Genomic DNA, 528,295 nt, shown 5'->3' on the forward strand with positions numbered 1-528,295 from the left:
TCCGGCTCCTTACTTATGGAACACAGGCGCACGCTTGGCGCTGCTCCTTTGTTGATGCATGTGCAGCCACAGTGCACACAATTCACAAACACAGAAAATATTTTTTTATTTGGTTTGGAGTGTACTTTGGGGGTTACAGCACCCTTTAACGGTCAAGCCAGCCGGCCCTTTACTTATGACACCGGCGCACGCTTGGCACTACTTTGTTGATGCACGTGCGGCTACTGCGCACACACTTCACAAACACAGAAAATATTTTTTTATTTGGTTTGGAGTGTACTTTGGGGGTTACAGCACCCTTTAACGGTCAAGCCAGCCGGCCCTTTACTTATGACACAGACGCACGCTTGGCACTACTTTGTTGATGCACGTGCGGCTACTGCGCACACAATTCACAAACACAGAAAATATTTTTTTATTTGGTTTGGAGTGTACTTTGGGGGTTACAGCACCCTTTAACGGTCAAGCCAGCCGGCCCTTTACTTATGACCCAGGCGCAAGCTTGGCACTACTTTGTTGATGCACGTGCGGCTACTGCGCACACAATTCACAAACACAGAAAAAATATATATTGTTTTAGCACTTGGGGGGAGCACCCCTGATGGACAGAGCACCCCCTGGACAACACTACAGCACCCCTTTAGGACTGGGACACATCACAGGACTTTGGAGTGGACACAGCCCCTATGGACAACTCACTGCACAACACAGTCCAGCCAGCCCCTATGGACTTTGAAGTAGTGGACACAGCCCCTATGGACAACAGCAGCACAGCACAACATAGCCAGCCCCTATGGACTTTGAAGTAGTGGACACAGCCCCTATGGACAACAGCAGCACAGCGCAGCACAGCGCAGCACAGCACAGCACAACACTACTCTGCACCACACTACACTACACTACACTACACAGCCCAGCCAGCCCGAAATCCCACCCTCCCTCTTCACTGTCCACAGCCAAGTGAGAAAATGGCGCCGACGCGGGTACCTTATATAGGATCCAAAACCCGCGAGACCCGGAAGGCGGGATGATGACGTTTTGCCTCGATTTCAGATCCGAGTCAGGCGGGAAAAGTCAAGCCTGACTCGGATCGGCCTCGGATCGGGGGGGCTCGGGGGGGTTCGGATTTCAGAAATCTGAACCCGCTCACCCCTAACCACTACCTATCTGCACTACCTCCCTGATCCCTCCATACTCACCACTACCTACCTGCACTACTTCCCTGGCCCCTCCATACTCACCACTACAAATCTGCACTACCTCGCTGATCCCTCCATACTCACCACTACCTATCTGCAGTACTCCCTGATCCCTCCATACTCACCACTACCTCCCTAACCCCTGCATACTCACCACTACCTATCTGCACTACCTCCCTGATCACTCCATACTCATCACTACCTATCTGCACTACCTCGCTGATCTCTACATCCCCACCACTACCTAACTGCACAACCTCCCTAACCCCTGCATACTCACCACTACCTATCTGCATTACCTCCCTGATCCCTCCATACCCACCACTACCTCCCTGGCCCCTCCATACTCACCACTACATACCTGCACTACCTCCCTGATCCCTCCATACTCACCACTACCTATCTGCACTACCTGCATGATCCCTCCATACTCACCACTTTCTATCTGCACTACCTCCCTGATCCCTCCATACTCACCACTCCCAGCCTGACCCCCCCCCATACTCACCACTACCTATTTGCACTACCTCCTTGATCCCTCCATTCACACCACTACCTATCTGCACTACCTCCCTGATTCCTCCATACTAACCACTCCCAGCCTGACCCCTCCATACTCACCACTACCTATCTGCACTACCTCCCTGATCCCTCCATACTCACCACTCCCAGCCTGACCCCTCCATACTCACCACTACCTATCTGCACTACCTCCCTGATCCATCCATACTCAACACTACTAATCTGCACTATCCCCTGACCCATCCATACTCACCACTACCTATCTGCACTACCTCCCTGGCCCCTCCATACTAACCACTACAAATCTGCACTACCTCGCTGATCCCTCCATACTCACCACTACCTATCTGCAGTACTCCCTGATCCCTCCATACTCACCACTACCTCCATAACCCCTGCATACTCACCACTACCTATCTGCACTACCTCCCTGATCACTCCATACTCATCACTACCTATCTGCACTACCTCGCTGATCCCTACAACCCCACCACTACCTAACTGCGCTACCTCCCTGACCCCTCCATACTCACCACTACCTATCTGCACTACTCCCTGATACCTCCATACTCACCACTACCGATCTCCATTACCTCCCTGATCCCTCCATACCCACCACTACCTCACTGGCCCCTCCATACTCACCACTACAAACCTGCACTACCTCCCTGATCCCTCCATACTCACCACTACCTAACTGCACTACCTGCATGATCCCTCCATACTCACCACTATCTATCTGCACTACCTCCCTGATCCCTCCATACTCACCACTCCCTGCCTGACCCCCCCATACTCACCTCTACCTATCTGCACTACCTCCTTGATCCCTCCATACACACCACTACCTATCTGCACTATCCCCTGACCCATCCATACTCACCACTACCTATCTGCACTACCTCCCTGATCCCTCCAAACTCACCACTCTCAGCCTGACCCCTCCATACTCACCACTACCTGTCTGCACTACCTCTCTGATCACTCCATACTCAACACTACTTATCTGCAGTATCCCCCTCCCTGTTTCATCCATATCTAAACTACATATCTGTACTACCTCTCTGATCCCTCCATACTCACCACTACCTCCCTGACCCCTTCATACCCACGACTACCTATCTGCTCTACCTCCCTGATCCCTCCATACTCACCACTATCTATCTGCACTACCTCCCTGGTCCCTCCATACTCACCACTACCTCCCTGACCCCTCCATACTCACCACTACCTATCTGCACTACCTCCCTGACCCCTCCATACCCAAAAATACATATCTGCACTACCTTCCTGATCCCTCCATACTCACCACTACCTATCTGCACTACCTCCCTGATCCCTCCATACTCACCACTGCCAGCCTGACCCCTCCATACTCACCACTACCTATCTGTACTACCACCGACCCCTCCATACTCACCACTACCTATTTGCACTACCTCCCTGATCCCTCTATACTCACCACTACCTATCTGCACTACCTCCCTGATCCCTCCATACTCACCCCTACCTATCTCTACTACCTCCCTGATCCCTCCATACTCACCACTACCTATCTGCACTACCTGCATGATCCCTCCATACTCACCACTCCCAGCCTGACCCCCCCATACTCACCACTACCTATCTGCACTACCTCCTTGATCCCTCCATACACACCAGTACCTATCTGCACTACCTCCCTGATCCCTCCATACTCTCACCACTCCCAGCCGAACCCCTCCATACTCACCACTACCTATCTGCACTACCTCCCTGATCCCTTCATACTCAACACTACTAATCTGCACCACCCCCTGACCCCTCCATACTCACCACTACCTATCTGCATTACCCCTGACCCCTTCATACTCACCACTACCTATCTGCACTACCTCCTTGATCCCTCCATACACACCACTACCTATCTGCACTACCTCCCTGATCCCTCCATACTCACCACTCCCAGCCTGACCCCTCCATACTCACCACTAGCTATCTGCACTACCTCCCTGATCCCTCCATACTCAACACTACTAATCTGCACTACCCCCTGACCCATCCATATTCACCACTACCTATCTACATTACCCCTTACCCCTTCATACTCACCACTACCTATCTGCACTACCTCCCTAACGTCTCCATACTCACCACTACCTGTCTGCACTACCTCCCTGATCACTCCATACTCAACACTACCTATCTGCACTACCTCCCTGACCCCTCCATACTCACCACTACCTATCGGCACTACTCCCTGACCCCTCCATACTCACCACTACCTATCTGCACTACCTCCCTGGTCCTTCCATACTCACCACTACCTATTTGCACTACCTCCCTGATCCCTCTATACTCACCACTACCTATCTGTACTACCTCCCTGATAGCTCCATACTCACCACTCCCAGCCTGACCCCTCCATACTCACCAATACCTATCTGCACTACCTCCCTGGTCCATCTATATCCAAAACTACATATCTGTACTACCTCTCTGATCCCTCCATACTCATCACTACCTATTTGCACTCCCTCCCTGGTCCTTCCATACTCACCACTACCTATCTGCACTACTCCCTGACCCCTCCATACTCACCACTACCTATCTGCACTACCTCCCTGGTCCTTCCATACTCCCCACTACCTCCCTGATCCCTTCATACCCACCACTACCTATCTGCTCTACCTCCCTGATCCCTCTATTCTCACCACTTTCTATCTGCACTACCTCCCTTGTCCCTCCATACTCACCACTACCTTCCTGACCCCTCCATACTCACCACTACCTATCTGCACTACCTCCCTGATCCCTCCATACTCACCACTACATATCTGCACTACCTCCCTGATCCCTCCATACTCACCACTACCTATCTGTACTGTCTCCCTGACCCATCCATACTCACCACTACCTATTTGCACTACCTCCCTGATCCCTCTATACTCACCACTACCTATCTCTACTACCTCCCTGATCCCTCCATACTCACCACTACCTATCTGCACTACCTGCATGATCCCTCCATACTCACCACTCCCAGCCTGCCCCCCCCATACTCACCACTACCTATCTGCACTACCTCCTTGATCCCTCCATACACACCACTACCTATCTGCACTACCTCCCTGATCCCTTCATACTCACCACTCCCAGCCTGACCCCTCCATACTCACCACTACCTATCTGCACTACCTCCCTGATCCCTCCATACTCAACACTACTAATATGCACTACCCCCTGACCCCTCCATACTCACCACTACCTATCTGCATTACCCCTGACCCCTTCATACTCACCACTACCTATCTGCACTACCTCCCTGATCACTCCATACTCACCACTACCTATCTGTACTACCTCACTGATCCCTCCATGCTCACCACTACCTATCTGCACTACCTCACTGATCCCTCCATACTCACCACTACCTCGCTGGACTAGCCTATCTCTGAGTTTTCATTCTAAGATGCTATGAGCGCCACACCTTTGCACTGTACATTGTTTTTGTGAGGGCACCGGCAGCAGTTAAACATTGTTATTGGGAGTTCCAAACCAAGGACGGATTTATATATATATAGATACACCCCCTCCAGTGACTGGCCACACCCCTTTGTGGGCCTCTATTATTGCATTCCCTTGTGGGTCCTCATGATTCAGTCTACCACTGCTGGTATCCCCCGAAAAATAACATTTTTGGGGAATATCCTGCAAATATTATGTGATAAATAGGCCCCTTAGAAATATACTCACCAATAAATCAAATACACATAGCAGTGACCAGGGCCAATCATCGCAAAGGCAGGGTCGCAGAGACGTGCTAGAGTGGGGCAACACCAATCATGGGGGAGTGGCCATGCCCACTTAGCATATTGACCACTGCTATAATTGTATGTTCCGCTGCAAGGTGTGGGCACGCTGAGACAGGGGGTGAGGGTACTCTGCCTCCTTTTTTTGCCCAACACTTTAGCACAATTGCAGATTTTGCAAGGGCTTTATTTTCTTGTTCCTGCTGTATTCCAGAGGTTTTGTTTATTTTAATAACACACCTAATAGCTAATGCATCTTTCACTATGTAAACACATGATTCAAAACGTGAGCATGAGTGTACCTGTCCTATGCCAGACTGGACTCATATACAGTACTATGGGTACACAGCCACAGCCACCTTGCCATCCCTCCAGTTTGCATCTGCACATCACTACGGCTCTTTTTGTTTTAATAGAGTCATTATACAGCTGCAAATATGGCCGCAAATGCTGGCCACACTGCTTCCGCCACGTAATGACCAGCATGTAAAGATCATACTAGCATACCACAGCTGAATTCTACCGGGCTGTACTTCAAGGATGCTGGTACAGAACATAAATATGAACAAAGAAACCAGACTAAAAATTTTTGAGGATCAGTAATCCAGCCCCAGTGTCCAACATAGTCTTCTCTCATATCCAATGTCACATATAGATCCACATCCATGTCCAGAACATAACAGGAAGCCCCATGTTGTCCAGCATTTAAAATACAACTGGTCAGAGTTCTCTAAAGTTCAACACATGATTTCTGTTTGACTTTTAACCCTCAGCAAACAAACTAATAAGACAGAGGAGTAAGGAGACGGACGGTTAGTTCCTGGTCAGATTTGGGTATTTTTGAACTGTAAATGCCATTTCTGAGCTCTCTCTATGCACAATCCCTCCTTGGGGTCTGAACTCAATACACTTGCTTTCAACACAATGTCTGTTAACCCAGAGGTATGCCATTCACTCTATAGCGGGAAAACTTTCTGGAAGACGTTAAAGTCTGTCACACTAATTGTAGTGGACTCCAGGGATGTAAGGGCTGCACAAATAAAACAGCTGTCTATTTCCTATTATTTAAGACAATATATTCAAGAATCTAACATACAATAATCTAATAAAAGATGTATTGCTGTTTGCTAAATGGTGTGTGTATATACAATGTGTATTTCTCCTTCGTCCATTGCGTATATGCATACGTACATGTATGTAGAGTACTTTGGTGCATGGCGACCCTTTGATCTCTGTCCAGCTTTCCATTTGGATCTTAGACGGCTGTTCCCCACCTTGGCAGACTATCTTTGCTCTCAGGGTGCTGTCAAGTGAAATGCGTTTGCTAGCACGTGATGTTCCTGAGACTACGCAGAACGCGACTCTAATACGTTCCAGCTGTTATGATTTCATATGGTTCTGTTGGGACAGTTTCTCAGAGGGCATTGAATGATGAGTTATACGAGACATGAACTGGAAAGGATATAATAGAAGTTGGCTGCTTTGAAATGTATCTACTTTGGGGGCGCAACGCTGACGACGCTCCAAGGAAATGTGGAATTTTGCTGTTACTTTCCAGAAGGTAACGAGTAACTGAGATTGTTTAACACCTTTGCTGGTCGAAGGGTTGCAAGACACTTCAAAGCTTAAGACGCACATTATACCCATCAGAATATACAGTAATTTATAATATCTTCTGGCGCACATGGAGACATATGCTTATTGGCATGCTGAAATCAGATTAGACCTGTGGTCTGGTTCTTATATTAGATCCCCCTTCTCAAGCCTTCAGCTCTTCAGATAATGGTTTCAAAGGAAACAACTGGCTGACTTGAAAATAATGTAGTTCGTGCTATTCTGTTTCAGCAGACTAACAAACCATAAATCACTGATATGTGTTGTAGTTGCTGATATGAAATAGAAGATCTGCATAAGTTATTCATTAATGTCATAAAACTATTTGATTAAAGCATATTATCACTTTGGCTTTTCGTGATGATATTGGATAATGCTGGATAAACCACATGAGTCGGTTTAGCTGTGATCCCGTAAACTCCCTGCTGGACCTCAGTTTAACTTTATGGGGTAATATTTGTAGATACACACAATTAGCTCTTAAATTCATAACTAGACTCCTGGGCCTGTACATTGTCTGCATAATGTAAGAAGGAGGAAACGATAAGAACTCCGATAAGTGTTTAGTACTTCAATTTATGTATTAGTTTTACATGCTGCAAAAGTAGTGTCCTCTAATATGTTTTTAGAATCCTCTTGACAATTGGGGTCTGAGAATAATGGCACACTGACACTTAGGGTCTGAGAACAATGGCACACTGACACTTAGGGTCTGAGAACAATAGAATATTGAATCTTGGGGGTCTGAGAACAATGAGACACTGACACTTGGTTTACAAGAACAATGAAACACTGACACGGGTTATGAGAACAATGGAACACTGACACTTGAGTCATGAGAACAATAGAACTCTGAATCTTGGGTTTTGAGAACAATGAGACACTGACATTTGAGTTATGAGACAATAGAACTCTGAATATTGGGATATGAGATCAATGAGACACTGACACTTGGGTTATGAGAACAATGGAACACTGACACGAGTTATGAGAACAATGGAACACTGACACTTGGGTTATGAGAACAATGGAACACTGACATTTGGGTTATGAGAACAATAGAACACTGATACTTGGTAACAAGAACAATGGATATTTGACACTTGGGATATGAGAACAATGGAATACTGATACTTGATTTACAAGAACAATGGAACACTGATACTTTTATACAAGAGCAATGGAACACAGACACTTGGGATATGAGAACAATGTAACACTGATACTTGGCATAGAAGAACAATGGAACACTGACACCTGGGTTCTGAGAACAATGGCACACTGACACCTGGGGTCTGAGAACAATGGCACACTGACACTTGGGGCCCGAGAACAATGGCACGCTGACCCTTGGGATGTGAGAACAATGGCACACTGACCCTTGGTGTGTGAGAACAATGGCACACTGACACTTGGTGTGTGAGAACAATGGCATGCTGACCCTTGGGGTCTGAGAACAATGGCATGCTGATACCTGGGGTCTGAGAACAATGGCATGCTGACCCTTGGGGTCTGAGAACAATGGCATGCTGATACCTGGAGTCTGAGAACAATGGCATGCTGATACCTGGGGTCTGAGAACAATGGCATGCTGACGTTTGGGGTCTGAGAACAATGGCATGCTGATACCTGGAGTCTGAGAACAATGGCACGCTGGTACCTGGAGTCTGAGAACAATGGCATGCTGACCTTGGGGTCTGAGAACAATGGCATGCTGATACATGGGGTCTGAGAACAATGGCATGCTGACCCTTGGGGTCTGAGAACAATGGCACACTGATACCTGGGGTCTGAGAACAATGGCATGCTGACCCTTGGGGTCTGAGAACAATGGCATGCTGACCCTTGGGGTCTGAGAACAATGGCATGCTGACCCTTGGGGTCTGAGAACAATGGCACGCTGATACTTGACATCTCAGGAAAATGGGCACATTTTGTCTGGTGCTCCAGATAAGAGAAGACTAGGCACCACTAATGTAGTACTTGTGATCTTACAGAAGGTGCATTATCTCACAGTGCCACTGCAAATGATCTCATGTAAAGTGATCAGGTCATGCAGTTTGATAATTTTCCATTACCCCAACATATGAGTGACGGTCATGTCATAGAGAGGTGCCTCACACACATCAATTCTAAGCCTCTTTATGAAGAGAGACTTGTACATGATCTGTGTCCCAGTACAAATCCTGGAAAATCAGTGCAAGCGCTTGGAAAACAAATAAACATTTCCCCCCAGAGCTGTGAATTAGACTTTGCTGTTGCTCTGAGAGTCACATGTGTGATGACTGATACTAAATGCATCAGAAACGTTCTTACTGGGATTTTTTATGCTCATGACCATTGATATCATTGGAGCACTGCTTAACGCGTGGAAAACATGCACATCCATGTGTATGGTCATGTACAAAAAATGTTGTCATGTGAACATCTCTGGCCTGAAAATGGCCACAATAGGCGCATGCTGATTCCTTAGTGCAACATACCTGAACAGGCAGAATCATGTAATCGGCATCAGAATGGCAATGGCTCCATTGGGATGGCAGCAAACTGAAGGCCCCCATACATCAGCAATTGATTGCAGCAATCGTGCAATTTGCAATCGATTGTGTATAAAAATCTTTCCCTTTTTCAATCAACTGTGGCAGTTCTGCAATCTGCAATCGATTGAAAAAGGGAATTTTTTTTATACACAATCGACTGCAAATTGCACGATTGCTGCAATCAATTGCTGATGTATGGGGGCCTTTACACATGCAATGTGACTTTGTCAGTCAACAGTGAGTCTAGGACAGTGGTTCTCAAACTCAGTCCTCAGGACTCCACACAGTTCTCATTTTCCAGGTCACCCAGCAGTAGCACAGGTGTAGTCATTACTCACGTACACATTTTAAAAGATCCACAGGTGGAGCTAATTATGTCACTTGTGATTCTTTGAGGAGACCTGGAAAACATGCACACTGTTTAGGGACCAAGTTTGAGTACCTGTGGTCTAGGGGTCATACTGTAATGTAATCGGTTTTGAATCTATCGAAACCAATGTTGTGTTTCTGGGGCTAAATTACACATTTACTAACACTTAAAAAAACAGCATAAAAAATTGCCTGTTAGTAAATGTGTGATTTAGCCATAGAAACACAAATCGATTTAGATTGATTCAATCATTTAATAAATTAGTTTGAATTTGAAATCAACCTTTGGTAAATATACCCCTTCATATTGTAACGGATAGCCATAGCGGCAAATGAGAGGACCCTCCCAACTTTTCCCAGGTGCCTCTTCCTTTTGTCCATGAAATGGCTTGTACACGGTAAGGGGCTTCGTGCTGCATGGGAGAATAGTGCTATACAACTGTTTATATTTTTGTTTATCAGAGGGAAATCTGGTAAGCCGATGGGGGCAATTTGCACGCTGTTATCAGCAAACCGCAATGCCTGGGTCCACATGATTGTTGAATTAGTGGACCTCTGTTATTTGGCCCACAACATGTGTGCATAAATTGGGCACACATGTGGCTGTACACACATAGGCTCTACCACGTCTCTCCCTGTGTGTGGGCAGCATTACAGAGCTGCAGGACAAGTCAGATACCTGGGCTGGGATAATATTCTTAAAGTGCTTATGGTCACAGACATCATGGCACCAGCTGTGCACATGGCAAGATCAGTTGTGTCTGCTCTCCTGGGCACACCGTGAGGTCTGTACAGGGTTCTTGCTCGGTTCTGAGCTTTGATATGTTGACAGATAAGATGGCGCTCTATCATGCAGTGTCCTAGGGGGAGATGTATCAAACCTTCTAAAAGAAAAGGGCAGTAGTTGCCCATAGCAACCAATCAGCTGCTACCTTTCATTTTATAGAATGTACTTGATAATACTAGCTAGAAGCTGATTAGTTGCTACAGTATGGGCAAGTGCTTCACTTCTTCACATCACAACTATTTAGAAGCTTGGATACATCTCTCCAGGCATGTTCATTCTTCTGTTGTCTGTTATAATCTTCTTGAGTGTGGATATTGATATGCAAAGTAGGGATTACAGCGTCTGATCCCTACTCGTCACAGCTACTTCATTTATTCTTGTCATGTGTCGTGTTCTTAATCACTCCCTGTCCTAATGTAGCTGGTTTCTGACTATTCTGTTATATGGTAAAAATCTATAACCTACTATGACTGATATTTGTAAAACAAGATACGCGCACAGTGCAATATATAAATAATACAGGGTGGTGAGCTTAGAATTGCTGTAACCCATAGCAACCAATATAAGGTTTGCTGTTACTGTCAGACTGAACTTTCATAGATACTTTAACCAAAGTCATCAGTGGCGTAACTATACATTGGGTGCAAGGGGTGCGCTTGCTAGGGGGCCCGCCAGCCAGCCCAGCAAGCAGCCCGCTGCACACATAGGCAAAACTACGGGGTGGTCCGGACCACCCATTAGAATCGCAGTCGCAGTTACTTTTTTTTTTTCTTAATGTAAATCTGCGTGGCTATGTGCTCAGCCTCAGACGGCCAGACGTTCAGGGTGTACACAGCGTGACGTGACATCATCTCACCCGCCTACTCTAATATGAAGAGGAGCTGAAGAGGGAACAGCGATGGCCGCGGCAGTTACAGACCGCTACCGCCGCTGGAGGAGACACGTGGCCCCGACATATGATTTGCAAGACTCCAAATCATAGGTGGGCTGACCTCTCACCAGTTACCCCACAATAACTAGTTGACCACAATAGTAGTTACAATATCAAGTGGTGATTTTATTTTATTATTCCCTCTGAGTCAGCCGATTAGGAGTGCCCCGATCACTGGACTTTATATATAATATATATAAAACACAGTGGCCTCAATTCAATTAGGTTTGCAAATGCGAGTTTGTTTCATGGAATATGCAGACATCGCACGAATGCCTGCGCCCGGGGAATGTGTAATCCAATTAGAAATGGTAATTCGTGGTAATGGTAATGGTAATTAGTCACGGTGAGGGTGTGCGACTTTTCTACAAAATGTGACCTGGGAGAAGTGCATGAAAAAGTGGGGAGACCATCCAGGACCCCAGAAAGTGATAACTGAGATAACAGGACCATATAGAAGGCTGTTACTGACACTGAGATAACAGGACCATATAGAAGGCTGTTACTGACAGTGAGATAGCAGGACCATATAGAAGGCTGTTACTGACACTGAGATAGCAGGACCATATAGAAGGCTGTTACTGACACTGAGATAGCAGGACCATATAGAAGGCTGTTACTGACACTGAGAAGGCTGCTAGTGACGCTGAGATAACAGAACCATATAGAAGGCTGCTAGTGACGCTGAGATAACAGGACCATATAGAAGGCTGCTAGTGACACTGAGATAACAGGACCATATAGAAGGCTGTTAGTGACGCTGAGATAACAGGACCATATAGAAGGCTGCTAGTGACACTGAGATAACAGGACCATATAGAAGGCTGTTAGTGACGCTGAGATAACAGGACCATATAGAAGGCTGCTAGTGACACTGAGATAACAGGACCATATAGAAGGCTGTTAGTGACGCTGAGATAACAGGACCATATAGAAGGCTGTTACTGACACTGAGATAGCAGGACCATATAGAAGGCTGTTACTGACACTGAGATAGCAGGACCATATAGAAGGCTGTTACTGACACTGAGATAGCAGGACCATATAGAAGGCTGTTACTGACACTGAGATAGCAGGACCATATAGAAGGCTGTTAGTGACGCTGAGATAGCAGGACCATATAGAAGGCTGTTACTGACACTGAGATAGCAGGACCATATAGAAGGCTGTTACTGACACTGAGATAGCAGGACCATATAGAAGGCTGTTACTGACACTGAGATAGCAGGACCATATAGAAGGCTGTTAGTGACGCTGAGATAACAGGACCATATAGAAGGCTGTTACTGACACTGAGATAGCAGGACCATATAGAAGGCTGTTACTGACACTGAGATAGCAGGACCATATAGAAGGCTGTTACTGACACTGAGATAGCAGGACCATATAGAAGGCTGTTACTGACACTGAGATAGCAGGACCATATAGAAGGCTGTTAGTGACGCTGAGATAACAGGACCATATAGAAGGCTGTTACTGACACTGAGATAGCAGGACCATATAGAAGGCTGTTAGTGACGCTGAGATAACAGGACCATATAGAAGGCTGTTACTGACACTGAGATAACAGGACCATATAGAAGGCTGTTAGTGACACTGAGATAATATTACTATTTAAACTGCTCAATCTGCACAATTATTCATTGGGAGGGATGTACCAGAGGATCTGTACTGTGTGCCTTATTCAGACCCAGACGCTAAGCCGCGAAAGGACGCTATGGCCGTTAATCGCATGTTTGCGCATGTGTATGCGTCAATATGCACATGCACGAGTCACTCACTGTGCTCGGAATTGTGCGCTCATAGTACACAGACTGGAGGCTAATTTGAGTGACAGATTGTGATGTTTGTGGGTGGTAACAGGGGAAGGTGCATGTGAACGGGGGAGTGGTGCTGCGATCGAAGGCGTGTCTGGGCTTCTAAACGGCATTTTAGAGGTGTGCATAATTAGCATGGAGGCGTCATTGTGCATGTCACCTGGTTGTATTTCAGCCTGCAGTGATCTTAGTGCTTGCGGCGGGGTAGGGTCTACCTCCAGCGCTGCGTGCAGCTCCGATGGCTCTCGATGTTACCGATTAATCATACACTTCCTGGAGATGACGTGTGCTAAGAAAGAAAAGTGGGCGTATTTATACTGGCGTGCGTTTGCTCTGCCGTTGCTCTCTAAGACATAGAGGGCGTCCTTACACCAGACAGTGCGATTGCGGCATTTGCATATCCAGCACCCTTTTGGCACCGTTACAGCGCAGCTTAGCATCCGGGTATGAATCAGCTCCTGTGTCCCAACATTTTTATCTTAAAATAAAGATTTTCCCAGCCTTCTCCCCTGCTCTGTGGAGTGCACACAAAAAAGTTTTGTTTGGAATTGGATTGCAAATGTAATTTGCAGCGCCGCACCTACTGGGATTGAGACAATGGGCTCTATTTATTAACATTATTTTGACTAAAATAAAGTGAAAAAGGGTGTTTTGTGTTTTCACACCCTTTTCACATTATTTTAGTGTCACCTATAGTTATTACAGGGCATTTGGAGTAGAATTCGTAAAAGTCTACTTCAACCCCTAAGTATCACTTATTTTTAGTAATCAGATCGCATTTCCCATAATTGTAATGGGAAATGTGATCCGACCAAAGTTACTAAAAATAAATTGTAAAAAAATACCGGGGAAAGCCCTGTGATAATAACGTTATCCAGGGTCTCCCCCGGTTACCGGACTCCTGCCCTGCTCTAACAGGCAGAGCAGAGCCGGGAGTTGGTCCCAGTAATCAGCTGTGTGGTCTAAACAGACCGCAAGCTGATTACTGCAAAAAAAAAATTGGTAAAAAAAAACTAACTTACCTGACTCCAGGGACCAGTGATTGTGCCTCTGGTGATGTCTCCCCTCTGCTCAGCTGGTCTCCCATAGTGCACTGCTGCCCGGTCATCAGGTGATCGGTCCCAGTGCAGTATGGGAGATCACCTGACCGGAGGCATGGAGAACATCAACGGAGGCCCGGATCTCATCATGCAGGTAAGTGTAATTAAGAGAGGGGGGGTCGCGGGGGGTCCGCTATCGTGGGGGGGAAGGGCTTAGAGCCAGGGGCGGGGCTTAGTGCCGGGACGGGGGTTGCAGCGGCGGCCGGTCGGCACATGCGCGGGCACTTTGTCACAGTATTTTTTGGGAAAATACCGTGATAAGGCTCCGAAGGGGATTCGCAGGGACAGCGCTTTATCGCAAGCTCTGTCCCTGCAAGAGATTTGTAGTAAATCCCTGTGATATTGCCTGAATTCGCAATGCGAATTCAGTCGATAATATCACATTACAATCTGCATTCATTATGCAGATTGTAGTAAATAGAGCCCAATGTGATTGATACAATCAATGCTCCAAAATGAGCAATCAGAGGGAAGGTGAACCCCCCTACAATAGGTGTTACTCCCAATTCTGATCAATCTGAGTGGATTCATCAGAAGGGTTGAAGTCTACCGTCTATAAAGATTTAGGATTTTGGGCAGTTATTTAAGTCTCGAGACAAGCAAGTTTTCTTTCACATTTAATAAAAGTCCCTATTAGTACAGATTTGGGAGCTTCCCATAGCATGGAAGAGGACTTACCAGGTGTTCTATTATCTGCAAAGTTAGGGCCTTATGCAGAGTTGAATGCAAGTTTGTCTGAGCAGCAGATCTTGTGGGTTTTTACATCTCGCATACATAAGTATTATTATAGGTTCTCTGGCTACTTGTGTCGATTCTGCTTTTCCTCTTTGATCAGAAGATTTGTTATGTGTTATGTGGTATTTTGTGATTTCCATTGTTGTTTGTCTCTTTCCTACTCATCTCCTCCCTGGTCTCCCCATGCCATCACCTCCTGTGCCAGCTTTCCATGGGAAGGATGAGCCCCAGAGGTCACCTGGCTCCCTAAGCTGATTTCACATCCATTTGCCTCCTCTAATGATATTTTAATTTTAAGTATTAATATTCCAGAAAAAATAAGTAAAAAGTTGCTTCCCCTGGGCTGAGGAATTGTCACTTCTTCGCTGATCATTCTGCAGCTACAAACAAAGGGGGTTGTGATTCTATTATCTGATCATCTTCGGCTTCTGATGCAGCAGCCTTCCTCTTTGGAGATGGTTGTTGGTCTACTAGTGAAGGTCACCATAGGAGGACAGCAGATCTCTTTTGTCAATCTATTCACCTCCAATCAGGGTCAATTCACTTTTCTATATACATCTGCTGTAACTCTTAAGGACAAATTAGAGGAGATCTTAGGGCCTGATTCAGACCCGGTCACAAGCGCTGAGCACTCGCAACCGGGTCGATGGTGGCCCAGTGCGCATGCGCACAACGGAGCCGGCTCCGTCGTGCGCATGCGCGAGACCCGGATAGCGACGGGCAAACCGTCGCTCCACGTCTCGTACCAAAGGGGGCGTGCTGTTGATGTTGAGTGACAGCACGCCCCCTTTGGTGGGCGGGCCGGGGGGGTGGCTGCCCAGACGGAGCCGTTCCCATGAGAACACCTACCGTCTGGGGGCGGCCCCACTGACATCACAAGTGATGTCAGTGGGAGAGCTTTCGGCTCTGTTTGAGGGACCCTTGTGGTAGGGTCTCTTGCCCGATGGTCGCGATGGTCACCCACAGGTATGCGAGCGGCCTGGAGGCCGCTCTGAAAATCAAGGACGGCCCTGATTCAGAGCGAGCGCTCTGTCAGAGCGTCCGGCTCTGAATCAGGGCCTGATTCAGACCCGCTTGCGAGCGCATGGTCGATGGTGGCCCAGTGCGCATCGACTTCATGTATCTGACTGGGGGAGATGTACTAAGCCTTAGAGAAAGATAAATTAGAGAGAGATAAAGTACCAACCATACAGCTCCTGTCATGTTACAGGCTATTTGAAAAATGACAGGAGCTGATTGGTTGGTAATTTATCTCTGTCCACTTTGGACCTCATTCAGAGTCGCTCGCTGCTGGCGGGCGCTCGCTCTGAATGTGGGCATTTTTTTGGGGGGGGTTTCTCCTTCGGCCGCTCGCAAAGCTGTGGGTGACCACCCACAGCTCGAGCAAGCGGCCAGGAGACAGTCGCGATTATCGCGACCATGGGTCTTGCGACGAGACCCTGGGGTAGGGTCTAGCTGGCGTAAGCCAGCAGGAAGTCCACTAATGACATCACTAGTGATGTCAGTAAACCCTCCTACAAACGGCAGGCGTTTCTAAGGGAACGTCTGCGTTTGTCCGGCCACCCCCCCTACCCGCCCACAAAACGGGGCGAGCTGTCAATCAACATCGACAGCCACCCCGTCTTGTTGCGAGCACCGGAGCGTCTGAACTTCAGTCACTCAGCGGGGCTCGCTCATGCACACGCCGGAAGCGGCGCATGCGCAGTCAGTGAACAGCGGGCCGCTTGCGAGCGGCTCTGAGTCAGGCCCTTTATCTCTATTCAAGGCTTAGTACATCTCCCCACCACCTATCCCTAGTCGCAGGGCCTATACATCGACCTGCGTCTGAATGAGGTCCTAAGTGGGGTAAGCTATTTTGCAATGATTTCCCTGAGTTTCTCTAAGAGGTTCTCAGCGGTATGCTTCTTAGTGAAACCAGTGATACATTGGGTATGCCCCTATTAGCTGCCGGGTTTACCCCGCAGCTAATTGCACGCTGGTCGGGATTCAATTAACGGGGATTCAACGCGGGAGTCCCTGAGCCCCCAGGGCGCGAGTCCCTGCTGTCGGTATAAACACACTGATACCGCAGAATCAGGGTGTTCATGCAAGCGAGAACCCAATTAATGGCACGGGGATAAAGCTATTTAATTGAATAGCTTAAACCCGCGGCGCGGGACTTTTGGCCGGTCGCGGGTGAACTCCTGTGGCTAATTGGATATGCCCCATAGAGTAGCCTGCTTCTGAATGAGCTGGCATTTGTTAGATGCTGCTGCTGCTGCTGTATGCACTGTTGGAGGCAATACACCTACCCAGTGGGCTGTCACAGTCATGTAATCTTTAGTTTTCCCTGTCCCACTTGTCCACATATCTGTGGTTAAGTGGACAGTTCACACAACAGCAATTCGGAGGACATTAATATTTTTTTTTTAATGCACTTGAACAGATTGGGCATTGTTATTCTAGAGAAGTGGAATCTAGAAGGCACATTGTAGCGGGGACATAGGACCTCCATTAACTGGGTAAAACCCACTGCATTAATGGCGGACACTGGACGCACTTCTAATACCAGCATCTAATACCAGGTGTTTGCTGTCATACTTGTTCGCCAATGCAAAGGACTGTGTGACAGTCAATTGTTTGGTTGAACTTCCTGAACTACTAAAAGTAGTCTTCTTCCGTTGTCCCATTCTGGGATGAAGAGCCACTTATTGCAGCAGCAAAAGCAGCAGCAGCAACAGACGTAGCACTCAAGGATCCTTCTGAGGAACAACGGATAGGAGAGGAGTCAGGCCCTCATTCAGAGGCGGTCGGAGGATGCAAGCGGTCGCTCAGAAACTGGGCGGCCACTTGCATCCTGACCGGCCGCCTCTGTTGCGGTCGTTATTCTGTGGGTTAACACCCACAGCTCTAACGACCGCTCGAGTGATGGTCGCGATGGTCAGAGACCATCGCGACCATCGGGGCTTACGACGAGACCCTAGGGTAGGGTCTCACTTGTCGTAAGCCCCGGAGAGCTTCTGGCTCTGTCAGAGCCGGAAGCTCTCCACTGACATCACTAGTGATGTCAGTGGGGCCTCCCCCAAACGGCAGGCGTTCCCATGGGAACGCCTCCATTTGGGCTGCCACCCCCCCGGCCCGCCTTCCAAATGGGGTGAGCTGTCAATCAACATCGACAGCTCGCCCCCTTTGGAAAGAGACCCGCTACGACCGGCGCTGTCGGTCGTAGCGGGTCTCACGCATGCGCACGAGGGAGCCGGCTCCCTCGTGCGCATGCGCACTGGCAAAACATCGAGGTGGCCGTGCGGTCGTAGACCGTACGGCCGCCTCTGAATAAGGTCCTCAGTCCTTATGATATTAGATGCAGGACTACTTCCGATCACGAATGAGGATGTTGATGATGATGCAGGCGCTTGGATCCAGATAGAAGGGAGCAGCTTGGTGACACTGGACCGATTGTTGTTTGTTTTTTTTGTCCCCAAAGTTTCAATACCCTTTCTGACTTTATGAATGCGCTGCTAGTGATGTAACAGGTCCGGATTTGGGTGGAAATGATACCACACATGAGAAGTGGATTTTTAGGTCCTTTGCCCAGGCATGGCAACAATGGGATTTATCCCACCATGGCCAACAACTGTTGCCTGATTTACAGTTTTTACACAAACATCCTCATCATCAACATCCTCATCATCAACATCCTCATCATCAACATCCTCATCATCAACATCCTCATCATCAACATCCTCATCATCAACATCCTCATCATCAACATCCTCATCATCCTTGTTGTTATCGCCAACTAGATAAATATCCTCCTCATCCTCCTCGTGCAATTCCACAGAAGCAGCCTCGATTTCTACGTCAGAAGGTACACAAATGGTGGAAGGAGGATCCTCTTCAAGTACAGTTTTGCTAGAAAGGTCAGGCTCACACATGGCAACAGTGGACACACTGGGACTCTCCTTGGGGATTTGTGATTTTAACAGTTGTTTCCGGTGTCTTACTCGTCTTAACAATTTTTATTTGTTTTGTACCTCTCCTACAATCAGAAGGGCTGAAATTATCATTAGAACCATCAGTCATCATAAATACAGGCCAATGCCTTATCCTTTCCTTGCCACTTCGTGCAGTGAATGGCATATTGCCAATTTTTTGTTTCTCTAAAGCTAACTTAGCTTTAGCTTTTTTTTTCTTTATCAAGGTAAAAGTTGATTTTTTTGCATGGCCTGACTTAAGCCCTGGTGCATCGGCCTTCATTGTTGACGTTGACGGCCTTGTATCATCATCATGACTGCTGCCGGCAGCTACAAGACTGGTATGTGGATCCTGCGCTCCTGTCATGTGACTGTCCTGCATACTCATTGCGGTCTTACACTGGTGGTGTGGCAGGCTAACACGCACATGCCAAAAAATTGTTTTTATTTTCACACTGGTGATTTACACACACAAAATTGTTTTTATTTTTCCCACTGGTGGTGTGGCAGGCTAACATGCACACACCAAAAAAATTTTTTTTTATTTTCACACTGGGGGTTAACCCCTGAAAGAGGCAGCAGCCCCTTGACAGACAGTAGCACAGCACTCCTGCGCACCTACGCTGATGACAAGTGTGGCTAACACGCACACAGACATTTTGTTTTTTTCACACTGAGGGTGGGTGAAGAGCACCTCTGAAGGACAGAGCACCCCCTGGACAACACAGCACTACAGCCAGCCAGCCCCTATGGACAGGACAACAGCCAGCCCCTATGGAAAGGACAACGACAGCCAGCCAGCCCCTATGGACAGGACAACAGCCAGCCAGCCCCTCTATAGACAAAAGCCAGCCAGCTAACCCTAATGGAAAGGACAACAGCCAGCCCCTCTATAGACAACAGCCAGCCCTTATGGACAGTACAACAGCCAGCCCCTATATGAACAACAGTAGCCAGCCCCTATGCACAGCAACAGCTCCCAGCTCCCTCCCTCTTCACTCTCCACAGCCGGAATGAAAAATGGTGGCGATCACGGGACCTTTATAGAATCCAAAACCCGCGAGAATCCAACAGCGGGATGATGACGTTTTGCCTCGTTTTCAGATCCGAGTCAGGCGGGAAAACCAGAGCCGGCTTGGATCTGACTCGGATCCCCGTTGTTCGGGCGGGTTCGGATCTCTGAGATCCAAACCCGCTCATCCCTATTCTAAATACCAGTTTGAGGAAGCAGTTACAGAGTATTTTTCTCTTAGTGACAATGATGGCTTCTCCTATTACTGTGGGAAGCGCACATGTGTTTTATTCAGGAAAAGTGTATTCAGTTGGGTCCCTTTCTCAAGAAGCAAAAAACCCAATGTAGACATGTCCTCCTCATTACAATACGGGACCTGGAGGATGCTTCTTCTCTTTCCTCTGAAGCCTTGGTGGACTTGCAGAAAGCTAGTATAGCTTTAAACCAGTTGTTGAATGATAAAACTAAATAAGTATTTCTACACTGCAGGAAGAAATAGTACCAATGTAGCAACAAGCCAGGCATATTATGGGCATATTATTGGCAAGGGCCTTAGGGCACAGAGATCCCTAACTGTGCCAAAGACAGCCAATTCATCAACACTAAAATAACGTTTTTAAGGAAATTTTCCTTAATTACCGTTATTTTAGTATTCATGAACACCCTTAACACAGGAGATATCACAGATATCTCCTGGTTAAGTCCCCCTGCATTAATTTCCACACTCCCCATACATTAGTACATTAGTACATTAGTATGGGGATATGGAAATTAGGCTATTCATCAAATTCCGAAAATTATGTATTTTCGGAATTTGATGGAGTTACTATCCGCCACTGTGAGGTAGCGTACAGCGGGTTACACTTACCTGTGTCAGTGTGGGCCTGTCCTCCTCCACTCCCTCCGGCGCTCCCTGATCTCTCCTCCGGCTCCGATGGCTGTGCTGACACTGTGTTCTCCAGGCATAACACAATAAAGTTTACAAAAAAAAACAAACTTTTTTTTTTCTTTTTCTAAACTTTACTGTGTTCTGCCTGGAGAACACAGTGTCAGCACAGCAGCCGGAGCCAGAGGCGGCTGCAGTGGGCTGGTAAGTCGGGAATGGGGGGGAGTGGGGTGGGAGGGTTGGGGGGGACACACAGAATTACCGCATCTGTAGGCAGTGCTGCGCATGCGCTGCTTTTACGGATGTAACAGCGCATGCACAGCACTGATTACAGCTGCGGTAAGTTAGTGTAGAGAGGGAAAAGTATCTATTTCCCAAAAAGCTGTCTTCGCAAAAATGACAGCTTTTCGAAATAGATACTTATGGAGAGGAGGAATGATGAATTCCTCTAGTAATTAGGTAGAACTCCATGCGAGTTCTAAACCTAATTACTTCCAGAGACATTTTAGTTATGATGAATAGGCCCCAAGAAGAGAGATTTCAAACACTGTGACTGCACATTGAGGAGGCTTTTACAGCATATTACTCCAAACTCCATAACTTGTCCCGACCTTGCACACCTGTAATTACTGAGTCTTGGATGAGGGACATTTGGGACTATCTAGAAGCTGTAGACTTCCCCATCCTCTCAGTTAATGTTATGAGGGCCCTGGATACAACATTCATAGAAATTAGCTGTCTGTGGCTATTAAAACTTCCCCTGTTGGTAAAAGCCCATGACCTGGTTTATTCCCTTATATATGTTATAGGACAGATAAAGACCTGTTCCTTTCCCTTATACTGAATACCTTCTATGAGATCTTGGTCAGCTGAATATTCTTAGATCAGTCTGTATAATCCCACATAATGGTGATTACAAAGGAGGACAAAGATCCTACCCTGTGCCCCAGCTACCACCCCATTGCTTTACTTAGCATAGATGTCAAACTGCTCGAAAAAGATGATAGCCAATCATCTGAGGTCACTTCTGGCGTGGTTGGTCAGCTCTGATCAAATGGCCTTTATCCCGGGTAGGGAGGAGGGAGATAATACTACAAATGTGTAGATCTAATTCATCATGCTACCAAATATTTCATTATGACTATACTGCTATCCAATGATGCCAAGGTGTTCAATAGGGTTGACTGGAACCTTATGAGGGGGTCCGGTGGTACATGGGGTTTGGAGAGTCTTGCCTCCATAGAATATTAGCTCTGTACCCATTTCCTACGGCTTATGTAAGGGCTAATGGGGAACTGTCTGGATCAGTCCACATCTGAAATAGTTCCAGGCATGGATGCCAGCTATCATCATTGATATTTGTTCTGTGCATGGAATCATTAGCAAGAACCATCAGGCAGAAAGCGGATGTCTCAGGAGTCCTTATTGGCCCTCAGACATTTGTGATTATGGTCAATAACCTTGCCCTCTTTGTGGGTGACTGATTGGCCATAATCACAAATCCCCAAATCGCTCTTCCTAACCTTATGGATGAATTTAACAAAAATAGTAAACTTTTCAAAATTTTAATTATTCAAAATTTTCAGCCCTTACATTTCTCTTACCCCCCCAAGGATATGAATGCTTGGGTCACTCGTTCCCATTCACATAGCATCGCTCTCATATAATTCCTCCCCTAACAATAGAAGAATGGTTTACAAGGCTGGACTTCTGTATGGTAACGGATGACCTACATCTTTCTGCTGTAGATAACTATGGAGGCTTTACATCAACACTCGTAACTTGGCTGGATAGATTTCATGGACTCCCCAAGGTATAGGGCACTCCTTCCTCTGGCTTGTTCTGACCCACCTCACTAAGTTGACTTTGATTAGCCCACCACACACACACGCACACCCACCCTCCCTCCACCCTTTATTCCCATCTTGCCTTCTCTGTCCCTCTATTCTACTTTTCTTTCTATTGTAGTTACAGTTCATTATGCTGCTTTATGACATTTTCATGTGATGAAGCATTGCCGCCCCCCTTTCCTGGTTTGTGTCTCCTAAAAATTAAAAAAAGCTGATAACAGAGAAGAATAGCTTTGGAATTCAGCTGCACAATAAGTCAACATACAACGTGAAATATCTCCAGCTCTAGCAGCAGTAAATGAACTTACATAGATATTTGTGATTGTTATTTCTAGATTTCATGGAGAGAAACATATATATTAGTTGGATGGCGCTTTCAGATATAAAAAAAACCCAGTTGTTTTATTTTTCCTGTTTTACATTGTGATAAGTAGTTGGAGGGACAGATGTCTTTAAGGCCAGATGTTGTTTTTACCAGATGGGGTTATACGAGACGTTTCAGCAATCAAGGCTAAATATACAATAGGAAGACTAAATACTTGCACTGGGGATTGTCACTGTGTACGGCAAATGTACCTAATACAATGCTGGGAAACATCTGGAGACGAGTAGAGAATATCCATCGCCTACATTCGATAACAGAGCTTCCATTGATCACTTTATAAACTACAACACTGGATACATTTGATCTATTGAGATGTTCACGTAACAGTGAAGTTGCTGAAGGTCATATTCCTCCCACTGTTGAGGAGTATAACTCAGTGGCTGTGATGGTAAATATTCCCTCTGTCACAGGGTGCCAGGAATATCCCCTTCATGGTTAGAGTCCTACATTTGAAGGTGTAGCATCCTATCATGAAATGGTTCAAGGTTGTTTCTCCAAAATACAAATGAGTAGATTCCTCACTACACTGGGGTCATACTATGTACTACTTCTGTTTTTACCAAATAATTTTGAACTTGCAGTAACCCGGGCGCATTAACTATTTGATGTTATTTTGTTATAATTAATTCAGCCCTCACAGTAAAATTGTCACAAGCCGCCGCACTGTTAATGCTGTGCGAGGCGAACGCCGGGCCAGCGTTCATTGATACTCTGCCTACCTCCTGTCCGTCATTCTGGGACTAATCCGGATTGGCTCCTGCGTCCATATCCTGCTGCTGTGAACACTGCTCCGATGCCGGTGATGGCGTTTTCACGTGTTTCCGGTTGTGGCCAGTCTCCTGTTTGTTCAGTCGAGTTCCAGTCTCCTGTTTGCCTTATATTCTTGTCCGACGTTGTTCCATCCAGGCGGCACGGTCCACATAACACCTGCTGTTTGCTGCTTATGTCATATAGGCGGAATGGAGCGCATCTCTGCTCCCAGCCGCTGGTGTCATCCTGGCGGCACAGAGTGCACTCACAGTCCTGAGTGCGCAATCCAGCGTCCAAAGTGCGCAATCCAGCTTACCCACGCCAGTGTCAACCCAGTGACATTGGTTGGACTTCAGCATCCTAAGTGCGCAATTCAGTATACCAACGCCAGTGTCAACCCGGCGACATTGGCCGCACCTCAGCGTCATCAGTGTGCAATCCAGCGCCCAACGTCAGTGTCCACCTGCCAAGACATACCAGCCCTCAAGGCTGCCACACAGCCCAAAGGCTGCATCTAGATCTTGGCTCACAGGCCGCTACTATCCAGGAGTTCAACCCTCAAAGTTGCTACACAGCTCAAAAGCCGCACCGTGGGTACGACCTTCAGGTCATTATCTGCCAAAGCGCGTCACCTCTTAAGACTGTGGGTCTGATTCAGAGCCGCACGCTATTTGCGCTCGCTCGGTCAGAAAAAGGGGCCGGCTATTTAAATTGAGCGCTCGCTCTTTGCGGTCTGTTGACGCCTCTATGCCTGAGCGAGCGAACGAAACATGTGCTCGCTATTTTGTAAAGATGCCCCCTGGCCGCTCGCATCATACGTCATCTCCGCTATTTATTTGATTAATCGAGTACATCGAAAGGCGTCTGAACTGCTCGCAGTGCTTGTGGTAGGTTTATCCTACCGCAATCATGCGAACAGTTCAGGCTAAGAAACAACCAAGTGACGTGGCCGATGACGCTGCTTTGTTAATTATGCACACCCTTAAAACGCCCGTTTTGACCTTTTGGCACGCCTGCGTTCGGATCACCACTTCCCGTTTTCAAGCACCTTCCCCTGTTACCACCCACAAACGCCTCATCCTGTCACTCAAATTAGCAGGCACTCGCTATTTTGAGAGCGCTCGATTTCCGATCACACTGACTGGTTGGCGCATGCGCATTACGACCCATACGCATGTGCAGATGTGCGAACATCGCTCGGAGCGAACGAGCGGCCGCTTACGAGCGGCTCTGAATCAGGCCCTGTGTTCAGCCTAAATTCGCCTTACTAACCCTCTGATTCCTAACAAACATGAGTCTGAATGGCAATTACTGTATGGTTTTGTTTTGTATAAAGCATTTATAGCACATATGTGGCACTTTAATATTTGCCTGGCAGGAGAATAACTATAATTGTCTCCTATATATTGCAGACTCGCGCCCTGTAAGATGTGAGGATCTGAGAGTAGTCAGAGAGCTGCGGAGGGTGAGGTACTGTACTGTAGACAGTGAGCGTGAGGTTGGGCAGGTGGGAGATACAGTAGCCATGGTTGGGACACTGGTAAGATATTTGCACTGGTCCCAGCTACTGTCTTAGGACCTGATTCAGCATCACATGCAGTTACGTCTGTGGGCGAATCTCAGGCTTATTAGCAGCTGTGAATGCACCTGGGCCCTTCACACACAATTTGCTGCAACTATTTCTCCATGCAGGAGACTCACTATTTTCGGGTTGCCCCCGCACCTCTGGGCTTCTCCCAAAACATAAGAAGGGAAGAGGATGTCACGGGGCACAGACCGTGCACTGTAGAATCCATGTTGTCTGCAGACTATGGGCCTGATTCAGCACGGATGGCAATTGTGATCGCAGCTTCGTAATCGCCCGCAATGAAGCTGAGAAAGTATGCTAATATCTGCCACAGCTCAGCCAGCATAGAGACGCCCACTGCTGCTTCCTCCCATCCGTAATACCTCGCAGTCCTGCGTATACATCGGTAACATCGAAGCACATCGGCCCGTCACACACAATTACAGCAGGTCTGACCCGTCGCAGGAATTGCAAGTCTCGTCGCACGCAGTGAGTGCTCAGGCTGCGTAGGCAATCGCAGTGGTTAATTTTTGAACGCCCATGAAACGGACAGGCACGCCTGTGTTTCTCGGACCACTCCCCCAATCGCTCACAGCCTGTCATTCACTCTGTGATGGATTCCTACGAGCGTCTGTAATTGTAGTGCGGCTTATACGCATGCGCAGTGGCTAACAATCGCTCGATCTGCGTATGCAGTTGAAATTGCGATCGCTGCTGAATCGGGCCCCATGTCCTCTGTAATGGTGGGCCAAGCCTCTGTGGTAGCTGCGCACATCCCCTATGGTGGCTGCAGTGGCGGGCTGGGCCGGGGGGCAGGGTGCCATGTGCCCCGCGGGCCGCAGCATCATGCGGGCCGCGGTGACACAGACTGCACCGCGTGTGTAGCGCTGACCGGACGGAGTTCGGTCAGCGCTACACAGCACAAACGCACAGCCGCCGGACAGACTCTCATCGGCTGCTGCTCCCACTGCCAGAGCCGGACATCTTCCGGCTCCCGCAGTGGGTAATGGGAGTGACGCGTCACTCCCATAATGCAAAGCGGCAGACGGAGGAGCTGATCTCAGCGGCGGGACCAGGAGCAGGAGCGGGTGTCAGGTAAGTGTGTTTTTTTTTTTTATTATGTCTCTACTGCGGGGGGGGGGGGGAACTACTGGGAGCACTACTGGGGGGGAATACTACTGGGGGCACCGCGTGTGTAGCACTGACCGGACGGAGTTCAGTCAGCGCTACACAGCACAAACACACAGCCGCCGGACAGACTCTCATCGGCTGCTGCTCCCACTGCCAGAGCCGGACATCTTCCGGCTCCCGCAGTGGGTAATGGGAGTGACGCATCATTCCCATAATGCAAAGCGGCGGACGGAGGAGCTGATCTCAGCGGCGGGACCAGGAGCAGGAGCGGGTGTCAGGTAAGTGTGTTTTTTTTAAAAATTTTTTATTATGTCTCTACTGCGGGGGGGGGGGGGGAACTACTGGGAGCACTACAGGGGGGGAATACTACTGGGGGCACTACAAGGGGGGGACTCCTGGGAGCACTACAGGGGGGGAATACTACTGGGGGCACTACAAGGGGGGGACTCCTGGGAGCACTACAAGGTGGGGACTACTGGGAGCACTACAGGGGGGGAATACCACTGGGGGCACTACAAGGGGGGGACTCCTGGAAGCACTACAAGGGGGGGAACAATACTGGGGGCACTACAAGGGAGGGAATACTACTGGGGGCACTACAAGGGGGGGAATACTACTACTGGGGGCACTACAAGGGGGGGGACTACTACTATTGGGGGCACTACAAGGGGGGACTACTACTGGGGGAACTACAAGGGGGGGACTACTACTACTGGGGGCACTACAAGGGGGGTACTACTACTGGGGGGGACTACTACTAGGGGCACTACAAGGGGGGTACTAATACTGGGGGGACTACTACTAGGGGCACTACAAGGGGAGGGGACTACTACTAGGGGCATTGCATAGGGGGGATGGGACTACTACTAGGGGCACTACATAGGGGGGAGGGGACTACCACTGGGGGCACTGCATCGAGGGACCACTGCTCTATATAAAGGGCAATAGTGGGGGTACTGCATAGGGGGAAGACAACTGGGGCCACTATTTAAGGGGCACTGCATAAGGGTTACCACTACTGGGGGCACTATATAAGGGACTTACTACTGGGGGCACAAGGGGCACTGCATAGGGGGGATCACTCCTGGGGGAACTACTCGAGGCCTGCATAAGGGTGTCCTCCTGTGACACAGGGTGGCACTGCATATGGGCACTACGACAGGGCTGCCCCTAATCTTTATTTTTACCTTACATTAATCCCATATGGACCCGCCTCCTCCTTAGAACACTTGAGGGGGGGGGGGCGCCGTAGCACGCGCACATTCTTTCGGGTACCCTGGCTACACGCTACTCCTCTGCCAGGGCCGCCTGCATGCATTTGCCCCCCAGGCTAAAAGTTGCCAGCCAGCCCCTGGTGGCTGGCCACACCCCTGGGCCTTTGCCACTGCATTGCCTGGGAGGGCCCATTATGCGCTAGTCCGACACTAGCCACAGAGGGCCCATTACTGCCTTAGTCAGTTACAGTTGTATATTACAGCGACTGTGCCCAATACTGCCATTACAGTAATCTAATTGTTACAGTGACTATTATTTCTTGCGCTCAGGCTTATTGTCATTCCGTTGCACCTCATATCTAGCTCAGCTACACAAATTCTTCTTTATTATTTCTAGTCTGTCACTAAAATAAAACCTTCCTTCAGATTCTTCAAAAATACTAATTATTCCCTGTAAATCCCGAATACATCAACAATTGGTCTGGTCATTAGGGTGTAAAATCCATCTAGTCAGGACGAGGTTTAACCAGTATATATTCTCATACATTTTGATAATTTAGCTGTTTTCTGCTGTAAAACATTAGTGTCATTTAGTTACTAGTTACTTGGAGTCACACCTCCACATGTGCAGGACATTGCTAGGCGACCTGTGGATTTACGGCTGTGCTGCGACTACAAGTTCCAGCATGCCATCCAGCTATTTGTGATCCCACAGCAGCTGAAAAGCCACAGGTTGTCCATTCCTCGTGTGGAACAAAAAAGTGTAAAGTTTAGAAGCTCAGGTTACGGAGAAGAACCTTCCCGGTTATTAGAGTGAGATCACAGTAGTGCACCCACAGTAAATGCATTTCATTCAGGCACCTGATCAGTTTTAGTTACATTGTAGCAATGAGACATGAAGATGGATGCCTGCGTTATGTCAATCGCTAATACTAGTTAATCTCCTTTAGATGGACGGGCTTCCTGTATGGGAGTGGTGTCTGAGGACCCCTGACTGGCTGCACATATGTGGACGGGATACTGTGTGATGGTTGCTTCAGATAATAATAAATTACTGCTGTCTGCGGCTGTCATTTGTTGTGAGAAAGGGCCACTTTGGGACACGTGTAAATGAGACAAGTTACAATTCGTGACCTTTTTTTTTTTCTATTTGACCTGTAAGTGGTAAGAAACTGTTTCAAATAGAGACTCCAGTTAGAAGGTGGGACAGTAAAAGTTTGACGCATTCCTTCCTCGCCAGCGAAACTCTCTGCGTGATCTCCAAGCTTCATCTGCCTGCTCTGACTTACACAACTAAGAGCCGTATTCAATTTGAGCCGAGCCGCATTAAGTTAACGCGGCCCGGACTTAACGTCAACTTCACCTGTTTTGTAGGCGTTAAAGTATCGCGCGCGTGTACGCTTTACCCCGTATTCAATTTGAAAGTACGTGTAAACGGCACCCAGGGATACTGTAACAGGCGGAAAGTGCTGTCATTTTTGGGGAAATCAGCTTGTCACCCCCCAAATGATGCTCTGACATGGGGGTTTACTATGGTACCCCCCGATTTGGCTTGCTGAAGGTATTTGGTATTTTTAAATGGGCTCAATAGCTGCTAAATAGCGTTTTTCTATACCTGATGCAGAATAGTATTTAGGAGTATTTTTTCCAGAAAATAACTTATCGCAGCAAATTTGGGGTACTTGAAAATGAGGGTCAGCATATTTAAAGTTGAAAAACTGAAGTTGAAAAAAATCATGAAAAATCCACCTGCCGCAAGCACCTGCAATCAAAAAAACACTTGGGGCATACTTGGGGACCCCTCCAGAGTAAAGTTCCCTATTTTTTAACTTTGTGCCCCCCAATTTTTTTTTTTCGTCCCCTTTTTCAAAGTAAATTTTTGGGGTGTCCTTAAGGTTTTTTTTACATTTTTTTTACACAGATTACCTTTGGGGGACTGTCTGAAGGCTGCACGGGGGCTCCCGAAACGTTGCACCCCAAAACCCCAATTCTGCACTTTTTTCCGCCTGCCATTCATTGGCGATACTCTACCACCTATTACATTGCATTGACTTTCCGCTTAGGCAGAAAGTCTTTCAAATTGAATACGGGGTAAAACCAAAACAGGCGATAATGACGTCATTGGCGGTAACTTAACGCGGATCCAGACTTAACGCTTCAAATTGAATACGGGCCTAAGGGGACTATTTACTAAGCAGTGTTAGGAGACAGAGTGAAAAGCGATAAGGTGCCAGCCAATCAGCTCCTAACTGTCATTTTTCAAACACAGCCTGTGAGATGGCAGTTAGGAGCTGATTGGCTGGTACCTTATCACTTTTCACTCTGTCTCCTGACACTGCTTAGTAAATAGACCCCTAAAACTACAAATATTCAGTAGTATAAATTTTAAATACTTCCACATTAAAAAAAAACAAAAAACAAACTTATTTTGGATACTGTGAAATGTTGGCTTTTAAATGATCAAAGGCCGCAGGATATATCTTATTTTTTGATTTGTATATTGCGGCTATAATTTTACGCAACATTCCGCCAACTGTCTCTAATGCACAAGGACTAAAGGATTTAAAGGTTTGTCCCTGGCATTGACCCCACCAAATGCAGAGTACACTTTCCCTTTTTCTGCACAATGACTGAAATTACTATTGGGCCTTTCAGTAAGGACCGCAATTACGATTGCAGCTGCAAATTCGCACAGAACGCAGCTGCTAAAATATGCTAATGCGTGCCACGGCTCAGCCGGCATAAAGAAGCCCACTGCTGCTTTCTCACATCCGTCCAATGTCGCTCTTCTGTGCAAACATCGGTACCATCGACGCACGTCGAGCATGCAGCATTTACAGCAGGTCTGACCAGCCGCAAACACTGCAAGTCTCCTCGCACGCAGAGGGCTCATGCTGCGTATGCAATCGTAGTGGCTAATTTATGCACGTCCAGGAAACAGCGTTCAAATGGACAGGTGCCCCTGCGTTCTTCCAACCACTCCCCGTCACCACCCCCAAACACTGACAGCCTATCACTCACTCTGCGATGGGTTCCCTTGTGCGTCTGTAATCCCCGTGCGATCGCTGCACACACGTAGTGCAGCTTATATGCATGCGCGATGGCAAACATTCGTTCAATCTGCATCCTTAGCTGCACTTGCGATTGGTACTGAATTAGACCCATTGTTTATACTTATGAATTTTATGCAGGGCTGTAACTAGGGCGAGTGGGTCCGCAGAGGGCCCTGGAGGCTGCATCCTTGCTGCCCCACAGCACCTGCATTCGGCATGAAGGATGTTTGGAACGGCAGCCTGCAGCCAGTAGAGATGCTGCAGAGTTTCCCCGAGAAGCCAAAGGATGGTTGATGCTAGAATCTATGTGGCTAAAGGACCTCTGTGACGTATCAACCACGTGACCGCTGCAGGAGGCTGGACCACTCCTGTGCTACCATCCACAAGGGCACAGAGGGGGAATAAATATTTGTGGCGAGCACAGCGAGCCACAGTGCCCAAAGCATGGCGAGCGTAGCGAGCCCGCGAGGGGACACTTTCGTTCCCCCGTTAGCATCCCCGCCCCTCCCCCTGTCATGCCTGGTCACGTGGGTGTGACGTCACAGGTCCCCTGCAGCCCTCTATTATAGTCATAACCGCCAAAGGATGCTTCAGGCAATGCTCTTCTTCCTGGTGTCGGTGGTTCCTCCCCATTAGCGTGACATTGTCATATTTGCCTACTCTCCCAGAGCACCCAGGAGGCACCCGAAAATCAGGTGCCGCTCCAGGCCACCCGATAAAGTAGGCAAGTCTCCCGGAGCTGGCTGGCACATTCCCGCACTCACCCAAAGCTGTGTGCACCCACCTCTGGTCCGCCCACTTACTGATCAAGAGGGCAGTCCGAAGGGGGCCAATTGAGCGTGGTGGCTCGATCGCGTAATCGAAGCCCCATCCCTTGCTGCACTTTACAGTGCCTGTAATATCGGCATTGCATAGAGGGGGCAGGTTTACGATGACACGATCGAGCCACCATGCCCCCCCCCGCTCAGCCCACCTGTGGTGATGCCACTCCCCCCTGCTGTGACGAGACAGCCAGAAAGTCGGTAAGTATGCATCAAGTTCAGGGGTGGGGGCAGCACGTGGCGGAAAATCACCCTATTATGGTAATGTTTTTAGGTTAATATGGGGCCTATTTATTAAGCCCAAAAATGTATTTCATTACCCTTTCCCGGTAAGCACTGCGTGTAACGCCCGCTGGCTGCACATGTGCTGTAGCTGATCCAGGCCCGAATCCGGGGGACTCGTTCACTTTACTTATTAGTCTCCATGTCCCGGCAAGGCAACCTTGGTAAATTGCCCCAATATAACTTTTCTTATTGCTGCGATACGTGAATATTGTTAGATCTGCCCATATACCTTGAAGAGAAGTATATAAAATATAAAGATTACTGTTTTATTACATTCAGTGAACATATATAAATATAAGGATGGTATTGCAGCTGTGGCATGCAGATAGTCCTAAGCCTGGCATGTGCCCATTCAGCAGAGATAGTCCTAAGCCTGGCATGTGCCCATTCAGCAGAGATAGTCCTGAGCCTGGCATGCGCCCATTCAGCAGAGATAGTCCTAAGCCTGGCATGGGCCCATTCAGCAGAGATAGTCCTAAGGCCTGGCATGCACCCATTCAGCAGAGATAGTCCTAAGCCTGGCATGGGCCCATTCAGCAGAGATAGTCCTAAGGCCTGGCATGCACCCATTCAGCAGAGATAGTCCTAAGCCTGGCATGTGCCCATTCAGCAGCAATCTGTCTCTACAAGTGATTTTTACATGTGGCCAACTCCTGTTTGTACAAAGAAATGTTCCTACATCATATCCTGACCGGAAACAGGGGAACCTGTAAGTATCCCCCGGATGTATGACAGGGGTTACGCAACAACTATCTCCGATACCTGCTGCTATCTCCGATACCTGCTGCGGAACCCATGTCATACATCCAGGGGATACTTACATTTGCGGGGGATTAGGTCACTTTGATTATCGCAATGCGATAATAATCGTTATCACCACTGGATAACTGCAATGAAATTGCGGATTTTGATCAATAGGGCCCATAGAGAGAAACGCCCTGGATCTGTCCAACTCAGAATTGCCCGGCGATGGGCATGTTTGCTACAGCGCGTGCGCAGTTTTCAAAAATTCGCTATATGCGGCCGCACACGGAGCTACGTGCAGGAATATTTCTCATGTGTAATGTACATGTTTTCTTTCAAGAGACTGAAGAATTTCCCTTCTCTCCTGTTACTATCATAGCTGTAGCACTGGTTTGTGTTTTTTTTGCAACTGGCGGATGCATTTGCATCATCTGAGGAGCGGAAGGGGTGATGGAGGTTTCTCACAAGGAAAACTTTCAGCCGCAGGATCCACTGAAGCTCTGGTAATAAGAAGCGTATGACCCGTCCGCCTGGATGAATGCTTGATACTCCTTGCTTCTCTCTCTTACTCACATCATTTCAGAGGGGAGTGCCAAAACTGCACTTGTTCCTGGTTTGTGAGCTGAGGCCTGCACAGTAATTAGAGATGACAGGCGGTACAGCAATATGGCTTTAGTTTGAGCCCCTCTCAGGAATCCTAATAGATCCTCTGACAACTTGGTGGCAACACATTTCTCGGAGACATTCTCGCAGGAGGGCCGAGAGGATTTCAGACGTTAACGGACGAGCTGGTCCAGTCTACACAACCGAGCTCCGAGCATCACATACACAGCTCAACGCCGCGTATAAAGAAAATCACAACTAGGAATAGATAAAGCAAAACAGAACGCTTTTTTGTTTTTTTAAAGGAATGCATAGGATATTTACCAGATTAAAATGGTTCCATTTATGGTGAATTTCTCTAATTAAGTACACAGCTCAGGGTTCAGAGATCATGCAAAACGGTTAAGTTTCAGGGGAAAGGAATATGGTTATTCTGTTTCCATTTTGTTCTGCCCGGACAAGTTTACCCCTTTAGGCACTTTCACTGTGAAGAAACTGCGAGGGTTCGGTTACATCCCCGTAGGGTCTTGTTTGAAGACAAGGGATGTCAGTCTGGCTGTGCACATCAAGAGAAGCACTTGGCACACCTGCTCACACTAGGCCTCTTACAGAAGGTAGACTGGACCCTTCACAAGTCTCCCTTAGACCAACCCACAAATTCTATAAATTCCAGGGGTAGCCTTAGGACAGCTATACGGCTTGAAGGGTATCTGCCTTGTTGAGTTTACAATGCTAGTATTACTCAAGATGGAAGCAACTCTAGACAGTCAGGAGCTGGTTGCTTGCTTTGGTCAAGTCTCCACTTTATCTCTCTCCAAGGCTTGATACATTCCCCCATAAGTGTTTTAAAACACCCTCTTTTCAGTATGGATCAAGTGTATGCTAAAAACTCTCTTATTATGTAAATAAGGTGCAATGTTCTGCATCGTACGATGACAACATGTTGGCAGACTGTGGTGGGTGACTGAATGCAGGACAGGTGCACAAGCTCCTTCTACGTAAATAATGCTTGAGCAATATTTGAAGAGGAAAATGGAAACGAGTCGTATTAATAAAGTAAGGGGTGCTCTTGACGCTATAACACGTTACACCAGGTGTGTGCCCATCCAGACGGGCAATTCCACATTAGTAAACAAATCCCAATGAGGACCTATAAAAGCTCTAGACAGACAGACAACTACAATAAAGACAATGCTGCAACCATGATTAGTGACCATGTAATTATGATTTTAGTACTACACGAAGGTGCAATAATGCATGATGTGCTACAGTACCTGCCCAGCTGCAAAGCACAAGTAACCACAAGGGGGCATTACACATGCCCAAATACAAAACACATATTGATTGAAATATAAAGATATGCGGTTGCAAGACCATCTCTAGCAGTGCACCTAGGGAGGCCAATCCCGGATTGTGGCCTAAAAATGGCCGGGATTGAATCACGGTATTGGAAGCCCTCATCCCAATCCCGGCATTGGCCATACATTTTTTTTTTTGTAAATGCCGGGCAGCACTGAGTACCTCCGGCAAAGCGCTCTGACGCTGCCCGCCTCCCCCTTCCCCCGGCTGTGCGCACTGTGCAATGTGACGTGAATACTAACTCGCCCAGATGCAATTCTTAGTAAATATACTCCTTAGAGTTTGGAGGGGTGTGTTTTAGCGGAACTGTAAACAGGAGTGTATACCCATAGCTGTTACACATGCAACATCAGCCAGTATATGCCCTGAATGCAAAATAGATAAATAACTGCATTATGTCCTTTTATCACGCCCTGGTTTGTCAGGGGAAGGGGGGAGCAAATCTCTATAGATTTTCTTACAGCGTGAGACTGAATTGCATTTGTTGTACATATGTTCTGTGTGGCCATGCCCTTTGGGGATGCAGTCACCAGGAAGGCAGAGAATGGGGGCCGATGTTTGCTGGGTAGCTGTTCCTGCCTGCCAGTGTCTGCAGCGGGGTGAGTGAAGTAGAGAGTCACTGTTAGATGGGATGGTGCCGCACATTATGGAGTCCTCGCAGTGCGTTGAGTCGTGAAGTGAGAATTTCCAGTCCTGAGACAGCTCTGTGTCTGTTGTGAATAATGTGATATGTCAGGCTCACTGCACCCACAACACCGGGCAGGGGCAAAAGCAGGATTTCTAGAGAGTGGGCTCCAAATGCTTGATTTTAAACCAAGTGTGGCCAGTCCATAGAGAGGGCACAATCAGCACTTAACCAACTATAATATACATCATACAAAATATAGTGTATGTAATAATTCTGACATATACAGGACCAGCGATCACAGTAAGCCATTAGATGCGGCAGCAGGGCCATCCTGCCTGGGCTGAATGCTTTTATTTCAGATGTTGGCTCCATCCAGATCATTTGAGCACGTCCGGGAGTCTGGGGGATCAGCAGAAGAACCTAGCACTGCCGTGAACATTATATATATATATATATATATATATATATATAGGTCTCCCTATGCACTTGATAGTGTATTATTATACAGTATTAATAATTGACCCTATAGATGGTCATTATCAGTGCACCCAGATCTCCTAGTTGGCGCACAAGTGTGTTCATTACTGGCTCACACATTTTAAAAGATCAGCAGGTGGTGCTAATTATTTAATTTGTGACACTGAGGGGATCATAAAAACATGCAACTTTAGTATTATATGCTATTTATATTGTGGTCATCATGGTATGAGCTGGGGAGGAGGGTTTCCAGGCAACTGGAAACCCTCCCTGTATTTTGCTCTGTTGGGAGTGTCACCTTATTGCAGTACTGCAACATTTGTGCCAAATTTGCAGCATTATTAGTCCCCCCCTTCCCCCATGCCTGATAATATACTAATTATCATGGACATGTTGGTAAAGGCAATTGGACAATGTAAGAGATTTGGCTCCTTGGTCCAAAAGCCAGATGACCAGATGTCATCCAACGTGGTCACTTACTTGTATGGACTTTGATCCTGTTGTTTGACTCTTGGGCCCACTTGCAGAACCATACCACGTGTGGCTGATGCTAATCTAAAGAGTCCTGGTCCAGTTTTACAACTTTGCATTGCTCTTTCAGCTACAGTCATACCAAGCAAATTCGTCGGTACCTCATTATCTTTAATGGTATAAATCTGAATGGATGTTTAAACCCTTTCCATTTAAAAAATAACTCTATCCAAAACTAAAAGTCTAGTTTTAGTTGTTGATGAAGAGGCTAAACTAAAAAAACAAAGCAAACTTACATTGCAAAGGCTATATACCCGGGTCCCCACATTGCACCCAGATCTATGCCTACCATACCATGTAAACATTGGGAGCTATAATTACCTAGGGGTAAATTTACTGGGATCTGGTCTATAGATCAACAGTAAAAAGGTCGACAATGTCTAGATAGACACCAGGGGCCAAATGTAATAGGTAGTCTGTTTTAGCAACAGTACAAACTCGCACTTTCTTGCACTTTTAAAAAGTGCGAGTTTGTACTGAAACTCGCAAATTCAATAGCCTGCGAACTTTTCAGCTCGAGGCTACTGCATTTGCGAGTTTAGGACTATGTAAACTGACACCTTTTAATGCGAGTAGCATTAAAAGGTGCGAGTTTTAGAGAAGCCATCACAGATCAGTGAGATTCATGATGGCTTCTGTGTGTGTTTTAAAAAAAAAAACGTGCACCCCCCTCCCCAAAAGCATAACCAGCCCCGGGCTTTATAAAGCCTGTTCTGGTTCTAAAAATACCGGGGCCAAAATACGTAGGGGGGCCCTCTATATTAAGAACCAGCACAGGGCTTTGCTGAGCTGGTCCTGGTTGGGGGGGTCCTCAACTCCCCAGGGATCCCTGGCCTGGACTGACTAGCGGTCAGGGATAATGCTTTGGCTGGGGAAACCGGTGAAAGGTTTTCCCTGGCTGTGGCATTATACCCCCGCTAGACAGAGTTCGGTGCTGGTTCTGGAATTTTCAGGGGACCCCTACTCGTTTTGTCCCCTGATTTTCCATAACCAGGACCAGCTCAACAAAGCCCTGTGCTGGTTCTTAATATACAGGGGCCCCCTACGCATTTTGGCCCCTGTATTTTTAGAACCAGAACAGGCTTTATAAAGCCCGGGGCTGGTTATGCTTTTGGGGAGGGGGTGCACGTCATTTTTTTTTTATTTATATTTTTTTTACATAAGTACACACAGAAACATGTACATATCTCATGGATATGTGCATGTTTCTGTGTTAATCTGACCTGCTCAGGATGTACTCGCTAGCCTGAAGCAGGTCTATTATTTGGGGACTTTTGGTAATCTTTTTTTTGCGAGTCTGAAACAGACACTCTATTACATTGGGCGAGTTGATTGTTTTCAATGTGAAAACATCTGGATGCGAGTTTGAGAATGGAGAGTTTTAGTAACTCTGAAAAATGCGAGTTTTAGTGAACAGACACCCTATTACTTTGGAGAGTTGTGAAAAATTGCGAGTTTAGCACCAAACTCGTAATTTACCAAAACAGACACCCTATTACATTTGGCCCCAGATGTTAGACAGTCAATAGGTCGGCAGGGACAAAAGGTCGACACACTAAAGGTCGACGTGTGAGGTCGACAGGTAGACATTGTCGACATGGTCAAAAGGGCGATACAAACATGGTCGACACATTTTTTTGTTAGGTTTAGGGTTAGGCACTTACCGGAAGGTTAGGGTTAGGCACCAGGAGGAAGGGTTAGGGTTAGGCACTTACTGGAGGGATAGGCAATAGAAGGGACGGTTAGGGTCAGACACCTACCCCGACGGTTAGGGTTAGTCACCAGGAGGGAGGGTTAGAGTTAGGCACCAATGGGAGGGTTAGGTTGAAGATCAGGGTTAGAAAAAAAACATGTTGACCATTTTTGTGTTCAACATGTTTGTGTCTACCTTTTCAGCATGTCGATGATTTGTACCCGTCGACCTTCTTACATGTAGACCTTTAGTGTGTCGACCTTTTGTCCATATCGACCTATTGACTGTCTAACATCTGGTGTCTATCTAGACATTGTCAACCTTTTTACTGTCTATCTTTCAATCCACACCCCTGGTACATTCTATATCAGGGGTCAGGGAACTTTTTTACCTTTTACCCCAAAATATATTTAGATACGCCGACGTTACCCCCTTGATTTGAAAGGAAGGAAATCATATAGTAGTGCCCCCATAGCTATGCCCCTGTAGTAGTGCCCCTGTAGTAGAGCCCCCATATAATGCCCCTGTAGCAGTGTCCCCATATAATGCCCCTGTAGTAGTGCCCCCATATAATGCCCCTGTAGCAGTGCCCCCATATAATGCCCCTGTAGCAGTGCACCCATAGAATGCCCCTTTAGTAGTACCCCCATATAGTGCCCCTGTAGTAGTGCCCCCATATATTGCCCCTGTAGTGCCGCTTGTTCAAAGAAAAAAAAAATACTTACCTTAATCCCCGCTCCTGCATCCGCCGCCGTCCTGTGCGCCCGGCTGCCCCTCGGAACTATGGGAGAGACATCATGACGTCTCTCCCATAGTGCGCATGGACAGAGCCGGAAGCTGGAGTTCAGAAGAGAACTCCAGCCTCCGGCTAAAGCGGTGCTGCAGGGAAGGCGCCGGGCGCCCGCTGTTATTAACATCTCAGTGGGCGCCTGGCTTAGGGCCTCCCTGCGGCGCCGGGCTGGAGGTCACTGCCGCCGCACCCGGCGCCAGTGACCTCCATTTTTGGGGGTAATGGACGCACAGCCGGGCATGCAATGATTAATATGCATGCCCATCTGTCCGTCCATTACCCCTAGGAATTTCATTTTTACCCCATTTGGGGTAATTTACCCCTGTTCCCTGACCAGTGTTCTATAAAATGATAGCTAGAATTTGATTGGGGCGCCAGGGCAATATCTTCACTGTGGTAAATGTACACTTTAGTAAATGTCAGAGTCAGGGGTAGTTACACAATTACTAAATGTAGTTTCTCTTTAATGTCGTTTTGTGGAGAAGTTACAATGTTTTGCAGCTGTATACACATTACATCTAACCAACACATGGAGCCTTTAGACATAATTGCGTAAGAATAAAGCAATAATAAATATGGATTAGCCAAAATGGATGAATATTATTTATTTTTAAATATTACATCACAGTTTACAATTAATTATTGTTTCATATTTACCTGTGTTTAGAATAATCACACACTCCATAATAAAATATGATTTTTTGTGCAAAGAAAATATTAACAACTTAAAACAGACACTTCCCTGTAAATTATCCCATCTAAACAAATTCTGATTTAAAATTTCCCCTTTCTTTCTGAAAATATAATTTATTACAGAACATTTACAACACAGAGATACAGCATTTAACCCCCCTCCAATATTCATCATAGAATTAATACAAATAGCGGGAATGATTGCATTAACAAAAGTCATTAACATTTAAAGGGAGGTACTGACTGCAATAGAAGAGCTTATACATGTATTATTAACTATGCAACATTTTGACCAAACAATAACAAGTCATGGGGGTCGGTTCATATAGGTCGAGTTGGGCCTCATGGCGAATTTGCATTGCAATTCAATTCCAACTTGCATTACATTCTCTAAGCAATGAAAAGGTCGGGAAAATCTTTATTTCAATATAAAAATGTAGGGACACAGTGCAGATCCACTGGTACTCCCATCCCAATAAATAATCACACACTTGGAGGCGTTTAACTAGCATAATTTGACCGTTAAAGACAAGTCAGTTTTCAGGTGAATATCACTAAAAAACTCAATAATGTGTTAAATGATGTGGTACAGGTGTGTGGAGGTGTAGGTGATGTAGGACATGTATGTGGAGGTGTAAATGATGCGGGACAGGTATGTGGAGGTGTAAGTGATGTGGGACAGGTATGTGGAGGTGTAAATGATGTGGGACAGGTATGTGGAGGTGTAAATGATGTGGGACAGGTATGTGGAGGTGTAAATGATGTGGGACAGGTATGTGGAGGTGTAAATGATGTGGGACAGGTATGTGGAGGTGTAAATGATGTAGGACAGGTACATGGACATGTAAATGAAGCGGGACAGGTACGTGGAGGTGTAAATGATGCGGGACAGGTATGTGGAGGTGTAAATGATACGGGACAGGTATGTGGAGGTGTACATGATGTGGGACAGGTATGTGGAGGTGTAAATGATGTGGGACAGGTATGTAGATGTGTAAATGATGTAGGACAGGTATGTGGAGGTGTAAATGATGTAGGACAGGTATGTGGAGGTGTAAATGATGAGGGACAGGTATGTAGAGGTGTAAATGATGTGGGACAGGTATGTGGTGGTGTAAATTATGTGGGGAAGATATCTGGAGGTGTAAATGCTGTGGGACAGGTATGTGGAGGTGTAAATGATGTGGGACAGGTATGTGGAGGTGTAAATGATGTGGGACAGGTATGTGGAGGTGTAAATGATGTGGGGCAGGTATGTGAAGGTGTAAATGATGTGGGGCAGGTATGTGGAGGTGTAAATGATGTAGGACAGGTATGTGAAGGTGTAAATGATGTGGGACAGGTATGTGGAGGTGTAAATGATGTGGGGCAGGTATGTGGAGGTGTAAATGATGTGGGGCAGGTATGTGAAGGTGTCAATGATGTGGGACAGGTATGTGGAGGTGTAAATGATGTGGGACAGGTTCGTGGAGGTGTAAATGAAGTGGGACAGGTATGTGGAGGTGTAAATGATGTGACACATGTATTTGGAGGTGTACATGATGTGGGACAGGTATGTGGAGGTGTAGGTGATGTAGGACAGGTATGCAGAGGTGTAAATGATGCGGGATAGGTATGTGGAGGTGTAAATCATGTAGGACAGGTATGTAGAGGTGTAAATCATGTGGGACAGGTATGCAGAGGTGTAAATGATGTGGGATAGGTATGTAGAGGTGTAAATCATGTGGGACAGGTATGTGGAGGTGTAAATGATGTGGGACAGATATTTTGAGGTGTAAATGCTGTGGGACAGGTATGTGGAGGTGTAAATGATGTGGGACAGGTATGTGGAGGTGTAAATGATGTGGGACAGGTATGTGGAGGTGTAAATGATGTGGGACAGGTGCGTGGAGGTGTAAATGAAGTGGGACAGGTATCTAAAGGTAGTATGGGGGAGAAGAAGAAAACTCTCTTGTTGGGGGCACTCGAATGTAAAGGTTATAATAAGAATAATATATAAAAAATAACTTTTATTAGATAGATTTTAAAATACCAAAAACAAGTCTGAGCCTGTTACTTATTGGCATTACTGTTGGAATAACAGCTATAAATTATCACAAGCAGAACACGAACATACATAGAACATAAGACAACATATAATACAATACTTATCACAATTATGTGAAGCTAAGTGAAATATTACAAATAGGTCTATAATTCTCTGTCTCATACAATATTGAGACCTATATAAAACATATACTAGTTCATGACCTCATAATGTCGTCATAGCACAATGGCTAATCAGAATTACGGCAGAAGCATACAAGGAAATCTTCTAGAAAAGAATGTGATAATAACCATACAATATTCAATATAGGTTACGTGAGATATCACAGCACAATAACACTGAACAGTAATCAGAGAAATACAATGATAAGGGGGTCAGATGAAATAATAGCTGACCCTGCAAATATCAAAATGAATATAAGTAAATCACAGGTTGTAATGAGAGGCAGATCACACGTAGGTCGCCTGTGATGCCACCCAGGTACTTGTAGACAGTAAGGTTATAGGAAAAAGTAAAGCTACTCCTTTATGTGGAGTTTACAAAATAGCAGCTGCTGCATGCCATTGTATAACCATTGAATGGCATGTGAGCGTACTATAAAGGTACTCCCAGGGTAGGGAATAAGTACAATGAGTATCTGCTGTTGGACTGCGTTAAAAAGAAGGTCCTGGTGTAAACATTGCAGGAACCTCTAATAGGCGCACCCCAATGAGAGTACTCATAGAGACAATAGTTATCGTAATGAAATAACACAGCATAGGTTTGCGATCTGTGCTGCTGCCAGTCATATACCAAAGGTAGTGGTGAGTGGTGGGAAACCCAGATCGCATATGCAGTGATAGGAAGAAAGAGTATGAGTGTAGCTGCACTATGGCTAGTACAGGACAAGTGGAGCTCTGTTGCGCTAAAGGTATTGCAGGGTCACAAAGCCACTCAGTGCGCTAAAGAAAGTGTAGTATGAAAAGTACCTGAGCGCTCACCTCCAGGGAGCCGGTGTGTAGTATAGAAAATCTGCCACTAGAAGAGCCTGTCAGTATGCTGCCATGACGAATCCCGCCTGTACACAGCCGGATTCGCGGGTCTGAGACGCGCGTTTCACTGTCGCTTCCTCAGTCAGATGCATTGAGTACTCTCATTGGGGTGCGCCTATTAGAGGTTCCTGCAATGTTTACACCAGGACCTTCTTTTTAACGCAGTCCAACAGCAGATACTCATTGTACTTATTCCCTACCCTGGGAGTACCTTTATAGTACGCTCACATGCCATTCAATGGTTATACAATGGCATGCAGCAGCTGCTATTTTGTAAACTCCACATAAAGGAGTAGCTTTACTTTTTCCTATAACCTTACTGTCTACAAGTACCTGGGTGGCATCACAGGCGACCTACGTGTGATCTGCCTCTCATTACAACCTGTGATTTACTTATATTCATTTTGATATTTGCAGGGTCAGCTATTATTTCATCTGACCCCCTTATCATTGTATTTCTCTGATTACTGTTCAGTGTTATTGTGCTGTGATATCTCACGTAACCTATATTGAATATTGTATGGTTATTATCACATTCTTTTCTAGAAGATTTCCTTGTATGCTTCTGCCGTAATTCTGATTAGCCATTGTGCTATGACGACATTATGAGGTCATGAACTAGTATATGTTTTATATAGGTCTCAATATTGTATGAGACAGAGAATTATAGACCTATTTGTAATATTTCACTTAGCTTCACATAATTGTGATAAGTATTGTATTATATGTTGTCTTATGTTCTATGTATGTTCGTGTTCTGCTTGTGATAATTTATAGCTGTTATTCCAACAGTAATGCCAATAAGTAACAGGCTCAGACTTGTTTTTGGTATTTTAAAATCTATCTAATAAAAGTTATTTTTTATATATTATTCTTATTATAACCTTTACATTCGAGTGCCCCCAACAAGAGAGTTTTCTTCTTCTCCCCCATACTACGTTTATCTATACTCTCATGGGGAGCACCTCCACACTTTACAATATTTTTGCTTGACACCTATACTAGGGTTTGATATTTATAATTGTGGATTTTCATTATTCTTTTGACTAATTATATCCAATATATTATATCCTGTGCTCAAACTATATCCCCCTATTCCCCCCTTCCCTGGTCATTTAAGTATCTAAAGGTGTAAATGATGTGGGACAGGTGTGTGGACATGTAAATGATGTGGGACAAGTGCGTGGAGGTGTAAATGATGTGGGACAGGTGTGTGGACATGTAAATGATGTGGGACAGGTATGTTGAGGTGTGAATGATGTGGGACATGTGCGTGGAGGTGTAAGTTATATGGGACAGGTATGTAGAGGTGCTGTATTGATGGCAGAGGGGTTTATGAACTTGTAGATGGGATCTAAAATAATTTTTTCTAACTCTTTACAAACTTGTATAAAAACATTAAAAAATCACTTTAAAGACATTTTTTTCTGTACCGCAAAAAAATACTCACTCGCTGGCTATAATTTTTCCACCATTAATACAAAAATCCAACAAAAACAGTCAACTGACCCCTTTTAAAAACCTCCAGTACTTTCCTTATGGCCACTCAGAGCCTTCTATATGGTCTTGTTATCTCAGTTACAATCTTTTTGTGGTGCAGGATAGTTTCCCAGTTTTTTCATGCACTTTTCCCAGGTACTCTCAGAATGAGTATTTCATGGACAAAACATCATCTCTGTTGGTGAAAGATGACATTGACATTGTCCTAAGGTCCAAACTTGGTAGGAAGCCTGATTCAAAATGGCAGTAATATTAAATGCAAAGCCAGACAATGTTTAATATTAATGCCATTTTAAATATTGTGGCTTGAACCTACAACAAGCGGTGGCGCTTAGTAAATTTATCCCTAAGTCAGTATCACCAATACCAGTGGTCAGCAGACATATAAAACTCTCAACAATCTTGTACATTAAGTTCTATTGAGGAGATTTATCAAACCTTCTAAAGATGACAAGTGGAGAAGTTGCCCATAGCAATCAAATTTTACATAAGTTCTACATAAACGCTATTTAGAATCTGATTGGTTGCTCTGGCAAATTCTCCAACGTCTCCTTTTGCCGTCTTTAGAAGGTTTGGCGGGGGGACTCAATTTCCAAAATCTGGTACAGAAACACAAAACTCCCACAAGAAATGGCCAGGGGTAGCTTCTGTGCACTGCAGAAGAGGCTGAATAATGCTCAATAAAATAACTAAAGGATTCAATGGGATATGAGCATCCAAATTATAATTTCTCAAAGACTAGTGTTGGGATGAATGGGATGGTACAAGCGGACAGGTCCACCAAGAGAGGAATGCTGTGCTGCTTTCAAAGCAACTAAGACATACTGGTGAAGGAAGCCAGACATTCTGTGTTAATGGTCTGGCATTAATTACCACCAGAAATGCATATGAAACTAAGCACAACACAAAAATAACAATAAAGATCCAGGAAAGAGTGAAAACAAAGAAAAATAATAAAATAAATCTTTTGCTGAAAAGGCTGGAGAGCGGTACAATAATGAGTGTCTGCAGGCAACAGTGAAGCATGGTGGAGGTTCCTTGCAAGTTTGGGGCTGCATTTCAGAAAATGTAGCTGGGGATTTGGTCAGTATTAATGGTGTCCTCAATGCTGAAAAATACAGGCAGGTACTTGTCCATCATGTAATACCATCAGGGAGGCGTCTGATTGGCTCTAAATTTATTCTGCAGCAGAAGAACGACCCCAAACATACAGCCAATGTCATTAATAACTATCTTCAGCGTAAAGAAGAACAAGGAGTCCTGGAAGTGATGATATGGACCCCACACAGCCCAGACCTCAACAACATTGAGTCTGTCTGGGATTACATGAAGAGACAATAGGATCTGAGCAGGCCTACATCCACAGAAGATCTGTGATTAGTTCTCCAAGATGTTTGGAACAGCCTCCCTGCCAAGTTCCTTCAATAACTGTGTGCAAGTGTACATAGAAGAATTGACGAATTGTTGCTGTTTTTGAAGGCAAAGGGTGGTCATGCCAAATATTGATTTGATTTAGATTTCTCTTCTGTTCATTCACGTTGCAATTTGTTAATTGAGAAAAAAAAATAAACTAATAACACTTCTATGATTAAAAGCATTCTTACTTTGCAGCATTTTTTCCACACCTGCCTAAAACTTTTGCACAGTGCTGTATATGGTGTGTACACACCCGAAACTGCACTGTACGGCTGTACAAACTATATCTATCGTACAGTGTGCACCCTGCATTACATTTATGTGTATGTTTTCTACTGTCTCATATTAAATCATATTGTAAAAAGCTAGAACTCGTAAGTTTAGGCAAAACAGGAAAACTCTTGACCCCTGTTTGGTTCTCAAACCAGTATCATAATTCAGTGAAGCTCTCCAACAGGGGCTGCATTACAAGCTGCCACTCCCCTGCTGTGTGTGGCGTTTAATGGAAGTAGCACGGAGAAAGATGACCCACAAACCCTTCCTGTCCGGGGAGAGCTGAGCGGTCGGGGTGCCCTGTAGAATTTTTACAGATGTTTATAAACATGTTTCTGTCTGATCTCAATTAACATTTTACAATTTCTGCAAATTCACGGTACATAAATTATCTTTTTGGCACTGACCTACAGCTGAATATCACCGTCAGCTACAGCCTAGCCAGAAACATGCAGGAGCTGTACTCTGCTACGCATGTAATACAGAATAGATAGTTTAAAGGTTTCAAATCATTATTTTTTTTACTTGGCGGTTTCCTCCTGGAGGATGACAGAAATAATAATGCGACATTAAAATGAATCGACTAAAAAAAAAAATACAATTTGTTGTATTAATTAATAAGACTGCAAATAAGATAAAAACAGAACACGTTGAACTTGACGGAGGTTTTTTTCGTTTTATAAACTCGTTAACTGCGGAACTGTGTACTGTCATCTTGTCTGACAATTACAAAAGTGCTGTGGTATTTAACTAGAGAGCAGAGCTTTGTTTTATGTCTATTTCCCGTTGCTGTTTTAAAATCCAGCATTATAGAAATGGTACGGCTATGCTTATTTGTAGCGCTTAAGTTCTTTCAAATGAAAGACTGTGTCAGAGAAATGTTGGAACGAATTGAAAATAGAGAAATGTTGGAACTAATTGAAAATCAGAGTGTCTTCATGGCACAATGTAAAAACGTCTGCTGTATTCACTACAATACTGCGAAATCCAGTGAAAGTCTTGTTATTGAATGTTTTATTCATGATATGATTTTGTGAGATCCCAGTTTCTATGTATTAGGGATGGCCATCAAAGTGGTGTCCTTCGATGGATCCATCGTTGGTTAACATCGATTGCACCCCTCGATGAAACTCTGCGGTGGGGAACGGCAGGCCGCCTTTCAATCAAAATCAGGGGTGGGGCTTAGCTGGGGGTGGAGCTAAGCTCCGTCCCGTCCATAAAAAAAAAATCGTCTCCCACTCCTCCATCGATGGTAGATAATCATTGGCTTTCTGCCATCGATGGTGAAGGTATTCGACATTGGCCATAAACCATCTATGGATAACTTATCTATAACACATATCTAAAGTACTTTATATATATATATATAATATATATATATATATAAAGCTAAAGAGTGATAAAAAATTATGTCATCATGTTGGCATGTGATGACAGTCTAAACTCTGACAATTCCCACCAGTGTCCGTGATGTCACTTCCAGAGAGCTCCAGCATAACACACATCTACAGTCTCCACACATCTCTGCTATTTCCCATACTTACTCATCACACACCAACTCATGATGACAACACTGACACTCCTGCATATCACCCAATTACAACAGCACAGCATTATCCACATCCGCAGAATATATAACAGTATACAGGTGTGGCCACATACATCTCTCCGCCCTGCTCTACAAATCGCGCTACACATTACGCGTGAGTTCCCTGTGACTCGTTAAGCACATAGTCTTTTCTAGTGACCTTTTACCTTCCAATCTATCTTATTCGCAAAATGAGGCAAATAGAATACACAAGCAGCTTCTGCTGATAAAAATGATATGCGGCATGCCTATATTCTGTGTGTGACTGCGGGTGTACAGTATCTGCATGTTACATGCTACGTTACAGTGTCAGCGGCTGTGACACTAACACTGTGTTTCCTATTCACATCGCCGTTTGAATAAAATGCATTGGAAGGTAAAAAGTCGTAAGAAAAGACGCTCAGTGCTACCGAGATACGCCATGGCATGGCGCAAATAGAAGGGCTGTTTAACGCGCAAGGAAAAAGAAAGGCACACAGGGTGTAGGCTACATACACAAAGAGAAAAGACTTGGTAAAGGAAAAAATCCTAAACTGTACAATAATAAAGATGAACATAAAAAGGTAATCCTAACGATAATGTATACAATAAAATCAAGAGAAATACTGTGGAAAGAGGGGGAGAGAGAGGAGGAGAAATGAGGGGGATAGGCTGAAGATAGGAAGGTAGAGGAGGAAAGAGAAAAAAATACACCCAGGCAGCACTGGGGACAAAAAATACATCCAGGCAGCACTGGGGACAAAACATACATCCAGGCAGCACTGGGGACAAAACATACATCCAGGCAGCACTGGGGACAAAAAATACATCCAAGCAGCACTGGGGACAAAAAAATACACCCAGGCAGCACTGGGGACACAAAATACACCCAGGCAGCACTGGGGACAAAAAATACATCCAGGCAGCACTGGGGACAAAAAATACACCCAGGCAGCACTGGGGACAAAAAATACATCCAGGCAGCACTGGGGACAAAAAATACACCCAGGCAGCACTGGGGACAACATCTAGTAGCAATACATAGAGCACATTCATCTACAACAAGTGTCTGAGAATATTTGTGAGCTGGTTCATAGAATATGACCATAGAAGATGAAGAAATGGTATCATACTTGCCTACTCTCCAGGGACTGTCGGGATCCTCCCGATAATCGGGTGCCGCTCCCAGCACCCTGCAAGAGTAGGCAAGTCCCCCGGATTGTCGGTTCGGGGGGCAATGATGCGATTCGTGCTGAATCGCTTCATCATAGCCCCGCCCCCTGCTTTGTAATATTGACATTATAAAGCGGGGAGCGGGGCAGCGATGATGTGATCGCGCTGGCATGCCCCTGCTCCACCCACTTCAGCTGCCCCCACCCTCCCTGCTGCACCGACCTGGCTAGAATGTCGGTAAGTATGAAATGTATGGATTGGATGGGGTATTTAAAATTCTTAAGGAAAAATGTATCAGTTATGACCTTTAAAAACTGAACTTACTAAAAGGGTGACAATCCTGTAATTATTGTATGTCCCCTACTCAAGAAAAACATGGACCTCTGGCTAATCTCTAGCCACAGGTTATACAGTTGCAGGTTGCACACAATCTGCCTTGGAGACATTGGCTGGGCCGCAGTACTGTAGAATGAAATCTTGGAAGTTCAGGCTTTTGGCCACTTGGTGAATCTCGCCTTTGGTTGTAGCAGTTGTACATAGAAAAGTTATTTCATGAATATAACTACCGGTATCTGCAAGCCACGGCATTTACATTCTTTACCACATAGAAGCCTACGCTTAGTGGAGGGATGACAAGTGTGCGGCCAGGTCGTAGTGGCCTGGCCTTAAGATCTGGAAGAGTTCCATCATCAACCATCGCCAGCTGCTGTCCATTAAGCTGCACGGACCTGGGAAGAAAATGTAAATCCATGAATATATTAACATTATATAGGACATAATACTCCATAGTGTAAAGGATAAAGATAACTGGTCAGGGAGAAGGTCACTGATAATCTAAAGGTATAGAACTTCTGACCAAATACTTTTATACAGGATAAGACAAATCCTATATATTCATAGAGAAACATTTACAAAAATCATTCCAAGTCAGGCACAATTCTACAACTGTATTATCTGTTTTATCTAGTTGATTTTTCCTAATAGACATATCACTAGAACATTGGAAACAATGTATAAAATAGAACTGAAAAATGTACTTACCGTCACAAGAGTAACAGTCTCTAACATATGCAGCTGTTGTTTAAATTCCCATATTATGGGGCGGAATGGGTATGTAATGCCAGCTGTCGGGATGCCTCCTGTCAAAATACAGACAGCGGCATCCCAATGGTTTGTATCCCAACAGGGGTTGGGTAAGTATGCTTACCCTTCGCCCTTCCCCCCCTAACCCTCCCGTCTTGTAGCCTAACCCTAACCCTCCCCACCCCGCACCCTAACCCTCCCCATTGGTGCCTAAACCTAAGTCTCCCCCCTTCGTGCCTAACCCTTCCCCCTTAGTGCCTAACCCTAACCCCAGCAGTGGTGCCTAACCCTAACCTTTTCCCCTAGGGGTGCCTATCCATAATGCCCCTCCCCAAAAAAGACCTAACGCTAACCCCGCTATGCTACCTAAACCTTACCCCCCCCCCTTGCGGCTAACACTAATAGTGCCCCGGACTTATAGGTATGCGGTTATCTTACCGTTGGCAGAGATGCTGGCCGCCGGAATCCCGACAGTGGAATCCTGACCTGGGACTAAAGATAGGCGTCTAAATCCTGATGCCTATCTTTAGCCCCACGCCGAAATCCTGACGTTCCAGCATCCAGACCGAAGGTAAGTGGGGCTTTTTAGTTGTTAGCGGCAGGGGGGGAGGGTTAGGTTTAGGCACCCCCGGGAGGACTTAGGGTTAGGCACCTCCAGGGAGGGTTAGGCTAGGGGGAGGAGGGGTTAGGGTTTGGCACTACTGGGGGTAGGGTTAGGCACCTTCCCCCGGGAGGGTTAGGTTTAGGGTGCGGGAAGGGGGGGCTAGGCACCACCGGGGGATTTAGGGTTAGGCACCACCGGGGGGAGGTTAGGCTTAGGCACCACTAAGGGAGGGTTAGGGGAATAGAGGGGTAGGGTTAGGGCAATTACCTCCCTTGTCGGTATCTAGATCCGTCTGTCTTCCGGTGTTGAGATATGAACCGGCGGCTATTCAGTCGCTGGGACTTCATACCCATTCCGACTTACCTCGTTCGGGCTGTTGTCCTTCTATGTTCTGGCATCGGGATTAAGGTAGGCGTCGGTATTTTCACGCCTATCTTAAGTCCTTTGTCGGGCTTCCCCTGTTGGGATTGAGCCCGGCGGCATCGCGGCCGACCTGCTGCGGGCTATATATGAGAGCTATTGCTCATGCCCTGCCGGCACCAGCTGAGTGATCCCTTCTGGGTTAGTTGGTTTCCTGAGACTCACCTTCAGTGCTTTCCTACACCGGCGTATACATGAGCAGGTTTGCTTCTTTCTACATACATTATACAGTTCCCCCTCTGTATACCAGCCTCCAATATTCAGCCGGATACACATTCCTAACAAATCTCTCTATGAAAACATCATTGCCTTGCGTTTTAGCGGCATAATCACATTACTTGTGTATACAACTCCCCACCATATCTGGCGGACACCAAATTACTGGAATGATTCAGTATTGCTTCGGTGAAGGAACAGCTGCTCAGAATTGAAGCTGATTCAATCAGTGAAACACATTTGGCGCTTACTACCTACAGTTGGGCTACCTCCAGAAATCTGTATCTCCCTGGACCTTGCTCTGGGAAGCACACAAGAATCTACATTCCTTCACATCTATCACTAAAGAAAATGTATTTCATCAACCATTTAAATTGGTTATCTAGTGCCTCCAGTCCTTATAACTGGCAAGGGATCCGCTGCCATATCTTCATACCATCCAGAACTGAACTGCACAGAGCTGCAGCAACAAAGGTCACCACATCCGGAGTCACAGTGTGGTCACTGACCTGCATTATATCAGAGACTGCCCGGACGATTACTCTCCATGGAACTGGTAAAAACTACGTCTTCCTCTCAGCGGGACCTTCTGCATTTACTTCCCATTTGAATTTCTACCATAGCCTAGTAGCCCATTGCAGATGATATTATGCACTCATGTATCACCATTCACGGTTTTATATGTTGTTATGTATTGAGTGTATGACTATTTTATATGTGTTTTGTATACTTTTATTAATCTCTGTATTGCTACACTGCTTTGTAGTATATAATAAATTAGATTTACCACTACTCCCACACAGGTCTAGCAATTTTGGTTTATTAACTTGTTTCAATATTCTGTAACACTTGTACACATTAGTTTGCACTGTCCTCACCGGAATCTGTATGTAATGCCGGCGGGTGTTTAGCCGCCGGATAAAATACCAACAGCTGCAGCCCGGTGGGTCAAAATCCCAACAGGTCAAGGTAAGTACCCTAACCCTCCCCTCTCCCCCCTAGCCATACCCCATTAGTGCCTAACCCTAACCTCCCCAAGTTAGTGCCTAAACCTAACCTCCCCCCTCTCCGCATCCTAAGCCTAACCCTCCCCAGGGAGGTGCCTAGCCCTAACCGCCCCTAGTGGTGCCTAAGCCTAACCCCCCCTTCCCCTACCCTACCCCTCCCCCCCCTCTCCCCCCCCCCGCTGCTAGACGCTAAGACACCCAGCAAACCTTCGTTCGGTATGCCAGGTGTCGGGATTCCGTAGTGGGGATAATGAAAGGTGTTGGCATTTCGACGCCTATCTTTAGTCCCATGTCGGGATGTAAGTGTTGGGATTTCGGCGAGCGGGATAGCACCCATCGGTATACTGACTGCATCCCGTTCTCACCCTAGTCCTATTTCGCTGTAGACTGCAAGCTTTCGAGCAGGGCCCTCTTACTGCTTTCTCTGTGTGTTTGCACACAGTCCTGTTTTATTACTGTGTTCTCCCAATCGTAAAACACTATATAAATAATTGTCGAAAATAAACAACAACCAGCAACCAACAACACAGGAGCTCATTAAACAGAATGCACTTGGTTGTATCCGAAAATCACATTCATCTTTATACAGTAAGGCCCAGATTTATCAATGAGAAATATGACAGGAGCTGATTGGTTGGCGCACCATTTAAGATTAGAAACGAGTGATAACAAGAATATCACTCGTTGATAAATCTGGGCCTTAAGTATTCTAATTATGTTTTGGGCATGTTTCATTTCTTGTGAACTTTTGCAATTAGTCATTAATGGGAAACTCTTTGCAAAAATGATATTACCAAATTAAAATCATTATACTGGGTAACACAAGACACTAGAATAATTCCTAAGACCTAAAGTAGAAATTCTGCCTGAAATCGCCTGTTGATAACTATAGTATAAGATAAAAGGGCAATGTGAAAGAACAAAGTACACCTTATGTGCATAGCTCAGGATGCAGCTATTTCACAAAAAGGTTACCACCAACCCAATAAGTATGCAAATAATATAAGGAGATGTGAAGGAGTGCTCCCAAATTAGGAAAAAGTCTGTACCAGTCCAGCGAGTCTCTGATATATGTTCTGTATACCAGTTCAGCAAACCCTTGATAGATAACAATTCCAGGTCCACCTTCAGAGGTCCCTAGAATGGATAGCAGCTCCAGTACTCGATTGACGTGTTTCAACTCTTAAGTCTTTATCAAGGCTTTTCAGAGTTTAAACGCGTTGGTAGAGTACAGGAATACAGAAGCTGCTATCCTTTCTTGGGACCTCTTTGGTGGACCATCTACAACGTGGTGGTGATTTGCCCTGGGACTCTTGCTTACATTTCGTCTTAGTGCCTTGGTTACGGCCCAAGTTGGCACGCAGCCATTTTTATCATTTTTTATGATCACTATATGAAATGGGAGTATATTTTAACATTATTTTTAACATGAAATAAGTTGTGCAGTTTTACTATACTACTATACTAGAAGTATATACAGTATTTATGATTTCTTTGTGGTCCATCGACACAAGTATATCAAAGTGAATGAAGTACTGCTGTGGAATATTGTTGGGTCCTAAAGCATATTTGGATCTGGAATTATTATCTACCAAGGATTTGCTGAACTGGTATACAGAACAAATTATATCAGAGACTCGCTGGACTGGTACAGACTTTTCCCTAATTTGGGAGCGCTGCGTCACATCTCTTTATATTGTTTACAGTATAAGATACTCTGTTGCTGTTTTCTGACAGATAACTGACCTTCCACAGCAACAACTGTTACCATGGTAATAAGCTGTGCACGGCACATTGCAGCCTGCGGTCACAGAGAAGCAGCGTTAGACACCGCACTGTGAAGACACCTGTGACTGTGGGCCATAGGGATTACAGTAATCTATTCTTTATGTCTTCCACATGCGTCTCAACAGCACACAGCACATAAAATGGATCTATGAGGCTATAAAGCACATTGTAACAGAATGAAATAATCAGTAACTATAATATTCACCATGCATGGGGGACACTTGTGTAAAATGGAGCAATCCAGATAGGTGGTAGATTATAGAATTAGCCTGGAAAAGTGGTCCTCCCTCTATGCAATATTCTATGCATTTTCCTCTGTACAATGCCAAGTTATTAGTGCTTATTGTGCAACTTCATCATAAATAATGCTAATTTATTTCATGTTACTTCTAAACTTGGGTCCTTACCGCTTATCCCTTTGGCTTGAGAAAATGAGAAACGTCCGTTACAGAGGATAAATAAAATATGCAAATATACAGTAATTTATATTTATTGCCTTGCACTTAATTTAAATGAATAGTGCTTAATTTTCATACAGCTCTATAAGTACTGATTGTTAGCACTAGAGGGAGCCCTTGCAATTTGAAGGAACCAAAATAATTACATATTATATGACCTATATTTTACATATCACCCTCAGTTCTTATGCAGTCATTTCAGCCTATGTTTAAATGATCTGACTTTAACATTCACATATGAGTTTTTAGCTATCTTAAGCTGTGAATAATAAATAGCAACTGCAATACAATATATTTTATAATAAAGAAGTTATGTGCACTAATCATCACTTAAATTTCTACCAAAGCAGATGAAAATGAACTAGGCATTATAAAGGTACTGATATCTCCTGCTTACCTTTAATCTGTGATCTGTCTTGCAGTTCCCATACACTAGTATAGGGACCTAAATTAATCAAGCTCCGAAAATACTGACTGTGGGAGCATTCGCCATCTTCAGATGGTGTTTGCTCCCGTACACCAGCTCTTTTCCTATGGAAAGGAGTCCTGGGTTGTGAAGAGCTCCTGTCTAGCTCCTTCCGCCGGACGCCTGGGCTCACGCAGGCGCATTAGCACTGCCGAGTCAGACCCCCGATAAATAACATAATGAATGGACCCCTAATAAGTGTCAACTCCTGTAAATAATATCTGTATACACAGTAAGATTTGATGTCATCACTAGTATGCATTAGGAAAGTGTGTGTATTAAGGAATAATAACCTTTAATAGTAATTATTATGGATCCATAGATTGTAAGCTTGTTAACAGGGCCATGAAATAAGGTTTAGACTTTCTAGATGTCACTGATTTTCTGTGGGAGATCATTGTTTGTTGAAGGGATCTGAAACTACATCTCAAATAGTGCCACTCAACTCTAAATTGTGTAAGTATCAATGACAACTTCCTGTTAGATCTGATTGGGAGTTTGTCCTATAAATATCAAGCTTATAAAGCTGGCCACACACATAGCGATATTTTACTCAATCTGGCCGATTCTGACACATTGGAACGGCAGATCGTTTAAATCGCTGGTCGTACATCGCATAGTCAGATTTGCCGTGCAGTAGGGCAGATCTGACAATCTAGGAGGCGATGCAATGTGAAAGTCTGGATGCAGGAGAGATTGTATGAAGATTGGACACCAAATCATGTGCAGAGCTGCCGGGGAGAGTTTCAAGGGAAATAGTACACATCGGCTGATTGTGTGCAGATCGCCATGTGTGTGGCCAGCTTCACACTGCTGGTACTGTAGGTCTCTGGACTGAAACATGTTGATACAAGGAAACATGTTGATACAAAGAGTGTCAATAGCTTTCATGGAATTTTTTCATCTACAATGTTTTTTTTTTTTATTTATCTAATTTCATGTATATGTAGACTCTCTTTTAAAATAATTTAAAATAATTTTTTTTTTTTTTTGCATATGAATATGGACTACGGCATGCTTTTTTTTATCTTTATCTGAGTGTTTTATTAAATATTTTTTTAATTTGTATTACTGGTTGCTGTGAATAATTACAGTACATGGGCATATTTTTAAAGGAACTCGGTCCAGGTGAACATTGAAAAGAAACCTTGATAGGAGTTCCATCCCCCCTGACGCTGTGAGTTGGAGTATGCACATTTTCCACAGAGGACGTATGTGAATGGTTGCGGATGTGAAGTTAAAGATACAGTAACTTTACAGGAGTCTTTTAAGTTGGCCATACACCAGGCCAACTTTCCTCCATCCATCCAACTAGTTGGTTGGTTGGAATGAAAATCGGGTAATTCACCAGAAAACACGAAAAAGGTCGTTCGGGCAAGTTGGTTAAATCTTTTTGATTTAAAAAACTTGTCTGAACAAAAGCTTTCATCCGTTTTCCGGTGTTTGGGAGCAAATTGCTGATTGTCATTTGCTCCCATACATTACCGGATTTTCATTCCAAACTACCAACTAGTTGGATGGTTGGCGGAAAGTTGGTCTGGTGTATGGCCAGCTACTTACCTCTACTATGTGTGTTAGGGTACGTCTAGCACCGTGTTTTAAAGGCGAGTTTAAAGTGCAACGGAATATGCTGCGTTATATAAGAAACTGTTAATAAATAAATAAATAAATAAGTAAAGAAACCCTTGTGTGTATTACATCGCAGATATAAAGAGTGAGTGAATGAAACATACTACACATTGTTTTTTTCTGTTTATTTGTTGTTTCCACATACATCCATGAGTAAAAGAATCAAAGGACCTCAAGAAGTCTGGATGGTATTAATAAGAGGACTACAAATGATTGTTCACGTCTGTCACAAGGGATGTATTCCATCTTCTGATGTATAATTGTGTACGTGTATGGATCTATTTAGATTAGTTTGAGCGCCTTGGATTGAGTCTGCCCCACATCTTTTAGCGTTACCTCTATGTCTGTCTGTCATTATCCAGTTTTGTTTTATTACTATTTGTTCTCAATTGTAAAGTGCAATGGAATATGCTGGTGCTACTGTATATAAGCAACTGTAAAGTAATAATAATAATATATTAATAATAAAATAATAATAATAATGTAACAATAATATTAATAATAATAATTATAATAAATCAGAAGTAACTTTTTCTATTTTTAAACCTTTTTTTTCCACTAAGCAGGACAGACAACCAAAGCCTGGCTAATGCTGGCCATACACCTGCATGACCAGCTTAATAGATAAGATTCACATACAATTCCCCGCAGCTCCCTGGCAGTCCCAGGGGCACGATTTGTTGTTTTTCATTGCACGCGATCTGTCGTACGATCGATCGTGTGTCACGCGCTCATCAGGGAAAAGTCATTGAAATGACATGAATGGACGCACGATGCATCGCATGCACAAAATAAAGGTACGATCTGCAGACGATACGATGGACCATATGGGCGGCACATCAGATCATACGATCCATTTTAGGAGCTGCGGGTGTATGGTGTACGATTCATCGTAAGGCTCGCCGAAAATCGGGCAATCGGCCCGAAATCGTGCAGGTGTATGGCCAGCATTAGAGTTTCATTGCGCAAGCATATAGCTGCATAACCCTGAAGATGGTGAGGCAGTAAGTCCTATTGATAAATGAAGACAATAGGAGGTGTTCTATCACCTGTTGATATTAAATGGGCCTTTGGGGCATATCATTAATTATAGGGTGTTGGTCCTAGTAATCATAATTTCTTATCACCGCTTATCCCTGCAATAAGGAATAAAGATTCGCTTTAATGTAACATTAATCACATGCTGTGATGTGTTAGAAGTAAACTGAACTAGTCGTATCCTGTAAACTTTTGCGAAAATGTAGCCCATAGGTTACAAGAAGATGGCGTTGTGTCTGCCTCACTCCCTGAGCGCGCAATTTCATTATGTCGCACAGAGAGGGCATGACTGGCATTCCCGGAAAAGTTCATCGCTGACCGGACGTCCTGAGGATCGGCTGCATATACTGTGCAGGGTGCCCGTCTGGAGCATCCACAGGATACTTAGCGGGTGCAGCAGCAGCAATCCTGGCTGCAGGGCACCATTCCTGGCACCCTGCTAGCCAGCAGTAAGGGCCAGGGGGTGATGGTGCTGTCCACAGAGCCTCTGTGCTCTGTGTAGTGGCATCGGTCACCCATAGCTAGTTATGGGCCTGGAGTTAGCTACTGGGGCCAAGCTCCGTACTGCGAAGCATATGTTTGGCATTTTAGCAGCCCCTATAGATACCTATGGGGGCTACTTTTGCTTTTCTCAATTACCAGGCAGAAATTACCAGGCAGAAATTGTACCTTGGGTAATTCACAAGACAAAGAAATTATCTACAAGTCATTTCACAGTAAAGATTCTTAATAAACCTGCTGACGGGTCAGGAAAATAAATCCCGATGTGGGCATTTGTAGCAGTGAAACAAATGCATGTTACGATGGTATGTGGTGCAATGAATTCATTAGATGTTGGCAAATTATTTTGGCCACAAATTGGTTGTCTGCGCTGTTTACTTATTATAGTCCAACCCGTATCTTTGTGGTCTCTTATGTCTCTTTCTTAAGACATTTTGGGAGCTATGTATAACTGTTTTGTACAATAAAAAGATCATATTACCATAGCTGGCCAAAGTGTTTAACACAAAATCCAAACATGTCCAAACCTCTTTAAGATTAGGAACATTTGTTTGGAAATGTTGGAATCTCAATTTTCTACCAATCTTTACAGAAGAGTAGAATGTTTGGTTTTGTATCCAGAGGTCTGGATGAAGAACTAAATCTCAGAACATTAATCTAAGCCAGGACTGACACACTAAACACTGCACAATTATATTCCTGGAGTGATGTCTGTTTTCTCCTCTCTCTCTTTTAAGAGGGTCATGGGTAGAATTTAGAACTTTAAAAGCTGAGGCTTTGAGAAACGCTGCACAATTTTACAACTGGCTACATTTAAAACACTCTTGTAACTTATTAAAGAACACAGCTACTAGCAAAGTACCAGGCTACGTCCAGATATACAATAGGGACAAAGTAAGCATCAAACCCTAGGAAATGCTGATTGAGATTTATTTTGAGAATGCACAAACATCTCTCTGTGTGCATCTGGTTGTATGACCGTGTGTCCCTAAATGCAGTAAGGTGACTATAATGGGTAAAGGGATACAGTTTTAAAAGCAGACCCACCCCACCTTGTCCCCACTATACTAACTCTGTTCCAGGCCCGGCACTTCATGGTTCTCCCCTCTCCTAATCTTTATTGTCCTCTGTTGCTGCAGTGGGAGCATTTGAGGTTGTGGTAGGGGTACCGCGCATGACAGAGACGGGACAGGTCACGTCAATTGTTGCTTTAAAGAAAGGGGGGCAGGAACATGTGATAGATTCTTTTGAGTACATTTGGTGGAAAACAATATAGTGAAACCATCATAAAGTCAATAGGTATATTATATTAATTATTACATTGTACTAGTGCCAATACTATAAAAGAAAAGGTGGCGGCACTCATCTAAAGTTACATACTGTATATGAAATGTATTCACTGATCTCGTCTAGACTCTGTAACTAGTCATAGGAATTAAAAAATGTCCCCCCCCCCAAAAAAAAATAAATAAAAAATAAATCACTGCACTGTGTATATATAGGAGACATACATAGATATTGTGGTTTTTGCAGGTTCTATATGTATACGGCATGCGCGAGAGGATAGATGGGCATAGACTTTATAATTAACCTAATGGTAAAAAGCACCGGATGATTTATTATAGGATGTATGTATGGGTTTATAATCTGTATTTTGGTTTTCAGAAAAGGCAGTACTACATTATACACTGTAATATTAGGAAGGCTGTAACCAGATGAGGCTGACGTCACAGATATAGCAACATGCTAAAATGTAAACAGAGCCATAAATTAGTCTTTAATATGAAACAATGCAGCTTAAATACTTGGGACTGGCTCCTGTCCTAGCTGCGTATCAGGCGCGGGAGAGAAGCAGCAGTATGATGTATCATCAGGGGAGAACAAATGTTTTACACTAAACTGCAATATTTTTCCTTTGTAAATGACCCCCCTGAGTGATGGTGCTATGAATTAGAATTCAGATACTACAGGAATTCCATGTAGGAAAACAATGACACTCCAAAGAATACAATAAAACCCCTTTCAGACCAATACTCCTGGTCTGACCAGGGATTTTGAACACGGGTCTAATGCTGTTGTAATTATGTACTGCAAACAAGCAACAGAGACAGATTGTACCAGAACAGGACCAGTGCTAGGTGTAGGCAAACATAGGTGGTTGCTTAGGGGAGCAGGGTGCCTTAAACAATGGGCAAGTGATATAATCTCACTCATTCAGACTTTTGGCACTACAAAACCCTCAGACTGAGCACCTCCTGCTGGCATGGATGGCGGCAGCTGGCGGATTCTTACTCTGGGTAAGGAGCAGGGAGTGTGTGTGCTGTGCCACGAGGTATCTACTGGTGCCGCATCGTAAGAGGTGATACCAACATTCTGCCTGCAACTGCTGAGAGTCCTATTTTCTTTCTCCCCACTATGATACATAGAAAGACTGGTTTCTCTGTATGCAACTATCAAATGGTACACACACAGCCCAGCTTAGCTGTAATGATGGCTTTCTATATACACCCAGCATACGTAAGCAAATAACACCATTTCTGCATTAACTGTTTAGCCTTGTATTAAAATGTCGGGAAGAGAGTGGATCCATATGAAGTTGGCTTTTACTACATGAGTCTAGCTTGGGACAGCGCTGTGTTACTGGTCTCCTGCTATGCATTGCTGGAAAACAGACCCAGAGACTGGGGCGCACTTGTTTACATTCTACTAAGCAGCCAGTTTACTGGCATCATAAATCCAAGGAAGCTCTTAAGTACACAGTCCTATATCTGGGAGGTCTGCATTTTTCATCTGCACCAGGTTTATCTATAGGTAACGTGTACGCTGAGTGGGTGAAGTGTTACGAGAGTTATCTTGTGTACTTGAGACCTGTCATAAAGACACATACAGTGCCATGAGAAAGTATTCAGCCCCTGTCTTTCCACACTTCAGCATCCGGAATCTGTGCCCACGTACATTACCTTCCATCACAGCACTGACTTCTGTAGCTCATTCACGGGACTAGTGTGTGTTTCATAAGGGCCCTGCTTATCCCACAACCGAGTGCGAGGGCGGCCTTGTCTAGGCAGTGTAGCTGTAGCTTCATACGTCTTACGCACATTGGGCCGGATTCATAGTCTTTGTACGCAGCGGCTGTGCAATACCGTACAGCTAATATGCTAACGCCGCAGGAGAGGCCTAAGGGCAAAAGACGCCTCCACCCAGCATTCCGGAAGACGCAGCATCGGATCACCGGCACAATCCTTAGCCGCGGCCCATCGGATCACAGTCACGACCATCACAGCCGTGGTCCATCTGAGTAAGCGTAAAGTTGGGTACACACTACGCAATCCAGGATCGTGGCCGATGGTACGACCGATGTATGGGGACAGCGGGCCATTCCGCAAGAGGAAGGTAAGCAGGAGATATCTGTGATACTAGTGTATGTGTATGGGGACAGTGGGCCATTCCGCCAGAGGAAGGTAAGTAGGAGATATCTGTGATACTAGTGTATGGGGACAGCGGGCCATTCCGCAAGAGGAAGGTAAGTAGAAGATATCTGTGATATTAGTGTATGGGGACAGTGGGCCATTCCGCCAGAGGAAGGTAAGTAGGAGATATCTGTGATACTAGTGTATGGGGACAGCGGGCCATTCCGCCAGAGGAAGGTAAGTAGGAGATATATGTGATACTAGTGTATGGGGACAGCGGGCCATTCCGCCAGAGGAAGGTAAGCAGGAGATATCTGTGATACTAGTGTATGGGGACAGCGGGCCATTCCGCCAGAGGAAGGTAAGCAGGAGACATCTGTGATACTAGTGTATGGGGACAGCGGGCCATTCTGCCAGAGGGAGGTTAAGTAGGAGATATCTGTGGTACTAGTGTATGGGGACAGTGGGCCATTCTGCCAGAGGAAGGTAAGTAGGAGATATCTGTGATACTAGTGTATGGGGACAGCGGGCCATTCTGCCAGAGGAAGGTAAGTAGGAGATATCTGTGATACTAGTGTATGGGGACAGTGGGCCATTCTGCCAGAGGAAGGTAAGTAGGAGATATCTGTGATACTAGTGTATGGGGACAGCGGTCCATTCCGGGAGAGGAAGGTAAGTAGGAGATATCTGTGATACTAGTGTATGGGGACAGCAGGCCGTTCCATCAAAGGAAGGTAAGCAGGAGATGTCTGTGATACTAGTGTATGGGGACAGTGGTCCATTCCGGGAGAGGAAGGTAAGTAGGAGCTATCTGTGATACTAGTGTATGGGGACAGTGGGCCATTCTGCCAGAGGAAGGTAAGTAGGAGCTATCTGTGATACTAGTGTATGGGGACAGCAGGCCGTTCCGTCAAAGGAAGTTAAGTAGGAGATATCTGTGATACTAGTGTATGGGGACAGCGGGCCATTCCGCCAGAGGAAGGTAAGTAGGAGATATCTGTGATACTAGTGTATGGGGACAGCGGGCCATTCCGCCAGAGGAAGGTAAGCAGGAGATATCTGTTACTCTAGTGTATGGGGACAGCGGGCCATTCTGCCAGAGGAAGGTAAGTAGGAGATATCTGTGATACTAGTGTATGGGGACAGTGAGCCATTCTGCCAGAGGAATTTAAGTAGGAGATATCTGTGATACTAGTGTATGGGGACAGCGGTCCATTCCGGGAGAGGAAGGTTAGTAGGAGATATCTGTGATACTAGTGTATGGGGACAGCAGGCCGTTCCGTCAAAGGAAGGTAAGAAGGAGACATCTGTGATACTAGTGTATGGGGACAGCAGGCCATTCCGCCAGAGGAAGGTAAGTAGGAGATATCTGTGATACTAGTGTATGGGGACAGCGGGCCATTCTGCCAGAGGAAGGTAAGTAGGAGATATCTGTGATACTAGTGTATGGGGACAGTGGGCCATTCTGCCAGAGGAAGGTAAGTAGGAGATATCTGTGATACTAGTGTATGGGGACAGCGTTCCATTCCGGGAGAGGAAGGTAAGTAGGAGATATCTGTGATACTAGTGTATGGGGACAGCAGGCCGTTCCATCAAAGGAAGGTAAGCAGGAGATGTCTGTGATACTAGTGTATTGGGACAGCGGTCCATTCCGGGAGAGGAAGGTAAGTAGGAGCTATCTGTGATACTAGTGTATGGGGACAGTGGGCCATTCTGCCAGAGGAAGGTAAGTAGGAGCTATCTGTGATACTAGTGTATGGGGACAGCAGGCCGTTCCGTCAAAGGAAGTTAAGTAGGAGATATCTGTGATACTAGTGTATGGGGACAGCGGGCCATTCCGCCAGAGGAAGGTAAGTAGGAGATATCTGTGATACTAGTGTATGGGGACAGCGGGCCATTCCGCCAGAGGAAGGTAAGCAGGAGATATCTGTTACTCTAGTGTATGGGGACAGCGGGCCATTCTGCCAGAGGAAGGTAAGTAGGAGATATCTGTGATACTAGTGTATGGGGACAGTGAGCCATTCTGCCAGAGGAATTTAAGTAGGAGATATCTGTGATATTAGTGTATGGGGACAGCGGTCCATTCCGGGAGAGGAAGGTTAGTAGGAGATATCTGTGATACTAGTGTATGGGGACAGCAGGCCGTTCCGTCAAAGGAAGGTAAGAAGGAGATATCTGTGATACTAGTGTATGGGGACAGCAGGCCATTCCGCCAGAGGAAGGTAAGTAGGAGATATCTGTGATACTAGTGTATGGGGACAGCGGGCCATTCCGCCAGAGGAAGGTAAGTAGGAGATATCTGTGATACTAGTGTATGGGGACAGCGGGCCATTCTGCCAGAGGAAGGTTAGTAGGAGATATCTGTGATACTAGTGTATGGGGCTAGCGGGCCATTCCGCAAGAAGAAGGTAAGTAGGAGATATCTGTGATATCTCCTGCATTACCTTCTTGATGAATGGCCCAATAACTTAATTTTTACAATTGCAGGTGAAAATTTACATTAACCTCTGCACCCAGAGTATGTAATCCCTGTATCCAGGGTATGTAACCCCTGCATCCAGAGTATGTATCCTCTGCATCCAGGGCCGGATTAAGGTCTGTGGGGGCCCCTGGGCAACAAACTTGTGGGGGCCCCTATATACCACCGTCCCCTGTATGCAGTGCCCTCAGTAGTGCCCCTTATATAGTGCCCCCAGACTCAGTAGTGGTCCCCCCCATGCAGTGCCCCTTATATAGTGCCCCCAGTAGTCCCCCCTTATGCATTGCCCCCAGAAGTAGTCCCCCCTATACACTGCCCCCAGTAGTAGCCCACCCCTATTCAGTGCCGCCAGTAGTAGTCCTATGCATTGCCCCCAGTGCCCCCATGAAGCGGCCCCCCCTAAGCAGTGCCCCTTACACACACACACACAAAAAAAACACAACTTACCTGAAACCCCGCTCCTGACGCGACCGCCGCTGTCCGCTCCGACTCCTCTTTTCCTGCAGTATGGGAGAGACGCCAGCGTCATGACGTCACTCCCATCATCACCCGGGGGGGAGCCAGAAGACGGAGCTCATAAGTGAGCTCCAGCCAGCTCCCTCCGTTGAAGCAGCAGCCAATGAGAGTCTGTGTGACTCTCATCGGCTGCTGTAACAAACACACAGCTGCTGCCGGCGGCTGTGTGTATGTCACTGTGTAATGTGGCCGCGCTCACTGCGCGGTCTACACTACACCAGCGGGGGGACACTAGTGGCGGGTGAAGCCACCGGCTGCACCGCTGCCAGTGGGGGCCCCTCTGTGCGTGGGGACCCAGGGATGACCGCCCCTGTCACCACCCCCTTAATCCGGCCCTGCCTGCATCCAGAGTATGCAACCCCTGCACCAGGAGTGTGTAAACCATGCACCAGGAGTGTGTAAACCCTGCACCAGGAGTGTGTAAGCCCTGCACCAGGAGTGTGTAAACCCTGCACCAGGAGTGTGTAAACCCTGCACCAGGAGTGTGTAAGCCCTGCACCAGGAGTGTGTAAACCCTGCACCAGGAGTGTGTAAGCCCTGCACCAGGAGTGTGTAAACCCTGCACCAGGAGTGTGTAAGCCCTGCACCAGGAGTCTGTAAGCCCTGCACCAGGAGTGTGCAACCCTGCACCAGGAGTGTGTAAACCCTGCACCAGGAGTGTGTAAACCCTGCACCAGGAGTATGCAACCCCTGCACCTGGAGTGTGTAAACCCTGCACCAGGAGTGTGTAAACCCTGCACCAGGAGTGTGTAAACCCTGCACCAGGAGTATGCAACCCCTGCACCTGGAGTGTGTAAACCCTGCACCAGGAGTGTGTAAACCCTGCACCAGGAGTGTGTAAACCCTGCATCAGGAGTATGCAACCCCTGCACCTGGAGTGTGTAAACCCTGCACCTGGAGTATGTAAGCCGTGCAGCCACTTATTGTACTCACTTTGATTGGATTCCCTCTGATCCGTGTGGCTGGAGGAGATACTGGTGGACAATTTTATCCCTCAATGTTCCGGCCAACTTGATTTTTTTTCTTAATCGATGTAGGTTTATGATATAAAGTGTTATTGACCCTCGCACATAATTATGGCTACATGTAAAAAAAAAAAAGAAAGACATCAGTATCACAGAAAATATGAAGAGCCTACGACAAGGGGGGTGTCTGCTCTGGTGCAATCATATACAGTATGGTTAGACCCGGGACCTCTGCTTTCAGTTTTAAGAGAGAACCATAAAAACCAAAACAAGAAAGTGATGTACAGTATATTGTAGTTGGTTGATGTTTCAAGTGAGCTCTGCCATTAATAGCATTGTTAGTTGCGGTGTATGGGCTAGATTCAGAGGGGCAAGCAACTCTGTTTTGCGGACAGATTTTTCACATGAGGCTCAGATCCAGGCCGGGCATAAGCATTTTTGTGCAACTATAGGTGATTCACACCTCTGCCGCATCTGCACTTGTGGCTGATTAGGTGTAACTGGATGTCACCTGCAGGCTACGTGTTCTGAAGGTGTGACAGGGGCATGTAGATGCCACTGTCAGATCTGTCTGATTTTGGATGGGTCACTTGCACCAGGTATAGGGTGGGTGCAAGTGATCTTGAGAGTGATAACCGCTGCTTCCACAAAAGGATGGACTGGGGCAATGCGGACACATTGATGCATGCGACTCAGGATGCGGGCAAAGATCCGCATTTATTTCCGCGCATGCAATACGGTTCTCAATCAGGACCAACTATGTCCGTGCACCTACCCTTGCAAAACAGCGGTAGCACACAGCACTACCACACATATAAAGCATGTTACACAATATATATTGAATTAATGATCTCCTAGCATCCTGCACACTAGGCTGAAATATATAGACTATGATGTTAGAAGGATAAAGTTGAGAATCTGGTAGGCACTTGGGCCCTGATTCAGAGCCGCACGCAAAAAGCGAGCGCTCGCTCTGAATCAGGGCGGCCGCTTTTTTTTTAAAAAAACGGCCTCCTGGCTGCTCGCTAAGCTGTGGGTGACCACCCACAGCTTTTGCGAGTGGCCAGGTGATGGTCGCGACCATCGGGCTTGCGACGAGACCCTTGTAGTAGGGTCTCATCTGCCGCAAGCCCCAGTGGTGATGTCAGTAGGGTCGTCCTCAAACGGCAGGCTTTCCTTCAGGAACGCCTCCGTTTCACCAGCCACCCCCCCTCCCCGCCTACAAAACGGGGCGAGCTGTCGATCAACATCGTCAGCCGCCCCATTTGTAGCGAGCCCCGGAGCAAGTGAAACTCTCACTCACTCATTCGCACATGCGCATTGCACAACCATCGACCCGCTTGCGAGCGCATAGCGCTTGTGGGCAGGTCTGATTCAGGCCCTTGGTGCACTGGTAGGCTACCAGGACATTACTGATATGGGTTAACTGACAGCGAGTGTTGGCAGATGCAGGAACCTGGAGCCACATGGACTGTAAATGGCTGTTAGCACTTAGTTGGTCCTTTGGCAGTGAACCCTGGAAGCCAGTGGGAGTTCACTGCAGGATTGACAGTGCAGCTTAAAAGAATTTGCTTTCCTCAGTGTGCATTCAGTTTCTCAGCAGCCTGAGCAGGAGAGGTGCTTTATTGTCTGCAAGATCCCTGCGGGAAGGTCTGTGAGCTGCGGCTACCAGATTGGAGCACAGCTTTGTGCCTATGCCACCGTGACCATAATAGGGCATTCATTTGTACAATTGGGCATATGCTTTGTATACCTGCAGCCAGGGTAGGATTTGCTTTGTATACTTACCACCAGAAAGGGTTATACTTTGTATATAATACTGAAGAACGGTCGTGCTTTATAATCAGAGAATGGCTGTACGATACATATGTTTCTCTTCATACAATACACGTTAAGCAAGCACGGAGCATTCCTGGCACACATCTCCCTGTCATAAAGTTTGATATACAAATCCTGTACATATTAAGCTGTATGAATCAGAGATGCAAAGCTAATGTAGCCGCAACTGCATCTATTGCCACAGCAATGCCGCAATGATAATGCTGCAGTTCATGGGATTCGTACTGGGGCGCCCACTAGCTGCAGCGCTATTCCGCCACTGTGCACATTAAGACCCACTATGGGCCGCACATCGTCTGCAACATCGAACATTGTGCCAGCCTTATGGCGGAGCAGATTATCCGTCTAAACATGGTTGCGAAATCAGAGCAGCCGCGGCAAAAGACGCAGACACTGACCGCGAAACGCCCACGACACACTGCGTCTGGCAGGCCACTCCCCTATTACCATGCAGAAACGCCCACTGAATTTGCCTCTTTCTGCAGCTGAATTCGTTCTGCGGCTTTCGGCGGTAACCATCGGGGACATGACTAAAAACATCGGCCACTAGGGGGCAGCGTTAATGTAGCTTGTACCTCTAAATCAGGTCCATTATCCTGGCTTAGAATGCACTAGTAAACAGGAGCACAAGTAGCCATCACTGGGCCCCATAACAAATAATGTATAAGATGGGGGCACGGTATTAGACATCTCCTCACCCTCTGCTCCTCTGAGCAGTGCAACCAAGAGATCAAATGGGGCTGCTCAGCGCATGTGCCAGTCCCAAGCCACATGCAGGTGGGCAGGGTGGCAGCCAAGCATCCCCTCAATGACCGGCACCCTAGAAGCCCCATGGCCGGCTAGTAAATATATCCTAAGGGGGCGGCATGCAGTGACCTGCAGCCAATGAACTACTCAAAGTTACTTACTTGTGGTGGCTGGTACAATGGGCATAGATGCGCAGTTTGTCGCGTATGACTTTTCCTGGGCGAGGCTTCCTCTGTATACCAGCTACATGAACAGCCAATACCTTAGGTCCCACAAGCCTCTTAAAAATGATTGACAACCAATAATCCTAAAATAAAGAATGATAGAATTAATTCAGAAACAACAGTGATCTCTTGTACAGGTAATTAGCATGTTTCCATGGAAACCAATCATATTTTTGTATTTTTTTGGAGCCACACCTCTCTTATTAGGAAGAAGTTTACCTTAGCTAAATTATTCCATAAATGTTGACTAATTTGCATCATTACTTTTAAGCGGGATACCGACGGTCAAAATACAGGTACTCGAATCCCGGCAGCAGGGATTACATACACTGGGCGCAGGGATTACATACACTGGGTGCACTCTGACAAGGTCTAGATAGACACCAGATGTTGGACAGGAATAGGTCAACAGGGACAAAAGGTCAACACACTAAGGCCCTCATTCAGAGCCGTACGCTCTGAGCAGAGCGCACGCTCTGAATGAGGGCCGGGCTCCATTTTCATGGAGCGTCCTCCTGGACGCTCGTATAGCTGTGGGTCACCACCCACAGGCTATACGAGCGTGCATTGTGATGGTCGCGATGGTCGAGACCATCGCGACCATCAAATTTGCGAGCCGGAGCCTGCGGTTGAGGTTTTCAACCGCAAGCTCCGGAGTGATTTTGGCTCTATCAGAGACAAAATCACTCCCACTGACATCACTAGTGATGTCAGTGGGCCGGCTTCTGACGGGAGGCGTTCCCATGGGAACGCCCCCGTCAGGGAGGCACGCCCCCGGCACGCCCACCAAAGGGGGCGTGCTGTCAATCAACATTGACAGCACGCCCCCTTTGATCGGACACAACGAGCGAAGGACTTTCCTTCGCTCGTCGCGTCTGGCGCATGCGCACGACGGAGCTCCCTCCGTCGTGCGCATGCTCAGTCCATAACATCGACCCACTTGCGAGCGGACAGCCGCTCGCGAGTGGGTCTGAATCAGGCCCTAAATGTCAACATTAAAGAAGGTCAACGGGTACAAATGGTCGACAGGGCCAAAATATCAGCACGAAAATGGTTGACACACAAATGGTTGACACATTTTTCTAGAAAAAGTGGAGCCCATGGCGAAAATTTCTTTTGGCACCCCCCTTCCCCCACAATAAAAATATCTCAGATTAACCATAACGATATGTGGTGCAAGGCGTGGTGCAGGTTGTACCTCTGGTCTTTGCCTTTTTTTTTACTCAGATTGTGTACTTTTTCCTGCATTTTGCATCTTAATTCAATAATAGTGTACTAAGGCCCTGATTCAGATACGCTCGCAGCCACAGGCCGCTCGCTAGATCTGTGGGCATATTGTTTTTTTTTTTTTTTCTTTTGTCTCCGGCCGCTCGCAAAGCTGTGGGTGCCCACCCACAGCTTGTGCGAGCGGCCAGGAGACCATCGCAAAAATCGCAATTATCCGCCTCGCGACGAGACCCTGCGGTAGGGTCTAGCTGCCGCACAGCCGAGTCCCCCCCTCTATACCCTACACTACATCACTGACCCCTCTATACCCTACACTACATCACTGACCCCTCTATACCCTACACTACATTACTAACCCCTCTATACCCTACACTACTGACCCCTCTATACCCTACACTACATCACTGACCCCTCTATACCCTACACTACATTACTGACTCCTCTATACCCTACACTACATTACTGACCCCTCTATACCCTACACTACTGACCCCTCTATACCCTACACTACATTACTGACCCCTCTATACATTACACTACATTACTGACCCCTCTATACCCTACACTACATTACTGACTCCCCTATACCCTACACTACATCACTGACCCCTCTATACCCTACACTACATCACTGACACCTCTATACCCTACACTACATTACTGACCCCTCTATACCCTACACTACATCAATGACACCTCTATACCCTACACTACATTACTGACTCCCTATACCCTACACTACATCACTGACCCCTCTATACCCTACACTACATCACTGACCCCTCTATACCCTACACTACATTACTGACCCCTCTATACACTACACTACATTACTGACCCCTCTATATACTACACTACATTACTGACCCCTCTATACACTACACTACATTACTGACCCCTCTATATACTACACTACATTACTGACCCCTCTATACCCTACACTACATCACTTACCCCTCTATACCCTACACTACATTACTGACTCCTCTATACCCCACACTACATCACTGACCCCTCTATACCCTACACTACAATACTGACCCCTCTATACCCTACACTACATCACTGACCCTTCTATACCCTACACTACATTACTGACCCCTCTATACCCTACACTACATTACTGACCCCTCTATACCCTACACTACATCACTGACCCCTCTATACCCTACACTACATTACTTCCCCTCTATACCTTACACTACATTACTGACCCCTCTATACCTTACACTACATCACTGACCCCTCTATACCTTACACTACATCACTGATCCCTCTATACCCTACACTACATCACTGACTCCTCTATACCCTACACTACATTACTGACCCCTCTATACCCTACACTACATCACTGACTCCTCTATACCCTACACTACATCACTGACCCCTCTATACCCCACACTACATTACTGACCCCTCTATACCCTACACTACATTACTGACTCCTCTATACCCTACACTACATCACTGTTCAAGAAATGAAACACATGAATCCGGGCGATGTCATCTGAGATTGATCTCGGATGACATAGAATAGATATCGGCACCTTAGTAAATTTACCCCTTAAAGTATTTGTGAAGAAACACACTGTGAAACAGTCTACATTTCACATCATAGTCCTAGTGCCACTGTACAACCATCTTTTCATCAAATAAAACGTTTCTCCTTGTTGTCACAATCCAGCCTCATTCCTTTCGTTAGCGGTACTGTTTCAAGGACAATCAACCCATCACTGTAATCACAATGATGTTATAATGGTTGCTCATAACGGGCCTAATTCAGAGGTGGATGCAGAAGCGGCTACGTCTATTGGCAGCCGCCTATCTCTGACTTTATGCAAATGCTGTAACAAAGTCTTTCCCTGGTATATATCCGTGCATCCGAATGTGCAAGGACTCCCGCTGTCAGCGTCCGTAGGCACTGAGATACTGATTGGTGCATCTATGGCAGGTGCAGTTCCTCCCTCCATGTGTGGCCTCCTATGTGAGTGGTCCAGCATCTGTTTATGCTACCACCATCACCGACTCACCTGCAACATTCCCATAACATGCCCATAAGATGGACCATCTCCGTGTGCATGCTAAGACACCTCCCTGTCACTTCCCGGGAACGCCCACGACATTTTCAATACACTTCTCCGTGCGTGCATCTGAAATCGCAACTTTGTATGGACACCATCAGGACACCTGCATGGTGCAACTTAGACGCATGCGCAGTATCAAAGAACCAATCCACTGTGTCTGACATCGGCAGTGTATTCACCTCTGAAATTAGCCCCAAGGTGTTCCAAGTAGTGACTTTTATACCGGCTGCTGAATAGGGCGCAGCAGGGGGGGGACTGCATTTATCAAACCATATATATCTCTATCAGCAGCTGAAAGGCACCCGATGTAGGGGCTGCTTTGATGCTGCTCATCGCTGGAACTGGCTACAGGCACAATGTTGTCGTAAAGATATTAATAGCAATTTAAGCTTTGGAACCTGGATGAAATTAGTGCCTAATGAGTAGCTGTGTCTGATTGTTCTTTTTATTACAGCAAGTGCAGGCTGAACAGCTGGAGAGCATGAATGCTGTGTGAGTCATTAGTAGAAATTCAACACATGATTTCCTTCTGCTTCTTAGGTTAAACTCCCTGGTGTTAATACACTCATGATTATTTATTCTCATGAACATGCTCATTAGGTTACACACTCATTCTCTCTGCTTTGTATTAAATTAACTGCAGACGCTCTGCAGAGCTCTAATTGTCCTCCATTCACGTTTTCAATCAAATAATTAGAATATATGAAAGTTTCCTTAGTAAAATATTTTTAATCATTTTTATTTATTTTTCTTTAAAAAAAAGGGGATTCTTCTCAGTCCCTCTAGTAATGCAGACTTTGGGCCGAATTAAACTAGTCTCGTAGTATGAAGTTCCACGTTACATTAACGCACATTTTGCCAGATATTTTTAACAAGCTCGCTATCGATATCTGCGCATTTCAAACAATACGGCAAGTCGCAGGCATCAAGGCAAAGTTGGGCATTAACTCTGCAGTGTACGACCTGTATGAAGTGCATGAGAGAATGGGGAAAATTTTCCTGAACCTTTGAAAATTGCCAAATGAGATACTGTAACAGGACAGTGCAGGAGGCTGTCAGTGACCAAGAGCAACGTATTGGAGGCTGTTATATGCTGTTACATGGTTGATATTTGCAACTGTTAAAGATGAAAACAGGATAGCCAGTAATACCCTTTTCCACCTAAATTCCGGGTCTGACCCGGAGTTGGAACAAAGTTCCTATCCGGATCAGACCCGGAATTTTGCCGGCGCCGACTCGGGATATTCCTGAGTCAGCGCCACTCACACGGCAGTCGGGTCTGCATAGACCCGGCTTTTGCTAAGTGAAAGTGGTCGCTTGGAGATGACGTCATCTCCAAGCGCCACTGAAGCCGGACCAATCGGCCGGCTAGCAACGCACTCCAGGTCATCGTGACCCGGAGTGCGCTGTTCTCACAGCAGGGTTTCATGGGCTATGCCCGTGTTAAACCCTGCTAGTTACCTGGGTTGGATTGCCGGGTCACTCGACCCGGTGATCCAACCCTCTCCCCTTTTACACCAGGGAGCTGCCCGGGTTAACCCTTCAAAAACCCGGGTTTTAGCTCCGGTGTAAAAGGGGTATAAGTGTATGTCAGCAAATAAAAGTGCTGCAGTATTTCGGGGCACATTAAAATGTCTCTATATAGTGATATTTAAGTGTATATATAAAAGTTTGTAAAAAATTGAAAAAAAAAACATCTTCAAGTTCAGAAATTCCATTTCCATCAATAAAAACCCCAACATACATGTCCCACATCATTTAAGGTGCGTATACACTACACGATTCTCTCCATGAGTCTAGTGTGTCCCTGGCAGGGGTGTGCTCAATGTCTTTAACGACACTGAGCACACATACTGAACGATATCATGTATGCTATCATTCAGTGCCGGGGCACCCTCCCTCATCCCCGAACATGCAACAACCTAACAATATCGTCCGGTTGGCATGCAGGTTCAGGCGATGAACGACAACGACCAATGACCAACATCCTGCGGGAGCGCGCATTGTTGGTCGTTCGTCGCTATCGTTCATCGTTTTAGCGTACACATCGGTAGTGAACAACGAAACAATATTGTTATTGTTCAGTCGTTTAAAACATCGGCAAGGTAACACTTCTACATGCAAGTTGCACATCATTTACACATCAACATACCTTACATACATTTTCTGCTTTTTAGAGAAAATTACATGTCTTTATTGGCCAGATTTTTGTATTTAAAAACCTCTAAACTAGAGATGTGCGTTTCGGTTCTCCAGAAACCCAAATCCACCCGAATCTCATGAATCCGGACAGAACCGAGTTCTAATCTCCTGAGAAGATCCGGATAAATCCGCGTCGCGGTTCTGATCTTCTAGAGCACAGGTTCTCTAACTCGGTACTCAGGATCCTAAACAGTGCATGTTTTCCAGGTCTCCTCACAGAATTACAGGTAAAATAATGAGCTCCATCTGTGGATCTTTTAAATGTGTCAGTGAGTAATGACTACACCTTGTGGTCCTGCTGGGTGACCTGGAAAATGTGAACTGTGTGGGGCCCTGAGGACCGAGTTTGAGAACCTGTGTTCTAGAGTAGTGGTACTCAAACTCTGCCGTCAGGACCCCACACTGTTCACGTTTTACAGGTCACCCAGCAGTTGCACAGGTGTAATCATTACTCAATGACACATTTTAAAAGGTCCACAGATGGAGTTAATTATTTCACTTGATTCAGTGTGGAGACATGGAGAACATGCACTGTTTGAGGTCCTGAGGACCGAGTTTGAGAACCTGTGTGCTAGAGCACAGGTTCTCAAATTCGGTCCTCAGGACCCCAAATAGGTCTTCTTTACCAGGTCTCCAAACATAATCACAAGTGAAATAATTAGCACCACCTGTGGATCTTTTAAAATGTGTCAGTGAGTAATGAATACACCTGTGCACCTGCTGGGTAACCTAGCAAAAGAGCACTGTGTGGGGTCCTGAAGACCCAGTTTGAGAACCACTGTTCTAGAGGTTCAGAATTCAGATTTTAAATCTGAATTTCGGATTTTGGATGGCAAAAATTACATGATTTTAGCTTTCTTAAAAAACTTTATATATATATATATTTTTTTTAAACAAATCCAGATCCAAAACCAAAACACTTGAGGGTGGTTTTGTAAAACCAGAACATGAAGATGAATCCAAAACCAAAACACTTCGGTCCGCGCACATCTCTGCTATAAAAACATTATCATGCATTGGGAGGCGTATCCCAGGAGTACTGCACTGTATCCTGGTGTTTTTACATTAAAATAAGAATTTTTCCTTACTTTTCGTGAACTCTGGAACTGTAATCTAATACCACTTTTACACCTAAATTCCGGGTCTGACCCAGAGTTGGAACAGGGTTCCAATCCGGATCAGACCCAGAATTTAGCCGCCACCGATCCAGGACATTCCCGAGTCGGCGCCGTCCACACCGGAGTCGGGTCTGCATAGACCCGGATTTTCCGGGGTTGAAGTGGACACTTGGATATGACGTCATCTCCAAGCGCCACTGAAGCCGGACCAATCGGCCAGCGTGCGGCAAGCTCCAGGTCATCGTGAACCGAAGCGCGTCGTTCACACTGCAGGGTTTCACGGGTTACTGCCGTGTTAAACCCTGCAAGTTACCTGGGTTGGATTGCCTGGTCACTCGACCTGGCGATCCAACCCTCTCCCCTTTTACACCAAGGAGCTACCTGGGTTAACCCTGCAATAACCCGGGTTTTAGCTTTCCGGTGTAAAAGTGGTATAAAAGTCGCATTAACTCCCATGGAGACCTGTGTTGATGCAGATTTCTAATGCTATAGCAAAACATTCCGGTTCTCGGGTCCTGCGTTAAGCAATTACTGGCTATTGAATTTGGCCCTTTAACTCTGCCTGTGCTCACAGTAAAACACATATTGCATCACTCCCCATCCCCCTATTTAATCAAACAGCTCACTCTCCAATTAGGCTACGTGCACTGGGCCTGATTCAGGGTTGCACTCTATTCCGGCGTCTGTGAAAGGATCTTGCGATGTCCAGGAACTGCGCATGCCTCTGTCAGAGCCTGTATACGCACCGCAGGGGAATTACGGAGCGATTCAGAGTCATACGGCTGTCACTTGTGACTGAGTGGGAGTAGCTGGTGACAAGTGGGCGTTTGTCGGTAGGATCGCCTTGCTGACTGAAGGCTAATTAGAGGTGAGCATGTGCAGAGATATCCGTCTAATGCCAGTCAGAACCCTGACACCAAGGATAGAGCTGGTACCAATCAGTACTGGCGGCAGTACTGGCGGCTGCTTATGCCATCGAACGCTAGAGGAGGTGTGGTCACATAGATGTGGCGACTCTGAATACAGATGGTAAGTGTTGGAAAAGGGATTTGGGTGCATTTTTATATGAATTAAACATAATGTTTGCCATGTTTTTTTTTTTTGTTTAACTATTAAATGTGTTTATGGTTTTAGTCTTAGATACAAGGGCTATGCGATCCAGCATCTGGCAGTTACTGGCAACCATAACCATTTTATTTATTACCAGTTATTGATATAGCGCACACATATTCCGCAGCGCTTTACAGAAAATATTTGGCCAATCACATCAGTCCCTGCCTCAGTGGAGCTTACACTCTATGGCCCTGATTCAGAGCCGGACGCTCTGACCAGAGCGCTCGCTCTGAATCAGGGCCCACCTCCATTAATATGGAGCGTCCTCCTGGACTCTCGTATAGCTGTGGGTCACCACCCACAGCATATACGAGCGTGCAACAAGATGGTCGCGATGGTCTTGACCATCGCGACCATCGAAACTGCGAGCAAAAGCCTGCGGTTGGGTTTTTCAACCGCAAGGCCAGGAGTGATTTTGGCTCTATCAGAGCCAAAATCACTCCCACTGACATCACTAGTGATGTCAGTGGGGCCGGCTTCAGACGGTAGGCGTTCCCTTGGGAACGCCTCCGTCTGGCAGGCACGCCCCCGGCACGCCCACCAAATGGGGCGTGCTGTCAGTCAACATCGACAGCACGCCCCCTTTGATGAGACACTCCGAGCGAAGGAAAGTCCTTCGCTCGTCGGGTCTCGCGCATGCGCACGACGGAGCTCCCTCCGTCGTGCGCATGCGCAGTGGGGACCATCGACCCACTTGCGAGCGGACAGCCGCTCGCGAGTGGGTCTGAATGAGGGCCTATATTCCCTATCACATGCTCACACACATACACACTAGGGTTAATTTATGTTGGGTGACAATTAACCTACTAGTATATTTTTGTAGTGTGGGAGGAAACCGGAGTACCCGGAGGAAACCCACGCAAGCACAGGGAGAATATACAAACTCCACACAGTTAGGGCCGTGGTGGGAATTGAACCCACAATCTCAGTGCTGTGAGGCAGAAATGCTAACCAGTACACCGTCTGTGCTAGCCATGCTAGCACTTGTAGTTCTACAGGTGTTAGAAGAACACACATGAGCAGTCAATGTTTGCCAGTGATTGCTGGAATTTTTAGATCCAAAAGCATATTTATTTTTAACAGTTTAAGCCATAAACCTAGCACTCACTGACCAAGCACGGACTAGTTAACGGCTAGGGGTGTGAAGGGACTAACCTGGCGCTGGTATTTGGGGAGAAAGTTAGGTTTCATGTCGCCCAATGGCGTCACAAAGGGGGTGCCGGGGATCCGGAGATGCGGACTGCCCTTGGGAACCAGCCTGTGTGTAGTGCCAACTCCTCCTCAGTGACAGGAGCCCAGTGCTGCACTGTAGCATTACGTGCAGCACTCGGCTCCTGACATAGTGAGGGAGCCAGCACTGCACACAGGTTGGTCCCTGGGGACAGTTCGTATCTCCCGACCCCGGAGTGACGCGCTTCGGGCCGCAAGGCCACGCCCCCTACCGCAAGGTCACGCCCTACCCGTGAGGCCACGCCTCCTCTTTGCTGACGCGCAGTGCGCTACAACCCTTCCTGCACCGGCTATCACCACGGGTAGGGACGCAACTGCTGTCGCCTGGGGAAAAAACAACATTGTAAAGACTGAAATGTTTGCAGGGTGAGGGCAAAATACCATTGAGTCCTGTTAGATTGTGGTGACAGTTCTGCTGCATTTATTCTATTGTTCAGAGGGGGCGTATCTACCCCTTGGCCAGGATGGCTCTCGCCTAGGGTGCCGGCCGAAGGGGGGCGTCATCCAGCGGTGCCACCCGCGGCCAGAGGGTAGAATCAGGGCGGGACTACCAGGCCCAGAGTTCTGATTCCGCCCCTGGATCCTACCCTGTATAGATGCCAAGTATAGATTACAAGTTGGGCTTGGAACAATGAATAAGGTTTTGGGGCTTTTTTTAGACAAGGCACGCGTGACGTCATGACGTAGCGCACGCCGCATCGTAGCGCTGTCAGACCTGAGGAACTGGCCGCAGCCTGATGTACCGCCGCAGCCAGACATGGTAAGTATCTGTGGGCTGCGGGAGGCCAGGGCCTGGAGCTGAAGAGACAGAAGGGTGGTTGGAGCTGGAGTGACTGAAGGGCGGCTGTAGCTGGGGAGACAGAAGTGGGGCTGGCTGGGGAGTCAGAAGGGGGACTGGCTGGGGGACATAAGGGGGGCTGCTTAATGAAACATAAAGGTCTGGCTGGGGAGACAATAGTGGGGGCTGGCTGGGGGACATAAGGGGTGCTGCCTAATAAAAAATAAAGGGCTGGCTGGGGAGGCAGAAGGGGGTGCTGGCTGAAGATACAGAAAAGGGGCCTATTATATCCATAATAATTTTTTATATTAAATTAATCTCTATTTTAAGTTTTTTGTTCTTAACGTTATAAGCACAGAGTGTAATTATTCAGAAACTATGGGGGAGGGGGTGCCAGTCCATTACTTTGCCTGGGGTACTCTGACCCCTAGATACACCCCTCAGGGGTACCTTCACTTTTAAACGGAGCATGCAGTCTCCACTATCTCAACACTGAAAGGTAAGAATTGTTGACTGCACTACACTACCACACCCACCCCAGAGCATCTGAGTGACCACCATACTATACAGAGGAAATCAGTGACCGCCATAAAATACAGAAAGCACCAGTGGCCGCCATACAATACAGAGGGATGTAGTAAAAATTTAGACAGTCAAAACTTAGAAAATCAAAATGTCGACACTAAAATTACAACTGACAAAATGTGGACGTGGTCAAAATGTTTACAACCAAAAGGTCAACGTGGACATTAGGTGTCAGGTCATAAGATCAACAGTTAATATGTAGACACAGTCAAAATGTCAACATTGAATAAATAAATGTCGACAGGGTCAAAATGTAGACAGCCAAAATGTAGACACAGTTAATATGTCGACATTATGTCAACAGGGATAGTAAAATTACACAGCCACACCTGACGGCCGGCGTCTCAGACACTGCTAAATGCTGGCGGTTTAGATGCTGCAGTATAGGAGCAGCTAAATAGTTCATTTTAAAAAACAGAAATGCATGGGGGTCCCCCCGAAATCAGTAATAACAGACTTCTGAGCCTGGGCTGGTATTGGAAAATATGGGGAAAAACCAAAATGGCGTGGGGTTCCCCTAATTTCCAATAACCAACACCGGTCTGGACCATCTCAAGACGTAGGTTCTTGCTATCAAGTACCAAATTTTTTGTATATTTCGGAGCTTGATGAATTTAGGTCCCCCCACTAGTGTATGGGGACACCGGGCCAGATCAGGACAAAGGTAAACAGGAGATATCTGTGATATCTCTTGTATCACCTTTGTAATGTATGGCCCGATACTTAATTTCTACAAAAGTAAAAGATAGTGTTAATTTCCACCTACTTTTTTAAAAGTGAAGGGATAATGTATAGACCCCTAAATGAGGTTAAATAGTTACAGTGTATATGTCACAATCTGTACTGCACCGCAGATGCATTATGCAATATGTAGTTCGTCGGCTGTATGAACAAAATATCACATTATGTGTACCCAGCATAACCCTAACCCTAACAATCAAACAGAAATGTACAACATTTTGGTGTTGGCATTATGAACATTTTGACCATGTCGACATTAGTGGATCTCTGCATTATTTTCACGTCAACGTAATGCCCGTGTAGACATACAGAACCTGTCAACAGGCTGAATGTCCACATTATGACTGGAACCCCCTAGGATCATCTGCGCCCTGGGCCAGCCTTGCCCAGCACATGTCAAAAAAGAGGGGGCCGGAGCAGGAAGATGAGCCCTCCCGGCAGCAGGATGTCATTCCAGGCACTCTACACTACATGCCAAATACAGGTGCCAATGGGGCAGCGTGGCATCGGGCACTAGGGGCAAAGCTATAATGACGCAATTCGCGGTGAATCATGTCATCACACTCCCCGCCATTTTTCTAGGGCAGTGGGCAGGAAGAGGGAGGGTGCAGGATGTATATGCTAACATGGCCCAAGTGTTTGTCTGCTTGCACATGGGAACGTAAACGCTGCATATAATGCTGCTTGTACACTGCCACACCATATAATGGCGCTACAAGCGTAACCTAAAAGTTATAACATGTTCTTCAGGGAAACAGAATAATGAATATTTTCTGCCATAGAAATTAGAGCGTAATCACCGTATTTCACCTCCCCCCACAATAAAACCATCTTTATCCCAGAAAAAGAAGCAACTGCTCAGAGGGATGAGTCTTATGTGTCACCAGGTTGGACAACCAGCCTGTTTGATACAGCGGTGACTGATCTCGTAGTTCAGGTTCCACATCTGTCAACAGTCAGCTGACCTCGCACAAAGGCGACATGTGGAAAAGTCTTCATCAGGGGCAGGAATGAGAGTTTCGGATTTCTCGCGCGCTGTTACCCAGCACAGGTATGTTCAGCTGCTTTCATCTTCCTGATAGCTCCCACGGGAAAATAGCAGCCGCTACACCTAGTCAGGTCAAAGTCTGGTCTTGCTCTTTCTTTCGGTCCCTGTAGCTTTTAAATTGTTTAACAATTTTCACCTGTCCATAACTGTTTTACACCGTGGGACACCATTTGCCAGAATGGAAGTAACTGTTTTCAAAGCTCTACTTTAAAGTACATTAAGTAAAGTGGGCTTGAACATGGAAAATAAATCACTGCCGTGCTGTTTTCTTTGGAGTGGGAGAGTCCTTAGGGTTAGGCTTAACAAGCTCAATTTCATAATATTGAAAGGGAAAAAAAATATTTTTTATTACACATGGGTGTTATTTTAAAGCATATAAAAGGCATTTTTGCACAGAAATTCAGTCGGATTCAGAGGTGCGTGCGAAGCGGCCGCATTGCTGCCTTGAAAATGATGGAGGATTTCCGTCTCTGGGCCTGATTCAGCGATGGACGTTATTCCGAAGTTCCTGCGGTTGAGCAAAGTATTGATAATGCGCACGCGCGAAAAGTCCAGAAATCCCTTACTGTATATTTGCGAATACAAGTGCCCTTATAGGGTTAAAATAACAAAAAAAAGCGTTGACCTGCTCAATGTCGACCATGTGTGTCGACCATTTGACCCTGTCCACCATCTGGTGTTGACCTTTTGAATGTCTATCTGGATACTGTAGATCTTCCATCCAGATACCAATAGTACATACTTGCCTACCCTCTTAGGACCTGCGGGAGGCTCCCGATTGTTCGGGTAACCCCCCGCTCCCCCAGTAGAGTAGGCACTTCTCCCAAATTCTACCCACTTCCTAGTAGGAGGTGGGGCCTAATGACGCAATTCTATGGCATTTTACTGTGAGGGGGCAGGACTTAATAACACTGATGGTCTGGCCCCGCCCCTCATCGCCGCCCACCTGAATCTTTTCACCAGGCATCTCCCAGAGAGGAAAATTAAAAGGTCGGTAAGTATGCAATAGCACATTTACTAGATCATCTAGCTGGAGCACAGGTGTGGTAATTGACTAACACAATAGATCTACAGGTGAAACAAAGTATTCCCGAGGATACCTGCAAAACACAACTGTAAAGCTGGGTACGCAGCGGTCGATTAGGTAAGCTATACAGACTCACCGATCGGACATCTCAACTGGGCAGGCGTTTGAATTTGCCCGTCCAGTTGAGCAGTCAGTCAATGGTGGTCCCTGCAACAAGTGTGCGGGCGGTCAGCAGTCAGCTGACCAACCGTACACACAGCCAGATGCACCGATATATCTGCAGATATACTGGCCATGTGCTGTGCTGCAGAACAGATGTGAAATGTCTGTGAACGATGTCATTCACATATGCGTGGGAACACATCAGCTGAAACGCTTGCGATATTTTAGCTGTTTGATTGAACGGCTGTACCCAGCTTTAGGGTTCCATGAGGACCAAGTTTGAGAAACACTGGTCTAGGGCATAAAGGGCATATAACCCTCCCGTTACTAAGTGGAAATGTTCGGATACCATGGTGTGTAGTGCACAGCTCACTATCTCACTGCTCTGGCTAGTCATGTGTGTGGTGGGCCCGTGAATACTTGGGTGTTTAACACAGAATGTGGTGTGTTGTGTTGGGGGCATAGAAGATACAGTGCCAGGGCAGTGCTTGCAAAGGAATTGGGTGCCAGGCCATCTTATGGGGAAAACAAGGCATACATTTTATTAAACAGAAGGTTAAATAAAACTCCCCTCATCCAGAACAAGCATAATTGTTGCATTGCACATAATCTTTTTGCCACTGAGCGTTAATACATTGCCTCACCACTTCGGAGCCCTGTCTAGATATAGCAGTGCCGATAATGGTGGGGCGCAGAACGCCCCTGTCATTCTGATCACTTCCCTGCAATACTACATGTAGGGAAACAGGAACTGCAGCATGTGCGCAGTTACCGATTTCACAGCTATCGCCCCTTCCTACTTCTTCCCCTTTGTTACAGTGGCATAAGATTAGATAAAAAGGCAGCAGTACATTTCAGACATTCTGCTACCAGTTGTACTACATTCTGGTTCCAATTGTATTCCTCTCCTCTCGCTTCTCCTCTGAATCTTACCTTCCTTCCCCTATGATCCTCCCTTTCCCTCCATTCTCGTCCTATCCCCCTCCTTCATGCTTGCCAGTCCCCCACCCTAATGATGGCCATTGACCAGTCTATCATTAATGGTCTCATCAATCTGCCATTGGAGGTTTACTTCAATGGCAGGAAACCATCTATGAGAAACCACCTATCACACCTTTGATGTCCCTCACAGCAGCAGAATTAAATGAGTGCATCCTGGGACTTGGCATCTGGTGGGCCAAACAGGGAAATGGGTGGGGCTATGTGGGCTGCATCAAAAGGCGGGGCTATGCTATCCGGGGAAAGGGAGTGTACCCCTGCAAGAGGCCCCCATCTGCAAGAGAAAAAGGGGGAGTGCTGGTCTTGCAGCAAAGGCTGCACTGGAAAATGTCGAGACCATGCATTAAGGAGACAAGGGGGTATATTTACTAAGGTGCGGGTTTTTAGAAGTGGTTTTGTTGCCCATAGCAACCAATCAGATTCTAGCTATTACCGTCTAGAAGGTGCTAGATAAATGTTAATTAGAATCTGATTGGTTGCTATGGGCAACAAAACCACTTCTAAAAACCCGCACCTTAGTAAATATACCCCATGAACTCAGAAGCAGTATTCCAAGCCAAGCCTTGTGAGTCTACTGTGTGCCCTTCTGTGCAAGAAACTGCACATAAGGAAAGATAAAAAGAAGGCTTCCATACAGTGTTCTTTATAGCGGCTATTTCTGTGAGTGCAGCTGTTTCCTATGTTAAGTGTCTGCTGTACAGGATTTCTGGATAAAAAATAAATGAGGATTTCACAAACAGGCCTACTGCAGTATAATATGTCCAATGTCTAAACATTTCAGAAGGGATTATTTAAGACACTACTACTCTGACCTTGCAGCGCAAATGCTGATAACGAGCCTGATTCTGAGTTGGATGTAGGTGGAAAGTGTACGGATCTGGCGGACACCTGCAAACTGCGCGCTCGCTGTAGAAAGAAACTGCTGACTGCACGTGCGCAGGACAAGGCTTCAGCACATGGATGGAGTTTGCAAGTGCGTATGGACTGATCCGTCCGTTGATGCAGCACACTTTCAGTGAAATGAGCGGCGACCATTACGATCTGTCCCGTGGGAGTGTCACGGGCGTGTGAGCCAACTTCTGTGCTCGTGAGTAGTGTGTGGATAGGGCCAGTGCAAGGTGTCTGGGTGCCCTAGGCAACATTGCACCCCTGCCCCCTCCAATTCATAATATGCCATGCATTAGTGACCCACATTTATAATATGCCACACAGCAGTGTCCCAAATTCATAATATACTATATAGAAATGCCCTAATATGCCACACAGCAGAGCCCCAAAATCATAATATTCCTCATAACACTGCCCCCAATTTATAATATGCCACTTAGCTGTAACCCAACTTCATAATTATGCTACACATCAATCCCTCCAATGCATAAAACATGCCGCACATTTATGCCCCAATTACATGATATGCCACACATTTGTGCCCCTAATATATATGTTACAGAGCTGTGCACCAAATTTATTGTATGCCACATAGTCATAAATTATGCCACACATCTGTGTCCCAGTATACGTCAGCACCTATTAACCTCCACACACACACACTCATCCTGCTAACACTCATTAACCCCCTACACACTCACCCTTGCAGCACTTATTAACCCACCGCCACACACACACACTGCCAGCACTCATTAATCCCCACCTACCCACACACACCCACACATACACTCAGCCTGCCCGCACTCATTAACCCCCAACAAACACTCACCCTGCAAGCACTCATTAACCCCCCACAAACACTCACCCTGCAAGCACTCATTAACCCCACCCGCCCACACACACACACATCCACCCACTAACCCAGCCAGCATTCATTAACCCACAATACTCATTACCCCCCCACACACACACCCTGCCAGGACTCATACATTAAGCCTGTTTACATTCATTAACCCACACACACAAGTCCCCCACCCTACATACACCTACTCACCCATTAATCTTTTCTCCTCACCATATAACAACATACCTTACCAGGCTCTATTCAGCTGCAGCAGCAGCTCCTCGTGTTGTCTAGGGGGGCGGAGCTTCTTATGTGAGTGACAGGTTGGCACCTGGAGGAAAAGAGAGGATTGGAGGAGAGGGAAGGGGCGGCCACCACTGCTGCTGACTGAGTTATTGAGTGGGAGTTTTGGGGGCAGGGGAAATGGGGTTATTGATTGGGAGTTCAGAGGACTGGGGGAGTTCCTATGTAAGCCTTGGGCATCAGTAGTCCAGGTTGGGAATGAAAGAGACATCCTTCATTTTTTTTTGGGGGGGGGGGCTCAGCAGCGCCCTCCAGTGGCAGCTGCCTAATGGTAGCACCAGCCCTGTGTGTGGACAGAGATGGGACATCTATGCCTGAAAGATCTTTTGCACCCAGCAGGATGGACTTCCATATGCGGACGCTGGGTTATTGGGCATGCATTGGTAGATTCTTGCATCCACTTGTAAACAGGCTACATCGACCGTCGGAAAAAGCAGCCGCAGATGTGTCTGTCTCAGATTTAGCCCTTTGTGCCCATTTTTGTACGATGTGTGAGTAACGGAGCTTGCCGCGTGGCAGTGATTGTGGGACTCCTTCTGTTTGGACGAGAAGTGCCGATTGGGAAATTCCTTGCTAGGTGCCGACAATCACCTCTTTCTGCACCCACATGTGAGATTTAAAGTCACAGTGCAAGATGTTAAAAATAAGTACTGTACAACTGGGTTTCTCCAAGTTCTTTTGGATGCTAACCAACACAACCCCCTACATTCCACTCCTCTCTCCAACACCTGCTCATCAAAAGGCTGCTATAATTCATTATAACTTCCTTGTGGATAAACTTCATTACAATAAATCCTCAACAGCATTAGCCCAATAGTTGTCTTAGCCATTGATACTCTTTTGGGCAGTCTCTTGAGGGTATATGTACTAAAGTGCTGTTTTTTAGAAGTGGAGATGTTGCCCACAGCAACCAATCAGATTCTACTCAACATGTATCTAGCACCATATAGAAGATAATAGCTAGAATCTATGGGCAATATCTCCACTTTAATAAATATATCCCTTGGTGTCTCGCCGATTGGTTCTCTCTAGGGAGTTGTATTTAAACGTTTTCACAGATGCTACCTCTCTGCCCACCAGAGTTACTTGCCTCATGTACTTATCCACTATCCATACTTGTCCTAGATATGATACGAACATATAGCATCGTCTTCGGGGCCCATTGGCTATGGCTTAGGGCTAATAGAAAATATGCTATGTATCATCTTGTGAGATTCCTACCCTTTACACCCCCGAAAAGGCCATTTTGAGGCTTTTTATTACTCAACAAAGAGTATTTAGGGGTGTAAAAAGGCTTTCACTGGTGATTAGAGCTGCCAATGAAAAGACCATTCTCTTAGTATGGATTCAATATGGAATACGGCCATTCACATAATTTTGGGAGAAACGTAATTTTATTTAGAGAGGAGCGGATGAAGGTTTTTCCTCCTCCACTATGAATGAGTTCCCCTCTCGCTACCCCGCTACCCTCATTTCCCATTGACTATTCTGGACACTTGGCAGCTTATATGCATGCACAAACTGAATTGGGCACATGCGTGCTTTCAGCCAGAAGCGGGGAAGGCTCTCTCATCTGCGTAAGACTTCATACTTCGGACCCAGATAACGTCTGGTTTTCCCAAGAGCTGTCTCATCTCCGCCACCTTGACATTTGGTACATAAATTATTTAGTTCTCTTTGCGACATGGACGTTGTTTATTGGGGCTTTCTCACGAATCTTGATAAACAGGCCCTCAAATGCGAAATTACAGTGAATGAATGTGAAGTGACAGTTCCCCTTTCTCTTTTGCTTGTTTAAGATGTAAATGAGCCTTGAACAAGCTGTAAGATTGTAAAGACAAAAATACATAAGAATTTTAATTTATTGAGAGGCTGGCTTAAAAGTGATAGTGGATAGGGTTTAAAGTGACATTTATATCTCAACAATCCCACAAATGATTGCAAACAGCAATAACATTGAGGCATGGCACTTCCCTATGAATCACTCATAAAACGACTAATTAATTGCACCATGTTTCAGGAACGCCTTATATGCAGGACTATATTATTCATGCTGGGATTTCTCCATACTTCTTGGATGTATTTGTTCTGTATCACTTTTGGGCTTACTAAATAACATAGTGCTAGGAACACAAATATGTTGCAAGACATAGCAACCATTTATACTGTATTATTACTTTTTCTCCTGCACAATTAAGGGAAATTGATAGGAACTGAATCTGGTTGCTATGAAATACAGGACATTGTGTACATTGCATTAAAAAGTTATTAAATGTTATTAAAATGTTTGAGCAGGCAAAACACCATGGATGGGCACATAATATTAGATTAAAATGTATTTCCTGCCCAACTTGATTTCAGAAGAGTTTCCATTCATAGACTTAGAAACAAACTCTGAGTAAGTCGCAAGTCCAGCCAGCTCGAGAATCACACATCACAAGTTAGGTGAAGGCCCGGATGAAACGTATATGTATTATATTACCAAGAAGCTGAGATCTCACAGATAAAGATCTTACAGAACCAACAGTTGGTATCAACGGAATCGGTATGAAATACCGACAGTCGGAATCCTGGCGATCAGAAACCCGACGCCGGGATCCCGACAGGGTTAACATACCGACACTTGTTGGTCGGTATGCTAACCCTCCCTCTAAGGCTAACCCTCCCTCCCTGATGCCTGAACCTAACCTCCCCCCCTAGTTCCTAAACCTAACCTCCCCCTCTCCGCACCCTAAACCTAACCCTCCCCCCTTAGTGGTTAACCTTAATCCTCCCCCTAGTGCCTAACTACATTACTTACCTTTGGCATCCCGGCGGTCAGGATGCCGGGATTCTGACCGGCGTCGGTATTCTTGCGTAAGCACCGGCATCCTGACCACCGGGATGCCAAATGCATACTGGTATCAACACTTTGCTATAGATAGTGCTCTATGCTCCATCCACTAATCTTAGTCTTCTTATAAAATATTCCCTTTAAATTTGTGCCTCTGTAATGAGTAATAAGACTGCCTCTGTTTTTCTGTCCCATAGGTAGATGTGGCAACGTTATGCTGGTTACTGTGAAGCTCATACATCAATGTATCTGAACCTGCAGTTGGACTGCTGTAGTCTTCTTTGTTTGGTCACTGTGAGTGGAAGATCTTCGTACGATTCCTCATGGTGGATGAGGAAGACGTGTCTGTGAGATTACGTCAGAGATGTGTGATTGACGCTTGTGTTAAACTTGGAAAAAGTGGAAATGAAACTCATGAAATGTTGCGGCAAGCATACGGTGGAGAAACAATTAGCCGTGCTGCAGTATTTCGGTGGTGGAAGCACTTCAAAGAGGGTAATATGCGAGTGACTGACGAAGTGCGTTCTGTGAGACCATCCACCGCGGTTACAGATGTCAACATTGCCAAAGCTGCGGAGATGTTGCCAAATGACAGAAGGTAACTTTATGCAAACTTTTGGCTTCACTTGGCATCTCATTCCAACGGGTTCAGCATAGTGTGACAAAGGAACTGAAAATGCATCGCGTGTGTGCCAGGCGGGTACCCAGAAAGAGCAGATGTGACGCCGAGTTGAATCGTGCAAGAACACCGTTCGATTGTTGGAGAGGATACCCGATTTCCTGACATCAATTGTGACGTGTGACGAATCGTGGATTCGTCATTATGATCCGGAATCCAAACAACAGACCAGTGTATGGAAACACATGAATTTGCCTCCTCCCAAAAAGTTCTGTGTGATTCCTTCTGTGTGTACAGTCATGCTTCTGTTGTTCTTTGATGTGCACGGTATGATCCTACAGCGCTGGGTTCCCCAAGGACAGACAATTAATGGTGACTACTATACAAACGTCCTGAAAACCCATTTGCATGGAGCCATGAGGAAGGAAAGACCACGTTTGCTGAAGAAAGTGGTTTTTGGTCCCAGACAATACCCCACCACATGTTGCTGCTGTTGCATTGGCAGCACTGACTGAAATTAATAGGACAGCACTGAAACACCCTCCATATAGCCCGGACTTAGCGCCCTATGAGTTCTGGGCATTCCCAACCCTGAAACAACAACTGCGTGGAAAGAAGTTCTCAACAGATAATGAAGTGAAAAATGCCGCAGCTACAACACTAACAGTGATGTCACAAAACCATCTACTGCACGTCTGCGAATCGTTGTTGAAACGCTGCAAATGATGTATTGAATGTGAAGGACGCTACTTTGAAAAAGAAAAATGTTCAGACCCTGTGGAGTCATCTGATTCTGAATAAAAAAATAAGTGTCTACTTTTCAATCAGCCCTCGTATATCTCTCTTCTCTTCTTTCTTCTTGCTAATCTGATGTTTTCCCATGGAGTAAGCCTAAATGGTGGTCTTCATCGGGTTTGATCCAAATATATAATTTGCTTTGTTTTAGGGGTATATGATTCTGCACTTGCTGAGTGAAGGGGGGGGGGGGGAGTGTGCAGGGAGATGAGGCCACAGTTATAAATGGGAGAGGATACTGTCAATTTAACTAGGGTTTACCCTCACCCTAGAAATATTTTATTTTTTTACAATGTTGATATATAATTGATATACTTGATATATAATGTGTGTGTGTGTGTATGTGTGTATATATATATATATATATATATACTGTGTGTATATATATATATATATATATATATATATATACATACATACATACATATACAGCCATGGCCAAAAATGTTGAAAATGACACAAGTATTGGTTTTCACAAAGCTTGCTGTTTCAGTTTTTATGATGGCAAGTTGCATATACTCCAGAATGTCATGCAGAGTGAACAGATGAATTGCAAAGTCCTTCTTTGCCATGACAATGAACTTAGGGCCTGATTCAGACCCGGACGCTAAGCCGTGGACGCACGCTATGGCCGATAGTCACCCGTCTGCGCATGCGTATGCGTCAATATGCGCATATGCGAGTCACTCACTGCACTCGGGAATTGTGCACTCGTAGTACACAGACTGGACGCTGCTTTGAGTGACAGATAGCGCCGTGTGTGGCTGGTAACAAGGGAAGGTGCTTGTGAAGGGGGGAGAGGTGCTGCGAATGCAGGCGTGTCTGAGCATCTAAACAGCGTTTTATAGGTGTGCATAATTAGCATGGAGGCGTCGTTGTATCCGTCACTTGGTTGTATTTCAGCTTGCAGTGATCGCAGTGCTTGCGGTTGGGTAGGGTCGACCTCAAGGGCTGTGTGCAGCTCCGAAGGCTCTCGATGGTTCGATGGTTCTGAATAATCATAAACTTCCTGGAGATGACGTGTGTTAAGAAAGAAAAGTGGGCGTCTTTAGACAGGGTGCGTTCGCTCTGCTGTCGCTCTTTAAGACATAGAGGGCGTCCTTACACCAGACAGTGCGATTGTGGAATTTGCATACCCGGCCCCTTTTGGCTGTGAGAAGGCGCAGCTTAGTGTCCGGGTCTGAATCGCCACCTAAATCCCAAAAACATTTCCAATGCATTTCAGCCCTGCCACAAAAGGACCAGCTAACATCATGTCAGTCATTCTCTCGTAAACACAGGTGAGAGTGTTGACGAGGACAAGGCTGGAGATCACTCTGTCATGCTGATTGAGTTAGAATAACAGACCGGAAGCTTTAAAAGGAGGGTGGAGCTTGAAATCATTGTTATTCCTCTGTTAACCATGGTTACCTGCAAGGAAACACATGCTGTCATCATTGCTTTGCACAAAAAGGACTTCACAGGCAAGGATATTGCTGCTAGTAAGATTGCACCTAAGTCAACCATTTATCAGATCATCAAGAACTTCAAGGAGAAAGGTTTAATAGTTGTGAAGAAGGCTTCAGGGCACGCAAAAATGTCCAGCAAGCGCCAGGACCGTCTCCTAAAGTTGAATCAACTGCGGGATTGGAGCTCCATCAGTGCAGAGCTTGCTCTGGAATGGCAGCAGGCAGGTGTGAGTGCATCTTCACGCACATTGATGCAAAGACTTTTGGAGGATGGCCTGGTGTCAAGAAGGGCAGCAAAGAAGCCACTTCTCTCCAGGAAAAACATCAGGGACAGACTGATATTCTGCAAAAGGTACAGGGATTGGACTGCTGAGGACTGGGGTAAAGTTATTTTCTCTGATGAATCCCCTTTCAGATTGTTTGGGGCATCTGGAAAAACGCTTGTCCGGAGAAGGAAAGGTGAGCGCTACCATCAGTCCTGTGTCATGCCAACAGTAAAGCATCCTGAGACTATTCATGTGTGTGGTTGCTTCTCAGCCACGGGAGTGGGCTCACTCACAATTTTGTCTAAGAACACAGGTATGAATACAGAATGATACCAATACATCCTCCAAGAGCAACTTCTCTCAACCATCCAAGAACAGTTTGGTGATGAACAATGCTTTTTCCAGCATGATGGAGCACCTTGCCATAAGGCAAAAGTGATAACTAAGTGGCTCGAGGAACAAAACATCAAAATTTTGGGTCCATGGCCAGGAAACTTCCCAGACCTTAATCCCATTGAGAACTTGTGGTCAATCCTCAAGAGGTGGGTGGACAAACAAAAACCCACAAATTCTGACAAACTACAAGCATTGATTAGGCAAGAATGGGCGTCCATCAGTCAGTATCTGGCCCAGAAGTTGATTGACAGCATTCCAGGGCGAATTGCAGAGGTCTTGAAAAACAAGGGTCAACACTGCAAATATTGACTCTTTGCATAAGCTTGGAAATTGCCAATAAAAGCCTTTACACTTATGAAATGCTTGTAATTTTACTTCAGTATACCATAGTAACATCTGACAAAAAGGTCTAAAAATACTGAAGCAGCAAACTTTGTGAAAACCAATACTTCTCAAAACTTTTGGCCATAGCTGTATGTATATGTACAAAAGTGACAACTATCTACTGGGAGTGTATTGGTATGTGTGTGAGGGGGGGAGGGGGCCGCGAGCTGAGTCTCTGCCCTTGATGACAGGAAGCCAAGTTTTACTCCTGGGCAGTCACTGGGCTACACGTGTCAGTAGGACCGACAAGGAGGGATCCGAAAGATCTATCTCTAGTAAAAAATTTGTTGGAGTAGTCCAAGCTCCAGAGTGCAGAGGTAAATTTGTCCATTTAGTACTCCTCATAGAAACCTACTGTATGGTTGCTGATCTTGCGTTTGTAAACGAGGGACCACAGCAGGATATATGAACCCTGGGGTGATACAATTGTGAAGCAGAGATTACAGAGGCAGTAACATGGCATTAGGCCAAACAAAAAGTATGGGCAACCAATGTTTAATTTATCTTCGGGAAATAAAAGGCAAGATCCCAGCATTATTGGGTAAGTGCTGATAGTATGATTACCATAAATCTCATTCATTGTGTTAGGCACAGCGGGAAGCAAGTCCACACCATTTAGAATTCTCACTTCTTGACCTCAGGTCTCACCGCAAAATATCTGTTGACATTTTTGGTAACACGGTTTCTCTTCATGTGCCTAAGCTGTTGATTTGTTTCGTCGAGATAAAGCATTACATTTTGTCTCATGTTTTCCTAAGATTTCAGTATCAAAGGTAACACTCTCCATCTGCTTTCAACATGTTTCTTCTGACATTAACTAATGTCTCCTATTAGCAGTTAAAGAGGCCAATCTGGTGAGAGTGGTTTCCAGGCAGAGTTCAAACAGGCCACAAGGAGAAGCACATTCTACGCCAGCTCCTTACTCTTTGTCTATTGTTCAGCCAAAGTCCTGGGGAGCACATTAGAGAAACACAAGTCATGTTTATCACAAATCTCTGGCCTAACACTGCAAATAAACATTATTGATGCCTAACAAATCAGTGGAATCAAATTGATCCTGGGAAACTGATCGATAGTGGGTTCTAACAGTTTAAAAGGAGCAGGATACACCTGTCAGTTACGGATTTATATAACCCATTTATTACTTGTGACCAATCAGAGATTTTTTGATGCATAATACTGCGGGGGGCTATTGCAGTAGCGGCTGCGTCTTTTGTGGCAACCTACTGGCTGAGATGGGAAACCGCTGATGTGCGTACAAAGATGCGCTTTCGGGGCACCAATAGCCAGACCATCGGACATTGCACCTGCCCTATGGCAAGCGCAGAATGTCCGACTGAACACGCCTGCCGGCGTCAGTTTTTACATGCAGTCGCTGACACCGACCGCGTCTGGTAGCCACCCACCAGTTACCACCCAGAAACGAGCATCGAAAGTGCCTGGATCAGCATGCAAATTTGATCTGCATCGGCAAGCATTGGGACGCATGCGCAGTGCAGCTCGGATGCATGGGCAGGGGAAGCCATCAGCCACTTGTGCCCAATGGCTCCCCTGCGTCCCCCTCATTGTTTAAAAGTGCAATCAGCACTGCCAAACTCTAGGCTGACACAGTATCCTTTCAGCCCGCATTGTGACAATAAGATAAGTCACAACTACTGATCATAAGATAATAAGGGCCTGATGCAAAGGTGCACACTATTACAGCCACAACTGTGTCTAATGCAACAGCTGAAAGGGTTTGTACATAGACACCCACCGGCTGCGGTGCTAATCCGCTGCTGTGCACGCTCCATACTGTAGGTTGCACCATCGGAGGTTGCACCAACCCTATGGCAGGTGCAATTTCTCTGTCTAACAATGGATGCTGGGTTCAGTGAAATGGCATCTTGAGATGCAGTCACTGACCGCGACATACCTGCGTCTGGCCGCCATCCTCCTGTTACCACCCAGAAACACACATTGAAATTGTCTCTCTCTGCTTCCAAATTCATTCTGCGGCTTTCTGCGGCAACCATCGGAACGCATCATGCGTGCGACTCAGACGCATGCACAGACTGAAAACATTGTCCGCTTGTGTGCACCTTTGAATCAGGCCCTATGTCACCCCTACTGATTACAAAATAACAGCAGACACCTACTGATCAATAGATAACAAGTCACACCTGCTGATCACAAGCTAATAAATCACACTTACCAATCACAAGATAATAAATCACGCCTATCAATCACAAGATAATAAGTCACACTTACCAATCACAAGATAATAAATCATACCTACCAATCACAAGACAATAAATCACGCCTACCAATCACAAGATAGTAAGTTACTCCTACAAATCGCAAGATAATAAGTCACTCCTACCAATCACAAGATAATAAGTCACTCCTACCAATCACAAGATAATAAGTCACTCCTACCAATCACAAGATAATAAGTCACTCTTACCAATCACAAGATAATAAGTCACTCCTACCAATCACAAGATAATAAGTCACTCCTACCAATCACAAGATAATAAGTCACTCCTACCAATCACAAGATAAATCGTCACACTTACCAATCACTAGATAAAAAAACACCTACCAATAACAAGATAATAAATCACTCCAACCTATTACAAGATAATAAGTCACACCTACTGATCGCAAGATAATAAGTCACACCTGCCGATCACAAGATAAGTCACTCCTACCTATCACAAGATAATAAGTCACTCCTACTTATCACAAGATAATAATTCACAACTACCAAATACATGAATATAAATCACAACCACCAAGGAAATTAAACACACCAACTGATCACAAGATAATAATAAATCACACCTAACTTATCAAATATAATAAATCACACCAACCAATAATAAGTCACACCTATCAATCAAAATATAGAAAATATAGTAACACCTATTAATCCACTACTTCAGGGGTCAGGGAACTTTTTTACCTTTTACCCCAAAATATATTTAGATATGCCGACGTTACCACCTTGATTTGAAAGGAAGGAAATCATATAGTAGTGCCCCAATATAATGCCCCTGTAGTAGTGCCCCCATATAATGCCCCTGTAGTAGTGCCCAAATATAATGTCCCTGTAGTGGTGCCCCAGGGAAGGATCCGGACGCCCGCTGGTATTAACATCTCAGCGGGCGTCCGGGTTAGAGCCTCCCTGCAGCACAGCCAGGGGAAATGGACGGACAGCCGGGCATGCATAGAATGATTCATATGCATGCCCGGCTGTCCGTCCATTACCCCCAGGAATTTCATTTTTACCCCATGTGGGGTAATTTACCCCTGTTCCCCGACCACTGCACTACTTCATGATGCTCATAGATGATGCTACAAGGATGACACATGTATACTTTCTGAAAGCCAAGAGTGAAGTAACTGTTAAATTACAGAATAAAAGAGTCTAGTAGACATTTAATCAGGCCTAAAAATAAAAGTGCTGATGTCAGAAAATAGTGGCGTATATGAGAACATAGATCTCATTAACTCTCTAAAGAAGAATGGCATCCAATACAAATAAACAATAACCTACACACCTATGCAGAATGACAGACTGTGCTAAGTGATGTGGGTTTGGACAAGAAATTCTGGGCAGAGACTGTGGTGGACCTCAAGTATCGAGCACCTACAGTGGCCGTCAAAGGTAAAACAGAACTGGAGGCATAGTCTAATAAATAGCCAAGTGTCAATTATCTTTGTGTCTTTGGGTGTAAACCGTATGCCCATATCCCTAAAAAAAGTAGGAACAAGTTAGATCCCAAGTCCATCTGATGTATCATGGTTGGATATTGCTGAGAAAGCAAAAGATACAGGTTATGGGACATTGTCAATAAAAAGCTCATAAAACCAAGAGACGTAGTGTTTCTCGAGAAAGTTACAACTAAAGAAACGTTGGATATTGCAACACCACTAAAAATTGTGATGCTAGATACACCAACAGCTGGAAGAGTGTCAGGAACGGAAACCACAAATACAAGTGATCAAGCACAGAGCAGGAGCTCTATGAGGAGCAACAAGGTAGACAACCTCGAAGACAGAGTGAAGCATTTTCTGACTTTGTCTGCTGTGAACCTCAAACTAATCAAGAAGCAAAGTCCAGCAGTGACTGGGAAGAATGGAAATCAGATGCAAACAAGGAGCTTGAATGACAATGTCACATGGACCATTATGGACAAACTGAGTAACCACAAAACAGTCAAAACCAATGGGGTCTTCTGCAAGAAGCTAAACACCGATAGAAGTCTTGCTTGCTATAAAACCCTGACTTGTTGCCAAGGCTTACATTAGGTATGGTCATTGCTACGTATATATATATTTATATATATCTACTGGTTATGATTTGCTGCTACTGTATGCCAACTGGACTTTGATTAAGCCTTCTTAAATGGTGGAGGAGATTTACATGGAGTCACTGGGACATTACAATGTTGTGGCATTTCCAGAGGGAAAAGTATGTCTGCTAAAGAAATCATTGTATGGTCTTAAACAAAGTGGCTGCTGCTGGTACAGTGTATTGCTAGAAATTGACTTTGTACGTTCTAAAACAAATCACTGTTTGTACTTTGGGCCTTATTCAGAGATGGACGCAATAGCACAGCCACTGCGTCTTTGTACCCACCTCAATCAAACACCACTGACAGCTATCAACATCGTAGGTTGTGTCAATAACACCTACTGATCACGAGTTAATAAGTCACACCTACCGAACAAAATAATAAAAAAGTAACGTAATATGTTACACCTACCAATCAAAATCTGACAAGTTATACCTTTTGATCACAAGATAATAAGTGATATCTACCGATCATAAGATAATAAGTCACATCTACTGATCATAAGTGTAACGATTTGGTGCATAGCTCCATCTTACTGGGTTCGGAGGTCAGCTCTCAGCCCCTTTAACGCACTCTGGTTTTCCTCTGCCTGTTCTCTCACCTGATGACGGCATTGTCATCATGGCCACAGCGCATCCCCTAGGGTGGCTGGCGGAGTAGTCTTATGGATATTTTAAGGGCACAGGCTCATCTTGATCATGTTAAGCCATGTACACACTGGCTGATATTGTGAACGATAACAATGTCATTATCGTTCAATCATTCACAATATCGTCCAGTGTGCATGCAAGATATCGTTAACGATGCGCACTCCTGCAGATCGTTAACGATATCTTTCATCGCCTGAACATACAGGCCAACCTGACGATATCGTCAGGTTGTGCATGTTCAGGGATGCTGCCGTTGACGTCACTGAACGATGTTGTTAAGGACATCGTTCAGTGTATAGGCTCAATGTCGTTATGATATCGCTCATTGAGCGAATCATTAAGTGTGTATGTGCCTTTAGTCTAGTACCAACACCAAACAAGCCCAGCCTATACAAGCGCACTCTGAGCACATCGTGGATTTCTTGTGTGCCAGACCCTTGTTTGCTCTTGACCTTGACTCTAAACGGGATGTAGTCAGGAAACCTCCCGACAGTAAAAGCCCAGCATGGGACTAATGATAGGTGTCTAAATATAATCGTTAGCCCCACGCCGAAATTCCAACGCCCAGCATACCGAACATCCCGGGCGTCGGGAGCTCATAGCCATGGGGGGAGAGGGTTAGGGACTCCTGAGGGGAACTTGGGGTTAGGCATCCCCGCCGGGAGGGTTAGGCTAGGGGAAAGGGGGGTTAGGGTCTGGAACCTCCAGGGGGAGGTTAGGGCTAGGCACCCCCCCGGGAGGGTTAGGGTGCGAGGAAGGGGGTTAGGTTTAGGCACCCCTGGGGGGAGGTTAGGGTTAGGCACCCCTAAGGGAGGGGAGGGTTAGGGTACTTTCTTAGATCTTCATCTGCCGGCCTTCCAGCGTCGGGATTTCATCCGCCGGGCTTAGGTCCGGCGGTAATACATACCGATTCCCTTTAAACCTGTGCATGTACCCTTTATCTCAGCCTGAATGTGCATCTGTACCTGTGGCCTTGACCTAAGCCTCTTTCCCATTCTGATCCTGTGCTTGTGGTCTTGGCTCCATTTGGCGGGGACTGAATCCCTTCACCACGGGAGTTACTGCTGCTACAAACAGAGACGCCATACGGAGATCCAAGCTCCCTAGATAACAGGTGAGAGCTTTCCATCGTGACACCGTATTACAGACCGCTCACCTATTCACAGGCAATATTGGGCTACTTGAATATTTCTCCTGCCATTCAAAGGATACTTTACAATACGGTGGTGATAAGTGTATCAATTTGCATCCTCACTTTTTTTGGAGATTATCCTACATAGCCAGCGGGCCCGCAGCCATTCAATTTGGACATTGTTATCTCTACAGTAAGATCACCAATGTGATATTATGCACAGTTTTCTTTAAATAGATTATCCAGGGTTATATGTTTTATTATCTATTATATCATTTTAACTGTTAATAAATTTGTATATTTTAACACACGAACCTTGTCATATATTATCTATACCCCCTGACACACCGGCTGCTTTTTCTTCACTTTCCATTTGGCCACTTCCTTGTTTTCTGATTCTCTACCAGGCTTTGCTTCTGCCACCTTCCAAGCTAGTCATGTCCAGTGGGCAGTTATAGGACTGCAGCCTGCGGGCCCCTGACAGCAAAGCCCATGCCATGTGTCGGTTTTTGATGAAGACCAGTGGGTCCGTTAGACTCTGTGTTGCAAACTCTAGATTGACAGAGCAGTGGCGTAACTAGGGTATTTGGAGCCCAGGGCCAAAGGCGCGCGCGGTAAAAAATGAGCATGGTCACTTAAAAATGGGGCGTGTCAACATGACATACCCCTTTATCGTCACTCTAAACATTCCTTTCCATATGCACCTTAACCCCAGTAGTACTCCTTATCCAGTGCTCCAGGTATGCAATGTCCCCAGTTGTGGTCCCTCTTATGGAGGCCCATAGTAGTGCCCCTTATACAGTACCCCCAGTAGTGGTCCCCATTATGCAGCCCCTCATTAGTTCCCCTTATTCAGTGCCCCCAGTAGTGGTCCCCCTTATGCAGTGCACCATGTAGTGGTCCCCCCTATGAAGTGGTCCCCCTTATATAGTGCCCCCAGTAGTAGTCCCCCCTATGCAGTGCCCCCAGTAGTGTACCCCCTATGCAGTGCCCTTTATATAGTGCCCTCAGCAATAGTCCACCCCCATGCAGTGACCCCAGTAGTGCTCCCCCTTATGCAGGCCTCCAGCAGTGATCCTCCCCTATCCAGTGCCCTTATACAGTGCCCCCTGTAGTGGTCCTCCCTATTTAGTGCTCCCAGTAGTGGGTCCCCTAGTAGTAAGCCCCTTATCAGTGCCCCCAGTAGTAGTTTCCCCCCCAGTAGTAGTCCCCAGTAGAGGTTCCCCCTCCCAGTGCAGTGCCCCTAGTCCCTTATATAGTGCCCCCAGCATTAGTCCCAGCACCATGCAGTGCCCCAGTAGTGGTCCCCCTTATGCAGGCACCCAGTAGTGATCCTCCCCTATCCAGTGCCCTTATACAGTGCCCCCTGTAGTGGTCCTTCCTATTTAGTGCTCCCAGTAGTGGGTCCCCTAGTAGTAAGCCCCTTATCAGTGCCCCCAGTAGTAGTTTCCCCCCCAGTAGTAGTCCCCAGTAGAGGTTCCCCCTCCCAATGCAGTGCTCCAAGTAGTAGCCCCCCCACTTGTTGTCCCCAGTAGTGCCCCACTCCCAGTAGAGGTCCCCCCCAGTAATGGTGCCCCCAGTAGTAGTAGTGGTAGTAGCCCCCCCAGTAATGGTGCCCCCAGTAGTAGTAGTAGTATCTCACCCCCCAGTAATGGTGTCCCCAGTAATAGTAGTGGCAGTAGCCCTCCCAGTAATGGTGCCCCCAGTAGTAGTAGTATCCCCCCCTAGTAATGGTGGCCCCAGTAGTAGTACTGTAGTAGAAGTAATAGTAGTATCTCCCCCCCAATAATGGTACCCCCAGTACTAGTAGTAGTATCTCCCCCCCCAGTAATGGTGCCCCCAGTAGTAGTAGTAGTATCTCACCCCCCAGTAATGGTGTCCCCAGTAATAGTAGTGGCAGTAGCCCTCCCAGTAATGGTGCCCCCAGTAGTAGTAGTATCCCCCCCTAGTAATGGTGGCCCCAGTAGTAGTACTGTAGTAGAAGTAATAGTAGTATCTCCCCCCCAATAATGGTACCCCCAGTACTAGTAGTAGTATCTCCCCCCCCCAGTAATGGTGCCCCCAGTAGTAGTAGTAGTTCCCCCCAGTAATGGTGCCCCCAGTAGTAGTAGCATCTCCCCCCCAGTAATGGTGCCCACAGTAGTAGTAGCATCTCCCCCCCAGTAATGGTGCCCCCAGTAGTAGTAGTGGTAGTAGCCCCCCCAGTAATGCTGCCCCCAGTAGTAGTAGTAGTATCTCACCCCCCAGTAATGGTGTCCCCAGTAATAGTAGTGGCAGTAGCCCTCCCAGTAATGGTGCCCCCAGTAGTAGTAGTATCCCCCCCTAGTAATGGTGGCCCCAGTAGTAGTACTGTAGTAGAAGTAATAGTAGTATCTCCCCCCCAATAATGGTACCCCCAGTAGTAGTAGTAGTATCCCCCCCCCCAGTAATGGTGCCCCCAGTAGTAGTAGTAGTTCCCCCCAGTAATGGTGCCCCCAGTAGTAGTAGCATCTCCCCCCCAGTAATGGTGCCCACAGTAGTAGTAGCATCTCCCCCCCAGTAATGGTGCCCCCAGTAGTAGTAGTGGTAGTAGCCCCCCCAGTAATGGTGCCCCCAGTAGTAGTAGTATCTCCCCCCCAGTAATGGTGCCCCCAGTAATAGTAGTGGTAGTAGCCCCCCCCAGTAATGGTGCCCCAGTAATGATGCCCCCAGTAGTAGAATCTCCCCCTGTTCCCCGTAGTGCATACACACAAGTTATACAATAAAAAAAAAAAAACACTTACCTGAATCCACGCTCCAGCTCCGGCCACTGCTCCCGCCGCACGTCAGTCCCCCCGGGCTGGCGCGCTTTGCATTATGGGAGAGACGTCATGACGTCTCTCCCATTACCCACTGCAGGAGCCGGAAGGGAGCCGGCTCTTGCAGTGGGCCTGCAGCAGTCAATGAGAGTCTGTCTGACTCTCATTGGCTGCTGTTTAACACACACATCACCGCCAGCGCTGGTGGAGATGTGTGTGCAGCAGCAGCAGCAGCCAATGAGAGTCTGTCTGACCTCATTGGCTGCAGATTAACACACACATCGCCGCCAGCGCTGGCGGCGATGTGTGTGTTATGCACAGCCTGAGCCTGCCTGCCATCCTCCTCCTGGCGCTATTGGGCAAGTGCTCAGGGGGAGGGAAGGGGCTCGGTTGTGTAGCACATGACTGGCGCTGGAAGCCTAGTGCCGGTCATGTGTAAATGTGTGTGGGGGAGATGTATGAAGCCCAGAAGCGGTATAAGCGCACGTTAGGTGCGCTGATACCGCTTATCCCCGATGTATGATCGGGGGTTTGGGCAGTAAATGACAGGGGTGTTATGCGCCTCTGTCATTATCGGCACTGCTATCTACAAGATAGCAGCGCCGATAGCCTGGGCCATGTACGAACGGTCAGATCGCCTCGGCTCACTGTAGCTGTCGTTATCGATAGCTACAGCCTGGCACTGTCCTAGCCCCACAGCAGGGACAGCGCTGTCCCTGCTGGGGCTGCTGCTGGCTCCAGGCTGCAAGCGGGGATCTTGCGATACTTGTGAGATCCCGCGCATGCTCAGTGGAGCCGGCCGGGACAGAGACACAGCGCATCAGCACTAGGCTGATGCGCTGTGGTCTCTAGCAGGTAACACCGGAGGGGGGGAGTTAACGCTCCCCCTCTCCGGCTGATGAGATGTTCTTACATCTCATCGGTAGTGCTTCCTGCTTTGCCTCGGTAAAGAGGCAAAGTAGGAAGCGTTAATACCGGCACGTTAAGTGCCGCTATCATACATCTACCCCTCACTGTGGTTGGCGCTACACTGCCCCCCCCCCGTGCCGCCGGTCCCACGGCACCCAGGGCACTTGCCCCGCTGCCCTGCCCTAGTTATGCCACTGTGACAGTATACTCTCAGCTCTCATTGTGACAATAATATGAGAGACATCTAATGATCATAAGGTAATGTCACGCTTACCTATCACATGCAAAATATGTCACAAATAGGGACACGATTAACATTATGGACATTTCAGGAATAAGCACTTATAGTAAAAATACTAACGTTAAAGTGGGTGTAATGAAAATACAATAATAGTGCTTAAGGCGTTTAGGTATTTTGTTCACTTCCTAAAACAGTTGTTACTGAAGTGTGATAGACGCTGGTAAGCGCAGAGATACGCATTTGCACTCAGCTTAATTAAATTAACTTAAAAGTGCTCTCAAGTGAGCCAGTAATCGCCCCATGACTGCAGTATGTTACAAAGTGAATGAATACAGGCCCTGATTCAGACACGCTCGCAGCCGGAGGCAGCTCGCAGGTCTGAAGGGCGTTTTTTTTGTTTTTTTTCCTGTCCGTCCTCCTGGCAGCTCACTAAGTTGTGGGTGACCACCCACAGCTTTAGCAAGGGGCCAGGTGATGGTCGCAACCATCGCGACTATCGGGGCTTGCGACGAGACCTTTGAGGTAGGGTCTCGTCTGCCGCAAGCCCCAGTGAGCTTCCGGCTCTAATAGAGCCGGAAGCTCACTACTGACATCACTCGTTTGGGAACGCCTCCGTTTGGCCAGCCACCCCCCCCCGACCCGCCTACCAAATGGGGCGAGCAATTGATCAACATCGATAGCCGCCCCTTTTGGATGCGAGCGCTGGAGCGAGTGATTTCTCGCTTGCTCTGGGGCTCGCACATGCGCACTGCCCGGCCATCGACCCGCTTGCGAGCGCATAGCGCTTGCGAGCGGGTCTGAATCAGGCCCATAGTGTTTTAGTAACAACCATTTGTCATCTTCCTAAGGCTGAAGAGTAGCATCTGCTAACGCTGGCAAATGCAAAGTCACTCTGTTGAGAATATTGACTTCTAAGGCTAGTGTCACAGGAGCTATATAATGCCAGCGTAAGAAATGCCCATTATAGGCTTGGCAGCTTCCAAGATGCCACATCACACTCCAATTCTTAACCTACAAAACTATTTTGATTGGGCTTCTATGATTTTGAAATAAATATACTGTACTGTACCTTGGGCCTGATTCAGAGATGGACGGAATAGCACAGCCGCACACAAGCAGCTCTGCAATTCCGTCCATTTAAAATGCAAATGCAGAAGGTGGTGTCACCTCCTTGCTGCATCTACGTGATCCCTGATCCATCGGTCGCGATTGTTGTTGATGGGCCTGATTCAGCACGCTAGCAGGTGCCAGACTCATTCTGCGCATGTGCAGAGCAGGTCTGCAAGTACGCTTACAAACTGGCAGCAGGCTGTCAGTGATTGATAGTCTGCTGCCGTTTGGGGGCAGCGACAGCCTCCGTTACCCGAAACGGAGGCATGTTGCCGCCGTTGGGGGGGAGGGAGGTGGCCAGGATTTCCGTTGGGAGACGGAGATTTCCTGGCCTCTTCCCTTAAACTGCGGCGGGCGGCTGCGGGACCCTATGGGTCACCACAGTCGGCCGATGGTACACAGATTAACCGATGCTGCGTTGAACAACGCAGCTTGGTTAAGTAATGCATAGGGGGCGTGATGCTTCCTGTGCATTACCATATCTGCAAAGGATCGCAATTGCAAAGCTGCCTGAGTGCATACATCATATATTTATAGCCTGAGTGCATACATCATATATCTATAGCCTGAGTGCATACATCATATATCTATAGCCTGAGTGCATACATCATATATCTATAGCCTGAGTGCATACATCATATATCTATATCCTGAGTGCATACATCATATATCTATAGCCTGAGTGCATACATCATATATCTATAGCCTGAGTGCATACATCATATATCTATAGCCTGATTGTATACATCATAAATCTATACAAGACAAAAAGGAGCGCTATCTCTAGAGACTTAGGTATTTCTAATAATTAGATAATAAATCCACTAAAGGAAGAAATATCACAGAACATCAAGAATGGAGAGTCTCACAAATCATAGAATAAAATAAAAAATCTTTATAGACATGAAAATAAAAATACCCAGAAAACAAAAATAATTAATAAAAATACACATATATAGCAATGACATTAATCAGTGACATGAACATAAAAGCTAAAAAAGCTAAAAAAGATATAGCCAAATGATGACAAAACAATGGATACAGTGATCCTAATGATTATTTGTAAACCCTAGTCTGGTAGCTGCCGTAACTGGTGACTGAGGTATCAATTCTCCAATAATGTGCAACTATGTTGCCAATATGTAACAATAATGTCCTGTGAAGGTGGGATGAATAAAATAGAAATCCTCCAGTCTTGTGTATAATCTGATAAGTATCAGCAGCTGAGTTAGTTCATGGTACATCCATGTGAGCAGCCAGATATAAAGGGATTAAAATCAAATCTCAATCCTTATGCACAGTGATGTTATTAATAATAAATTCCCAAATGAGCACCGCTCCATCTCAAATGAGCACCGCTGGTACAGTCTCCTTCTATGAAAACAAGGTTTGCTTGAACAGTATAATAGTCCCAATGCTGGGATCTACTGGGGGGTTCAGGAACAATAATGCGGTGCACACACCAGGAGACAGTGTTTTATTCTATGATTTGTGAGACTCTCCATTCTTGATGTTCTGTGATATTTCTTCCTTTAGTGGATTTATTATCTAATTATTACAAATACCTAGGTCTCTAGAGATAGCGCTCCTTTTTGTCTTGTATTGTTTGTATCAAGAGGTTCAGCACCTCTATTGGTAGCAGCAATCACCTGAGGCCTCTATTTGTCTCTCTGCATTGTCCCCCTCTATATATTTACTGTGTTCCCAGTATACTATTATAACCATTCCTTTAGTTGTATAGCGCCCCGTTTTTGTTTTTTCTTTGTGATATCATAAATCTATAGCCTGAGTGCATACATCATATATCTATAGCCTGAGTGCATACATCATATATCTATAGCCTGAGTGCATACATCATATATCTATAGCCTGCATGCATACATCATATATCTATAGCCTGAGTGCATACATAATATATCTATAGCCTGTGTGCATACATCATATATCTATAGCCTGAGTGCAGCATTGCAATTACGATCCTTACAGAATCAGGCCCGATGTTCCATTGGCCAGGCTGTGGGAGCTAAAGCTAAAGCTTCCCGCAACCTGGCCGGGTCCTGGCAGCTTGCGAGGCCAGGAAGTCTGCATGCACCCTGGCCTCGTCCCTCACAGAAAATGGGGACGACACGCCACCGTTTCCGGGAACGCTGCCAGGGAACGCCCGCGCTCCGCCTCCCAAATGCTGCAGGCTGTCAATCTCGCTGCGGCTGGGACACACTGCGAGCGGGCTCGCAGTCGGAGGGCTGCACATGTGCAGTACACCTGCTGCGCATGCGCAGTCCTCCAAACATCGGTGATGTGCCATTGGGTTAGCGTACATCTCTGAATCAGGCCCCTTGTACACTCTTCAGTGAATGGTCACATAATGTATCGGAAAACATTTCCCCCTAAACATGAAGATCCCGCTAATCATTGCTAGGTAAATCTCCCTTACTGTACTGGCAGAAATATGATAGGGCCGTTGTACTGACATTGGTCTGACAATCATTTTCATTACCCCTACAGCATCAGGAGCTACAAGGTTCTCTCGGCAATCGGCACAAGACGATTTGATGGGCTTATTATATACAGAGATACATATGAAGAAATCATTACTATTATTATAATTTTACCGGCAGTGGGTTGAAGTTTTGATCCACCAGATGGTTGTAACCGTGATCAAAGAACGAATGCCGAATCACAACATCAATGCCTTGATTGGCTGACATTCCTAACGTGTTTAGCCACCTAAATAAAAGAAAACAAAATCAGCTGTAGTCAGTGTAAACAGAGAAAGATGAGGCTGAATGTTTCATGTGCCAGCGCGGGATCAGTTATTAGAGGGCTAAGCTGCTGACTGCTGGTTTCTATTCTGTGATCTGGGCATAACGTGACTATCATGTACTGTACTATTACTACAGCTGCCGTCTTTTAGTGTCATACTCATATACATTACTATCACTACCACGCATATCTAAGAAGGCACTGCTTCCATTACAAGCTGTGAGATACTTTTATTTCTTTATACACACAGTGGACCTGATTTAGAGATTTGTACAAGGCCAATATTTTTACGGATTGAGCGACTGTTTGCTATTATGCATGCGCGAATGATGCACTGCGCGTGCTCAGCAATTGCTTTGCGACTACACTCGTACAGAGGGTTCACTCACAAAGTGAGTGACAGGTAGTCGGCATTTGGGAGAGGTAACCGGGGGTTGGGTAAAATAACGCAGGTGTGTCGGACCATTGAGATGCGGTTTCATGGGCGTGTAGAAATTAGCCGGTGTGATTGCCCTCGCAGCATGAGAGCTCTCTGGACCTCATTCAGAGTCGGTCGAAGCGGCCACACGGTCGTACGGGAAAAGGAGCCGGATATTCAAATGATTCCCTCGCAAGTTGCGTCCCTAAGTTCAGAGCGGTAGCTGGCCGACCAAGGGGAGGAAGCGGCCGGAATTAAAAAAAATACGCCCCCTTCTCGTACGCATTGCACGTCATCTCCGGGCATATAAGGATTAATCGAGACCATAGGGAACCATCGGAACTGGTCGTAGAGCTTAAGGTTGACCATACCCTCTCTTAAGCTCTACGATCATGTCAGTGTAAAAACCTCCCATGTCACATGTGCCATGACGCTACTTTGTTAATTATGCACTCCCATAAAACCGTATGCACTCCCATAAAACGCCGTTCGCATAATTAGGCGCGCCTGCGTTCGGATCTCCACTCCCCCGCTTTCAAGCACCTTCCCCTGTTACCACACACAAACGCCTCATTCTGTCACTCAAACTACCGACCTGGCTGTGTTCAAGGAGAGAGGAATTTCTGATCGTAGCGGCTAGTTTGCGCACGCGCATTGCGAACTTTACGCATGCGCAGTATAGCGAACTTCGGTGGTGTACGACCGTGCGGCCGCTTCGACCGACTCTGAATGAGGTCCTATGTGTGTCAGGAGAGCTGCAGTGTTTGAGGCAACCCAGACTTGAATTACGTGCTGTGTGACTGCCGGAAGCGCATAGATGTAACCGATGTTTATGCTTTTGCACGTATTTGGACAGAAGAGAGAAGGCAGCAGTGGGCGTCCCTACACTCAGGGAAGCTTTGGAAGCATTAGCATATTTTAGCAATTGCGATCCGTGAGAGATTGCATTAGTCTAGATCTCGTAATCAGGCCCAGCATGTGCACAGCTGCATCTCTCCAGCATTACACATTGCTTTTGGTTATAGGGTTTATTTTAGATCTAAAGTAAAACAATGACATCTTTTTTCAACTAATTTTTATTATCCACAAGAAATTATTATTGCATCCAGGAAAGACAATCTATAACATAGGGCTTGATTTACTACCGTATGCAACTGCGATTACGCATGCAATCGGCCGATAATTTTGTACTGCGCATGCGTATGCATCGCAGTGTGCGAACCGGCCGCTGCGATCGGGACTGCAATTGCAGAGGCTACGCAGACCCATCGCAGAGTGATTGACAGGAAGTGTTCGCTCGCCGGTGCAGGGACATGTAAATTAGCCACTGCGATGATATACGCAGTCTGAGGTCTCATAGCGTGCGTTGATGTTCGCAATTTCTGAATAATGGCAGGGCTTGTGCAAGTGTGCGTGAGGCTGCGATGGTGCTCGATTGCACCAATGGTTTCGCAGTCTTGGTAAACAGTACGTATGTGTGCTGAGTAAAGTGGGCGTCCTTGTGCAGTGCTGCGACGGGATAGCGATCGCAATGAATTAGCGTACTATCGTAGTTGAACTGCGTGCGTAATCACAATTGCATACGCAGATGTGTACGGTAGTGAATGAGGCCCATCATCCTGAGTGGCTGTCTCATCTCCGTCACAGCTTCCACCACTGCAGGGGATGGAGTGAATGGTTAGCGGGGAGTAAGGTGATTGGCCGGGAGCCGGCGATTGCCTTAAGAAGATGGGCAAGAGAAAGGAGCTAGGAGGAAAAACATGGATCAGTCCGTGTCTGGGGTATGTGTAAAGAGGGTTGGGGGGGGGCTGAGTGACAGAGAGAGGTAAAGAGAGACCCCTTGATCCAGTAATGTAGGCATCTATAATGCTAGTAAAACAACATAAACAACAGAGAGTTACATGTCTCCTACATGATCAGCAAAGTAGAAGAGCTGCAATATCGTCACTTGCATACTCTCCAAGAATGTCTGGGTTAGTTCCTGAGTTTCAGGGAGTTCTGTTGAACTCTCAGAAGACCACACCATCCTCCCATATCCTGCCCACTTTCCTAGTGAGCATCACTTAAAAATGTCATAATAGCTCCACCTCCCGCTGCATTATACCGCAAATAGTAGAATTTCAACTCACATCCCCTCCATGTGTCACCTGGACGTCCCCTCCAGGATCCACAAGGTGTTTCCTAGTGCCACGAGACCTCTCTCAGCTCCTCCTTGTAAGAGAAGTTGTATTGAGAATGGGCTGTGATTGTGAATCACTGTGTCTGAATGTCTGAAGGTGCCCATAAACAGTGTGATAAAACAACTGATCCGACGGATTGGTACAATTTGGCTGCTCTATCGTACCGTGTATGAGCATGATATCAGACAGAGCGCGCACCCATGCAGTGCTGTACGGGTGGGGGAGCCGGCATATCGTGCGGTCGGCCACACGATTGCACTGTGTGTGGGGACCGCCCGATATGTCAGATCCCCCATCGTGTCGCACGGTGCACATCGCACCGTGTATATGGCCAGCTTAACTCCATCCATAACTCCACCCCAAATTCTGCCCGTGACACTTCCCACTTGTATGTAAATTCTGTCCGCACCGTATCCTGTCTGCTCTAAGGGACTGCACTGCTGGATTTAGCACAAGTGTAGGAAAGCTGGAAATCAAAAATGGGAAATCAACCTGTACCCTAAAAAACAGGAAGATGAATATTGAATAACATTATAAATATCTATTACTGTACTAAAGAATATTATTTGGAGATCTTAATAGGTTTTACATGGCTGATTTTTATATGTTCTTAATAACAGTTAAAAAAATGATAGAAAGCAATTTTTAAGCAAATAAATTCTGTACTTATTTATAATAATGCCTGTTAGCTATTTTATTCGTAATTTTATACCACTTTCTTATTTTTAAATAAAACACCTGTGATTCCCATCTGCAATGTTAAAAACAACGGTCCTATCCATATGCTGGTCCCACATCTTTTAACCAATTATTCTGCACTTTGCAGAATTTCACCCCCATAATGACATGTAATTATTACTCAAATTAAGCTAATTCAAAACTTCTAATTACATATTTAATCATTGGGGGGAGGGGGGTAAATGTCCCAGGGGTTCTAAACAAAGGCCCTCATTCAGAGCCGTACGCTCTGAGCAGAGCGCACGCTCTGAATGAGGGCCGCCCTACATGAAAATGGAGCGTCCTCCTGGACGCTCGTATAGCTGTGGGTCACCACCCACAGGCTATACGAGCGTGCAGTTTGATGGCCGCGATGGTCTTGACCATCGCGACCATTGAAACTGCGAGCCGGAGCCTGCGGTTGAGGTTTTCAACCGCAAGCTCCGGTGTGATTTTGGCTCTATCAGAGCCAAAATCACTCCCACTGACATCACTAGTGATGTCAGTGGGCCGGCTTCTGACGGGAGGCGTTCCCGTGGGAACACCCCCGTCAGGGAGGCACGCCCCCGGCACGCCCACCAAAGGGGGCGTGCTGTCAATCAACATCGACAGCACGCCCCCTTTGATCAGACACAACGAGCGAAGGACTTTCCTTCGCTCGTCGCGTCTGGCGCATGCGCACGACGGAGCTCCCTCCGTCCTGCGCATGCTCAGTGCAGAACATCGACCCACTTGCGAGTGGACAGCCGCTCGCCAGTGGGTCTGAATCAGGGCCAAAGTTCCAACATTTTTACCTTAAAATAACCATTTTCTCCAACTTCGCACCCTGCTCTGAAGCTGCGAGAAAAAAAATCATGTAGAAATGACTGCGGCTTAAATTCTCCTGGCCAATTGGATAGCAAAAAACCTGCGTCCAGCTGCAATATCACGTGTTACAGAGAAAAAAATTAATGCGCCCAATTCAATATGTCTCTGATTTGCAAAGCAAGTAACTTTGCACCTTGGTAAATCCATGCTGCACTGCATGTGGGGCAGACGTAAAATGTGCAGAGAGACTTGGATTTGAGAGGGACGTGTCCAAACTCAGATCTAAATTGCACTGTAAAAATAAAGCTGTCCAGCATCTGTGGGCTATATGCAAAAGCAACCAGTAAATGTATTTAGGAATAGGTATGAAATACCGGTGGTTGAATAGGGCAGCCCGAAGGGAAAAGATCCCAACAGGGTAGGTAAGTACCCTCTGCCTACCCCTCTAACCCTCCCTTAGTGGTGCCTAACCAACCTCCCCCCCCAGTGCCTAACCCTAACCCCCCCTGAGGGCTAAGACGCCCCGACTTACCTCCATCATTCCGGCGTCCTTCTGTATTCTGGCGTCGGGATTAAGATAGGCATCGGTATTTCGATGCCTATCTTAAGTCCCCCGTCGGGCTTTCGTTGTCGGGATGTAGACCGGCGGCGTGTAGTCCACCGGTCTATTAACTACATCCCTGTATTTACACCTCTTGCATCCAGGTGCAAAGTGACTTAATCTTTTTGCTTTATTTCCAAATCAGAATCAGGCGGAGCCCACAATGTACACTAGACCAAAATACCTGCACATAACTACATAATGCCTGATGTCAAGGATACTAAAAAGGGCCTTATTCAGAGTTAGATGCAATGGAAAAATGTTCCTCAAAAAAAGCAGCATTCCTGTGACCTGTTCAGAATTGGTCACATTCACAAGTTTGCAACTGCGGCTCCTTCCCCTTCCTTTACTTGCGTCAGATCCGTCCAGAATGACTGGGGGCATGGTTTCAGTGAGAGTAGCATAAAAGCTACAAATAGCAGAATGCATGTAGATTTCATTTAGTGGATGTATAGTGCAGTTAATAAGTACCCAAGTGGCTTGGAGACCATTCGGTATGAAAAGCCGGCTGCAGCATGAACTTGGAGCATCTGAATCGCTAAGCAAAGCAGATATATATTATTTTATATAGTATTTATCAATAACACTGTCCAGACTTCTTCTGTATATGATTCTCTATTAAAATACACTGCCAAACCTTACCTAAACCAACCACACACACTACCATTCCTTATCGGCAAAAAATCTGGCGCATATACTACTCTTGCAGAAATGGGCTCATCTTTGTGATACCGATCAAAGGTTAAAGTTTGATTTATAGGTATACAATAGTTAATAAGTTTAATATACTGTAAAATTAGTGGCGGTGTATTTCAACTATGCATTTTTATTTTTTTTAGCCATTAAGATCATTAGTGATGAGGAAAATTATTTTGCTGAAGGGAATAGTGTTATAGTGGATGTGTTGTAGCTGGTTGTTTTTGGTAGCTTGATAAATATCGTTGCTACTTACCTTTTTTGCAAACCACAAGACTAAGCCAGCATGCCTGGTTTACCACAGACTGGTAAAAAGATGTAAAAACACCGGAAATGTCCTAAATTGATTGCATTTTAGAAGTACAGGTTGAGTCTCCCATATCCAAAATGCTTGGGACCAGGGGTATTTTGGATATCGGAATATTCCGTATTTTGGAATAATTGCATATTATAATGAAATGTCTTGGAAATGGGACCCAAATATACACACAGAATGCATTTATGTGTTATATACACCTTATACACACAGCCTGCAGGTCATTTTAGACAATATTTTTTATAATTTTGTGCATCAAAAAAAGTTTGTGTACATACATGAAATTAATTTATGTTTCATATACACCTTATACACACAGCCTGAAGGTTATTTTATACAATCTTTTTAATAATTTGTGCCTTAGACAAAGTTTATGTACATTAAACCATCAAAAATCAAAGGTTTCATTATCTCAGTCATGCTGAAAATATTCCGTATTTCGGAATATTTGGATATGGGAGACTCAACCTGTAATAATCAAGCAGTGTACTTCAGAAATGCTAGATTACAGATATAAAAGAAAATTGGACACATGGGTGTAGATGTACTAACCAGCGTGTTTCCAAAGCCGCACAATCATCAGCAGCTTTGACGGATTTAAAACGGCAACAGAGATAGATGTTAAATACAGCTTGTTTAGCATTTACTTCAATTGCCGATTTAAATCTATTGGTCAACGCTGGTTAGTAAATCTGCCCCATTCAGGTTTTTACTGTAAAGGTGCCACAATCTATAACCACCAATCAAACGTTTGCTTTCAGTTTTTAATTGATACTAAAAAACAAATAAAAATGAAAGCTTGTTACTGATTGATTGCCGCTGCCAGGGGTTACTTCACATTGCACTTTGTTATTACATAACCCCCTAGCTTCATAGGGCTTTATTAGACTAAAGGCAGAGTTTAGGCGTCCTAATCTTACATTGACAATCACTTGTTACAGGGTTAACTGCAGTCGGTGCCCTGACCTGTAAACTGATACACTGGACACTGGAATGAAGGCTTCCAGTGACATGCTAATGCAGACTTGTTTAAATGACCTCCCGTGGAATCAATTTAAAGGTAGAAACAAGCTTGCTGAGGTGTTATGTATAATTTTCTACTAATAAATGCTTATAGGGCCTTGTGATCAGTGGAGAAATCTAAACACAAATAATTGCTGCCGCCTAGGGCCTCTTACCAAGTAGTCACTAGGAAGTGTGGTTTAACTGGAGTTCTCTAATCCTTTTCTCAGGTTCTTCCTTTACAATGTCACCAATGCCAAAACACAGGCTTTATTGCTTAGTTACAGGCAAATTATACATATCTGGCAGCCAATTGCTCTTTCCCACTCCAAGGTTGTGAAGACCATAAAGTACAGCCCTCTCCTGATATCTTTGATATCTGTTTTATGTATGCATGCTCATTAATAAATACCAAGTCTAATGATATAAATGCGGGACTAGAAAAGTCGTAAACAGCTGCGTCTGCTATAAAATACTCCAGATGCTGAAAATTATTTATAGTGTATATTTATAGTAAGGTATGCATATGCCGTCAGCATATATATATTTTTGGGGAGGCTAATGGTTTTATGCTTGCTGAAGAGTTAACTAACGCTAGGGAAATGATTAGCGAGGACTGACACAGAGTAACTTGTGTTAACAGAGGTGTAGTAATTGCAATCTGTGTCCAAATTGCTTTTGCATGTGTTACAATAGTGCTCGCACAAAAGGGAGATATTTCCTGCGTGTTACATGCCTTACATCCCAGTGCAAGTATGGTGCAAGCTGTGATATCGCACAGATGTTACACAGTGCCTGGTGCCAAAATATTGCATTGTGTGTGCGTATTAGCTCAATGAGGTTAAGAGGTTAAAAAAAAATCAAACATGGGAGAGTGTTTTTATTTTTATTGTACTGTACGCTGTCAATGTTATTTAGTTCAGGAGTGCAATATGTATTTGTACAAATTAGCCTAATTTTCTGCTATAATAAGGAGCAAGCCCACATTCCAGACTGTAGATCTGCCTCATAAGAGAGTCCAGGGTCAGTTATGCTTTTGAGGGGGAACCCCACAACATTTTTTAATTTTAATCTTTTCTTTTAACTATAGCACACATAAGCCTGCACAGATGACACTGATCTGTGCAGTACTTCTGCTGATCACGCTGCTGAGTAGAGGGGTGTATTTCAAACCTCTATTTTGTCCCGAGTTTGCTTCATTTACGATCGTATTAGTAGACACAATTCTTGGTAAAGCCCTATGTTGCATTCCTGTCTATGGAAAGTACTTGCGAGTTAGTTTGTTGGTGTATTGACTTCTATTTGTGTGTTCTGCTGTGTTTTGCAGACAGCATCATTTTTTTACACCCGTGTTTGCTTTTAGTAAACCTTCGTTTTTGAATATCAGGGGAAACTCTCACGGGAATACAATCTCGGCCAGACACGATTCTTAGTAAATATACCTCTAGATGTATGAGGAACACATCTGTACCATTGTCCCTGTTATCGTTGTTGGCATTTTCATTGATGAACTGGCCACTACATCTCTGCCAGATTGATACTTTTAGTATTAGACAGTATTGGGACAATTCAATTATATGCAAGCTGCTTGGCAATATGAAGATTGAGAGAGGACTCATTACAACACCTCTATGACTGACTCCTCTCTCGGAGCCCATTATCGCTCCCAGAATTAGAGCTTAAATTTGCTTATTTGAAGGATCATTGTGAGTTTTGTAATTGAATTGGTCTCCACTTCAGCACATTACCGTGCTAAAGCGATGTGCAGGGTGACTTGTTGCAATTAAGTGAATTACTGCCTATATTCAGTAAATATCCGTGCAATCCGAGGATTATTGTACCTACAGTTCTGCTCTTGCCCAGTAGCAAAGAAAAAAGGTACATAAGGAACGGTGATACATTGTGTCTATAATTCCACCATACTCACAGGAATCCTGCTGCAAATGTGTCTGATAAGTTGTTTGTGCCTCTAGACCACGGTGCGCCCACTCCTCCGAGCCATACTTTCTTCCCCGGGGTGTGCATGTTTACAACCTACATACAAAACACAGCTTCTGTGTTAGAACATCAAATAAAATAACGAGGACATTCATGGAAACGGCTCTACAGGTAACCGAGTAGAAGGGTTTTGTACAGCAGGTGTTGGCCATCACATTCTATCAGTGAAGGACAACCTGAAGCATTCAAGCGTTCATGTGTAACCCTCTAACCTTGAAAGGGGCAGCGCATTATCCCTAATCTCATTAATAAGTTACAACAATAGATATAATGAATCATGGAAACATACAGTATATCACATGACCACATAATAGATCCCCTTCAGATTTCCACACAAGTCACACAAGCCCCCACTCACCCCACAACACCCCCAGACATCTCTTGATACCCACTCACCCCAAACAGCCCCCTATGCCCTTTAAAGCCCTATTTACACCAGCATGACTCACATACCCTCCAAGTGCATTAAAACACCCCTATTTGCTATGAGCATCATTTCCTTATCTATCCAGTTACCTGTAGAACATAACTGTCCTCTAATACATTCATATACACTGTGACAATTCAATGTTTTAAATTAACATAAAATAGCTTTAATTGATTCAAGGAGAATTTCCTATCTCATGGTGGTATCACTGACAGGGCAGCCAAGAGCCGCGGCGGGCCCGGGTGACTGGGGGCGTGGCCTAATCAGGGGAGGTGTGGCCACATCTCCTTAGGAAAAAAACACAGAATAAAAAAAACATTTTAGCAGTGCCGCTTCACTGGGAGGGGGGCACTGTGAACCCCTCAGCCTGGCGCACAGCCAATGGGGTTCATGATCAGCATGATCGCTCCCCCCATAGGCATAGGAGACTGCTCCAGCTGCTGCGAGCAGTCTCCCACTGCAGCCCAGCACACAGCAGCGTGTGCTGGGCTGCTGTGATGTAGGAGGGAGGGGGGGCGGTGCCGGACCAGGGCCCCGCCTGGCCCCTCCAGCAAGCCTGGGCCCGGGTAATTTGTACCTGCCCCCCCCTCTCGGCGCCCCTGATCACTGAATGTAATACTGAGCGCTTTGAAAGCCCAGGATTGCAGCACACATTAAACAGTATGATTTCTGTAAATTCTGCACATAAACCAATCAGACATCAGTGACATTAGCCAAAGCCACTATCACATTGGTTGCTTCAGTTTACTGCTCAAATGTGCAATTTGCAAACTTAAAAGACATGACTAAGTATAATTAACTGTGAGCGTTTGCAGCATGCACTATCACGCTTTCCTCTGCCTATCTAAACACAGAGGTAATGTCATCTCATCTCCCTATTCAAACAATGCAGTGCGACATTATTTATGGGGAGATGTATCAAACCTTCTTATGAGCAGAGAAAATGCTCATAGCAACGAATTAGCCTTTACCTGTCATTTTATAGAATGTGCTGGATAACATGACTACTTCCCCCACTCTTTAGAAGGCTTAATACCTCTTCCCTAAGGTTTGTGCTTTAGGTTTATGCAAATATAGGATAATAATGAGGGTTACAGCTGAACATTTAGTCAATCAGCAGTCATGCATCTATCCTATAGTTACATTCATTAAATACTTGGGTGACAAATAATTCTTTATTTATGGACAAGTGAACAACAGTGTAACCCTGACACAGCCATTGCTTGTAGGCTTCCAGTTCCCAGCTAGGGTCACCAGGCAGCTGCTATGGAGTGGGGTCATACACATCGCCTCATCAGGGATAGGTGGAAAGACAAAAGCAGATTGGGAGAATTGTCCACAGAAGACCTAATATAATATATAATATATACTGTATATATATTATCTTATATATATATAATATATATCGTACAGTATATGCACACTGGATGCACGCCACAAATTGTTTTGGTTTGGTACCATTGCATTTAGGTGGTCTCCCCCGGGCACAGCATGGAGCGTGCTTGCTCTCCACTCTTGGGAGAAAAACCACATTAGGACCCTAGTGTCTTTTATGGCTTATATTAATCATGAAGGTATGAGGACATTGGGACAGCTTCTATTACCATGTGTTTGGATGAGGCTTCAGGGCATATTTATTAATAATTAAGAATTCTTATTGCTTTATATTGTGGCAATAAGGATATATTTTTCAGGGGGAATGTATCGGTCTAAATCGGGCACGGTCCCGTCACCACGTGCATACGCATACGCTTTACTTCCAGGTTCAGATCTGGCCTGGCCATTGAGCATGCACGGCAATCCAGCTGCCTACCATGCTGCCTTGGTCATTCAGGTCCAGAGTGTTCTTACTATCTTTTATAAACACACAAGGATGATATGGTCCATACTTCAGAAACAAGTGGTACTCTCCTTTTTTTTACGGAGTAGGAATAGACTGCAAGGACCATCCAAATGGCCGGTAGTCGTCCAAATGGAGCGTCTACAGAAATGCAACAAGCCACTTCCAGGTCATTTTTTAATAGCCACATTCCAAATATATAAATAGCTTTCTGTACATTAACCCCCACAGTGCTCTGTTTTTGGAGCAGACTGTATGTAAGAATGTACATATGTAGACACTCTGCCACAGAAGCTGATTTGTCTGAAGATTATACCAAATCGAGGGCCGAAGGGAGCGGCGCATGTGCCACCTGGTAATGATAATCTCATTATCATGCGCGTGCTGCAGAGCTTACTCTCAACTCCTTCTCCAGGACCCCCCCCCCCAGAACCTGGCAGCTGCGCAAAGCAACGGAGCAGCCAGCAAATATGGAAGTTATTGTAAATGTTTCCTTTACTCCATATTTGAGTATATTTGAGTGTAGAATTAAGAAATATGACAAATAAATGCTCCTGACAACTGAAAATGGGTATTACATAACATTTATTTATTCTGCTGTCAATGATTCTGCTAACAGGGGTTGTCTTTTGCTGTTAAAAAATACAATTCTTACAAAATATAGATGGGGAATAGGGCAATAATGGGGTGGGATTACAGGAGTAGGATAGGGTAAACTGTTACCTGGAACCCGTATTGGAAACTAGACCAAAGTATAGTACCCTGGGGTTCCAATTAACACATTTTCCCAACTCTAGTCCTGTAATCCCACCCCTTTATTGTGCCGGATTCCCCATCTATATCTAGTAAAAATATTCCCCATATTATCATATGTATATCATCATGGGCATCTATTAGGGGGTATTTATCAATGCTTGGAGAGAGATAAGATTGTGAGAGATAAAGTACTAACCAATCAACTTCTAACTTACTTTACTTTAACTCATTTTACAGGCTGTATTTGAAAAATGGCAGTTAGGAGCTGATTGGTTGGTACTTTATATCGTACAATTTTATCTCTCTCCAATGTTTGATGAGACATTAATAAACAGAATTGTACCATTCCTAAACTGAGAACTCACTTTCTGAATTTTTCGGATCTGGTCAGACAGCGCGTCCAGCAGTCGCGTTTTCATGAAGTCCATAGCTTTCCCCACGCGTCCATCAATGTTATAACTACAAATAAAAATACAAATATGTCATGTGAATGACTTGGTTGTATCCTCAGCAGACCTGCTGTCAGTCTTGTATTTTATGTGTAAATAATAAGTGCGTACCAGAAGCAGCGCTAGAACCACACCTACGTGCCAGAAGTCAGTTTGTGTTCTTGAGAAATGAGTAGAGGGGAGCCAGAAGCCATGGGAGGCGATGCTGGTGGCCAACCACAGATAAATATATGAGCAAGAAATAGACTGTGCGCAGAGTTGTACCGGTAATAACAATAGCAGTTGCAGCTTGCTACTAGCTCAGCTGTGTGGGGATTTTATAACTGTAATAATATTTTCACTGGACCTAAACTGAAATCTGCCATGTTGAAGTATCGCTGCCCAGTTTGTGCTTTCCCAGAAGTGTTAGAGCCAGGTTTCACTACTGTGACTCTTTGGAAGGCTTTTTAGAAAAGAACCAATGGACAAAATAAAACATGTAGCTTGAGAGCTAGAAAATAATAATAGTGTCTAAAGACAGGCATTAATTTACTGTAGCACCGAGGATTTTATTTAATGACATATATGTCCAATTTGGAAACACTCTATTGAAATAACAAACTCATACAATGGAGAATGAGCCTTGAACAACTATATATAGATCTACTCTAGTGTTTGTACTCAGGGGTGCCTGTCAGCGGCAGTAGTCTCTCAGTACATGCTACTGTGTGCTGGGTTGTGGAGGGTCCGGGGAGGCTGCTGCCACTGAGCGCATTCTATCTCTGTCTGCTGTACGGGGAGAAGCGATCGCATTATTTCCAACCACCACCATCCCTGGCTGACGGAAGATTGGCATCCCCCTGTGCAGCTCGTGGCATCACTTTGCGCCAGCGAGCATATTTTGCTCCATCGATGGAAGAACATAACCGAATAGTTTTATTTTTTTACAAGGTGCAGGGACATGAAGCAGAGCTCTGCCTCACAAAACCAGTGAAGCTCCACCCCTGGTTCTGATTGGCCCACAGACTAGTCAGTCAAAGAATAGGGATGACCATCGGTTGGCGAAACCATCGATGGTCATCCATTGCATAGTTGGTAACCATTGATGGCCACTTGATATTTCATCACCAATGTTATGCATCGATGGTAACCATACCGATGGCCATCCCTATTTTGGGAAATATGGGGGTCATTCAGACCCGCTCGCGAGCGCAGGATGCTCGCAAGCGGGTCGATGTTACCCCAATGCGCATGCGCACGACGGAGGGAGCTCCGTCGTGCGCTTGCACGAGACCCGGACAGCGACAGTCAAGTTGTCGCTCTGGGTCTTGCACCAAAGGGGGCGTGCTGTCGATGGTGACTGACAGCACGCCCCCTTTGGTGGGCGTGCCGGGGGCGTGGCTGCCAGACGGAGGCGTTCCCATGGGAACGCCTACGGTCTGGGTCTGGCCCCACTTGACCATCGCGACCATCTTTTTGGCCGCTCGCATATGCTGTGGGTGGTCATCCACAGCTATGCGAGCGGCCAGGAGGCCGCTTCATTTTTAGGTAGGAGGGCACTGATTCAGAGCGAGCGCTCTGGTCAGAGCGTCCGGCTCTGAATCAGGCCCTATATTTTGTCAAGAGGTTTTTTAACAATGACAATAATGTATTACAGTTCAAACCGGCCCCTGGACCAACAGTTATAACCAACGGCGGCTCCTACCCTCTTAGATGAGGGGGGCTGCCGCTGCTACAAGGATCACTAACTGCCAGTTCCTGCCTCCTCCTGGACGGGACCCGACGCCAGAGCAATGAATCTGTCAGGCGCTGGGACCAGCACATGCGCACTAGCGGTGGGGAGCCACTCATCTGCATGTCACCAACTTCCAAAGGGCTGCATTGTCTGCAGCCCCAAGGAGCTGGTTGGGGCTGGTGTGAAGGCAGAGTAGTGGCTTCCTCCTGGAAGCCGCTCTCTGCTAATAGCAGCCCGGACTGGCAGTCCCAGGGGGAGGAGATACCTCCCCCTGAGGCTTCCTGTTGTATATGTGACTGGCAGGTGGCGCTTCCAATAGGAAGCCACTGCCAGTCACAGTGTAGCCAGTGCAGTCACAGATTGCACTGACTACACTGAGGTGGTGAATTTTACTGGGAGGGCTGCAGCCTCCTAGCCCCTAGGCAAAATCCACCACTGGTTATAACGGTTTATTGTGGCATACTGTATATCGGAAATTAATTCTATATACTTTACCGATTGCTTGCACATGTTAATGTTGGAAATAGGTGCCCTCATTGGCTATGTTATATTGAAACTTTCCAACTGAAGGAGTCTATTTATTAATAATCTGTGCAAACTAACAATCTGTATCGCTGCTTATCACAGTGGTGCAGATTATAGTTGTGCTGGTATGTACCATACCATACCATCACCTACCAGAGTGTTCTCTTTGGTATTGGTTGCCTAACAATGTCAGCAAAGGGTTAAAGTAAAAGCCACTGAGCCTTTGCAAGTCCCCATGTATATATATATATATATATATATAAAGAGAGAGAGAGAGAGATCCAGAAAGACTGCACTCACTGGTAAATCCAGACAAATAATTGGGGTGCTCCATTAGAGACACTGAAGTCCTGTGTATAGCAAACAAAAGATAGGCACTCACCATTCAGTAGAAAATTGATATTTTGCTCACAAAATTTCCATAACCAAGTCGACGTTTCGGACCACAAAGGTCCTTTGTCAAGATAGTACAACCATAGCAAGGCTACCACCAACAGCACCCAGGATGCTGTTGGTGAGTGCCTATCTTTTGTTTGCTATATATATATATATATATATATTGTCTCACTGTTTGATTTTGACCATGTACTGTCTGAAATTTTTTTATGCATATGCATATTGTATATATTATATGCACTACAGACACTTGGTGGTGCCATATAAATAATAGATAATAGTAATAAACAATTCTTTCTCAAGATGAGAAGGCATAATTTATTACTTAGCAACCAAAATAAGAATAGTTTTCCATTGCTTAGTAAATTGCATTAAGCGGTCAGTGATGCTAAATAAATGAGCAGTGGAGAAATTGCTCTTTATTTCTCCCTGGTTTTATCTTATTAATAAATTGCTCATATAGCATATTAGGGTCACAGTGGGAGCTGTAGAGCCTAAGACCAGTACAGTTATTACCTCTGTTACCCTCTATTGCTGTGCCATTGACCATAAAATAATAATTTTTTTTGTAAAATGCAGTTCTTATTAATTAAGCACTACAGGGAAAAAAGTTAGTATAACCTACTTATTATATATCCACTTACAGTACATATGCCTTTATATGGAGGAATTTTGAATGTTCTAATATAAGTTTACTAGTAGCTCGATTATTGATTGATCTATCTTTAACAATACAAATTTTCCAATGAAACAATAGAATATCTTTACAAAATGTTACGTGTGGTTAGAGTACCTTCAGTCCTAAAATTAATTATTTTAACAAACATACTGCAGAATATGAGTGCACTATATAAATAACAATAACTAAATAATGTTGACAATTTATTCAAAGCACTAAGGGCTTTATTTACTACAATCTGCATTTGTGCAGATTGTAGTGTGATATTACTGACTGAATTCGCATTGCGCATTCAGGCAATATCACAGGGATTTACTACAAATCCCTTGCAGGGACAGAGCTTGCGATAAAGCTCTGTGCCTGTGAATCCCCTCCGCACACTTATCACGGTATTTATGCAAAAACTACTGTGACAAGTGCTGATGCATGCGCCGACCGACCGTCGCTAAGCCCCCCCCTGGTGCTAGGCCCCGCCCCCTATGATCGCGGACCCCTGCGACACTCCCCTCCTTTAATTACACTTACCTGCAGTCATCGGTGCTCCGGTGATGTCCTCCATGGCTCCGGTCAGCTGACATCCCTTACTGCACTGGGACTCGGTGAGGTGACGACCTGGTCCCAGTGCAGGCTGGGAGACCAGCTGACTGGAGGGAGGACATCACCCAGAGACCCAATCACTGGTCCCTGGACTCAGGTAAGTTTTTTTTTTTACAATTTTTTTTTTCTTTTTTTTTGTGTATCAGCGTGTGGTCTATTGAGACCACACAGCTGATCACTGGGGCCGGTTCCGGGCTCTGCTCTGCCCGTTAGAGCAGAGCAGGAGTCCGGTAACCGAGGGAGACCCTGGATAACGCCACCTCCAGGTGGCGTTATTGTCACAGGGCTTTCCCCGGTATTTTTTCACAATTTAGATTTAGTAACTTTGGCCAGATCACATTTCCCATTACAATTATGGGAAATGCGATCTGCTTACTAAAAATAAGTGATAATTAGGGCTTGGAGTAAAATTTTACAAATTCTACTCCAATTTCCCTGTATTAACTTTAGGTGATACTAAAATAATGTGCAAAAACACCCTTTTTCGCTTTATTTTAGTAAAAATAACCTTAATAAATAGAGCCCTAAGAGTGATTAGAACTATGTATGGCAGCCAGCATCCATAGAAGATAATATTAAGTTTGAGGCTTAAGCTGGGTACACACTAGATGATATTTTGAATCCTTTGGCAGATTCTGACGCATCAGAACGACAAATTGTTCAAATAGTCCAATGTGCATGCTCTATGACGATGCCAATGTGCATTGCCGCGGGTCATTGGTTGCATCTTCAGATCTTTTGTACATGTAGGAAGATCTGTCAATCTCGTTAACGATTCGCCGCAGATCGTTCAGTTTGTACGCACTACCGGAAAACCAGGCGATATGGTTACATTATCTAGTTAACGATCTAACCACCAAACGATGCAAGATATATCATTTGGTCGTTGGTAAGATTGCGCAGAGTGTATGCACTATATCGTTTGTCCGGGAGTTCCAGGGAGTTCAAGGGAAATCGTTGGTGACATTGCATCGTTTGTAAGTCGTCTAATGTGTACCCAGCTTTACTCCACACTTTGGAATTTGTACGTTGATTGGAGTCTAGCACAGATTAAATCCATACATGAGCTGCAATGTGTGGGGAGTCAGAGGATATCAGCCTTGCAAACCTACTCAGCGTACAGCTCTGTTCTTTTATGTATGACATATGACAGATCATAAGCGCCAATACTTACAAGACATATATTTCAGTAACATTGGCCAATAATCTTTCAGCACGCAGTGTCATGTACCACATTTCCACCAAGAGCAACTGATGACTTCACTGTATGTGCACGGTGTCTACTTATGTAGAACAATACATTGAATTTGAAATGCAAGGACGGCCCCCACAAAGGCAGAACGGAAAGGAAGAGTCCCAAAAGTAAAATTACCGGTTTTCTTGCCAGTTTTTTTTCCGAAGCGTTCTAAACCCCCTCATTATTTCCCAGCTAGTAAAACAATCTGATATATATATATATATATATATATATATATATATATATATATTTTAGAAGTATCATGTCTGATTAGAGCAAATTAATTAACTTAAACAGAAATCCAAGACATAATTGTGAGCTCCTGTGAGGTTTTGGGGAATGAAGTAGAGATCTGTTTATAATTGTTCCTTGTAGGGGTGTCTGGATTGTGTAGCCCCGGCAACCTGCCCTGAGGAATAAATCCACAATTATGGCATTTCTGTACGTTTTACAGATTGTATTTCTGATTTGTATGGGCTCTTTGAAAGTATAGAATCAGAGAGTTTCTTGTAAGTCTTGGGTCTGTTTCACACATTCTCTATTATTAAACAAAATTATTAGTTGAAATAGATGTAATAACATTTAAGCTGCATACACACACAATGATTTGTTAAGCGATATTGTTTAAAGATAATCGTTTGACTCAGAAAGTGAACGATTTTTTTCAAACAATGAACGATTATCGTTCATGCGCGTTCACATTTGTAGTTTGTAGTTCAGTCAGACTTGTCAACTCAACGATTTTCATTAAGGGAATATGCAAAAATCGTTTGTAGTTCACAAAAATCGTTCATTACACTTTAAAAAATCTGACAGATAATCTGACAGAAAATCGTTCATAAAATCGTTCATAAATTCGTTGGTAACAAAATCGTTGTGTGTGTATGCAGCTTTATGGAGCATACACACGGTCAGATTTGTCAGATGAACGATTGAACGATTTGAACGTTTTTACCAAAGTTTTTGAACGATTTGAACGATTTTTGACTGCATTAAAATGAATGGAATCGTCCAAGTCTGACTGCAAACACATCAGATGTCAGATATCGTTATCTGACAAACGGGAACGCGCATCGTTCATCGTCCATCGTTCAGGCATGTCAGATTTTCCTTCAGGTATGAACGACTGAACGATTTTTAAATCGTTATCGTTCAGATCTGAAGGAAAAATCTGACCGTGTGTATGCACCATTACTCTTAATAGCAAAATGTGATGAAAACCCCATGTCTTGTTTTATCTTTTCAAAGATTCCTCTCATTGCTAACTTGGTAATTGCCTGCTCCCATCTTTTCACCATGGGGGCTGGGGGCCATCCAATTCCATGTGATGTGAGGCCGAACATCACCACAATATATTTGGCTGCACACATATTTGCCTACGATGGTACGATGGCCATCGATAGTTTTCCTGTGCACCTCCGTGGCATGCGAAGAACTACTTGTGACAGTGATGGTTGGGATGTGCCCATCCGGAACGGCACATCACAGCCATCCCCAAGAATTTATGTACAGTCAATACAATAAGTGGCTATCTATTCAGAGCTAAAAAATATAAGTATGACACAATCCAAAATACACCTCAGATGGCTACATGTTTTAGTGAATTGTTACATTGTTACTCTTAGGCCATCCATAGCAAAGTGAACTGAAGACCACTAGTATACAGCGCTCTAGATAAACTATATAGGGGGCAATTCTTGGGGATGGCTGTGATGTGCTTTGCCTGAATAGTACATTGCAACCATCACCATCACAAGTTGCACAGGAAAATAAGCCAAACTGCATGTGACTGAAGTGCCACCCACTTAGCAAGACAAGCCAGAAATCAGCCAGTAATGGGAATGCATCTTGGCAAACCTTTGAATGGACATTTTTGTGGGAAGTCTAGCAGTGAGTCAACAGACTTCATAAGCCTAAAAAGTGTGCCCACGTGCTAGAGTAAATGAGTATGAATTTGCAACCAGTCAGCTTTTAGCTATCACTTTGTACAATGTGCTTGATAATTGAGAGCTAGAAGCTGATTGGATGCTTTGGTTAAATTTTCCACTTGTCCTCTGTAGAAGGTTTGATACATCTCCCTGTGATCACTTATACCCCTTTTACACCGTAGCTAAAACCCGGGTTTTTGAAGGGTTAACCCGGGCAGCTCCCTGGTGTAAAAGGGGAGAGAGTTGGATCGCCGGCAATCCAACCCAGGTAACTAGCAGGGTTTAACACGGGCGTAGCCCGTGAAACCCAGCTGTGAGAACAGCGCACTCGGGGTCACGATGACCTGGAGTGCACTGCTAGCCGGCCGATTAGTCCGGCTTCAGTGGCGCTTGGAGATGACGTCCTCTCCAAGCGTCCACTTTCACGCTGGGAAAGCCGGGTCTATGCAGACCCGACTGCGGTGTGAGCCGGCAAAATTCCGGGTCTGATCCGGATAAGAACTTTGTTCCAACTCCGGGTCAGACCCGGAATTTAGGTGGAAAAGCGGTATAAGTAAGCTGAGCTGCAGTACAGAGAAACTGCTGTATGTATACTAGTAATCTTCAGTCATTTTATATGATACATTATTAAAGAACGGTGGCAGCAGTGGGGGAATAGCAGAATTTAATCTTGTGACAAGTAGTTAGTAGAAAACAAATTCTTCTTTATTTAGATGCAATCACCATCACCAACATTATTTATTACAGAGGCGCATGTTCATGACGGCACTGTTTAATCCCTTCGCAACAGCATACTGTTCATATGTAGAGGGTGCAAAGGGAATGTATTGCCTGCTGCTGTATATAGGCCATCTACCATGGGGGAGACAGTGGCACAGAGTAAGACAAGAATCAGCCAGTCATAGAAAAGTGTGCCCACTGCTAGTTTTATTGGGCATTAAATGAGCAACAACACAATAAATCCTAGCCAATCTGGCATAGACTATTTATGGGGGGGGCGTAGGACCAAGTGTAGTGTTGTGACTCTTGTCTTGTCTTATTTTCTTTGAAGTTTAATTTGTGTCTTCCCCTGCTGAATAACAGCTGAGTGCATTTAATGTTTGCTTACTTGCAGTGGTCTGTCTCGCCCCTCGGCCTCGCATTTTAGGAGTTATAAACAGATTGTGCAACTTGTACTACAGTAATTGGCATCCAGTTCTTCTCGTGCAACTTCTTGTAACTACTAAAGTCAAAATAAGATTTCAGCGGGCCCCAGGGCAAGTAACTCATAGGGCCTGTGCCACCATAACTTTGTCAAAACGAAATACTGTCTTATCATATTAATATAAATACATGCATGCAAATGGCTGAACGTATATTTATTTTCCAAATGTGCAGTGAGCAGAGCATAAACGGAAAATAACATAATAGCCCAGCTAAAGTTTCTCTCCACATGGAACATGGGAGCTGATTCAGACCCGGACGCTAACCTGCGCGCTCACTCAGCCAAAAGGGGCTGGGTATGCAAATGCCGCGATCCCACTGTCTGGTGCAAGGATGCCCTCTATGCCTTAGAGATCGACGGCAGAGCGAACGCACGCCAGTATAAAGACGCCCACTTTTCTCTCTTAGCACACGTCATCTCCAGGAAGTGTGTGATTAATCGGTGACATCGAGAGCCATCGGAGCTGCACGCAGCGCTTGAGGTAGACCCTACCCCACCGCAAGCACTGCGATCAGTGCTGTCTAAAATACAACCAAGTGACGTGTGCAATGATGCTTTCTTGCTAATTATGCACACCCCAAAAACGCAGTTTAGACGCCCAGACACGCCTGCTTTCGCACATCCACTGCCCCGTTCACAAGCACCTTCCCCTGTTACCACCCACAAATGGCACTCAAATTAGCATCCAGTCTGTGTACTACAAGCGCACAATTCCCGAGCGCAGTGAGTGACTCGCACATGCACATATTGACTACTAGTAACTAGCAGCTGTCCCAGGTGTTGCCTGGGGAATTCTAAACTGTCTCTATATACCTCCTCTCTCACTTCCCATTCACCCTCCTTTCCCTCCCTGTCACACTTGACCCTCTCTCCCTTCTTTTGGGGGGAATTCAATTGTTTTCTCACGACCGTAACTAATGGGCACCCAACGGGCAATATTCAATTGTTTTGATGATGGATGCGAGGCCACAGACGGCCAATCCTTTTTGAGCATGCGTGCCCAAATGCACCAGGTCTAGATACGTGAAGTGGCTAAATCCGTGCAAAGTATTGGGTTGGGCGCGCAGCCCAAACTCATGCCAAACAGCTTAAACAATTGAATAGCTCCCGGTCACTTTAGACGGGACCTAAAAACAATTGATTTCCTCCCCCCCTCCCCTCTGTCTTTCTTATTTTTACTCTCAGAGATATATTTACTAAAGCGAGCGTTTTAGAAGTGGAGATATTGCCCATAGCAACCAATCAGATTCTACTTAACATCTAACTAGCACCTTCTAGAAGATAATAGCAATAATTTGATTGGTTGCTATTGGCAACATCTCCACTTCTAAAAACTCTCACTTTAGTAAATATACCCCACAGTCTCAGTACCTCCTGCACAGGTCTGTCTTCATCAGTTGCTGTGTCAGTCTCACTTTCATTGGGCAGGTACTGTACATGTGGAATCTAACGTACACAGAACGCATCCACAAGAAGGGGCCCCCCCTCTCCCGAAACCCCAGGCTTAGTCTGAAGCCCGGGGCTCTTCCCCGCACACCTGGACTGTGGGTACGGGGGTAATAATGATGAAAATAGTTCACAACTATTGTATAAGGGGGACTGTATAGGGGGCACTGTATAAGGGACACTGCATAGGGGGACCACTACTGGGGGCACTGTATAAGGGGCACTACTGCGGGCACTGTATAAGGGGCACTACTGGGGGCACTGCATAAGGTGGACCATAACTGGGGCACTGCATAGGGGGGGACCAATACTGGAGGCACTGTATGAGGGGCACTACTGGGGGCACTGTATAAGGGGCACTACTGGGGGCATGCATAAGAGGGACGACTACTGGGGGCATTGCATAGGGGGGACCACTACTGGGGGCACTGTATAAGGGGCACTACTGGGGGCACTGCTTAGGGGGACCACTACTGGGGGCACTGTATAAGGGGAACTGCATTAGGGAGACCACCACTTGGGGTACTGCATAGGGGGGACCACTACTGGGGGCAATGTATAAGGAGCATTATTGCGGGGACTGTATAAGGGGCACTATTAGGGGCCTGCATAAGAGAGACCACTACTGGGGGGACTGCATAGAGGGGACCACTACTGGGGGCACTGTATAAGGGGCACTACTGGGGGCACTGTATAAGGGTGTACTACTGGGGGCACTGTATAAAGTGGAATGTATAAGGAGCACAACTGGGGCACTACTACATGGGGCACTGCTACTGGGGACATTACATAAGGGGCACTACTACAGTGGGCATTGCAAGAGGGGCACTACTTCTGGGGGCATTAAGGTGCATATGGAATGGAAAGGAATGTTCACAAAGTGACGAGAAATGGTGTTGTGTCATGTTTCCACGTCCCCATTTTTCAATGACCACGCCCCTTGTGGCATGTGGTCACACCTACTTTTTGGCGTGCCCCGAAGGCACATAGGGGGAGGGCTCTGTCTTTCATCTTGCCCTGGGCTCCAAATACACTAGTTATGCCACTGCTGCAGTTACAAATGAATTTGCAGAACCTCACTAGAGCAAAGCAAGGAAGCGCCTGTGACACTGACATTGCAACCATCTCTGAATCAGGCCATAATTACACATACTTGTTACTATTAATAGTAATTGCTTATAATAAAAATCTGGAATTATTGAATGTTGCAAATTTAAAGCTTAAGCCGCGTACACACTAGCCGATATTTTGAACAATTGAGCGATAACGATATCGTTATAAATATCGGCTAGTGTTTATGCTAAAAACGACCAGCGACGCACACTCCCGCTGGTCGTTTTTAGCATAAACACTAGCATTCACGGCCGTGCCCCCCCCACGCTGTCGGCCGTAGCTGGTCGGCATCGCCGATGCCGGCACCCCCGCCGGGCCTGCCGAGTATGATATCGCCGCATACACATATTGTGTAGTGTGTATGCGGCATTAGTCAGCATACTGTAGGTTTCCATAACTTGGTCTAGATTGGTTTGAAAAATGGAAGCAAGTCTTAGGAAACTGAGGCCAGTTCTCCAAGTAATGGTGCGTACACATGGTACGATCAGTCAGCGATAATAATATCGCTGACTGATCTCCCTGCACCTTTCCGGTGTGCTGGATGATCGATATCGATTGCGGGTCCCTATGTAACCTGGTCGATATCGACCAGTTTGGCCTGCATGCACGGCCGATGGACGATAACGTTTCAGGGTTGAAGGCACCTAAAAATGAACGATCTGAACGATAACGATATGAATGATATCGTTATAGTTCATATTGTGCATTTTTATCGTATCGTGTGTACGCGCCATAAGACTGCAGCTAAACCAAATAAAAGTTCCAGGTGAAGGCCTTTCTGGGACCCAGGGGGAGAGGCAGAATTGCAGCTGTTGACTGCATAGAACTTGCAGCCAGTAACAGCTCGACATTGTCCACCACGCTTAGCGTTTCTCAACATGCAGGCTGGATGTGTCACAAGAATTTATGAGTAGCAACTGTTAAGGGGCCTATCCATTAGCAGATAAAATGAACGATTGAACGATACATTGTTCAATCGTTCATTATATCTGCTAATGGATAGGCCCTGAACGATGACAGATACGCACTCCCGTGGCCGATAAATCGCATCTAACATCTCTCCAACATGTTGGTCAATTATCGCATATAGCTGTACGATATTAGCAATATCGTGCAGTTTATATGCGGTAAACGACGAACAACGAAAGTTATTAGCAGCAGCTACAGAGCGCTGCAGAGAAAAAATCCACTCCCTGAATGATATCATGCGATATCGTTCGTCGTTTGTCAAAATCGTTCAGCACAGCCACTGGAATTTTCAAGGGATATCTTTTGTCTTTCATCGCTCAGAAATACATCTGCTAATGGATTTAAATAATTTGACATAATACAATGGGGATTATATTTAACTATATATGTAAATAATTGTACACCATTAAATATCCTCAGAGTTATATATATATATATACAGTGTATATATATATATAAATATATACAGCATATATATATATATATATATATATATATATATTATATATGTGACCCCATGTTTTGGTTTTCGATCTGGATTCTTTTTATAAAAAATTGATAAAAAGTTTTTAAAAAGCTAAAATCTTGTAATTTATGCAATCCAAAACTCGTAAATTCGGATTTAAAATCCGAATTCCAAACTGGAACCACGACTCGGATATATCCATTTATACATATATATTTTAATGGAAATGGTATGAAATACCGGACAGTCGGGATCCTGTGCTCTCGGGATCCCGACAGGGTTAACATACCGACACATGTTGGTCAGTATGCTAACCCTCCCCCTCTCCCAACCATCTCTCTTTGGTGCCAAACCCTAACCTCCCCCCTAGTGCCTGAACCTAACCTCACCCTCCCCGCACCCTAAACCTAACCCTCCCCCCTTAGTGCCTAACCCTAACCTTCCCTAGTGCCTAACCCCTAACCCTTCCCCCTTAGTGCCTAACCCTAACCTTCCCTAGTGCCTAACCCCTAACCCTTCCCCCTTAGTGCCTGACCCTAACCCTCCCTAGTGCCTAACCCCTAACCCTCCCTAGTGCCTAACCCCTAACCCTCCCCCCTTAGTGCCTAACCCTAACCCTCCCTAGTGCCTAACCCCTAACCCTAACCCCCCCTTAGTGCCTAACCCTAACCCTCCCCCCTTAGTGCCTAACCCTAACCCTCCTCCCTTAGTGCCTAACCCCTAAACCTAACCCTCTCCCCAACCCCGTTACTAATCTGTGGCATCCCGGCGATCGGGATACCAGCACCAGGATTCTGACCGGCATCGGTACTCTGGCGCCGGTAATTTGTAAGTGGCGGCATCACGACCGTCGAGATGCCAAACGCATACCATTTTAATATTACAATACTTTAACATTGGGGAGTATTGTAACAATAAAACGAGCTAGTAATTACTGACCCATTTGTAATTATATACATTTTATTTATCAATGTAATGCTGTCCATAGACTTTGAGATAAAACTCACCATCAGACAAACAGCCCAATAGCCAAGCACTGTCAGATTATTGGTCTGACTGTCTGATGGTGAGTATATCCGCTGTCAGATCGTTATCATATCGTGATAGTTATCCTTTGCATCTGTTGAGCATGCTGGAAGATTTTGCATGCCTAATGCCGGGTACACACTAGACGATGTCTAGTGTGTACCTCGTTCTCTCGCAAGGGATCCGGTGGGGTGCCGGCATCGGCAAGTGAATACATGCTTGTCGAAGCCGGCAGCGACGGAATGACGGCGGGGGCAATGCTGCATTCGTCGGTGACATAGTGCGTACACACTGGACGACTTAAAGAATTTGTTGTAACAAATTATCGTTATCGGCAAATTCGTTTAAAATTTCGTCTAGTGTGTACCCGGCTTTACAGTGCGATAATTTGTCCTTGGACGCGGCCATACACAGTGCAATTATCATCGGATAATTGGCTGACCGGCCCTGTAATTGCACAGTGTATGGTCGCTTTACATTAATCGAATGATATAAACAGCAAAACCTGTATAAATTCTGATTTAAATATATGCATCCACTTCCCACTACAAGAACTGTCTCCTCACATCAAGTACTCGTATTTATCTATTAGATGGGTACACCTGTGTGTTATTTCATTGTCTCTGATTTTCTGGTAAACTCTTAAAACCCCTCCCCCCCAACTAAAAGTGATTGTGTGTACAGACTAGCAGATAGAAATCAACGGTGTCTCCAGTTTATCCCTAAAACAGCCCGTCTTATCTAGAAGCCAGATTTAAGGATGTGGAAGTAACACTTATGTGCTTTCATTAGTATTGTTGTTAGAAGGAAATAGAATCTCACAGGACTCTCATATTCCAAGATATGTTCTCACAAAGCGTCCCTGCTAGAAGATGGACATGTGGCTCATCTGTAGATTCTGCATACAAAATATATTTTTAATACTAAAATAAAAATAGAAAGGTACAACAATTATCACCAATACTTCTATACTTTTATCTGTGCCTCATTTACTTCTTTACACAGACATAACATATGATATTCCCATAATCATTGCTTTTTATTGTTTCCTATTGGGATCGGTACTTGTTTAATATATGGATGCATTATATTAGCTTCTCGTAAATTCTCCAGCTGCCCAATTCGGTGAGAAGCTGGAGAAGGTTTTAGTGAATACAGATGGCAGGCGTGTGGAGGAAGAGGAGGAAGTGGGGGGATATTCATAGGCTGGATGGGGGATACAACAGAACAGTGAAAAGATGGACTGTGAAGAAACCCTGCATCCTTATAGTGACTTTATCCTATATGGCTGGTGCAGTTTTCCCATCTGAATATGTCCTCCTGTGTGAGCAGCTGTAGGTCTTTGAACCAGGCTGCCTTTGGTGGCACACCCGCGTCGGCTTCATCCACGCCCACCGTTACCTCCCAGAAACGCCCACTAAAAATCTCAGACACTAGGGTATATTAACTAAAGTGCAGGTTTTAAGAAGTGGAGATCTTGCCCATAGCAACCAATCAGGTTCTAGCTATTATCTTCTAGAAGGTGCAAGATAAATGTTAAGTAGAATCTGATTGGTTGCTATGGGCAACATCTCCACTTCTTAAAACACCACTGTGTCCGATTCTGTGCTGCGTCTCTGTCGCGTGCGCAGTACAAAAAAAAAAATTTGGTCGACTGCGAACATCTCGGCACTGCCATCTACCTCTGAATCGGGCCCTATGAGTGAACAAATCCTACATCGCTAACTAAATAGATATAGTGCCAAAAGATAGCTATCTCCACACAAGCAAACATTTTGGAATACATTAATTTTCTGTACGGGAATAGGGGGTGAAGGCTACAAGAGAACTATTCATGACCAGAGGGGGAAGGAGTAAAACTCATTCAATGTGATATGAAATAAAAAGTTGCCAGATTCAGATTCTTGTGTATTTTTCTTTCAGAATATATGTTTGCAGACCATGAGATTCCCAGCAGAGCTGTACATTGCTTTTCCAAGGCTGAAGAGAAAGAAAAGACACCTATAGACAAACACTTATTCCAGCCAAATTTATACTGAAGAATGCTAACATGTCATTTACAAGATAGAGCCAGAATGAATCCATTTTTGACTGCGTCTCACTAGAGGGATTATATAGAAACTAGCTTTTGGGTCAAACCATTTAAAAAGGTCTGTGGAACAACAAGTATAAATGTACTGGAAAAGAAGTGTAAAATAATATACAATTTTGTGATCCTAAGTACCACCCTAGTTCTCTCGTGCACTGTGCCTCCAAGCTCTTTGAAAGGATTGTCTATTTCTAACTTCCCTTTTGTGATCCTTCATGGAAACCACCCTCATTAGGGTCAACAATGACCTTCTCATTGTCAAAGTCAATGGCCACATCACAGTTCTCATCCTCATGTAGATAAATCTGCTGACTTGGATCACCTGCTTCTGCTCAAAACTCTTCATTGCGTCAGTCTCCATGGGTCTGCTGTCTCGTGGTGGACCTCTTACCTCCCTAACTATTCCTGTTCTGACCATTCCTGTTCTGTCGCTACCAATGACCCTTCTTCTACCTGACAATCTTACCCCACGGTCACTTCCTTGGCCCTTTCCCCTTCTACCTTAGTTCCTTCCCTGACCCCTTTCCCTCAGTTGTGGTGGGGATTTAAAATGTGCAGAAGGACTTAGATTTTGGAGAGTAAATTGCAGAGTGAAAATAAAGATGTCCTGTATGTTTTGGGCTGCATGCAAAAGCAGCCAGCATTTACTCTGCTTGGAAAAAAATGTATGTGCAACCTTTGCATTTCAGCATGGTTTGACCAAGTGCAAAGTTGCTCTTTTTTTATTTTTCTGCTTTGCTCCCAACTCTGAGAATCAGCAGCTTTGCAACCCTCCCTTCTCACCAGCTTCAAACTTGCACTGAAAACACACCTTTTCATGATGCCCACACCATCCCTCCTCATACATTTCCACTTTCCTCTCCTCTCTTGACCTATTGTTCTTGCCAGTTCCACCTCCAACAGGTCAGACCCTCCCTCTAGCATGTGAGCCTGCTAGCAGTACCCATGCCATCAGTGGCCCTCATTTAGGGACTCCAAAACTGTATGCTTGCCCTTAAGTTGGGTACAGACTCATTGGATGCTGAACTGCACTCCCTGTGACTCACCTCTACTTACCGGTCATGATACAGGGACTATTCATGATCAAGCCCTGATAGTGCCCCCATTAATGAAGTGTCCATCTTGCCTCACGTTGTAGCAGATATCAAAGTGCAGTATCAATTCAGTATTGCTCAGGTTCTGGGACAGTTACTTTGAAAAGCAGCTGTCCCACGATCTCTAGCACTGCCACTTTTGCAGCTAAAATGTAGCAGCAAAAGTTTACTTTGACAGGCAATGCATGTGCACATGCATGAGCATACAGTATACATGTGCACTGAGGGCTGGAGGAGATAGAGGGATGTGAATGGATCCTCTTAGCTCTCTGCAAATCCTTCTAATAGGAAGGAGCAAGACACCAGGAAGTAACGTCATCTGCAGATGGCATCAGTACCGGCAATCCAGCTCTGACATTTTTTCAAGGGCTTTATGATTATGCGACAGCCACATCGGCCACTATTGATGTTACAGGAAATGCTACCTCTGGGGGTACTGTGACTGCACCTGAAACAATGTTTAAATAGCATGAATCCCATGTTCTGCAATGTTTTGTACTGTAAGTCTTTTGCCTTTTTTCCTATCTTGTTTTGTTTCCACTACTCACTGCAGAACCCTTGGGACGTCATATAAAAAACGAATGATAATAATAATAGTTAAAACAAGCAGAAACTTCTGTTACGGTATATGTAACGGGCCCATTCATCTTTATGAATAGGCTCCGCAGTGAGTTACCCTGTCCTCTTCCCTTGTCCTCATCCTATGTAGCTGTTTGTTTTATTGCTCTATGTAGTTCCAAAGATAGATCAACTTACATTTGCTGTGACCGATTTCCATCTGCCTTCCAGCTCTGCCAGTCTGTTCACTGGCTCCACGTCCCTAACAGAATCCAATTGAAGCTCCTGTACTCTCACCTACAAAGTCCTCACCCACTTCTCCTGCCACCTACATACATACCAACGTCATATCACAACACATTCTCTCCTGGCCTCTACACCAGGGGTGCTGAGTGTGCTGAGTGAGAGGGAGTGGGTACTAATTACCCGGACTTGGGCTTGTTGGAGGGACCCGGTGGGGGCCCGGGTCCACCCGCCACCCACTCCTACCTGCTTACCTGTCAGCCCAGCACACAACTGCGGTGGGTCCAGGGAGGCCGTTGCCGCTGAGCACAGCAGCAGTGTCCTCTGCTTGCTGTGTGTGGTGTTGGGCTGTGGGTTGGAAGTGATCACACTGACTGCCACTTCCCCACCCCGGAATGGGCATAGTACTACAGGTCTGTCTGTTAATAATTAAATAATAAATATGTTGGCTTTATCAAGAAAGGTTTTATGTTGGTTTGTTTTTTACCTAGAGGATACTGTATGTACTTTTTTTTGAAAATTAAACAAGGGTATTAAAATCCACTAGGAGATCTGTACAAAGACAAATATTATTAAGTAAATAAATATAAAAAAATCAGAATACCTACTGTTGCCAGGTAACTGCATCCACAGCTTTGCCAGCAACCTTCATAAAACTGCAAAAGAGAAAATAAAAAAGTTACTTACATGAAGTGGACATTTGTAGTTGACGTGTAGTTATGATTTGTTTCGCTACACTTGTCAAGTGAAAACCTTCCTTTTTGCAGTATACATCCAGAAAATAATAATAAATAATCCAGAAATGACTGTAAGTATATATCTGAAAATTTATTGCAATTCTCCTTTTTTCTTGTATATATATATATATATATATATATATATATATATATACACACAGTGAAGCTGATAAAAAGCGAGCGATATGCTAATACATACTATGGTGAAGTGCTAAATAAACCATTGAATGAATAAATAAATGTGCAAATATGCAAAGTTGTGATGATATGTGCAATAAATGCAAGTATATATATATATATACATATATATATATATATATATATATATAAAAATATAGGCTAAGGTGCAAAGTATTATAATGTGCATATGACAATATAAGGATGACAAGTGTAGGTATAAATTATATAAAAAAGATATTTATTATAGATAACAGCTGACCCTATCACATAGGGCAGTACATAAAAATAGCTTATTTAGAAAATAAAAAAAAATTAAAAATGCATGTGAGAAATAAAAAAATGGGGATAAGAAATGAAGGGTTTATCTGGATAGAGGATTGGTAAGTTCATGTGAGGCTGAAACCAGGAGTCTCCAACGCGTTTCGTCCATGTGGTGGACTTCTTCAAGGGATGTAATACTCCTGCAAGGGACCTGATATATATACCCCTTAGATGTGGATACTGGGAGGTGTTTGGAATTGATTATGACCACTTCTGGTTTTCGCTGATTGTATAGTCAAGTAAAAAGTCATGGCTACTATGTATCAAATGTAGTATTCCTTTGATTAAGTGCATCACTTTAATAGTGTATAATTTTGAATCCAGAAACTTGTTTTTCGGGTGTGCACGGAGTTGGCCGGGTCGTCACATGATGTCCGCTACGTCATTTCCACCCTGCTTGGTGTAACCTCTCGCGTCACTTCCGCCCATGCATTCATGCTTCTCTGCTCTTCTGTGCTGGATCGTCACCTTATGTCCGCTACGTCATTTCCGCCTGGCTTGGTGTAACCTGTCGCGTCACTTCCGCCCATACGTAGAGGGCGTTATCATGTTCAGTGTTGTGTCATTTCCTCCTGTCGCTAGCGGCCATATTGCTGCACCTTTACTTAAGTTTACACGGGGGCCATCTTGGTACTCTGATTTCTGTCATAATCGCACGCATTATAGTGCTCTCAAGTATATAATTTCCACCATAGGTGTCTCACTATATTATTGTACATAAACGTCTGTTAGTACCTACATGGTATGATAAGGAATAATATTAGTATTATGGTTATGGGTCCAAAATTATAAATATTCCCATACTTTGATAGTGTATTGATTTTTAACCCATACATGTTCAGCACTATAGATAGGTGATATCATATATACAAATTATGAAAGGCATATTAAATAGCTGAAAGTCGCGAGAAATGGTTATTATCAATGTGTATTATACATAAGTGATGTCAGTAATAGTTGAAACCAGTGTATCCCTATATAAATCTTCATATACTGCCAATTTTTAAAAAAGGATAGAGAGAGGAAAAGTTGCATATAATTAATAATAATAAACAAAATAAAATTAATAGATATATAAATATAGATATAAATATATGTTGGAGTATATATATGATAGTTACGTATGGGCGGAAGTGACGCGAGAGGTTACACCAAGCAGGGCAGAAATGACGTAGCGAACATCATGTGACGACCCGGTCAACTCCGTGCACACCCGAAAAACAAGTTTCTGGATTCAAAATTATACACTATTAAAGTGATGCACTTAATCAAAGGAATACTACATATGATACATAGTAGCCATGACTTTTTAATTGACTATACAATCAGCGAAAACCGGAAGTGGTCATAATCAATTCCAAACACTTCCCAGTATCCTCATCTAAGGGGTATATATATCAGGTCCCTTGCACGAGTATTACGTCCCTTGAAGAAGTCCACCACATGGATGAAATGCGTTGGAGACTCCTGGTTCCAGCCTCACATGAACTTACCAATCCTCTATCCAGATAAGCCCTTCATTTTTTATCCCCATTTTTTAATTTCTCACATGCATTTTTTTTTTTTTTTCTAAGTAAGCTATTTTTATGTACTGCCCTATGTGATAGGGTCAGCTGTTATCTGTTATAAATATTTTTTTTATATAATTTATACCTATACTTGTCATCCTTATATTGTCATTTGCACTTTATAATATTTTGCACCTTAACCTATATTATTATATATATATTTATTTGCGTTTATTGCACATATCATCACAACTTTGCATATTTGCACATTTATTAATTTATTTTTCCAATGGTTTATTTAGCACTTCATCATAGTATGTATTAGGACATTGGTCGCTTTTTATCAGCTTCACTGTTCACATTTCTATTTTTTAATAAATTACCATTGTTATTATATTGCTGTAGAGCCTATATTATTAGGGAGTACTTTTACCATTACCATTGTTATTATATTGCTGTAGAGCCTATATTATTAGGGAGTACTTTTATCTGCAGTGTGCTGTTATCTATCTCCCCGTGATCTTATATAAGTTTTTAATACTGATTTTATATATATATTTGTAGAAATGTGTACTTTTATTTCACTTGGCGCTGTAGTCTCATATATAATATATATATATATATATATATACAAATCAATAAATGGCGGCACTCCACGACTTGATTAGACATAGCAATAAGTTTTAATCCAAAGTTTCGGGCATCATGCCTGCCATCAGGAATACAATATATATCTCACATGGAACTGTTTACTTTGGTAGCAAATTACATATACATTTTACATGCCACTAGTCATTACTAAAGCAGGCTTTTAAGCAACTACTTATGTATTTTGTTTCAACATGTATCAGTCTTTAAAGTGTTCAATATACATTTTTACAATTAAATGATACAATGTAATCCTCATTTTTTATGGTATAATTTTCTTTTTTTTGCATATCATTAGATTTTTATCGTGAATTATTTGGAGATTGTTTTTGTAATATGTTGTGCTTGTGTTGTAGATCTAGCAAGTGAATAACAATATCTCCAGCTTACAAGTAGAAACAACATTCGTATATGCTTATTTTTCTCAAAGAACAGAATTTGCAAAACTTTTTTTTTATTATTATTTGGTTATATGAATTGTAAAATGAGATTGTAAAGTTCCTCAGGGAATTACTAAATCCTTCACTCAATCCTGCCAAATTTCACCTACACTATCAAAACCTACGTGCCATAATCTATGCCCTGCTTTTCTTAGTAATGGGCAAATTTGCTGCCAAGCAAGAGAAAAATATGTTGTAATCTTCTCACAATGGCCTCAAACTGCAAAGCACAATAGTGTCCATTATCTGGATGTTTATGGCTCACTTCTAGCTACTGGCAGCTCATACAAGTTTTTCATGGCACCACCAGTTGGTCAACAAGCCAAGTGCGCCATTTAGTAGTCCAGAATAAGGATGTCTCATAGAGGTGTCCTTTATGCCCTACAGGTGGGGTTTTCTATTAAATACATTGATTTGGCCAATGCACTGTTGTACACTGCATACAAGAGTTGGTACTGCTGGTTAATACATATACACTGCCTCAGCTCCAAAAATAATTACTTGACACTGTTACAACCAAATTGGTAACCCTGGCCACAGTTAAAGCAGCACATCTGGCTTGAGGAGGATTCTCCCGCAAACAGAGGATAGAGGTGTATTTTAATAGCATTGAGAATGTTTATTGATGGTATAACTGCTGTCCCTTCTCAGTATAAAAACTTCTGGATCCTGTTCCTGGGACGGTGCCGATGAAACTGGCATCAGTACAGTGACCTGAGATTGTAGTGACTGCTCATACAGCTACAGTTTTCCAGTTATCCATCTTGTATGTATACCTTGAAATAATTCTATTAGACACTGATACTAAATCATGCTTTCTGATTAATTTGTTGATATGTTTTTGTTATTTTTAACAATTGAGAACTCTGTGATTCAATAAATTTATTGTACTCCAACACCCAAATGGAATACATTACTTATACACTACAAATCATCTTCAGAGAGGTACCCTTTAAAGCGCAGGTCTTCACAAATAACTGAAATGGGGCAAGGGCGCAGGGTGCACCCAGAGGCAAGTGTGCTCTGCTTACCCCGCATCCATTATAGATATGCCACTGGGAAGAGTGAGTTTTTTTAATTGGATTCTGAATGCTATGGATAGCCAGTGGAAGGTTTTGAAAAGTATTGAGGCTGATAAGGTAAGCTATGATAGGACAGTAAGTCTTCCCATTGTATTTAAGAGGAAATGAAACAGAGACCAATAGGTAACTGGAAATCTTTTTTGGAAAAGGCTGTAGTAGTCGAGTTGCGGATGCATCAAGGGTAAGAAAATGGTGTATTCTACCCATATTCAAAGGTGTAAGCAAAAGGCCTGTGAGACAGTAGATGTGAGCAATAAGGCAGAAAGTGTCATTTTTTAATTGATAAACTGCTTCAGAAAAGTAAAACACCAATAGGGTAATCGTGTAATATTGTGCTCTATGGGCTCATCCACATGAGCAGATGCTCTTGGACATTGTCTCATTGTCTCTTCTGCAGATTTCAATGCAGCTCAACATTAATAAATCCATTGGCAGTAATCAGCTTTTGTGGAGGTGTCCTTACTGACATACTCTCCTTATTGCAGTTTATTAAAAAAAAAAATACCAGAGTGTTGTGTTTGACATGGGCCTTCAATTCCCAATCAACCCTAACTGTGTGGAGTTTGTATATTCTCTCCATGCTGCGTAGGTGTGTGTGTGTGTACACATGTGGTAGGGAACATCGACTGTAGGCTCCACTGGGGCAGGGACTGATGTGACTGGCCAAATTGTCTTTGCAAAGGGCTGCGGCATACGTGTGCGCTATATAAATAACTGGTGATAAATCAACAAAGACAAATATAACAGTAAATACAATTTAGTGAATGGAAGAATCAAATATAACAAGGAATAGATAGATAGATAGATAGATAGATAGATAGATAGATAGATAGATAGATATGAGATTAATAGATATGAGATAGATAGATAGATAGATAGATATTAGATAGATAGATAGATATGGGATAGATAGATAGATAGATAGATAGATAGATAGATAGATAGATAGATATGGGATAGATAGATAGATATGGGATAGATAGATAGATAGATAGACATGAGAGTGACAGATATGAGATAGATAGATAGATAGATAGATAGATAGATAGATAGATAGATAGATAGATAGATAGATAGATAGATAATTAGATGGATAGATAGATATTAGATGGATAGAAAGATAGAGAGTTAGATAGATAGATATGAGATTGATAGATACAGTGCTGCATTGTTAGTATGTATGCAAGTATTCCAATACTCCTTATATTTGTATGTTTTGGTCAAAGAATATCTGGTATAAATTGAGGCAAAATAATTGGTCAGAGGGTGGATAGCTAAGACCTATTAGAGTGTAATGCATACAGCAGCTATAGACATGCAGTGTGATATAAGCTAAAGGCATCAATGTACAGCATTTTTATTAATAGACTATGTGAACTTATGACAGCGTTCAACTTTTTGCAATAAAATAGGATTACTTACTTGTTACTGATGTTCTCCACAGATCTACTCTTTTGAACAATGCCGCACTTCCGTGGACCTGGCAAACCACTGATGCTGTACAATGTCAACAGTCTAAGGGTGCATTTGGACGCATTTGTCTGCCAACATCAGCCCCTTTTTTTTTTCCCCAAACGCGTTGATCCCATGCTACCGCCTTCGCCTTTGACCGGCTGTTGGACCAAGGGGATCTGAAGATAAAGTGGAGTATGGTGGGTAAGTGCAGGTTTGTAGAGATGATCAATGCAGAGAACATCAGTCACAAGTAAATAAAAATAGGGCTTCTTTCTAGATGAAAACATTACACACTTATATTGGAAAACGGTACAGAAGCTTTTCTTATTGATGACAACCTGACTTGCAAATCATTGTTATTGCGTTTCCTGAAGTCTTACAGTTGGGATGTTTCTGTTGTAGGGTATAAGTCCTGTGTGGGGATTTCCAACCCTCCATTTATAAATATTCACTCCATTCAAGTACGCTGGATTTTCTTGCAGACCAGTAGATGTTTTGAAAGCCAGTTTGATATGTTCTTTATTTCCACCAGATATCAGCGGTGTGCAATTAATAACAATGACTTACAAACTCAATTGGATGATATAAATCTTAAAACAATTAGGTGTAGTTCACTTTGTTTTAACTAAAATGACAATTTATTTTGGAATTCCCTTTATCCTCATTATGTTATTTTGTTTACTTGACATGTTCGGAGACATAAGAATTTAGGTTTTAGAGTATTGTAGTTAAATGAATTGTTCTGTGAGACTCCCTATTGACATAAAGTGCAACAACCAAACAAATGAACTTAGATAAATCTGGATAGTAACATAGGACCAAACAAATAATGTTTAAAGCCTAGCAGTACTACCACTTACAGTAATCAGTGGCATGCTGGGGGGACAAACTGAGGTGTAGGTGTTAGTATTTTGGGAAAATAGGTAATATAGCCCCCTTGCCCTCCTTACCTGTGGTATCCCTGAGATCACAGGAGCTAATTAAGCAGAAGCTGATACGAGACGGATGCTTTCAGCATATACCACACAAAGATGGCCGTCGCTGGCCAACGACAGAACCCCTAGTGCCTTCTGGGAGTTCTCTGGAAGTGATTGATGGAAAAATATACGTAGCTTACAGGTCATAAGGTTTGAGGTGAAAATGTGAGGCAAAATCTATAAAAGGAACTGGTTTGGCACCAAACAGAGTCCCTGCGTGAGATGAGAGGAAGAGGAGCCAGGAGGCTGAAGGTTCAGTCAGGCCATACTGGGAGTGTAATAGTTGGAGGGTGGCTGCTGTGAAGCTGACAGGCAGGACTGACAACCCCTGCTGTAGTTGCAGTGATTGTGTATGAGTGGATCGGATTATCATGTTACAATAGTAACATTTGTTAGAAGTGTATTGTCTCTGCGGAACTGAACTTCAGCTCCTAGTTCAATACTCTAAAGAAACAGGAGAAGGTGCTGATTAATTACTGTGTGTTCTTTACTTGTAATTGTGTATATTTCAAATACCAATTCATTCTATTTCATGTCATATTCATTGCTGATATTCGTTCTTTTTATATATAATTACAGGTAAGCTACCCACCCTTTCCTACAGTTGCATTTAATGAATGTACAGTGGTGGTTTTAGCAGCAGACCCTGTGTGTCTCATAGTCACTAGTAGTTGGGGTTGTGAGGTGTCAGGGCAGAGGTTTCCTGAATCCATTTTTGTTGGAGGAAAAGCCGTTCCCTACCCTGTGGCCTATCAGGATTCAGGAGGAGGCACTGCCAGGAACGGAGAAAGGTGAGAGATATACACCAGTTACACATTCACAACCACAACACGGCACTACAGTCTAGATGTGTATAGAAAGGGTGTTACAGTAACTACATCTCAAAGAGTATCATCTAATGAGCCCTATTATTTCTCATCTACCTTTGCAGTAGGACCAGGTTCCCTTAGTATGAAGCAAGATATACAGACAGTACCTGGAATACTGTATTTACATAATTATTGTACAGGAAGACACACGTGAGTCACTGCAATGAGATAAACAAGCTGACATATGAAGATAGGGTGATGATTATGCCTCCATACCTAGTACTTATCAATCATTTCCACTACTGTAGAAACTTAGTCTTAGGCTTAAAGGTATGTACTGTACTATATGAATAATTGGCTTTTTATCAAACATGTCAATTGATGCTTGGAATGCAATAGTTACTCTGGTCACACGTGGGACAATCGGGTAAATTTACCAGATTGGCTAACAAAATATTTTTAGGCATAATGATTTGAGTACTTGGCACTGACCATTGTGTTTGGACCACAAATATAAAATGAAATGGTAAAATAAAAGTTTTTTTACTTCCACCAGATATCAGCGGTGTGCAATTAATAACAATGAATTACAAAATGAATTGGAGTACTAGGAGTACTAGAAGGGGCCGCTGCTACTTAGCAATGGCCCAGGCATCCCTAGGTTTGGATGTTCAACACCCCCCCCCCTTCCTCCTTAGAATAGCCTCAGTTTAGGCCTAGCAGCTGGCAATTAATGGTATTCAAACCCGGTCCCATAACAGGGATTTTCTGCACCTTGTGCCAGCCGACCCCCCCCCCCCCTCCCGCCGTGAGTATGTCACCATGCAGAAGGGGGGGCAGCCCCGGTAATTACTGCTCTGTCCAGAGCATACTCAGGATGCTCCGGGGGGTGGAGGGAGGGGGGGCAGTAAGAGCTGCAGGGTTCCCCGTCTGGAGTGTCTAAAGGACACTCGGGCAGCAATAAAGCACCGATTATGACTGCATCGTGCCGTTCCAGGCACCGCTTGCACACCCCTAGTTACGGCACTGTTCAAAAAACCCAAGCACATCAACGGCAATTGAATGTCAACCCTCCAAACTGCTGGGTACTAAATCTACTGGTTTGGGTCTTACCAGCAAAAACAACTACAGAAGTTGGATGCCAGCTTTGTTAAGAATCAGTATTCTTTACCACTCATATCGGACTTCATGGATCGCATCAAAGGGGCTTCCATCTTTTGTAAACTAAGAAGCGCTTATAATATTATACATATCAGAAGGAGACAAATGATAGGCTAATTTCAATGCCAGAGATGAGCGTTGCGAGCACATTGTTATGTCATTTTGCCTGTGGAATGTAACAACTGTCTACCAACGTTTAGTTAATTTTTTTATTTATTTTTTATTTATTAACAGTTTCTTATATAGCGCAGCATATTCCGTTGCGCTTTACAATTGTAAACATTAATAGAACAAAACTGGGTTATAACAGACAGATATATAGGTAGGAAGGCCCTGCTCGCAAGCTTACAATCTATAGTTAATGAGATCTTCCGAGATTTTTTATATCAACTTGTTGTAGTCTATTTAGATGATGGGCTAAATCTAATAGCTGGCGACCTTCAGCCGCTGTGGGGATTTATGCGAGTCTCCATGTAATTTTAAAGCGGCAATCATTTTAATAAGTGAGGGCGATCCTGTCTCAGCAAGCAAACCTGTACAAGAATAGCTGCACCCTTGTAGGGCCTTTTCTCGCAAGCTATAAGAAAAATTATTTTATAGAATATTTTAAGCCGTTAGCTAATAAACATACGCTTGAAGAATGGCGACAAGATTCCAATATTTATGGAACTGTGCATGGATTTATACTTCTCATTGCAGAGTATGTGACTTTTCGGGTGGATGATGAGCAGACTAATGACCTGAACTTTGAGCACGATCCATAAAATAATTAGCTTTTGCAGGAAGGATCAGGAAACAGAAGAAACCGAGCAAACTTGGAGACAGTCCTGATTTTTGACTCCCACGTGAATTTTTAGCTGAGCAACTGGAATTCAAACTTACATAACCTTGGATATTGCAGAAATCATTACTTTTAAAATGAATATGCTCCATCTTGGCATAAATAATGAATACAGTACACGGCCCACAAAAATGTGACCACTATAATTTAAAAGGAAATTGAAATAATCGTTACCTTAAATTAGGGGTGAGCGGGTTCGGATTTCTGAAATCCGAACCCCCCCGATCCGAGTCAGGCTCGACTTTTCCCGCCTGACTCGGATCTGAAATCAAGGCAAAACTTCATCATCCCGCCTTCCGGGTCTCGCGGGTTTTGGATCCTATATAAGGTACCCGCGTCGGTGCCATTTTCTCACTCGGCTGTGGACAGTGAAGAGGGAGGGTGGGAGTTAGGGCTGGCTGGGCTGTGTAGTGTAGTGTAGTGCAGAGTAGTGTTGTGCTGTGCTGCGCTGTGCTGCTGTTGTCCACTACTTCAAAGTCCATAGGGGCTGGCTGTGTTGTGCTGTGCTGCTGTTGTTAATAGGGGCTGTGTCCACTACTTCAAAGTCCATAGGGGCTGGCTGGACTGCGTTGTGCAGTCAGTTCTCCATAGGGGCTGTGTCCACTCCAAAGTCCTGTGCAGTGTCCCAGTCCTAAAGGGGTGCTGTAGTGTTGTCCAGGGGGTGCTCTGTCCATCAGGGGTGCTCCCCCCAAGTGCTAAAAAAATAATATTTTTTCTGTGTTTGTGAATTGTGTGCGCAGTAGCCGCACGTGCATCAACAAAGTAGTGCCAAGCATGCGCCTGTGTCATAAGTAAAGGGCCGGCTGGCTTGACCGTTAAAGGGTGCTGTAACCCCCAAAGTACACTCCAGTCCAAACCCCCCCAAAAAATATTTTCTGTGTTTGTGAATTGTGTGCGCAGTAGCCGCACGTGCATCAACAAAGTAGTGCCAAGCGTGTGCCTGTGTCATAAGTAAAGGGCCGGCTGGCTTGACCGTTAAAGGGTGCTGTAACCCCCAAAGTACACTCTAAACCAAATAACAAAATATTTTCTGTGTTTGTGAATTGTGTGCGCAGTAGCCGCACGTGCATCAACAAAGTAGTGCCAAGCGTGCGCCTATGTCATAAGTAAAGGGCCGGCTGGCTTGACCGTTAAAGGGTGCTGTAACCCCCAAAGTACACTCCAAACCAAATAACAAAATATTTTTTGTGTTTGTGAATTGAGTGCGCAGTAGCCGCACGTGCCTCAACAAAGTAGTGCCAAGCGTGCGCCTGTGTCATAAGTAAAGGGCCGGCTGGCTTGACCGTTAAAGGGTGCTGTAACCCCCAAAGTACACTCCAAACCAAATAACAAAATATTTTTTATGTTTGTGAATTGTGTGCGCAGTAGCCGCACTGCATCAACAAAGTAGTGCCAAGCGTGCGCCTGTGTCATAAGTAAAGGGCCGGCTGGCTTGACCGTTAAAGGGTGCTGTAACCCCCAAAGTACACTCCAAACCAAATAAAAAAATATTTTCTGTGTTTGTGAATTGTGTGCGCAGTAGCCGCACGTGCATCAACAAAGTAGTGCCAAGCGTGCGCCTGTGTCATAAGTAAAGGGCCGGCTGGCTTGACCGTTAAAGGGTGCTGTAACCCCCAAAGTACACTCCAAACCAAATAACAAAATATTTTTTCTGTGTTTGTGAATTGTGTGCGCAGTAGCCGCACGTGCATCAACAAAGTAGTGCCAAGCGTGCGCCTGTGTCATAAGTAAAGGGCCGGCTGGCTTGACCGTTAAAGGGTGCTGTAACCCCCAAAGTACACTCCAAACCAAATAAAAAAATATTTTCTGTGTTTGTGAATTGTGTGCGCAGTAGCCGCACGTGCATCAACAAAGTAGTGCCAAGCGTGCGCCTGTGTCATAAGTAAAGGGCCGGCTGGCTTGACCGTTAAAGGGTGCTGTAACCCCCAAAGTACACTCCAAACCAAATAAAAAAATATTTTCTGTGTTTGTGAATTGTGTGCGCAGTAGCCGCACGTGCATCAACAAAGTAGTGCCAAGCGTGCGTCTGTGTCATAAGTAAAGGGCCGGCTGGCTTGACCGTTAAAGGGTGCTGTAACCCCCAAAGTACACTCCAGTCCAAACCAAATAAAAAAATATTTTCTGTGTTTGTGAATTGTGTGCGCAGTAGCCGCACGTGCATCAACAAAGTAGTGCCAAGCGTGCGCCTGTGTCATAAGTAAAGGGCCGGCTGGCTTGACCGTTAAAGGGTGCTGTAACCCCCAAAGTACACTCCAGTCCAAACCAAATAAAAAAATATTTTCTGTGTTTGTGAATTCTGTGCGCAGTAGCCGCACGTGCATCAACAAAGTAGTGCCAAGCGTGCGCCTGTGTCATAAGTAAAGGGCTGGCTGGCTTGACCGTTAAAGGGTGCTGTAACCCCCAAAGTACACTCCAAACCAAATAACAAAATATTTTTTCTGTGTTTGTGAATTGTGTGCGCAGTAGCCGCACGTGCATCAACAAAGTAGTGGCAAGCGTGCGCCTGTGTCATAAGTAAAGGGCCGGCTGGCTTGACCGTTAAAGGGTGCTGTAACCCCCAAAGTACACTCCAAACCAAATAAAAAAATATTTTCTGTGTTTGTGAATTGTGTGCGCAGTAGCCGCACGTGCATCAACAAAGTAGTGCCAAGCGTGCGCCTGTGTCATAAGTAAAGGGCCGGCTGGCTTGATCGTTAAAGGGTGCTGTAACCCCCAAAGTACACTCCAAACCAAATAAAAAAATATTTTCTGTGTTTGAGAATTGTGTGCGCAGTAGCCGCACGTGCATCAACAAAGTAGTGCCAAGCGTGCGCCTGTGTCATAAGTAAAGGGCCGGCTGGCTTGACCGTTAAAGGGTGCTGTAACCCCCAAAGTACACTCCAAACCAAATAACAAAATATTTTTTCTGTGTTTGTGAATTGTGTGCGCAGTAGCCGCACGTGCATCAACAAAGTAGTGCCAAGCGTGCGCCTGTGTCATAAGTAAAGGGCCGGCTGGCTTGACCGTTAAAGGGTGCTGTAACCCCCAAAGTACACTCCAAACCAAATAAAAAAATATTTTCTGTGTTTGTGAATTGTGTGCGCAGTAGCCGCACGTGCATCAACAAAGTAGTGCCAAGCGTGCGCCTGTGTCATAAGTAAAGGGCCGGCTGGCTTGACCGTTAAAGGGTGCTGTAACCCCCAAAGTACACTCCAAACCAAATAAAAAAATATTTTCTGTGTTTGTGAATTGTGTGCGCAGTAGCCGCACGTGCATCAACAAAGTAGTGCCAAGCGTGCGTCTGTGTCATAAGTAAAGGGCCGGCTGGCTTGACCGTTAAAGGGTGCTGTAACCCCCAAAGTACACTCCAGTCCAAACCAAAAAAAAAAATATTTTCTGTGTTTGTGAATTGTGTGCGCAGTAGCCGCACGTGCATCAACAAAGTAGTGCCAAGCGTGCGCCTGTGTCATAAGTAAAGGGCCGGCTGGCTTGACCGTCAAATGGTGCTGTAACCCCCAAAGTACACTCCAGTCCAAACCAAAAAAAAAATATTTTCTGTGTTTGTGAATTGTGTGCACTGTGGCTGCACGTGCATCAACAAAGGAGCAGCGCCAAGCGTGCGCCTGTGTCCCTTAAGTAAAGAGCCGGCTGGCTCATTTCTTAAAGGGTGGTGTAACCCACAAAGTGCACTACTCTCCAGCAAAAATAAAAAAATATTTTCTGTGTTTGTGTGCGCTTTAGACGCACGTATATATCAATATAACATAAATGGAGGACCAAACTTTCTCCGATAAAAATAAAATAGGGAAAGATCAAGAACCACTTCCTCCTAGTGCTGTTGCTGCTGCTGGGAGTTGTTCATCATCCCAGAGAGAAAGTAGGAACACCACCACTTTTACTAAACAATTGACCCTCCAACAGTCCCTAGCGATGAGGATGAAGTACGACAGCAGTCATCCTGAAGCAAAACGTATAACTGAGGCCTTGACTGCTATGTTGGTGTTAGACGTGGGTCCGGTATCCGCCATTAGTGCAGTGGGATTTAGACAATTGATGGAGGTAGTGTGTCCCCGGTTCCAAATCCTGTCTAGATTCCACCTGCATCCTCAAAGCAGCAGCGACAAGCGTGCGTCTGTCTGTTAAAGGGTGGTGTAACCCTCAAAGTGCGCTCCACAAACAATTAAAAAATTCTTACTTTTTTTTCTGTCTTTGTGAAATGTGTGGGCTGTAGCCGCACCTGCATCCTTAAAGCAGCAGCGACAAGCGTGCGTCTGTCTGTTAAAGGGTGGTGTAACCCTCAAAGTGCGCTCCACAAACAATAAAATTATTCTATTTTTTTCTGTCTTTGTGAATTGTGTGGGTTTTTTTCTGTCTTTGTGAAATGTGTGGGCTGTAGCCGCACCTGCATCCTTAAAGCAGCAGCGACAAGCGTGCGTCTGTCTGTTAAAGGGTGGTGTAACCCTCAAAGTGCGCTCCACAAACAATAAAATTATTCTTTTTTTTTCTGTCTTTGTGAATTGTGTGGGTTGTAGACGCACTTGCATCCTCAAAGCAGCAGCGACAAGCGTGCGTCTGTCTGTTAAAGGGTGGTGTAACCCTCAAAGTGTGCTCCACAAACAATAAAAATATTCTTCTTTTTTTTTCTGTCTTTGTGAAATGTGTGGGCTGTAGCCGCACCTGCATCCTTAAAGCAGCAGCAACAAGAGTGCGTCTGTCTGTTAAAGGGTGGTGTAACCCTCAAAGTACGCTCCACAAACAATAAAAATATTCTTCTTTTTTTTCTGTCTTTGTGAATTGTGTGGGCTGTAGCCGCACTTGCATCCTCAAAGCAGCAGCGACAAGCGTGCGTCTGTCTGTTAAAGGGTGGTGTAACCCTCAAAGTGCGCTCCACAAACAATAAAAATATTCTTATTTTTTTTCTGTCTTTGTGAATTGTGTGGGCTGTAGCCGCACTTGCATCCTCAAAGCAGCAGTGACAAGCGTGCCTCTGTCTGTTAAAGGGTGGTGTAAAGCTCAAAGTGCTCCAAAAAATAAAAAATATTTTTTTTATGTGTTTGTGACTTGTGTGCGATGTAGCCACACGTGCAGCAACACAGTAGCAGTGCCAAGCGTGCGCCTGTGTCATAAGTCAAGGGCCGGTTTGGACATCTGGTCCGGACTGAAGGACGTGCCAACAATTTCTGACAAGTCTACTGTCACTGCATATGATACTGTCCTCAAAGCAGCAGCGACAAGCGTGCGTCTGTCTGTTAAAGGGTGGTGTAACCCTCAAAGTGCGCTCCACAAACAATTAAAAAATTCTTATTTTTTTTTCTGTCTTTGTGAAATGTGTGGGCTGTAGCCGCACCTGCATCCTTAAAGCAGCAGCGACAAGCGTGCGTCTGTCTGTTAAAGGGTGGTGTAACTCTCAAAGTGCGCTCCACAAACAATAAAAATATTCTTTTTTTTTCTGTCTTTGTGAATTGTGTGGGCTGTAGCCGCACTTGCATCCTCAAAGCAGCAGCGACAAGTGTGCGTCTGTCTGTTAAAGGGTGGTGTAACCCTCAAAGTGTGCTCCACAAACAATAAAAATATTCTTCTTTTTTTTTCTGTCTTTGTGAAATGTGTGGGCTGTAGCCGCACTTGCATCCTCAAAGCAGCAGCGACAAGCGTGCGTCTGTCTGTTAAAGGATTACATCGGTGACAGCATCCAAGTAGGCATGTCAGACAGTCCGTACCTGTACTGGCAGGCAAAAGAAGCAATTTGGAGGACCCTGTACAAACTGGCTCTATTTTACCGAGTTGCCCCTCCTCCAGTGTGTACTCCGAAAGAGTGTTTAGTGCAGCCGGGAACCTTGTCAGCAAAAGGCGTAGGAGATTGCTTCCACAAAATGTGGAGAAGATGATGTTCATAAAATGAATTATCAACTCTTACAGAGGGACCTGTGGTTGTGGATTCCAGCGGGGACGAATTAATACTCTGAGGATGAGGATGTACACAACACTGAAGAGGGTGAGGAATCGGAGGATGAGGACGACATCTTGCCTCCGTAGAGCCAGTTTGTGCAGGGACAGATTAATTGCCAGCTTGTTTTGTGGGGGCCCAAACGAACCAATCATTTCAGCCACAGTCGTGTGGCAGACCCTGGCGCTGAAATGTTTGGTTTGTTAAAGTGTGCATGTCCTGTTTATACAACATAAGGGTGGGTGGGAGGACAATTCCATCTTGCACCTCTTTTTTTTCTTTGCATTATGTACTGTTTGGGGCCTAGTTTTTCAAACTGCCATCCTGTCTGCCACTGCAGTGTCACTCCTAGATGGGCCACGTGTTTGTGCCGCCCACTCGTGTCGCTTAGCATAGTCATCCAGCTACCTCGGTGCAACCTTTTGGACATAAAAACACTATTGTGAGGTGTGAGGTGTTCAGAATAGACTGGAAATGAGTGGAAATTAAGGTTATTGAGGTTAATAATAGCATAGGAGCAGAAAAACACACAAATTCTGTGATTTTAGCTGTTTTTATGCTTTTTTTAAAAAAAAATACAGATCCAAAACACAAAACCCAGAACCCAAAACACGGAAGGGTGGTTTTGGCAAAACCAATCCAGATCCAAAACACGAAGAAAGATCCAGATCCAAAACCAAAACACGAAAAGTGGCCGGTGCACACCCCTACCTTAAATAAAGGCATCCCTGATGTCCTCTACTTTCAGCAGTTTTAGGAAGTACAGATAAGTCTCAAATGAGCAAAATGTTAGGAGAAAGGCTGAAAGGTTCTAACAAATGTGGGGTCGGAGCAATATGTGAAATAGTACGTGTGTTAAGGTGACATTTTCAGTTGTGTAAAGTTAGGAACACACTATAAGATTCATTGTACAATATATCATTCTGATGCAGATCAAAATTAAATATGTCATATGGATGGTATAGAGTGTACGCCTGAGCGCACTTGCACGGTGGTCGTTCATCATGTGCTGCACAGCAGATGGAATGATACAATGAACGACACCATACTGTAACATGCAGCATGGAACGATACATTGCGCCATTGTACATAGGATCATGCAGCGTGTACGGCTGGCACGATGTGACCTTCAACTGTAATAAATATTTAAATTGGATGCTTTGGAGGCCGCAAGATATGTATACTGAGAACAAAGAAACTGCGCTATACCGATGAGCCATACAAGTGCTAAGAATACATTATGTTTAATATGTAAAAATTAGAAACAATGTTGTACTGTTCCCAATTGTTACCTGAAACTATTCTGAATATGTTCTGGGGCCGGGAACTTGCTGTAAAGCCCTGGTAAAATACAGTATATTATATTGTAAAATATAGAGGGCCTAGTTTTGTTCATATCATAGCTTGCCAGTATGGATTCAGGGGCTGATTCACTACGGATTGCAACTGCGATCGCGGCTGCAATTACGCACGCAGTCTGGCTGCAATGATATGCTAATCCACTGCGATGCTATGCCATCGCAGCAGTACATAGGGACGCCCACTTCACCTTACACACATCCGTAATGTTTAGCAAGACTGCAAAATCATCGGTAACATCGAGTATCATCGCAGCCTCACACACACTTGCACAAGCTCTGACCTTACTCAGGAATTGCTAACTTCATCGCACACTATGAGACCTCAGGCTGCGTACGACATCGCAGTGGATAACTTATGCACTCCTCTGCAACGACGTTCGAGCGCACTGGCACGGCTGCGTTTCGCCAACCACCCCCCCTATCACCTCCCACAAACGGCACTTCCTGTCAAACACTCTGCGATGGGTCTGTGTAGGCACTGCGATCTCAGTCCCGATCTCAGTCCCTGCGCATGCGATGCATGCGCAGAATGCAACAATTGGCTTATTGCGTGCGTCATCGCAGTTGCAATCCGTAATGAATCAGGCCCTCTGTGTATACTTTAATTCTAAGAGTTTGGGTGGTCTCTTTAACTTGAAATGCCTACAAGGTTGTTTTTTTATGTAGAAATTATTTCATGAATATCCTTAAAACAGTTGTTTGTTATGCCTATAAGGTTGCTATAATATTTATGTTATTGAAATGATTTTAATATGGTGCATTTGACTATGACACACTTATGGAAAAAAAATTCACTTAAAAGATTAAAAAGTCAACATCATTTATTTCGGTGCCAACAATTTGCACCTGTGAATATTTGTATTTGCTTTGTATGCTGTAGAAGTTAGAAGTCACCTTTATCCTACACATCAGCATTTGGTGGTTGGAGACATTAATAAGGAGAGAGCAGATAGTTTCCCTCTGTATTATTAGATTATGAAGCCTGATACTGAGCTGGACAGAAATCGGATGCACGTGTTCCCACATTGCGTGCACTGACAGAAATACATATATTCGATGCTTCTGCTCCTTTCATGCACTTGGTTTGCTTCCCATCATCACAGACCATCTGTGCGCATTAGCACCAGCCCTTTTATAAGTGCCACAGATATGTATGAAAACAAGTGTATTAACACTTATGTTGCCTACACTCTTGGCGATTTTTTACACGATTTGCCTGATTCCAATGAATCGTGATGACAAATCGTGTAAAATATGGCCAAATCGTGAGTTTCCACTCACGATCACAATGCCATTGCGCGTACCCGCTGGTAGTATATCGCATTTTCAGATCTGCCATGCTGTATTGCAGATTTGCCGATCAGGGACACGATGCACAGGAGTAGTTAGGCGGCATGATAGATCGTTTGACACTTTGGACAGTTTTTAAGCCCAAATCTTGTCCATGACTGCCGGGGAGCTGCTGGGGAGAGTTCAAGGGGAAATCGGACACATCGTCGGATCGTGAGCACATCGCCAAGTGTGTAGGCACCTTTACTTCAGACTCTGCAGAGCTATCGTGTCGTCCCATCCTCACTGACCTTTGATTATGTCCTAGTAATGGCCTGGTACTGCCCGGTTCCACCCAATGCTGTAACAGGACGGCAGTGCAACCTATTCCGGCCCCGCCCCCTAAATCCCTGATGTCAACAAGTCGCGGCCCGTAGCGCAGGGCACTAAACAAAGGATGATAACTGAAAGCAAAATTATTTATTCTGGATTTGCGATTATCAGCATAATAATCACTTCTCAACCGCATTAAAAATGTGGGATGTGATAAATATGCCCCCTAGGCTTTTTCTGGCACTTGCTGACCAGCAAGCTAATGACCACACTTGGTAGAACATTAACAGCAGGAGGGTGATCTGCTGTAAATTCACGAGCCCAAGCATTATAGTAACATTTTTATCTACTGTCAGAAAAACATATTGATGCCTAATACATCTTGAAAATTATACTGTTTAGGCTCTAGGAAGTGAAGCATTTGTTGTAAAACAAATATTAGTAACATTTAAAAATCGCTGCATGCAGCCGCCAAAACAGTGATTTGTGAGATCATTAGTTAAGTAATAAAGGTTGGCTTTGGTATATGTGTACTGCAATAAACTAGAAATGAGAACTATTCTAGTTTAGAAATAGATGACAGATAAAATTCAACAGAGCTTAGCTTTGCATGCTACCATGCTTAGGAACGAGTAAGTGTATCTCAGACTTTAGAGGACAGGGACGTAAGAAAAATACATACTGTAATTTATGTCATTTGAAAATGCCGAAAGTAGAATCGGATCTGAAACATGTGATATTTCAGGCATATGTTATATTGTGCCGTATAGCAAACTACAAAACTAACTGTAAAAATTCTGTATCTATAGACAGATAATGTATTTCTTAAAAAATGTTCTGGGCAAACCTGTGGGTACATTTTGCACCGCTGCAGTAAATCCCTTATATATATAAGCGTTTAATCATGAGTGATTATTTAAGGTATAAACAAAGTTTCTTTTAATCCTGCATGAAAACTTACCCTACCCAACTGCCCCGGAGCCCTGGGTTGTTCTCTGCAGCTGTTTATTGGGGGGACTTTGGGGACGATTCAGACCCGGACGCTAAGCCGCGTTCGCTCGCATCAAAAAGGGGCTGGGTATGCAAATTCCGCAATCGCACTGTCTGGTGTAAGGACGCCCCCTGGGGGCGATTCAGACCCGGACGCTAAGCCGCGATTGCTCTCATCAAAATGGGTCCGGGTATGCAAATACCGTGATCGCACTGTCTGGTGTAAGGACGCCCTCTGGGGGCGATTCAGACCAGGACGCTAAGCCGCAATCGCTCGCATTCAAAAGGGGCCGAGTATGCAAATTCCGCGATCGCACTGTGTGGTGTAAGGACGCCCTCTATGTCTTAGAGAGCGATGGCAGAGTGAATGCACGCCTGTCTAAAGATGCCCACTTTTCTTTCTTATCACACGTCATCTCCATGAAGTGTATGATTAATCAGAGCCATTGAGAACCATTGAAGCCGCATGCATCGCTTGATGTAGACACTACCCCACCGCAAGCACTGCGATCACTGCAGGCTGAAATACAACCAAGTGACATGTACTATGATGCTTCCATGCTAATTATGCACGCCCAAAGAACGCCGTTTGGACGCTCAGACACGCCTGCGTTTGCAGCACCACTCCCCCGTTCCCAAGCACCTTCCCATTACCACCCACAAACGGCACAATCTGTCACTCAAAGTAGCGCTCAATCTTTGTACTACAAGCGCACAATTCCCGATCGCAGTGACTGGTTCACACATGCGCACTGCAATGCATATGCATTCGCAGACGGGCCACACTCGCCCATAGCGAGCGATTGCGGCTTAGCGTCCGGGTCTGAATCAGGCCCTTTGTCACAGCTCGGACTAACATGGAGTCAATTAACATTAACTAATGAACAGCACTCCCATGGCTTGCCTTAAAGGACATAGAGTGATTTATTCCCAAATATTAACTATGTTTTATTGCCAACAGGGGCATATCTATAATGGGTGCAGGGTGTGCGGTGCACACATATAGTCTTATACTTACCTGTTCGTAGTCTCCAGAGTGCTGCTCTGCAGCGCCGGGCTGACACTTGCAGAGCAGCAAATATCATTGGGAAAATGGTGGTGGCCATTTCACGGTGACTCGCGCATGCGCAGTACTGATGCCCCTTGGAAAACAGTACAGGTGCCATGTTGCCGGAGACCGGCGCATGTGCAGTGGATTCTGGAACTAAACCAGAATCTACTGCACGGTGGCACCACCACAGAGAGGAGGGGACCCGCACTGAGTCTACACTCGAGCCCCCACACGGGTTTCATAATGTAGGAACTATAAAAGAAAAATGACACAGGCACTAAAAGGATGTACAGTTATAGGCACAGAAGCAACCATTTATAAGTTAACAGAAATATTTTCAGATATAGGGGTCTATTTACTAAGCAGTGTTAGGAGACAGAGTGAAAAGTGATAAGGTGCCAGCCAATCAGCTCCTAACTGTCATTTTTCAAACACAGCCTGTGAGATGGCAGTTAGGAGCTGATTGGCTGGTACCTTATCACTTTTCACTCTGTCTCCTAACACTGCTGAGTAACTAGACCTTATAGAAACTTGCGGACAGAGCTACCGCAGAGCCTCAAAACCATACTAGCCTACTTTTGAAAAAGCATTTCAGAGATTGTGAAAGCAGAACCTATAAACACAGCGGTAAAATGGATGTGTAGTGTAATACAACATCTGAGAGGCGTGTCTTAAAATTGATTTACATCCACATGTAAATTAGCCCCAAAGCAGTTAATAAGATCTACTTGTTGATGAAAACACACTAATACTTTTCAGAACATGCATGTAGCCATAGGGATCATTGTGCCTTATACCCAATGCAGGGAAATGGGCTAATGATCCAATTTATGTATATATCTATGGACTTTACTTATATAACAGCTTCATAATTTGGGTAAGGTGCAATCAGGGAGATTGCTAGACTCTTCAAGGAGTCAGGACAGTTGACATATGTGTGCCACTGACAGGCGGCCTACAATGCCATGCCTTCAAGGGCAGATGCACAGTGCAGAGAAGGTTTTCCCATAGCATAGTGCAGTCCTGGGGGGACGGGGGAATTTTACGTGGCCCTGTCCATTTCTACGCATGTTTAGAAAGGTAAAGGGAAACTGAAAAGTTGGGTAGTATGTATACAATTATAGTAAGTACTGTAAACTGATTATTCTACTGTACTGTTTTTTAACCTTAATGTAACTGATTACTCAAATATTATTGTTACACAAGAAAAGAACAAAAACACAAAAGTAAAATCTCTCTATAAATACATTAGTGTTCGAATAAGGTGAAAAACAAGTGACATACAGTAGCATGGTTATGTGTTCAGTATGTTGGCATAAGGGTACGTTCCGACTGACCCCTCTGTCATATTTAGAAAAGCTGATAATTTAAGAGATCTGCTGGCACCTAGTTTTTTTCAAAAAACATCTAAGTGATACCGATAAGAAGGAAATTAGGGGAGGCTGGTTATCCAACAAGCCCAAGGGTTGTTTTAGGTGTGGATGTCCCTCCTGTATTACCTGTGACTATATTAATAAAAGATGTAGTGAGATAACATCAACTAATACAAATGAGAAGTTTCTTATAAAAAGTTTTATTAACTGAATTACGTCCTATGTAATTTATATGCTTGATTGTACCTGTGGGACTCAATATATTGGTAGGACCATTAGACCCCTTAGGTGCAGATTTCTGGAACACAGGAGACACATAATGAAAAGTAACAACAGACAGAGTGCAATCATATTTTTAAGTCCCTAAAATGATTTCAAATAAAAAAAAATTCTTCAAAAATGCACCTGCCGCTACTACCCGCAATGAAGAAAACACCTGCCGCATATATGGGAACCCCTCTGGATTGAATTTAGCTATTTTACAAATGTCTTCCCTATTTTATTTTTTTAAACCCAAAATTTAAAATATTTTTTGGGGGTGTCCCGATTTTTTTTTAAAACTTTTTTTTACACACGTTATTTTTGACTTTTTTTCACCAGCTAAAGGCTGGAGAAAACTTATCCCCGTTTTTTTACATTGACTTTTCGCACCAGCGAAAAGTCTTAGTAATTGAATACGGGGATAATGACAATAGGCGAAAATTACGGGTTTTTTGCCTGGAATTGAATACGGGCCATAGTATTGAATACGGGCCATAGTGTTTCGAGACACTAATCATCTATAGACCACTTGAATCCTAGGGACATTAAAGTCACCTAAATTGAACATATCCCACCAACAGAGAGAGGAGGTAACAGGTTCTCCAAACTTTGTTTGAGGGAGAATTACTGGATACATAGAATGGGGACGTTACATCCTGAGGGATTCGATGAAAATATTGAAATAGACCTGTAAGGAATACAGTGCATACGGATAGTATTCACAGCGCGTCACTTTTTTCACATTTCGTTATGTTACAGCCTTATTCCAAAATTGAATAAATTCATTTTTGTCCTAAAAATTCTACAAACAATACCCCATAATGACAACGTGTAATAAGTTTTTTTTGAGATTTTTGCTAATTTAATAATTAAAAAAAAAACTAAGAAATCACAGCCTTTTGCTTAATACTTTGTTGATGCACTTTTGGCAGCATTTACAGCCTCAAGTCTTTTTGAATATGATGCCACAAGCTTGGTGCACCTATCTTTGGGCAGTTTCGCCCATTCCTCTTTGCAGCACCTCTCAAGCTCCATCAGGTTGGATGGGAAGCGTCGATGCACAGCAATTTTCAGATCTCTCCAGAGATGTTCAATCGGATTCAAGTCTGGGCTCTGGCTGGGCCACTCAAGGACATTCACAGAGTTGTCCTGAAGCCACTCCTTTGATATCTTGGCTGTGTGCCTAGAGTCGTTGTCCTGCTAAAAGATTAACCGTCTGAGGTCGAGTGCTCTGGAGAAGGTTTTCATCCAGGATGTCTCTGTACATTGCTGCATTCATCTTTCCCTCTATCCTGACTAGTCTCCCAGTTCCTGCCGCTGAAAAACATCCCCACAGCATGACGCTGCCACCACTATGCTTCACTGTAGGGATGGTATTGGCCTGGTGATGCGCTGTTCCTGGTTTCCTCCAAACAGAATGCCTGGCATTCACGCCAAAGAGTTGAATCTTTGTCACTCATGGTCTGAGAGTTCTTCAGGTGCATTTTGGCAAACTCCAGGTGGGCTGCCATGTGCTTTTTACTAAGGAGTGGCTTCCATCTGGCCACTCTACCATACAGGCCTGATTGGTGGATTGCTGCAGAGATGGTTGTCCTTCTGGAAGGTTCTCGTCTCTCCACAGAGGAATGCTGTAGCTCTGACAGAGCGACCATTGGGTTCTTGGTCACCTCCCTGACTAGGGCCCTTCTCCCCCGATCACTCAGTTTAGACGGATGGCCAACTCTAGGAAGAGTCCTTGTGGTTCCAAACTTCTTTCATTTACGTATGATGGAGGCCACTGTGCTCATTGGGACCTTCTAAGCAGCAGATATTTTTCTGTACCCTTCCCCAGATTTGTGCCTCGAGACAATACTGTCTCAGAGGTCTACAGACAATTCCTTGGACTTCATGCTTGGTTTGTGCACTGACATGTACTGTCAAGTGTGGGACCTAATATAGACAGGTGTATGCCTTTCAAAATCATGTCCAATCAACTGAATTTACCACAGTGGACTCCAATTAAGCTGTAGGAACATCTCAAGGATGATCAGTGGAAAGAGGATGCACCTGAGCTCAATTTTGAACTTCATGGTAAAGGCCGTGAATACTTATGTACATGTGATTTCTTAGTGTTTTTTTTTTTTTTATAAAATTTGCAAAAATCTCCAAAAACTTTTTACACATTGTCATTATGGGGTATTGTGTGTAGAATTTTGAGGACAACAATGAATTTATTCCATTTTGGAATAAGGCTGTAACATAACAAAATGTGGAAAAAGTGACGCGCTGTGAATAGTTTCCGGATGCACTGTATATTAAATAGAAGTCATGAATATCCCTCTACCGAAGAATACACTATACAATATGATGTTTGAACAGTTTAAATATAGGCTGGTACATTCAACACAGTGTTTAGGCCTCAGGGGCATGGGTGGGACATGACGTCGGGGACCCTCTGTCCGGAGGGATCTGACGTATTTTCTCCTCTTTGGGCCATATGAGTATCTTGCACCACTTAACTATTATTACATTGAGATACTGATGGTCTCATAGTCTAGTATTATTTATCATTCCCCACTATGATTCATTTTCTTCCCTCCCCCTTTTCCTTTCTCCTCATGTTTTTTCCCCTATTCTTTGAGTTATCCTGGGTAGGTGATGAAAGGTACTCCTATTATGGAAAGAGAGGGTTTCGATAATAGTGACGCTCTATTAGGAGTGTCTGAGAGATATTTGCCCACACATTTCGGATACATCATATACTATACAGTATATAGGAATATATAATAATTTTTTTTGTATATTATGGGATCTCTTTCCATGATTATGGTTATTATTATGATGTTTGTCATCAGTGTACCTGTATGGGCATATTTCAGGATCAAGTTTAATATATAGTGTCATTTTATTGTTTCTTGGTTCCAATTTTGTATGGGACTTATTTGGAAAGCCAATATATATACCTACATTTTTACTATTATGAGCGTGACTTAAAGTTAAGCTCTTAACCTAATATTAATCAAGGATATAAAAGGGTTAATTTAATTAAACATGTTGTAGTATTGAGAGTTTTTTTCTATCTTTATTATACCATTAGAATTTATAGATATTGAAATAGGTTTATAATGAGCATCTAGGAATTATTTGTGTATTATTATAGATTGTTTTTTAATATGTTTTTAGACAGGCATGTACATTAGAGATTGATTGCAGCAATCGTGCAATTTGCAATCGATTGTGTATAAAAATCTTTCACTATTTCAATCGATTGTGCCAATTCTGCAATTTTCAATCGATTGAAAAAGGGAAAGATTTTTATAAACAATCGATTGCAAATTGCATGATTGCAGCAATCAATCTTTGATGTATGGGGACCTTCACTCTGTGAGATTAATGACATGTGACACATATGTGCAGTTGAAATGATCACTCCCTTGATCTATCTATGTTATCCATCAATTTATTAAGCGTCGCCTGGGGATGTGAGGATATAAGGACACCTCACAGACCTCACTATTACTTTTGAAAAAGTCACATGGTGTGTGATGAAACGCGTTAGGCAGGACGCTCCTTTCATACACCTCTGACACACTGTTGCGAAGCTGCACCAGACCTATGCCGCACTAACAAGTGACTACGGCTTTACTTCAATCTTTACTGATCCACAGCTTCTGGCTAAGGCCCATATTCAGTTTGGAGCGAAAAGTCTGTGCTGGACTTTTCGCTCCACATAGGAGCTTTTCTGGGGATAAAGTATCGGGCGCGTGCCCGCTTTATCCCCGTATTCAATTAAAAAGTTATGAAAACGGGAGCCGGCGAAACAGGTTCGGTGAAAAAAAAATGGGATTTATCTGGAATAAATTGTAGGACCCCCCTAAAGCTGTCCAGATATGGGGGATCACTATGGGTACCCCCGTTTTAGCCTGCAAAAGAAATTTGGGGTTTTAAATAGCTGCGGCAGGTGTTTTTTTCCAGAAATTGAAGAAGTGAGGCAGAAGAGCACTTAGGTTATTTTTTTCATTTTTTCAAGTGGTCCCATCAAATTTGGGGTACATGAAAATGGGTACTAGCATATTTTTAAGTCCCTAAAGTGTTTTTTTTTTTTTTTTTAAAAATTGGCAAAAATGGACCTTCCGCTAATAGCCTATTATAGAAAACACCTGCCGCATACTTACAGAATACCCCTGAACCTATTTCCCTATTTTTAAACACTTTTTTTTTCTTTTCTTTTTTTCACCCAAATCTTTAAATTATTTTTTTGGGGTGTCCCTATTTTTTTTTTAAACTTTTTTTTAGACACAGTTATTTTTTAAATGTCATTCCCAGGGGTGCAGGCTATTTTTTTTTAAGCCTGTACCCCTAAACCCCAAGTCTGGACTTTTTTTCGCCATGTAAAACATGGAGAAAAGTTATCCCCGTTTTTATTCAAAGACTTTTCGTACCTGCGAAAAGTCTTTGAAATTGAATAAGGGGTAATAGAAATCGGCGAAAATGACGTCATCGGCAATAATTTTTCGCCGATTCCGAACTTTTCGCTCCAAATTGAATACCCCTGTAAGCATTTAGATTCTCCGGCTGAACAGACGGAAGATCATACAGGGGAGCCCCTACAACGTTTTATTAACCTTCCATGAGTACATCCAGGGAAGTTAAACGTTGTCCGCTTACCGGAGATAACACAGCCCACTTTTTGCCTGGCTGATTTGCTGATTTTTACTTGTCAAGATTCTGTGGAATATCCACCAGGTTGGTGGCTTATTTTATTATCCGTGAAATCCCTGGTTGAACAATTCGCAATATTGCCTAACCTGTGTCCAGATACGATGCACTATATGTCAGAGCTATTTGCATTTTCAAACTCAACTGAAACCAGGTGATAAGTGTGTAATTGGATCAAACACACTAACAACTATCCATGCGCTCAACGTTTTATGGACTCTGGTAATCTGCAACATTTATACATGCAACACTGGGCCTGATTCAGAGCCGATCGTAAGCAGCCGCTTGCTCGCTCTGAGCGATGTTCGCACATCTGCGCATGTGTATGGGTTGTAATGCGCATGCCCCAACCAGCCATTGCGGTCGGAAATCGTGCGCTCGCAAAACAGCGAGGGCCTGCTAATTTGAGTGACAAAATGAGGCGTTTGTGGGTGGTAACAGGGGAAGGTGCTTGAAAACGGGGAGTGGAGATCCGAACGCAGGCGTGCCAAACGGTTAAAAGTGCATAATTAACAAAGCAGCGTCATCGACCACGTCACTTGGTTGTCTTTTAGCCTGAACTGCTCGCAGTGATTGCGGGAAGTAAAACCTACCACAAGCACTGCGAGCAGTTCAGACGCCTTTCGATGTACTCGATTAATCTAATAAATAGCGGAGATGACGTATGATGCGAACGGCCAGGGGGCGTCTTTACAAAATAGCGAGCGCATGTTAAGTTCGCTCGCTCAGACATAGAGGCGTTAACAGACTGCAAAGAGCGAGCGCTCAATTTAAATAGCCGGACCCTTTTTCTGAACAACCGTTCACAAATAGCGTCCGGCTCTGAATAAGGCCCACTGTTTCATTGTATTATTTTAATTGTTACTATGTCTAGAATATGTCATATATAATTATATTGTGAATATTTGACATTTTAGTGGGAGATCCTAAATAAGTATATTATACCGTTCTGATTAAATTGTTTTATGTATATTTAGGCCCGTATTCAATTTGAGCCGAATAGTCCAGACTTATCGCCTGCTTGACTTTTCGCCTCCTTCCCTTGTTTTCCAGGCGGAAAAGTATTGCGCGCGTGCCCGCTATTCCCCGTATTCAGTTCCAAAGTAGGCGAAATCGGGAACAGACGAAACTTTGACTGGCGAAAAAATACGGGAATTTTCGGGAAATAATTGTAGGACTCCCCCTAAAGATGTCCAGACCTGTGGGATCACTATGGGTACCCCCTGTTTTTGCCTGCAAAAGAAAGTCGGGTTTTCCAGGCGGAAAAGTATCGAGAGCGTGCCCGATAATCCCCGTATTCAATTTCAAAGAACACGAAAACGGTATCCGCCGAAACTGGGAGCGGCGAAACAAAATGGGAATTTTTGGGAAAGCATCCTATCACCCCACTAAAGATGTCCAGACATGGGGAATCACTATGTGTACCCCCGTTTTTGCCTGCTGAAGGGAAATCGGGTTTTTAAATAGCCACGGCAGGTACATAAATGCGACTTTGAAGAAGGTGATGCAGAAGAGCATTTAGCAATTTTTTGGGGAAAAATAACTATGTCCATCAAATTTGGGGTACATGAAAATGAGTGCAAGCATATTTTTAAGTCCCTAAAATTATTTAAAATAAAAAAAAATCTTCACAAATGCACCTGCCGCTACTACCCGCAATGAAGAAAACACCTGCCGTATATATGGGAACCCCTCTGGATTGAATTTAGCTATTTTACAAGAGTCTTCCCTATTTTATTTTTTTAAACCCAAAATTGAAAATATTTTTTGGGGGTGTCCCGATTTTTTTTTAAAACTTTTTTTTACACACGTTATTTTTGCACTTTTTTCACCAGCTAAAGGCTGGAGAAAACTTATCCCCGTTTTTTTACATTGACTTTTCGCACCAGCGAAAAGTCTTAGTAATTGAATACGGGGATAATGACAATAGGCGAAAATGACAGGTTTTTTGCCTGGAATTGAATACGGGCCATAGTATTGAATACGGGCCATAGTATTGAATACGGGCCATAGTGTTTCGAGACACTAATCATCTATAGACCACTTGAATCCTAGGGACATTAAAGTCACCTAAATTGAACATATCCCACCAACAGAGAGAGGAGGTAACAGGTTCTCCAAACTTTGTTTGAGGGAGAATTACTGGATACACAGAATGGGGACGTTACATCCTGAGGGATTCAATGAAAATATTGAAATAGACCTGTAAGGAATACAGTGCATACGGATAGTATTCACAGCGCGTCACTTTTTTCACATTTTGTTATATTACAGCCTTATTCCAAAATGGAATAAATTCATTTTTGTCCTCAAAATTCTACAAACAATACCCCATAATGACAACGTGTAAAAAGTTTTTTTGAGATTTTTGCAAATTGAATAAAAAAAAATAAACCTAAGAAATCACAGTCTTTTGCTTAATACTTTGTTGATGCATTTTGGCAGCATTTACAGCCTCAAGTCTGTTTGAATATGATGCCACAAGCTTGGCGCACCTACCAGGTTGGTGGCTTATTTTATTATCCGTGAAATCCCTGGTTGAACAATTCGCAATATTGCCTAACCTGTGTCCAGATACGATGCACTATATGTCAGAGCTATTTGCATTTTCAAACTCAACTGAAACCAGGTGATAAGTGTGTAATTGGATCAAACACACTAACAACTATCCATGCGCTCAACGTTTTATGGACTCTGGTAATCTGCAACATTTATACATGTAACACTGGGCCTGATTCAGAGCCGATCGTAAGCAGCCGCTTGCTCGCTCCGAGCGATGTTCGCACATCTGCGCATGCGTATGGGTCGTAATGCGCATGCGCCAACCAGTCATTGCGGTCGGAAATCGTGCGCTCGCAAAACAGCGAGGGCCTGCTAATTTGAGTGACAAAATGAGGCGTTTGTGGGTGGTAACAGGGGAAGGTGCTTGAAAACGGAGAGTGGAGATCCGAACGCAGGCGTGCCTAACGGTTAAAAGTGCATAATTAACAAAGCAGCATCATCGACCACGTCACTTGGTTGTCTTTTAGCCTGAACTGCTCGCAGTGATTGCGGGAAGTAAAACCTACCACAAGCACTGCGAGCAGTTCAGACGCCTTTCGATGTACTCGATTAATCTAATAAATAGCGGAGATGACGTATGATGCGAACGGCCAGGGGGCGTCTTTACAAAATAGCGAGCGCATGTTAAGTTCGCTCGCTTAGACATAGAGGCGTTAACAGACCACAAAGAGCGAGCGCTCAATTTAAATAGCCGGACCCTTTTTCTGAACAACCGTTCACAAATAGCGTCCGGCTCTGAATAAGGCCCACTGTTTCATTGTATTATTTTAATTGTTACTATGTCTAGAATATGTCATATATAATTATATTGTGAATATTTGACATTTTAGTGGGAGATCCTAAATAAGTATATTATACCGTTCTGATTAAATTGTTTTATGTATATTTAGGCCCGTATTCAATTTGAGCCGAATAGTCCAGACTTATCGCCTGCTTGACTTTTCGCCTCTTTCCCTTGTTTTCCAGGTGGAAAAGTATTGCGCGCGTGCCCGCAATTCCCCGTATTCAGTTCCAAAGTAGGCGAAATCGGGAACAGGCGAAACTTTGATTGGCGAAAAAATACGGGAATTTTCGGGAAATAATTGTAGGACCCCCCCTAAAGATGTCCAGACCTGGGGGATCACTATGGGTACCCCCTGTTTTTGCCTGCAAAAGAAAGTCGGGTTTTTAAATAGCCACGGCAGATGTTTTTTCCCAACTTTGAAGAAGTGATGCAGAAGAGCAGTTAGCTTTTTTTTTCATTTTTAAAAGTGGTCCCACAAATTTGGGGTACCTGAAAATGGGTACTAGCATAGTTTTAAGTCCCTAAACTAATTTTTTTTAAAATTCTGCAAAAAAGCCCCTGCCGCTAACAGACTATTCTAGAAAACACCTGCCGCATACTTACAGAATACCCCTGAACCTATTTCACTATTTTTAAACACTGTCCTCTTTTTATTTTTTCCCATTCCCCCCCTCCAAAAAAAATAATTAAATGAATTTTTTGGGGTGTCCCGATTTTTTTTAAACTAAGGGTGCAGGCTATTTTTTTTAAGCCTGCACCCCTAAATCCCAATTCTGCACTTTTTTCACCTGCTAAAGGCAAGTAAAAAATTATCCCTGTTATTTTAAAGTGACTTTTTACACCATCTACGAAAAAAAATGGTAAATTTCGGGAAATGTGCCTGGGACCCCCCTAAAGATGTGCAGACATGGGGATCACTATGGGTACCCTCATTTTTACCTGCTGAAGGAAGTCGGGGTTTATAATAGCCGCGGAAGGTGCATATTCGCGGCGTTGAAGAAGTGGTGAAGAATAGCACTTAGATTTTTTTTATTTTTTTTTAAATAACTAATCCTATCAAATTTGGGGTACATGAAAATGGGGGTAACCATGTTTTTAAGTCCCTAAAGTGCATTTTGAAATTTCTTCAAAAATGCACCTGCCGTAATCACCCGCATTGAAGAAAACACCTGCCGCATACTTCCGACCCCCTCTGGATTACATTTAACTATTTTAGAAGTGGTTTTTCTTTTTTTTCACCTCAAAATGTGATTTTTTTGGGGGGGTGTCCCGATCGTTTTAAGGGGGCATTCCCAAGGGTGCAGGCTAATTTTTTTAAGCCTGCACCCCTAAACCCCAATTCTGCACTTCTTTTCGCCAGCTAAAGGGTGGCGAATATTTATCCCCGTTTTTTTACATTGACTTTTCGCACCGGAGAAAAGTCAATGTAATTGAATACGGGGATAATTGAAATAGGCAAAATTTACGTCATTTCACCTAAAATTTAATATGGGCATAAGTAGGTTAATTAAATACTATACAGACTTATTTCAACTCCTGTCTCAATTGAATTATATTTTATTATTTTTTATTAATACTGATAGAATATCTTTAGAGGCAGCGCAGACTATTATCTTTGTCCAATATTGGCATCATTAGCTACCTGAGAACAGGGATTGATTTAATTAATATGTTTTTAAAGTTTACTCTCATATGAGGATACAAAGTAAAATTATATGTTTACATTTTACAGATAACTGTTTAACAGGAAAGATCTGTCTAATGAAATATGTGCCTGATTCAGAGCCGCTCGCACGATGTGTATGCAAATTGCGTAGGCAGTGCTAACTCACAGCAATGCATTAGCATGCCCAGTATTTCTAATACCTCTTTTCCACCAAAAACCCAGGTCCGACCTGGGTTTTTGGACATGGTTCCAACCCTGGTCAGACCCAGGTCAGACCCATTTACACTGAACCTTTGATCTGGGTTACTCCCAGGTCAGCCCTGTTCACACTGAACTCAGGTCTGCCCTGCTAAACGTGTGAGGTTATAAAAAGTGGGAGGTGAATGCTCCATAACCACCAATCCGCTCATTTTAGGCATGATCCAGGTCAGATAACCCGGGTTGCACCGTTTACACTGCACCATTACCTGGGTCCATCCTGGGTCCAACCCTGGTAGCTACCTGGGTTGGATTGCAGGGTCACTTGACCCAGGTTATTTTTCAGGGACCCTTTTACACTGAGCTGCGACCCGGGTAGACCCAGCAAAAACCCAGGTTTTTGCTCTGGTGTAAAAGGGGTATTAGAGAGTGATCACATAGTGTATGCAGACACCCATCAGCCTGTTTTAAGATGCCCACTTGCGCACGTCTGGTCCAGGAAGTGTATGCAACCATCGGTTGCTATCGCAGCGCTTGAGGTTGACCATACCCTGCTGAAAGTACTGCGAGCACTTCAGTGTAAAAACCAGCCAGGTGACGTGTACTATGATGCTGTCCTATAATTATGCACACTCTCCAAAACGCCGTTGAGATGCTCAGGCACGCCTGCGTTTGCACCTCCACTCACCCGTTTTTAATGGCCAGCCCCCGTTACCACCTACAAACGGCTTCCCCTGTCACTCACTCTGCTGGGCTGTCTATGTGCAGCGAGCGAATGCATTGTGAACTTTCGCTAAGGTATGCACATGCGCACAATGCATACCAACGACAGCAGCGAGAGTATGCATCTTAGCGAGCGGGTCTGAATCAGGCCCTATATTCGTTAATGCCACTTCGTGACTACCAGGACTCGTCTCACATGGGCTGAGGACACAAAATAGTCAAGATATGATCTGTTATGATAAACCTCATTATTATGGCCCTAATGCGCTTCTGCCCTGATATACAAGTGTACCAACAGGAAGCAACTTTGTAGGCATTGAGCCAATCAAATTCTTCATGTCAGCAGTGAGTATAAATAAAGGGTATCCTTTTTCCACCTGTCAGCACTTCTGAATTACCAATTTGAGTCCGCTGGCTGATTAAACTCAAAGCAACAAAATTGAGGTGGAAATTCACCATCAACCCACATGGGTACCTTGCCTTTTTATCCATTCATTAGTGCAAATTGAGAATGGCCAATAAGAGATATCCCTTTGAGATAATTTAAGTTGTGTTATTAATTGTTAGGGTGATTTTTAACTGTGTTATGTACTGTTATTAAAAATGTGTGTCGGATTTTGTGACCGGCTAAAAAAGACACAGCTGAAATGCCACTATTAAACCAACATAGCACAGTACTGAGCTGTCTCACCAGTGATAATATCTCTCCTTGCAGGCAGATAAATCTTGTGTATGATGGGGTTAACTTATTATATCACATAAACCAATTATAATGGTCTCCTGCAGCCCTCCGTACCTTTATCTGTGGACCCTTGTCCTTTGTGGCTTTATTGTGTAGCATTTGATTTACAACAAAATGGCTGCTGTCTGTTATTAAAGACAGGATATTTATTATTATAGGCGTGCACATGGTCTCGGTGAGGGGCGTACATGAACACCCCCCAGACTGCACATCTCGACCCTACAACTCCCCCACCTACCGATGAACAAAAACCGCTCACTTGCCCCTGCTCCCCACATACAGACTGCTCATTACCCCCTCTTCCCAGATACAGACGGCATACTTCCTCCTGCTCCCCAGATACAGACTGCTCATTTCCCCCACTCCCCAGATACAGACTGCTCACTACCCCCTCTCCCCAGATACAGACTGCTCACTTCCCCCGCTGCCCAGATACAGACTGCTCATTACCCCTCTTCCCAGATACAGACGGCATACTTCCTCCTGCTCCCCAGATACAGACAGCTCATTAGCCCCTCTCCCCAGATACAGACTGCTCACTTCCCCCACTCCCCAGATACAGACTGCTCATTACCCCCTCTTCCCAGATACAGACGGCTCACTTCCCCCGCTCCCCAGATACAGACTGCTCATTACCCCCTCTCCCCAGATACAGACTGCTCACTTCCCCCGCTCCCCAGATACAGACTGCTCATTACCCCCTCTTCCCAGATACAGACGGCATACTTCCTCCTGCTCCCCAGATACAGACTGCTCATTTCCCCCACTCCCCAGATACAGACTGCTCATTACCCCCTCTCCCCAGATACAGACTGCTCACTTCCCCCGCTGCCCAGATACAGACTGCTCATTACCCCTCTTCCCAGATACAGACGGCATACTTCCTCCTGCTCCCCAGATACAGACTGCTCACTTCCCCCACTCCCCAGATACAGACTACTCACTTCCCTCGCTCCCCAGATACAGACTGCTCACTTCCCCCACTCCCCAGATACAGACTGCTCACTTCCTCCTGCTCCCCAGATACAGACTGCTCACTTCCCCCACTCCCCAGATACAGACTGCTCACTTCCCCCACTCCCCAGATACAGACTGCTCATTTCCCCACTCCCCAGATAGACTGCTCACTTCCCCCTCTTCCCAGATACAGACTGCTCACTACCTCCTGCTCCCCAGATACAGACTGCTCACTTCCCCCACTCCCCAGATACAGACTGCTCATGCTCATTTCCTCCGCTCCCCAGATACAGACTGCTCACTTCCCCCACTCCCCAGATACAGACTGCTCACTTCCCCCACTCCCCAGATACAGACTGCTCACTTCCCCAGCTACAGGCTGCTCACTTCCTCCGCTCGCCAGATACAGACTGCTCATTACCGCCTCTCCCCAGATACAGACTGCTTACTTCCCCCCGCTCCCCAGATACAGACTGCTCATTACCCCCTCTTCCCAGATACAGACTGCTTACTTCCTCCGCTCCCCAGATACAGACTGCTCATTTCCCCGGCTCCCCAGCTACAGACTGCATATTACCCCCTCTTCCCAGATAGAGATGGCATACTTCCCCCACTCCCCAGATACAGACTGCTCACTTCCTCCTGCTCCTCAGATACAGACTGCTCACTTCCCCGACTCCCCAGATACAGACTGCTCACTTCCCCCACTCCCCAGATACAGACTGCTCACTTCCTCCTGCTCCCCAGATACAGACTGCTCACTTCCCCCACTCCCCAGATACAGACTGTTCACTTCCCCCACTCCCCAGATACAGACTGCTCACTTCCTCCTGCTCCCCAGATACAGACTGCTCACTTCCCCCACTCCCCAGATACAGACTGCTCACTTCCCCCACTCCCCAGATACAGACTGCTCACTTCCCCAGCTCCCCAGCTACAGACTGCTCACTTCCTCCGCTCGCCAGATACAGACTGCTCATTACCGCCTCTCCCCAGATACAGACTGCTTACTTCCCCCCGCTCCCCAGATACAGACTGCTCATTACCCCCTCTTCCCAGATACAGACTGCTTACTTCCTCCGCTCCCCAGATACAGACTGCTCATTTCCCCGGCTCCCCAGCTACAGACTGCATATTACCCCCTCTTCCCAGATACAGATGGCATACTTCCCCCACTCCCCAGATACAGACTGCTCACTTCCTCCTGCTCCTCAGATACAGACTGCTCACTTCCCCCACTCCCCAGATACAGACTGCTCACTTCCTCCTGCTCCCCAGATACAGACTGCTCACTTCCTCCTGCTCCCCAGATACACACTGCTCACTTCCCCCACTCCCCAGATACAGACTGCTCACTTCCCCCACTCCCCAGATACAGACTGCTCACTTCCTCCTGCTCCCCAGATACAGACTGCTCACTTCCCCCACTCCCCAGATACAGACTGCTCACTTCCTCCTGCTCCCCAGATACAGACTGCTCACTTCCCCCACTCCCCAGATACAGACTGCTCACTTCCCCCACTCCTCAGATGCAGACTGCTCACTTCCTCCTGCTCCCCAGATACAGACTGCTCACTTCCCCCACTCCCCAGATACAGACTGCTCATTTCCCCAGCTCCCCAGATACAGACTGCTCACTTCCCCCGCTCCCCAGATACAGACTGCTCACTTCCCCCACTCCCCAGATACACACTGCTCACTTCCTCCTGCTCCCCAGATACAGACTGCTCACTTCCCCCACTCCCCAGATACAGACTGCTCACTTCCCCCACTCCCCAGATACAGACTGCTCATTTCCCCACTCCCCAGATACAGTCTGCTCACTTCCCCCTCTTCCCAGATACAGACTGCTCACTTCCTCCTGCTCCCCAGATACAGACTGCTCACTTCCCCCACTCCCTAGATACAGACTGCTCACTTTCCCCACTCCCCAGATACAGACTGCTCATTTCCCCAGCTCCCAGATACAGACTGCTCACTTCCCCCACTCCCCAGATACAGACTGCTCACTTCCCCCACTCCCCAGATACAGACTGCTCATGCTCATTTCCTCCGCTCCCCAGATACAGACTGCTCACTTACCCCACTCCCCAGATACAGACTGCTCACTTCCTCAACTCCCCAGATACAGACTGCTCACTTCCCCGGCTCCCCAGCTACAGACTGCTCACTTCCTCCGCTCCCCAGATACAGACTGCTCATTACCCCCTCTCCCCAGATACAGACTGCTTACTTACCCCCGCTCCCCAGATACAGACTGCTCACTTCCCCCCACTCCCCAGATACAGACTGCTTACTTCCCCCACTCCCCAGATACAGACTGCTTACTTCCTCCGCTCCCCAGATACAGACTGTTCATTACCCCCTCTCCCCAGATACAGACTGCTTACTTCCTCCGCTCCCCAGATACAGACTGCTCACTTCCCCAGCTCCCCAGATACAGACTGCTCATTTTCCTGGCTCCCCAGATACAGACTGCTCATTTACCCCCACTCCCCAGATACAGACTGCTCATGCTCATTTCCTCCGCTCCCCAGATACAGACTGCTCACTTACCCCACTCCCCAGATACAGACTGCTCACTTCCTCAACTCCCCAGATACAGACTGCTCACTTCCCCGGCTCCCCAGCTACAGACTGCTCACTTCCTCCGCTCCCCAGATACAGACTGCTCATTACCCCCTCTCCCCAGATACAGACTGCTTACTTACCCCCGCTCCCCAGATACAGACTGCTCACTTCCCCCCACTCCCCAGATACAGACTGCTTACTTCCCCCACTCCCCAGATACAGACTGCTTACTTCCTCCGCTCCCCAGATACAGACTGTTCATTACCCCCTCTCCCCAGATACAGACTGCTTACTTCCTCCGCTCCCCAGATACAGACTGCTCACTTCCCCCTCTCCCCAGATACAGACTGCTCATTTTCCTGGCTCCCCAGATACAGACTGCTCATTTACCCCCACTCCCAGATATAGAATGCTCACTTCCCCCACTCCCAAGATAAAGACAGCTCACTTCCCCCCAACCCCAAAATGCTCACTTCCCCCTCTCCCCAGATACAGACTGCTCATTTCCCCACCCCCCAGATAGACTGCTCACTTCCCCCTCTTCCCAGATACAGACTGCTCACTTCCTCCTGCTCCCCAGATACAGACTGCTCACTTCCCCCACTCCCCAGATACAGACTGCTCATGCTCATTTCCTCCGCTCCCCAGATACAGACTGCTCACTTCCCCCATTCCCCAGATACAGACTGCTCACTTCCCCCACTCCCCAGATACAGACTGCTCACTTCCCCAGCTCCCCAGCTACAGACTGCTCACTTCCTCCGCTCGCCAGATACAGACTGCTCATTACCGCCTCTCCCCAGATACAGACTGCTTACTTCCCCCCGCTCCCCAGATACAGACTGCTCATTACCCCCTCTTCCCAGATACAGACTGCTTACTTCCTCCGCTCCCCAGATACAGACTGCTCATTTCCCCGGCTCCCCAGCTACAGACTGCATATTACCCCCTCTTCCCAGATACAGATGGCATACTTCCCCCACTCCCCAGATACAGACTGCTCACTTCCTCCTGCTCCTCAGATACAGACTGCTCACTTCCCCCACTCCCCAGATACAGACTGCTCACTTCCCCCACTCCCCAGATACAGACTGCTCACTTCCTCCTGCTCCCCAGATACAGACTGCTCACTTCCCCCACTCCCCAGATACAGACTGCTCACTTCCCCCACTCCCCAGATACAGACTGCTCACTTCCTCCTGCTCCCCAGATACAGACTGCTCACTTCCCCCACTCCCCAGATACAGACTGCTCACTTCCCCCACTCCCCAGATACAGACTGCTCACTTCCCCAGCTCCCCAGCTACAGACTGCTCACTTCCTCCGCTCGACAGATACAGACTGCTCATTACCGCCTCTCCCCAGATACAGACTGCTTACTTCCCCCCGCTCCCCAGATACAGACTGCTCATTACCCCCTCTTCCCAGATACAGACTGCTTACTTCCTCCGCTCCCCAGATACAGACTGCTCATTTCCCCGGCTCCCCAGCTACAGACTGCATATTACCCCCTCTTCCCAGATACAGATGGCATACTTCCCCCACTCCCCAGATACAGACTGCTCACTTCCTCCGCTCCTCAGATACAGACTGCTCACTTCCCCCACTCCCCAGATACAGACTGCTCACTTCCCCCACTCCCCAGATACAGACTGCTCACTTCCTCCTGCTCCCCAGATACAGACTGCTCACTTCCCCCACTCCCCAGATACAGACTGCTCACTTCCCCCACTCCTCAGATACAGACTGCTCACTTCCTCCTCCTCCCCAGATACAGACTGCTCACTTCCCCCACTCCCCAGATACAGACTGCTCATTTCCCCAGCTCCCCAGATACAGACTGCTCACTTCCCCCGCTCCCCAGATACAGACTGCTCACTTCCCCCACTCCCCAGATACACACTGCTCACTTCCTCCTGCTCCCCAGATACAGACTGCTCACTTCCCCCACTCCCCAGATACAGACTGCTCACTTCCCCCACTCCCCAGATACAGACTGCTCATTTCCCCACTCCCCAGATACAGTCTGCTCACTTCCCCCTCTTCCCAGATACAGACTGCTCACTTCCTCCTGCTCCCCAGATACAGACTGCTCACTTCCCCCACTCCCTAGATACAGACTGCTCACTTTCCCCACTCCCCAGATACAGACTGCTCATTTCCCCAGCTCCCCAGATACAGACTGCTCACTTCCCCACTCCCCAGATACAGACTGCTCACTTCCCCCACTCCCCAGATACAGACTGCTCATGCTCATTTCCTCCGCTCCCCAGATACAGACTGCTCACTTACCCCACTCCCCAGATACAGACTGCTCACTTCCTCAACTCCCCAGATACAGACTGCTCACTTCCCCGGCTCCCCAGCTACAGACTGCTCACTTCCTCCGCTCCCCAGATACAGACTGCTCATTACCCCCTCTCCCCAGATACAGACTGCTTACTTACCCCCGCCCCCCAGATACAGACTGCTCACTTCCCCCCTCTCCCCAGATACAGACTGCTTACTTCCCCCACTCCCCAGATACAGACTGCTTACTTCCTCCGCTCCCCAGATACAGACTGTTCATTACCCCCTCTCCCCAGATACAGACTGCTTACTTCCTCCGCTCCCCAGATACAGACTGCTCACTTCCCCCTCTCCCCAGATACAGACTGCTCATTTTCCTGGCTCCCCAGATACAGACTGCTCATTTACCCCCACTCCCCAGATACAGACTGCTCATGCTCATTTCCTCCGCTCCCCAGATACAGACTGCTCACTTACCCCACTCCCCAGATACAGACTGCTCACTTCCTCAACTCCCCAGATACAGACTGCTCACTTCCCCGGCTCCCCAGCTACAGACTGCTCACTTCCTCCGCTCCCCAGATACAGACTGCTCATTACCCCCTCTCCCCAGATACAGACTGCTTACTTACCCCCGCTCCCCAGATACAGACTGCTCACTTCCGCCCACTCCCCAGATACAGACTGCTTACTTCCCCCACTCCCCAGATACAGACTGCTTACTTCCTCCGCTCCCCAGATACAGACTGTTCATTACCCCCTCTCCCCAGATACAGACTGCTTACTTCCTCCGCTCCCCAGATACAGACTGCTCACTTCCCCCTCTCCCCAGATACAGACTGCTCATTTTCCTGGCTCCCCAGATACAGACTGCTCATTTACCCCCACTCCCAGATATAGAATGCTCACTTCCCCCGCTCCCAAGATAAAGACAGCTCACTTCCCCCCAACCCCAAAATGCTCACTTCCCCCTCTCCCCAGATACAGACTGCTCACTTCCCCTGCTCTCCAGATACAGACTGCTCACTGCTCACTTACCCCCGCTCCCCAGATACAGACTGCACACTTCCCCCCACCCCCAGAATGCTCACTTTCCCCACTCCCCAGATACAGACTGCTCACTTCCCCCGCTCCCCAGATAAAGACAGCTCACTTCCCCTGCTCTTCAGATACAGACTGCTCACTTCCCCCGCTCCCCAGATACAGACTGCTCACTTCCCCGCTCCCCAGATACAGACTGCTCACTTCCCTCCGCTCCCCAGATACAGACTGCTCACTTCCCCCGCTCCCCAGATACAGACTGCTCACTTCCCCCCGCTCCCCAGATACAAACTGCTCACTTCCCCCCGCTCCCCAGATACAGACTGCTCACTTCCCCCCACTCCCGAGATACAGACTGCTCACTTCCTCCCACACCCCATAGGGCCTGATTCAGCGGTGTACGTAAACCTGATAGCTAGCACATATCCGATTGTTGGAAGACTGTGCAGCCCTCAATCTGTGAGTCCACTCGCAGCGTCTCTGAGCTGCAGCCTGTTTGCTGGGTGGAGCGGGAGCATTCCTGGCCACTGTTCCCGGAAATGGGGTGGTGTCGTCCCTCTTTTCCAGGAGGGATGAGGCCAAGGTCTGCGTCGGTGGACATAGATTAAGTGAGCAGGCACTGGCCAGCCTGAGGTAACCTTCAGCTTATGCAGCCTAGCCAAAGGGGGCAACCATTGCGGTGATCCAGGGCAGCATTTATAGACGCTGCACTCAGATCTCTCAGATGCAGCAAGGTGGTGTCTATTTCCTCCAGACACCTCCTGCTACATTTACATTTTGTTGGACATTATTGTGCTGCTGTGCAATACCGTCCATCTCTGAATCAGGTCCATAGACCACTGACCTCAACCCTACACCCCTCCTCCCACCTGACCCTGGGCCTGATTCAACGAGGAACGCACGGATGCAGACACACGCACCCGGCCGCTGTGAGAATATGCTAATGATTGCATATGCACGGCAATCGCAGCACAAAGATGCGGACGCCCAGCACTACATAATGCCGCCCCCTTTAGCCTCCGGTATCGTCCGTACTGATGCATAAGGCTGAGAAAACATCGGGAACATCGAGTAACATCGGATCCGCACGCACAATAAAGGTAGACCTGACCCTGCAGCAGGAGTTGAGAGACTTCCTGCACGCAGAGGGATGCCAGGCTGTGTCTGGCATCTCAGTGACTAATTTATGCACGCCCCAGTAACGGGGTGCGAACGCACTGGCATGCCTGCGTTCGGCCGACCACTCCCTGTATGGCACTTCCTGTCAATCACTTTTCCCTGGGTCTGAGTATTCACTGCGCTCGCTTTTGCGGACGCAATGAGTGGTTCGCGCGCGGCGACCCAGACACATGCACAGACCGCAAACATTGGCCGATTGCGTGTGTATGCATCCGTGCGTTCCTTGCTGAATCAGGCCCATAGACTGCTCCCAGTCTCCTCCTGGATCACTGCTCCTCACTCATCTCATTCTTGGCTGCTGAGCTGCTCTTCCTGGGGGCCGGCTGATGATATGGCAGCACTGGATTGGATCAAAAGTGATATCATTTCTGCACAGTCATGCCCCTGGGTACTCTGCTGGAATCGCTGCCTGCCGACCCCAGTGCTTTGTTACAGGCTCAGCTACCTTAACGCGTCACAGTTACCTCAGTACAGGTTGGTGTTGGGGCCGCCTCAAAGTGGTTCGTAAAAGGGGTGTGCGGGCCTTGCGCAGTGGCCTATGTTTTTATTGAGATCAAGAGTAATGTGCGGTCTTACTGAAAGTTAGAGGCATGCCCATGCGGACCACGGAGTGTATCCGTTAATGTGTGACCCTGTTGTAGTTTAGAAGGATGTCCGTGCAGCCCGCAAAGTATTAGTATTAGGCAATATCTAACATAGGGCCTGATTTATTATGGATCGCTATTGTGATTACGCACACAGATGGCTGATTGTTATGTGCTGCACATGCATATGCATCGCAGTGCAAGTGCGCGAAGGCTCCACTGCGATCGTACTGCGATCGCATAGACTACGCAGACCCATCGCAGAGCGATTGACAGGAAGTGAGCGTTTGGGGGTGTTGACGGGGGTGGTCGGCAAAATGTAGGCGTCCCTGTTCCGTTTGAACGCCGTTACAGTGGCATGCATAAATTAGCCACTGCGATGGCATACACAGCTTGAGTACTCACTGCGTGCGATGAGACTTGCAATTCCTGAGTAAGGTCAGACCTGTAGTAATTGTGCGTGAGGGGCCGATGTTACTCGATGTTCCCGATGAATACGCAGGATTGCAAAGTATTACGGATGTGTGAAAACGGTAGTGGGCGTCTCTATGCTGGCTTTGGGCGTCTCTATACTAGCTTTGAGATTGCAGTCATTGGCATATGTTCGGAAATGGACCTGCGTGCGTAATCGCAGCTGCGATCGCAATAGGGGTCCGTAATGAATCAGGCCCATATTGCAATTTGCAATGGTTCCCAGATTAAGGACTGTTATGTATTTTTATACACGCCCACAAATGTTAGGAACTTACCCATCAAGTAGCATTATAACATTCTTCTTCGGTCGTCCAATATTAGGTCCATACAGATTTGCTTTGGAGTAAGTCCGGATAGACTGCAGCAAATTCTTCAGCTGGATGTAATCCTTCCCGAGCTGGCTGCCATTAACAGCCCGACTATTTAGTGTCCTATAATTGTTGGGTTCTGCGGAAAGAAAATTGCATTGTTATTATGGAGAATAACATCAATAATATGTGTATTAGGTTACATATTCAGTTATTAACAATCAAGTAAGTATTCAGTTATATTATCAAATCAGTGTTTACAGCTACAGCAAACTTTTTTTTTGCTATATTCATGTGTGAGGCTAAAATGAGGGAACATACAGTCAGACTGCAGGCTGTGAACGGCAGCAAAATCGAATGTGGGATTTATAATAAGAATTAAGACATGCTATTTTTTTTTGCTGCAAAAGATTAAAGTTGTGATTTTCCTTGCAGTTCATCTTATAGTGCATTATGGTGGCGATCCTCCCCTCTCACAGTGTGCAATACTCATATCATCATTTTTGTAAGGTATAGAAATGGCTCAATTTCAATTAAAGCTTAAAGAAAAACAGACCTGATACATTCCATATAGCTAAGTCACTGCATATAAAATATTACTTGCTAGTAACATGAATCAGTGTCATATATGTGATACAGTATATTAGCCCTGGTTTGTTTTAGTAGCTAGTTATAGTTTATATTCCTCCCTCTCTTTGGGTTGTTGGACAGGGGAAGCAATCGGGAAGCCGACTGCCTAAATACCGGCAGCCCGACTGTCATATCCCGGCAAGGGTGAAATGCCAGGCGTCTAGATGTAGACGCCCGCATTTCCCCGACGCCGAGAGACCGGCGCCCGGCATCCCAATCATAGTGATGCCGGGCGCCGCGAGTGGACAGCCATTTAGGTTTAGGGCTCCCTCGGGTGGGACTTAGGGTTAGGCACTTAGGTTTAGGCAGCGGGGAAGGGGGTGGTTAGGGTTAGGCACTTAGAGGGGGGATTAGGGTTAGGCACTTGGGGGGGAAGTTAGGGTTAGGCACCCCTAAGGAGGGTTAGGGTTAGGGGGGTTAGGTTAGTAGATACTTACCTATCCACGATCGGGATTTCCAGCGCTGTCGGGCTTCCGCTGCTTCTAACTCTGCTCTTGCTGGGCTGCCGCTGCCGCCAGCGGTATTTCATACCCATTCCGTTGGACAGGTATACAGTCAGGAAGCCGGCGGACCTAATCCCGACAGCCGGCTTCCCGACTGCTTAATCCCGGCGAGGGTTAAATGACAGGCGTCTAAATCTAGATGCCTGTCATTTTAGATGCTTCCCGATCGGAGGGGGAGGAGAGTTAGGTTTAGGGTTCCCGGGGGGGGGGAACTTAGGGAGAGGTTTAGGCTAGGGGAAGGGGGGGGTCAAAGTTAAGCACTTAGGATTGGGCACCCCCCCTGGGGGACTTAGGTTTAGGCGGCGGGGAAGGGGGGGGTTAGGTTAAGGCACTTAGAGGGGGTATTACAGTTAGGCACTGGGGGGAGGAGGTTAGGGTTAGGGAGTGTTAGGGTTAGGGGGTAGAATTAGGTTAGAGAATACTTACCTTGGACAATCGGGATTTCCTCCTCTGCCGGGATGCCGCTGTCACGAATCCATGTCCGGCGGTAAATCATACCGATTCCGTTGGACATGCTGGGTATGTTTACTTCTTATGTTATTAATTTTCTATGTTGGCAAATTGTATTTTCTATTATGGCCCCCATTTATTAACGAGTTGCATCACCAAAACAAGTTATAAATGTCACTGTGTATGATAATGGTGTTCCAGCCAATCAGCTCCCAACTGTCATTTTTCTAACAGATGACAGTTGGGAGCTGATTGGCTGGAGCACCATTATCATAAGCAGTGACATTTATCACTTGTTTTGGTGATAAAAATCGTTAATAAATGATGTCCTAAATATCTTATTTTTACATCTACACCTAATAGTTGGGCATAGTGTTATATGGCCTACTCTGTGATGCATTATAGCCTCCATTAGAGATGTGCGGTCCGGTCCTCCAGAAATCCGAATCTACCGGAATTTCGTGAATGCTGACAGATCCAAGTCGCAGTTCTGATCTTCTCGGGGTTCAGAATTCGCATTTTAAATCCGAATTTTCAGGGTTTTGGATTGTAAAAATTACATGATTTTAGCTGTTTTTTAAAAAATTGTATACATTTTGTTTGTTTTTTAAACTCGGTTCCAAAACCAAAACTCTTGAGTGTGGTTTTGCAAAACTGAAACTAAAACCAAAACACGAAGATAAATCCCAAACCAAAACATGAGGGTCAGCGCACATCTCTAGTCTCCATGCATCTTCTTATCTCACGTTACTTGGTGGCCATCATTCTATTTATCTTCGATTAGTAGGCAGCCATATGGCCAGAGCTGTAATGTGCGCAAAGGTGGATCTCATGGCTTATTGTAATCCAGCTCTGTGAAAATAAACTGTAGCAGTGATAATAAATGAGGTCAGAAAGGAGAACGGGTGTCTCCAGTCGAGCCCTGGACGTAATGGTTATTATTCTTGGTCTGAAGTATCCATCTTTCTTCCACTTCAGAGCGGACTAGCAGTATAACAAGCATTGTCGTTCTGTAACCTCTCCTGCCCTGTGGGTGTCATGTAAAACAACCTGACAGACGAACCCTAAAGTGCTGTTTCCAGGCGCTCACAAATTACTCAGCGTTGGAAAGAGCTTCACTTGTAGATCATTAGCACAACCTACACAGAATACTTGTGTCTGTTTTATGATATTTATCAGCTGCCTTTGGTGTTTGTGTTACATCAATCTAGGGAACCTTTGGTCCTGTCATCAAATCAAATGAGAAACGCAGCAAGGTAAGTTTGGTCTAATGGTGTAAAAATATAATTTTGATTACTACTAGAAAATCTTAGCACCCTAGAGCAATCGGTGAGAAGGTAGGATATACAATGGGCAAAAGTAGTTTCCCTGTTACGCTTACTGTCACAGGTAAGTGTGCCACCGGTACCATCTCACATGTAAATAACAACCCAATAAATTGCATTAATGGAAAATTGTACATTAGTAAATAGGTGTGAAATTGTGGGTGCAACAGTGCTGACACAGAGCAAGTATTTCATCTATTTGTGAATTACCTGCAATGAGTGGCCACAATATTCCGCCTTAACATTCACATAGAAAATGCAAATCTAGAATAACACAAACATTCTGTTTATTTTACTGAAACTATAGCCTAAAAAAATAGTATAATAAATTTTTTAATTAAGCAGTCAACTAGGAGCTAAATGGTAGATCAGGAGGCTTAGGGATTATTGTATTTACTGTATGTATCATATCCCCAGGTGAGTCTAGTGAGTCCCTGCATTTATCACAGTCTCAGATGGGACTAGTGAGTCCCTGCATTTATCACGGTCTCAGGTGGGTCTAGTGAGTCCCTGCATTTATCAGTCTCAGGTGGGTCTAGTGAGTCCCGGCATTTATCACAGTCTCAGGTGGGTCTAGTGAGTCCTGGCATTTATCAGTCTCAGGTGGGTCTAGTGAGTTCCTGCATTTATCACAGTCTCAGGTGGGTCTAGTGAGTCCCGGCATTTATCATAGTCTCAGGTGGGTCTAGTGAGTCCCGGCATTTATCACAGTCTCAGGTGGCTCTAGTGAGTCCCGGCATTTATCAGTCTCAGGTGGGTCTAGTGAGTCCCTGCATTTATAACAGTCTCAGGTGGGTCTAGTGAGTCCCGGCATTTATCACAGTCTCAGGTGGGTCTAGTGAGTCGGCATTTATCACAGTCTCAGGTGGGTCTAGTGAGTCCCGGCATTTATCACAGTCTCAGGTGGGTCTAGTGAGTCCCTGCATTTATCAGTCAGGTGGGTCTAGTGAGTCCCGGCATTTATCACAGTCTCAGGTGGGTCTAGTGAGTCCCTGCATTTATCAGTCTCAGGTGGGTCTAGTGAGTCCCGGCATTTATCACAGTCTCAGGTGGGTCTAGTGAGTCCCTGCATTTATCACAGTCTCAGGTGGGTCTAGTGAGTCCCGGCATTTATCACAGCCTCAGGTGGGTCTAGTGAGTCCCGGCAATTATCACAGTCTCAGGTGGGTCTAGTGAGTCCCGGCATTTATCAGTCTCAGGTGGGTCTAGTGAGTCCCTGCATTTATCACAGTCTCAGGTGGGTCTAGTGAGTCCCGGCATTTATCACAGTCTCAGGTGGGTCTAGTGAGTCCCGGCATTTATCACAGTCTCAGGTGGGTCTAGTGAGTCCCTGCATTTATCACAGTCTCATGTGGGTCTAGTGAGTCCGTGCATTTATCAGTACCAGGTGTGTCTAGTGAGTCCCGGCATTTATCACAGTCTCAGGTGGGTCTAGTGAGTCCCTGCATTTATCACAGTCTCAGGTGGGTCTAGTGAGTCCCGGCATTTATCACAGCCTCAGGTGGGTCTAGTGAGTCCCGGCATTTATCACAGTCTCAGGTGGGTCTAGTGAGTCCCGGCATTTATCAGTCTCAGGTGGGTCTAGTGAGTCCCTGCATTTATCACAGTCTCAGGTGGGTCTAGTGAGTCCCGGCATTTATCACAGTCTCAGGTGGGTCTAGTTAGTACCTGCATTTTTCACAGTCCCAGGTGGCTGTAGTAAGTCCCTGCATTTTTCAGCCTCAGGTGGGTCTAGTGAGTGCCTGTAGTTATCACAGCTTCAGGAGTGTTTAGGGTATATGTATTCTGATTGTCGATACAAAGTCATTATGTCGACATTCAGAATGTTAACATGGTCCAATAGTCAGCATTCAGAATGTTGACATGTCGACAGTGAACATGTCAACATGGTCATTATGTCAACATTACAGGGTTAGGCTGCTGTTAGAGTTAAGGTTAGTATTAGGCTGCGGTTGGGGTTAGGTTTAGGATTAGGTTGCCTATAGGGTTATGGCTCTGTCAGTAGAGAAACGTGTCTAGCGATCCACTGCAGTTATCACAGTCTCAGGTGGGTCTAGTGAGCCGACACATTTACAAAGAACTCAGGTAGGAGTACGGAGTCCCTGCCTTTATCAAGGTCTCATGTAGATCTAGTCAGTCTGCAACAATGCAAAACTATACGCATATGCGACGTGTCCTTTTATTATCAGCAACAGTGACCGAGTAGCAATCTATCACTGTGTAGTCATGAGGTTTTCTGTATTTTCCACACTGTAATGCAGGGGTACTTAGCTTATCAACATACACTTGTGTATGGTGGGTGGACCTGGGCCTTATTCCATGCTGCCGTATAAAACAGAACACATTAGCGGTCTTGTCTGCAATGACAGCCTGTAACCCATAATCTTGTTTCACTGATAGATTGCTTCCTGTCCCCAGAATCACGCAAGTGATGGGCCCCGACGATTAAGTATTCATCTTGCTGCGAGGAATACTTACACAAAGCAATTCATCATTGCTCCGGTGCGGGGACAGCTGCTCCGAAAAGCAGCTGATCCTGCGGTTAATAGCGCAGCCGTTTACCTGCCCATTTATCGATGATGAATAGGCCCCTCAGGGGAATGAACGGGGATCTGAAGATGGCGCTTGTTCTCGTAACTTGTTCTCGCAGTTATCAGAGTTTGCTGAATATCAGGTAGTCCTATTCTGTCCCCTGATGATGAATGGCCAGGCAACCTAAAAATGCCGAAACTAGCATTTCCGCATGGTTACCGGGTCATTCATCGTTTGATGAATAGGCCCCCCAGTCATTAGGATGGGAATTCATGAACTTCTGAGTGCAAACCCATTATCTGCTAATAACTAATACCAACTGATGTACAGTACTTACAAGTGCTGTTTAAATATGACTATGGGGTCTACGTACTAAAGGTGCATACACACGGAACGATATATTGTTATGATATGAACGATAATGATATAGTTCAGCGATATATCGTTCATATCATCCCGTGTGTATGCAATGAACGACCATCGATGCGCGCTCCCGCTGGGCGATAACGACATTGTCCATAGGGCATGCATGCAGGCCAATCTGGACGATATCGTGCATTCTCCATAGGGGTTTGCGAGCGTTGGTCGTTCATCTTTGGTGTGTTGGTGAACAATATCGTTCATCCAGCACACCAGGAGTTTCAAGGGAGATCATTCAGCGATATCGTTCGCTTTAACAGATCGTCCCGTGTGTACCCAGCATAAGCCTTGGAGAGCGATAAAGTGGATGGAGGCAAAGTACCAGCCCATCAGCTCCTGTTATTTTTCAAACACCGCCTGTAAAGCGACAGTTAGGAGCTGATTGGTTGGTACTTTTATCTCCATCCACTACATTTACAGACAATAATTTTGAATGCCAATATTTACAGCAACACTCTGAAAAGGATGACCACTGGGGGAACAAAACATGAAATCTGGCCCTGTACATGCAATGGGGTAGATGGTATCGCTGGCTGAGTGAAGCAGAATGATTCCCTGCTGGCTTCACACAACCAAGGAGGATTTCTCTTACTCACCATTTCCCAATTCCCATGAAATGTTGTACTTCTTGCTGGCGCTGTACTTTAGTAAGCTGAGCACACTGGAGCCGTTCCAAGAATTATCTGAGTTTCGCCTAAGAGCATTCAGTCCAAAAATCAGATGAAGTCCAGAGCAGTCAACAAAGTTATAGAGTTTGTCAAGAGACCTGGCTGGGAGGAAACAAGAATCTTGTAATGCATACTAGCATTTCCATAGAAAACCCAACAGCAATTTAACAGACATGATAAAGAGATTAAATGCATTAGCTCTGGGTTTGCTCCTGTTAATATCTTAGGCTTGCACTTAATATGTATTTATTGGACCTTGCTCAGTAACGGTATTCCAGTAATGTGATGTGTTGAGTGTCCACTATATATGAAATAAGGGGCCCGCTTCCCTCTTCTGAACACACGCATTTGTACAACTTGCTAATAGTTTTAATGATGCCGTCCAAACTCTGATTTCTATTAGTTACATGGGATGCTACAATGTGTAACTGTAAGGGTAGATGTTTTAGGGGAGCCTAAGGATTAATAAGAGTAGGACATGGAAAACATAGCAATGTACTACGCTACAACCCATAGCAAACAGTCGGACAGTACTTTTCATAGGTCCAGTTTGCCTTAGACTTATCACATCTTAAATTGATCTGTTTCGTAGCATTGTCTTACTGAAGTGTCATTGTCATGGATTATTTAAAAATCTATCTATAATCAATAGCTTCCTATTGGTCTGCTCTGGCAGATTTAAGCAGCATGGGCAGAACCAACCGGTTTATGGCAAACCTCTGTGCCATGCCAATCATGAGTCCACATTTAACAGTTTGACCATATCACAGAAAGACCCTCAGAAGTAGGGATGGCCATGGCAAAGGGTCCATGGAATAGCAGGTATCGCCATTTGCTTTGCAATGGCATGCAGCCATTGCATGGAAACCATTCGATGGTTAACTAGCACGCATGTGCGGAGGTGAAGGGAAGTGTGCGCAGAGGAACTCTGCTTTGAACACGGATTCCTGGTGTCGGCAGCAGAATGGAAGCCAGCAGTCATCGGATGAGCATCAGAAAGAACCATGGCAATCTCGGCAACAGGTGGAAAAAGCATTTCCATCGGATCCGGAACAGCCTATACGAGCGTGCAGTTTGATGGCCGCGATGGTCGTGACCATCGCGACCATCGAAACTGCGAGCCGGAGCCTGCGGTTGAGGTTTTCAACCGCAAGGCCCGGAGTGATTTTGGCTCTATCAGAGCCAAAATCACTCCCACTGACATCACTAGTGATGTCAGTGGGCCGGCTTTTGACGGGAGGCGTTCCCTTGGGAACGCCCCCGTCAGGGAGGCACGCCCCGGGCACGGCCACCAAAGGGGGCGTGCTGTCACTCAACATCGACAGCACGCCCCCTTTGATCAGACACAACGAGCGAAGGACTTTCCTTCGCTCGTCGCGTCTGGTGCATGCGCACGACGGAGCTCCCGCAGTCGTGCGCATGCGCAGTGCACAACATCGACCCACTTGCGAGCGGACAGCCGCTTGCGAGTGGGTCTGAATCAGGGCCTAGGTACACACTGAGGGTCTCATTCAGAACCGCGCGCAAGCGCCGATGCTCTGGGGCTTACTACAAAAGGGGCAGCTGTCGATGGTGATCGACAGCTCGCACCGTTTTGTAGGCGGGCGGGGGGGTGACTTGCCAAATGGAGGCGTTCCCGACGGAACGCCTGCCATTTGGGGGCGGCCCCACTGACATCACGAGTGATGTCAGTGGTGAGCTTCCGGCTCTATTAGAGCCGAAAGCTCACTGGGGCTTGCGGCAGACGAGACCCTAACACAAGGGTCTCGTCGCAAGCCCTGATGGTCGCGACCATCAACCTGGCCGCTCGCTAAAGCTGTGGGTGGTCACCCACAGCCTAGCGAGCGGCCAGGAGGCCGGGCCGGAAAATAGATACGACCGCCCTCATTCAGAGCGAGCGCTCGCATTTTGCGAGCACCTCTGAATAAGGTCCTTGAATGTGCCTATAATCTAAAGCTGTGTAGGGCAGCAAGTTTTAATGTACATTACGATTGCAATACGTACAGCTTCTGTATAAATAAACCATTTTTGGTGCTGTACCCAATATGTTTTCCCTAGCCAGCAACAAAATTTTACCAGCAACTGCTTGGACATTTTTATATTCATTTGTGAAAAATTAGATTATATAATGGTGTCTCATCTCCGTTATCTTTTCTCAACAGAAATAGACGGTCATCTGGATTCTATCTTCTCCAGAACGCTGACACCTGATACATTAAAGGACTATGCGAACATCAAAATCAGCGCTGATGCAGTCCAGCTCTCTCTTTATCACCACTTACACCATCTCCAAAAGATTATGAGTGGATATAAATAATGTCTATATGATACCGTAAAAATTTACACTTACTACATATATAACCACTTTAGATCTGGCGAGACAAATGTTCTTCATGTTTGGCAGCCAGGAAAAGGGATAGACACCGACGCTAAAAATATAGCTACTCTGCGCAGTACACAATGTATACAATGCAAAGCGACAGCCCACATGTTGGTCTATGCTATTATAAAACGCAATTGGGTCTGATTAAGAGGAGTGGTGATGTCAGACGCAGCGGAGCTTTTTTTTTTAAACTGCGCATACGTGTAAACCCCTGCGGCGTCTACGTTACCTATCTTATAGGCGTTTTGTGGGAGTATTGCAGCCATGTCCAGCTGGAGAAAGTACATCTGCCATAGGGCAAGTGCGAGTCTCCATGGTGTGCCGCTGGTGGCGTGTCAAGAATCACCTGCAGTGTTACAGCGTGCAAAGACGATGAAAGTGTGCACCTCAGTGCTTGCTCGTGTAGACGGAGGCTGGTACACCAGGGGAAGGCTGCAACTAGCATTTGCGTATTATCGCTCCTGCGACTACGCCAACAAACGCAAGAGCGGACACAGCGGCATCCACCTCTGAATCAGGCCCATTGTAATGTATCTTTCACTTTATGGCCGTATCCAATGCGGCCATGATGTTCAGCTGTGCACATTGCAGCGGAATACGTTACCCCAATATTGTCATTTGCTGCACAGTCTACAATGTTGGTTGTCAGGAAAGTGCTGCTGTTACTGCGTGGCTATCTCCCGCACCTGAAATGTCCCTAATGGTCCTGATTGTGAGTTGGAGCAAAGTGGATGTTTTTTATGTGATGCCGCGGAAGCCAGATTTACGACCTTGTGCTAATGCGGGGGTCCGTAGGGCTAATACGGGGGGTCCGTAGGGCTCATGTAAGAATTCATGCGTCTTTAAGCAGGAAGCTAAGTCACCCACTGATTTTACACCATCCCTATTATCGCCACTTGCCCCAGCCCCATTGCTAGGTGCTAGGTGCAAGAGATGCGTCAGAAACAGGCCTCTATCCTGCATGCTCATGACTCAGTATCACACCTCCATGAGACAGATCTCTTGCATGTTACCGCCCATTTTCAACCTATGTCACGCATAGCGAGATCCGAGGTCTGTATGACGCAAATCAGTTGTAGTTATGCAAAAATGTGTAAATTCGCTTCTGCGTCGTATGGTAAATATTGCTATTTGCTTTTGTGAGATGAGGTCAGGCGCTATATGTCTAATTATCATTGAGAACGTTTTCACATTCGCACAAGATTTGAAAGTCAGTCGAAGGGAAAACACAATGGGAAAAACAAACTAAAGCCACAAATCCGCACTGTGACCGAAACTGCCCATCTGGCACTTCTGGCAAATGCCATATCGGCCGGTCCGACTGCAAACCACCTCCTGGCGCTCTGCTCGGGATATACTGAAAGACGGGGGCTTGCAGAGAGGACATGCCCCCAAGACTGACGGCACGCCCCCGTGAGGCATGACCACACCCCTTTTATGGGTTTTGCAGGGGGACTACCAGGGCTTCTTAGCAGCCGAAGTCTGTCCCTGATTGGCAGTAGGGACGGACATGATGTAGCAGGTTAATTTTCCACATGTGGGGCATAAGATTTCTCTGTACCAAATGCAATCAGCCAATACAGGTCAAAGTGATCACTCTTATGCTGGCAGCTTTGGCCAGAGCAGTGAGCAGAAGGAGTAATTTGTTAGACAGTAGTGCATCTCCTCACTGTGCATGCATGCTGGGCACTAACACCGAAAGTCTGCAGGAAGATCCTGCACAATGGACTGCAGCCATCTTAGTATAGTGTGTGAGTGTCACAGTGGAAGACAAATGTTTTCCATTTACCTCCTGAGAGACCCCGTCGTATACTTCCATAAAGCTGTCCCAGCATCCTGCACATACTAGTTTTTTCATCTCCTCTCTGGGAGAAGCCCGGAGAGGAGATGCAGCTGGCATCTGGACCCATTTTTATCTACCCCATTCTGCCCACTTCACTAGGAAGTGTTCAGGATGAGGGAGATCTGGCCACTCTTCCGGGGATGCGGGAGACTACCCAAAAGATCGGGAGCCTCCTGCAACTTCCAGTATGAAGCATGATCCTGCACCACTACCTGCAAGCTACATACACTCACCGGCTGGTGAGCTGTATAGAACCCCATTCCGCTCAAGCTACGCTTCATTACCAGTGTGCATGTAACAGTGAGTACGGCTGTGCCTACTATCTCTCAATAAACCAACATCTCTGGATAATCAACTGGGCTGTTCATAGTATGAGTCATTCGCTGTTGCGTGCCTACAGAACTCTTCTGTATCAACACCTGCACATACATAATTTTCAACATAATGTACGAGTGATCAGAGCACAGCTGTAACCTGGGGTCTGTTTGTGCGGTTTGAAGACAATTGCACACAAAGGCCAATAACAGTTATTTACCAACATGCCTGCTAGATTATTATTGGGCTTATGGTGCAATATATTGTGATACAAATAAAAGCTCTCTGCTGTTATCCTGTAGGTGCTTTCATGTTATTATTACACATTAATTTCTTAAAATAATTTTAATATTCATATTTGTTCTTCATAAATCTCTCAGACCTGCACCTGGTTAAATGTTTGATATCTGGCAAATAAAAGAGGATTTAGCAATTTCAGTTGAATGATATGGAGTGTATGAGATTTGCTTTGCTGTGCATAGTGGCATTGATGGTTCTTTAATAATAACAGATATGGAATTTCAGCATGTATAACCGGCTTACAAAATTTTTTTTTTCTTTGTTTATTGTCATGCCAGCTTCCTCGTGCCTCACAAATGTTATACGCAAAATCTTTTCTCTTTACAAATGTTCTGATGCTTATAGGACCACTAAACCCAACAAAATGCAGTTATTTATTAATGACCGTAAAAGAAAAATACAGTACAGGAAAGTCACGTTGACTCTCTGATTTAGCTCTGTTACCAAAAAAAACTACCAACTTTGTAACAGACAGTGAAATTTCGGACACATCTTTAGGACAATGTCCTGTTGAGATTTCATACAAACCAAAAAGTTGAGGCTCCAGTCATTTGAGTTGCTGTGACATCACTAGTCCTGATCCTGTGTATGAATCCACCACTCCACACAGTGCATTCCTACAAAGCAAGGGTACCAAGCTACAGGGCTATAACAAGGGTGCCTCTGCAAAGCACTCAGGGCCTAGAGGGCAGCACCATTGCTACCCCAAAGCACTAGTAACGACATCCTGCAGTCTAGAAAGCCGCCTTTTGGAGTATCTCTAGGAGGCTTGGACCAGTGCGCGTGGCTTTTCCATGACCCTGGCGGCAGGCCATTTTGTCATGATGGGGGGTATTTATCAGGGGATGTGGTCAATTTACCGCTGCACGGGAGGCTGGCGGTCAAAATCCCAGCGCCTGAATCCCAACCCGCGGCCAGAACACCGGTGACAGAAATCCCAACGGCAGTTGAGATGCTGATTCCGGAATCCCGACAGTTGGCATTCCGGATGTAAATATAGTGGGGGGGGGAGAGGGATGGGCTGGTGAGGTTTAGGGCACCACGGAGGGGGGGTTGGGGGGCAGGAGGTTAGGTTTAGGCACCACCAGAGGGGTTAGGCACTAAGGGGAGAGGGTTAGGTTTAGGCACTAAGGGGAGAGGTTTAGGCACTAACGGGGAGTGTTAGGGTGCGGGGGGAGAGGGTGAGGGGTAGGATGCAAGAAGGGAGCGTTAGTATACGTACTGAGCCCCTGTTTCTCAGCATCAGTATGCCGCTGTCGGTCTTTTGAAAGCCAGCATCCCGACTGCCGGTCTCCCATATCCAACCCATTTATCAGAGCTTGGAGAGAGATAAAATTGTGAGAAATAAAGTACAAACTAATCAGCTCCTGTAATTTTTCAAATACAGCCTATAAAATGATGTAAAAGCTGATGGTTAGTACTTTATCTTTTACAGTTTTATCACTCTCTAAGCTTTGATAAATACCCCCCTATGTCACATACTCAGTGGCGGGTTCGTAACAAAGCGCAGTTTCACCCTGTTACTGTTACTCAGGACCAGGCCTGTCATGCATATTATTCAGCTCAGTAATAGGCATATTTTGATATTTATTAATGTAAATATTGGCTTACTCGCTGTTTAAGCACATTAGCATATAGTGAAAGTGTAATGTGAAATGTGAAAACTGAACAGATGACACGCTCAGCCTTTGTGTACATTTTCACAATTTGATTATTTTAATTTACAGCTACCATGAGATATAGGAAGCCCAAACAATGTAAGAAATCAGCAGAGCTTTAGCTGATTCAAACCAAGCAGGGTAGAGTAATAAGTAAAGTGTTTATTTGTCTAAAGGGATCAGAGAGACTCATGTCTGCCAGAGACTCTTCTTCGCAGACATCATTTTTCATTCAAAGTTCAGCCCCGTATTCAAGACATTTTCTTGAGCAGTTGATATGATTGTGCTTATGCATTCTTTACTGTCAGTAATGAAGTTTTCCTCCCTCAGATCACCGGCCCCCTGCTCTCTGTTTTCATGCAGTTCTCCAATAAATTTCCCATCGTGCATACTAATGTAGCCTCATCCACCAAAGCACCACTTTTCTAAAGCATCTTATCCCAAATGCTAACAAATATGCGGTCATGTGGGAACTTGCTTAAATGTCAAATACAGTCATTAATTTTATTGCAGCTTCCAGTACAGAAACATTAATTGGATTTAAGCTGGGAAGACCACAGGTCAGCTGACACATTTCATTTATTTGGGGAATTTTGAGCAACCCAGGAGAAGAATCATTTTGGCTGTGTTGTGCTTTATGCATATGATCTATTTCTCAATTGTTCTGTCTAGGTCGCTGTAATTATAAATAAAGCATAACCATTTTATTCATGTTTCCTAACATACATAATATTGTAACAAATATTTAGTAATGTTTTACTTTATCAACTTCAATAAGACCTTCATAAATTATTCCAGGGGTGCTCAAAACTGTTCACCTGATCTTAACACTATTCTAATAATACCTCATACATAGCATAGGTATGTATAGGAAACGGTATCCCGACAGCGGCAGCCCGACAAGGATGAAAATCCCGATCGTCCCCAGGTAAGTATTCACTAACCTCTTCTACCCCCTAACCCTCCCTTAGGGGTGCCTGACCCTAACCCCCCCCCAGTGCCTAACCCTAATCCCCCCTCTAACTGCCTAAACCTCACCCCCCCCTCACCGCCGCCTGAACTTAAGACCCCGGGGGGGTGTCTAACCCTAAGTCCCCCCCGGGGGTGCCTAACCCTAACCCTCCCTCCCCCTAACCTAACCCTAACCTCGCGGGGGGGTGCCTAACCCTAAGTCCCTCTGGGAGCCCTAAACCTAACCCTCCCCCCCCCCCGGCGGCTGTCCGCGCTCGGCATCTCCCAGCGTCGGCAAAATGACAGGCGTCTACATTTAGGCGCCTGTCATTTAACCCTCGCCGGGAGTAAGCAGTCGGGAAGCCGGCTGTCAGGATTAGGTCCGCTGGCTTCCCAACTGCATACCATTTATAGCAATTTACAGTACTGTTTACTAATTAACTGCATTACATACATACCATTATTGCAGAAATACATACATTTATTCCATTATCAATGTCACTTCCACGTGACCACGCTGCATAGATAATGTCTAAACAATTCCTCTCATCCCTGGCACAGTGATGCCCTAATTCATTGCTGCCCTGGATAAAGGTGAAGTATATAACAAGTGTAACATTACATATTACACTGAGTTACATTGAAGTCTTTAGGTTGACTGGTGAAAGTAACATGGTCAGACTGAAACACAATCATAAATATATAGTCATAGGGCCATATTCAATTAGGCTGCGAAAACACGTTATGATGTAATTTTCGCTGTTTTCACTTTTCCCCGTATTCAATTTCAAAGACTTTTCGCGGGTGCGAAAAGTCTTTGCCAGAATCCAGGGATAAGTTTTCACCATAGAATAGGTGGCGAAAAAAAGTGCAGAATTGGGATTTTGGGGTACAAACCTTAAAAAAATACCCTTGGACTGTCCCCCAAAGGTATTCTGCGTCAAAAAATGTTTAAAAAGTTCCACAGAACACCCCAAAAAACAGTGCTTTCGTTTTGAGGGCAAAAAAAAAAAAGTTTTGGGACAAACTTTTAAACTAGTGAAATAGACTGTGGGGGGATTCTCAAGTATGCCCCAGGTGTTTTTTTGAATGCGGTTGGTTGCGGCAGGTGGATTTTTAACGATTTTTAAAAGATCATTTTAGGGACCTAAAAATATGCTTGCACCCATTTTAATATACCCCAAATTTGATGGGAATAGTTATTTCCCCCAAAAAATTTAGCTAAATGCTATTCTTCACCACTTTATCAAAGACGCATAAAAGCACCTGTAGAGACCGTTTAGAGACCCCAAATACCTTTAGCAGGGCTTTTCGAGGGTACCAATAGTGATCCCCCATGTTAGTGCATCTTTTGGGGGGTGACAGGCTGATTTCCCCAAAAGTGACAGGACTTTTCACTACTTACCTTTTTGCCGGGTCCCGTTTTCGCCTACTTCAAATTGAATACGGGGATACGTGGGCATGCGCCTGATACTTTTCCACCAGAAAAGCACAGATGACAGCGAAAAGTCCGGCAACTGACTTTTCACCGCAAATTGAATATGGCCCATAGTCTCTCCCTAAATTCTATATAAGTGGGGAGTGGGGTCGGTCCAGCAGTATACAGTACTAATATATATATATATATATATATATATATATAGTCATAGCCTTTCTCATAATATCATGTATTATATATATATATATATATATATGAATCACAGGGGCTCTGCACTCACCATGATAACTAACAATAATAATAAACTCTTTACTGCAAGTCCCTATTCATGCACCGCCCGTACCTTAAAATAAACAGTGTGGGCTGAGGTGTATATAATACTCCACGGGCATACGCCAGCCCTCTGACGAAGTCCATGACGAAATGCGTTAGGGTGGGGCTTCTGTGTCGTGAATTCCAGAGACTCCCGGCTATCTCCTCAGCGCGTCCAGGCCTGACGTGGTCCAACCGGCAGCGGCCTGCTAGCAGTGTCCAGCAGCGGGGTGTGTGAGCCCGACGGTATCCTAGGAAAGCATCTGGAGTATGTCCGGTGGAGTATTATATACACATCACGTGGTAACCAGCCCACACTGTTTATTTTAAGGTACGGGCGGCACTGTAGCGCCGACGTGTGAACCTAGCAACATTGTGTCAAATAAAATTGTGTTTATCTGCACCATGAAGTGCTCTCCTTTTATTTTATATTGACAGATTCATGGACCTGGTATCCGGTCGTTTGCCTAAGGAGAGCTGCGGTCCTTGAACAATTACATACTCAGGACCTGGTGTTCTTTAAAATAATCAAGTACACTGAAACCAATTTTGGTTTGTTTTGATGGACTCAAGTGAGACTATTTTTTATTTTACAGTGCATGATTTATATATGCGCGACTTCTGAAGTATTTTTGTGTTATATATTTATATACATATATATATAAAAGATAAGGAACGCACACAGTCACTTCAATAGTAAATAGGTGCCAGGTCTGATAAAGCAGATATCAATGAAGGGTCCCAGAAAAAAAACTTTTTTATGGTGATTGAATATTGGTATATTTATTGTGTGCTGGTCTGGTCCCAAGCTATTTTTTTTGTCTGGGACACTTCATTGATATATATATATATATATATATATATATATATATATATATATATATATATATATATATATATAAAATACAGCACTCCAAAGTAATGAAACACCCAAGTATTTATTTGGCTTACAACATATCAGCCAGTTGTTTCGGATGTCAACTGGCCCTTAATCAATCAAGCTTATATATTTATGCTGATAATATTGATGTGTGTTTGTGTATATATATATACGTATATATATATATATATATATATACAGTATATACTGCAGCTATAAAGTAATAGAACTGGCACTCACTGCATAAAATACTTACTTCACCCCATTCCATCAGATTGCACATTGAGGGCAGTATTCAATAGTTTTGCCCCTTTACGCGCCTGACAGGAGCTATTCAATTGTTGCTCCTGTCGAACGCGATCAGCTGCCAGCGCACCATTTCAGCTCGCAGCCCCAGCACTTTTCATGTTCGCGTCCAGCACTTTGGTCGGGGGTAGCCGTTTTATGCGGCTAAACCCAACCATATTGGGCGCGATCAGCGTGAAAAACAGCAACAATTGAATAGCGCCCCGCGATCTCCCATCACTTTAGATGGAAGAACAGGCGCGCTATAAGAATTGAATTGTACACAGCATATATATATATATATATATATATAATGGTTATATGACTGCTCTTTGATAAGCAGATATACTTTGTTCCTAATAATGGTCATGGGTTATATCGAGGTATGATAAAGGAAACGTGGAGTATATTATTGGATTGTTTATTAAGATATAAACACAACAACTCGAGTGAAACCTGCCTATTTACACAGTCTTTATTTATTGTTCTTATCACTGTACCTCCGTAGGAAAGCAGTCTCTAATAATTATATACCAGTATAAAATCGGTTGAAAACCATTTAGATTTAGTACATTGTGTTGTGTAAACACAGCACACCTAAACACTATTGCCGGGAGTGTATAATCACTTTTGTCAGCAGTGTAGACTTTGGAAGTGAACATGAATTGAAAACTTCAAAGAGGTTTGAGGGAACCTCCTAAGGGAAATGCAATTCTTCTTTTCCAAGCTTCTTACCGAAGTGTTTAGGAAATCAGGCTTGTTAGCCTCAAAATTCCGTCATGAAATCAGTTTGGAGTTTGACGGAAGTTCTGGGTATTTTTTTTTTCAAGCTAATTACATCCTTGTTCTCTCCAACACTCTCTGCTTTCAAGAAAGAGGTGTTGGTATGAGCTTGAGAGACGCTTCAGTTTTAAGTGGAATCAGGTGTCTCTTTCCCTTTAGGGATGTCTGGAAAATGTCAGGGTCCTCGGAGTAACAGGTAATGGCAGATTAGCAGCATGCATTGTACTTTGCTCCTCCTAGGCTTTAAAGTTGCCCATATTGTTAGAGAAAATATTTCACCATAAGAATAATAACCCTACAAGGTCTGCCCCAAGTCAGACATTTCTTGGTCAGCACTCCAAATAATTCATATTGTAATGCCCTGGTGCCTGCCTTAAGCGGTTAGAACATGCAAATATCAACAATGAATAGCAAGCAGGGTCTTGAATATTTTAGTAAAAAATATATTTGAATCACATGAAGGTATCACCAACATTTCAGCATAGTGAAACGTCCTTTCTTTAGGGTGTAACAAGAAAACTATGGATGTGACACTCTGAAGAAAGGACATTTCACATCCTAATATTGGCAGAACCTAAAGGTGGCAGTGGTGTGTGATGGAGGTCAGTCCACACGATTAATAACTTAACCAGGTTTAATTTATTAACTAGGCAGAACAGGTTGCAGCATAACACACTGTTAATTCTATTATTTACAATAGGTACAAAGGATCTATCCAGGAACATGTGGTGTTAATGCAGGTGGTGTGCTATGTAGTATAGTGAGTCACTCACTGGTCCTCGGTTCTCTCCTGGTATTGTACACATAGGTATACTCACTGATGCTTGGTTCCTCCTGCTACTGTACACATAGCTATACTCACTGGTGCTCGGTCCCTCTTGGTATTGTACACATAGCTAGACTCACTGGTGCTTGGTTCTCTCCTGATATTGTACACATAGCTATACTCACTGGTGCTCGGTCCCTCCTGGTATTGTACACATAGCTATACTCACTGGTCCTATGTCCCTCCTGCTATTGTACACATAGATATACTCACTGGTCTTCGGTCTCTCCTGGTATTGTACACATAGCTATACTCACTGGTCCTCAGTTATCTCCTGGTAATATACACATAGCTATACTCACTGGTCCTCGGTTCTCTCCTGGTATTGTACACATAGCTATATTCACTCGTGCTCGGGTCTCTCCTGGTATTGTACACATAGCTATACTCACTGGTCCTAGGTTCTCTCCTGGTATTATACACATAGCTATACTCACTGGTCCTCGGTTCTCTCCTGGTATTGCACACATAGCTAAACTCACTGGCCCTCGGTTCTCTCCTGGTATTGTACACATAGCTATACTCACTGGTCCTTGATTCTCTCCTGGTATTGTACACATAGCTATACTCACTGGTGCTTGGTTGTCTCCTGGTATTGTACACATAGCTATACTTACTGGTCCTCGGTTCTCGCCTGGTATTGTACACATAGATATACTCACTGGTCCTCGGTTCTCTCCTGGTATTATACACATAGCTATACTCATTGGTCCTCGGTTCTCTCCTGGTATTGTACACATAGCTATACTCACTGATGCTTGGTCCCTCCTGCTATTGTACACATAGCTATACTCACTGGTGCTTGGTCCCTCCTGGTATTGTACACATAGCTATACACACTGGTGCTCGGACCCTCCTGGTATTGTACACATAGCTATACTCACTGGTCCTCTGACCTCCTGGTATTGTACACATAGCTATACACACTGGTGCTCGGACCCTCCTGGTATTATACACATAGCTATACTCAGTGGTCCTCGGTTCTCTCCTGGTATTATACACATAGCTATACTCGCTGGTCCTTGGTTCTCTCCTGGTATTGTACACATAGATCACTGGTGCTCGGTTCTCTCCTGGTATTGCATACATAGCTATACTCACTGGTCCTCGGTTCACTCCTGGTATTGTACACATAGCTATACTCACTGGCCCTCGGTTCTCTCCTGGTATTGTACACATAGTTATACACATTGGTCCTCGATTCTCTCATGGTATTGTACACATAGCTATACTCACTGGTGCTTGGTTCTCTTCTGGTATTGTACACATAGCTATACTCACTGGTCCTCAGTTCTCTTCTGCTATTGTACACATAGCTATACTCACTTGTCCTCGGTTCTCTCCTGGTATTATACACATAGCTATACTCATTTGTCCTCGGCTCTCTCCTGGTATTGCACACATAGCTATACTCACTGATGCTTGGTCCCTCCTGCTATTGTACACATAGCTATACTCACTGGTCCTCTGACGCTCCTAGTATAGTACACATAGATATACTCACTGGTCTTCGGTCCCTCCTGGTATTGTACACATAGCTATACTCACTGGTCCTCGGTTCTCTCCTGGTATTATACACATAGCTATACTCACTGGTCCTTGGTTCTCTCCTGGTATTGTACACATAGATCACTGGTGCTCGGTTCTCTCCTGGTATTCTACACATAGCTATACTCACTGGTCCTCGGTTCTCTCCTGGTATTGTACACATAGCTATACTCAATGGTCCTCGGTTCTCTCCTGGTATTGTACTCACTGGTCCTCGGTTCTCGCCTGGTATTGTACACATAGCTATACTCACTGGTCCTCGGTCTCTCCTGGTATTATACACATAGCTATACTCACTGGTCCTCGGTCCCTCCTGGTATTATACACATAGCTATACTCACTGGTCCTCTGTTCTCTCCTGGTATTATACACATAGCTATACTCACTGGTCCACGGTTCACTCCTGGTATTGTACACATAGCTATACTCACTGGTCCTCGGTTCTCTCCTGGTATTGTACACATAGCTATACTCACTGATGCTTGGTCCCTCCTGCTATTGTACACATAGCTATACTCACTGGTCCTTGATTCTCTCCTGGTATTGTACACATAGCTATATTCACTGGTCCTCGGTTCTCTCCTGGTATTGTACACATAGCTGTTCTAACTTGCCCTCGATTCTCTCCTGTATTGTACACATAGTTATAGGCACTGGTCCTCGATTCTCTCCTGGTCTTGTACACATAACTGTACTCACTGGTCCGCGGTTCTCTCCTGGTATTGTACACATTGCTATACTCAATGGTCCTCGATTCTCTCCTGGTCTTGTACACATAACTATACTCACTGGTCCGCGGTTCTCTCCTGATATTGTACACATTGCTATACTCACTGGGGTGCTCGATTCTCTCCTGGTATTGTACACATAGCTATACTCACTGGTGCTTGGTTGTCTCCTGGTATTGTACACATAGCTATACTTACTGGTCCTCGGTTCTCGCCTGGTATTGTACACATAGATATACTCACTGGTCCTCGGTTCTCTCCTGGTATTATACACATAGCTATACTCATTGGTCCTCGGTTCTCTCCTGGTATTGTACACATAGCTATACTCACTGATGCTTGGTCCCTCCTGCTATTGTACACATAGCTATACTCACTGGTGCTCGGTCCCTCCTGGTATTGTACACATAGCTATACACACTGGTGCTCGGTCCCTCCTAGTATTGTACACATAGCTATACTCACTGGTCCTCTGACCTCCTGGTATTGTACACATAGCTATACTCACTGGTCCTCGGTCCCTCCTGGTATTATACACATAGCTATACTCAGTGGTCCTCGGTTCTCTCCTGGTATTATACACATAGCTATACTCGCTGGTCCTTGGTTCTCTCCTGGTATTGTACACATAGATCACTGGTGCTCGGTTCTCTCCTGGTATTGCATACATAGCTATACTCACTGGTCCTCGGTTCACTCCTGGTATTGTACACATAGCTATACTCACTGGCCCTCGGTTCTCTCCTGGTATTGTACACATAGTTATACACATTGGTCCTCGATTCTCTCATGGTATTGTACACATAGCTATACTCACTGGTGCTTGGTTCTCTTCTGGTATTGTACACATAGCTATACTCACTGGTCCTCAGTTCTCTCCTGCTATTGTACACATAGCTATACTCACTTGTCCTCGGTTCTCTCCTGGTATTATACACATAGCTATACTCATTGGTCCTCGGCTCTCTCCTGGTATTGTACACATAGCTATACTCACTGATGCTTGGTCCCTCCTGCTATTGTACACATAGCTATACTCACTGGTCCTCTGACCCTCCTAGTATTGTACACATAGATATACTCACTGGTCTTCAGTCCCTCCTGGTATTGTACACATAGCTATACTCACTGGTCCTCGGTTCTCTCCTGGTATTATACACATAGCTATACTCACTGGTCCTTGGTTCTCTCCTGGTATTGTACACATAGATCACTGGTGCTCGGTTCTCTCCTGGTATTCTACACATAGCTATACTCACTGGTCCTCGGTTCTCTCCTGGTATTGTACACATAGCTATACTCAATGGTCCTCGGTTCTCTCCTGGTATTGTACTCACTGGTCCTCGGTTCTCGCCTGGTATTGTACACATAGCTATACTCACTGGTCCTCGGTCCCTCCTGGTATTATACACATAGCTATACTCACTGGTCCTCGGTCCCTCCTGGTATTATACACATAGCTATACTCACTGGTCCTCGGTTCTCTCCTGGTATTATACACATAGCTATACTCACTGGTCCACGGTTCTCTCCTGGTATTGTACACATAGCTATACTCACTGGTCCTCAGTTCTCTCCTGGTATTGTACACATAGCTATACTCACTGATGCTTGGTCCCTCCTGCTATTGTACACATAGCTATACTCACTTGTGCTCGGTCCCTCCTGGTATTATACACATAGCTATACACACTGTCTACTCTCTGGTCTTAGGTTCTCTCCTGGTATTGTACACATATCTATACTCACTGATCCTCGGTTCTCTCCTGGTATTATACACATAGCTATACTCACTGGTCCTCGGTACTCTCCTGGTATTGTACACATAGCTATACTCACTGGTCCTTGATTCTCTCCTGGTATTGTACACATATCTGTATTCACTGGTCCTCGGTTCTCTCCTGGTATTGTACACATAGCTGTTCTAACTTGCCCTCGATTCTCTCCTGGTATTGTACACATAGTTATACGCACTGGTCCTCGATTCTCTCCTGGTCTTGTACACATAACTATACTCACTGGTCCGCGGTTCTCTCCTGGTATTGTACACATTGCTATACTCACTGGTCCTCGATTCTCTCCTGGTCTTGTACACATAACTATACTCACTGGTCCGCGGTTCTCTCCTGGTATTGTACACATTGCTATACTCACTGGTGCTTGGTTCTCTTCTGGTATTGTACACATAGCTATACTCACTGGTCCTCAGTTCTCTCCTGCTATTGTACACATAGCTATACTCACTTGTCCTCGGTTCTCTCCTGGTATTATACACATAGCTATACTCATTGGTCCTCGGCTCTCTCCTGGTATTGTACACATAGCTATACTCACTGATGCTTGGTCCCTCCTGCTATAGTACACATAGCTATACTCACTGGTCCTCTGACCCTCCTAGTATTGTACACATAGATATACTCACTGGTCTTCAGTCCCTCCTGGTATTGTACACATAGCTATACTCACTGGTCCTCGGTTCTCTCCTGGTATTATACACATAGCTATACTCACTGGTCCTTGGTTCTCTCCTGGTATTGTATACATAGATCACTGGTGCTCGGTTCTCTCCTGGTATTCTACACATAGCTATACTCACTGGTCCTCGGTTCTCTCCTGGTATTGTACACATAGCTATACTCAATGGTCCTCGGTTCTCTCCTGGTATTGTACTCACTGGTCCTCGGTTCTCGCCTGGTATTGTACACATAGCTATACTCACTGGTCCTCGGTCCCTCCTGGTATTATACACATAGCTATACTCACTGGTCCTCGGTCCCTCCTGGTATTATACACATAGCTATACTCACTGGTCCTCGGTTCTCTCCTGGTATTATACACATAGCTATACTCACTGGTCCACGGTTCTCTCCTGGTATTGTACACATAGCTATACTCACTGGTCCTCAGTTCTCTCCTGGTATTGTACACATAGCTATACTCACTGATGCTTGGTCCCTCCTGCTATTGTACACATAGCTATACTCACTTGTGCTCGGTCCCTCCTGGTATTGTACACATAGCTATACACACTGTCTACTCTCTGGTCTTAGGTTCTCTCCTGGTATTGTACACATATCTATACTCACTGATCCTCGGTTCTCTCCTGGTATTATACACATAGCTATACTCACTGGTCCTCGGTTCTCTCCTGGTATTGTACACATAGCTATACTCACTGGTCCTTGATTCTCTCCTGGTATTGTACACATATCTATATTCACTGGTCCTCGGTTCTCTCCTGGTATTGTACACATAGCTGTTCTAACTTGCCCTCGATTCTCTCCTGGTATTGTACACATAGTTATACGCACTGGTCCTCGATTCTCTCCTGGTCTTGTACACATAACTATACTCACTGGTCCGCGGTTCTCTCCTGGTATTGTACACATTGCTATACTCACTGGTCCTTGATTCTCTCCTGGTCTTGTACACATAACTATACTCACTGGTCCGCGGTTCTCTCCTGGTATTGTACACATTGCTATACTCACTGGGGCTCGATTCTCTCCTGGTATTGTACACATAGCTATACTCACTGGTGCTTGGTTCTCTCCTGGTATTGTACACATAGCTATACTCACTGGTCAATATGAATTCAAGAAATGTTCAATTAAATGACAAGAGCTTGTAGGGTTGAAAAATATCAACTCAAGACAATTGCCAAGGTCAGGACAGCTGCAAGGATCAATAGTCACAAATAAATTAACAGTCATGAAAAATAATCCAATTAAGACAATACCACCCATCTTAGTGATGGCAAGCCTGGACAGAGGCATCATCAGAGACGTAAGCTAATGCCACCGCAGCTGCGAATTTGTACGCAGCAACTGTGTGAAAATATGCAAATTAAGCAGCCGCTGGGATTTGTATTGAGACGCCCACCGGCGGTTTTGCAAATCCAAGAGACTGAGGACCTCATTTAGAGTCGGTCGAAGCGGCCGCACGGTCGTACGGGAAAAGGGGCCGGATATGCAAATGATGCACTCGCATGTTGCGTTCCTAAGATCGGATCGTTAGCTGGCCGACCAAGGGGAGGAAGCGGCCGGAAGACAAAAAATACGGCCCCTTCTCGTACGCATTACACGTCATCTCCGGCCATATAAGGATTAATCGAGACCATCGGGCACTATCGGAACTGGTCGTAGAGCTTAAGGTTGACCATACCCTCTCTTAGGCTCTACGATCATGTCAGTGTAAAAACCTCCCATGTCACATGTGCCATGACGCTACTTTGTTAATTATGCACTCCCATAAAACGTATGCACTCCCATAAAACGCAGTTTGCATAATTAGGCACGCCTGCGTTCGGATCTCCACTCCCCTGTTTTCAAGCACCTTCCCCTGTTACCACCCACAAACGCCTCATCCTGTCACTCAAACTACCGACCTGGCTGTGTTCAAGGAGAGAGAAATTTCTGATCGTAGCAGCTAGTTTGCGCACGCGCATTGCGAACTTTACGCATGCGCAGTATAGCGAACATCGGTGGCGTACGACCATGCGGCCGCTTCGACTGTCTCTGAATGAGGTCCTGAGTACCAAGACGCAGCATCGGATGCAGATCACTCGATTACCAGATTGCTGAGTAACCCTATGGTTGTGCAGAATGGGTGATGGGACTGAGACACTGGGGCCATTTTCCCTGCCCACAAATGGTCCCTGCCTGTCAATCACATTGTGAATAAATCCTCACTGCCAGCAACATTGGTAATGACACTTGTCGCATACGCAATGCGTCCATCTTTGAATCAGGCTCATAGACCGGTCTCACCTCAGGACCATGGGGGTCATTCAGACCCGGTCGTTAGCGCCGATGCGCTCGGACCGTGTCGATGGCCCCCCACAGAGCATGCGCACGACGGCGCCGTCGTGCGCATGCAGAAGACCTGCTACGACCGACAGCGCCGGTCGTAGTGGGTCTTGATCCAAAGGGGGCGAGCTGTCGATTTTGAATGACAGCTCGCCCCGTTTGGAAGGCGGGCCGGGGGGGTGGCAGCCCAAACGGAGGCGTTCCCATGGTAACGCCTACCATTTGGGGGAGGCCCCACTGACATCACTAGTGTGAGACAGACAGAGCTAGAAGCTCTCCGGGGCTTACGACAAGGGAGACCCTACCCTAGGGTCTCGTCGTAAGCCCCGATGGTCGCGATGGTCTCTGACCATCGCGACCATCACCAGAGCGGTCGTTAGAGCTGTGGGTGTTAACCCACAGCCTAATGACCACAACAGAGGTGGGCGGTCAGAATGCAAGCGGCCGCCCAGTTTCTGAGCGACCGCTTGCATCCTCCGACCGCCTCTGAATGAGGCCCCATATCCTTACCAGTGGAGTAGGAACTGAAGACCATTATGAACTTTGTTACTTCATCCTCATGTTCACTGCCCACCCGAATGGGTGAAGACGGATGAAAAGTTCTCAGAGATCTAAAAAGTATTATAGATTCTGAGAGTGAAGAGTAATTGAGGATTATTATGTCTAACATGACTTATAACGCCAGGAATTTAGTATTGACCAATAAATGTGTTACCTAATTTAGACAACAGGGGTTGTAGTTAAATCTTTTTAGCGGACAATAACGTACTGTACTTTAAACTTTTTGTTTTATTATTATTTTCAACTCACACTCCTTTTCTGAAGTGTTTGTTTTGAAGATGTATGGATTAAAGTAACTTGGACCCTTTACTACATGTGTGAGAGGTATTTAACTACAAAACTGGCCACTGGTAGTTCAGAAGAGATGAACAAGATTTTGGATGAGGTACATTTCTTAAATTAAGAATCCCGATGATATGAGCTCTATTGGGTTATCTCACCAGTCTGCCGATTTTACTTATGCCACCGAGGAAAAACAAGAACTAATTGATAGGAATAAATTAATTAAAATTATAATTTTTTTCGATGTGGAAACTACCCATGGTCACATATATCTCGGTAACAAAATAAATCACACCATCCTTCAATAGTATTTTATCCAAATCTAAACCTCAAATACTATTTTTAGTACACACATCGAATAAACTAAGCCTTAAGAAAATCAAGATCTACAGAAGGAAATGTCCTGCAGATCCAAAGTCCAGGAAAGGTAAGAGATCTAGCCAGCATGTCAAGATTCAAAATGCCAACACCATCATGTCGACACTAGAATGTCGATATGTTTAGAATGTCAACATGTTCAGAATTTCAACATTTAACATGTCAACATTCACAATGACAACACTAACAAAATGTAAAAATTTTCATAATGTTGTCAATATGAATGTCGACAGTCAGAATGTCGACACAATAAATTATGGTAATGCAACAGTTAGGGTTAAGTTTAGGGTTTGGCACATTACGGTCATGGTGTTAGGCTACAATAAGGGTTAGGGTTAGTGTAAAATACGAGTGCTGACATCCTATCAACATTTATAATATCAACATATTGAACAGGTCAACATTTTGTCATTGTTTGTATTGTGTATGTCAACATTCTGACCATGTCGACATTATAGTGTTGACATATAGAGCACAAATGTCCCAAAAAAAGTCAACTGGCCCATCTAGATGCTGGCATTTTCTACTTTCTGAAGCTCAAATCAGATGACCCTTTACACCGCAGTAAAATCATAGACCTAACTTTAGAATATGTTCTTTTAACTTCTACAGCATGATCTCAATTAACCACGAGGGGGGTGATTTGATGCTGTAACGACATGGAAAAGCCGCCAATGACTCCTCATCTTGCTACCCTTGCGGCCCGATCTCGTCCTGGACTCATGGATTTTTCTACGCAGCCCTAAGGTACCGTAAGTGTGGCAGCTGCACTTACTCACGCTCCAAGGGGACTCACAGGGGGTGTAGTAGCTATTACCGTCGGCTGCAAATCCCGACAGCGGCACCCCGGCAAGGGTGAAGATCCCGATCGTCCCTAAGGTAAGTATCGCTAAACTAATTATACCCCCTAACCCTCCCGTAGGGGTGCCTAACCCTAACCTCCCCCCAAGTGCCTAACCCTAATCCCCCCTCTAAGTGCCTAAACCTAACCCCCCCTTCTCCGCAGCCTAGACCTAAGTCCCCCGGGGGGGGGGTGCCTAACCCTAACCTCCACCTGGGGGTGCCTAACCCTAACCCTCCCTTCCACTAGCCTAAACCTAACCCTCCCGAGGGGGTGCCTAACCCTCAATGCCCCGGGAGCCCTAAACCTAACCCTCCATACCCCGCGGCTGTCCGTGCTCGGCACCCAGTTTACCTTTGTTCGGTATGCTGGGCGTCGGTCTTCTGGCATATGGTTAATGACAGGCGTCGAGTTTTCTACGCCTGTCATTAGTACCACGCTGGGATTAGAGAGTCTGGAAGCCGGCGGTCAGCATTTAGACCGTTGGCTTCCAGACTACATCCCCTCACAGGTAATTGAATTGACCTCATAGAGTCTATTTGTATGTATTCTCCTGATGAAACTGTGGATTGTACAGGTAGAAGAATGGATTCCTTGTATCAGTTATTTGTTTTTACGCCTACTGTTCATTTTAATGTTTAGTTGCACGGTTCTTTGCAAAGTATCTAGAAGAGGGCACTATAACATAGTGTCCTTTATAACTTTACAAAGCTACAGACAAAGCTGACTTTGAAGAATTAAGACGTTCCACTGAGAGTCTATCTTACTGAGTGTAACTGAAATGTAATGTGTAAAAGTCCACAGTATACGGATAGAGTGACTTTCACATTCACATACTGATGCACACATTGAATACAATATGACAGGTAGTAAGGGAAGTTAACAAAGAAACAATGGCATGAATTTGGCCACCTTTATAATTGGTCCTCCCAAGTCTCTTACTTGACTCCCATAAAATGAAGGGACATGAAACACAATCTTGTCCTGGATGTGAATCAACAAGGGACTGTGGACCTCATTCAGAGTCGGTCGTTGCGGCCACACGGTCGTACGCCACCGATGTTCGCTAAACTGCGCATGCGGAAATTTCGCAATGCGCGTGCGCAAACTAGCTGCTACGATCAGAAATTTCTCTCTCCTTGAACACAGCCAGGTCGGTAGTTTGAGTGACAGAATGAGGCGTTTGTGGGTGGTAACAGGGGAAGGTGCTTGAAAACGGGGGAGTGGAGATCCGAACGCAGGCGTGCCTAATTATGCGAACGGTGTTTTATGGGAGTGCATAATTAACAAAGTAGTGTCATGGCACACGTGACATGGGTGGTTTGTACACTGACTTGATCGTAGAGCTTAAGAGAGGGTATGGTCAACCTTAAGCTCTACGACCAGTTCCGATGGTCTCGATTAATCCTTATATGGCCGGAGATGACGTGTAATGCGTACGAGAAGGGAGTGTATTTTTTGTCTTACGGCCGCATCCTCCCCTTGGTCGGCCAGCTAACGATCCGATCTTAAGGACGCAACTTGCGAGTGCATCATTTGCATATCTGGCCCCTTTTCCCTTACGACCGTGCGGCCGCAACGACCGACTCTGAATGAGGTCCCGTTTCCTTGCAATGGGTCCGGTCTGCACCAATTACATTATTGGTCAGCTGTTTGGTGTGAATAGCTGGGTCACTCTGTACCTGTCAGTATAGTCAGCAGATAACTGCATACACATATTGACTTTAGTTTATACTAGTATTTTAAGGCAGGTCCAACCATATAGGATTGATTTTGATCTGGTGTTGGGCAACATATAGCAATATCAGGTCATTTAGCCAACTTGGAAGCTCTGGGCAGCTCTTCAGTGTAGTGCTACTGGCTGCAAGGTGCCATACCAGACGCCTTGCAAGCAACATGACGGTGGGGTGTGGCAGCGACGGTGACTCCACCAGGGACCTGTGCCCTGTGTGACTGGACTGCCCGCACACCCCTAGCTACGGCCCTGGTTAACAATACAATAGAATAATAACACATACACTGAAGAATGGAACAGAACTACTATTGCTAGCACTGCAAATGTTTACATATTGAAGGAATACAACTGAATTCATCCTAACATCACATTAAGTATCAGCCTATGGGGTAAGAGTATTTGCGGGATATCCCCCCCCCAAAAAAAAACAGTCATTTTTGGGTGGTACCTGGAAATATTAAGGATCTTCAATATTTAATTTAGAGGGACTCAAGCAGATATCCAAGGTTTCTATTGGGGCTGTTTCAGTATGCTGTCGGATTTACCAAGGTCAGGAACGTACAGTATAGCATTCCGGAGCTTGGCCCTGGCAGCAAACTCCACCTTCAGACTGCACATGCGCAGTAACGTGCCGGAGTCAAGAAACTGAAAGTAAAGTGATCGCATCAGCCAATCACTTTACTTTTACACATCGCAGGGACAGGATCCTATCGGAGCTCCTGTTCCTGCATGTGATTTTTGGTACATCCTGCAATGTATATTGTAGTTTGTCATTGCCATGAGAAGCGGCGATAAGAAATTATAATTACCGAGTCTAAAACCCAATCATTGATAGGTCTTATGCTGGCCATAGCACGATTTCGGGCCGATTGTACGAATTTAGACGCATCGTACGATGCATTGTGTGGAAATCGTGTAGTATTTAGGTAGGAATATAATCTGATGCGCGCTCCCACCGCTGTTCTACAGTATCTTATGATTAGACGTGCAGACCATAGTATCCGTCGCAATCGTATGCAGATCGTGTCGTGTATTTGCGCATGCAATGCATCGTGCGTCCGACCGGTATCATTTAAATCTATATGATCGCATGCTTTTGGTGTGGCACACGATCGATCGTATCACGACCTGTCGTATAGGGGCGAGTGATCATACATCAGATAGTATGTACATCGTGTGTCAAATAAACACCAAATCGTACGTCCAGGACTGCCAGGGAGCTGCCGGGGAGTTCAAGGGAAAACGTATGATGAATCGCATCTTATGCTGGTCATACTAGTGTATGGCCAGCATTAGCATATTCTGTTACGCTGTACTTTATAAGAAATAATTTTACATTTATTAAAATATGTCTGAATATTCTATTATAAGGTTTGTAGTTTAATAGTTTCAGCTCTAAATGTATTTAGAGACATTCCAAATATTAGTGTACTTGTTTAGCTTATTTACGCTCTCACAGGCTCAAATTCATTTTCATGCACCACAATTTAAATATTGTAAAAAAAATATACTATCCCACTCTAGGCAACCTGCCAAATCCTGAACCTGTTAATCTAATGGGCCCTCTGGTCTCCACTAATCCTTTGAGTTCAGTTTTAATGGCACTACTAACCTACAGGTGTAACACAAATGTCACACTATAAACTTACACAAAGTGTAAAAGTAACTGCATGTCTTGAGGTGAAATGTCTGGAAATGGTAACATTTTGGCACTATTCTATTCATCAGCCAGCAGTTAACTACAGTGTTCTTGTTTGTGTATGTGTTATTCCTGGCTGTACGTCCACCCCTACCCAACAAATGCTTAATTCATGAAAACTCTGTCTCATTACCATTCACTTTAAAGCTGTTAATAGAACGCAAACACCTTTGAGTTAACCAGCACTAGAATTCCCAGTGTGCTGATCCCTGCTTATTTGTTTTACAGCAAAGTGGAGATAAAGGTGAAATAAAGCCCACTAAACTATATACATATTGATTATTAAAAGTCTGCTCTTTGTAAAATTCATCTTATTTTAAGGATAAATTCGGTATTCAATGACTTTAACAGAATTCCCTGTTACCTAGCCTACTTTTTTCAATTGGAATACCCAGAACTAATTTATTTTTGAATTTGCAGGAACAAATTGGAGAGGATAGAGAAGTACGATTGGAAAGTGCTATTGCTGGTTGTCTATAAGAAACAAGTAGTTTGATAGAATAGTTAAGACAGTGAAAACATTAGTATTAGCAGGGTGGCCAACCGGGGATCGGCGGGATTCTGGGATTTTGGATTAAAATTGGCTGGGATTAAGGACCTCATTCAGAGTCGGTCGTTGCAGCCGCACGGTCGTAAGGGAAAAGTGGCCGGATATGCAAATGATGCACTCGCAAGTTGCGTCCTTAACATGTGACATGGGTGGTTTGTACACTGACCTGATCGTAGTGCTTAAGAGAGGGTATGGTCAACCTTAAACTCTACGACCAGTTCCGATGGTTACCGATGGTCTCGATTAATCCTTATATGGCCGGAGATGACGTGTAATGCATACGAGAAGGGGCGCATTTTTTGTCTTACGGCCGCATCCTCCCTTGGTCGGCCAGCTTAGGATACGATCTTAAGGACGCAACTTGCGAGTGCATCATTTCCATATCCGGCCACTTTTCCCTTACGACCGTGCGGCCGCAACGACCGACTCTGAATGAGGTCCTTAATCCCAGCCAATTTTAGTCCAAAATCCCAGTTTAAGGTTGACCATACCCTCTCTTAAGCACTATGATCAGGTCAGTGTACAAACCACCCATGTCACGTGTGCCATGACACTACTTTGTTAATTATGCACTCCCATAAAACGCTGTTCGCATAATTAGGTATGCCTGCGTTCGGATCTCCACTCCCCCGTTTCAAGCACCTTCCCCTATTACCACCCACAAACGCCTCATTCTGTCACTCAAACTACCGACCTGGCTGTGTTCAAGGAGAGAGACATTTCTGATCATAGCAGCTAGTTTGCGCACGCGCATTGCGAACTTTACGCATGCGCAGTTTAGCGAACATTGGTGGCGTACGACCGTGCGGCCGCAACGACCGACTGTGAATGAGGTCCTAAATCCCGAGATTGGAGCTTCAAATCCTGGAATAGCCAGCCAATGATTTTATTTTAATGCTGTGCAGCACTAAGCCCCTTTAGCAGATGGCTCAGATGCTGCCTGGCTCCCCCTGCCCCCGGCTGCAGCTGCGCGGCCGTGCGCAGATTGACGTTGTCAGAGGTCATGCTGTACAGCCTGACACCAGCCGCGCTGTTGGCTGGACCGCCCGCACCTGCCGCTGAAGACCACCCACCAACCCACCCTTCTCCAGGCCGCCACAGCCGCAAGCCCCGCTGCCCGCCCCACAAAAGAGGAGGGTAAATCACTGCGGGGGCTGGACGGGGGGCATTGATAGTATTTTTTTTTTTATTTGTCCACCAACCGAATTCTGGGTATCCCAGGATTTAGCGTTTTTCAATCCCGAATCCCGGGATTGAAAAAAACGTCCCAGGATTGGACACCTGGAGGTAGGTAGGAAATAAAATACTACAGTTAATAATAAATCAGGGAAAAATAATGACGTTATAGTCATGTCCAGTGGTAATGTTATGTTTCAGTAGTGTATTTTATCATAATTGTGTAAGGAACAGTATGTGTAATCTTCCATGTCTGTATCGAGTGTAATGGAATTTTATTATGATCATATCCAGTGGTCAGGTCATGGGTTCATGATGGTGGTGTAGTGTTCTATGTCTGTATAGGGTCAGGGGTGTAGCATGGTCCGGGCCCTTACTCTGTCTGGGAGTGCCGTCCAGGGCACATCACAGGTCCTTTGCCCACACAGTTACTAATAGACCACCAAGGACAGTTTGCCAATCCACAGTGAATAGAACAGTGGCAACTGGGAGCACCCTCATTCAAATAAAGCATGCTGTTTATTGCCCTTGGTAGCGTGTGGCCTCTCTCTGTCTCCATGGGTGCACAGCTAAGTCTCTGTTAAAATTCTGCGCCCTTCTGTACACTGCTCCGCTTCCCGGGAACACTTTCTCCAAAGCGTTCTGTGCTGGAGAGACGGGTCCAGAGTCAAAGTGGGTTGGTGCCAGAGAGACAGGGGGTGGTGCCTCAGAGACAGGGAAATAGCGCCAAAGAGACAGAGGAATGGTGCCACAGAGACAGGGGGTAGTACCGTAAAGACTAGTGGTCAGTGTTGGAGACACAATGGGATGGTGCCTCAGAGACAGAGAGATGGTGCCAGAGAGACAGTGTGATAATGTTGAAGACACAGTGAGATAATGCTAGAAACACAGAGGAATAATTCTGGAGACACAGTGAGATAATTCTGGAGACACAGTGGGATGGTGCTGGAGAGACAGTGCAATAATGCTAGAGACACAGTGGGATAAAGCTGGAGAGACAGTGGGATGGTGCTGAAGAGACAGTGGAGTAATGATGGAGACACAGGGGGATTGATACTGGAGTGGCAATGAGGAATGGTGCTGGAGAGACGCAGGTGGTGGTTTGGGAAACACACAGGGAGGAGGTGACACACGGGAATGGTGCTGGAGAGAATCAGGGGGGATGATGCCGGAAAATGCAAGTCTTGCGATAGGTTTTTTTTTTTCTAATACAGTAAGAAACATTAAAATATCAGGCTCGCAATTACATACTGTAGCTTATTTATAATGTAGAAAGATTAAAGCTTGGATGGAGTCCACTCCCTAGCTCTGCTCTAGAAAAGTAACAGAGGTGAACCAGACCAGGCAGCCCTCAAGTTGTAAGGTGGATGGCTTTAATCAATAACACTTCACTTTTGTGAGTGAATATTTGGAGGAGGGGGGTATGAGGCGCCATAGCATGCATATGCCACAAGTGTCATGGCTCCACGCTACACCTCTGTATACAGTATAATAGAATTGTATTATGATCATGTCCAGTGGTCAGGTCATGTTAGAGGTGTAGCATCCTATGTCTCTATAGAGTATTACAGAATTGTGTTAGAACTATGTCCAGTGGTCAGGTCATTTTGGGGGTGGAGTGTCCTAACATCTGTATAGATTCAATCTATTAGATTGTAATAGAATTGTAATATATGATCCTCCCTAGTGGTCAGGTCATGTTGGGGCTGTAGTGCCCGGGTGTGGTATAAGACATAGACAGTAATTAGTTAGACAATGTCTAGATAGACACCAGATGTCAGACAGTCAATAGTTAGATAGGGAAAAAAGTTCAATACAGACAAAAGTCAGACACACTAAAGTTAGACATGTAAAAAGTTCGACAGGTACAAAAGTTCGACATGAAGATGATCGACACAAAAATGGTTGACAATTTTTTTTTTTAGCCCTAATCTTCACCCTAACGCTCCCCTTGGTGCCTAGCCCAAACCATCTGGGTAAGTGCCTAACCCTAACCGTGGAGGTAATTGAGTAACCCTAACCGTGGGGGTAAGTGCCTAACCGTGGTGGTAAGTGCCTAACCCTAATCCTCCCCTTGGTGCCTAACCCTCCCTCCAGGTGCCTAACCCTAACCGTCTGGGTAAGTGCCTAACCCTAACCGTGGGGGTAAGTGCCTAACCCTCCAGTATGTGCCTAACCCTAACCGTATTCCTAAAAATAAAAAATGTGACGACCATTTTTGTGTTGATCATTTTCATGTCGAACTTTTGACCCTGTTGACCTTTTATACCTGTCGAACTTTTTACATGTCTAACTTTAGTGTGTCTGACTTTTGTCTGTGTCGAACTTTTATCCTTGTCTAACAGACAGTACACACTACACGATATGCTCCCTGAGCGATATAGTGTAGTGTTGTCCCCGGCAGGCTGTGCTCAATGTCGTTCATGACATTGAGCACAGCCGCTGAACGATATCATTAACGATATCGTTCAGCGCCGGGCTCTCTCCCCCATTCCCTGACATGCAGCAACCTGACGAGATCGTCAGGTTGGCCTGCATGTCAGCCCGATGAACGATAATGAGGAACGACCCGCGGGAACGCGCGTCGTCGTTATCGTTCATCTTTTTGGGGTTAAAAATGGACGATAAAGTGGATGACTGAACAATAACGATATCGTTATCGTTCAGTCGTCCACTTTATCGCCCAGTGTGTACGCACCTTAACTATTAACTGTCTAACATCTGGTGTCTATCTAGACATTGTCTTCATGCGTGAGCCGGCTAACAGGCTCCCGTGTTTACTTTGGAACTGGAAAAAAAAAGTATAAAAACAAAAAAATTACAGAAAGCAAGAAAAAACCCCTGGAAAAAATTATTTATTTTATTAATAAAACATTTTTACCTGGGTGCATCGGTGGTTTAGAAGGCATTAGCGATTAGAGGACAGCAGGAGTTCCTGCTATGGGAACTCCTGCTATGCAAAGCATAGCAGGAGTTTCCTGGTGGAGACTACTGCCTGGAACAGCCATCCCCAGGTGTGGGGCTATTAAAATTGAGCAGAAGTCCTAAATATTGCAAAAAATGGTCCCACTTTCGCAGAAATTTAAAAATTTTATTACAATTTATTGTTTAACAAAGCTGCAGTGAAAAAATTTGGAGAGTTATTATGAATTTCACTTTCTTGCATGAAACTTTTGCAGGCAGGTAGACAAAAAACACTTACTCGCATAACATGAATTCATTAAACCTGATTAAACTCACATTCTACCTAACTACATTTCAACATTTTTTTTTTCTTCTACCATGGTTTGGACTGACGAAGTCACACCCATTTGAGTGTAAGCAGGTGCATTCTAAGTTTTTGTGCAAGTTATATATATGGCTATACTCGTACACCTCGGCAGGCTTACATGCACAAAGTAACAAGAAGCTGATCATATAGCTCATGTGTGCATTTGTTATTGAGCCAGACAAGTGGGTCTCACAGTGATCGGCTTTACCCAAACGGATTGATATAACAGACTGATAGGCTTTGGCTTATTTCCAACTGTATCTGTACAAAAGCATATAAACCCAATCTATCCTTAGTAATGTTCATTTTCTTACATTTCTCTGTAGTATAATAAAAAACTAAAAGACAGAATAAAAGGTGGTTGCAGACTTTGTGAAAATAATACTCTTAAAATTCATTCCAGGCCAGCAACACGTATAGTGCAGACATCCCTTCTTAAGAAGACAGGATTTTCCCCTTTGGTGTGTGAACCTGTTTCTGTCATGCACAGCATTTTATATGCACAATGCACAGTCTTCATGTACATAATGGCAGGAATCACCTTGCATATTAGGGTATTTATAACATTTATGTTTAGCTTATCTTTAGTAGTCAGAGAGAAACGATCACAGTTGTTATACTACAAAAAGCAGATTAGTTTGGTAAAGAAAGTGCTGCAAAAGGCTATAGTTCCGCAGGTTAGGAAACACTGTAAATACGTTTTCAATATTACATCTACTGCTGAAGCTTATGCTGGGTGCACACTGGGTGACATATCGGCCGTTCAAATGAAAGACCGATATATCATGTGTGCTCCGGCCAGTGAGTACCAGCGATATGTCTGTAAACATCGTCATTCACAGACATATTGCGTCTGCAGATATATTGGGGCATCATGCTGCACACTTGCTGCACGGGTCGGCGGTGATTGACAGCTCAACTGAGCGGACACATGTAAATATCTCCAAGGCTTGGTACTAACCAATCGCGTACTAGGTTCAGGTGATCTACACTTTTATAACCTAGCACATTGCAAAAAGCCTTGGGAGTAAATTTGTCAAGCATCAGTTTTCCTGGAATTTTGAAACCCCTTCACTTTACCTGCAAATTGAAGCACCAAAGTACTGTATTTGCTATTCACTAGTTTTAAAGGGGACTTGTAAACCACCATTGATAGCCATCTGTTTTAAGCTGGGTTTGTGGTAGTTCTTATAATGGTGTTTGTGTTGGAAATGTGTGTACAACTTGGTGGTTTAGTAGTGTTGTGTACACACCAACGGATGTATAAAGAATCCAGGTGACTAGTCCAGTGGAATTTAACCAGGTTGTGTGGGTTATTGTGTACAACCGTACTCACTGTTACACTGAATGCCCAGAGCATGAAGTGGAGCTTGCGCAGAGCGGGGCTAAGCAGCTCAGGGGGACTGTCTCAGGTATTGCAGTAATGGTGCAGGTGCTGGAACAGCGATCATATGCGGGTACTTGTCTCAGGTCTCAGGAGCTATGGGGAGGACAGCTGTATCGCTCATACAAAGTGAACAAGATGGCACCATGCATGGCAGTTATGGTATTTGCGGCTACCCTGGTAAGGGAACTAAAGTATCCCTTGAGGAGCCATATTGTTGGAGACTGAGTAATAGATCACTCCACTTCTAACAGTTTCGTCAAACCGTCATAAAACCACCATAAAATCAATGCAAAACCGCTGCATTAATCTGGCCAATTAGAAAGATGAGAATCACAATATCCTTATAATGAAGGTAATTATTATGTATTGAATAAGGAGGCAGGCACTATAAAGTATGTCAATAAGGTACAGGCCACCAACGCGTTTCGTCTCTGGTGGACTTCTTCAAGACTTCTTGAATAAGTCCACCAGAGACGAAACGCGTTAAGAGCCTATTATTATTATTATTATTATTATTATCGTTTATTTATATGGCGCCACAAGTTTTCCGCAGCGCCTTACAAAGTACATAAACAAATAGATTGATTTACAGTGACTTACAGTACAGTACAATACAATACATTACAGGACATGGATAATATACATTGCTACATTCACGACCATAACACCCAGATAAGCAACAATGCAAAGCAATCAAGTGTTAGGTGCCCTAGTAGAGAGTAAGAAGTAGATGAAGGTATAGTAAGGAGATGCACAAGAGGGTAGAGGGCCCTGCTCATAGGAGCTTACATTCTAAGGGGGAGGGACAGACAAACAGGGATGACACAGATGGGGTAGGCAGGGTGGAAGGAGTATGTAGCAGCAATTTAAGATGAGAGCTGGAAGGCTATGATGAAGTAGTGGGTCTTGAGAGCCCGTTTGAAGGATTGTAGAGAGGTGGAGAGTCTGATGGGAAGCGGGAGAGAGTTCCAAAGGTGGGGAGCAGCACGGGCAAAATCTTGGAGGTGGGAGTGGGAGGAAGTAATCAGCTGGCATGAAAGGCGGCGTGTATTTGTTGAACGAAGAGGGCGGACAGGAGAGTAAAGGGAGATGAGATCAGAGATGTAAGTGGGAGAGGAATGGCTGAGGGCTTTGTAAGTGAGCATGAGAACCTTAAATTGGGTTCTAAAGGGGAAGGGGAGCCAGTGGAGGGCTTGTAGGAGAGGGGAGGCAGATGTAGAGCATTTTGAGAGGAAGATGAGCCGAGCAGCAGCATTAAGGATAGACTGGAGAGGAGAGAGATGGGATTTGGGGAGGCCAGATAGGAGAAGGTTACAGTAGTCCAATATGGAGATGACCAATGAGTGTATGAGGGTTTTAGTAGCATCCTGGGTGAGAAAGGATCTAATCTTGGAAGTATTTTTAAGATGAAAGCGACAGGACTGTGAGAGATTCTGGATATGTGTTTTGAAGGAGAGGGTGGAGTCCAGGATAACTCCAAGACAGCGCACTTTGGGGCTAGAGGAGATAGTTGTGCCATCAATTGATAAAGAAATGGTGGGAAGTGTGGTTATGTAGGGGGGAGGGAAGATGATTAGCTCAGTCTTAGACATATTAAGTTTAAGAAATCGCTGGGACATCCAGGAAGAAATGGCAGAGAGACAGTTGGAGACACGAGTGAGGAGAGAGGGGGAGAGGTCAGGGGAGGAAAGGTAGATTTCAGTATCATCAGCATAGAGATGATATTGGAGGTCAAAAGAGCTGATGAGTTCACCTAGTGAGGATGTATAGAGTGAGAAAAGGAGAGGTCCAAGAACAGAACCTTGGCGAACACCCACTGTAAGAGGCTGTGGGGGAGAAGAGGAGTCATGAGAGGAGACAGAGAAGGATCGGTCAGAGAGGTAGGAGGATAGCCAGGAGAGGGCAGTGTCACGCAGACCAAGGGAGTGAAGGATTTGCAGAAGGAAAGGGTGGTCCACAGTGTCAAAAGCAGCAGAAAGGTCAAGGAGAATGAGCAGAGAGTAGTGGCCCTTGGATTTAGCAGCAAGGAGGTCATTGCTGACTTTTGTGAGGGCAGTTTCAGTGGAGTGGAGAGAACGGAAGCCAGACTGAAAAGGGTGAAGGAGGGAATGAGAGGAAAGAAAGGTGGTAAGGCGCTTGAAAACAGCACACTCAAGGAGCTTGGAAGCAAAAGGGAGGAGAGAGATGGGACGGTAGTTGGAGAGAGTGTTGGAATCAAGGGTTAGTTTTTTTAGTATTGGGGAGACAAGGGCATGTTTAAATGCAGACGGGACAGTGCCTGATGATAGAGAGAGATTAAGGAGGTGGGCAAGATGGGAGCAAGCAGAAGGAGAGAGGTAGCGGAGGAGATGTGAAGGGATAGGGTCAAGGGGGGAGGTGGAAGGGGGGGAGGACTGGATGAGGAACATGACTTCCTCTCCAGATACAGGGGAGAAGAAAGTTAGAGTCGGTAGAATTGAAGGAGAGGGGTGATCTGGGAAGAGAATAGGTGGATAGCAGGGGGACTGGTGGGATATGTCCTGACGTATGGAGTCAATTTTAGATGTAAAGTAGGTAGCAAAATCAAGGGCAGAGAGCAAGGAGGGGAGGCGAGGAGGGGGTGGGCGGAGGAGGGAGTTGAAGGTGGTGAAGAGACGTTGGGGATTTGAGGAGATGAGGTTCTTGAAATATGACTGTTTAGAAATACTTGACATACTTTATCCTCTACAACCAAAAACAAGATAAGATACCTATTTGCTTTCAGTATCTATCTTATTCAGAAATTGTTTTTATGTTTTATCATATGTAATTGTTTTTACTATTGTCTCTACTTTTTTTATTACTGTCTATATGTCGTATTATCCCAGTCTTATTGTATATAAATAAATTGTATCCTTTTACTTAAAATATTTTATATTATATTGGTCCTTTTTACTCTATATATACAGTCAGGTCCATAAATTTTGGGACATTGACAGCATTTTCATATTTTGTCCTCTATTCACCACCACAAAGGCTTTGAAATGAAACAAACAAGATGTGATTTAACTGCAGACTTTCAGATTTAATTTGAGGGTAATTACATCCAAATCAGGTGAACGGTGTAGGAATTACAACGGTTTCTATATGTGCCTCCCACTTTTTAAGGGGCCAAAAGTAATGGGACAAACTAAACAATCCTAAATCTAACTTTCACTTTTTAATACTTTGTTGCAAATCCTTTGCAGGCAATTACAGCCTGAAGTCTGGAACGCAAAAACATCACCAGACGCCGGGTTTCATCCCTGGTGATGCTCTGCCAGGCCTCTACTGCAAATGTCTTCAGTTCCTGCTTGTTCTTGGGGCATTTTCCCTTCAGTTTTGTCTTCATCAAGTGAAATGCATGCTCAATCGGATTCAGGTCAGGGGATTGACTTGGCCATTGCATAACATTCCACTTTTTAGCCTTAAAAAACTCTTTGGTTGCTTTTGCAGTATGCTTCGGGTCATTGTCCATCTGCACTGTGAAGCGCCGTCCAATGAGTTCTGAAGCATTTGACAGAATATTGCCCGGAACACTTTAAAATTAATTCTGCTGCTTTTGTCAGCAGTCACATCATCAATAAATACAAGGGAACCAGTTCCATTGGCAGCCATACATACCCACGCCATGACACTACCACCACCATGCTTCACTGATGAGGTGGTATGTTTTGGATCATGAGCAGTTCCTTTCCTTCTTTTCTCTTCCGATCACTCTGGTACAAGTTGATCTTTGTCTCATCTGTCAATAGAATTTTGTTCCAGAACTGTAATGGCTTTTTTAGATGTTGTTTGGCAAACTCTAATCTGGTCTTCCTGTTTTTGTGGCTCACCTATGGTTTACATCTTGTGGTGAACCCTCTATATTCACTCTTGTGAAGTCTTCTCTTGATTGTTGACTTTGACACATATACATCTACCTCCTGGAGAGTGTTCTTGATTTGGCCAACTGTTGTGAAGGGGTTTTTCTTCACCAGGGAAATAATTCTTTTGTCATCCACCACAGTTGTTTTCCGTGGTCTTCCGGGTCTTTTGGTGTTGCTGAGCTCTCCGGTGCGTTCTTTCTTTTTAAGAATGTTCCAAACAGTTGATTTGGCCACACCTAATGTTTTTGCTATCTCTTTGATGGGTTTGTTTTGATTTTTCAGCCTAATGATGGCTTGCTTCCCTGATAGTGACAGCTCTTTGGATCTCATATTGAGAGTTGACAGCAACTGATTCCAAATGCAAATGTCACACCTAGAATCAACTCCAGACCTTTTACCTGATTAATTGATAATGAAATAACGAGGGAATAGCCCACACCTGTCCATGAAATAGCTTTTGAGTTGATAGTCCCATTACTTTTGGCCCCTTAAAAAGTGGGAGGCACATATTGAAACCGTTGTAATTCCTACACCGTTCACCCGATTTGAATGTAATTAACCTTAAATTAAATCTGAAAGTCTGCAGTTAAAGCACATCTTGTTTGTTTCATTTCAAAGCCATTCTGGTGGTGAATAGAGGCCAGAATCTGAAAATTCTGTCAATGTCCCAATATTTATGGACCTGACTGTAGATGTTTACTGCATAGTCAGCACTAGCACTTTATATATTTGAAATTGCAGAAATAAGCACTTGCACTGTACCTTTATATTTGTATATGTACTCATATGTAATTTCCATTGTGGCACTTTTAGGCACTCTGACTCAATTATATTCTTTCTATACCATTTATAAGGGGCTAACCACCTCTAATTACTTATTGGACTGAGCTGACACTCCACTATTGCTGGGGGGTGCCCTGTATGTTTTCTGTTTTATGAAATATTTTATATCTTCTTGGCTTTTCTAATAGTAATTAGGACATAACACAGATCACCTTATTGGTATACCACACCAACTGGTGCTCCGAATAATCTATTAGTTATATATATAATATATATATATTACAATATTGATTATTTAAATGTAATTAGTTTAATCTAAATAGCAATAATTAACATGGCTTATTTCAACATCAGTGGTGCTGGAATACAATTAACGCCAGCCAAAGCATGTCGAAAAAAAAAACACAAATTTTTTAGTTTAAAAAAAAAAAAAAGATAAAATTATGATACATAAGGCTCTCATTGATTTCAATTACACAAAAATAACAATATAATAAAAAAACGAAAACCATACTTTGACGGAAAAAAAAATCGAACAAATATGCGAAAAATCTTGATACATTTCTTCGAAACTTATGTCTAGCGAAAGATACTCGAAAACCATTTTTGTCACCTTTTTTAAGGCAAAAAACTGTTGATATATATCCCTGAATGTCTAAAAGCACTTTACATTTGCAGTCAAGAAACAAATTACAAATGAGGCAGCAAGACAATGGTTACAGTGGCTGGACACAGAATATAACTGAAATATATAAGATACAAGTAGTCCTGAGAGCCATTATTTCCATACATTCTTCATCTTACACATGAAAGTACCAGATGAGACAGCCATCTTGGGCGCATTATATGGGTGGGATACACAAAGTATAAAATACAATACAAAATGATACCCACAGAATCATTGGCTGCATCACATCCACGAAAGTACCTGGCGAGGCAGCCATCTTGCGCGCACTACATGGGCAATGAAGAGTGGGATAAATTATACCTGGAGATGTGATACACCTTGGGGAACTACAAAATACAGAGAGTGAAATAATAAATAACCAATACCCATAGAAGTATCACATCCACAGACTGTTCATCCTACCCTCAAGGGGACCAGGTGAGGCAGCCATCTTGAGAAAACTACATAGGTTACAGCAGTGAGCAGTAAATGGAGATACATACTTGCCGACCTTTGGGCTGATCCCTTCAGGAGGGGGCAGTCAGGTCAGCTCTGAATTGGGCGTGTAGCAAAAAAGTGGGGGGCATGGGGGGGCATGATGGTTCGATCACGTTATTATCGTTTTCCTGCCCTCCACTATGCAATTCCACAATTCCCTGCATTGTGAGCAGGGTGGGGCCACAACCTCTTCGGCCACATAGACCTCCCAGTTCACTAGGGAAGTTGGCAGCCGCGGATGGATGGGGGGCTTTCTCCTGGAGATTTCCGGCTGTCCAGGAGCACCACCCTATTTCCAGGAGCATCCCGGACGATCCGGGAGAGTAGGCAATACAAAAAAGGAGGCTAGAAAATATAGTGTACAAAAGGGACATATGAAAACCAAGAAAGCCACAGCATTAATACAGTTCCATGGGTTTTGATCCTATCTATGAGCAGCATGGTGGTTTATTTCTACTGCAATGATTATAAAATTGTAAATGGATGAACGGACATGTAGCTTATTGTCTTAATAACTGTACTGTATACAGAATACACTATGACTGCATTTAAAAAAAAATAATACTAAGTACCAGCACATTATGGGAACACATTTACAACAATTTTCAGTTGCTGAAGAAAAATGTGCAACGCTAACTTTAATGGAGACTGCGTTGCTCAGGCCCTTCCCCTGCCCACTTGCCCTGTTCCCTTCCAATCTTGAGTATAATATTCAGCTCAGTAATACACCACCTTGATATATGTATATCTTATTTGCCATGGGAGACACCTGAATTTGCGGGCAGCCCCCGGAAGTGTAGGCAGTACTCCCACATCCTGCCCACTACCTAAGGAAGTGGACACTATGGGGAGGTTAATGCTGCAAATTGTGGTTAAACAGGAAGGGGTCAACATGACGAGTTTCTATGCAAATCATGTCATATTGGTCCCGACCCCTTATGATTGCCCCGCAAATCATGGCATTCCCCGGGAGAGGGCGGGACCTAATGATGTGAAGTGCCAGGCTTTGTCCACACCTCCAGTCAGCCGTCATCTCTCATTTAGGCTTCTCCTGGAGGAGAGAGTTGAAATGTACAGTAGGTATGATATATATTAATATCAGAAAGTGGCTTTACTTGTTCTTTATAATTTCCTTTTACAAAAATATGCCCAGTAAGGGGTGGATTAGGCAGAGATTAGACAGATACATACTGTAGATAGATAGATAGATAGATAGATAGTATTCAGACTGGATATTTTGCAAATAAAACAACAAATTATGTTAATTTACCCCAAAGGATTGTTGGTGGAATTAGGAAATCATTAATGTGCTATTAGATTTTGTAAAGAAACTGTTTTAATAAACAAGTGACAGAAAAGACAATGACCAAACATCGCAGTGTAAATCCCATAGCTACGCACTAATCCCTCCACATTAATTATTCCCAGAAACATCACATTGGTTACAATACACATTACAAGTTTTAAACAAGTTTTCTGGAAGGAGGGAGTGAGAGGAATGTGTTTTATACACGTGTACGAGGAAGTGGATAACGTGGGTGTATTTTTGCTAACCAGATAATATTTTTGCTGTCACCTGTGAGGTCTGTTTGTCCCCAGCTGCTAATGAGCTTGGATAACTTCCAGAAGTCTGGGATTCATCCTCAGGTAGTAAATGTTTGGATGGCAGCCACGGGCTCTGGTTTCAATATTCAGATGGTAAAGCATTTGTATAACATGCATGGGATCTGGAATCAGTGCCCACTTTAAATCTTCCCTTCACTAAAATCAAGAATGTGTCATTTGTGGCTTGTATGCTCACACCACCAAGGCTATTTTCTGACTGCTCCTCTACAGCGCACACACAGATTATTTCTGAATGTCAAAAGATAGATGCGTCGGGCCGAGAACTGCTAATTCCCCAACAAAACAGGCTCCCGTTGCCAGCTTTTTTTGCTGAAAGAATGAGTATTTTTCTTGCATTTTACAGCAGATGTCTGAGAAGGCCTGAGATCTATGATGTGAGTTTCTAAATGAGCTGACAGCTGGCACTATTGCACTAGATCTCAGTCCTGGTTTTACACAATTTAGCTAAAACACTTTGCTGTGATCTTTATGATTTATCAACAAACAGCAGTGTCTGGAATGATTCTGAACATTCCCGAAAAGGCCAGAAATCCAGAAATGTGCAGTACTTAAGTTGAAATAGTTATCTACAGTATACAGAGAGAATATAAAATGGAGATATACATTACAATAATCAGCCCTTATTCTGTGCTCCTACCACCTGACCACTAATAAACACAATCATAAAAGCATAAAAAGGAGAGCACTAATAGCATAATAAATTACAAGCGCTGAAATGTATAAAAAATTTTAAATAATTAAATAAAGCTGTGCACTTACATTTATTCATTTAAAAGTGTATCACGGATATCAAAGTGCAGCGATCCTAACGTAAATCCATACCTCCCAACAGCGACAGATAATAAGTTGAGATGGGGGAGTGGCTAAGGCATGCCAGGGGTGTCGTCATGGCATAGTGGGTGTGGTCAATCCCACAGCTTGTGTCCAAGGCATTGTAAAACCCTCTCAGACCAAATAGTGTAATACTGTACATAAAACAGTCATAGTACCAGTGGCTGAAGTGGGAATGTAGAAGTGGCTTTATGGTAAATGTAATAGAATGGCCAGGGGCCACATAGACCCTGAAGTTTTAGGGAATTTGATAGGTTTAAATTAAATTTAGCTCTAATTTTAGATCATTTTTAAAAGTACATATGTAATTTAAAAAAAAAAGACATATTAAGTGAAAATGTACTAAATAGGGTTATGGAGTATCTACAGTTATGGCTGTGAGTCCCCCCAACCTCTCCCATGTCTCAAACTTACATGGGACAGACAGACACATAATATACACAGACAGCCACACACATAAGACACTGACAGAAAGACAGAACAGAGACTGAGTATTACATCCAGTATGTAGAAATCTGGCTCTGTCAGTAAAGTACCTGCTAAAAATATATATTAATAATGAAGAAATAAGTAGCAGAATTCCTGGTGTGTTCATACTGCTGAGAGGAAGACCCAAAATAAAGTTGTGCCAGGAACACCCATTACAGCGTGCCTCTGTCTGAGCATTAGAGACAAATTTGAGTTTGATAATTCATCCCCAAATTTAGAAGGAGAAAGGTGTCTGCATAACGCCTGTATACCTGTTCACTGGACACCTAAAAACGGGAAGCAATCGGGAAGCCGACTGCCTAAATACCGGCAGCCGGCTTCCCGACTGTCAGATCCCGGCAAGGGTGAAATGCCGGGCGTCTACATCTAGACGCCCGCATTTCCCCGACGCCGGGAGACCGGCGCCCGGCATCCCGATCGTAGTGATGCCGGGCGCCGCGAGCGGACAGCAGTGGGGGGGGTTAGGTTTAGGGCTCCCGGGGGGGACTTAGGGTTAGGCACCCCCTTGGGAGGGTTAGGGTTAGGCTAGGGGGAGGGAGGGTTAGGGTTAGGCACCCCAGGGGGGGACTTAGGGTTAGGCAGCGGGGAAGGGGGTGGTTAGGGTTAGGCACCCCTAAGGAGGGTTAGGGTTAGGGGGGTTAGGTTAGGTTAGTAGATACTCACCTATCCACGATCGGGATTTCCATCGCTGTCGGGCTTCTGCTACTTCGGACTCTGCTCATGTCGGGCTGCCGCTGACGGGAATCAAACCGCCGGCCATGCGGCCGGCAGTATTTCATACCCATTCCCTAAAAACTACTTTTATAATAACATACATACTCCAATACATTTTAAAAACAGTGCCTATCTGTGCAGTATTTGGGGACATCTTGTTTCCTGTATTTAAAGAAATCCCAGCCCAAATATCTAGGAGTAATGAGCGTTAAACAGAACCCCTCAAATGCCACTAATGGCCACTAAAGACTAATCAAACACAAAAGACTCTTATGAAATAGGAAGCGTGAAAATTGTTCTTTGAACCAGATCATTTGTGATCATTCAGCAGAACAGTCCAGCAAGGTCCAAAAATCAGATTTGAGCCAAAGTTTGGATTGAGAAATACTTAAAACCCCTATGTGTTTCCTCCACAACTCCAATTCCTCAAAGAGGAAAGGAGAAACAGAAGAAGGACACAAAAAGTAATATATTGTGGGTGGGACAGAAGCAGGGTGCCTTCATATAACTGGACAATTTCCCACATTGGGAAAAACTAACAAGGAAAATGTGAATGAGTGACATATCAGACGGGAGGTGTTGTACAAAATGTCTACAGTCAGAATGTTGACATGATAATAATATAAACGTGGTCATAATGTCAACATTGTGCATGCCTATAGTCAGCATGTCCACATAACATTTTTCTACTTTTAGAGCTCAAACCCTACCCTAACTCCAACTGCAGCCTAACCCTAACCCTATCCCTAACTGCAGCCTAATCCTAACCCTACCCGAACTCCAACTGCAGCCTAACCCTAACCCTAACTGCAGCCTAATCCTAACCCTACCCTAACCCCAACTGCAGCCTAACTCTAACCACAGCCTAACCCTAACCCTATCCCTAACTGCAGCCTAATCCTAACCCTACCCTAACCCCAACTGCAGCCTAACCCTAACCACAGCCTAACCCTAAACCAATCTCGATTGCAGCCTAACCCTAAACCAATCCCTAACTGCAGCCTAAACCTTAACCTAACGGCAGCCTAACACTAAACCAATCCCTAACTGCAGCCTAACCCTACCCCAACTGCGGCCTAACCCTAACTCTAACTGCAACCTAACCCTAAACCAATCCCTAACTGCAGCCTAACCCTACCCCAACTGCAGCCTAACCCTAAACCAATCCCTAACTGCAGCCTAACCCTACCCCAACTGCAGCCTAACCCTAAACCAATCCCTAACTGCAGCCTAACCCTACCCCAACTGAAACCTAACCCTAAACATATCCCTAACTGCAGACTAACCCTACCCCAACTGAAACCTAACCCTAAACATATCCCTAACTGCAGCCTAACCCTAACCCCGACTGCAGCCCAACCCTAAACCTATCCCTAACTGCAGCCTAATGCACATTACATTACAAATGTGATTATGTAAGTAAGGTGCAATTTGATTCTGTATCTTGTGCAAATAAGTTATTCTATTAAAAGTTTAAAAGATCATCCGTAATGATGTCAGAGACGGTGTGAATAAGAGTAGTAAAGTAATGTTTTTTTAAAAGTAATAATTATGTGAAAACTAAACCAAAAAGAACAGTCGATTGAAGTGATAGTAGTCATAAACACTGATACTAAAGTTCAACTAAGAGACAAAAGACAGAAAAAAAAATACATTAATTTATTATTTATTTATTAACAGTTTCTTATATAGCGCAGCATATTCCGTTGCGCTTTACAATTGGAGACATTAATAGAACAAAACTGGGTAATAACAGACAGATATATAGATAGGAAGGCCATGAGTATTTCTCATTCAGGCGCCTATTTATCAATATTATTTTACAAAAAAATGTGAAAAGGTTGTTTTCACACCCTTTTCATATTATTTTAGTATCACATAAATTTATCAAAGGGCTTTTGGAGCAGTTTTTCATGAAAATACTCCAAGCCCTTCAATTTACTTATTTTAGTAAGCAGATCACATTTCCCATACTTAGATTTACTAAAAATAAATTGTGAAAAAATACCGGAGGAAGCCCTGTGATAATAACGCCATATTCAGATGGTGTTAGTAGGGCTTTCCCCCGGTTCCCCGACTCCTGCTCTGCTCTGACAGACAAAGCAGAACCTTGTGATCAGCTTTGTGGTCTAAATAGACTATTTGCTAATCCCTGCAAAAAAAATAAATAAAAAAATAAAAATATATATATATATATATAAAAAAACCACCCAAACACTTACCTGCATCCAGGGACCAGTGATCGGTGCTCCAGTGAGATCCTCTGGGGCTCCTGTCAGCTGGTCTCCGGGCTCCATTATAATATATATGACTCAGAATGGGTCCATTATACTAATATAGCAAGATAGATAGATGGATAGATAGATAGATAGATAGATAGATAGATAGATAGATAGATAGATAGATACAGTGCTATTTTTCAGCAGGAACAAGCAGGAACTGTCCTGGCCCAAAATGTATTTTCCATAAGATAAGTTTTATTTTAAAGACCCTTTTGAGTGCCTTCTTTTCTAAATACTATATATATGTATATATAATATATATTATTACCGCAGCACTTTACAGAGAGAATATTTGGCCATTCACATCAGTCCCTGCCCCAGTGGAGCTTACACTCTATATTCCCTACCACATGCACACACACACTGGTTATTTTTGTGGGGAACCAATTAACCTACCAGTATATTTTTGGAGTGTGGGAGGAAACTGGAGTACCCGGAGGAAACCCACGCAAGCACAGGGAGAATTTACAAACTCCACACAGTTAGGGCTATGGTGGGAATTGAACCCATGACCTCATTGCTGTGAGGTAGTAACGCTAACCATTACACCATCTGTATAGCTCCATCCACAGTAGCTCCACCCACAGTTAATGAACCTATTTTTCCATAAGAATAGCCCTGGATCGATAGAGATAGATAGCTAGATAGATAGATAGAGCATTCCCGCTAGGCTGTTTTAGCGGGGTGTGGCGCCCTGCCCTCCTTCTGGAGGGCAAAAAGCACCCTGCCCTCCTTCAGAAGGGCAAAATGCGCCCTGCCCTCACAGCCTGCGGGTGCAGTCTTCTCCCGCGGGTTGCAGTGTCCCGCGGGTGGGGAAATGTGCGGTGACCCGGTCACCGCCGGTGAATAGACACCGGGCGCAGTGTCAGCAGTGCTTGGGGGCTGTCCGGTGTGTCCGTAAGTGCCGGGCACGCCCCCAAGAGTGACGAAAAGGGTGTATTATAGACACGCCCCCTTTTCAATGCCAACACCCCTTTTTCAGGTGCGCGCGAATTGAGAGATATGAGATAGATAGATAGATAGATATGAGATAGATAGATAGATATGAGATACATAGATAGACAGACAGATAGATAGATAGATAGATAGATAGATAGATAGATAGATAGATAGATAGATATGCAATCAAAATAATATGAACGTCTCATTTTATTTAATGTTGACAGATGGACCATTTCTAAAAAAACGATCTGTCAGCCATCTATAAATTGTAGCACTAGTGATTATAGTAATATAGAGTTTGTTATCCGCTTTCCAACTGTAATAAAGCTGGTTTCATCATTACGCCTTTAGGTCTGGTGCTCAAGCTTACTGTACAGCAGTTGCCAGCACCCTACAATGAGTTGTGAGGCTTTATCTATAGTTTGTATACTGGAAGCTAAACATGGATGTCACCGACCATAACTGATATATATCCTGTGTTTACATTGTTCTACTAGTGCAAAAAGATCAGAAGAAATATGTCAGATGTAATAATAATTAACATCATTTTGTATAATTCTTTAGACACCTGTTTCTTGACTATCACATGTGTAACGTGTTAGCAGAAGACTATGGTTGGCACAAAGTATCTAGCAAAGCACTGCAACAAACCCCTCTGTACGCAGCTTGTTCTTTTATGTACTTTATACTAGGCAGTATGCCCTGAGATTACTACAGCTGTCACGTTATCAACCACATATACTTGTCACGTACATTGTTTTTTAATTGCTGTGTAAAGATATGAACAAGGCAGATAAGATTGAGTTACAAGAATCAAGCCACAAGTTCAATCTTCCAATGGTTTATTTTACTTTAACACAGTGTATACATTTACTCTATGTGTTCCCAAAACCATACTATAGCAATCGGCATACGTATTTTAGTTTCCTGCCACCTGATACAGAAACACTCTGTATATACTGTTGAATGGTCCAGAACATTACATTGCCGCTATTAGAACTTATTTGGAACCATAACAGAAACCATTAATAGGTATTTATTCCATTATTTTCAGTCTTGTTCCTTCTATAGAGCTTGCCTTGACTAATACAATGACAGAGAGAATTTCTGTAATGGTGAGTACACACCTGGGCAACTTGTCTGCCAACCAAGGAATCTGCAGAACGAGCAGCTGATTGGTACGATAATACACACTTACAAATCTGCCTCTTGATGTGTCTGCACTGACATCACAGCTGGACGGGCATTTAAATTTGCCATCGCAGTTGAGATGTCAGTCCCCGGCGGTCCCTGCAGCAAGTGTACGAGCGATCGATGAGTCGCCTGTACACCCAGCCACATGTACTCATATACTGTATGTGCAAGATATATATCGGCAACGGCTGTGCTGCAGGGCTGATGAGATATGTCTGTGTACGATGTCATTCACAGACATTCCCCTTGGAGCCGGCCCTGGGCACTGGGGAGGGAGGGTTAGGGTTAGCATACCGACCGACAAGTGTCAGTATACTTACCCTGTCGAGATGCCGGCGTCGAGATTTTGACCGCCGGGATCCCGAGTGTCGACATTCTAAACCTATCCCTACTGTAAGTAACCCATAATATTCAATGCACATAGAAATAAGCAACATTTCAGGGATGTCTCTTCATTATCTGATGACAACATAGATAACCAAGTACAAGATTGAAGGTTTAATGCTAACATACCAGGCCTTTAGCTTTCCTACGTATCTTTTCATGCATAACGCTCTGTAGATGACAATAAAGCCTGCACTTTAAAGTAAAGAATAAAGTAAAGAATAATGAGAGTGCGGGAAAGCCAGCCATTACATAGGGTGTATTTCATTTAAAATATAAGCTCTGTGGAATATCAAACATATGTATATTTGACATATAAATATAATTAAATGCAATTTTACATCAGTGGTGTACACAAAGACAAATCCGATACGTGTGCATCGCATAGTAAGGAATTTTGACAGAAACATTTTGCAGGAAATTGTGGTTCTGTCTGGAATGCATAGTAAACATGTTATATACACAATATCATTATGCTAATAAACTATGTGAAATAGCTCTTGGACACACACAAGCAAAAAATATGAACTACGGTTTGAAATTTCAATGTGTATCTATTTGCCAGCTCCATCCTGGAAGGCCTACCGGGTCTAGGATGGACTCGGCAAGCAAAAACCTGTAGCAACTCTGCCTTCATGTACTAATTAAGGATCTGCCTCCATATGTCTTAATAAATCTGTTTAGATAAAGCAGAGCTACACAAGTGTTTCATGACCACATCGCTGATCTCTTCGCGGTTGAGGGTTTTCGCCCTCATGTGCTGAGACCATTTTTCCACTTTGGCGCTAGTCACATGACAAATTGTATGCAGTAGTCGCTTGGAATTTTCAGAACACACTTTTGGAAATATTTTTAGTAATTGGTGGATTTTCAAAAGCAGCTGATCTGTCAGCAGCTTTGCCCACCCACAACATTTAAAATGGCAATAACGTTAAAATGCAACATATTAATAAATATTTTTTTTTTTGGCCGTTTTAAATCCTGCTGACAAAAAAGTTATTCAGTATATATACTCCTTAGTCTTTTTACTCCTTCTAACCAAAATGGCCAAAACAGTGTTTCGTTCTTGATATTGCAAGAAAGTGAACTAAAAGTTAATGTGACAAAGCTTTTTAAAAGTATGCATTAACTGTATAATTATGAATTAGGGGCCTATTCATCAACACTAAAATAACGGTTTTAAGGACATTTTCTTTAATTACCGTTATTTTAGTATTCGTTAACACACTTAACATAGGAGATATCACTGATATCTCCTGGTTAAGTCCTCCTGCATTAATTTCCACACTCTCCATACATTAGTACATTAGTATGGGGATATGGAAATGATGGTATTCATCAAATTCCCAAAATTATGTATTTTCGGAATTCGATGGTGTTACTATACGCCACTCTTAGGTGGCGTATAGCGGGTTACACTTACCTGCTTTCAGCGTGAGCAGGTCCTCCTCCGCTCCCTCCGGCACTCCCTGGTCCCTCCTCCAGCTCCGGCTGCTGCTCTGACACTGTGTTCTCCCGGCACAGGAAAGTTAAAAAAAAACAATAAAGTTTTTTTTTTTAAATAATAAAAAAACATTCTTCAGACGGGAGGTTGGGGTCCACGGCTGCAGCCTGTGATAGGCAGCCAGGTAAGTGGGAGAGGGGAGCGAACCTCACATCTCAAGTCCCAATGTAATTACTGTCTGAATCTATAAGGACTATAAATATGTGTATTTAGGCCATACTTACAAACATTCTGGCAGCCCCTTCTGGAAGGGGCTGCCAGGTCAGTGCAGCAGGAGGGGTTGGGGCGGCTTAAGTGGGCGGAGCGGGGGTGTGCCAGCGCGATTTTGTCAATGCGGCCCCGCCCTCCCACTTTACAATGCCGATATACCGGTAATGTAAAGCAAGGGGGCTGCCCACTTTCACGTGTGGGTGCTGGGGGGCTACGCCGGCCATTCCGGGGGACTTGCCTACTCTTGCATGGGACTGGGAGCGGCACACGATTTTTGGGAGGCTTGCGGCAGTTCCAGGAGAGTAGGCAAGTATGATTTAGGCATTTATTTACTATTATGTACAATTTTAAAGTGTTCTGTTAATAAAATTACCTAGACAGAGTTTCCCAGTTTTACTGGTTACACTGGGATATGTATCCAGCAACTTGCACAGCATCATTATTAACCGGTCAGCGCTCTTAACCTGAAAATATAAATCCATAATGGACATTTATCTATGTATGTTCCTTCCTGCTCCATAAATATCTTAAGTAGTGAGAAACATCAATAGGATTATAATAATAATAATAGTCAAAATTCAAACACAAGACCTCTGCTGTGGGTGTCATGGTTCTGCTCAGCTCACTTCATACAGAGGACTGCAGTGATACTGATGATATTGTTTGCACTTTCTGCTCTGGGCATCTGGTATGTTTCAAAAACATAAAAAAAAACATCTAAACTGAAAACTGTCTTAAATAAAAACGGAAATGTTCCAATCCAAAATCTCTAATTCAAACCATGTCTGTAATTCCGAGTAAGTATTTTAAAAGAAAGCTAAAGAAAAGAGAATGTATTGTTGCACGTCACAGAGATCACTATAATAAACAGAAACCCCTGCCAGAAGAGATGCCTTTTCTATCGGAGCGCACCCCCAGCTGCAGAGACATGAGAGTCCACCAGCCCCGCACAGTTCCAGGCAAAGGCTGGAGAGAATACACAAGGCAGAAAAGCAAACAGTTGTAATGCGAAACGCATGCTCGGCGCTGGATTTCTGTTATGGAAATATCCATGCTGTAAAAAAATATGTATCAGAAATCAAGAAGGCTTTTCTCCCCCCCCCCCCTCTGGATAATACTTAGCAGAAGTCTTTAGCAGTAAAAGATTGACTTGAATATTGCCGGCACAGTTGTGTACATAAAAAACTCTGCGTGAAGTGTTAAGTGTTCATCTGTAACGCAGAGCTTTTATGTAGATAAAGACAGAGCATGTCATGTTGACATCCTCAATAAAAAATGAAATAGAATTCAGAGTTGAATGTGATAATCTACCTCAAACACATAGTAATGTTATCGTTATATCTATATCTGTACAATGCTTTTATCACTTGCTAGTGGGCAGAATTTAGTTGAGAATAAAAAGCTCATATTGAGGGCACAATGTGAGATCCGGCTGTGAGTCATTTTTGTGTTTTCATCATTTAGTACACGGCATCATCAAAGCGATGTTTCCAGGGTTACACTTATTCCCTGTTAAAGTGAAGTTATCACTGGGAGTGGTCCTAGATATAATGCCAGCTGAGCCCCCACTCTCCACACTATCCTCCCACACTATCCTCCCACACTCTCACCCTTCCTGTGCCTCACTTGACTTCCATTTGCACATAGAGAAGTAGGGATGGCCATCGACCGTTGATAGTTTACAAACAATGATTGTTAACTACCGATGGTCGATAGTTCTGCTACTAAAATGGGAAGAAAAAGGGTTTCTGGGTCCGCTCTCACCAAGGGCACTAAAAGGCCTTGTTTTGGCTCTGGAACGACCATACTGCAGTTTTTGCATCTGCCTCTGTAAAATTTGCATAAGTGGGCTCAGGGACGGTGCTGCACCGAGCACCATCCTGTGCTACACTATCGGCACTGCCCCCCTCCGCCCCTTCCCTTCCCCACTCCCTCCCCCGAAGCATACAGTATACCAATAAATCACTTGTGATGAGACCTGGATCTTCCAGTACGATCCTGAAACCAAAAGACAGTCAATGCGCTGGAAAACACCGTCATCACCAAGAATGAACAAAGCTGGTCAAAGCTAGTCAAAATTCAAAGCAATGCTCATTGTTTTTATCGATATCAAGGGTGTAATTTCACAAGAATGGGTTCCAGAAGGCACAACAGGTAACCAGCATTATTATAAGGAAAAGCTGAGAGAAAGAGTCAGTAAGAAACGGCCGCAACTGTGGACAAATGGTTTCATTCTTCACCAGGACAATGCGCCTGCTCACACAGCACTTTCTGTGAAGCAGTTTTTGACCGACAATCACATAACTACACTTGAACATCCTCCATACTCGCCCAATTTAGCACCTTGCGACTTCTATCTTTTCCCAAAAGTTAAATCAGTGCTTAAAGGGACACATTTTGAATCAGTTGTTGCTGTAAAGAAGAAAACGGCAGATATGTTGATATGTTGAAACAACTAACAGAGATTGATTTGCTCCATGCCTTCAACCAGCGGAAAACAAGACTACAGCGATGTATTAGTGCAAATGGGGAGTATATTGAAGGGGACAAACATTAAATTTGTAATACCAATAAATAAAGATAAGTTATTTAATCAGTCTCGTTATTTAGTAGACATACTTCGTATGGAAAAATGTGACTTTAAAGCATACTAGCTGACTCTACATGAATGTCAGAGATACTAACTGAAATAGTACTGATCTCAGTGACTCCTTTAAGAGTCTAGCCATCTTCCAGGCCAGGCAGGTTCAACATAATGATGACGTCATTACTTCACCACTCCCCCCCTGCTGCGGGGGATTCTCTTGTAAATGCGGGGTGCCTGCCTTTCTGGGGGGGTGGGAGCGACACCCGGTTTTCAGGAGGCCCCCGGCCGAATCGGGAAGGTAGGCAAGTATGGCTAAACTATGTAACTGGTTTGGTGCTCATTTACAGTTGGACATACGTACATTTTTACAACACATTTCTCAGACAGAACAGTACTTGCCGTACACATAGGTGTTGTTTTCACAGCCACCTTGAACTGATTTTTAAAAAGTACACAAGTACTGTATGATTCAGAGTCCTGTCTACCACATTAGGAACACCCCTTTGAGAATCGAATGTTTTAAAAAAATTCTCCAAAATTCTGTTCATTCTGGGTTTGCTCATGTCTTAAATTAATCATAAGAATGAAAGAAAATTATACTGTCTTTATTTATTATATGTGTGACTTTTGGATGGTTGAATCATTTTATTACTTGGTTTATTTTCTACACATTTATTTGTATTTATATCCACATCAAATGCACCAGGTAGTGCAGCTAAAAGGTACAAAATGACTCCCAAATACTGGCACCTTGTAATTTCATATAAAAAAGAAGAAGAGTCTGGGTAGAAAGAGGCTCTGTGGATGGTTACAAATGATGGAACATTCTCGTAAGTCTGGCCGCTAAAAAATTAGCTTTTTAATACGTCAGTAAATGAGCAGTCGTACCAGGGTTTGCTAGGAAGATTCTATCATTAGCAGCCTATTATTCTGACTTACATATTGTTTGATCAGCCTGAGTGTGGAGAGCCTGATAAACATTACCGTTAGAAGTATGGGACTCCTAGCGTACAATACGACTGTTTCCCTCTTCAGGAGGCTTAGAGGCCACAGAGGGTTTAACACATTTATCATCTTGTAATTACAAAATGTGTTTTCCCTTTCACCAGAACGTCAACACAAGTCTTGGTTAATATAAGCAGCCATTTAGTGTTGTTCCACTGAAAGATGTCAACAACTACTGCATGCTGCCTACAGATCAATCATTGCCAATATAAATTATAATCACTGATAGCTCTTCGGGAGTTACACAGACAGTTACAGCCATTACTTTGCAGGTAGTATGATTTTATTTCTTCAGAAGAAAATGCTAATTACGGGCCTCATGCATGTGTAGCCGGTTAGGCCCTACCTTCCTGTTTATGGGGAAGTGACTGTAAACCTTGACATAATCATAATGAAAATATTTTCATACGCATCAGTCCTTCAAAACTTGCTTTCTACCAATGACACGTACTGCATATTTTGGTGTCAATTTGGCTACATATTAAAGCAATTACACAGTAAAGTATTTGCACATTTTCCGCTAATTGCTCACAAAATTCTGTCTATTTTTAATGTTTTTTTTTTTTTTTTTAAATTCAGGTTCATGCAAATAACATCACAGACAATTTTACAAGATTCATTTGATGTCTCTTTTGGTACTTTACCAAAAGTTGTTTTTTTTCTGGGGGTGCACCAGGTGGCGAGGGGGTTTGGGCTTATTTTGTCATATATTTAGATAAATAAATGATGGGATATATAGTATTAGACATAGAAGGGACAGAACACAGTATCATCAGGCCCCATAGCAACATTTATTAAAGGGACCCGTCACCCGCATGAATCTCTTCACCCATATCCAATAATATTTCATGTTGTATAACAGGATATACAAATTATATTCCCTGCTAAAAAGTGGGAGTGCAAAGCCATTTTTAGTCCACAAGTTTTATATATTCACGACCCTGGTCCAAAAAGGTATGTAAGTAAGTATAACCTTAACTTTCAATGTAATGCCATTTGTGCATCCCAGGCAGATCAGCGAATCCATATAGTGCATTTTCAGGCTTGCTTTGACCAATTTAATCAAACAACTGAAATATATTTTATATAATAGTGACACATGGAGTAAAGATGATATTGATGCTCCATCACTCTAACGAATAATTAAGAAATATATTAGCCAAGAACAAGAAATACTGCAGGTTAATTTTAAATTAATGAAGAGATGATCCTTAAATTCTAGGCTGGGCTTTGAGGTAACAGTTCTCCTTTCTCTGCCAGGTACATTTGCAGCTGAGCCACAAAATCACCCATTTCTGCCTGCCCCTCCCCTTTAGCTTGTAAGCTCTTACGAGCAGGGCCCTCAGCCCTCATGTGGTTCTCCTTCCCTCACTTAAACCATCATCTCCTCCCCAAACCCGCCAGCAACACCGCACCTTCGGGTTTAGCAGTCGCCGGTCTTGTGGGTAAGTCTTTTGCACTTTTGAGTGATGTTTCTGTTTATATACTTTGTAAAGAGTTGTGGAACTTTGTGGCGCCATATAAACAAAGATAATAAATAAATTGAAGAGTGATTTTCTGGGGTAGTCCCAAAAACCGGAATGTGATCTCACCTATCTATGTGTGAGGCTGATAATTTAGTACATTTACAAAAATATAAAATTCACTATCCAATAAGTAAATGAGGCCCTCTGCATTTAGAATCCTTAGTTTACACTTTTAGAGTGACTTTATTTTTAAAACCGTATAACACGATTTAGTGGCTTGAGGTCCATGTATGTAGTAAAACATTAAGCACCCATTTAATTGGCGCACCATGTGAAGTTACCGGTTTTCACATTTTACAATAATCACTGAAGAGGTGACATGAATTATTCCTCTGTCCGGAAGGCATCGATATGTAGAGAAATATGTTTTCTAAAAGATTACCTGTCATATCCTAACAGGTGTGAGCAGGTATTGTGTGGCCTTCCGTCGCCCTCCCACCACGAAATGTCCAGAGGGGACCTGTCTATTTCTCATAATAGATCTCCTTAGATTATCATTTCCGCCAACCACTCAGTATATACTGACACAAAAATGTTACGGTTGACACCAAATAAAACATATAAAATGAGCTTCTCTCAAGCAGCAGACCACAGATCACAATCAACCAGTAAGCAAAAATTAATTATACTGTTTTGAGGGAAGAGTATGAATTGAGATGCTGATGGTCTGAAATGAATGAGCCAAGCCGAAAGTTACTGCAAATATCTGTTTTTCAGATCTTCATACTAAATTATTTACTGTCATGCACAAATGTTTATGAAAGCATTTTTTTGCTATATATTTTGTATAATTTATTCTAGTTCTTTTTGTCCACGAACGCAATACAAGGTGTACACCCAAGTCCTTGGAAGTGCTAAACAATGTATTTGTGGAAGCACCTGGAACTGTGCAATGATAGAAACAGTAAGAGCAGAATAATCTTGCTAGCTTTATACTCTACAATAGGTGTGTGCCATATATATATATATATATATATATTTATATATATATATATATATATATATATATACACACATTGACAGAACATATAGGAAACCGTTGTAATTCCTACACCATTCACCTGATTTGGATGTAATTACCCTCAAATTAAATCTGAAAGTCTGCAGTCAAAGCACATCTTGTTTGTTTAATTTCAAAGCCATTGTGGTGGTGAATAGAGGCCAAAATATGAAAATTCTGTCAATGTCCCAATATTTATGCACCTGACTGTATCTATCTATCTCATATCTATCTATCGATCGATCGATCGATCTATCTATCTATCTCTCTATAAATCTATCTCATATCTATCTATCTATTTATTTATCTATCTACAGTATCTCAGATACACAATCTTGGTAATCCCATATGACTGATGGTAAATAACGTCTACCTCATCCTACCAAAGGGTGTGTTCTTTTGGTAGACCTTATAGTCTTTCTGGAGAAACAGCCCTTCCTAAACCACCAAAAGCGTTTCGTCGTGAAAGATTACTACTTCTTGGGTGCGAAGTTACCGATGTCTTTGTACGGAGAAATGTAAATCCTTCTAGTTCCCATCCTGCTCTAAATGGTCTGACAAATTGGGCCTGATTCAGAGCCGGACACTCTGACAAGAGCGCTCGCTCTGAATCAGGGCCCTCCTACCTATTATTGGAGCGGCCTCCTGGCCTCTCGCATAGCTGTGGGTGACCACCTACAGCTTATGCGAGCAACCAAAAAGATGGTCGTGATGGTCAAGACCATGGCGACCATCAGGCTTGCGACGAGACCCTGCGGTAGGATCTCGCTGCCGCAAGCCCAGGAGTGCTTTTGGCTCTATCAGAGCCAAAAGCACTCCCACTGACATCACTAGTGATGTCAGTGGGGCTGGCCCCAGACGGGAACGCCTCCGTCTGGGCAGCAACGCCCCCGGCTTGGCCGTCGCTATTCGGGTCTCGCGCATGCGCACGACGGAGCTCCCTCCGTCGTGCGCATGCGCACTAGGGCACCATCGACCCGCTTACGAGCGCTCAGCGCTCGCGAGCGGGTCTGAATCAGGCCCTAAATGCCAGCTTGTAATTCCTCACATCCTTATAGGGAACAATATATAAAGAGCTCACAACCTTTCGTAGGGTGATGTGAATGTTATTTACCATCAGTCATGTGGAGTTCAGCTATGAGATTGTGAATCTTGATATTATGTAAGAGTGTACGTTTTCAATCAGGAAAAAAAACAAAAACTTGTACATAGTGGCCTTTGGCCTTTATTCTTGGGTACTTCTGGAAATTATAGGAAATTTGGAAAAGTGAATCTACATTGCAGAGTGCTATCCAGCCTTCCAAATAGAGGTTATAGATTCCATTGGAGGATCATTAAGGTTGAAAACCAGTAGGAAGATTTTCTATAGCTACGACTACTAGTTGAACTAATAATGAATATTGATTACGAAGTTAAAAATGCGTTGGTTTAAGACAGTTGTTATTGATTTCAAAGCATTTTATTTTTTAAAATGTGTTGAATAGATCAAAGAAATATTGTGTGGCAGAGAAAACGGCTAAACAAGTGGGTGGGAGGTTAGAACAACATATAGAAAGAGCAAAAAATAGAACACTATTTAAAATAAATGTATTTTATAATATTCGGAGGAGCAATCAGAAAAGTTAGAAAAGCTGCTACACAATAGTGTGTGTCAGTGACTGACTGGCACAGAATAACACAATCCTCTTACCACTATTTAATCTACCTAATTGTGCATTCACCTGGAGTGGTGGCAACTAAGGGCCTGATTCATTATGGATCGCGATTATGCGTGCAGAAAATATGCTAATGTCTGCGATCGCTATGCCGTTGCAGCACAACACTTGGACGCCCATTTCCCCTTTCTCACATCCGTAATACTTTGCAAGTCGAGTAACATCGGAAGCCTCACGCATACTTGCACAAGGTCTAATCTTACTCAGAAACTGCTAACCTCATTGCACGCACTGAAAGCCCAGGCTGCATATGGCATCGAAGTGGCTAATTTATGCACGCCCCTGTATCGGTCAGTTCCTGTCAATCACTCTGCAATGGGTCTGCATAGTCGCTGCAATCACAGTCCGATCACAGTGAGAACTTCGTGCGTGCGTGCGCATTGCAATACATACGCATGCGCAGAACGCAACAATTTCCCGACTGTGTGTATAATCACAGTTGTGATCGGTAATGAATCAGGCCCTAAATTGGAATATTGGGCCTGATTAAGCATGAAACGCAATTGCAACCCCGTATACGTAGATTGGCTGACGGTGCGTACTCGCATGCGTATGCACTGCAGTGCACATGTGCAGCGGAAGCATTGTGATCGCGCTGCAATCACGCACACAGGAATCAATCTCAGAGCAAATGACAGGCCATGAGCGTTTTGGGGGTGGTGACGGGGGAGTGGTAGGAGAATCGCAGGCGTACCTGTCCGTGAATGTTGTTGCATGGGCGAGCATAAATTAGCCGCTGCGATTGCGTACGGAGCCTGAGTACTCACTGCGTGCAGGTTAGCAATTTCTGAGACAAGTCAGAGTTGCTGTAATTCTGCGCGAGGGTCCAATGTTACTCGATGTTATAGATGTATACGTAGGACTGCGAGGTCTTACGGAAGTGAGAAAGCAGAAGTGGGTGTCTCTATGCTGGCTGAGCGGTGGCAGACATTAGCATACTTTCGCAGCAGCATTGCGTGTGTTTACGGAGCGGCGATCACAAGTTCGATCCGTGCTGAATCAGGCCCATTGTTTGTCGTGTGATTTAGTTTGCCCTGTTGCTGCAGTACACCGCAATGTTTACCATGGATTAATCTTTTACACAGGAGAATTACTTATCTCATGTAAAGGGATCAATACAATTATGCGCGCTTCACTCGCGGGTGCGAGTCATCGCGACAACGGCCGTGCTCGACGGCAGCCTGAATTTGCTCAAAACAGTTCGCACCCCCATAGGGCCACGTACAAAACTGAGCGAATTCAGCCTAAAAGAGGGCCACAAGGGTTGCGAGATGCGGTGGCATTGGCGGCGTTTGAACGCCGTGGCAACGGCAAAACGCATCCCATTCGCACCCCTCGCGGCTTATTGGATTGACCCCAAACAATTTAGTCCTGCAAAACAAAATAATATTTATGCTTTGTGTTCCTAACTAGGGACATTCAAATGCCTAGCCTGCACTGTGCATGGAACGTATCTGAGCCACCCAGAAACTCTCATCATTAGGTGCAAAGGTTTACATCACTCCCCACACAAACATTATAATATGCAATTCCCTAATCTCTGACACCTGGAACATTTGGGAAAAAATAGGCACAAAACACTGCACTTTTGTAAATGACCTTTTAAGAGAAGTCAGCCTGATCCATTGCTACTGTCCTGTCCTTAAGCTTGCATTGACTTTTTGACTGACATAACCTGGGTGCAACTAATTTAAAGAAATAAAAAGTATTTACATCAAAAAATATATCCCAATATAATGGACATCAGAGAAGCAGGCTGACAGGTAAGAATGGATGTAAAACAAACCTTCCACTGCAGCTTTGTTAGCAATGCTTGATGGAGAATTTCCTCAATCTTCTATCACATGCAGAAAAGAATTTCATCTCATCTGAAGGCAATGATAAATTGTCTGCAGAGCTAGGTGGAACGATCAGAAAGCAAAGCTAAGCATGAACAGTACTTGTAGTCACCTTGTTGGTGTTCTACTAATTAGCATGAAAGAGCTAATGACCATGACTGCGTTGTTATGAATCTCACTAGTAATAATGAGATTCTAGTGGGGCCGGCTCGGTTTGCCATAGCATGACCCAGGGGAGCCGAGTCTAACAAGGGTCTGGTGTTCACTTATGACCTCCGCAAGGAGGCTTGAACATCGCTGCTGAATGTTGGAAGCAGGGCGGTTCTGTGATGCCTCCCTCCAGTATTCTCTACTGCCCATTATACCTTTAATCAAAATCACTCAAATACTGGCCAGTTATATTATACTCTGGTGTATCAATTCATCAGGAGAACTACTACTCCCAGCACTGCGTACGTCTTTGACACATTTTACACTATCACCTGCACTCACCACCATCTTTGCTAATACTGACATCCCGGAGGTCGTGGCCTTCCAGATAAGTGCTGAGCATGAGAGAAGTCTGTTGTACTGTATATAGCAAATCCATGACCTAAAGGACTGTGGTACACTCAGATGCATACAGCTGTAGGGCTTGGGCTTCTTCAGTTCAGATCAGAAAGGTAATTTAGTCAGCATTTGCTCATGTGGCGTACCAAAGAGAAGGCAATTTGAATGTAGACTGATACCCCAACTGCCCCCCCACCACCATACACACACACATACACTTGGGAAATAGACTACTCCCCCCCCCTCCTTTCCCTCCAAAACATAGACTACCCACACCCTGCACAACCCATGCGCACACCAATGGCGGCAGGCATATCATCTCTATGGTACGGAATCGGCAGCCCGACATCAGCAGAGTTCCCGGCAGCGGAAGCCCGACAGCGCTGGAAATCCCGATCGTGGATAGGTAAGTATATACTAACCTAACCTAACCCCCCTAACCCTCCTTAGGGGTGCCTAACCCTAACCTCCCCCCCAAGTGCCTAACCCTAATCCCCCCTCTAAGTGCCTAACCTCCCCCTTCCCGGCTGCCTAAACCTAAGTCCCCCGGGGGGGGTGCCTAACCCTAAGTCCCCCCTGGGTGGCCTAAACGTAACCCTCCCCCCCCGCGCGGCTGTCCGCTCGCGGCGCCCGGCATCACTACGATCGGGATGCCGGGCGCCAGTCTCCTGGCGTCGGGGAAGTGCCGGGCGTCTACATCTAGACGCCCGGCATTTCACCCTCGCCGGGATATGACAAGTCGGGAAGCCGGCTGCCGGTATTAAGGCAGTCGGCTTCCCGATTGCATACCCTATGGTACAGGGGCTGGTTATGGGTGAAGCTCCAGAATAGTGTGGTTTTAGATGTTTATGATAAGATTTGAGTTGCCAGGTGTTACAAGCTGATAGAGAGCCCACTTGCTCTTTAAGGAATTATTTTATGAAGAATAATAATTAAGCATTGAATCATCTGGGACTGAAAAGCTTTATGCTGAATACCAAATTGTGCTGCTTACTTACTCTGTGGAACATATTTGAGGTAAAACACAACCCTCAGGGATGGTTTATATATCTTCTGTTTCATGGTTTTTGATTTCAGTAAGTATCTGGTTTGGCAATGTGGGAAATGTGGACAGTAGTTGAAAAAAATGATTTGAAAGACGTTTGTTAAATGTTCCAGCTGGGATTGTTTCTAGTATCAGTTAGAACATATAACTGTGTGGTTCACATAGTTACTAACTATCTCTAATTCGCAGGTAAAGACCCAAATTATAAAATGTGTCTCTAGAAATTTTCACCATGGAAACAGTTTGTCCCTTTTTTTTGAGCACTGACCAACTATATATTACAATTTATCTTAATGTCAGTGTAATTAACAATTTTTGATGCATGTGCACCATGTAAGTAAAGACTTGGACTCTCCAATAGCCGCTCAGCCTCCAGAGATACGCAGGTTTGGATGGGAAGGTACTTTGAATTTAGTTGCAGTCACATGACTGATTCGAGTTCCATGATTGGCACTTTGGCCTATGTAATAGTGGTCTCTTGACTACCTGCTGTCAGTCCTGACCTAGTGCTTGTTAGCGGATTAGGGCCCTCATTCGGAGCCGTACGCTCTGAGCAGAGCGCACGCTCTGAATGAGGGCCGGGCTCCATTTTCATGGAGCGTCCTCCTGGACGCTCGTATAGCTGTGGGTCACCACCCACAGGCTATACGAGCGTGCATTTTGATGGCCGCGATGGTCGTGACCATCGCGACCATCGAAATTGCGAGCCGGAGCCTGCGGTTGAGGTTTTCAACCGCAAGCTCCGGAGTGATTTTGGCTCTAACAGAGCCAAAATCACTCCCACTGACATCACTAGTGATGTCAGTGGGCCGGCTTCTGACGGGAGGCGTTCCCGTGGGAACGCCCCCGTCAGGGAGGCACGCCCCCGGCACGCCCACCAAAGGGGGCGTGCTGTCAATCAACATTGACAGCACGCCCCCTTTGATCGGACACAACGAGCGAAGGACTTTCCTTCGCTCGTCGCGTCTGGCGCATGCGCACGACGGAGCTCCCTCCATCGTGCGCATGCTCAGTGCCTAACATCGACCCACTTGCGAGCGGACAGCCGCTCGCGAGTGGGTCTGAATCAGGCCCTAGGTGCCTATTTCCATATCTAAGCACTAATCTATTAATCTGAATACAAGCCAAAGGTAAACTTTAGTAAATAATATTTATATACATAAAAAGTGAGTTATGATATAATTATTACAATTTTCCCTAGGAATACTGTATATAAGGCCTGATTCAGCAAGGAACGCATGGATGCGGACGCACGCAATCGGCCGCTACAATAATATGCTAATGAATGCATATGCACGGCAATCGCAGCAGAAAAAGCAGACGCCCAGCACATAATACCACCCACTTCGCTTTACTTGCGTCCTCTATACCTGGCAAGACAGCGGAGACATCGGTAACATCAAGAACCATCGGACCCATACACATAATAGTGGTTGACCTGGCCTTCCCGCAGACATAGTGAGACTTCCGGTGTGCAACTAGACCTCAGCCTGCATCCGTTGCCGCAGGGGCTTTATTATGCACGCCCCTGAAACGTCGTACAAACGCACAGGCACGCCTGCGTTTGCCCGACCACCCCCCCCTCACCACCCACAAACAGTACTTCCTGTCAATCACTCTGCTCTGGGTCTGCGTAGCTTCTGCAAACCATTCTCCCATTGCAATAGCCAGGTTGCGCACTGAGATGCATACGCAATGCGAAATAATCTACCGATTGCGTGCACCTGTATCCGTGCGTTCCTTGCTGGATCAGGCCCTTAAGCATTCTAAGGCATACATTGCTTTATAGCTTGCTGTCATTTTTTAACAATACTAGAAGTCACTTCAGATTTCTGCAACCTGTATAAAAGAAATCAACCAACAGTATTGTGCATTTATACTAGGGGTGAGCGGGTTCGGATTTCTGAAATCCGAACCCCCCCGAGCCCCCCCGATCCGAGTCCGATCCGAGTCAGGCTCGACTTTTCCCGCCTGACTCGGATCTGAAATCGAGGCAAAACGTCATCTTCCCGCCTTCCGAGTCTCGCGGGTTTTGGATCCTATATAAGGTACACACGTCGGCGCCATTTTCTCACTCGGCTGTGGACAGTGAAGAGGGAGGGTGGGAGTTAGGGCTGTGTAGTGTAGTGTAGTGTAGTGCTGCTGTTGTCCACTACTTCAAAGTCCATAGGGGCTGGCTGTGTTGTGCTGTGCTGCTGTTGTTAATAGGGGCTGTGTCCACTACTTCAAAGTCCATAGGGGCTGGCTGGACTGTGTTGTGCAGTCAGTTCTCCATAGGGGCTGTGTCCACTCCAAAGTCCTGTGCAGTGTCCCAGTCCTAAAGGAGTGCTGTAGTGTTGTCCAGGGGGTGCTCTGTCCATCAGGGGTGCTCCCCCCAAGTGCTAAAAAAATAATATATTTTCTGTGTTTGTGAATTGTGTGCGCAGTAGCCGCACGTGCATCAACAAAGTAGTGCCAAGCGTGCGCCTGTGTCATAAGTAAAGGGCCGGCTGGCTTGACCGTTAAAGGGTGCTGTAACCCCCGAAAGTACACTCCAGTCCAAACCAAAAAAAAATTATTTTCTGTGTTTGTGAATTGTGTGCGCAGTAGCCGCACGTGCATCAACAAAGTAGTGCCAAGCGTGCACCTGTGTCATAAGTAAAGGGCCGGCTGGCTTGACCGTTAAGGGTGCTGTAACCCCCGAAAGTACACTCCAGTCCAAACCAAAAAAAAAATTATTTTCTGTGTTTGTGAATTGTGTGCGCAGTAGCCGCACGTGCATCAACAAAGTAGTGCCAAGCGTGCGCCTGTGTCATAAGTAAAGGGCCGGCTGGCTTGACCGTTAAAGGGTGCTGTAACCCCCAAAGTACACTCCAGTCCAAACCAAAAAAAAAATTATTTTCTGTGTTTGTGAATTGTGTGCGCAGTAGCCGCACGTGCATCAACAAAGTAGTGCCAAGCGTGCGCCTGTGTCATAAGTAAAGGGCCGGCTGGCTTGACCGTTAAAGGGTGCTGTAACCCCCGAAAGTACACTCCAGTCCAAACCAAAAAAAAAATTATTTTCTGTGTTTGTGAATTGTGTGCGCAGTAGCCGCACGTGCATCAACAAAGTAGTGCCAAGCGTGCGCCTGTGTCATAAGTAAAGGGCCTGCTGGCTTGACCGTTAAGGGTGCTGTAACCCCCGAAAGTACACTCCAGTCCAAACCAAAAAAAAAATTATTTTCTGTGTTTGTGAATTGTGTGCGCAGTAGCCGCACGTGCATCAACAAAGTAGTGCCAAGCGTGCGCCTGTGTCATAAGTAAAGGGCCGGCTGGCTTGACCGTTAAAGGGTGCTGTAACCCCCAAAGTACACTCCAGTCCAAACCAAAAAAAAAATTATTTTCTGTGTTTAGCCGCACGTATATATCAAATCGATATAACATAAATGGAGGACCAAACTTTCTCCGATAAAAATAAAATAGAGAAAGATCAAGAACCACTTCCTCCTAGTGCTGAAGCTGCTGCCACTAGTCATGACATAGACGATAACATGCCATCAACGTCGTCTGCCAAGGCCGATGCCCAATGTCATAGTAGAGGGCACATACAATCCCAAATGGCAAAGTTCAGGAAAATGACCTTGAAAAAGACATTTAAATCAGCTGAAGAGAAACGTAAACTTGCCAATATGCCATTTACGACACGGAGTGGCAAGGAACGGCTAAGGTCGATCCCTAGTATGTTCATGACTAGTGGTTCAGCTTCACATGACGATGGAAGCCCTCCTCCCACTAAAAAAATCAAAAGAGTTAAGCTGGCAAAAGCACAGCGAAGAACTGTGCTTTCTAAGAAGATATCACAAATCCCCAAGGAGAGTCCAAGTGTGGTGGTGGTTGCGATGCCTGACCTTCCCAGCACTGGACGGGAAGAGGTGGCTCTTTCCACCATTTGCACGCCCCCTGCAAGTGCTGAAAGGAGCACCCACAGTCCACTTGCTGATATGCAAATTGAAGATGTCACTGTTGAAGTACAACAGGATGAGGATACTGGTGTAGCTGGCGCTGAGGAGGAAGTTGGCGAGGAGGATTCTGATGGTGATGTGGTTTGTTTAAATCAGGCTCCGGGGGAGACAGTTGTTGTCCGTGGGATGAAAAAGCCCATCACGGTCATGCCTGGGCAGAAGACCAAACATTCCACCTCTTTGGTCTGGCAATATTTCTATCCAAATCTGGACAACAACTGTCTTGCCATATGTACCATATGTAAAGGTGACATAAGTAGGGGTAGGGACGTCAACCACCTAGGAACATCCTCCCTTATACGGCACCTGCAGCGCGTTCATAAAAAGTTACTGTCAAGTTCAGAAACTTTGGCTAAGACCGTAAGCAGTCCAGGGACACCTAAATCCCGTTGTCCTGTTGTATCCAAGCGCCTGCAAACCACACCGTCAACTCCCTCCTCGTCAATTTCCTCCTTAGTCAGGATCGGAAGTAGTCCTGCAGGCCATGTCACTGGCATGACTGACTCTCCTATCCGAGATTCCTCTGGAGGATCCTGCATTGCTACGCCTACTGCTGCCGCTGCTGCTGTTGCTGCTGCTGGGAGTCGTTCATCATCCCAGAGAGGAAGTAGGAACACCACTACTTTTACTAAACAATTGACCCTCCAACAGTCCTTAGCGAGGAGGATGAAGTACGACAGCAGTCATCCTGAAGCAAAACGTATAACTGAGGCCTTGACTGCTATGTTGGTGTTAGACGTGCGTCCGGTATCCGCCATTAGTGCAGTGGGATTTAGACAATTGATGGAGGTAGTGTGTCCCCGGTTCCAAATCCCGTCTAGATTCCACTTCACTAGGCAGGCGATACCGAGACTGTACAGAAACGTCAGAAAAAGTGTCCTCAGTGTCCTGAAAAATGCCGTTGTACACAATGTCCACTTAACCACGGACATGTGGACAAGTGGAACAGGGCAGACTAAGGACTATATGACTGTGACAGCCCACTGGGTAGATGTATCACCTTACGCAGCAACAGCAGCAGCGTCACCAGTAGCAGCATCTCAGAAATGCCAGCTCGTTACAAGGCAGGCTACGCTGTGTATCACCGGTTTCAGTAAGAGGCACACCGCCGACAACCTCTTAGAGAAACTGAGGGAAATCATCGCCCAGTGGCTTACCCCACTTAGACTCTCCTGGGGATTTGTGATATCTGACAACGCCACCAATATTGTGCGGGCATTACATCTGGGCAAATTCCAGCACGTCCCATGTTTTGCTCACACAATAAACTTGGTGGTGCAGAATTTTCTGAAAAGCGACAGGGGCGTGCAGGAGACGCTTTGGGTGGCCCGAAAAATTTCTGGCCACTTTCGCCATTCAGCGACTGCGTGCCGAAGACTGGAGCGCCAGCAAACACTCTTGAACCTGCCCCGCCATCACCTGAAGCAAGAGGTTGTGACGCGGTGGAACTCAACCCTCTATATGCTTCAGAGGATGGAGGAGCAGCAAAAGGCCATACAAGCCTATACATCCACCTATGACATAGGCAAAGGAGGGGGTATGCACCTGACTCAAGCACAGTGGAGAATGATTTCCGTGTTGTGCAAGGTTCTCCAGCCCTTCGAACTTGCCAAACGTGAAGTCAGTTCAGACACTGCCAGCTTGAGTCAGGTCATTCCCCTCATCAGGCTTTTGCAGAAGCAGCTGGAGAAAGTGAAGGAGGAGCTAAGACGGAGCGATTCCGCTCGGCATGTGGGACTTGTGGATGAAGCCCTTCATTCGCTTTGCCAGGATTCCAGGGTGGTCAATCTGTTGAAATCAGACCACTACGTTTTGGCCACCGTGCTCGATCCTAGGTTTAAAGCCTATGTGGTGTCTCTCTTTCCGGCCGACACAAGCCTGCAGAGGTGCAAAGACCTGCTGGTGAACACACTGTCAGCTGAAGCGGAACGTGACACGTCAACGGCTCCTTCTTCATTTTCTCCTGCAACTGGGGCTGCCAGGAAAAAACTTAGGTATCCTAAGCAACCCGCTGGCGGTGATGCAGGGCAGGCAGGACCAAGTTTGGACATCTGGTCCGGACTGAAGGACCTGGCAACAATTTCTGACATGTCTACTGTCACTGCATATGATACTGTCACCATTGACAGAATGGTGGAGGATTACATCGGTGACAGCATCCAAGTAGGCATGGCAGACAGTCCATACCTGTACTGGCAGGAAAAAGAGGCAATTTGGAGGCCCCTGTACAAACTGGCTCTATTTTACCTGAGTTGCCCCCCCTCCAGTGTGTACTCCGAAAGAGTGTTTAGTGCAGCCGGGAACCTTGTCAGCGAAAGGCGTAGGAGGTTGCTTCCACAGAATGTGGAGAAGATGATGTTCATCAAAATGAATTATCAGCTCTTCCAGGGAGACCAGCCTCCAGAAGGTACAGAGGGACCTGTGGTGGTGGATTCAAGTGGGGACGAGTTAATACTTTGTGAGGATGAGGATGTACACACTGAAGAGGGTGAGGAATCGGTGGATGAGGAGGATGAGGATGACATCTTGCCTCCATAGAGCCAGTTTGTGCAGGGACACATTAATTGCCAGCTTGTTTTGTGGGGACCCAAACGAACCAATCATTTCAGCCACAGTTGTGTGGCAGACCCTGGCGCTGAAATGATTGGTTTGTTAAAGTGTGCATGTCCTGTTTATACAACATAAGGGTGGGTGGGAGGGCCCAAGGACAATTCCATCTTGCACCTCTTTTTTTTCTTTGCATTATGTACAGTTTGGGGCCTAGTTTTTCAAACTGCCATCCTGTCTGCCACTGCAGTTTCACGCCTAGATGGGTCACGTGTTTGTGCCGCCCACTCGTGTCGCTTAGCATAGTCATCCAGCTACCTCGGTGCAACGTTTTGGACATAAAAACACTATTGTGAGGTGTGAGGTGTTCAGAATAGACTGGAAATGAGTGGAAATTAAGGTTATTGAGGTTAATAATAGCATAGGAGCAGAAAAACCTACAAATTCTGTGATTTTAGCTGTTTTTATGCTTTTTTAAAAAAAAATACAGATCCAAAACACAAAACCCAGAACCCAAAACACGGAAGGGTGGTTTTGGCAAAACCAATCCAGATCCAAAACACGAAGAAAGATCCAGATCCAAAACCAAAACACAAAACACGAAAAGTGGCCGGTGCACACCCCTAATTTATACTGTAACAGAACTCCTCTGTGGCTTATATTAACTATATAATTAACAGTAGGAATTGCATTATCCCATCTATTATCCGACAGATTAAAGGGATACTTATTGAATAAAATAATAATTGATTGGGATTGTCGTAAGCTAAATGCCACCTACATGCCTCCCAATGATTTTGGTTGGACAGCATTTATTTGAGGGCTCTGTCCCGCAGTCACGATTGCGCCTGAGTTGGGCAGAATCTCCCATCTACCAGCAGTGTAACATGGACACTCCCCCTCTGTGACTCAGACGCCCACTATCCTGATCTTTGCACTCACAGGGCCTGGTTCAGTGTAACATGGAAACTCCCCCTCTGTGACTCAGACGCCCACTATCCTGATCTTTGCACTCACAGGGCCTGGTTCAGTGTAACATGGACACTCCCCCTCTGTGACTCAGACGCCCACTATACTGATCTTTGCACTCACAGGGCCTGATTCAGTGTAACATGGACACTCCCCCTCTGTGACTCAGACGCCCACTATCCTGATCTTTGCACTCACACGGCCTGATTCAGTGTAACATGGACACTCCCCCTCTGTGACTCAGACGCCCACTATCCTGATCTTTGCACTCACACGGCCTGATTCAGTGTAACATGGACACTCCCCCTCTGTGACTCAGACGCCCACTATCCTGATCTTTGCACTCACACGGCCTGATTCAGTGTAACATGGACACTCCCACTCTGTGACTCAGACGCCCACTATCCTGATCTTTTGCACTCACACGGCCTGATTCAGTGTAACATGGACACTCCCCCTCTGTGACTCAGACGCCCACTATCCTGATCTTTGCACTCACACGGCCTGATTCAGTGTAACATGGACACTCCCCCTCTGTGACTCAGATGCCCACTATCCTGATCTTTGCACTCACACGGCCTGATTCAGTGTACCATGGACACTCCCCCTCTGTGACTCAGACGCCCACTATCCTGATCTTTGCACTCACACGGCCTGATTCAGTGTAACATGGACACTCCCCCTCTGTGACTCAGACGCCCACTATCCTGATCTTTGCACTCACAGGGCCTGGTTCAGTGTAACATGGACACTCCCCCTCTGTGACTCAGACGCCCACTATCCTGATCTTTGCACTCACACGGCCTGATTCAGTAAGGATTGCTGTTGTGATTGTGGCAGCAAGTGTGTACGCAGTTCTGTTGCGAAAATATGCAAATGATTGCAATCGCAATGCCGCCGCAGCACAACATCAAGACGCCCACTTCCTATACTGACATCCATAATACCTTGCAAGTCTGCGAAAACATCGGTACCGCTGAGCACAATCGGAACCTCACGCATAATTAAGGCAGGTGAGACCTCACAAACTGATAAACTTCCTGTCAGTATCTAGAGCTCAGGCTGCGTATGCCGTCGCAGGGACTTAATTATGCCTGCCCCTGTAACGGCGTTGAAACGCACTGGCACGCCTGCATTTCTCCCACCACCCCTCTATCAATAGCCCTAAAATGGTACTTCCTGTCAATCACTCTGCAGTCGGTCTGCGTAATCATTGCGATCGCAGTCCCGATCGCAGTGGCAGTTTTGTGCACGTGCACTGTGACGCATACGCAGAACGCAACAATCGACCTTGCTGAATCAGGCCCACAGTGTTGGTAGCTATGCATCTATACTAGTGATAGGCAACCTGGTACACTTCAGGGACCACATGAGTGGCCCTCTAACCTTTGTGAGGGCCATACATTGCTATTATTATTATTATTATTATTATTATTATTATCATTTATTTATATAGCGCCACAAGTGTTCCGCAGCAGCTTACAAAGTACATAAAGAAATAGGTGACCATCGACTTACAGCAAAATACAATACAATGCAAGACAAGGACATGGATAATATACATTGCTACATTAGCGACCATAACACCCAAATAAGCAACAAAGCATAAGCAACCAAGTGTTAGGTGCCCTAGTGGGGAGTCATGGTGCGTACACACTAGACGATATGCTCCCTGAGTGATATCGTGTAGTGTGTCCCCGGCAGGGTGTGCTCCATGTCGTTCATGACATTGAGCACACCCACTGAACGATATCATTAACGATATCGTTCAGCGCCGGGCTCTCTTCCCCCATTCCCCAACATGCAGCAACCTGACAACATAGTCAGGTTGGCCTGCATGTTAACCCGATGAATGATGATGACGAACGACCCGCGGGAACGCGCGTCGTCGTTATCGTTCATCGTTTTTGTGTTAAAAATGGACGATAAAGTGGACGACTGAACGATAACGATATCGTTATCGTTCAGTCGTCGACTTTAAATGCCCAGTGTGTACGCACCATAAGAAGTAGATGAAAGTAAAGTAAGGAGAAGCACAAGAGGGTAGAGAGCCCTGCTCATAACAGCTTACATTCTGAAGGGGCAGACAAACAGGGGTGACACAGATGGGGAAGGCGGGGAGGAAGAAGCATGTAGCAGCAAGTTAGGATACGGGCTGGAAGGCTTTGATGAAGTAGTGGGTCTTGAGAGCCCGTTTGAAGGATTGTAGAGAGGTGGAGAGTCTGATTGGGAGAGTGAGAGAGTTCCGGAGGTAGGGAGCAGCATGGGCAAAGTTTTGGAGGCGGGAGAGGGTGGGGAAGCCAGATAGGAGGAGGTTACAGTAGTCCAATCTGGAGATGCACAGTGAGTGTATGAGGGTTTTAGTAGCATCCTGGGTGAGAAAGGATCTGATCTTACTTTCAATGATAAGTTAAATCTGTTGCTCATCACTGATTTTGACATTTCCATTCGCAGATAGAACCACGCTGCAAGAAAATGTACTTGGAAACTATTTGAAAATGTTGGCAATCGTGCCCTTATTGAGCTCTTACTACAAAGAACTGGCAGTGCTGGCACTGTACAGGACGGTGATTAAACTTTTTCCTAAATAACCAAATGTGCCCAGCTATAAACAGTACATGTAGAAAACAAGCACTTAAGGTGAAAACGTGTAAGTGCAGCTAACACGAAAGTTGTTTGCCATTTGTGTGATATTGTTCGCATGTTGTGTGATCAAAACTAAAAGTGCATGTATGATCTATTGTGATGTTCTACTCACGTGAGCAAATGATGATTATTATGAACCCTGGAAAGCCTGAATACAGACATATTGATGACTGTTTCCTTGTCACAGGAGAAGTGGATCACAGCGACTCAAGCAGCCTTTCCCATTCACTAATATTTACCAAGGCAGAGCATTTATCTAGCTAGCCGCCAAAGGGGCTGATTCAGAGACACATGCAAGTCAGCCGCAGATGTAGCTGCAGTGGATCTCTGCTCGAGTCGGCTGTGGCGCCCTTATTTATCCGCTTGTGGAAGTAGCCTCCACCACTATCAGTGCATTTGCACCTATCTTATACCCCTTTTACACCGGAGCTAAAACCAGGGTTATTGCAGGGTTAACCCGGGTAGCTCCTTGGTGTAAAAGGGGAGAGGGTTGGATCGCCGGGTCGAGTGACCCAGCAATCCAACCCAGGTAACTAGCAGGGTTTAACACGGCAGTAACCCGTGAAACCCTGCAGTGTGAACGGCGCGCTACGGGTTATGATGACCTGGAGCGCGCCGCATGCCGGCCGATTGGACCGGTTTCAGTGGCGCCTGGATGTGACGTCATCTCCAAGCGTCCACTTCAACGCTGGAAAAGGTGGGTCTATGCAGACCCAACTCCGGTGTGAACGGCGCCCACTCGGGAATGTCCTGGGTCAGTGCCGGCTATATTCCGGGTCTGATCAGGATTGGAACCCAGTTCCAACTCTGGGTCAGATCCGGAATTTAGGTGTAAAAGGGGTATAAGAGATGCGTCAGAAATCAGACAGATATCTGTGTACGCCCACCTCTATATGCCATGGAACACTTACGCTACATGTGAGCACCAGGTTACACCCACACAGTTTCCAGCAGCTGAAATGTGTGTGGCTCTCTGAATCGCACATAGCGCCCGGGTAACAGATGGATGCTAATGCCGCCGCAACTGCGAATTTGTATGTAGCAGCTGTGCGAAACTATGCAATTGTTGCCCCCGCCGGGATTTGTATTGAGAAGCTCATGAGAGGCTTCGCAAATCCAAGTGACTGTGCGCAAAGATGCAGCACCGGTCACAGATCAGTCGATAATCGGTCCCTGCCTGTCAATCACTTTGCAAATAAATCCCCACTGCGAACGACATCAGTAATGAAACTTGACGCAAGCGCAATGCGATTCAGACGCATGCACAGACCACCGATAATCGCTCAACTGCATGAACTAATTATTTGAAGGCCCCATAGCAAAAGTTGTAAGGGCCCCTATGTATCACCCAATGGTGAAAATGTATACAACATGTAACTTTGGCAAGGAAGATGGGCCCCCTCAGCTCTGGGCCCCATAGCAGCTGCACCCCTGGCACCTATGGAAGTTTCGCCCATGGTCTCCATCTCTGAATCAGGCCCATAATTTCTCAAATGCTTGGCTAAAGAGCTTGCACGACGCAAAACAGGGAGACTGCAACTTGGTTATACCAGTCTGTCATAGCCTCCCCCAGTGTCGGATTGGAGCATGAAAGGCCCACCAGAGTAATGCAATGGTATGGGCCCAGGCTTTGGGGTATGGTCAGTTACCACAGGGAATGAGACCAGCCCCCATCTAGGCTTGGATAGACATTAGAGACCGTGTAACTGACCCTTTAATAGATTAATAATGTATAATTCCAGTGCACAGTCTAGAACCCGACATTAGAGCAAGTAGTGGGACCCACCGAGGATTTCCCTTGTAACCCTTGGGGCCAGTCCATCCCTGTCCCCCCCAATTTGTACTTAAAAGTGACAGTACCGCCAAACATAAGTCTTTCCAACTTGAACAGGTATCTCTACTAAAATGTGTCCCATCTGAATAAACCTGGACTGAATTAGATAACTGATGTTAAGAAATACCTTTAATGTTAACAACTCAATTTCTATATTTCTGCCCATGTCTAGTGCACACCAATAGCACACATAAAACACAGTCACACCACTTTAAAAACTATTAAAATCTTCATCGTAATGAATATGCGAAAACAGCGCATTATGTACTTGGAACACGGTAACTATTGCTCATTACAAAACATATACTGTACACTGGACAAAGCCAGTCACAGCATTTATAGACACATCATTCCTGTTAATAGAATTTCTGTGGACACAAATACATATTGAAACTGCAGCACTATGGACACAAAACAGAAAGGATGGATACTGACAACAAGTCCTAAGGTTTTTCCGTTGGGAAGCCAGGAAATTACTACAGTCCATGTATGTACGTACTTACTGTGTAATAAAATAAATAACAGTGAGATATGTGCTGCCTACTGGACTTTGATCATTTAAGTGAAGATGGGTGCAGGTCCTTTAAAATGAACATTAATCGTGGCAGTTACTTTATTATGTACTAGGAATTGTTGGGAATTGTACATGGAAATGCTGCAAAGACCAGTATCTGGAAAATTCATGTAACATGAAACAATGAAGTAAGTTTAGCAAGCACCTTTTCCTTTCTGGGGGGCTTTCAACAGTTTGTTTCCATTAAAGCTGCAGTTAATGGCTAACATATAATTTATGTTTCAAGAATTTGTCTTTCTATAAATCGTGTCTAATGCCAAGCATCCCAGAGCCCCAGTAATAACCCCTTGCTTTCTCCTAATTACAGACTTCAGGTGCCTGAGGGTTCTGCCTTTAGCCTCTTCCAGGTGTGAGTGTCCCTGATAATCAATTTGCGAGTCCCCAGTATATTGTACCAGGCCAGCTGCTGCACTGTAACACACAAGTCCTGCAGTCCAATTATACAGTATATAACACTTTGACACAATTATTCTTCATGCATTTAGACCTCCTTCTTACATTTTAAAACTCAATCTGAATACTATACTGAATATACTGTTGCTGCATGCCAAAATTATAACATACTGTATATTGTTTATGTGCACCGACCCCCGTGTTTTGATTTTGAATCTGTATCTCCTTTGTGTTTTGGATCTGGATTTGATTTTGCCAAAACCGCCCTTGCGTGTTTTGGTTTTGGATCTGTACTGTTTTTTCAAAAATATATAAAAACTGCTAAAATCACATAATTTGGGCTTTTGTTGTTCCTACAGTATTATTAACCTCAATAACATTAATTTCCACTCGTTTCCAGGCAATTTTGATCACCTCACAGCTCACAATATTGTTTTCATCCGGTTTAGGCCGAACATTTGCAACAAGCTACCTGGCTGACTAAGCTAAATGGCAGCAGTGGGCGTCACAAACACGTGGTAGTTCATTTTCCAACATGGCACATAAGGAAACATATGTTGTCATTAATCAAGAGGCCTGAGGAAGATGGAGTATGTACAGTATGTAGTTGAAGTTAGGGAAATGAAGGGTTGATTTGTAGTAAATGTAATAAATGTTTTTGATTCTGAAGCATATTTAATGAGGGAGGAGGGGAGAGCATGGGTGAACAATATGTCCCATGTTTTGCCCAAAAAATCAACTTGGTGGTTCAGAATATTTTTTTTAATTAAATGGGCATGCAGGAGATGCTGTCATTGGCCATAACTTTTTCTGGACATTTTTGGCATTCAGCAACCGCATGTCAAAGATTGCAGCAGCTGTGGCAATACAACTTCCAACATGGCACATCAGGAAACAAATGTTTTAATTATTCAAGAGGTCTGAGGGAGTTGGAGTATGTATGCAGTTGAAGAAGGGAAAAGAAAGATTTGATTAGCAGTAAATTTCATTTAATTTTTTTGATTCCAAAGCAAATTTATGAGGGAGGGGAGGAGAGGAGGGGAGACATTTACAAAGAATATTTAAATCATTCACATCAGTCCTTGCCCCGGAAGAATCCTTGAGCGCTATGCCTGCTGCTGCTGCTTCTGGGAGTGGATTTTCATCCCAGAAGGGGAACAGGAAGACTACTAGTAGTACTTTAAAAAACAACTGACTGTTAAACAATCCATTGCAAGGGGGAGCAAGTATGACAGCAGTCACTCAGTTGCACAGTGGATCACTGACACCATAACATCTATGCTGGTATTAGATGTGCATCCAGTATCCACCAATAATGCAGGGGGTTTTAGACAGTTAATTGAGATCCTGTGTCCCCACTTTCAAATCCCATCTAGGTTCCACTTCATTAGAAAAACAATTCCCAACCTGGCAGCAGCCCCTTGATGAACAACACAGCACTCCTTTATGACAATAAAGCACCTCTGCGGAGTGCGGACGGACCACCTGCAGAGTCACAAATACATGGATGATAAACTGCGGTCTGGCCGGCAGAGTCACCGAACAATAATAGAGTAACTAACACACACAAAAAAATGCAAAAAAAAATAATTTTTGTTTTATTTTTTGCGGAATGATAATTATATTTTACTTTTATTTTTTTACACTGGGGAAGAGCACCCCTGGAGTGACAGAGCACCCCTGGACAACACAGCACCTCTTTATGAACTGCAGCCCTAGCCCCTTGATGGACAGGACAACACAGCACCACCCCTTTATGGACAACACAGCAGCAGCCCTTTATGTACTGCAGCACCAGCCCTTTGACTGACAGAACAACAGTGAAACAGCAGCACCCCTTTATGTACTAATTACTGAAGCCCCCCATTATGTACTGCAGCCCCAGCCCCTTTATGGACAACACAGCAGCAGCCTGTATCCCCAGCCCCCGACAGAACAACACAGTGATACAGCAGCACACGCACAGACAGAGTAGCATGTCTGTTCTGCACACTCTCCACAGCCGGAGTGAAAATGGCGCCGATCACTGGGACTTTTATACAATCAAAACCCGCGAAATTCGACAGCGGGAGGATGACGTGTTTTGCCTTGTTTTCGGATCCGAGTCAGGCAGGAAAACCTGAGCCGGACTCGGATCTCGGCTTGGATACACGAAGTTCCTGTGGGTCCTGTTCCCGGAGAAACGGACCCGCTCATCTCCAATTATTATATATACAGTCAGGTGCATAAATATTGGGACATTGACAGAATTTTCATATTTTGGCCTCTATTCACCACCACAATGGCTTTGAAATGAAACAAACAAGATGTGCTTTAACTGCAGACTTTCAGATTTAATTTGAGGGTAATTACATCCAAATCATGTGAACGGTGTAGGAATTACAACGGTTTCTAAATGTGCCTCCCACTTTTTAAGGGGCCAAAAGTAATGGGACAAACTAAACAATCCTAAATCTAACTTTCACTTTTTAATACTTTGTTGCAAATCCTTTGCAGGCAATTACAGCCTGAAGTCTGGAATGCATAGACATCACCAGACGCTGGGTTTCATCCCTGGTGATGCTCTGCCAGGCCTCTACTGCAAATGTCTTCAGTTCCTGCTTGTTCTTGGGGCGTTTTCCCTTCAGTTTTGTCTTCATCAATCAAATGCATTCTCAATCGGATTCAGGTCAGGGGATTGACTTGGCCATTGCATAACATTCCACTTTTTAGCCTTAAAAAACTCTTTGGTTGCTTTTGCAGTATGCTTTGGGTCATTGTCCATCTGCACTGTGAAGCGCCGTCCAATGAGTTCTGAAGCATTTCACTGAATATGAGCATATAATATTGCCCGAAACACTTCAGAATTCATTCTGCTGCTTTTGTCAGCAGTCACATCATCAATAAATACAAGGGAACCAGTTTCATTGGCAGCCATACATGCCCACACCATGACACTACCACCACCATGCTTCACTGATGAGGTGGTATGTTTTGGATCAAGAGCAGTTCCTTTCCTTCTCCATACTCTTCTCTTCCCATCACTCTGGTACAAGTTGATCTTTGTCTCATCTGTCCATAGGATGTTGTTCCAGAACTGTAATGGCTTTTTTAGATGTTGTTTGGCAAACTCTAATCTGGTCTTCCTGTTTTTGAGGCTCACCAATGGTTTACATCTTGTGGTGAACCCTCTATATCCACTCTTGTGAAGTCTTCTCTTGATTGTTCACTATGACACATATACACCTACCTCCTGGAGGATGTTCTTGATTTGGCCAACTGTTGTGAAGGGGGTTTTCTTCACCAGGGAAATTATTGTTCTGTCATCCACCACAGTTGTTTTCCGTGGTCTTCCGGGTCTTTTGGTGTTGCTGAGCTCTCCGGTGCGTTCTTTCTTTTTAAGAATGTTTGAAACAGTTGATTTGGCCACACCTAATGTTTTTGCTATCTCTCTGATGGGTTTGTTTTGATTTTTCAGCCTAATGATGGCTTGCTTCACTGATAGTGACAGCTCTTTGGATCTCATATTGAGAGTCGACAGCAACTGATTCCAAATGCAAATGTCACACCTAGAATCAACTCCAGACCTTTTACCTGCTTAATTGATAATGAAATAACGAGGGAATAGCCCACACCTGTCCATGAAATAGCTTTTCAGTTGATAGTTCCATTACTTTTGGCCCCTTAAAAAGTGGGAGGCACATATAGAAACCATTGTAATTCCTACACCGTTCACCTGATTTGGATGTAATTACCCTCAAATTAAATCTGAAATTCTGCAGTTAAAGCACATCTTGTTTGTTTCATTTCAAAACCATTGTGGTGGTGAATAGAGGCCAAAATATCAAAATTCTGTCAATGTCCCAATATTTATGCACCTGACTGTATATATTTATTTATTTATTTATTACCAGTTATTTATATAGCGCACACATATTCCGCAGCGCTTTTACAGAGAATATTCGGCCATTCACATCAGTCCCTGCCCCAGTGGAGCTTACAATCTATATTCCCTACACACACATACACACTAGGGCCAATTTTGTTAGGAGCCAATTAACCTACCAGTATATTTTTGGAGTGTGGGAGGAAACCAGAGAACCCGGAGGAAACCCACGCAAGCACAGGGAGAATATACAAAGTCCACACAGTTAGGACCGTAGAGGGTATCAAACCAACGACCTCAGTGCTGTGAGGCAGTAATGCTACCATTACACCATCTGATATGCGCATACACCCATGCTTATATTTACTGTACAATGTATATAAGCCATACCTAATGTACATGGTGGCACACTTGCCAACTCTCCCTGATTGTCAGGGAGACTCCCTGAAATAGTAGCAATCTCCCTGTCTCCCTGAAGAGTCTAGTAAATTTACTAAAGTGAGAGTTTTCAGAAATGGAGATGTGCCCATAGCAACCAATCAGATTCTACTTTTAACTACATTTAACTCGCAGTTTCTAGAAGATAATAGCTTGGATCTGATAGGTTGCTATGGGCAACATCCCCACTTCTAAAAACTCTCACTTTAGTAAATATACCCCTAGCAATCTCCCTGATTGCACCTTATATGAAAAAAAAAAACATTAGTATAATATCTCTGCATTTGGTATAAGGCACAAGGATCCCTATGGCTACATGCATTTTCTGAAAAGTATCAGTGTGTTTTCATCAACAAGTAGATCTTATATATAAATCAGTTTTATAAAGCGCCTTTCAGACGGAGCAGCACACGTCCACTTTGCCGCCGCGTTGCTTTCACAATGTCCCTGAAGTGCTTTTCAAAACTAGGCAAGTATGCATGGTGGTGATTTAAAATGTAAGAAAATAACAAGTGATTTTTAACTACAAGCAATCATTTGAAAATAGAATTCAAGCACTGTATGAAATAATAATTTAATCAGAATAGATATTAGCCCATGACTGGAGTCAATTCAACACCGGCAGGAAGTTGAAAAATACCAGTAAATTTTGACACGGAAACTTAAATCGTTTCCTAAACATAAGCCAATGGCCAATCGGATGTGTAGCAATTTATTTCATTGTATATTGCAGCTGGGATAATCTTTTTTACACAATTATCCCCACTATGTAATAAATGAACCTAGCAGTGACAACGGTAGCGCTAACTGCTGTCCCAATGAGATATATATACCCCGCGTATTGGAGGAGTCTTTCACATATGTGATTATTCAGTACATGAATAATCGCATCAACTCCGCAAACATCAAAAATGTGTCCACCTCTGAACCGAGCCCTGAAGATACTTTGTGGACACATGGGAATACGACCTAGCCCCGCACTGTAAAGCTGGGTACATACAATGTTGGGCTGATTTGCCGTTGTTTGTACTGTGATTGCGTGCTCCCACGGTTGCTAGGTGTGATGTGCTGCACATCAAACCTGGCGATATTGCTAGCAACCTGTAGTAAGTTAATAAACGACAGAACAGTGATTCACTGCTCCAAAAAGAGCACTGAAGCCGCTCGCGGGACAGCTGATTTTCGGATCAGCTGTCACCACGCCGGAGTTATAATTAATTGCTCCGGATTCCGCAGTGAGTTAGAATTTTAATTATCGGACCCCGATAATTAACATCATGAATAGGCCCCATAATCACCAGAGATAAATGCTGGATCAGATTCTCTGCAAACCATTATAGAATAGCAAATTGTTCTAATAGAGAAACTTACACAGAGATTACCGGTATCTTTTACAATTTAGTTTTGTTCAAATTGTCAAAGCTGTTATTGTCAGCATTACACCTAATGTATAACGCATTGATGCATAATTCAGTGGGTGTTACCGTCACAATCTTAAAGTGTTTTACAATAACTATTTTAAAACACCACATACCGAAAATTTCACAATTACCTTCTGGCGTAAAAAGGGACACCTTTCATTTTAGAAATGCTACTTTTAGACATTGAAAAATAATGAAATACATTGTTCATTTTCCTTCAGCATTTTGAATTAATGAAGACCTTTGTTTCTTGGTGCCCTGTATATCAATTATCTGGCAGTCGTCTGTGGCAGTCCTTCCCCAGCCATCCTGGTTACTCTGTAATTCCTAATGCTTGTGTGCAGCCCATATAGGTGAACTGAGAGCAAGAATATATAAGAGATAAAAGGATGGACACCAAGGTATTCTGTCTTGCAAAATCATCACCAAGATGGCGCTTATTGGGAAACACATGGCAGTAAAACAATCAAAGGTTCCCCAATAAAACATTAGAGATAGAAAAAACTTAATACATCAAGCCAATAGTAAATTAAAAGTTCAGCAGACCAGAAGACAAATATCTTTCCGGATGAATTGCATTAAGATGATGACCATGACGAGTTTGTCCATTTCATGGGTTGAAGATTTTGAGTGCAGTCATTGTTTATAGCCAATGAGTTTATTCTGCATTCCAACCTCTAACCAGATACAGGTGATAGCCATCAGGCAATAAGACAATGGGGCTTCACGCAGAAATTACATGTCTGCTAGGTTCCACCTAGAGACCCAACATCACACAAGCAGGACTTTAGTTTGATCTATTACTGAGAATAAGGGAAAGAGTTAAGCACGATCAGCACCTGGGACTCATTAGTAGAGGCAAAGCAGCTGGCAGCCCTTTAAAATCTTTTGTAGCCATGCTGAGGGAGGAAGGAAAATAGGGGAAGTGTTTAAACTTAGAAGACCCCCCTCTGCCCTCCCAATGCAGCGAAGACCTGAAGTAAGTGCCTAACGAGCAGGTTGCATTAAGAGACAAAAGGAGAACAAGGCACTGTTAATCATGAAGGTGATAACTTTGCCAGATATTAATGAGTAACACAGGATGTATCAACACATATTAAAGAAGAACATTAAACAAAGTGTTCATCGTACCTGGAACTGTACCTGGAAATGTTTAGAGATGTATTGAAACAGATCATACAGCATAGAAACATATCATAAATCAATGAATGGCAAGACGTCTCTCAATGCCAATCACTTTCAACAAACATGAAACAAAGGTATACAGTATGTGAGGTATTAAATGAATATCACGAAGAGAAAGACATGGCATGCTTAATGCAAGATTTATGGTAAAATATAAGTATTTATCGCAGTGAGGGAGTTGACCTGTGGAAGTGTATGGTCGAAAGGGCTTTGCTCCCTAAGTGTAGAGCGCTGTATATATTATTTAATATTGTATATATTATATATTGTATATATTAATATCTTGACATTTAAAAAAAAATGGTCACCGTTACCTTTGGATATTCCGCTAATGTCTGTTTATCTGTCTTAAATAGTATAGTGAACAGTTGCGCCCCCCCCCCAAAAAAAAAAAAAAAAAAAGAAAGGAATTTTTTTAGATAAGATAACATTATGCCACACACAGTAATGCCCTTTATAACACATTATGCCACATGCAGTAATGCCCTTTATAACACACTATGCCACACGCAGTAATGCCCTTATTCCACACGCAGTAATAACACATTATGCCACATGCAGTAATGCCCTTTATAACACATTATGCCACATGCAGTAATGCCCTTTATAACATATTATGCCACATGCAGTAATGCCCTGTATAATACATTGTGCCACACACAGTAATTACCTTTATAATACATTATCCCCAATTCAAATTACACCACACAGTAGTCCCTTATGTTATGACACACAGTGGTGCCCCTTTTACATAATGCCAAAATTAGTGTCCCTTATACACAAGGCCCACAGTAGTAGTGCCCCTAATACAATGCCCACAGTAGTAGTAGTGCCCCTTATACAATGCCCACAGCAGTGGTGCCCCTTACACAATGGCCCCAATAGTGGTGCCCCCCATGCAGTGCCCGCATTAGTAGTACCCCCAGTGGTAATGCCCCCTATAGTAGTTCCCCCAGTAGTAAAGCTCCACAGTAGTAATCCCCCAATTATTAATGTCCCCTATAGTAGTGCCCCCATTAGTAATGCTCCCCAGTAGTAATGCCCCCATTAGTAGTACCCACAGTAGTAATGCCCACAGTAGTAATGTTCCTTATAGTAGTTCCCCCAGTAGTAATGCCCCCCATTAGTAATGCCCCCATTAGTAGTGCCCACAGTAGTAATGTCCCTTATAGTAGTTCCCCCAGTAGTAATGCCTCCATTACTAATGCTCCCCAGTAGTAATTCCCCCTATTAGTAGTGCCATTAGTAGAGCCCCCATTAGTAATGCTCCCCAGTAGTAATCCCTCTATTAGTAGTGCCCCCTATAGTAGTGCCATTAGTAGAGCCCCCATTAGCAATGCTCCCCAGTAGTACGGTGCCTGCTGATAACAAATATGCAAATTCAGCCTCCCTGCGGCGGCTAGCGGGGGAGGGGGACCGGTGGATTTTTATTTTAATTTTTTCCTCTAGGTTTTTTTTCAAGGGGGGGGGGGACTCAGTGGCGCCCTCTAGGTGTCTGCGCTCCGGGCGACGGCCCTGTTAGCCCGCACCTAGAACCGTCACTGATAGTGAAACTGATAAGATCTCAACCACAGCCTCAGAAGACATCTCACAGCCACATAAAGCAGTTCAGAATATTGTGTATACCCAGACATTAAAGTGCCAGAGAGACCCGCGAAAACTGTGGGGGTTTGGAGAGGGCAGTGCCCAGGAAAGAGAGGAGGCAGAATACAGTGCTGAGGGGAGTGCTATCATTATTTAGTCTGCAAAAAGAAGGAAGAAGCTGGTGGCAAGTGCAGCCAACATACCGCTGCAGTGAGAAGAGAGAGAGCTTCCGAACCAGCAGACGCAGGCAGGAGACACCAGGCAGAAAGGGTATGCAGTCGGGAAGCCGGCGGACCTAATCCCGACAGCTGGCTTCCTGACTGTCATATCCCAGCAAGGGTCTAAAGACAGGCGTCGATATGCCGACGCCTGTCATTAGACATACACCGGGAGCCCGACGCCCGGCATCCCGATCGAAGGGACACCGGGTGCCGAGCACGGATAGCCGCGCGCGGGGGGGGGGTTAGGTTTAGGGTTGCTGGGGGGGACTTAGGGTTAGGCACCCCTCTGGGAGGTTAGGTTTAGGCTAGGGGAAGGGGGGGGCAAGCATTAGGCACCCCCGGGGGAGACTTAGGGTTAGGCACCCCCCGGGGAACTTAGGTTTAGACGGCGGGGAAGGGGGGGATAGGTTTAGGCACTGTGGGGGGAAGGTTAGGGTTAGGCACCCCTAAGGGAGGGTTAGGGGGTAGAAATAGGTTAGTTAGAACTTACCTTAGGACGATCAGGATTTCCTCCTCTGCCGGGATGCCGCTGTCGGGATTCCAACCGCCGGGCATGGGTCCGGTGGTAAATCATACCGGTTCCGCAGAAAGGTGCCATTTTGAAAAGGGAAATTTGCCTGAGCGAGAAGGGAGAAGAAAACCCCTCCAAAGAAAGCAAAGAATGCCCCATCTAAGCCACGATTTCACAGTCGGGAAGCCGGCGGTTGCCATCTCGACCGCCGGCTTCCTAACTACATACCGTTACCCGGGCTGCCATCATTCAAGTCATCCCAAAAAGGTTATTAATCTGCAAGATTGTCCTAAACATTTAATTAGGATTCACATCCCATCCAGAGTACAGTGTGTTAGGGCTGTAGTTTGTTTATTATTGAAGCACAGCTGCTAAATTGTTAATAGATCTGTAGGAAATGGAATATGGCAAAGTTTAATTTATTAAAAGTTGATTAATCCATACCTGTTATTTAGATAGTCGGTTAATCTGTAGCATTAAGAGTAGTTTAAGAAATAGTGATGCTGTGTTATGTAGATATTGTTGTTTATGTTCCCATATGCATTTGTTAGTTATAATGGCATTATAATTTGGGACAAAATAAACCCTGCAAGTATCTCTTTAAGAAATGTGGCCTATTTTAACCATTCTTTTGGGATCAGTAACTTTAAAATAAAGTAATTATTTTTCAACATACTGGTTGTGCATTTATTGTGTCTAGGGTGGGGATCCTTGCCTGTCTGCTGTGGTGTGGAAGAAGGGAAAAGCAAGAGTGCTGCCAAAGTGGAGAGCAAGAGCAAAAAGCCAATAAGTGGCTTGTTCATTCTCACAGTACCTCTGCGAACAAGCCACCTACTAGTGAAACAAGCATCAACTCCCCACGTCGCCTGCATCCATGCAAGGATGGGACCTTGGAGTAAACACTGGGCTAATCACTGCATGTAAAGTATTTATGTATTGATATTTATCAACAGAGTGTTGTTAGTACTAGTACTGTTTCAATTTTGGGTTAAACCTGCCGAGAAGCGGTTATTTGTAAAAGCTGCCACTACTAGTTTACCACATTGATTTATTTGTTAATGATCTAACTTATTTTAAGTAGAGATGAGTGGTTTGGTTATACTTGATTCTTTTTGCCAAATTAGCACAAGATCGAATTTCTCTAATTGGCTGTACAAAACACGCAAGAGCCGGATAGCCAATAACATGCAGTTTTTCAGATCCGAACGTAACCGAGTAGAACCGAACTGCTCATCTCTAATTTTAAGAAGTAAATAATCACTATCTCACCTAGGACATTCAGATGGTCCATCTGATTTTCAATGGGTTTTGACCAGGCTCAGGCTCATTTTGGGTCTGAACACACTACGATGAGGCCAGTTGCCAGACAATGTTGCCAAAAGTGTAGTGTCTGAGGCCAACTTAAGACATAAGAAGAACGTCTCACTGCAGCATTGTCTGAAAAAGATCTCCAAAGCTCCAATGTGATTACATGACAGAGTAAAGAACATCTGCCTGGAAGCAAATTTTATATCTCGTTTGTCTGAAGCAGCATCCTTCAGGTCATCAAGTAGGCTTGTTCTTACTTCATACATCTTACTCATAAGCCGGCAATATTCTGGTGTTACATGAAGAACTGCAGAACCATGGTGAAATGAATGATAAAGAACGTGCATTTATCTAACGACTGGCTTTAAATATCTATACGTAACTGCATTACTCTCTAAACATTATTGCAGCGATGTTATATCTCACTTTTCAGCAAATCTTCGTATCTCAAACACGCCATAAAATCTGCTTTTGGCATGAAGAATAAAGTGCAGCGGAAGCGTGAAGGCCAATGCTTGTGATCAATGGCAATCAGCTGTTAACCTTTGCTTTACAGTTCTATTGCTGCAGAAGTCGCTGTACTTTCAGAAGCACCAACCCCAAAGTGCTAATATGGAAGTGAAGCAATATAGGAATGTGCTAATGAAACCGATTATAAAGAATTTGCAGTATAATACGACTGATATGTTTAATAAGGTGAGATGATGAGACCTCTTTACACCTGTATAATTGTCTTATGCTGACAGAACATATACTAGTGGGGCTTCTTTATTATGCCAGCTTAAAAAACTAATGGGGCAATTTTACGAGCAGCTTGGTATCACTCTTTGTATGACGAGAAGTCCAATTAAAGAACTTATATTACAAATATGACCAGTAATACCTTCTTTCTTTGAAGCCGATAGATCTGTCAGTCAATTATCCTCGGTATGCTAACCCTCCCTTCCCAATGCCTAAACCTAACCTCTCCCCCTAGTGTCTAAGCTAACCTCCCCATCCCTGCACCCTAAACCTAACCACCCCCCCTTAGTGCCTAACCCTCGCCCTAGTGCCTAACCCTAACCCCTAACGCTAACCATACACTCTGCCCTTAGTGCCTAACCCTAACCCTCCCCTAGTGCCTAATCCCACTACTTAACTTCGGTATGCTGGCGGTAGGGATGCTGGCGCTGGGATTCCGACAGGTTTCGGATTCCGGTACCGGTATCCTAAACGACTGCATCCTCTGTGCCGGGATACTGAACGAAGAGAAGATCTTTGAGCTTTCCTTTAGCAAACTCAGTGTTAAGTGAATGCATATCTAGATCAACTGATAAAGCATCCACAGGCCCGTGAATACCGGTAAAGTGACATACTGTAGGAGATATACAATAACCACTATTTTCTGGAATTAAGTTTACTAATGCCCTAAAAGTGTAGTTTTGGACTATTCTTTGACCCACTAGATTTCATACCTAATAGACATTTAATCCCCACATTAGCATAGCACTGCCCCTCTGACTGCCTGTCCATGGGAGAATGCTTACTATCATGTGGATATATTGGCAATTTGTCAGCTCTGAGGACTCAATCACATTGAAGAACTGTCCATTGTTCCACCTTGCTCCCACCATACAGATGATACTGTACCCTCTCCTCTGCAGTGTATATAGTGGGTGGTAAGGAGGAGCTCCAGAGTTTTATCACCATGTTGGATCTCTTCTGTATATAAATGATGAAGAGCTATTTCAGGGGTTAAAGTGAGTACAACTCTTGTCACTAGAGATGTATGGGCCCAGTTTCCAGAGAACGGACAACAACCGAATTTAGGGGTTCCGAGTCGAACCGAGTCCGGTTCAGAACTCGGATTCTAAAACACAAAATCGGATTTTGGATTGAATGTAAACAGGTGAAAATTATATAATTTTATTCTGTTTTTTGTTTTTTTTAAATACAGATCCAAAACCAAAACAAGTGAAGATGGTTTTGCAAAACCAAAACAGGAAGATGAATCCGGATCCAAAACCAAAACACGGGGTTCGGCCAAAATCTCTTTCCAGAAGAGATGGAGAGCCAGACAACGGCAAAATATATGGATTATATCATCTTCATGGCCACAGTTCTTCCAACAATATTTAGAGACAGAGGACCAAACAGTATGCAGTTTATCAGTGGGTCTTCCATTATTTTTAATTGTATTAGTCATCCTGTATTCTGTCTATGATGCCTAGGACAACCATGTAAATGACTGTTGCAATAAAGACAGGTCCTCAAATAAAGCCCTGTCTGAGATGTGTTTTGTCCAGTTCAACGGTAGCTGCCCAGAACCCAGCTTAGGCTGAGTCACAAGTTACAACATGTGCGAATCAGCCATTTGCATGTATCCTAAGAAAGATTGTATAAATGTCTTTGGTTTTTGTGAGCTACGATCATTACGAAGCGCATTGTATGCAAAAAGAACAAAACTTCTTATTTGTGTACTGGTGTATCTGTATGGTCTATCCATTCACTGTCAAGATGCATAAATCCTCACCTTTATTGTAGGAGACACCTATTAAGTTTGCAGTCATTTCCAAAGGGGTTGGGTACGGGATGCCGGCGTTCCGACTAGGTTACCATACTGATGGCTCGAGGTAAGTATATCTAACCTAACCCCTAACCCTACCCCTAATGCTAACCCTCCCTCCCTGGTGCCTAAACCTACCCACCCCCTATGTGCCTAAACCTAACACTCCCCGGTGCCTAAACCTAACCCTCTCCCCTAAGTGCCTAACCCTAACCCTCCTCCTAGTGATGTGCGTTTTTCGACATCTTTGTGTCAGTGGCCTTAATTATGGAATGGGATTGTATTACCGGTAGTCTAACCCTCCCCTCTCTCCACCCTAACCATAATCCACCTTTAGCGGTGCCTAACCCTAACATCCCCCCCGTTAGTGCCTAAACCTAACCCCCCTCCCTGCTCCCTAAACCTAACCCACCTGGGGGGGTGCCTAACCCTAACCTCCTCCCAGGGGTGCCTAACCCTAACCCCCCCTTCCCCTAGCTTCACCCTAACCCTCCACAGGGGGGTGCCTAACCCTAAGTCCCCCCGGGTGCCCTAAACTTATCCCTCCCCCCCGGGGCTAACAGAATGGGCGCCGTACTTACCTCGATCGGGCCCGCGGCGTTCTGTATTAAGGCGTCGGTATTATGACAGGCGTCGGTATCTTGATGTCTGTCATAACTCCTTAACCGGCGTTCCGGTGTCGAGATTGCGGCCACCGGTCATATAACTACATCTCCTTAATTATATTATTATAAATATGCATTGGTGATAGTGTTCAATGCTAAGTAAACCTGACTTTAGGAATAATGTAGAAGGCTATTATGACCAGGATTTGTCAATCTCAGTGGTATCTACGTACATTTGGTAAGGACTAATGCAATGTTTGATCAAGTTGCTGAATATTGGGAATGTTTCTGTGTGTTCTACCTGGAAATCCTCTCCTAATCCTACTAGTCTCCCCAATAACCATGTTTTCCAATACTTGTAATACAGATTCCTCAGCCTATCAAGTTTTCATCAACACTCCGTGCTTCCTACACCAGAGTGGGCAAGTGGTTTATGGTTCGCTGCAATGCAATGACAGAAGAGTAAACACAATGATAAAATCAAGTGATTTCAAAAGGAAAAGTTATCTCATTTGTATACTCTTACAGCTATCCGGACAGCCTTGCACATGCCTGGGTTCTGTTTCCCAGCTGTACAAATCTATCCAAAACTATTTAAACAGTTTGTTTCTTGAGGTTTCTCAACATAAATACACCACCATTTAACAAGGTTGTTTACACGTTGAGAATACTTTTTATATCTTTGATTATTTCTCTTCTTTTATTTTCATCTCCTCACATGAATTGCATAAATGCGCATTACTGAAAAAGTTCCCTTCTGGTCCGAGCATAGTAGAACATCTGAGGCATGAGATATCCTACGTACATAGTGGTGTTGTTGTATTGCAGTACCAAGTGTTGAGATCATAATCTAATTGAACAGGAATATTTATGCCCTGTGTAAATGTATAACTAGATCTGGCTATTTTTTACACAGAGTTCCCCATGTCTGTAATGTAACATTGTGTCCTGTGAATGAGGGCACTAGACGGGAGCATTTAGTTGGTTGATATCACGGGACGCTGCCACTATTTATGGTAAATGTGCTGCCTGGAAGAAAGGACATTGGTAGGAATGGCTGTGCAGTTAGCTAGGTATGGGGGCAGTAAGTGTCAATCATTAGAGTGAGAGGACATCAATACTGTTATTATTGCATGTCACTGCTATATGTGTGTAGCTATTTATTACATTGGTGTATATCTACAAATATACTTCTCCACCAAAGGACAACATGGAAGTTTCCAGGAATGAACACACACATACGTTCCTGATCCAAACTCTATTCCTGATTTGATGTCACAGGCCAGTGTAAATAAACAAATACATAATTAAAGATTAGGGGGCCTATTCCCCTTTTATTCCCTAAAATGTGTATTTTTGGTTTGGGTATCTTGGACGGGGTTGATCACTCAACGGGCCGATACATAATTAATGCATTGACTCTGGCAAAGGTTTGTATTGCCGCACTTGGATGGCATCTAGAGGCCCTACCTTTGCTGAATGGTGTGGGCTGATGAATGTAGTTGTGGGGCATGAACGATTTTTGTATACTAAGCGAAATTGTATTTGCAAATATGATCGAATTTGGGGCCCATGGATTGCGTCTTCCCATTATGTTGCTGGAGGGGGTGGAACTTCAGACGCTGATGGATTGGCACCCGGCGGGGCGGCACGATAATGTTTTGGTATTTTAAATCTTTATATGTAATTTCTCTACTGTTTTTGATGGTTGACAATTATTGCACAGATATTTTAATTACGATCCTATTTTCATGGGTTTATATGACAATGGCTGTATACTATAAATGTTTTGGTATTTTTGCTTGGGGGTGGGGGGTTATTGTTTGTTGCGTTGATTTTGTTTATTGGTATGGAAAACCAAAAATCTTATAAATAAACTCAATTTAAAAAAAAAAAAAAGATTAGGGGGCCTATGTATCAAGCTTTTTTTGTTTTTTACAAAAAAATATACATAAACTGCAGTTTCTGCATAATTTTATCTATTGTAATTATGTACTAAAAGCACAATGTAAAAGCACTTCAGATTGCAGTTCCCATTAATATCAATGGGGACTACGATCTGACCCCTTTGTACTAAACTCCAAAATGCTAAGCTTTTCAGAGTTTAGCCCTGGTAGTTTACACTTCAGATGGTGTAAACTACTGTAAGCCTATGGGGGCTCTAGGAACAGGAGAGAGATCTTTCAATCTCTCCTTCGCCGCCCCCCGGACGGCTCCGGGAGCTGAAACTGTGCGCATTCGCAGTGTCAGCTTCCCCTTTGTACATAGCGGGGATATTTTCATTAATAATGAAAATATCCATGGCGTTATGGATAGATAATAATTGCGGCTGGTCCGGGATTATTAGTAAATACAATAGACCCCTAGGAACATGACAACCTTCCACCACCCCCCAAAACAGTAGTTACACTCTCCATGTTTTTCTCTTGCATTATCCCCAGAGTGTTGTCACAAATATCTGACTGCATAGATAATGCTCAGTGCATCTGCCCTAACTATATACTCAATTAACCAGGATAACAGCACTAAATCCAATAACACAAGCCCCTTTGCCTATGGCTGTTTAGGACTTTTCCATGAAAAATGTTGTGTGGTGTTTTATTACATTTGGATTAATTAGAGGTGAGATGCTTCAAGCAGCACATGTTGGGAGTTGGCAAACTTAAAAACCGCTAATGTATGTGCTGTAGAGATTTCTCCGGCTTACTTTCATTACTTTAACACTGTCCCCATAGACCTCTATGGGATCAGCAGCCTTTACCAAGCAGTCAACAGATGAGATTGCGTTCACTGTGCCTGGCAACGGGGAACAGTGAAGCCAAAGTTGGATCCCTGCCATGTCAGTATACGTAAATGAGCATGCATGGACTTTAGCTGCATAAGCGCATATCATTTTAACCTTTCACAAATGGCGTACATTTTTTTTTATTTTTGAGGCTATTTAACAAAAAACCCTTGCTCCAATAGGAGTCTGTCCCAGACGTTTGCAGTAAAGTTGCTAGGATAACCATTACTTTACTGTTGGTTCCCATGCTGGGCATATGCGACCATAAGGTGCTCCCTGTGCAGAATACATTTTCAGTCGTCATGACTGCAGGAGAGTGATCAGGAAATCCCTCGCTGGTGATGCTCTCTGCATAGGATTAGGTCAGCTAGCACCATCTGAAGATGATATTAGCAATCAGGGCCAAGATCCAAAAAGCTATGAATCTTGGGGTCTGCAGTCTGCAGCATAGTTTGCCTAATGCAGGAGATATCTCTTTTATGTCATCTTAACTTCAATCAAGCGGAGACTGCAGTTTCCAAATATTTTTTGTTTTAGTTGGGAAGGGGGGGCAATTAGCTTAATGTAGAGGCATATTAGTCTCAACACATAGCACATGTGCAGATATCACACTCTCCATATACATCACCCACGCAGAACACCAATTAACTAATTCTATCATTATCTTTCCTAAATAAATTACATGATGTAATACATACTGAAATTCTCTCCCATTCATACATAATGGTATAAGCTCATGGATCCGTCTATTCGTTCACCTGGATCTTCAGTAGCTAAAAAGAAGCCATATTAGAACTCCCAGGAGTGTGCACCTATCATCGCTTCTACTGAACTATACAATTTCCATGGATGATTTCCTATACCTGAGACTGGGGAAGACCTTTGAGGTCCTGCATCCTGATAAAACCTTATCATGTGTTACGAAACCATCCAAATTCCATGTGTGATGTTCTCCATACCTGAGATTGGGAAAGACCTTTGATTCCCTGCACCTTAATAAGCCGACCTCTGGTAATTACAGACAAAGACAAATCTGCTAAAATATTCAAACACAGAAAAGTTGGAAGTAGGATGGGCAATGAAGCATCTATTTGAAACTTTCCAAAAAGCATATTTTCATATCTAACTGCGACTCCAGAAAAGTAGGAGCACACACTTCAGTGGATTGTGAGTTTGCACCTTCATAGGCGCATTTGGAACAATTGAACCAAGCTGCACGTCCGCATAATTTGTGGGCTAGTAATTGACCAGTTGGGTGTCCCCATGAATATAAACAGATCTATCTGGTCTTGTACAGAAGGCAATTTCACCTCACAAAATTCATTCGCACTACTCTCAGTCTACATATATAATACGACTATAAGGATGGATAAACCGGGGGCATACCGTAACTAGAAAATAAATCGTTTGACCTATCAAGTCAAATTATCCTAGGTTCCACCAGTTAAAAATGGCATTAGTACCTGTGAGATCTTTCAGTGTTTCTATTTTGGAACCTTTATAAGTTCAGCGTCCCCAAGCAATGATTTAAGCAACGGCGTTCCATTTACTTGTCTATCACTATCAATATTTGTATAACAAGTCTTGTGTCTCTTCTATGAAAGTATTAATTTGCTGAAGCATTCTTAATTTATTATTGCTGTAACTCATAAAAAGTAGCATTTTTTATCAGGAGTATCAGGGTAGTACATTTCCATTATTATATATAAATCAGAATACAGAAACATTGGTTACAATGCTGTAAGAGGCCCTTCATATTCGAGCATATTAAAAAAAAAAAAAAGTTCACGTTTTTGCAGAATACTACTCGTAAACCGTGTCATATTTGTGCTTCAGTTACATTCACGATAAATCACAGAGCACAATCTGTGCTTGTTAAAAACAGCAATATTTCTGTCATTCATCGAAAGGTAATCTACCAAGAATAATGTTCACTTCTAAAAAAGGCATTCATAAGCACATAACTCCAAAATTCAGAGCTTGATTTATGGGTAGTCTTAATAGGGTAACATAACAACAAAATATAATCCACTTTCCTGTAAACTTCATAAATCTTGCTACTCTTTAGGTAAAATGATACACCTGTGTACATTCATTGATAGAAATATAATGTTTTTATGCTATGTTTTCTTAATTTGTTCTATAGTTTCAGGCTTCTCAAGCAGGAATAATAAAATATAGTAAAGTTAATATGCTTGGCAGAAATGAATCTTGTTCCCTGAAGGTACTAGTCTTGTTTAATACAAATTTGAACATGCATTAGAGTAAATAAATACATTTTTATTGGCAATTCAGATTTAAATGAATTATAAGTATAACTTCTAGACTGTTTTTCTCCAAACTTTAATATATATACATATATATACATATACATACATACATACAGGGACCAAATATCGGTGTCTGCATACTCATCCTTTCTCCAATTTGATTCACAGCATTTTACAAATGCATTCTAAACGCTAGCTAAGATGAAGTCATTAAAGTCTTTTTGTAAATGTGGCCAAACACAGTGACTAGACAACAAGGCATCACTTATACCAGAGTGACCTGCAGATTGGATGGCACTGGCCCAATGAAGCAACTTGGGCTGCAGTTTTGGAGGAATCAGGGAACACCTGGAAGGTGGCGTTTGATGTATAGATGTAAGTGATACCGCATAGGAGAGGACAATGATGAGTTTGTTCTCTTCCAACAATTTCAGGCATACAGATAAAATGTCAGATTTTTTTTTTCTTATTTCCAGGTTGATACATGAAGATGAGCTCAAATGGTCTGAAAAATAAATACTATCTGGCCTGTCTGGAGTTACGGCACATAGAGTTACGTCAGTGGCGTAACTAGGGCATTTGGAGCTCAGGGCAAGATGAAAGACGGAGCCTTCCCCCCTATGTGCCTTCAGGGCGCACCAAAAAGTAGGTGTGGTCACATGCCACAAGGGGCGTGGTCACTGAAAAATGGGGCATGTCAATATGACACACACCCCTTTCTCGTCACTCTGGGAACATTCCTTTCCATATGCACCTTAATGCAGTGCCCCTTATACAGTGCCCCCTATGCAGTGCCTCAAGTAGTGGTCCACCTTATGCAGGCCCCCAGTAGTGCCCCTTATACAGTACCCCCAGTAGTGGTCCCTCTTATGCAGGCCCCCATTAGTGCCCCTTATACAGTGCCCCCAGTAGAAGCCCCCCCCATTATGCAGGGTCCCATTAGTGCCCCTTATACAGTGCCCACAGTAGTGGTCCCCCTTATGCAGGCCCCCAGTAGTGCCCCTTTTACAGTGCCCCCAGTAGTGGTCCCCCTTATAAAGTGCCCCCAGTAGTGGTCCCCCTTATGCAAGTCCCCATTAGTGCCCCTTATACAGTGCCCCCAGTAGTGGTCCTCCTTATGCAGGCCCCCAGTAGTGCCCCTTATACAGTGCCCCCAGTAGTGGACCCCCTTATGCAGGCCCCCATTAGTGCCCCTTATGCAGGCCCCCAGTAGTGCCCCTTATACAGTGCCCCCAGTAGTGGAACCCCTTATGCAGTGCCCCCAGTAGTGGTCCCCTTATGCAAGTCCCCATTAGTGCCCCTTATACAGTGCCCCCAGTAGTGGTCCCCCTAATGCAGGCCCCCAGTAGTGCCCCTAAGACAGTACCCCCAGTAGTGGTCCCTCTTATGCAGGCCCCCTTTAGTGCCCCTTATACAGTGTCCCCAGTAGTAGCCTCCCTTATGCAGGGTCCCATTAGTGCCCCTTATACAGTGCCCCCAGCAGTGGTCCCCCTTATGCAGGCCCCCAGTAGTGCCCCTTATACAGTGCCCCTAGTAGTGGTCCCCCTTATGCAGGCCCCCAGTAGTGCTCCTTATACAGTGCCCCCAGTAGTGGTCCCCCTTATGCAGTGCCCCCAGTAGTGCCCCTTATACAGTGCCCCCAGTAGTGGTCCCCCTTATGCAGGCCCCCATTAGTGCCCCTTATACATGCCCCCAGTAGTGGTCTCCTTTATGCAGTGCCCCCAGTAGTGGTCCCCCTTATGCAAGTCCCCATTAGTGCCCCTTATACAGTGCCCCCAGTAGTGGTCCCCCAAATGCAGGCCCCAGTAGTAGTCCCCCTTATGCAGTGCCCCCAGTAGTCCCCCTTATGCAGTGCCCCCAGTAGTGGTCCCCCTTATGCAGGCCCCCTGTAGTGAACCTAATAGTGCCCCAAGTAGTGGTCCCCCTTATGCAGGCCCCCCAGTAGTGCCCCTAATACAGTACCCCCAGTAGTGGTCCCTCTTATAAAGGCCCCCAGTAGTGTCCCTAATACAGTGCCCCAAGTAGTGGTCCCCCTTATGCAGGCCCCCCAGTAGTGATCCCCCCTATGCAGTGCCCCTTATACAGTGCCCCCTATAGTGGTCATCCCTATTCATTGTCCCCAGTAGTGATACAGTGCCAGTAGTGCCCCTTACATAACACAGACATACACACATAAAACATAAAACACTGACACTGACTTACCTGAATCCCGCTCCTGCTGCGCCCGCCACTTTCTGCTCCTCCATCCTCCCGCTCGGTACTATCACCCACTGCAGGAGCCAGAAAGCGGAGCTCATGAGTGACCTCCAGCCCGGCTCTGGCAGTGGGCACAGCAGCCAATGACAGTCTGTCTTACTCTCATTGGCTGTTGAAACACACACATCGCCGCAGCGTCGGCGGTGATATGTGTGTAACTGTGTAGTGTGGACCTCACTCACTGCGGTCTGCACTACACTGGCTGACTGGGACGGGCCTGTACCGTGGCCGATGGCGCCCCCACCCCCAGCGTTGCCGGTTCCACGGTGCCCAGGGCCCTTCCCTAGTTACATTGATAGAGAAGGCCTGTAATGACTGGTTCCTTCCACTAAGTATCACCATTTCTTTATCATTCATTTCATGGAGAGCAGTTCTTAATCCCCTATTGAATAATTTTTCTCTGCAGGTGACAATGAGTGAGGAAAGAACCCACATAGATCCAAATAATCTTTTTGTGACAAGATAGATTCATCTTCAATTAAAGAGGTGTCGGCTTCAACGAAGAAAGGCAACAAAAATTAGGTTGTCTTAGAATAGGTGCTGGTATAAAGGCTTGTTTGAGACAACTGAAAGCTTTTTTTGCTACAGGAGTCAGGAGTTCCGCTATAGTGGAATTTTTTTTTTATAAAATAAAGGTAATAGTTAATGAACCCCTAAATATCTTTATGTTGCATTGAGACCAGTTGGCTGAGACCAATTAAAAATTTCTTCTAATTTCTCTCAATTGATTTTCATACCTGACCCTGACACAACGTAATCTTAAAAGGTTAGGTATGTTTGTTCAAATAGACATTTGACTTCAGCAACATGTTCCCGATGGGTAGACAGCTCTGTAGAGAAGATAAGGATGCCATCTAAGGGCTGTATTCAATTAGGCTGCGAAAACCCGTTATATCGGCGATACTTTATCGCCGATTACGTCATTTTCGAAGGTTTAACTTATCCCCGTATTCAATTTTCCCAACTTTTCGCCGGAGTGAAAAGTCTATGCATTGGGACGTGTGAAAAAGAAATACCATTGAATAGGTGGCGAGGGCAAGTGCAGAATTGGGGTTTTGGGGCGCAGACCTCCAAAAACCACCCTGTACCCCTTGGACAGTCCCCCAAAGTTATTCTGTGTCAAAAAAAATTAAAAAAGGACCACAGGACACCCTAAAAAAAGGTACTTCCATTTTGGGGGCAAAAATAAATTAATTGGGGGACAAACTTCTAAACTAGCGAAATAGACTCAGGGGGGTCCCCAAGGTTGCAGCAGGTGTTTTTTTGATTGCAGGTGGTTGCAGCAAGTGGATTTTTCATGATTTTTAAAACTTTACATTAGCCATTTTAAAATATGCTAGTACCCATTTTCATGTACCCCAAATTTCATGGGACACCTTATTTTTCCCCAAAAAAGTTGCTAAATGCTATTCTTCACCACTTTCCCAAAGATGCTATACAGCACCTATTGAGACCGTTTAAAGACCCCATATACCTTTAGCAGGGCTTTTCAGGGGTACCCATAGTGATTCCCCCATGTCAGAGCATCTTTTGTGGGTGTCAGGCTGATTTCCCCTAAAATGACAGGACTTTTAGCCGATTTTCTTTTCCCCCGGGTCCCGTTTTTGCCGAAATGAAATTGGATACGGGGAATCGCGGGGACGAGCGCGATATGTTTTCACGTCCAAAACCTCTGATGATGGCGAAATGTCCGACAACGGACTTTTCGCCTCAAATTGAATATGGCCCTAAGTAGGCAACCACAAATTGATGGAGCAAATTGCATAATATTTATGGGGCAAAAATGTTGAAACACTGCTAGTGCATTATTAAGACCAAAAGGCATGGCCAAATGCAGGTGCGTAACTAGGTATTTGAAGGCCCCATAGCAAAAGTGTGTAAGGGCCCCTATGTACCACCCAATCATGAAAAATGTATATAACACAGGAAACTGTCAGGAAAGATGGGCTCCCATCAGCTCTGGGCCCCATAGCAGCTGCACCCCCTGCACCCATGGATGTTGGTGGGTTTAACCACATAATTTAAAGTGCTACTAATATTAAAACACATCTGGCTTTGCATTTAATATTAGTGCTGATTTACATTTTGGGGTCAAACACCCCAAGAAGCGATGCCTTGCAAAAGCCGCCACTTTGCAAATATACCCCCTGAGTAATATAAAATATATCACATGAAAAAAATCCAAGTAGAGCACAATACAAGCTTTTCTTTTGACTAATAGTGCTTTTTTGGGCTCATAACATAGTAGCAGAGTGCTGCCATTATTGATAGATATATTCAACGCCCAGTCAGAAAACATTGTAAGGTTCATTTACTAACCACAAAATATGTGTACAAGCTGCTCGTTGCTTGTTGTGTCATGGCTGGAAAATATAAGAATGGGATTTCCCATCACTCTTAAAGCACCACCTTCATTAAGTACAGTAAGTCTCTCCTCAATTACTCCTCAGTTAGTCAATTTTGTCTTTTATAACCCAGGAGAGTGTGATTAAAACTCTTTATTTCATAATACATTTTTATATCAAAAGTATAGAGGAATGGTAAAACTCTGAAAACGATGATGTATACCTACTGTATCAAGTCCATATCAACGCCCATTTGGTATTCTAGAATTAATGAAACATAACACACACATATGAATACACTCCCTTTACAAGGAGCAGGATGTATGCTATGATATTATGTGTATAGTCCACTTTAAAATGATCTGCTGCCTACACACAGGAAGACAGCCATTTTGTGGCCCAAACACTTGCATACTTGCCTGCTTTTCTTACGTCAGATTAAGTGGAAAGATAGGAAAAGAGGCAGTGAGTGGGCCTTGATATATATTGCAATTTGCATAATCAAGTGAGTGGGCAATCTCATCATCGAGTCTTCTCCTTCAGTAATCGCAGATTTACTGAGGTGGCCGAGGCTCAATATTGCAATTTGCAAAATGTCCCAGGCTACTTTGCAGCATGTATATATTCTCTGGGGGAATTGCTAATATCTCAGGTTCAAGGGGTCTCCTGGACTTTCTCAGACAGAAAGCAACTATCATATACAGTGCAGTATAGAAAGGGCATTCTATTGTAGTATTACTATTACCGAAGTATAAATTGTTAGATACTGACACACTGTTTATATATGTGTCCCCATGAGCAATATAATGTAGTATTACCATGTTATATACTGTAGGTATGAGAAAGTGCTGCACTTTCTCTACTGTCTCATATAGTTAGTAACCCAATTACACATGGACTGGGCTACTGTTAGACTGATTCCTTTCTGAGCCAGACAACAAAACACTGTTTAGAGAATCCAGTAGTCCAGTCTAATACTGTTGGCAGTGAATGTAAGGGCCTCATCTTCCTCACAGGATGCCATTTGGATATCTGCAGAGAGCAGTGTAATTCAAATAAACGCCAACTCTCCTTGCCCCAGTTTCAGGACAGTCTCAATTATTGCTGCTTAGCGCATGATACACCCACTGTGTCTGGGACCGGCACAGAGGATGAGGAGAAGGAAGCCTCCTGCACAGGCACGGCGCACATTCAAGCCATATTTACCTTTGCAGGATCTGGTGACGTCATCTGCTGCTGAATGGCGGGACCCCTACGAAGCATGGGGCCCGGTACATCTATCCCCCTTGTCCCGACATTGCCGGACCTGCTGCCAGCACCTGTATGCAGCGCAGCCGCAGCCATGGGGAAACAGCGCCGATGTCCTTTTTAATCAGGCATCGGTCACAAGCCAATCGGAACTCGCGGACCAGCAGTGGCTACTTGTCCGCGAGTTCCTATTGGCTCGCGACAAGCATCTGATTAAAAAGGACATCGAAGCTGTTCATCAAGAGCTGCCGCAGCTGGTGGTCCGGCACCGGAAAAGTGAATTTAAAGAAATAATAAAAACAATGCTGGCAGGGTGCAGGGGGCTGCTTGCTGGGCCGGCGGGCCCCCTAAGCCGCCGGGCCCCATAGCAAGCGCACCCCTTGCACCCTCCATAGTTACGCCACTGGCCAAATGTTCATAATGGCCGTCTCTTGTGTAAGAGGCCATCTTCCATTCCTCCCTCTCACTTAGGGGCCTATTCATCAACACTAAAATAACGTTTTTAAGGACATTTTCCTTAAATAACGTTATTTTGGTATTCATGAACAGACTTAGCACAGGAGATATCACAGATATCTCCTTGCTAAGTTCCCCTGCGTTAATTTCCACACTCCCCATACATTAGTACATTAGTATGGGGATGTGGAAATTGCGGTATTCATCAAATTCCGAAAATTTTGAATTTTCGGAATTTGATGCAGTTACTATTCGCCACTGTGCGGTGGCGAATAGCAGAATCGACTTACCTGTATCCGTGTGTGCAGGTCCCCCGACGAGTCTCTCCGGCGCTCTGCTCCATCCTCAGGCTCCGGAGGCTGGTCGGACATGTGTACTCCCCAGCAGAGCACAAGAAAGTTTTGAAAAAAATAAAATAAAAAGTTTTTTTTCTTTTTTTCTAATCTGTCATGTGGTCTGCTGGGAAACCACATGACAGAACAGCAGGACGGAGCCGGAGGCTGCTGCGCGGACAGGTAAGTCGAGGAGGGGGGAGGTGAGCGGAGGGGGAAGGGGGTGTGGGGGTCGGGGGGGGTACACAAACTTAACGCATCTGTAGGCAGTGCTGCGCATGCGCTGGTTTTACAGATGTAACAGCGCATGCGCAGCACTGTTTCCAGATGCGATAAGGTAGTGTAGGCAGGGAAAAGTATCTATTTCCCGAAAAGCTGTCCTCGCAAAAATGACAGCTTTTCGGAATAGATACTTATGGAGAGGTGGAATGATGAATTCCACCTACAATTAGGTAGAACTCCATGCGAGTTCTAAACCTAATTATCTCTAGATAATTTTTAGGTTTAATGAATAGGCCCCTATTTCTGATGAGACTGTATGCTCCAGATCCTAATTGATGAATATAGTTATTCTTTTGAATCTGTCAAATAATTCCAGAATGAGTGCAGAGGATATTTAACTTTTGCCATATTTTTTATATTTATAAAATAGAATCCTGCTGATTCTGGAGAAAAAGATATTCGAATAAAGTTTTGTGTCTGGTTTTCACTGATATAATCAGACATAGCGGGTAGAGAAAGATGATAGAGACTACCCCAGGAGGCTTTTTGACATTTCATCAGATAAGTGGGACAATCCCAAACTTGATGAGGTGGCAGCTTCTCTGCACTCTGGGCCTGATTCAGAGCCGGTCGCTATTTGCGGTCGTTCGTTCCAAAAAAAGGGGTGGCTATTCAAATGAACCGTTCGCTCTTTGCGGTCTGCTCACGCCTCTATGTCTGAACGAGCGTACAAAACTTGCGGTCGTTTTTTGGATAACTACGCCCCCTGGCCGCTCGCATCCTACGTCATGTCCGCTATTTATTTGATTAATCGAGTACATCGACCAGCGTATGAACTGCTCGCTATTCTTGTGGTTGGTTTTTCCTACCACAAATTTGTGAGCAGTTCTGACTATAAAATAACCCAGTGACGTGGTCAATGACTCTGCTGTATTAATTATGCACACCCATAAAACGCCCGTTTTGACCTTTAAGCACGCCTGCGATCTGATCTCCACTTCCCGTTTTCAAGCACCTTCCCCTGTTACCACCCACATACGCCTCCTCCTGTCACTCATATTAGCAGGCATTCGCTATTTAGCGAACAAACGATTTTCGGCCGCACTGACTGGTTCGCGCATGCGTATTACGATCCGTACGCATGCCCAGTTGGGCAAACATCGCTCGGAACGAACGAGCGGCCGCTTACGATCGGCTCTGAATCAGGCCCTCTGTTTGCTGAATACATCAGGAAATGCTGCAGCTGAACTTGGGTGGTAAAAGGTTTAGGGCCTGATTAAGAGGCGCACACTATGTCAATGCTGCACGCTAGCTACTGATGTTTTCAATCTGTGCATGCAACTGAGCCGCACTGCACGTGTCCCAATGGTTACCGCCAAAAGCCGCAGAACGAATTCAGATGCAGAGACAGGCACATAATCTGCACCTCCATAGGGATGGTGCAATGCTCGATGGTGCGACTGACATGCGCCCGATGGTGTGTCTTAATACGCACAAAGGCGAATTAGCGTCACAGAAAGTGGGCGTCCATCGGCTGCGCCATCAGCATAAAGATGCAGTTGCGCTGCAGCAAAATACGCAGTCGCAGTTCCATTACGGTGCATCTCTGAATCAGACATTTGGTGGTGAGTGCACCTGGAAAGTGACAAGTAATAATCAACTTGGCATGTCGGGTACGGGTTAAGTTTTCACGTTTTACGGACGCTTATCACAAGTTGCAAGAATATAATCTGGTGCCCCAGCGTACAGACATCATTTATTCCTCATGTGATTTTCACACTCCTTAGGAATAATTCAGGAATGAATAACTTGCATGGGCTCTTCGAGGGATTGCGCAGGAGGTACAAAACAAGGTGAAAGTCGAATACTCACACATTGGGGCTGTTTTCTCTCTATTGAGCATGTGCCTGACATCGTATTTAATGCAGAGAGAAATGAGATCCTCAAATCTCGATGGATGCAAGCTCGTCATTGAAAAATTCTGACAATCAGCAATAAACGCCTCATTAATCCAGCTGTTCTGAATTGGACTGCAACAACAGACAGAGCACCTTGCTGCAAAATAATGTAGGCTGCAGGTTGTCCAGTTTCATTGAATTTTTTCTGAAACGATTTCACAAAGCAATGGGTCCTCTTGTTCCCAGAGCATTACCAGTAGCTTTTGCTTTGTTAAGAGGAAAATTGACTACTAGAAATTCAATTTGCAAAGAAGACATAGAAGAACACTGATTTGGGAAACCTCTACAAGCTTTAGGATTCCTATTACATTTTGTAAGTATACTGCCAGTATTGAGGGTGCAAAGTTTAACGGTGTTCAGCAGGGACGCTGCCCCTGGTACACAAGTTGCACTCCCTGGTTACTGCCATGATACTTAAATAACACTAAGAGAAGTCAGCAAATTAGGATCTGGTACACTTGAGGTCTTGTATGTGCCACAGGGAGTATGCAAAGGACTGTCATGAACAAAGCTAGGACCAGTACACTGGGGAGGTCACGTATAACCAACACAGATAATGCTGAGAATGGTCATGGACAAAGCCTGAGTCAGAGCACAGAGAGGTCATGGCAGGGATGGACTGGGGCATCCTTCTCTATGTGCATGCTTGGGAAAAGACGTGGCCATGTCTCCTGGGGGCACAGTGACATCTCCCAGGGGCATGCTGTGAGTCATATTACGTGGCCTATCGATACGACCCTGTATCACTGCATGCTGATCAAGCAGAGCGGAGCTACCCGGCCTAGTTTTCCAGCTAAACCGGCCCATCTGGCCATCAGCCCTTCTGGCATTTGCCAGAAATGCCAGATGGCCAGTCTGGTCCTGGGTCATGGATATTGTAGAGAGGAGTCAGGCACTAGCCAGGTCATACACAATCAAGCACAGTAATGTTCACAAGATGGTGGAGCTGGGTAGTGAGCCTAATACTCTGGCAGCCACCTGTAACCAGTGTGGAGCTTACATAGGGAAGCCCAATTAAAACAGCAGCAGCTCTTGTTGTCGCTACATGATGTGGGCAGTCTCTGCAAAGTATCATATTACATAATCAATGGGAGACATCAGTCGCTAACCACATAGAGCAGCATAGGTGTTGCTATGAAGACCAGAGTCCTCTACAGCATACATCATATCAACTAGGAACCTATAGGTGAAAGGGAAAAAGGTGGGGTAAAATATGTGACATATGTTTCATATGTTCCCCCAGCATTTTTTCCTTACATATCAGCGCTACTATATCACATAGGCCCAATAAATTCATAAAACATCCCTATCTTAAAAATATCTTGAACAAAGAATTACTGTGGTTGCATGGTGAAAACAGGAGTCCTTTAACCAACATGTATCTACAGACTTCAACAGTCATAGGGGTCTATTCATAATGTTAATTCATCATTGCTCTGGCACGGAGACATCTATCCCCGTGAGTGGCTTCACTGCACCTTTCGGAGCAGTGACAGTAGGCCACGCATGCGCACAAGAGCCCCGACGTTCGGTGGAAGGCGCCGGACAGGGGCTGAGGGGGGGAGTTCAGAGTACCCAGAAATCCCCCCAGACACACTGGAGAGCAGGCACCATCTTCTTAAGCCACGTCCCCTCATGGCAAAATGCCTCGATTCGCGGGTCAATCGGGAGGAGGCGGAGCCAATATGACGTGATTCCATTAGAATCGCATCATTCGGCTCCTCTGCCCCCTCCTGATTGACCCACGAATCACGACATTTTGTCGCTAGGGGAGGGGCTTTATGATATGCCAGCCTGTCAGGGCCCATCCTCATCACAGGTCTACAACCCGCAGCTGCTGCAAGGTAAGTGTGTGTGTAATGTATGTGTGACATACAGTAGGTGTGTGTGTAAGGTATGTGTGACATATGTGTGTGTGTATATATATATATATATGTGTGTGTGTATGTGTGCCTATATCTATGTACTCGTATTATATATATTTAGGGCCATTCCGCCAGAGGAAGGTAAGCAGGAGATATCTGTGATATCCCCTGCTTTACCCTTTTAATGAATGACCCGATAACTTAATTTTTACAATTGCAGGTGAAAATGTTAATTTTCACCTGCAATAGTAAAAATTAAGTTATCGGGTCATTCATTAAAAGGGTAAAGCAGGGGATATCACAGATATCTCCTACTTACCTTCCTCTGGCGGAATGGCCCGCTGTCCCCATACACTAGTATCACAGATATCTCCTACTTACCTTCTTCTGGTGGAATGGCCCGCTGTCCCCATACACTAGTATCACAGATATCTCCTACTTACCTTCCTCTGGCGGAATGGCCCGCTGTCCCCATACACTAGTATCACAGATATCTCCTACTTACCTTCCTCTGGCGGAATGGCCCGCTGTCCCCATACACTAGTATCACAGATATCTCCTGCTTACCTTCCTCTGGTCGGAATGGCCCGCTGTCCCCATTCCTGCTTTTGTAAAATTAAGTGATGATGAATAGGCCCCCTAGTATATCCAATACATGTAAGCCAGCGTCTTTGGAACTGCATCTCCCAATATGCCATGACATGTGAGTCAAAGGCTATTGTGGCTAGGACATTTTGACTAAATGTTATTTATATTTAATGATTTATAGATAATGACTATACAATTACTGTGGTGGAAACGGAATGGGACTGAAATGCCGGCGGCTGAGTAGCCACCGGTTCAAATCCCGATAACGCTAGCCTGATGCGGAGGAAATCCCGACATCGTAGGTAAGTAATCTAACCCTCCCCTCTCCCCCCCTAACCCACCTTTAGGGGTGCCTAACGATAACCTCCCCTCCTAGTGCCTAACCCTAACCTTTATTCGTTAGTGCCTAAATATAACCCCTCCTCCCCGCACCCTAAACCTAACCCTCTCGGGGCGGGGGGTCCCTAACCCTAACCTCCCCCCTAGTGCCTAAACCTAACCCCCCCCCTTCCCATAGCCTAGCCTAACCCTAACCCTCCACGGGGGGTGCCAAACCCTAAGCCCCCGGGGAGGGTTAGGTCCAGTCCGGCGTCCCGGCGTTGGGATTAACGCCACTGCTGGGATTGTAGTGTCGGGATTGATACATCCCGGTGAAAACATACATTCAACTATCTATATAAATCACTGAAAAAATCATGTTGGTAATCACTTTGAGGCTCATGTATAGTTGAGCTAAACTTGAGTCTTGAACGTATATATGTAAGAGGAGGTCTCCAAAATAGCACTTGGTTATGTAGAGTTGCATGTGTCTTAGGGCTACTTCAGATTTGTGCAATTTAACATAAAAGACCAAATGTAATAGGGTGAGAGTTTAGAAAATGTGAGAGTTTAGCAGTAAACTCTCCCACTATTACATTGGTCGAGTTGTATTTTCAAAATGGGAAAACATCTGGATGAGAGTTTAAATCATGAAAGTTTATTGAGTCTGAAAAACATGCAAGTTTGCATGTTATCGAACTCTGTTACATTGGCCGAGATTAAAAAGTGTGAGGGTTTAAAGAACGGTGTGTTGGTCACCGTTAATGTAGTTTTCATTGATATGTTTTGTACTTGAAAATTGGACGCACGTCCGGCTCTACATAAGCCTCTCTACATATGCTTCTAATACACTCACACTCTGTTGGTTGCAAATGTGGTTGAATATGGCTCCTTCAGCAACACGCTACTATGTTTAATGGCGGCATATGTTATTACATGAGCCCCTATCATCTTTAATGTACCTACCTAGTTATTGTTAAAAATCTACAATACTCCCCAGCTGTATACCGGACATGCTCATAAGGCCATTCCAAGTGCACCGACGCCACCTTCACGCACAAGGTCAAAACCAGAAAACACATTAATCTCACCAAGTTACTCTTACTGGTGCCATTTACATTACACGTACTAACGTTGGACTCATTCCCACAAAGTAACAAAGAGTTACTCTTCAGATATACCCAAACATAGAAGAAAGCCAAAATGGAAAATCTGCGTCTTTATTACCAGATGACACAGATAAAAATTATACGCCTGTGCCTGGCATTTTATTTGTTTCTATTGCTCTACAGACTGTATGTTGTAATGCATAGGAATGCTTCGCCGAGCCTTTCATGTGCACCAGTTCACTAACAAAGAAGATATAAACAGCTCTTGCATGTACACATACTTTCTTCAGGACCTGTCCATCAATATGCCCAATACTGCATAAGAGGCACAAGATTCCGCTTAATAAACTGAGCGCACATAAATACATGGGTCATTATTACTTCTTTGAACTTGTCCATTAAAATCCGGTGCCGCAAATCAAGTATACAATCATTTATCTGTGACCGTAACATGACTTGTGTACGAAGATATACCACGCATGTCAAATGGCCAGGATTTCTTCAGTGTTATTCTTAAAGTGTCAGGAACTACAAGTGGTGCAATATTGTATCCAGGGACTGTGTAAATATTGTTACTTGTCTTCTAGTTTGCAGTCGTATAAAAGTAGGTATAACCATATAGGGGCTGCTGCTGAGATTTATACAGTATACACATGTTGGTAGCTGTATCTTGGGTGTATCATGTGTCATGCTCTGGAACAGCGCATGTCCCAAAGGTGGCAGACCAAGATCATTTGTCTGAGAATCAGTGTAGGGACTGGCCAGATGGGAATGACCGAGAAGTGGTGGCCAGCTTAACAAATTATTGCAATATTTTGGAACCAACATTCCCTGTATTTAAAAGAGTTGCAGTTTGAAAACCATATGAGTGCCGAGTTTGTATGATATTTTTTTATGTAGATCGTGTGGTCACATGCCAAGGGCACCCCAGATGGTTGAGTGCCGTGGATTAAGCCTGTCGTTTATATATATATATATATATATATAAATATATATATATATATATATATAAAGGACGGGCGCACCACAGGATGCATACATGTCTGGTGGAAAGGGGCGACTGTAGGCTTATTTTTCTGTGAACGCAATACGGGAGCAGCATATCCCAGATTTCAGTACATCTCTGCACAGTGTACTGTAGATTGATGGAGGCTGCATACCTCCCAACCATCGCAATTTTAGCAGGACAGACCCTAATTGAGGGCTCTGTCCCACTGGCACAATCAGGACAGAATTGTCTCGCAGTTGGGAGGCATTTCCATTCACTGCTTCTCTACATAGCAGAGGAGGGATAAAAAGGTGCCTCACACATCTGCTGCTGGTACGTACTCCAATATAAGGGTGTTAGGAAGGTCAAAGGAGAGGCAACATAAGGGTCAGTCTATAGGTTTTCAACCCAAGGTGTGGCCAAGAACCCTACGTGGTATTACTACGCCCATCCGCTACATGGCCATGCATTTTGTCCCGATTTGCACATCTGTAATATTGGGTGGCATGACGCTGGGATCCTCAATAGATGCCTAGAGTAGACACTTATAGATTTACAGCTGCTGGAGACCTAGCATGGGTCTTGTAATTCCAAAACACCTGGTGAGACGCAGGTCACCTTGGCCTGTCTTGGGGCATGACACTGCAGTTCGTTCACAAAAGAATATAGAAAAAGGAGTAGTCATATGGTAATAACTATTAAAGTTAGCTTAGAATTGCATACTGATTTATAGCTGCAAGGTTTGCTGTAGCATATAATGATTGCAGATACTCAAGGAAAAAGACTACACTTCTCACAGGCCCTCTATTTGTCTAACCTGTTTCCATGCTACGCTGTCTAACAGACATTTTAAATTAAACAAATTGTTCCATGTCCCTGGGCTAATTGTACATTATTTTTGTTATCCCCCCAGTGCACTAATGGAATATAAATCTCTATGTTTAATCAGTACTGCTCTAATCTCTCACTGACTGTATTTGAGATTGGCAGGAATCACACATCAGGGATATCTCTTTGCAATCAGCACAAAACACAGGTACAGTTACTTCAAAAATACAGACTTGCAGCATGAAAACTAGATACAAAACAAGAGAAAAGAAATAAAATGTGTTAAAAATTAAAAATGCATAGCTGGTACTTTCTATTTATTTTTCATCATTTGTTTAAAACACGGCGTTTCTTTCCTAAAATACAACAGCTATTTCTTACTGGAAGTTCCCCGATACAGTACGAGTCATTGATGTTATTTAACACTCAGTGGGGAAAGCCTTATGGTTCTAATAACATACGTTACTGAGTTCAATGGGAGAACATAATTTAATTTAAATTCAAGACTTTATTAATGCCAGCTTCTAGTGGAATGTTATCTGTGCTTTAATTGGAGTCATCACTTCTGAAGAAGAAAAAATGGATATTTACAGCCATGTTTGGCAGAAATGCTTGGGATGAGTCTCGGAGAAAAAACTGCCCGTCCTTTGGTGATTTCACTTTTGTTCACATCATTGTTTTCATTAGTATAATAATTATACCACAGAAAAAAGAGGAAGCGAGCCATTTTAGCTTGTGTTAAGAGAAGGATCCCTTATCCAACGCTAATTACTATCAGATTTCTTGCTTGGAACATTAACGTGTTAACTTAGCAGAAGATAAGCTACTGTAGAGTTGGGCCATGAAATGTCACACTGTCTGAAGCAGCAGGAACATCATGAAGCCATTAAATCGTATACTGCCAATTTAACAGTCCTACTAAATAAAAACATCCACTGGAATGGAAAAATCATTGAAGCAGGTAAAGTATTACATCATGGCGGTCCGACAAGTGTTCCGCAAGCCGGACGTGGCCTTCCCGGGCTTATGAATCCTCTGTGAACCTCCGGACTGTATTGCTGTTTTATGGTGACTGATTTGCTAACCTACATTTACTGTATATGAAGTCACTCATCACGTGGTTTTCTGATACATAAAAAAATGAAAGCAGCATAGAATGCAATACTTAAACTTATATGAAAAGTAGGAAATACCATTCAGATATACAAAGGTATCTTGAATTAATGAATTGCAAAGGTGAAGTCAACATTGTTGCACTCCCTACTTTCTTTGGTCAAGTTATTTGAGCTTGGGGAATTGTTCTGTAGTACAGTATGAGGGAGAGAAAGTCATAGAGTGGTGCAGCCCAAGAAAAGTCCTGTAACCAAGAATGTGAATAGGTAATGAGTCTGGAGAAGAGGCAAAGATCTTGGGCAGAACGGAGGGCTTGAGTTGGGAGATATTTTGAGACAAAGGAAGAGGTGTAGGTTTGTGCAGTTTTGTTAATGGCTTTGTATGTTAGTAGATGTATTTTACATTGATGTAGCTACTGTAGATACAACTAATGTAGATACTGACAGGGCAGAGGATCAGCAGAAGAAGAATGAGTCTAGCCTCTGCATTCATTTAGTGCATGAATTCAAGTGGTTTTGTCTTGTGTGGGATACATGCATATTCTTGCAATGTTTCTTACGTGTATCTAGCAAGATTCGGCTGCAGATTGAATCTGGGGGAGAAGTGGATAGTTCTGAGTCAATGGATGACACCCAGACAGAATCCTTGAGGCAGGGGTTCCCAACCACGGTCCTCAAGGCACACTAACAGTCCAGGTTTTAGGGATAGCCATACTTGAGCACAAGTGACTTAATTAGTACCTCAGTTATTTGATTTAACCATCTGTGCACAATCATGGATATCACTAAAACCAAGACTGTTGGTGTGCCTTGAGGACCGAGGTTGGGAATTACTGCCTTGAGGGGTAAGGCTTATTGTTGTGTTGACAACACAAAAAGAGTTGTCGGGTAGGTATTTTCTTTGTGGTGCACATATTATTAGCGCAGGATTTGAAAGACTGAGGGGCCTATTCATCAACATTAAAATATTGTTGGAGGTAATTAGGTTTAGAACTCGCATGGAGTTCTACCTAATTACAGGAGGAATTCATCATTCCTCCTCTCCATAACTATCTATTCCGAAAAGCTGTCATTTTTGCGATGACAACTTTTCAGTAAATAGATATTTTTTCCTGCCTATACATACCATACCGCAGCTGTAATCAGTGCTGCGCATGCGCCATTACGTACACAAAAGCGGCGCATGCGCAGCACTGATTATTGCAGCTGCGGTGTTCTGTGCTACCTATCTATAGTGCTGTGTCCCTGTCAGCACTGGTAGGCTGGTATTGGGCTATCTCTCTATAGTGCTGTGCTCCCGTCAGCACTGGTAGGCTGGTATTGGGCTATCTCTCTATAGTGCTGTGTCCCCGTCAGCACTGGTAGGCTGGTATTGGGACATCTCTCTATAGTGCTGTGCTCCCGTCAGCACTGGAAGGCTGGTATTGGGCTATCTCTCTATAGTGCTGTGCTCCCGTCAGCACTGGTAGGCTGGTATTGGGCTATCTCTCTATAGTGCTGTGCCCCCATCAGCACTGGTAGGCTGGTATTGGGACATCTCTCTATAGTGCTGTGTCCCTGTCAGCACTGGTAGGCTGGTATTGGGATATCTCTCTATAGTGCTGTGTCCCTGTCAGTGCTGGTAGGCTGGTATTGGGACATCTCTCTATAGTGCTGTGTCCCTGTCAGCACTGGTAGGCTGGTATTGGGCTATCTCTCTATAGTGCTGTGCTCCCGTCAGCACTGGTAGGCTGGTCTTGGGCTATCTCTCTATAGTGCTGTGCCCCCATCAGCACTGGTAGGCTGGTATTGGGACATCTCTCTATAGTGCTGTGTCCCTGTCAGCACTGGTAGGCTGGTATTGGGATATCTCTCTATAGTGCTGTGTCCTTGTCAGCACTGGTAGGCTGGTATTGGGATATCTCTCTATAGTGCTGTGCCCCCGTCAGCACTGGTAGGCTGGTATTGGGCTATCTCTCTAAAGCCCCCGTCAGCACTGGTAGGCTGGTATTGGGCTATCTCTCTATAGTGCTGTGTCCCTGTCAGTGCTGGTAGGCTGGTATTGGGCTATCTCTCTATAGTGCTGTGCCCCCGTCAGCACTGGTAGGCTGGTATTGGGATATCTCTCTATCGTGCTGTCACACTTTAGATGGCTGGAGTTATGTGAGGCTGATCCTACTGTTTATAATACTATTTCAATCCTGGATTTCAATAACATTTAATATAAAAGTTCCTGTTAATAAGTGTGTGAGCTGCCCAGTGATATGTAGTATAGATGCCTTGCTGAGGTAATATTTGATGTGGATCAGGACAGTAATAATATAAGTGTGAGTGGTAGCAGGTTTTTATTGGCAGTGTCTCCCTCAGATGAGGCTGCAGGCCTCACACTGCAGGTGCGTCCTCTATGTTCCACTATTACAGTAACTCAGACTTCAGCCCACACTCTGGCAGCCATTTCAGCATGTTCCTCGTATTCTCCTCCTGGTGGTCACCATCCCTCTTCCTCACATATATCTGTGACATCTGTGGGTGTCACCAGCGCAGGAGCCTGTCCCCTCACTCAGGCTATTACCTAAGGAACTGCTCTCCCTTTCCCCTCACCATATGAAGGATAGCCATCAGGTCTCTCCCTGTCCAGTCAATGACCTCACATCAACTGTCATCCTGCTCGCCCCACAGCTGTATATAGTGCCTTCTCAGTGCCCCTCATCTGTATATAGTGCCTACTCAGTGCCCCACAGCTGTATATAGTGCCTTCTCAGTGCCCCACAGCTGTATATAGTGCCTTCTCAGTGCCCCACATCTGTATATAGTGCCTACTCAGTGCCCCACAGCTGTATATAGTGCCTTCTCAGTGCCCCTCATCTGTATATAGTGCCTACTCAGTGTCCCACAGCTGTATATAGTGCCTTCTCAGTGCCCCACAGCTGTATATAGTGCCTTCTCAGTGCCCCACATATGTATACAGTGCCTACTCAGTGCCCCACAGCTGTATATAGTGCCTTCTCAGTGCCCCTCATCTGTATATAGTGCCTACTCAGTGCCCCACAGCTGTATATAGTGCCTTCTCAGTGCCCCACAGCTGTATATAGTGCCTACTCAGTGCCCCACAGCTGTATATAGTGCCTTCTCAGTGCCCCACAGCTGTATATAGTGCCTTCTCAGTGCCCCACAGCTGTATACAGTGCCTACTCAGTGTCCTACATCTGTATATAGTGCCTACTCAGTGCCCCACAGCTGTATATAGTGCCTTCTTAGTGCCCCACATCTGTATATAGTGCCTACTCAGTGCCCCACAGCTGTATATAGTGCCTTCTCAGTGCCCCACATCTGTATACAGTGCCTACTCAGTGCCCCACAGCTGTATATAGTGCCTTCTCAGAGCCCCACAGCTGTATATAGTGTCTTCTCAGTGCCCCACATCTGTATATAGTGCCTTCTCATTGCCCCACATCTGTATATAGTGCCTACTAAGGGTCCCATAGCTGTATATAGTGCCTTCTCAGTGCCCCACAGCTGTATACAGTGCCTTCTCAGTGCCCCACAGCTGTATATAGCGCCTTCTCAGTGCCCCACAGCTGTATATAGTGCCTTCTCAGTGCCCCACAGCTGTATAGTGCCTACTCAGTGCCCCACAGCTGTATATAGTGCCTTCTCAGTGCCCCACAGCTGTATACAGTGCCTTCTCAGTGCCCCACAGCTGTATATAGCGCCTTCTCAGTGTCCCACAGCTGTACATAGTGCCTTCTCAGCTGCCATGGCAACCTCCCTTCAAATCAACCAATACTGGTTGCATTTACATTAACCCCCTCATTGCTGACATAAGTACAAATGAAAATGGGCGTTACATTTTCCCTACACAAATATATCCATAGATCCTATTATGCACAAGTCATTTTAAGATAAATTACTATATATATAATATAAATATATTACATAAAATGCAGGTAACCACAACTCAAATGAAAGGAGGGGTTACACTATAGTAAAGCCCTTGGCACCTCTTCTTATTTTGATCCCACAAGTGAAGAGGGGATATCTACTCTCTTCTATTTCTACAACCTGTCCAGTGTCCACTCGCAAACCAGTTAATCGTGCTCATCGCAGCCTTAACTAACATCAGTAATCCCTCTCTATTATCTCCACTGTATCTTTCCATCATTATTCAGGCATACAATAATTACTCCTATTCTGAAAAAAATTCCAGACCAAACCTTGTCTTGGATTATCACCCTATGTCTCAACTCCTATTCCCCTCAAAGCCTCATGAGAGGCTCACCTACACAGCCTAATGGACCTTCTACAGTCAACACTCCAGAGAGATTGCACAGACTTAGATGGTCGATGATTTCATCACTGCTATGTCAAAGGGGTAGATTTACTAAAAAGGAAAAGTGGCGGTGTTGCCCATAGCAACCAATGAGATTGTAGCTATCATTTCTCATTTGCTGCATTCTAGAAAATGTAAAGGTGCCCATCCACTAGATCAGGGGTTGGGAAACTTTTTTATGCTGAGGGCCATTTTGATATATATAACATTATTCGCGGGCCTGGTGCAGGCTACACCCCCTCCATGTAAAGTCACACAGGGGCGGGGCCACAATCGCCAGTGATTACAGCAATCCCGGGGCAGCAACGTCACCGTCTGAAGCGTCCTAAGAGTGCTCCAGGCGGCACTGCTGAATAGAATCTGGCACCGGGGTGCCATTCTAGGCACCCTGCTAGCCAGATGAGGCTAGCAGAAAAAAGCTCAGAGGGCCAGACCAAATGGTTCCGGGGGCCTTATATGGCCCTCGGTCCTGAGGTTCCCCATCCCTGCACTAGATGATTAAGTTGAGCGATTGAACGATAACGATTTCGTTATCTTTAAATCGTTCATAAATCGTTTGCAAATCGTTTGCAAAAATGTCTAAACCGACCAGCAATGCGCGTGCCCGCTGGTCGTTTAGACTTCTATCATCGTGCAAAACATGCTGGACAACCTGACGATAACGTCAGGTTGAGCATGCTTGCAGATGATTGATGAGCCTGTACTGAACGAGCAGTGCAGGCTCATCACAGACTGACAAACGACTGCACGATTACAATGTCGTAATCGTGCAGTCGTTTTCATGTCTGCTAGTGGATGGAAACCTTTAGACATAATCTAATTGCTATGGGCAGCACCACCACTTGTCTGTTTTAGAAACTTTAGTAAACCTACCCCTAAAAGTCATTACTCACTCACTTACTCACTGGGGATGAATCAAACCTTGAAGGGAGATAAAGTGAAGAGAGATAAAGTACCAACCAATCAGCTGCTAGCTGTCATTTTACAGACTGTGGGCCTGATTCAGAGCCGGACGCAATTAGCGCTCGCTCGTCCCGAAAATAGGGGTGGCTATTCAAATGAACCGTTCGCTCTTTGCGGTCTGTTCACGCCTCTAGGTCTGAATGAGCGAACAAAACTTGCGGTCGTTTTTTGGAAAAATACGCCCCCTGGCCGCTCGCATCCTACGTCATGTCCGCTATTTATTAGATTAATCGAATACATCGACCAGCGTATGAACTGCTCGCTATTCTTGTGGCTGGTTTTTGCTACCACAATTTTGCGAGCAGTTCTGGCTATAAAATAACCCCAGTGACGTGGTCAATGAAGCTGCTGTTTTAATTATGCACACCCATAAAACGCCCGTTTTGACCTTTAAGCATGCCTGCGTTCGGATCTCCACTCCCCGTTTTCAAGCACCTTCCCCTGTTACCACCCACATACGCCTCCTTCTGTCACTCAAATTTTCAGGCATTCGCTATTTTGCGAGCACATGAATTTCGACCGCACTGACTGGTTCGCGCATGCGTATAACGATCCGTACGCATGCGGAGTTGGGCAAACATCGCTCGGAGCGAACGAGGGGCCACTTACGAGCGGCTCTGAATCAGGCCCAGTGTTTGAAATATGACAGTTAGGAGATGATTGATTGGTACTTTATCTCTCTCTACTGTATCTCTCTCCAAGCTTTGAAACATCTCCCCCTAATTCTCTTGAACTTCACTTCTGTATTGTTGGTCTCTTCTCATCTGATACAAATGCTACATTTCCTAGGTCGTATTTACACTATCTACACTGGTTCTCATCCTACTTATCAAACCAGCCCATCAGTGTTAGCTTCCCTAGGTCAACACTTATTCAGAAAGTGCACTAGAAGGAGAGACCTATTCTAGTTACAATGTCCACAATTAGAATATCTTAAAGTGAATTTAAAAAAGAATTAGACAGTTGGTTGTAATTGGAATGTCACAGCCAGGCAGCCTCTACCTCTATGATTAATACAACAAATGATTAATACATCTTAGCTGATAGTTACAATAGTCATTAAGTCCCTATTCATTAACACATAAAATTCGATGGAGGTAATTAGGTTTAGAACTCGCATGGAGTTCATTATTCCTCCTCCCCATAACTATCTATTCCGAAAATTTTAGTGATGACAGCTTTTTGGGAAATAGATAGTTTTCCCTCACTACACTGCATTACCGCAGCTGGAATCCGTGCTGCGCATGCACTGTTACATTCATAAACCCAGCGCATGAGCAGCACTACTTAGAGCTGCGGTAATTTTGTGTACCTCCCCAACCCTCCCCCCTCCTCCGCTCACCTCCCCCCCATCCCACACTTACCTGTCCGTGCAGCAGCCTCCGGCTCCATCCTGCTGGTCTGACACGTGGTCTCCCAGCAGACCACAGTACAGATTAAAAAAAAAAAAAGTTTTTTTTTTCTAATCTTTATTGTGTTCTGCTGGGAGAACACAGTGTCCGACCAGTCTCCGGAGCCAGAGGACGCACCAGAGCGCCGGAGGGAGGCGCCGGGGGACCTGTCCAGGTGTAAGCAGGTAAGTTTCACCTGCTATTCGCCACCTCACAGTGGCGGATAGTACCTCCATCAAATTCCGAAAATACATAATTTTCGGAATTTGATGAATACCATAATTTCCACATCCCCATACTAATGTACTAATGTATGGGGAGTGTGGAAATTAACACAGGGGAACTTAACCAGGAGATATCAGTGATATCTCCTGCGTTAAGATACTTCATGAATACTAAAATAACATTATTTAAGGAAAATGTCCTTAAAAACGTTAATTTAGTGTTGATGAATAGGCCCCTAAGTAATCTATCTAAGGAGTCTATTTATTAAGCCCAAAACTATGCAGAAAGAAGTGGTTTAGACATATTTTATTCTCAAGACTATTTAAGAAATCCTATTGTTACATACTCTTAGTCAAGACAAGCTCTTATAGGAGCCGCAGTCCTGGTAATACATTTCTGATATCTAAATGCGCAAAATTTTTGCAGCAATATGCAGCAATAAGAAGCTATACCTAATGGGGACAAAATGCAAAGAGTAGTTAATAGACGCCTAATATATTTATCTGCCATACCTCTCTGGGATAAAGACACTGTCACGCTTGCTACATGTTTCCAGAAACCGTATGCCTGTGATTATAAAAATGCTTCCCAAGGGAGATTCCTTACACTTTCTAAACTTGTGTCTATTTTGTCAGTAACAGGTTGCAATAGCGTTTATCTTGCATGTTATCTGTCAGGGTCATAAGTCTTCATTAAACTCCTAAGCTTATTGAGTCTCAGATGAATTGGTCTCATAACCTGCCCTACATAAAGGAGCCTGCATGAGTACTTCAAATAAACAACATGATTCAAGTTACAAATTAGATGACCCTTTAGTTTAATTTTATGTCCCATATGAGGGTCTTGCACTGCCCCTTTAACCTTCCCATCAATGGAATTCCAATTCAGACAAGTATCAATTTTATATAATATGAAAAAAAACTCCCTGTTTCTCTGCCTTTGTACTCTGATGTGTCCCAACCGTGGCTTGTGTAGAGAAGATGGCTTAACAAGTGAAAAGATTTGAGTTAAAGGTGCCCACAGATATAGCGATGTGCTCACCATCCGACACCGTGTACGATTTCCCCTGAAATCTCCCCAGGAGCTCCCCATCAGTCGTAGGCACGATTAGGTCAAAAAAGCTGCCAATTTGATTCACGATTTCACGATCTATTGAATTGTACGCATCGTGAAATCGTGTACGATAAATCGTGAGTTTCCCAAAACAACACAAGAGGCTCTTCACAATTGGTGGGAAATTTAAATAATAATAACAATGGGAGGGGCTAGCCAGGAGGTATAATAAGCAGGCGCCATTTTAATCCTGTGCACATTGTCCAATTAGTGTCATCACCACTCTATGGGAATGCCTACCGTCTGGGTCCGGCCCCACTGACATCACTAGTGATGTCAGTGGGAGTGATTTTGGCTCTGATAGAGCCAAAACCACTCCAGGGCTTGCGGTCACAGAGACCCTACCGCAGGATCTCGTTGCAAGCCCGATGGTCGCGATGGTCTTGACCATCGCGACCATCTTTTTGGCCGCTCGCATATGCTGTGGGTGGTCACCCACAGCTATGCGAGCGGCCAGGAGGCCGCTCCAAGTTTAGGTAGGAGGGCCCTGATTAAGAGCGAGCGCTCTAGTCAGAGCGTCCGGCTCTGAATCAGGCCCTGTGTCTCTACTTACCAAAATTTTCTCAGACAGTCCACCAGGCTCCCAATCGCGTTTCCTTCTCCTTCTATCCACGATGCTGCACAAGATGGCGGATGGGCATGTACAGGGTCTTGTTTGTAAAATTCCGCAACGTATGATGAATCTTAAGATACATCGTGAGTATAAAACTACTCACAATAGGCACCTAATAGTGTCCCAGATTGGCAAATCCGCCCTACAGCACGGCAGATCTGAAGATGCGATGTACGACTAGCAGGAACGAGCATCAGCATTGTGATAGTGAGTGGACACTCACAATTTGGCCATATTTTACACGATTTGTCGTCACGATTCGTCGAAATCGGCCAAATCGGGTAAAATATCGCTATGTCAGTGGGCAGCTTAAGAGCCACATGCTCATATTTGGAAACATAGAGTCACACCTGTAGGTAAGGTGCCCACTTGGTGATTATTGCCAGTGCCTGTAAATTGCATCTGTCACCGACTAAGCAGGAGCATCTTGACATTTCAAACATGGTACACTTTGTACAAAATGAAAAACAGTACTAGGAAGCTTAGGAAACATAATTTTATTTAATTCAACAGAACACAAACATCAGTCTAATATCCATAGTGTGGTAATGTAATAATGTACATATATTACTCACTTAGGAGCATATTTATCACAATCCTCAGATACAGATGGGATATGATAAATTCTCCCAAAATTGCAATGCGATATTTGAATATCTCGCAAAGATGTATCAAACATTGCATACAGGGACGTAGCTTGCGAGAAATATCCTTAGAGGGTGACTGCGTGTGCGAAGCCTGCTAACCAGAGTCACAGAGGTCCTCACCGAACTGATTACCAGTCCCCTGGGTGCAGGTTAGTGTTTGTTGTGGTCTATTTAGACACACAGGGCTGATCACAGGCACCGGCTCCAAGCTCTGCTCTGCCTATCAGAGCAGAGAAGGAGTCTGTGAAACGGGGGAAAGCCCTAATAACGTCATCTCCAGGTGGCAAAATTATCACAAGGCTTTCCCCGTTATTTTTTTCCAACTCAAATAGTAAATCTGAGCAGATGGCATTTCCCATTACACGTTTGCCTGCCCCTCCCCATTAGGATGTAAGCTCTGACAATTAGGGCCCTCTTCCCTCATGTGCTTCTCCTTACTTTCATCTTCTCCTTACTCCCCACATGGGCACCTAACTCTTTGTTATTTACTCCCTGCTGCTTATTTAGAGTGTTATGATCACTAATGTAGCAATAGCGTATAAACCATGCCCTTGTCCAGCATTGTATTGTACTGTAAGTCACTGGTTTCTTGTTCAATTATTTGTCTATGTGCTTTGTAAGGCGCTGCGGAACACTTGTGGCGCCATATAAATAAAGGGTAAAACTAATAATAATATTTATGGGAAATGCAAAGAAACTTAGAAACATAGAATTTCACGGCAGATACAAATCACTTAGCCCATCTAGTCTGCCCTTAATGCGATCTGCTTACTATAATAAAAATTGATAATTAAGGCTTGGAGGAGAATTTTGCAAATTCTCCTACATTTGCCATTTAGTACCTTTAGGTGAAGCTAAAATAAGGTGCAAAGGGTGTAAATATATTAATAAGTATCTCTGTAAGGGCTCTATTTACTATAATCCGCATTTTGAATGCAGATTGTAGTGTGATATTACCGACTGAATTCGCATTGCGAATTCAGCCAATATCACAGGGATTTACTAAAAATCCCTTGCAGGGACAGAGCTTGCGATAAAGCTCTGTCCCTGCGAATCCCCTCCGAACACTTATCACGGTATTTTTGCAAAAAATACGTGACAAGTGCCCGCTCATGCGCCGACCGGCCGTCGCTAAGCCCCGCCCCTGTTGTTAAGCCCCACCCCCGCGATTGCGACCCCCCCCTCACTTAATTGCACTTACCTCCGGTGATCGGGCTCCGGTGATGTCCTCCATGGCTCCAGTCAGCTGACATCCTATCCTGCACTGGGACCCGGGCACCTGATGACCGGGTCCCAGTGGAGGATGGGAGACCAGCTGACCAGAGGGACGACATCACAGGAGCCCCGATCTCCGGTCCCTGGACTCAGGTAAGTTTTTTTTTTTTTACTATTTTTTTTTGCAGTGTATCAGCGTGTGATCTGTTAGAGCAGAACAGGAGTCTGGTAACTGGGGGAGACCCTGGATAATGCCACCTCCAGGTGGCGTTATTATTACAGGGCTTCCCCCAGTATTTTTTTCACAATTTGTTTTAGTAACTACCAGGCAGATCACATTTCCCATTACAATAATGGGAAATGCGATCTGATTACTAAAAATCAGTGATAATTAGGGCTTGGAGTAAAATTTTATGAATTCTACTCCAATTGCCCTTTAGTAACTTTAGGTGAAGCTAAAATAATGTGAAAAGGGTGTGAAAACACCCTTTTTCACTTTATTTTAGTAAAAATTATGATAATAAATAGAGCCCCATATCTTTATACATGAAAAAAAAAATTCAAAAGAGGTCCCTCAACAAAACCGTTGCTGATGTAGTATAGCTCCTGAGGATTGTGCGACTCCATACAGTATGAAATATGCTGTTGAAGACATCTTGAAGCAATAAGTCGCTCCCTTGATGACACTTCTTCAACACCTAGTAAATCTGACCTCTTCTTTCATCTGCCATTACAGAGCATCACATGACTTGCTGAGCAGCTAACAGATTGCATCCAAATTTCACTATTTACTGCAAGGAACATGTGCTCCTTCAGACTGATTGCTGATATTACATGTGTTTAAATCTATTTCCTGTCACCTTCAAATTTGGAGGTCAGCTGACAGGAAGTCATTGTGCTGTCATGAAACACTCGTAACGTAATTAATAATTTGTCCTATAACTATTTCAGGCCGTTGCTGAAATACTTTAATTTTTTCCTGAAGCATGTTTATTAGTTATTCAATGACAAACCTAAATATTATTGCACGTAAAATAACTGCATTGCTACTGAGGCTTGTTATTGTATGACAAGGGCAATTATTGTGATACACTGAATGTTTGGTTAATGGACCGTGGTAGAATGAGAAGAAAATCCCTGAGCACCTACAGACAGCGTTTTCCCTTTAGTGCAAGCACTCTCTCACACAAGCGTTTTATATTTTATTATGCTGTTAGCATTTACACTCACAATTAAACATTGCTAACTTAACTCAATGGGGCTGATGTATCAAAAAATGCGAAAAGACAATGTTTCTTTTCGCCAGACATCGTGTATTTATCGCCATCTTTTTTCTTTTTTTATCGTCATATGTATCATGTATTTTCGCCAAAAATGGAAATGTGATTTGAACCTTATTTGTGGCCCATTTATATGACAAAAATTGCAAATAATCATTTTAATGATATAAAAGAAACTAGAAGTTACAATGAAAATTTTTTTTATTGAAAATTATATATATATATATATATATATATATATATATGAATAGTTTACAAGTAATACTGATTATTTAAAAGTAATTAGCTTCATCTAAATAGCAATAATTAACATAGCTTATTTTAACATCAGTGGTGCTGGAATACAATTAACGCCAGCCAAAGTATGTCGAAAAAAAACCCACGATAATTTTCATTTAAAAAAACTATAAAACGATGATATATAAGGCTCTCATTGATTTCAATTACAACAAAAATAACGATATAATAAAAAAACAAAAACCATACTTTGACGAAAAAAATTGAAAAAATATGCGAAAAACATTGATACATTTCCTCGAAACTTATCTCTAGCGAAAAATACTTGAAAAACATTTTTCTCACTTTTTTTAAAGCAAAAAACTGATGATACATATCCCTGAATATAACTTATAAAGTACGGAGGGTTTTTTGTTTTATTTCAAAAGTATACCCGGGGCATTAAGATTAAACAAATATATATAACATACAACAAATAGTGGCAGTGAGCATGATGCCTGATAAAGTAAAGAAAGCCTCTCTTACATATAAAGTATCTTGTATTATTAATACACTCTCCTTTGAATTTGGGAGGCTGCTATTTCTTCTTGTAAAACTGTTATTTCAGCAGTTTCATAAGATAATGAAGTTCTAAACATATGAGAGGACGAAACGCGTTGGAAAACGATGTGGACCTCTACTGCTTGTCTTATGCCGCACATCCACTAGGTGACTATGGAAAGACAGTACGATTACAACATCATAATCGTACCATTGTTCCCCATCCTCTGCAGTGCCTACACTGAACGATTAGTTGTTCAGTGTAGGCACCCTCCCTCATCCCAGAACATGGCCAATCTGTCGTTATCGGCAGATTGACCAGCATGTTCAGTCGATGACTGATGTCGGAAATGACCAGCAGGAGCGTGCATTGCTGGTCATTTGCGACATTATAGTGCACGATGTGTGCACGATAAATGAGCGATTGCACAATTACAATGTCATAATCGTGCAATCACTCATTAATATCGCCTAGTGGATGTGCCCCTTAACTCATGGTTCAGATAAGCCCTAGGGGTAAATATACTAAAGTGAGAGCTTTTAGAAGTGAATTTTAAAAGAGATGTTGCCCATAGCAACCAATCAGATTCTACTTAACATTTAACTACCACCTTCTTGAAGACTATAGCTAGAATCTGATTGGTTGCTATGGGCAACATCTCTTCTAACACTCACTTCTAAAAACTTTCTCTTTAGTAAATGTACCCCTTACTGTTTTTCATTTAATGTACGGATTTATTATGTTGTGTGTCTGTGTAATATAGCGTTTCTTTTGGAACATAGGCCCTGATTCAGAGCCGGATGCTCTGCCAGAGCGCTCGCTCTGAATCAGGGCGTTTTTTTTTCTTTATGGAGCAGCCTCCTGGCCGCTCGCATTGTTGTGGGTTGCCACCCACAGCTAATGCGAGCGGCCAGGATGATGGTCGCGATGGTCAAGACCATCACGACCATCGGGCTTGCGACAAGACCCGTGTGATAGGGTCTCGTGGCCACAAGCCCCAGAGAGCTTTCGCCTCAAACAGAGCCAATGGGGGCATGCTGTCACTCAACATCGACAGCACGCCCCCTTTGGTACGAGACCCAGAGCGACGGATTGCCCGTCACTATCCGGGTCTCGCGAGTGCACACGACGGAGCCGGCTCTGTCGTGCGCATACGCTCTGGGCCACCATTGACCCAGTTGCGAGCGCTCAGCGCTTGCGACCGGGTCTGAATCAGGCCCATATTACACTATTGGGATCTTTTTTCCTTTTCTCAGAGATTTTATGTGGATTACAAGACATACCAGAATGAATGCACTATCACGTATTTATATTTATTGAATACACTTTTTTGGGCACATGATGCATGGGCGTATCTATAATAGGGTGCAGGGTGTGGGGTGCACATACCATCCGTGCTGCAAAAATCAATGGGAAAATGGAGAGGGTGCCATTTTCCTGAAGATCTGCGCATGCTCAGTAGAGCAATCATTGGGAAAATGGGTGGGCGCCAAGTTCCTGGAAATCAGTGAATACACAGCAGACTCTGGCACAGTGCCAGAGACTACTCGAGGTAAGCGCTGGCAAGAGGGGGGTGGGGGCACATTGCGCTTTTAAACCATCCCTGACATGTTGTGTTTTTAAATCACGGGATTGCAGTACTTTTTGTCACAGTAGGAAGGGCTGTGTTTTGATTCTTATCACTACGCATGTTTGGCACAAAAGCACTTCATTATATTTATTTACGCACTGTAATAGACAAGAAAGTACACGGATAAACTTCATTGATTCATATATCTGGTAAGAACATTCATTTTTGATGCTGAAGGCACTTTTTCTTACATCGAATTATTTAATTCATTGGCCTTTATTTTATTTATTATAACTATTGCATATTGTGTTTGAGCAGACCTGCCAACTGAAAATGTGGGACTGGGGCCACATGGTATATAATAAGTTACAATGTAGATCCCTTACTAAACACTTACTAGGATATTGTGTCCACTACTGCCATTGGGTACAGTGCTAAAGTCATGCTCCCACCAGGAACTCCAGCCAATTACCTGTGGGATCTAACCTGTCATTGATTGGCAGAATATAAACTGTTCACTCAGAAAATCATGTAGAAGCACATTGTCATACTTCTGTCATCCATTTTATCATCCAATAAATAAGCTGCCTCACTAGTAGAAGTCCCCCAATAGCATTAAAAAGTATTTGTTGAAAAGTAAAGTATGATTAGCACCCTTATATGCTGCTAACAGAGCAATCAGATGGTAGAGTTGGTTTACAAAGCACGAAACAGACACTCTGCAATGCAAAAGCTAATTGGACCACAGTGCCTGGATCCATCCAAGTGTACCTAGATTGCTGCCAATCAATCACATTGGTCTATTTAGAAAGACAGCTGTGGGGTGAAATTCGGCTGAGTAAAGGCATTCCTTAGCTAGCTAAGCATGGAATCATTTTTATTAATGACCATAGAAAATGCCCTAGAAGTTAGGTGTCCATAATTGCTGATAAAAAAAGCATTGTAACCCAGATTCAAGAGTCACCTACCATAGCTCTTTTTCATATATATCCCCCAGAGTTGTCTAATCCTGACAAATATATTCTAGGTCACATATTGATTGCCACTAGGGCAGCTATAGCACAAAACTGGAAGAGTCCGTCTCCTCCATCCTTACAAACATTTTTAGGTAAAATTCACTATGCTTTCCAAATGGAAACTTTAGATGCTCCATATTTCTGTGTGGCCTCCTCCCCTTTGGTAAAATGGCCCAAATGGCATGAATTTGTCACAAATGGAGAGGGCGTCACACTGCTTTTTGATGTTAACTGATTCCTATGTATAATCCAGTCTCTATCTTTATTATGTGTGTGCTAAATATATTCTTTTTTGTTTTTGCATTACTAGTTTTAATATTGGGCAAAGTGTTGGTATCGGGGGTGTGATGTTTCGATGTCCATCGTAGTATTTTATTATTTTATATTTTTTTCTGTTGCATCTGTATATGTTTATATATGCACCATTGTGAACATGTTAATTGTTTTTTCCAATATATTATGACCAGGATGTTTGTTATGTAGACAGCAATGTCTGATTCCTCCCCCCCCCCCACCCATCCTTATGATTTCTTTTTACTGTATCCTTCCTTTTCCATGTTGTTAATGGAACAAAACTTTAATAAAAACCATTGATGAAAAAAAAAAAAGCATTGTAGTATTATAAAGATGCAGGATAGTCAAAATTTCAAGTTGGTTTAGTGATTTTGCTAAATGCCAATCTGGATTTGTGCTGGTAACAGCAGAGGAGTGGAGTCTAACAAGACCCTAGTCTTCCCCAGTGATTCCTGGAAAATGTTTGGGCTTTTCTGCTGGAAGATCCGCAGGTTGTGACCCCCCTACGTGCCAGTGTAGAGAAATTCTGATAAGCCAAAGATTTACCAAAGGGAGAGGCAAAGCCAAGCTTGGACAGAACGAAATGGACAGAACCAGAGCAAAATCAGGGGTCAAGAGGAACGTCAGAAGGAATCTGCGTCAATACTTGAAACACGCTGGAAGCCAAATATTGGATATAGAAGTACTGGAAACCATGAACTCTGCAGCACAGGTAGTGAGCTTAGCAACATACTAAGTGTCAAAGTAGAAATAAATAGTCCAAAGAATGATTTCCAGTGTTCATGTGACTTACTCTTGGAACCAGACCGAAAGCCGTGCGCCTGTCCCTATATAGAGCAGGGCAGTGGCAGTGGTGTACAAAAGAAGCCAGTGCTGGAAGGAGGAGGAAGGAGAGAGGAGACAATGTGCTGGACCTCGGACTGGTAAAACACTACAAGCCCCTGGGTCAGACAGAACTTGACAGTAAACATTAAATAACGCGTATGGCTTGCGGATATAATTGATCACATATTTATTTTCAGAATAGCAATATATACATAAGATTCATAAAAAAAATAGAGACTAAATATATGCACTCCGTATATGGAGAGTTCCTGGGACTGGTCCAAAATATGAATAGAGGTTGCAGTAATGGTGTGACGGTCAGCCAGGCATCCCCTGACGCGTTTTGCTGAGTATTGCCCCTCAGCTTCCTCAGAAGCAAAGCAAGCCCGTACACTTCATGCTATAATTTCAGCTGAATCAGGACTCAACCCTGTTATTGGGGACATTGTATTGGGTTGCAATCTAGGCGGATATTCTGCATATACCCTGTGCATGTGTATTTTCAAATTTTATGAATCTTATGTATATATTCCTATTTTAATAATTAAATATCAGCGATCAATTTTATCCAAAAGACATACACATTATATATTGTTTATTCATATATTTTCACCTTTGAGCGCTGTCTTTTCTGACTGTTGGTTAATTTATATGCTTAGGCCTGGAGGCTGACACCCACCCTATTCAGCTGCTTCAATCTCATTAGCAATGCCATTATTGGAACGTATTATTGTTATTTAATATAGAACTTGACACTAACTTACAACAGAAAGATTTAGTCAAAATAGAAATTCAGTGTACAAATATGTAGGGTTAGGCCGTGGTAATAATGATGCTACTTACACTTTACTTGGCGTACAACTGGAGAAAACTGAGATGGAAACGGACTTAGAATATTAGATGACAGAAAGCCGAGGTACAGACATTAGTAATCATTCATGACAGTCTGGTGACGCGCATATCTGAGTTTACTCATTTGTGACGGTATTGTAGCTACGAGAAACAAGAGGCGTATGAAGATGGTGGCTTTGTGGATTCATAGAGAATGTGGCTGGAAAACTGTCGGAATGCTGCTGTCCATAGATGTAACGTGTAACCTAGCTCACGGTACAAACTAGGGGTCTCATTCAGACCCGCTCGCGAGCGCTGTACACTCGCAAGCAGGTCGATGTTTTCCAAATGCGCATGCGCACGACGGAGGCGCCTCCGTCGTGCACATGTGCGAGACCCGAATAACGATGGGGTAGCCGTCGTTATGGGTCTCGCACCAAAGGGAGCGTGCTGTCGATGGTGAGTGACAGCACGCCCCCTTTGGTGGGCGTGCCGGGGGCGTGGCTGCCCAGACGGAGGCATTCCCATGGGAACGCCTCCGTCTTTGTCCGGCCCCACTGACATCACTAGTGATGTCAGTGGGAGTGATTTTGGCTCTGATAGAGCCAAAATCACTCCAGGGCTTGCGGCAACGAGACCCTACCACAAGGGTCTCGTCGCAAGCCCGATGGTCGCGATGGTCTTGACCATTGCGACCATCATCATGGACGCTCGCATAGCTGTGTGTGGTAACCCACAGCTATGCGAGCGTCCAAAAGGCCGCTTCGCTGTTAAAAAAAACACGCCCTGATTCAGAGCGGGCACTCGTTCAGAGCGTCCGGCTCTGAATCAGGCCCTAGATGTGCCCATGTTGGACTGTAGTAGCAGGGGGAAGTGACTGAAGGGCAGACTGTGTGTGACATAGAACCGTGATAATTAGGATTTTTTCCTTTTCAGGAGGAACAAAAAAGTATACATTTTCGTATATATCGCAAGTGTGTGAGTAATAGTCAACATTAATTGGTATATTATTTTCAAACGCTTCATAAAAGTTTCTTGCACATAAATATAATTTGTTTAAATACAGTTTAAAATTTGAGGGGATGTGAAATATTGCAGGAAGGCAGCTGATAACTCGCTTTTATGTGCCAAATTCTGAGATTTATACCCAAGCAAAGTATAATCACAATAGCAATTTATGATGTATTCAGTAACATGAGCAGTCCCGTCAAAGCTATTTCATCTCAAACTTCCTGACTTTTGTAACTAAATAGAGGAACATTTCCTGTCTGTTTTCATGTTTATAGATCTACGGGACACTGACACTTTACAATATTAGAGGATAATCATAACTAGCGTTCTCTGCAATGGCTGTTGAGACGTCAAATACATTTTTAATTATTCTGTTAAAGCCAAAACGAGAAGTATAACAAAGTTCTAATAAAGTGCACATAACTTGTATGCCTAGCCTTAGCCTCTAAAACTATTCATGTACAAACAGAGCTGTTATTTTTCATTCTCAAAAACAGATTATGGGCCAGATTTATTGAGTGTCGGTTTTGCAAAACCACTGGTTGTTTAAAACAGCGATTCTTTTTTTTTTTTTTAAAGGTAAAATCCTGAGTGTTGGGTATATTGTCCTATTTTAAATCCCGACAGATGCTTTTCGTCGTTTTAGCAAAACTGACGGTCAATAAATTTTCAGTAGATGTACCCGTCCTTGACTCATTTTTATGTATGCATGAAAGACATCTCAATAACAAAAGGTGTAATATTTTTAATACTATTCTTTAGTAACCAATGACAAGCAACGATCCAGAAAATACATAGAAAACCGTAGAAGTGTCACTTTCTCACAGGTGCACTCTATTAGATTAGGTGACTCAGAAGTACTCACAGAAACTTTACTATTTTTAAGTGCACTAAAATCTTCCAGATAGTGGGAATTGAGGATGTGTGTTCTTGAAATTTATACCTAATAAAACAGCTGCATCCCTGCCACATTTGGGAGTTGTGGTTTTCCTTTCTTTGTGCGAGAATATCATGCGAACGTACAATGTATAAAAGGGAGGGGGCTATGACTTGGTCTGTCCTGAAATACAACTTTTCCATTCTCTGTAAATTGGTCAAATCCTTTTAGTATTACAGAGCTAAGTCCTAGGATTTGCAAACACTCTTAAAAGTTGAACTTTGGAGGAGAGTCAAAACGGCAATCAGCCTGCTGGATCTATGGTAATATGTAGCTGTCAAAGTGAAGGCATTGAGAACAGGCATGTTGTGAGATTTATGAAACCTATGTATACGTGTGAAGTGCAGGTTGCTTATTAGCTGTGTTACTGCAAGTCATTTATTGAAAAAAGATGTGGTGAGGGTTCCTTGAATCCTGTGCAGTTAACTTCTTTATTAGAGTAGAGGAGATACAGTAAATGGCACTCGTGAAAACGTTTGCCTTTAACGCTGACGTCAGTCAAAGGCATATAAAATTCCCCTGCATTCAGTGATGACCAATATCTCTGGGAAGCCTGATTATTGTGTACATTTACACCAAAGGTTGACCATGCTGGGACTAATACCAAAATGTTTTGTAAAATGTGTTAAAGGTCCAACTTCCTGGTAACGCAGATTATTTAGGGGTTGCTATTAATTAGGAAGACCATTCATGAGTGGTGACAAAGCTTGGTGAGGCCCTTTCTGTGGAAAACGTACAACATACTGTACAGTTCCCTGACATGTGTCAGACCTGACCTTTATTTATCTGGTGGGAATTTTTTCCTTATTTACTCTTAGATGTCCACTTTCTGTTCCCTGCCAGCTATTTTATATTCGGTAAAAGCTAAGATAAATTATATTGTGGCAACATAAAAAAAAATGTTTTAGTTTTTTTCACAGCCACCTAAGTCCAGAAATGCCATAGGCTATCTTTCCATGCCACTGACTGTTCCTAGCTGGGCATCCACTATACAATTCTCTGTCAGATATCTGTCCGATCGAGCTGGTTGGAATGAAAACCTGGTAATGTTTGGGAGCAAATGACAATCTCCATTTGCTCACAAACACTGGAAAATAGCCAAAAATGGTCGTTCAAACAAATTGGTTAAAACTAGGGATGTGCTAGCTCAGATAGGTTTGAATTTTCCCGCCAAGTTCAGATTTTTCCCGCCAAAAATTGTGTCTCAGAAAGAGGCAAAACGTCATCTTTCATGGACAAACATCATCATTCCTGGACAAAAGTCCATGGAAGATGATGTTTGTCCATGAAAGATGACGTTTTGCCTCTTTCTGAGACCCAATTTTTGGCGGGAAAAATCCGAACTTGGCGGGAAAATTCGTACCTATCCGAGCCTGCACATCCCTAGTTAAATCACACAAATTTAACCAATTTGAACAATTTTTTTTCCCCTTTTTTCAGTGTTTGAAACCATATGAGCGACTGTCATTTGCTCCCCTTACATTACCAGGTTTTCAATCCAACCAGCCAGATTGGAAAGATATCTGACAGAAAATTGTATAGTGGATGCCCAGCTTTCATCTAATTCTTTTCATTTTTTTTTTCTTTGATATAAAACCTTTGCTTTCGGAATTTGACAGCAAACTAATTTTATTCTCAGTCTATGGGCTGGTTCTGGGGTATGAATATAATCACTGGTACTCGTTCTATTCCTATTGGTAAAATTTACTCCTCTTCTAGAAGCTAACTCTCTCACAAAGCTCAGGACACTGATTTTATAATCTTGTTTTTCTTTCCTTTTTCTCTCTCTTCTGTTATCCCTTCTGTCCTTACAATGTTCTGTATCACATGCTATCTACTATGTACTGTTATACTGTAAGTACAAGAATGAAAAATCCCGTTTTTCATATCAGAAAACGCCATATTGAAAAAACAAAAGGCTCTGTAATAAGCAGCATGTCCAAATCATGGTCATTATTTCGACCTTTCAAATGTCGACATTCACAATGTTGACACTGCCAAAATATTGCCATTGTGCATTGGCATAATGCCGACACTGAGCTATTTCTAGCTCAGGTCGTTCGTCCTTTAATGGACCGGTAGGTCGGGCATCTTAAATTTTAAACTGCTCATAAGATGTGACCTCCCGATCCGATCGTTTGCAGGGTCAGTGCTGCAGGGCAGCACTACGGACATGTAAGTATAAGTCTAATGGGTGCAGGGTGTGCGGTGTGGGCAGGGCTGCCATCAGAAATTTTGGGGCCCGGGACTAACAAAATAGGCAGGGCCCCCCCCCACCCCCCAGTAGCGCACCCAGAAACCCCCCCTGATGGGCCGATACTTTTTTTTTTTCAGAGACAGAGACAGCCTCACACTAACTGCCTCCTTCCCAGGTTGTTGCCCAGAAGACAGCCATTCAATCAGCTGTTCACATTACCGGAATTTCCCCGCTCCCAGCCGCCCGGCTCCAGCATCCGCTGGCTGGTAGATGCCGCCTGTCTCCTACCCAGCCAACAGTCCCTCGGAGCAGATCGCATTTATGCCGTGTCCCCAGGTCTGTCTTGCATTCCCAGCCGGGAGTCGGGAAGACCGCATTCATCTCTCCCTCTGGCAGTAGGTGGGAGGCCCCTGGAGGGACAGACCCTGGAGCTGGCAGGACCCTGCTGGGGGCTGTGCTGCAGACTGGAGTAGCACAAGATGCTGAACCCGAGCAACGGAGACCAGACCCACATGGTAACCTATGTGGAGGGTTACTTGGACTCCATCAAGTCTCTCCTGTTTGATGCCTAGTACCAGTTAGGCGGTCGGTGTGTGGTGTCCCCCCAGCCAAAGAGCTTGGGCAACTTTCCCCCATGTTGCTTGCTGCAGTCCCCTTCTACTCCTTATGTATCCCTCACTCTCTGCCCTCTTTCTCATATGTATCCCTCACTCTCTGCCCTCTTTCTCATATGCATCCCTCACTCTCTGCCCTCTTTCTCATATGTATCCCTCACTCTCTGCCCTCTTTCTCATATGCATCTCTCACACTCTGCCCTCTCCCCATAGGCATCACTAACTCTCTGCCCTCTCCACATAGGCATCCCTCACACTCTACCCTCTTCCCCATATGCATAATGCATCACTCGCACTCAGCCCTCTACCCCTATGTGCCTGCATTGTGTCAATTTCCCTCACTGTCCTGCATTTGCCACTTCAAACCCCCCTCTAGAATTCTTGAGTTTGCCCCTGCCCCCCCCGGTATTAAGTCCAGTCATCTCTGCCCTGCCCGCTTTTTCACACTTACCTTAGTTCCGAGTTCCCTCTGGCTTCTTCTCTCCTTCATCCCCGGCAGCGCTGCTCTTCACAATCAGCGGCTCCTCCGACCTCTCCCTCCGGCGCGGCGTTGCATGACGTGCGTCATGATGTCACGCGCGACAAGACATATAAAACTTTATTTAACAGACGGGCCGGGGGTTATCCTGTGTGTTAGTGGAGTAGCGTCACGAGCGAGCCTGGCCTCCTCCTCCTCCATTTAATTAAAGGGGCCTGGGTCAGCGGCGGGGTAGTGCAGGCTGCATCAGGCTGGGCAGTGGTGGTAGGGGCCGGCGAGCCTCCCCTTGCTCAGCCAGGGTCCGGGCCCGGGACTCCGGGCCCGGCAGTCCCCCCCTGATGGCGGCCCTGGGTGTGGGCCCCGCACACCCTGCACCCATGATAGATACGCTCCTGAGCCTGTGGCAGCCAGAGCAGCTGTGTCATGAAAGTGACTGGCAGGGCAAAAGTAAGGGGTGGTCCGAGGGTGGACCGGATGGCCTCGGACAAAAATTACATTTAAATTCAGGCGGATCAGCGATCTGGCTAATGGGCGATCCGGACTCCGAACGGCCAGATCGCCAATCCACCTGAATTTAAATATAATGCTGGGGAACAAAAAAATATCTATTTTTTTCTTGCCAAGGATTTAAGATCGGTTTGAGAGTACTCGCAGGTCCTGTTTTGGCATTAGATCTTCGCTACAGCTGAATTGGCTCCAGTTTTTAAATTAATGAAAAATTAATTATAAAATTCAATTATTTTCCCCATTTGAAGTAGCTTACTAGTCTAGGCCTGCTCTACTTAACAGAATCGACTTAGTTTTGCTTTTTTAACAACTACCCTCTTTCAACAATAGCAAGAATTAGTTTTGTGATAATGTAGCTGGTAGTCATGTGTGAGACACATAACACATTCATATCTCATCACTAACGCTGGGAGGAGGCTCGCAGGAGGAGCATGCACTGCTGAGCCTGCTGGGACATCCTCAGACCACAGCCACGCCTCCTCCCAGCATACAGAGAGGAGCAACGCATAACACATTCATATCTCCTCACTAACGCTGGGAGAGTAGGCGTGGCTGTGCACTGCTGAGCCTGCTGGGACATCCTCAGACCACAGCCACACCTCCTCCCAGCATACAGAAAGGAGCAACACATGACACATTCATATCTCCTCACTAACGCTGGGAGGAGGCGTGGCATTGCACTGCTGAGCCTGCTGGGACATCCCCAGACCACAGCCACGCCTCCTCCCAGCATACAGAGAGGAGCAACACATGACACATTAATATCTCCTCACTAACGCTGGGAGGAGGCGTGGCATTGCACTGCTGAGCCTGCTGGGACATCCTCAGACCACAGCCACGCCTCCTCCCAGCATACAGAGAGGAGCAACACATGACACATTCATATCTCCTCACTAACGCTGGGAGGAGGCGTGGCATTGCACTGCTGAGCCTGCTGGGACATCCCCAGACCACAGCCACGCCTCCTCCCAGCATACAGAGAGGAGCAACACATGACACATTAATATCTCCTCACTAACGCTGGGAGGAGGCGTGGCATTGCACTGCTGAGCCTGCTGGGACATCCTCAGACCACAGCCACGCCTCCTCCCAGCATACAGAGAGGAGCAACACATGACACATTCATATCTCCTCACTAACGCTGGGAGGAGGCGTGGCATTGCACTGCTGAGCCTGCTGGGACATCCCCAGACCACAGCCACGCCTCCTCCCAGCATACAGAGAGGAGCAACACATGACACATTCATATCTCCTCACTAACGCTGGGAGGAGGCGTGGCATTGCACTGCTGAGCCTGCTGGGACATCCTCAGACCACAGCCACGCCTCCTCCCAGCACACAGAGAGGAGCAATGGAGAGGACCGAGTGACGCAGTTAGCACACCTCCTGCTCCTGTGCTCGGCCCTCTCTCTGTCCCACCACAACCAATTTCCCGCCGGTTGGGCTTGTTTTGCTCAGTACGTCCTCGGCTTTTGTTGGGAGATAACACTGAATGTGTGAAACAAAATGTTTTCGCCGTAAAAATGAGTTCTCCTCGGAGACGGTGTACTAACAACCCTGATGTTTTTTGTTATATTTGTGGCAAATATAGTGTTGCAAAAGAAAAAAAATATATAACTGTATTGGTAAAACAAGCGTATCGGGCTTATTTTGTACATCACATAAGCCAGCAAGACAAGATTTGGGTGCCTCACAAAGTTTATAAAACTTGCGTGGAATCATTCCGCAATTGGACTAAAGGTGGTCAAAAAGGACTTAGGCCCTCATTCAGAGCCGTTCGCTATTTGTGGTCGCTCGTTTAAAAACAAGGGGTGGCTATTCAAATGATCCGTACGCACATTGCAGTCTGTTCACACCTCTAAGTCTGAACGAGCGAGCAAAACATACGCTCGTTTATTTGTTAAAAACGCCCCCTGGCCGCTCGCATCCTACGTCATGTCCGCTATTTATTAGATTAATCGAGTACATCGACCAGCGTATGAACTGCTCGCTATTCTTGTGGTTGGTGTTTGCTACCACAAATTTGCGAGCAGTTCTGGCTATAAAATAACCCAGTGACGTGGTCACTGACGCTGCTGTTTTAAATATGCACACCCATAAAACGCCCGTTTTGACCTTTAAGCACGCCTGCGTTCGGATCTCCACTCCCCATTTTCAAGCACCTTCCCCTGTTACCACCCACATACGCCTCATTCTGTCACTCAAAATAGCAGGCACTCGCTATATTGCGTACCAACGATTTTCGGCCGCACTGACTGGTTCGCGCATGCGTACTAAAAACCGTACGCATGCGCAGATGTGCAAACATCGCTCGGAACGAGCGTACTGCCGCTAACGAGCGGCTCTGAATGAGGGCCATAATTTCGGCATACCTATGATGTGGTGTGAGCCAAAATATCACTTGAGTGACTGCTATTTTTGTGCTGTAAATGTGAAGGGTATGAATTGATTTAAGAAACGCAAATGGGAATACCCAAGTATGAATTCTGCAAAACAACCGATACCACATAGCGTAGATTTACCTGTACCATCATTCAGTTCTTTGTGCAAAGTCGAATGTGATTATGTGGAAATGTTAATTTCATCCAGTGCAAGTGACAACACAGATGAAAGTGAGTTTGAAGAAAGCTCCTCTACTCCAAACAAATCTTCTCAAAAGGAACTAAACGATTTAATTTGTGACTTGAATTTATCGAAAACAGGAGCTGAGCTTTTAGCATCCAGACTTCAAGAAAAGCACTGGTTCTTGAGCCGGATGTTACTATACTGTTGAGAGTCTGCATAGGGACTGCCCGCAACAAGAATACAAAAGAAAATCCTACAAAAAATGGTTCTCATTGCTTCCTAAAGGGGCCTATCCATTACCCGACTTTGTGAACACTCCGACCAAAACCAGGAGGTTTTGGTGGCATTGTTCACAAAGTCGGGTAATGGATAGCCGGCAAGGACCAGCGATGCACGTGCACGCTGGGTCATTGCCGTCTCCGACTGTCTACTGAACATGCCCGTCAACCTGACGACGCTCGTCAGGTTCGGCATGTTCAGGGATAGGAGGTCGGGCTCCTTCACTGAATGACGTTCTGTGAACACCATTAAGTGCGGGCACCGCACCTCGGCGACCTGAAGGTCTGAACGCTAGACGTTCAGACTTTCAGGTCGCCTAATAGATAGGCCCCTTAAAACTTATGTATGTAATTATCCTGTGTCTTTTTATAAAATTTTATGAATCAAATTTAATCAGAATATAAAAATATATTTTTAACTATTTTTAACATTATTTAATTTAAATATTAAAGACATATGCATATCTCAAAAACTAGAGCCAATTGAAAAATAAGCATGGCATATTCATGACGAGGAGCACACAATTAATCGAAATCTACTCTTAAATCCCTGGCAACAGAATGACTGTTCCCCAGTGTAATTTATGTCCCTGGCAACCCGGTCAGGAACTGATGTCATTGCCCGGTATTACCCGCCCCTGAGCAGGAGGAGCTAGTTCGTTCCCCTGCCTTGTTAAGTTGTTATAAGCAGCGCAATATCACATAGACCAGCGCGAGCGACGTACGCGATGACACCGCACGCGCACACCAAAGAGGAGCAATGGAGGAGCTGTCTCAGCTGGGCACTGGAAAGTCAAGAGGAGGACCCACCGAACAGTAAGAGAGAGAGAGAGAGACAGCTGGCAGCTGCCTGTCCCTGATGGAGGTGAGGAGGGCGTAAATGTATAGTTTCCAGGAGGGTGCCAAACACCCCAGCACCTACCCTGCATGCCGACATTATGTTCATGTCGACATTCTGAATGTCGACACAATGACACTGTATGGACTGAAAACACTTGTTAAATTGTCTATATTACGCATTTTAAAATGCGTATTTCTCAATAAAGGTCACAGGAATGGTTAGAATAAAATGAGTATGGAGTATTAGTAGATTTCAGGAGAACAGGGGCATTTACTTTGGGCCTGATTCAGAGCCGCTCGTAAGCGGCCGCTCGTTCGTTCCGAGCGATGTTTGCACAACTGCGCATGCGTACGGATCGTAATACACATGCGCGAACCAGTCAGTGCAGCCGAAAATCGTTTGTTCGCTAAATAGCGGATGCCTGCTATTTTGAGTGACAGGAGGAGGCGTATGTGGGTGGTAACAGGGGAAGGTGCTTGAAAACGGGGAGTGGAGATTCGAACGCAGGCGTGCTTAAAGGTCAAAACGGGCGTTTTATGGGTGTGCATAATTAATACAGCAGCGTCATTGACCACGTCACTGGGTTATTTTATAGTCAGAACTGCTCGCAAGATTGAAGTAGGAAAAACCAACCACAAGAATAGCGAGCAGTTCATACGCTGGTCGATGTACTCGATTAATCTAATAAATAGCGGACATAACGTAGGATGCGAGCGGCCAGGGGGCGTAGTTTTCCAAAAAACTACCGCATGTTTGGTTTGCTTGTTCAGACCTAGAGGCGTGAACAGACCGCAAAGAGCGAACGGTTCATTTGAATAGCCACCTCTTTTTTCTGAACGAGCGAGCGCAAATAGCGTCCGGCTCTGAATGAGGTCCTTTGTACATTGTAGCCCTTGCTGGATATAAAGAGATTTCATGGTCACATAGGAAGAGTCGGGAGGGGACAGGCATTTCTGGTAACAACATGTATGGTAATGGTTATCACTGCCAGTGCCCTGGCACCAAAACTGATTCTACTGCAAATATATGCCTGTGCTTACCCATCACATAGATCCTCATTTCACAGTATTGCTCCTGATTTTCCAGTAGCTGCACAGTTTAAATCAAAAGAAATAGTAATGGTCGTATACTGGTTGTATACCCTTTCAGAAGTAGTTTTACTTATGTATTTATTGGATAGTTACTGCTACAAAAATCTGTTCCTTGAGACAAACGTCATAAAGAATACCGCAAGCGTGAGCTGTGTGTGTCGGAAGGCCTGGCAACATAAACATCTTTACACTGCATTCCTAGCCAACACCTTTGTTTTAGCATGGACTGCTCTGCCCATTGGGGTTCCAATAAAATTTATTTCCTAGACAGAAAGCCAAGGAAACATATGTGATCAGTTGGAATTTTAATGTGCAGCATTTCATCTAACAGCTACCAACAGCCGGCATTCTGACTGCATTGCGAGGATCACCTATTTACACCGAGGCTGGAACTTGATTTAAATGCCAGACTAGCATCTTAAATTCTTTTCTGGCAAGTGTAAGGGCCAAAACACCTGTGCACTAGGTGTGTAGAGCCTGCTATAAATAGTATATACCAAATAAATCATAAAGAGGCAAAACAAAAAATACTTTTTCTTTTACAGCTAAACCACAAAAGCTATTAATATATAAAACAAAATCCATTTTCTAGATCACATTGTTTTCTTTAATCTTTTCTATAATCTACAGGTAGTTGACAATAAAATGAAACCACCTGGGTAAATGAGGGACAAGTGTATTATTTAAAAGCAAGGACTTCCACACAGATGAGGCTCACGCGGTATCTAAGTGAATAACATCCTGGCACCGTCAAGGTCATATACAGGGCCGGATTAAGATCTGTGGGGGCCCCTATCAATAAGTTATATATATAAAAAAATAAATATATATATATCGCTCACCCCTAATATATATATATATATATATACACACACATACACATACCGGTCTATCTGCCTGATGTCCAATGCCACCTGTAGTTGTTCCCCTTCTGGAATGCCCCCTGTAGTTGTGCCCCTTCTGGAATGCCCCCAGTTGTTGTGTCCCTTCTGCAATGCCCCCTGTAGTTGTTCCCCTTCTGCAATGCCCCCAGTATTTGTGCCTTTCCTCCAATGCCCCCAGTATTTGTGCCCCCTGCAATGCCCCCAGTATTTGTGCCCTCTGCAATGCCCCCAGTATTTGAGCCCCCTGCAATGCCCCCAGTAGTTGTGCCTCTTCTTAAATGCCCCCTGTAGATGTGCCCCATAAAGAAGTGTCCCCAATAGCTCTCCCTCCCCGCCCACACCCCTGTTAAAAAAAACATACCTGTCTTTGCTCCACGCTGTCACAGCTCCCGAGTCCCGCCGTCACTGCTACTGCTGCTGCCGCTGTTTGCTGGATCTGGTGCGCAGGCTCCTCTCCCCTGCAGTGCGCGGGTGACATCATGACGTCACCCTCGCACTGCATCACTGGGAACGCAGGCCTCTGAAGCGATCAGTATTCAGAGGCCAACGTTCCCACTTACCGTAAGTTGATCGCGATCTAAGGTGGGAGCTCCATGAGCTTCCAGTAGATCGCGATCAACCTTTTCGCTGGGCATGTGGCCAGGGGTCGGGGACAGTATGTGGGGGCCCCTATGTGTGGGGACCCCAGGACGACCGCCCCTGTCGCCCTGCCCTTAATCCGGCCCTGGTCATATATAAAAATGCTGGACTTCCCTGGTTGTCTGGTCGTGGCTAGCATGGGTAAAAGCGGAGATCTCATTTACGTTTGAAAGAGGCGCAATTGTTGGGGTGAGTTTGTCAGGAGCTTCAGTGATCAAGATACAGTAGCTCTACTTGCTAATATTTTACGAACACTGGGGAACAATCGTGCCACTACGGCTCTTACTGCTTCACCACTTATTCAGGCAAATCAGGAAGCAATTAGGTAGAAATATTTTAACATCTCGGCCATCGGAGTGAGGAGGAGAAAACTCCTTCCCCTGGCAATCCGTGCAATACCCACAACTCCCGGCTAGCCCCACTGTGCATGCGCGAGATCTGACAAACAACGTGAGATCTCATGCGTAGCCAGACGCCACGGAAACCGCTGCAGGTTTGTACATCCCGGCAGTAAAAGAAGAAAGGGATTTTCTCTATGTTGCTTTCAAATATACCAATGTGGTTATAGCACATTTGACACTTACCACCTCTTCTTACACGTCCCTCAATATATCTAAGGCAACGTCTTCATGGCAGTCAAAGGGAATAATATGAACAAAGGACAACAGTGGGCAGAAATGCATACTACAGTAGGATTATGGTATTCAAGGATTAATTTGAAGTGCTAGTGCAAAACAGGCAAGTACTGTAAGTACACACCAATTAGCCGCAAATTTCAACCTGTGGAGCAAATAATCAGTTTCATAAAAAACTGTTTCCATAAGGACTCTGCACAGTGGGACATCAAAGCCAGGTTGCAGTGCCTAAACCATCATTACATCTGGCAATTCACACTTCTGAGTTCAGTGGTGCGAAGAAGCACAGGCAATATAGTACTGAATTATAGAGAAAGGTGATAGGACAGATCCTTCATCCTTCACCATATTCTGATGCGGCGAGATGTTTTCCAGTGTATAACCATGTCCCCATGCACAGACCAGGTTTTGCACCGTGGCTTGTTGACCAGATATTGCCAATTCTCAGTCACCAGATCTGAACCCAATAAAGCGCTCACGGGTTATTCTGGAACCACTACTGATACTGCAGGGCTCACACCCATGAACCAGGTGTCAGTTGAGTGACTACAATGCAACACTTCTGTCCAATTCCACAAAAGGAGAGACCCAACACCACAGAGCTTACAGACAACAAGGGCCCATGTGTTGGACCGAAACCCTCTTCAGTGACTTTATATTGGTCTTTCCATTTCTTTGTCCACTACCTGAATGTATAACAGAATCACATACTTTACAGACTTTACATACTTTCTAACCCTCCCTGTTTTGCATAATAATTCAATCTAAGTGTCCATCTTCTCCTTCTTTCGAAAATGCCCCAATTTTAGATACTGTGCACAGAACCGTACAGTATGTATACCTGCATCCACCCTGTATATATGTTTTCTTTCTTTTGACTGCTTTGTAGTGTTTGTATCTGTGTATTGTAAGTTGCATTTTATAATCATTTACTTCTTAACATTCTGACAAGCAGTAATGCACATGTACATGAAAACATGCAAAATGACATCATTATGTTTATATGATTAGTAATACAAGCTTATCAACTAACTTCCAGTATTTTATCATTCAGTATAGTTTAGGGAGGGACCCTAAACTGCATCCTAAAGACTGTCTGTATATCAGGCTAAGGGCCTGATTCTCTACCGATCGCAAATGCCATTACGCACTCAATGGTCCGAATGTTGCGTTCTGTGCATGCTCATGCATCACAGTGCGCGAAGCAGCCACTGCGATTGGGACTGTGATCGCAGAGACTACGCAGACCCATCGCAGAGTGATTGACAGAAAGTACCGTTTGGGGGTGGTGACGAGGGGTGGTCGGCAAAACGCAGACATCCCAGTGCATTTGAACTCCGTTGCATGTGCGTGCATAAATTATCCACTGCGATGCCGTATGCAGCCTGAACACTCATAGCGTGCGATGAGGTTAGCAATTCCTGAGTAAGGTCAGAGCTTGTGCAAGTGTGCGTGAGGCTGCGATGGTACTCCATGTTACCGATGGTTTTACAGTCTTGCTAAGTATTACGGGTGTGTGTTTGGTAAAGTGGGCGTCCTTATGTAGTGCTGCGACGGCATAGCGATCGCAATGGATTAGCATATCATCGCAGTGAGACTGCGTGCGTAATCACTATTGCATTTGCGATCCTTGCTGAATCAGGCCTTAAAATTGCTAAAATTACTTTTAGCCTCATATCTATCTATCTATCTCTACACATCTCTATCTCATACAGTATCTATCTATCTATCTATCTATCTATCTATCTATCTATCTATCTATCTCTACATATCTCTATCTCATACAGTATCTATCTATCTATCTATCTATCTATCTATCTATCTATCTATCTATCTATCTATCTATCTATCTATCTCATATCTATCTATCTTAATCTATATATCTATCTCATAGCTATCTCATACAGTGTCTATTTATCTCATATCTATCTATCTCTACATATCTCTATCTCATACAGTATCTATCTATCTATCTATCTATCTATCTCATATCTATCTATCTATCTCATATCTATCTATCTATCTATCTCAATCTATATATCTATCTCAATCTATATATCTATCTCATAGCTATCTCATACAGTATCTATCTATCTATCTATCTATCTATCTATCTTTTTATCTATCTATCTCTCTATCTTTCTATCTCATATCTATCTATCTCATATCTATCTATCTATCTATTTATCTATCTACAGTATCTCATATCTATCTATCTATATTATATCTATCTATATATCTATCTCATATCTATCTATCTATCTATTTATCTCATATTTATCTGTCTATCTTTCTCTCTATATATCTATCTCATATCTATCTAATATCTATCTATCTCTCATATATATCTATCTCATGTCTATCTATCTCATGTCATCTATCTATCTATCTCTATATATATCTATCTCATATCTATCTATATATCTATATATCTATCTATCTATCTATCTATCTATATCTCTATCTCATATCTATCTATCTATCTATCTATCTAATAGCTATCTATCGATCTATCTATCTCATATCTATGTATATATCTATCTCATATCTATCTATCTATCTAATATCTATCTCTATATCTATCTATCTCATATCTATCTATCTATTTATCTCATATTTATCTATCTAATATCTATCTCTCTCATATCTATCTATCTATCTATTTATCTCATATTTATCTGTCTATCTTTCTCTCTATATATCTATCTCATATCTATCTAATATCTATCTATCTCTCATATATATCTATCTCATGTCTATCTATCTCATGTCATCTATCTATCTATCTCTATATATATCTATCTCATATCTATCTATATATCTATATATCTATCTATCTATCTATCTATATCTCTATCTCATATCTATCTATCTATCTATCTATCTATCTAATAGCTATCTATCGATCTATCTATCTCATATCTATGTATATATCTATCTCATATCTATCTATCTATCTATCTAATATCTATCTCTATATCTATCTATCTCATATCTATCTATCTATCTATTTATCTCATATTTATCTATCTAATATCTATCTCTCTCATATCTATCTATCTCATGTCTATCTATCTATCTATCTATCTATCTTTCTATCTCATATCTATCTATCTATCTATCTATCTATCTATCTATCTATCTACCTAATATCTATCTATCTATCTAATATATATTTATCTATCTATCTATCTCATATCTATCTATATATCTATCTCATATCTATCTATCTATCTCATAACTATCTATCTATCTCATATCTATCTATATATCTATCTATCTCATATCTATCTATCTATCTATCTATCTCATAACTATCTATCTCATATCTATCTATATATCTATCTATCTATCTATCTATCTCATAACTATCTATCTCATATCTATCTATATATCTATCTCATATCTATCTATCTATATATCTCATAACTATCTAACTATCTATCTATCTCATAACTATCTATCTATCTCATATCTATCTATCTATCTATCTATCTATCTCATAACTATCTATCTCTCATATCTATCTATATATCTATCTCATATCTATCTATCTATCTCATAACTATCAATCTATCTATCTCATATCTATCTATATATCTATCTATCTCATATCTATCTATATATCTATCTCATATCTATCTATATATCTATCTCATATCTATCTATATATCTATCTCATATCTATCTATCTATCTATCTCATATCTATCTATCTATCTATCTATCTATCTATATATCTCATAACTATCTATCTATCTATATCTCATATCTATCTATCTCATAACTATCTATCTATCTATATCTCATATCTAGCTATCTATCTACACACTAAATTATATACAGAGCACATTACTGTACATTACTGTACATGTCTTTCTCGGAGTATAGCCAGATGGTCACATCTCCTCTGTTCTTTATTTGATGCCTTGCACACCATAATAAAATGTTCTCCTGACCTAGATGGATTGCTTATCTATCTATTTTTTTTATAAATCTGTAAAGTAATGGATAGCAAGTTGCTCCATCACATTAAAATGTATTACTGAGCATCCATTTTTTATATATGATAGATAGATAGATAGATAGATAGATAGATAGATAGATAGATAGATAGATAGATAGATAGATAATGTATATATATATATATATATATATATATATATACAAAATGATAGAAATGATCCGGCACTCACCGAAGTAATGATAACTTGCTGCCTCCGGTGCCTTGCTTTTACAGGGAACGCGTCCCCACAACATATACCCACAACAGGTGGCACTCGGAGTCTTGCTTACGGTGAAAGAATGCTGATTTATTCAGGCATGGGTGCTATGCATCAACGTTTCGGGGTCACATACCCCTTCATCAGGATGACTTGTATGTTACCCCGAAACGTTGATGTATAGCACCCATGCCTGAATAAATCAGCATTTTTTCACCGTAAACAAGACTCCGAGTGCCGCCTCTTGCGTGTGTATATATATATAAACATATATAGAGAGAGAGAGAGAGAGAGAGAGACTTGGAATTCCGTCACTCCCTGGTACAATGAAGTATATACTTGCCAGGTGCAATCCATGAATGTTAGTAAAACGCTGTCTCAGACATGAAAGGAATGCACAAAATCGGCGGCACTCTGATATATTAGATAGATAGATAGATAGATAGATAGATAGATAGATAGATAGATAGATAGATAGATAGATAGATAGATAGACAGTGCTATTTTACACACACACACACACACACACATATATATGTGTATATTGGTGTATATATCTATATACAGTATGTATACATGTTTATATTTGTGTATATAGATATATATACAGTATATATATATATATATATGTATGTGTGTATTTGTATATATATATATATATATATATATATATATATGAGGTAAAATAAAAAAATTGTGATACAAAATCCTCAAAGAGAAACGAGGGGCCCGGATGCCATAGTAGGAAGAGGGGAAACCTATAATACATTCTCACCGATCACAGTGATAGAAGACATAACTTCTGCTCTCTGTCTTTCATGCCAGCATGAGTTTTATTTGCATATAGCTACATAAGCCAATACTACATTTTATGAAAAACACATGCTCTCATCTTTTAAGAAGAGGAAAAAATTGGATGTGTCTCTTTCACAAATTTATAGAAGAAAAGAGACCTTAATGGGGTTCAGCTTGTTAGGAGGCAAATGATAAAAGTTCAAGAGGAGCTGTGGAAAAAAAAATGAAAACCTTTTCATATACACTGTTGCAACTGGAGAAGCATGACGAATGGGAAGCATGTCTAGTTTTTTTTCAGAGAGATCAACACAAAGGGGATTGCCTAACGTGGACTGATTGTCCACAGCTGGGAGACCACGAGGGTGCCATCTGGATTTAAGTATTGATGTTTCTTTCCCAGGTGAACTGTCTATTGAAGTGCCATTAGAGAAAGCAAACCAAAAATCTCATGTTCTTGTTGTTACATCAGTGATTGTCTGGGTGACAGGTTACATCCAACGTAAGTAATCAGCACTGACAGAGCCGTCCACTCGCTGGGCGCACCGCAGAGCCCCAGCCACTTGATGGAAACACTTTGTTACTGGAAATGATGCTATAAACTTTTAGTGTTGGATAAAATGTACGAATGACAGACAAAATTTGGTAGGCTCAGTCATTTGTTTCCTTTCCCTGCATGATACTGTGAGGTCCAATTTTGTTACTTTGCTCTCCCCAGACATATGTGTTTCATTACGATGCACAGACCTGAACTTGATCATACTTGCTGGGTTACAGAATAAAACCCTGCGTGTCTTATTGTGATTGATGCTGCTCCACACGTACATATTTGCTTGGTGTAGGTATGTACGGGCAGGGTGACGGTGCTCTCCTATCACTGCCCTGGTTATGGTAGCACTTATGGAATCTGTGTATAAGAGGATCACAGATGTATCTGCATGTACCTGTAAGTTATATAATGCGCACTACATTATATTTACTGGCAGGGGCGTATTTAGGAGCCAGGTAGCCCGTAGGCACTACAGTAATGCCCCCTCACCACACACATACAGACACACACAGACAGACACCAATTTTATTATTTTGGCACTTTAATATAAGATAATAAAAAACAAGCCATGAGCTATGACATTTCATTTTATTTTAAGTTCTGTACACATATCTGCTAAGTACGACAACTTCCGTCTGTAACCTGCGTTTGTCCTACTTGTGAACACTCCAATTTAGATGACATACAGTGAAAATACTTTGTTGTTCCTGGGAGATTTGGAACTGACAGTAATAAAACAAGCATCCAAGAGCGCCAGGGCCGGTGCTACCATTAGGCTGCTTTAGGCAGCTGCCTAAGGACGACGGCTACTGGTGGACACTGCTGAGTCCACACAAAAAAAGTAAAGATGACTCTTTCAGGCCCGACTGGGACTAATGAGAGTCAGCAGAAGTGATGGCCACCCCTTTCATCTTCTCCAGTTCTCTCCTTCCCCAGGGTGCCAGCCTGTCACTCACATCAGAAGCTCCACCCCCTCCCCATCCCTAGACAACACGAGGAGCTGCTGCTGCTAAATGGAGCCTGGTAAGACATATCCAGACCCTCCAACATGACCCGTTCCATTAGGTACAAAATGCTCTACCCCTGGACTTCCTTCTTAATTGATGATTGCAGCCACCTGTGGTGAAACACCCTTCTCATCAATTACCTAGCTCAACACAGGTGACTGCAATCATCAATTAGGTGGAAGTACAGGAGCAAAGCATTTTGTACCTGATGGGTGGGATCATGTTGGAGGGTAGGCATATCTTGTGTGTTAATGAGTACAGATAGGGTTAGTGTGTGTGTGCGGGAGGGGGGGTTATTGAGTGTTGGCAGGGTGAGTGTGTGTGGAGGGGGAGAGTATAATGAGTGCTGGCAGAGTGAATATGTGTGTTTGTGGGAGGGGGGTTACAGACCCTCCAACGTAACCTATTCCATTAGGTACAAAATGCTCTGCTCCTTGGACTTCCCTCTTAATTTATGATTGCAGCCACCTGTGCTGAATCACCTGCCTCATCAATTACCTAGTTCAACACAGGTGACTGTAATCATACATCAGGTGGGAAGACAGGAGCAGAGCATTTTGTACCTAATGGGACGGGTCATGTTGGAGGGTAGGGGGTTAATGAGTGCTGGAAAGGTGAGTGTGTGGGTGGGGCGGGTAAATGAGTACTGGCAGGGTGAGAATGTGTGTGTGTGTGTGTGTGTGTGTGTGTGTGTGGGAAGGGTAAATGAGTGCTGGCAGGGTGAGTGAGTATGTTTGTGGGAGGGGGGTTTACTAAGTGCTGGCAGGGTGTGTGTATGTTTGTGGGAGGGGGGTTTACTAAGTGCTGGCAGGGTGAGTGTGTGTGTTTGTGGGAGGGGGGTTTACTAAGTGCTGGCAGGGTGAGTGTGTATGTGTGTTTGTGTGTGTGCGGGAGTTAAATGAGTGCTGGCAGGGTGAGCATGTGTGTGTGGGTAGGGGGGTAAATGAGTGCTGGCAGGGTGAGCATGTGTGTGTGGGTAGGGGGGTAAATGAATGCTGGCAGGGTGACCATGTGTGTGGGTAGGGGGGTAAATGAGTGCTGGCAGGGTGCGCATGTGTGTGTGGGTAGGGGGGTAAATGAGTGCAGGCAGGGTGAGCATGTGTGTGTGGGTAGGGGGGTAAATGAGTGCTGGCAGGGTGTGCATGTGTGTGTGTGTGCGGGGGGGGTAAATGAGTGCTGGCAGGGTGAACATGTGTGTGTAGAGGGTTTAAATGAGTGCTGGCAGGGTGCGCATGTGCATATGTGGGGAGGTTAAATGAGTGCTGGCAGGGTGTGCATGTGTGTGTGTGCGGGGGGGGGGGGTAAATGAGTGCTGGCAGGTAGAGTATGTGTGTATGTGGGGAGCAGTGTCGGACTGGGGCATGAAGGGCCCACCGGGGGAATGCAGTGATAGGGGCCCATACTTAGGGGTGTGGCCAGACTTCAGAGGGGGTGTGGCCAGCCTCCACAGAGGCTTGGCTAACCATTAGAGAGAGCATGGTTTGGGCCCCTTTAAAAAAAATACATATATAAAATACTGCTAGATCATGCATGATAATGTACCAGATTAATAACAGCAATGCATTGTAGGAAATACACCATAGTCCTGTGCAGTATAATATATGCATAATGTATAATTCAAAAGCACAGTCTGTAACCTGTTCCCTAGAGGAGGGGTGGGCTCTCAGACAGTGGGGCCCACCGGGGGTTTCCCCTGTACCCCTGTGGGCCAGTCCAACCATGGTGGGGAGGTTAAATGAGTGCTGGCAGGGAGAGTATATGTGTGTGTGTGTGCAGGGGGGTTTAATGAGCGCAGACAGGGTTAGTGTGTGTGTATAAGGGGGGAATTTATTAAGTGCTAGCAGGGTGTGTGTGTGTGTGTGTTTGTGCATGGTGGGGTTTTAAAGAGTGCTGAAATGGTTAGTGTGTGTAAGTGTGTCAATAAATGCTGGCAGGGTGAGTGTGTGTGTGAGTGTGTGTGGGGGGGTTCTTGGGTGCCGACATATATTGGGGAACAGATGTGTGCCATATGTATGTACCAGGACACGGATGTGTGGCATAATAAATTGGGGGCACAGCTGCATGACATATAAAGAATTTGAGACACGTGTGGCATATGTGTTGGGGCATTGTGTGGCATAATTCACAGCTATGTGGCATACAATAAATTTGGGGCACAGTGTGGCAAATTATGTATTGGGGAACAAATGTGTGGCATGTTTGATGTATTGGAGGCATTGTTGTGTAGCATAATTATGAAGTGGAGATACAGCTGTGTGGCATATAATGAAATTGTGGCACAGATGTGTGGCATAATATGAATTGTGTGACAACAGTACACAACAAATGATGATCCAAGATTGGTGGCTAGAGATAATTTTTTCACTATACACGTCATTTATAGACATCAGTTTATCCGATTATTTGCAGATGATTTATTCATTTCTGCTTTAGCATGTTACCAGTGTCACCTGGAGCCTGTTAGACATGTCACAGGTTTTTCTCTGTACATTTTTTTAGATCATCATTTATTGTGTACTGTTGTCACCTATTGAATCTGAATACTGAGTTCTTGATAAAGGTTCAAGCAAGAACCGAAACGTCGACCGACCGCAACCGACCGCAACCTGTTTATGCTGCTTGGGTCATTTGCATACCCAAACATTACGTTCAAATGTTAATAAATTTAAATTTTTTGAAAGAAAGAAGAGTTCATCCTTCTTCCAGAGGATATCTTAGTATATGTATATATATGCATGTCCTGATGAAAAGGCTAGTAGCCTTGAAACGTTGACACATGGATATTGTTATGATGATGTCAAATCATTAATACATATTGACTTTATTCACCCATTGGAGTGCCGCCTTCCTTTATATTGCGCTGGGTGTATACCCAAGCCAGAAAGATTTTTTGGATATATATATATATATGTATATATATATATATATATAGAAAATTTTGCAAGTCCTGCACACTCAAACGATATCATTATAATTCTGGGTGCTTGGTCATATATTATGCATAGCCAGAAAAGACCAGAACAAACTGGTGCACCAGTATATTTTATTTGTTTGGAATTTTTATACTGTATTTGCTGTTTTACAATATTTGTTGTTTCTATAAGATCTGGGTTTACTAATGCACATGTTTGTGGGTCCATGCCATTTATTTGAGTTGTCAATATTAGATTCTGTGTATCTGTATTTTTTTTTCTTTCACTGTTTTTTGCTGTATGTTTGTATTTTATATTATTAATAAAAAATTACTCAATAAAAAAAAAAAAACTAGACACAATTATAAAAACCCTGACTGCCCAGATTAGGGTTTAAAATGGGTTTGAAGGACACACAACTTGCCCTTAACCCACTCATGTCTGAAGGTTTCTTTTGCTTTGGAGTTTTATTTTATTTATTTATTTATTTATTTTTTTATACTATAGTCATTGTACTGAGAAAAAGATTAGCTTAAACAGAATTTTGCACATTTCCTGGTGCACCCAGAAATTGCAATTAGCTAGTTTTCTTGAGCACAGAGATATCAAATATGTGTACTTCAAAGGTCGATATGTACAGCATATATTTGGAAATCAATTATCTGTATAGTGACAGCCTCTCCAGCTGTGTCCATCATGAGATTCATGTAGCTGGCTGCGCCTTAGTGGTTGTTGGTCAGCAGTTATTCTATAGAGGGCAGTATATGATTGTTTGTGAGGGCACAACTCACACTATGTCCAATCAGGGGTGTAGCGAGGGTGGTTCCAGTGGAGCATGCGCGCAGGGCGCCAAAAGGGCTCCGGAATTCATGGGGTGCTGCACAGTATGACGGCCACCTGTTAGTTTTATGTTGGTTTGTTTGCTCTATATCCTAAATAACTACATTTCATGCTCCCTCAAGCTATCCAGATTGCCTCCCCTCCGGCCCTCCCTTCTCTGTGATCATCTTCTGTCATCTCCTCTTTCCTGTCAGATTGATTTCATTACTTCTCACCTCCTTTAATTCCCTCCCCTCTCTACCCTGTGATCGGCTCTTTACCCCTGTCCACTCCTTTCTTACTGGATTCTATCACCGCCCCTCTCCTCTCCTTTTCTTATTGGCTTCTGTCACCAACCCTCTCCTCACCTTTTTTTTCTTATTGGCTTCTGTCACTGGCCCTCTCTGATTGGCTTTGCCCGCCTCCTCTCCTTTCATATTGGCCTCTTTAACCTCCCCTCTCTTATCAGCACTTTCCTCTCCCCTCTCCTCTTTGATCCCCTCCCTCCTTCTTTCCTCAGTAATTAATTCATTGTGCTTCAATGGATTTAATAGTTACACATCTGAGGTAAAATTCTAAACTTCAATTATAAGGTATGATTTTAAAAAGAGTCACTGCTTTGCTATTTAAAGTAATGGTGGTGTTCCCAGGCATGAACACACACAGTGTTATTTGAAATGTCTTTTAAAAAATATTAGGAGACCTGGAATAATAATAATGGTGGTAAACAGAACATGATTAGTGGTACTCGCATTAACATAGATTATTATAGAATATATAAATATAAATTTGCAAAGTAAAAGCATAGCTAAGAAGGGAGCTTCCTATAGATGTTCGCACTCCAGTGAAAGCTGCTTGGGGCAGTAATAAGCTGTGCACCCTGTGGAATTTCTTTCTAGCACATGTACTCTGTCAATTTAAGTTAAATGATCAGAATATATAATACAATCTCTGCTATTGACCAATAACAATGATACAAAGGAGATAAAAGTCTTATCCTAGGAGCTACTCCTTATTTTCAGATCACCGAAGCATTCTATTCCCCCAATTGGACCTCAAAGCCCAGCATCAGGGGCGTCTTAAGGGAGGAGGGAGCCTGTGTGCACTCCCCGTGCGGGGCCCCCTCCTCTCTTCCTGGTGGCTGGCAGCCGACTGATGCAGCTGTCCAGCAACCGGGAATTAGAGTGTGCCCGGAGTCTACTGCGAATGCACAGAACACCGGAAAAATGGCCGCGGCAGCCATTTTCCGGTGTTCTCAGCAGTGCTGACACCCGCCGCAGGACCACAGACAGGTAAGTTTAAAATTATATGGGTGCAGGGTGTGCGGTGCGGTGCCCCCCTGGACTGCACCCATTATAGATACGCCACTGCCCAGCATGAAACTGCCACTGTTTGCTGTTTTTCTCTTCACTTCAGTATTCCCCTACAGGCTGCCTATACCCCACTGGCACAGTTCAGTACAGGAAGGGATGGGGGTGCTATGACATGCACTTCCTCCGGGCGCCATGGCTCCACGCTGCTCCTCTGTGTCCAATCTATTATTCTTGATAATGTCTTCCTAGGTGCCTGGTGGAACATTTTTGGTTTGGGGCATGGTCAATTGTGCAGGGCAAACATTACCTTCTAGTTATTATAAATTCTATACAAATACTTCTATAATGAAATTTAAATATATCAGAACATAATCAATAGTAGCTCTCCTAAAGCTATATGGTAGTCTGTCCACTACTGCCACTGGAGCGCAATGATACAGGGCTGAGGGGCAGTGCAGTCTGTAACATCTCTGAGCAACAACTGCATGAAATTAGAGTGCCTGTAACATGAGCAGTTCTTTTCCTGCCCTCTGTGTCTCTGTTTAATACATTGGAATACGGAGAAAGACATTTAGGGACTGATTCAGAGATGTGTGCAAGTCGGCCACAATTACACTTGCAGAAGTAAATGGGAATATTCGCTCATATGCCAGAGGTGTACACACTGAAGCTGGCCACACACTAGACCAACTTACATCCAACCAGCCAACTTGTTGATTGGTTGGAATGAAAATCTGGTAAGGAATGGGAGTAACCGATGATCAGCAATTTGCTCCTAAAATGCCAGAAAACAGATGAAAATGGTCGGTCAGACAAGTTTGTTAAATGTTTGATCTAAACAATTTGTTCAAACAACAGTTTTGGTCCATTTTCCAGCGTTTGGGAGCAAATTACTGATTGTCATTTGCTTTCATACCTTACCAGATTTTCATTCCAACCAATCAACAAGTTGGCTGGTTGGACAGATAATCTTTAGATGTGTGGCCAGCTTTAGGGCCTGATTCAGCAGAGGACGTTACTGCAAAGCCGCACACAAGCAGCTTTGAAATTTTGTCCTTGCTAAAATGCAAATGCAGCAGGAGGTGTCTGAGGTATCTGCGATCCCAACGCTGCGATGAAAAATTGCAGCCTGGGATCACCATCGGTTCGTCCCTGCCCTCGCACTTGCCAGTAAATGCCTCTAACCGTCAATCAGGCAGTGGTATACTGCGCACGTGTAGATTCCCGATAATTGCAACAGTCTCTTATTCCTGGTGCAAGAGATCCATCTGCAAACAGACAGATCTCTGTCTACATGCAACTCAACATAGAACGCAATTCCGTCTACACACCCTCACTGAACTTAGTCTATGTGCAAACGCTCCATCTCCTGAGATATATATGAATTTTTTTCGCCCATGGATGGAAGATTCGATTGCAAAATGGCTGGAGGCATTGGGACTGATTCGGAGTTGGGAGCAAAGCAAAAACAGTAAAAAAAACCAGTAACTTTGCACCCTGGCAAAACTATGTTGCAATATAGGTGGGACAGAATTTAAATGATAGATTTAGACAGGAATGTAATAGCCTCCGATTTTTTAAAATCTGGCGATTTTTGATGAGTTTCTGGCATGTTCCAAGGCGCCATATGTAACAGAATGAGACTAAAGGCAAAGCCGCTTGAAATCCTCTAGAATCAGTTTTCCCTGAGTACAAGTCACCTCCCTGATTTTTGTGCTGTCAGATGTCCCCTTGACTTGTAAACTCGCCGTTAAAATCGCCAGAAAAACTTGCAGAATAAAAGAGGAACCACTGGTTGGCAAGACCGCTCACACTGCATTTTATGCTATCGGTCCGGGCAGAAAAGAACACAAGAGCCACGTTGAACATATCTATTACTTTGCCATTACTTAATACTCAATTAAGGAGCTCAAAATATAATACATTTCTTGATGGGCCATGATTATTTAATTAAATTATTATTGGGGTAATAATATTAAAAAATAACAACATATTAAAGTATAAAGAAAATAATATTTTAATATTAAATGAGGACACAATTAATGATAAAAGTACATCCATGCTGGCACTTGTAATGCCACAAGTCTGTAATATAACTGGTGCTTCTATCATTAATTAATATGGCCACAATTAACATAAAAAATATTATTGTCTGCATCATTTCAAATTGAATTATTTTTTAGACATTATTGCCCTCAATAATAAAAACTTTAAAAAAAATGATGGATCACGAATATTTTATCGTTTTGGGGACCCTTATTTAAGTATTCATAAAGGGCCTTTTTATCAAATAATATTTGTGGAATACTCCCCAAAAATACCTATTTTGGGGGTATACCTGTAAATATTAAGGATCCACCGAATGCATGAATGAAGGATTGCATTTCCATTTCCAAGTTATTATTGGCAAGAACAGCAAAATAGTTGCAAAAATATACATAAACGCAAACAAATTGTGTGAAAGAGTGTGTATGTACATATATTATATTGTATTGTTGTTCAATGTAACTAAAAAGGTCACTGTTATGTACAATCAGATATGAATATGTTAGTTAGATTCACTTCTATGGACTCATAATGTCAACCCAGTGTTTATACTTAGATCCTGTTTGTCATAAATGTATCAAATCATAGTTTGATTTGATACATTTTAGTAGTAATACTATTAGTTGTTACTAATGAGCTTGTCTCCGCTCACTATTATATATCAATTTAACTGTATGCAGAAGTTTATTTCTTTCTCCTTTTGAACAGAATTTAAACTATGAAAAGCTGAAACTTGTTACATTCCCCCTTCAGATTTGGGAGGGGAATGTCCTACCTAAATCTAAATTTGCAGAGTAAAATTAACGCTGGCAAGCATTTGTGGGCTACATGCAAAAGCTGCCAGTATTTACCTTGCATGCAAAATAAGTAATGTATTTGCACATTTGCATTGCAACATGATTTGCCCAGGTGAAAAAGTTACTCCTTTTCATGCTTTGCTCCCTACTCAGAATCAGCCCCAATTATCAGCCCCCTCTGGCAGGGGATGTAGTCGGCATCCCAGCACACACAATGCCGGTGGTCAGAATCTTGGCTCCAGAATCCCGAAGGCTGCAATCCCAATGGAAAGTATCAGGGTTAGGTTTAGGGTTTAGACACTAGGGGGAGGGGGAGAGTTAGGCTGCGGGAGGGGAGTGTTAGGGTTAGGCTGTGAGAGGAGACGGTTAGGGTTGGGCTGCAGGAAAGGTGGGCTGGAGATAGGGTTAGCGTTAGGGGAAGGGTTAGGATACTTACCTGCATGTGTTGGGATTTCCACCATCGGGATTACGCTCCCAGGATTCTTACCGCTGGCATTATTAGCGTCCAGATCGTGTATCCAACTCTGTGACAGAGGTAGCCATGCCATGCCGAGTATCGCATAGTGTGTACCCAGCATTACAGTTTTCTCTGTTAAAAACTAATTTCTTCTAGGGGCATTTTGATCAATTTAAAATATCTCTCTGCTGGTTAAAACACATAAGGCAATCTGGTATGCAGGAAACAGCAGACCTGAATGATATTGGTAAACCTGTGAGGGTTGTAACATTTTGATGATGGAGTAATAGTTTTATTCCTTACTGTTGCTTCATCTGTGACATTTGTAAATGAGTTGCTTGCAGTTTTTTAAGTACCATCAATGGTACAGAGATGCACAGTTTTATATTATGACTATAAATATTTTTCATTACAGCTTTGTCCTTAGAGGAACTTGTGGGCTGTAATGTAGTATCCATGGTATGGACCTAGCAGGCTCAGAGTGGCGATTACCTTTATAAGATGACACCCAGATGAGCATAATGGAAAACAGAAAGCATGGCAAAACAGGTTTCATTGCCCTCTAACATCACACTCTAGGTCTCTATGTCACTTTAGATTACGGTCTCATAAGCAGGTTCCTTGTTACCTTTCATGCGGGATTGGTATGAAATACCGACGGTCGGGATCCCGACAGGGTTAACATACCGACACTTGTTAGTCGGTATGTTAACCCTCCCCCTCTCCCTACCCTAACCTTCCCCCCTAGTGCCTGAACCTATCCTCCCCCTCCCAGCACCCTAAACCTAACCCTCCCCCCCTTAAGCTGGCCACACACTAGACCAACTTACATCCAACCATCCAACTAGTTGATTGGTTGGAATGAAAATCTGGTAAGGTATGAAAGCAATTGACAATCAGCAATTTGCTTCCAAACGCCAGAAAATGGACAAAAATTGTTGTTTGAACAAATTGTTTAGATCAAACATTTAACAAACTTGTCTGACGACCATTTTCATCTGTTTTCTGGCATTTAGGAGCAAATTGCTGATCATCAGTTGCTCCCATACGTTACCAGATTTTTATTCCAACCAATCAACTAGTTGGATGAAAGTTGGTCTAGTGTGTGGCCAGCTTTAGTGCCTAACCCCTAACCCTCCCCCTAGCGCCTAACCCCTAAACTAACCCTAACCCTCCCCCTAGCGCCTAACCCTAACCCCTAAACTAACCCTAACCCTCCCCCTATCACCTAACCCTAACCCCTAAACTAACCCTAAACCTCCGCCCATCCCCACTACTTACCATCTGTATCCCGGCGGTCGGGATGCTGACGCCGGGATTCTGACCGGCGTCTGAATTCCGGGGCGGGTAATGTAAGCGTCAACATCCCTTTCATGCTTCTGTAAATGTACAGTATGTTAGCATTAATATCACTGTCTGGGGTCTCTTCATTAGTACGCCACCATGTAATATGTTTGCAGCTTTAAAATTACTTTTTATGTTAAAGTAACTGATTTACCAGGTGTGTTTGGCAGAGAGTCTTCTCCCATGGCTGGTGGGTGCCAGTGCTTGGCAATGGTGAGGCCTAGCAGACAGGCCAAGCCTGGGCAAAAATAACAATGGGGTGGATGGAGCATGATCATGACCAGCCACCAACTAGCCACACAGTTGGCCATAAATCATAAGTATTAAAATTGTATTTCTATTTTTGTCATAAAACTATGTCATTATTATACTTTTATATATTTAGGGAGCCTTGGGGGCTGATAGTGTAGGGGTATATTTAGGAATAAAGTAAGACAGAGCAAGTAACTGTGTTTCTGGACAAACCATGTTGCAATGCAAGGGGTGCAAATACACTCATTTTTTTGCATGCAAGGTAAATGCTGGCTGCTTTTGCATGCAGCCCACAAATGCTGGACAGCTTTGTTTTTATACCGCAATATAGATGTCAGTTTGGACGCGCCCCTCCCAAATCGAAATCTCTCTACACATCTTACATCTGCCCCCACCTGCAGTGCAACATAGTTTTATCAAGATGCACAGTTACTTGCTATATCTTACTCTATTCCTAACTCTGAACCAGGCCCGATGTGTGTATTCTCGTACATCGCTGAGAAAGTAATTGCCCCCATTGAATACTGGAGTGTAAGTTAGAGAAAAATCATCTGAACATAAAACATACTGAATTTGTATAAAGTGTGGTACTGAGACTCTCCAGGAGTGCTGTAAGCAAACATAGACATCCTTTTGCTTGTTGCACATGTAGGCTGATTGGGAAATAAAGGACAAAGATGCTGAGATAAAAATGTTGGAGTCTCAATAAGCAATTACATGATAAACTTGAGGGTTAGAAAAGCTTGAAGGAGCAGACAGTGCACATGAACCCCAAGCCCACGAACTCCAACTAACGCAAATTATTGAGAACATGTCTAAACAACTAGAGCAGACACAACAGGTGGAAAATAACTTGGGAAAAGTCACCCGGTCTCTGGAGAGTGAGCGTTCTAATCTAGCCAAGCAATTGAAGGCTATACAAGAGAACAAAAAAAAAAATCTAGTGAAACGAACCAAGTTGGGTGTCCAAAAAGCCCTGTAAGAGGATATATCTGGGCACAACTGTGTGTGTGAGGACGTGCAGAAGAAGACTGACCATGGTTGATGTTTGAATCTAAATTGTCTGCGAAAGAGGATGATAATCAGTTTACATCTGGTTGTGGACGTGGTATAGCTATAGCAGATAGCTAAATCAGAGAACGTCTGTACAACAGAACAAAACAAAAAGAATTCACATCTCGATGGGATGAAAGATGCAGAAGTACACAAAATGATCGAAGTGTTCATGATAAACAATGAAGTGCTGGTGCAATGATGCCAGGTAATAAATGAGGATCAGCAACATGCCAAGAATGTACGCATAGCTGTGCCTTGTCAGAAGCTTAGGACGTACAAAGGAATGTGGGAGATAACACCACCATATCAGAGAAGAACCAGGATGGCCATGAAGGGTACTCACTGGTTTTTGGCACTGTTGAGAAAGTTGGCGATGCCCATGGAGCCTGTGTCGCCTGACTTGTTTCTGCTGGGAGGAGTGATATATGTCTGACTTATCACCTGTAATTGGCAGAGTCTGCTCTCGTGGCTGGCGGGTCAGCAAGTGATGTCTTGCAGACAGGCATTGATCATCCATATCTAGGGGAGATGGGTTTTGTTAGAGGCAGGGGGAGGAAGACATGAATTTGACACTTGTGTCTGATATGGGTGAGTCACTCAATGCTGAGAAAGATGGGCAATCTAATAGACAGCTGGTAGTGTTAGGTCAGTGCTAGGGGTTGACCGGGGGAAATTGTTTGTTTATGATTTGTCTGCAATTTTGATAAATAAAGTAGACAGCTATGACATCATTTTATATAATAATTTGCTTTGGTCTGTCCTGTCTCCAACAAGCATGCGCATTGGGAGCCAGAGTGTGTGCTTCTCGTCCAACGGCTCCCACTACTGGGGAGAAGGGACAGACCTAGCAATAGAGAAAATGACCCACCGGGCTGCCTGGGTGGGGTTGGTATGGGAAGCAGGCCAGACAGAGCACGGGGGAGGGGGGGGGGGACCTGACATATGACAGGTCCCATTACTACTGAGATATTAGAATTAAGTTGTGAGTGTCAACTAAAATGTGCTAGTGTCACAATTGTCATAATAAATAATTATTTTGTATCTATGGTATGAATTATGTGTGACATGGAAATATCTTTATTATTTTTTTTATATTTTTTTATATATATTTTTATTCTGTAGTAGGCCCTGGCTACTGGATTTACATGATGACCCTTGTATGCCCCACATTGCTTGATGGTGTGTTACCTTCCAACTCATCCAAAGCACCGAGCATTAGGTAACATACATGGAGATTACATTTTTCCAACCAAGGCAAAAACAAAATCATAAAAATGTAAAAAAAGTTTACATTGATTTAGGCTTGTACGCGCGCATGTGTGTATATAATATATTCAGTCAGGTGCATAAATATTGGGACATTGACAGAATTTTCATATTTTGGCCTCTATTCACCACCACAATGGCTTTGAAATGAAACAAACAAGATTTGCTTTAACTGCAGACTTTCAGATTTAATTTGAGGGTAATTACATACAAATCAGGTGAATGGTGTAGGAATTACAACGGTTTCTATATGTGCCTCCCACTTTTTAAGGGGCCAAAAGTAATGGGACTATCAACTCAAAAGCTATTTCATGGACAGGTGTGGGCTATTCCCTCGTTATTTCATTATCAATTAAGCAGGTAAAAGGTCTGGAGTTGATTCTAGGTGTGACATTTGCATTTGGAATCAGTTGCTGTCAACTCTCAATATGAGATCCAAAGAGCTGTCACTATCAGTGAAGCAAGCCATCATTATGCTGAAAAATCAAAACAAACCCATCAGAGAGATAGCAAAAACATTAGGTGTGGCCAAATCAACTGTTTGGAACATTCTTAAAAAGAAAGAACGCACCGGAGAGCTCAGCAACGCCAAAAGACTCGGAAGACCACGGAAAACAACTGTGGTGGATGACAGAAGAATTATTTCCCTGGTGAAGAAAAACCCCTTCACAACAGTTGGCCAAATCAAGAACACTCTCCAGGAGGTAGGTGTATATGTGTCAAAGTCAACAATCAAGAGAAGACTTCACAAGAGTGAATATAAAGGGTTCACCACAAGATGTAAACCATTGGTGAGCCACAGAAACAGGAAGACCAGATTAGAGTTTGCCAAACAACATCTAAAAAAGCCATTACAGTTCTGGAACAACATCCTATGGACAGATGAGACTTGATCTAGTTGTACCAGAGTGATGTGAAGAGAAGAGTATGGAGAAGGAAAGGAACTGCTCATGATCCAAAACATACCACCTCATTAGTGAAGCATGGTGGTGATAGTGTCATGGCGTGGGCATGTATGGCTGCCAATGGAACTGGTTCCCTTGTATTTATTGATGATGTGACTGCTGACAAAAGCAGCAGTATGAATTCTGAAGTGTTTCGGGCAATATTATATGCTCATATTCAGTCAAATGCTTCAGAACTCATTGGACGGCGCTTCACAGTGCAGATGGACAATGACCCGAAGAATACTGCAAAAGCAACCAAAGAGTTGCCCAATAATGTAATTTTTTGGGTGAAAAAGTAAAAATAGTTGGAAAATGGGTTTTAATTGTATCCTATTAATGTATCCTTAATTTAACTGCAGCATTTATTTTGGCCCAAAAAAACTTGCTTGCTATCATTTTTTCACTGTTATAGAAAAATGCATATAAGATTTAATAACCCCAAACCCTCTGATTATGGCCACTAACAGTCTTCTACACTATTACCCTATCTTAGTTTACCTATTTTGGGGGTACAGGCTGATTTCCCCATTTTCACCTGCACTTTTCACCAGTCTTCAATGCAAGAATTATTTATTATCCATTCCAGTCAGGATTCAGGAGAAGACATAGCACTGAAACAGCCCTGGTATGTGGGCTTAATGATCTTCTGATGACAAGAGACAGAGGTGATTGTTCAATCTTAATCCTTCTGGATCTCTTAGCAGCATTTGATACTGTGGACCATGGGATTCTAATAGAGCGCCTGAAAATTTCTGTGGACTGGATGGCACAGTCCTTAGATGGTTCAAATCATTTCTCACTGGCAGGTCACAGAGAGTTTCTTCTGGAGAAAAATCTTCATCACCAGTGCCACTTCCATGCAGTGTCCCACAGGGTTCTATACTATCTCCCATGCTTTTTGCAGTATACATGCTACCATTGGGTGAAATAATCAGACGTCATGGCCTGGTGTACCACTGCTATGCAGATGATACACAACTGTACCTGTCCTTTGCTCCAGGTACAAAGGACCCAATAACAACCCTACATGGCTGCCTAGCTGAGCTTCAGGAGTGGATGAGTGCCAGTTGGCTGCGACTGAACCCTGATAAAACAGAGGTTCTTATGATAGGTCACAGGACAGGGCTACAGCATAGCCAACCAACAGAACTTACACTTGGGGGTTTAGAATTACAAAACACTAAACATGTGCGGAATCTTGGTGTTGTTCTGGATAGTGGCTTGACACTTAAACATCAGGTATCAGCCACAATCAAATCCTCATTTTTTCATCTGAGGAACATAGCCAGAATCAAGCACTTAATTCCCTCAGAAGATCTGCCTAAAGTCATACATGCATTTATATCATCACGCCTAGACTGCTGCAATGCCCTCTACCTCGGTCTCCCAGCAAACCAATTACACCGCATGCAGATGGTACAAAATGCAGCTGCCAGGCTATTAACCAACCAGCCCCGTTCCAGCCACATAACACCCATTCTCTACTCCCTTCACTGGCTGCCTGTCAGATGGCGAATTGTTTTCAAGATTGGATTAATAACTTACAAAGCCCTTCATGACCGTGGTCCACGGTACCTCAAGCAGCTTTATGATTCCTTATTGTCCTACTCGGTTACTGCGATCCGTAGACGAAGGACTATTAACAGTACCTAGAATCTCACGGAATTCGTCTGGGGGTCGAGCTTTCAGTTTTGTGGCTCCAACCTTTTGGAACTCACTTCCCCGCACAGTTCGAGAGGCCTCCACTCTAGAATTCTTCAAAAATAGACTCAAGACTCACCGATTCACCCAAGCATTTCACTAATGTCCCTTGTTTAAGCTTATTTTGTATCTTGTACTGTAAATGTAAAGCACTTTGAGTCTTTAAGGAGAAAAGTGCTATATAAATAAAATTATTATTATTATTATTATTGGGCAGGTATACGTTTAAGATGCCAGCAGCCGCAATACCGACCGCCGGCTTCCCGACTCCTCAAACCCGTAGGGATTACCCCTACGCCGGGAGACCGGCACCCGGCATCCCAATCGAAATGATGCCGGGCGCCGAGAGCAGACAGCCACGGGGGGGAGGGTTAGGCTTAGGGCTCCCGGGGGAAACTTAGGGTTAGGCACCCCCCCGGGAGGGTTAGGGTTAAGCTAGGGGAAGGGGAGGTTAGAGTTAGGCACCCCCGGGGGGAAGTTAGGGTTAGGTACCCCCCGTGGGACTTAGATTTAGGCAGCGGGGAAGGGGGGGGGGTTAGGTTTAGGCACTTAGAGGGGGGATTAGGGTTAGGCACTTGGGGGGGAGGTTAGGGTTAGGCACCCCTAAGGGGGATTAGGGTTAGGGGGTAGGTTAGGTTAGTTAGTACTTAACTGGGGACGATCGGGATTTCCAGGTCTGTCGGGCTGCCGCTGCCGGGATCTGTTCCTCTGTCGGCCTGACACTGCCGGGATTCGAACTGCCGGCCATATGGCCGGCGGTATAACATACCGATTCCATTGGGCAAATGTGTTATTGCGCCTTTAGCTATAGGCTTGCCTGATAAACAGGCGAAAAGCAGCAAATTTGGACGAATTGTCTGAGAAGCTTTCTCTAGAGAATACTTAACGTTATCATGGCTAATTGAATATGCCCTCTATATATTTCATTTTTAAAACAGTTTGGTTCCAAGAAGCCTGGACGATAATTTTATTTAAAGTGGCCTCAATGAAGACAATGTACTCTGGCTTGTACAGGTACAGTTTTATTTTATATAGTACTTAATGTTTTGTCAGGAACTAAAAATGCCAGTTTAGTCTTATGGCAGAAATCTTCAGGACAAGATAAAATATACACAATAAATTTCCAACCTGACATTTTTATGCTTAGACACATAAAATATTCTAATCGGACAAGACATACACACGACTAAACAATAAATTTTATGAGCACAAATATTATTGGAAATGTGAATGTTAAGGCAAATAAAGACCCCCAGTTGACAGATTTATTCTGATCAGCAACCATTAGTCAGACATAAAAACATAATATTTAGAAAAGCTGGTTGGATTTAATAAAATATTTTCGTTCTGCTTGACTGGTAATTTCTGTTGTTTAGTGACATTATTAAAATATAAACTTGTTACAGTTTCAAAACTGTCTGGAAACAGGATCAAAGAGACATTCTTCTCCTAAAATCATTTTCACCCCTGTCCTCAAAAAAAGTAGATTAGTCTCAAAAGCGCAACAAGACAGCTGGAGAGCTATTTATTTATTATTTTATTCCTCGTGACCTATTATCTGGGGCACTGAGGGGCTGTTTGGGGGGGACAGGAACCCTGGAGGTGTGGAAGTGGCGATGATGGTGGAACCATCCGCCCATTTATGGTCCCATCTGAGCCGAATTGTAGGCATAAGTAAGTGACTACACGGACCAACAGCTTTCTTCATTGAAAACTAACGACACTACATACTTCCTTGTGAATTGATAGTACATTCCTATAAATAGTGGTTCAGACCGCAAAATGGCTGCCTCCACCGTGCGTCTAATTTAACTAACACTTGAGCCACATAAGCCTGTGAATGAGAAACTCTTTGCAAATTGTAATGTTTTGTCAAAGTGGCTGAAAATGACATTATAGGTCTTGTTCAGCATTATTAGTGTGTATACACGTCTTTTCGCATTGCGCGTTTATTCTGGTACGCAACTTGGATGTGCGACTGTGTAACATTAAGGGCCGGGATGGGGATTGTGGTTGGTGTGTAGATGTGGTCAAAGTACAGAAAACTGCCCAAAGGATGTGATTGGTTCTTACTGGAAGGACCTGATTTTCAGGTACTGAAACCCTGGTGCAAGTTGCAAACTAATGATTATGGCGGATGCAGGACTATGTCTGACCGTACAAAAGTCACTAAAATGCACCCATTAAAACAAATGCAGTGAAACAGCAACAACTGTCTTAAAATCAATTTAAACTGCCATGAATACTTGTTTTATCCCCCCAAAAAAGTATGCTTCATACTCTGTTAGGAAATGAGGAGGGTTCCCCATATGTTTTTGATTGTCGTTATTAAATATGTTATATTTGCGTCTTGTTCACTCAGTATTTAAGGCACTTGGGCACTATGTGGCCACTTAAATGTAATGTATATGCACTGTGTACAGTCTTGTTTGGCACTTTGTGGACTCACAATGAAGCCCTATAAATTTGACTGTAGCATAAACACAATATAAACATGATAAAATAATAGCCGAGGAAAATGTTAATATAGACATGAGCATGACAAGTGCCAGACTTATTAAGAAGTTGCTAAAACACACCAAAGAGCAATAGTAGAAAAGAAATAATAGCATCAATGTTTCTGCTCACTCAAAGAACTTCATGCGCCTGCAGATCTGGGTGCATGAGACATAAGGAATATTTATCAGCAGATATAGATTTTATCTCATTCCCATCCATTAGTGTCTAATATATGTTACAAAAAAATGTGCCATTTCAGCGACGTTTCACCTCATAACTGTACATTCACCTGTTAATTCAAACAACACTGCCATGAACAGTACATAGCCCCGACTGTGTCTGTCTGCTATTATCTCCTTAATATTTACTGGGTTCATGCAGAGTGCACGCTCATGGAAAGAAAAACAAGGAAAAGTCCCATTTGGAAAGGCCCTCACATCTCCTCTTATAGGCATTTCAGAAGGAGCAGAGCACAAAGTTAAGCTGTCCTGTCCCTTCTCTTCACCGGTCTATCTTGCTTTTATTTGCAGGAGGTAGACATTTCAAGTTTATTTTCAATATTCTAGTTAGAGCCAAGGGAGAAATTAAGTACATTTACTATAATATAAAAATGCCTGCCAGATTTCATATTTATTTAATGTAACGCTGCTGCTATGAGGTCATTTGGTATTTCAACCCATTTGGTGATACTGCTGAATTAAAATAAAAAATAAATATGGGGTCGGAGGTGACCTGTAGGAGTTCAGCTGTTGGGCTTCAGGAATAGACTTAATCTGAGCAATATGAAAATGTACTTGTGTTTCTTTTAGAATGGAAGAGGAAACTTGGATGGATGAACATTACCCAGAGAACCAGTCACTCTAAGGGTTTGTAGGACAGAGGAGGAGAACAGGGAGGGAGAACTCGCATGAAACCCCCCAAAAATATTAAGGAGCAGATTTAAATAGATGACATGCATCCATACAATGGATCACCACTGATGAGGGCTTCCTTTAGAACTCAGAAAACTTTGTCCCATACATACAAATGGTTACCACGATTATCACATCCCACAATCAGTTCTAATCTTTTGTACAGCAAAAAGCAAAGCTGCTAAAACACATGATTTCCTTGATACTCTTAAAAAATGGGCTCAGATTAGAGATGTGCATTTTGGTTTTGCTGAAAACTAAATACACCCGAACTTTGGAGTTCCGAGTCGAAGTGAGTCCCGGCTCGAATCACTTTTGAGGTACTGAGTAGAACCGAGTCCCAGTTTGAAAAACCATAAGAATAGGGGGTGGTTTTACTAGAACTAAAACCAAAACATGGGGGTCCGCGCAACATATCTAGTTTAGATGGGAGTTTTACAGATTAGCCAACTGGCATGCTCAAGTGTAAGTCTCTGAAATTCAGGCTCAGTGGGTCCTGTCAGCCTTGGAGCACTGGCAGGATTGGTTACAGCAACCTGATAGTCAGAATCCTGGCGGTCAGAATGCCGGCAACAGGATCCCGATGGTGAAATGGCGGCAATTTCAGTAAGTGTTTTCACGCTAACCCTTACCCTAATTCTAACCTTAACCCACCCCTCCTGCACCCTAACTCTCTCTTCACACAGCCTAGCCCCAACCCTCCTGCCTGCAGCCTAACCCTAAGCCTCCCCTCCCGCAGCCTAACCCTAAGCCTCCCCTCCTGCAGCCTAACCCTAAGCCTCCCATCCCGCAGACTAACCCTACCCCTCCCCTCCTGCAGCCTAACTCTAAGCCTCCCCTACTGCAGCCTAACCCTAACCCTCTCATCCCGCAGACTAACCCTACCCCTCCCCTCCTGCAGCCTAACTCTAAGCCCCCCTCCCGCAGTCTAACCCTAACCCTCATACTAAAGGGGCATACACATTAGAAGATAAATTGAATTATATGGACGATAACGATATCGTTCATAGCGTTTAATATCGTCCAGTGTGTATGCACGATATTGTTAACGATGCACGCTCCCACGGATTGTTAACGATGCCTGCCATCACCCGAACATGCAGGGCAACCTGTCGATATCATCACGTTGTGCGTGTTCAGGGATGGGGAAGGGAGCCATCACTGAACAATATCGTTAACGATATCATTCGTCACGTTGTATGCTCAACGCTCAGAGCCTAGCAGTTCAAGGGAAAACACTTAATGATATCGCTCATGGAGCATATCGTTAAGTGTCTATGAGCCTTAAGTTGTCTGCATTTTGACCATCTGAACCCTGCAACTGGTATTGAGAGTGTTGGGATTCTGACTGACTATATCCCCACTGGCACTGTCTGCAAATCAGTCATTTCTTGTTTACAGTTTTTCAATCTCAGAATTGGGAAGACATGCAGCCCTTCCTGATGGGCTTTGCTTGGCACCCCAGGGACCTACACAAATTGGGAGTGAGTCAGAGGTGGACACAGTTGCAGTAGCCACTGCAAGTTTTGTTAAGGTGCTGGCAATCCACATCCCAAGTTTGTACTTGGATTGTTCAGTTATGGCTGCCACATTCCAACTAAGCAATCATTGAATTTCTCCATTCCCTTTGGAAGCCAGACACTATATTAACTTCGCTAACGCTGCTCCTCACCTTTATGGGAGGAATTCAACTGTTTTGTGCACCGGTGGCCACTAGATGGCACCAACATGTTTGCAAATGACTCTTTTGTGTACTGCAAGTTTTTACAAAAACAAAGTATGAGTCATTTCCTGTTTGGAGTTTGCTCTTAGCGGTTCTATATTTTGCTGTTTCTTAAAAATATTAAATATTAAACTGTTTTTTTGGGGAAAACATAATAACAAACTTGACTATTTCTACTGACCACATTATCCTTATTTCTTGTTTTTGGTGTATGTAGATTTTTGGTGTGGAAGTTACCATTTACTGTATAACGACCTTTGCTATTCAAAATTGACTGAATTTTCTATCCATTCCTTTGATTTGCACTTACTGTTAAATTAATATAATTCTACTAATTAACTGAAGTAACAAATTGTAACTGCAATGCAACCTTAAAGGAAAATGTCTGTGCTGTCACGACTGTGGTAGTAACTGCACAGCAAGTAGCAGCAAAAAGACGAAGAGTGGAGCGGGATAAAGGCCGATGACAAACTATGACTGATGACCAAAGAGAACGCAAACGTGATCGCCATCGCCATGCAAATATGAGTCCTCAGCAAACTGCCCATCACAGAGGTGTATATTTACCTGATCCTGTTTTTTGTCACGGTCACCTTTATGTGGCAATGTCCTGAGTACGGCAATAATCAGCCGACTCAGGACAAATTATTGGTAGCATGGAACAGGGTCAATTGGTAAAAGACAGAGCCGTAACTAGACTTTTTGGTGCCCTGTGCCAGAAAGAGCATTAGTGCCCCCCTCACTTTTCAAAGGGATATAATGCACCCAAAAAGGGCCATGACTTCATGGGGAAGGACCAGGGAAGAGATAGGGAAGGACAGGAGATGCTGGGGATGAAATAAGAGGAAACTACAAGCAAGAATGATAATAAACAGAAAATTTGACAGGCCCAAACAGCGCCCCCTGACTTGTGGTGCCCTGTGCGATGGCACCGGCCGCACTACCCTAGCTACGGCCCTGGTAAAAGACTCTTAGAAGATTCACACAAAAAATGTGGTACATAAAGAAATAGTTGTGATCTAGGAATTGAGTTAAGTTCTTTTTTTCATTTGATAGTTGATTCCACATTTGTGGGATTTAACCGTTACCAAAAACTGGTCCAACATGATCTTACTGTTATTTTTTTCCGGGCTTTTAACTAGTTATTATATAATATACAATATTTTGCCTACAAACCAGAGTTTCTGAACATGTCAACATTCTTAAATGGGAGACCAACTGGTCCTCTCACCTCAGGGAATAGATTAGAAATCTTCTGCAATGTATGGCCAACTTCTCGTTGACTCAAACCTGAAAATCTACTATTATTCGCCCTGTGGTGAAATTCATTAGTAGGGCTAATTTATGTAAATCCAGGAACTCTTCTCAGGACCAGACTGTTCCATCCCCTAAGACGTTATGGAGGAACAACTGGCATAATATTCATCCTGTTCCCCTAAACCTCATCCCATTACTCACAGTATTGCCGCAATGGAAGTCTCTGGGGTAAATGAACGGCTCATTAGGGGTACATTATCCCTCACTTGAAAATCTATAGGTATACTTGCTTTTATATCATTAATCAATAATAGACTGTGTGAGTGCACTGTGCACAGTCGGTCCTTCTGCAACCACCAGGATGAGAATGAAAGAACAGATTACTTTGGAGAGAATGTGATCTCTTAGCCAGCTGTCGCCCACTACTGGTCTACCAGGAGTATTACGGCTCTTCTAAGGAGGGGTACTGCATCTTTCGTCTCTTTTTTTTTTCTGGGTAATCAGACCTCTTGTGATCGAAAATCCTGTATTTCTTTTATGCAAAAGTAAGGTAATAAATATACCTAAACCTATCTAGCATCTATTTATTTCTAATGCAAAGACCTTGTAACAATAATCATTTATTAAAATGAGTCACCAGTTTCTCTTCTGAGAAGGTTTTTGAGTCAAAAACCATTAAACTTTCAAATATATCAAGGGTTTTAACAAGGTAGAAGAGGGAAACATTCTTCAAAGGAAGAGAAGGATTCGAACATGAGGACATGCACTGAGACTGGAAGGAAGAATGTTCAGGGAAAACTTGAGGAAAAATTACTTCACAGAAAGGGTAGTGAATAGTTGGAATAGCCAGGGCTGTAGGGAGCCTGACCAGCCCAGGTAATGGTGAGGGGCATGGTCTAATGTAAGGAGGCGTGGCTACATCTCCTTACAAATAAAAAAGCCATCTGTGGCATCGCAAAGCAAAGGCGCTTGCTCCACAGGGGAGTGCCGTTGTGCCCCTCAGCCAAGGGCAGATCCAGAGAAAGGGCCCCAATCAGTGCAATCACTCTCCCCCCTTCATGTGCAGACAGGGGAGACTGCAGGTGCACTCAGTGGCAGCAGCAGCCTCCCTGTGCTCACTGCTCTGCTGCCGCTAATAGGACTAGGAGGGGGAGAGTGGGAGTGGCGGACCTGAGCCCCTCCAGCAAGCCCGGGGCCCAGATAATTGGTACCCACCCCCCCTCTCAGTGCCCCTGGGATTAGCCTCCCATTAAAGGTGGTAGAGGCTAAAACAGTAGAGCAATTTAAACATGCTTGGGATAGACATAAGGATATCCCTACAAGGAACTAAGGATCAAATAGGGTTTGAGACTAAAAAAAGGTGTGGCGGAGATGGTGGGACCTAATGACAGGATTCTATGATAATCAAGTCATTTGGCCCCATCCCCTATTCAAATATGTGCGATTTGCTGCATTTTGTCAAGAGAGGCCATAATGACATGGCTTCTCCTGGAGAGGAAATTAGTTAAGTAGGTAAGTATGCATTAATATCCTCACCCACTATATAACAGGGCTTCACTATGCTCATAAGAGTGGGGGCCGTGGCAGACTGAACCTCATGACCGGATTCCTTCTAAATTTTGCTATGAGGCTGGCAATGTAGCGTTTCACCCAGGGCCGTCTCTTCTATTGGGCTTGTTGGGCAGTTGCCCAAGAGCCAGAAGCTTCTAAGGGGCCCGCCAGCAGGGCCAGCCCTAGGTATAGGCATTAAAGACAAATGCCTAGGGGCAACTGGAATGCCTAGGGGCATCCTAAGCTTAGGGCCATATGTAATTGTTTTTTCTCTTTGAGCTGCTCGGGTGCGGCAATCCAAGGCAGCCAGCAGGAGAGATCATGCGGCTACAGCAGCAGGGCACTCACACAGGCAGGAAGTGTTTTTAGTTTCACTTTCACTTTCAGCCTGTGAGGCTGACGCGAGCTACTGCAGAGTGCAGAGGAGAAGCCAGGTAACACCCGCGGAGCTGCTGACAGATCCGGCTCCACCACACAGGATAAAGGTAAGAGCTGGTGTAGGGGAGGCAGATACATTTGGGGAGTGGGGGCTGGTGGCACTAATATGGGAGGGGGAGACAAAGACATATGGGGAGTAGGGGCTCAGGGAGCTGATGATACTGATATGGGGGAGGGGGTGATATATTTACATATGGGGAGTGGGGGCTGATGGCACTGCTGTGGGAGGGTGTGACAAATGTATGGGGAGTAGGGGCTCAGGAAGCTGATAATACTGCTATGGGGGGAGGAGGAGGCAGATATATGTGGGGGCTGATGATCTGTTATGGGGGGGAGGCAGAGACAAGGGTGTGTGGGAGCTCAGGACTGAGGACACAGGGTGTTTATGACACTGCTTTGGGGGAAAGGAATAATAATAGTAAATACTACTAATAGTAAAATAGTAAGGGGTAAATTTAGCTATTATCTTCTAGATGGTGCTAGTTAAATGTTAAGTAGAATCTGATTGGTTGCTATGGGCAACATCACTTTTAAAACTCACTTCTAAAAACTCTCACTTTAGTAAATTTACCCTTAAATGTTCACATAACATTAACCACACCAGTGGGTGTGGCTCAATATAGGGCTATAAGCCCCCCTTTTTATGGCACAATTTTTCCTCTAGAATTATTGATGCATTTAACAATTCCATAAATGAAGTGTCACTATAACCAAATCTGTCCATCAGTATAACTTTACAAATTGTTAATAGAGAATATTTTCAAGAATTGGTTTACCTTCTCCTCCCTTTATGTTCATATAAAGGATAAACACATGCATGCAGTGCTGGCCCCGGGTATAGGTCATATAGGCGAATGCCAGGATGCCAGGATGGGGGGCACCCATCAGGCACAGAGGTGGGATTGGCTGCAATTTAATGGGCAACCACTTGAAATTTTGCTTATGCACTAAATTGGTCAAGTAAATTTTAATGGATCAATCCCGCACCAGTATCCAAAGAACCTGTAGTACAAATTATCCAATAACCGTTGGTTCAATATCCAAGTACTCGAAATTTTAATGTCTTTATTTGTATGCAAGTATTCACAAAGGTGCTACCCTGGTGCTATAAGTCATAGACCAATAATTTCAAAGAAGAGTAAAGTGATCAACCAAATAATTACCAGAGATCTGTGGTGTTTTCTTCTGGGGTTCCCTATTGCATCCTTAGTTAAACTATCAGATAAGCTAGTATCCCAGATTCTTAATGCAGCTAGATGCCTTATAGCCTCTCATTGGAAGCATCCTCACCCTCCTTCCCTACAAGCTGTTATCAACAAAATATGGCATATAGCCACTATGGAAAAGATAATGGCTTATCTTCATAACAAATCATCTAAATTTGTCCAAACTTGGAACCCTTGGTTTATTTTTAATGAACCTTCCCCCAGTAATGCTGCTTCTAGAAATATTGTAGATCCTTTCATTTAATCATCTCGCTTATCTCATAAACCTCACTTGCTGTGTGCCTACATAGATAGTTCGAGCTCTGTCGTTTCTTTATCTGATTTTTTCCTCTTTTGACCCCGGTAAAAAATCTCCCCCCCCCCCTTTACTTCCTTACCCCTCCCCCTCTTTATTTTTGTTTATTTATTTATTTTCTAGACATATTTTTGTATTTAATTAATTACATTTAAATGTAATTTAAAATAGCTATGATAGATGAAAAAGTTCACCAAGCTTACTACAATGCATATTGATGCAATACAAAAAGCATCCTGAAGCTGTAACTTGCGAGTTTTTGTCATCTAGTATTCTTTATTGGTGTCCCCGAAAGGTTCCCTTAAAGGGCTTTCCCATATTCTGATGACTTTGTTTTGTTTTATTTTCAATGTAACTTTCATAAATATTTTTGTATATATTTTCTGATATTTGAATGCTTATATAATGCTAATTTGTAAATGCAAATAAAAAAAATTATAAGAAAAAATAATTTAAAAGAAAGCATCTTCAAGAGTGCACTCTGAACCAAATAAAGCATTAAAACTTATACTTTTATTGATATATATATATATATATATATATATATATATATATAATGTTTAATTTCAAAGCATTGGTGAAATATTAAAATATATAGGCCCTCATTCAGAGCCGTACGCTCTGAGCAGAGCGCACGCTCTGAATGAGGGCCGCCCTCCATAATTATACGAGCGTGCAGTTTGATGGCCGCGATGGTCTTGACCATCGCGACCATCGCCACTGCGAGCCGGAGCCTGCAGTTGAGTTTTTCAACCGCAAGGCCCGGAGTGATTTTGGCTCTATCAGAGCCAAAATCCCTCCCACTGACATCACTAATGATATCAGTGGGCCGGCTTCTGGCGGTAGGCGTTCCCTTGGGAACGCCTCCGTCAGGGAGGTACGCCCCCGGCACGCCCACCAAAGGGGACGTGCTGTCAATCAACATCGCCAGCACGCCCCCTTTGATCAGACACCACGAGCGATGGAAAGTCCTTCGCTCGTCGCGTCTGGCGCATGCGCACGATGGAGCTCCCGCCGTCGTGCGCATGCGCAGTGTACAACATCGACCCACTTGCGAGCGGACAGCCGCTTGCGAGTGGGTCTGAATCAGGCCCATAGTGTGCAAAATGAAGAAACAGTGGCCCTCATTCAGAGCCAGACGCTCTGACAGAGCGCTCGCTCTGAATCAGGGCCGGTCTTTTTTTTTTTTGAACGGCCTCCTGGCCGCTCGCATAGCTGTGGGTGACCATCGCGACCATCGGCTTGCGACGAGACCCTTGTGGTAGGGTCTCGTTGCCGCAAGCCCCAGAGAGCTTTCGGCTCAAACAGAGCCGAAAGCTCTCCCACTGACATCACTTGTGATGTCAGTGGGGCCGCCCCCAGACGGTAGGCGTTCCCATGAGAACGCCTCCATCTAGACAGCCACCCCCCCGGCCTGCCCATCAAATGGGGCGTGCTGTCACTCAACATCGACAGCACGCCCCCTTTGGTACGAGACCCGGAGCGACGGATTGCCCGTCGCTATTCGGGTCTCGCGCATGCGCAAGACGCAGCCGGCTCCGTCGTGCGCATGCGCTCTGGGCCACCATCGACCCGGTTGCGAGCGCTCAGCGCTCGCGACCGGGTCTGAATCAGGCCCAGTGTACTAAAATGTATATAAAAACTCTTCCAGCTAATGGGGCCTATTCATCAACACTAAAATAACGTTTTTAAGGATATTTTCCTTAAATACCGTTATTTTAGTATTCATGAAGCCACTTAGCACAAGAGATATCACTGATATCTCCTTGCTAAGCTCCCCTGCGTTAATTTCCATACTCCCCATACATTAGTATGGGGATATGGAAATTATGGTATTCATCAAATTCTGAAAATTATGTATTTTCGGAATTTGATGGAGTTACTATTCGCCACTGTGAGGTGGTGAATAGCAGGACAGACTTACCTGCTTCCAGCTGTGCAGGTCCCCCAGTGTCTCCCTCCGGCGCTCTGATGCGTCCTCTGATGCATCCTGCTGACATTGTGTTCTACCAGCAGAACACAATAAAGTTTAGAAAATTTTTTTTTTTTTCTAAACTGCACTGTGTGCTGCTGGGAGACCACATGACAGACCAGCAGGACGGAGCCGGAGGCGCTGCAGCAGGCAGGTAAGTGCGGGATGGTGGGAGGTGAGCAGAGGGGGGGGGTTGGGGGGGCGCACACAAAATTAACCTAGCAGTAAGTAGTGCTGCGCATGCGCTGGGTTTATGATTGTAACAGCGCATGTGCAGCACGGATTCCAGCTGCGGTAAGTTAGAACAGGCAGGGAAAACTATCTATTTCCTGAAAAGCTGTCATCGCAAATATGACAGCTTTTCGGAATAGATAGTTATAGGGAGGAGGAATGATAAATTCCTCCGGTAATTAGGTAGAACTCCATGCGAGTTCTAAACCTAATTACCTCCCTCGATATTTTAGGTATGATGAATAAGCCCCAATGTCTTTATGAACCTATTCACCTCCTTCAATAAAAAAGCTATATTGTTTATATTCTGTGAGAAGCTGTGCTATTTATAGTTGCTTTGGGCTCTATTTATGTGTGATATTACCGACTGAATTTGCATTGCGAATTCAGGCAATATCACAGAGATTTACTACAAATCCCTTGCAGGGACAGAGCTTGCGAGAAAGCTCTGTCCCTGCGAATCCCCTCCGCACACTAGTCACGGTATTTAAAAAAAAAAATACCATGACCCGCACATGCGCTGACCGACCATTGCTGCTACCCCTCCCCGGTGCTAAGCCCTGCCCCCATTGATAAGCCCCGCCCCCCGCAATCGCGGCCCCCCCCTTGACCACCCCTCTCCCTTAATTACACTTACCTGCATAATCCGGGCTCCGGTGATGTCTTCCATGTCCTCCGGTCAGGTGATATCCCATACTGCACTGGGACCTGATCACCTGATGACCGGGCAGCAGTGCAGCATGGGAGACCAGCTGACCGGAGGGGAGACATCACCAGAGCCCCGACCACCAGTCCCTGGAGTCAGGTAAGTAAAAAAATTTTTTACTTTTTTTTTTACACTCTATCAGCGTGTGGACTGTTTAGACCACACAGCTGATTACTGGGGCCGACTCCCGGCTCTGCTCTCCCCGTTAGAGCAGGGCAGGAGTCCGGTAACCGGGGGAGACCCTGGATAACTTATTATCACAGGGCTTTCCCCGGTACTTTTTTACAATTTATTTTTAGTAACTTTGGTCGGATCACATTTCTCATTACAATTATGGGAAATGCGATCTGATTACTAAAAATAAGTGATACTTAGGGGTTGGAGTCGAATTTTACGAATTCTACTCCAATTGCTCTGTAATAACTATAGGTGATACTAAAATAATGTGAAAAGGGTGTGAAAACAGCCTTTTTCACTTTATTTTAGTAAAAATAATGTTAATAAATAGAGCCCTTTGTATCTTTGTTCAGTGAAATTCAACCACATGATAGTTTTGTTTCTCATACCACAGTAGTTCTCAAACTTTTTTGAATCACGGCGCCCTAGAGTATCAGCATTGTTTTCACGGCACCCCTGAGCCAAAAGTTTGTTATTGAGAAAAAAATTATTAAGTAAATAGTGCTTACCTGTCATCTTTAGGTTCGGTTATGTAGTGATGGACAGGTTTGCGCTTCTGTTTTTCCAAATATTTACATTACATTGACCATAAACCCTGCAAGTGTCCCGAGGCACCCCAGGGTGCCACGACACACAGTTTGGGAACCACTGTCATACCATATTACATTGTATCAATAAGCAGTATCATATCTAATCTTATGTAATATGGAGCTTCTTGCTCCTGTGATTTAAATTTCAACTGAAAACATATATTTCTCTAATATTATTTCTTTGTTTAATGTGCCCATATGGTTTTCATATTTTTATTATAAGTACCAGAAACTCAGGTGTATTAAAGACCAATTTTACTTCCACAGTATATCCGTTGTGTGGAAGGACAATTGTGAAACATAAAACTTTATTTGTGATTCTGAGATAATATGTTATTAAATGCCGCAGTCAAAAGCCATATGCCACATTAATATTCAGTACATCAACACATATATCCGCGCTTTCAATATATCTTATCTAAAGAATTGTATATGTTCACCTACCCCTATATTGGAGGGCAATCTCTTCCTGACGCGGTCACGAATAAATAGTCTCTCTAGGCTGCTTCGGCTATTGCTGGCTGTAGTGGTGACCGGGAGGCCGCAGTTTTCCAGCCACCACTTGACGGCAGGCATATCTTGACGGCAGGCAATATCTTGCCTGGCGCGATCACACTGGATAGCCTCTCCCGGCCGTAGCTGCAATTGCTAGCTGACACGGTAACCGAGAGACCTCAGTTAATCAGACTGATAAAACAGATATCACTGCGCTTAGTACTTTAAATAATTATAAATAAAATTGTAAATAATACCACAATGGTCTGCTTCCAATTTGAGGCACACAAGAGGCATGTAAATCAATTAGTATTTATTAATGAAAAAAATAAATAAATAAATATATATATATATATATATATATTATTCAGTAAATATTTATTTATTTATTTATTAACAGTTTCTTATATAGCGCAGCATATTCCGTTGCGCTTTACAATTGGAAACATTGATAGAACAAAACAGGGTAATAACAGACAGACATAGAGGTAAGAGGGCCCTGCTTGCAAGCTTACAATCTAAAATCTATAGCACAGTTACATAAATAAGCCTATTCACTAGCAATCCGTATCTATGATATAATAATTAAGAACTAAGCACAGTGATACCTGTTTTATCAGTCTGTTTTCTAAAATAAGCCCTCACCTGACTTAGGGGTTCATTCAGACCCGCTCGCGAGCAAAGTTCGCTCGCTAGCGGGTCGATGCTGTGAGAATGCGCATGCGCACGACGGAGGGAGCTCCGTCGTGCGCATGCGCGAGACCCGGCGAGCGACGAGAAATACGAGAAATCTCGTCGCTCGGGGTCTCGCACCAAAGGGGGCGTGCTGTCGATGGTGACTGACAGCACGCCCCCTTTGGTGGGCGTGGCGGCTAGACGGAGGCGTTCCCATGGGAACGCCTACCGTCTGAGTCCGGCCCCACTGACATCAGTAATGATGTCGGTGGGAGTGACTTTGGCTCTGATAGAGCCAAAATCACTCCTGGGCTTGCGGAAGCGAGACCCTACCGCAGGGTCTCGTCGCAATCCTGATGGTCGCGACGGTCTTTGACCATCGCGACCATCATCATGGACGCTCGCATAAGCTGTGGGTGGTAAACCACAGCTATGCGAGCGTCCATGAGGACACTCCAAAAACAGGTAGGAGGGCCCTGATTCAGAGCGAGCGCTCTGGTCAGAGCGTTCAGCTCTGAATCAGGCCCTTAGTTCACTTGCTGCAGAGTTCTTTTCGATTTGTTCTGATTTCATAGTTTCCAATATTTTTGAGTAATTATTCCTAGATACCAGCGCCAGGATTAACGGATTTATTCTGTATATTGTGTATGACCTCAGTTAATCACCTCGCTCTGAAGTTACTCGCTCTTCAGGATTATTGGGGTCAAGTTTAAGGTAACTATTCTTTGAGCAGTCAGTGTTCACCTATTTCACAATTATATCAAATGCATAGGACACAATGTAACAATATTATTATGCACAGATAAGGTTCATAATCTGAACAGCAGCCACGTAGAAGCGGATGGACGTTTCACCATGGCCTTTCTCAAGGCCAATTGGTCAAAGCCGACTCTGCATGCAAGTACAGATTATAGTTCTAAAGGGCTTGGTGCCACAGTCAAGATGTGTATAAAATGTATTGTTAGGCAGGAAACATTAAAAGAAAAAACATAGAAACATTCACTAGAAACACAGAGGAAGTAAAGTAAAATCTTTTCTCTCTCTGCTGGGAAATGTTTTCAAACAATAACTTTATTGTACCTATATATCTAAACCTATACACTGTGGCCAACCAGGACCCCAGATGGCTGTATGTGTCACTCCTGTTCTCCACCTCCAGCCCCAGGGCCAAATGCAGGATTTCTGGTAGGGGGAATGAGAGATGGTCTATATATTTAAAGCAGTCATTGACTTAGGGGTTTTATAGGGGATGGTGCTGGCCTGCTACAATCAGTGGGGAGGGGAAGTTGGCGACACTGAATTATAATGGGGGCTGATATATAAGGGGACTGGAGTGAGTGGAGGCTGAAGGCTGGAGTGTCAGGGGGCAGGAGTGACAGGGGGTTGAAGGCTGGAATGATGGGGTTGAAGACTGGAGTGACAGATGGCTGAAGGCTGGAGCGACAGGGGGCTGTAGGCTGGAGTGGCAGGGGGCTGTAGGATGGAGTGGCAGGGGGCTGTAGGATGGAGTGACTGGGGGCTGTAGGCTGGAGTAACAGGGGGCTGTAGGCTGGAGTAACAAGGGGTTGTAGGATGGAGTGGCAGGGGGCTGTAGGATGGAGTGACTGGGGGCTGTAGGCTGGACTGACAGGGGGCTGTAGGAAGGAGCGACAGGGCTGTCGTCTGGATTGACAGGGGGCTGTAGGATGGAGTGGTAGGCGGCTGTAGGATGGAGTGACAGGGGGCTGTAGGAAGGAGCGACAGGGCTGTCGTCTGGAGTGACAGGGCTGTAGGATGGAGTGACAGAGGGCTGTAGGATGGAGTGGCAGGGGGCTGTAGGATGGAGTGGCAGGGAGCTGTAGGATGGAGTGGCAGGGAGCTGTAGGATGGTGGCAGGGGGCTGTAGGATGGAGTGACAGGGGCTGTAGGATGGAGTGACAGAGGGCTGTAGGATGGAGTGACAGGGGGCTGTAGGATGGAGTGGCAGGGGGCTGTAGGATGGAGTGACAGGGGACTGTAGGATGAAGTGGCAGGGGGCTGTAGGATGGAGTGACAGGGGGCTGTAGGCTGGAGTGACAGGGGGCTGTAGGATGGAGTGGCAGGGATCTGTAGGATGGAGTGACTGGGAAGGAGGCTGGAAAGATGGGGCAGGAATCAAGGGTCTGGTTCAACCTTTGTTGTATGATTATGACATTGGTTATACACAACCCGGCATCTTCCGGATTGTGTGATCTCCTACATGCATGAATAGTGGATACCGACTGAAGATTGTCTGCCCAGGGAGGATCAATTTCTTTAGAGGTTTCCAATTGCAGAGAAACCACCATATAGGTAAGGTGTATTTTTATTGAGTACACACAAAACTAGATTTTCTAAGTGAAATTATTTCAGTGGGTTGGGATATATCTAGCACTCCATGCCCCAGTTTGATACTCCCCCATATGTTTATTCTTCCTTCCCTTTACTTTAACCCCATATGGACCCGCCTCCTCCGTGGACCACTTGGGGGGAAGAGGGGTGCTATAGCATGCACGTGCTCTGAGCGCCCTGGCTACACGCTACACCTCTGGATACCGCACATCTGTACTATTTGCATATGTTATGTAAAAAAAAACATTACAATTTGGATATCTATATACCTGTGCCTTGACTAATATAGTACAAGTAAAACAATAACAATGATAACAGTATACAATAAAAAAAAGCTCAGTCTCTATTTTGTCTGCAGTCTGTGCAATTCCTGTATATTTTTGCAGTCTGTGCAATTCCTGTATATTATTACATCCGACAACTCGTCAGAAGTAATAGGCAGTGAGCTGTAAACTCACCATAAACTCGCCAGAATAACTTACAAAACAATAGACTGTCCTCAGAGCAGCGAGATTGATGAAAACTGCCATCTAAGTCCTATTAGCTCACATAAGTGGCCTATTTAAATAGAGTCAAAAGCAAAAGAAACCAGCCCACAAGTCATTACATTAGAATAAAACCTTTGTTATGGCATGTTTTAATGTTAATAATGTTATAATACTTTTTCAAATATAGCTGTACAACCATTCTTCATGTAAAGCTCTGTCCTTAATCATTGTTAAAATTGTCCTTGATGGGTTATTTTTATTGTAAGTTATTTGGCTGTAGCAGTTTAATGCATGTTATGTAGCTGTTACATTTTTAAGTCCACCACAATTTTTATGCTTATTTTTAAAAATGAGGTGTGTTCTATATGCTTTCTAGCAAATGGAAGAATAGCACATTTGAGCATACACTTTAATGGTTAATGAAATGAAAATGTTATTTCCAAAAAAAGAATTGTAAATCCCACAATAGATTTCATTCATATTTTTTGAATGCTCCTCAGCAGCTAAGTACAGTCCTCTCCTCTGTCCCTCCTTCACCTATCTCCTTCCCAAAGCTCTCAAAATTAAATATGCACAAACAAGGCTTATAAAGAGCTAATGAGGTCAAACTCGCAAGACATCTGTCTCCCAATGCATGCAATGGTTTCTGTCAGAGAAAGCCCCTGTGTGACTGTGTAGCTTGTGCAAATACGCAGGAAGTAACGGCAGACTAACATTGGTCTCTTATTAATTGCAGCCTATTACGTCTGGCGTGTTACTATGCATTCTCGCAGCGAGCTTCGGTGTTTACAATTTCGCACCAAAGTCGCATCCTATTACATTCACCCCCAGACTGTTTTCCAGAAGGTCGTGTGCACTGTTGGTGAAGAGAAGAAGGCAAACCCGCACAAAACTATGGGCCTGATTCAGAATTGTACACAATACAGATGTTTTCGCAAATGGAGTCGCACTGCGCATGTGTCAAGGTACATTACTGTAGTCACATGCTGCAAGAGTTTAATCGCATTGTGAGCGACCAGCAGGAAGCGTTTGGGGGAGGCAGCGGGGAGTGTCGGCTAAGAATGCAGGCGGGACGCGACCGTTTCAGGGGCGCGTCACATCCTGCATCTGCGATCGCATACGCAGTAAACAGGAAACATGGCTTCGGCGTCTCAGTTACGGCGCCCATTCTGAGTGACCACAGACTCACTCAGGGATTTGATGTTTGCGTGATCTGGGTCCGATGCTGCGTATGTGTACACAGTTGCGGACAGCTGCGATGGCTCCGGTGGGCGTCTCTGTACAAGCCCCGGCTGCTGTCTCATTAGCATAACTTCAGTAGCAAGCATGGCACAGCACAAAGCCAAAATGTGCAAGGAGAGATGTTCAAACAAATCTGGAGGTGCAATGATTCGCTTATGTGGGGAGCAGTCCTTTCTAAAGGCTATGTTTACACAATAAACCATGTATTATATCTCAGTCTTGTGCACACTACAAAGCAACATGATTACAACCATACTTTCTGACTGTAATTAACTCCTCTCCATAAGAAGCCCGAAGAGGAGACGCAGCTGTCAGTTTTGGGATGCGGGGCCGGTCTCTCCACGTCATACGGCCTCATCCCCGTCATGGCAAAATGACGCTATTCGATGATTAGCTTATGATTAAAACAATGGCAACAGCTGACACAGGAATAGAGGCAGGCAGGTAGAAAGGGACAAGTGGATGTTGCTTAGATTATTATTTTGTACATAGATCAGAATTCAATGGGCACACAATGCAATTTTAGGTGTTCATGGGAAAAGTTAGGGACATCATAGATATTTAAAGAAACGTGCGCTAAGAATATAATGTACTGTATATTTGCTTTCAAAAGGAGGTGTACATCTTGTGCTCCGTGTCTGACTGTCCATTAACATAATTATTTCTCTGATGCTTATCTGTCACATTTGTATTTGGACCATCATATTAAGGCAAAATAAAATACCATAACCACATATTACTCGTCAATGACTGATGGGTTTAGCTGGACTTTAACAGTAAAACAATTTTGAAAGACTACATAACATTAATTTAGCAGCCTCTTCTTGTTGTTATGCATTACCCACCCTAATGCTGGGTACACAAAGAACAGATATATCTGCATAATCGAGTGATCTGCAGATATACTGTATTAGTAGATGATGGTCGTTCATACACATTGAACGGCCATCATCTTCCAGGCAGCCGCAGGTCCCGCTGGTCGGGGGGGCGGGTTGGGGGCGTATCCGCCAACCTCCACGCAGCTACACACTTGCCGATGGACAGATATGTCTGCAGACCGCCTGTACACACTTGCCGATGGACAGATATGTCTGCAGACCGCCTGTACACACTTGCCGATGGACAGATATGTCTGCAGACCGCCTGTACACACTTGCCGATGGACAGATATGTCTGCAGACCGCCTGTACACACTTGCCGATGGACAGATATATCTGCAGACCGCCTGTACACACTTGCCGATGGACAGATATGTCTGCAGACCGCCTGTACACACTTGCTGATGGACAGATATGTCTGCAGACCGCCTGTACACACTTGCCGATGGACAGGTATGTCTGCAGATATATCTGTCCATCGGCTGTGCAGCACAGCCAATGCGATATGTTTGTGAACAACGTCGTTCACAGACATATATCGTTGGTACACACTGGCCGACGGGCATCAGATATATTGGCCGATCAATTGATCAGCCAATATATGGGCCTGTGTGTACCCAGCTTAAGCCTTGTGTTGCAGTGTGGCTATAAATGAAGTGCAGTGGTATTGAAGTGACCTTCTTCCGGGCTACAAAAACAAAGCGCGAGAGGCGGAAACTCTTATTTCACAAAAAGCCTGTCGCTACTGATTGATCTTGAAGTCTTACCTGTTAGTGTCAGGTTGCTATAGGTGTTTGAGAATTGTTCTTTCAGTAAAACCAGATGCATTTGAGCTGCCTTCTCTCTCTGCAGTTCCAGCATGGTGTCTGGGTGCAGAGCTATTTTGCATCCCTTCTGTTTGTCAAGAGAGATGTCACTGCGAACAATATCTGCAACAAACCAAACATATATATATTAAAAAAAAAAAAACACATCCTGAGACTTGCATTCAATTCACAAGACAAGCATACGATGAGTAAGTAATGTGTAGATGCCCCGTTGCGATGCACCTTAATGAGGCTTGGACCCATCCCCAGATACATTATTAGGAGGTGATTATATTATGATGGCATGATGTAAAAGATATGTGGTGATGATGGTGAACCCCAGCAGCATTCTCCATCTACTTCTGATTAACAGTTAGGTTCTGTTTTTTATTGTATCATTTCTACGTGTACATTCACAGAGCAACATGTGTCTAAGGGGGAGATTTATCAGAGCTGGGAGATAGATAAAGAGGAGAGAGATATAGGGGTTCTATGTACTAAGCACTGGAGAGAGATAATGTGGATGGAGGTAAAGTACCAATCAATCAGCTCCTAACTGTAATTTTTTAAACAAAGGGGTCTAAGTACTAAGCCTTGGAGAGAGGTAATTGGACGGAGATACAATACCAACCAATCAGCTTCTAACTGTCATTTTACAGGCTGTGTTTCAAAATTGACAGTTAGGAACTGATTAGTTGGTAGTTTATTTTCACCCACTTTATCAATCTCCAAGGTTTAAGCCACATACACACTAAACCAGCGGTTGTGAAGTGTGCTGCGGCGGTCAGAGCCGTCGGGCACATTTTACAGTACAGTGGCCCGGGCTGTCGCTGAGCTCCTCTGAGAGGCTCAGGCACGCCCGGGCCGTGACCTGCAAAGGCATGGCGGTGTGACATCACAAGTCACGCATGCTACGTTGGTCCTCCCTCCCGCCCGCTCCGCCAGCTGTCCAGCCCGCTCCATCTCTCTACCGGTCGCCTGCCTGTCTGCCTGGACGCCCCGCCCGCACACTCGCCCGCTGCTAACAGCTCTGCACTGTGTGAGTTTTAGGTTGACCAATGGTCATCATATTTTTCTGTGGGGGCCAGCGATGTTTTATTATTTAGTGGGGAGCAATGTGTTGTTGTTTTTTTTGTTTCTGTGGGGCCAGCCATGTTTTTTTTGTGGGGAGCAATGTGGCATATATGTTTTCTGTAGAGAGCAATGAGACATATGTGTTTTCTGTGGGGAGCAATGTGGCATATGTGTTTTCTGTGGGGAGCAATATGGCATAGTTGTTTTCTGTGGGGAGCAATGTGGCATAGGTGTTTTCTGTGGGGAGCAATGTGGCACATGTGTTTTCTGTGGGGAGCAATGTGGCATAGTGGTTTTCTGTGGGTAGCAAAGTGGCATAGTGGTTTTCTGTGGGGAGCAATGTGGCATAGGTGTTTTCTATGGGGAGCAATGTGGCATAGGTGTTTTCTGTGGGGAGCACTGTGGCATATGTGTTTTCTGTGGGGAGCAATGTGGCATAGGTGTTTTCTGTGGGGAGCAATGTGGCATATTGGTTTTCTGTGGGGAGCAATGTGGCATAGGTGTTTTCTGTGGGGAGCAATGTGGCCTAGTGGTTTCCTGTGGGGAGCAATGTGGCATAGTAAATATATGTTGATATTTGTTACTAAATATTATAATTGGTAAAATAAAAAGGATGGTGTGCCTCGGCAATTATATAATCTTCTGTAGTGTGCCCCGAGTTGAAAAAGGTTGAAAATCACTGCACTGAATGATAAGTTGGACGATATGAACGATAACGATATCTTTCATCGCCAATATCATCCAGTGTGTATGCAAGACATCGTTAACGATGTGTGCTCCTGCGGACCGTTAACAATGTTTTTCATCGCCCATACTTGCAGGGCCACCTGACGATATCATCAGGTTCTGCAAGTACGGGGATGAGGGAGGGTGCCGTCACTGAATGATATCGTTCAGTGTGTATGCTCATTGTCGTTGAGCCCGACAATGTAGGAGACACACTTAACGATATGCTCCATGAGCGATATCGTTAAGTGTGTATGCGGCTTTAGTACATGGACCCCATAGTACCAACCAATCAGCTCTTGTCATTTTTCAAACACAGGGCATTATTCAATTAGATTCGCGTACGCGATAAAGTTTTGCCTGCCGTACGTTTCGCCTACTTCGCGTATTATAGCCGTGGAAACTTATCGCGCGTGTACCCGCAATTCGCCCTATTTAATTCCAATTTAATTCCATTTTTAGATTTGTACCCCCACTTTGCACTTTTTTGGGGTGTTCCTCAATTTTTGTTAGGGTCTTTTTGCCGCAGTTATCCTTTGGGGGGGCTGGCCCAAGGGTGCTGAGTGGTTACCCCAACTTTGCACCTCTAAATAGCGATTTTGCACTTTTTTTCGCCACCTATTCAGAGGCTAATCTTTTTTGCCTATTACATTATATTGCGTTTTCGCATACAGGAAAAGTGTTTGCAATTGAATACGGAGATAGGTTTCCGCCTGGCGAAAAGTCGCAATCGGCGATACGTTTTTGCGGATCTCGGCTTTTCGCTTCTAATTGAATATGGGCCTAAGCCTGTAAAATGCCAGTTATAAGCTGATTAATTGGTACATGGGGTCTATTCAGGAAGCCATGGAGAGATATAAAGTACCAACAAATCAGCTCTTAACTATCACTTTACAGGATGTGTTTGAAAAATTACAGGAGCTGATTGGTTGGTACTTTATCTCTCTCCAAGTTTCTAAACTCTAGTGAGGCCTTCAGCCAGTCCATTCAGAAAAGTAAAAATTACTTTTCTTAAAAAAGAGTCAATGACGGGGGGGAGTTGGTATAGATCCAGTACTGTAAAATATTTGTTTTGGCAGCAGCCGAAAAAAGCAACAACAGTTTCTTACATCTGTAATTTCTGTACCGAAGATGCACCAAAAATAGCCCATTCATGTGACAAAACTAACTAGGTGCTTCATCGCATAAGTTCTGACCTAGATCCAAAATTGTTTAATTGGTGGGTAATCCAATAACTAGTGATGTAAAGAAGCATCATTTGGGGCAGCAAGGTGTGGATTGCAGATCAATCAAAGAAATCCTAGACAGAGAGAGTTAACCCCCTATACAAAACAATCTCTCTATACAGTATATGCTAGCTGACAGGATCTTATTCGTATAAAGTAAGGCACAATATCATCAGTGTGTAATTCAGAGAACTACAGCACCGATCGGGTCATACCAATTTTAATGCCATACAAATAATAACAACGATGCCATAGCCTGTCTTAAATTGCATTAGGAAGAACCTGGGAATGGGCAAGGACTATGGGGCTGATTCAGCAAGGAACGCAGTTGCTTATATGCACGTAATCACCGATTGTTGTGTACTGCGCATGCGTATGGGGAATGCAATCGGGAAAGTGTAAGGGAAGTGGGCGTCCTAATGTTAGGATGCGATCACAATGCGAATGGAAACATATACATATCCCCAATGATATTAGCATCTGTGTTGCGTGCATAAAAGCAGAATAGTTACCCGTAGTGAATCAGGCCCTAAGACCAATTTATTATTAACATTAAAAGGTAACAAGGGAGTCAACACCCTATGAACATAATGCTGCACTTGAAAAAAGGCCATAGTGTGTGTATGTAGAAAATCATAATTTAGAACAAGCCACGGAGCTAACGATTGGCTTCATAGTAACCACATCCACAAAGGGCCTAATAACTTTGAATGAAACTCTGGCCCTCCTGAAACGCGTCGCTACCAAGCAGAGGGAGAAATAGCCAATGATGACTATTTAAATTCCATTTCCAACAAAAATTATGTAATATAAGTTATTAGATATATCATTGTGAATTTTCTGTTTATGAGGACATAAAAAACAAGAAAGGTCCATGTTGGGCAAGAATTGCTGTTCCAAAGAAGTATTAGCAAAAACACCTTGTTTATGGATCCATTCTTTAAAATACCTGCAAATGGCAGCCTGATTGTGAATTTCAATGTCAGAAGAGTTAATACCACCTTCCAATTTAGCTTTATGTAATATAACAAAACTAATTTTTAGTTTTTTTATGATTCCAAATAAAGTTTCTGAATCTCCTATTGATGGTCATGAGTTCCAAGTAAGAGAAGATTACTGGAAGTGTCTGTACATGTAGAATTTTTGGGAAGTAATCATCTGAAATAAGTTTCCCTTCCTAAAAAAGAAAGGAGAAAGGTGCTGTCAATTTTTAAGATCCTCTACTACATGATAATATTAAGGACTCTGATGTCATACAAGTCAAAAGAATTTCTGGCAAGTATAGGCCTAAATATTTTATATTATGTTTAGTACATTGAAAACCCAGGGGTCTACCCCAGGACGGCTGAGTGCCTCTACTAGGAAAAAGGGCTGCAGATTTATCAACATTGATACTAAATCCAAATACCAGTCTAAACTGTTGAATTTTATCTATAATTGAGCCTCAGTGTTAGATTTGGGAGGAGTAGCTGTCACCCAGAAGAGTAAGTAATCCGAATTACGTATTGTTTGCGGCGTTAATAAATATTGTGTCTGAACAACTTCCCAGCTTTATTTCCAAATCTTTAAAATCTATTTTTATTAAAACCCACACTGCTCTGGGCTTACTCAGTCCAAAAACTTTCCTGGATCTGTTTGTGTTGCATATGCACAGCAAGAATTAAGCTGGATACACATTTGACGTTGTATGTACCCAGCGATGCAACGGACGGCCACACGAGCGATGGGCCGACATATGGGTGGGATGGGATGTGGGAAATCCGAACACTCTTCCAGGGGTGCAAGGGGCTACCCTAAAAATTCTGGAGCCACCCGCATCTTCCGGGAGAGTAGGTAAGTATGATGTTATCATCAGCATATTTGTGTCAATTACACTTCATAAGTCTTAAAATCTTCAGTATGTGAGAGGTAGGAGGGAAAATGCTAAAAGCGGTTCCTATTCATAAGTTGGATTCTCACAGTAAAGGAAATAGGGGCATCATCTGAAATCAAAATAGCGGGGACGCCAGTTTGATGACACTAGGAAAGTGAGTTTCTGCAGTAGTCAATTCTAGAGAGTGCATTATCATATCACACTAGCTTGGAAAGTGTTCTCTCTACTAGAATACACCATGGATCAATCAAATGATGGAAACTGTTCAATACGTGGGTGCCTCCTATGGCATAGGCTCCAGATAGCAAAATATCAGAGTTATCTAATGCCGAGTTATCTATCACACTGAAATTAATCAGCAGTTGAGAGATTTTTGTTTTATATAAATGTGTTATTTTGCCTAACTGTACTCATGTACCTGTTGTCACGTTTATTGTATTCATGTTATTTTGTCTATTGCATTCACGTATATAACTTATATGTAAGACTGTCCGGTGCTACGGAATCTATGGCGTCCTATAAATAAAAAAGGATGATGATAACACGAGGCATGTAAATGGTTCAAACAATTTAACCCATTGTTTCTAGTATCAGGATATTTTACTTGTCTTCAAGTCAGTTCAGGGGGGCCCACACTGCACACCCTGCACCCATGTTTAATACTCACTACTTCAGAATCTGATCTTCAAAACAAATTCAGCAGGGCCGGCTCTTGTGACATTGGACCAGTGCCGTAGAACAAGGACGCCACCCCATAGAGAGCACAGTCCTCCCGACCATCCCGATTTCAACGGAACAGTCCCGTTTTTCGGGCACTATCCCGCTGTTCCACTCACAGGCTGAAGTGTCCAGCAGGCAGTTGGGAGGTTAAGGACATGCACCGCTGAAGCTCTGCTTTGCCAAGCAGAGACCTGCGGTGCCGATGCAGATGAATGGATGCAGTGCAGGGAGAGGGCTGGGGGCAGCCCAGCTATTGATGGAGTACTAGGCTCTCCCCCAGCATGACGTACCGGGAGATGTGCCATACGGGCACTCCCCCAAATAACATCATATAGGGGGCATGGTCTATGTAAATTAGGTCACACCTACATATCAGGGCACACAAGTTAATTGGTGCCAGCCGATACTGGCATAGTGGGCGTAACTACGGTTACACCCGCTGCACCCTCCATTTGCCGGGTGCCCGCTGAGTGTTTTACCAGCAGGCGCACGGCTCCCTCTCTCCCCCCGGCAGTAGCCGGAGGACGGAGTTCACTCCTGAGCTCTATGGGAGTGACGTCATGACACTGGAGCCGGGTTTAAGGTAAGTTTTTTTTATTGGTATGTGTTTGCGTGCGCGCAGGGGGGGGGCACTACAGGGGGCTGCTGCTTATTACAGGGGGTTTACTACTGGGGGCACTACAGGGGGCATCATATGGGGCACTACAGGGGGCATTACAGGGGGCTTACTACTGGGGGCACCACAGGGGGCATCATATGGGGGCACTACATGGGGCATTACAGGGGGCTTACTACTGGGGGCATTACAGAGGGCTTACTAATGGAGACATTACAGGGGGCTTACTATTGAGGGCACTACAGGGGGCATCATATGGGGCACTGCAGGCGGCATTACAGGGGCCTTACTACTGGGGCAGCATATGGGGGCACTACAGCAGCATTACAACTGGGGGCATCATATGGGGGCACTACAGGGGCCATACTATTGGGGGCACTACAGGGGCCTTACTACTGAGGGTACAGCATAGGGGGGCCACTACTGGAGGCACTGCATAGGTGCACACTGCTTAGGGGAACTTCTACTGGGGGCATTGTATAAAAGGAATTCCATAGGGGGGCGGCGGCAGTTGGGGCTGGCATAGATGCTGGGGGGTGGTACATTTTAATTGGGGGGGGCACCAACATTTATCTTTCCTCGGGCACCTGGGTTGAAGTTACGCCACTGGGAGGGGAGGCAAGGAAGGGGTGTTAGAGAAGGGAGTTGAAAGTGGTGGAGAGAGGATGGGGGTTGGATGACTGGGAGGAGATGATGGTCTTGACATAAGACTGTTTAGAGAGAGAACGGGCAGCACTGAAGGTCTAGAGTATACATTTGAAATGGAGGAAGTCTGCAATGGAATTCAATATCCTCCACTGTTGCACGACAGGTATCTGGTGCAATCGAAATCCGAATGGTAATACACATATGAATATTAAGTAGGGGCTTTGGTGTATTTCAAGTTTTATTTTAGCTGTCATCTTTTATATACTGTAAAACTATTGTATTTGAAGTAATGGTGAAAAGAAAATAAACGTAAGATTTCAGAACAGTGGGCCTGATTCAGAGCCGCTCACTCTGACAGAGCGCTCGCTCTGAATCAGGGCCGGGCATTTTTTTTTTTGGAGCGGCCTCTTGGCCGCTCGCATAGCTGTGGGTGACCACCCGCAGCTATAGCGAGCGGCCATGATGATGGTCGCGATGGTCAAGACCATCGCAACCATCGGGCTTGCGACGAGACCCTTGTGGTAGGGTCTCATTCATCGCAAGCCCCAGAGAGCTTTCGGCTCTAACAGTGCCGGAAGCTCTCCACTGACATCACTCGTGATGTCCGTGGGGCCGCCCCCAAACGGCAGGCGTTCCCATGGGAACGCCTCCTTTTGGGCAGCCACCCCCCCCGGCCCGCCCACCAAAGGGGGCGAGCTGTCACTCAACATCGACAGCTCGCCCCCTTTGGTGCGAGACCCGGAGTGACGGATTGCCCGTCGCTAGATGGGTCTCGCGCATTGCGCACGACGGAGCCGGCTCCGTCGTGCGCATGCGCTGTGGGCCACCATCGACCCGGTTGCGAGCGCTCAGCGCTTGCGACCGGGTCTGAATCAGGCCCAGTGTATTACATCAATGTCCTTTGTTGTTTACTTTTTGTACATGTTTGTTGATCCTAAATAGAATATCTACTAATATGATCTCATGATACAACAGGGTGCTGGTAAATTAGTTTTATTTTCTCAACAAATGAAAAAAGTGATAAAGGACACATTTGAACGTATTACAGTTATTGTATCAGAACATATTATATTGCCGGACTGGGGGCTTATTCGGCTATTAATTACACATATATAAATATTGCAGAAAAAAATATATAAATAAGGATCATTGATGTAGTCACAATATGGACTTCTACAATATTAGTGCTGTGCTTCAAAATGTTATAATGCACTGTACTGTATCTCTTCTGCCTTACTGTACGGTACATGCAAAATATATACTATAATGCCATTACATAAAGAGTGTTTAATGAAAATTCATCTCCCAGTGCATATCTCTAAACAAGCCATAAATATGTTATTTGAATTGTTATTATTTCCAAGTCAATAAATTTAGCCCTTTGGGCGGACATTACAAGTAATCTACTGCAGATTGCAGCAACACTAATTTTGTTCACTGCAAGTGGTATCCTTGACATGAGAAGCAAAGTCTGATACATCAAAGGCCGGAGAGGTCCATCTCTCTCATACAAGAACAAAAACAGAGATGCAGCGCCCGTCTTTAATGCGAAGAATGTGCAGAGATATAATGTGGCCATTTTAATTACCTTGTTTCTGCTCTAGGCTACTGTAGCAGTGAATGGGGTTCATAGATCTTTTGAAACAATGTGTCGAATAATATGTATACTAGCCTTCAAAGTACTCCTTTTTCGAATAAACAACTTTTAAGGGATATCATATGTAATGCATATCGTGTGCCTTATATAATAATTCTATTAAAAATGATATAACTGACAACCACCCAAAAAAAACAAAACAAACAGTCATGTTATAGATTTTGTAAACTTACAGCGTAAATAAATACTGCTTATGTAACTTTAAGCCACAAAATTGAGAAAATATGTCAAAGCAATCTTAGCAAGAGGTATTATATTTTTCTGCAATATGGCAGCCTGTGCTAGGCAACAATTCGTAACTTTTTTATAATCTGTTTGGAAATTTGAGTTCTAAATTATAGACATTCTTTTTTTTAATAAATTCAGAGGTAAATGTCAATTTAGAAATTATTTTTGAAAACAGCAAAATCCCCCCAAAAATGAATTTGTATTTATTTTTATACTAAAGCTAAAGCAGATGTTTCTGATAGATGGTAAAAGATACCATAAGGAACAGTGATGAAAGGACCATGTCTACAATGTCTTTGTTCCTCTGGGCATATCTAGTAAGACGACTCATATTATTATCATGTATATTGGTATGGCATGGTCAAAACCATTTCATGGGAATTTTAAGTCCCCAGGAACTTCCTAAAGGAAACATTTCCCAAATTAAGATTGCATTTAAGCAGGAATATGCTGAGTACAATAGGCATCATTGTAACATAATTAGATGTGGACACATCCACAGATACCCCTTTTATCGCTGGCTGTAAATCCATGAGTGGGAGAGATGTATCAAGTAGTGTAAATAGTGGGTAAGTGGACCAGTGGATAAGTTGCCCATAGCAACCAATCAGCCTCGAGGTAGACTTTATCAAGTACATTTTATAAATTGATAGGTAGAAGCTTCTTGGTTACTATAGGCAACTTGTGCAATGGTCCATTTCTCCAATCTTTTCACTGATTGATACATCTCCCTCTTATTAATTGCAAAGTGAAACCAAGCACTTTCATTGGCAATGGTATAGAATAGAATAGAATAGAATACTTTATTGTCATTAACAGCACAAGCGATGTCAACAAAAAACCATATAGCACATTACCATATAATAAGACAAGCGACAATTACATAAAAAATTTAAAAATATAAAACATTCACAATATAAATCAATCAAGATCATTACAACCATTTAGCATAAGCACAGTACTAGGGAAAAAAAACTGTTGTGCAACCGTTTTATGCGTGATTGCAAAGCTCTAAAATGGTAACCTCTCAAAGATTGGATGGCTGGAATCTTCCAAGATTGATTTTGATTTCTTCAGGACTCTCTTTATATAGATCTCCTGGGTGCATGGTAGCACAACACCAGCCGTCCTAACCACCCAATCCAGAGCCTTACATTCTACAGCAGTACAGTTCCCAAACCACACGGCAGTCCCGTAGGTCAGGACACTCTCCACGATGCTGCCATAAATATTCAACAAGGTCCCTCCACACACACAAGTCGATAAGAGTCTTAAGAAAAGAAAGTGTTGTTGCACCTTCTTAACCAAGAATGCAGAGTTTAGAGACCAAAGGGCCTATACATCAACACTAAAATAATGTTTTTAAGGACATTTTCCTTAATTACCGTTAATTTCCACACTCCCCATACATTAGTACATTAGTATGGGGATATGGAAATTATGCTATTTATCAAATTCCGAAAATGATGTATTTTTCGGAATTTGATGGAGTTACTATCCGCCACTGTGAGGTGGCGTATAGCAGGTGACACTTACCTATGTAGGCAGTGCTGCGCATGCGCTGGTTTTACTGATGTAACAGCGCATGCGCAGCACGGATTCCAGCTGCGGTAACTTAGAGTAGAGAGGGAAAACTGTCTATTTCCGGAAAAGCTGTCATTGCAAAAATGACAGCTTTTCGAAATAGTTATAGGGAGGAGGAATGATGAATTCCTCCGGTAATTAGGTAGAACTCCATGCGAGTTCTAAACCTAATTACCTCCAGAGAAATTTTAGTTATGATGAATAGGCCCCATAGTTAGATTATCAGAAATAAAAATCCCCAGAAATGTAAAGGACTCCACTTGCTCAATGGTCAATCCTTCTACACAAACTGGTACCTTAGGCGTAACATTCCGTCTCCTAAAGTCAATAACTATCTCCTTGGTTTTAGATTTGTTCAAATTTAAGCAATTCTCCTTACTTCACTTGAGCAATCTAACAACCTCACTCCTGTAAGCGCTTTCATCCCCGTTGTTTATTAAGCCAACAAAGGCGGTATTATCCGCAAAGTTAACAATCTTGACAGACTTTGAGGTTGACTTGCAATCGTGGGTGAATAGAAAATACAACGCTGGACTGAGAACACATCCCTGCGATAGCCCTACATTTTGTATCTCCTTTGAAATATTTTGCCCCCGCTTAACCACCTGGTGCCTGACAGATAAAAAATGTAACAGCCACCCACAAGTAAAACAAAATAATTCAGCAATCAGCGAACTGGGTATAATAGCATCAAAGGCCGACCTAAAATAAAAAAATAAAATTCTTACATAGGTATTCCTAACTTCTAGATGTGAATGTACCTGATGCAAAATAGTCAGGACAGCATCCTCCATTGAGCGATTTGGCCGATAGTCATTTAAACATTTCGGTATTCCACTCTTAGGAATGGGAACTATAGTAGTGGACTTAAAACATGTAGGAACCACACAATATGCCATGGATACATTAAAAATTAATGTAAAAATACCAGTTAACTGGTCACTGCACTCCCTTAAAACTTTGCCTTGAATGCCATCCCAACCTGCCGCCTTGCCAGGGTCCACAGAACGCAGACATTGTCCAACAGCTGGTTCGTCGAGCACCAAGGGAACCTCACCCAGTCTGTGCTCCAGTGCCAAAACATTTATCTTACTATCATTGTTAAACCTGGAGTAGAACACATTTAGATCTTCTACCAAAGAACTATCTACATTCCTAGCATCAGCCGGTTTTACCTTATAACCTTAATGCATACATTGACTACATTTCTACTCCATTTTTGCTGAATAGTCTGCCTTGGCCCGCCTAATACCTCTCCTTAAATCATCCCTAGCAACTCAATACCCATCCTTGTCACCAGATCTAAAGGCCCTATCCCGTGAAGTCGAGAACAAACTTCTCCATTTAACCAGGGTTTCTCGTTTGCAAATACCTTGAAACTTCTCCTCACCATAATGCTTTCTACACAACAATTAATGTAACCTAGGACCATAGAAGAAAGCAAGTCTACATCTATGGTCCCATTTACCGCAGATTCATCAATAAATAGGTCCCAGTTAGTAAATTCCAATGTATCTTGGAGACACTCCATAGCATTTGTTGGCCAAACCTGAACTCTTTTTCTAGTAAGTTTAATATGCCTAACAATGGGTACATAAGTAGAAATTATAAAAAAAGAGACATGGTCTGATTTTCCCTACATGGGCACATACAACAGTCTCGTACCCTGATTTAAAAGCTTGTATACACCTGATCCAAAACGTTTCCTCCTCGAGTAGGAACCATTATATTTTTATAAAATTTCAGCAGGACCAATTTCAAATCCACCCATTTAAAAATCTCTAGCCACAACAAATGCTCCTTCCACAGGCAGATTGTAACTTAGCCAGGGCATCATATAATAAATCCAGAGGACAACCCCCATTTGGCTGCAGGGGAATATAGACAGCCATTATTATCTGCCGTAAATTTTCTAGGCAAATAAAAAGGTCTGCACTTGATCAGCAAGTATTTCACAACCCCCGAGGAGAATGACTCAATAACAACAGCAGAGCACCACATATTATTTACATAAATACAAAGGCCGTCGACTCTACGGTTGCCTGAGTTTGGAAACCTATCTGCCCTAAATAAAGTTATATTGTCAACTGCAGCTTCTGGAACAGCACTATTCAGCCAGTACTGTGTAAATACAAAAATAGAGCAGTACCTAAGATGATGTTTATTCGCCAACTCCACCTGTATGGCATCCAGTTTACTCAGAAGCGACTGCACATTGGCCAGGAACAAGCTTGGCAATGGAGGGTTCACAGGACACAGTCTTAGTCTCACCCCCACGCCAGCTCTCTTTCCCCGCTTTTGCCGCCTATCCCTCCGCGGGTGCCGTTTTCAACGGCAACCACTTGTCAGGCCATGTTCCCAACGGCATTTCCACTACTGGCCCTTTCCTCCCTGTCCACAGCTACGTCCAGTAATCATGTCCTTTCCCCTCCACACCACCCATGGCAGCAGTCTCCAGGGGATCAACCATAGTCCAGTCTCCAGCATGACCCAGCTGGCCTAGTCGGTCCTCACCATAGCTCTCAGGCCCCCAGCCACAGCACGCCCCTGCTGCGCTCCAAGCCCTCCATGTGCAGCTGGGTGCAGGGCTTCACTTCTCACAGCGGGGCCGATGACATCAGCTGTAGCTGCTGCAACCACTGCAGCCACACTCGTAACAGCAGCGTCAGTGGCTCCAGAGGCACCCGCTCCAATCACAGCCTTAGCCGCCCAGGGTATGACGGTCCCTACTTCCGTCCCCAGACTGCTCGGTCCTGAGCCAAAACCACCACCTCTCCCCCACAGGTAAAGTAAGAGCTCCCGGTACATTATCTGTGGCTGACAGGGTAAATCAGCCATTGAATTTTATATTTAACTATTAGGTCCTAATGATAACTTTTAGGACTGAGCTGCCGCTTATGGGCCAGTGCCCATAAGTAGAGATGTGCGCTGACCCCTGTGTTTTGGTTTCTGGATCTGTATCTCCTCTGGTTTTGGATCTGAATTGGTTTTGCCAAAACCACCATCCGTGTTACGTTTTTTTATTTTGGTTCTCGATCAGGTTTTTTGTTTTTTTTAAATCATAAAAAGAGCTAAAATCACATAATTTGGGCCTGTTTTTGTTCCTACAGTATTATTAACCGCAATAACATTTATTTCCACTCATTTCCAGTTAATTTTGACCACCTCACAGCTCACAATATTGATTTTTTTCATCTAGTTAAGGGCCAAACAGTTGCATACAGCTAGCTGGCTGTCACGATTCTAGGCAGAATCAAAACTGAGTGATAAATAGAGTTGAGGACTGTGCAAAGATGATGGTTGTGGTACCCCTTGAGGATTAAATAATTGATAGTTGATAATGTCACTGACTGAAGGAGGAATTGATAGTTGATAATTGGTGCAGCCACATGCTGAAGTAAGAATTGATAGTTGGTGCAGCCACTGGCTGCACATAGACTAGTTGCCACTTGATAATTGGTGCAGCCACTGGCAGAAGTAAGAATTGATAGTTGATAGTTGGCGCAGCTACTGGCTGAAGTAAGAATAGTTGACACTTGATAATTGGTGCAGCCACTGGCTGAAGAACGAATAGTTGACATTTGATAATTGGTGCAGCCACTGGCTGAAGTAAGAATTGATAGTTTGCGCAGCCACTGGCTGAAGTAAGAATAGTTGATACTTGATAATTGGTGCAGCCACAGGCAGCACCCCTGGGCAGCTACATTGTTGATAAGTGCGGCTAATGCGCACACACACACACACAGTGTTTTTTACACTGGGGGGAGAGCACCCCTGAACAAGGCAGCAGCCCCTTGATAAACGACACAGGCAGCACCCCTGTGCAGCTACGTTGTTGATAAGTGCGGCAAACGCGCACACAGAAAAAGAACACTTTGATTATTTTTTTTACATTGGGGGGAAAGCACCCCTGAACGACACAGCAGCCCCTTGATAAACAACACAGGCAGCACCCCTGTGCAGCTACGGTGTTGATAAGTGCTGCTTACGCGCACACATACACAGAAAAAAATCACCTTGATTAATTTGTTTTGTTTTGTTTTTTTACACTGGGGGGAGAGCACCCATGAACAAGGCAGCAGCCCCTTGATAAACGACACAGGCAGCACCCCTGTGCAGCTACGTTGTTGATAAGTGCGGCTAACGCACACACAGAAAAAGAACACTTTGATTATTTTTTTTTACATTGGGGGGAAAGGACCCCTGAACGAGGTAGCTGCCCCTTGGTAAACGACATAGGCAGCACCCCTGTGCATCTACATTGTTGATAAGTGCGGCTAACGTGCACACAGAAAAAAACCCACTTTGATTAATTTTTTTTTTTACACTGGGGGGAGAGCACCCCTGAACGAGGCAGCAGCCTCTTGATAAACAACACAGGCAGCACCCCTGTGCAGATACGTTGTTGATAAGTGCAGCTAACATGCGCACACAGAAATAAAAACACTTTGATTTATTTTTGTTTTTTTACACTGAGGGGATGAGCACCCCTGAACGAGGCAGCAGCCCCTTCATAAACAACACAGGCAGCACCCCTGTGCAGATGCGTTGTTGAAAAGTGCGGCTAACGCACACACAGAAAAAAAAACACTTTGATACATTTTTTTGTTTTGTTTTTACACTGGGGAGGAGAGCAGCCCTGAACGAGGCAGCAGCCCCTTGATAAATTAAACAGGCAGCACCCCTGTGCAGCTACGTTGTTGATAAGTGCGGCTAACGTGCACACAGAAAATAAAATGCTTTGACTCATTTTTTTGTTTTGTTTTTACACTGGGGAGGAGAGCACCCCTGAACGTGGCAGCAGCCCCTTGATAAATTAAACAGGCAGCACCCCTGTGCAGCTATATTGTTGATAAGTGTGCTAACGCGCACACAGAAAAAAAACTTTGATACATTTTGGGGGGGTTTACACTGGGGGGGAGATCACCCCTGAATGAGGCAGCAGCCCCTTGATAAATGACACAGGCAGCACCCCTGTGCAGCTGCATTGTTGATAAGTGCAGCTAATATGCACACACACAGAAATAAAACACTTTGATTCATTTTTGTTTTTTTACACTGAGGGGATGAACACCCCTGAACGAGGCAGCAGCCCCTTCATAAACAACACAGGCAGCACCCCTGTACAGATACGTTGTTGAAAAGTGCGGCTAACGCACACACAGAAAAAAAACAGTTTGATACATTTTTTTGTTTTGTTTTTACACTGGGGGGGAGAGCACCCCTGAACAAGGCAGCAGCCCTTTGATAAATTAAACAGGCAGCACCCCTGTGCAGCTACGTTGTTGATAAGTGCTAACGCGCACACAGAAAAAAACACTTTTGATAAAAAAAATTGGGGGGGGGGGTTTACACTGGGGGGCCCCTGAACGAGGCAGCAGCCCTTTGATAAATGACACAGGCAGCACCTCTGTGCAGCTACGTTGTTGATAAGTGCAGCTAACGCGCACACAGAAAAAACACTCTGATTCATTTTTTGGGGGTCTTTATTACACTGGGGCTACAGCTACAGCTACATTGTTGATAAGTGTGGCTAACGCGCACATACACACAGAAAAAAAAAACTTTGATTAATTTTTTTTTTACACTGGGGAGGAGAGCACCCCTGATGGACAGCACCCCTGAACGAGGAAGTAGCCCCTTGATAAACAACACAGGCAGCACCCCTGCACAGCTACGTTGTTAAGCGCGGTTAACGCGCACACACACAGAAAAAAAACCCACTTTGATTCATTTTTGTTTGTTTTTTTTACACTAGGGGAGAGAGCACCCCTGATGGACAGAGCACCCCCTGGACAACACAGCAGCACCCTTTTATGGACTGCAGTGACACAGGAGCCACTGAAGCCCCCCTCTTCTATCTGCAGCACAGCTCCTATAGAGTATAGAGTGGACAACAGCCTTTATGGACAACAGCACAGCACAGCCCTGGACAACAGCCAGCCAGCCCCTATGGTCAACAACTAGCCCCTATGACAAGTGACCACAGCAGCCAGCCCCTATGCACAGCAAGTCAGCAACAGCACAGCCGCTATGGACAACAAGAGCACAGCCCCTACCTTGCTTCCTATTCACTCTCCATAGCCGGAATGAAAATGGCGGCAAACGCGGAACCTTTGATACAATCCAAAACCCGCGAGAATCCGACAGCGAGATGATGACGTTTTGCCTCGCTTTGAGATCCGAGTCAGGCGGGAAAACCCGAGCTGGCTTGGATCCAACTCGGATCTGCAAAATTTGAGTGGGTTCAGATATCTGAGGTGCATTTTATGTCACAAAAAGACAAAAACATGCTGTATTAGGAATCGGCGCCTGCCCGACAAAAGCAGAATTCCCGGCAGCGGAAGCCCGACAGCGCTGGAAATCCTGATCGTCGCTAAGGTAAGTATAAAACTAACCTAACCTAACCCCCTAACCCTCCTTAGGGGTGCCTAACCCTAACCTCCCCCCAAGTGCCTAACCCTAATCCCCCTCTAAGTGCCTAAACCTAACCCCCCTTCCCCGCTGCCTAAACCTAAGTCCCCCGGGAGGGTGCCCAACCCTATGTCCCCCCCAGGGGTGCCTAACCCTAACCCTCCCTCCCCCTAGCCTAACCCTAAATCCCCCCCGGGTGCCCTAAACCTAACCCCCCCCCCGCTGTCCACTCACGGCGCCCGGCATCCCTTCGGTTGGGATGCCGGGCGCCTGTCTCCTGACGTCGGGGAAATGACAGGCGTCTAGATATAGATGCCCGGCATTTCACCCTCACCGGGATATGACAGTCGGGAAGCTGGCTGTCGGTATTAAGGCAGCCGGTTTCCCAATTGTATACCCTGTATAATGACGCATTTGCAGTATTTTGTTTTAGACTTTGTCTTTATTGTAAAAGTTGCAAATCATTTATTCATCCCTCCCATGTGACCCAGACTATGTTCATTCATTTTAGCATGGGATCATCACCTCTAGAAGGTGGAAGTATTTCTCCTTGATTTAGTAGCATTTTATGTAAATCTGATGTGCTTTTGAGGTCATTCTTTTTAAAACTGATGGTAATTAAGTTACTATCACCCTGTGCACAAAGCTGTCCCTTTCTTGGAATCTGGTATTTTGGAAAATGTTGCTTATTCTGTCACATATGTTCTGTGTATTTGTGTCATATGTATCAACATGAAAGATGGAACAGAGATTGAGCTTGTATAAAGTATCTGATGCATAGAAACCCCTCGCTCATCCAATGAAATGATCATCTACCGACAAATAAGTTGACCATGAGTTATAATACAAATTGACTAATTTTAATCAAACTGAGACTCACATTAATCATATCATGGCACTGATCGATGGATATCTGATCTACAGATTATTTGTATATGTATGTACACACTATATCATACACATCGCTTTCTATTTTCTGAGGTTATATACAGGATTGCATATCTGGAAAAACGTCCATTGAATAGCACAGATCATCCTATTTTTGGTACCAGCATAATTCATTATTAATACTGTACTAGTTGTATTTTCGTGAATATATTACACTATTGTGAGTTTTAATCTGTTTGAGGTTCCTTCGACCTGTCTAAAGTTTGATGCTCGAGTAATGCTGCCTACTTCTTGTTTGCATAATTTGCAAAGACTAGGATCCATTGTGTTAGATAGCAGAGTTATTGCTTATTTCTGGTACGAAGGATCAGGGGTGCCAAGAGGGGAGGAATGGGTACTAATTACCAAGACCCAGACTTGTTTAAGTGGTCCAACAGGTGCAGCTCTGCAGGGGCGCCAACATGTATAGTAATTTTCAGGAGGCGGGTATAGGAACGGCCATGCAGGGCCGTATCTAGGGTGGTGCGACTTGTGCCATGGCAAAGGGCACCGCAGGCCAGGGGGTGCTATTCGGGCCTGTCAATTTTCCTGTTTATTATCATTCTCATTTGTAGCTGTCTCTTCTTTTATCACCAGCATCTCCTGGCCTCCCCCCAACTCTTCCCTGGCCCTTCTCCATGAGGCCATGGCACTTTTTCGGGTGCAAATCTTATGTCCCTATTTGAAAACTTGGGGGTGTGGGCACCAATGCTCTTTCTGGCACAGGGCACCAAAAACTGTAGTTACGGCTCTACGGCCATGAATTAGCCACACAATCCCCTGTCACCCAGGCCCGTTATTGCTCTCGGCGACCCTTTGCAGGATGTTTGCGCTTTTCATATGCAGCATTTTATGTTTAATTGTTTGGCACCTCCTGTCTTTTCCTGATTCCATAATCTGTGTTCCAGGGGAGGAGCCTACCATCCTGTATGCATCATTATATTATATTGTTTGAATACATAGCACTTGATAAATCACTGACTGTTATATAAGATTGTTGATTGTATTCATCCCTGTGGGATCTCATCCACTACAGCTGTATGTCGCTGGATAGCATCTACAATGCTACGGAAGACTGGCATCAGTAAGGTAAAAACATTATTTTGAGGTTGGGAACTCCTTTAAATAGAAACTGTACATGTATTATTATTTTAAATAAATGTTCTGAATTTAATGTTAATAGCCCATTCATCTCATTTATTACAATGTTGAAAGCACATGATGAGTGTTATTGAAAGGTGGATAATTTCCAGTGTTCCTATTTCCAGGCACACTCTGTTGATACGTAAGAGAATATCAAATACAGCACATACTAAAGCAGCACACAATGTGACTTCCACTGTACATGGTTATTGTACAATTTTTCTGTACTTTTGTCATACTTACTGCAGTTGAAGCTGATTCTGAGTTTGGAGCAAAGCAAAAAAAAAAGAAAAAAGCACGTAACATGTTGCAATGCAAGGGTTGCAAATACATATATTATATAGCATTCAGGTTAAATGCTTTTGCATGTGGCCCTCAAATTCTGGGCAGCTATCTTTTATACTGCAATTCATGTTTTGCGTTTGGACTTACTACTCCCAAATCTAAGGGGTAGGAATCAATGGATGAATCACTGATTGGCTGAGAGCGCCAGTCCTGTCTTTATTTTAATATTTTCTTTACAGGCGGACTACAGGTGCCAGCGGGTATTTAGTGTCCGGCCATGCTGGCGCTGGTTCCACAAGTGCCGGCATGCCGAGGCAGGCTTGCTGGTACCTGGTTCCACCTCTTGAAAAAGCCCCCGGTGTGCGGTGAAACGCGCTGAGGACACGGAGTATTGGCTGAGGATATGGCAGTTATGGAGCTACCAGCTCAGTGATCATTGTCATTTACCATCCCGGATTTAATTTATATGCTCCCCCAGGTCATTCATCTGCAGCAGCTGGTACCCACATGACCCACACAGCTCTGTGGGAGTGAGAGACTCAGAGAGCTGCGTACGGAGGATCCATGGAGAGGGACGGCTTATCGCTGTGCCGGGAGAAAGCCTCACATTGCTGGAGCGGCATCATTCACAGGAGGATAGTGAGTATTGTGGAGGACTGAGTGACTCACACTCCACATCACTACACGTCAGCTATTGAGAGTTTTCATCCAAGTGTATTGTGGAATACTGGAAGTTACTTAATATCACTGAGCTACTTATCTCCATCTCCACACATTGCTACAATTGTTGCCCTTTACTTTTACGTCTGCTTATTCAAGGGAATTGGATACATTTCTATCACATCGGGCCCCCTGTGACTTTGTCAGCTACAGTTTATTCAGTTACATCGGTGCTAGTTGCACAGCCATCAGCCTACATTTATCAGAGGAATTTTTTATTGTGGATATTTTTATCATATATTTCTTTATACATTTTTGGGGGTTTTGGTTATCATTATATATATATTTTTCTTATTTGTATTATATTTCTGTGATTCATTGTAAAAATATGTTGCCTATATATCCCCACTCCCGGGAGTTTTATTAATGAAATTGTCTTTGGATATATTCACCATATTTATGGTATACTTTAATAAAACAACATTTAACACTCCCTGTTGTGTGTATTAAGCGCCACCCATTTCTTTGTGTGTACGTTGCTGGTACCTGTAGTCTGCCTGGAAAGAACACTATTACATTCTATTTTTTACACAGGGCTGGTAAATGATCCACAGTGCAGCTACATTTCAGTGCTTTTTTTTTATATATATTTTTTATTGAGATAAAGAAAAATTTACAATCATGAGGGAATATAAGATACAGAACCTTCCACAAGGTATGGAGGTAGGTTAAACATAGTATTACAGTTACAAAAGCTATAATCACAATGTATTCAAGATAGCAGTATACAATAATAGAATTGAGTTTGATTGTCTTTTGTTTTACTTTATGTCGTCATAGCATCAGACAAACGAGAAGAAAAAGTCCATGACGTAATACAGATTCCTCATGAATACATTTAACATAAAAGATTTTTAATCTGTGTCTTCAATTTTGTAATTTTTGTTGATAAACATAACAAAAACATAAAGATTCATCATTAAAGATAGAATAAACAACTATTTATGTCTTGTTTGAAGATAAGAAAACTTTGTGAAAAAAGAAGAAGGGAAGATAGGAAGGAGGGAGAGATTAAGATAGGATAGGGTATTGGAGAAATAGCTAGGAGGGTGCAAGGGGAAGGGCAGGGAGCAGATCGAGGTGGTGCGGCGGACCCAGGACAAGGGACCATCTATAGTGTATGCTAATTTGAAGTCATGAATTGCATGCTGTACTTTATGATTAGGGTCTATGGTTATTGGAATAATTTTTTGAGATTGTAACCATTTCGTGGTTTGAAAGCATGTGAGTATGAGGTTATTGATGTCGTTAGGTTGTGGATAGATATATTGTTCCCAGGTTTCAAAGAACTTCTTTACACGAAGTTCTTTTTGGAGAGAGGCTTCCACCCAGTCCATTTTAAATATAAAGAAGAGTTTGTCTTTAAACATACTAAGAGAAGGAGGTTGAGGAGAGAGCCATTGCTGCAGGATGCTCTTTCAGGCTACGTTGGATATTATGGTAATGATCTTTCGTCTACCCAGTGTTAGGCCAGCACACGGATCAAGAAACCCCAGTACAGCCCATTCCGCGGTCAATGTAAATGTTTGAATGATATTTGAAGATACAAAGTGTCCGATTTGCACCCAGAATTTTTGATCCGATCACAGCCCCAAACACAGTGAAACAAGGTGGTAGGAGAGGTGTTTCATTTGGGACAGGAAGAAGAGTTAGACAGACCAATTGTATGCGCGCGGGATGGAGAAAAGTAACCTCTATATAACCTCTTTATATATCATTTCTCTGTATGTGGTCACTGATAAGGTATTTAATGAGTACGAAAGAGTATTTAATATGTCGAATATTTGGAGATGTGGAAACTGTTCCTGTCATATCATTATACCTGTGCGATGCTCATGAGTGAAAGAGGGTGCACGTACAAGAGAATAAAAGGTCGAAATCGATCTGGGGACGTGATTAGATCGGGTGAAGGCCAAATCTATTAAGTTGTTCCAGTCATTTGGTGAGAGATTGTGGAGAACTTTGTCAACATAATGTTTAGATTGGAAAAAGTGAAGGTTTGGAGTTTTAAGAAGTCACATTTTTCTACCGCTTGTGAAAAATGTAATGATGGGTGCAGAGAGGTATCTACTATGCATCTAATTGAGGAGAGACCTGCTTTTGACCAAGAGCGGAAGGGGTAATTGGCTTGACCATTTTGAAAGGCTGGGTTGCCCCATAGTGGGAGAAAGAGAGACAAATACGGGTTTAAATTCCAGGATTTTCTCATTTTAAACCATATTGATCTTGTGGAGGTTAATATTGGGTTATCTAGAGCTGCAAGAGGAATGCCTTTTTTTGCCAAGTGTAGAAATGTCACTAGATGTGTATTTGGTATGAGCTGTTGTTCTACCTCTGAGTTAGCATAATGATTGGTAGAGTTGATACAATCTTTAATGTAACGGCATATGGCTGCCTGGTTATAGAAGGCAATATGGGGGAAATTTATACCTCCTTCTTTTTTGCTTTTTTGGAGAATTTTAAGACTAATTCTTGGTTTATTACCATTCCATATGAATCTACGGAAAGCTGCATTTAAAATGTGTTCATCTTTATTGGATATTATTAAGGGCAGGACTTGTAGGGGATAGAGAAGTTTTGGAAAAGTTATCATTTTTATGAGCTGGGCTCGGCCCAGAAAAGAAAGTTGTAAGTTTAGCCAGTTTTTTAGTTCTAGCGTAATATTAGATATTATCTTAGTTATGTTAAGTGAATATAAAAGGGATATGTTTTTTGGTAGTTGAATCCTTAGATAAGGGATACAAGAGGGGGTCCATGTAAGGTTGAGATTATTAGCCCAACGGGGACATATTTCTTGAGAGAGTGCCATAGCTAGCGATTTTTGAACATTGATTGTGAAACCTGAAATTAACCCGAACTGAGAAATCTTATAAAGTACTTCCTGCATGCTTTCTTGGGGATTGGAAAAGAAGAGCAGTAGATCATCCGCAAAGGCTAAGATCTTAAGAGAACTGGAGCCTATAGAGATACCCCTGAAACTATTTACAGATTGTAGTATGTGTATTAAAGTATCTAGGGCCAAATTGAACAGAAGGGGGGACAGTGGACAACCCTGTCGTGTACCCCTAGCCAACCCAACCGGTGTACTTATTTAGTCATTAATAATTAATTTGGTTTTGGGGTTGGTGTAAAAGAATCGGATGAGGTTAATAAAGTAGGAACCAAATTCTCTTTCTTCTAGTACTCGGTAAAGGTGTGACCAAGCTATTTTGTCGAATGCCTTCTCCGCGTCAAGGCTTAGTAGTACGTTTTGTGTAGATTTAGAGTTTTTAGAAGCAATGATAGCATAGACGGCCGACCTAATGCCTGATACTGAGTGAAGTGTGCTGGTGAAACCTAACTGGTGATGTGTCAGGAGAGTAGGCATTAATATGTGTAAGCGGGAAGCAGTGATTTTTGCTAGAAGTTTAAAGGTTTGCTTTAAGAGTGTGATAGGGCGGTATGATTCCACTAGTTCCTCGTCTTTATTAGGTTTGGTTAATAATATGGTGTGGGCTTCATTAAAATTTGGGTATTGTGCCTGTCCTTCTAGAATGAGTTGAAAGAGAGAGGCAAGGGTTGGGGTTAATTCTTCATGAAGGAGTTTATAGTATTCGCCACTGAACCCATCTGGACCTGGAGATTTGTTAAGTTTTAGGGCCCCGATGGCTTGATGAATTTCTACTACATTAGGTTTCTCTGCGAAGTTTCTAATTTAGGAAGATTTGCTTCCGCAAGTAAGGAATTCAGTGCTTTTTTAATATCCGCACTGTCATCAAGCACCAGACTGTCTGCATGCGTTTGCGGCATTGTGGATCATTTACCATAGACTGCGAGTGCCGCACCTCTTGTTGGTATGTTATCTTCATGTGAGGGTACTGGACAAAGGATTGTAATTTTACTGTGAGTCCCAGACCTTTTGGACTAAAACATCCAGCACAACCACTTCATACAATTTTCTGTGCCTGGTGCCATCACAGACCAAAATCATGTAGAGGCCCCACAAGTGCGGCACTCATGGCTTGACAAAATACGGAAGAATAAGGCAAATTTATATCCAATGTTTCATTTCCTTTAATCTATGGCATGACAATGCCATACATTAAAGGCATTAAAATATTGGACATACATCTGCCTAATTCTACATTTATTTTGTTAAGCTCTGAGCGCCGAACTTGTGGGGCTATATATATATATATATATATATATATATATATATATATGTGTGTGAAGATGAGTGAGGTGTGAAAACAATGCCTTATTAGTAAAATAAAGCATTTTTGTCCCTATGGTTTCTGTGGGGACAGAAGCCATAGGGACGGACTTTGGATAGTTATCAGCTGCAAAATATTATTTAAAAAACTGTGGCTGGATCTCATGAGACAGCATTTAAAAATGATCCAGATAAAAATAGATTATACTAAAATTAATTGAAGGTCAAAAATAACAGAAACATGAATAAAATGTGAAGAGATGTTTATATTTCTACCATATACAGGTCACTTGCAGCTGTGATCTATTATTTACCCATAAAAGATAATCTAAATCGGGTCTGGTGAAATAGTGGTCATGAGGTTGTTCCCCGGCAACTGATGCAGGCTCAGTCTGCTGCTTCATCCCAGGCTTCCACGCATCACCAGCATCAAAACCACACCGTCACTGACAGCCCTGCCTTAAGAGCATAGGAGGAGCTCAAAAGCAATAAAGAAAGCAGTGTTATTACTGTATTAAATGAAGAATACCCACAACTAGCTCGCTGTGTATCAGATGCCAGCCAAGAACAGTCTTTTCCCTAGAATACCTGCAAAAGTATGATTTAATATAAACATTATTGCTATGCTGCACATATGTACCAATAAGCGATTAAATAATAAGTATATTATTGAAAGTACAGAAAAGATAACTTCAGGTGGTGGTGTCCCCAAAGAAAGAAGGCTGTCCCCAAAACCTGTTGTCTTCTGCCGTTGCATCAATAAACTTTGTCATAGGGATAAATCACTAAACTGGTAACTGTCTGTGACGTTTGAACCTGTTTTGCCTGAATTATTCTGCCAAAGCTACAGTTCCACATTCATTAGAAACACAGGTGATGTTATGACTGGGGTTTGCCTCTAACATTACAGTTCTGGCTCAGTATTACAGTTCTGGCTCAGTATTACAGTTCTGGCTCGGTATTATAGACTTGTGGCCAGGAGCTCTACAGCATTGTTCCTTAAGCGCTGCCACCTCTAATCGACTGGCTAATATGCGTGTTAGACAAACAAATGGAATTTGTGTTGTCTTCAAAATTGTTAAAAAACCAACTTAATGCTAATGTGATTTGTATAAAAAAAAAGTTGCTGAAATATTATCACATCTTCCAGTGCAGGGTTTTTCCTTCTTGGTTAAGAAAGTCTGAATAAAATCATAGTCTATGTCAGTGGTTCCCAAACTTTCTTGAATCACAGCGTACTTGAGTATCAGCATTTTTTTTTTTTTCGGGTTGGGAACCACTGTTTTTTTAATCAAGTGCTGATAAAAATGATATGATCATGTTGGCGCACACACTATGCCCACTTGACCCTGGGCAGAACCGGTATGAATCCCGGTTCAATTCCCGACAGCGGCTGACCGACATGGCTGAAAGTCCTGATTGTCCGCAGGTGAGTATCAACTAACCTAACCTAACCCCCCTTAGGGGTGCCTAACCCTAACCTTCCCCCCCATCCTAAACCTAAGTCCCCCGGGGGTGCCTAACCCTAACCCTCCCTTCCCCTAGCCTAACCCTAAGTCCCCCCCGGGAACCCTAAACCTAACCCTCCACCCCCCCCGAGGCTGTCCGCAGCAGCGCCCAGCATCACTTCGATTGGGATGCCGGGCGTCGGTAAAATGACAGGCCTGTCATTTAACCCTCGTCAGGTTAAGGCAGTCGGGAAGCCGGCTGTCGGGCTTACGTCCGCCAGCTTCCCGACTGCATACCCTTGACCCGCATTCCTCTCATCACCAAAAACAAGCACAGAATAATTCCACTAGCCCTTTATAAAGTTTAAAAACACAATCCAGGTGTGCATCAAAAGAGGGAAATTGAAAAGGGCAAGTGTGTCAGAGGGAGAAAGAGAGATAGAGGAATGAGAGATGGAATAAGAGAGGGAGGAAGAGAAGAAAATGATGGGAGGGAGCGCTAAAGAGAGAAAGGGGGAAAGTGAGAGACAGGAGGAAGGAGAGATTGAGAGAGGGGAAAGAACAGATAGCACCAGGGTCTACAGCTAGTTAAGAATAATATCCCATATAATCATACTTGCTTACTCTCCATAAACGGCCAGGAGGCTCCTGAAAATCATTTAGCGCTCCTGACCGCCTGGAAACATAGGGAAGTCTGCCGTAGCCACCCCCCTCAGCTGCCCGCACCCCTTACAGCCACCCACTTATTGAGCAAAATTGGGTGGTCTGGAAGGGCCAATGAAGCGATTCGCTCTGAATTGCGTCATCGTAGCCCCTCTCCTGCTTTACAATGCCCGTAATGGCCACGATGACGTAATTACACCACCACGCGGGGGGCACCGCCCACCTATACCGATGCCACGCCCCCTGCTGTGACGACTCTGCCGAGGGGACAGCCAGTTACTCTCCAAGTATGCTTATAAATTGATTATTTCAGCAAATATGACATGCCATAATTTTGACCAAGATATATTGGAAGGTATGTAACATTTAGAGATGTGCGGTTTGGTTTTACTCGGATTTACTCAGATATGTTCGGATCTCAAAAATGGCATCATATTGGCTACTGTCACGTGTTTTGGATAGCCAATAAGATATATCCGAAATAATCCGAACTTGAAATAATTTGGCGATAAGAATAAAACCGAACCCGCACATCTCTAGTATAATTACGTATTATATGGATCAGACAAAGTGACTAACACCATAGATGGACATTATGAATATATAGTAATGCCATTTGCTCTATATACAGCTCTGGCCATTCTTCAATATTATATCAATGACATTTTTTTAGGGTAATTTGTCATTTATTTCAGTGACTAGTATATTGAACCTGACATGTGCTGGGTCACCTTGGTCCGCCCCGAGCTCCATCCCGCCTCCCACGTATTCTGAAATTTAATAGGAGTGAGTCTTTTTTTTTCCTTTCTCTTTCCATCCCAAGAGCAGTGGCCGGACTAAAAGGACTAATCAATTCCAGGAACAAATTTTAAACTGTAATATATTTGAACATCAGACTCATGGGACGAAATATCTATAGCATAAGCAGAATGCATTCATAAGAACTGCCCCCATTCTCTACTGGAAATTCACCATTAGGTTTTAAATTCATAGGTCTATATATCCTGTTATATATCATCTGGAATTACCGTCCACAGTCAGTAACGCTAGCCCGTTCTTCTCTCTCTGGGCACTAGCACTCATTTTTACCACTCCTTACTCTGGTGGATTATCAATGTATAACCTTGAAAATAATTAAATTAAATAATTTCAGTTTTAAGAAAGTTAATAATAATCAACAGTATATCATCTACTGGAAAGAATGCACTGATTTCGGCGGCCATTTTCAAACGGACATTCTGTGTCTCCATAGGACTGGTGCAATGTTCTATGGTGCAGCCGACGGTGCGTCTTAATACGCAAAGAGGTGGATTAGCGCCGCAGCCTTTGGACAATCCTAACAGCCACGGTATTAGCTTAAATATGCAGTCGTGCTGCGGTAAAAGACGCAGTGGCGACTGCATTAGCCCCCACCTCTGAATCAGGCCCAGAGCCCTTAACTTCACCCAGCAGCATACAACAAACCAAGGCCTGCCAAAAGTAATCTCAGACCCTGGTACTTGTTTTTTCCACCGTATCCATCTCCTTGAACAGTGACTAAAAGTACAATAATAATATAAAAGCAAAATAATTCTAATAAACATAAAATAATGTGGAGATTGAACAGGGCTTGTTTTTAAACTGTAAATCCTGCTCCAAGCTTTATTATTGGTATTAACAGCCATTCATTTGCAAGGAAATATGTGGTATCTATTCAAAACATTGGAACAATCAACAACATTTATCTGCTTTGAAAGAAATTAACTCAGTACAGTAGCTAACTATATAAATACCTGATTTCCATCCTGGCCCTCAAACCTATGTAGTCTGTAGTCTGCGTTTATAACTGATACTCTGAAAATGTGTGATGCCTGGAAATGTTCCTCATTAGAACTGTTTATGTATGTGTGGTCCAAACGATTATAGGTAATAGGTACATTCCTTGGGACTATTAAGCTCGCTTGAACATTTTGGTGCAAAATATGTAACTCAAAGATTATGGTCTTGATTCAGACCCGCTCACGAGTGCATTGTGCTCGCAAGCGGGTCGATGGTGGGCCAATGCGCTCGCGCGGTGTGCGCAAGCCCCGTAGCGAGTGAGAAATCACTCACTCTGGGGTTCGCAAAAAAACGGGGTGGCTGTCGATGTTGATCGACAGCTCGCCCTGTTTTGTAGGCGGGGAGGGGGGGTGGCTGTACAAACGGAGGCGTTCCTGAAGGAATGCCTGCCGTTTGTGGGCGGCCCTACCACAAGGGTCTCCTCGCAATGCAGATGGTCGCGATAATCGCAACCATCGCCAGGCTGCTCGCACAAGCTGTGGGTGGTCACCCACAGCTGTGCTTGCGGCCTGGAGGCCGGAATTTAAAAAAAAATGGACGCCCTGATTCAGAGCGAGCACACACAAATAGCGTGCGCCTCTGAATCAGGCCCAATGTCTTTAATATTTTAATCTACAGGCATATATTTGCTATTTAAATTAAAATTTAATATCACGTTCTTGCACACATGTGGTTGAGGGCTGCAATGTTTCGCTTTTTATGTAATTTATATACCAGTGATTCCCAAACCTTTTTGAACCACGGTGCCCTAGAATATCAGCATTGTTTTCACAGCACCCTAAGCCAAAAGTTTGCTATTGAGAAATTCAGAAAAATAATGTAGTAAAGTGAAGGAAATTGTGCTTACCTGTTAAGAGTTATGTGGTGATGGACAGGTTTGCGCTTCTGTATGTCCACATATTTACATTACATAGACCATAAATTATTTGATTTGGTGCTGGAATACCAACCTGAGGCACCCCTGCAAGTGTCCCAAGGCACCCCAGGGTGCCACGGCGCACAGTTTGGGAACCACTGGTATATACAATCATATAATCTTATTGGCGAGTTCATTAGTTAATCAAGTGTGGGTCTTATTTATGCAGCATGATGGTCCAACCAACACACATCAAGGTACTTACAAGTTACAACATCTCTACACTCAGGAGTAGCCTCCACAAACTAAATGTGCACCTCACTGTGCAGAAAGATGGGAAGTTATTTAGGAGCTGCACTGTGCAAAGTTCAACATCACATTCAAGCCCCTACCTCTACACATACAGTACCACCGCTATCAACTGAAAAATAAAGTTTTCATCCTAAAATACTGCACAGTTCATTTTTACTGATGGCTTAGCTATATCCTGAGAGTGACGGTTTGTCTGTATTATTCCATTGCTGGGAGTGCACCAAGCAATGCACTTCTTTGTCGAGTAGCTATACTTTGAATGGTACCCATTGGACTTAGATGCACATTTACAGGCACACTGTCACCTGTAATAAAGACAGTTCCCATGCACAGGGCACTGGGATAGCCCTCCAAATCTTCAACCCTCTGCTGTAGTGAAAACTAGCCCCTGGCGCCTCGATGTTGGTGCAACTATTAGGGAGATATGATAGAAAATGCTCTCCCCAGAGGCTAACAGCCCTATGCTGAAGAGCTGTGCTCTACCCCCAACCCTTAATAAAAATACCAGCAGCACAATATGAGTAACCAAGGTAAATGGTTATAACCAAGACTTCCATTCAATCACTAGCGGACAGAGGCCCTGATTCAGAGTCGGGCGCTCTAACAGAGCGCTCGCTCTGAATCAGGGCCATCCCTCTGAATTTTAGAGCGGCCTCCCGGCCGCTCGCATAGCTGTGGGTGACCACCCACAGCTATAGCGAGCGGAGAAAAAGAGGGTCGCGATGGTCAAGACCATCGCGACCATCGGGCTTGCGACGAGACCCTTGTGGTCTCGTCTGCCGCAAGCCCTGGAGTGCTTTTGGCTCTATCAGAGCCAAAAGCACTCCCACTGACATCACTTGTGATGTCAGTGGGGCCGGCCCGAGACGGTAGGCGTTCCCATGGGAACGCCTCCGTCTGGCCAGCCATGCCCCCAACACGCCCACCAAAGGGGGCGTGCTGTCACTCACCATCGACAGCACGCCCCCTTTGTAGCGAGACCCATAGCGATGGCTTGCCCGTCGCTATCCGGGTCTCGCGCATGTGCACGACGGAGCCGGGTCCGTCGTGTGCATGCGCACTAAACCAACGTCGACCCGCTTGCGAGCGCTCAGAGCTCGCAAGCGGATCTGAATCAGGCCCAGAGTGCCAAATTGCTTGCAATTGGCTGGGCATGGAAGGGAGTCCCTATTTTGACAATTTTGTGGCAGTTGCTGGTAGTGTGTGAGTGGGTCATTTATTATGGAGATATTCCTGTGTACTTCTTTTACTGTTTGGATCCCAACGAATGAGCAAAGAAGAGAATATTATTTTTATTTTATTTAACTAAGATTTTGGAGTAATGTATTCAATTACAGTTTATTTGACATTTTATTGTGTTTTTGGTTTTACTTTTTTGTCTAATGAGTAGTGTGCTTAGAAAGTTGAAACTTGTCAATAAACCCTGCCCATAGAGGCAATAGTCTGGTGGTGACCAACCATGGCTGGGGCTGGTTTCAAATATAGCAAGTGTCTCCCTGACATAGTGAAAACCAGCCCTGGCTGTCTCTCCTTGGGTCTGGTTTTCACTAAAGCAGGGGAACCCGGCAGTCGTGGCCTCCTAGATAGAGTGGAAACAAGCCCAAGCTGCCTAGTGCTGGCATCAGTTGAGAATCTGGAGGTTGCGTCGACGACTGTCTAAATTTTGAATATGTATTTTTACTAGATAGCGCACTCTGTGTGGGAAATGTTTTATCTCATTTAAAGTATAGCTTTGAGCTGGTGCAAAAGTAAGACCCTTTTGTGGCATGCAAATGGCCGTGTGCCCCTTCATACGTGAAATAATACCATTCATCTCAATATAATAATCTTGCTTTGCAAAATGTAAACTCGTTTCTCCATTATTCTACTGAATGACACTCAGCGATGCGCCTCTTCCGTGCTCCACCCAACGTCTCCCCTCTTTATGTGCAAATTTCTGCTCTGCAAATGCTGCCGTCTTGCTGCACAAATGTGTCCAGCTGAAAACAAGGTTCATCTGCACAGATCATAATGCATGGCGGATTTTGCCTTTCATATATTACCTTCTATATGCCCAGTATGAGCAGGTGAATCCTAGATTGAAATACTGTGGATGAGCTGCACAAACCTGGGAGCTCTTAATCTAAGATTTAAATCTCTACATCTAGCCGGATTTAGCTGTCAGAGTGAAATAGAAAATATGTATTTGCTTCAGCAGTTAAACCTGAGAGATTGATTTCAATATGACCCTTAGCAGATTGGAAGTGTGGACAGATAATTTGTGGTTGGAATTATACCTTGAGGAAACCTGCAATAAATTTGAGTGGATTTTTGTAGTAAACAATAATTCTATATTTGTGGGGCAGGAAATAGCCCCTACCACACCTTTTTTGATTTACTGATCCCTAAATACGCACCACATGTGCCCTCCCCCTGCTCTCCCAGACGCAGTTGCTGGAGCTCTGTTCCACATTTAGGTGATGAAAGCTTCAGAGCCCTACTAACAAGTTCTGTGGAAAGGTTCATAGTGAGAGCTTGCTACTTTCCTTAACCAGTGCACTGACGCTACAGATTAATAAACCGTCTCGCCCAGAGGAGAGAGCAGGTAAAAGCACTGCAAAACCACGGAACTGAGATTCCTATTAAAAGAAATGTTAAATAATATCATACACAGGCAGCCAATACATAGGATATGGGAGAGACATTAAAGCTGTGATTCAATAGGATCCAGAATAATAGTGGGTCCTCACTATAGAATGTTGCAGTTTCTGGATCAGAAAATTGCGCCCATCTGAAACTGCCATTACTTTGTGGATGGTAATATAGCTAGAGGGGTGATCTATCCTATACGGCTATTATAGGTTACCGAGAACTTCTGTAACCACATAAAAGCACTAGGCTAGTGTGTGTGCTGGGGTCGCATTGTTCCTTATGGCTTTCGTAATGAACACTGAAGTGATGACATTGGAACTCATCAATTATCAGCTACGTGCTCAGAACCTATTGTTTATACAGATATTATGTACAGGACTTTATACATATATGAAATCACTGTGTAACATGAAATAAAAACCCTAGTATCTACATTTGTGCTTACAATACGCATGTGAGTTAATCGGAGTACATAAATAAGGGGGCGCTGACGTTTTCTCTTCTGACAAAACAGATAATTATGTTAGTAAGTTTTATAATGACATAAACAAACATACGCTTGATTTTACTTCTTCTTTTTTTACTTCTTTACGAAAAGAATAGGTTGATTTATTTAATTTTCTAGAATTTGTATACGATACCTACCTCGATCCGTGCAGGACAAATGGCCTGTAAGGCTTTTGTTAAGCTGACAATAGGTGATTTGCTTGGTGTTCAGGTACATGACTAAAAGTTCTATGCCTGGCAAGTTAACACCTAATGAAGAGTCACTTGAGCACCTGTTTTATGTCACAGCAAGGTTTTACATAGATAGTATGAGCTAAGGTTTTTCATGCTGATTATGACGCTAACGGCTACATAAAGTCAGTTGTATATCAGTACTGTACTGCTCAGATTGCTGGCTCTTACCATCCTCATAGTTTTTCAGATAGTTGTCAGGCCCAGGTGGTCTCTTTGCTGGGTTCTTGATGTTCTGGAACTGTATGAAATCAGTTCTTCTGCCACCAAACCTCAGGTAAGCAGGGGCGAGGCCTCGGGCGAGGGTCACAAGCCTTTTGGAACTGGGGAGACGAGAAATGACATTCTATAAAATAACAAAACTCAGAACTGCACTATAGCGTACAGCTCATGTTAGCACAGAGAAAACAATATTCTGCATAGTCTTAAAATGTTACACAATCAGGTTGATTGTTCTTATGTTGCCATGGGCAGTTGCAGTTTCCTGTGCAATATATATATATATTTTAAAATAATAATATAAAGGAATTTCCATGTATTTATATTATTTTAAAGCAACTAAAATGTATTTGATTGACAGTAATCATTTTTAAACACTACATCTGATTTTCACATCATTCTTTTAAATTTTATACATGCAGCGTCCCATGAAGAAAATCACTTGAATTAATATGTAGCTCTTGGTTCCCTCACCGAAGTATCGAAATTGGTACAAGTTTAGAAGCGTAGGTAAAAACTCATTTTTTATAAGTAGTCATGTGTGAGAATGGAGTCTGTTTAAAGAAGCAAATATAAAAATATTGAAAAGGTATGGGGGTGTCATAAATGTTTTTATGGCGAATCTAGGTTGATAAATTTATCTAGCAATTATGTCAATTGCTGTATCTGTTATAAAAAGTATATATATACTTACAGAAAAAAAATCCATGTAAGATTATTACAGATTGCAACACAACAGAGTTTAAGAATTTTTTGGCTCATTCCTTGAAACAGGACATTAATCATGAAAATAATTGTTTATGCAGCATATAAAGTAGTACAATGAAACATATATACATAATGAGGAGATAACAGACAAAAATGATTAACAAGAATATCCACGCATAATAGGTGGCGTCTTTAACTAGCACCTTTAGCACAACAACAGACAAATATCCTGTATAATAATAACCATTATAAACATTTTTGTGTAAAGGATAACTGTGCTCAAATTAAGCAACAAAAACAGTTTCTCAAAATCATGCAGTCACATGCGGCACCTGTACAATGATGTGGAAGGAGCATGGTTGATATGAGAAATATTTGAAGGAACAAAGGTTTCAGGTATTCAGTAAGTAAAAGAGTCCCAGCAACTGCAGTTGTTAGTCTATTGCTACAGTACATTCCAAGTAGGAAAAGGTAAAGTGTAAAAACTATAAATTTAAGCAATAAGGAGTTGATACAACAGAGCAATATTCTGCAAATCTCTAGAGACATTAGTAAAGAATTTTCTGCAAATTATTAATGTAAAAAGGAAATACCGGAGAGATAAAAGGTAACAAGCAAGGTTCTAAGAAAAGTAAATCAAGCCTTGATTAGCAAAATATCTTTGAATTATTGATATCCACACATAGCACCTATATATATATATATATATATATATATATATATATACATGTATATATTATATATATATATTATTTTATTTCTTTTTTTATTTTTATTTTTTTATCATAGTGGTTCTAGTGTCAAAGTTATAGACCAACTGAACCATTGAGACATGGGCTTGAGAAAGAGCATCATGGAAATATGAATGCGTTATTTGTAAAAGTACACCATGGAATAAAACTTACCCAGGACATTATCACCAGTACACAATATTGCCAATTGTCAGTTAACTTATTGTCAGTACATCAAATTTTCACCCATCAGTAAGAAAAAAAAGTCAGGGTCATTAAGTTTAAGACTCAATCGTGTCATGACAGAAATTCACACAAGAGTGTTACACTAAGGATTTTAAGATTGAGCATGGTTGTAAATCTCAGTTACACATCTAAACCCCCTCTGATATAGATGCTACTTCTATTGTCAGTTGTAGGCTCATTTTTATAGACCGTAAAAATACACCAATAAGAAATGACAGGCTTCAGTAACTTTTTAGAAAACTGATGGTACTTGGAAAAAAAATAAGAAGAAAATTGTTTTTATCTATCTATCTATCTAATTATCTATCTATTTATTTTTTTATTTTTAATGTCTCCAACAACCAATTATGCAAGCAATACCCCATGATGTGTCACATACCAGATGCTGTAACACCTAACAACTATCAATATGTGGTTATCTTAGTTAATGCTACTGTTTGTATCTTCTGGATTACATTATATCACCAAGAATATAAAATTCCTATAACTTTTCAGTGCCAATATTTAGCAAATGCTCTACTGCTATAAAAACATGACAGATGAAATTTACTGCACACTAAGTATATTTACTTTTTTTAAAATTTTAATTAACAATATTATTCTCATTATAATAATGTTAGGATGTACTTATCAAGCCTCAATATTGTATGTGTGCCCCTGTATATATGTCTAATCTACCATTACAATACCAAAAACTTTGCACCACTTTCCCATTAATGCTATGCAATCAAAAAGATATACATCCTTTCCTGACGAAACATGTATTAAAACATCTGAAACATTGAATACACACTTAGGTGTGCTGAAGTTATTTCTTCTTATTTGAAAAATCTTGGAGTGCTGCCCTACACTCTTGCTATATACACATATATATATATATATAGCCAATGTATTTAAACTAAAAAAAATTAGTCGCCTGGACTTTAATAAATTATAATGTACAATTTTCCAGAAGACATTTATATTGTGGTAAGGAGGATCTTTGTCACTTACTGTACATGTGTTAGACCAATTGAAATGCTAAATCATGAACCCCCTGTGAGATTCTAAACAGTGATATGTTATGTTAACATTTTGGGGCAAATAGTTAGGGTTATTTTATGGTAGGCAGGAGTATTTGTAGAAGTCATAACACCTACTGTGTCACCCCAGACAGGACCAAGCATCACAACTGCCATGATGGGTACTACAAAGTCTCTTCTGAACTGTTATATACTTGGATGAGTAAAACACAACTGGTGACTTGTATGACAGATGAATTTGCCATTTGTCGCTCAAATCAAATGTTTTACGTATTTTTTTAGCTATTGGATACTATTCTATATCTGTTGCAAACTTCCTCCCTTAAAGAGACATATTACATTAAAAGCACTTTTTTAACATACACTCACACAAAACACACACACAATTGGAAAGTTTTTCATAAGTAAAGTTACAAAAAAATGCACATGTGAAATCATTAAATTCTGAAGAGTTATTGTTACTATGCATAAAATTAGAAACATATATGAATATGTAAGTAAAATATAATTTAGACAACACAACTAATTTACGTAAAACAAAAAGTGCAGTGCTTAAAATTATATTACTGTATAATAAAAACAATAGAATGTTCTATTAATTGCTTTACTGTCCAACAAAGCACCAAAATAAAATTGTAGAGTTAACATGCCATCTCCAAACACAGTGTGGTAATTGGAGAGTAATCTAGCAATTTATGGATCAGGATAAACGAAAAGATTCAGCTATTACAGAGTGAACTGCAGTGCAAGGTCTAGTAATAGTGCACATTTTGTTATTTGATGTCTGATTTTATGTAACAGAGTAAGTTTAATTATCAAAGTTGCTTTAAACAGGCTTTGCAGATCAGTGAATGCATTTCAGCTTCTAGTATTTATTTGCAGAGCCAGAGAAAGGGCTGAATCCTGAGTTAGGAGTAGTCTGGACAGTATGTGGAAGGCAAAAGGCTCTGGGTCCTGCAGAAAAATCTGCTTATAAAACTAATAGATAGTATCAAATATATTGAGCAGCTATGTGGCAAAGATTCTCCCGAAAGTTATGTCGTGCAAAGTTACATTAAGGAGCCAGGACGTCCAATTGTTGGGTATGTGCAAGCAGAAGGGTTTTTCTTCAGTCATAACTGATAAATTTCTGAAATGCTTTATACATTGCAAACATGTGCATCTTAATGGAAACCAGTTCTCTTCTCCATTAGAACATGCTTAAAAAAAGGAGGAAAGAAAAAAAAAAAAGACCTTGTGAAATGGTTTAGAAATGGAGTATCAATTTCATAGCATAACTTGAGCTGTAGTATTCTGTGTAGCAGCATTTACACTCAGACTGTGGGGCTTACCTTAGGAAGTCCAGCCAGCCATCACGGATGATAGAGGGGTCCAGCTGGACAGAGAGGAAGTTCTCATTGACAGTTCTGATAGGGCTCTTGGTATTGACATCAAGGAGAATCAGAGTCCTTCCTTTCACACCTGGGGACCTGGGAACAGGGAAAGTTCTCCTTTCCCCAATTTGGGGGGAAGAGGAGACATGGGCCATCGTGATCATCATTAAGGTAAGCGGCAGGTACACATCTATAGGATGAGAGCAGGGGAGTGATGGGAGGAACATGTTGATGGCCGTTGTCGCACCGTTATCCTAGCGAGGACACTCACTGGGAAGCTAATTGTCCTTATCTCAAGTGCATGTCAGAAATCCCTTCTTGCTATGTTTTGGTGCTGCTGGAGGGGAAACCCACGCCCCTGACCAGCCTTCAAGCAGCTTGGGCCAAGAGTCCCAGTAACCCAGCACCGCCCATTTAAGAGATTCATGCTGCAGACTCATCCGCTTCTGCTGCTGAAAGGTAAGGTGGGTGCTTAACCCAGTGCACTCCGGGGCGGACACCGCAACACAGATGATGCTGCTGATGATGGCGGCGGATACAATGTAACAAGTCTCACAGCGCAGAGCATCTACAGGGGGGCGCTGCCACTCTGCCATTCATTCATACCGTGTCCACTGCTGATGCCACTGTAAAATGGTACAACATATACTACTCAGCGCCGATACTCCCTGCTGCCGAATGTGGACATTCTCTCTATCTCTCATATTTATCTATCTATCTATCTATCTATCTATCTATCTATCTATCTATCTATCTATCTATCTATCTATCTCATATCTACCTATCTATCTATTTCATATCTATTTATCTAATATCTATCTATCTATCGCATTTCTATCTATCTATCTATCTATTTAATACCATATCTAGCTATCTATCTCATATCTATCTATCTATCTATCTATCTATCTCATATCTACCTATCTATCTATTTCATATCTATCTATTTATCTAATATCTATCTATCTATCTATCGCATTTCTATCTATCTATCGCATTTCTATCTATCTATCTATTTAATACCATAACTAGCTATCTATCTCATATCTATCTATCTATCTATCTATCTATCTAGCTATCTATCTCATATCTACCTATCTATCTATTTCATATCTATCTATTTATCTAATATCTATCTATCGCATTTCTATCTATCTATCTATCTATCTATCTATCTATCTATCTCATACAGTATCTATCTATCTATTTAATACCATATCTAGCTATCTATCTCATATCTATCTATCTATCTATCTATCTATCTATCGCATTTCTATCTATCTATCTATCTATCTATCTATCTATCTATCTATCTATCTATCTATCTATCTCATACAGCATCTATCTATCTCATACAACATCTATCTATCTATCTATCTATCTATCTATCTATCTATCTATCTATCTATCTATCTATCTATTTATCTATCTATCTCATATCTATCACGCACGCACACATGCTATTTTTACTATATGCAGAAAAAATGTCTTTACTGAGTGAATGGTGGAATGAATATTGTCTGACACCTTACAGATTACACTGTACAATGATTTTATGAACGTAATGTGGAGTTCTGTATAAGGTAAATACAGTATACGGTACTATGTTGCACTATTGTGTGTGTCCTGTGGAAGTTACAGTACATGTCATGAAGACACTGTGTAGCCGCCTACCAGAAAAACATTTTCGGCTGTTGACTATTGAATTACGCAGATATACAGTATAACCGGTTGCCCTCATGGGTGTGGGACAAAACCTAGCTAACGTTTGGCCATTTTACATATAGCGTAAAATTATTTATGTTATTTATATTGCCTAATATAAGACGTGCCAAAGTGTGTTACTTTTAAATGCAGTTTACCAAACACCAATATGTTTATTATTAATTAAAATTACATATATATTATATATATTATATATACTAGAGATAACCTGACCTCACAATAAAGTGTTGCTTAATTATAGTTGGAATAGTTAAATAACTATGATTTGCTCAAACAGGGATTTCCAAGAAGTCTGCACTGCTAAGGGTTGAAGAGGACAGCAGTTCAGAACCACTGAATCATAGGTCTTTTATGTACATACTCCACCAGCCTTGTGAAGATTAAATCCTACTGTACATATAACTCGATCCTACACTGCAAGTACTGTTTCCATATACACACTGTGAAGTATATAACAGAACATAATGTAAATATTCCGATGGGCGCTCACCAGTAAAGAGATGTAAAACAGTGCCACCCAAGCAGTGTATCTGTATGCAGCTTATACTCAGTTATAGTCAGCGCAATGTCTGACGCCTCTTAGTTTCTCTGCTGTACAATATTGGAATTTGTTATTGATATATACCAGCCATTAACCATTCTTTAATGCGGAGCTAAAAATAGTTTAGAATTTTATAAACAAGAGTCATCTATAACATCCTGCTGAAACTGTTAATTACACTTTCTGAAGGAGTACTGCTTAGTGTATAATACATCCAAGCCCATAGATTGTCAGTATATGAAGAAATGCAGGCATATGCGCATATTGAGAGTCCATACATTATGATGTGCAGGCATATGCGCATATTGAGAGTCCATACATTATGATGTGCAGGCATATGCGCATATTGAGAGTCCATACATTATGATGTGCAGGCATATAGGCATATTGATAGTCCATACATAATGAAGTGCAGGTATATGCGCATATTGAGAGTCCATACATTATGAGGTGCAGGCATATGCGCATTTTGAGAGTCCATGCAATATGAGATGCAGGCATATGCGCATATTGATAGTCCATACAATATTAGGTGCAGGCATATGCGCATATTGATAGTGCATACATTATGAGGTGCAGGCATATGCGCATATTGATAGTCCGTACATAATGAAGTGCAGGTAAATGCTGATATTGATAGTCAGTACATAATGAAGTGCAGGCATATGCGCATATTGATAGTCCATACAATATGAGGTGCAGGCATATGCGCATATTGATAGTCCATACAAAATAAGGTGCAGGCACATGAGCATATTTATAGTTCATACATTATGAGGTGCAGGCCTATACGCATATTGATAGCCCATACATTATGAAGTGCAGGCATATGCGCATATTGATAGTCCATACAAAATGAGGTGCAGGCATATGCGCATATTGATAGCCCATACATGATGAGGTGCATGCATATGCGCATATTGATAGCCCATACATGATGAGGTGCAGGCACATGAGCATATTTATAGTTCATACATTATGATGTGCAGGCATATACGCATATTGATAGCCCATACATTATGAAGTGCAGGTATATGCGCATATTGATAGCCCATACATTATGAGGCGCAGGCATATACGCATATTGATAGCCCATACATTATGAGGCGCAGGCATATGCGCATATTGATAGCCCATACATGATGAGGTGCATGCATATGCGCATATGGATAGCCCATACATGATGAGGTGCATGCATATGCGCATATGGATAGCCCATACATGATGAGGTGCAGGCAAATGAGCATATTTATAGTTCATACATTATGAGGTGCAGGCATATACGCATATTGATAGCCCATACATTATGAGGCGCAGGCATATGCGCATATTGATAGCCCATACATGATGAGGTGCAGGCATATGCGCATACTATGAAACTCTTCATTCCATTGTGTATAAAAAAAAGTTTACTTTAGGTCCTTATTTTGCTTTTTCCAATAATAAATAAATACACCTTTTAAATTCCCTCCCTCGGTATTTTAACACAAAGGTTTATTTTATAAAGTACGTAATTAGAAAGACAAGATACATAATAACGGCAAAACGCTGCACATTGGAATCAATGTCCATGGACTACAAATACTGTACAGTAAATCAGGGGGTAGTTTGATGCCAGACATTACATGGGTTTCAGGATGCCCCGTATCACTGTGAAATGTCTATAACATGTATTACAGCAAAAGCCGAATGCTGACCCAGCTAATAGCGGGCGCCTGTTATTGCATACCCTGCTGCATTTTATACATTTTACTATATTATTTCTATGAAGATTTTCCAGGTTCGTAAACGGAAGAAAAATGTAACTACTAGATTAATTGGGAAATATCTTATTCTTACTTTGAAAAATAATAAAATGTGAAAGTAAAAGGTATTTATGATGAAAATGCCACACAAAAATCACACAGTAATAACATGATATTGTCCATAAAAGCATAAATGCGCCTTAACAAACAATGCAGGGAATAGAACTAAATAATGGCTGCGTTTTGAATAAAAAAACAAATGAGATTTATGCATAAAATGGTTCCTTATAATATATTTAACCGGTGATCATGTACATTTGAAAAAAAAAAGGGCACCGTCCATTATAAAGCCCTGAAATATATAATGATAAATAGGTCCCTACGTGAGAAGTATGTACAGGGGTGACATATATACATGCGAGGTTGGCCTACGTTACAGGTCAGCGCAGAGCAGGTCATGCTAAGACCAACAAAAAAGTAATAGCCAGGATTTCATCATTGGCATTATATATGCGCTGTACATGGCTTTCACAGCATCGTGATGAAAAGTCATAGAAAATGATGGCTGATGTGAAACAAGTATTTAGTACTAACTAATCTTCCAGACCCAGCACAAAGTAATTTTGGGATCTCAGTTTATTGTGGGATTTGGGCAAATAAAAAAATCAATAGTGCCCCCTGCTGTACAGTGATGGAAAGAGCAGGGCACTGTTACACACGTTGTTATCCAACCAACAGCCAGCCAGTACCCCCCCACCCTCACACACACACACACACACACACACACTCACAACATAGGCATACTATGTACATATTTATGTATTTACATTTCATATTTATTGAATTTACAATCAAAACAAAATTATGCCAAATTGTGCGTTAGAAAAGAGGCAAATTAAACTAGGAAATGTAGTGAAATGGAAATTGCAGCAATGCAGTGTGAGAGATGTACAGTATCTGATAGTTACTGCAGGATTCTTGTCCACCTCTTTCTATAGTTTAGGATCTTTTTCCCAAAGCTACAGTCAGTTCTGGCAAGGAAAAGCCATTAGTGGAGCCTCTCCCCAGAAACCCGGTGGAAGCTTAGAATATGTTTCCTTTCCCCCTGTATTTGTCGGCTTCAAAAGGAGACCCCTTACTGGGAATAGTGTCTGGGATAACCACAGCTTGTAGACCTCTAAAGCTAGAGTTTGGCCACTTAACCATCTCACTGCCGTCCATTCTAGCCGGCGAATACAGTAGTTTTACAAATCAACCATAGGTAGCAGATATGTACTATTTTATTACCTTCCTGTACTTCGCCAATGCCTAGCATCTACATTGTGTCTCCTCTGTAACCCAAAGCAACCCTGATCTGTACAGGATATATGTGCTTGTATTACACAACAAATAAATACAAACCAAATGTTTTCTGACATGATATAAAATTATGTACGGCTTAATATATATATATATATATATATATATATATATATATATAGTACATAATGCTACTTTAAAAACTAAGCATGCATCACATAAAATAAATCTTAAAATAACATACATATATTATACAGTGTATAAAATTCTACTTCATGTTTGATTAATTTTTCTATTAATTAACTGCATAGCCAGTTGTTGGCTATCAAACACAAAATAACCAATTGCTAAGTAAAAAAAAATACATTGTATTTTTTTTGCAAGTGTTTAATCTTATTTAATGTACATTCTTGTAATCTGTTTCTTATCTAATGCAAGTTAGCCTTGGGGCTGGATTCATGCTACTCAATATTGTGCATTTACTGTATAGAAATGCTGATACAAGTACAAATACTATTTACTACAGCTACTAAATGTTGCACATACTTGAGTATTTAATAAAAAAATACATTATAATGTGCAATTGGTTTAAGATATGTTATTATTAATAATAATAATAATAATAATAATAATAATAATAATAAAAACAACAATAATAATATAATAAAATAACATTAAATAAGCTATCTAATACCACCAATTGTGTACCCTATTCTGGTGTAAGTCTTATTACAATGTGGAAGTGTTAGCTTCCTATAGTCAAATATGTTATGAGGACATTTTAAAAATGATAATTTGTTTCCACATTGTCTTCTAACAATACACTGATAAAAGTTATCACAGATCATCCAAGCTGGGTTAAAATATATGTATTTTGTAAAGAAAACACTATGATTTTATTTTTTAGATTAATGGCTTCACTAAATAGATAAGAGAAAGATTTATTTATATATATATATATATATATAATACAATATTCAGCAAATAATAGTAACAATGTATTGCTTTATAACATACTGTAAATGTTTTTTCAGGACAGAGTTTCAGGACTTACTGTACATAACAATATGTACATATAGTACATAACAATATGTATTCTGCACAGTTAATCAATACATAAAATAGCCAAGGACTTCCATCTAAAAATCCATGGTTGCTTTAATACTGAGTTGTATCATCTCTTTTGGCTGGGACCCAGTTGACCTATGGTAGGCAGCTTTGGGACCAATGCTTCATTTTTTATTTCATAATATATTTCCATTAATTTCTTTCCTGTTGGCTACAAGCATATTTTAATAGAATGTACCTGAAATGAAATTAATTACTTAAAATAATATTGACATATTACTTAACTTATTTGTTAGTAGTAGAAACCTGTCTTACAAAGAAAATGGAATAGTAGTAATTTTCTGCCTCACAAACTACAAAACCCCTTTATTAAAACATGATTTATTTGCGTAATTGGATTCTGGCTTGATGATTATTTTATGTAAGGGTATTCTTTCTAAGCAAATAAAGTGGTCTCACAATTCTGTTAATTTGCTTTAATACATTTAATTTAACTATTGTGACTCTTTTACAATGTACTGAACATGATCTTCAGTGACTTGCTGTTTACAATTGCAAATATATGTCTATTAAATGTAAAGTAGATTAAATAGGCAATAAATGTTTAATCCGCAGGAAGAGTATGACGTGAATGTATCTTTATCAGTCATGTGTTCTTACAATCTGCAGCCATATAGCATTAATTTTGATAATTTAACCTGGTTTATATGATATACAAATAACATATAATACACATATAGTAGTATTCTGTTGTTCTATACAGTTTTTTCTAGAATTATAACCTAAAGTTTACAGAACATGAACTGTATACACACACACACACATTAAAACAAAACAACTTTAAAATGTACCTTTTCCATAGATGTATTTTATATATCCCCTGGATCAACAAAGATTGCTTCCATATCTTTTCTTGAAAGCAGAAAATTGTTTCCTTAAAGTAAATTCAAAGATATATGATGACTACAGGGAGAGTTCTAGTGGTTATTATACACGTATGGACCTTTGTTTCTGAGACTTCTGCTCGAAAGATCTAGGTTATTCTCTCTTGTAATCAGTAATGTCAGTCACAGGATTTGTTTTACTTGCTGCATGAAGGAATATTATTGGCAGGAAATGGGAAGCAAAAGGCTGGGAATAAAAACCCCAGTAAAATCACAAAATACCAATTTCCTCCGCTTTCCCAAAATGGCTCTATAGGTATTAAAGTGTTTCATATGTCTAGCCCTATAGCTGGCATAGTAAACACTAATATATGGGGTTATGATACTTTGTAACTTATTTTTGTATAACTCAGACTCTCTTTTATTTGCAATGCTTTGTCTAAAAGTTACAAAGCTGAGGTCATATTGTGGACACTAATAAATGTAGAAAAAGAAATGTATCACAAATGAAATGTATGAAATAGTTACATACCTGTTCTAAAGTAAATGACAACAACAAATTCAAAACATGTTATGAGGATGTAATTATATGCAATCAGGACAATATAGTAAATGTGGAACTTTTTGTGATGGTGTCACATAGACATTTTACCTTTTTAACACAAAAATGGAAGTATTATTTTGACAATAATTACAAATGCAGAGTATGTAATACATTTCTCTGTCTGATTTGTGTGGTTTGTTCATATATTGGTGTTTTATATTTTTTGTTATAAAAAAGGGACTAAAAAGTAGATGAAGAATATTGTTAGGATTTACTTTACTATAGTCAGTTGTGGAACATATAAGTTAAACAAAGTACTGGTATGGCTTATTATATATATATTTTTTAAAATATCTGCAGAACCGTCAGGTTATCTTATTATATTGTAGCCTGGAGCCCTCTTCTAATCTTATCAGACAGCAGAGGCAACAGGGCATCCTATCATTTAAGAATAAGTGCTACCTTAATGAGCTCACTGATGTGAAAATAGTTACTTCTAACTGATTTCAGCATGCAAAGAATGAATATGACATTTAAAACTCTCAGTTAGCTCTGAGTTCCGAGATATAGCCCATTTATGACGATGTAGGGGTGAAGTGGGCAGAATGGAGAGAATTTTATCAGCAATCTGCGTTCCGCGCAGAGGGGGTGGGGCCTAATGACCCAATTAAATGAATCAGTTATTTGTCCCCTCCCCTATTCAAAGATATGCGATTTACGGGATTACCCACACAAGATAACTGTGGTGCACTGAGTGACAAGCATAGTGAGCGATTCCACCAAGACATTTCAGCAATGGAACAAAGATATCAGGGTAGGTGATCACTACTGTTGGACAGTGACAAGAGATGCCCCAGAAGAGGAGTACAAGCGACAAGCAAAGAGAAAGCACACCCATGAATATGCCACTATATTACATAGTACTTTCCTATGCTGTATGTTTGTTTTGTGTTCTTATTTGTGATTGTTTGAATTAAAACAACTGTTATTTATTTTCTATCAAGAAAATATCAGATTATTTAAAAATAACTTTTCACTATGACTAGATTACTAATGTACATACAGTATAGTGCAAGTAGTGTAGCTCAAAAAATAGAGCTAGTAAAAACATTCTGAAATCATTTTAGTTTTTCTTGACCTCAAATTAGTAATGTATGACTATTTTTACAAAGGAAACAAATTAAAAGTATTAATTTGTTGTGCAGTGTAATCAGAGATGTGAAGATTCCTGTCTCCTCTCTATAATAGTGACTGAAGTTATTGCTACTTTGGAAACATAAAGTAATTTAAGAGTACATTTTACATAAAAGGATTGTAACTATTTATTTTAGTTTTCCACTTGTATTTGTGAAATGTTAATATTAAAGGATGAATGACTAAAAGTACAACATACACTTGTAACACCAGTAGCCAGGATACCAATGGTATCATACATAGTAGCACTAGCAACCGATTAATTAGATGTATTCACTGATAATCAGGTGCCTAGGTGTGGGCATGTATAGTTTCAGACCAGTATGTCTCCAGGTAATGGGTAACACAAGGGTAAAGCTGGGTAAACACTGCACAGTTTTCACTTAAGATGAGATGAACTCACAGGGGCATATTCAATTAGGTTAGCAAAAATCCCACATCTGCTGGGTTTTTCCTTTATTTGCGGGATTTTTGCTATTCAGTTAGGTGCAGGGTTTTTCATTTTTTGAGCGCCGGGAGGTTTTTTTCTTTTAGCACCTCCAAAGCACATCCAATTTTTTCTAAAATCCATACTTTTAGGAGAAATGGTCGGGAAAGGCTCTGACAGAAGAGAAAGCAACATTTCCACACAAACAATAATACCAGCTCAGAATACAGAATCCACCAAGGAATCAAGTAATGCCAGGTGTGAACATATAGCATTTACTGAATAAGTAAATTTAAGAGCAATATAAGGGTTCGTATATATATATATATTTATATATATATATATATATATACTGAATATATATATATATATATATATATATATATATATATATATATACAGTCAGGTCCATAAATATTGGGACATTGACAGAATTTTCATATTTTGGCCTCTATTCACCACCACAATGGCTTTGAAATGAAACAAACAAGATGTGCTATAACTGCAGACTTTCAGATTTAATTTGAGGGTAATTACATCCAAATCGGGTGAACGGTGTAGGAATTACAACGGTTTCTATATGTGCCTCCCACTCTTTAAGGGGCCAAAAGTAATGGGACTATCAACTCAAAAGCTATGTCATGGACAGGTGTGGGCTATTCCCTCGTTATTTCATTATCAATTAAGCAGGTAAAAGGTCTGGAGTTGATTCTAGGTGTGACATTTGCATTTGGAATCAGTTGCTGTTGACTCTCAATATGAGATCCAAAGAGCTGTCACTATCAGTGAAGCAAGCCATCATTAGGCTGAAAAATCAAAACAAACCTATCAGAGAGATAGCAAAAACATTAGGTGTGGCCAAATCAACTGTTTGGAACATTCTTAAAAAGAAAGAATGCACCGGAGAGCTCAGCAACACCAAAAGACCCGGAAGACCATGGAAAACAACTGTGATGGATGACAGAATAATTATTTCCCTGGTAAAGAAAAACCCCTTCACAACAGTTGGCCAAATCAAGAACACTCTCCAGGAGGTAGATGTATATGTGTCAAAGTCAACAATGAAGAGAAGACTTCACAAGAGTGAATATAGAGAGTTCACCACAAGATGTAAACCATTGGTGAGCCACAAAAACAGGAAGACCAGATTAGAGTTTGCCAAACAACATCTAAAAAAGCCATTACAGTTCTGGAACAACATCCTATGGACAGATGAGACAAAGATCAACTTGTACCAGAGTGATGGGAAGAGAAGAGAAGGAAAGGAACTGCTCATGATCCAAAACATACCACCTCCTCAGTGAAGCATGGTGGTGGTAGTGTCATGGCGTGGGCATGTATGGCTGCCAATGGAACTGGTTCCCTTGTATTTATTGATGATGTGACTGCTGACAAAAGCAGCAGAATTCATTCTGAAGTGTTTCGGGCAATATTATATGCTCATATTCAGTCAAATGCTTCAGAACTCATTGGACGGCGCTTCACAGTGCAGATGGACAATGACCCGAAGCATACTGCAAAAGCAACCGAAGAGGTTTTTAAGGCTAAAAAGTGGAATGTTATGCAATGGCCAAGTCAATCCCCTGACCTGAATCCGATTGAGCATGCATTTCACTTGATGAAGACAAAACTGAATGGAAAATGCCCCAAGAACAAGCAGGAACTGAAGACATTTGCAGTAGAGGCCTGGCAGAGCTTCACCAGGGATGAAACCCAGCATCTGGTGATGTCTATGCGTTCCATACTTCAGGCTGTAATTGCCTGCAAAGGATTTGCAACAAAGTATTAAAAAGTGAATGTTCGATTTAGGATTGTTTAGTTTGTCCCATTACTTTTGGCCCCTTAAAAAGTGGGAGGCACATATAGAAACCATTGTAATTCCTACACCGTTCACCTGATTTGGATGTAATTACCCTTAAATTAAATCTGAAAGTCTGCAGTTAAATCACATCTTGTTTGTTTCATTTCAAAGCCATTGTGGTGGTGAATAGAGGCCAAAATATGAAAATTCTGTCAATGTCCCAATATTTATGGACCTGACTGTATGTACACACACACTCTGTAGACAAAAGTGATTGGACACTGACAGCAAATATGAAGATGGGCGGTAGAACTGTGCTCTCGTTGACAAGGGGGTGGTGTGTTGCGGTTTGGGGGTGCTGCACCTTTGTGTGGGAGTACCTTTCCCGCACTGTATAAGTATGGAGGTAGGGGGGGGCGGGTAAGGTGCGCTCTACCTGCTAGTAGTGGTGATGGTGATGACTTGTGTGTGTTTGTGAGTGGTGTTAATTGGAATGTTTCTTCTGGTGGTGGTGGTATTTTGGGACTGAGAAGGAGGGTGTGATTGGGTATGGAGTGTAGTTTGGAGTAATGTGAAAAGGGGATCAAAATGACGCCAGTGAGACACAGTAGTTTGGGGCAAAATCTTTTATTGCGTAGTCACAATGCTGCTCTGTTGAGATCCCGGGCAGGTAGTTAGGGTTCAGTGATGAGTGGTGATGAGACTGGGGAGGTAGGTGGACCCTTTCAGGGGGCTCCTTCCCATGCAGTTCAGTGACCTTGCACGTCACCCCTGCTGGACATATGGTCGACAGTCTGGGAAGTTTCATGGGGTGGGGGGATGTGCAGAGTGGGTTGGAACACCTGTGCGGCATCCCGTGTGTTGGTGCGAGTCTTGGCAGTACTTACCTACCAGTAGGTTTTTTGTTATGGTGATGTAGGTTGACGTTGCAGCCGTTGCAGATAGATTAGAAGCTGCAGGTTTGTTAGTGAGCTGGATCAGCATGTTGCTGGTGTGCTGCAGGTGTGCAGCTGTTCTGATTGCTCTGCGGAGGTCAGCAACCGGAGTGTGCAGCTGAGGTTGGCTCTTGGTCGTGCCACTGGTGGTGCGGAGCCAGAGGTGTGGATGGGTGAGCCGCTGGGAGGCTGGGTTGCAGCGTGTGTGCTAGGACCACCCCTGGGAGGGGGGGGTGGTCTACCCGGGATACTGATAAAAGCCGGGGAGGAGGTGGGGATATGGAAGGTGTGACCGGGATGGAGCTGGTCACTGGCTCCACCCCGGACCAGCCTCTCTCCCCCCCCCTCCTTCCCAGGCATGCTCAACAACTGACTCCTGGCCAGGTTTGTTTCCACCGTCGATCCCCATTTCCACGAGGGACCGTCAGTGCAGAGAGCACCCCGCACATCTGGCCGCAAATCCGCACTGCAAACATCGCCAGTGACCAGCTCCATCCCGGTCACACCTTCCATATCACCCCCTCCTCCCCGGCTTTTATCCAATCAGTATCCCGGGCAGACCACCCCCCCCCCTCCCTGGGGTGGTCCTAGCACACACGCTGCAACCCAGCCTCCCAGCGGCTTCCCCATCCACATCTCTGGCTCCGCACCACCAGCAGCACGACCAAGAGCCAACCTAAGCTGCACACTCTGGTCGCTGACCTCCGCAGAGCTATCAAAACAGCCGCACACCTGCAGCACACACTGATCCAGCTCTCCAACATACCTGCAGCTTCCAACCTATCTGCAACGGCCGCAACGTCGACCTATATCACCATAACAAAAAACCTACTGGTAGGTAAGTACTGCCAAGACTCGCACCAACACGCGGGATGCCGCACAGGTGTTCCAACCCCCTCTGCACATGCCTCCACCCCGAGACTTCCTAGACTGTCGACCATAGGTCCAGCAAGGGTGACGTGCAAGGTCACTGAACCGCATGGGAAGGAGCCCCCTGAAAGGGTCCACCTACCTCCCCAGTCTCATTACCACTCATCACTGAACCCTACCCACCTGCCCGGGATCTCAACAGAGCAGCATTGTGACTACTCAATAAAAGATTTTGTCCCAAACTACAGTGTCTCGCTGGCCTCATTTTGATCCTATCTTATTCCTCTTTTCACATTACTCCACACCACATTCAATACCCAATCACACCCTCCTTCTCAGTCCCAAAACACCACCACCACCACCACCAGAAGAAACATTCCAATTAACACCACTCACAAACACACACAAGTCATCACCATCACCACTACTAGCAGGGAGAGCGCACCTTACCCCCCCTACTGACAGCAAAAAGAGATTTTATTGATGTCAGTACTTTGTAGGTCCACCACGTGCAGTGATTACTGCAGACTCCCTTCTTGGCAAACTGTCCACAAGTTCCTGGATAACAGCAGGCGGTATGTTTTGCCATTCTGCTTTAAGTACAGTTACCAACTGTGACACTGAAGAAGGTCGAATTGGCCTAGAATGCACACGTCACTCCAATTCGTCCCAGAGGTACTCAATGGGGTTAAGATCTGGACTTTGAACTGGCCATTCCTTCCGGGTTACCAAATTTTCAGTACACCAGTCGAGCGTTGCAATGGAAACATGAGAGGTGGCATTGTCATCCTGACATAAACATCCGTTTTTTCTGTAGAACTGCAAGTGCATGGGCCTCCCTACGAAGTGTTCTTGTCAAAACTGCCACATAAATGGCCATTTGGAACTCGTGTGCAATGGTATGCATTTAGTTTGCGCAAGGGGCTCCAATTACTTTTGTCTACATAGTGTATATATCAGTATACATTTGTAACAAAGTATATAACCAGAAAATGGTTAAAATAAAATGGATAAAACAAGTGTATAGGTAATCTACTAAATACACAAATAAAAAAGTTCCCTCTACTTAGCTGCTAATTAGAAATCTGCATTTAAAAATAATAAATAATAAAAGCTACTCAATCATGAGAAAGACTCCCACCACTATCAAAATGCCTCATTTGATGAGCAAAACAATGAGTATTTTATTACATTCTTATTTCTTAACTGAGAATATAATTCACCTGTAGGTAAATCCAATAATACTAATATCACATAGGTAGCCATGGACCATCACAAAACTAGCTTGAAACTCCCCATAAGTGCCTCTATGTCAGGTGTGTTGAAACTTTATTTCTTGGAGTGCCATTTTCAAAAAATGATTTTGAAATGAGGACCACAAAATGTTTTCTCAAAATATCTTGAAATAAACATATTTTTAATGATTTTCAGATTTCAATTTTGTTCAGTGTGATGAGATACATATGCCACACAATAGTGCCCCCAATTCATAATATGTCACACCATAATGCCCCGCTGTATAATATGCCACACAGTAATGCCCCAATTTATATTATGCCACACAGTTATGCCTGGTAATATACTACACGGAGTCCCCTTAGTCATGCTCCTTTACATGCCAGCCTCAGAGCCCTTCAGTCATGCTCTATTATATGCCAGCTTCAGAGCCCGTCATGATCCTTTATATGCCAGCCTCAGAGCCCTTCAGTCATGCTCTATTATATGCCAGCTTCAGAGCCCGTCATGATCCTTTATATGCCAGCCTCAGAGCCCCTTAGTCATGCGCCTTTATGTCAGCCTCAGAACCCCTCAGACATTCTCCTTTATATGCCAGCCTCAGAGCCCCTTAGTCATGCGCCTTTATATGTCAGCCTCAGAGCCCCTCAGTCATTCTCCTTTATATGCCAGCCTCAGAGTCCCTCAGCCATGCTCCTTTATATGCCAGCCTCAGAGCCCCTCAGTCATGCTCCTTTATATTCCAGCCTCAGTCCCCTCAGTTATTCCTCTTTAAATGATAATCCCCTCAGTCATGCCCCTCTATACACCTCATTTCTCATAGCCCCTCATGCAGTATTTTGTCAGCCCAGAGCCCCCCTCATGAATTTGCCTTATCTCACCAGCAAAGTTTAAAAAATATACTTCAATCCACCGTCCATCTCTGCCTGACTCCTATGAATCCATCCGCCCCACGCCACTGACTCCAGTCACACCCACAGGTTACTCAGATGAGGGGTGGACTGGAGCTGGAGAAGCAGGAAGGACTGGGCCAGCAAGGAAAGTCCTGGACAGAGAAACAGGGACCCGATTTCAGCATGTGGCAAAATGTGATTTGCTTGCAGGCCATAGATTGGCCACCCCTGCTCTACATAGACAAGCTACAAGAAGAAATAAGTGCAAGTATGCTTGATTAAATATGTATTAAAAAATTGCTGCAAATAAGGGAAGATAGAGAACGCTGAGCAGACTGTATATTGGAACTTCCAGGGAGGCTTCACTCCCTTACCAATATGGCTGCCAAACTAAGTACTGCGCATGGGCAACACCATTTTGTTCACTGTGTTAGAGCGTCACAATTGGAGACGCAAGTCTTCCGCTTAGCTCCATGAGACCTGCGATATACCGCACTGCCTTATACAACCTACCAGAAAGTCTGTTTCTGGCTGCACCACTACACGCATACACTCACTGGCTGTGAGCTGTATGACACCCCGCTCCATAGTCAATGTGGATCACTGTGAGTACGGCTGTACTGCCACTGTTATCAATGAACCACCCCACTGGTTAAGTAATCTGGGCTGTTCATTTTCTCAGGGCAGCTGGTGTGTACACTAACTATGCCATACCACTACCAGCTGTACACACATACAATATTCCAATGATTAATACATTCCTTCTGCTACCACCTAATTAAAAACTTACAGTCAGGTGCATAAATATTGGGACATTGACAGAATTTTCATATTTTAGCCTCTATTCACCACCACAATGGCTTTGAAATGAAACAAACAAGATGTGCTTTAACTGCAGACTTTCAGATTTAATATGAGGGTAATTACATCCAAATCAGGTGAACGGTGTAGGAATTACAACGGTTTCTATATGTGCTTCCCACTTTTAAGGGGCCAAACGTAATGGGACTATCAACTCAAAAGCTATTTCATGGACAGGTGTGGGCTATTCCCTCATTATTTCATTATCAATTAAGCAGGTAAAAGGTCTGGAGTTGATTCTAGGTGTGACATTTGCATTTGGAATCAGTTGCTGTTGACTCTCAATATGAGATCCAAAGAGCTGTCACTATCAGTGAAGCAAGCCATCATTAGGCTGAAAAATCAAAACAAACCCATCAGAGAGATAGCAAAAACATTAGGTGTGGCCAAATCAACTGTTTGGAACATTCTTAAAAAGAACGCACCGGAGAGCTCAGCAACACCAAAAGACCCAGAAGACCTCAGAAAACAACTGTGGTGGATGACAGAAGAATTATTTCCCTGGTGAAGAAAAACCCCTTCACAACAGTTGGCCAAATCAAGAACACTCTCCAGGAGGTAGGTGTGTATGTGTCAAAGTCAACAATTAAGAGAAGACTTCACAAGAGTGAATATAGAGGGTTCACCACAAGATGTAAACCATCGGTGAGCCACAAAAACAGGAAGACCAGATTAGAGTTTGCCAAACAACATCTAAAAAAGCCATTACAGTTCTGGAACAACATCCTATGGACAGATGAGACAAAGATCAACTTGTACCAGAGTGATGGGAAGAGAAGAGTATGGAGAAGGAAAGGAACTGCTCATGATCCAAAACATACCACCTCCTCAGTGAAGCATGGTGGTGATAGTGTCATGGCGTGGGCATGTATGGCTGCCAATGGAACTGGTTCCCTTGTATTTATTGATTATGTGACTGCTGAAAAAAGCAGCAGAATTAATTCTGAAGTGTTTCGGGCAATATTATATGCTCATATTCAGTCAAATGCTTCAGAACTTATTGGACGGCGCTTCACAGTGCAGATGGACAATGACCATACTGCAAAAGCAACCAAAGAGTTTTTTAAGGCTAAAAAGTGGAATGTTATGCAATGGCCAGTCAATCCCCTGACCTGAATCTGATTGAGCATGCATTTCACTTGATGAAGACAAAACTGAAGGAAAAATGCCCCAAGAACAAGCAGGAACTGAAGACATTTGCAGTAGAGGCCTGGCAGAGCATCACCAGGGATGAAACCCAGCGTCTGGTGATGTATATGCATTCCAGACTTCAGGCTGTAATTGCCTGCAAAGGATTGCAACAAAGTGTTAAAAAGTGAAAGTTAGATTTAGGGTTGTTTAGTTTGTTCCATTACTTTTGGCCCTTTAAAAAGTAGGAGGCACATATAGAAACCGTTGTAATTCCTATACCGTTCACCTGATTTGGATGTAATTACCCTCAAATTAAATCTGAAAGTCTGCAGTTAAAGCACATCTTGTTTGTTTAATTTCAAAGCCATTGTGGTGGTGAATAGAGGCCAAAATATGAAAATTCTGTCAATGTCCCAATATTTATGCACCTGACTGTATATTCAAAATAAATACATAAGGAGAGGAATCAAAATCCTGTTCAGGAGGGCAAACTAATTCCCCACAAGTCAGTGGTCCTCAAACATTGGCCCGAAGTGCCAGTATGCCAGTGTTCTAGAGCCCCAAAATACAGTCAGGTGCATACGTGCAGCATTACAGCTGCTTTCAATAATAGCCATTGTGGTGTTGAATAGAGGCCAAAATATGAAAATTCTGTCAATGTCCCAATATTTATGCACCTGACTGTAGGTGATTTAACAATCTCTGGACTCCCAGGACACAGCAACACAATATCCAAAAATAGCAACAATAATTTCTGATTTATATAACAGGGTTCCAGAGGTTAGAACAGTAGTCAGTAAATAAACAATGGTCAGCAAGACTTCAAGCATGGGAAAGTCAGGGAGCGAAACAGAAACACAGCGCTTTACAGCCAATGTAAACCGACTATCGTTTAAACTATAACAATGACAAAAAAAAAAAACAATATTAAAAGCAACATGTATCCAAAAATAAATGCTACCTATATAGTAACAGATGTATTAATTAGAGGGACTTTCAATAATTGACTACTTTGCCAGCACAGCAATTCTGAGAGCGCTGGGTATGCCCTAACAGTGACCCCACAGTAACCCTTTTCCCAAGGCTGCACCCCTTTCCCTGAGGCTCCGCCCTTGGGTGTTCACTTCAGGCTACCTCCCAGTCACCACCCAGGAATAGCCATCACTTTGCCGCCCTATTTCTGATACTGTTGTCCAAATCACAACAACCTCTTTGTGTGTAATGCATGCACCGTAGGTGTTTTCTGAACTTTTTCGCACATGCGCAGTTGCACAGAAGCACTCAATTATGTCAACATCGACACTGCAAACAAATTGGGTACACCTCTGAGTCGGGCCCAAAGTAGCTTAATGCTACAGGAACTGCCATACTTCCCCAGGGGCTTATCTTATGGCAGAGAGAGTTATTCTTTCTCTGAACCTGCACTGCAAAAAATATCTAAACATAGCAAAGAATTGTTGCTGCAATAAAATAATCTGTCAAAATCTGCTGCTGAAATATAATTATATTTATAAAAATATTATTCTTTGCTTTAATCACCCCACATCAAAGAGAAGTCACCAAATTGATCAATAGCACTTAGAGATCGTAGTGCAGTTTAGAAAAAGAAGTGTAACATCTGCATACAATGGAATATTTACCACTGGCCAAACTTTATGCTGTTATCTATATGTTATTTTTATTATGAGTGGTGCAATAGTGATGGCAAACCAGAGCAATTACAAAGGATCATAACCCAGTGGCAGGGTCCAGGGGGTTTAACTCTTTTGCTACAATATCCTTCAGGCTCGGAGCCCCTATCTAACGAAGTCTGCATTAGGTATTTACAATAGGACAGCATAGTCAGGTTTTCTATGTAGGATTATCACAACTTTCAGCAAGCAAAGCAACATTCCGTCAAGGACCCATACCTTTTAAAGTTTTGCACCGTTGCTTTGCAGTGGCTAATTACTCATGCAGGTCCTGGCCGTTGCTAGGCAGCCGGGACGCCGCGTCTCCCCTGGTCTACCACTGGTGTCTGGTCCCATGGTTGCTAGGCAACCGGGACTCCAAGCGGCTGCAGGGAATGCAGGGCTAGCAGCCCAGACACCGGCTACGAGCAGCATTACAGTTGCTTTCAATAATAACATTAGGGGACTGGTCTCCTTACTGTCTCCCCATTGGTTTAGGTCTCTAGTAAAAGGAAATCTGCCCCACACCTTACTGCCAGTGATAGTTTATACTTTGGTGTGTCTAGCTGGTCCTGTTCCTGTCTCTTTGTGTCCTGGAATATTTCTACTACCTGCATCTGAGTGCATTTGCTCCTGGCCATTCTAGCCGGTACTTGGTTTGTTTACAGCCCTGTCTCCAAGGCTATACAGAAAGAATTGAAGTAACAGCGCTGCTTGCTGTGTCACAGTAAAATAATGATAAGGTAGATGGAATACTTATCCGCATTAGTAGAACTTAATATGCCCCTCTTATGATGATAATTTCTTCTTCTACCAGAAACTCCGTAGATACATAGAAAAAAAGGGGGGTATGTATGGTGTCAGTGTGTAGTTTTAAAGTAATAATACACTTCAAAATTATTTCAACACAATACTGAGAATACGAATTGAGGGAGATATAGAGATAACTTCACAAAAGAACTGAGACATAGAAGATCTAGATATGATAGTTTCAAGGGTAAACACCTACCAACTTTTGAAGAAACAATCCCTAGAAGACAGAGGACATCAATCAGGATAGAAAGAGAAACGCCTAGAGCTCTAAGAACTCATAGAGGTGCATCAAGACACTCGGAGTCACATAAAGGAAAAAGTGAAACCCCGTCGACGTCACAGATAAACTATGAGGTGGAAATCCATGAGTCCCCCAAATCTCCGGAACCCCCTTCTCCTTTTTTAGAAGAAAGGACAGTAAGAGAGGTTTCACCTTTTTTAGAAGAAAAGTGGACACGGAAGGGTCAACGACTGAGGAAGAATCCAAAGATTGTGAAAAAGTTAACTCTAAGAATGAAAAATAAGAAAATAAAAAAAAGAGGTTGTAGAGCTGGGGTAAAGAAGAAACATCCCATTGAAAAAACTGGACTACCTGTGGTCATTGGGAATGAGGGAACATCAGTCCCGGATACAAAACAAGTTTTCAATCTGAGTAGTCGTATCTTATCTAATGAGGAAGAAAGGGTCTTGGAGAAAGGTTTGAAATATGCACCTACCTCTAATATGAATTACTTTGAAAAATTTGTGGATACACAGAAGTTTATAAGAAAGATCAGTTTAAGTAAATTCTTTGCTATGAAAGATAAGGAGAATGGGAAGAAAATAACACAAACCACGAAAGACGAGACTATCCAGAATAATTATAAGAAAAAATCCACTTTTTACCCCACCCATATAAAAGGGAATTTTATAGATACCTTCTCTAAAGTAGTATTAGAAGAACTGGAGACATTGAAAAAATCCAAAGTTAGATTCAATTTAACGAAAAAAGAAAGAGATATCATAAAAAATCTTGGTGAAGACGAAAATATAGTTATCAAACCCTGTGATAAAGGGGGGGGCATTGTCATTATGGACAGAGTGGACTACGTTAAAGAAGTGGATAGACAGTTGTCGGATACTTCCACTTATACTAAACTCAAGAATGATCCAACTCAGAAAATTAGAGAAAGTTTCCTTAAATTTATTAATGAACATCTAAACAAAGGAGGCATCACAAAAGATGAGTTTGACTATATAACTGTTGAGAATCCTATTATTCCCACCATGTATGTGCTACCCAAAGTGCATAAAAGCACCACCAATCCTCCGGGAAGACCCATAATAGCAGGTACAGATAGTTTGACATCCAATTTATCATCACTCATAGATGGGATTCTACAACCGTTAGTAATAGCTAACCCCTCCTACTTGAGAGATACAGGGGATATTTTGGAGAAATTGGATGACTTTATTTGGACAGAAGAAATGTGGTTAGCTTCGGCTGACGTCACATCTTTATATACCTGCATTCTACATGAGAGAGGGTTGGAAGCTATCAAATGGTCTCTTGAAAAAACGGAGTTATCTACAGAGAGGAAGGATTTTACACAAGCAGCCATTAGGTTTATATTAGAAAATAACTATTTTCTTTTTAATGGCGAGTTCTTTCTCCAACGTACAGTTACGGCGATGGGGACTAAATTTGCCCCAAGTTACGCCAATCTGTTTATGAGTTTCTGGGAGGAGACCAGTGTGTATAGTGGCGTAACTTGGGGCACAAACCTTATGAAATGGTATCGTTACATCGATGACGTGATATTGCTATGGAAGGGAACAGAGGATAGTCTTGTTCACTTCTTCTCACTGTTGAATAAGAATAATGTAAATATTAATCTCACTCTGATGCACAGTCAATTAGAGATACATTTTTTAGATTTAACGATTTATGTGGAGGAAGATAAGATACAGACTAAAATTTATAAAAAATCCACTGATATTAACTCCTTCATTCCCACAGACAGCCAACACCATACTAATTGGCTTAGAGGAGTACCGAAAAGTCAATTCTTAAGGGTAAAACGTAACTGTAGTAATGAAGAAGTGTGTAAAGAACAAACCATCCAAATGAAAAAAGACTTTATGGCTAAGGGATACCAACTGGAAAATTTGAATGAAGTAATAGAAGAAACATCAAAAAAAGAGAGATCAGACCTATATGGTAATAATAGGGTAAGCAGGTATACCAAAAATAACGACAAACTACAATGGGCGATGATCACTGGCTATGATTCCCAATACAAGGAAATAGAAAAAATATTTCGGAAACATTGGCACCTACTTCAAAGGGATCCTATACTACGGGAAGTGATCCCAGATCATCCCACATTTGTCTATCGGAAGTCAAAAATTTTAAAGAACATTTTAGTGAAAAGCATGCTACCGGTACCAAGGAGAAGCCAAATTCGTTCAAAGGGTTTCCACAGATGTGGGATGTGTATGGGTTGCAGATACATTAAGGACCATAACACAAAATATACGGAGATACGGATTAATGATGTCGATTTTAAAATAAGTGACTTTGTGACATGTAACACTTCTAATGTAATCTATGCTGTGGAGTGCACATGCGGGTTAACATATGTGGGACGGACCACAAGACCCCTAAAAGTACGTTTATCCGAACATATAAGGAACATTAAAAAAGGATTGGTCACCCACTCTTTGTCCAATCACTTTAAAAACGTACATGTTTTCTCAATTCAGCACATTAGAAGATTCATAGGTATTATACATGTAAAGGCAACGTGGAGAGACAAGAATATCGAAAAAAACCTAGCAAAAACAGAAATGAGAATAATTTTTAAACTCAAAACCCTTCATCCAAAAGGTCTTAACCAAGACTTCGAGTTAAAATGGTTTTTATAAATCTATTTCTGCTGATTGATTTTTTATATACTGCAAAGCAGTTTTTCTTATATGTCATTTTATATGTGCACTTATTTATTTATTTATTAGATAGTGCTGATCTCTATATCATCATTTCAATTGATACCATATTTTGTTTACTAGAGCCACTGAGGTTTTTCACACTCCCTGAGGAGAAATACTGTGATGAAAAAGATTTTTCCGTCCACATAAGAAAAACTACATCCCCCAGAATTCCATGGACGAGCTGACGATTTCCGGTGAAACTCCGGGGAACTTAGTCAACCAGAGTCTGTTTTCTATACAGACGGGTATGCCCAGTGTCCCCGCTATTGAAAGAGAGTGAGGAGGCATTGATAAGGAAAAGCGGCTGATCATTGTAATAGACGGGAAACGACTGTGCGCTACGCGGACCGGAAGGAGAAAAGACGCCATCTTGGAAATTATACGGGGATGTGTATATAAACTGAGGACTTTGTATGTACCTTCATGCCTTGAAAAAGAGTTCATTCTCGAAACGCGTTGGCTTAGAAGGTTACCTTCTCACGGGGATCGCTGCGTGTGGTGTACTGACTCGAGGTAGGTGCTGGAGGATTGCATTAATATCCAGTCTTTGTGCATATTTGGGATCCGGACCCCATTGTCTCCACACCACTGTTGCCTCAGTCTGTCACAGCGCAGCTGTTTCCCCCTGAGAATGTTTTTTCATAATTTTATATTTATATTTCTGCAACTACTTGTTTGCAATTAAAAACTTCATTTTACAATTTTATACCACCATTCATTATTTGGATTAATGGAAGAAAAGTTATTCTTCCATGTGTTGAATATTGCCAGAAACCTGAAATGAAAGATACCTTTATGAGCTTGTAACAACTAGAAGCTTTGTGAGTACTGATACGCTTTCTGCTTTCAAGTCTCTTTTGGGTCAAAGATACCTTTATATATCCTGTTTTTCCTTACAAGTGTAAGTCCAGGTGTGTGTTTAGACCTGTTCGTTGGACTTTGGATTTAAAGATACCTATTTAGGAGCATACCCTTCTCTTAACCTGTGAGTTGGGGTACGCCTTATTGTCATACTTTGAAAATCTATCTGGTACTGCATACGGTGCGTTTACCAATATTGGATGAATTTCTATTTTGAGAAGTCAATATAGGAGTATACCCATCTCCAATTCAGTGAGTTGGGGTACGCCTCAATTCGTATTCTCAGTATTGTGTTGAAATAATTTTGAAGTGTATTATTACTTTAAAACTACACACTGACACCATACATACCCCCCTTTTTTTCTATGTATCTATGGAGTTTCTGGTAGAAGAAATTATCATCATAAGAGGGGCATATTAAGTTCTACTAATGTGGATAAGTATTCCATCTACCTTATCATTATTTTACTGTGACACAGCAAGCAGCGCTGTTACTTCAATTCTTTCTGTATATCCTATAAATTCTTAGATCTTTTAGGGAAGATCTTTTTTGAAAGGGCTGCAGCTTGCTTAGAAGCGCCAATAGTCTCTCCAACCATTTATTGTGTTTAGCTATTTTTATTTCCCTAAGGAGACACTTAGGCAGCATTATGTTTAGTAACAGAGAAGAAAGAACGAAGAAAATAGAAGAAGCCTTTAAAATTAATTTTAAAGAGGATGATATCGAGATGACAGACGACAACCTGGAGACCGCGATGGAACGTCTAGGGGAGTGGCTTATTAAAGAGAATAGATTGTGGTGGGAGGTTGCCACTCTCGAGAAGTATACTGCGGAACAAATAATTCCTAAAGGACTTAGAATGAACAAACCTCCCACATTCCAGGATGCATCAGATTCCTTCTGGGAAGAATGGAATGAAATCTTAAATATCTGTTCTTTCTCACTCATGAGTCTCATACTTAAAGAAAGAAGGAGCAAATTGAGGGAAGTGAATGAAAGAATAGAGATACTTAAAACCTTAATTGATCCATTTAAGAAGGCATCTATGTTTGCTGTGTATGAAAAGGAAATAATTGAAAAAATAACAAGGAACACGGATTTCCTCATAAAGAAAAAACAGGGGAAACTCCAGAGAGACTTTGATTACTATAAGTTTGGGATAGTCAGAGAAAAAAAGAAGAATTCAGAAGGACATTCAGTAAGAAATATGCAGGATAAGTTCCCTCAGAAAACAGAAAAATACCCTATAGAACAGGAAGATACCCACAACCATATGAAATTCAGTCCACCACAATTTAGATATCCGAGAAGAAGAGTCAATTCAACCAGAAGACACAACGAATATGGACATCAATACAATCATCATGAGGACAGATTGGATGTTAGAAGATTTAAAGATAAGAGAGTATCATTAGAAAACTCAAGATCACAGGACTATTATCGGGATAAGACATACAGACATCGTGAGGAGAGAAACTGTTTAAGGGATAGGAAAAAATATAGTCCCATACAGGGAGAAAGAAGACAAGTTTCTTTCAATAGGAGAGGTAGGAAGGACCATTATGAATCTACATACCCATCAAAATATGAGAGGAAGATTTTCCCTTACTCTCCTGAAGGGAGATATAGAGATAACTTCACAAAAGAACTGAGACATAGAAGATCTAGATATGATAGTTTCAAGGGTAAACACCTACCAACTTTTGAAGAAACAATCCCTAGAAGACAGAGGACATCAATCAGGATAGAAAGAGAAACGCCTAGAGCTCTAAGAACTCATAGAGGTGCATCAAGACACTCGGAGTCACATAAAGGAAAAAGTGAAACCCCGTCGACGTCACAGATAAACTATGAGGTGGAAAGCCATGAGTCCCCCAAATCTCCGGAACCCCCTTCTCCTTTTTTAGAAGAAAGGACAGTAAGAGAGGTTTCACCTTTTTTAGAAGAAAAGTGGACACGGAAGGGTCAACGACTGAGAAAGAATCCAAAGATAAGACGAAGATTGTGAAAAAGTTAACTCTAAGAATGAAAAATAAGAAAATAAAAAAAAGAGGTTGTAGAGCTGGGGTAAAGAAGAAACATCCCATTGAAAAAACTGGACTACCTGTGGTCATTGGGAATGAGGGAACATCAGTCCCGGATACAAAACAAGTTTTCAATCTGAGTAGTCGTATCTTATCTAATGAGGAAGAAAGGGTCTTGGAGAAAGGTTTGAAATATGCACCTACCTCTAATATGAATCACTTTGAAAAATTTGTGGATACACAGAAATTTATAAGAAAGATCAGTTTAAGAAAATTCTTTGCTATGAAGGATAAGAAGAATGGGAAGAAAATAACACAAACCACGAAAGACGAGACTATCCAGAATAATTATAAGAAAAAATCCACTTTTTACCCCACCCATATAAAAGGGAATTTTATAGATACCTTCTCTAAAGTAGTATTAGAAGAACTGGAGACAATGAAAAAATCCAAAGTTAGATTCAATTTAACGAAAAAAGAAAGAGATATAAAAATTTGCCCCAAGTTACGCCAACCTGTTTATGAGTTTCTGGGAGGAGACCAGTGTGTATAGTGGCGTAACTTGGGGCACAAACCTTATGAAATGGTATCGTTACATCGATGACGTGATATTGCTATGGAGGGGAACAGAGGATAGTCTTGTTCACTTCTTCTCACTGTTGAATGAGAATAATGTAAATATTCATCTCACTCTGATGTACAGTCAATTAGAGATAAATATTTTAGATTTAACGATTTATGTGGAGGAAGATAAGATACAGACTAAAATTTATAAAAAATCCACTGATATTAACTCCTTCATTAACACAGACAGCCAACACCATACTAATTGGCTTAGAGGAGTACCGAAAAGTCAATTCTTAAGGGTAAAACGTACCTGTAGTAATGAAGAAGTGTGTAAAGAACAAACCATCCAAATGAAAAAAGACTTTATGGCTAAGGGATACCAACTGGAAAATTTGAATGAAGTAATAGAAGAAACATCAAAAAAAGAGAGATCAGACCTATATGGTAATAATAGGGTAAGCAGGTATACCAAAAATAACGACAAACTACAATGGGCGATGATCACTGGCTATGATTCCCAATACAAGGAAATAGAAAAAATATTTCAGAAACATTGGCACCTACTTCAAAGGGATCCTATACTACGGGAAGTGATCCCAGATCATCCCACATTTGTCTATCGGAAGTCAAAAAATTTAAAGAACATTTTAGTGAAAAGCATGCTACCGGTACCAAGGAGAAGCCAAATTCGTACAAAGGGTTTCCACAGATGTGGGATGTGTATGGGTTGCAGATACATTAAGGACCATAACACAAAATATACGGAGATACGGATTAATGATGTCGATTTTAAAATAAGTGACTTTGTGACATGTAACACTTCTAATGTAATCTATGCTGTGGAGTGCACATGCGGGTTAACATATGTGGGACGGACCACAAGACCCCTAAAAGTACGTTTATCCGAACATATAAGGAACATTAAAAAAGGATTGGTCACCCACTCTTTGTCCAATCACTTTAAAAACGTACATGTTTTCTCAATTCAGCACATTAGAAGATTCATAGGTATTATACATGTAAAGGCAACGTGGAGAGACAAGAATATCGAAAAAAACCTAGCAAAAACAGAAATGAGAATAATTTTTAAACTCAAAACCCTTCATCCAAAAGGTCTTAACCAAGACTTCGAGTTAAAATGGTTTTTATAAATCTATTTCTGCTGAATGATTTTTTATATACTGCAAAGCAGTTTTTCTTATATGTCATTTTATATGTGCACTTATTTATTTATTTATTAGATAGTGCTGATCTCTATATCATCATTTCAATTGATACCATATTTTGTTTACTAGAGCCACTGAGGTTTTTCACACTCCCTGAGGAGAAATACTGTGATGAAAAAGATTTTTCCGTCCACATAAGAAAAACTACATCCCCCAGAATTCCATGGACGAGCTGACGACTTCCGGTGAAACTCCGGGGAACTTAGTCAACCAGAGTCTGTTTTCTATACAGACGGGTATGCCCAGTGTCCCCGCTATTGAAAGAGAGTGAGGAGGCATTGATAAGAAGGAAAAGCGGCTGATCATTGTAATAGACGTGAAACGACTGTGCGCTACATGGACCGGAAGGAGAAAAGACGCCATCTTGGAAATTATACGGGGATGTGTATATAAACTGAGGACTTTGTATGTATCTTCATGCCTTGAAAAAGAGTTCATTCTCGAAACGCGTTGGCTTAGAAGGTTACCTTCTCACGGGGATCGCTGCGTGTGGTGTACTGACTCGAGGTAGGTGCTGGAGGATTGCATTAATATCCAGTCTTTGTGCATATTTGGGATCCGGACCCCATTGTCTCCACACCACTGTTGCCTCAGTCTGTCACAGCGCAGCTGTTTCCCCCTGAGAATGTTTTTTCATAATTTTATATTTATATTTCTGCAACTACTTGTTTGCAATTAAAAACTTCATTTTACAATTTTATACCACCATTCATTATTTGGATTAATGGAAGAAAAGTTATTCTTCCATGTGTTGAATATTGCCAGAAACCTGAAATGAAAGATACCTTTATGAGCTTGTAACAACTAGAAGCTTTGTGAGTACTGATACGCTTTCTGCTTTCAAGTCTCTTTTGGGTCAAAGATACCTTTATATATCCTGTTTTTCCTTACAAGTGTAAGTCCAGGTGTGTGTTTAGACCTGTTCGTTGGACTTTGGATTTAAAGATACCTATTTAGGAGCATACCCTTCTCTTAACCTGTGAGTTGGGGTACGCCTTATTGTCATACTTTGAAAATCTATCTGGTACTGCATACGGTGCGTTCACCAATATTGGATGAATTTCTATTTTGAGAAGTCAATATAGGAGTATACCCATCTCCAATTCAGTGAGTTGGGGTACGCCTCAATTCGTATTCTCAGTATTGTGTTGAAATAATTTTGAAGTGTATTATTACTTTAAAACTACACACTGACACCATACATACCCCCCTTTTTTTCTATGTATCTATGGAGTTTCTGGTAGAAGAAGAAATTATCATCATAAGAGGGGCATATTAAGTTCTACTAATGCGGATAAGTATTCCATCTACCTTATCATTATTTTACTGTGACATAGCAAGCAGCGCTGTTACTTCAATTCTTTCTGTATATCCTATAAATTCTTAGATCTTTTAGGGAAGATCTTTTTTGAAAGGGCTGCAGCTTGCTTAGAAGCGCCAATAGTTTCTCCAACCATTTATTGTGTTTAGCTGTCTCCAAGGCTATTCATCATTGCAGTTCTGGCTCTGAGCAATGTTAATCCATTGATTTTTCTGCATTTACCACCTGCAGGATACTCCACCATTAGCCCTGCTCAGCGGTCAGGTTTGTTAATATACGATTGTTAGGTTGCCTCCATCCAGCCCTATGATTTACCTATTGTGGCCTCATTTCCGTGGATTGCTATTGAGGTCAGTTCTACCTCAGTAGTGTTTTGTATCTTCATTTTCCAGCATATCCTGCGATCTACTGATAATTGTATAAGCCTTTACTGTAAGGAAGTTTACGACCTGGTGGCATTATAAGTACCGGTGAGTGTATCCAACTCTCAGGGAACTATGGGGGAGATGTATTATAGCGGCACGTTATAGCTACCGAGGCAAAGCAGGAAGCACTAACGATGAGATGTATGAACATCTCATCGGCTGGAGCGGGGGAGCGTTAACTCCCTCCTCCGGCGATCCCCGCTAGAGACCACAGCGCATCAGCCTAGTGCTGATGTGCTGTGTCTCAGTCCTGGCCAGCTCCACTGAGCATGCGCGGGATCTCGCAAGTATTGCAAGAACCCGCATACAACCCTGGAGCCGGCAGCCACTGCAATAGGGACAGCGCTGTCCCTGCTGTGGGGATGGAGCATCGCCATGCTGTAGCTGTCGATAGCGACAGCTACAGCGGGTGGAACGGTCAGGCGAACTGACCATTCATACATGCACTGCCATTCGGCGGTGCTATCTTTTCCCGCCAAATCCCCCGATCATACATTGGGGAGAAGCGGTATCAGCGTACATAACGTGCACTGATACCACTTTGGCGCACCTTACATCTCCCCCAATGGGCGGTTGTTATAGGCATCTTTCCTTGTGTGAATCTAGGGGTCTTATACAAATTATTCAGGAGAATCATAACAAGCTCCTTGCCTTCTCTATGTTGCCAATGGGCATGTTGCCATAGCCCCACTCACAGACTTGGCCACACCCTCTCAGTGTTCCTCATCCCCCCCAAAAAACACATGCACACAGCTGATTACGTTTCCATCTCTGTCATTTGTTTCTTAATATGCCACATTTTGTTTACCCATGACTGTATTGCCTGGGTTAGTACTAATTTAATTATTACATTTGTGGATGATACTACTGTTATTACATTCGTGGACAGCGATGAATAGGCGTATTGTGATGAGGTAGATATGCTGGTTAAGTAGAGTGATAACAACAATTTAAATTTAACTTTGAAAAAAATTAAAGAGATAATCTTTGATTTTAGACGGTGAAGCAGAGTTGCTACCCCTAGCTATTGATAACCTGGTGGTAGAGAGAGTTAAAGATTTTAAACTTTTGGGCACTGTTATTTTAGATGATCTGACATGGACCTTTAATATTGTATCTATAGTGAGGAAGGCTCAACAGTGCCTCTTGTTTCTCAGGAAATTGTAGGCTGCCAATTTAACTAAGGTAAATTTGGTTAGGTTTTATCGCTGTTTTGTTGAAAGCATATTGACATATAGGCATTACAGTTTAAACGATATGTGTACCCAGTGATATAATAGGCGACTGCATGGGCGATGGGCCGACATATCAGGCGACCGGTACACATTAAATAATCCATTGCCCGACTACCCGATATGACGGCCCCTGCCGCATCCCACAGCATGGGGTCGTCAGTCGCATCGTCAGATTGAGCTGCATGTAGGTACGACCTGACAATGCCACTGAAGACCTAACAGGAGCACGTAAGGACCGACAAAGTGGGTGCATATTAGACTAAGGGTGGGCAATAAGCGGCCCCCCAGATGTTGTAAAACTACACATGCCAGCATGCCCTGCCACAGTTTTTTATTTGGTCATGCTAAAAACGTTGCAATCCATACTGGGATTTGTAGTTCAACAACAGCTGGGGGGCCGCTTATTGCCCACCCCTGCATTTGACGATTTTGACAATATATAGGACCAATCCGTTGGATAAGCCTAAAAATTGTCTAATGTGTACCCAGGTTAAGGGTGATCGTATACTCTTAGAGCGAGTTGTATGTACAGCTGTGGGCAGGGCTATTTTTTGGGAAAAATAGGTTCAGGAACTGGGGGTGGAGCTATAGAAAAACAATTATATAATTATAATTTATAATTATATATATATATATATATATATATAACAAAAACACAAGTGCGGCACTCAGAGCTGAATCAGTAATGAAACTACAACACAGCGGATTGCATACAACGTATACCTGACAAAAATCTTAATAAGATTGAAACTTTGTATGCAACCCGCTGTGTTGTAGTTTCATTACTGATTCAGCTCTGAGTGCAGCACTTGTGTTTTTGTTATTACCCCTGGTTGTGAGGGCACCGGGCGCAGTCACCTCTGTACATGAGTGCCGGACCATTGCGTTTTCGTATGTATATATATATATATATATATTAATATATATATATTTATATTTAGACCCCGACTGCTGGATGCATTGCACAAGTAACCTATCTCATGCCTTTGCCTCTGAAAAAGCAACTCTGGTTTGAATTCCACCATTAGAAAGTTCCTTCCTACTATTGCCCCTATACTCTTTTGGGTGTGGTAGAATGTGCTGATGTTCAAAATGTTGACCTGTCCTGAAGATTGGCATTCAGAATGTCGGCATAGATGGGATGTCGACATGTCACATGTCAACATTCACAATGTCAACAATAACATAATATTGACACTGCTAGAGTATCAACATTGTGAAGTCGACAGGTGGCATATCGGCCATGCAGATTTTCGTAGTGGAGGTGAGTACGCCTGATCTTAACCCTAACCCTAAAATCCAATAATCATCTGTTGACATTATATTGTCAACATTAAGAATGTCCACATTCTGTCAATGCCGACATTCTAAATGTCGACATGAATATACACCCCCCTCATTTAAGTCTGGTGGGAAAAAAAACACACCAATACAAATCTTCTCCTGCTTTATAGAGTTGAACGTGTTTATGTGCAGTTCCTCTGTCGATCATGATACAGATACACTGAAGAGTCTGCTTATTGTCTGTCAATTGTTAAAGATTTTTTTCTAATCCAAATAAAATACTGTTCTTAATTTAAAAAAAAAAAAATCTTTGTAGATTATTCACTGTACATTCTTTCCCTGAAATCAAGTCTTTTTGACCAACATGAAAAGCAGATGACGTAAGTAAATATTGCGTGATGTAAAGTAACCAACGTGGAGACAAACAAAATTATTTAATTAAAGAGGCCACAGGCCTGACATAGTTTTCTTTTTAAGAGTTTAGCAAGAAGCAGAGGAGAGATGTAATAGAAATATGTGAATAGACTCTCATCCAAAATTTTTTTTTTTTTTTTAGCCCAATACATTTCGACACACTTGGAAGGAAAAACAAATAGAATATAAGTGTGTAACGAGTTACTTCTTCAACAGCTTTTAAAAGACATAACAATGAGACCACAATAAAGGTTTGGATAAAATTTGCTTCAATTGGCACAGCTTATTCACGCATACATTAAGTTGCATTTGCTGTCTGCCACTGTTTGTATGGTTTGCTATGATTAAAACAAGAATGGTTAGCTACCGTGTTTATTTTTAACGACACTTTTGAGCCCAAAAGGAGAAAAATATTAAATTTAAAGCACGATATGTGAATATTTAAAGTAACTTGGAGGTAAATATCTCAATTGGAGGCTTTTGAAAGCCGCCTCTTCAATGCATGCTTAAGCACAAAGTTTAAATGCCAATTATATTAAAAGCAGAACTTACTGGGTCTGATTCAGAGGTGGACCAATGGCGACATCGGATGCAAGTGGCCGATGTTTTCAGCCTGCGCATGCATTCGATGATTACCACACAAAGACGCAGAACAAAATTGCACGCAGATACTGTAGATGCAATTTCGGGTTGGCGTTTCTGAACGGTAACAGGGGGATGGTTAGCCAGCCGTGAGAATGACGCAGTCAGCAGTGTACGCAGTGCCATAGACAACAGTAACAGCAGATCATAGCATAGCAAAAATACCAACCAGCACACCACAGACTGGGCAGCACAGCTTGCAGAGGCAGAGGCCAGGAAACCCGTTGAAGCTGGATGACAAGCATAGTGCTAGGAAAGACACAGAGGGTGGAGGGCACTGCCCATAACAGCTTACATACTAAGAGGCAGGGTATAACAAATGGAGAGTGAACTGGGAGGGATATATAATAATTGGTTGGAGGAGAGCAGAATTGAGTAATCAGGAGGGTTGGTAAACTTTAATAAAAAGGTGCTTAGTAAATTTACCACTTGTTTTTTTTAACCTTCATTTTATAGTACAGTACATATAAATAATATGCCCCCAAAGATCTCATGGAATAAAGACCTGCAAGCAAACCAGATATGGAAACACCTCATCAGTAAATTACACACTCAGTAGAAGTAAAACTATTGTATATTATATATAGTAGAAAAAGAGTGAAATCTAATTCAGGTAAACTGTGAGTGCCAAATCAATTGAAGTATGAAATTAAAACTACAAACCTTGTTTCTCAATGGGCTTTTTGAGGTCTGTGATGTATATAATTAAATACTACTGCATTTGATGCTTAGATGTGTAATATGAATTCATCTACTTCAAAATACATGCAGATAGCACTGACCAAAATCAGCATTTTATATCTCAGATAGCTACTTACTAAGGAATTACATTTTACATCTCAGATAGCTACTTACTAAGGAATTACATTTTACATCTCAGATAGCTACTTACTAAGGAATTACATTTTACATCTCAGATAGCTACTTACTAAGGAATTACATTTTACATCTCAGATAGCTACTTACTAAGGAATTACATTTTACATCTCAGATAGCTACTTACTAAGGAATTACATTTTACATCTCAGATAGCTACTTACTAAGGAATTACATTTTACATCTCAGATAGCTACTTACTAAGGAATTACATTTTACAGCTCAGATAGCTACTTACTAAGGAATTACATTTTACATCTCAGATAGCTACTTACTAAGGAAGTAAACGTAACCCCTGGGGATGCTGCAGCTTCACCCATGGGCTACGAACAAACTTTGCCTCAGTAAGAAGAGAGATGGACACTGGCCCTGATTCAGAGCCGGACGCTCTTTCAGAGCGCTCGCTCTGAATCAGGGCGTTTTTTTTTTTTTTTTTATGGAGCCAGCCTCCTGGCCTCTCGCTAAGCCCACAGCTTTAGCGAGCGGCCAGGTGATGGTCGCGATGGTCACGACCATCGCGTCCATCGGGGCTTGCGACGAGACCCTTGTGGTAGGGTCTAATCTGCCGCAAGCCCCAGTGAGCTTCCGGCTCTAACAGAGCCGGAAGTTCACCACTGACATCACTCGGGAACGCCTCTGTTTGGCCAGCAACCCCCCCGACCCGCCTACCAAATAGGGCAAGCTGTCGATCAACCTCGACAGCTGCCCCTTTTGGATGCGAGCGGGTCTGAATCAGGCCCACTGCCTTTTACCAGTCCAGGTACAGAGACCACATCTTGCAAAAGGCTACTGTGAAAGGGGGTGGAGCAAGGGGCAAATTAAGGATTTTTTTGGGGGGGTTACCATAATAAATAAATATATATATATATATATATATATATGTGAGATACCCCCCCCTTCTTTAGTCATGCTGGGGGCGAGCCCAGTGCATTGAAAATACAAGCCAGATCCACATAAAACATACTGAAACAAGCCAGATCCACATAAAATGCAGTGTAACAAGCCAGATCCACATAAAATCCACTGAAAAAGCCACTTAAGCATAAAATACACTGCAACAAGCCACTTCCACATAAAATAACCAGAGCCAGATTAAATATGTTTTAAAAACCACATCCACACAAATACATTTTGAAGTCCAGAAACATAAAAATACATTGAAAAAGCAATATTCACATAATACTTCACATACTTCAGCTCCTCCATGTGTCACTCCAGCCCCCTTCCTTGCCATTGCAGCCCCCCCAATGCCACTGCAGCGGCCCCTCATGTGTCTCTCCTGTCCCTCACCCCAAGTTATTTATGCTCCCTGTAGTTTTGCCTGACGCAGTGCCCCCTGTATTTGTGCCCCTTATGCAGTGCCCCCTGTAGTTTTGCCCCCTATAAGGGGCCCCCTACAGTAGTGCCCCTTATGCAGTGCCCAAAAAAGTAGTGCCCCATATGCAGGGCCCCCTAAAGTAGTGCCCTTTATGCAGTGCCCCCCCCCCCAGCCCAGTACTTACCTCACCACGCTGGCTTCTGACTGGATCTGTCTAGATCAACTGGATCTTGCCCATATCAACAATCAGATTCTACTTATAATTTATCTAGCACCTTCTAGAAGATAATAGCTAGAATCTGATTGGTTGCTGTGGGCAACATCTCCACTTCTAAAAACCCGCACATTAGCAAATATACTCCTAAGTTAGAGAATACCTCCTCACGTCTGCATTTCCAGCAAAGCTGTTCTCGGTATTGTGTATAGCGCCCTCAGTAAATTCAGGAAATTATGTCAGATAGGTTCCTGGTAAGCCACTTACAATAGCTAATAAAATAAACTATTCACTGACTAAATACACCCTTACCTCAGTCACATGCCAATAATTAATTATAATAACCGACACAAATCCATTAAAAAAAATATTACCCAAACATCCACCCCTCGTATTGATGGATGCAGTGCCTTGTACCCTTTGTTCAAAAAAAAACAAAAAAAACCCTCAAAACAGACAGATACTCATACACCTAGGGGCATATTTACTAAAGTGAGAGTTTTTAGAAGTGGAGATTGCCCATAGCAACCAATCAGATTCTACTTAACATTTATCTACCACCTTCTGAAAAGATAATAGCTAGAATCTGATTGGTTGCTAAGGGCAACATCTCCACTTCTAAAAACTCTCACTTTAGTAATTTTATCTCCTAGTCTATTTGATAAAACCCAGACTTGAATTATTACTGTTTACTCCCAATTTTAAAGCACTGCAGATTATGTTGTTGCTGTATGTACAGTATATTAATAGCTGAATAAAAAATAGGTTATTGTCATTTTACATAATGGATGTACTAAGCTCTGAAAAGTGATAAACTGGAGAGTGATAAACGACCAGCCACTCAGCTCCCAACTGTCATGTTGCAGGCAGTGTTTGAAAAATGACAGTTGGGAGCTGATTGGCTGGTGGTTAATTACGCTCCACTTTATCACTTTCCAGAGCTTAGTACATCTGGCCCATTGATGAAAGAAAGATTTGCTATCAAGAAAAAGTTGAAATATGGTATTTAACTGTTACCTCATATATGCGGCATAACTAAAAGTAAATTAAAAAGTATAATAATAAAAATTATAAAAACACTGTCAGATCTACAACTCAATAGAAACCATATAACCATATTTAGCAATATTCATTTTTTTATTTCAGTTCCATGCCGCACGCGTGAACTGGCTAGCCAAGTCATGTGCTGCAGACTGCATATCCTTCGTGCTTTGAGTTCAGATGTGCCGCTGGTGCTGCCTGACCTCTCAACATGGTACGTAGGAAGTCGTATAATGGGGAAATTGCCTATTCCAGGCAAAGAATAACATCAAGTTGAATCTTATTTTCCTTAGACCTAGTTTTTATTCAATAAAAGATAGGGCCGTCAAGGTTTGGTTCTGCAAAATTAGTCACTCTGGTGCGCCTACTTTGTATTTTGCCCTGAATGTCTTCACCCATTTGGCTGTGCAAACTTCTGCCTCTCCAAAAATGTGGCCATCTCTCTTTACAAAGCTATACTCTCCAGATAGGGCCACTATAAGCAATTTTAGGTTCTAGTACTTATGGAGAGGCGTGAATAAATGTGTAGGGGCATGGCTGCATCTTTGAACCATGGCCACACCATTTTTTGGGTGTGATTGTGAGGGGGCGTGACCACAACATCAAAGGGTGTGCTGCATCACTGAAGGTTCAAGGTCACACCGTCTTGGGACAAGGCTCTGCGGCTGATGGGAGCATGGCCATACAATATTTTAAGTTGGGGGGCCAAGATATAATTTCATTTTGTTGCTCCTAAATCGCTGAATTTCACTTCCTCGGGGGCAGCTGGAGTAACCCACCACATCACCTACCTGATGACAGAGATCAGTAAGCCTGAAGGGTCTTTGAGTTTGCTGATTTGGCCTCTGTATGCAGACATTACTGTTCTCCCCCAGTCTCCACACTCACAGACATAACACTAACACAGCGCTACCGCACAGCTCCAAGAAAACATGCAGCCAAAAAGTGCATCCCTGTACAGACAATTAATTCAACCAGCGTTGGGAGAGGAGGAGGATGGCTAACCGCATGCTGTCAGGAGTTGTAGTTTGGTATAAGCTTAGAAGCTTATCGCTACAGTGCACTGAGCCTCGCTCTAGGACTACAGAGGCCACCATGCAACTCGAATTCACCGTGGAAACGTCTCGCAGGACCCTACTCGCACCTTATAATATCAAGTCCAGTGTATGCACCCTGCTATTCCCTGTACACAAACCACTGCAAATATTCTGTATGTACAAAACAAGAAAATATTCAAGGATGAAAAACAAATATACATATTAAACGCCACAAACTTTGTTGTATCTAGCTGCCCTATGTAAAGACATGAACACGTACATATATTGACTACAAAGTCAGACTCCACCCAAATACAGACATAGGGAGTCCCAATCACTCCGATCCAGCAAGTCATGCAACAACTAATAATAATGCATTAAGTTTAGTACAATAGGTGCAGTACACATTGCATTCATGCCATATGCTCTTTCTGGCACAGGGCACCAAAAAGTCTAGTTACGGCATGTATTGTGAATTGGCAAATATGGCCAAAAATAAACATATATGCAACCTTATTTTACCTAAACTTTATCTTCTAATAAGTCAGACATGTTACATACATGTGTATATGTATATCCAACATAATAAATACCTCCTTGCTTCTGTTCATTACGGGGGGGCTCCATTCTCAGAATTCAGCAAACATTACACAGCCCCAGCAGGAACTGCTGCCTGGCTCTGATTAATCCCTCTTTCCTCTGATCTCCTTCACAGGTCAGAGAAGCATGTGATGAATTCCACCAATCAGAGTTCAGCACATGCCTCTCTGACCTTTTGTGCAAAGTCTCAAGGGACTTATTCAGTTCCCACCATGCACTGTACTAAAGCAGTGCACTCAGTGTGCCCCTGGTGACTCTCTTAAATGTTGAGAGGGGGCAAGCCGCTCCATTGTCGTCGTCCCCCCATCCCGTTCCAGCGCCTATGCATGTCTACACAATTATGGGGCCTGGCGGTGTCATGAAGAGGGCAACTTGGTTCCGAACCTGCGATTGCACTGGGTAGCTATCATTTTGCACCTAATGAATTACCTCTTGTGTATTTTTGGGAAGTAAAACTCGCAACCGGGTCGATGGTGGCCCATAGTGCATGCGTACGACGGAGCCGGCTACGTCATGCGCATGCGCGAGACCCGGCTAGCGACGGGCAATCCGTCGCACCGGGTCTCGCACCAAAGGGGGCGAGCTGTCTATGTTGAGTGACAGCTCGCCCTCTTTGGTGGGCGGGCCAGGGGGGTGGCTGCCCAAACGAAGGCGAGCGCTCTGTCAGAGCGAGCGGCTCTGAATCAGGCCCTGTGTGTATAAGGTTTATATGAAACATAAATTATGTGTGTATGTACACAAACTTTGTTTGAGCCACAAAATTATTAAAAATATTGTATAAAAGTACCTCCAGGCTTTGTGTATAAGGTTTATATAAAACATAAATGAATTTAATGTATGTACACAAACTTTGTTTGAGCCACAAAATTATTGAAAATATTGTATAAAATTATCTGCAGGCTGTGTGTATAAGGTGTATATAAAACATAGATGCATTCTAGGTTTATATATGGGTCCCATTCCCAAGATATTTAATTACGGTATGCAAATATTCCAAAATACAGAATATACTGATATCCAAAATACCCCTGGCCCCAAGCACTTTGTATATAGGAGTCTCAACCTATATTTTAATTCAGTTGATCCAGAGGAAAGCAAAATAAAACCAACTAGTGTGATGATTGCCAATTTAGTCTCACAGGAGAAATATATTTCAGTCCATCCTAATTGGAATATGGCCACTGAAAACTTCCCTGGATCCATGCCATGCACTGCCTTGATGTCCTTTGCTAATTATAGCTACTTCATTTTATTTCATATTTGCAAGACATCCAATCCATTTTTAAAATGTGTTAGTGAATTTGCTATCATCGCCTTATGTGGTAAGGAAAATACCACAGCATAACAATCCTCACAGTAGAAAAACTTTCTCTATTAATGGTGAAACAGTTTTCTATTTGCAATTCATGGGCAAAGTATACTCAAAGCATCAACTAAAAACAGTTACATGTAAATAAATACAGGTGTATATTGTTTTTCAGTGGAAATATTCCTCCATAAGACTACTGAAGTGTTGAGTTATTTTATTTATTATTTGTTAAATTATTATTTGTTAAATAATTATTATTTGTTATTAAAGTTTTGTTTTACATTTTTATTTTTAGTAATTATTGAATTACCTACCCTTGATTATACATTACTATTATCTAATACTCACCACTATTATTATTATTACGACTCTCATATCTTGTTTTTATTACTCTAATTTTCACTTGTATCATTCACTTCTTGCTCCAGCCTCCAACCACATAATACCTATTCTTCACTCTCCTGCTTTCATCTAGATCCTATAACTTTACTCTAATATTTATATTTACACATACCACATTGGTTAGTTAAACTGAATCCCAAACAATCTGTATCCTATCACTTTCTCAAATGTTCCACCAGTTCTAACCTACCTTTATACATATTAACACCCAGCACTTTTTAACTACCAACATTTACATCAGTCTGGCTTGCACATCACTTAACAATTATTTTGAATATTAGTTAATATTATAATTTTTTATTATATCCCATCTTATTATTTGCTTACCTGTTAACTAATTTATTATTCTGTTTTATACATATGTGTTAATGATTCCTCTACTGCCCAATTCATAGCCAACACTTAGGGGTAAATTTACTAAATGTCGATTTTGTGTTTCAGGGGCTAAATCACACATTTACCAACAGATATAAATCGATATAAAAAATGTGCGATTTAGCCCCTGAAACAATATAATTAAAATCAACCTTTAGTAAATTTACTTCTTATACCCCCCTAATTATAGCTATATTTATATTACATATCATAGATCCCAATCATACACTCTAGACCAAGTATCGCTGCCCATATATTCTACTTTCCCCGCTCACTATCCCTCCCTCACCTTTATACAGTATACATTAGTCCCCATAACAATTACTCAGACCACTCTTGTTCTATTCTCAAGAATTGAAAGATTCCATATTTACTCTGTTTTGTTCATCTGCAATCCGTCCAATAGTCATTCCACATTATTTATTATCCTAATGTATGCATCACACATCCACATCCTGACTATAGTACCTATAGTACCTATCCATTCTATAGTCTGTTTTTATTTATTTTACTACTCTCACTGTTACTAGTACCATAATTTTTATTTCTTTTATTCTTTACTTCTTATTTGGATTTGCATATCTATAGTGACCATATATTTAATATTTTTTAGTCCATTTCTTTATACTCAAACTTTATTTTGCATTCTTATTGCAAAACAAAAAAAGTTGCTACTGCTCTTCAAAGAGCCCCATTGGGAATGACAGGTCACTTCTGGTCACTCTCCAAAGAAATTAATAGGAACATGCTGATTGGTCAGAGCACGGTAGTTCCCATACTCTGAACAATCAGCGCGTCCCCATTAATTGCTATTGGGAGTGACCTGTCATTCGTGACGGGGCTCTGTCAAGAGCAGTAGCAGTGTTTTTTTGTTTTGCCAAGTGCTGGGATGTTACATGGACCGTAGAGGATGTGACCACTTCATCTTGTATGTAATAAATTGGTAAATGAGGGCAGTGTGTGTGGGGGGTGTTTATTTAATAAAGAACTTCCCCCCTTAGTGTGTGTACTGTCTTTGGTGTATTCTTTTTTTTTACAGGTGGACTACAGGTGCTAGAGGGCCCTTAATGTCCGGCCATGCTGGCACTTGTGGTTTGACAAGTGCCATCATGCTGGGGCAGGCTTGCTGGGACCTGTAGGCCACCTGTAAATACACAATATTACTTAACTATTTCATTACTATTACCTCCGCACCCAAAGCCCAGGGAATGCAGAGAAGAACCCAGGGCTGGTTGCCCTTGGGGAGGGGGAATCCCATTTATTGGGAGGTCCCCACTATATTAGGGATTCCAGCACTGAGCCAATCAGTTTGGAGCTGGTTAATGTTATGGCAGGGGATTCCCACACTGTGTGTCCCCCTGCTACAGCGTCAGCCCCCCCTTCCTCCCAGCTGGTTCAGCCTAGTGCTGGTAATTGAGGGAAAACTGATATTTTTCCCCTTATTTTCCAATCCCAACACAGGCTCAGGGTTTATGGATTAAGAGGGAGACCGCACGCATTTTTTTTTTCTATCTTTAACCATTTATTAACATCTTAAGATAATGATGCCTGCACAGATTATAGTGATCTGTGAAGGGCTTCATCTCCACTTACGGTGGGTTTACCGTCGAATCTGCTGCAGTATAATGGTTTGAAATCCGACGGATTTTAAATGACAGTTAAAACCGATGCATAGTAAATTATGGTTTTTTAGACTACAATTCGGCATCGATACACTTCGTTGTCCATCGGTTTTTAAATAGACCCAAAACTGACGCTTGGTAAATTTACCCCTTAGGCTCACTACATGTGCTTCAGCATTCCTGGTTACCAGTATCCAGCCTGCCTGTATCCTGATTTCTGGCTGCCTCCAGTGTATTTGACCCATAAAATTCCTGATGTTCCTCTTGTCGGCTGAGTTGGCTCTGATTCCAGCTCTGTTGGGTTCTGACCCAGTTTGTTTTATTGTTCCCATCTGGTGATCCTCCTGGCCTATCCCCAGCGCTGATAGTCTCTATTGTAATTGTCCATGTTTATTGCTGAGGAAAAGCCCAAATCCCCTTTCTAGGGGCTCATTAAACTCTTCATCTCTTTTATTGCCAGAGCAAATCCAGTTTGGTGTTAGCGAATCTAAAGAACCAGCTTGACAGAGACATTGACATAAAGGGAAAAATACAGCACAACCCTGATGTAACTGCTCTTGTTAACCTCTAGTGCAGGTCAGGCCATCCTGTGACTTTCCAGCTGTTGTGAAACCACATATACCAGCATACCCTCCCACCTATCAGCTGGTAAAGCATGCTGGGACTTGTAATTTCACAACAGCTGGGGAGCTATAGATTGGCCAGGCCTGTATACAATGTGATCCTATAAAGTTGAATGGACTTGCAAGTGCAGTGACATGCTTTGAATGTACTGAAAGAGACCAAGCTGCATCCCAAAAAAGCCACAAAACATATGTATGCAGAAGAAAGAATACATGCATGGGTATAGATGCGTAGAATAGAACAGATTTTATTTTTACATTTGGCTTCATGCTTTGCTTTGTATAAATGCCAGTGGGTAATGGTCTTTCACATGATGTTGATGGTTTTAGTTCAGCCTACTCAGTGTCGGATTGGCCCACAGGTGTACAGGGGAAATCCCCGGTGGGCCCCACTGCCTGAGGGCCCCACTCCCTCCTCTAGGCATCAGTAACTGGGTGGAGCAGGATCATAGATGAACTTGGGTGTTGGGTTTGTTTATATGAAAGCTACACCAAGACTAGCCCTCCTGCTAATCCCAGTGTGTCGTCTTGACACACCCCTGTCCTTTGTAAAGAGTCCCTGTTCTTTGGATGTACTCTCTTATGGTTGCTCACACCCCTTAAGCTTGGGCCCCTACCACTGAATTCCCCGGTGGGCCCTAAATGCCCTAGTCGAACACTGAGCACACTCCAACATATTGCAAATGACATTATACATATGACACACCAAGATACAAACCTCAGTCATCGTTTCAAAGCAGAGAATAAAACCTGAAATAATTACATTGTATGGCCTGTAATCAGGAAATGAATTGCTACTGGAACATAACTGACTGCCATACCTAGAAACAGACATTTCCACGTAAGTGCAAATACCCAAATATCTTGTATCTAAATCATAATGTTCTTTTGGAATGAGGCTCTGGAAAAGTATTATTTCTGTCTTATTCATTTTAAGTGACTTCTTCGAAATACTATAAAATATTTGTACTGGCATAGACACAGAGTACAAATGCTCAGTGCTGGCAACAGAAATACATTTGTGCAGAGATTTAGTATGGTCATTAAAAGTAAGTCTCTACTGTTATATCTTATGCTAGTTTTGCGCTAAAAAATTACCAACATTATAGCAGCTAATTACTATGTGAGATTAAACAAACAGATGTGGAATTGTATTTTTAATATTTTACTAAAGATTTTACCACTGATAATTAATAAGGTATAATTAATAAGGATAATAAGGTCTGTCCCTTCTCCAACATGCAATCGCAGTGTACGGCCCCTCCAATGACTCCCAATGCCAGGAAGACAGACAGACCTTAGCCGGAGATGACTCGCTGTTAATTATAAGGTAAATATAGCGGCGTGGGTTATAGAGCGGGGGGCAGATTGAGAAAGGACCAGTTTATAGAGAGGGGTCGAGACAGATGGTAGACTGAAGTTACCCGGCATAACTGGGTCGTTTCACTAGTGCTAATAATAATGATAATAATGCAAAACAGGAGATGATGTTTCTGATTAGGCAGTTGCAGAGCAAGAAAAAAATAAGATTACCAAGTAATGTTGTATATGTGTGCTAATTTAACAATTACACACCAATCACGCAAATTCATGACTCTTAACTTCTAGTTCTCCATTAAAGGAAAATCCACCAAAAAAATATAAAATATATTCTCTTCTGTTCAGGCCAACACTGGGCATTACAGTCATCTGGGGACTCACAGTACGGAATCGGTATGATTTACCACCGGACCCATGCCCGGCGGTTGGAATCCCGACAGCGGCATCCCGGCAGAGGAGGAAATCTCGATCGTCCTAAGGTAAGTATATACTAACCTATTTCTACCCCCTAACCATAACCCTCCTTAGGAGTGCCTAACCCTAACCTTTTCCCCCAGTGCCTAACCCTAATCCTCCCTCTAAGTACCTAAACCTAAGCCCCCCTTCCCCGCCGCCTAAACCTAAGTCCCCCCCGGGGGTGCCTAACGCTAACCCCTCCTGCCCCTAGCCTAAACCTAACCTCCCGGGGGGTGCCTAACCCTAAGTCCCCCCCCGGGAACCCTAAACCTAACCCTCTCAGCTATCCGCACTCGGCGCCCGGCGTCCCTTTGATCGGGATGCTGGGTGTCGGACTCCTGGCGCATGTCTAATGACAGGCGTTGGCATATTGACGCCTGTCTTTAGACCCTTGCCGGGATATGACAGTCAGGAAGCCGGCTGTCGGGATTAGATCCGCCGGCTTCCTGACTGCATACCCACAGTACTGGTGATCAGAGAGATGGATAATTATTGTTTTGCAAACTAATGTTTTCTACCTCTTTCTACTGAAAAACAACATTGGTACTTTTAGGTAGATAACCTTTAAAGTTCTAATTTTCTGCATAGAGAAGTTTAACTTCACATTAGAGACAGTATATAACAACAAACTGCCATAACAGGAAGAAGTCCTATGAGACACAAACTTGCTTCTAACAATTTCATTCAGTACATGTGAAAGTCATGGTAAGATGCAACACACTTATCAGGATGTCACATAAACAGACCCCAGCGACTCACTGTATAAAGGTAAATGATACATAACAGCTCTGGTTATGAAAAGCACTTGCAAACCCATCAACCATGTTATTAAGGGGGTTTATGCATCAATCCCTTTTTACTCAAATCATGTACAAATTGCATTATCCACATTATTTTAAGTAATCAGGACTATGTAACAATACCCTAATGCAGTAGATATTTCCTGCAAAAGGTTAATTAGCGCTGCAGACCGCAGTCCCCATTATTCTCAATGGGGACTATGGTTTGGCCAGTATGTACCAAGCTCCAAGTAGCTTAGCCGCTTTGTGCCTATGGAGGCAATCTCGCAGATTAAGGATAAGCCTCCGTCCTCCTCCATTGCATTTCGCAAAATGAGCTGGAGTGGTCTCTCTGTACATAAAAAAATTATATTTTTGGGGACAGTTTGTCAGCCACACATTGTTTTTGATAAACATGATATTAATAGTGTGAGAATTCTATTGCTAATGAAAAAGTTAAAGTGAGAGAAAGTCCCACAAATTTGCATATGACTGGGATTTACATATACATTATCAAAAGTTTTAGAATACCCCCATTTTAGTCTGTCTGCCGAATATATTGTCATTTGTAATAGCAATTACCATCTCCGGCTATATATGGTTTGCTAACAGTCAAAACTTTTGACATATTTACCATCTATATCAGTCACTTGAGTGCACATTTGTTGGAACGTCTGCAACATTGGAATGCCTGCAACAATGTTCTCAATCGATACTGATTTCCATTGAAGGAAGAATGCCACAAGTGTGTTCAGTGTTTATATCTGCAAAAGGTGACTACTTTGATGACTCAAAATGTTTTATTAAATTTTTATTAAACTAAATTATTCTGAATTATTTTATATCTTTAATTTTTTATTTGTTCTATGCTTTGTACCTTGAGGCAATATACTGTATACATTTTAATAAAATTGGAAAAATTAGTGTGTTTTAAAACTTTTGACTGTATACTTAGGAGTATATTTTTGGTCAATTTTGGCTTTTTGGTGTATTTACTGTATATGTAATTTTCAGTGTGATTTGCAAACTGGGGGTTTACGAAAGGCAAAGTCGACTATAAAATTTACTATAAAACTGATTCCCGACCAAAATCGACCATCGACCAAACATTGATACTTTCACATAGAATACTACACGGCATTGGATGTCACACACTGGCGCTTGTCACGCTTTAAATGCCAAATAGAACTCACCGCATCAACTGCTGCCTGCCACATGGCCCGCTTTCTTCTTGTAGATGTGCGTTGGTGCCGACAACCAAATAACTCCTAAAAGTTAGACAACAAGGAGGTTAACAGCACACAATTCTCCTCAAAGTTAAAGCTGACATTGCGGCCAGATTTAGTTTTGCCAGGTTGAGGCTTCCCCCCCGAATTGGAGTCCTGGCCCTCTGCCTCCTCCATCACACTATCCTCACCAACTGGATCCCTCTCCTCCACCTCCCAAACATCTCTTGTCCTACCCTTGGTCACCTATATAACAAAGAGAAAAATAAATACACAAACTACACTTAAAACTAACACAGAACTTAAACACTCTCCAGGCACACACACAGAGACACTGACAAAGACTAAATAAAAAAATTAGACAAAACAAAAATAAGACAAACTACAAAATGAAAATAATAATAATACAGAAATTGACAGGACAAAACTCTCAGAAATCACTTTTTAAGCACCTATATGAAATCACCACTCTAAACATTCCTCCCTCCTCTCTCACCACAAAACTCCATTTTAATTTGCGTGTGTGCCAGCCTTTTTATAATTAGTTTCTGTGGCTTACAGTGTATTTGGTATGTTTTGGCCAATATGAGTACATAAGGAAGTGCTAGTCGATTTTGTAGTTGATTTTGAAGTGCACATTCCAAATTGACCATTTTTACACTCTTGAAATTCAACCCTCATCACATTCGATTTTGAAATTGATTTCAAAATCAAATTTTAGTAAATGAGAGATTTGGCCATTGATTTATAGTTGATTAAACTCTACTCAAAAATCAACCTTTAGTAAGTATAACCCTTATTGATGATCTAGTCTGTATATACCTTACATTGTTTTATTTTATTTTATTTTTTTTATTTTTTTTAAACAATTTTTATTGATAGGTTTGCAAGTAACATAAATATTACACATCTGGGTTGTGTACAACTATACAATATAGAATGATCAACAGTTATAAAACACCTGAACATCACAAATATATCCATACGTGTCATCATCAGAGTCAATATATTTGACAATATCTTAGAAGATTCCAAAATGAACATACAATCCAACCCTCAAAACAATGTGAAATTCAAAAGGGAGGAGTGCTATTACTAAGAACCTCCAGGTTATACCAAGAAGTGAATTGAAAACATTTCCTCAAATTTTCTTTCATTACTGGGGATAGATTGTGTATGTATGGGAGCCATGTGTCAAAGAACCTTTTGACCTGCTTTTCTTTATGCAATGATGCCTCAGACCAGTCCATTAAAAATAAAAAGGAAATTCTAGGGTGTAATAGTGTTATAGATATAGGATCTGATGAGATCCATTGAGATAAAATTGTCTTTTTAGTGGCTGCTGCCAATTTTGCAAGTAACACACGATTACCTTTGGAGGGGCCATGAACAGTATCCTGGGGGTGAATATCCCAAAAAGCCCAAGTTTTAGTGACTACAAACTTAATCTTAAGTGTATTATTGATATAACTTTGAAGATTCATCCACAATGCTTGCACCTGAGGGCAGGCCCATAGACAGTGTATAATATTAGCCTCTGGGGTTCCACACTTATAGCAGTTGCAAGTGGAAGCCTCACCAATGAGGAACTTCAATTTTGGTGTAAAATATGCCCTATGTAGAATTTTCTGATGCATTTCAGTATATGAAATTGAGATTAATTGTTTATTTAGTTTGACATAAGAAGCTAATATGGTTTTCAATGAAAGCTCAGGGAAGTCAATTTTCCATTTTAATAATCCCACATTACCGGAATCTATATTAAGTCACGAACGAGAGTTCGCATATATCTGTGAGGTAGAATAGAAGTTCTCAGGTCTACAGCGCACCATGTTATCCAATCCGCATTCCATGTCCCTCTCACCTAACCCATGCAATATTGATTGTACATAACTTAAGGCTTGTAAAAATGGAAATAAAGGGATTGTAATAGATGGGTGTAGGTCTTGTAATTGAGAACGCATTAGTGGATTCATAGTATCTGCATTTAAAAATTGATAAACATATTTAAGGCCCTTATCATGCCATATCTTAAATATCAGCGATGTTCTATGAGGACAAAAGGCTGGATTGCCCCAGAGAGGTAAAAATAAAGATGCATATCTAGATATTTCCAATTTAGAACGGACCAATCTCCATGCCATACAAGTAGTATAAAGTAATAAATTATCTTTAACTTCTGTTGGTAGAGATTGTGGAGGTGTATGTAAAAGAGAGATTAGATTCCAATCTGGAATAAAAGCTTGTTCCATAGATCTTATGGTATAATTGTTAGCCCCCCCTATCCAATCAATGGCGATTCTATAATTGGCCGCTAAGGCATAGGATTGGAGACATGGCAAATTGACACCACCTAAATCAGTCGTCTGTTCTAATTTGAATAGTGATATTCTGGGACGTTTATCTGCCCAGATAAATTTTGTTAGGGCTTTGTTTAGCAGTTTCAAGTCGTTCTTTGATGGTATAAGAGGAAGCATTTGGAGAACATAGAGTAGCCTCGGGAAACTAATCATTTTATATAGGTGACACCTACCAATATAGGACAAAGGAAGATATCTCCATTTCGTAAAGTCTGAAAAAATCTTTTGTAATAATGGTGTGTAATTTGCAACATATAGGTGGGAGGGGTGCGTAGTAATCTTGATTCCAAGATAAGTAATGCAATCAGCAGCCCATCTGAAAGGGAAAGAATCCCCCCAACCCAGTTCTGCATCAGGAAAAAATGCCAGTGCTTCAGTTTTAGTGTAGTTGATTTTAAACCCAGCTACTGATTCAAAGGTATGAAATAAAGAGACCAGGAAAGGCATAGCCACTTTTGGGTTTGCGAAGTACAGCAGGAGATCGTCAGCAAATGCTGAATATTTTATTTCTATCTGACCAAATTTAATACCTTGCCAACTGGTCTCTTTAATGAAATGTCGAAGGAGGGGATCAAGGGCCAAATTAAATAAAAGTGGGGACAATGGGCAGCCTTGCCTTGTACCACGAGATAAATAGATAGAACGTGTATTTAATGAGTTAATAGTCAAAAAGGCAGTTGAATTTTGGTATAGACTGTTAAAGACATGTAAGAAAGCAGGGCCAAAGTTTTGGTAATTAAATATTCTAATAAGATGAGACCAAGACACTCTATCAAATGCTTTGTCCGCATCACAGCTAATCACTATGTTCCCCCTTTCTTTCAGCTGGTGTGTTTTGATCATGGTAGCCAACAATGTGCGGATGTTATGAACAGAGTGACGGGTTTTTATAAAACCTGTTTGTGCCGGGTGAAGTATTTTGGACAAAATAGGTTGGAGACGTATAGCTAATATTTTTGTGAAAATTTTGAAATCTTGATTTAATAAGGAGATGGGTCTATAAGATGACACCTGAGTAGGATCTTTGTTTGGTTTTGGCAGCATGATAATTCGAGCTGTGTTAAAACCTGGAGGGGCTGAATTACCTGCAAGAATGGAATTATATAGTGTTGAAAGATGTGGTACAATGTGTGAGGAGAGAATTTTATAGTAGGCTGCTGAGAATCCATCAGGACCTGGTGTTTTGCCTGTTGGCAATGATTTAATTACTGATTCTATTTCTAAGTCTGTTATAGGAGATAAGATAGCCTCACTATCGTCATTATTGAGTTTATGAAGTTTATGAAGACCCGCTTGTCTCAAAAATTCAATTCCCTGTGTAGGTTCATCAGGGGGTGCTTGGTACAAAGAGTCAAAAAAGGTAAGAAAGGTGTCATTAATCATTTCTGGATTAGTGCTAAGTGACCCAGCAGAAGTTCTTATAGAGGAACTATGTTTGCGGTTAGTAGAGGACCTTATTAGATTTGCCAACAATTTACCTGGTCGATTACCCCATCGGAAGTATCTGTTTTTCTGATAAGTCAGATTCTTTTGGGCTTGCTCCGTACAAAGAGTATCATATAAGGCCTTAGCTCCCTGTAGGATTGTCTATTTACCTCAGAGGGATCATTCAATAAATCAGAGTAGGTAGACGTTACAATAGCACTAGCTTGTTGTAATTTTTTCTTTTTAAAAGATACATAAGCTAATAAATGTCCTCTTAAAACTGGTTTGGACGCCTGCCAGAGAAGATTAATATTCTGATTATGAGCAACATTATCTGTTAAATAATTTTGAAAATGATGAACTAGTTGTTGTTGAAAGTCTTCCGAAGAGGCCAAATAGTCTGGGAACTGCCAATTAAAAGAGGAAAAACATGGAACCTCCAACTTAATAGTAAACCATATGGGTGCATGGTCTGAAATTAATATGTCAGCTAAGGCAGCATTTTCAACCCTATGACATAAGGTCCCTGGTATCAACCAATAATCAAGCCGAGAGAAAGAGTTATGTGGATGCGAAAAAAAATAATATTCTCTAGAATCTGGATTTAAATGTCTCCATGGATCAATTAGTTGGAAAGACTCTATAAGCAATGATAAAGTAGACGGCATTCCACGTCTACCTCCGGTCTGTCTAGGCCCACCCGAAACATCCAATGAGGAATCAAATGCTACATTAAAGTCACCTCCTAAAATCAAGGAACCTTCTAGCCAGCCTTGTAAAGCTGCATAGATGTCTGAGAAAAAGGAAGCATTAGGACCTGGAGGGGCGTATATACATGCAAAGGTGAAAATCTCGTTTTCAATATTCACCTTCAAAAATAGAAACCTCCCCTCTGGGTCTATCCACTCCTCTAATATATTATAATTAATGGAATTACCAAACAAAATAAGCACACCCCGTGTTTTCGTAGTGAAGGACGCACTTTTGTATTCTTGTATCCAATTATCCCTCAAAGTATTAGGGTCATCTAATTTCCAGTGCGTTTCTTGTAAAAAAACCACGTCTGGACGAAATTTCTTAAGATGACATAATATCTTTTTCCTTTTAACAGGTGAGTTTAACCCCTCTACATTCCAAGATAAGAGTTTAATGGATCTTTTGGTTAGGACATTAGGATTGTCAGTTAGTGGCATAGTAGACATCAACCAACCCCCATTTTGGGAAACATGAAAAAAGAAACTTCTCTATCTGGTTCCCTTACCCTGTCCCAGCGAGCAGAGAAGGGGGCAGTCACGGGGAATCCCTGATAATGACCGATAACATGAACAATCAAAGCAAACCCAGTGTGGACATAGATAGCACAAATATGTGTAGAAAACAACCTATCAAAATTTTTACATATTTGAAAAACCCAGTTTGGTAGCCCCTGAGGGCATCCCAACTTAAAACAGTAATCAAAAAGATTAGGAGAGCACAACCCTAAAGGTCGGAATACATATAAATGAAAAACATACATATTCAGCAAAAATGCGTAACAAAGATACACCACAACTAAATGTAGCAGTAATAGTGACATAATATATAAAAATAACATATGGAAAAGGCAATAGAGATATGTCAAACAGACAATAATGTAATACTTATCAACTCTCCCAATGATTAGTCATTATCGTCCAGGGTAGAATGAGGAGAGACAGATCCCAGGGACTGAAGAAAATTCTGTGCTGACTTTGGGGAGTCGAAGTAATGTGGCTTTCCAGCGTGAAAGATTCGCAATTTAGCTGGATACAAGAGCGCAAAACGGACGCCTTTAGTAAACAGTTCCTTGCAAACCGCGGAAAATTCTCTTCTCTTTGTGGAAACCTGAAAAGAAAAGTCTTGAAACAATAGCAATTTGAATTCTTCGTAGTAAACGCCTGTAGATTTGCGGTAAGCCTCCAATATTTTAACTTTGTCAAGATAGTTCAGAAGCTAAAATGACAGGTCTCGGACGTTGTTGAGTATTCTGACGATCCGGACCAATACGATGCGCCCGTTCCACCAAGATAGATGAGGAGGCAGATGATATACCCAGTGTTTCAGGAAGCCATGTAGATACTAGGTGGAGAAGATCTTTTGGTTTCACTGATTCAGGGAGGCCTATAAGACGTAAATTGTTTCTTCTGTTACGGTTTTCCATATCTTCAAGTTTGTCATGAAGAGCCGCCACAGTGGAATCATGTGATTGGAGAAGAGATTTTGCCTCATGTAATTCGTCTTCCAATGTAGAGATGCGATCCTCCGCCTCTGTCAGCCGTTGGGAATGTTGTGTGAGTTGCGCAGTTGCAGCCGTAATTGCCTCTGTTAGTGGTGCTAATTTTATATCAAGTAAGGGCGAAATGATGTCTGATATTTCTTTAGCTTTTTGTACAGATTGGGAACTGTATTTATCGGTGTCAAATAGAGCATCAATTGAGTCATCCCTTTTAGAAGACATTGGAGAAGAAGAAGCATCAGATGCTGAGGCTTTGTCCTTATTACGCCCAGTTTGCGAGCCTCTAGGACCCCTGGGGGTTTTTACCACATATTTTTCCATTATAGACACCAAGTGTAGAGAGGTTCTTGTGAGGAGAGAAGGGCAAGGGATACTGGCGTGTCTGTTGATTAAAGTGGCGCTCCTTGTTAGGATATATGTAGAATAGTACAAGGCGTTGTCTGCAGAAGAGGGACTGTGGGCAGGAAGTCAAAATAGGCTCCGTCTATTTCCCCTGGCCGCATTGAGCACCCTGTCAATAGATGAGAAACAGCCGCCAGAAATTACAATAAAATGGCCGCAGTGCAATATGCCACAAGGCCGTGATCCGGTGGCATAGAGAGCAGGGAGCTGCCGTTGATGTGAGCGCCTTGCCTGAGCTTATCCCTGGTTGCTGTCCAGTAGGATTTATTTATTTCTTGGGTCAACAGTGAAACAGGGAGCTTCTCTAAAAAAAGGGGCCGCTATATTCGGCCCGCCCACCGGAAATCTTTGATGATATATTCTGAGGCACTGTTCCTTTAAATCTTGAGCTTACATCATGCTGACACAAGAGGGAGCTAGACCCTCATGTATGGAGTGAACAAAGTTATAAGGTGCAATATGATGTAATAACACTGCAGGTGCAATGCAAGGGTACTACAGTCCCCTCCTGCAGATTCACCTTCCTTCGGCAGAGAGGTAGAAGAGTCACCCAGAGGTCCTCATTTAACACAGCAGCGGCAGCAGGTTAATGGAATGGCGCCGGACACAGAGCAGCCAGCGACCACGTCACCACAGAAGCCCAGCTAGCAGGTAGAAGAGAGGCCACGGAGCATGTATATGCTAAAGAGAGTGGGCAGCCTCCAGCACTCAGCGCTTGCAGGGTAGAGGAGAGGGTCTAAAATGGCGTCCTCCCGAGATTTGCGGCTCCGATCACGGGCCTTTCCAGGGGTCTCCTGATGATATAGGCTGCCTATCCCACTTCTCCAGCCAGACAGTGAGGGTCCCGTTAGGATATGGTGGTTGTGGCAGTGTCCGGCGGCGATTGGCGATAGTCGCTTCTGGAGGCGGAGTAGGCCGCAAAGGCCCCAGAGGTGTAACTCTGTCCTGGGTGCCAGCCAGGAGGTCAGTGGGGCCCCGTGTGGGTAAGTTTGGGGAGAGGACCCTCTGTAACGACAGGGGTCGGCGGGAACAAGTGGATTTGCAGGGTAGTTTAGGGAGCTGTAGTGAGGCACGTCTTCCCCTTTATTTATTTTTTTATCATACTTTATTTTCATAATGTATATTCACTGATGTTTTAATGTTGTGGCGCGTGCACATAAGATGTGCTCCATTTTTCATCTTGTCCTGGTCTCCAATTACCCTAGTTACGCCACTGGTTCAATGTTTAAATTAATTTAAAAAATATGCTTGAAATGCAGCCAGGCAATACATACTGTACACCATACATGCCTACTCTCCTGGGAGGCTCCCGATTTTTCGGGTAACCCCCCGCACCCCCGAAAGAGTAGTCATATCTCCCGCATCCCGCCCACTTCCTAGTGAAGTGCGTAGGATGGGGAGATTCTAGGACAGAATTGCGGGTCCGTATGCAGGGGGTGTAGCTAAACGACGTGAATCGCGTCATTTAGCTCCACCCACTCCTCACGGACTCGCAAATTGCGGGCTTTTCCGCAAAGGGGGCGGGGCCAGGCTACAGCTGTCATTAGGCCCCGAGATGCCGAGATGACCGGGTTGCTCCCGGAAAAGGTTCATTAAAAGACGGCAAGTATGACATACACATAGCCACCAAGATATGACTACTCTTTCGGGGGTGCGGGTGGTTACCCGAAAAATCGGGAGCCTCCCGGGAGAGTAGGCATGTATGGTGTATGTATGGCCTGGCTGCGTTTCAAGCATATTTTTAAAATTAATTTAAACATTTAACCAGTGGCGTAACTAGGGTAATTGGAGACCAGGACAAGATGAAAAATGGAGCACATCTTATGTGCGCGCGCCAAAAAAGTTGGCGTGCCCATATGCCACAAGGGGCGTAGCCACTGAAAAATGGGGGCGTCACTTTGCAAACAGTCCTTTCCACTCCATATGCATATTAATGCCCTCAGTAGTAATGCCTCTTATGCAATGACCCCAGTAGTAGTGCCCCTTATACAATGGCCCCAGTAGTAGTGCCCTTTATGCAATACCCCTAGTAGTAGTGCCCCTCATGCAATGCCCACTGTAACAGTGCCCCTTGTGCAGTGCCCCCAGTAGTAGTGTCCCTTATGCAATGCCCCCTGTTGTAGTGCACATTATGTAGTGCCCCCAGTAGTAGTGCCCCTTATGCAATGCCCCCTGTTGTAGTGCCCATTATGTATGGTGCCCCCATTAGTCCCCCTTACACAGTGCCCCCAGTAGTCTCCCTTATACAGTTACCCCAGTAGTGCCCCTTATGCAGTGCCCAATATATAGTGCCCCCAGTAGTGCCCCTTATACAGTGCCCCAGTACTGCCACTTATACAGTGCCCCCAGTAGTGCCTCTTATGCAGTTCCCCCAGAAGTGCCCCTTATGCAGTGTCCCTTATATAGTGCCCTCAGTAGAGCCCCTTGTGCAGTGCCCAATATATAGGGCTCCCAATAGCGCCCCTTATATAATGCCACCTATGCAGTGCCCAATATACAGTGCCCCCAGTAGTAGTGCCTTTTATACATAAAACACGCAGACACACACAGACAGACAAAATTGTACTTACCGGAATCCCCATCGCTGCTCCCGTCCCGCTCGGCACTATGGGAGAGACGGCTTGACTTTTCCCATCACCCATTGCGGGAGCTGGAAGGTGGAGCTCATGAGTAAGCTCCAGCTCAGCTCCGGCCCTGGCTACTGGCTGCAGTGCTAAAACAAACACATCGCTGCCGCCGCTCGGCATGTTTGTTTTAATGTGTTGTGTCGTGGACCTCGCGTGCCCAGGACACATGCCCCGCTCGACCCCTCCACATTAAGCTACTGCATATCTGAGACTTTATACTGTGAGACAAAAATGTGTCCTAAAAGTAGGGATGAGCGGGTTCGGTTCCCTGAGAACCGAACCCACCCGAACTTCGGGGATCCGGGGCGATCCGAGCCCAAGCTCGGATCTCCCTGTCTGCCCCGGATCCCTCTCCCGAGGCAAAACCTCGAGATCTGCTGTCGGATCTCGAGGTTTTGCCTCGAGCGGCCATTTAAAAAAAAATGCCTTTGCCTTTAATGGGCAAAGTGCTGATTGGCTGACAGAGCCGTCTGTCACGGCTCTCAGCCAATCAGCATTATGGTGCTCATTTGCATGTAGCACGGACTCGTGAGATCCGTGCTACATGCATCTGTGTGATTGACACAGAGCACTAACGGGTCCGTGAGACCCGTCTGTGCTGCTGTGGTAAATAAAAAAAAAAAAACCTGTGTAAAAAGAGAAAAAAATGGCGTGCCCCCCCCCAAAAAAAGAGCAACCAGCCCCGGGCATTAGTGACCCAGTGCTGGGTGTGCTTAAATACAGGGGACAAACGACGTAGGGGTCCCCTGTACTTAAACACAACCAGCACCGGGCTAGTCAGAACCAGAGCTGGTTGCCAAAATACGGGGGACAAACGACGTAGGGGTCCCCCGTATTCTGCGCAACCAGCTCTGGGCTCTGATCCGGTCCTGGTTCTGGAAATACAGGGGAAAAAAATGAGTAGGGTTCCCCTGTATGTTCCAGAACCAGCACTGGACTTTTTCTAGCGGGGGGCTGATGCCACAGCCAGGGGAGCCCTTTCACCGGGCCCCCCAGCCGCAGCATCAGCCCTGACCGCTAGTCAGCCCAGGCCGGGGATCCCTGGAGAGCTGGGGACCCCCCCAATAAAGGGGTCACCCTCTCCAGGGCACCCCAGGCCCAGGCTGATAGCCCGGGGCTATCCCCGCCACCCTTGGTGGCGGTGGGTGGCGGGTTGATTGTGTGGTGTGGTGTAAATAAAGAATATCAAACATTGTCTTTACAAGTAGAACTGCAAGTCCCAGCAAGCCTGCCCCGCATGCTGGTACTTGGAGAACCACAAGTACCAGCATGCAGGGCATTAAGGGCCCACTAGTACCTGTAGTTCACCTGTAAAAAAATGTTTAAAAAAAACACAGGACACACACACCGTGACAGTATAAGTTTATTAAACATACACACACACACATGTACACATACTCACCTATGTAACCCTGTAGCATCGGTCCACTTGTCCGGTAAAGTATCCATAGGGGACCTGTGAAAAAAAACATACTCACCATCTCCTATGCGAGGTTCTGTCCTCTTCGTTCCAAAGTAGGCATCCCCGGACTTGGCAAAAAAAAAAAACGAAAACGCGATCCACGAACTTAGTACCGTTCTATAGAACGGTACTTCCCGAATGAGAGCTTAGCGGCGGGGTATCACCATGGAAACCCCGCTGCTAAGCGTTCATTGGCTGAGAGAGGTCATCTCCCGTCTCTCAGCCAATGAACGGCTCCCTCCATTGTAGTCAATGCTGGGAGCCGCAAGGTTATTAAAGTTTACCCTGCGGTTCCCACCATTGACTACAATGGAGGGAGCCGTTCATTGGCTGAGAGACGGGAGATGACCTCTCTCAGCCAATGAACGCTTAGCAGCGGGGTTTCCATGGTGATACCCCGCCGCTAAGCTCTCATTCGGGAAGTACCGTTCTATAGAACGGTACTAAGTTCGTGGATCGCGTTTTCGTTTTTTTTTTTTGCCAAGTCTGGGGATGCCTACTTTGGAACGAAGAGGACAGAACCTCGCATAGGAGATGGTGAGTATGTTTTTTTCACAGGTCCCCTATGGATACTTTACCGGACAAGTGGACCGATGCTACAGGTTACATAGGTGAGTATGTGTACATGTGTGTGTGTGTATGTATGTTTAATAAACTTATACTGTCACGGTGTGTGTGTCCTGTGTTTTTTTAAACATTTTTTTTACAGGTGAACTACAGGTACTAGTGGGCCCTTAATGCCCTGCATGCTGGTACTTGTGGTTCTCCAAGTACCAGCATGCGGGGCAGGCTAGCTGGGACTTGCAGTTCTACTTGTAAAGACAATGTTTGATATTCTTTATTTACACCACACCACACAATCAACCCGCCACCCACCGCCACCAGGGGTGGCGGGGATAGCCCCGGGCTATCAGCCTGGGCCTGGGGTGCCCTGGAGAGGGTGACCCCTTTATTGGGGGGGTCCCCAGCTCTCCAGGGATCCCCGGCCTGGGCTGACTAGCGGTCAGGGTTGATGCTGCGGCTGGGGGGCCCGGTGAAAGGGCTCCCCTGGCTGTGGCATCAGCCCCCCGCTAGAAAAAGTCCAGTGCTGGTTCTGGAACATACAGGGGAACCCTACTCATTTTTTGTCCCCTATATTTCCAGAACCAGGACCGGATCAGAGCCCAGAGCTGGTTGCGCAGAATACAGGGGACCCCTACGTCGTTTGTCCCCCGTATTTTGGCAACCAGCGCTGGTTCTGACTAGCCCGGTGCTGGTTGTGCTTAAGTACAAGGGACCCCTACGTCGTTTGTCCCCTGTATTTAAGCACACCCAGCACTGGGTTACTAATGCCCGGGGCTGGTTGCTCTTTTTTGGGGGGGTGCACGCCATTTTTTTATTTTTTTACACAGGTTGTTTTTTTTTTTTTTACCACAGCAGCACAGACGGGTCTCACGGACCTGTCATTGCTCTGTGCCAATCACACAGATGCATGTAGCACGGATCTCCCGGGTTCGTGCTACATGCAAATGGGCACCATAACGCTGATTGGCTTCCTGTCTGCCACTGCAGTGCCACTCCTAGATGGGCCACGTGTTTGTGCCGCCCCCTTGTGTCGCTTAGCATAGTCATCCAGCTTCCTCGGTACAACCTTTTGGCCTAAAAACAATATTGTGAGGTGTGAGGTGTTCAGAATAGAGTGGAAATGAGTGGAAATTAATGTTATTGGGGTTATTAATAGCGTAGGAACAAAAAAAGGCCCATTTATGTGATTTTAGCGTTTTTTTTTTATTTTTTAAGAAAAAATCCAGATCCAAAACACAAAACCCAGAACCCAAAACACGGAAGGGTGGTTTTGGCAAAACCAATCCAGATCCAAAACACGAAGAAAGATCCAGATCCAAAACCAAAACACAAAACACGAAAAGTGTCCGGTGCACACCCCTACCTAAAAGATCATCACTCTTAGCTGCAGCCCCAAGAAGCCAGTAAGGGCTGCTGTGATAGCAGGGTAGTAGCTGACCATAGGAAGAACTCTACCTGCTATCATAGTCCAGAATGGCAGTCCAAGGGGGAGAAAACACCTCCCCATGGGTCTGTCTGTCCATCGTGTGATTAGGAGGGAGCGCTTCCAATGAGAAGCCACTGCCTCTGCTAGGCAATACCTGATTGTGGTGGATTTTACTTGGGTAGCTGCAGTTTTGCAACCCCTAGGTAATATCTGTCATTGCATATATGGCAAAGCAGGCCCAATTTCTCATAGCCTACACATAGTAATAACATAAAACTATGTCTACATACCTTTCAACATGCAAAGTCGGTGCAAAATATTCCCTGCCCACCCAAACCCTGCCCTGAAACTTCATCCCTTTCATGGTCTGCAAATCAGGTCTGTTGGGAGTTATGTGTCTTTTCTTACACTGTCCCTTGTGCTAGGTACGGGGCCGAAGAGAGCTGTGCCAGGCTCGAGTACTTTCAGAGGCATGGCCTAATGTAAGGAGGCGTGGCCACACCTCCTTACAAAAAAAAAATAGATCTCCCCAGGGGGGCATCGTGTGCTCCTCAGCCAGGAGCAAATCCAGGGAGGGGTGCAGTGTGAATGCTCCCACCTCTCCCCCCCTGCACTGCACAGCCATAGAAGACTGCTGCTGCTGATCAGTGGCAGCAGCCTCCCTGGACCCACCATCTGAGGAGACACTGCTGACAGGTAATGGGGGTGAGGATAATTAGTACCCCCCTCTCCGCGTCTCTGGCTAGGCACAATTAATGACAGATTTTGAAGTGACAGCCTCTTCCCTATAAAGCATCTAAAATCAGCATCACCACATATCTTTACAGGTTTACAATGCCAAAATGTATTCAAAATCTACATTTTAATTTACTACTTCTTCAGGAACTAGTATATGTCTTGCTTGGAAATAGTTGTATGGTTTACACATTCACCTAGGTCCTATTTTACATTGGAGCACTCTATTGTTAAGCTGTACTTTATCATTAAATGAACCTCTGGAGCCAAATAAATTTGTACAAACCTCAGGATTTCATAAATCCCTGTTAAAAAGTTTTATGCTAAGCTTAGTAATCAAACACTTACATTTTATCTGGCTTAGGTTAAAATGGATATCACTGAAGTGTACAGATCAGAAAACCTGCTAGCCAACAAAGAAAACAAAGAACATATGCTATATGTGCGATCGGAAAGTGAGTCAACCCAAGTATATGACCCATGTGTAAAAAAATATAATTCATCTGTGAAATATTAAAAGAGCTTAGAAAACATTTTATAATCTGTTCATTAGTAAAAAAAAAAAAAGTATTCTGGAAACTAATGAAGATCAGAAATGCAGAGGTGGTTTCTTACAAGCCGTAAGGAAAAGTTACAAAACTTCAGCAGAAAGCTGATCAATGGTGACATTCTGCAAAGCACCATTCCAGCCAAGGAGACAAATACTTCTGAGTGCTGGCAAACAAGGAGGAACTCTAGTTCAAGAGGGTATAACCATGGAAAATGGAAAAGAGGTAAACGTGGCAAGCTGAAAGTAAATGATTAAAGGCTGCAGATGGGATATGAAAGGTATTTTACACTATTTACACAATATATATTCTTTTTTAAATGCATCTGCTATCCTACAGCTCTCGCAAACTTATTTAACCACACATCTCCACTATCCTGATTTGTACAGGACAGTCCTGATCTAAGCTTTGCCCTGCAGTAGAAAAGGTGGATGGCATATCTCATGTTCACTGCTACAGACTGATGAGGCGCTGGTTGAATGGGTGTTTAGAGGGTTGCATTGGGCAGTTAAACCCTAGGAAAGTTGTGATGCAGCAATAGATTGGGCCAAGTAAGAACTGTCGGGAGATGTGGATAAATAGCTTTTTATACACGCACAGATGATAGATGACCTAGATTTATTGGGTGATAGAGCTAATAGTATCAGTGTGATCAAACATAACACTCCGCACAAAGATCCTGATTCAGAGATGTACGCAACGTCGATGCCGGACGTAGTGGAGCGATGTTTTGGTACTGTGCATGCGCAGTGATTGGATAGCAACGGCAGCCGCAGAGAAAAGGTAGACGGGTAAATGATCAACATGGACTTAGGTTAACAGGGTCAAAAGGTCGACATGCAAATGGTAAACACAGAAAAGGTCGACACATTTTATATATTTTGTTATCTTAACCCTAATCCTATCCCTCACCCTAGTGTCTAACCCTCCCCATGGTGCCTAACCCTAACCCTTCCCATAATGCCTAACCCAAACCATTTCTTTCCACATCCTAACCCTAACCTTCCAACAAATGCCTAGCCCTAACTGTAATCCTAACTCTAACCTTCCGACAAGTGCCTAGCCCTAACTGTAATCCTAACTCTAACCTTCCGACAAGTGCCTAGTCCTAACTGTAATCCTAACCCTAACCTTCCGACAAGTGCCTAGCCCTAACTGTAATCCTAACCTTCCGACAAGTGCCTAGTCCTAACTGTAATCCTAACCCTAACCTTCCGACAAGTGCCTAGCCCTAACTGTAATCCTAACCCTAACCTTCCAACAAGTGCCTAGCCCTAACTGTAATCCTAACCCTAACCTTCCAACAAGTGCCTAGCCCTAACTGTAATCCTAACCCTAACCTTCCAACAAGTGCCTAGCCCTAACTGTAATCCTAACCCTAACCTTCCGACAAGTGCCTAGCCCTAACTGTAATCCTAACCCTAACCTTCCGACAAGTGCCTAGCCCTAACTGTAATCCTAACCCTAAAAATCATTAAAAAAACATGTCTACCTTTTCTGTGTCGACAAATTGTATATCAACATTCGTAAAAAAAAGGAGGGTTGTAGTGTGTAAACCAGTGCGCTCTAGCTGCCAACAGGTCAAATTACCAAAAAAGTTGTCCCCGCAACCTCAAATATCTGAACCATCTATACAAGAAATAGGTAACTGGTATCTGACGGCGCTATGATGATGTCACATAAATACAAATGAGAAGAATATAGTCAATAGTCCTTCTATGAATACCACAATGTATTGTCCATATATGAACGTTCTCTGTTAATGAAGAGCCCAATTTCCAAAGTACTCCAAATATCTTCAGTCTTATCACTGATGATCCCCACTTCAAAGAACGATATAGCCAATGTGTATCTCAAAAAAATAAGTAAAAAGCAAAGCATAGTGTAATCTCCTTTGGATCACAAATGAAACATAAACCACGAATACACTGGTGTAAATCCAAAATTAGAGAAGAAAAGCACACAGTTACCAGATGGGCTTTCAGAACCTAGGTAGAGTTCTGAATAAGCGTTGTGGGAGAATTCTGGGGTACTCCCTAAAACCCTCACAGTGCTGATGGTGACAGGATCCAAGTCTTTGTCAAGGCAAGGTAAATCTTGCCTTGACAAAGACCCCAGGAAGGGGTAGAAACACGTTGGCTATTCATCTGGAACTTGTTGCAGCGGTGGCTTGGATCCTGTCACCATCAGCACTGTGAGGGTTTTAGGGAGTACCCCAGAATTCTCCCACAATGCTTATTCAGAACTCTACGAAGGTTCTGAAAGCCCATCTGGTAACTGTGGGCCTGATTCAGACCCGCTCGCGAGCGATGAGCGCTCACAAGCGGGTCGATGTTGCCCAAGTGCGCATGCGCACGACGGAGGCAGCTCCGTCATGTGCATGCGCGAGATCCGAATATCGACATGGGTCTCGCACCAAAGGGGGCGTGCTGTCGATGGTGATTGGGCAACCACGCCCCCTTCGGTGGGCGTGCCGGGGGCGCAGTTGCCCAGACGGAGGCGTTCCCATGGGAACGCCTACTGTCTGGGGTCGGCCCCACTGACATCACTAGTGATGTCAGTGGGAGTGCTTTTGGCTCTGATAGAGCCAAAAGCACTCCAGGGCTTGCGGCAGATGAGACCCTACCACAATCATTTTGGCCGCTCGCTATAGCTGTGGGTGGCAACCCACAGCTATTCGAGCGGCCAGGAGGCCGCTCCAAAAAGTAAGAGGGACGGCCCTGATTCAGAGCGAGCGCTCTGTCAGAGCGTCCGGCTCTGAATCAGGACCTGTGTTCATTTTTTTCTTTGGATTCATGTTGATGTTATGTTTGTATCTATGTGTTACTTGTGATTAAAAAGGAGATCATGCTATGTCCCGCTCTTCTCCTATATTTCTTTGAGATACACATTTGCAGCGTCGTCTTTTGAAGTGGATATTACTAGTGATACGATTGAAGATACATAATGTGTTTTGGAAATCGGGACCCCTATCCTGATACGACTGGCATCTGTGAGGGTTCTAAGGAGTACCCCTTAATTATCCCACCACGCTTTTCCAGAACTTTACCAAGGTTCTGAAAGCCCATCTGGTAACTGTGTGCATTTCTTCTCTAATTTTGGATTTACACCAGTGTATTCGTGGTTTATGTTTCATTTGTGGTCCAAAGGAGATTACACTATGCTTTGCTTTTTTCTTATTTTTTGAGATAAACATTGGCTATATCGTTCTTTGAAGTGGGGATCATCAGTGATACGACTGAAGATATTTGGAGCACTTTGGAAATCAGGCTCTTCATTAACAGAGAACGTTCATATATGGACAATATATTGTGGTATTCATAGAAGGACTATTGACTATATTCTTCTCATTTGTATTTATGTGACATCATCATAGCGCCGTCAGATACCAGTTACCTATTTCTTGTATAGATGTATATCAACATGTTGACCACGTCGACCTTTTGACCCTGTCGATCATTTGACCCTGTTGACCTAAGTCCTTGTCGACCTATTCAGTGTCTACCTCCTGGTGTCTATCTAATGACTGTCTATCTAGTTACTGTCTATCTACCACCCAGATACCTCTTAGACTCTCATTCTGAGACAACATAAGCTTGCTCAGAGGTTCGATGTGCAACTGATGTTTTCGATGTTTCTGCTTTTGTACGTTAAGTGGCGGATGTGAAATGCTGACAATGGGCGTCTCCATGGACAAGACTGTGGCTGAGTAATTAGCATATTTTTGTGTATGGGATCACAGCAGCGACGAGCATTGTGTGCATCCCTGGATCAGGCCCAAAGTGCAGTGTTGCATGGATTCCACACAATATAAGCCATACAAATGCCTATGGCCTAGAACAATCACATATTTTCCTGCATCTGGTCCTAATCTGCCCAGCAAATCTAGTAAATTATTTTATCAAATCTAGAAAATTGATGGGCTATATTTATCGGGAATTATGTAAAATCAATGTCCCCGCAAATCATGCTTAAGTAAATGAACCTCATTTAGAGATAGGAGTACATACAAATGGAAGGTGCAGAATCCTGGGGTGCCGAGGTATTGGTAAGACAGATTTAGATTTGGGATAGGGCTGCTTCCTAACTGCTGTCCAGTATTTGTGTGCTATGTGTAAAAGCAGCCAGTATTATCCCTGCAAACAAACAAATTGCATTTGCACACCTTACATCACTACTTCCGTTTACCCCTTTACTGCTTGTAATTATATTTCCTTTCCTCTTTTTATTGTTTACTGCATCCCATCATCAATTAGTATCACCATATCTATCTACTCTAATGGAGGTTTTTTTTTCTTTACTGTAACTTTTTATGCCCGATACTTATTCCCCCCATCCACACACTAACCAACACCTATATATTTTACTATCTCCCTTATACACTGTATAGTACACATCTATGCTTGGTTAGTTATCTATGCAGCGGTTTCTAAATGACAGCCCTGTTCTATGCTGTTCTAAAATGTGTTTTGACGGCGGTTTTGCAGCAGTTTTGGCATTAGTAAATCTGCAGATAGCAAAACTGCCACCAAACCGCAGGGGTTTAGAAACCGTCGCTTAGTACATTTTGCCCATTGTGTTAATATACCGTGATTAGGGACACTATTCTTTTACTTTGAGATATTCTTTGGTAAATTATTCACACCCCATGTTTTATATCATGATATATTTAGTTCTTTAGATCCTCACAATTTGTAATCCGTTTCCTTTAATATATAATCTCAGTTAATATAATTTAATACTATACAGTGTTCTGTGTATACAATGACCTATATTGAATTAGCCACAACACAATGCTAATTACAGGTTGCCATGACAACCATACAGCATTTATCGAGTACTGCGTGACATCCTGACGTCACACGGTCCTGCCTACTTTTCCAAAGAGTCCCGCTGCCTGCACTGTCACAGACTCAGATTGACTGTGCGGAGGAGGAGGGTCACCGGGTCCGGATCCGCCGCCCAGCTCCAGCTAGCTCCAGACCACACACTGATTCCCCCCCTGCATTGGCCACGATATGGGTGGAACCAATACAAGCCCTGCCCCCATATCCCCGCGAATCGCTGCATTACGTCACGAGGGGGTGGGACTTAATGAATCGAGGTGTCCTCCCCATTAACAACCTGTACTGTACCTGCAGCAGCTGCTGCATTGAGTGTAAGTATATTATGTATGTGTACGATCACTTGTTCCATCCTTCATTAATATGTATGGCGCCGCATGCAATATCGTGCGATTGGCTGTGCAGCACAGCCAATGACACGGTATCGCATACGACCGCGGGACAGCGCAAATTGGGTAAACACTGCACAATATGTCCGTTTGTCGTTCTGATTTTGACAAATTGGTCTGATATCGTGCAAGTGCATAGCCGGCCTTATTCTCAATTACTCTGTACAGTCTTGATTGATTTGCCGTTTTTATGTTGTGCAATCTGGTTTAAAATTGAATAGTTAATAATTATGGGCTGAGCAATTATCAGTAGACTGCGCACGCACTGTGATCGCACTGCGCACACGCCAAGGTATAGTGCTATGGATTATTTGAGGGAGGAGGGCCCCAAACTGGTATCTTGCCTAGGGCCCCATGAGGTCTAAATCCAGCTCAAGGGAGACCAGCAGACTACCGGGGCTGGGAAAGTCCTCATATAATGCATTAGATAAATACTGAACCCACGCATTAATACTCTGGGTGGATCACTTTACAGAGCAGGGGCTGAGAGTTTGTACAATATATCTATACTTTAGGAGAGTTACTTTGTGTCACTGTATATGTGTGATACTACCAGTTTCATTGTTTAACAAAAGTATTGCAGACAGGGGCATTTTAAGAGAGGAGGGGGCCCGTGTGCAGACTCAATGCCGCGGCGGGTGGTGCAGCAGTAGATTCTGGCTTAGTACCAGGGTCTACTGCGCATGCGCAGGTCTCCGGGAAGAAGGAGTCCGTCACATTTTCTCGGGGGACTGTAGTACTACGCATGCGCAGAGTCACCGGGAAAATGGCCGCCGCCATTTACTCAGTGATTTTTGCTGCTCTACAGCACCAGCCCATCGCTGCGGAGCAGCACTCTGGTGACTACAGACGGGTAAGTATGAAACTATATAGGTGCAGGGTGCGCGGTATGGACCCCCCTGGACCCAGGGCCCGTGTGCATCGCAAACCTTGCACCCATTATAGATATTCCCCTGATTGCAGACTATAGGGCAGATGAATTGGAGTGTGATGATAAAAAATACAGGGGGGTCCATATATTCAGCATAGGTGACAGTATATACAGAGCATTAGGTAACAGTCTACTCACACTTTGAGGTGCATGTATTTTGGGCTGAAGTTACCAGTGGTTTGTTTCTTAAACAGGGAGCTCCTGTTTCTAAGTGGTCTGTTTACTAAGCCTTCGATGGAGACAAAGTGAACGGAGATAAAGGGCCTGATTCAGACCCGCTCGCTCCAGGTGTATGGAAATTCAGCTGTGGCGTCAAGGCAGGTGCTCGTTCGGCAAGGCATAAGCACGCCCACTATGTCTTGGCGAGCGATCACTTTGAGCATACAGATGCCCACCAGCCTGTCTTTAGCCGCCCACTTGCCTACGTCATCTCCAGGAAGTATAGACAACCGTCGGAATATCGTGATCCATCGGATCTGACCGCAGCGCTTGCGCTTGACTGTACCCTACCGCAAGCACTGCGAGCACTTCAGTGTATAATTCAACCAGGTGACGTGTACTATGACGCTGCCGGTTAATTATGCACGCTCCAGAAACGGCGTTGAAACACTCAGGCACGACTGCGTCCACAACTTCACTCCCCGTTACTACTGCCCTGCCCGTTACCACCCACAAACGGCCTCTCCTGTCACTCATTGCACTGGGGTGTCTTTGCAGGGCGAGCAAGCGCACCCCGATTGCTCGTACTAGTTTGCGCACGCGCAATGTGAACTGTACGCATGCGCTCATTTGCAAACATCACCAGCAACGAGCGATCGCTTGCTAGGGAGCAGGTCTGAATCAGGTTCCAAGTCCCAACCAATCAGCTCCTAACTGCCATGTCACAGGTTGTGTTTGAAAAATTACAGGAGCTGATTGGTTGGCACTTTATCTCCATTCACTTTATCTCCATCCAAGGCTAAGTAAATAGACCCCTAGGACCCTCCGGATGACAGTCTGCTGAGATTCTGGACCTCATTAAGAGTCGGTCGTTGCGGCCGCTCGGTCACAAGGTAAAAGGGGCTGGATATGCAAATGAAGCACTCGCAAGTTGCGTCGTTAAGATGGGATTGTTAGCTGGATGAGCGAGGGTAGGATGCGGCCGTAAGACTAAAAATACGCCCCCTTCTCGTTCGCATTACACGTCATCTTCGGGCATATAAGGAATAATCGAGACCATCGGGAACCATCGTAGCTGGTCGTAGAGCTTGAGGTTGACCATACCCTCTCTTAAGCACTACGATCAAGTCAGTGTAAAAACCTCCCATGTCACATGTGCCATGACACTACTTAGTTAATTATGCACTCCCATAAAACGCCATTTGCATAGTCAGGCACGCCTGCGTTCGGATCTCCACTTCCCCGTTCACAAGCACCTTCCCCTGTTACCACCCACAAACGCCACATCCTGTCACTCAAACTAACGACCTGGCTGTGTTCAGGGAGAGAGCAATTTCTGATAGTAATAGCTAGTTTGCGCACGCGCATTGCGAATTTTACGCATGTGCAGTTTAGCGAACATCGGTGGCGTACGACTGAGCGGCCGCAAAGACCGACTCTGAATGAGGTCCTCTGTGTGCTGCTGCAGGCTAAGAACTCCCAAATGAAATCCATGGCACTGCTCCGCCATAGCTCGTTCAGCCTGCTGGCAGACAGGGAGTCCAGGGAGAGTTGTTAATCTGGCCCTGCATGTAAAGCATAATGGGGCTGCGAAAAGACAGACCATATCTTACATTGTGCAAGTTATATATTATCCTAATTATTTTGTACCAGAAATGTTATTTGCAAGGGCAGATCACAATATTGTTGCCCCCCTGCCCCAACAAAATGTTAGGGGGGCCTTGTTGTGTACTAAAAATATAGTTGTTTTTTTTAATGCTAATGCTCTGATAATGCCATCTGATTAATGTCATCATAATTCCACCTCAATGCTTCTTAAAAGACTCTTTGGTCTATTCATCAAACGATAAATGGTCCAGTAACCATGCGGAAATGCTAGTTCCCGCATATTTAAGTTACCGGGCCAGTCATCAGGGGTCCAGTAGGACCATCTGATATTCAGCAAACTCCGAAAATTTTAAGTTGTCGGAGTTTGCTTCCGAGAACAAGCGTCATCTTCAGACGGCGCTTTTCTCAGAACCCTGCTCCTTCCTATGGGAAGGAGTTCCGGGGAAGCGAAGAGGGATCCGAGCGGATCCCTCCGCTGCCTCCTCACTACCTCCCCCACGGCTTTGCGCGTGCGTGACCTCAGGTCACACATGCATAGCCGCGCCGATGGGGGGGAGGTAAGTAACGCAGCTACTTCTGTACCTGCGATACTAACTGAGGAGCAGCTGTCCCCCACACCGGAGCAATGATGAATTGCTCCGGTGTCAAGTTTCCCCCGTTGAGAGTTGGATACTTAAGTATCCCTCGCAGCAAGATCAATACTTAATCATCGGGGGCCATACGGCCTCCGATGATGAATAGGCCCCTCTCTCTCCAGTGTTCTAACTGCTTATGATTACGGGACTTACATAATGATCTACTAAAGGGACAAGTTTGTTCTCCACAGCAACAAACAAATCCTAACACCTAAAGATTGGAGGCAACAATGATTATTAAACAATAACGTAAATCAACCTGTTAGTCTGAGAACAAATGTTGTCTACAAAAAGCAACATACTAAAATCCAACAAAACCAAAAATTTTATATATTCAAGTTAAATGAAAGCATTTTTTAATTAAAATAAATTAAAATATGAATTTAATTTATCCCAATATTTAAAAACTATAATTTAATAATAGCGCTTTCATTTTCACTGTTTCTCTAAAGAAGTTGTGAATGCTTTTGCATTGATCAATCTTCAGTTTTTACAATCTATATACTGTAATTCTCTACGGTCTGCATGGTCTCTAAACATCATACACACTGCTAGGAAGACAGGACAGACCTAGCCGGAGAGGAGGAGGACCCGTCTGGCCACTGGAAACAGCGGGATGGAGCAGGGGTAAGTATGAGGGGGGCAGTGCAGCAGAGATGGGGCAGAGTGAGACAGAGCAGCGGGGAGGAACAGAGTGGGGGTGGAGCGGCATGTGGTGGAGCGGATGGCAGACTGAGGTTACTAAGGCTGGGTACACACCTAACAGATATATCTGCAGATCGAGTAATCTGCAGATATATCTGAAGATGATGGCTGTTCATACACACTGAACAACCATCATTTGTCACCTGGCCGTGGGTCCTACTGGCCAGGGGCGTGTCGCGTCCCCTTCCCCGCGCTCTCTGCAGCAAGTTATGGGCGGGCGGCTGACCGCCCGTACACACAGCACGATGCCCCAATATATCTGCGGATATACTGGGCATCGGCTGTGCAGCACAGCCGATGCGATATGTCTGTGAATGATGTAATTCACAGACATATCGCTGGTACACACTGGCCGACGAGCACACAATGTATTGGCCAAAATATCTGCCAGCGTGTACCCAGCATTAGATTATGGAAACAATGGAACTGGTAGACTTACTTTAATTATATTGTGATCACTTAGTAGTTTTCATTAGCTAATGAAAGACTGCTTTCTTTTTTAAGGTATGCTGTTCAACGTAACACATAAAGACACATTTGGATTCTGGAATGAGACAACACTCTCAAAATGTACATTTATTACACTATAACTAGTAACATGTCAATAAAACAGGACATACTGGGTATGTTTTCTACTACAGCACTTGAAGGGAATAATGTTACGAGGATGTTTTCATAATAAACAGTATTTTATTTTTTCTTAACAAGAGAAAAAGTTATGGAAACTTATGGACAGAAAAGCTGGTTTGACATCTAAACACAGATGTCTTTAAACTAAGTAAAAGGCAATGACAACACAACACACATTATGCTAATTAGAACAAGACAGAATTCTGGTCGGTTTTCAATTAACTAGTTCCTTTCATTGGGAGCCAACTCTGGACTTTTACTGTGTCAAACGTAAAGACATTATCTTGGGCTGTGCAGAAAACAAATGTGTAGAATTGCATGACCTGTTCTGCTGTTACAATTTAATAATTACCTAATCATACGCTGAATCTGTTTCATTTTACTGTACCTTTAAAAATCATTTTAACATTATTTTAGATATATGTATACAGCAAAATATTTTTTCAGTATTACTTTAAAGAGATGCTATATAAATGGCCACATGACAGTTATACCATACTTATCTAATCTCTAGCTGCCTGTTCCAGGAGGGGGCAGCCAGGTGGGATGTGCGTAGGTGTGATCGCAATATTGCATCATCGTGGTCATGCAGCCTGTCATGCAGTTCCGCAATTACTGGCAATATAAAGCAGGAGGCGGGGCCATGATGATGCTATTCAGAGCAAATCGCGTTATCAATTGACTTGGATGTCTACGAGGAGACTTCCTTACTTTTCGGGATGTTCGGGACAGCCCACAAGATTCGGGAGTGTCCCCGACATTCCAGGAGAGTAGACAAGTATGACTTATACCCCAAAATGTAAATATTTATATATAAAGCATGAAAAGTAAATGCACACTCACCATGCTGCTTTTTATGAATCCATTAACACAGAACAGTTTAATGTCACAAGCCGGTAATACTGTGACTTAAGGTGCATACACACGGTACGATATCTATGAATGATGATGATATCGTTCACTGATATATCATTCATATTGTTGATTTTTATGCAGTGAAAGACCAACGATGCGCATTCCTGCGTGAACGATAATGATATCTATCATCGTCCGTACATGCAGGCCAATCTGGATGATATCGTCAACTTTGCCTGTTCAGCAGGGCCGGTTCTACCCATAAGCATGGTACGCAGCTGAGTAAGGCGCCACATAGTGGAGGGTGCCTCAGCTGCGATCATGCGGGCCGCGGGCAGACTGTGTCTCTGTGACACAGCTGCACCGAGCGTGTAGCGCTAACCCGATGGAGTTCAGCCAGCACTACACAGTGACAAACACACAGCTGCCGGCGCCGGGGGCTGTGTGTTTGTTTTTATTAGCAGCCAATGAGAGTCTGTCGGACTCTCATTGGCTGCATGCGCCCACTGCCGGAGCTGGACTGGAGCTCACTCATGAGCTCCATCTTACGGCTCCTGCAGTGGGTAATGGGAGAGACGTCATGACGTCTCTCCCATAATGCAGAGTGGCCCGGCTCGGAAGGACTGACTGAGGAGCAGATGGCGGCGGCGGGAGCAGGAGCCTTAGCGGGGATTCAGGTAAGTGTTTTTTTTTTTTCACTACAAGGGGGTAGCTACTACTGGGGGCACTGCATAGGGGTGGGAACCTCCACTGGGGGCACAACAAGGGGGGGGACTACTACAAGTGGGGGACTACTACTAGGGGCACTTCAAGGGGGGGGCACTACAAGGGGTGGGACTACCACTGGTGGCACTACCACTTGGGGCACTGCATCTGGGGACCACTACTGGGGGCACTATATAAAGGACAATACTTGGGGTACTGCATAGGGGGGGGAACTACAACTGGGGCTACTGTTTAAAGGGCACTGCATAAGGGGTACCACTATTGGGGGCACTGCATGGGGGGACGACTACTACTGGGGGCACTACATAAGGGGCAATGCATAGGGGGTACCACTACTGGGGGCACTGCATAGGGGGGAGTACTACTGGGGGCACTATATAAGGGGCTTACTACTAGGGGCACAAGGGGAACTGCACAGGGGGGACCACTATTGGAGGCATTGTAAAAGGGCCACTGCATAGGGGGGCGCCAAAAAATATACTTGCTTACCAAATAATTTGGGCTAGGACCGGCCCTGCTGTTCAGAGATGTGGCAGGATGACTTCACTGAAAGATATCTGTATGTATGAAAAAAAAAATGTGTTACAGTTGGGCATTACCTTCCATGTTTTTTTTTTTTAATTGAGCAATTTGTATTGGTAACATACTATATAATCTATACAGTACTTGCAAAAGGAAATTATGGAGCAAACATTCAAATGTGTAAAACAGATTACAAATGTTACACTCAGATGCAATATTTCTAAGGTAAGCTTAAACGGTATGCAATCGGGAAGCCGACTGCCTAAATACCGGCAGCCGGCTTCCCGCCTGTCATATCCCGGCAAGGGTGAAATGCCGGGCGTCTAAATGTAGACGCCTGGCATTTCCCCGACGCCGGGAGGTTGGCGCCCGGCATCCCGATCGTAGTGATGCCGGGCGCCGCGAGCGGACAGCCGCAGAGGGGGAGGGTTAGGTTTAGGGCTCCCTTGGGGGACTTAGGGTTAGGCACTCCCCCGGGAGGGTTAGGCTAGGGGGAGGGAGGGTTAGGCACCCCGGGGGGGACTTAGGGTTAGGCACCCCCCCGGGGGATTTAGGGTTAGGCACTTAGAGGGGGGATTAGGGTTAGGCACTTAGAGGGGGGATTAGGGTTAGGCACTTGGGGGAGAGGTTAGGGTTAGGCACCCCTAAGGAGGGTTACGGTTAGGGGGGTTAGGTTAGACAATACTTACCCATCCACGATCAGGATTTCCAGCGCTGTCGGGCTTCCGCTGCCGGGATCTCTGCTGATGTCGGGCTGCCGCTGCCAGGAATCGGCGGTATTTCATACCAATTCCGCTTAAACAGTAACAAACTATGTTAAATCTTTCTACAAGAGAGTGTTATGCTGCCCATCCACTAGGCGATTAAACCTAGCGATGGAGTGATAACGACGGTCGTTATCACTCCATTGCTTGGTAATCATCCGCAAATCGGGCAGTAAAAGGTTAAAAACGACCAGCGATGCGTCGTTTTTAACATCAATCATCGCCCGAACATAACGGTCAACCTGACGACCGCCAGGTTGCCATGTTCGGGGATGATTGATCTGCATACACTGGACGTCTGAATGTTCAGTGTATGCAGTTCACACCACGGGAGACGACGGCGTCGTAATCGTGCCGTCGTCCCCGCATCGTGTAATCGATGGGCAGCATTATTGTAGAGATAAATGTTATTTATTTAGATATTACCTGCTCATTATGGGACATAAGAAAGGATCACAAACACTTCTGACTACTGTATGTCATATGAATCCTTGGAATACAGTATTAGCAGGGGTGGATTGGGATGGAAAACCATGCGGGAAATTTCTGGAAGCAGCCCTTATGGGGGCGGGTCTGTTGAGGAGGTGGGGTTTGTTAAGGGGGCAGGATCCTTCCTATTAAGGCCTGTTTCTGAGTCTGAGCGAGACAGTAGCGGCCTTCCTTGCATCTTTTGCTGCAGTTGTGTCTATGACTTTATGCTAATGCCATTACAATGTCCTTCCCTGGTGCACATCCGTGCATCTGAATGTGCCAGGACTGAGATGCCCACTGTCAGTTTTTACAGACACTGCAATCTTGCTTTGTGTGTCTTTAGAAGCTACCATCGACCGCACCATTGAAACTTGCATAGTCCTATACTAGGTGCAGATCATCCGTTTTTGTAATGGCCTCCAATATAAAAAAAACACAAAAATAAACAGACACATTGGCCCCCACCGGAAAACAATAAAACACATTGACCCTGATAGGAAAAAATAAAACACGCATTAATTGCTCCAGCCCCCCAAAGAAGAACAACCTGACCTGTCGGTAGCAGAAGAGTGGAGCTCCCAGTCCCTTCCTCAGCCACGGGTGGCAACGCCACCAGCAGCCTCAGTGTCTGCAGGGACAGGTGTGGTGGATGACTGTGTGAATGAGTCTGCAGGGATAGGTGTGGTGGGTGACAGGGTGAATGAGTCTGCAGGGACAGGTGTGGTGGGTGACTGTGTGAATGAGTCTGCAGGGACAGGTGTGGTGGGTGACTGTGTGAATGACTCTTCAGGGACAGGTGTGATGGGTTACTGTGTGAATTAGTCTGCAGGGACAGGTGTGGTGGGTGACTGTGTGAATGAGTTTGCAGGGACAGGTGTGGTGGGTGACTGTGTGAATGACTCTTCAGGGACAGGTGTGATGGGTGACTGTGTGAATGAGTCTGCAGAGACAGGTGTGGTGGATAACTGTGTGAATTAGTCTGCAGGGACAGGTGTGGTGGGTGACTGTGTGAATGACTCTTCAGGGACAGGTGTGATGGGTGACTGTGTGAATGAGTCTGCAGGGACAGGTGTGGTGGGTGACTGTGTGAATGAGTCTGCAGGGACAGGTGTGGTGGGTGACTGGGTGAATGAGTCTGCAGGGACAGGTGTGGTGGGTGACTGTGTGAATGAGTCTGCAGGGACAGGTGTGATGGGTGACTGTGTGAATGAGTCTGCAGGGACAGGTGTGGTGGGTGACTGTGTGAATGAGTCTGCAGGGACAGGTGTGGTGGGTGACTGTGTGAATGAGTCTGCAGGGACAGGTGTGGTGGGTGACTGTGTGAATGACTCTTCAGGGACAGGTGTGATGGGTGACTGTGTGAATGAGTCTGCAGGGACAGGTGTGGTGGATGACTGTGTGAATGAGTCTGCAGGGACAGGTGTGGTGGGTGACTGTGTGAATGACTCTTCAGGGACAGGTGTGATGGGTGACTGTGTGAATGAGTCTGCAGGGACAGGTGTGGTGGGTGACTGTGTGAATGAGTCTGCAGGGACAGGTGTGGTGGGTGACTGTGTGAATAAGTCTGCAGGGACAGGTGTGGTGGGTGACTGTGTGAATGAGTCTGCAGGGACAGGTGTGATGGGTGACTGTGTGAATGAGTCTGCAGGGACAGGTGTGGTGGGTGACTGTGTGAATGAGTCTGCAGGGACAGGTGTGGTGGGTGACTGTGTGAATGACTCTTCAGGGACAGGTGTGATGGGTGATTGTGTGAATGAGTCTGCAGGGACAGGTGTGGTGGGTGACTGTGTGAATGACTCTTCAGGGACAGGTGTGATGGGTGACTGTGTGAATGAGTCTGCAGGGACAGGTGTGGTGGGTGACTGTGTGAATGAGTCTGCAGGGACAGGTGTGGTGGGTGACTGTGTGAATGACTCTTCAGGGACAGGTGTGATGGGTGACTGTGTGAATGAGTCTGCAGGGACAGGTGTGGTGGGTGACAGGATGAATGAGTCTGCAGGGACAGGTGTGGTGGGAGATAGGGTAAAGGGGGGGTCGCCGGTCACATCGCTGCGTACACATGCCATCTAGTATGTACGCACCTTAGGAGACTCTGCTGTGACAGATCTGGTCGCGGAACCCCCCTCTACAATGATCATCTCTAACAGCACACCTACCCCCCCCTCGTTCACTTCAATGTCCACCTCCCTCAGCACTTCTACTCTGCCTAAGACAACTTTATTGTCCACCTCTCACAGCACTACTACCCCCCTCCCACTTTAATGTCCACCTCTCACAGCACTCCTACTCCCCCCTCCCACTTCATTGTCCACCTCTCTCAGCACTCTTACCCCCCCATCCCCCCTCTCCTTCACTCGGCCCTTCAATGCTAGCTCTCACAGCACTCTCACCCCTAACAATACACACTCTCCCCACACCCCCTCCGGCACCGTCGGCAAACATAGCTTTCTTTCTTTGGTCTGACTGTCTGGTCCATTAATTCTTTCTATCCTGAGCCGGCTCCTGCTGTGCACAGCTCAGCGCGTTCGCACCTGCCGACTGCCGAGACTGAGGGACACAGGGAGGCGGAGCTGCCGGCTGCTCTGATACTGTTGTTGTATAGCACACAGAGCAGCCGGCAAACATCCACTGCGTGCTTCCTCCAGTCTGCATCTCGCAGCTAGCCATGAACATGCGGCTGAGGGCAGCCCTAGATTACCCACCCCGCGCAGATCCCGGAAGGGCGGCCGTTTGCCCGGGATTGCAGACAGTGGTAGCTGTCCCGGTAGAGGGGAGGATGGGACCGGCCCAGCGGGAACTATCCCGCTGTCCCGGTGGCCCAATCCGCCCCTGAGTAGTAGCATGTACCAGGTATATTCTAGTTAGGGAAGGTACCAGAAATATGCAGGAGATGTTGGAAGGAATGTGGACGGGAAGGCACTCTGTGCTACACATTTATTTATTTTTATTATTTATTAACAGTTTCTTGTATACTGCAGCATATTCCGTTGCGCTTTACAATTGGAAACATTAATTGAACAAAACTGGGTAATAAACAGACATAGAGGTAAGAGGGCCCTGCTTGCAAGCTTACAATCTACAGAGATACGGTATAGCAGGACTGTCCAAATAACACTCTAATTAACACAATAACTAATGTGCAAATATCAAATACTCTTTCTTCTCCTTATTACAATGACCAATCTCCAAACAGATAACATTGAATTGATATATACCAGGGGTAGGGAACCTTTTTTCTTGCGAGGGCCATTTTGATATATATAACATTATTCGCGAGCCCGGTGCAGGCCACGCCCCCTCTGTGTGATGTCACACGGGGGTGGGTTCACAATCGCCAGTGATTACAAGCAATGCCCGGAGCTACCTGAGGATACTCCGGGGAGCTGTAAGGGCAGCGGTGTGACCATCTGAAGCGTCCTAAGGACACTCCAGGCGGCACTGCTGCATAGATTCTGGCTGCAGGGTGTCATTCTAGGCAACCTGCTAGCCAGATGAGACTAGCAAAAAAAAGCTCAGAGGGCCAGACCGAACGAAGTTCCCTATCCCTGGTATATACTGTATAAAATGTCACTAAATGTCAAATAGATTTTTATTGGTATACACCTCAGTACTACGCTCTCTATTTTCTCAACGAAACCTTGTACATTGATCAATTGAACATTTCACATGTAAACTGAATTTAAAGTGATCTTGTAACCTTGACTAACATACCGTTCTCCAACCCCAATCAGTTTCGAGATATAGGGCCCAGGTGTAGAGCAGTTTATATACCACTTTTAATGTATGTGATTGCTATTACACCTCGCCCCCCCTCCTCACCGTCACTTCCATCTCTGCTCTAACCTTCTCTTAATTTCTTTCCCACCTCATCTGTGATAACAGTAGGACTGTGCAATGTATTTCTCAATATTCAATTGTTTATTATGATACAGATTTAGGATAAAAATTGTGCTGTGGATATTGGCCCTCATTCAGTTGATCGCTAGATACAAGCGGTCGCTCTGAATGAGGGCGGCCGCTTGTGGTGTGAAGTGCGGCCTCTTGGTCGCTAGTTAAGCTGTGGGTTACCACCCACAGCTCTAGCGAGAGACCAGGTTGAAGGTCGCGATGGTCAGGAGTATCGCGACCATCGGGGCTTGCGACGAGACCCTAAGGTTGGGTCTCGGCAAGCGCAAGCCCCAGGGAGCTTCCTGCTCTGATCGAGCAGGAAGCTCCCCACTGACATCATTGCTGATGTCAGTGGGGCCGCCCCCAAATGGCAAGCGTTCCGTCGGGAACGCCTGTTTGGCCGGCCACCCCCCCTGCCCACCTCCCAAACGGGGCGAGCTGTCAATCACCATCAACAGCTCGCCCCCTTTGATGTGAGACCCGTAGCGATGGAGCACCCGTCGGTAGCTGGGTCTTGCGCATGTGCACATTGGAGCCGGCTCCGATGTGCGCATGCCCAGTGGGCAAACATCGACCCGGTTGCGAGCGCTCAGCGCTTGCGACCGGGGCTGAATAAGGCCCATTGTTCTCATCTTCTGCTGAAGATTGGTTTTGTATAAAAGCACTGTTTGGTAAGCAAACTTCTTCTGATTCACACAGTGTAATGGGGATAGATGAGATAGAAAAAGTAGCTATGTAAGGGAAACTTATAGTTTTTAATTTGTCAGGTTGTCCCCAAAGATGATAGACCATGTAAAAAAACTTTTTTTTTAGCTATTTGGTTAAAAACTAATGTCTGCATTGGCAGGTTACGAGAAAGTCACTGCTTTTCTGACCAGAAACAGCAATTCATGTAGCATTGCTTGCTCATGGTGAGAAAGGTTTAGTTGCACTCACATCTAATGGGACCAGACACCCCATTATCATGTATGAAATAATCCTCCAATAATCTTCAAGTGCAATTCACTTCCTTCTAAAGGCCCCCATACATCAGCAATTGATTGCAGCAATCGTGTAATTTGCAATCGATTGTGTATAAAAATCTTTCCCTTTTGCAATCGATTGCAGATTGCAGAATTGCCACAATCGACTGAAAAAGGGAAAGATTGTTATACACAGTCGATTGCAAATTGCACGATTGCTGCAATCCATCTCTGATGTATGGGGGCCTTAAGATGACAAAATGTTGCATTTTGGCACTCTGCCACATATGCTATCCAAAAACAAGCAAGAGAGATATTATTACTCATGACTTACGAGTTATACATAATTTTGTCTATTTCACAAACAAAGACAAAACATAGATATAATTTAGCACTGGACAGTTCCAATTTTATAGAAATACACCAGTAAATACGACTGTCTGGCCATGGTGAACCTAAAGCATTCTATTATTATCATACTTTATTTATAAAGCATTGACATATTGAGGGGTTCATGTTACAAATTACAATTACATGAAACAGAAAGTATAATTGACCATGCTCAAAGCAGTTTACAAATTAAGATATGTGAGGAACACTTGACAAGTATGGCAGCAGAATATCATTTGTAGCTATTGGTGGGGAAAATGTGTGTGGCTACTGTAAGCCGCGCCGATAATAACACAGCCATTGGTGCTTTCAGTAGCGTGGTATCACTGTAATGAGGAGGGAGAGTTGAAAGTGGCACCTGCTTTTCCACCAAGTAAGCATTAGAGATCACTGATGACTTCAGCCACCCACAGGTGATCCATTCACCACAGGGCCCAGAAATTGTAGTACAGTACAAGGATTGGGGCCAATGGTACTTCAAAACTTGGTGATAATTGGGCTTGGGGATATCACTTGGGAGCATAATACCATCCACTGCTGTCCTTTTGACTTAATAAAATAGCTATTTTTATACTGCTCCATCCATTTATCCACACAAATTTTAATATTAGAAAGGTCATCCTATGGAAGATATATTTGAGGCAAATAGAGAAGTGACTGATGAATTACATATCATACTTTGGGTAATAATTATACCATTTTAGCACAGTTAATATAGCTGAATACTGAGAGTGCTTGTCTAAACCATAAATTAGTTTTGTTATTGATACATTTAAGGAATAGACTACAAATTTCGGTCATAAATGATATGTTACAAGGCTTATGTGTGTTCTCTTGTCTGCCCATAGGTCAGACTCGCCTTGATAAAGCTAAAAGTTTATAGTGGCGCGTTACCCTGGCAGCATTATAGATTATCGTTTACAGATCGCACAGAATGTAATGTAACAGTGTGAACAGTAACCTCAATAACTATAATACATCTACAATAAATACAAAAATGCCATAAAGTATCAACACACCCAAAGTGCCCTCTAGCTCATAACAGTCTCTGAGCCTGTGCACTGTTTAGCATATGGTAGTCTTGCTCTTATCGGCACCATTGGGGTGTGAAGATTCACTGATGGGTAAACCATCCTTGCTGGGTTGTACCATCCACACTATACTCAAAACAAATCTTGCTGTTCCCGGCTGCTTAGCCTGATGGTCCTTGTCATGTACCCATTTCCACGACACTCCAATCTCTAACTGTAACTTTGTCAATATCAGGACTCACTTGAGCCTGCATGACATGGGTCTAACAGAGTTAATCAAAGAACTGCTACCTGGTCTATCTACAGAAATTATTACACTGCCCAGTATCTCTACCACTTACTATTAAGTCATCTGCCACCACTAAGGTTATTTCAGAAGTTACTCCAAATAGGAAACCTTAAGTTGTCCCTGCAGCTACAATTAAGTCCCAGTCATCATTACCCAAATACAACCTGTACAGATATGGAGCATAGATTAGCCAACTCCACAGGCAAAATGGATCTGATAATAATCACAGAGACTAATCTTATTAAATGAAATTTAATATGAGAAAGATACTTACAATGCTTAAAGTATATACAAACAATTAATACGAATGACATACAAAGATAGTATTATGCAAATAATTTTCTACAAACAAAAAGAAAAAAATTAATGAACAGTCTCACTTACATGATTCTGTTTGTGGGGAGATGCAACAATATGGAGCAATTACCAATGTCAGACTAGCTCCAAAGAACTGTACACTACTCTGCCTGTGGGATATGGTATTTATCCCTGCCTGTGCTGTTACACAGCCATCCCTTATGCTCTTGTCTGTGTCAATAAAAATTAGCCAAAATCTTGAATGTCAACAAAACATTCTTTGTGTGTGTGAGAGTGTGTAGTCTTTGGTATAGAGCCATGGTCTGTGACATTTCACAGATCTTTAAGGAATTTGGGGAGATTAACATGTCATGTGAACATTGACATATTAGTAACAAGAGTCACCATACAAAACTTTATGACTTTCCCATAAACATCTGTTGTCTCCAAGCAGGTCAGAGGAGAGAAACAATAAATTTGAACAGTGGTCAAGTATATACACATAAAAGAGTTAATTTGCAGGTCATTGTACTGGTAATTAAAATTAATACACTTAGAAACACACGTAAGGGTTACATGTGGTCTAATATCTTGTGATCGATCCATAACATAATCATAACAGTCTTCTACCAGCATAGTAGTAAAAGAAAAAAATTCACAACTAGAGAGCGCTAAGTGGTTAACACATTATCTGCTGTTAAATAATATCACCACAGTGAAACAATCAAGAAGTGTAATAACAATAATCACCAATGGTTCATGGATTTATAGTACAAGCAGATCCCACTTTCAATTTTCTCTGTGAATCTGCAAAAACAAATGTCTCCCCTCCCTTGTTGAACTCGGTCAGGGTAGACACAATAAATATATAATATAGTGCAGTAATCCTTTTAAAATAGGAATTTTAATATATCAATGCACTTACAATAGACAAGAATAAATCAGCATATATAAATACTCCATAAAGGCAAAGTGTCACAAGCCGCTGCCGCGTCTTGTTGGACAATGGTGCTCCCGACAGTTCCCTTAGGCCTGTGGCTGAAAGACAGAGTCGTCGTGCTGTCAATTCATGAAAGTGCTCCCTCCAGCCAAGCGTCATCTCTGCTGGGACCGGATTGGTTACTCCTTCTATTTCTTTCCTGTTGATGCGTTGCTCGGATGCCAGTGATAGCATTTCACATGTTTCCGGTTCTGGTGTTTGCATCCTGTCAAGTCGAGCGTTTTGTACCTCAGCCTGTCTCGAGTGTCTCCTGCCGCTTGTGTCTCGGCAGCACAGGCCATAATTCAGCGTCTCCTGTTGCTTGTGTCATCTCAGCAGCACTGGCCATTATCCAGTGTCTAATGCAGCTTGTGTCATCTCAGCGTTACAAGTCGCACTCCAGTGCCACCAGCCGCTTGTGTCATCTCGGAGGCACAAGCCGCACTCTCGAGTCTCCTGCCGCTTGTGTCATCCCGGCGGCACAAGCCGCACTCCAGTGTCTCCTGCCGCTGTGTCATCTTGGCAGCTCAAGCTGCATTCCAGTGTCTACTGCCGTTTGTGTCATCTTGGCAGCACAAGCCGCACTAAAGTGTCTCCTGATGCTTGTGTCATCTTGGCGGCACAAGTCGCACTTCTGCGTCTTTTTGCCGACGCAACTCTGCATCCTGCTACACGGCCAAAGGCCGCATCTTGTCAAGCGCTATCAGCTCTCAAGGCTGCTACACTGCCCAATGGCCGCACTTATCAAGCGCTACCAGCCCTCAAGGCTGCTACACGGCCCAATGGCCGCACTTGTTAAGCGCTACCAGCCCTTAGGCCGCATCTTGCCAAGCACTACCAGTTCAGCCCTCAAGGCAGCTACATGGCCCAAAGGCCGCACCTTGCCAAGCTCTACTAGCATCAAGGCTGCTACTAGGCCAAGGCCGCACCAAGCCAATCACCACCAGCACCCAAGGCTGTTAATATTACTAGCCCTCAATGCAGTTGCTGGACTTCATTCTTAGGGGTACCCCGACAGTCATAACTACATAATCCTCATCACTATTGCTACTCAGTGGTGAATCTAATCATAGATTCATAACACAAAGCAGCTTCAGAAGAGATAGTCACGTGGTCCCAAATATGGAATTAAGGTAGGCTAGTTCTGGTCTCTGGATACAAGATCCACCCCATGGGTCCTTCTGTGTAAGCAATCTCCCTGGAGTAACAGCTAAACGTGAGCTATGCTTAACGCATTTCCGACCTTAATAGGTCCTTCATCAGATGGTAGAGCAAGGTTGCCCACTACAGCGGATGAGCCAGAACAACTCCACCATGGACAGTTCGATAGAGCGAGTTGTTAATGGGATTTAATTGCTAACAAAGGGCCTGATTCAGAGCCGTTCGCTATTTGTGGTCGCTCGTTTAAAAACAAGGGGTGGCTATTCAAATGATCCGTACGCACATTGCAGTCTGTTCACACCTCTAAGTCTGAACGAGCGAGCAAAACATACGCTCGTTTATTTGTTAAAAACGCCCCCGGCCGCTCGCATCCTACGTCATGTCCGCTATTTATTAGATTACATCGACCAGCGTATGAACTGCTCGCTATTCTTGTGGTTGGTGTTTGCTACCACAAATTTGCGAGCAGTTCTGGCTATAAAATAACCCAGTGACGTGGTCAATGACGCTGCTGTTTTAAATATGCACACCCATAAAACGCCCGTTTTGACCTTTAAGCACGCCTGCGTTCGGATCTCCACTCCCCATTTTCAAGCACCTTCCCCTGTTACCACCCACATACGCCTCATTCTGTCACTCAAAATAGCAGGCCCTCGCTATATTGCGTACCAACGATTTTCGGCCGCACTGACTGGTTCGCGCATGCGTACTAAAAACCGTACGCATGCGCAGATGTGCAAACATCGCTCGGAACGAGCGTACTGCCGCTAACGAGCGGCTCTGAATGAGGGCCAAAGTATTCTCGCTGCAAGGATTTGGCGCAAATTCACAATTCCTGGTAGAAAACATAACTTTTATGCCAGTCTCCTTAGTTCAAATTTCACACTCACAAGTCCTTCACTCAGGCATTTTATCCCCTCAAAGAAAACACCCCACGTTTTACCTGTTCAATGATTCTGTAATGTCACCAGGCTCTCAGCTGTTTCAAGCTTCCTGTGAAGGTGTAAGTGAGGGAACTGAGTGGAAAGGCTGACAGGGGAGAACATTCTGTCCTAAGCCCTTACAGTATCAGTTCCTATCATCTGGCTACAAAGTTAGTCCAGATTTGACACCAGTCTAGGTATGTCAGGTAATGGTGTTGATGCAACTCAGGGATTGGGGTTTAAAAAAGAAAACATTTTAAAAAAAAGGTGCACTGCAGGTGCCCAGGTATCCAAGTGCCATTATGCCCTGGCAGCCATTTAAATGTAGTATGACAAGGCTAGCTGTCTTCCAATTTTAATAGGGGTTTCAGCCTTGTGTTCAGGCTAGGGCTGGTTGGAACAATGGTGGGGAGATCCTATGCCACGTTTACCCCTGATTTTTCCACTACCAGCCTAGGCTTAAAGGCCTAGTGCTTGTTAAAATTTGCAGTTTTATTTATTTAGTTACAGAAAAAAAAAATTCTTCAAAACTCATATATGCTTTACACAAAATACAGCTCAGGGGCTAGTCATTTTGGCGGGCATTTTCTAGTAGGTTTCAAGCCTTTTTCTTGGTAAATCCAGTGATCTGTATATTTCTAATGGAAAAAATTGGAATGGCGATTTATGCGTTTTTGCAGTGGTTTGAGTTTAGTAAGTCGGCAGTAAAATTCAGTGATCCTGGTGAAATTTTAAACTTGCATTTACAGTATTAAATTTCCCAAGAGTCTAAATCTAGGACATCAGCAAATAAACAAGCTTTTGTATGTAGGCCATAAACATAAATGAGCTGAGAAGCACTGGATGCTGTGCGAGAAATATTGTTGTAAGCAAACGCTGCCCATGGAATCTTCTCCAGTTATTATGCAACATCTAAAATACTGTTCCAGTACCTGATGCACTCTCTGTACGCCCATTAGTTTCTATATGATGTGCCGAAGATAAACTTATAGTAATATCTAGCAAAGCGCAGAATGATTTCCAGAAACTTGCAACAAACTGTGACTCCTGTCTATCCAAATTATTTTGAATGAAAACCGATGCAAGTTATAAATATTTTGCACAAAGAAGCCATGACTGTAGCAGAAGGAACACTTCAGACTGGATGTGTAATTTTACTGAATTGGTCCACTTCCACCCAAGCAGTGTTGAATCCTTTGGATGGAGGCAGGTCCACTGAGATGTGAGACCTGCTAATAATGTGAATTGGCATGAGAGGTCCAAGTCCAAAGAATTGACCTATAATACTCTTGAGGCACATGTCTGACTAACCATCACACATTCTCTGGTTTCCTTTGCAAGAGAAGGTCATTAAACTGAGTGAGGCAAAATACAAATATTCTTGGAGACACCAGGATGGCTCAAAATTTTATTTTTATGTGCTTCTACAATGACAGGTCATATGAGCCTCCCGGACACGGAAGATAAAATGGAGAAACATTTCACCTGGAGCTTGAATTTGTGCTGTCTGTAGGTGTGGTAGCTGTGAAGACAAATTCTTGGTTAGAACTGTCCAATATTAGCTTCTGTATACAGTGCAAGCTCCTGAGAACATCTACATTAAGATATATGGAACCTGTAAGCTATAGTGAAGTTGAACCTGGAGGAATAGAGAAGCCAAAAATCTTGCCTCACATTTAGGGCAGGATTCAATTAGCCACATTAAGTTAATGAGTGCTAATTGAACGCATGGCCCGTATTCAATTAGCCTTGCTTATCAGGGATTTCTTTTCGGATCTTCTGAGACCCAAAAACAAATCCCTGTTAACTGTGCACTTATCGGGTGATAACTGCCAGTTAACGCACAGGTCCGTGAACTTATCACGGATCCTGTGCGTTCCCGATAACCTGTGTTAACGCACCTGTTTAACATGAATGCGGAGGGCTAATTGAATAGGTCGGCGTTAAAACCCGAGGTTAGCTCCTGTTATTACCCGCGTTAATTTACCGCAGGTTATTGAATTCCCCCATTAATGTTTTAGCTTAGAGGTTCCCAAACTCGGTCCTCAATGCACCCTAACAGTCCAGGTTTTAAGGATATCCATGTTAACCACAGGTGACTTAATTAGTACCTCAGTCAATTTGATTTAACCACCTGTGCTTAACCATGGATATCGCTAAAACATGAACTGTTGGCGAGCCTTGAGGATCGCATTTGGGAACCTCTGATTTAGCTTCAAAATAGTGAAGACTCTTATGACCAGTGAACATCGTGCTAACATATTTGTAAATACACCAACATTTGGGATGGGGGAGTTGGGACTTTGGGTCACACTCCTGCTTCAAATCACACTGGGGCATGGCCACTTATTGTTACCCCATTTTGCATCACGCTGGTTTTGCCCAGAGCTTACTGAGATGTGGGTTGCCAGATCCTCTCTTCACATTGTTTGGATGTAGGGCAGTGGCAAGTGAGAGTGACCTCCCAACCTCTCCCTCTTGCAGGGCACTGTGGCCCGCAGGTAGGATGACAAGACAGCGCCCGAAAAGTGGGACTGTTTCACCAAAATTTGGATGGTTGAGAGCTATGTTTTTGGCCTCTTCCTGTAAGGATTGTAATTGCAAAGCAGCAATCAGGCAGCTTTGCAATTGCGATCCTTTGCAGATATGGTAATGCACAGGAGGCATTGCGCCCCCTGTGCATTACTTAACCGGTCGGCTGCGGTGACCCATAGGGTCCAGCAGCCGGCCGGCCGCCGCAGTTTAGTTTAGAGGAAGAGGCCTCTTCCTTCCCCCCCAACGGTGGCGACACACCTCCATTTCGTGTAACGGAGGCTGTCGCCGCCCCCCTCCCCGCCCCCAAATGGCAGCAGACTGTCAATCACTGACAGTCTGCTGCCAGTTTGCAAGCGGACTCGCAGACCCGTTCTGCACATGCGCAAAATGGGTCTGGCGCCTGCGCAGATTCCCAAACATCGGGAATCTGCGTTCAGCAGTGCACTGCTGAATCAGACCCAATGTCTTCACTTCTCAAATGTCCATGTAATATAGCTAAAAAAATCTTTGCAAAAAAAAAAGCAGGAATAATGTTTCATTCCTCTGGATTTACTTGAGACAAAATATCTCCAGCTCCCACATGGAAGGCACTGACCTTTGCCGCAAAGAGCTGATCTAAATTAGGAGCACAGAGTAAAGGTGCAGTACAGAACACTCTCTTTGGGCCTTTGTGAACCAGGGGCCTGATTCAGTACAGATTGCAACTGCAACAGCATACGCAGTTGGCCGATTGTTGCGTACTGCGCATGCATCGCAGTGCGCGTGCACGAAAGCTACACTGCGATCGCACTGTGATTACGCAGAGCACGGAAAGCCATCACAGAGTGAGTGACAGGTAGTCAGCGTTTGGGGGTGGTGACAGGGGAGGGGTTGGAGAAACGCAGGCGTGCCTGTCTTTTTGAACATGGGCGTGCATAAATTAGCCCCTGCGACGGTATACACAGCTTGAGTACTTACTGTGTACAACGAGGTTAGCAATTTCCGAGTAAGGTCAGGGCTGCTGTAATTGTGCATGAGGGGCGATTGTACTCGATGTTTCCGATGTGTATGCAGGACTGCAAGTTATTATGGATGTGAGATAGCGGTAGTGGGAGGCAGTGGGCGACTTTATGCTGGCAGTGCAACGGCATTGCGATAGCATTCATTAGCATATTTTCGCAGCAGACCTGCGTGCGATTACGAAGCTGCGATCGAAATAGCGATCCGTAATAATTAAGCCCCAGGTTTATGGATCTTCCCCTTTTCCTGTCATAGCAGTTACAGTGGCGAAAATATGTAAATGTCACAGCCGCCGGTATCTGCATTGAGGCGCCCACAAGCAGCTTTGCATACAAAGACGCAGCTTGGTCACAGAGTGGTCGATTATCGAACTTCTGAGTAGAATGCCCACGGGACCTGAAATGCCCGAGCTATTTTCACTGCGTATAGGATCGCAGTCGCAGGCAGAGACACTCCCCGAAAATGGTTGCGACATGTCTGCGTTTCAGACGCTCCCTCCTCGTTGCCACCCACAAACAGTCCCTGCAAGTCATTCACTTTGCGAATAAATCCTAACTGCGAGCGACATCGGTAATATTTGACGCATGCGCAGTGCGACTCAGACGCATGCACAGATTACAGATAATTGCTCAAATTGCGTAAACATCGGCAATGCGTCCATCTCTGAATCAAGGGTCGCAACTGCTACTACGATTGATCGTTACGATCATAGGATAAGATGCATAGAAGTGTATCACATCGTACTCAAAAGATCGTAGATCTCTCTGCAAAACCATCTGATCTGCGATCCAACTAAGAGGACGGTGGGTACGTGCATCGGGGTCTCAGAACACACAAAAAACACCTATTTTCATACGATTGGTCTGTACAACCTGTTGAAACTGTCCATATCGGGTAAAAAAATCGTACTGTGTATGGGCACCTTAAGGTCCGGGCTGCTGTAATTCTGCATGAGGGACCGATGGTACTCGATGCTAAGTATTACGGATGTGCATGTCCTTAAGTTAGGCTGCGACGGCGTGCGATTACGGAGCTGCGATCGCAATAGCGATCCTTACTGAATCAGGCCCCATGTCCTAAAATAGAGAAAGGAATAGAAAAACATTCCTTAATAATTGTTAAATCCAAGAGACCTTTGAAGGGTCTTTAAGTTAGTATGTTAAAAACGGGCCACTATAATTTTAAACCCTGTAGCAGAGATTACATATCCTAAATAGGGTACCTTGCAGGGATTGGACAGTCGGGAAGCCGGCGGTCGGCATTTAGACCATCGGCTTCCTGACTACATCTCCCTAAATAGGGAATCGCATGGCCGGCAGTTCGATTCCCGCCAGCGTCAGGCCGACAGTGTAACAGATCCCGGCAGCGGCAGCCTGACAGCACTGGAAATCCCGATCATTCCCAGGTAAGTATGAAGTAACCTAACCTACCTCCCTAACCCTAACCCTTCTTAGGAGTGCCTAACCCTAACCTCCCCCCCAAGTGCCTAACCTTAATCCCCCCTCTAAGTGCCTAAACCTAACCCCCCCTTCCCCGCTGCCTTCACCTAAGTCCCCCAGGGGGGTGCCTAGCCCTAACCTCCCCCCGGGGGTGCCTAACCCTAACCCTCCCACCCCCTAGCCTAACCTTAACCTCCCGGGAGGGGCCTAACCCTAAGTCCCCCCGGGAGCCCTAAACCTAACCCTCCCCACCCCGCAGCTGTCCGCTTGCGGCGACCGGCATCCCTTCTATTGGGATGCTGGGCGCCGGTTTCCCGGCGTCTGTGAAATGAGCGGCGTCTACATCTAGACGCCGGTCATTTCACCCTCGCCGGGATATGAAAGTCGGGAAGCCGGCTGTTGGTATAATGGCAGCCGGCTTCCCGATTGCATCCCCTAAATAGATACTTGGGAGACTTCAAAGTAGCACATCTCTAGTTTAAAGAAGCAATGGTTCACTCTCAATTTCTGTAGTACTTGGCACATATGTTCTCAGTGCTGTACCAAAGATGAAGAATAAACCATTATGTTGTATATATTATTATTATTACATTTTATTTATAGGGCGCCACAAGAGGTCCGCAGCGCCGTACATACAGTACAGGGTACACAGAACATTACATTACAATACAGTAACCAAAATATAAACAGAGCACAATTAACAATTAGCAACACAATTATCCATACACAATACAGCTGGGAAGGTGAAGGTTGTCATAGAAATTCTAGAGAAGAAGGCTGTGAGACAGTGGGGAGGAGGACCCTGCTCCTAGGAGCTTACAATCTAGGGGAGAGTATACCAAACTATACAACAAACTTCCCTAGAAAATCTGTGAGGACATCTCTGTGGGTTTAGTTTATTCCTTTAACAGGATAATCAAATAGGTAGAAACCTACCAGGAATTGTCATGGAATGGCTATGCACACTTTGCCCATCATAATCAGTAAAAAATATATATTTCAAATTTATCTCCTTTTTTTTATTATTAATTTGGGAAGATAAGTTAAAAACAAAATCTATCACATTTTTCTGTGTTATTTAATTTGAAACACAGAAATGTACAACAAACTCCATGTATACTGTGCAATGAACATTCTTTTTAAAATATACCATTGATATCTGCATATGATGTTTCACATCAATTGTTGCCTGTTTTACATCAATACTCATTGCCGATCAAAAGATCTGTTTGAAATCATTTTATGCTATTTTAATTATTTTGTAATCTTCAGACGACATGTCAGGCAAAAAAAATAATGTTTTTGAAATAGACAGTTAAGAGCTAAGACAGTATATTTATACTAGACTAATGGATTTTCAGCTTCAAGAAAATCTTGGCAGTCAGTGCAAAGCAAAAAAAACCCACTAACATATATCTAAGCAAAACAGCACTATTAGACCCACAGGACAGAATATAAAATAGAAATGAGCAGTCATTATAATAAAAAACAAAGTACAAGTAACCTGCAATAAATAGCATAAAGTGGTCCTGTTGGGGTTATTTAAAGGTGGCGTAAAGCTACTAGTTGACAATAATATATAGCAAAGGCTGTATATTAGAGTAGAATAACATATATGAAATAACGACTGTTTACAAATAACTAAATAAATATGTGTTTATCTCCTCACCAGTAGGTAGTCCTGTTAGGAGGATCAGTGCCGGACCAGGGCAGCACTACGCTCTGAGCCGCTCCTGCCCTCTGATCATGTGACATCACACTGATGGGGCGGTTACACCGGCACTGGGATGTAAAGCACTGCCTGAAGCGTCCTCAGGGCACCTCCTCGCGGCTATACAGCAGTGATGTGCAGTCAGGTGAGGCAGAGCATTTCCTGTCATACTTAGGTAAACTCCACAGTTTTTACTATAAAAATTATGAGAACATTTTAAAGAAAATATTATAAATATCTTCTTTGTATTGCTCTAATCACTTTTATAGTCAAAACTCTGGAGTAAAAAGTGTATTGCAGGTGAGGCACTGCCTCCTCTGCCTACCTTTTCCGCACATCCCTGATCAAAACTCACCAATTTTCTAGCTCTATATACAGCTGCACCTTTGAATAATGCCCACATGGACCCTCGGGCTCATATACGTATCTGCAAATCTGGCTCTGATACTAGCCAGTGTCTCCCCAAGCATTTAATCACCGCATGTCACTGCTGTTACAGTCAGCAGGGTGTGTGCCCGGAAAGTCCAAAGGACGCTCTGAGCTGCTCTGCAACAGTGATACTGGCAACAGGGTGCCGTTCCAGGCAAAATGAAGGGGCTGTGGGCAGAGGCTGGCTGGCAACTTTTGGCCTGGGGGGCAGTACAAGTAAGTGGCCCGGTTTCTCCACCAACGCATTGCAATGGAGAAAAGACACATGATAATAGCCTCTATAAGTATGGTGGGCCTAATGTGGGTGTGCTTTAAATAGTCAATAAACTATATGTACAATTGTTATGTCAAAGACCTATAAACAAATACAACGATCAGTCCCATCCCAAATCAGAAACTATTCTAGTGACCCCTACAAAATACTCACAGCACTCTAGTGACGGATATACAATGCAGGAACTATTCTACTTACCAATATACAATACAGGGACCATTCCTGTGACCATTATACAATAAAGGGATTATACTCGTGACCAATATACAATACAGGGACAATTCTTGTGATTATGATCATTTATAAAAAGTATGGTTAATAAATTCCCATTCTAGAAGTAAAAAATAAATAAAAACATTACAAATGTGGCATAATAATAATGTATTCTACTACTTGTTGTTAGTGAACAATAAGCAAACATCCCAGGTAGAATATCTGCATTATGCTCATAGGCTATGAAGCTGCAGCACAAGTACTGTTTTCATAGATAAGTTCAAAGGCGAAAAATATCAATTTATTAAAACCCTCATATGAGAACTTATAGGCCACAGTCAAGCAAGAGTTCAGCGCATCTAACAATGGCTGCAGCAGAAAAAGTGTGAAATGCATGTTTTTACTCATTCATTGACTTGAAATAGTTTAGCAAAAAATTGTAAATATGAGCAGCCTACCCAAGATTAGGGAATTGGGTCTGGCTCTTTCACAGAGCTATGTCCTTTGACTAGTCGCACTCTCACACACATAGCCGTACCGAGACATTTTTGCACCCCGAGGACCCTGTTAATTTCACCTTCCATATTTATTTTTGTAGCATAAGACAGGAGAGACTTTAGATGATTTGAACAGTGGCTAGTAACCCATATATAATGTTCAGTGAGCGTTGTTGCAGTGATCACTATTGTAATGCAGAGAATATTATGGTAACCGCCATATAAAACAAGTAACATCACAGTGACAGCCATATAATGCTGAGAAGATTACGCAGTTACCAACATATAATTCAAAGACCATAACAATATCCACAAGATAATACAGAGCATTGCAGTGATCACAATATAATGCAGAGAACTTCATAGTGACCAGCATATAATGCAGAGAACATAACAGCAACAGTCTGAAAATGCAGAGAGCATCAGAGTGACCACTATATAATACATACCAACATATAATGCAGAGAGCGTCGCAGTGATCGCCTTATAATACGGAGAGCATTGCAGTCACCGCTATATAATACAGAGAGTATTGCAATGACTGCAATATAATACAGGGAGCATCACATTGGGCGCCATATAATACAGAGAGCACTGCAATGACCACCATAATACAGTGAACACCTCAGTGACCACTATATAATGCAGGAAACATTGCAGTGACCGCTGGATAATGCAGAGAGGTGTGCAGTGACAGCCAGATCAGGGAGCGTTGTGGTGACTGCCATATAATGCAGGGAGGTTTGCAGTGACCACCATAAAATGAAGACAACATTGCAGTGACCGCTGGATAATGCAGAGAGGTTTGCAGTGACCACCAGGTCAGGGAGCATTGCAGAGGCTGCCAGATAATGCATAGAGGTTCGCAGTGACCACCAGATCAGAGAGCATTGCAGAGACTGCCATATAATAATACAGAGAGGTTCACATTGAACGTCAGATCAGGAAGCGTCGCAGAGATGTGCCATATAATGCAGAGAGGTTCTCAGGGACCATCAGATCAGGGAGTGTTGCAGTGACTGTCATATAATAATACAGAGGTTAACAGTGACCATCAGATCAGGGAGTGTTGCAGTGACTGCAATATAATAATACAGAGAGGTTCACAGTGACCGTCAGATCAGGAAGCGTCGCAGAGATGTGCCATATAATGCAGAGAGGTTCTCAGGGACCATCAGATCAGGGAGTGTTGCAGTGACTGCCACATAATGCAAAGAGGTTTGCAGTGACCATCTGATCAGGGAGCGTCGTAAAGGCTGCAGAAATCATCAGTGACCCACATATAACACAGATATTATGAATATAGCCCTCACACACAATAATACTCCCTATATACACCACCCCCGGCACCGACAGTATTAAAACACCCCCCCTAAGATAAAAACAACTACACCCCCCATTGCATAATTATTCCAACCCCCCCCCTCAGATATAATTTAAACATGTACACCTCCACTGGCACTTACCTGCCTGGAAGGCTGTTCTGTCTCTGGTCCCCTGCGTAACTCCAGGGTACAGGAAGAGATGACAGTCAGAGACAGGTTAGACTAGAGAAAGGGCAGAGACTCGGGGTGAGGGGGCGGGGTCTTCAGCAGTGACAGGAGACAGATTAATATAGTCAGACAGGGTAGGAGAGGGGGTGGGGCCTTAGCCTGGGTGAGGAAGGAGAGGGAAGGGACAGAGGAGAGGACACAGAGAGGTAGATGCACAGCCCCGGCAGCGGAGCGGTCACGGAAGGAGTGCTGCTCAGTGTGCAGCCACAAGCTACATAGATGTGAGTGACAGACAGCCCGGTAACAGGCAGAGAATGCTGCACAGCCGCTCTGATGCTGCTATAGTCGGAGCTACTGAGAGCACTTTCTGCCTGTCACCCGGCCATCAGTCATACATGTACACTAGTGATACCGGCCCTCACTGAGGCAAAAGTCTACCGGCACGGGGGGCATATGGCACCCTGCCACCCAGCCCACCCCTGGCTGTGGGGCAGTGATGCTGCTGCCTCCAGGGCACCACTCTCACTCTCTTCTCTTGTCTGCCGATACCTTGTCCACCTGTACGTGCTTCTATTGTGTCTCATGCATGTCCTGTATGACATTTGCTTGCTCTGTATATTAGCTAGAGATGTGTCCACATACATTTTACCTCCGTGTGCTACAAGTTGCATTATACATAAGACGCAAGTGCCGTACGACTTGGTATCGCTGAGCGTCTTTTCGTGTGACTTTTTACCTTCAAATGCGTCTTATTCGCAGAGTGATGGAAAAGCAACTTCTGCTGATTAAAATGTTATGTGGCATTACTATATTTTGTGTGCAACTGCGGGTGTATCTGCATGCGAAACGCTACGTTACCATGTCAGCGGCCAATTAGTGCCCTCTGTAGTGGCAGCTGTGGTCACGGTTTGTGTTGAGATGGAGACACAGCTGTCTCTACGAAAAAAAGTATTTGGCCCACCAGGAGGGGAGGGGGGGGTATTTCTGTGTATGCAGAAACCCCTCCCCCCCACATACACTACTGCCAGTAGAGAGGAGTTAGGATGTTTAGAAGAGCATAATTAGTTTTTCACCTAAAGCAAGTCACCTTTTCATTAAAGCTATACATACTGATTCCTTCTCCTTGCATCCTGTCTTGTTTCTGTTTGTTTCCAGGTATGGCACTGACCTCTTTGATGGATTCTGCTTGCAATCTGCTGTCATGCTATCTTCTCCTTGTGTAAGAAACAGTAACGATCTCACTTGCGCTCCGGATTGTTCAACAATGAATGATGATGTTGTTCTTTCTTTACACCAATTAAACCGTCCATATATGTAAACAGAAACAAAAAACACTCATGTAGTGTAATATTGCCAACAATTCTAAACTCCACACGTGATTGCTTGAAAGAAAGTGTTAGCAATAGGCCCATCCAATAGGTTACGCTTCCCAGATTCCACTCCAAACACCCAAAACGTGAAGGATGATAGAGACAGTGTGATCTATTACATGTATGCTTACTTCAACAAAGTTGGTGCAAAGCTCATAAAGGTTTCTTCAACACTCAAAGTTACAATTGGGTGTATTTTTTATTCTATACTGTCTGAGACAGATGTGAGCTATCTACCCTGTCTTCTATGAGCAGAAAATTGAGTGTTAAAGAAACCTTTTTGTGCTTTGCACCACCTTCACGTTTTGGGTGTTTGGAGTGGAATATGGGAAGCTTGACCTTTTGGATGGGACTATTGCTACCACTTTCCTTCAAGCAAACACTTGTGGAGTTTAGAACTGTTGGCAATATGACGTTATAGGAGTGTTTTTTGTTTCTGTAAAGAAACAACGACATCTTCATCCATTGGTGAACAATCCAGAGCGCAAGTGAGATTGTTACTGTTTCTTGCATATGTTTATTGATATAACACAGGAGAGAGAAATGATAGGGGAGAGAAGAGAGTCCAGCAGGGAAGAAAAAGCAACAGTGTCAATAGCCTCAATATTACGCTTAGTAATGGTAGCCTTAGGAGTTAGAGGAGGGGAAGGAGAGAGGAATAGGTTAAAAGAGAGAAGGTGATGGTCAGAGAGGGGAAATGGGCAATTGGAGTAATCAGAAATATCACAACAATTCGTAAAGACCAGGTCAAGTGAGTGCCCACTCACATGGGAGGGTGAGGAGGTCCATTGGGCGAGACCAAATGAAGAGGTGAGGGTAAGGAGTTTAGCTGCAGAGGATTCTGTGGGAATGTCAATGGGAATATTAAAATCACCTAGGATAATGGAGGGAAGATCTGAGGAGAGAAAGTGAGGGAGCCAGGAAGCGAAGTTGTCAAGGAATTTGGAGGGAGAGCCAGGGGGACGGTAAATGACAGCTACTCTGAGGTTTACTGGTTGGAAGAGGCGTATAGCATGAACCTCAAATGTGGGGAATGTAAGGGATGGTTCAGAGGGTATTAGCTGGTAGGAGTAACTGGTGGATAGAAGGACCCCAACACCACCACCATGGCGACCCCCAGGCCGGGGTGTGTGGGAGAAGGCGAGGCCCCCAGTGGATAGAGCAGCAGGAGAAGTGGTGTCAGAGGGTGAGATCCAAGTTTCAGTGATGGCTAGGAGATTCAGAGAGTTGGAGATAAAAAGGTCATGGGTGGGGACCAGTTTATTACAGACTGACCTGGCATTCCAGAGGGCACAGGATAGAGGGATAGCATTTGTGGGGGAGATGTGAATAAGATTATCCGGGTTGCTGTAACGTGGAGGTAAGCTTAATTTGGGGGACCGATATGAAACGAGTTTAGTGATGGTGCGGGCACCTGAGCGAGAATCAGAAGGCCAGCATTATTAATAGCAATAGAAGTGTTCTTGCCGTGATTGTACAGGGAGTCCAGTTATAGTCTGGGTCTTTAGATTGTTGAGGTTTGTTGCTTGATGGACCTTTTCTCCTTCTGTTTCTCCTCGGTTTAACGCAGGTCTAACGCTAGTTATGCACTTAAAAACACAGCACTTAGAAAAGCTGCACCCAGCCAAGGCTATACCAGCCAAACTACTGACACTTAAACAGGGATGCAAGCAAGTGTGGACACTAATTAATGAAAACCCCCAATTGGCCAGCCAGAGAAAGCTAGCAATAAAAATGGCTTAAGTCAACAGTGACCACATACCATACATCTAAGGCTACAAATAAATCAAGCATTCAATTTAGTCAATAGACTGGGAGAATCCTTAATACAATTTAACTATTTCAAATCATAAGGCATTAGAAACTATAGCATAAGGATTCAGTAAAGAATAAGCTAGTTACCTATGATTATAATTAATAAAGGAGGCACAGGAGGTGAAATACTTTGCAGTCACAGTCAACTTCAGTTACCTATGATTACTTATACAAGCTACTTCCCTGTACAATTCCTCCCTTACTTCTGCTCTTGATTCTGTTGCTCCAGCAATAACCACTCACCCTCGCAGATCCACAACACAACCCTGGCATTCCAAATGCACCAGATACCTACAAAAGTGTTCAAGAATTGCAGAGCGTCAGTGGAGAAAGTCACGCTCTAAGGCTTACTTCCTCCATTTCAAATTTATTCTCTCTTCCTACAGTGCTGCCCTGTCTCTCTCCAAACAAACATATTTCAAGAACCTCATCTCCTCCCAGTCCTCAAACCCCCGGCGTCTCTTTGCCACTTTCAACTCCCTACTCTGCCCTTCCCCTCCTTGCCTTCCCTCCTCGCTCTCTGCCCTCGACTTTGCCACCTACTTTACATCTAAAATTGACTCCATACGTGATCCCATCAGACCCTCAGCACTCCTCCCCCTCCTTGCCCTTACCACCCCTCCCCTTCTGTCTCACCAACTCTGACATCCTTCTCTCCTGCTTCTGGAGAGGAAGTCATGGCCCTCATCCGGTCCTCCCCTCCTTCCACCTCCCCTCTTGACCCTATCCCTTCCCGTCTCCTCTCCCACCTGTCTCCTTCTGCCTGTTCCCATCTGGCTCACCTCCTTAATCTCTCCCTATCATCTGGCACTGTCCCTTCTGCATTCAAACATGCTCTTGTCTCCCCCATTCTTAAAAAACCTACCCTTGATCCTAACATACTTTCCAACTATCGACCCATCTCTCTTCTCCCTTTTGCTTCCAAATTCCTTGAGCGTATTGTCTACAACCGCCTTACCACCTTTCTTTCCTCCCACTCCCTCCTTGACTCATTTCAATCTGGCTTCCGATCTCTCCACTCTACTGAAACTGCCCTCACGAAAGTCAGCAACGACCTCCTTGCTGCCAAATCCAAGGGCCACTACTCTCTGCTCATTCTCCTTGACCTCTCTGCTGCATTTGACACTGTCGACCACCCTCTCCTCCTGCAAATCCTTTACTCTCTCGGTCTACGTGACACTGCCCTCTCCTGGCTTTCCTCCTACCTCTCTGATCGTTCCTTCGCTGTGTCCTCTCATGACTCCTCTTCCCCTCCACTTCCACTAACAGTAGGAGTTCCCCAAGGTTCTGTTCTTGGACCTCTCCTTTTCTCCCTATATACATCCTCTTTAGGTGAACTCATTAACTCCTTTGACCTCCAATATCATCTGTATGCAGATGATACTCAAATTTACCTTTCCACCCCTGAGCTCCTTACCCGTATCTCCAACTGTCTCTCTGCTGTCTCTTCGTGGATGTCCCAGCGCTTTCTTAAACTTAACATGTCTAAGACTGAGCTGATCATCTTCCCACCCTCTTCCACTACATCACTTTCCACAATTTCATTATCTATTGATGGCACAACTATCTCCTCTAGCCCCAAAGTGCGCTGTCTTGGAGTTATCCTAGACTCCTCCCTCTCCTTTAAACCGCACATTCAGCACCTCTCGCAGTCCTGCCGTTTTCACCTAAAAAATATCTCCAGGATTAGACCCTTCCTCACCCAGGATGCCACTAAAACCCTCATCCACTCACTGGTCAAATCCAGATTGGACTACTGTAACCTTCTCCTAGCTGGCCTCCCAGTCTCTCACCTCTCTCCACTACAATCTGTTCTTAATGCTGCTGCTCGGCTCATCTTCCTCTCCAGACGTTCTACATCTGCTTCCCCTCTCCTTCAAGCCCTACACTGGCTCCCCTTCCCCTTCAGATGCCAATTTAAGGTTCTTACATTTGCCTACAAAGCCCTCACCAAATCCTCTCCCGCATACATTTCTGACCTTCTCTCCCTTCACACTCCCGCCCGCCCACTTCGCTCAACTAATGCATGCCGCCTCTCTTGCCAACTGATTACTTCCTCCCACTCCCGCATCCGAGATTTTGCCCGTGCTGCTCCCTACCTTTGGAATGCTCTCCCTCTCCCCATCAGACTCTCCACCTCTCTACAAATCTTCAAACAGGCTCTCAAGACCCACTACTTCATCAAGGCCTTCCAGCACTCATCCTAACCCACCTCATGCTCTTTCCTTCCTATCTTCCCCTTCTGTGTCACGCCTGTCTGTCTGCCCCTCCCCTTAGAATGTAAGCTCTCATGAGCAGGGTCTCTTCCTCATGTGCTTCTCTTTACATTTTCTTCTACTCTCTACTCTCCATTAGGGCACCTAACACGTGACTGCCAACTCCCGGCAGCTTATTGTGAGTGCTTTAATCACTATTTCAGCAATGTATATAAGTTGTGTCCTTGTCCTGCACTGTAATGTACTGTAAGTTACTTGTTTCTTGTTCACCTATTAGTTCTATGTACTATGTAAGGCGCTGCGGAACACTTGTGGCGCCATATAAATAAAGGATAATAATAATAATAATAATAATAATAATGTTTGGTGACTTATTTTTGTAGTATCTTTGCTGCTTTGGAGTGCAGCGCCATAGGTGTGGATATAACTTTTTTCCTGTTCTATTATCTTCTCCTTGTGACCCAGACTTTCTTGGTACCACAAGTGCCGGCATGCCTGAACAGTAATGGCCTACTTGTACTCATAGTTCACTTGTAAAAAAAGTAATAAAATAAAAACAATACAAGGACAAAGATTGTTGTATATATGTATTCTAGAACCACTCCCCCGTTCTCCACTTTAATAATCACAAAGTCCTGGGATGAGGCCCTCTTCGATCCATGTAGGCATCCAGGGATCTTGGCAATACAAAAAAACAGACGGAGCTGTAACAAAAGTGACGGGGTTGCAGATCTCCACTGGTTACTTTCAGTCACTTTCTGTACATGAATGGGAATGTGCTGATTGGTCAGAGCATGACAGTTCCCACACTCTGATCAATCAGCATGTCCCCATTAATTTCTTTTTAGAGTGACCGGGAGTGACTCTATCATTTGCACAGGGGCTCTGTAAAGAGCAGCCTCTTCATATTTTTTTTGTTTTGCCAAGTGTCGGGATGCTACATGGAATGAAGAGGACGTAATCCCTGCATTTTGCAATTAATAAATTGGCGAATGAGGGACTTGTGCGGGTTTGTTTATTTAATAAAGAACTTCCACAGTTGGTGTGTGTGTCCTGTCTTTTTTGTATTTTTTTTAGTGTCGTTTTTTTTATTACAGGTGGACTACAGGGACCTTAATGTCTGGACATGCTGGTTTGAGAAGTACCATCATGCTAGGGCAGGCTTGCTGGCACTTGTAAGCCACCTGAAAATTTTTTTTATTAACTCTTTAATTACAATTACCTCCACTCCCATTGTCATCAGCAGTGTGCAGAAGAACCCTGGGCTGATTGTCCTTAGGGAGGGGGTCCCCACTTCCCTAGGGATTCAAGCACTGGGCTGACCAGTTTGAGGCTTGTTGTTGTTATGGCATGGGGAAACCACGCTGTGTCTCCCGTTGCTATAGCATCAGCCCCATGGCTGGTTTAACCTGTGCTGAATGGAAAATAGGGGGAACCTCACACCCTCTTCCCCCGTATTTCCCAATACCAGTCTAGGTTCAGAGGCCCGGAGCTAGTTATGGATTTGGGGGGAGGGGGGGCAACACACATTTTGTTTTCTATAGTTAGCTTATATTTGCCATAATTTTTTAACAGAAAGTTTAAAACCGATGGACTTAACAGCAGCAAAAACCAACCCACATTGACGTCAGTTTTGTATTGAAAATAAAAACTGATGGATAGTAAATACACATTTTCTAGATGCAAACACGCCACCTATACTCGTTGGTAAGTCTAGAAAAGCCAATGAAGTCAGTATGCACAGCGCTGTCATCTGTTGCCAAGCGTCTCTAATACAGGACTTTTTTCAGGCTGCATCCATTCTGTGTTTTTTTTTTATGTTTTTTTTTTACAGGTGTCGAAGCTGGATAATTGGCTGAGACAAGATCAGCTTAAAATTAGATCGTAAAGACGCCATTTTAGAAAATGAGATCGCAAGACGCCATTTTTCGAATGGCCGCCCAAGTACCATTTTAGGTAAACTCACACTTAAGTACATATGGCGATGTTACTATTAGCATCATGCGATTGCATCTTACACCATTTCTCATACACACATAAATACGCACAATTGCGCTGTTAACTAGTCGCACTTTAGCGAATGCATAAGATCCTGTATGAAGACGCTGTTTATTAGCTTCATGCGCACGCATCTGCCCCAAGTTAACTAGCGTCTTTATATCAAACCCCAAATACTTACACAGTACATATTCACATAAAAGGTCTCATAAGCTTTAAAGTATAAGATTCAAGTTTGTTCATTTATTATAATTGCTGAGAAACAAAGGTTATTTGGTAGCTAAGGTTTAATACATGATAAGTAAGTCATGTTTGATATTATACTGATCTGCACTCTTTCAACAGCATTCTGGTATCGTCAGTGTGAAGATCGCAACATGCATTCTCAAGTTATGTACCGCAGAGACTTAAAGCACCGAAATGTACATTATATGACCAACTGTTAGGATGTGCATGAGGCAGGAAACCAGAGACAACCAGTTGTTAGAGGCTGGACTGTGTCTATTTGAATCAACCTGTTAAATGCTCTGCAACAGATGCATCCTCCTTGGGAACCAATGGCATCAGCGACAAGCCTCTCTATTGTGTTGTCTGTTTCTGTGAGAGTATAAACGTGTGTGTTGTGACCCCAGTCTGAGTCTTCTTGCTGAATGCTGATTGACGGGGGTTTCTTGCTGATGCCTACATCTGGTCCAGAGCGCTGCGTATGTATAACTGTACTTGGGTCTGTATAATTCTTTGCGCTAAATTGTACTTAGATCATAGCATGTAACTGACTGTACTTTTACTTGAAATATCATTTTGTGCTTTGGAACCACAGGTTCAAGGTCTGGAGTCTTTATTTACTATATAACTGCGTATCCAAAATAGCGTCATCCTTAGAGGTTTATAGGCAGGATATTAGAAGGTATAGGCAGAATATTAGAAGGTATAGGCAGGAGTGTATAGAGGTTCTAATTCAATATCCTTAGTTGGGGGCTCATAGTGAAGTCACGTACCTAATCACACGATATATACACGGATATCTATATCTCAGCAAAGGGTGGATAGTGGCCACAAGCAGTCTTACCTGCAACCATTCGATGCTGAGAGATCGCTACCCGTTTTCGTGTGAGTCAGGGACGCTGACTAGAATCCAGGGACAAGAGAGGAAAAAGTTTGTTTTAATTTGTTGATAGAACCTTATGTTTAGAGGGGTGCCGCAGTATTGAGCACGCGGCTGAGTCGCAGTTGTGCACACAGTCAAGACGCACTTTTGTGTACGCAGCTAAAGGTTGTCATATGGTTGTGTGGTAGTCGCATTATTGTGTATGCGACTGGTCGCACAATAGCGTATACATACTTCCGGTTGTGCTGCGACGTGTTTAAACAAAGCCGTTGACGTTTACATTTTTCAATTGTTATCAATATCTGGGTTAACATTTATTTTTCTGTGCAGGAAAAAAGTGTGTAATAGTGAGTATTTGTTGGTAGGGGTAACTTGTTCCCTAAAGTTAGAGGTACCATATGACCTTTAAGGGCTAAGTGCTAGCCGCTCGGTAAGCAGCTTACCGTTCTATACACAGTAGCAGGTGTACATGTTGTCTTTGTTGTAGAGAGGTGCGTGGAAGTAACCGACTTAAACTTCCATAGGTGTGGAAGTTGCCTTCTTAAATCTTATCCGGGTGTGTGGAGTAGCCTTCTTCAAATCTTCACAGGTGTGTGGGCGCTGCCGTTTAAATCGTCCACAGGTAAGTGAAAGTATCTTGACTGTCTTTCACCAGTTTAAATCTTTATTGAAAAACGTAGGAGTTGTCTCAAGATGGGAGCCACGCAAACAATAGAGATGTTAGACAATGATGTGCTGCTGATTGTGATGTATGGTTTAAAATTACGATGAAGAGTGTTAGACCGTTTCCCAGAATTGGTAGTTTTGATAAAGATATATTGGATAATGTCCGCGGATCACATCAGTCTGATGCGCTCCCGAGAGAAAAATGTAATATATTACAAATGTTTAAAATTGTGGCAGCATGAGGGGGATGCGTGGCTTAAAAATGTGCAAGCGACGCAAACTAGCGTTGCGAGCGCATTGCCAGAAAATACACCCGAGGCACTAAATTGCAATGCGTGCGAGCTGCAAAATGACGCGCACGTGCGGCAAGGTAGCATTGCGGAAGGTATTGCCAGCAGTTCACGCACACCACCTCCACCTTATGTGGATGGGAGTGCAAATACAGTTATCGAAAAAACCCATAAAAATGTAACAAGCAAATTGTACCCTCTCTTAAGGAACCATAAAGAAAATGTTCATGATGTGGATGATGAGCCTATTGTAATGTCTGCCATTTCCCATGCTGTACAGATGATAGGTGCTGCACCACAACAATCACGAGTGGTGCCGCCATCTTCATCGGTAACAGCAAGGGAAGTGTTAACACCCTCTGCACCCATAGAGGAAGTTGTTAATATCATATGTAGCAGCAACAGATTAAACCCCCAGCCAGGTAATAAGGTCAAAGATAGCAGCGCTGCCGGTCTGCATCCCATTCGGACAATCACTGTTCCAAATGGAAATGTAGATGCGAACGGTGTAGTGCCCACGAGGGAAGTGGTAATGCATTGTCCTTGGACAAGAGCAGAACTAAATTCCATCATAAATGATTTCCCCCATCCCAAAAAGGAACTAGCCAAATATCAAAGATTTTTGAGGAATTTGAGTAGTTCTCATGAGCCAACTAATAAAGATTGGCGTGTGGTGTTAAGGGCCTGTCTACCATGCAATATCGACGTGACAAAATTTAGCACGGATTGTGTATTGGATGGTGACGTTCCCTTAACAGACCAAGTAAACCAAGGTAACATTTCCCGCATTGTAACTCAATTGGGTATATATTTTCCAGTAGTAGTTAACTGGAACAAAATTTTCACCATAAAGCAAAAGGAGAGTGAATCTGCAGAAGATTATTGCGACCGGGCTCTGCAGGCTATCACCCAGTACACTGGGTTAGAGGATATTAAAGATAGCACTCACCACAGGGGAATGGTAGTCACCATACTCATGGACGGTCTTAAAGAGAACCTAAAGACCCGGGTTCAGACCTCGCAGCCTGGCTGGAAGGGAGTCACAATAGATACACTCATAGAATCTGCCATAGAACATGATAAAAACATCTCAAAGAAGAGAGAGACCCAGAGCGAAAAACTAATGGCTGTCAGTATCCAAGCTCTGGAAGGAATGTCGGTAATCTCACAGCCAACAGACACACTTGCATCTACACACACACTTACACCTGAACAGTTATATGTCCTCACTAATCTCATGCAACAGCAAACACAGCTCTATTCCACTAACCCTACACAGCCACAGGTCCCATACTACTCAGAAACTTCGCACCCCCCACAATACCCTTATCCTCCATATCCATCACCTTTTCCCCCTGCTCAAACCTCACAACAACCCGTGTCTTCATCCGACCCATGAACATGTTTTAATTGTAACCAGCCAGGACATTTAAGTAGAAACTGCAGAGCAAAACGGGTAGGACCCCCAAATCAGGGAAAACCTGCATATCCCCATAAGGGATATGCACAGAGACCAGCAAATGTCCAACAGGCACCAGCTCCAATAGTAACCGTTAATGCTTTATTGGAGAATGGAAGCCAACGCTAGGGGTCAGGTCATACCTGTAGTCTACAGATAGTCAGGTTAATGGGAAGTACTAGTGAAGAACCGGTCATGATGGTTGATGTAGCTGGTACTAAATATCCTTTTCTTGTAGACACAGGGGCGACCAGGTCAGTGATAAAATCTCCCGTTAATTTGCAGGTGACCAACGAGACAGTACCAACAATGGGTGTAACAGGTAAAGTGGAACATTATCCTTTAACAAAATCCACAGGGGTTACTATCGGGCCGCTGCATACCAGGCATTCTTTCCTTTGGCTGCTGCGGCTCCTACTAACCTACTGGGTAGAGATTTGTTATGTAAGATGGGATGTGTCATATATTGCACCCCTGATGGTGTATTTCTAGATATCCCAGAGAGAGTTGCGTACGAGGTGCGGGATATGTTGGACACTCCCCAAAGGATAATGTATCACTCTACCAGTCTAAATGAAAATCCATCACAGGTAGATCAAATGTTGTCCCAAATTCCAGATTCCTTTTGGACTAAGGATGGACAGGACACTGGATTAATGGCAAACGTAGGCCCCGTAATGGTAAATTTAAAAGGCGGTAGCCAAGCTCCAAAAATTCACCAGTACCCACTAAAACAGGAGGTAGAATTAGGGGTTTTTCCAATAATTGAGCGATTATTGCAACAGGGAATTTTAGTTCGTACAACTAGTGTAGCCAACAGTCCCATCTTTCCGGTGAGGAAGAGTGGTGGGAAGGGTTATAGGCTGGAACAGGACCTTAGAGGTGTTAATAAGGTAGTAGTGCCAAATCCAGCTGTCATTCTTATGCAGATCCCAACAAATGCAACCCATTTCACTGTCATTGACCTCTGTTCTGCTTTCTTCTCTGTGCCTCTCCACCCTGACTGTCAGTATTTATTCGCATTCACATGTACAATATACATGGACACGATTGCCCCAAGGTTTCATAGACAGCCCTAGTATCTTCTCCCAGGCATTGCATGACTGTTTACAATCTTTTCAACCTGCCAATGGATCTGTTCTAATTCAATATGTGGACGATTTATTGCTATGTTCTGATTCGTTTATGTCATGTTTGAATGATACTAAACTTTTGTTGCTTCATCTCTCGCATACAGGACACAAGGTTGCTAAGGACAAACTACAGCCGTGCCAATTCAGAGTAAAATATTTGGGACACTGCCTAACTCAGGGGTTATGACATCTCACAAATGACAGAATACAGGCCATACAGAACATGACACTGCCGCAGAATCAACAGCAAATTTGTACCTTCTTGGGAATGTGTGGATACTGTAGAATGTGGATCCCAGGTTTTTCTATTTTGGCCTTGCCTTTACAGGACTTAGTCTCTTCCACAAAGCCTGATCGTGTCATACACACAGAGGAATCACAGCAGGCTGTCCTTAATCTTAAGGATAGTCTGACAAAAGCACCTGCATTGGGAATACCTGATTATGAAAAACCTTTTGATTTGTATTGTACGGAAGCCAATGGTTGTGCTGCAGGTGTCCTCACACAAAAACATGGTGATGCCACTAGGCCCGTAGCATACTACAGTGCCCAATTGGAAACTGTGGCAAGATCACTCCCCACCTGTTTGAGAATTGTAGCAGCTACTGCTCGATTGGTGAGTACAAGTGAGGACGTAGTATTGGGTCATGATATGATTGTCTACACTCCCCACGCTGTATCTGCTCTGCTGAACTCTGCTCAAACCAGACACGTCTCCTCGGCTAGGTTTACCAAATGGGAACTAGCTCTAATTGCACCTGCAAAGATCACTGTTAAACATTGTAGTACGCTGAATCCAGCAACGTATTTACCATATGTACAACATGATCTACAAAGGGTGGAAGGGGATGAGTTGCTGGCGGGAGGTGAGTTCAGCAGACACAATGATGCACATGATTGTATGGAATATCTAAATCAGACCTTTAATGCTAGACCTGACATACGTGACACACCTTTAGAGAATGTAGATGTGACTTTTTACACGGATGGGAGTTGTCATAGACAAACAGACAAAGGTGAGTTATGTACAGGTTATGCTGTTGTAAATGACACAGACATCATAGAAGGTGAACCTCTTGGTCCTCCTCACTCAGCCCAGGTGGCAGAGTTAGTAGCACAAGAGCGTGTGAATTGACAGCAGGCAAGTCTGCTAACATTTACACTGACTCTAGGTATGCGTTCGGGGTGGTGCATGATTTCGGGGCTCTATGGCGTCTGAGAAATTTTATGACAGCAGCAGGCACACCAGTTGCACATTCCCGACACATAAAACATCTTTTAGAAGCAATCCAACTGCCCAAAGCGGTGGCAGTAATTAAGTGTAAAGCCCAAACATGTGAGGATGATCCGGTGTCACAGGGCAACAACAGAGCCGATTAAGCTGCAAAATGGGCAGCAGGGTTAAAAATGTTTTCTCCAACTGAACAAATTATGTCTTTTCAAACAATTGACATGCTGAAATTAATTGAGATGCAAAATTTGTGTTCAACTCAGGAAAAGTCCATCTGGAAATCCAAGGGATGTAGGCAAGAGTCCTCCGGGCTCTGGAGGGAAGGACAAGGTAAGCCAGTAGCCCCCAAAGCATATTACCCCAGCCTGGCTGAGGCAGCCCACGGTCTGACTCATCTGGGAAAACAAGGTATGTGTAAATTGGTGAGGGCATACTGGTGCGCACCAGTTTTTTCTTCCCAAGCACAAAAGAGAGCAATTTCCTGTCTGACCTGCTTGAGGAAGATAGGGAAAGCGATCCCTACTGAACCATCCCACATTCCACCGACTGATGGACCTTTCCAGGTAATACAAATTGATTTCATCCAATTACCACCCTGCAGGAACCTTAAGTGTGTGTTAGTGTGCACTGACGTATTTTCCAACTGGGTTGAGGCCTACCCAGCGGCCACTAATACTGCTGCGTTTACTGCCAAGAAAATAGTTCAGGAATATGTATGCAGGTACGGTATCCCTAAAGTCATCGAGAGTGACAGGGGTACTCATTTCACAGGTGATGTTTTTCAAAATATGTGTAAGCTGATGGGTATTAATAGCCTATAACAAGGAAAGGAAAACCGCACTGGAAGGAGTGGTTAATAATTTATGATATTGTTCTCGAAATTTACCTATTAAGGAACAAATATATATTTTATTCTCATTTAATATATATATTCCCTAACAGATGATCATAAGACCTCAGTTTAAAAGATCAATATAGGTTAGTCCCTGGTGCTCCCCAGAGTCAGTATATGATATATAAACAAAAGGAAAAGAGAAAAGGACTCTTTGTGGGGGCACACTATAGGTACCGAGATGAGGCTAATATAGCCGGATAAAAATTAACTTTTAATGAAAATATGTTAAAAAGGAGCAATTATAACAAAGTAGTGACATACAACAGAAAACATGTAGTAAACTGGAGACTGTAGCCTCTCAGTATAAACATACAACTACACAACACAAAACATATAATATATTGGAGACTATCGTAACTTGAACATTAATTAGTGGAGATATATTCCTCCTGGAATTAACAAAAAGCCAGGCGAGATAACTGAGAATTCAATAGAAATAAATGTAATGCTGATTCAGCAATATGATACAACGCCAGTAAAACACAGACCAGGCATTTAGAAATGATACATGTGGTACATCTGTTTCATATTCATTAATCGGTACTAATGCCTGCATGCACTTGATCAATTAGCAGAAAGACTGTATATTAGACAACCCAGTGCTGATGTCTGAATTATCAATAAAGTGACTGGCCAGAGAATCAAGAGGTAACTAATGTAACACATATAATACAGTACCATCTAGTGACATAGTGGCCATTTAACATATCGCCAGCATCACATTAGAAAACACATGTATGACAATTATTGGTCTAAGATATGTACACACTGCTGCAGTCAAAATGTCAAAAAGGTAAACTGATAGGGTTCGTGGCCATCTGCCCTGATGCACCTGGCAGTGCAGGGGGTGTACGCCACTTACCTGATCAGTCTGCAGTCCAGTGATACAGTCTGTGCTAGTGTCAGTTGCACGAGTGCATGCCGCTGTGCCTGGGGAAGAAGCCGGCGTCACGTGTGCGCATCACGTGACCCGGAAGTAGGACGCGCGTTTCGCCATCGTCAGGCTTGCTCACAAACTCCACCCTGATTTCTCAGTGCTTGATGCACCTTAATAATAGCTGAGATCAGCCAATCACATTGTCCCTACGCTGATTGACTGGTTTAAGAGCCAGTTCCTGTAAGTAATTTTGTGATCCAATAATATGGAGTCAAAATAAGACAGACACATGGATTGACCAATAAGAAGGCTCAAAAAACGGCAATGCAGAAATTCAATAATTATAAGGTTTAATACCTAAACAATATACTGCTCCGGAAAATACTGCTACTGAGAAGGGGTGATAGAAAAATAATTTTTATATATATATAATGAAATTGTGCATAGCAAGGTTATAATTAGTAAGTTATATGTCAGTATTAAGTCCTAAATATTTAACCCTGTGGATGCCTTGTGTTAATACTAATGAGATGTCATCTCAGACATCATGTGTCAAGCTTGTCATCTTATGTTCAGGACACGACTGATGTGTTACGTAAAATAAACAACATTAAACTTGAAAAAAAAACAATATTTGGTTACATTAGATGTTGAAGCCCTTTACACCAGCATCTCCCATGACATCGGGATTGAGGCGGTAAAATATTTCATGTCAATGGAAGGCCCTAATGAATTTCATGATTTTCTCTTGGATCTGTTGAGATTTGTATTATATCACAATCTTTTTACGTTTAATGACAAATTGTATCTGCAGACGAGAGGCACTGCGATGGGGGCCGCTTGTGCCCCCACGTATGCAAATATTTTTTTGGGGTGGTGGGAGAAGGAATGCGTCTTTCATCAAGACAACGATAATCTTTCATCTCATATCATTGTATGGATCAGATATATTGATGATATACTATTGATTTGGGAGGGTGACGTTGATTTGTTATTGTTGTTCATTGAAACATTGAACAACAATACCTTTAACATCAACCTTTCACATGAGATCAGCCAAACAAAAGTATCCTTCTTGGACTTGATGATATATGTCAATGATGAGGGTATGATTGCCACTGATCTATACCGAAAAACAACCGCCACCAATAGTCTTCTCCATCAGACGAGTTCTCATTATCCACCAACTGTGGAAAACTTACCCAAAGGTGAATTCCTATGATTAAGCAGGAATTGCTCGGATGATACTCATTATAAGCAACAAAGCCTTGATCTTTCACAAAGACTATGTGATAGAGGCTATAGCAATACAGCCATTAAGAAAGCCCAAAGGGGCATACAACATACCAAAAGACAGGATCTGATTTTTCATGACAAAATGAAAAAGACAAGGAATAAGACTGGCAAAATAAGATTCATTGCCAACTTCTGCAAAGAGTGAAAGGAATTACAAGGTGCAATTCAAAAATATTGGCCTATTCTATTAGCTGATATGGATTTAGCAGAAGTGTTGGAAGAAAGAGTTGCCATGGGGTGGAGACGGTCAAAAAATCTCAGAGATAAATTAGTCCACAGTCACATTTTGAGATCTACACCTAAAAAATCTATTGTATTGGGCACTTTTCCCTGTTGTACATGCAAAATTTGCAATCATATTCTGAAAACTGACAGGATTAAAGATAGGTTTAACAAGGATGTCAAGATTCATGATTATATAAATTGTAAGACTGAAGGAGTCATATATTGTATCATGTGTACATGTGACAAAAAATATGTGGGCATGACTACTCGGCCTTTAAAACAACGAATATTAGAACATATTGGTACAATACGCAATGCAGCCAGAGATTTACAGAGAATGAAGCAAATTACCACAGTAGCTCGACATTTCTACTATCATCATAATAAATCCTATCATGATCTGAAAGTCTGCGGACTTGAAAAAATTAAACTAGGTATACGTGGAGGGGACATTACTAATGTCCTGCTTAGAAAAGAAAGTGAATGGACATTCAGATTGGGAGCTGTTGCTCCTGCCGGTATGAATGAATACATCACTTTTGGTGTTTTTTACCCACCTGATGTTTTAATTACTGATTTTTTAATTATCACCAACAAGGAAAAATGATACAAGAATTTCTTCTTTATTTAGGTATGAATTACTAAGCTTTAAACCATTCAATATTTTTCACCCATTATCACCACACTTAAGATTGATACACTTAGACACCCACACTAATATCACTCATCATACTTATATTCACTTAGTAAAATGACCCATCGTAGAATCAGTGGGCTGACCTTATATTTGCACTATTATTTCCAATCACATAATCATTAGTTTGATTCACACTTTTTCACTTTTGCCTTTCTTATTTTTCACCAGCATCACCTTTTTTCTTTTAATTCTAATATGTAGCATGGTGACATGTATATATGGTAATTTTCACTCTGCAATACTGATGTAACAGAGTTTAGTGCCAAATACAGTTGCCAAGTTTGCAATATGGTCTTTCTTTCTTCATACCGGTATACAGGTTCCCAGCGCTCTCTAATCATCAATTCCATCGGAAATGAATAGTGGATACCTGGGTCCCTGACATTACTATACTGATGTATTTTCATCTCCATTCTCTTTTCTTATTTACTAATTATCTACCAATTTTTATATTTTCTTTTTCAAGGTACTCTCATTGCAGACTTTCAGGAGAGGCGCCTGCAATGCTTTGCAACAGGTACCCCTCAGCTGATACAATGCAACAGTAGATGCTGTACTTCTTGATTCCAACCCCTGTATGTTCTTATGAGTACGCTCACGCATCATTCACTATATGATATAATGATGTGTAGCAGCTATTTGAAGCATTATGACAGGTGGTTGCTTATTATCTCACTTTCTTCCTTAATATATATATATTTTTTCCTTAATACTATGATGATACTCTACTTGTTTAGTGAGTGTTTTTTTCATTTCCCATTCATTTTCCCATTATGACATCTCATTAGTATTAACACAAGGCATCCACAGGGTTAAATATTTAGGACTTAATACTGACATATAACTTACTAATTATAACCTTGCTATGCACAATTTCATTATATATATATATATAAAAATTATTTTTCTATCACCCTTTCTCAGTAGCAGTATTTTCCAGAGCAGTATATTGTTTAGGTATTAAACCTTATAATTATTGAATTTCTGCATTGCCGTTTTTTGAGCCTTCTTATTGGTCAATCCATGTGTCTGTCTTATTTTGACTCCATATTATTGGATCACAAAATTACTTACAGGAACTGGCTCTTAAACCAGTCAATCAGCGTAGGGACAATGTGATTGGCTGATCTCAGCTATTATTAAGGTGCATCAAGCACTGAGAAATCAGGGTGGAGTTTGTGAGCAAGCCTGACAATGGCGAAACGCGCGTCCTACTTCCGGGTCACGTGATGCGCACACGTGACGCCGGCTTCTTCCCCAGGCACAGCGGCATGCACTCGTGCAACTGACACTAGCACAGACTGTATCACTGGACTGCAGACTGATCAGGTAAGTGGCGTACACCCCCTGCACTGCCAGGCGCATCAGGGCAGACGACACGAACCCTATCAGTTTACCTTTTTGACATTTTGACTGCAGCAGTGTGTACATATCTTAGACCAATAATTGTCATACATGTGTTTTCTAATGTGATGCTGGTGATATGTTAAATGGCCACTATGTCACTAGATGGTACTGTATTATATGTGTTACATTAGTTACCTCTTGATTCTCTGGCCAATCACTTTATTGGTAATTCAGACATCAGCACTGGGTTGTCTAATATACAGTCTTTCTGCTAATTGATCAAGTGCATGCAGGCATTAGTACCGATTAATGAATATGAAACATGTACCACATGTATCATTTCTAAATGCCTGGTCTGTGTTTTACTGGCGTTGTATCATATTGCTGAATCAGCATTACATTTATTTCTATTGAATTCTCAGTTATCTCGCCTGGCTTTTTGTTAATTCCAGGAGGAATATATCTCCACTAATTAATGTTCAAGAGACGATAGTCTCCAATATATTATATGTTTTGTGTTGTGTAGTTGTATGGTTATACTGAGAGACTACAGTCTCCAGTTTACTACATGTTTACTGTTGTATGTCACTAATTTGTTATAATTGCTCCTTTTTAACATATTTTCATTAAAAGTTAATTTTTATCCGGCTATATTAGCCTCATCTCGGTACCTATAGTGTGCCCCCACAAAGAGTCCTTTTCTCTTTTCCTTTTGGGTATTAATAGCTGACTTCACACCTCCTACCGACCGCAAGCCAGCGCCAAGGTAGAGAGGATGAACGGGACTATTAAAAATAAATTAAGTAAAATCATGGCAGAGACTGGACTAGGATGGCCAGAAGCGTTACCATTGGTTCTACATAGTATAAGGACCACTCCTAGACCCCCTCTAAATCTGTCCCCCCGAAATACTGTTCGGTAGACAACCTCATTTGATTATAAGTCCACAGGAAGACTTGAAGGATAACAACGAGGTAACTGTAAGGTATCTTATATCAATGAGTAAGCAGTTAAAACAACAGCAGCAGAAACTGAAATTGTTGTCCAATGATATGCCTGAAACTAACTGTCATGATGTTGAACCAGGAGAATATGTTATGATCAGAAATTTCTTGCGTTCAGGTTGTTTAACTGATCAGTGGGAAGGTCCGTACCAGGTGCTGCTGACAAGTACTACATCTTTGAAGGTGGCTGAGAGAGATACCTGGGTCCATTCTACTCATTGCAAAAAGGTCAATCAACTGGTGGAGAAACAAGTCAGAGACAAGGCGGATAACGTGCACCTGTCTATCGTGAGGTTGTTCCGGGAGGTTTGAAAAGGTTGTAGTGAGATACCTGAACTAAAAGAAATTTGCAGGTCTTTGTTGTGACAATGGACTGGCCTGCTGTGTTCATTTTCATATTCTTTTCAAGAGTTTTCACCATTTTGATTGGCTCTGGGATATCCGGTTTCTGTGATGGGGGACCAATTGAGGAGATGGGAACTGATGGCAGTGCTGATGGAGTGGAGTCAGGAGGAGTGCAATGCCAATCAGGGGAGTGTCTGACCAATCTTAGTACTGTTATTGTTAAGAGAGCTATAATTCCGGATACTCGGGGATGGTGTGGAGGTTTATCGTCTGAAGATTCCTGTATTTGTGAACTTTGTGGGTCCCTAGTTGATGAGAACTGTATTCTACGGTGCCAGCCTAAATATAACCCGTATTGGGGTGGGTATCCTTTAGAGGATTATCATAGCATGGTAGGCAAAGTGTTAAACCAAACTGATTTCTGGGTGTGTTCACATGTGCCACCGGGACATCATAACGTAGGGTTGGTGCCATTTCCGCTGAATATCACGGAAATTTTAGAATTACAAAAAGGGAAAACATTGGATGGAAAATTCCTCTCATCCAAACCACCTCATTTCAAACTCTATCAATTCCAAGTAGATAGTACACTTTTGTGTTTAAACATAACCAACCCCAATAAACCCGGGAGTTGGGAAGTGACAGGGAATAATCAGACGATGACCTTCTCACAGAGAGCTGATAATGAGTCCATAAACCATGATCTGTTACGCTCAATTAAATCTAGTGGGAAACATTTTAGGTACTGGTACACATTGCGTTCCACCAAAGAAATTATTGGTAAGGTACCAGATGGTTATTGTGCTAAAATAATACAACCAGAGACTTGCATGTACCAGATGGAAGACCCTGAGATAGGATTGTTTGCAAGGGAAATGTGTTTAATGATAATGATGCATACTATTCCTTATGTTCTCCCCGATAATGTGTATTTTATATGTGGAAGAAAAGTGTATAAGTGGCTCTCCCTGAGTTCCGAAGGTTTGTGTTACCTGGGAAGAGTAGTCCCAGAAGTTATGGCCCTCACACATGTTGAAATGCTCGGTATCCATAAAAACACACCATCACCATATCTTCACATGCAGTATGAACACAGAGGCAAAAGAAATATGATACCTGTGACGTGCATAAAGCCACTCAGTTAATTAGTGAGACAACTAGCTTCCAAGTTTTAGTCGCACTGGATCCCACCAGAATCGCTCGGGGTACATTAAATTTTAGATATATTCAGGAACTTGCTAAATTGATAGATAATATCACCAAGATGTATAATGACACATTCAGGTATGCAGGGAGAGAATTGCAAGCGTACAAGAAAGAACTGGTGCAACACAGACTAGTGTTAAATTATTTAACTGCTGTTACTGGAGGGTATTGCGTAACATTGGCCACCCAATTTGGAGTAAAGTGTTGCACCTATGTCACCAATGATACCAGCGACCCCAAAGAGGTGATAGACCGGAAGATGGACGAAATTCTGCAGCTAAAATAGGAGTTTCGTAAGAACCATAATGCTTCAGTGGCTGAAGTAGGGGAGAAGATAGAAGGATGGGTTTCATGGCTGAACCCAGTGAAATGGTTCTCAGGTCTAGGGGAATGGGTCCACGAAGTAATCGCCAGCATAGGCAAATTCTTGATCCTTATACTGATTGTCATCATAATAATTGGCATGTGTCCGGTGTGTTCCTATTGTGTTGAAGTGTGAAAATGTAAAAATAAAGTAAAACGAAAGAACGAAATTATGATGCTGGTCAGTAATGACAATATGAATACCGAGGTAAATATAGAACTGCATTACAACCCTGAACTAGGAAATACCACAATTTAATGTATTATATTTAGACCTGCACAGAATGTATTATTGAAATGTTATTTTTAAAACACCTCAGATAATGTAAGTTCTCAAATTCCCCTTCAAGACTGTCTTTATAGGACTGGTGTATCCCCACACCTTTCACATGATCTTCCAAGATCCACGGTGTGCGTATAATAGTTGTTTTATGTCCCCACTCAGAGACACATTATTGATGGATTAAGAACCACCTTGTGCCATCCCATAATATATAAATATAAGCCTAAATTAATTTTTAAAATCAGATTGTGATAGCATGTTGTTCGCTATCAAAGGGTGGACTGTCGAAGCTGGATACTTGGCTGAGACAAGATCAGCTTAAAATTAGATCGTAAAGACGCCATTTTAGAAAATGAGATCGCAAGACGCCATTTTTCGAATGGCCGCCCAAGTGCCATTTTAGGTAAACTCACACTTACATACATACATATGGCGATGTTACTATTAGCATCATGCGATAGCATCTTACACCATTTCTCATACACACATAAATACGCACAATTGCGCTGTTAACTAGTCGCACTTTAGCGAATGCATAAGGTCCTGTATGAAAACGCTGTTTATTAGCTTCAAGCGCACGCATCTGCCCCAAGTTAACTAGCGTCTTTATATCAAACCCCAAATACTTACACAGTACATATTCACATAAAAGGTCTCATAAGCTTTAAAGTATAAGATTCAAGTTTGTTCTTTTATTATAATTGCTGTGAAATAAAGGTTATTTGGTAGCTAAGGTTTAATACATAAGTAAGTCATGTTTGATATTATACCGATCTGCACTCTTTCAACAGCATTCTGGTATCGTCAGTGTGAAGATCGCAACATGCATTCTCAACTTATGGACCGCAGAGACTTAAAGCACCAAAATGTACATTATATGACCAACTGTTAGGATGTGCATGAGGCAGGAAACCAGGGACAACCAATTGTTAGAGGCTGGACTGTGTCTATTTGAATCAACCTGTTAAATGCTCTGCAACAGATGCATCCTCCTTGGGAACCAATGGCATCAGCGACAAGCCTCTCTATTGTGTTGTCTGTTTCTGTGAGAGTATAAACGTGTGTGTTGTGACCCCAGTCTGAGTCTTCTTGCTGATGCCTACATCTGGTCCAGAGCGCTGCGTATGTATAACTGTACTTGGGTCTGTATAATTCTTTGCGCTAAATTGTACTTAGATCATAGCGTGTAACTGACTGTACTTTTACTTGAAATATCACTTTGTGCTTTGGAATCATAGGTTCAAGGTCTGGAGTCTTTATTTACTATATAACTGCGTACGCAAAATAGCGTCATCCTTAGAGGTTTATAGGCAGGATATTAGAAGGTATAGGCAGGATATTAGAAGGTATAGGCAGGAGTGTATAGAGGTTCTAATTCAATATCCTTACAGGTAACCCATTGGATTTCTACCTGGAGAAGGGGATGAGAACATCTGGTAGAAGGTTAGTATGTGTGAGTGTGTTAGGTGTGGAATAAAATTCTAGAATCTACGGTGTGTGTCTCTTGGGGTTTTTTGACAATTTTTTTTTACAGTGGGTGTGCGGGTGCCGGCCGCCTGCTGGCACTTGTAGTTCCACAAGTGCCACATGGCAGGCACGCTGGCACCTGTAGTCCCACTGTAAAAAACAATAGTTTACATTATAATTCTCCCACTATTACCCCTGCACCCACCAGCCAAGGGTGCAGGGAAGAGCCCCGGGCTTCAGCGTCAGCCTGGGGTGCTCAGGAGAGGGGAATCCCTTTATTTGGGGGTCCCCACCTCCTCTGAGATCCCCGGCTTGCGCTGACTAGCTTGGGGTGTTAATGCTTTGGCCGGGGAGACCCAGTGAAAGGGTCCCCTGGCTGTGGCATTACTACCTGGCTAGAAATTAGTCTGTTACTGGTTTTAAAAATAGGGGGAACCCCACACTTTTTTCCCTCCTATTTTTAAAACCAGGACTGGCTCCGGGAGCCCAGTGCTGGTTTCTAAAATACGGGGGAACCCTACTCATTTTTACCCCCGTATTTTCAGAACCAGGGCTGGGTCAGGAGCCCGGGGTGGTTATTTTTATTTTAACCATTTACACACTGTAAAACAACACAAGCAACCTGCACATATTTCACTGATATGTGCAGGCTGCTTATTCGGCAGGGAAACATGGGTAGGAAACACAAGGCTTAAACACGGGCAGGAACGATCAAATACACCATTGGAAAACATGATCCTTACAAAGACAGGAGCTAAGTAAATACCCAATTCTATTTTAAAGAAAAACTCCCGTTTTGATCGTTCCTATCCATGTTTAAAAACGGATCAACTGGGATCCAACACGAATCTTAGTAAATTTACCCCATAGTGTTGTAACGACTGCACTCACTGCTCCGCTTATTCATATGGGGTGCACCACTAAGACTAAAAGTCCAATATACAGTATAAAAATCACCAGAAATGGGCACTCACAGAAATTCTTCATAAAGCCAGCAAAAGGTAATATACACAGTTCACACAAAACTTACATGTGCTCTCTTGCTATAATCAAACAAGACCAACATTGCTCTGTGACTGTATCATATAGCCCACCAAGCACTTTTTACCATTGCAATCTAGATACCTCAATATCAAGTATGTAGCACTTAATCCTATTACACTATTGATTATAAGTAGGGATGTGCAGGTTCAGATTATTTCGATTTTCCCGCTAAATTCAGATTTTTCCCGCCAAAAATCGGGTCTCAGAAAGAGGCAAAATGTCACCTTTCATCGACAAACATCATCATTCCTGGACAAAAGTCCATGAAAGATGATGTTTATCCATGAAAGATGATGTTTTGCCTCTTTCTGAGACCCGATTTTTGGCGGGAAAAATCAGAATTTGGCGGGAAAATCCGAACTAATCCGAGCCTGCACATCCCTAATTATAAGCTTGTGAGCATCGCCCTCTTACCTCTCTCACTCTGCTTATACCTAGTTTTTTTTACAATCAAAAGCATTTCCTTTGTATTTTCTGAATAATAGGGAGAGAAGAGGAAAAAGGGGAAGAGGGTGGTATTCTTGTGGGGGCCCTAAGGCAACTGAGGCAACTAAGTTGTGGGGACCCCCTCCAAGCCACTTGGAGCCTACCCCCCCCACCAAGCCACACGGAGCATATCCATCCCCCTCCCCGATTACTCACCCCAGGTCATCCCGTGATTCTGGCTCTGTGCTCAGCAGTCAGCACAGTCAATGCTGCTGCATACAGTGCAGAGTGGCTCCTGAGGCCCCACACCAGTGATCAGCATCACGGACATGATGTGTCACGTGACACTGATGAGGAGATGTATGCAGCAGCGCTGACTGTGCTGCTGCATTCAGAAACACAGAGCCGTGGCATCTGTGCCCCCATCCGGGAACAGCTGCCGCTGTACACTTTTCACCCTGCTGAGAACAAGTGTGGGGGCCTGGGAGACCGCCCCTGTTGCCCCCCCTTAATCCGGCTCTGGTAAGCAGTGATGGTACAAAGGAGCCCATATGAATTCAAACTTATGTGTGTCATGCATATAATAATACTTTCCATGCTTGCAATATACCAAACATCATTTTTAAGTGCCAAAATAGTAGGGGAGACAGGGGTTTCCCAAAAATTAAAGATTTAATTGCGGCAAGAATATGGGAGAACAATTTATTTGATTGTGAACTCACAACTTGAAAAGGACGAGAGAGGAGGAAGGACCAGGAGTCCAGGCATACCTGTTGTTCAGAGAGAGAGATAATAATTATTCCAAAACGGGACAATACGATAACAAGTCTAGCAGATGTGGAGAAGGGTAACTCTATGGCCACAGTTCCACCAACATCTTGAAGTGGAAGTAGGGAACATTTTAGAGAGTTTGTCCAGTGAATAATATCACTGATCTTATACCTAGTTTGTTTTATTAGTGTTTGTCCCCAATTGTAAAGCGCTGCAGAATATGTTAAAGTTAAATGGCCCAACTTGAGCTGTGTAAGGGCAGCTTTACACTAACAGGAGGGGAAAATGAAAGTAAAGTGATTTCTGTGCTACCTTGCAGTAGTGCTGACCTAGGCCTACCAAACGCACAGTACAGGACATTTATGAAAATGAAAAAAGGGTGAAGTTGCCCACAGCAGCTAATCAGAATCTGTTCTTCTACTGTCTTTGCAGTACAGTTTATAAAATGAAAGAAAAAACATAGTTGATTAATATGGTAACACCTTTTTACATTGGAGTGAATGATGGTAGGAGCATTTTTGTAAACGGGTTCATGACTGTTATATGAAGTGGAATGTAGACATCTTGCCAGTCATATAAAAATGACTGATGTCAGTAGAAAAAATATTGTGGTGGTGGTGTCAAGGAGTGTCATCCTACGAAGGGCAAGGTCATTTAGAATATTGGAATTTTATCTCAGTGTATCTGATGGACACAGTGAGTCTAACTATCATTGCTGTTGTCATGTCTATTCCTTTGGTGATCTCTGCTGCTTCCTTGGTGGAGGCAGCTGCCAGAGAAGATGAGGAACAACTGGTCGGCTCTATTTCCATCAGTGGGGGCAACACTAAAGAAGAATGGGCTACAAAGTTACTTTGGAATGACATATAACTTGAGTGTCCATGCAACACGAGTAAAAGTCTCATCTTTAACCTGCAGAGGAAGGTCGCTACGCTATGATAAAAGGTTAAGGACAGTTATGGTTGCCAGTAGCTGTCTGTATAGTCCCCACATTTCTTAGATTAAAAGCTATTTTAGGGCAGGGCCATCTTTAACTTCTGTTTCATGTCATTGTATATAATTTGTTTGTTATGTTATGATCCCTTCAATGTATAGTGCTGTGTAATATTTCAGATCAATATAAATAAAACGCTAATAAAACACTTAAGAGCATTTGGATAATTTGCTGGTAACCCTGTAAATATGCCCAGATCTCCCAAGTATTAGCAGTCACAATCATTACACCCAAATGTCCTAATTACATATGCATTGGGACAAAAAGGATTAAACACATGCACCATGCACATTTCATGTGTCCCATTACAATACAAACTGTTGTGCTTGTGACGCATATTACTCCATGACAAATAGGTTGTGCCACATCGTAAAATTATAACACAACTTTAAAATGTTTGAATGTGATGGTAGATATGGCACCATTGACCTTTATTTGGTCTACTTTTAATGTGGTTATCATATGGATTCCGGCGCCGAGGTTTCAGCAGTCGGCATCCCGGCCATAGGTATATTAACTGCATCCCAAAGGGGGAAGTGAGAGCCTTGATTACTAGGGTTCGATATATTCTGTTGACATTCATTATGTTGACTTTCATAACGTTGACATTAGAATGTCGATATTTTTATGCCGACATGAGAACGACATGTTCTTAATGTCGACATGGTTGCAATACGCATGTCGACATGGACCTTATTGACATTCATTGTGTTGACACTGTTGAAATGTCATTTAGAATGTCGATAAAACGTTCCAAGTGGTCTACCGGTGACTTAGCGGCTCCAGTGGTATCTTCCGGGTCTGTTGGTCAGCTGATAAGGACTTCCGGCTGATCATGCGGCACTTCCGGCGACTATTCCTAATCCTAATCTCTCCTCCCGCAGCCAAACTCTAACCCTCCCCACCTGTAGCCTAACCTTAAACCTCAACTCCTGCAGCCTAACCCTAACCCTCAGATGCCGCAGCCTAAGCCTCCCCTCCTGCAGCCTAACCTTCCATTTCTGCAGCCTGACTCTAACCCTCCCCTGCTGTAGCCTAACCATAACCCTCAGTTGCCGCAGCCTAACCCTATCCCTCCCATCCTGCAGCCTAACCATAACCCTCTGCAGCCTAAGCCTCCCCTCCTGCAGCCTAACCCTAACCCTCCGTTGCGCTAACCCTAGCCCTCCGATCCATGCTGAATGTCGGCATTACACATGTCGACATTGTGAACATGTCATTATTCTGCAAATGTGGACATGGTGCATGTCAACATTAAAACAATGCCAACATAAATGTTTCCATTTTTTTGTCGATATTCTCATTGTAAATGTCAACAATATGACTGCATCCCATTTGATACATGCCCACTAATACCTTCAGCTCTCTAGTAGAAAGGTTAGAAACATCTTCAATATATTCTCATATTTCTAAAAGATGTCTGCCTAAAGATAAATAATACTTTTCAAATAATATTATTAGTAGAACTGGAATAAAAACAAAATTCCCTTTTATTCTTTGTGGAGCAGAATGCAAAAAACACCTGTTTGTCACTGCTGAGTTTCGCCTACATTTGTGGGTTTGTGGATGCTACGGAAATGTCTCGTGGTGGAAACAATAATAACAACAAAATCCAACCTACTTTAGGACCACCCCATTCATTAATTTACCCAGAAATATGTGTTTATTACATGTGTAAAGTCTGTATCTTAAATATTATATTACAAAGTCAGAATGTACATAGAAATATAGTTTTTGTTTTTTTTGAGAAAGTGCAACTGGAAGGTGCAAAGTGAATTTTATTTAAACCACAGGACAAGACCTGATATACACCAGCCCTTAGCTGGCGATTTTCTCCTGAGAAAATCCTGTAACTCCTCCTAATGTTTAGCAAGACTGCAAAACCATCGAGTACCATCGCAGCCTCACGCACACTTGCACAAGGTTTGACCTTACTCAAGAATTGATAACTTCATCGCACGTTATGAGTACTCAGGCTGCGTACAGCGTCGCAGTGGATAATTTATGCACGCCCATGCAACGGCGTTCAAATGCACCGGCACGCCAGCCTATCGCTGATCCCCCGTCACCTCCAACAATCGGCACTTCCTGTCAATCACTCTGTGATGGGTCTGCGTGGTCAATTGGATCGCAGTCCCGATTGCGTGCGTAATCGCAGTTGCGATCGGTAATGAATCAGGCCCACTGCGTACTGCCAGCATCAAGTGATCGATCTGCACTTGAAATAATTGAGAAAATGTACAATCGCATCATTCAAAAGGGCTGTTTTTAGATCACAAACAGTGCAGAAAGCAGGTTAGTATTTATTCCTGTATTCTGATGAAGTTTTGGATAAGGGTACCACCTAGTGGAGTATAGAAGGACTATGCTACAAATAATGTGAGTAAAAAAAAAAACAGGTTTTCAGTGAGGTTCAATGTTCAATTAAACATGACTTAAAGAGAATCTGTAATGTTTTAGATAATTTGATGTTTATGGGTAACAAGAAAATTAGAGCAGGCTCCCTCCGATCACACAGTTCTCTTCATGAAAACAATTATTGAAATATATTATTTGAATTATTATCACTGACAATCATTCTGCATCCAAATTCAATCTGCGTCAGCCGTCGGTAATCAATAGTGACACATGCACATTGCAACTGAGACGCATGCGCAGTAGAAAAATAATTGCTCAACTCCGCACTGCATCCACCTCTGAATGGGGCCCCTAGATTCCTATATAAAAAACCTAATATGAAAGCGCTAGTGTTTACCCCTATGCTTGGAACAAGACTGAAAGAATTTGTGACAGACTGCTGCTGTAATTGACAGCTGAGGAGCTGACCCTCATACACACAATAACAATATTCGATGAAATTGGATACAGCGCCATCTGTTCACAACATACAAAATTTATTTAAATATAAAAAAAGAAGAAAAACCAGTATCGTCCTTCCTTCCACATAGGAATATATACAATAAATGATTAACAATTGTTAATCATTTATTGTTATATATACCCCTAGATTCCTGCCTGAGATTCTAATGCATGTCTAATTAGGGTAAATGTTACACAAACGCTACACTTAAGCTGGACATCCACTATACAATTATCTGTCAGATATCTGACCAATCTGGCTGGTTGGAATGAAAACCTGGTAACGTATGGGAGCAAATGACAATCATCCATTTGCTCACAAACACTGGAAAATAGCCAAAAATTGTTGTTCAGACAAATGTAACCAATTTGAACAATTTTTTTTGTTCTTTTTTTCAGTGTTTAAAACCATATGATCGACTGTCAATTGCTCCCATACATTACCAGGTTTTCATTCCAACCAGCCAGATTGGATAGATATCCGACAGAAAATTGTATAGTGGATGGCCAGTTTTAGGGGTCAATCCCATTAGTTGCGAATTGCGGGATGCGAGTTGCGATTTTCACTTCGAATTCGCATAGCAAATTCATTTTGCAATCCAATTAGCAACAGATCAGTCAGACTGAATTCGCAACTTTCCACTCGCACCTCCCTGAGGGTGAGAGATGGAAAGGAAACTCTTTATTTTAAGGTTAAAATGTGGGACACTGTGCTGAACCACTTGGACACCCCCCTAATGACCAATTAGGCAATTGGAAGTTTCTAATTAGCTTATTTAGTCCAATAATTACATGTAATTTTTTTAGGGAAAAAGAAATGTCCTCAAATTACCCCAAAATCAACTTTTTTATTAGTTTAAAAAATAATTGTTTTTATCATTTTTTTTCCATTTTTCAAGGTGCCCTCAAAGTACCCCAAAATCACCCTTTCTCCTACCTTTTTTTGCATTTTTTGTTTAATTCGTTTGAGATTAAACGAAAAAAGTTTTTTATCATTGTCTTGCATTTAAAAAAAAAAAAAGCACAAATCAGCCATTTGACATCATTTAAAAACCTACAGTAACTTCCTAATGGCCACAAACAGCTTTCTATATGGTCCTGCTAACAAAATTATCCATTTTGGGGCTTCAAGATGGTCTCCCCACATTTCTCGCAAATCTCAATTCGCACCCCTCCGCTGCGAGTAGTGCGAATAGGCATTAATTGGATTGGAAAATTCTCGGGAGCGCACTTTGCAGCGATGTGTGCGAGTTTAAAGAAACAAACTCGCTACTTGCAATTCGCACATAATTGGATCAAGCCTTTAGTTTAGGTGCATGATACAGCTGTTCCCACACATGGTGCTAGTTTTACTATGCACTGATTTTCCATAGATGATCGTCAGTTTTGGCTGATGAATTTAAATTGGCAACACAAATAAATGCTAAACCAGGCTTTTTTGGCATTTATTTCTGTTACCAGTGCTACTTCATCACCATCGCACAAAGCAGATAGTATAATATCGGATAGTAAATCTAACCAATGCGAGGTCCCCCCTAATTTTGGGTGGTGCCATAGAGTGGTGTCCCCACAATATTGGGTCCCCCCCTCCCCACCAGATCTCAAACCAGCCCCAGGCCAGATGGTACCAGGGCTTGTTTCTCCAGGGAAGTCAGACCTAGCTTGGCCATGCTGGGACTTGCAGTTCACCATAAAAAAAATTGGGCAAAAAATAAAGTTTTATTGAAAAAAAAAAAAATAAATAATAATAAAAAAAAAAAATATATATATATATAAAAAATAAATACAAAGGTTTGTATTTGTTTTTTTGGTTTTAAATATTTATGTCCTCCTACTTCTGTGGCATCACAAGTTGGAGAGATGTTGGCTGGTGTGCTGGAATAGTTAGGTGTATGGAGCACCATTTTAGTTCGACTGACAAGTTGGACAGTTGGTTAGTTGGATGAAATTTGGTGTAGTGTATGGCAAGCGTAAGTGTAGGAGGCTTTTGGTTTAATTTATTTAATTGTTGGCAGGGCCAGATTACAGGGAGGGCGACAGGGGCGGTCGTCCTGGGGCCCCCATATATAGAGGGCCCCCCACACTGTCCCCGGCCCCAATCCCCAAGATAAACTGTTTTTCTTTCTTTTATCGGAGCCGCCTGGCATTTGGCTCCGCCCCCTTCTGGGGTTGCTGGACAATATGCCTTTCCCTGCCTCCGAAGTAAGCAGTAAGTAATGTATATATGTATATGTGTAATGTGTATATGTCTGTATGTCTATAACTAAATAAATATATACATATTATATATATATATATATATATATATATGGGCCCCCACACGTTTGTTGCCCAAGGGCCCCCACAGACCTTAATCCGGCCCTGATTGCTGGTACAACTGTGTATTCGGTCACCTTGTGATTTTTGGCCTCTGTATGACAAATGTAAAGCTGGCCATAATTCTGAGGATCTGTTCTTATTTTAAAGATTTCAAAGCACCCCTTGCTTCTAGTGGTTTAGAAGGAATCAGTATGTCATACCGCTGGACCTAAGCCCGGCGGATGAAATACCGACGCCGGAAGGCCGGCAGCAGAAAATCCAGACGGAGGTAAGTAAACCACCTAACCCTCCCCTCTCCCCCCCTACCCCTCCTTTAGGAGTGCCTAAGCCTAACCTCCCCCTAGTGCCTAACCCTAACCTCCCACCTGGGGTGCCTAAATCTAACCCCCCCTCCCCGCACCCTAACCCTCCCGGGGGGGTGCCTGACCCCCCCTCCCTGCACCCTAAACCAAACTCTCCCCCCCACGACTATCCGCTCCCGACGCCCGGCTTACCTACGATCGGTAAGCTGGGCATCGGGATTTTGGTGTGGGGCTGATGATAGGTGTCAGGATTTAGACGCCTATCATTAGTCTCTTGCCGGGATTTCACAGTCGGGAAGCCGGAGGTCGGCAATTCGAACGCCGGCTTCCTAACTACGTCCCGTTTAGAAAGCTTCATATACTGTCTCTCATGCATTGGCTGTTAATGTACTGGAGAAACACATCAAAAATGTGTCAAAAACATGCATTCATTTTCATATGTTTTTGACCATACGTCCAGCGTATAAAAGTTAACTTATGCCTTTATTTTGGAGACAGTGGTCCTTTCAGCAAAATACCTTTAAAGAGAAAAGACTTTGGGTCTGATTCAGACCCACTCGCGAGCGGCTGTCCGCTCGCAAGTGGGTCGATGTTCTGGACTGAGCATGCGCACGACGGAGGGAGCTCCGTCGTGCGCATGCGCCAGACGCTACGAGCGAAGGAAAGTCCTTCGCTCGTTGTGTCTGATCAAAGGGGGCGTGCTGTCGATGTTGATTGACAGCACGCCCCCTTTGGTAGGCGTGCCGGGGGCGTGCCACCCTGATGGGGGCGTTCCCACGGGAACGCCTCCCGTCAGAAGCCGGCCCACTGACATCACTAGTGATGTCAGTGGGAGTGATTTTGGCTCTGATAGAGCCAAAATCACTCTGGAGCTTGCGGTTGAAAACCTCAACCGCAGGCTCCGGCTCGCAGTTTCGATGGTCGCGATGGTCAAGACCATCGCGGCCATCAAACTGCACGCTCGTATAGCCTGTGGGTGGTGACCCACAGCTATACGAGCGTCCAGGAGGACGCTCCATTTTCATGGAGGCCGGCCCTCATTCAGAGCGTGCGCTCTGCTCAGAGCGTACGGCTCTGAATGAGGGCCTTTGTTCCACAGTTTATCCCATAACAAGTACCTCCGCAATAATTTCGACATGGTTGTAATGTATGTCAACATTTATCATGTTGACATTCATGTTGCCACTGATAAAATTTCAACATTATCAGAATGTCAACAAAGCAGTAGCGCACCCCTCCTGCAGCCTAACTCTACCTCGCAGGGATGGGCAATAAGCGGCCCTCCAGCTGTTGTTAAACTACACATCCCAGCATGCCTTGCAATTTTCGCATGAGCAAATAGCAAAACTGTGGCAGGGCAGGCTGGGATGTGTAGTTTTACAACAGCTGGGGGACCATTTATTGCATACCTCTACGTCTAGTGCCTAACCATAACCTTTCCCTCCCACGGCCTAACCCTCCCTCTAGTGCCTGACAATAACCCTCACCTCCCACAGCCTAACTCTCCCCTTCCATAGCCTAACCCTAGTGCCTAACAATACCCCTCCCCTCCTGCAGCCTATCTCTCCCCTCCCATAGCCTAACCCTCCCTCTAGTGCCTAACACTAACTCTCCCCTCCTGCAGCCTAACCCTCCCTCTAGTGCCTAACAATAACCCTCACCTCCAGCAGCCTAACTCTCCCCTCCCATAGCCTAACCCTAGTGCCTAACAATACCCCTCCCCTTCTGCAGCCTCTCTCCCCTCCCATAGCCTAACCCTCCCTCTAGTGCCTAACACTAACTCTCCCCTCCTGCAGCCTAACCCTCCCTCTAGTGCCTAACAATAACCTTCCCCTCCTGCAGCCTATCTCTCCCCTCCCATAGCCTAACCCTCCCTCTAGTGCCTAACACTAACCCTCCCCTCCTGCAGCCTAACTCTCCCCTCCCATAGCCTAACCCTCCCTCTAGTGCCTAACACTAACCCTCCCCTCCTGCAGCCTAACTCTCCCCTCCCATAGCCTAACCCTCCCTCTAGTGCCTAACAGTAACCCTCCCCTCCTGCAGCCTTATAGTGCCTACACGCATGGCGATATTTTACCTGATCTGGCCGATCCCAACACATCGGAACGACAGATCGTGTAAAATATGCCCAAATCGTGAGTCCCCACTCACGATCACGATGCGTAGCATGTCCCCGCAGGTCGCACATCGCATCTTCAGATCTGCTGTGCTGTAGGGCAGATCTGACAATCTCAAGTCACGATGCACTGGATAGTTTTGGAGGCACGATAGATCGTGTATCAAATTGGCATTTTTTTCAGACCAAATCGTGCCCACGACTGCAGGGGAGCTCCTGGGGAGAGTTCAGGGGGAAATCGTACATATCGTGGGATTGTGAGCACATCGCTATGTGTGTAGGCACCTTTACAGTAACCCTCCCACAGCCTAACGCTCCCTCTATCCTCTAGTGCCTAACAATAACCCTCCACTCCTGCAGCCTAACTCTCCCCTCCCGTAGCCTAACCCTAACTCTAGTGCCTAACCCTAGCCTTCCCCTCCCACAGCCAAACCCTTCCCCTAGTGCTTAACCCTAACCCTCCCCTCCCACAGCCTAACACTAACTCTCCCACAGCCTGACCCTATACTCCCCCTCCTGCAGCTAACCTCTAGTGCCTAACCCTAACCTTCCCCTCCTGCGGCCTAACCCTTCTCCTAGTACCTAATCCAAACCCTCCTGCATCTTAACCCTCCCCTCCCACTGCCAAACCCTCCCCTCCCGCAGCCTAACCCTAACCCTCTACTCTCGCAATCTAACTCTAATATCAGCATAACATAGACGTGTTGACATTATGATTGCCGACATAGACTGTATCCCATGTCTGCATCCCTGTTTCAATTCCTTGTGCAAACAGTTTCGAACTCCATGAAGTTGAAGGCCTGAAGCATCAGCTGATCCAACAGACTACAGTCTACTGGAGAAATCTACTTTACTTAGAACTAAGCACAAACATTTTACAGATTGGGTGGTTACAGCCATAAAAAGCAGACTACAACTTATCACATAGGACAACCAGAAGTAGAGCCTGGCATTTGAAAAATGCCTTCAAGACAAGCTCATCCCCATCCAACATTCTCATTTTGTACACTTACCTATATTTTTTTCCTGTTGCTAGTGCTATTTCCAAATTGTGATATTGTTTACCATCTAATGGCTATTTAGCCTTAATGACTGACACCCAGCTTGCCCGATTAAAAATTGCAGGTGCCTCTCCTCTGTCCTCTGTGATGGTCAACTATGAGATACTTGGAGCATGACTGATGCCAAAGCTCAAATATTTACACAAAACTGTGAGGGTATGGGAAGAGGTGCAAGGCATGCTGGGAAATATCATTTGTAGGTGATGTTTCCTTCGATGAGGACTATTTTATAAGGTAGGGTTTTCAGATTTGTTGAAGAGCAGCAGATGACGTTGGCTGGTGATTAATATATGTAAAAAGAAAAATAGTACGTAAGCCTTTAATAATAAAAAACCCATATAAGTGCACATTTCTATTCTAAAGCTGGGTACACACCTAACAGATATATCTGCAGATGATGGTTTTTCATATACACTGAACAACCATCATCTGTCATCTGGCTGCGGGTCCCGAGCCCCCCCCCCTCTGCAGCAAGTGTGTAGGTGATCAGCTGACCGCCCGTACACACAGCACGATGAGCAGATATATCTGCCATCGGCTGTGCAGAACAGCCGACATGATATGTCTGGGAACAACGTCGTTCACAGATATATCGCTGGTACACACTGCCCGACGCACACACGATATATTGGCTGATCAACTGATCGGCCAATATATCTGCCAGTGTGTACCCAGCATTACTTAGATTTCCTATTCTTAGTTGAATCTCAGTTGGTCGGTTGGATTTACTCTTTGGGGTCAAGTAGGTTGCGATGCCCGCAATGTGCTGTTGTAACGGTGTTCGAACGCTGGCAAAAGCACAATAAATGGCGCCGATTACACCACTATTTTACCCCTCGATCGTGCATTTTAGTTCACAGCCCCAGAGGGGTGTTTATTAAAAACCACAACTTAGGGGCTACCATATGTGCGACATAGGAGTGCACTGATTCACGGGCATTGTCTCTAGTTGAACTGACACCTTTAAGTTGAGTTAACCTTTTCGGGGGCATGTCATATCTGTCACTGTCAAGGGTGTTTGCTATTGCAAAACTGTAAAAGGGAGGTTATGATATCTATATTGTTTGGCTTTGAAGTGGACCAGTCATATAGACAATAAACCTGTATATGAACAGATAGCATACAAATAAGGATATTTTACAGTTAATATTAGCTACAAAATTGTATCGTTTTATCTAAACTTTAATTTTGAAATTTGGGTTTGGTCATAGGTTCTATCTTCTAGACAGGTTCCATTTTCATAAGCGGGCATTTAGATACAAATGGCTGCTACTCTTTCTCCGACTTATTTTCATATTGCAGTAATTTGAACTGAGGGCCTGGTTCAGCAAGGATCGCTATTCTGCTAGAACGCAAACACCGCATTTTACGGTGAAATACAAATGTTTGCAATTGCGTTGTGGTCACAGCTTACCATAAGGACACCCACTTCCCCTTACACACATCCGTATAATTGGGCAACATAGCGAATTAATCGGTAACACAGAGTAACATCGGACCCATAAGCACAGTTAAGGTGGGTCAGACGTCACTCAGGAATTGCTAACTTCAGGTCAAGCTAAGAGCCCTCATGCTGCGTATGGTATGGCAGTGGATAATTTATGCACGCCCCTCCAACGGCGTTTCAATGCACTGGCACGCCTGTGTTCGCCATACCACCCACAAACGGCTCTTCCTGTCAATCAATGTGCTCGGGGTCTGCGTAGCCTCTGCAAATGCATTTCCCATTGCAATTGCTAGTTCGAGCACGTGCACTGCGATGCATACGCAATGCGAATTAATCAACCAATTGCGTGCGTCTTTACTACTGCGATCCTTGCTGAATCAGGCCCTGAGTTTATAAGGCTGCATATTTACTGGCTTTAAGGGCACATGCTTTTTACTGCAACATGGAATGCACTGGTGTAAAAATGTAACCTATTTTTCCAATGACAGCATACCCACTTCTGTTTTTATTT

General features: G+C 43.8%; 1 protein-coding gene across 2 annotated transcripts; it reads right to left on the reverse strand.

The window, feature by feature from the left end:
* Positions 1–49,399: 49,399 nt before the first annotated feature.
* HPSE2 (heparanase 2 (inactive)) lies at positions 49,400–399,021 on the reverse strand. 2 transcript variants are annotated; one of them, XM_088482772.1, is made up of 12 exons: positions 398,753–399,021; positions 394,667–394,818; positions 361,958–362,119; positions 184,689–184,862; positions 178,200–178,371; positions 135,345–135,392; positions 117,369–117,462; positions 113,910–114,016; positions 105,095–105,209; positions 68,165–68,310; positions 65,386–65,532; positions 49,400–49,565 (listed from the first exon to the last, which is right to left on the reverse strand). In XM_088482772.1, exons 1-12 carry the CDS (start codon positions 399,019–399,021, stop codon positions 49,400–49,402), a joined length of 1,752 nt encoding a protein of 583 aa, XP_088338898.1. The 2 variants fall into 2 exon arrangements, with proteins under 2 accessions (XP_088338898.1, XP_088338899.1); XM_088482773.1 differs by lacking the exon at positions 184,689–184,862.
* Between the last annotated feature and the right edge of the window lie 129,274 nt (positions 399,022–528,295).

This window comes from Taudactylus pleione, unplaced genomic scaffold, assembly GCF_031769625.1.
Source record: "Taudactylus pleione unplaced genomic scaffold, aTauple2 ptg000292l, whole genome shotgun sequence".
NCBI lineage: Eukaryota > Metazoa > Chordata > Amphibia > Anura > Myobatrachidae > Taudactylus > Taudactylus pleione.

Coding starts and splice junctions, on each gene's coding strand:
- HPSE2 (XM_088482772.1), bottom strand. CDS start 399,021: ATGTTCCTCCCATCACTCCCCTGCTCTCATCCTATAGATGTGTACCTG. Junction 184,863..361,957: donor TAGCAACCTGACACTAACAG/GTAAGACTTCAA, acceptor GTTTCCTCCCAG/CCAGGTCTCTTGACAAACTC. Junction 135,393..178,199: donor GTTATAATGCTACTTGATGG/GTAAGTTCCTAA, acceptor TCTCTTTTGCAG/TTTTATGAAGGTTGCTGGCA.